The 533246-nt window shown below is 38.3% G+C and overlaps 4 protein-coding genes, 2 long non-coding RNA genes and 3 pseudogenes across 8 annotated transcripts; 3 read left to right on the forward strand and 6 right to left on the reverse strand.

The window, feature by feature from the left end:
• Positions 1–23775: 23775 nt before the first annotated feature.
• Positions 23776–34428, reverse strand: LOC134797324 (uncharacterized; annotated as a pseudogene).
• Positions 34429–74311: 39883 nt separating this feature from the next.
• On the reverse strand, positions 74312–87507 carry LOC134797431 (uncharacterized; annotated as a pseudogene).
• A 37906-nt stretch (positions 87508–125413) lies between these two features.
• Positions 125414–129757, forward strand: LOC134797347 (uncharacterized). Its single transcript, XM_063769568.1, has 3 exons — positions 125414–125473; positions 125516–126658; positions 128124–129757. Exons 2-3 carry the CDS (start codon positions 125614–125616, stop codon positions 129755–129757), a joined length of 2679 nt encoding a protein of 892 aa, XP_063625638.1. The 5' UTR covers positions 125414–125473; positions 125516–125613.
• A 594-nt stretch (positions 129758–130351) lies between these two features.
• LOC134797460 (uncharacterized) lies at positions 130352–487116 on the forward strand. 2 transcript variants are annotated; one of them, XR_010145086.1, is made up of 2 exons: positions 130352–130366; positions 487061–487116. It is a non-coding gene; the product is annotated as an uncharacterized LOC134797460 (long non-coding RNA). The 2 variants fall into 2 exon arrangements; XR_010145085.1 differs by lacking the exon at positions 130352–130366 and adding an exon at positions 186194–186393.
• Positions 137629–141178, reverse strand: LOC134797325 (uncharacterized; annotated as a pseudogene).
• Positions 193852–196842, reverse strand: LOC134797326 (uncharacterized). The gene is made up of 5 exons (XM_063769547.1): positions 196754–196842; positions 196428–196516; positions 195826–195986; positions 195035–195317; positions 193852–194540 (listed from the first exon to the last, which is right to left on the reverse strand). Exons 1-5 carry the CDS (start codon positions 196840–196842, stop codon positions 193852–193854), a joined length of 1311 nt encoding a protein of 436 aa, XP_063625617.1.
• LOC134797428 (uncharacterized) lies at positions 205252–212928 on the reverse strand. Of its 2 annotated transcripts, XM_063769658.1 has the most exons (5): positions 212825–212928; positions 210557–210690; positions 208773–208965; positions 206853–207070; positions 205252–206068 (listed from the first exon to the last, which is right to left on the reverse strand). In XM_063769658.1, the coding sequence occupies exons 2-5, from the start codon at positions 210678–210680 to the stop codon at positions 205356–205358; spliced, it is 1248 nt and encodes a 415-aa protein (XP_063625728.1). In that variant the 5' UTR covers positions 210681–210690; positions 212825–212928; the 3' UTR covers positions 205252–205355. The 2 variants fall into 2 exon arrangements, with proteins under 2 accessions (XP_063625728.1, XP_063625729.1); XM_063769659.1 differs by lacking the exons at positions 210557–210690; positions 212825–212928 and adding an exon at positions 209675–209760.
• LOC134797421 (cytochrome P450 4C1-like) lies at positions 253006–264238 on the reverse strand. The gene is made up of 11 exons (XM_063769646.1): positions 264103–264238; positions 261342–261508; positions 260899–260988; positions 260476–260586; positions 259728–259916; positions 259127–259320; positions 258478–258547; positions 258013–258214; positions 253953–254104; positions 253522–253695; positions 253006–253330 (listed from the first exon to the last, which is right to left on the reverse strand). Exons 2-11 carry the CDS (start codon positions 261499–261501, stop codon positions 253176–253178), a joined length of 1497 nt encoding a protein of 498 aa, XP_063625716.1. The 5' UTR covers positions 261502–261508; positions 264103–264238; the 3' UTR covers positions 253006–253175.
• On the forward strand, positions 347633–372074 carry LOC134797459 (uncharacterized). Its single transcript, XR_010145084.1, has 2 exons — positions 347633–347682; positions 371961–372074. It is a non-coding gene; the product is annotated as an uncharacterized LOC134797459 (long non-coding RNA).
• Positions 487117–533246: the final 46130 nt, after the last annotated feature.

Genomic DNA, 533246 nt, shown 5'->3' on the forward strand with positions numbered 1-533246 from the left:
AATAAATGTGGGCGTTCATAAATCGCGCTTGGATATCGTAGGCTGAGTATTAAGGACGCATGGAGGTTGCTTGTTGCTTGGTTGCTTTGTTATGTTGCATAATAATTACTCTAGTTTGAGGGCGTCCTACGCTACGTTTGCCCATACGCGGTCTCCACTCGAACTAGATGGAGCGATGACCTTCGCAAGGCGGCTGGCAAGAGCTGGATCGCCGCAAAACGTTCTCAATGGCGTGCAATAGGAGAAAGGAACTGCAAAGGAACTGGCTAGCCAGCGCCGAGTGTAATATTACACGAACCACTTGGTGCCACTTTTGACCCTTCTATAACTCAAAACATCTTTAACGTAAACACATAAAACTACGTGTGTTTAATTATATCCATAAGGACATCTAGAAGCCCAAATTTCATGAAGCTAGCTCAAACGGTTATAAAGATATGAAGGTCAAAAAGTCGTAAATTTTGGCACTGACTGACTGACATATAGTACTATAGCTACGGAGCTATTAAATAACATACGCAGTTTAACATTTATAAAGTTTATTATAGGTTAAACACAGTCCACAGAAGATAGTCAGTACAGTACAGAAGAAAGAAAATAGCACAGAACACCGTAGAAGAAGAAATACAGAAAAGAACATATAAATCGTATTTAAATTACAAGCGAGAGCGATCGACCTGCGCGCAGCCTTCCGGCGTCGGATAGCGGATACGACTGAGCTGGCTAGGAAAACCCATGGTCTAATAAAACATGGTCTTCTATTCCTAGAGTGACACAGGCCTACGTCACAATAACATGGCCGCTATATATAGCGCTATCGCATATTATCATATAGCGCTGTCGCATGATGACGTAGGCTTGTGTCAGTTAGGTGACCTAGAAAAGACGGGAATAGAGTACCAGGCGGAGTATATTATTATACCATGGGAAAACCGAGCGCGCACGAATGCGCCCGAAGATAATACCGTTACTTTTAAGTACATCGTGCGGCCGCGGGAGCGCGGCGCGCAGGCAGCTAAAATCAAAAAAAATCAAAAATCAAAAATATACTTTATTCATGTAGGCCTAGCAACAAGCTCTTATGAATCGTAATTAATCTTAATCTAATTATAAGAGCAATTTATTGATGTTAATATTATTCCATAATAAAACTGGATTATTATACATAATATTAACAATAAAAATATTTAAAACATAATATAATGTTGCTACAGTACCTAAACCTAACCTACTTCCAGATATTTAATTACACAAACGGGTCTACCGCGATATAATTTCATTGTTTTTACCTTTAATTCCGACGTTTCAGCTGAGTTGCACCAGCTGTGGTCACGGAAAGACTGACGTCCCAACAAATGTCAACGGAGATATTAATAAAACACCACTAAACTACCCGAAATTAGTTTATAAAAATGTTCGGGGTAGACAAAGAAATTGCAGCTACCCGTTAAAGTTTAATGTTTATTGTCCACGGCACGACACGCAACACTCACAGTATCCGTACACTGGTCCGAACCTACCTGGTACTGGTGGTAGACCCGTTTGTGTAATTAAATATGTGTACAAAACGCGAGAGTTTAAAGTGTTATACTTCTAGATGATCTAGAAGGATGAATTTTGGAATCCAGCTCGGTTATTGTGTGTAAGCGTAGGAAAAAATCTAAAAATAAAAAAAGTTATAAAATAGGGGGGGTCCCCATACAAAAAAAAACATTTTTTATTGTGACTGACATATAAGTACCTAAACCTAACCTACTTCCAGATGACCTAGAAGGATGAAATTTGGAATCCAGCTCGGTTATTGTGTGTAAGCGTAGGAAAAAATCTAAAAATAAAAAAAAGTTAAAAATAGGGGGGGTCCCCATACAAAAAAACCATTTTTTATTGTGACTGTACCTAAACCTAACCTACTTCCAGATGACCTAGAAGGATGAAATATGGAATCCAGCTAGGTTATTATGTGTAAGCGTAGGATAATTATATAAAAATAAAAAAAAGTTAAAAAATAGGGGGGGTCCCCATACAATTTTTTTTTAAATTGTGACTGACATATAGTACCTAAACCTAACCTACATTCAGATGACCTAGAAGGATGAAATTTTGAATCCAGCTCGGTAATTGTGTGTAAGCGTAGGAAAAAACCTAAAAATAAAAAAAAGTTAAAAAATAGGGGGGGTCCCCATACAAAAAAATATTTTTTAATTGTAGCGTTGGAACCGTTACAAGCAGATATTTGAAACTATCTCAATGTATGTATTATTATATTTGCTATATAAAAGAAATATAAAAATAAAGTTAAGTCAAAAAATAAGTGGTGTCCCCATACAAAAAACTTGTAATACGCGCTAAACAACCGGCCAACGGTGTGTCGTCGGCGGCGCGCGGCACCACATAATTATACAAAGAACAGAAGTAAAAACCATGCAGCGGAAACACAAGAAAAAACATTAAATCTCAATACCTGCCTAGTTTTCTTTACAAAAAGTATTGATATCCCACCTGTGACGTCCAGGCTCCGTTGTGTACTGGGTGATCAAATGAAACAACTGTTATCACTCGTGCACTCCGCCAGCCACCCGTACGCTATGACACTTCTCCACGGAGTGAAGCTAGCGGGTAGTTGCGTCGTACTGTTTATTGTGTAATCGTCACATCTCTCCCTTTTTATAATGATTTATTTATTTTACTTTATATATTTATCATGCAACAATAGTTCAGTTTATCGTATTATCTTATACTCGCTAGGTTAATTTATTTTTCCAATCTAGGTATACTACCACCGGTTCGGAAAGGTTAACCTCAGACCCGAGAAGAACCGGCGTAAGAAACTCGGCGAGGTGTGGATGTATTCATTTTACAACAGTTAAATAATAAATATTTTCCAACACTAGCAAGCCTTTAAATCTGTAAAACTATTATTTTACTTTTACAATTTCTTTTTAGGTGTCAGTCCCTCTCCTTCTCCTATTTGCAGTTTTGAGTTTTTTATTCAATTGCTTATAACTCAAAGATTTACTTTAAACGCCTTAATTACTACATTTTCCTTTTGATGCTTACACATTTCCAGGTATTTTCATTAGTATACAATATAATATTTGCCTAATTAATACCTATTTCATGATTTAGGTACAATAACATTGTAAGCTTGCCAAGCGTCTTGGACATTAGTTACTTATTGGCAATAACTGATTGACTCAGTTTTACTTGTCTTGTATGATGTTAATATATATAATGCAATTTAAAATACTTGTAGATAATCCAAGGTCAAATAAACTAGGAATGTTACATTCGTTGTAGAGGTACCACGTCAAGTATGATTAGTTTTACTTGTGAATAGGTTAAGCAAACAATAATCTATACAAATAGATTTATATATTATTAATTTGTTAGGTACCTACTAAGATTTACCTGCCTATTTGACCATTATTATTATTAATTGCATTGCATACATATGTAATTATCGTTCTTTAATTATAATACTTGATATAATCTTGACATCAATTATTCCAAATATTTATCTTATTCATTTTATTGCTCAAAAAGTAACACAGCAAATATAATATCGAATGTAAAATAATTCTAGCAACTTACTTATGCGAAGAATCATAATTACAATTTATGTTATGAAAATAACGTAACACCTTACTGAAAGCTGATTTTTCAATTGAATTGTGACCAGTAAGTATTGTATTATTATTTCCACAATAATTACTGTCAGACTGTCACATAAATATTATTATTTGTACTTATACACTTCTTCTTCGGTTTATTTCAATTACTTGCAACATATTTTATAAACCTGAAACATAGGTATACACCTTGTATGTCTGCTTCCTATATCCTGCCATTGGTAAGTATGTCATTTAACTTCAATAAACATCTTCCAACGAACTAATGGAATCCATTATTCTAACCATGATCCCATGAAATACTGAGTACACCAGAGTACAGTTCGAATGTTTAGGTACCATTTTATCGTTACGTTTAACGTTTCTAAATGATAAGACCTAGGTTTTTGGTCTTTTCAGTCTTAGTGCTCAATTAGTACAATAAATGTGTACTCTTGGGTAGATCAATGAAGTGGTTCAAGCTACAACTTTGATCTACTAGTTTTACTTAATTAGTTAGCCTCAACAAATTAAACATCAGGCAAACTGTCATTGAGAGCGATCAAAATCACGGTTTATTCGAATACTTATTGTTTTTATTTTATAATGTGTAGGTACCTACACACATCAGTATTTAGTTATTTGTTTCTGTTTTGATTTAATGTATCGGTTCTGAGACTATGTATAATTTCTAATGTATGTATTGTCTCAACCGCATACCTAAGAGTTTTGACATCCTTAATTATTGTAAGTTTATGCATGTGACTGAAATAAGGAAATATATTTTCCGGTAAAGTGCCTTTTTAATTACACTTTATTATAATTAGTCATCACATCACACACATCACTCATCTTCATCTGAGTAGGTGTATCTACTACCTAGGTAGTTAAAAAGGGACTTCGTCATCTACAGTATCTACACTGTTAACCGACAAAAGTCGTATGTCTATTTACAAGACATTAGGTTAACTGCTGGTCACTAAGAGTTTTTTTTGCTGTTAGTACCTTAGTCATGGTTGCCTTGGGTATAGTTTCGTAGTTTAGTTAAGTAAGCAGTGCTTCCTCACCGTGTAAGGCTCCCCGCATCGCCACTTCAGTTTTTACAGCATTGACTTTAGGTACTACATGACATGATGTAGGCCCAGCGTCTATTTACGTACCTGTTGTACTTGGGTTTGTAATTGAGCTTTGCCCTGATTATTATTCTATAGGATTATGTATTCCGGCTCTAAAATAGATTGGAATTGGGATTAATTATATGAAATCTGGATCATATACGATTTTGAAGAATTATATATCCTCATCTATTTATAGGTTTTATTTGGGAAGTTTAGGCATGCCTCTGTGTTCCACAATTTCCACGGCTACTTACGCAGTATGCATTATTACTCTTATCCTGGTACCCTGCTTGTTTCTCTTAAACTATAATTTAACCTGTCTTCTAACTGTTCCAACAGGATTGCTACAACAATCTTTAACCGGAATACCGTCTAAGTCGGCGTATAATATATTTTTATATATACTTTGTTCGTTTTTTATTTAAGCTGATACATTAAGTTCTTACCCATACGAACATCTGCAAAATGCAGTAAATTTATGATACGGGTATAGGTTAGAAGAAGGTTAAATTGTAATACTTGACAGGAAACGTTTTCCAACTGGCGTATTTTTTTTTTGTATAATTGAAATCTACTCTGAATCTACATTAGTAGATATGCCTATTCCCGAGGCCATCCATCTATACCTACGCCTTAAGTTAACTGGAACAGTAGGCAGAGGCACTAAACTGCTTATTATATTATGTCGAATTCAATAAATACATTACATAATAGGAGGTCACTCTATACTAACATAATGTCAGTTTATGACTATTTTGCCTCCCTATTAAGTTTTGGTGGGCTAAAGAATCCGTCTAATGGTGGTATCTAGGACATTTTGGATGACCTACAACAAGATACTATCGTTAGTACCAACCAACACTATATCGCGTCAGTTTACTTTTAAGTACTATGTTGTACTAATTTGGACGACCTATAACAAAAGGTCCTATCGTTAGTACCAACCACCACTATCGCGTCTACTAGACTAGTTACTAGGTACATTTGACTCTTTTGGTTTGTTAGTACCAGTTGAACATTCAACTTACTAATTATTCTCTGTTTGTATCGTAGGTAAGTGTTATGATTTCGCTTATCATTTCTTTTGTTTTGCTAGTACTAGTTGAACATTCAACCTACTACTTATTTATTTTGCTAGTACCAGTTGAAAGTTCCAACCTACTAATTATTTGTTTTGCTAGTACCAGTTGAAAGTTCCAACCTACTAATTATTTGTTTTGCTGGTACCGGTTGAACATTTCAACCTACTAATTATTTGTTTTGCTAGTACCGGTTGAAAGTTTCAACCTACTAATTATTTGTTTTGCTAGTACCGGTTGAAAGTTTCAACCCACTAACTATTTGTTTTTCTAGTACCAGTTGAATGTTTCAACCTACTAATTATTTGTTTTGCTAGTACCAGTTGAACATTTCAACCTACTAATTATTTGTTTTGCTAGTACCGGTTGAAAGTTTCAACCTACTAATTATTTGTTTTGCTAGTACCGGTTGAAAGTTTCAACCTACTAATTATTTGTTTAGCTAGTACCAGTTGAAAGTTTCAACCTACTAATTATTTGTTTTGCTAGTACCAGTTGAACGTTTCAACCTACTAATTATTTGTTTTGCTAGTACCAGTTGCACGTTTCAACCTACTAATTATTTGTTTTGCTAGTACCGGTTGAACGTTTCAACCTACTAATTATTTGTTTTGCTAGTACCGGTTGAAAGTTTCAACCTACTAATTATTTGTTTAGCTAGTACCAGTTGAAAGTTTCAACCTACTAATTATTTGTTTTGCTAGTACCAGTTGAACGTTTCAACCTACTAATTATTTGTTTTGCTAGTACCAGTTGAACGTTTCAACCTACTAATTATTTGTTTTGCTAGTACCGGTTGAAAGTTTCAACCTACTAACTATTTGTTTTTCTAGTACCAGTTGAATGTTTCAACCTACTAATTATTTGTTTTGCTAGTACCAGTTGAACATTTCAACCTACTAATTATTTGTTTTGCTAGTACCGGTTGAAAGTTTCAACCTACTAATTATTTGTTTTGCTAGTACCAGTTGAACATTTCAACCTACTAATTATTTGTTTTGCTAGTACCGGTTGAAAGTTTCAACCTACTAATTATTTGTTTTGCTAGTACCGGTTGAAAGTTTCAACCTACTAATTATTACTTATACCAACTGCAGCATAGATGTGATGTACAGTTTACTTCTTGCAATTTATTTTTCTTGTTAGTCTGACTCCGACTTACTACTCAATTCATTTGATGCTGAGTTTACGTGTCTACTCCTACAGTAAAACAATAACAAAGCCCTCGGCATTTATCAATCTAAGTACGCTATCTATAGTCCTTGACTCACTTGACATCGTAACGGTCCTTGATTATTTAACTGGTCCGTTACCTGCTAGCATTGTTTATTATCATAAACAGCACATACCTATGTATATATAAATACATGTTAAGTCGAAACCAAGTTAATATCTATTCATACCCATATCGTGCTATAAATAGCATTTCAATTGATTATAACTGGTTATTTTAACCGAACAATATTTCTTTTAGGACATAAGGTCCATAAAATGTATACAACTATTGTACAAAGATGTACATTTTCTGCAGCTATGCATGTGCACTTTGATCTGACCCAAAACAACATCTCCGTGCAAACGATGCATCTGTACTTTGCCCAAAAAGTAGAGCGTCATCTTGCACACGCATCGCAATTTCCCACTCAACCTAGCTGTAATTATTAATAAGATCAACATTTTGTATTCATTGTAATTTATTATTTGTAGCTATGGGATTGACGAAATTCCCCCTTCACTTGTAAAATCATGTGCCGAAGAGATGACTATTCCTCTCACAGTACTTATAAACCAGTCTTTCTCCTCTGGTATTTTCCCGGAGCGCTTGAAAATTTCACTCATAAAACCAATATATAAAAAAGGAGACCTTTCTGATAGCCAAAATTACCGTCCCATTGCTTTACTTAGTACATTTTCAAAGATCTTTGAAACTATTATGGCTAACCGTCTTACTTCTTTCTGTAACAAATTTAATATTTTTGATGAGCGTCAATACGGCTTTAGAAAACAAAGGTCTACAACACTGACAGTATACACATTTATTCAAGAAGCTTTAAAACTAATAGATGACAAGAAATATGCCTTTGGCCTGCTCCTGGACATGAGCAAGGCATATGATAGAGTCCGGCATGATATTCTTATAAACAAACTGTACGGCGTAGGCGTTCGTGGTACAGCGAACGATTGGTTTAGGTCCTACCTTAATAACCGCCAACAAATAGTAGAAGTTGAATTTTACGACGACGACACAAAAACTTTATCCAAAGTCCGATCATCCACATTAAACGTGACGTGCTCAATTCCTCAGGGAAGCGTGTTAGGTTGCATTTTATTTCTAATTTATGTTAATGACTTGCCAAAAATACTAGACTCAATAAACATTAAATCTCTACTTTACGCGGACGACATTTCTATAATATTTCCTAGTACAAACACAAATGAAGCTACAACCAGCTTAAACACTATATTTAACACAATTCTACCTTGGCTTCAAGATCACAATCTTAACATAAACCTACAAAAAACTAACCTAATCCAATTCAGACCACATCAGAGATTAGCCTTAGAAATTAATTATACCTACCGAAATGACAAACTACAACTTACAAACACTTGCTCCCTCCTCGGATTTAATATCGATGAAAATGTTAATTGGAAAGCCCATATTGAAAAAATTTCTACTAAGTTGTCGAGATTTGCCTATGTCCTTAGACAAATACTTATAAATACAAACATAAAGACCGCTACCTGCGCATATCATGCTTTTGCCCAATCTTGGCTCCAGTATGGAATAATTTTGTGGGGCAATAGTGTAAATATCAACAATTTATTTCTCCTGCAAAAAAGATGTATAAGGGTTATCTGTAACATAAGAAACGACGTAAGTTGCAGACCATACTTCTCAAAATTAAATATACTCACCCTCACATCACTATACATACTGGAGACCTGCAAGTTTGTGCGAAAATATAAAAAAATATTTGACAATCCTGAAAATCCCAACCCGCCAATCCATAATCTACGCCATCGTAACAAACTAGTCCAAGCTATCCCCGCCAACCTGAAAATGTTTAACAGAGGCCCCTACTCAATGTCAATTAAAATATATAACCGTATACCTCAGAACATAAAGAACATAACCAACTACCCAACCTTCGTAAACAAACTAAAATCTTACCTAACAATTGAATGTCCATATACTCTACAAGAGTTCATGGACAGTTAGCCCAAATACTAGTAAAGACGATGCTCAACTGTTATAATTATTATGTGTATTGTCCGAATATGTTATATTCTATCTTTATCCTACGTTTGTTACAACTTAGTCTTAGATTAGTTATAGTTTTAAATATTGCCACGCCCTAGTAGGGTCCATGTATGTACTGGCTTAAATAAGAACACCTTGTAATAATACCATGGCTGCAATAAATGATTATGATTATGATTATGATTTCTAACCTTGCAGTAAAAACGCGCTTCTTATATTTGACATTTTTTCGTTGGTGTTTCGGCACCTCTCCTTACATTTGACATAATTTGACATTCCTTGACAATTCATTGGCATTCGATATTGACATACATTTTACATAATTTTGGTCCTTTGGAAAAGAGACCTTCGGTTCGATTTTTGTCGCCGTCGCCGCGAGATAAATAGTGCCAGAGGTCTTGGAATTAAAATCAGTGACATATTGACATAATACGCGAGTGCTACGTACCAGCATTAGCGTCGAGCATCTAGCATCAGCATTGACATCGAGCATCCAGCATCAGCATTGACAACCTGTATCCAGCACCAGAGTACGGAGAAGTAGCTGCATTTCAAGTAAGATCTTTCCATATTCTAAACTCTTTGCAACTATCGTCATGTCTACCGAATTAATCGCGCGGCAAGCGGTGGTTTTGGAGGAGATCAAAAGGATACAGGCAAATTTCAAGAAGGACTCCGCGATCAGGAAGACTTCTAAGTATCTGACAGACCGATTAGAGAAATTGGAGAATCTGTGGTTAGAGTGCGTAGAGAATGACGCTCAACTACAGAAGGAACATGACAAAAGCCATCAATATTTCACCGAGAATATCTTCGATGTAGTTTCGACCTGGTACGCGGGGACTCGGAAGGCCCTGCAAGCTAGCAACATGCCCGCATCTGTTGATACTGAGGCTGGAACGAGTGACATAAAGACGATCAACGTCGAGGAGCAAGTGACGGCCGCTGCCAAGGACGAGAAAGAGAAGACAGCGGCAGAAGTGATTTTTGACACCAAGAAGTTTCTCGGAGAGGACACAAAATTGATGGAACATAAGCAGCTTCAGAATGCGAATTTCAGAGCGCTAAAAAGGTACGTGGAAAGTATTAAAATTGACACGGTAAATGAAAAATGGGAAATTGAGGATAAGTTAAAATTGTTGCAAACGCGATGGACTGCCGTAGAGAATGTTCATTTGCAAATTGACAGTATTACAAACGGCACTGACATCGACTATTACGACAATTATATGCTCCATGAGCTGAAATATGAGCGAGTAAAGAAGAGTCTTAATAGTAAACTTTCATCGTCTATTCACCAACAGTTAACTTTGCCTAAGCTGGAAATCCCTCAATTTTTTGGAAACTATACACAATGGCCTACTTTCAAGGAATTATATAACGTGGCTATTCATAACAATCCTGCGTTATCAAAGGCGCAGAAAATGCAGCATTTAAAAGGAAAATTGAAGGGGGAAGCGGAAAAACTTGTACAACATCTACAAATAACCGCCGAAAACTATGATGTATGTTGGGAGCTCTTGACACATAGATATAATAACAAACAGGTGTTATTTACGAAGCAATTCCAGACATTTATGAGACAACCTAACTTACAAAAACAATCGTCGGCAGATTTGAAGCGGTTATATGACACTAGCATGGAAACAATACACGCGATCCATAACTTGGGCGTAGATACGGCAAGTTGCGATCCAGTCCTTGTCCATATACTATGCGAAAAATTGGATACTGACACATACTCCGATTACATGGAAATGAGAGCACATCCCCGCGAATTGCCCTCCCTTGACGAATTCATGGGTTTCATAGAAGCGAAATTCACGGCCCTCGAACCTTTGACAAAGCGCAAATCTGACACCAGTCCGGCCAAACCAGCGCAACCGGCTTACCGACAGTCGCATACTTTTAATAAATACACAAAATCCACAAACCAATCGTCAAAGGGCCCGATGAACTCAAATTATCATTCCAACTATCACGTATCTACCAATAAAATTAAATGCTCATTATGCAATGATGATCACGCGCTATTTCAATGCAAACGCTTTCTCAGCATGACACCAAATGAGCAATTAAAGCATGTTACTAAGTCCAACATATGCAAAAATTGCTTATATGTCCATACAAAGAATTATTGCAAATCTGAGAAACGTTGTAAGGAGTGCAATGAACCGCACAATACGATGATACATAAGGCCTTTGCGAACCAGCCGTCATCGTCGTCATCTCCTGCCGTACCATCACAGAGACAGGCGCAAAACAGCTTCGTCGTTGGCAGTGATGAAGATTCTTTATTACCTACAGCGCTAATACAGGTGGCCGACGAAAATGGGAATTACCACACGCTTCGGGCACTGATAGACCAGGGGAGTGAAATCACATTAATTACCGAAAACGCAGTACAAACGCTGGGTCTGCAAAGACAAGCACTAGCAGGGAACATAACGGGCGTTGGAACCTTATCCAACAAAAGCAGGGGTAAAGTACACTTGAAATGTAAGTCGTTACATAACGATTTCGAATTCTTTACGGATGCACTAATACTGACACGCGTGGTCCGCGATCTACCCAGTACAACATTTGCAAAAAAGAACTGGGGACACATTGACAACATTACGTTAGCAGACCCGCAATACAACATTTCTCATCAAATCGACCTTTTACTAAATGTGCAAGTGTACTCCAAAGTAGTAATGAACGGCCTCTTGAAAGGCGAAACAGGCCCCATAGCACAGCAGACGCAACTAGGATGGATACTTTCAGGCGTCGTCAAATCATACAACTGTCACGTGGTTATCAATGACACAGAGGATTTAGCAAAATATTGGGAGGTAGAGGACATCACTGACAATAAAAATCAATTGACATCACAGGAAGAGTACTGCGAAAACTTTTATGCAACCACCACTCGCCGATTGGAAAACGGGAAGTATGAGGTCCGACTACCGATGAAAGAAAATTTTGCACAACATTTGGGAGAATCGAAACCACAAGCAATAGCACAATTTCGACAGCTTGAAAGGAAATTAATGAAGGATGAGAACTTGTCGGCAGGTTACAAAAAATTCATAGATGAATACCTGGAAATGGGACACATGAAAGAATGTTCCGCAGGGGTCAACCCTCAATGTCATCTGAGTCATCATGCTGTGCACAAGAGCGATTCACTAACCACAAAGCTTCGCGTCGTGTTCAATGGATCCCAAAGGACCTCCTCGGGACAGAGCCTGAATGATCTAATGGAATGTGGACCCAAATTACACCAAGATTTGCAAACACTCCTTCTCCAATGGAGACGATACAAATTTGTTATGACTACCGACTGTGAAAAAATGTATAGAATGATCCTGGTTCACGAAAAAGATCAGCATCTCCAGAAAATCATATGGCGAGATAACCCGAACCAGCCATTAAAAGAATACCAACTTACAACTGTGACATACGGCCAAAAGGCTGCCCCATTTCTAGCCCTAAGGACTCTAAAACAACTGGCCATCGACGATGCAGAAAAATACCCATTAGCGGCAAACGTCATAAATAACGAAATTTATGTCGATGACGTTTTGACAGGAAGTGACAATTTAGATCAGGCTCTAGAAATCCAAAATCAATTGATATGCATACTTAAAGGAGCCGGATTTAACTTAAGGAAGTGGATGAGCAATACGCAAGCATTGCTAGAAAATATCCCGGACGACAGCATTAGTCCCACCGTCATCGATTTCAACAATGCCCATGCGACTAAAACGCTCGGATTACAATGGCATCCCGCACGTGACACTTTCTCGTTTAAAAACACGTTCAATGACAAACCCAAGGGGAAACTTACAAAACGCATTATACTATCAGAAATTTCAAAAATATACGACCCCTTAGGATTCCTGACCCCCTTGACAATAAAGGCTAAAATACTGTTTCAATCTATATGGCAATCTAACTGCAACTGGGATGATACAGTATCCGAACAAGTACAAAATGATTGGTACAAATTTACCACTGACATACGTGACATAGAAACCATAGAAATACCACGATGGTTGGGTGACATGACACACGATTTCGAGATACACGGATTTTGCGATTCGTCAGAAAAGGCTTACGCATGCTGCATCTACGTCCGTACGGCAGACGTGCAGAACAAACCCGTCGTAACTCTTATCGCCGCTAAATCCCGATTAGCCCCCATAAGCCATAGTCAAAAACAGACTTTGCCCCGACTAGAACTTTGTGCCACGGTACTTTTATCACAACTCATGAAAAAGGTGATTCAAGCTCTTAAGTGGGAGTGCTTACCTGACAACACATTTGCATGGTCAGACTCTATGATTACGCTAAGCTGGCTCAAGGGCGACCCTACGAAATGGAAAACGTTCGTCAGCAACAGAGTCAAACAAGTGCTCGACGTTATTCCTAGCGCGCATTGGAACCACGTCAAATCAGAAGATAACGCCGCAGATTGCGCCACAAGAGGTCTTAGCGTATCTAACTTGAAAGCCCACTCGCTTTGGTGGCAAGGTCCAGAATGGTTACAAAATTTTGACAAAACATCGCTTGACAACAAGATACCCTCGACAGATTGTGAAGTCAAACCAAAACAAGCGAATGTTGTGCAATCAGAGCCACCGTCGCTAATAATGGAATTACTAAGCCGACATAGCAACATGACTCATATCACTCGAGTCTTAGCATGGATTTTGCGCTTTATTGCAATAACACGAATGCGGACTATGAAAGCTAAGCTATTCTACTTAACAGTGGCCGAGTTACTAACTGCAGAAAAGGTCATTGTCAAGCACATTCAGCACTACGACTTCCCCGACGAAATAAGGAAGTTACGTGCAACCAAAACTGTCAGTACGAAAAGTAACATTTTAAAACTCAATCCGTTCTTAGATGACAATGATGTCCTGAGAGTAGGAGGCAGGCTGAACAACTCCTCTCTCCATGACTACACGAAACATCCAATGATTATTGCAAAAAATAGCAGATTGACAGAATTATTAGTAAAACGAGCACACTTAGAAAACCTTCATGGTGGTCCTAAATTAACCCTAGTGCACCTACGCGACAAATACTGGATTGTAGGGGGATACCAAGCAGTCAAAAAATATCTCCACCAGTGCGTTACGTGTCGGAGATTCAACGCCGCACAACAACAACAAATTATGGCAGACCTACCTCGACCGAGAGTGACACCATCCCGCCCCTTCTTACACACGGGAATAGATTTTACAGGATTTGTTGACATTAAAGCAAACAAGGGCAGAGGGATAAAGACACTGAAGGCCTACATAGCCGTATTTGTCTGTCTTGCAACAAAAGCAGTACACCTAGAATTGGTATCAGAACTCAGCAGCAGTGCATTCTTGGCAGCATTCCGCCGGTTCTGTGCGAGACGTGGAGCACCAAAAGACATGTACAGCGACAATGGGACCAATTTTGTAGCCGCTAATCGGCAACTGCAAAAAGAACATAAGGAAATATTACAAAGCATGGATACAACAGTAATAAACTGTCTTACTGACAAGGGCACAACCTGGCACTTTAACGCCCCCGCTTGGCCTTCAGCAGGCGGCCTATGGGAGGCAAGTGTTAAAAGTACTAAATACCATTTAAAAAGGGTAATTGGGGAGCAAAAATTGACTTACGAGGAATTTTCGACTTTGCTGTACCAAATTGAAGCATGTCTTAACTCAAGACCATTGTGCCCCCTGACTGAAAATATTGAAGATCTGAAGTGCCTCACACCGGGTCACTTCCTAATCGTGGGAGACGCCCACCTGACAATCCCTGAACCCATCGATTCGGACTATGATCTAAGAAAGAGATGGCAACTAGTACAAAAAATAACCCGTGACTTTTGGTTGGTTTGGTCTAGAGAATATTTACAACAATTACAGTCGAGAAATAAATGGCAGAAGCCAACCGACGATCTACAGTTGAACGACATTGTGTGCATTCGAAGCAATCAACCTGTTGGACGATGGGCTTTAGGCCGAGTTATCGACACCCACCCTGGAAAAGATGGACACACGAGAGTGGTCACCCTAAAAACAGAAAACGCCATCATGAAGCGGCCCATTGTGCAACTCGTACCACTTATCACTAATTCAAATGACAATACAAGAAATGACAACGATAACCACTCATCGCCCCCCTCTATCAATGCAAACCCCTCCTCGAGATCCCGCAAGACGTCCTGGATGTCACTTTTATGTTACTCTCTATTGCTAATGATGACACTATTCACTCCTGTTACTCAAGCCGATGCAAGAACCTTCAAAATAACTTCATTGGACTCTGATCGAACATTATATTTCGACAGGATATCTGACATGCAAGAAATCAAAGATGATTGGAAAATCGTTCTATATTATAACATGACAAATTACTGGCAAAATATAGACGCGTTGAATAGATATGTGACACAGATTAAACGTTCGATACGGCCCGAGATGTTAGAACAATTTCATATTATTGTTAATCAGCTAGACCAAGACATGCGAGAATTACGCTACTACAACACGTTACTCAAAAATCAACCTATGGAAAATCCTCGGTACAGGCGAGGGCTAGCTGACGGAGTGGGTTACCTTGCAAACTCCCTATTTGGGGTATTGGATCAACGTTTCGCCGAAAAATATGAAAATGACATCCAAATGACACGAAACAACGAACAACATTTACTACAACTAATAAAAAATCAGACTAGCATAATCGAAGCTGAAGGCAATATATTAAAGCGCAACGAACATACTATGAGCAAGCAATTTCAAATTCTTACTGAGCACCTAAACAGATTATCAACGGAAACAACACATGTTTATACTCAACACGAAAATGCATTGTACATTATGACATCTTCTATGGCAGCGAACGGAATCCTTCAACATCTGAAAAACATACAGCAAACCGTTATAAATACCTTAACTAATATGTATCACGGACAAGTCGACGTCCATCTTCTATCTCCAAACCAATTGCAAACTGAATTAAATAAAATAGCTCGCCACCTAGCCAGCAAATTAGCCCTTCCTGAGATTCATGACAATATACGCAACTTATACAAGTTACTTAAAATTCAAGCTCGCATAACCGACCAATATCTTATAATGGAAGTCAAAATCCCCTTACTAAGCGACGAAGTATATGAAATTGACCGATTAATAAGTGTCCCGCAACACGCATCACGTGACAACATCATACAGGTCATTCCCGGAACCGAACTAATTGCATTTAACATTAATCAAGACACGTTCATCCCAATGGAACTCACTGACATCAACACATGCCTCCAAATGAACGAACAAAAGTTATTATGTCACTTGAACAATCCCATCTATGACGTACAACAAGGCAAATCTATTTGTAACACAGAAATCCTAAATCATCACAAGAAATATGACTCCTATTGCCACACGGAAACAAAACCCTGCGCCGACAGATGGTACAAATTGCATAAACAGAACACATGGCTATTCGCCTGCTGCGAAGAATGCTTAGTTCGCATTTTATGCCCAGACGGCCTGGCGACGAAAGCACTTCATAACAACGGACTGATTCAGCTCGGTCAAGGTTGTGTATTGAAAGGTGACACTTTTATGCTATATGCCAACAAAGATTATATCGAGAAAACACTTATTGACTTAGAACCTCATAATATCTTATTAGAATTATCCCCCCTAAATAATGTACTGAATACATCAATCATTCACATGACATTCAATAATGAAACGCATGAACAAGAATTCCAACACCTTCATCGTGACATACAACTGCTTAAGTCCCAATCCAGATTTGAAGAGATGTCCTCTCATGACCGATACCAATACATTACCATCGGAACATCATTAATCATCAGCATACCCATACTCGTCATTATTTTGTACGTATACTACAAATACCGAACGGGAACCTGGAGATTGGAACGGCAGCAACCGCTTGACAAAAAAGAAACAAGTGATAGTGAAAAAAGTGAATGTGTGTATAGTGAACCAGTACCAAGTGCGCGAAAACATACAACCGCCCCGACTGAGGTGGTTTTTGACTCAAGTACGAACCTTTAAGTGCCTACCTATAGTTAATAATTAAATCATTCAATTTGTGTTTAAATGTACTCAAACCTTATTTGTTTTATATTTGACTCTAGATTTACATATTACCTAGATTTTACATGCATGTATTTTAACTTATATAGTTCGACCTGACTTCTGTTTGTTATTAACTTAGCGCCCCTTTTCTGAGTCGCCACTATGTACAAAGATGTACATTTTCTGCAGCTATGCATGTGCACTTTGATCTGACCCAAAACAACATCTCCGTGCAAACGATGCATCTGTACTTTGCCCAAAAAGTAGAGCGTCATCTTGCACACGCATCGCAATTTCCCACTCAACCTAGCTGTAATTATTAATAAGATCAACATTTTGTATTCATTGTAATTTCTAACCTTGCAGTAAAAACGCGCTTCTTATATTTGACATTTTTTCGTTGGTGTTTCGGCACCTCTCCTTACATTTGACATAATTTGACATTCCTTGACAATTCATTGGCATTCGATATTGACATACATTTTACCGACTTAATATGCAGGTTTCTCTATACGTTCCCTCATTTAAAAATATCTTAGTATTTAATTACACGACTAAGTAGGTCGGTATATTTTAAGTATGAACGGTAGATACACAACTCATAATAATCATGATTTCCGCGAAGGTAGTTTGATTATTTACCCTTTATATGATATGAATTCTAATATACGATTTTGAGTCAGAAAATAAACCATGTACCATCTGTATTTGTAACACGCAAACCATCAGCATATTCGTTTCTGTCATTTCATGGAAAAATTCATGGCTAATACGTCGGTGCCACATCATAGAAATAATGTAACCTGAGTACATTATTTTTTGTAGTGACCCCAATTATTGATCTATCTTGCATTGATTACACTTTTGGATTTACATTTGGTAACCAGGCTCACGCACAGTAGCCATTGTCAAAGAGTTAGTGTAATAAGCACGCGTATATTTCTTCTTTGCTTAGTAAACATTCCTCCCGAGCTGCGTACCATCAATTATTTACTCAATAATAGTTGTAAAGTTAACCACTGTTCTTATGTAAACAGTCGACAAATTCAACTGCGCATATACATAATTGTTTTTATTAACATTGATTGTAAACAAAACTATGAAATTAGGTATAGGTACTAGATCTACGTTTTTACAGTAATATTTAAATTCTGCATTAGTTCCTTTAATACTCCTCGTTTAATACATACGTGAGTTTGGAATTTCATAACCTACTTACGTAAGTACCGCCTAACAAAATCATTGCAGTTTTAATATTTTCGTATTATCTACAACCGTACGTCACTCGTTACACAGAATATCACCTCGCCCAAAATTTTGTATTACCTGAATACAATCGGCAGCTCGGGAGGAAATGGACAAATACGGTAGCTATTAGGTTAGGATTTCCATACCTTAGATTTGTTTTTTTTTCCGCCACCGTTACCTTCCCTTTCCGTATTTTTTTTTGTAATATTTTACCCTCGTCGCCATCTGTGACGTCCAGGCTCCGTTGTGTACTGGGTGATCAAATGAAACAACTGTTATCACTCGTGCACTCCGCCAGCCACCCGTACGCTATGACACTTCTCCACGGAGTGAAGCTAGCGGGTAGTTGCGTCGTACTGTTTATTGTGTAATCGTCACACCACCAAAAACATAAATGTAAAAAAGGAGAGCCAAGTTCAATACAAAAATTATGCTTGGCTGTGGGGTTCGCCGCAAAAAGAATGGAGATCTAAATGAGTGCCAAGTTCTATGCAAAATCCAAATATGTATTTATAGGAACAAAATAACATTATAATCAAGTATTAAACTCTATTTCTTTGCTTTATTGGATACCTATAACAATTGCTGTTATTAAAAAAAAATGTGAGATCTTAAAGTAGGTTAGATTTGGCTTGGCCAGTTTTTATCAGAATTAATGTTGAATAACTTTATAAAATGACTGATGTAATATAAACTGGCCAAGTCAAACCCAACCTACTTTAAGATCTCACATTTTTTTTTAATAACAGCAATTGTTATAGGTATGCAATAAAGCAAAGAAATAGAGTTTAATACTTGTTTATAATGTTATTTTGTTGCTATAAATACATATTTGGATTTTGCATAGAACTTGGCACTCATTTAGATCTCCATTCTTTTTTGCGGCGAACCCCACAGCCAAGCATAATTTTTGTATTGAACTTGGCTCTCCTTTTTTACATTTATGTTTTTGGTGGGATAATAATTACGGGAACACCCAAATATTCCGAAATATGTTTTTCCGACTTTCATAATCACGATTTTTTACACATCCAAAATATCGAAATTACGACTTTGAAAACCACGAAAGAAGAAAATCACGACTGCGCTATTTCCGAACACTTAAAATCCGATTGTCATATGAACGAAAGCTTAAAGTTCTGATTTAAAAAAAAATCGATAATATTTTTTCCGAATTTGTCTATTCTGAAAAATCATTGACCGTTCGGAAATAAAATAATTCGGTATTCAGAAATTCGATCTTTTGTAAACTCGGAATAATGAAATTCGTGATTTTCAAAAGGGAAGTAATTAAAGCTAAGCCGTTTTTAAAATTGATCTGCAAAAAAAAAATGCATTAAAATCATTTCGACATCCTAGAACTGCTACCTTTACAGAAACCAACTGCTACTAGAAAAGTGGGTCAGGTTAGAACTGCAACCTTTACCCAACCTTCAGCCAACTGCTACTAGAAAAGTGGGTTAGGTTCGGTTAGAACTGCGACCTTCACAGAAGTCAGTTGCTACTAGAAAAGTGGGTTAGGTTAGGTTAGAACTGCGACCTTCACAGAAACTAACTGCTACTAGAAAAGTGGGTTAGGTTAGGTTAGAACTGCGACCTTCACAGAAACCAACTGCTACTAGAAAAGTGGGTTAGGTTAGGTTAGAACTGCGACCTTTACAGAAACCAACTGCTACTACAAAAGTGGGTTAGGTTAGGTTAGAACTGCGACCTTTACAGAAACCAACTACTACTAGAAAAGTAGGTTAGCTTAGGTTAGAACTGCGACCTTCACAGAAGCCAACTGCTACTAAAAAAGTAGGTTAGGTTAGAACTGCGACCTTTACAGAAACCAACTGCTACTAGAAAAGTGGGTTAGGTTAGGTTAGAACTGTGACCTTCACAGAAGCCAACTGCTACTAGAAAAGTGGGTTAGGTTAGGTTAGAACTGCGACCTTCACAGAAACCAACTGCTACTAGAAAAGTGGGTTAGGTTAGGTTAGAACTGCGACCTTTACAGAAACCAACTGCTACTACAAAAGTGGGTTAGGTTAGGTTAGAACTGCGACCTTTACAGAAACCAACTACTACTAGAAAAGTAGGTTAGCTTAGGTTAGAACTGCGACCTTCACAGAAGCCAACTGCTACTAAAAAAGTAGGTTAGGTTAGAACTGCGACCTTTACAGAAACCAACTGCTACTAGAAAAGTGGGTTAGGTTAGGTTAGAACTGTGACCTTCACAGAAGCCAACTGCTACTAGAAAAGTGGGTTAGGTTAGGTTAGAACTGCGACCTTCACAGAAACCAACTGCTACTAGAAATGTGGGTTATGTTAGGTTAGAACTGCGACCTTCACAGAAACCAACTGCTACTAGAAAAGTAGGTGTAGGTTAGGTTAGAACTGCGACCTTCACAGAAACCAACTGCTACTAGAAAAGTAGGTGTAGGTTAGGTTAGAACTGCGACCCCCCTTTATTTAATTAGAGATTTATTTATTTATAGAATTAGTTGATAGTACAGTTTTTCTTGGTATAACTTTAGATTCTAAACTCCAGTGGGGTCCCCATATTGCTACTCTTTCGAATAGACTGAGCTCTGCAGCTTTTGCAGTGAGCAAAATCCGTCACACACTGACGTGAAAACAGCTCGATTAGTATATTTAAGTTACTTCCATAGCATTATGGCATATGGTATTTTACTGTGGGGCGGTGCTTCAGAGATAAATACCATTTTTGTTCTGCAGAAGAGGGCTATTCGAGCAATATACAAAATGAACCATAGAGACTCACTAAGAGATAAATTTAAGGAAATTGACATAATGACAGTGCACTGTCAATACATTTATGAGAATATTCTGTATGTACATAAAAATATTGTAAATTTTAGGAAAAATTGTGAAATTCATAATATTAATACTAGAAATAAACATAAGCTCGCAGTGCCCTTCACTCGGCTCCATAAAATAAAAAAATCATTCATGGGTAATTGTGTAAGATTTTATAATAAACTTCCAAACCATATTACTGAATTATCTATTAATAAATTTAAGAATTATGTAAAGCGTAAACTTATTTCTAAAGCTTATTATACCACACAAGACTACATGAATGATATTACAACGTGGGATTAATTGTTATTCGAAATGATTATTTATTTATTAGGTATATTTGATTATTGATGAGGAAATGGATATTCCGATGTAATACTATCTACTTCTTTTGTTACTTATGCTTTTTTTTCACATTTAGATTTTATTCTAGAAATTCTAGACTAGTATTTTTTTATACAATATTTTTAATGTTTGACGATCCTTTTGTGAAATTCTTAGTGTTAAATTTGATATGTATAATAATCCAATTTTATTATGGAATAATATTAACATCAATAAATTGCTCTGATAATTAGATTAAGATTAATTACGATTCATAAGAGCTTGTTGCTAGGCCTACATGAATAAAGTATATTTTTGATTTTGGTTTGATTGATTGATTGATTTATTAACAACAAATTCGGAATATCGTTATTCGGAATTTAAAAAATTGACATATTTAAAATAGGAATCACGTCAAATCGGAATTCAAAATTTCGGAATAATGACAATTCGGAATTAGTGATTTCAAAAATCGTAAATGTTAAATTCGATGTTTTTTACTATCGGAATTGTTATATTCGTAATTATGTGGTTCGGAATTTAAAAAAAAATCGCCGGTTTTGCTATTCGGAAATATAAAACTTCGTGATTTTCATCGTTTGGTAATGAAGACAATCGGAATTTTGATGGGTCGAGCATTTAAAAATTGGAATAATAAAATTCGATATTCTAAATTTCGGCATAAAATATTTCGGAATTATGTAGTGTACACCCAATAATTACTCGTGCAACTCAAATTGTACATAATAGTTATTTACGATATAAGTGCGAAAAATATTATAGTGGCATGCCCTCTCCTTGGTAAATTCTTAATTCTGGCTGCAACAACTTCTTGATTCTTCGTATTGATAGTTCTATTATTATATGTATGTAGGTAAAATATCCCTGCCACAGCCCATTTTGAACGCATGCGAAGTTGATTAATTAATTTTTTTCACGAAACGGCACGAAAACGTTTTTCAATAAAGATAGTAAAAATATCAAATGTAATTTAGGATTACGAATTATAGGTATTATTTAGTAGTAGTAAGCAGAGGCAGTCCATATCACAGTTAATGTAGGCAATGATTATGTGGCTTGAAGACCCAAATTATCGTAAAGAAGTGTGTGTACCTTGTAATTAATTACGTTTTGTGGCAGTGACAGTGACGTTTCAGACGTTCGGCGTTTGGATTTTGCTAAGACGTATTTGATATTACGTAAGCAAGCGCAGTATTAAAATTTTATTTGTCATAAATATATTCTAAAATCATCAAATACAATAAAACGATGTAGTTTTTACGCACACATTTACAAGTTTAAACGTTTAATATGCGGCAGCTTACAGCGAAAAAAGTTTAGTCTTCAAATATTAAAATATAATAGTTCACTAGCAAGGTTTTGATACTTGGCGAGCAGTTGTTATCTTGACCAAAGCATACACATATACCATATTACCTATCTAAAAAGATTTTAACTTTAAAGAGTCAAGAGACAGTGTGTAGTTATTTAGGTAGGTATTTTAGATTATGGAACAAAATTAAAATTGATAGTCTGTTCGGAAAGAGAAGAGTCGTGGAATGTATTGGGCCCAATAGGTAAGTACTTTGCACGACTCTTCTCTTTCCGCACAGACTCTATCTAATTTTTATGTATGTATGTAAACACTTTATTTGTAAGTTATGTTAAGTGCATAATACAGGTTAAAATTTGGTTAAAATACAATGAAACAGAATAATATTTACATAAAATGTACAAAAAGGCGAACTTCAGGACCGATGATATCCGATCACGTTAATTTATTTAATTTATTTAATAGTATTGCGCATATAAATAAACATTTTTACAATAGATAGCTACATAACTATAATTATAAGTCCACATTCAGGGACCCGATCCACGAGATTGCGTCGTTAATGATTTTTTTTGTTTATAAAAAAAATCGCCAAGTCCCTTAAGCATAATATTCTTCATTTTTAGAACCAATTTTCATGTTTTCAGTTTTTTTGTGCAAAATTTATTATATTTTTTAAAGTGCATAACTTATGTTCGTGATTTTTTCTATCGACCGACAATCGAGCGAAAGTCGAAAACTCAGGATTCGAATCGCTAAAGCTCATAGAGAAAGGCTTCTATATTGCTAATTTTTTAGCTGGAAATACGGTTGTATTGTGATCTAAAACAGCGCTACTAGCTACAACTTTTCAAAAACTCCGTTCTCTGAGCCTACTTGTAGATTACATTTTGTAGAGCCTATTACATTGTAGAGCGCAGCGCCGCGTATGCCGAATATATAGCCCTAAACACTGACATAAGACTAGTGTATCGAAGCTCCGCCAAGCCCCCCGCCGAAAGCGCCATCGTCTGCGAATTCTGCAGAATAACCAACACAATTTTCATGTTCTGTACATCGAAGTTCTCCCACTCACAAGAATACACCGCTTCCTTAAACGTTAAACTCGCATCGATTAGGCGCTGTCCTGTGAAACAATCCATGGAGACCTGGGTTAAAGCGAAGGGTATCAGTAAATAGGTATTCTCTAATCCACCCAGCAATTCGACTGTAAGAGATATCGCCAGTAAGCAAAATTCGATGGCAATGGAGTTGCTAAAAATGTCTTTAGTTAATCGTAATAGGGCTAAGTTGGCAGCGTGCGCTTGGATGATGAATTCCAGCTGTTGTTTAATATATTGATTTCTTAGTTTGTTTTCATTCTGAACGTCTCCGAAGGTCAATGCTTGAGCGTCGGTCCAGAGATGGAGTAGCTCATGGCTCAGGGCTGTCATTTGTGCTTCTATGTAGCCTGTGAAGACCATGAGGAGGTACCCGACGGTCCCAACCGCATACACCAGAAACATCATGGCCGTACCCATTACAATGTGATATATCTCGAAGTTTGGTGATTCGAACATTGGTTCTAGTCCTGAAACAATAAGACAGTAAGAAAATTTGCTAAATATATGTACCTAAGTACTCTAAAGTAAAAAGACGGCCCTGCGCCAAGACACCGGAAAGATGAATCATATCACGGACACTGTCCGTCGGACAGTCGTTCAGCTGAATGTATCAATATAACCCGAGAATGGGTAAAGAGTAGATACCTACTGTGAAAGCTCTCAGTCCGTAGCCCGTAAATACATGGAAAATTTTATAGCAAAAACGCTTTCACGAACCAGACCTGATGTATTAATTATGCACTGCTTTTAAACTCTCGCCAGTCGTCGGGATTTCTAATCTAAATTTCATATGCACATAGGAGAATCTGACTTGTGTATTGTCTAATCGAACGAGCGAGCGAAGCGAACGAAGTTCTTACATTCGACTTGGAACACGCGGCTGGCTAGGGGCACGTCCCGGCATTTCGATGTTTTTAAGCTGAACTATCAGAGGATAGTTTGATACTCAAGAACTTAAGTAAATTTGTTCTAATTTAAATTAAATTGGGTAAACGTGTAGTTGAGGGCATTATATTTTAGTCATTAAATTATGAGCAGGCTCGATCAAGGGGTTATTAAGCTAGAAGAGCTTAGAAGGCTAAAAAGCTATTTGTGAGGGGTCTTGCTATTCTGGTCATCTTTTTGCAAGAAAGTATGGTCGAGTTTGGTATCAAATGAAAGTGCTCGGCTTGCACTTTTATAATATCGTTTATAAATTTACCATTTTGAAATAATTAGCAAGATAAAAATAAACATAATATAGGTATTTGACATTTGACAGGAAATATTTCGGCTTACCACAGATGCAGTATCAGTTAAGGGCTCCACAGACCTTGTAATATATCCACGCGATTTTTGATCCATTGCCGCCTATAGTGGGACATAAAATAGTAGAAATAAAATAAAATTTAACTCTAAAATTTCCATACTATAGTCGGTCAAACAAGTTTGTCAGTAGAAAAAGGCGCGATATTCAAATTATCTATGGGACGATAACCCTTCGCGCCTACATTTTTAGCCGCTTTTTTCTACTGACGGAATTGGCTTGACAGACTATAAATTGTTGCCATGTGTAAGCATTTTACGTCAAAAAATGTGACAGCTACGTAGCAAGTGGCGCCCTCATTTATTAACCGACTTTTAAATCTCAAAAAGAGGAGATTCGACTGTGATTTTTTTATATTTGTTACTGCATATCTCCGTCATTACTGGACCGATTTTGAAAATTATTTTTTTGATTGTATGTATATGCATACAGATTGGTCCCGTTTTTATCAAAAACCCAGTTCTAATGATGGGATCCACGAGAAATGGAGGGAACTCCTCAAATCTTAAAGGCATACATAATTATAGTGATTTATGTGTTTTATTAACAAATCAAGCACATACATTCAAAAAAGTGACATTTGATGAAGTGGAACTGCTGATGATGATCAGAACGGAACTTTTCAACGAAGCATAGTTCATGTTTGGCGATTTGTCCTCTTCGTTATGTTTGTTAAGCAAGTTAAGTTTTAAAGCCACATTTTTGTCAAGCTCGAGTTCTGATGATGGGATCCACGAGGAATCGAGGGAACTCCTCAAATCTTAAGGGCATGCATATAGAGATTTTTGTATTTTCATCAGAAAATCAAGCATTTTCATTAAAAACTGTCGCATTTGATGAAGTGGAACTGCTGATGATGATCAGAACGGAACTCTTCAACGACGCATAGTTTACGTTTGGCGATTTGTCCTCTTCGTTATGTTTTTATTAAGCAAGTTAAGTTTTTAAGTCACATTTATGTCAAGCTTGAGTTCTGATGATGGGATCCATGAGGAATCGAGGGAACTCCTCAAATCTTAAAGGCATGCGTATAGATATTTTGGTATTTTCATCAGAAAACCAAGCATTTTCATTAACAAATGTCGCATTTGATGAAGTGGAACTGCTGATGATGATCAGAACGGAACTCTTCAACGACGCATAGTACACGTTTGGCGATTTCGAATTTCGATTTTGACGGAGCTGGCCTTGGACCCAGACCTGGACCTGGATCCGGGCTCTTATTTGGACCTGAACCCGGACCCGGACCTGGATTTGGACCTGGACCTGGACTTGGACCTGAACCAAGACCTAGACCTGGACCTCGACCTGGACCTGGTCCTGGACCCAGAACTGGACCCGGACCTGGCCCTGGACTCAGAACTGGACCCGGACCTGGTCCTGGACCCAGAACTGGACCCGGATCTGGTCCTGGACCTGGTCCTGGACCCAGAACTGGACCCGGACCCGGACTCGGACCTTGACCCGGAAAACCACTAATACCTAAACTAAATAAACCACTATGATTACCTACCATAAAATGTAGGTACTTATAAAGTATAATGATGCCAAACTTACTAGCCCCTCCCGCTCAAACCCCCGTACTCCGCACCGCACGCGCCGTTAAGGCGATATGATTCGACTCATCAACGAATCTGAGGGGGTGAGGTGCGCGGCAAACCGTGAAGCCCCGCCCGCGAGTCCCGCGACCCGCTCGCCGAGATCGTGAGCGCGCGCCGCGCACGGTAAACATAGCAGACGGGTCACAGTATAATGATCTTATGATGGCAGTATTTTAACTAGACCGGGAAATGGTCACGTTTTAGAGTTTTTATTGTATATGTACGTATGTATTTTTTGCATTACGTATTTCTGATCATTTCATGTAGAATTATTATTTTTATATAGACATGTGTACTTATTATTGATCAGTAAAGAACGTTTTAATTTCATGGCAGCGTGTTCGAGTTAAAGTACCTAAAGGAAAGTAACAATTTTAAAGGAGACGGTCAATTAAGGGTTCTATTTATAATGGTTATTAACCTTAATCAATAATTTTACTTTACAGATTCCTTTAACTCAATACCGCTGCCGTGAAATTAAAACGTTGTTACTGATCAGTAGTACTTATTTATAAGCTCTAAAAACAAAAAAAAAACAGTTTCAAAGTAAATTTCTGATAACTTTTTGTCAGTGCAAGCCTTATGGTTTCTTTTTGGCAACATTTTACATGAAAATGTTTTTGGTGGGTCTCATTATCACAATTTCCAATACTTTTGTTGCCTAACTTAATAAATTATTGTTTACAATACCTATCGACTTTATACCTACTTTAATGATCACACAATTTTAACGAAACAATGTTTTCAAGAAAATAATTCAATTAAGTGCGAGTCAAACTCGCGCACCGATGGTACCTACATTTTATTAAGTACATTATATATATATTTTTTAATTAAGCTGTAACTGACTCATCATCATCATCTCAGCCATAAGACGTCCACTGCTGAACATAGGCCTTCCCCTTGGACCTCCATTCCGGTCGTCCGTGGTCTCCACTCGAGCACTTTTCGACACCATCGGCCATCTTCTCTGCGCGCAATGTGGCCTGCCCATATATATGTATATATATATATATATATATATATATATATATATATATATAACATTTTCAAGAAGTCTGGTCACTTGTCGTGAAAAAAAAATGTATGGAGAACAGAGTGGCCAACTTTCTTAAAAATAGTTTATCTAATACTGATTCTAAAATGGTATCACACATGCTATTTACATTTCTACAAATAAATATATGGCCTAGATGGTGTTTAAAGTGAAGTATGGTGCTAACTAGTAAAAAAGACAAAAGTGCGATTATCTCTAAAACCACGAAACTTTTACTACACCTATAAGTGCATTTTCTGGACCAGCCTAAGCTGCCCTGTCGATGGTTAGAAGGTTGTCCATTAATTACAGAGATGTAACTAACCCAAATCGATAGTCACAGCAAGCGATTGCGATTGGATGGCACGTAGACTGAGGTATCGAATTGTGACGTATAATGAATTTTTATTTGCGATTTAAATAAAGCTAGAATTATATGGTTTTCGCGCAAGGCATTTAATACACCGACCGAGTAGGTCGCACCCATCGTCAAAATCTAAACTAACTGGGGATCTATTTTAAAGTTTATTTATGTTATTTCTGTGTCAAATTTGTTGTCTGTTAGGTGACGATAAATATATCCATATTTACAGTTGATTATCCACCTTTTCCTTATTTTTATTAAAAGAAAAATGAAAAATTTATATCGATTTACTTAGACGACTACCGATTCATAAAGGTGGTGTCCGGCTAGCCCTAAAATTAAAAAAAAACGTAGAACGTAAACGTTCGTAGTGCAATTGTTTTCCTTTGTGATTTCGATGTGCGAGACATTTTACGTTGTATTGCTGTTGTGAGTGACAGATGTCAAATAACGCAAATAAATATGCACACAGTATATGTCGGTGACTTTAGTTCGTCTACGGATCTCCTCATTTCTCCGAGCATAGCCCTCTCCATAGCTCGTTGAGCGACTTTGAATTCTCAGATGAGGCCGATAGTGAAAGACCACGTAACTGACTGAATAACACAAAATATTAAAAAAAAATTGTCTTATACCCGCCTTATTTTGAACTCCCTGTAATCACACCCCGTATTCCGCACCCTTCACAAATAATCTGATTTAGTAAAGTTTACTAAATGTTTTTTTTTTATGATCTTGATCGCGTAATAATGTGTAAAACCCAAAATAGCGTCTTAAAACGTATTAAATTTTTTATAATGTGATCTTATTAAGCATTTATATGAGAAGAGCGACAAAATTTTACGCAAGTTATTTATAAATTTTTTTTCGTTTTCAATAAAGAAGGAAGTTTGAGAAAATTTTGTTAATTAACAATTGCCTAAATAACTTTAAGATAAATTTCTACAAGTAGTACATTTGTTGACATGTTTTAAATACACCATAATTTTTTTTTTATTTTCAATGAATATTTAATACCTTTAAAATTATATTGAATGTTACGTAATCGCTTTTTCACGCCGAAAATGAGGCGTGGAGGACTGTGTTCAGCGTTGAATAAAAAGTATAAATAATGGAGATACAGTCCTGCAAGTATATAATGTTGTATTGGAAATATCCTCCTCTTTAATAATATTAACTAGATTTTGCCCTATGCGCGGGGCCCGAGGGCCCCGCGGTACGCGTGTTGTTTGCTGTTGGTGCTGTTGTTGACGTGTTGTTGTTGCTGTTGTTTGTGCTGTTGTAACTATTAACCTAACCCACTTTTCTGGTAGCAGTCCGTTTCTGTAGGGTTCGCAGTTCTAACCTAACCTAACCCACTTTTCTGGTAGCAGTCCGTTCCTGTGAGGGTCGCAGTTCTAACCTAACCTAACCCACTTTTCTGGTAGCAGTCCGTTTCTGTGAGGGTCGCATTTCTAACCTAACCTAACCCACTTTTCTGGTAGCAGTCTGTTCCTGTGAGGGTCGCAGTTCTAACCTAACCTAACCCACATTGTTGGTAGCAGTCCATTCCTGCTGTTGTTATTGTTGTGTAGTAGTTTGTTTTCCAAAGGGAGAAATAAATAAAGTTGTACTTTTGATAGAAAGAAAAGATCCGCATGCGAGAACTTCATTCCCGCAGCTTGGCCTTCGGCCTCGCGTGCTTGGGAAATCGTAACTTTTCCTATTGGGTCGTGTTTCAGCTCCAACTTCCTCCTCACGTGTGACGCTTCGGGCCTTCGGCCCGCCGGCTCCGCTTATCAAGAAAGTTGACTTTGTAGGACGTTTGGAGGAACTGCATTCACGCAGCTCGGCCTTCGGCCTCGCGTTTTGGGAGTCGGGGTGGAGGCTCCGGGCCTTCGGCCATCCACTGGGGTCGGCCTTTGGCCTCCCTGCCTGAAGCTCGCCCTTCGGGCTCGCTTAACACACTTTTTGTATAGGATTTTGCTTTGTTCGTCATTCCCGCAGCTTGGCCTTCGGCCTCGCCCAAAATTACTGGGGGTGGAGCATGCTTGGACATTCGAGATAAAGCTCCGGGCCTGACGGCCCTCCGCGGGGTCGGCCTTCGGCCTCCCAGCCTGAAGCTCGCCCTTCGGGCTCGCCTAACCTACTTGGAAATTTGAATTTGGCCCGTGTCCGCCGCCATTTTGGATTTTTCCAAAAATTTTTTTCACATGGTAATTTTGGGCCCTCAATCTCAGCAAATCTCAGCGCGCTCGGACCAACTTAAAAAAAAAAAAAAATAAAGTCGGCCATTTTGAAAATTTTTAAATGCAGTTTGTTTTGTCTTGGGGCCCTCTATGACATTTGGTCGAGCACCCCCCACCCATCTCGCACCGTAATATGAATACTTTTTGAGATATTGGGGAAATTAAAGATCTCTACTTTTTCCCCCTTTTTGTGCTTATAACTTTTGATATTTTGTGTACGCTTCGAATGCATTTTTCTAGGCATTATGACGAATCTAATGAGGTATCACACGTATTTTTAGGAGTATTATCTCTATTTTTCACCGTATTCAGTTTCTCGAACAAGACTAATACAACCAAGCGCAAGATGAACTGCCTGTAGGCACCTTGAACTCTCAATTATATTTAATTCATGTCGACCGTGGTCAAATATTAAAATTAGTGATATGTATTTAGTTCTTAAATAATTGTATTGCGATATGCCTATTAGGGTAATTTTTTCAATTATTTCAGTTTGACATTTTATATTTATTTAAATTTATGATTATGATGATGAATTTGCACGCTTGACGGGCGTGGCGCGTTGCATGCGATCCAAAGCCGGGCGCCTTCGGCACCCTCATACTAAAAGCGTAACACTATACATATATTGTAACATCCCCATACTGTATCAATCCAAATAAATAATTTCTGATTTTCAAAGGACTCAAAGAGCACGAAGGAATGTAATCATTTTGCAGATCGGACGTAGGTATATCAGTAAAGGTGAAATACTGTAAATATATCATACTTACATACTCACAATTATATTATCTAGGAATATAATATTATTTACCTACATTGAAATTGGTTGCTGACCTAGTGAAAATACTGAAATATTTTAACTGTTGATGTAGGAAAGCTAGGCGCTTTCAAGCACCTCGTAAAGTATTAGATGCTTCTGTTATCAGAAAGTGTGTTTTTATAGCACTTAGTGACTTTTTCTTACGTTTCATATGCTTTGTTTCCCATTGTTTGTAAATGGTAAAATCACGTGACCGCGCGGAACATACTGACGCAGGTCCGTCCTCTACAAGCGCTGCCGCGCGACTGAAGAGGGCGTAAGTGCGTTCGCGAGTGACGGCGGTTGCGGATTTAGTAGGTATTGAAACATAGAAATTATTTTAATGATGTTACCGAGACAAAGTGATCCAAATCATCTAGATTATCTTATTACCTATACATTTATGTAAAAAACAAGTCAAAAAAGTTTGTATTGTAGCTCTGAGATTGATTTATTGTTTAAAAAAGGCGTAACTTTGGAATTTTTTTCTATCGAGCAAAGTTTATCTAATCATGTTTTTGAGATCCAAAACATATCTGCCAGATCCTTAAGTATAAGATATATTTTTTTCACAATTTTAAAACATTGTTTCTTATATTTCCGATGGATTCAAAAAACTGGTTCGCTTAGCTCGTACGGGAAAAGCACGCCTTAAGTGGGTTAGGTTAGGTTTGAACTGCGATCCTCACAGAACCGAACAAAAGTGGGTTAGGTTAGATTAGAACTGCGGGCCTTACAGAAACGAAATGCTACTAGAAAAGTGGGTTTGGTTAGGTTCGAACTGCAATCCTCACAGAACCGACTACTATCACAGAAGTGGGTTCGTTAGGCTAAAACTGCGACCTTTACAGAAACGAAATGCTACCTACTAGATAAGTGGGTGGTTTTACCTCCTTAGAAGCCGGTTTATTTTTCTTAAAAAATATTTTCTACTATATTATGTCGCACTGTACGAGTAAGTAGGTGCAACAAAATCGCTCTATATAATTTTTGCCAAACCGCGAATTCTCAGTTCGGGGCGAACTACTAGTAGACTCTAAATCTGAAGTGCGCTTTTAATACTAACCGTAAAGAACTTGCAAGTCTTCCATTAAATGCTTTCCAGGCAGTAGGTGTGGCATTAACACATAGATCAGGGTGGTGCTGACCGGCATGGCCCAGACGAAGATGGCTCGGCGCTTCACAATCCGCAGGTTCTTGAGAAGATTCTGGTACATTCGACTGTCTCGGTTTATGCGCTTGTCGAATGCTAGGTATGCTACAAATGCTTTCTTTGCGCGGTTGCTAGCAACAATATTAAGTAGATTAGTTTTATGTTTGAACGCAAATAAATTAAACATAACGTTAACCTCAAATTGGGGTCCTCTCAGGTCAGGAGCCTACCCATGGCATTTTGCTCGCTTTGACACCCTATAGTTACGCCACTGCATTAGCAATTAATCAGCTAACTAAGACTGAAACTGCGTTTTGGCTAGATTGGCGTCCGTTGCTGGGTACAGTCGGTGGACTTTATGCCTTTTGTGATATGGTCCACCGATGTACAGTGAGGAGTGTTGCTGTTTGTACCTTTTAATACCAAAATCGCATAATCTGACAGATGGATTTACCCGAGTTTGAAGTTAAGCGACTCAATTTGTTGTCTGCTGTTACCTGTTCAGATGCAGAGAAAAGAGCTTAACCGCGCAGATGGCGCAGGCGATGCCTAATGAGAGGTTGACCATGATCGCTACCAGGTCGTCGGTCTCGCGCCATAACACGAACCACGCCAGGGAGACATACACGTAGACGATCTCAACAACGATTATCGTCAGAACCACGAACGCTATAGGAGTTCCTGGAATTTCAGTAAGTAATCTAACAACTTTTTGATACTTTTATTATACCTATCCTTGTAAAATAATCCGGCAAATCAACTTTGTCGGTAGAAAAAGGCGCGAAATTATTATTTTCTATGAGAAGACCACTCTTTGTGCCAATTTTTTTTTAATTTGCCGCCTATTTTTACTGAGGGAAATGGCTGGCCAAATTATATGTACAAATTGTACATAATAAGATGAAATAATTTTCAGAATCTCTTAGCAGAGCGTGAAGTAATCTAGGCGTGGGCGAGGTTGCACCTGCGAGGCGCTTTTCTTTCAGTGTGTACCTATTCCCAAGGGTATCAAAAGGTTCGGCGCCCACAGGGCCCCCTTGAGTGCGAGGTGGTGGATGTGGGCCGAGGGGCTCTTCGCCCACGCCTAGCTACGCCACTGTCTCTTAGGATTCGCCATTCTGTAATACGAAATTTTACACCTACCTCTTCCATCGACGTTTAACGCCATCAGCTTCAATAGAGCCTCAACGTTTGATAACATCGTCGGCAAGTCACAGTACTCCAGACCAAACCTACAATAGAGTCACATCAGTCAGGAGATTTGATTTTATATGGACTAACGTGGTCACAATGATGCGAATCCGCACGCCTCCCCGGTGTGTAAGTGAGGCAGCGCTATGCTCATATCTTGCTCGCACCCCAGTGTGGCTTTCGGATCCTCAACAATTATGAACTAGTGGCTAGAGAGGATTGGTACGCAATATTGACGCCCCTTGGCTACTTTGGGACATTATAGAATAGAAGATTGTTAACCAAGGAATGAAATGATGCCTTTTGCCCGAGTTAAACACTCTACTTTTCATTTCGAATACGAGGAAGGTAAAAAGCATGTGTTTTTTTTAAAACATGACTAAGTATACATTTTTAGAGTATTTTTTAGGGTACTTTCAACTTTCTATTAACAATTTAGGCAAAAGTATGAATGGGGAGTTAAATATCAGAATGGAAATTGTATAACAAATCCATTTATACCCAAATTTCAATTGCTTATCGTAAAAAAAATAATAAAATCGTACTTGGAACTTAAAATGCTCTAATGCAGAAACGTATCATTTTCAGCACATCTTTTAGAACAACAATGACCCTCTTTCAGAGCATAAGAAATGAAAAATTATGTTATCTACAGTTAACAAAATAACCAGAACCAACTTACCTGCGCAACTTCTCCCATATAGTCAAAACCTTAAATCCAACAGTGCCCCCTAAGCCACTTGGCTGGGACAGCACCATTGAAGTCACCATCTGGTTTGTACTTTATAATATGCAATAGAAACCAGAATGAATAGAGATTAACTTTTATGTCGTATTGTTCGATGTACTACTCAATTTAAGCTCTTGTGGTAATGAAGAAACTCCAGGATAGTACTATCTTCTTTATTTATTAACTTAATAACTAGCTACAGGTATAACGTTTAGTTTTTGGGAATCTATATAAAATACGTGTGGCCGCCTTCGGCTGTAAGCTGTAAGGTGAGTAGGACAGAAGTAACGATGAATGACAAACAAAAGCAAAAGTGTACAATCATTAAAATTAATGAAATTCCAGTTTTGAATACAATATTACAAATACACATAAATAGATATATAACAATACAAGAATGCATACACATATAAATATAACATAAATAAAAATAAATAAATACTCAATATATAATATAAATAAATAGATATGAATTCGAACCCGAAAAGTATAGGAAATTAAAGAAGTGGGTACTTAATCGAGAAAAACAGAATGATCTAAGTATCGGAAAGCCACAATTTTCTAAGCCTCGCCTTTTCGTTATAACATCGAAACTATACGGATCGTGAGGTAGACTTCAAGGGGAGTGAAACGGCATACAAGTCTGAATGCGTGTCCCAGTATTCCCTCAGCCAGCGCGCGACGTTAAAGTAAGCAGGAGCCCACATTGCTTTTCAACATTCAAAAGTATGTAATTTATTTCGATTTCTTTCGATAATTGCCGGTAATTGGATACTTACAGATAGATTATCTACTATTTTATTTAGTTATAAGTTCATCATTAGTAGTTAATTGCGAGTGATTACTCTGATTACTTTTTACATAGATTATTAGGCTCAGACATGGCGATTTTTTGTTTTAGAAAATGTGGGTTGGGTACTTTTGTGTCAATTTGTGTGGGTACGGTTGTGACTACTAAACTTAAGGCAAAGCAGAGAGATTGTTGGCAGTGCTACTTTTACAGCAACAAACAACAATAGAAAACATAAAATAACGTACACACGTATAAATATACTTATAGGGTGTTCTATTGAATATAGAAATTTGATATTGGCTGATTAGACTGCTGTCATAGACAGCGCTTTAGTTTTTATGTTTAATTCCAAAACTGGCCATGTGTCGCTAGTAGTACGATGGTAGACGTTCGGTCGCTTACGTTTACTTACCGGTGTTGTTCGATATAATATATTAATTATTTACGAAAGTCTTCTTGTTTTTCTTATATCGCCAAGTTCATCCAGAAAGTATAAGCAGAACTTTGCGATGCTGCCTTTTGGATTCATATTCATACTACTAACTAGATAAAAAAACGTATGTGAAATCGTCAGTTACTCATTTATCTATAATTATTTACGTTCCTCGCAAAGCTTGTGTGGAAAATACGCGAAATACGGAGCATTTCTTCAGAAACACGAAAATATATTATGCACAAATGGTCTACGATTCCTAACTTCACGCTCAAAGAGTTGGCGAATTCTGCAGTAGTTAACATCGGAGCCGCACGTAAGGCTATTCGAAAGTATAGTAAGGACACTGCAGTAAGAAAAAACGCCTCTTCTTTGACAGGCGTTTCGGCAGTATTCCGTTCTATTCAGACAACTTATTATATTTGGCCTCCGTAAGTACGATCACATTTCTGAATTCCGCTCCCAGCTCGGGTGGTTACCGATCCGCCGACGCCGAAATGTGCGTGTCTTGTCGTTGCTTTTCAACGTACTCTTTTAACCCCTGCTCTCAATCTTACCTTACCGAGAAATTTAATTATCTGGCTGAAGGCAGTGAACACCGCTTACGTTCAAGTGGTGATCTTACGCTTGCTATTCCCCCGAATAAGACACGATCGTATGCGAATTCGTTCACACGCGCTGTGAAGTTGTGGAACGAGTTGCCCCTGTCGCTTTAAACAGTCCCAGTCTGTAGCGTCACTCAAGGCTAATTTGAACTTCAAACTTCTACATTGATTCAGCAAATAGGCCACAAGGGCACTTTTACACGTCAACATTGAATTTACATACAAGCAAAAATAATAACAATACATCAACAATTCTATATAAAAACTTTTTACAAAAAAAATCAAACCGACTTCAAAAAGAATGAAATAAAATATAAACCTTTTTGAAGTCTATGCGTTACCAACTGATATGTTTGAAGTAGGTGCCAAGCCAAATTTTGAAGCATACCATGATTTTGGTGCGATTCGATAAGGATGTACGTTGGATTGCCTTACACAACGACAATGAACGTACTTTCTGTAGGTACAGTCGACGTTAAAAATATGTTTACACTTTTCGCCTTATTACAAAGGAGTAAGGTGCAAAAGTGTTAACATATCATTGACGTCGACTGGACCTAAGAACACACCTCAGAACACACGATCAAACCTTCTTGGCGCATTTTTTGCCGTCGTATTTTTTAAAGAGCATTTCTTACTAATGCTCGAACAGTCTATAGCACGCAAGTGTGGGATTGGGACTGACTTATTTCCCGTCCCTTATCCAGAGGACTACATTTCAAAATATAAAACAATGCAAGGAATTTACCTTCTTGCCAAATTTCACCTAAAGCGGTTCAGTTGTTTAGTCATGAAAAGGCGACAAAGAGGCAGACAGAATTCTTTACACATTTATAATAGTTATTAGTACAGTTCTAATGGGATTTATAGCCATAAAGCTGATTATTTTTGACTGGTATTGTTACTACTTCTTCTTGGCACCGACTTCAAACATATCAGTTGGTAACGCATAGACTTCAAAAAGGATAATATTTTATTTCATCCTTTTTGAAGTCGGTTTGATTTTTTTTGTAAAAAGTTTTTATTTTTCCATTTTTAGTTTTAATGCATTGTTAAGAGCGCGACGCATGAATGAAAAACAAGATCATGTTTAACACTAAATTCGTGTACCTATTACTTTAATAAATATGTAATCAGGAATTTTCTCGAGTCCGTCTGGGAAATTATTATTCCTGTCACTACACTAAATCCATCCTCCGCCCCGCCACTGACCCAATCCCTCAACCCCCCGATCACTCAACCTCACAGCGCATCAACCCCTGATCCAGGAACCCCTCGACCCTGAACCAGCAACCCTTCAACCGCCATTCCCCGACCCCTTAACTCCTAACCCTAACCCCCGATCAGTAGCCTTACCAGCTTACCACGAGTTTGACATTGATATATTCGCTAGCGTGTGTGTAACTTACTTTCTTTGCATGTCGCTCGTACTGGCATATTAGTGCGAGCGAGATGCATAAAAAGTAAGTTACGAAGACGTTAGCGAATATGTCAATGTCAAACTCGTAGTAAGGCTACAGTCGCACTACATCAAATTGGTGGTTTTCGGAAGCAAATGCTCGAGTTACTTTAGAAAACACCGAAACCACTTTACACGTGCCTTTAAGAATTGAGGAGTTCCCTCAATTCCTCATGGATTCCATCATCAGACCAGAACCAAAAATAATACGGAAACACCTTGGAGGTAACTTCTCCCAAACAAAAAAAGAATGACTCAAATCGGATCACAGGTGCCGGAGTAATCGCTGATCAACTACATTTAAAAAAATCATCATCATTATCATCATAACCATCATAATAATCAGGTCTACTTCATCAAATTGGTGGTTTTCGGCAGAAAATGCCCAAATCACCATACTTGTGCCTTTAAAATTGAGGAGTTCCCTCAATTCCTCATGGATCCCATCATCAGAACAGAACCAAATTAATATGGGACCAACTTGGAGGTAGCTTCTTTCAAACAAAAAAGAATTACTCAAATCGGACTACGGATGTCGGAGTAATCGGTGAACGTACATAGAAAAAAAAAACATAGCCACAACCGAATACAGAACCTCCTCCTTCTATGAAATTGAAGTCGGTTAAAAATAAAACTAACAATTCAAACTAACGTATTACAATTACTTAGAGATGTATATGGTCTCTTAATGTCGAATTACATAAAAAAATCTATAATATTAATTAAAAAAATAATACAGATACAAAAACACAAAAGATAAACTATAATATTTAGAGGTGTAAATGTCTCTAGGTGTCAGAACTATAAGATTATATAGTTTATCAAATTATCCTTAGAGATTAGGGTCTCCAACAGCCGTATTCGAACAATGAGATACGTCAAAAGATATTGAAACGATATGGATTGGATATGTCAGTGTCAAACAAGTGTCAAAAGTGACGTTTTTGTTTGAAGAAACGACAATTTTGACACTTATTTGACACTGACATATCCAATCCATATCGTTTCAATATCTAGTATTTGACGTATCTCATTGTTCGAATACGGCTGCAAGAGTCAAAATCTTGATATAACACATTTATAATCATACACATAATATAATTTTTAATACAGTTGCTCACAAAGTGCTACTTTACGTAGCTGTTTAGCGTGCGGAAAGTTGGTTATGTCGAACTAGTGCTTTTTACTTTTCCAATTTTTTTAAATTTATACTTGTTCCAATTCACGACTACTTATTGATGAGTGTTAATATTAGTTTCCTTTAAACGTCGTAATCAGCATAAAAACCTACTGATAATGTAAGAATATGAAAAATATACATATTTCATATTTTAATACTTACCTCTTCATCATTATAACACGTTTATTTTTTAATATTGAATATTGAAAATTCCGTTCTTAATAAGGTGTCTGAATGGAACGGAATAGCTGCCAAACGCCCATAGATATAATATACTTAAAGACGACGTCTAAGCGAGCTGTCACTGTTACCACTTTTGTTTAGTGTACGATTAACAATGTTTTACTTATTTTTTCGCAACTGTATTAAAAAACGTCGTTCGATACACGTGCGGAAATGTCATTCTTCACTCGTCCCGAGTCTTCCCACTCGCCTGCGGCTCGTGGCAAGATATCTCGGTACTCGTGAAGTAATGACATACCTTCCGCACTAGCATCGAAATGTACTATAACACATTCACTAAGAGAAAAGAAACATACGAGAGCAGTACGTCTACCATCATAGACTGGAGGAAACCGGCCTGTTTTGAAAAAAGTCGTCGACATCTCTTCTAAATACCTAAAACTGGTATGGATGTGTTCCTCGTGATCTCTAGAATACGAATTGACCGGTTTTAGTTTATGGAGGGGGGGACGGGTCGAAAAAAAGGGGGGCAAAGATGACGGCCGACCATCATTGATATTTGTTCACATCTTGAGTCCTATGGGACCGATCGGTTCGTGTGAGGTGTCGTTTGAAAGAGTATTATACGTGCTATTATTGTTTTATAATAACCGTAGTCATAACTGTAGTCGTTTACAAAATATTTTAAAATATTTGATTTTTTACCGTGCATGGATATCATAAGTACTGATTAAATATGCGTCTAACTTAATAAATTACAATTATACCGCAATTATTTTATTACAAAATATATAAATAATACGAGATATTTCATTAGCTTACCAAAAACATAAGTTTTATTGGTGTATGATATTATATAACCAAGTAATTACGAATTTTGTTCAGCATGGGTCACTAAGCGCTGTCACGTAAATGGCGGGCGACCGGCGTCAACTTTTCATTATTTCTCGGGTTCTATTTTATTGATCAGTTGGTGATAGATACCATTTGAAAGAATATTAAACGTACTATATTTGGTTTTCAATAACTGTAGTCATTTTCAAAATAATTGAAAACATATGATTTTTTACCGTGCATGCACGTGCAACTCAATAAATTATAACTTTACCGCTATTAATGTAATTACAAAATATACGAGACATTTCATAAGCTTTCCAAAAACATAAGTTTTATTGGTGTTTGATATTATATAACCAAGTAATAATGAATTTTGTTCAGCATGGGTCACTGCGCACCGTCATATAAATCCCAACAAACAATTAGGCGACAATTAGCACCTATTTTCTTACCTAAAGACATAGCCTGGCTCTAGAATAGCTACATATTTAGTCTTAGTTTTACAGGCTCTGGTGACATAAAAGTGTTCAAAAGGTTTATCTAAAGATTTAAGATCTACAGTAGCTGTTTTGGGCGCTATAATGCATGTTAAGCTGCTAGTGTTATAGCTTATAGCTCAAAGTGAATTGAACAACCTTAACATCTATATGCGTAATAGTCTGCAATTTGCACTTAAGTTTCTAAACGCGTGATAAAGTCTTCTACTTATAGCCTCTTATATCGCAATCGCTACTTAACTCTCTTGTATGACTTACAGTAGAACAGAGAAGTTATGAGTCGCTATTATAGATTTAAGATCATGTAGTTACAGAGGAGCGTTATTTAAATACCGTAGTACTCTCTAATCTCATAACTGTCAATAGAGTCATACCTATAAGCTAAAACTACAGTGCCAAACGCCAATGAATCAATAGGTAAGCAAAAACTATAAATTAGACAGCAAAATAAAATAGTAAATAAATATAAATATTTTACTCAATATTGACCTAATGTTACTATTACTATACTTAAAACCGGAATTCACGGGTAGTTATTGTTCACTGTTTCCAAAATTAAATGTGGTAGACCACAAATAAAAATATATTGCATTAAGATAAATTTGCAAAGAATCAGAGGCCCTTTAAAATTTTGTTTTATTAATACATATATGTACCTAGTTGTTGACAGTATAATTAATTTCGCCAAAATAAATCCGCAGATAACGCCGGCATCAGTGCACTAAAATAATTACTTGTTTTTATTTACTCGCCATTAGATTTTACTTCAAGTTATCAGATTGTAAGCTTACAAAAATGCAACGAAAGTAGATAGTGGCAAAGAAAAATAACGTGCAATTACCTTCTTGAGTGCCTATTACAAATATTGACCATAAATGCTAATTTACCATCTAAAGCTGAAACTATCACCTATGTGGACCTACGCTGCTACTCAAATAGTAGTAACTTATTTTGCATCCTGGAGCGTGCCGGCGACAAATATCCCTTTAAAGCGCCACAAGCCTCAGATCTCAAGGTGATTTTAAATTATTAATTACGGAGTGGGTTTGAAAACGTTTTACGTGTAGATGTGAGTCAAATAACAACACAGATATTAAGTACTTTATATGCAGTGGTCTTGCAATCATGAAAGCTACGAACTTAACAATGTTATGAACCTAGAACTGGGCTTTTGTCAAAACATACTTAAGTTTCCTGTGATAAAAGACAAAGCAAATAAACCATCATTTATATCGATATTTTATAACAGAACCTCACATTTTGGATACTTACATTATCAAATGTACTGTCAAACAATAATAGAATGCTGCTGGTCTACCAGGCGCTCGCCGCGCCGTGTGTTTGCTTGCTTGCTTGGCGAAATTGGTCCTGGCTTACATATATATTTATAATTGTACGGTAACTAAACAATATTTTTGGAAAGTTAATAAATAGTTTGTTGATTTTATTCTAAAAATTTCACGCTATATTTACTACATTATCTCTTTCTCAAATTATTTCAGTGACTAAGCAAACCTCTTAGGTAAAAAAAAATTAAACATTTTCTTTAATATTTTTAAAATGGTTCATTTTGGGCCTCAGATTTCAAACAATCGAGTATTCACAGAAAATTTAATATGCTTGCAAATGGTATCCACCAAGTATCAGAAAAATAGAACCGGGAATATAATGAAAACTCAACGATGGCCGGGCTCCATTTACGTGACGGTGCACAGTACCCATGCTGAACAAAATTCATGATTACTTAGTTATACAACATTATACAGCAATAAAACTTGCATTTTTAGATAGCTCATAAAATTTTCCGTATATTTTGAAAACATTTATTGCGGTAATGTTATAATCTATTGAGTTAGAAGCATGTTTTACCAGTACTTATGTCCATGCACGGTAAAAATCATATATATTCAATAATTTTGTAAATGACTACAGTTATGACTACGGTTATTAGAAACAAATTATAGTACGTTTAATATTCTTTCTAATGGTATTCATCACCAATTGATCAGTAAAATAGAACCCGAGAAATAATGAACAGTTGAGGTCGGTCGCCCGCCATTTACGTGATGTTGCGTAGTGACCCATGCTGAACAAAATTCATCATTACTTGGTTATATAATATCATACACCAATAAAACTTATGTTTCTGGAAAGCTAATGAAATTTCTCGTATATTTTGTAAGAACATTAATTGCGGTAAAGTTATAATTTATTGAGTTAGACGCATGTTTTGTCAATACTTATGCCATCCATGCACGGTAAAAAATCATATATTTTAAAATATTTTGTAAACGACTACAGTTATGACTACGGTTATTATGAAACAATAATAGCACGTTTAATACTCTTTCAAACGACACCTCACATGAACCGATCGGCCCCATAGGACTCGAGATGTGAACAAATATCAATGCTGGTCGGCCGACCACTTTCCCCCCCTTTTTTTCGACCCGTCCCCCCCTCCATAAACTAAAACCGGTCAATTCGTATTCTAGAGACCACGAGGAACACATCCATACCAGTTTTAGGTATTTAGAAGAGATGTCGACGAAAATCGTGAAGGAGAGGACTTTTGTTTAATTTTCCTATACACTATCAGTTTTTACATTGACATATACGCTCACGTCTACGTAACTTACTTTCTATGCATCTCGCTCGTACTCGCATATTAGTGCAAGCGAGATGTACAGAAAGTAAATTACGTAGACGTGAGCGTTATGTCAATGTCAAAACTGATGGTAGAGGCTCAGAATGAGGCGTCTCACTGTAATTAAAAACAAAAATAAAGTTACTAAGTATAACAGCTCGTGTTAGCTTAAACAGACTAGCTTGAAGAAACTTATGCTTTCCAACCAAGCGTGATTTGGTTAAGTACTGATTCTATTCTATTTTTTGTTGTTGACACTTGTATAAATATATATATATATATAAATATATTATATGTAATATATGTTTAGTATTTATGTATGTAGCATGTATCTTATTTTATAATATTATTTATGTATTTTATTTACTTGTGGACATTTTGGTTAGTTTACTTTTAAAATGTTACTGTGCATTCCGTAAGTTTATCTATCTAATTTGAATTCCCTCCTCATCTACTCGAAGGTTAGCTGGAAGAGATCCCTTTCAGCGAAAGTTCGCCTTTGTACCTTTATTTCTGTAAATATTATGTACCTAAACCTGTGTTGTGTGCAATAAAGTGATTACTACTACTACTTATTAAGAACGGTTTATCAATCATCATCATCATCATCTCAGCCATAAGACATCCACTGCTGAACATAGGCCTCCCCCTTGGACCTCCATACGTGCCGGTTGGAAGCGACCCGCATCCAGCGTCTTCCGGCGACCTTAACAAGATCGTCTGTCCATCTTGTGGGTGGACGTCCTACGCTGCGCTTGCTAGTCCGTGGTCTCCACTCGAGCACTTTTCGACCCCATCGGCCATCTTCTCTGCGTGCAATGTGGCCTGCCCATTGCCACTTCAGCTTGCTAATCCGGTGGGCTATGTCGGTGACTTTAGTTCGTCTACGGATCTCCTCATTTCTGATTCGATCACGTAGAGAAACTCCGAGCATAGCCCTCTCCATAGCTCGTTGAGCGACTTTGAGTTTTGAGATGAGGCCGATAGTGAAAGACCACGTTTCGGAGCCGTAAGTCATCACTGGTAACACACATTGATTAAAGACTTTCGTCTTGAGGCACTGAGGTATGTCGGACGAAAAGACATTACGTAGTTTCCCGAACGCTGCCCAACCGAGTTGGATTCGGCGGTTGACCTCTTTCTCGAAGTTGGACCTACCTAATTGGACTACTTGTCCTAGGTAGATGTACGAGTCAACAACTTCGAGTACCGAGTTCCCAACAGAGACTGGGATGGGCACAACATTGGCATTTGACATAAGTTTCGTCTTGTCCATGTTCATTTTCAAGCCCACCCGTTGTGAAACTCGGTTGAGGTCATCGAGCATCATGCTGAGTTCCTCCATTGACTTTGCCATGACTACGTTATCGTCGGCAAACCGAAGGTGAGTGATGTCTACGCCGTTGATGTTGATGCCAAGTCCTTCCCATTCCAGGAGCTTGAAGGCGTCTTCCATTACGGCAGTAAACAGTTTCGGAGAGATAACGTCTCCCTGCCTACGCCTCTTCGCAATGGAATCGCCCTCGTGCTCTGCTCCTGTACTCGGACCGACATGGTGGCGTTACTATACAAAACTTCAACACTTCGATGTACCGATAGTCAATATGGCATCGCTGAAGAGACTCAAGCACCGCCCGTGTTTCCACCGAATCGCTTTCTCATAGTCCACAAACGCTAAGCATAATGGCAAGTTTTACTCTTCGGTCTTCTGTATAACTTGCCGCAGCGTATGGATGTGGTCTATGGTACTATAGCCTTTTCGGAAACCGGCTTGTTCGGGAGGCTGGAAGTCATCAACTCTGTGTTCGAGACGGTTCGTGATGACCCTTGAAAACAGCTTATAGACATGGCTCAGAAGCGTGATGGGTCTGTAGTTCTTCAATAGGTTGTTATCACCTTTTTTGAAGAACAGCACCACCTCGCCTCTATTCCATGTTTCAGGCGTTATGCCCTCGGACAAGACGGAATTAAAGAGCTTCTGGAGGACTTTAAGTACCGGTGTTCCATCCGCTCTCAGAAGCTCTGAAGTGATTCCGTCTTTGCCCGGCGCCTTGTTGTTCTTAAGCTGCTTCAGGGCCATCCTAATCTCGTACAGACTGATGTCCGGGATATCTTCGGTATAATGTCGGGACAGCTTGGCTCTTGGATCTCCTACCAAGCTGTCAATCAATCAATCAATCAATCAATCAAATTTTATTTGCTAAGTAAGCACAGTTGCATGCATGCAAATACAGTTCATTTCACTTATAATAATAAGTCACAACAATAGATATACAAAGAATAAAACTAGATATAAATAACACAAGTAAAACAAACAAACAGAAGAAAATAATAATAATAACAGTAGGTATGGATAATGTCAGGTTAGTTTAATACATTAGCAAAATATTCGTCGATAGAATAATATGGCCTATTTATAAAATAGTCTTTCACTTTCATGTCAAATAATTTCATATCGTCACATTCTCTTAGATCTTTGGTCAACTTATTATATACTTTAATTGCATTATTACTTAAACTTTTGTTGAAGTGTGCATAATTAGAGTCAGGTAGTGCTAGTTTGTCACTGTTTCTTAAGTTATAATTCTGACTTTGGCCAACCGTACGATATGATTCTTTATTACGGTGGATAAACAAACATATACGATACAGATACAGCGATACTACGTTCAAAATTTTATTGTCTATGAACATATTTCTATGTGTGACAGGTACTCTAGCACAGCCTTCTATAATTCTAAGGGCTTTTTTTTGTTTTAACAGGATAGAGTTCATATTGACACCGTTACCCCAAGCCTCAATACAATAGCTGATTATGCTTTCAAAATAAGAGTAATAGACACTTTTTAATATATATTTATCCGAGCTACTAGCTAAACTTTTTAATGCATAGCATGCGCTCGCCAATTTCTTATTAACTTTGTCAATATGGATATTCCACCTTAGATACGGGTCAAGATTTACGCCCAGAAAACATACACAGTTAGATTTAGATATAGGAATGTTGCACTCAAAGTCAGGACTATTACTGCAGCGACGGAAGATCATATAGAAGCACTTACTGCAGTTAATTCGTAGACCATTTGCTGCGAACCAGGTTGTCAGCTCATTCCAGCAGGTTTGTACTAGATCGTTAAACGTAACTTCAGAATCGGCATTCAAGACTATGCTGGTGTCGTCCGCGTACAGATAAGTAGTCCCACAGTTAATGCAGTTCGGCAGGTCGTTTATAAATATTATAAAGAGGAGTGGTCCTAGAACGGATCCTTGAGGAACTCCATATTTTATTTGTTTCTCATCAGATCGGATCACAATGTCCTTCAACGGTTCTTTTATTTCAACAAACTGGGATCGTTCGGATAGATATGATTTAAAAAGTTCAAGTGCCGTACCACGTATTCCGTAATACTTTAGTTTATCGAGTAGTATTCTGTGATCAACGCAGTCAAAAGCCTTTGTTAGATCACAGAATACCCCTCCACATTTAAAGCCTCGGTTGAGGCATTGTAATACCTCTGTTACTAAGTTGTTCACAGCTTCCGATGTATTTTTATTGCGTCTAAACCCATATTGGTGTTTACAGAAGAGATTGTTTTTTAAGAAGTGTGCTTCCAGTCTATTGGCTATACATTTTTCGAAAACTTTAGCTATAATCGACAGAATTGAGATGGGACGATAATTATTTAATTCTAATTTGCTTCCTTTTTTATGTATGGCGACAATTCTCGCGCGTTTAAATAGGTCCGGGAAGGTTCCCTCCAAGAAACTAGTATTAAAAATAATGCAGAGCGGAATACAGAGGATATCAATATGAGTTTTAATAAGCGTGGTGTTTAAGTCATCGGGTCCCATTGAATTAGTATTTTTTAGGTTTTTTACGATTTTGATCACCTCAGGTTCAATTATAGGATTCAAAAATATAGAATTGACGTTATTGATGTTTAAATGTCGGAGTAAATTCATATAAGTAATGTCATTTAGATTTATAGCGCTTTTGCCTATTTGGATAAAATAATCGTTAAGTTCATTTGCCACTTGTGTACTATCTTCTATCAAACTGTTATTTAGTTTAAGGATTATTTTGTGATTTTTATTGCGTTTACTAGTTTTTCCAGTACTTTCGTTAACCATTTTCCATACCGCCTTAGATTTTATTTTAGCATTAGCAATAGTGTTACGAATATAATTTTTTTTGGCTATTATAAGAGTAGTTTTAAAAATCTTTTTATATAGCTTGTAGTATGATTTTAGTGACTCGTCTTTCGAGTTTCTGGTGGATATAAGCAGTTTTCTTTTAGTATTACTCGATTTTTTAATACCCTTTGTTAACCATTTCTTTGAGTTTCTATTGAAGGGTACTTTTTTGAAAGGAAAGTGTTTATTTACTAAATTTTGTATATTATCATAAAATATTTGTAGCATTTTGTTGCAGTCAGAATTTTTAAATCTACTGTCCCAGTCAATGCTCTTCAGATTCTCTCGGAAAGCAGCCATTGCACTTTCTTTAAAAACTCTTTTCATTCTGAATTGACATGGCTGGTTCTCTGGACAGCATGTGAGATAGATATCAAGAGTTTGAGCATCATGGTCCGAAAACGCACATGGCACGACACGAGCACTGATTATGTCATGGTAATTAGTTATTATATTATCTATTGTGGAAGAGGTACTGTCTGTTGTACGAGTTGATTCCGAAATAGTAGGTTTTAAGTTATGCTCGAGTAACATCTGCAGAAGCTCTTTAGTCCTAATATCATCTTCCGCCGCGAAGTTAATGTTAAAATCGCCTGAAATAACAATGTTATGGGAACTTACGCTGCTTAAATATCTATCTAATAAACTCATAAAGGTTGCATAGTTGGAATTAGGGCTCCTATACAAGACAATAAAATATATTTTTTTAGACTTAGGCGGCTTCAGACTGACTGTGGATACTTCAAACGAACCTTCTGTACAATAATTGGACATGTTTTCTACTTTACATATATTTAATATTTCCTCCTTAACAAATATCGCAGTGCCACCTCCCTTTGTCATGGCACGTGCTGAGTGGCTTAGTAAAATATAACCAGGCAAGTGTATAGTTTCAAATTCCCCGGGTTCCAGCCACGTTTCGGTCAGCATTATAATACTAGGTTTATGTAGCAGATCCAACTCTATAAATGCTTCCAAGCTTAGAAGTTTATTTCTTAACCTATTAATATTTAAATGTAATATACAAAAGTTGGTAGGAGAATCTACTTGTATATCGGTTAATTCTGGCCTAAAAAAGAATTCATGCTATTGTAGAATTTGTGATTTAGTTCTTTAAGCATTCCATTGAGAGACGTAGCTAGTTTATATTTTCCCTTTATGTTAAGTTTGTAGCCATCATACTTATAATCATGTAATGTCAACGGGCTTTGCGATCGAAGTGTATAACTGTCCATAGAACCTCTCGATCTCACCTAAAACCTCCGCTTTGCTCGACGCTATGCTGCCATCTTCCCGTTTTAGCTTTGTCAGCTGGCTTTGCCCAATAGACTTGTCCTTTGCGAACACTTTGGAGCCTTGGTTTCGCTCAATAGTCTCTTTAATACGGTTAGTATTAAAGAGACGCAGATCATGTCGCAAGGACTTAGATATACGTCTATTGAGCTGCCTATATGACTCCGCGTCATCGGGAGACTGCAACTGTATAGCGAGCGTCGTTCAGCCATGAGGTTTAAGGTTTGCTTGGTCAATTTCTGAGGTCTATCTTTACGGCGGGGTCTAAAAAACTTAGACCCTACTGTGTGGACAGTTTCCACTAGCCCGTCGTTGATTTCGTCCACTGAAGCCAAGTTCTCTAGGCAAGCAAAGCGGTTAGAGAGCTCGAGTTGAAAGCTTTCGGGGTTTTGAACATGGGCTCGAGTAGGTCGGAGCGTAGACTTATCGGAGCGTAGGTTTATCAATATTCAATATTAAAAAATAAAGGTGTTATAATGATGAAGAGGTAATAAAATATGTAATATGTATATTTTAAATTTTTCGTATTTTTACATTAACAGTACGTTTTTATGTTGATTACGACGTTTAAAGGAAACTAATATTAACACTCATCAATAAGTAGTCATGAATTGGAACAAGTATAAATTAAAAAAAAATGGATAAGTGAAAAGCACTAGTTCGCGAAAACCAACTTTCCGTACGCTAAACAGCTACGTAAAGTAGCACTTTTTGAGCAACCGTATTAAAATAGTACATTTCGATGCTAGTGCGGAAGGTATGTCATTACTTCACGAGTACCGAGATATCTTGCCACGAGCCGCAGGCGAGTGGGAAGACTCGGGACGAGTGAAGAATGACATTTCCGCACGTGTATCGAACGACGTTTTTTAATACAGTTGCGAAAAAATAAGTAAAACATTGTTAATCGTACACTAAACAAAAGTGGTAACAGTGACAGCTCGCTTAGACGTCGTCTTTAAGTATATTATATCTATGGGCGTTTGGCAGCTATTCCGTTCCATTCAGACACCTTATTAAGAACGGAATTTTCAATATTCAATATTAAAAAATAAACGTGTTATAATGATGAAGAGGTAAGTATTAAAATATGAAATATGTATATTTTTCATATTCTTACATTAACAGTAGGTTTTTATGCTGATTACGACGTTTAAAGGAAACTAATATTAACACTCATCAATAAGTAGTCGTGAATTGGAACAAGTATAAATTTAAAAAAATTGGAAAAGTAAAAAGCACTAGTTCGACATAACCAACTTTCCGCACGCTAAACAGCTACGTAAAGTAGCACTTTGTGAGCAACTGTATTAAAAATAAATTATCGGCGCTATTCGGGAAATGAATTAGAGATAAACAAGATACGATATAGTAAAGATATGTGATGTTCCACGGCAAAAGGTACCTTATGGCGGTTGGCGCTTACGCTATTATTAACGCCGCTGCAATATTATTGCGGCGCTATGCAACGTAAGCGCCAGCCGTCATATGGTACCTTTTGCCATGGAACGTCACATATCTTTACTATTTCATATCTAGTTAATCTCTAATTCAGACCCGCCGTTACGAATCTAGGTTCAAAAATAATCTAGTTACAGTGTCAGGATCTACAACGAAATTACACAGCACAAGTCAAGACACCTTAAAAGGAGAAAAGAACAACACAGTATTTTTTAAACAATTAAGAAAGAACTTAGTAGACAAATGTTACTATCATATAGAGGAGTATTTCAGGGACAAAGATGTTTAGTGCGCATAAGATTTGTATTTATTGTTATTTATTATTTATTGTAATTAGGATAATTATGTTTAAAACATTTATTTACATACAATATATATACAGTGGTGAATAAATATTAGGATAATTTAGTTTTTAAGTTCTAGATAATAAGTTTTCTGCTATGCCCCACCCGTGTTTAATAATATGACGTGTATATTTTGTATACTTATGTTATTTAGCATGAATAAATGAAATGCAATGATATAATTCATTTCCCGAATCGCGGCGCCAGTCGCCACAAGGTACCTTTTGACGTGGAACGTCACATATCTTTACTATTTCATATCTAGTGATTCTCTAATTCATTTCCCGAATCGAGCCGACATCTATCTATCTATGTATCTATCACTGGTTGTTATTTAGGGTTATAAGTATGGTAAATCCATACTTCCATACTTAATATTATAAATGCGTAAGTGTGTCTGTCTGTCTGTCTGTCTGTTACCTTTTCACGCTTAAACCGCTGAACAGATTTAGATGAAATTTGGTATAGAGATAGTTTGAGTCCCGGGGAAGGACATAAAGTAGTTTTTATCCCAGAAATCCCTCTTTAAGGGGGTGAAAAAGGGGGTGGAAGTTTGTATGGGGAATCAATAACCGCTGAACCGATTCGGTTGAAATTTGGTATACAGATACAATACAATACAATACAATACAATACAATACAATACTCTTTATTGCAGACCTCACATACACGTAGTTAACACACACGTATTTGAGTCCCGGGGAAGGATATAGAATATTCTAGAACATTCGAAAGTATTCTGGAATGTTCCTCAATGATGAAGAATGTTCTGAAATGCTGTGGAATGCTCTCGAATGGTCTGGACTATTCTAAAAATGTCTAGCCTCCTATACCCGAGACAGGGGGGTGTCACTACGCAGTTTAGGTACATTTGGCCGGCGCGCCGCAGGGCGGGCAGTGGGCTGCCGCTCGACCGCACGATAGTCGTGTCACGTGGCGCTCGCGCAAAGAAGATTCATCGTTCGTGCGCGGTTATAAGTTTCAATTTTGTTGCAGGCGGCGAGTATAGGTATAATTTTATACCTAAATCTGACTTATGTGAAGGAGTGAATTTTCTGTACGGTAGTACTATTAGTTATTCTGTGCCCGAGACAGCTTCGAATGTTCCAGAATATTCCACAACATTCGAAATTGTTCTGGAATGTTCCACAATGATCTAGAATGTTCTCGAATATTCGACAACATTCCAGAATGTTCTGAAATGCTGTGGAATGCTCTCGAATACTCTCGAATGTTCTGGACTGTTCTAGAAATGCCTCCGAGACCCGACTAGTGTGTTTCATTTTTCCGAATTTTCGATTTTCATCTGACTTTGCTCGAATTCTTGTTCTAACTGATAAAATAATATTATACGTTAAAAATGTTTATTATCGGTCAACATTTAGAGGTTGCATCAACAAAGATTTTTCAAATAACCAACGACTCTACATCGGAGGGTAGAAAATGGTTTAAGCGGATACCATCCAAGCGGAGAGTAGTGTGATACTGAACCTTCTACATATAAATAAATTTTAAAATTAGTAGTAAACTTGGATTTTGGTTACTCGATAAATGTTCTAATTAAGATTTTTCAGTTTTTTCACCTGTTTCCAAAGGAAAACAGAAATAGGATGTACTTAAATACGGACAAGTGCTTCACGATCTCATTCACAAACTCCAAAAATAAAATCACTTTTGACTATACACTAAACAACGTCTCAATTAATCGCAAGCAAGTCATCCGCGACCTAGGAGTGTACTTCGACGAAAAATTAAATTTCTATTATCATTACGACCACTTGATCGGCAATTGCAATAAGCTTTTAGGTTTTATCACTAGAGCCTCCCGGGACTTTAAAAACAATCAAACAATTAAAATCCTTTACTTCTCTTTAATAAGAAGCATTCTGGAATACGGATCTATAATCTGGTCACCTTACTACAAAATTCACGTTGATCGCATAGAAAGGGTGCAAAAGCGTTTCCTTAATATCCTTTGCTATAGATCTCAGCTTGGTCGCACATACAGATCGTATTCCAGTAGGCTTCAACATTTCAACTTGCCATATCTGTCGAAGCGGAGACAATACAGCGAGTTATTGTTTCTATATAAAATCATTCACTCATACATTGACTGTCCTTCCCTCCTTTCACAACTTAACCTAATTACACGCATAAATACACGAAACCCCTCACACAGAATTTTCCAGCTACAAATTTTCAAAAACAACACATCTTATTATAATCCGGTTACCAGAATGTGTCGATTGTACAACGACACAGTTGCTGAACATCCTTCTCTCGACATCTTTAATAATAATCTACCTAAATTCAAAACTAGCATTAAAAGAGCACTTTGTTAGATATTGTAATTTTCTGTTATTCTATTGTAATTTTCATAATAATATTAATAATTTCTCTCCTCACTTGTACTAACACAATGTAATATTGACATGATTTATGCTTAAGTATAACTGTTTGTAATTTTGATACCATAAGTTTGACATATTTGAATGATTATTTGATATTTAGACAAAACTTTATCGCATGTTTTTAAATTTTGTTCTTAATGTGCACACATATTTAGGGTTAGAGTCCAGTTCAGAACGCTGTACGCCTCTAATATGCATGTAAAAGCAATGACTGTAACCTGTTTTGTGAGCCTAAAAAAAAAAAAAAAAAAAGTGCTTTTATCGTGTTTTAGACGCAAAATTCAGTTTTCTCATTCGATTTTAGTATCAGTTCATTATATTTTGTAATTTTAGAACATAGTTCATTTTCATGCAATGTATGGGGTTCTCGCTCTACCTTTTCAACTTGTGCAACCTCTAAACGTTATTCGATTCTTTCGAAAATTGAAATAGATAGTTTTTAGTGTGGGGAGACTCCATTGGTGAGCAAAGTCAGGAAAAATATTACAACTTTTTTTTCTCCATACAAAAGTGAATCACCCTTCACCAGGTACAAATTTTTGTAGGTATTTATTTATTAGGGATATAACGATACCGATACCGATACCGATATATCAGCCGATATAATCGGCAGGCCGATATAATCGATTTAAATTCAGCCGATATCACCGTTTGAAAAGCACGCGAAACGAACGACGCTGGTAATAATTTTAATAAACTTCGATTCCTTAACAAAAATCTGCCTAATGTGAACTATAATTACTGATTTGATTTACTTTTGCTTTGATTGCTTGATGGTTACCTAAATAAATGTTTTCTTTGATTTTGATTTGGCATTTTTCTTTATTTTTTTTACAGTTTTTCACACTTCATAAAATCGAGTGTCTATTATACATAAGTATGTTTTGGGTTTAAAGAATTTATTTTCTCATAAGAATTGTACAATTCACTTACATGAGAATTAGAAGTAAGTTAACATTGTTTGGGTGGGCGCATGCATGCGTACTTACATTCACACAACACAACACAGTTAAATTAACTAAAAACATACACTTAACTAAAAACATAAAAACATACTCATAGCACCTTTAGTGGGATGTATCTGAGTGGTAAGAAAATAAGTCTAGCCGTACGCGACCATATTTTAAGTATATAGTTCCTTATTTATTTGATTTATTAACTATCTACTATGCCATTGATATCGGTATCTGTATCGGTATCGCCGATTATTTACTTCAAAAATCGGTATCGGTATCGTATCGGCAAAATCATGTATCGTTACATCCCTAATATTTATTTAAACATTATTGCACAAAATACAAATAATATGTACCAATGGCGGACTTAATGCCTAAAGGCATTCTCTACCAGTCAACCATAAGTTCAACTACTCCTACTTCTTCAACTTCAACTTCTCCAACCTTTTTAACTTCTTCAATTTCAACTTCTTCAACTTCAACTTCCTCAAATTCTCCAACTTCTTCAACAACTACTACTTCTTTATCTTCCTAACCTTCTTTGACTTCTGCAACTTCTTCATCTTAGTCAACTTCAACTTCTTCAACTTAAACTTCTCCACCCTATTTAACTTCTTCAACTGCGCCAGCATATTCAACTTCTTCAACTTCTTTAACTTCTCTATCTTACAAATTCTTCAAATCTCCAACTTCTTTTATCTTCCTAAACTTCTTCTATTTATCCAACTTCTTCAACTACAAATTCTCTAACTATTTCAAGTTCTTCAACTTCGACTTCTTCAACTTCTTCGACTTCTCCAACTACTTCAACTTAAACTTCTTCAACTTCAACTTCTCCTACTTCTTCAACTGCAACTTCTCCAACCTTTTCAACTTCAACTTTAACTTCTCCTACCTTTTCAACTTCTTCTACTTCTTCAACCTTTTCAACTTCTTCAACTTCAACTTCTCCTACTTCTTTAACTTCTCCTACTTCTTCAACTTCAATTTCTCTAACATTTTCAACTTCTTCAACTTCAACTTTTCTAACTTCAACTTCTACTTCTTCAACTTCAACTTCTCCAACGTTTTCAACTTCTTCAACTTCAACTCCTACTTCTACAACTTCTCCTACTTCTTCAACTTCAACTTCTCCAACCTTTTCAACTTCAACTGCGCCAACTTCTTCAATTTCAACTTCTCTAACTTTTCCTACTTCAACTCCTCCTACTTCTTCAACTTCAACTTCTCCAACTTCTTCAACTTCAACTTCTCTAACTTGAACTTCTCCTTCTTCTTCAACTTCAACTTCTCCACCTTCTTCAACTTCTCCAACTTTTTCAACTTCTTCAATTTCTCCAACTTATTTATCTTCCTATTTATTCAACTTCTACTTCTTCAATTTATCGAACTTCTTCAAATTCAAATTCTCCAACTTTTTCAAGTTCTTCAACTTCGACTTCTCCTCCAATTTCTTCAACTTCTCTAACTTCTTCAACTTCAACTTCTCCCACTTCTTCAACTTCAACATCTACTTCTTCAACTTCAACTTCTCCAACGTTTGCAACTGCTTCCACTTATCCAACCTTTTCAACTTCTTCAACTTCAACTTCTCCAACTTCTTCAAATTCAACATCTCCAACCTTTTCAACATCTTCACCTTCAACTTCTCCAACTTCTTCAAATTCAACTTCAACTTTTTCAACTTCTCCAACTTCTTCAACTTCTCCAACTTTAAATTCTCCAACTTCAACTTCTCCAACTTTTTCAACTTCTCCAACTTTATCAACTTCTCCAACTTCTCCAACTTCTCGAACCTCCAAGTTGGAGTGGAGGTGGAAGTGAAGTGAAGATAAGATACAAAAATATGGTTGTCTGTAAAGTCGATTTACGGACGATAATTTTACGTAACGTTACCATGGAGATCTGTCCACAACGTTACCATGGACATTTATCCACAACGTGACACTTTTTCGTGCATGCTACCGGTGTTCATCGATTTTTAAGACGTTATAACGTCAAAATTAATCAATAAAATAAATAAAAGAAAATAATATCTTAAATTATTAAAAAGGGCTCAGAAGACCTTTCGTTACAAATAAAGAAAGTTCGCATTTTTGACTAATTAGTCATTCATTTTGGGGGTGAAAAGAAGGATGTAATAAAAAGCAGAATTGTTTAAAAATTATGGTACCCAAATTACTAATTCCACGCAGACGAAGTCGCGGGCTAAAGCTAGTAAAATAATAAACAGATATAATTGAAAAAAAAATCTGTTTATTAAAGTTAATAACCTAATTTATTCACCGTATCATCAACGACTAATTAATACAATCCCTTTTAGTTTATAATTCACTAAAAGATGATTGGATTAATTATTGATTAATTAATCCACTTAATTAATTACGTCAGTACATAATTTATTAGATACAATAATTAAGTATATTAGTATCAACTTAGTATTTAACTTTCAATATTCCATTGGCGACAATTAACTCAGTGCTGCAGCGCAATGCAGAATTGTAGGATGTTAGCTGGACGCTTATACATTACGTATTTACACTTGATTTACACGAACCCACAATGGTTTCATAACAAATGTGGGCGTTTATGAATAGCGCTTGGATACCGTAGGCTGAGTATTAAGGACGCATGGAGGTTGCTTGTTGCTTGGTTGCTTTGTGAATTTGTGATGTTGCATAATAATTACTCTAGTTTGAGGGCGTCCTACGCTACGTTTGCCCATACGCGGTCTCCACTCGAACTAGATGGAGCGATGACCTTCGCAAGGCGGCTGGCAAGAGCTGGATCAGGCCGCGTAGCCAAGATGCCAATCGCTTACGCTCCGTAGCGATCGAAACGCAACTGTCACTGTCGCGCTAATATGGAAGAGTGATAGAGAGACACAATGCTTTTCGTTGTCGAAGCGATAGCGATTGTAACCTTGGCTAGGCCGGCAGAGTTGCCGCAAAACGTTCTCAATGGCGTGCAATAGGAGAGGCCTATATCCAGCAGTGGACGAGAGTAGACTGATGATCTAGACATACGGAAGCCAAGTTCAAGCAAAGGAACTGGCTAGCCAGCGCCGAGTGTAATATTACACGAACCACTTGGTGCCACTTTTGACCCTTCTATAACTCAAAACATCTTTAATGTAAACACATTAAACTACTTGTGTTTAATTATATCCATAAGGACATCTAGAAGCCCAAATTTCATGAAGCTAGCTCAAACGGTTATAAAGATATGAAGGTCAAAAAGTCGTAAATTTTGGCACTGACTGACTGACATATAGTACTTAAACCTAACCTACTTCCAGATGACCTAGAAGGATGTAATTTGGAATCCAGCTCGGTTATTGTGTGTAAGCGTAGGAAAAAATCTAAAAATAAAAAAAAGTTAAAAAATAGGGGGGGTCCCCATACAAAAAAAACATTTTTTATTGTGACTGACATATAAGTACCTAAACCTAACCTACTTCCACATGACCTAGAAGGATGAAATTTGGAATCCAGCTCGGTTATTGTGTGCAAGCGTAGGAAAATTCTAAAAATAAAGAAAAGTTAAAAAATAGGGGGGTCCCCATACAAAAAACCATTTTTTATTGTGACTGACATATAAGTACCTAAACCTAACCTACTTCCAGATGACCTAGAAGGATGAAATATGGAATCCAGCTTGGTTATTATGTGTAAGCGTAGGAAAAAATCTAAAAAAAAAATTTAAAAAAAAATAGGGGGTTCCCCATACAAATTTTTTTTTATTGTGACTGACATATAGTACCTAAACCTAACCTACTTCCAGATGACCTAGAAGGATGAAATTTTGAATCCAGCTCGGTAATTGTGTGTAAGCGTAGGAAAAAACCTAAAAATAAAAAAAAAGTTAAAAAATAAGGGGGGTCCCCATACAAAAAAATATTTTTTAATTGTAGCGTTGGAACCGTTACAAGCAGATATTTGAAACTATCCCAATATATGTATTATTATATTTGCTATATAAAAGAACTTGTAATACGCGCTAAACAACCGGCCAACGGTGTGTCGTCGGCGGCGCGTGGCACCACATAATTATTTATTTATTTATTTATTTATTTATTTATTACTATTCGGAGATCCAACAGCTGTTAACATGTTAATAGGTTTTATAAATGTGATACAAGAAGCCAATTACAGGTTCTCACCAGTAAATACAGATTAACAAAAACAATTGGTGGTTAGCACTATTGCACTACACATACATTTCAACGCCAAAGGCAGAGTAGCAAATTTTGAATTCGTATTACTAAAGAAGATTCAAAAGAAATACAGATTAACAAAAACAATTGGTGGTTAGCACTATTGCACTATACATTCATTTCAACGCCAAAGGCAGAGTAACTAATTTTGAATTCGCATTACTAAAGAAGATTCAAAAGAAATAAAGAAAAAACACAGCACAATGAAATTTCACATTCCACTAAGCCATGCTCATTTAAAGAACTCCTCTGTCAGGATACGCCGCACAGTTTGGATGTTGCTGTTGAAAATATCGATGTCATGCTCCTTCGTGAGTTTATTTAGACATTTACTAGCACGTATCAAAAAACTGTTCTGTCTGTAGTTACGCGAAGCATTTGGAACAGCAAGGGGTCGAAAATTTCTTGTAGATTTGGATGGAATACTGAAAGAGAGCTCAGCCAACAACTCAGGGCAATCAATATTTCCGTTTATAATATTGAGAATGTAAACTATGTCTGAGATTTCACGGCGTGTATGCAACGGAATGAGATGATGCTTCCTACAAATATTGACATAGTTGGAGGATGCATAAGGATATTTAAGTTTAATGCAGAGGAACTTGATAAATTTCTTCTGGATGCGTTCTAGTCTATCAATATAAGTATGATATCGGGGATTCCAAATTTGTGATGCATACTCAAGTTTACTCCTAACATATGTACAGTAAAGAATTTTAATAGTTTTAGCTTCAATGAAGTGTTGGGAGCTACGCATGATAAACCCTAGTGTTTTGGAGGCATTAGATATGACAGCATTAATGTGGGAGTCAAATAATAATTTAGAGTCATGAATAATTCCCAGATCTCTCATTAACTGGACTCTTTGCAGCTGTTGACCTTCAATCATGTATGTAGTTGGAATTATGCATCGCTGTCTAGAGAAGGTTAATGTAAAGCATTTGGATGGGTTAAGTTCCAATCGGTTTAACTGGCAGTAGGAAGCTAGGCGCGAAAGGTCCTCTTGCATAAGGACAGAATCATGAGCAGATTTTACTTTAGCATAGATTTTCATATCATCTGCGAAACAGAGTAAATTAGAAAATCTAAAGCAATCACAGATGTCGTTAACAAATACATTAAAGAGGAGAGGTCCCAGTAACGATCCTTGAGGGACACCACTTGGAACGGTCACCCAGCCTGATATATAATTGTTAACGACAACAGCCTGTGATCTATTGTCAATATATGATGAAAACCATCGCAGCAAGTCACCATGAATGCCCATTTTATGCAGCTTTAGAATTAACAATTTATGATCAATTCTATCGAACGCCTTGCTGTAATCAGTATAGATAACATCTATTTGGGCTCCTTTGACCATTTCACTTGTGACGTAGTTATTAAGCAATATCAGATTAGAGACCGTAGATCTGCGTTGAAGAAAACCATGCTGATTTGGATTGAAGCAATTTCTGATTGCTCCGTAGACTTGACTGTAAACTAGCTTTTCAAGTACTTTGGAAATGATGCACAATTTGGAAATCGGCCTGTAATTGGTTACGTCTGTTTTAGGGCCTTTTTTGTGGACCGGAGTGATAAAGGCGGATTTCCATAGTGCTGGAACCTTACATTCAGTGAAAGAGCGTTTGAATAATAAAGCTACGGGCACAACGATAGTTTTCGCACAATTTATCAGAAACTGGGCTGGCAGATCGTCTGGTCCAGCTGATTTAGATGGATCGAGTTTCAACAGCAGTTTGATGAGCAGGTCAGAGTTGACTTCAACGCTAGATATATGGGCAACAGAATCATACATGGAGTCGTCGGGTGTTATTGGATCGGAATTTGATGTCGAGAATGTAGTACGAAAATATTGGGAAAATGCTTCACATATGTCAACAGCCGTGTTGACCACTCGATCACAATAATTCAAACAGCTAGGCATACCGCGTGAGTTGGAACGTGACTTTAAGTAGGCCCAAAATTGCTTGGGGTCCTTTGCAATGTTACTCTCCATACGGTGAACATATGCGTTAAAACAGTCATGTTCCAGTTTCTTAACCCGGTCCCTTTGTACATTGAAGGAAATTAAATCTGATCTATTACCATAAATTTTAAACTTTTTTAAATACTTTAATTTCTCCTTAATACATTTTTTTAGTGCGGGCGAATACCATTTGGGAAACGTGTCAATATGTATTTTTTTACTGGGGATGTATTTACTTCTAAGTTTTTTACAAGTTGAGTAAAAGAAGTCAAGTGAGTCATCTAATGAGCGTCCAGAGAATTCCTCCTCCCAATTAATCAGAGATAATTCGGTATTAATAGAATCATAATCACCTCTATTATAAAAAAACTTAAGTAATGGACCAGGCTTTAAGCTACCGACTACAGCGAAATTAATTGAAACTAAGAGCGCTTTGTGATAAGGATCAATTGGAACTAGAGGGTCCGTACATTCTGAGACGCAAACAGTATCATTTGATAAAACAAGATCCAATATTTTGCCTTGGTGGTTAAGGATACCGTTATACTGACTTAGGTTATACGTATTAAGCTCATCAATCAGTAAGCATTCGGCCTCAACTCGGTAATTAGACGGAGTCATTTCTAAATTATGGGGAGTCCAAATAATATTACTCATATTGAAATCGCCTATTATTAAGTATTTGTCTTCAAGGCCACTAAGCATTGTGTCACCGAGCTTATTTAAGTAATTTGCCAGCTGCTGTGAAAATGTATAGCCATTATTTTGGTTGCACAGATATATAACACACATATGAAGTTTAATCGGTGTAGAACCGCGATGCTTAATAGACAAAGAAACCCAGAGGTCCTCGGCTGATGACTGATAACTTGGCTGCGGGATAACGGCTAGCTCCCGACGAGTAGCAATTAAAACCCCACCACCACGGCTTTGATTAGTTAAGCCAGAATCGCGATCCCGCCTCCAAACAACATACCGGTCATCGAACAATTCCGTGTCCAGTACTCCATCCAAAAGCCACGTCTCTGTCAAGAAAATAATGTCATATCTAGTGGAAATTAAATTACGATAAAAATTGGTAGTCTTTGTACGAAGTCCCCTCACGTTCTGATAGTAGATGGTTGGATAGATATTCTCATTTAGGGCCATTTACGTATACAATAAACAGGTGTAATTATAGTAAAAAAACATTATAATAAGCTGACGTTTAAATAATAAAAATATATAGTTTACAGCTGTACCTAAAATAGCAGTATTGCATAACACAGAAATGAATAATGACCACGCGTAACAAAAAATATTGTAAATCTTAGAGGAGCATAAACGCTTTAGAATATGTGCGAAGGAGCGAGTTAATAAGCATAACATCTGAGGAGTGTGCGAGATAAGGATAAATATAGTTAAATGAGCATGCCTTAAGCAGCGCAAAAAGACTGCAGGTAGCGATAAGCGGTCGCACCCGGTAACAATGGAATGCGGTCCGGCCGGGTCGGGCCGTTTACAGATGCTCAAACTTTTATGCATACAAATGAAATAGACATTCAACATAGTTGACATGCGTGTTGTAGGCAACAATAGTAATATTATTAGATAAAATACGACAAAAATTATAATAATTTGTTTAAATCAGTTTCGTTATTTATAATGAGTACTTTAGAATTATCATCTTTGCGTACATGGATCTTAGCAAACTTCACCCACACGTACATATAGTTTTTAAGTTTTAAAGTAGTTTTTACTTTCGTTAATAGCATTTTATATTCAGGCGTTAAATGATCGTTAACGAATATCTTCTGTTTACTGTCCTTAAAACCGATATCAGCAGCTAATATTGTCTTCATCTGTCTCGCAGAAGCTATGAAATCCTCTTTGATGTAACGATTGGTGAAGTTGACGATAATTGATTTTTCATTTGAGTTATGTACGGGGACCCGAGATATGTAATTTATGCTAGCTTTGTTCACCGGATATCTCACCACCTCACTTATACAGTCCAAAATGGTAAATAGATTTTCGTTTTTCTTAAGTGGCACGCCCTTGATCTCAATATTGTTCAGTCGAAACCACTGGTCCCGGTTGAGCATCTCATTTTTTAGGTGGGCTACTTGAGAGTTAAGTGAGGCAACCCTGTCGCTAAGTGTGTCGAGTTCCGGAATTCTCTTTTCCATTTCACCTACCCGCGAAGTGCACTCATCCAACTTGTCGCTACAGAATTCGTTGGAATTCTTAACCTCTGCAAGTTCTGTTTTTATGCCCTTTATGTCCTCTACCAAGCCCGGGAGACCCTGGAGCTGTTGTTTTATATCACGAAGTTCATTCATAATGGAGTCCAAGTCGGCTTGTTTGTGGCATGATGGTGAGGCTCCTTTCTTACACTTAGGGCATCTCCATGCTGCTTTACGGCTGGCGGTGAGCTTCCTGTAGTCAGTTTCGGATATACCCGCACAGCAATAGCCTACATTTCCTACACAGCCTCCACAACGAATGGTATCACTCACATTATCACGACAAAGATCGCACTGCATTGTGAAGTTGAAGATTACGGATAAGATTGAGAACCACTGGTAAAATTGCGATACTGGCGATCACTAAAGAATACGTGCGGCTTAGGCGAGCGCTTGCACCTGACTCTACAAAGAACAGAACAGAACTGATTATACAAAGAACAGAAGTAAAAACCATGCAGCGGAAACACAAGAAAAAACATTAAATCTCAATACCTGCCTAGTTTTCTTTACAAAAAGTATTGATATCCCACCAAAAACATAAATGTAAAAAAGGAGAGCCAAGTTCAATACAAAAATTATGCTTGGCTGTGGGATTTGCCGCAAAAAGAATGGAGATCTAAATGAGTGCCAAGTTCTATGCAAAATCCAAATATGTATTTATAGGAACAAAATAACATTATAAACAAGTATTAAACTCTATTTCTTTGCTTTATGGGATACCTATAAGAATTGCTGTTATTTAAAAAGATGTGAGATCTTAAAGTAGGTTAGATTTGGCTTGGCCAGTTTTTATCAGTATTACAAAATATATATATATGTTGAATAACTTTATAAAATGACTGATGTAATGAAATGAAAAGGTATCCAAAGTGCGGGTAGTTCGAAAAACTCGCGCGGCTAGAAGATGTTGATGTCAACTTGAGCCAGTCTTCTCCGAGACCACGGGGTCCTCGAAACGTCGGAGGTAAATCTTAAAACTTAAATACGCGATTAAGTCCCGTTGTGTAGTTCGGAATAATAAAATTCGATATTTTAAAATTCGGCATAAAATATTTCGGAATTATGTAGTGTACCCAATAGAACTATCAATACGAAGAATCAAGAAGTTGTTGCAGCCAGAATTAAGAATTTACCAAGGAGAGTGCATGCTACTATAATATTTTTCGCACTTATATCGTAAATAACTATTATGTACAATTTGAGTTGCACGAGTAATTATTGGGTGTACACTACATAATTCCGAAATATTTTATGCCGAAATTTAGAATATCGAATTTTATTATTCCAATTTTTAAATTCTCGACCCATCAAAATTCCGATTGTCTTCATTACCGAACGATGAAAATCACGAAGTTTTATATTTCCGAATAGCAAAACCGACGATTTTTTTAAATTCCGAACCACTTAATTACGAATATAACAATTCCGATAGTAAAAAACATCGAATTTAACATTTACGATTTTTGAAATCACGAATTCCGAATTGTCATTATTCCGAAATTTTGAATTCCGATTTGACGTGATTCCTATTTTAAATATGCCAATTTTTTAAATTCCGAATAACGATATTCCGAATTTGTTGTTAATAAATAAAGGGCGGTCGCAGTTCTAACCTAACCTAACCCACTTTTCTAGTAGCAGTTGGTTTCTGTAAAGGTCGCAGTTCTAACCTAACCTAACCTACTTTTCTAGTAGCAGTTGGCTTCTGTGAAGGTCGCAGTTCTAACCTTTTTTTTTTTTTTTTACATGGGGAATGCGTCTACGCATACCGCCTAGGGCTTGCAATATCGGACGGTATCCAATTCCGGAACTGATTTTTGATACTCGGTCCTAATTCCGGAATTCCGGAACTGGTTCCGGAATTAGGGTTAATCATATTTTTATTAGATTTTTTAATAAAAATCAACAAAAAATGTGAAGTTCTGATACTTTACGTTTATTCAAGAAAGTATTTGTTTTAGTGGAATTTAATTTGAAGTATTATTAATCGAAAAATATCAATAAATTGAGTAGTGCGGCTAGTGCCATCTTTGCACCTCTTATTTTAGCACCTTATTATACTATGGTCACTTTTATTCACTTCAATGATACGGCGTATATATGTATTTGTGGAAACTACGAATGCTGGCAAACCATTTGATGTCTAGTTTTATATAATCTCTAAATGTAACGGCCTCGTAGACTACGTAGTGGCTCTGTTTACGAAGATGAAGGTCCTGATGGGGTTCCGATCTCGGTAAGGGCATTTAATGTGTTGAGGTATAACGATTATTTGTTCCTGAGTTAAGGTTGTTTTTAATATATTAAAGTAACTACCTATTCAGCTACTCATACCTATTACCTTTATGCATTGCCGACTAGTGCCCAAAACGCAAGCCTTATTGAAATTAAACCAAATGGGCTAAATGATTTCATTAGCGCTTCAGAATATAAATAATGTGCTGCTGCTGCTACACTACAGAATCCGAAATCTTTAATTGAGGAAATTTCTTTCTGAATTGAGAATAAAATATCCTAATATTTATAAATTTAAAATTCAAAGGTTTCCCGTAGGTAGGATTCTGGACAAGTAAATGTATGGTTTTGCATTAACAAGAAGGTATGAAAAGTAAAAATTCGATGGTTAATAAAGTGTTAATAAAATGTTGATGCATGCTGCTAGACTTCAGACTTATGTCAGCCACGGCTAATAGCACCAGCATAGTGTAGTTTCTCGGCACTTTTCAATAGTAAATCTAATAAAAGTACTTAAATCCAATTCCGGAATTTTCGATATTCACTGGTCTCAATTCCGGAATTGTAATATCGGAAAATTTGTCCGAGATTCCGGAATTTCGAAATTCCGGAATTCCGGAATGCAAGCCCTAAACCGCCGGGCCTGGGAGAAACCCGGACGATTATGTGGGACTCAGGGCTGTAACGAGGCCCCACTACCCACTAAACCCCATGGTGTCCTCTCGCCGCTATGGATGCGGGGTTACGGGGAAGCTCGCGCAATGCGTCCGCGACCCCGCAGCGGCTATCCTGACTAGGATCCATACCCCTATTTTTTAGTGATCTTCCCTGTGGAAGCGCTTCCTGAACACAAGGTTGCGCATACCATCTCGGGAGCCAGCGTCATGGGCGGGGACGCCCCCATGTCCGCCGCCCGCTGGCTCTCATCAGGGCGGCAGGTTCCGCTCATGAGCGGCACGTCTGCGGCCTATGCGGCGGCGGCGCATTGGGTCAGCCTCGGCCCGGACTTCCCGTTCGCGCTCGGCCGCCTCCTTGTCTCCCATGACGTGCTCGCAGAACGTGAGCACAATCTCCCACGCACTTTCGCTGCCCAGCATGGCCTGAGCTACGGCTGGCAGCGAAAGGTCTTGCCCTACCTGGGCGACCAACTCCTCCCGTTCCTCGCCAAAAACTGGGCACTCAGCCAGTGTGTGTTGGGCCGAGTCTACGTCGGCTCCGCATTGGTGACACTCCGGTGTCGGTTCCCTCTGGGCAACCTTGTGCAGGTAGCTGCCGAAGCAGCCATGCCCCGACAGTACCTGCGTTAGTCTGGTAAGTTTTGGCTAGAAGTAAGGACACCGGAGCGTCTTTCAACCCAGTCCCGAAGGACAGGGCGCACCGCCTCTACAGTGCGGGTGCCAGCCCTCGGCCGTTCGAGCCGCTGCACCCATATCTCCGTCGCGTCTTTTAGCAGCTCGGTGCGCCGCTTCGCCACCTCCTGAGGTGCTTTCGGGTCACCCCGAGCTCGCGCCTCTCCGCGCCACTGGTACAGCGCCGCGAGCGCCCTCGCGTCCAGGTCCCAGGGCAGAGAACCGGCCAGCACGCACGCGGCTGCCGCGCTCACTGTCCGGTATCATCTGATTACCCTCTGCGGTCGTCGCAGTTGGGCAATGTTGTGGCTGCTGAGGGAATCCGCCCATACTGGGGCACCGTAAAGTGCCATTGAGCGTAACACACCCGTGTATAAGCGGCGGCATGAGGCCTTGGGCCCTCCCAGGTTGGGCAGTATACGCCCAAAGGCCGCCGCTGCGCGCAGTAATTTGGGTGCTAAACGCTCAAAGTGAGCCTTAAAGTTCCACTTGCTGTCAAGCAAGACGCCGAGGTAGAGTAACGTCGGCCTGACAGCAATTGGAACGCCTCCCACAATAATTTCTGCGCCGCCTGGAGGCGCTCTTCGCGGGCCGAAGAAACAAATGGCCTCGCACTTCGTTAGCGCCACTTCTAGCCTCAGACGCCGGATTCGGGCCACACAGTGGGCGACTCCCGCCGTCGCAAGCATAGCTGCGTCGCGGTATCTGGGTCCTCTGGCCGTCACGAGCGTGTCGTCGGCGTAACACGTGACATCAACTCCACGCAAGTTTTCCCCCCGTAGGACCCAGTCATAACCTATGTTCCACAGGAGTGGCCCTAGGACCGACCCCTGCGGAACTCCACACGACATACTCCGTCGACTCCAGTCCTGTCGCCCTGGCCAGACTACAGCCCTCTCGTTGAGGTAGGCGGCTATGATTCGCGACAAGTGTGGGGGCACCTTGTGGTACCGCAACGCCTCCTTTACGGTTTCCCAGGGCAGGGTGTTAAAGGCGTTGGAGATGTCTAATGACACCGCCAAGACGACCTCTCCCTGGGACACAGCCTCCTTAGCCATGGCCTGAACCCGCAATATGGCATCTACCGTCGAGCGACCCCTGCGAAAGCCGAATTGGTAGTCGGCAAGATCAGGCCCTGCGCGCTCCAGGTGCTTGATGAGGCGAACTGCGATTATCCGCTCGAAGAGCTTGCCCACCTCATCAAGCAAGACTATAGGCCGGTAACCAGACGGAGAGTCAGCCGGCCGCCCGGGTTTACGCAGAAGCACTAGCTTCCCAGTCTTTCAGTCCCTTGGAAAGCGGCCCTGCTCCAGACACGCGGTCAGGAGTCTCAGCAGTCTTGGCCCTAGGGCGTGCATGGCCAGGACCCAAGCACGGCCCGGAATGCCGTCAGGCCCGGGGGCCGTGTTTTTGGCACGGAACCGAAACACCGCCGCTTGGAGCTCAGTGGATGTTACTGTTGGGACCTCTTCCTCCTCTCCTGCTCCCAACATTGGCGGCGCCATGGTAGGCGGCAGATGTGGCCCCCTTTCGGGGAAAAGCGTCTCCACCACGCGGCCCACAAGCTCCGGCTGAAGCGATTGGGTTAGCGGAGGTGCCCATGGGCGCAGCTTGTTTCGGTACCCAATGTTCCACAGGAGCGGCCCCAGCACCGAGCCCTGGGGAACACCGCACGACATCTCCCGTCTCCCCCAGCCGTTCTTGGTTGGAAATATCACAACGCGGCCTGCAAAATAATCCGCCACGATTTTTTATATAGTTAGATAGTAATCGTCAGAAGTATCTATCGTTACGTAACCGCTGCAATAAGGTCTGCAGGGAGTCAAAGCGTCGATACATCCACAGTTCCATTGATGAATGTCCCCCTGCTAAATTATGGAAGTTTTTAAAATCACTCGGGGTGGGCAAATCTCAATCTAGTTCATCCAGTATCCTTGATATAAATGGTATTAACCAATACTTCAGTACTTCACCAGTTACTCTAGACCCTTCCCTTAAACATTCTACCTTGTCACTTCTTGCAGCTTCTACAACCAACTCCAGCTTAGATCCTTTTGAACTCGGCTGTATTTCTGCACAAGAGACACAAGCAATCCTCAAAGCTATTAAAACGAAAGCCGTCGGTGACGATAACCTTAGTGTAGATATGCTCATGCTCGTGGCGGATTTTATTTCTCCTATCATTTCTAACATTATTAATTTCTCCCTTTCCAGTGGCACGTTTCCGGCATCCTGGAAGTATGCACATGTCATTCCTCTCCCAAAAACTTCCAATCCTGCATCTTTCTCCCAATATCGTCCTATCTCCATTCTTCCTATACTATCAAAAATTATTGAACATTTCGTTAACCGTCGCCTGCAATCCCATCTTAATAAAAATTCATTGTTTAACCCTCTCCAATCTGGGTTTCGCCCCGGGCATAGCACAGTCACCGCTTTGGTTAAAGTCACCGACGACATTCGTTTTAATATAGAGTGCAAAAAGCTAACTGTCCTTGTTCTTCTTGATTTTAGTAGTGCCTTCAACACTGTAGACTTTGACATCCTTCTAGGCACACTCAGCACTCTAAAAATCTCACAAACTTCTCTCTCGTGGTTTCATAGCTACCTTTCTGGCAGACGCCAGCGGGTCAGAGTAGATGACAAGCTGTCCGACTGGTGTGAGCTCACCGCTGGCGTCCCACAAGGAGGAGTGCTTTCTCCCCTTCTTTTCTCTATTTTTATTAATGGCATCACCGAAGCACTTACATCATCATACCATCTTTACGCAGACGATCTACAGATTTATGCAGCGGCCAGTATAGATGATCTTTCTTCATTGATTACTCAAATCAACCTTGATTTGGAATCCATACGGGACTGGGCGTGCAAATTTGGTTTGAAAATCAATGCTGGGAAGTCGCAGGCGATTATCATTGGTGGTCCTTATTATGTAGGCAAGCTTTCGGACATGGTGGTACCCGACATTTTGTTTGATGGGACTAATATCCCTTTCTCCTCTACTGTCCGAAATTTGGGTATCACCATGGATCAGACGCTTTCTTGGTCTCCCCATGTTGCTGAGGTGAGTAAAAAAGTTTTTGGATCCCTCCACTCTCTTCGACGGCTGCAGAATTTTCTCCCTCTTCATACTAAACTGACTCTTGCCCGTTCTCTCTTGCTCCCTCTTCTGGACTATGGTGACGTTGCGTATCTGGACCTTAATGAGGAATTGCTGGATAAACTTGAGCGTTTACAAAATGTTTGCATCAAGTATATATTTGGCCTCCGTAAATATGATCACGTCTCCAACTTTCGCTCCCAGCTCGGGTGGTTACCGATCCGCCGACGCAGAGATGTGCATGTCGTGTCGTTGCTGTTCAATATACTCTTCAACCCCCGTTCCCCATCTTACCTAACGGAAAGATTTAACTATCTGGCTGAAGGAAGTGATCACCGTTTACGATCTAGCTGTAATCTCACGCTTACTATTCCGCCTAATAAGACGCGAACATATGCAAATTCTTTTACGGTGCGCGCTGTGAAGTTGTGGAACGAGTTGCCCCTGTCGCTCAGGCGGTCCCAGTCTGTGGCGTCACTCAAGGCTAATCTGAAGAAGCTTTGGCTTTCCAATCAGCGTGATCTGGTTAAGTACTAAACCTTTATTTCTACTTTAAACTTGTATATATATATATATATTGTATTGTATGTATGTATGCTAGTATGTATTTTATGTATTTTTATTCTATAATATTATTTATGTATTTTATGAGTTGACAATACGTTAGTTTACTTTTTCTAAATATTACTGTACATCCCGTAAGTTTGTCTATCTGACCTGACTGGAGTTTTCCTCTCATCTAATCGAAGGTTAGCTGGAAGAGATCCCTTATAGGGATAAGTTCGCCTTTGTACTTCCATTACTGTAATTTATTTTTGTAAACCTGTGTTGTGTACAATAAAGTGATTACTACTACTACTACTACTACTTTTCTAGTAGCAGTTGGTTTCTGTGAAGATCGCAGTTCTAACCTAACCTAACCCACTTTTCTAGTAGCAGTTGGCTTCTATGAAGGTCGCAGTTCTAACCTAACCTAACCCACTTTTCTAGTAGCAGTTGGCTTCTGTGAAGGTCGCAGTTCTAACCTAACCTAACCCACTTTTCTAGTAGCAGTTGGTTTCTGTGAAGGTCGCAGTTCTAACCTAACCTAACCCACTTTTCTAGCAGCAGTTGGTTTCTGTGAAGGTCGCAGTTCTAACTTAAGCCACTTTTCTAGTAGCAGTTGGGTTCTGTGAAGGTCGCAGTTCTAACCTCACCTAACCCACTTTTCAAGTAGAAGTTGGTTTCTGTAAAGATCGCAGTTCTAACCTAACCCACTTTTCTAGTAGCAGTTGGTTTCTGTGAAGATCGCAGTTCTAACCTAACCTAACCCACTTCGCTAGTAGCAGTTGGTTTCTGTAAAGGTAGCAGTTCTAACCTAATCTACTTTTCTAGTAGCAGTTGGCTTCTGTGAAGGTCGCAGTTCTAACCTAACCTAACCCACTTTTCTAGTAGCAGTTGGTTTCTGTAAAGGACGCAGTTCTAACCTTTTTTTGTTTTTTTTTTGTTACCCTGGGGAAATCCATTATGGATCCCACTGGCCCGGGAGCAGCAAAGTGGGTATGTCCGACTCCCACGGACTAAAACCCCTGGGGTGTTCCGCCGCGTGCTTTGTGGACGGGGTTTCGGGACCTCCAATGTAGACCTCCGATACCCCGCCGGCGTTGCCCTTGCGGGCTCATCTTTTGGGGCTGCTCTAGCAGCCTACTTCGCTGAAGGCACCTCGGAACACTTGAGGGCCTTCCAGCTCGGAACCTCTTCAGGCGAGTGATGAGACTCCCGGCCCATCACCCGCAGGTTCCCGTTAAGGCGGCATCATTCGGGCTGCGTAGGCCCTTAGCCGCCGGCCCGGCCTCCTACGGCGCTGAGGCAGCGAATTCGCATCGTCCTCGCGCATTCTTTCTGCAGCCTCCTTTTGTGTCAGGACGGTGACGCTAAAGGTGGCCACTGCCGCCCATACCTCCTCTCTGCTGAGCATGCGGCGTATTAGCGCCGGCAGTGAGAGGTCTCCTCCCACAGCTGCGGACAGGGCAGTGCGAGGCTCCGCCCACGCAGGGCACTCTTCGCGTGTGTGTTGGGCCGTATCCACGGCTCCTCCGGTACAGTGGTGACACGCCGTCGTCGGCTCTCTTCCTAACCTCTCACACAGGTACCAACCGAAGCAGCCGTGCCCCGTCAGAAGCTGCGCGAGATGAAAGGAGGGTGCGCCATGCTTGCGTTCGACCCATTCTTTTAGAACAGGCCGCACAGCAGCCACTAGGTCCCGGCTAGCTCCCGGGATTTCCAGACGCTCTGTCCACTGCTGGTAGAGGACCTCTCGCGCCTCTTCACGCCACTGGCGGACCTCACGAGGGGCGGGCCAGTTCTCCTCCCTCCTTGCTGCTAGCACCCGCCAAAAGACCGCGGATTGAACCTTGGCTTCAAGGTCCCATGGCGGGCTCCCTGCTAGCAGGCCGGCTGCTGCGTGCGAGTTGTCGCGGTACGCTCGAGCCACCCTGAGAGCTATGGCCCGCTGCGGACGGCGCAGTAGGGCCGCACTCCGAGGACTCAGGGTATCCGCCCATATTGGCGCCCCGTAGAGCGCCATTGAGCGCACCACATTCAGATATAGCCTCCTGCAGGCTCCTCCTGGACCGCCTAGATTTGGAAGGATCCGCCCAAGCGCTCCGGCTGCAGCCAGCAGTTTTGGAGCCAGGCGTCTGAAGTGCTCCTCAAACTTCCACCTACCGTCGAGAACGAGTCCAAGGTACTTCATCGTCGACCCGGCGGCGATGGAAGTTCCTCCCACAGTTATCTGAGTCCCCTCCGGTGGTTTATTTCGAGGCCCATGGAAAACCAGAACCTCGGATTTATGCAGAGCCACTTCTAGACCTATAGCCCGAATCCTGTGGACCACGAGTGCGACTCCGGCTGTGGCCAGGTAAGCGGCCTCCCTGTGGGTCCTGCCACGGGCCGACACGAGAGTGTCATCAGCGTAACACGTGACACTGATCCCCTGCAGATTGGCCCCGCGTAGGACCCAGTCATACCCAATGTTCCACAGGAGCGGCCCCAGCACAGAGCCCTGGGGAACACCGCACGATATCTCCCGTCTCCCCCAGCCGTTCTTGGTTGGAAATATCACAACGCGGCCTGCAAAATAATCCGCCACGATTTTTTGCAAGTATTCGGGCACGTTGTGGTATTTTAGAGCCGCCGTACGCAGTTCTAACCTAACCTAACCCACTTTTCTGGTAGCAGTTGGTTTCTGTAAAGGTCGCAGTTCTAACCTAACCTAACCCATTTTTCTAGTAGGAGTTGGTGTCTGTGAAGGTCGCAGCTCTAACCTAACTTAACCCACTTTTCTAGTAGCAGTTGGTTTCCGTAAAGGTCGAAGTTTTAACCTAAGCCACTTTTCTAGTAGCAGTTGGCTTCTGTGAAGGTTGCAGTTCTATCCTAACCCACTTTTCTAGTAGCAGTTGGTTTCTGTAAAGGTAGCAGTTCTAGCATGTCCAAATGATTTAAATGCATTTTTTTTGCAGATCAATTTTAAAAACGGCTGACCATTTAATTACTTTCCTTTTGAAAATTACGAATTTAATTATTCCGAGTTTACAAAAGATCGAATTTCTGAATTCCGAATTATTTTATTTCCGATCAAATTTTTTTTTCGGATTTAAAAAAAATCGGAACTTTAAGCTTTCGTTCATATGACAATCGGATTTTAAGTATTCGGAAATAGCGCAGTCGTGATTTTCTTCTTTCGTGGTTTTCAAAGTCGTGATTTCGATATTTCGGACGTATAAAAAATCGTGATTATGAAAATCGAGGTTATGAAAGTCGGAAAAACATATTTCGGAATATTTGGGTGTTCCCAGTTCTATTATTATATGTATGTAGGTAAAATATCCCTGCCACAGCCCATTTTGAACGCATGCGAAGTTGATTAATTTTTTTTTTCACGAAACGGCACGTAAACGTTTTTCAACAAAGATAGTAAAAATATCAAATGTAATTTAGGATTACTAATTATAGGTATTATTTAGTAGTAGTAGTAAGCAGAGGCAGTCCATATCACAGTTAATGTAGGCAATGATTATGTGGCTTGAAGACACAAATTATCGTAAAGAAGTGTGTGTACCTTGTAATTAATTACGTTTTGTGGCAGTGACAGTGACGTTTCAGACGTTCGGCGTTTGGGTTTTGCTAAGACGTATTTGATATTACGTAAGCAAGCGCAGTATTAAAATTATATTTGTCATAAAAATATTCTAAAATCATCAAATACAATAAAACGATGTAGTTTTTACGCACACATTTACAAGTTTAAACGTTTAATATGCGGCAGCTTACAGCGAAAAAAGTTTAGTCGTCAAATATTAAATTATAATAGTTCACTAGCAAGGTTTTGATACTTGGCGAGCAGTTGTTATCTTGACCAAAGCACACACATATACCATATTACCTATCTAAAAAGATTTTAACTTTAAAGAGTCAAGAGACAGTGTGTAGTTATTTAGGTAGGTATTTTAGATTATGGAACAAAATTAAAATTGATAGTCTGTTCGGAAAGAGAAGAGTCGTGGAATGTATTGGGCCCAATAGGTAAGTACTTTGCACGACTCTTCTCTTTCCGCACAGACTCTATCTAATTTTTATGTATGTATGTAAACACTTTATTTGTAAGTTATGTTAAGTGCATAATACAGGTTAAAATTTGGTTAAAATACAATGAAACAGAATAATATTTACATAAAATGTACAAAAAGGCGAACTTCAGGACCGATGATATCCGATCACGTTAATTTATTTAATTTATTTAATAGTATTGCGAAGCGGTGGTGGCCGAGTGGATATGACATCCGACTTTCAATCCGGAGGTCGCGGGTTCAAATCCTGGCTCGTACCAATGAGTTTTTCGGAACTTATGTACGAAATATCATTTGATATTTACCATTTGCTTTTCGGTGAAGGAAAACAACGTGAGGAAACCTGCATACATCCGCGAAGAAATTCAAAGGTGTATGTGAAGTCCCCAATCCGCATTGGGCCAGCGTGGGGACTATAGCCCAAGCCCTCTTGCGAGTGAGAGGAGGCCTGTGCCCAGCAGTGGGACGTATATAGGCTGAATGATGAATAGTATTGCGCATATAAATAAACATTTTTACAATAGATAGCTACATAACTATAATTATAAGTCCACATTCAGGGACCCGATCCACGAGATTGCGTCGTTAATGATTTTTTTGTTTATAAAAAAAATCGCCAAGTCCCTTAAGCATAATATTCTTCATTTTTAGAACCAATTTTCATGTTTTCAGTTTTTTTGTGCAAAATTTATTATATTTTTTAAAGTGCATAACTTATGTTCGTGATTTTTTCTATCGACCGACAATCGAGCGAAAGTCGAAAACTCAGGATTCGAATCGCTAAAGCTCATAGAGAAAGGCTTCTATATTGCTAATTTTTTAGCTGGAAATACGGTTGTATTGTGATCTAAAACAGCGCTACTAGCTACAACTTTTCAAAAACTCCGTTCTCTGAGCCTACTTGTAGATTACATTTTGTAGAGCCTATTACATTGTAGAGCGCAGCGCCGCGTATGCCGAATATATACCCCTAAACACTGACATAAGACTAGTGTATCGAAGCTCCGCCAAGCCCCCCGCCGAAAGCGCCATCGTCTGCGAATTCTGCAGAATAACCAACACAATTTTCATGTTCTGTACATCGAAGTTCTCCCACTCACAAGAATACACCGCTTCCTTAAACGTTAAACTCGCATCGATTAGGCGCTGTCCTGTGAAACAATCCATGGAGACCTGGGTTAAAGCGAAGGGTATCAGTAAATAGGTATTCTCTAATCCACCCAGCAATTCGACTGTAAGAGATATCGCCAGTAAGCAAAATTCGATGGCAATGGAGTTGCTAAAAATGTCTTTAGTTAATCGTAATAGGGCTAAGTTGGCAGCGTGCGCTTGGATGATGAATTCCAGCTGTTGTTTAATATATTGATTTCTTAGTTTGTTTTCATTCTGAACGTCTCCGAAGGTCAATACTTGAGCGTCGGTCCAGAGATGGAGTAGCTCATGGCTCAGGGCTGTCATTTGTGCTTCTATGTAGCCTGTGAAGACCATGAGGAGGTACCCGACGGTCCCAACCGCATACACCAGAAACATCATGGCCGTACCCATTACAATGTGATATATCTCGAAGTTTGGTGATTCGAACATTGGTTCTAGTCCTGAAACAATAAGACAGTAAGAAAATTTGCTAAATATATGTACCTAAGTACTCTAAAGTAAAAAGACGGCCCTGCGCCAAGACACCGGAAAGATGAATCATATCACGGACACTGTCCGTCGGACAGTCGTTCAGCTGAATGTATCAATATAACCCGAGAATGGGTAAAGAGTAGATACCTACTGTGAAAGCTCTCAGTCCGTAGCCCGTAAATACATGGAAAATTTTATAGCAAAAACGCTTTCACGAACCAGACCTGATGTATTAATTATGCACTGCTTTTAAACTCTCGCCAGTCGTCGGGATTTCTAATCTAAATTTCATATGCACATAGGAGAATCTGACTTGTGTATTGTGTAATCGAACGAGCGAGCGAAGCGAACGAAGTTCTTACATTCGACTTGGAACACGCGGCTGGCTAGGGGCACGTCCCGGCATTTCGATGTTTTTAAGCTGAACTATCAGAGGATAGTTTGATACTCAAGAACTTAAGTAAATTTGTTCTAATTTAAATTAAATTGGGTAAACGTGTAGTTGAGGGCATTATATTTTAGTCATTAAATTATGAGCAGGCTCGATCAAGGGGTTATTAAGCTAGAAGAGCTTAGAAGGCTAAAAAGCTATTTGTGAGGGGTCTTGCTATTCTGGTCATCTTTTTGCAAGAAAGTATGGTCGAGTTTGGTATCAAATGAAAGTGATCGGCTTGCACTTTTATAATATCGTTTATAAATTTACCATTTTGAAATAATTAGCAAGATAAAAATAAACATAATATAGGTATTTGACATTTGACAGGAAATATTTCGGCTTACCACAGATGCAGTATCAGTTAAGGGCTCCATAGACCTTGTAATATATCCACGCGATTTTTGATCCATTGCCGCCTATAGTGGGTCATAAAATAGTAGAAATAAAATAAAATTTAACTCTAAATTTTCCATACTATAGTCGGTCAAACAAGTTTGTCAGTAGAAAAAGGCGCGATATTCAAATTATCTATGGGACGATAACCCTTCGCGCCTACATTTTTAGCCGCTTTTTTCTACTGACGGAATTGGCTTGACAGACTATAAATTGTTGCCATGTGTAAGCATTTTACGTCAAAAAATGTGACAGCTACGTAGCAAGTGGCGCCCTCATTTATTAACCGACTTTTAAATCTCAAAAAGAGGAGATTCGATTGTGATTTTTTTATATTTGTTACTGCATATCTCCGTCATTACTGGACCGATTTTGAAAATTATTTTTTTGATTGTATGTATATGCATACAGATTGGTCCCGTTTTTATGAAAAACCCAGTTCTAATGATGGGATCCACGAGAAATGGAGGGAACTCCTCAAATCTTAAAGGCATACATAATTATAGTGATTTATGTGTTTTATTAACAAATCAAGCACATACATTCAAAAAAGTGACATTTGATGAAGTGGAACTGCTGATGATGATCAGAACGGAACTTTTCAACGAAGCATAGTTCATGTTTGGCGATTTGTCCTCTTCGTTATGTTTGTTAAGCAAGTTAAGTTTTAAAGCCACATTTTTGTCAAGCTCGAGTTCTGATGATGGGATCCATGAGGAATCGAGGGAACTCCTCAAATCTTAAAGGCATGCGTATAGAGATTTTTGTATTTTCATCAGAAAATCAAGCATTTTCATTAAAAACTGTCGCATTTGATGAAGTGGAACTGCTGATGATGATCAGAACGGAACTCTTCAACGACGCATAGTTTACGTTTGGCGATTTGTCCTCTTCGTTATGTTTTTATTAAGCAAGTTAAGTTTTTAAGCCACATTTATGTCAAGCTTGAGTTCTGATGATGGGATCCATGAGGAATCGAGGGAACTCCTCAAATCTTAAAGGCATGCGTATAGATATTTTTGTATTTTCATCAGAAAACCAAGCATTTTCATTAACAACTGTCGCATTTGATGAAGTGGAACTGCTGATGATGATCAGAACGGAACTCTTCAACGACGCATAGTACACGTTTGGCGATTTCAAATTTCGATTTTGACGGAGCTGGCCTTGGACCCAGACCTGGACCTGGATCCGGGCTCTTATTTGGACCTGAACCCGGACCCGGACCTGGATTTGGACCTGGACCTGGACTTGGACCTGAACCAAGACCTAGACCTGGACCTCGACCTGGACCTAGTCCTGGACCCAGAACTGGACCCGGACCTGGCCCTGGACTCAGAACTGGACCCGGACCTGGTCCTGGACCCAGAACTGGACCCGGATCTGGTCCTGGACCTGGTCCTGGACCCAGAACTGGACCCGGACCCGGACTCGGACCTTGACCCGGAAAACCACTAATACCTAAACTAAATAAACCACTATGATTACCTACCATAAAATGTAGGTACTTATAAAGTATAATGATGCCAAACTTACTAGCCCCTCCCGCTCAAACCCCCGTACTCCGCACCGCACGCGCCGTTAAGTGGGTTAGGTTAGGTTTGAACTGCGATTCTCACAGAACCGAACAAAAGTGGGTTAGGTTAGATTAGAACTGCGGGCCTTACAGAAACGAAATGCTACTAGAAAAGTGGGTTTGGTTAGGTTCGAACTGCAATCCTCACAGAACCGACTACTATCACAGAAGTGGGTTCGTTAGGCTAAAACTGCGACCTTTACAGAAACGAAATGCTACCTACTAGATAAAGTGGGTGGTGTTTTCTAAGGAGAAGCCGGTTTATTTTTCTTAAAAAATATTTTCTACTATATTATGTCGCACTGTACGAGTAAGTAGGTGCAACAAAATCGCTCTATATAATTTTTGCCAAACCGCGAGTTCTCAGTTCGGGGCGAACTACTAGTAGACTCTAAATCTGAAGTGCGCTTTTAATACTAACCGTAAAGAACTTGCAAGTCTTCCATTAAATGCTTTCCAGGCAGTAGGTGTGGCATTAACACATAGATCAGGGTGGTGCTGACCGGCATGGCCCAGACGAAGATGGCTCGGCGCTTCACAATCCGCAGGTTCTTGAGAAGATTCTGGTACATTCGACTGTCTCGGTTTATGCGCTTGTCGAATGCTAGGTATGCTACAAATGCTTTCTTTGCGCGGTTGCTAGCAACAATATTAAGTAGATTAGTTTTATGTTTGAACGCAAATAAATTAAACATAACGTTAACCTCAAATTGGGGTCCTCTCAGGTCAGGAGCCTACCCATGGCATTTTGCTCGCTTTGACACCCTATAGTTACGCCACTGCATTAGCAATTAATCAGCTAACTAAGACTGAAACTGCGTTTTGGCTAGATTGGCGGCCGTTGCTGGGTACAGTCGGTGGACTTTATGCCTTTTGTGATAAGGTCCATCGATGTACAGTGAGGAGTGTTGCTGTTTGTACCTTTTCTTAATACCAAAATCGCATAATCTGACAGATGGATTTACCCGAGTTTGAAGTTAAGCGACTCAATTTGTTGTCTGCTGTTACCTGTTCAGATGCAGAGAAAAGAGCTTAACCGCGCAGATGGCGCAGGCGATGCCTAATGAGAGGTTGACCATGATCGCTACCAGGTCGTTGGTGTTGCGCCATAACACGAACCACGCCAGGGAGACATACACGTAGACGATCTCAACAACGATTATCGTCAGAGCCACGAACGCTATAGGAGTTCCTGGAATTTCAGTAAGTAATCTAACATCTTTTTGATACTTTTATCATGTAACGTATCCTCGTAAAATAATCTGGCAAATCAACTTTGTCGGTAGAAAAAGGCGCGAAATTATTTTTTTCTATGAGAAGACCACTCTTTGTGTCAATTTTTTTTTAATTTGCCGCCGCTTTTTACTGTGGGAAATGGCTTGCCAAATTATATGTACAATTGTACATAATAAGATGAAATAATTTTCAGAATCTCTTAGCAGAGCGTGAAGTAATCTTGGCGTGGGCGAAGTTGCACCTGCGAGGCGCTTTTCTTTCAGTGTGTCCTTATTCCCAAGGGTATCAAAAGGTTTGGCGCCCACAGGGCCCCCTTGAGTGCGAGGTGGTGGATGAGGGCCTGAGGGGCTCTTCGCCCACGCCTAGCTACCCACTGTCTCTTAGGATTTGCCATTCTGTAATACTACATCTTACACCTACCTCTTCCATCGACGTTTAACGCCATAAGTCTCAGTAGAGTCGCAACGTTTGATAACATCGTCGGCAAGTCACAATACTCCAGACCAAACCTACAATAGAGTCACATCAGTCAGGAGATTTGATTTTATATGGACTAACGTGGTCACAATGATGCGAATCCGCACGCCTCCCCGGTGTGTAAGTGAGGCAGCGCTATGCTCATATCTTGCTCGCGCCCCAGTGTGGCTTTCGGATCCTCAACAATTATGAACTAGTGGCTAGAGAGGATTGGTACGCAATATTGGCGCCCCTTGGCTACTTTGGGACATTATAGAATAGAAGATTGTTAACCAAGGAATGAAATGATGCCTTTTGCCCGAGTTAAACACTCTACTTTTCATTTCGAATACGAGGAAGGTAAAAAGCATGTGTTTTTTTTAAAACATGACTAAGTATACATTTTTAGAGTATTGTTTAGGGTACTTTCAACTTTCTATTAATAATTTAGGCAAAAGTATGAATGGGGAGTCAAATATCAGAATGGAAATTGTATAACAAATCCATTTATACCCAAATTTCAATTGCTTATCGTAAAAAAAAAAATTGTACTTGGAACTTAAAATGCTCTAGTGCAGAAACGTATCATTTTCAGCACATCTTTTAGAACAACAATGACCCTCTTTCAGAGCATGAGAAATGAAAAATTATGTTATCTACAGTTAACAAAATAATCAGAACCAACTTACCTGCGCAACTTCTCCCATATAGTCAAAACCTTAAATCCAACAGTGCCCCCTAAGCCACTTGGCTGGGACAGCACCATTGAAGTCACCATCTGGTTTGTACTTTATAATATGCAATAGAAACCAGAATGAATAGAGATTAACTTTTATGTCGTATTGTTCGATGTACTACTCAATTTAAGCTCTTGTGGTAATGAAGAAACTCCAGGATAGTACTATCTTCTTTATTTATTAACTTAATAACTGGCTACAGGTATAACGTTTAGTTTTTGGGAATCTATATAAAATATGTGTGGCCGCCTTCGGCTGTAAGGTGAGTAGGACAGAAGTAACGATGAATGACAAACAAAAGCAAAAGTGTACAATCATTAAAATTAATGAAATTCCAGTTTTGAATACAATATTACAAATATACATAAATAGATATATAACAATATAAGAATGCATACACATATAAATATAACATAAATAAAAATAAATAAATACGCAATATATAATATAAATAAAGGCTACAAATATAATGACCACCAAAAAATACTTTGGTACCCTAAATAAAAAAATCATGCTTACCAAAAAAAAATACTGAACACCAAAAAAATAAGGCCTAAAAATACAAAAGTACCACCACTTTAATTACGACTGCACTTCAAATTGTATTCAAATACCAAATATATTGAATGATCACCAAAAATCATTAATGATCACCAAATCTTGAAGACCAAATTAATGCGATATTTTCACCTAAATAAACCACTATGATTACCAAAAAATGTATACATAATAACACCAAATAAAGTAAACTGATGCCAAAATTACTAGCTTCTCCCGCTCAACCCCTCGTAGCCCGCACCGCATACCTACCTAACCTTCGCATTTCGTTATGCTACTAGAAAAGTAAGTTAAACTGCTATCAGTTAAGTGGGTTAGGTTAGATTTGAACTGCGACCCTTACAGAAAAGAAATGCTACTAGAAAAGTGGGTTAGGTTAGGTTTGAACTGCGACCCATACAGAAACGAAATGCTACTAGAAAAGTGGGTTAGGTTAGGTTTGAACTGCGACCCTTGCAGAAAAGAAATGCTACTAGAAAAGTAGGTTAGGTTAGGTTTGAATTGCGACCCTGACAGAAACAAAATGCTACTAGAAAAGTGGGTTAGGTTAGGTTAGAACTGCGACTGTTACAGAAATAAAATGCTACTAGAAAAAGTTGACGAAGTGGATTAATTAATTTAATAGGATAACGATATATTAAATGTTTGCACATTTTTAATTAAAATGTGGTTACAATTTTTGTGATCATTTACTATTTTTGCGTTTACAATGATTATTTTGGAGCCATTTGCTTTAATAGGATAGCAAGATTTAAAAATTTGGTTATCATTTTACATTAAAATGGAGTTCTAATTTTGGTAATCATTGACTATTTTTGGGTTAATAATGATTAGTTTGGTGTCATTTCCTTTAAAAGGATAGTAAAATGTAATAAAATTGGTAATCATTTCACATTAAAATGGTGTTATAATTTTGGTGATCATTCATGATTTTAGGGTGGTAAAATAGATTTTTTTGGTATTAAATTTTACTAAATCTGGTGATCAGTTAAATAGCAGCCATAAATAAATAGATATGAATTCGAACCAGAAAAGTAAAGGAAATTAAAGAAGTAGGTACTTAATCGAGAAAAACAGAATGATCTAAGTATCGGAAAGCCACAATTTTCTAAGCCTCGCCTTTTCGTTATAACATCGGAACTATACGGATCGTGAGGTAGACTTCAAGGGGAGAGAAGTGGCATACAAGTCTGAATGCGTGTTGAGTATTCCCTCAGCCAGCGCGCGACGTTAAAGTAAGCAGGAGCCCACATTGCTTTTCAACATTCAAAAGTAATTTATTTCGATTTCTTTCGATATTTGCCGGTAATTGGATACTTACAGATAGATTATCTACTATTTTATTTAGTTATAAGTTCATCATTAGTAGTTAATTGCGAGTGATTACTCTGATTACTTTTTACGTAGATTATTAGGCTCAGACATGGCGATTTTTTGTTTTAGAAAGTGTGGGTTGGGTACTTTTGTGTCAATTTGTGTGGGTACGGTTGTGACTACTAAACTTAAGGCAAAGCAGAGAGATTGTTGGCAGTGCTACTTTTACAGCAACAAACAACAATAGAAAAACATATAATAACGTACACACGTATAAATATACATATCGGGTGTTCCAGAAAGTATAAGCACAACTTTGCGATGCTGCCTTTTGGATTCATACTACTAACTAGATAAAAAAACGTATGTGAAATCGTCAGTTACTCATTTATCTATAATTATTTACGTTCCTCGCAAAGCTTGTGTGGAAAATACGCGAAATACGGAGCATTTCTTCAGAAACACGAAAATATATTGTGCACAAATGGTCTACTATTCCTAACTTCACGCTCAAAGAGTTGGCGAATTCTGCAGTAGTTAACATCAGAGCCGCACGTAAAGCTATTCGAAAGTATAGTAAGGACACTGCAGTAAGAAAAAACGCCTCTTCTTTGACAGGCGTTTCGGCAGCTATTCCGTTCCATTCAGACAACCTATTATATTTGGCCTCCGTAAGTACGATCACATTTCTGAATTCCGCTCCCAGCTCGGTCCGCCGACGCCGAAGGCAGTGAACACCGCTCACGTTCAAGTGCTAATCTTACGCTTGCTATTCCCCCGAATAAGACACGATCGTATGCGAATTCGTTCACGGTACAAACGCCCGCTGTCGCTCAAACGGTCCCAGTCTGTAGCGTCACTCAAGGCTAATTTGAAGAAACTTATGCTTTCCAACCAAGCGTGATTTGGTTAAGTACTGATGTCTATTTTTTTTGTTGACACTTGTATACAGGGTGATTGGAAATTCACCGTATTCATTTCATTTCATTTCTTTATTTCAAGGCAAGGTAACAAAATGTAAATTGGTTACATGCGTCTTAATATTATGTTAAACTTATAGTACTAAATTTATATTTCAATAACTACCAAGCACAGGGGTTATTCTATGGGTCATTTGCAATGATTTAAGTCCAGTCAACCAGGGGTCAAGACTCATTGGTTTTCAAGTTATTTGGGTTTTTAGTTTTTTGTTTAAAAAACCCGCCTTTCGACTAAAAAGTGGTAATTGTGAAAATACTACTCAAATTTGGAATTAAAAAAAGCATTGATCTAATAGCCAATAAATTACTGATTACGTGAAATAAAAAAAGATTGCCAAAACTTTCAAAAATTTACCAAAATAAAGGATTTTAAGTCACAATTATTTATAATTTTCCCAAGACTTTGTAACATTTTAAGGCATTACTTAAAAAAAAAGTACGACACTTTGCGTACAAAATACAGAAATGAGTTCCTCATCTCCTCAGCTTTCTAAAAAAGTACGAACATCGACATTTTCTCTTAAACTTTTAAAAATAATAATAATAATAGCTGAGCAGGCGGAAGACTTGACCTAGCGTACGTGACCATTAATCGGTTTGTTTGTGTCACTTTATTATCTCCATGGGCTTTATTTGTCCCTTAATCGGTTTGTTTATGTCATTTTAGTATCGTCTTGGGCTTTATTTGTCTTCGTTACCTTATCTTATCTTATTTTCTTGGGGTAGGGGTCACATCCTTGCCTTCGGTGACACAAACTAACTAATTAAGGGTCATTACGGTAATTAGTTTCTACATAAGCATTTTTTGTCTTCGGTACCTTATCTTATCTTATTTTCAAGGGGTGGGGGTGCTTTCCATGGAGTAGGGTTGGGACCAACCGAGCCTTATTTAATCTTCGTGCAGTAAGTAATCAATCACATAGTTTCAACTTTTTTTCCATGGAAAGCACCCCCACCCCTTGAAAATAAGATAAGATAAGGTACCGAAGACAAAAAATGCTTACGTAGAAACTAATTACCGTAATGACCCTTAATTAGTTAGTTTGTGTCACCGGAGGCAAGGATGTGCCCCAAACCCCAAAAAAATAAGATAAGATAAGGTAACGAAGACAAATAAAGCTCAAGAAGATACTAAAATTACATAAACAAACCGATTAATGGACAAATAAAGCCCATGGAGATAGTAAAGTGACACAAACAAACCGATTAATGGTCACGTACGCTAGGTCAAGTCTTCCGCCTGCTCTGCTATTAATATTATTATTTTAAAAAGTTGAAGAGAAAATGTCGATGTTCGTACTTTTTTGGAAAGCTGAGGAACTGAGGAACTCATTTCTTTATTTTATACGCAACGTGTCATACTTTTTTTTTTTAAGTAATGCCTTAAAATCTTACAAAGTCTTGGGAAAATTACAAAAAATTGTGACTTAAAATCCTTTTTTTTTTGAACTTTTTGGAAAGTTTTGGCAATCTTTTTTTATTTCACGTAATCAGTAGTTTATTGGCTATTAGATTAAAGCCCCTGCTACACGGCAGCCGACAAGCCTACTAACCGTCTGACCTTGGTCTGTCCTTGGTGTGTGGGTCCGTCTGAGTTGTCTGGCTAGACGGTGGCAAACCACAGTGTGTTCAGAACTCGCGGACGGACAACACGTATTGCAAGCGCACAAAATGGCCCCGAACCTTTCAGAAAGTTGGCGTGGCATTAGTACCTACTCAGTGGCGTATGGCCCTAAGGGCGACGTATGCCACCCCTGGCGGATTGCATTTTGTTTTTCTTCCTTCACTTCTGGGGCGGCAAAACTTATTGGCCGGGGCGCCAAATTTCATATTAACCTACCTACTCATACTAGTGCAATGACAAAAAAATAAGTTTTTGGCAAAAAAATCATATTTGGTACAAGCTTTTATCGCTGACTGTACTTTTCTTTCTAGAGGCATCTAATACTCGTCGAGACAATTCTAAAAACCCCAAACACAATTAGGTCGCGTTGTTCTATCACAGGGTTCCTATGGCCACCTCCTGTCTCCATCATCAGATCAGCTCTATGATACCATAATAATGCATTGTCACCCGACTTATATATGTATGCAAATTTTCAGCTCCATCGGAAACTAGAAAGTGGGTCTAATTTAACTTGCAAGATTTGACCCGTAAAAACATGTTTACATACTTACATTAGGTATATTGCAAGTTAATAAAAAGTTTGTAAAAAAAGAAAAGGGTATATGAATGAAACGCTGGCTCAAAAAACGGCATTTGTTGAGTCATTTCAACTTAATGAATTCGCTGGACTACGCTACGGGGACATACATAACTTTCTGAGAATGAAGAGGAAAGTATTTGATGAATTATTAGAAATGCTACTGAGTACCCATGGCATGGCTATTAACCACACGAGCGCACACGGCGCGTCCTTCAAGCGAAATGGCCTAGTGCGGTCGGCGTCGGGCGGCTACACGGTTCCGGACCGACCGCTCAGACCGCGGTCGCTGGCGCGCGCTCGCATGCCAAGGGCGTCCGGAGGTCAAACGAAATTTTGTTGGTAACAGCTGTCTACACGGTCCGGGACAGACCAAGGCCACGCGGTTTGGGGGCTTGTCGGCTGCCGTGTAGCAGGGGCTTAATGCTTTTTTTAATTCCAAATTTCTGTAGTTTTTTCACAATTACCACTTTTTAGTCGAAAGGCGGGTTTTTAAAATAAAAAACTAAAAACTCAAATAACTTGAAAACCAGTGAGTTTTGACCCCTGGTTGACTGGACTTAAATCATTGCAAATGACCCATAGAATAACCCCTTTCAAGGAATACGGCGAATTTCCAATCACCCTGTATATATATATAAATATAATATGTAATATATGTTTAGTATTTATGTATGTAGCATGTATTTTATTTTATAATATTATTTATGTATTTTATTTACTTGTGGACATTTTGGTTAGTTTACTTTTAAAATGTTACTGTGCATTCCGTAAGTTTATCTATCTAATTTGAATTCTCCCCTCATCTACTCGAAGGTTAGCTGGAAGAGATCCCTTACAGGGATAAGTTCGCCTTTGTACCTTTATTTCTGTAAATATTATGTAAACCTGTGTTGTGTGTAATAAAGTGATTATTACTACTACTTATTAAGAACGGTTTTTCAATATTCAATATTAAAAAATAAAATAAACGTGTTTAGCCACGTCAAATTAAGCCGAATTTGGGCTATCTGCGGAAATAATTCGTGTAGTTTTGAAAATTGGTACAGGTATACCTTGTGGTGTCCAGATAAACATACTAAAAGTCCTCGAGGGTAGCGGGTGTGCTTGAAGGTACCTTTTTTCATATGTTTGCTCATATCCCGAATATCTGTACGAATAGCATTATAATTACTTCGGACAAAAGTTTTAACTAAACTAGAAAAAATATTTTTTTAGGGTGGTTCCCCTGCATTAAAGTGGGGATGAATTTTTTTTCGCGTCAACCCTATAGTATGGGGTGTTGTTGCGTAATTTGCTTAGGCTTGTTATAATGATGAAGAGGTAATTAAGTAATAAAATATGAAATATGTATATTTTTCGTATTCTTACATTAACAGTACGTTTTTATGTTGATTACGACGTGTAAAGGAAACTAATATTAACACTCATAAATAAGTAGTCATGAATTGGAACAAGTATAAATTAAAAAAAATTGGAAAAGTGAAAAGCGAAAACCAACTTTCCGTACGCTAAACTTTTTGAGCAACTGTATTAAAAATAAATTATCTATCTATCTATCTATGTTTCTATGTATCTATCACTGGTTGTTATTTAGGGTTGTAAGTATGGTAAATCCATTCTAATATAAGTGCGAAAGTGTGTCTGTCTGTCTGTTACCTCTTCACGCTTAAACCGCTGAACTGATTGTGATGAAATTTGGTACAGAGATAGTTTGAGTCCCGGGGAAGGACATAGGGTGTTTTTATCCCAGAAAACCCTCTTTAAGGGGGTGGAAGTTTGTATGGGGAATCAATAACCGCTGAACCGATTCGGTTGAAATTTGGTATACACAGATAGTTTGAGTCCCGGAGAAGGATATAGAATATTCTAGAACATTCGAAAGTATTCTGGAATGTTCCACAATTGTCTAGAATGTTCTCCAATATTCGATAACATTCCAGAATGTTCTGAAATGCTGTGGATCGCTCTCGAATACTCTGAAATGTTCTGGACTGTTCTAGAAATGTCCGAGACCCGACACCTCACCTCCTCAAAATTTGTACCAGGCGGCTTAGCACGGTCGCGTTTTTATCCCTTGTCACCATGCCTGTCACGTTCTAACAAGTATGTAAGTGCGAAAGGGACGCGCATAGTGATAGTCGATAAAAATGGAACCGTGCTGAGCCCGCTGATTTTTGTAGGTATATATTTATTTAAACATTATTGCACAAAATACAAATAAAATGTACAAATGGCGGACTTAATGCCTAAAGGCATTCTCTACAAGTCAACCATAGCCAACCATAAGTTCAACAACTCCTAATTCTTCATTTTCAACTTCTCCTACGTCTTCAACTTCAACTTCTCCTACTTCTTCAACTTCATCTTCTCCAACCTTTTCAACTTCTTCAATTTCAACTTCTTTAATTTCAAATTCCTCAAATTCTCCAACTTCTTCAACAACTCCAACTTCTTTACCTTCCTAACCTTCTTCGACTTCTGCAACTTCTTCATCTTAGTCAACTACAACTGCTTCAACTTAAACTTCTCCAACCTATTTAACTTCTTCAACTGCGCCAGCATATTCAACTTCTTCAACTTGATTAACTTCTTTAACTTCTCCATCTTACAAATTCTTCAAATCTCCAACTTATTTTATCTTCCAAAACTTCTTCTATTTATCCAACTTCTTCAACTACAAATTCTCTAAATATTTCAAGTTCTTCAACTTCTTCAACTACTTCAACTTCAACTTCTTCAACTTCAACTTCGCCTACTTCTTCAATTGCAACTTCTCCAACCTTTTCTACTTCTTCAACTTTAACTTCTCCAACTTATTCAACTCCAACTTCTTCAACATCAACTTCTCCAACCTTTTCAACTTCAACTTCTCCAACCTTTTCAACTTCAACTTCTCCAACTTCTTCAACTTCAACTTCTCCAATCTTTACAACTTCTTCAACTTCTACTTCTCTAACTTCAATTTCTACTTCTTCAACTTAAACTTCTCCAACCTTTTCAACTTCTTCAACTTCAACTCCTACTTCTACATTTTCTCCTACTTCTTCAACTTCAACCTTTCCAACCTTAACAACTTCAACTTCGCCAACTTCTTCAACTTTATCTTCTCTAACTTCAACTTCTCCTACTTCTTCAACTTCAACTTCAACCTTTTTAACTTCTTCAACTTCAACTCCTCCTACTTCTTTAACTTCAACTTCGTCTACTTCTTCAACTGCAACTTCTCCAACCTTTTCAACTTCTTCAACTTTAACTTCTCCAACTTATTCAACTCCAACTTCTTCAACTTCAACTTCTCCAACCTTTTCAACTTCAACTTCTCCAACCTTTTCAACTTCAACTTCTCCAACTTCTTCAACTTCAATTTCTCCAATCTTTTCAACTTCTTCAACTTCTACTTCTCTAACTTCAACTTCTACTTCTTCAACTTCAACTTCTCCAACCTTTTCAACTTCTTCAACTTCAACTCCTACTTCTACATTTTCTCCTACTTCTTCAACTTCAACTTCTCCAACCTTAACAACTTCAACTTCGCCAACTTCTTCAACTTTATCTTCTCTAACTTCAACTTCTCCTACTTCTTCAACTTCAACTTCAACCTTTTTAACTTCTTCAACTTCAACTCCTCCTACTTCTTTAACTTCAACTTCGCCTACTTCTTCAACTGCAACTTCTCCAACCTTTTCAACTTCTTCAACTTTAACTTCTCCAACTTATTCAACTCCAACTTCTTCAACTTCAACTTCTCCAACCTTTTCAACTTCAACTTCTCCAACCTTTTCAACTTCAACTTCTCCAACTTCTTCAACTTCAACTTCTCCAATCTTTTCAACTTCTTCAACTTCTACTTCTCTAACTTCAACTTCTACTTCTTCAACTTCAACTTCTCCAACCTTTTCAACTTCTTCATCTTCAACTCCTACTTCTACATTTTCTCCTACTTCTTCAACTTCAACTTCTCCAACCTTAACAACTTCAACTTCGCCAACTTCTTCAACTTTATCTTCTCTAACTTCAACTTCTCCTACTTCTTCAACTTCAACTTCAACCTTTTTAACTTCTTCAACTTCAACTCCTCCTACTTCTTTAACTTCAACTTCTCCAACTTCTTCAACTTCAACTTCTCCAACCTTTTCAACTTCAACTTTTCCAACTTCTCCAAATTCAACTTCAACTTCTCCACCTTCTTCAACTTCTCCAACTTATTTATCTTCCTACTTCTTCAACTTCTACTTCTTCAATTTATCCAGCTTCTTCAAATGCAAATTCTCCAACTTTTTAAGTTCTTCAACTTCGACTTCTCCTCCAACTTCTTCAACTTCTCTAACTTCTTCAACTTCAACTTCTCCCACTTCTTCAATTTCAACATCTCCTACTTCTTCAACATCTTCACCTTCAACTTCTCCAACTTCTTCAAATTCAACTTCAACTTCTCTGACTCGAACTTCTTCAACTTATTCAACTTCTCCAACTTCTTCAACTTCTCCAACTTTATCAACTTCTGCAACTTCTCCAACCTATTTAACTTCTTCAACTGCGCCAGCATATTCAACTTCTTCAACTTGATTAACTTCTTTAACTTCTCCATCTTACAAAACTTATTTTATTTTCCAAAACTTCTTCTATTTATCCAACTTCTTCAACTACAAACTCTCTAAATATTTCAAGTTCTTCAACTTCTCCAACTACTTCAACTTCAACTTCTTCAACTTCAACTTCGCCTACTTCTTCAACTGCAACTTCTCCAACGTTTGCAACTTCTTCCACTTATCCAACCTTTTCAACTTCTTCAACTTCAACTTCTCCAACTTCTTCAAATTCAACATGATCCAACCTTTTCAACATCTTCACCTTCAACTTCTCCAACTTCATCAAATTCAACTTCAATTTCTCTGACTCGAACTTCTTCAACTTATTCAACTTCTCCAACTTCTTCAACTTCTCCAACTTTATCAACTTCTGCAACTTCTCCAACTTCTCGAACCTCCAAGTTGGAGTGGAGGTGGAAGTGATGTTAAGATACAAAAATCGGTAAAGTCGGTTTACGGACGATAATTTTGCGTGATAAGTACTATAAACTTTAAGGTAAAGTGGCATACGACCACGGCTATCCTCTGAATCTCTGTAAATATGTAAAAAAATATAGTAAATTATATTACGTTTTATTTTTTTATTAAAAAAATTATAACATTTATAATATTTCCTGTTTGATAATTTCAGATAAGAATTCTATCTTGTTTCATACTTTTTACAGCGCGATTTGCAGAAGTCGGGTTTTAGTTTTTACCCGACTACGGCAACGCAAAAGGAGGGTTATGATTTTGACCGGTATGTTTGTGGGTATGTATGTATGTATGTTCATCTGTTCCCTCATAACTTCTAAAGTACTCATTGAAATTTGACAAACGACGTGTCATTCGAAACGTCTTAATCGTCCGCTGGTTATAGGCAATATGACGTCACAAAAAAATTAACACGGCGCCCTCTAGAGGTCATAAAGTCACGAACCAAAAAAAATAAAATTAGTAATGATGACGTGTTGTATATCATTTGAAAGAGCTCAATTAGCACATTTCAAATATATACATATTGTTAGCTTTTGCACCCGGCTTTGCTTGCATGCACCCGATAAAACATTAATTTATCTGGTAGGTAATTCGAACTACGAATCTACAATCGCTCTGGATTCTATCTATCCGCGTGTTACGCGACTACGGCGATACAAGAAGGATTTTTCAAAAGAAATTTGTTTGGCCGCTATATACATGGTGTTTTTTAATGACCTGCAATATTTTATAACGTGCAATATTTTTTTACGAGATCGGGTTTGGTCCCATGGTAAAAGTTGCTTAGTAATCTTAGTATATTCACCTCGTTAAAATTCGCAGTGGTCATGCGAAGCATACTGAAACGTACCTATGTGACGCACCGGACTCGGTCCAAAAGGCGACACTAAAAGGGTCAGGCGTAGCCCGATGTACGTGGCGCGCTGTACGCGTTCCAAAGCCGGGCGCCTTCGGCACCCTCATACTAAAAGAGTCGGGCGTAGCCCAACGTACGAGCCTCGCTGTACACTGAGAGAAAAATCGGCTGACAAAGCACAATAAATGCTTTGTCATTTTTTTTGTTGTTGTAAGAGCAATAAGCTTTGTGGCGAAAACAAAACGAGCTTATTGCCACCGACAACTTTTTTATTGCTAACCGTAAATCAACAGTTTATTGTATCGGTAACAATATTAACATTGCTACCGGAACAACCTATGTTTCCTTTGTCATGGCCTTCATATAATATTGCTAATTTATCAAGGTTAGACTTAGCTTCTACAACAAAGCATCAATATTTTGTCGTAGCCACCAAACCACTTTGCTGTTTTATCAAATCACGTGTCTTGTTACTGCAACAAAGCGTTTCTGTTTGTTCCAGTGACAATGTCACTTTGCAATGTTATCAAAGTTTTACCTTGTTGCTGGAGCAAAGATTTTATGCTTTGTTGCAGGTACAACGTGCCTTGCTAACTTGATAAAGTTAGATTTAGCTTATATAACAAAGCAGTTATATTTTGTTGTTCTAACAACATCACTTTGCTCATTTTTGAACTAAAATGATTTGTCGCTGCCACAAGATGTTTTTTTTGTTCCAGTTACAATATCACTTTGCAATGTTATCAAAGCTCTACCTTGTTGCTGGAGCAAAGATTTTATCATTTGTTGCAGGTACAACGTGCCTTGCTAACTTATCAAAGTTAGATTTAGCTTATATAACAAAGCAGTTATAGTTTGTTGTTCTAACAACATCACTTTGCTCATTTTTAAATTAAAATGATTTGTCCCTGCAACAAAATGTTTTTTTTTGTTCCAGTTACAATATCACTTTGCAATGTTATCGAAGCTTTACCTTGTTGCTGGAGCAAAGATTTTATCCTTTGTTGCATGTACAACGTGCCTTGCTAACTTATTAAAGTTAGATTTAGCTTTTATTATATTCAAATATGACTTAGTTTTTATAACAAAGCAGTGTATTTTATTGAAGTTAGACTTTGTTGCTGCGAACGTTGCTAAGGTAGGTACACTCGACGTCAAATCAATTGGATCTCTTTAACAAGATATAAGTTTACGACCAATTTAAGTACTACTACATTATTTCCCGCCCCGATTTCTATTCATTTCATAACCGAATATTGGAAACTCGAATAATCGGTTGTTACGGTTATTTTCGGTTATTGATTTATCTATTAATAACCGAATTCTATAAATTTATCTTCTTTTTTGGCTGTGACGCCTGTGACTATAATTTTTGTCATTCGTGTCCTTTAATAACAAAAATATACCAAATTTACTTCGCAATTTATGAAATACATATTTTGATTGAATATCACGTCCAAGGTCATATTTTAGCTTTTACTGTATTTTGTGTGTTTTATTAAATAATTACAACCGGCCAAGTGCGAGTCGGAGTCGCGCACGAAAGGTTCCGTACCATTACGCAGAAAACGGCAAATAAATCACGTTTGTTGTATACCCTACTTAAATATTTATTTTATTTTGTTTTTAGTATTTGTTGTTATAGCGGTAACAGAAATACATCCTCTGAAAATTTCAACTGTCTAGCTATCACGGTTTATGAGTTACAGCCTGGGGACAGACAGACGAACTGCGGAGTCTTAGTAATAGGGTCCCGTTTTTACCCTTTGGGTACCGAACCCTAAAAACGAAGACTTACACTCACATTCCTGTAATACTGTACATTAATTGTCGTAATTTTTTAACTATCCGCTTCTCATCAGGGGGCTCGTCTGCTCATTAGCTATCACATAAAAAAAATATTATTGTAAAGTTTATCATTTTTTGTCGAGAATAACCGTAACCGATTATAACCGATTATTTTCGGGCATAACCGTAACCGAAACCGGTTATGAAGAGCCCATCAACGTGCACACTAGCGCCACTGCTAAATAATCGTGATTATTTAAATTTAATGAAAAATATTTAAAAAAGGGGGCCGCTAATACGTACCGTATTTTGTATTTAAATACCTTTTGAATACATCAGACTAGTTTTTATGTTGCTGGATTCGTCGATCTAGGAACTCAAAACAAAACGGCCGTTTTAACTTTGGACGCATAGATTGACGAATCCAGCAACATAAAAACTGGTTTGATGTATTAAAAAGGTACTTAAATACAAAATACAGTAAGTATACGTAGCGGCCCCCTTTTTTAAATATCTTTCGTTAAATTTAAATATTCCCGATTATTTAGCAGTGGCGCTAGTGTGCACATTGATGGGCTCTGAAGTTTGGCCGGTTATTGCATTTCCTAATCAGAGATGGGCAAAATGTAATCGACTAACGATTAACGATTAAGACTAAAAGAATTAATTGCGACTGACGATTGAAAACGACGACTGATCAATCGTAGTTGTATAGAGTGCAACTAATTTAGTTGCAACTAAATTAGTTGCCGATTGATTACGGACAACTAATTTTTGTAATCGACTAATTAGTTAGACTATTTTTTCCGCGACTAATGTTAGAAGCAAATTAAATGGAAAACCTCGGTATGGCTATGTTGACAGCCAGCAGATTAGGACATCGTAACAGATGTATAAAAATTAAATACCACATGTGTTACTTGCGATATTTTGTCCATTTTTATGGAGTGTAAATTTCTCTTATCTAAGGGTAAATAAAAATTGGGTAGGTACTTTGTGCATTGACACTTAAAACACAATTTTATAAATAAACTTTTGTATTTTGTTGTTAATCAATGTCAATCGTAAAAATAATAATTACAATAAAAAAATATCAAATCAACGTTCTATATACGATAAAATGTTCATATCATATGTTCGATTTATAGTCCTTGTGCTTCTTGAATCGTTGACTTCAGTGAAATCGTTGACTTGGACGCGACATCTTTTCTGCTTCTGATCTGTGGAATCTTGTCGGTACTCTGCAACAGAATCTTCTCCGTGTTTTCTTTTTAAATGACTTAAAAAGTTTGAAGTCGTATTTGCAAGGCCGTTTATTTTCACCACTTTTGGCAAACACTTTACACATGTACCAGTTATGATAGTGCTTTTACCATTTTATTTCTCCGACTCCTTATTAAAAAATTTGCCGTCTAATATGGTCAATGCTGACTTATTTCTTTCTTCAGGAACACTAAATTCATTGGAGGAATTCAAAGAACTCTTCCCACTAGAATCCTCATCGTCACTGATGGCACTCATTGTAAAACAGTTTTATACACAAGTTTTTGACGCGAAAGGCTTTGAACGTTGTATTCGATTCGAGTGAAGCTTAGTGACTAATTAGAAATTATTGCATTTTCAACTATAACTTAACTAGTAAACTATAAGACGGATGAGTAAAGTAGCTGTCTCGCTCTTTCATATATTGTTCTCTTTCTATTTTTTTTACCATAACTCCTCTTTCTTAATTAAACCCTTATCAAGATTTGCCATGCAAAATTTATGACCAGTTTTAAGAAGTAATAACCATCCAGTATTATATTTCTTTATTATTTCGGTATTATATTTCCGTAATAAGTAATAAGCACCTAGAATCTAAAATGATTCTGGACAACATGTTCAATATATAATATAATATGACCTAGAGACCTCAAACCATCTATGAGTATGAATTTATGAAGTATGAGTCTTACATCGAGTAGCCTGATCGATCAATTTGCTACTGCTTCAATATATTGGCAATAGCCCTAATAAATAAAATATGTATGTTGATTGATATATTTGAATGTAGAATGACCCAAGGAAAATGTACAATAGTTAACGCTGAGAGTTCTTTACAAAGAGGTTGAAATATTTTTAATGACCACACGTTGAAAACAAATTAGACCGCATAGATAATAAACAACATGCAGATGTCTCATGCAATAAATAGAACGTGTTTTTTTTAGAAAATGCGTCGGCACTTGCATTAAAATGCAATAAACAACTTCCAGGTAAGTAGGATTATCCCATTATTTTGTCGCCGCGTGACACTAAAAAGAGTTTTATTATTGACAGCGACAGCAGAATATTGATAATTTCTTTGTCTAAGATTTACTCAGTATCGTGTACAACTTAAGTATTAATAATGCACCAATCTACATTATTGTTTGTTTGTTTGAACATTGCAGTTTTTCGCTATTTATCGTTACCTGTATCCATAATATAACGATATATACTACACATATATCGTTATATTATTGCCCATAACATAATATTACATTGTCATTCAAGCATTTCAAATTAAACGTGTATACATAATTTTAGCTCAATCGGTTGAAGGTATCTGCTTCGAAAAAAGCTGCAAGATTCTACCCAAACCAACACAGGTACAACATACGAGTACCTCCAATGTACATACATACCAACTTTTAGTTACATATTGCAAGTTAAATAAAAAATGCAAAAACCAGCGATGACATAGTTTTAATATAGATTTAACCGTGAAATTTAGTCGATTGAAACTAAAACAAATTTAGTTGTTAGTTGTACATTCTCACAACTAATTTAATCGCAACTAAATTAATCGCGATTAAAAAATGACGGTTGATATTTTTAATCGATTGATTAGTTAACTAAAAAATTAATCGATTAATGCCCATCTCTGTTCCTAATCATGAGTGAGTAATCAAGCATCACTCAAATCGAACCTTCACATCAAAAATGTCGAAAACAATTTCCCTCTTTAATTATTTTTTAAAAGTTAAAGGCACAAACTTATTCTGCCATTCAATTCAGTACCATTCAATATATAACAGTTTGTCAAAGGGCTGTCGCATTTCAAAGATAGACAGAGAGAATCATACTATCTTTGTCTTGTACTAGCACCCATAAGAAAATAATGAGTATAGTTTTTTTCGTTCTTATTTACTGACTATACTTAATTGTGCAATAAAAATAATAATTGTGCAATATAAGCTGTATGAATGAACACGGATGAGATAAGTTATTATTAATGTATTGTTTTTTATTTCCCTTCCGCTAAAACAAGACAGTGATAGTTTTTTTATTTTTTTTATTTGGTTTGACAATAAAGAAGAACTTCCCGTACTATTTTTGCTACAATAAGGTGAACATTTCCGAGCACATTGGAAAAAATGTTTTTTTTTTTTAAATGCATTTGCGATAATTTTACGCGAGTGTACAAGATTTAATTCGTCACAAATTCAATTTGTCAATTCGACAACCTACCGAAACTAACTTTGCAAAAATGGCAACTCGCGGGCACAGGCGGGGTACGGGGTAAGGGGTATGTATGTTGTCGTTTCGTTTAGTTTTTTTGTCTTCAAATACAAACGTCAACGGCGGTGAATGGACGCGCGCCTATATTACTTAGTGCTACGATTCGATCACCAAGTATAGTGCTTTTATTATGAAAAGTGCAAAATGGACATAACTAGTTTTCTTGACAGTGCCGGGCTGACACATTTGTCGCAGCGTATGTTGGGTAAGTGTTTATTTATTCTTATGAATGTTATAAATATGTAAGTGAGTTTGTATGTTTATTTGTTACTCTTTTAAACTAACATTTTCGTTTTTTTTCTAAAAGACACTGCGTTCGATCGGGTCGGATCGGGTCATGTCTGTATACACGGCCACAAATCAAAATATAACCGGCAGAGGTGCGACACAAAGTGTGAAAACACGAGGCGTGTTAAAATAAAACTTGATGTGTAGCCGTGTGCAGATATGACGGCCGTCGGTCCATAGCACATTATTTTAGCTAACTCTATGAGCAGGATCACCGTGCTATTGTTTTGTACAAAGATGTGGATCTGAACTTGTAGTATAATATACCAAGACTCCAAGGTGATGGGTTCCAAAGTTTCCAAACACATTGCGTCGCACTTTTGGCCATAATTTGTCGATTCAACAAAACTATTGTCATATCGACAAAGGTACATATTTACTAACTAAACGTTGTTTCTGTGGCAATGTATAACATATTGCATTGTCGTTTCGGTGACGACCGGTCTGGACTAATGGGTAGTGACACTGCCTGTGAAGCCTATGGTCCTGGGTTCGAATCCCGGTAAGGGCATTTATTTGTGTGATGAACACAGATATTTGTTCCTGAGTCATGGGTGTTTTCTATGTATATAAGTATGTATTTATCTATATAAGTATGTACATAATTATATCGTAACCTAGCACCCATAATAGTACAAGCTTTTCTTTGGGGCTAGGTTGATCTGTGTAAGATGTCCCCTGATATTTATTTATTTATATCGACAAAGGTAACTATTATCTAGTTAATGTTGTTTCTGTAGCGATTTAATTGAACTTTATCTTGCTTTCAGAGGAAGGAGTCACACTCGATATTTTGCTGCAAGCAAATGATGGGGAGTTATCTGAACTGACAACAAAAGTTGCAGACAAAATAAGACTGAGATCTTCATTAGAGAAAATTAGGCGAAAAGTTGGTAATTTTTTTAGCAGATAAATAGTAATATTATTATTGAAGCTTTTCCGTGTATGTATTGTATTAATGGATTTTCTTTAAAATGAGCTTATTAACTGCATTTTACGAGCAAGTTTCTGGACTTTTATAATGCTACCGGCTATTTACTTGTTATTGTGACAAAGAAGTCTTAATTTAATTTAATTTAATTTAATTTGTTATTGTTTTTGGTTTTTGTTTGTTTTGTATAACTTGCGATGCTCACTGATTTATTTTAATTTTAGTAAGTATATATTCTCATGAAGACAATTTATTTTGAGCAAATAAAGTTCTTTAAGCATAATACAGAATTCTTAAAATTGTTTCTTTTTTTTCAGAACGCCTCTTTTATGAATGACCCCGGACTGTTCTCTCCAATGTCCAGCGCATGCAGCAGCCCAGTGCCAGTAGCTTTGCCTAAAAGGCAAAGTATATTCATTCTAGGACCTAATGGAACTCATGAGGTATGTATTTTGAATCTTAATCCTTAAAAAAAGAATTCTGGGTGGGTAACGGAAATTTGGTGGGTAAAGATTTTAAATCATTTGAACAACTTGGCAGATATTTCTGCGGTGACTGTACCTATCTAACAATTGTTTTTTTCAGGGTACTCCATTAGAGATCAGACCAAGTGTAAAGCCCACTATACAACAGATCACACCTGTGCAACCACCTACGATACCGGCCACACCTGTGCAGCCTCCACAGCCTCCACAGGCGTTGCAGGATTATAATAGGGAGGGATACTTAGAACCAAAGGTAAAAACTGTTTTCATTAGTCTTAAGAGGATATTTCGCGTTGAAATGGAAAATCTGCCTGAGGCACTTTGCATAGGTAGTGTATTGACAGGCAACTCTTTGTATTAAAACACTTTTCAGTTTTGAAATCACCAAAAACGCAACGTTGCCACCTAAGTCCGAGTCCAAGTGTATCCTAAGCGATATATAGATACGCGGTGACAGGTTGTTAGTCCATCGCTCACGGTCCACCAATACCCACGCGTCCCTTTACTGATTTTCACAGTAGGTAGACCCGGGAAGAAAAGCAACTGGAGCATTCTAAGCATGAAGCTATTGGTCATAATTGTATATATAATGTAAATTAATGGATGCGTTTGATTGTTTTGCAGTTGGTGAGGAACAAGCAAATTCAGCCGCGTTGCTGGGAATTGTTGCTTTGCTCCAGCAAATGTACACTATCGCAGTACCGAAAAAAAAAGTGTGGAGGCTGTCAAGGCACGAGGCAAGCACCGGTTTCCTGGCGCGCGTTGCATCAGCGTCAGAGATTGCCACATATTGCCCGCAACAAGAGGCATTCAACGTCTCAAAAGGCATAGTAAATCAACCATACATACTTCCGGTCCGACGTTCATGGGCTAATATACACACGTATGAAATTGTTATGCTGGAGGGCTAAGATATCAAGTATCCGCCATTTGTGAGGCTATAAAGGTGACTTATAATTTATACTGGGCATTGGACTTAGCGTATCCTAAGGTAGCTGCACCTTGTTGGATGTTTATCCAACGGGCCATATTTCAAATGAAATCTAAGTTTGACTCTGAAGGAGTTCCATTAAGAGAACTGCGCTTTTTGGACCACCCTATTAGTGGACTTGTGGAGCAAATGTTGCCCTTTGTGTAATTGATAAGTAATTATTATTTGTATGATTGAATGAATTGAATTATGAATTGTCTATGTATATTGTTGAATTGAGTCGGTTGACACGCTTACCGCAATTCTTGATTTATTGTTGCTAACGGTGATGACTGATGACTTTCGTCGCGTTAAAGCAATTTTGCGCAAGTTAACCCTTTACCAGGCTGACAGTTCAAAAATGACAATCGAATGTCAATCTTACTCATCGGAAAGAGAACACATGTTTGAAGTGCCGTATGTGGGAAATATATATCCCTTAGCCTGGTAAAGGGTTGACAGACTGTAATAAACTGCAAATATTTTGAACTTCCCGCTTCAACCGACTCAATTCGCCTTCGCTATTAATAAACCTTTTTAGGATGATTTTCCTGTGACAAGTTCTATTGAGGACTTTTTTTTAATTAGGTACGCTAGAAACTTGGAACAAATGGTTGAAAGAGTGGACACATTGGACAAAAGCAGCATTTTTCCGGCGGAGGTGTTGGTTCCTACGTATCAAAAATGAAATAGCCTATGTACCTAATATGCCCCTGAATAAAAAATTGTGCTTTTGTGCGGTGTGTCCAGGCCCCTATTTCACCACCACGGTGACAAGTGCAACAATTGTCGACATCACTGTTACTGACGTCACAGTGGAGGCCCATAGACTACGGTAACAGCTTACTATCGGAGGGGCAGTGTGCTTGTTTGCCACCAAAATTTTAATTAAAAAAATTCCAATATATCACCAATAAATAAGTACTTATTTTGCGAAGCTAATGACAATTGTCACAAGAAACACGACAATTGTCATGAAATTCCGACACAGAACTCATTTCCTGTCAAGAATTACCGAAAGTTTTTCTAAGTAACAATTGTCATCATCATCATCATAAACTTCGCAAGAGAAATACCTGTTTATTGCCGATATAATAAAGTTTTTTTTAAATAATACGACGATGGTGGCCTGATAGTAAGCGGTAACCGTAGCCCATGGATGACTGTGATGTCAGTAACAGTGACATTTTATAATTGTCGCACCTGTCATCGTGGTGAAATAGGGGCCTGATAATCCCAAGTTTCTGCCGTACTAAACTCGAATGCCATATTATGTTATTTTGTAGAGGCCCGGAGCCTCAACAGCTGTTACTTAATTACTTAGTGATTAGTAAAAGTATCTTTGAAATAAACACACATGAATGTACAAGTTAACGTTTTATTCAATATTTTTGCATTTCCCTTTTATCATAAACATAGAGGGCAAATTTCTTTTTAAACACCGCCAATTAATTGTTTTTTTTTTTAATAGTTTCTAGTACTTAATGTAAGTAATTATTTTAGTCATTACATAACGTCGCGTTGTTTTAAGCTGTCAACTCTGTAAACATAGTATTTTAGCTATCTATTCCAGCTAACCAGTTGTGCCTACCTTACCAAACGTCTTCAAGGGCCGATATTATAAGGGGGCTAGCTGTAAGTTACAATTTACAAGCGGAAGTCTCTTTCTATCTTCTTTTGCTAGAATGAGACTTCCGCTTGTCTGTGCTAGTAATTGTATCTATGAACAGAAAACGCTGTTATAGCTATGGCAATAAAAAAATGGCAGCTAAAATTATGAATAATCCTTTAAAATATTGCAAGATATATATTTTGTTTATTTCACAGTCTGATAATAGTGATACTGTAGATATTCAGGCTCTCATTCAGGAATAAAGGCTATTTAGTGTTTATTTGTCAGATTTAAAAAGTTTATTAGGTACCTTAATGAACAATGCTATTTGCGAAAGTATATATTAAAAAAAAAATATTAAGTATTGTTCATATCTAAGGCATAACACAAAACTAAACACAACTTGCATGATTTTTGAAGAATACTTTTTCATAAATTTTATAATTTAAGCTGCCACTTTCTCATCGCTATGATGACAGTCTGAAGAGTGAGCGACTAATGATAGGGTAGCACCAACAGATTTGTTGGAATAGCTAACTAAATGCTGTGTTTACAGATCAGTGTGGACAGCTTAGCAACATGTTATTGGTATTACTTATTCTAACAGTTGCTGGCATATTAAAAAGTAGCTTGCCCTCACATATATATTGTGTCACTGTAGCAATAGATTGTGAGACACACATAATATATTGTTGTCACTCTGAAAATGAAATTGAAAAAATGTTTATTCGGTTTTAGAATTACTTATACAGTTGTGTGTAGGCACCTCTTTTTAAGTAACAAATACCTGTGTTAAGAGGCACTTTGAAAACAAAAATGTTGTCAATTTTATAGCAGACCTGTGACTGCAAAACTGTATCACTATAGCAATATGTTGTGTGACACGCATATATTGTTGTCACACTGACAACATAAATGTTGTCGATTTGGCTATATAACTGTGTCACTATAGCAATATGTTGTGTGACACGCATATATTGTTGTCACTCTGACAGCAAAAATGTTGTCGATTTGGCTGCAAAACTGTGTCACTATAGCAATATGTCGTGTGACACGTATATACTGATGTCAGTCTGACAACATAAATGTTGTCTATTTGGCAGCGATGCTGTGAGCTGTGTCACTGTAGCGATACATTGTACGACACATATAATATATTGAAATTATTAATATATTGATAATATATATATTGAAACTTGTTTTGATATATATTGATATTTATATCTTCAATATATTATGTGTATCTCACAATGTATCGCTACAGTGACACAGCTCCGCTGCCAAATAGACAACATTTTTGTTGTCAGACTGACAACAATATAAACGTGTCACACAACATATTGCTATAGTGACACAGTTTTGCAGCCAAATCGACAACATTTTTGTTGTCAAACTGACAACAATATATGCGTGTCACACAACATATTGCTATAGTGACACAGTTATGTAGCCAAATCGACAACATTTATGTTGTCAAACTGACAACAATTTATGCGTATCATACAACATATTGCTATAGTGACACAGTTATGTAGCCAAATCGACAACATTTATGTTGTCAGACTGACAACAATATATACGTGTCACACAACATATTGCTATAGTGACACAGGTATGTAGCCAAATCGACAACATTTATGTTGTCAGACTGACAACAATATATACGTGTCACACAACATATTGCTATAGTGACACAGTTATGTAGCCAAATCGACAACATTTATGTTGTCAGACTGACAACAATTTATGCGTGTCACACAACATATTGCTATAGTGACACAGTTATATAGCCAAATCGACAACATTTATGTTGTTAGACTGACAAAAATATTTCACAAAATTTGTTTTGATTATATGACAACGTTGTACACATTGCTACAGTGACACAGCTCTGCTGTCAAATTAACAAAGATTTTTGTTGTCAGAGTAACAACAATATGTCACAAAATTTGTTTTGACTTTATGACAACGTTGTATACATTGTTAATAGACATTGTGTTCTGGACAATTGTAAAAGTTGTTGCAGAATGTTGTTATATCAACAATAAACTGGCGACAATAAAAACGTTAACTCAATAGCAATGTAACAATGTGGGTTGTGTGGCGTTAAAGTTTTATTGTTAGATCAACAGTATTTTTCTCTCAGTGTACGCGTTCCAAAGCCGCGCCCTCATACTAAACGAGTCGGGCGTAGCCCGACGTACGAAGCACGATGTACGCGTTCCAAAGTCGGGCACCTTCGCCGCCCTCATACTAAAAGAGTCGGGCTTAGCCCGACGTACGAAGCACAATGTACGCGTTCCAAAGCCGGGCGCCTTCGGCGCCCCCATACTAAAAGAGTCGGGCGTAGCCCGACGTACGAGGCACGATGTACGCGTTCGAAAGCCGGGCGCCTTCGGCGCCCTCATACTAAAAGAGTCGGGCGTAGCCCGACGTACGAGGCTCGCTGTACGCGTTCCAAAGCCGGGCGCCTTCGGCGCCCTCATACTAAAAGAGTCGGCCGTGGCCCGACGTACGAAGCACGATGTACGCGTTCCAAAGCCGGGCGCCTTCGGCGCCTTATACTAAAAGAGTCCGCCGTAGCCCGACGTACGAAGCACGATGTATGCGTTCCAAAACCGGGCGCCTTCGGCGCCCTCATACTAAAAGAGTCGGGCGTAGCCCGACGTACGAGGCACGATGTACGCCTTCCAAAGCCGGGCGCCGAAGGCGCCCTCATACTAAAAGAGTCGGGCGTAGCCCGACGTACGAGGCACGATGTACGCCTTCCAAAGCCGGGCGCCGAAGGCGCCCTCATACTAAAAGAGTCGGGCGTAGCCCGATGTACGAGGCTCGCTGTACGCGTTCCAAAGCCAGGCGCCGAAGGCGCCTTCATGCCAAAGGTTGTCGATATATGCGGCGCTTTGCGTGCATTTCTGTACTGAGGACGCCCTCGCAAAAGTAATATTAAGTGACTTCAAATATTATTGTAAGTAACGAAATCCTGACCCCAAAATTAATTAAATCAAAAATAAGTCCAAAAACTAAAACCCGACTACTGCAAATCGCGCTCTAAAAAGTATGAAACAAGATAGAATTCTTATCTGAAATTATCATATAGGAAAATTATAAGAGTTATCATTTTTTTTATCTATTTACAGAGATTCAGAGGATAGCCGCCGTGGTCGTATGCCACTTTACCTTAAAGTTTATAATCGTGGCATACGTCCACGGCGATCCTTTGAATACTTATCTCTGTAAATATATAAAAAAATTATAACTCTTATAATTTTCCTATATGATAATTTCAGATAAGAATTCTATCTTGTTTCATACTTTTTAGAGCGCGATTTGCAGTAGTCGGGTTTTAGTTTTTGAACTTATTTTTTATTGAACTTATTTTTTATTTAATTAATTTTGGGGTCATGACTTCGTTACTAACTATTTGAAGTCACTTTATACAGGGTGTTACCGACCATCGGGCTTTAAATCCAGGGCTCGATTCTACTCGCTAAACTGAGCTACTTTTATTATTTATTTTACTTTATTAGGTACACTAAACAGACATCGTACAATATCATGGGTAAGTAATACAATTGCACACTAGGGCTTAAATCTAGCACGAGATCCAAAACAAGTGTACACAGCATGTTTTACAATTGAGCGGAAATATTACAAACTAATTAACACCATATTCCTATAGCTACAGTGAAAAATATCAGAGAAGAAATAACTATCTAAACATTGCAATATAACGAGTAACGAACTTTACATTATAAAGACTATTAAACATCACTGAAACAAACTTAGAGGATTAAGGCAGATGTCATCAGTTAAGTGGGAGAAGAGGGGAAGAGGACGCCAGCCAAGCACTTCCTAAACCTAGCGATGTGAGGGTCAAAAATATCAATATCAGTATCAGTGCCCCTACCGCGATGATCACCGGCTATTAAATCGTTATATTGGCGGCACATTCTTGTGATTGGATTATAGAATGAAGTGTTGTTTTTGTACACTCTAAGTGCGAAAAGTTTAGTGTTACGACCTCTAAATCTAGGCGTGTTAAAGGTAATGGATGATAATAGTGCAGGAGAGTCAATTTTTGAGTGTACAATTTTATATAAATTCAAAAAGTCAAACATCTTACGACGAGCCTCTAGTGTGGGGATATTGAACTTGATTAGTCGACTAGTATACGATCTGTATGTACGTCCCAGTTTAAATCTACACGCAAGAACTTTAAAAAATTGCTTCTGTACCGCTTCTATAGCGATGCTATGTACAGAGTAATGCGGGGTCCATATAGGGGAACCATACTCCAGTACACTCCTCACCAGGCTGAAAAACAATACAAGCATACTATCTGGGTTGGGTGTGTAATGTTTAATATAATTATAAAAAAACTATCATACATTTGTTATAACGCCATTTGATATATTATTGTATGTTATAATGTAATTTTTATTATACGTTTCCTTTATTATATAGTGATTTCATCTAAACTGTCATTGATATAATGTCTAATGTAATATAATTTTCAAATAGTGTATAGACATGTTTTATAACGACATTTGTTATATTATATTTTTGTATAACGTAATACTTCATACAATTTTGTCAAGTATAAATACATATATCGTATAACATTTTTTGTCATATTTCATTTACTGATACTGTAAAGTTTTACATACTTTTTATAACTAGTACGCAGGCCTACTGCTTTTGCTAGCTATTTTATTCTAGGGAGGTCGCAGTTCTAATCTAACCTAACCTATTATTCACGGTTTTCGTTCTGCGAGGGCCGCAGTTCACACCTAACCTAAACCACTTTTTTGATAGAAAATTTTATTCTACGGAGGGTCAAAGTTCTAACCTAACCTAACCCTCCTTTTGTTAGGTAATTATTCGTTTGTGCGGAGTCGCAGTTCCAACCTAACCTAACCCATTTATGTCATGCAACTATTATGCTACATGAATAATTATGTGATGTCACTTGTTATAACAAATAATATGCTTTAGAGTATGTAATAATTATGGCAATGTATATTAGACGAAGTGTAAATATACTTTATGACCATTATACCAATAATAACATTATGTATACCGTTAATTAGGTATTACGGTAGTATGCCATTTATTACGTTATTCAAAATAACGATATATCAAACTATAATATATGAAATGTAATTATAACAAATGTAATGCACCCATCTGGGTTCCTGAAGCCCTTGGTTGTTCTGCAGATAAAACCCAACAATTGCCTGCCCCTACTAGCTATATAATCATAGTGTGGCCGAAAACTTAGTTGATCATCAAACAGTATTCCAAGATCCTTGACGACTGATTTCCTGTCAAGACTCTGTCCCGATAGCTCATAGTCATAAATGAGTTTGCACTTCTTATTCGAGAATGACATTTGCTAACATTTAGATACATATGATTTCGATAACACCAGTCTGATATCTGTGTAAGATCTTTTTGTAACATTAAACAGTCGCTCATATCATTAATAGATTTAAAAATTTTAAGATCGTCTGCATACAGTAAGCAGGGGCATGTTAAACAATCAGCAAGATCGTTTATAAATAGGACAAACAACAACGGGCCCAGGTGAGACCCCTGAGGAACGCCCGAAGTTATGGGGAGCTCAGGAGAAAGGAACCCGTTGATGGCGACTAGCTGACTTCTGTTTTGAAGATAAGAATGAACCCAGCGAAGAAGGCTACCATGAATGCCATAATAGGCCTCAATCTTGTGACAGAGAATATTATGATCCACCTTATCAAACGCCTTCGAAAAGTCTGTGTATATGGAGTCTATCTGACCTCGTGTTGCGAAAACGTTGCACAAATAGTGCTTATACTCTAAAAAGTAAGTAACTGTCGACCTACTACTAACGAAACCATGCTGCTGATCAGCTAAGAATGGCTTGACATGGTTAAACAGGAATGTGTGTACCATAGATTCAAGTAGTTTAGCTATACAGGACAATATGCTTATAGGCCTGTAGTTTTCACAAGACGAATTGTCACCAGATTTGAATATCGGCACTATATGCGCGATCTTCCATGGATTAGGGAATACACCAGTGCAAAGGGATTTATTAAATAAAATATAGAGAGGAGCACTCAACTCCTCACCACACTCCCTGATAAACGAGGCAGGTATCCCGTCCGGACCTGCTCCCTTACCAACATCTAGAGATTTAATTTTTTTCAATATGTCAGTTCGGCTAATAGAGATGTCTGACAGGATGGGTCTATTCAAATCAAGGGGAAGAGAAGTCAAACCGGCTAAGTCAGCAGGGCTGTGATGTTCGAAGACAGAACCAAAGTACTCAGAAAAAAGATTACAACTGCCCTGACCATCGGAGGACGTACTATGGCCATATTTCATGGTCTGCGGAATAGATGTACCACCCTTTTTAGATTTAACAAGACGCCAAAATGATTTAATATCAACCTTAAGACCATTCTCAACTGATAACAAAAACGATTTATGACATTGTTCGATAAGGCTCTTACATCTAGCACGTAACAGGGAGAAGGAATCATAATCTCTAGGATTACCATACAACTTGTATAGTTTATGATATTTGTTTTTTTCTTTAAGACTACGCTTTAATGATTTAGTGTACCACGAAGGAAATTTTGCAACATTTTTTATTCTTAGCAGTGGCGTATGCTTCTTTATAATTAGATTTATTTTTTTATAAAATACACGAACACACTCATTGACGTCGTCTGAGCACAATAATGCTGACCAGTCAGTCGAACTTAGCTCCATCTTGATCTCCCTAATATTGCATTTATTAAAGTTAAGGCGCTCAACATGACAAGTATCCATAACCTTTCCATGTGCAGTGAAATTTACATCAATCACAATAGAAGGATGATGCACATCCAGCCTACTCATTGGCAGCACCATAAACCCTGACTAAATCAACATTGGATAAAACAAGATCCAAAAATCTATTATTATGATGAAAAGAAAAAAAAAAAAAAAACTGTCAACCTTCTGTCTGTCACTTTGCACAGCGATATTTTTGGCTTATTTTTCAAATTATACATGGCTCTAGATGCCTAAAACTGCTTTTATTTTATCAAAAAACACCAGATTACTGTGCAATAGTGTGGGCAGGCCCAGTACTGAACAAATAATAACATATCTTTTTGTTTCAGACGTTGTGGTCTTGCACGGCTACGTCGTGTCGCCCTGACGGCCGATGTCAACGTCTACAACGAACTATATATTGTATTTCTAGTGAATCTTGTTATTTTATCTTTAAGTTTTTTGTGCTTTAATTACTGCTGTGTTAGTTCCGGTAAGTGGATGCATGCCGCAACTCAATCAGGCGATGGCACGCCATATCCAAATTTTAATTGTGTACAATGCGATAACTCTTTTAAAACGCAGAGAGGCCTCAATATTCATATTTCCAAAAAACACCGTCTTTGTATCAGCCAAAATGACGCCGGTCTAAATTTAGGCCCATCCCTTTTGACCACCCCCCTTTCTGACCATCCAAATTCTATCCCTTTCCATTTACACCTTAGCGAACTTAAAAATAATGTGCCCGTTATTAAAAGAGTTCCGCGCGGCGCCAGGATCACAGTCGCTAAACACCTTTCAGGCCTACTTACAAAATGTGTGGAAAATAATCAAATTGATGATTGGCATAATCTTTTCCTTTTCTCATTCAAAACCCTTCATGCCAAGAAGGATAAGACAATTTATTTAACACAAAAAATCAAAAACAATTGCGTTTCGAATACAACTCCACACATTTCTCGACCTTCTGGATGTAGCTCATCCACTTTCAATAGAACTAAATTAATTGAAAGCAAAATTAGCGACGGCGATCTTAAAGGTGCCGCTCGTCTTCTTTTCACAAACGACGTGCTATCGCCAGATACTCCCGATACCCTCTCGGCCTTACGATCTAAACATCCCCCGGCTCCTTCAGTACCACACTCGTTTGCCCCACCTACAGCCGACCAGGCCTGCCTCCAAATCGAAGGCAAAGACGTTTTTGACGCCATATTTTCTTTCAAAACCGGTTCGGCGGCCGGCCTGGATGGGATCTCGCCCCAACATTTGAAAGATCTTATTTCTCATTCCGTGGGCGACGCAGGTGAGCAGCTTGTCTGTTCCCTTACTAAATTAATAAATTTTATGTTTTCAGGCAAAATTAACACTAATATCGTCCCGATTCTATACGGGGCAAACCTGATCGCCCTAACCAAAAAGGACGGAGGGGTGAGACCCATTGCGGTGGGGTCTACTTTACGACGTCTGGCTTCAAAAATTGCGGTTAGACACATTAGATCAAAATTACAATCCCTTTTTGAACCAATACAGCTAGGTTTCGGCACGAAAGGTGGGTGCGAGGCAGCCGTCCATGCCCTAAGGACCTACCTTTCACTCGATGATTGCGAAATTGTTGTCAAAATTGACGTTAAAAATGCTTTTAATTCGGTTAGTAGAGACACCTTGCTGACAGAAGTTAAGGACAAAATTCCGGAACTATACAATCACCTTTTCTTTTGCTATTCAGACTCATCTAAATTAATGTACAAGTCACATGAATTATCTTCCGAGGTTGGCTGTCAGCAGGGTGACCCTCTCGGGCCAGCAATTTTTAGTTTGGCTATAAATCCAATTATCAAAAATTTAAAATCAAAATTCAATGTGTGGTACTTAGATGACGGAACCCTAGGAGGTGACGTGAATACTGTACTCTCTGATTTGTCTTTTATTAAGAGTAGTTTCGGAAATATTGGTTTAGAACTGAATTTCAGTAAATGCGAACTCTTTATTCAAAAATCTTCTTGTACTTTGACCAACTTACAACCCAAATTTGACGATCTGACTCCCAATATCAAATCAGTAGACAAGTATTCTCTTTGCCTCCTGGGTTCTCCTATATTCGAAGAATCTTTTCCCGATTATATTTCTAAGTCCATAACTAAATTCAAAAGTCACACGGATCGCTTACTCGAAATTAGCCCTCATTATGCTCTTGTGATTCTTAAATTCTGCCTTTTTGTCCCTAAATTTACGTATGTGCTCCGCTGTTGTCCTTTCTGGAAACATCAAAATTTATTGTCGCCCATAGATGATTTGATCAAAATTAGTTTAGAGACGATTCTAAACATTCAGCTAAGTGAGCCTTCCTGGTCTCAAGCGTCCCTCCCCATTCGGTTTGGAGGTTTAGGAATTCGCAAAATTTCCAGTGTGGCTTCCCCAGCCTTTTTGGCGTCCACTCATAGCACGTCTGGTCTCATAGGAAATATCTTAAGGGCTTTGCCCACAAACTGTGAGATCGCGGGCTTTGAGGACGCCAAAAATGCTTTTAAAATTGCTTGCCCAGGCAAACAATTTCCAGACAACCCAAATTCACAAAGGAGTTGGGATAATGTTTACTGTGATTTAACTTACAATACTCTCCTAAACAACTGTACAGGTCCAGACCGCGCGAGGCTTTTGGCGGTCGGAGCCCGGGAAGCCGGTTACTGGCTACATGCCCATCCTTCGCCCAATACTGGTACTTTCTTGGATCCGGCCTCCCTTAGACTGGCGACTGGTTTGCGACTCGGGGTTTCGGTGTGTACGCCACACATATGCTCTTGTGGCACGGACGTGGACCGACTGGGACACCACGGATTATCTTGTCAAAAAAGTGCAGGCCGTTTTTCGAGACATGCGTCGCTTAATGACATAGTCCGTCGGTCTCTTGCCACCATCAATAGTAGTATTAATAAATAAAACACCGTCTGAGAGTCTACAATGGTAGTATATTTTACCAAACAAATTACTTATGAAAAAAGATTACATATTTTAGTAAGCGGATAAGATGCAGTCCAGTAGCCGCCATTAGCGAAAGTAAGGTGGGGCTGGATGTCATAGCTGTCATAGACTACTTTGTTAAGGCAGCGTTACACTGTGTCTATTAAGGTGGCCTTACACTCTACTACATCTTCCCCTTTTAAAAAACCAATTTTTATTAATACAAAATTGCACAGAAGTACTTATTACTAACATATATCTACATTATTCAGTCTATTAATTACTACTAATACTTAAACTTCGAACTATCACAAAATTGCTATAAATTTGCTATTTCTAGTGATACAAATTTTACATATGTTTCTTTTCTCCCCCTTTAAAACACAGACACAATGAAGGAAACCATGGGAGTTGAGCTTTCAACCAGTAGTGAAGACTCTGGTGGAACACAAAGCCTTAAGCCGGTCGAATGTGGAATGATGTCCTTGTATATTCCACATTATTTATATCTAATAAGTTATAAGATCTAAAGCCGTTATATTTACAAATTTTTCCTTGCAACCATATGTTTTTATTTGGTTCTTTTTTGAACCACACCTGCTGCCCAACATAAAAATTATTTTTACATTTAGTTGTACTATTGTAACTCTTAATATTTCTATTTAATGATCTTTGAAACTGTTTTTCTACATTTATATTAAGCCTTGGCTCTAAGTATTCATAATTAACAATGGCTTTTGTTTTCATATTTCTGTTCATCATTAATTGACTAGGAGAAAAATTTGTACCAGAGACAGGAGAAGCCCTATACTGTAGCAGTGCTAATCTAAAGTCAGTCTTATCTTCATAACATTTAAGTAAAATTTTCTTAGCTATCTGTACCCCTCTTTCTGCCATTCCGTTCGACTGAGCATATCTAGGGCTGGTATATGTGAATGTGAAACCCCATTCACGAGCAAATTGGAGGCACTCTCTGGAGTCGAATGGCACATGGTCTGAAACTACTTCATTAGGGATGCCCCAGTTACAAAAAACATCTGTTAGGCTGTTAATAATGCACTTGGCACTTTTGTTTGTTAATAATTTAATATCTATCCATTTAGAATAGTAATCATATACTACTAGATAACTTTTTGTTTTAAATTCCATTATATCTGTAGCTATTTTATTAAAAGGTAGTTTAGGCACTTCATGAGGCAATAAGGGCTCTTTCACATTATTATTTTGGTAGGTTTGACATACAAAACATCTCCTTACATATGTGTCTAAGTGTTCATCAATTTTTGGCCAATAGTACAAATTCCTGGCAGTTTGTTTCATTTTAGTTGTGCCAAGATGCCCTTCATGTAACATTTTCATAAATTTTAAGCGCAATGTGGTAGGTATTATCATTCTATGATTTAAAAACACCAGGCCTTCATCCACGGTTATTTCAGATCTAAGTTTAAAATAATACTGTAAACTATCTAACACATGTTTTTTGTCGGGCCATCCATTCTTAGTATATTCAATTAATTTAGAAAGTTCCATATCATTCTTAGATTCCGAAATTAACTCTTGTTTTTGCTCAGGAGTGCACTGCAAGTGACTCGCAAGTCCCACGCAATGGACTATTTCATTAATGTATGGATCATCTGTGTTATCACACTTAATATATGCACGAGATAGTAAATCTGCTATGAACATGTATTTCCCTTTTAAATATTTATATTCTATGTCATATTTCAGAAGTCTTAACTTCATTCTTTGAAGCCTAGGGGACGGGACTTCATGAATATGTTTTTTAAGCAAGGACTCCAGTGGCTTATGATCATTTAAAATTGTACATTTTTGTCCATATATGTAGTAATGGTATTTTTGAGTGGACCAACACACACTAAGTAATTCTTTTTCGATTTGTGAAAAATTTTGTTCAGACGGAGTTAAACTCCTTGATGCAAAAGCCACTGGCTTTCCTTCTTGCATAAGACAACAACCTAAACCATCCTTAGATGCATCACATTGTATCACTATCTGCAATTTATGGTTAAAATTTTGCAAGGTTGGAGCTTCTGTTAATTTCTTTTTAATATTTTTAAAAACATCTTCATGAATGTCCGTCCATAACCAAGTCACATCTTTTTTCAACAATAATTGAAGCGTTGATGCAATATTAGCCAGATTAGGAATAAACTTTCTTAAATAGTTTACCATGCCAAGGAATATTTGCAACTCTTTTTTATTAGTAGGGCTTTTCATATTATTAATAGCATTTATCCTGTCTGGATCAATCTTCATGCCTTCTTCGGAAAAAATGTGCCCAAAATATTTGACTTCTTTTAATTTGTACTGAAATTTATTTTTATTAAAACGCACATTATGCTCTTTAGCTCGTTCAAAAACTTTATTTAATATTGCATCATGCTCTTCTTCAGTGTCACCACAAATTAATAAATCGTCACAGTACACAATGACACCTGGGATGTCACCAAAGGCAGTTTCACTGTACCTTTGGAAGACCTCCGGGGCTACAGAAATGCCAAAAGGGCACCTTAAAAATTTATAACATCCAAAAGGGCTGTTAAAAGTGCACAAATCGCTAGAATTCTCAGATAATTTAATATTATAAAACCCATCTGATAAGTCTAAGACTGAAAAGTATTTTTTGTTAGACAATTTCGCAACTATTTCGTCTAAAGTAGGTATTAAGCGATGTTCTCTAATTAGTACTTTGTTTAAGTCTTTTGGGTCTAGGCAAATCCTAAGCGAGCCATCTTTTTTTTCAATAATTACAAGGTTGCTTACGAAACTCTTTGGGTGTGCAACTTCGGCTATTATTTTGTGTTCCACCAGGATCCTCAGTTTCTCGGCAAGGCGACTCATCAGTGCATGTGGCACACGTCGCGGGGGCCGGACTACGGTTTGAGCTTCTGGTTCGACACGCAACTCCAATGGCTCCTTGAACTCCCCGACACCCTGAAATAATTTGTAATTTACGTTAACAATGTTATCTTTATTTGAGCCTATAGCTCCATTAGTTACTGTATTAATTTCTTCAATTTTTAATAATCCAACTGTTATTAGGGACCTGAAACCTAAAATAGGACGGAAATTTTCTTTGATAATTACAAACTCAATATCAAAACTTTTTTCATCATTTTTAGAATAAGTCTTTAGAGTGATGGTGCCTAATGGGAAAATCTTGCCACCATTGTAGACCTCGATAACTGACCTTGTCTCAGACAATCTGCCTTTAATATCATCATTGACAATTAATTTGAGATCTCTTAATGAAAGGACATTAATACCTGCACCTGTGTCACACTTTAATGATACCCTTTTATTTTCAACTCTTAACTTTTCCGTCCACTCATTCTTAGTAAAGTCTATAGAATATACTAGTCATAACTCCTGCACATTATTATTAGTTTCCGTTACATTCATATTCATTTCCTGAACCTGTCTATAAGACATACTACATCCTACACTGAAATGATTGTATTTTTTACATCTTGTGCAAATTTTTCCATAGGCCGGGCAGTTCCTAGGCCCGTGTTCAGTTTTACATTTTCTACATAAGTAGAAGTTACTATTGTATTGTCTGTTATTATTGAAAGACTTGTTGTTATTATTAAAGTACTTATCTTTAACATATGATGGCCGGTGAGTTGAGGGCTTCGCCTCCACTGCATGCACCTCCGTATTCTTCAGCACCTTCATGTGTTCTTTGGAGAGTTCAGCAGAGCGACAGATGTCCACCGCCTTGTCCAGAGTTAGTTCTTTCACTTCAAGTAGCTTCTGTTGAGTCCGCTGGTCCTTGATTCCGATGACTATTCGATCTCGCAGCATCCTATCCTTTTCCTTGTAGTTGCAGTTTTCAGCTATTTTCCGGATGACTGTGTAGAACGCATCAAAGGTTTCTCCATCTTCTTGGTCGCGTTTATTAAAGTTGTAGCTGTTAATCACCTCATTTTGCTTGGGCTTGAAGTGTTCGTCAAATAATTCAATTATTTCGTCTAATTTAGTCTTCTCGTCGTTTTGCAATACGTTAAAATACAGCTCCTGGGCTTGCTGTCCGATGCAATTTATAAGTATAGCGGCTTTTCTCGTTTCAGCTAGCCTTTCGAAACCCGCGGCGAGTAAAAATATGCGGAATGACTGCTTAAACCTTTGCCATTGCGGCCAACAATTGCCGACGTCGTCTAGGTTCATGCCTTGCGGCATCTTGTATTCCACCGCGCACGTCATGCTATCTACTTCAGATGTGTCCATTTTCGGCGTCTTCTTTACCTTATGTTCGTCTTCGTCGTCTGACATCTTCTTTTATTTTAGTATTTATTAATTATATTAGTATTAGTACGATTCCCATATTATTACTTCATTACGGTCTTGTTCCGGCCGGCGTTCGACATGTGATTTCTTAATCTTCTTAAATCTTCTTAATTGTTCTTCTCCGACTGCGCCATGTAGTATTAATAAATAAAACACCGTCTGAGAGTCTACAATGGTAGTATATTTTACCAAACAAATTACTTATGAAAAAAAGATTACATATTTTAGTAAGCGGATAAGATGCAGTCCAGTAGCCGCCATTAGCGAAAGTAAGGTGGGGCTGGATGTCATAGCTGTCATAGACTACTTTGTTAAGGCAGCGTTACACTGTGTCTATTAAGGTGGCCTTACACTCTACTACAGTGCCTGCTCTTCTTGAGCCGACTGGCATTATCAGAGATGATGGCAAGAGGCCCGATGGAGTGTCCTTAGTTCCTTGGAGCTTGGGACGGATGTTGGTGTGGGATGCTACCTGCGTAGACACACTGGCACCGTCCCACCTCCAACGGACTACTGTAAAAGCGGGCGGAGCGGCGGAAAGCGCCGAAATTCTAAAACGTAACAAATATAAGAGCCTCGGTAGAGAGTACCATTTTGTACCATTTGGTGTTGAAACTCTAGGTCCATGGGGTCCCAGCGCGCATAAGTTGTTCGCAGAAATCGCGAAGCGTCTGGTTGACGTAACTGGTGACCGAAGAGCTGGCGGCTACCTCGCACAACGTATCAGCATTGCGATACAGCGAGGAAATGCCGCCAGCATCCTTGGTACAATGCCTCAAGGGCCTATTTTAGATTTAAGCTAGTTATTAATTTCGTTTAGTAGTACCACTGTATATATTTTGTATGTAAATAAATGTTTTAAAAAAAAATATTATGATTAGGCACATTGTTATATTGTGACAAACAGCACAGTGATATAGTTTCAAAAAGTAGTTTTGCTTTAGCATCTAATGGATCTTGTGGTATAAAATTACTAGAGTTGTTTGATCGTACCCATGTGATGCAGGGAGTATTGAAATCGCCTATAAAAATAAATTTGTCACCGGCCTTAGCATTTAAGAAAATATTTTGAATGTTATGGTAAAAAAGTTGTATTTCATTAATGGGCAGGTCAGGTGGCAAATAGCAGACACACACATGCCAATAGTCCCCCTGGCATCATTTGGTAAAATACTTAGCCAGACATCCTCCACCCTACTCTCCCAAGAAACCTGACGGATGACATTATAATGTTTTTTAACAGCTATTAAGACACCTCCTCCTTCTGTTTTATTTATACAAGTACTATCACGGTCTCTCCTGTACAGCTTATAGCGCATATGAAATACTTCAGCATCAAAGACACCTTTATTTAAGTTTGTCTCAGAAAGACATACAAAGTCATAGTTAGAATTTAATATAGAGACATAAAATTCTGGTAGCTTTGACCTAATTCTGTTAACATTTTGATAATAAAAATAGGGCATGTCTAAAGAAGCATATCCATAACTATGAAAAACAAAGAAAGAAAGTAAGTTAAGAAAAGTAAGTGGTTAGTTACAATTTATGTATGTATGTATGTATTGCAACCAGTCCAAACTTACTGGGAGGGACATTAATTAAAGTCAACAAAGGAAAAGGTAAAAAACCACATTAAATATCTAGAGATGCACAGCCAAATTAATCGAATTATAATTTTAGGTAAGTATGTACTTATATTATATGTTAAACAGAGATTGATTACAACGGCACAACAGCTCGTTAACCACAGTCAGAAAACAAAGAATAAACCCCTGGTATGTAATAGAAGGAACATGTTTAATTATTGTGACTAGGTATTGAGGTAACAGTTCACATTACTATGGGTATTGTAAATAACAAGTTAAATGTAATTATTTATCCAGTAAGGTAAATACCTAAAATTAGACTTTCACACCCTAAATTACAATAAATTGTCTCATGAACACACTTTCATATTTATGATCAGCGAATATTACACTCTGAGAAGAAAAAGATATAATTATATTATGCTAGAAATAACAACAATAAACACACATCATACTCATAGACCTGCATGACAATCACATGGCTACATGAAATTCAGTTATTATTATAGCCCTATCAAATAATTGTACATAATCACCTAAAGCTAAAAATGTCTACACAGCATGTAATATGTAGGTACTGATAGTTATCATGACATATTCCAAAAAAAAACACACACACACTAGTAACAAGTTGGCACTAATCCTGAGACTCTGAAAAAACAACATTTATAAACGTTAAGGACACATGTACTGTACCTTAGCCCACTAATGCTCAGTTCAGGCAACATCAATAATTTAAAAAAAAAAGATAATACAATGACAACAGTTTTAATAGACAACAGGAAAATTCACATTGTGCGATAGGTACTTACTCTCCATTATCTGACAAAAAGTATATGTATTTGTATTATTGCATTTATGTTTGCACATTTACAATGTAGACCCTATAACAACATACCTTATTCCCAGTGAGCACCATTACTCAATAGTTTATTCATATATTCATTGTTACATCTTTCGAACGCGTACAGCGAGCATCTTACGTCGGGCTACGCCCGACTCTTTTAGTATGAGGGCGCCGAAGGCGCCCGGCTTTGTAAAGCCTACAGCGAGCTTCGTACGTCGGGCTACGGCGCCCGGCTTTGGAACACGTACAGTGTACCTCGTACGTCGGGCTACGCCCGACTCTTTTAGTATGTGGACGCCTTCGGCGCCCGGCTTTGGAATACGTACAGCGTGCCTCGTACGTCGGGCTACGCCCGACTCTTTTAGTATGAGGGTGCCGAAGGCGCCCGGCTTTGGAACGCGTACAGCGAGCATCGTACGTCGGGCTACGCCCGACTCTTTTAGTATGAGGGCGCCGAAGGCGCCCGGCTTTGGAACACGTACAGTGTACCTCGTACGTCGGGCTACGCCCGACTCTTTTAGTATGAGGGCGCCTTCGGCGCCCGGTTTTGGAACGCGTACAGCGTACCTCGTCCGTCGGGCTACGCCCGACTATTTTAGTATGAGGGCGCCGAAGGCGCCCGGCTTTGGAACGCGTACAGCGAGCATCTTACGTCGGCCTACGCCCGACTCTTTTAGTATGAGGGCGCCGAAGGCGCCCGGCTTTGTAAAGCCTACAGCGAGCTTCGTACGTCGGGCTACGGCGCCCGGCTTTGGAACACGTACAGTGTACGTCGTACGTCGGGCTACGCCCGACTCTTTTAGTATGTGGACGCCTTCGGCGCCCGGCTTTGGAACACGTACAGTGTACCTCGTACGTCGGGCTACGCCCGACTCTTTTAGTTTAAGGGCGCCGAAGGCGCCCGGCTTTGGAACACGTACAGCGTGCCTCGTACGTCTGGCTACGCCCGACTCTTTTAGTATGAGGGCGCCTTCGGCGCCCGGCTTTGGAACACGTACAGCGTGCCTCGTACGTCTCTTGTACGGCTGTTTCATAAATTTTGGCTGATCTGGACTTCTATACCTATTCACGTTATAAAATATTTATCAGGTCATTTATTAAGTCATTAAAAAACACCATATATATAGCGGCCAAACAAATTTCTTTTGCAAATACCTTCTTGTATCGCCGTAGTCGGGTAATACGCGGATAGAATCCGGAGCGCTTGTAGATTCGTAGTTCGAATTACCTACCCGATAAATTAATGTTTTATCGGGTGCATGTTAGCAAAGCCGGGTGCAAAAGCTAACAATATGTATATATTTGAAATGTGCTAATTGAGCTCTTTCAAATGATATACAACATGTAATCATTACTTATTTTTATTTTTTTCGTTCGTGACTTTATGAGCTCTAGAGGGCGCCGTGTTCATTTTTTTGTGACGTTATGTAGCCTAAAACCAGCGGACGATTAAGACGATTCGAATCACATATCGTTTGTCAAATTATAATGTGTACTTTAGAAGTTATGAGGGAACAAATGAACATACATACATACATACCCACATACATACCGGTCAAAATCATAACCCTCCTTTTGCGTTGCCGTAGTCGGGTAAAAAACATTACCATTACATTACGTAACGTTACAATGGAGATCTGTCCACAACGTTACCATGGAGATTTATCGACAACGTGACACTTTTTCGTGCATGCTACCGGTGTTCATCGATTTATAAGATGTTATCACGTCAAAATTAATCAATAAAATAAATGAAAGAAAATTATATCATCATCATCATCATTCTCTTGCCCTTTTCCCATTCACTTGGGGTCGGCGCAGCATGTCTTTCTCTTCCACACATCTCTGTCACCCGTCATCTAATCATTCACTTGCGTTCGTTTCATATCATCTCTCACACAGTCCATCCACCTTTTCCTCGGTTTTCCTTTCCTCGTACTTCCCTCCTTTCATTCGTAATACCTTTCTCGTCACATGACTTTCATCCTTTCGCATCACATGCCCGTACCACGCTAGGCGATTTGCCCTTACTTTTTCTGTTATGTGTGCAACTTTCAGGCTTCCTCTTATATACTCATTCCTTATCCTATCCATTCTCGTCACGCCACACATCCATCTTAACATTCTCATTTCCGCTACATGCAATCTCTTTTCATCCATCACCTTTAGGGCCCAACACTCTGATCCATACATGACGCCAGAAAAGAAAATTATATCTTAAATTAAAAAGGGCTCAAAAGACCTTTCGTTACAAATAAAGAAAACACGCATTTTTGACTAATTAGTCATCCATTTTGGGGGTGAAAAGAAGGATGTAATAAAAAGCAGATTAGTTAAAATATTATGGTACCCAAATTACTAATTCCACGCAGACGAAGTCGCGGGCAAAAGCTAGTAAAATAATAAACAGATGTAATTGAAAAAAAAAAACTGTTTATTAAAGTTAATAACCTAATTTATTCAACGTATCATCAACGACTAATTAATACAATCACTATTAGTTTATAATTCTCTAAAAGATGATTGGATTAATTATTGAATCTATCGACCCCGTTTTAAGGATATGGAGAAAACAGGTAGTTTTTTTAGATTTTCTCTGAATTGGGTAGGTAAAAAATTATTTCACGAATGCAAAATTGAAGAACTAACAATAAATTAATACAATAATAATTAATTAATTGTTGTACATTCTCCGCTGCTCCCCGATCTGGAAATTTACTTCGATCACAGATAATGTGGATAAGTTGCTAAAGGACACCGTATGCAGAATTTTGAATATTACGGTCACACCTTCCAGTTGGTCGCAGGCGATTCTTCCGATAAAATACGGCGGTCTTGGTATCCGCACGACGGGTGTGTTAGCGCTCCCTGCCTTTCTGTCGTCCGTCCACAGCACTCTCACCTTCATTGGCGGTATTTTACGCATACCTTCAACCGCTAATGTCCCGGTGGCGTGCCTGGCGGCCGCTGAATTGGCCTGGGTTGCGGGCCATCCCGGCGAACAATTACCGACGGAAAAAGCCAGTCAAGCTGCCTGGGATGCTGCAAGTATTAAGACACAACACATGCATTTGATTCAGAGCTCGCAAAACCATTTTGAACGTGCTAAACTGCTGGCTGTATCCGAGCCCGAATCGGGCTATTGGCTGCATGCGCCGCCTTCGCGCAACATTGGCTCTGTACTGGATCCCTCTGCGATGTGTATTGCGGTGTGCCTACGTCTTGGCCTTAAAATCTGCGAGCCGCACGCTTGCAGTCGCTGCGGGAATCCCGTGGACACTCTGGGGCGGCATGGTCTGCACTGTCAGCAGAGTTCGGGTCGGCTCTACAGGCATGCCACGATAAATGACCTCATTAGACGTGCTCTCTCCACCGCCTCTCTTCCCGTGACTCTGGAGCCATCGGGCCTCTGTGCCGTGGATGGCAAGAGACCCGATGGCTGCACTCTCGTGCCTTGGAACCTGGGCTGCGTCTTGGCGTGGGACGCCACCTGCGTCGACACTTTGGCTCCGTCCCACGTGAACGGTTCGGCTCGGAAACCTGGGACTGCAGCTGACCAAGCCCAAACAATGAAGCGCCGCAAATACTCTTTCTTAATGAATGAGTATGAGTTTGCGGCGCTTGCTATAGAAACTATGGGTCCATGGTCGTCCGACACCAAAAAATTCATTAAAAAGGTATCGGAACGTCTGATAGGTGTCTCGGGGGACCGCAGAGCGGGCTCCTTCTTTGCGCAGAGGTTGAGTCTGGCGGTGCAGAGAGATAATGCCGCCAGCATTCTGGGGTCTATGCCAGAAGCAGGGGATTTGGGGGAGGTATTTTATATTTAGTAGTAGTGTTAGTTAGTTTAGTTTTAGTCCCTTTAGGTTTTAAGGTATTAATTTTGTATTATTTTTAAATATATTAATGTATTTTATCTCTTTTACGAAAATATTAACTAACGGTCCAAAAATGACCCTGTATTGTATAGTTGGTTAAATATGTTATATTAACACATGTGTTAGAACTAACCAAGACTCAAAAAATGATATCAAAATGTTTACTTTTATCGTTTGGATTATTGGCGAAAATCGTCCTTGAAGTTGAAAATCGTGTCTTTTCACCCCGTTTTTACCCGACTACGGCAACGCAAAAGGAGGTTTATGATTTTGACCGGTATGTTTGTGGGATATGTATGTATGTATGTATGTATGTTCATCTGTTCCCTCATAGCTTCTAAAGTACTCATTGAAATTTGACAAACGACGTGTCATTCGAAACGTCTTAATCGTCCGCTGGTTATAGGCTATATGACGTCACAAAAAAATGAACACGGCGCTCTCTAGAGGTCATAAAGTCACGAACCAAAAAAATAAAAATAAGTAATGATGACGTGTTGTATATCATTTGAAAGAGCTCAATTAGCACATTTCAAATATATACATATTGTTAGCTTTTGCACCCGGCTTTGCTTGCATGCACCCGATAAAACATTAATTTATCGGGTAGGTAATTCGAACTACGAATCTACAATCGCTCTGGATTCTATCTATCCGCGTGTTACGCGACTACGGCGATACAAGAAGGATTTTTCAAAAGAAATTTGTTTGGCCGCTATATACATGGTGTTTTTAATGATCTGCAATATTTTATAACGTGAATAGGTATAGAAGTCCAGATCAGCAAATTTTTTTACGAGATCGGGTTTTGTCCCATGGTAAAAGTTGCTTAGTAATCTTAGTATATTCACCTCGTTAAAATTCGCAGTGGTCAGGCGAAGCATACTGAAACGTACCTATGTATGTGACGCACCGGACTCGGTCCAAAAGGCGACACTAAAAGGGTCAGGCGTAGCCCGATGTACGTGGCTTGCTGTACGCGGTCCAAAGCCGGGCGCCTTCGGCACCCTCATACTAAAAGAGTCGGGCGTAGCCCGACGTACGAAGCACGATGTACGCGTTCCAAAGCCGGGCGCCTTCGGCGCCCCCATACTAAAGAGTCGGGCGTAGCCCTACGTACGAGGCACGATGTACGCGTTCCAAAGCTGGGCGCCTTCGGCGCCCTCATACTAAAAGAGTCGGGCGTAGCCCGACATACGAGGCTCGCTGGACGCGTTCCAAAGCCGCGCCCTCATACTAAGAGACGGGCGTAGCCCGACGTACGAAGCACGATGTACGCGTTCCAAAGCCGGGCACCTTCGGCGCCCTCATACTAAAAGAGTCGGGCGTAGCCCGACGTACGAAGCACGATGTACGCGTTCCAAAGCCGGGCGCCTTCGGCGCCCCCATACTAAAAGATTCGGGCGTAGCCCGACGTACGAGGCACGATGTACGCGTTCGAAAGCCGGGCGCCTTCGGCGCCCTCATACTAAAGGAGTCGGGCGTAGCCCGACGTACGAGGCTCGCTGTACGCGTTCCAAAGCCGGGCGCCTTCGGCGCCCTCATACTAAAAGAGTCGGCCGTGGCCCGACGTACGAAGCACGATGTACGCGTTCCAAAGCCGGGCGCCTTCGGCGCCCTCATACTAAAAGAGTCGGCCGTAGCCCGACGTACGAAGCACGATGTACGCGTTCCAAAGCCGGGCGCCTTCGGCGCCCTCATACTAAAAGAGTCGGGCGTAGCCCGACGTACGAGGCACGATGTACGCCTTCCAAAGCCGGGCGCCGAAGGCGCCCTCATACTAAAAGAGTCGGGCGTAGCCCGACGTACGAGGCTCGCTGTACGCGTTCCAAAGCCAGGCGCCGAAGGCGCCTTCATGCCAAAGGTTGTCGGGCGTAGCCAGATATATGCGGCGCTTTGCGTGCATTTCTGTACTGAGGACGCCCTCGCAAAAGTAATATTAAGTGACTTCAAATATTATTGTAAGTAACGAAATCCTGACCCCAAAATTAATTAAATAAAAAATAAGTTCAAAAACTAAAACCCGACTACTGCAAATCGCGCTCTAAAAAGTATGAAACAAAATAGAATTCTTATCTGAAATTATCATATAGGAAAATTATAAGAGTTATATTTTTTTTATCTATTTACAGAGATTCAGAGGATAGCCGTGGTCGTATGCCACTTTACCTTAAAGTTTATAATCGTGGCATACGTCCACGGCGATCCTTTGAATATCTCTGTAAATATATAAAAAAATGATAACTCTTATAATTTTCCTATATGATAATTTCAGATAAGAATTCTATCTTGTTTCATACTTTTTAGAGCGCGATTTGCAGTAGTCGGGTTATAGTTTTTGAACTTATTTTTTATACGGTACCGTATTAGGCTGAGTATTAAGGACGAATTAAACGTATGGAGGTTGCTTGTTGCTTGTTGCTTGGTTGCTTTGTGATGTTGCATAATAATACTCTAGTTTGAGGGCGTCGTATACGCTACGTTTGCCCATACGCGGTCTCCACTCGAACTAGATGGAGCGATGACCTTCGCAAGGCGGCTGGCAAGAGCTGGATCAGAGTTGCCGCAAATCGTGCTCAATGGCGTGCAATAGGAGAGGCTTATGTTACGGGTGTATAATGTAAATAGGTTTTGATATTTTTATACTATTGTCTATGTCTAGGCTTAAGTTCTTTTTTAATTCCATATTTAAATTCTAATGTAATTTTGACTGTTTATATTGTTGTTTGTCAGTTCGCAAAATATATCCATAGCATCAAGTCGACTGCCTGGTTTATTGATTATTTCCCACTCTATTAGCTATCGAAATTCCCTCTTCTTTATTTGGTCCTTCTCCCTCACTCATGATCTTGCGATCTACTAAAACCAAGCAGTCGGCTAAAAGTGCTAAAATGACGCGCTCGGAAACGGGTACCCCTGCCACGGGTAGGCTCGGCCAGTCCAAAAAGTTGGACCACGGTGCGGCCGACGCCACCGTACCACCCGCGGCTTCCGACCCGCAAATCCCCGGGACGTCTCGCGAGTGCCTCACAACCGGCACCAGCGCCGAACAAGTTAATGTTCCCCTCAGTTGCAGGTCTCGCGCTTCGGGCTCTACGCGATCATCGGCCACGATCAAGGCACGACGATTGACCGCGGAGGCCCACTTGGCCCGCAAAAGCATAGAAAGGGAACAAGAGCTCTTTCAACGCGAACGGAAACTCCTTGAGCAGGTTAAACAGGTAGAACAGCTTGAACTTGAAGCGAAAATAGCCGCCTTAGAAGCCGAGGAGCGATCCAATCACACGGTTAGTAATGCATATTCTCGTACAGCATCTTGGGTTCGTGACGTAAATCAGGAACGGCAACCCGTAGACACACGGGCCGAAGTGGGTGTAACTATTCCGCCCCATATAGCGGTAGTTACCACCATGACTGCCGATCCCACTATTAATTTACGTCCAGAACCTACTGTAGAGTGTAATGTAGTAAATAACCGTGTTAATTCACCTTTATTGCGTGAAAACGTCAAACGTCAAAACGGCCACGATAATGCAGTGATTGATTTTAATAATGATCATGTAAATCAAGAGTGCCGCCGGCGCCGTCAAGATCAAACCGAGCCTATAACCGGCTCTGCCACGCTTTTACAAGCTATTGCCGATACGGCTGCCGCAGCTAAAGCGCTCGCCGCACGAGACGTCCCAAGAAAAGCTAAAATTGAGCTTCCAACTTTCTATGGCAACTCGTCACAATGGCTTCAATTTAAATACTTGTTTGATAGTACTAAAACTTCTTATTCCCCCGCAGAAAATACGGTGCGTCTACATAACGCACTCCGCGGGCCCGCCCGGGAGGCCGTCGCCTCTTTACTCAATACCGCGGCAGCTTCCGAAGACATAATGGCAGCACTCGAACGTACATTTGCTTGTCCCGAAATGATTGTCTTCGGCGAAGTTCAGATTTTGAAAACGCTGCCTCGGCTCGGGCCTGACCTAAAGGAGATAGGTATTTTCGCTAATAAGGTACGCAATTCTTTGTCTACTATAAAATTACTCGGCCTACGAGAATATTTACAATCACCGGAGCTGTTTCATAATATTCTAGGAAAATTTAACCCTTTAATGAAAATGAGATGGTCTGATTATGCGTCAGATTTGTCAGAAACGTCAAACCATCTCAAGTCAAAGTTAGAACTTTTATCTGATTTTCTAACGCGCGAACACGAACGCTATATTAAATTCGCTTTATCACCAGAAGTAGGGCTTTCTACGTCTATACCGCAACAATCACGAGTACATTTTCCAATGAATAAACCATCTAAACGTGAAAATATACATGCCGTTACTCATGACAAAAATAAAACAACTGGTAAGATAGAGTGTGTTTATTGTAAAAAATCCCACAATATTAAAAACTGTACTGAATTTACGTCGTTATCTGTTGACGATAGGTGGCGTTGGTTGCGTGAACACAAAGTTTGTTTTAGATGTCTAAAAGACAACTCACACCTATGGAAATTATGCAAAAGCAACCCTTGCGGGGTCGATGGTTGTACTTTTCGACACAACCCTCTTTTACACGGTAGGCAGAATACGTTTACATCACCGCCTACACCCGATACACGGATTAATAACATCATTTGCGTTCCTGCGGCTGAAAGTGATACCCAGCTAACCCAGCATACGTCGAGTTCCTCGCCAGCAGGTAATAAGGTGTCAGACAACAATGTGACTGTGTCTAATATAGGTATATCGTGTAACCAACATAAAACGTCTAATGAAACATGTTCAAATATTACAATGTTGAAGGTTTTACCAGTGACACTTTCAGGGCCAAATGGCAGCTATGAAACCTTCGCGTTTCTCGATGATGGCAGTACTGCGACTATGATCGATTGTAAAGTGGCTGCTCGCATAGGTTTAATAGGACCTGAAGAGTTCATAACTGTCAATGGTATCATGGGTTTACAAAAAACTACAAAGGTAAGATACGTTGACTTTTACATAAGAGGTAAATATGAATCTGATATCCATTTGGTAAATCGTGCTAAGGCTGTACAATCGTTAGGCTTGAACGAACAAACTCTATCTACAGAGACTATTGAATCTTATGCTCACTTAAAAGACCTAGCCGAATACTTGACATATGCTGACGCTACACCAACCGTACTTATTGGTGCTGAGCATTGGCATCTGTCAATATGTCGCGAGGTTTGTGAAGGCAGACGTAACGAGCCCGCCGCTTGTCGCACTTTGCTTGGGTGGACTTTGTATGGACCAACGAGTAGCAAAACCAAGCCAGTCGAGTTCGTCAACCGTTGTCAGTTAGACCGCACTGAACCTTCTGAAAATGAACGCCTGGAGTCACTGATAAAGGAGCAATACAAACTCGACTCGCTCGGTATCTCTAAGCGCGAGACTCTATTTAGCAAGCTAGACTCCCGTGCCGTCGAGATTCTTGACGCTACCACCACACGCTTACCGACCGGTAGATATGAAGTAGGTCTTCCGTGGTGTGACAACATACGGTGTGTTCCCGATAGCTACCCACAAGCTTTAACAAGATTTCTAAGCCTCGAAAGGCGAATGATTCGTGAGCCCGCCTTCGCTGACGCGTATAAAAAGTTTATTGATAACATGATTGCTAAAAATTATGCTGAGGAGTGCAATTCCGGCACTTATTACAATCATCTTATCACTAAAAGCGTCAACACCAGCATTGATCTCAAACGCGATACCAATTTAGGCGATTATCCAAATAAAATTCACACCTTATCTGATAATTTACAACCTAGTACAGTCAGTCCGAATAATGCAGAAACAAATTTTGACATTAACCTGTCAAGTGTGAACAACAATAAAAATAAATTAATAACCGATTCTGAACCTAACCAAAGTGACATTAACGCAAGAATAAGGTGGTATTTGCCTCATTTTGGCGTGTACCATCCACAAAAACGTAAACTTCGTGTTGTCCACGACGTAGCCGCGACTAATCAGGGTGTTTCATTAAATTCGTTGCTGCTTCAAGGACCTGATCTTTTAGAAAATTTATTAGGTATTTTATTTCGGTTCAGAGAGGGCGCTGTTGCCATAACAGCTGATATTAAGGAAATGTTTCCTCAAATAAAAATCCGTGAACAAGATCGTGACGCACTACGTTTTTTATGGCGCGACGTTCAGTCAAGGAAAACAACGCCTCTAAAAGAATATCGGATGACAGCTGTCATTTTTGGAGCATCGTCCAGTCCTTTTACTGCGTTGTACATTAAACATAAAAACGCTATGTCACACCAAGATTCGTATCCAGCGGCAGCCAACGCAAGTATCCATAGTTCATACATGGACGATTTCCTGGATAGCCTGGACGATGTTGACGAAGCTGCACAGATGGCATCCGATGTTGTAACTATTCATCGTAACGCATGTTTCGAAATGTGTGGCTGGATTTCTAACGATCAAGGAGCATTGCGTCTTGTACCGATTGAACTGCGCGCCGCCCAGCCTAGTGAGATGTCACTTGGCAGTGAGTCAAGTAGCGTCAGAGCCTTAGGTGTATCATGGGATCCCGTATCGGATACTATCGGATTTAGGACTGGTTTAGAAGGTCTCATACTACAGGGCAGTTTTAATAAACGCAAAGTGTTGTCCCACCTCATGAAAGTATACGACCCACTAGGTTTGTTGGGCCCAATAGTGGTCAAAGGGCGTATACTACTTCAGGAGGCATGGAGATCCAATATTGACTGGGACACACCCTTTCCACCATCACAGATTTTAAAGTGGAACGAGTGGTTTAAGGAATTGTCTGACGTATCTACAATTAGGATTCCACGATGGTACGCCAAGCTCAATGGTGAACCTCTACACAGGGAGTTACACATTTTCGCGGACGCAAGCGAGCTTGCCTTTGCCACCGTCGCTTATTGGCGCTTATTGTATGCAGATGGTACAGTCAAGCTCGCACTCATCACCAGTAAGACGAGAGTCTCACCTTTGAAGCCCACTTCAATTCCTCGTCTAGAATTGCAGGGCGCTTTGATAGCTTCTCGCCTTGCTGTCACTATTAAAGAGTTTCATAAAAAAAAAACCTTTACGAACTTTCCTATGGACAGATTCAAAAACTGTCCTCGGTTGGCTTAGAAGTGATGTGCGAACGTTCAAACCCTTTGTGGCCCATCGCGTAGGTGAAATTACAGAAAATACCTGCGTGCAAGATTGGAAATGGGTCCCAACTGATTTGAACGTTGCGGACGATGCCACTAGGATTAAGCCGCTTCATCTTAATCCTAAACACCGATGGTTTGCAGGTCCCTCGTTCCTTCTCGATCCACCGGAGAATTGGCCGGTTGAACCAGCTGGTCAGCCTATAGTCCAGGAAGAGCGGAAGCAGACTTCTGGACTTGTGGTTGGTCATCTGGAAATCACCGCGGATTTCAGTCGTTTTAGTGACTGGCTACGATTACTTCGTCCTACTGCTCGCGTTTTGCAAGCTGCGTCTAAATTTCGCTCGGCTTTAGATCGCGTAGGTTGCGTTGCTCTTAGCACCGATGTTAGGCGTCGTCAACGTACGAATACACCTACGTCCACCACTCTAATCCCCCTGACAGCGGAACTTATGGAAGCCGCAGAAAGGCACGTACTGAAGAAAGTACAGTCTGAATCATTTAGTGACGAAATCCCAATAATAGAACGTGGAGAATTGATACCAAAGAGTAGTCGCCTGGCGAAGCTTTCTCCCAGAATGGGGCCAGACAACTTGTTGCACCTAGCTGGCAGAATCGTTGCTGTACGAGACGTCGGTTCCGAGATCAAGTTTCCAATCATTCTAGATGGACGACACCCAGTAGTGCGCTTATTGGTCAATTTCTACCATCGCAAGGCTGGACATGCAAACAATGAAATGGTGGTCAATGAGGTTCGACAAAAATATTGGCTTCTTCATCTGCGCAGTACTGTTCGAAGCGTCACCAGCAAATGTTTGTTCTGTCGCATCAAAAGAGCAAAGCCAATGAACCCGATGACCGGTAACTTTCCTCCTCAGCGGCTTGCCCATCACCGTCGCCCATTCACGTACACTGGCTTGGGTTATTTCGGCCCGATAAATTCTAAGATCGGTCGAAGACAAGAGAAACGTTATGTGGCCCTGTACACCTGCATGACATCCAGAGCCGTTCACCTGGAGCTTGTACATTCCCTTTCTGCTGACTCCGCAATAATGAGCCTGCGACGGTTTATTGCTAGGAGAGGCGCTCCCAATACTGTATATTCTGACAACGGTACATGTTTTGTTGGTGCAGACCGAATTTTACGAGAATTTCATCAGTACGAGGTCTACGATTTTGCTGCCAATAGAGGAATAAAATGGAGCTTCATTCCTGCCGCTGCTCCTTTTTTCGGCGGATGCTGGGAGAGACTGATTCGCACCGTCAAAGTTGCGCTGAATGCCACATTACGTGAAAGAGAACCTAATCCCGAAGTCCTAGTAACTCTCCTTCTAGAAGCGGAGGCAATAGTAAACTCTCGACCTCTGACCCATGTCCCTGTTGGCCCTGAAGACCAGGAAACCCTAACGCCCTTCCACTTTTTAATTGGCTCATCCTCTAACCAGGTTCTGCCCGCAACCCTTGACGACAGAGACCTCTTAAGACGTGCTGACTGGAGGAAGGCGTTGAGACTGGCCGACCACTTTTGGAACCGATGGGTAAAAGAAATTCTGCCAACCATGCAACCTCGCCAGATAGCGGAGAACAGAGAGCACGACTTGACTATTGGCGACTTAGTCATCGTTGTAGACCAGAACCTACCCCGAGGAACCTGGCCACGCGGCCGCGTCGTTGCTACATTCCCTGGCAGAGACGGAGTGGTCAGGGTGGTGGACGTAGCCACATCAGGTGGAATTCTTCGTCGACCTTCTAAAAAATTGGTCAGATTAGAGGCATAAAGTCTCAGTTTATATCTAGTCTGGCTAGTTTTGTGTGCTTTCGCACACAAGGGGGTGGGATGTTACGGGTGTATAATGTAAATAGGTTTTGATATTTTTATACTATTGTCTATGTCTAGTCTTAAGTTCTTTTTTAATTCCATATTTAAATTCTAATGTAATTTTGACTGTTTATATTGTTGTTTGTCAGTTCGCAAAATATATCCATAGCATCAAGTCGACTGCCTGGTTTATTGATTATCTTCCACTCTATTAGCTATCGAAATTCCCTCTTCTTTAGCTTATGTCCAGCAGCGGTGGACGAAAGACTCAGACCGGGACATTTAAAGAATAATCGGCCAAGAGCATGTCGGGCCATGCTCAGTGTAGGGTTTCGTAGTTTCCATTCTGTCCAAATGGGGGCTAATAGTAGGTAAGTATCATGTAAGTACATTACAAGCATAAGGGAGTACTTTTACTAAGAAAATAAGATTTTTTGCAATAACTCAAAACCAACTATGCGGAACGCAGACAAATTAGTTTAAAACGATCAATTAGTTTTTTTTAGTGGAATTTGTGAAAATTAACAGTAGCAGTGAAAGTAACAGTGTGTAATTTTTTTTGATAAAAGTGTGTAAAATTATACGTGATCTGCAAAAATCAATTGTTTTACTGCAAATTGGCTTGGTTTTGAGTTATTGCAAAACCGGTCGGACCGATCATGTTCGCTATAGTTTTCATTGAAAGTACATATTTATTAAGCTTTTGTTTCACGATTTTTTTTTTCATATTTTTTGGACCCATTGTTCAAAAGTTAGAGAGGGGGCCACACATTTTTTTTTCGGAGCGATTTTTTCCGAAAATATTTACTATATCAAAAAATGTTTTTTAAGACCCTTTTTCGTTTTGAAAGACCTATCCAACGATACCCCACACTATTGGGACAAAGAAAAAATAAAATTTTCAAAAAAAGCATTTTATACGGGAGGTGCCCACCCAAAAAAAAAAAATTGTTTTTCTTTTATCGTTCTGTCACAATGCATGAATTATGTATCCATGCCATGCCAAATTGCAGCTTTCTAGTACTAACGACCACGGAGCAAAGCCTCGGACAGACAGACAGACAGACATGGCGAAACTATAAGGGTTTCTAGGTGACTACGAAACCCTAAAAAGTAGTAAATGTAGAAAAAAAGGAACTTTTATTACAACAATAGGTAACTTAGAAGGTTTAGCCCTTGCCTAAACACAAAACAACTTTTAACACAGTCATTAAATGCCAGCAACCCGCCAGTCGGGTTCTCTGTTTGTAGTCGCTTTCGCTACAAAGCGGAAAATGCACGTTATATTTTGTTATATATTACCTTGATTTTTCGTTTTTTGTTGATTTTCAATGTTATTCTAAAATTAATTTTGATCTTATTACGGGAGAAGGGCTTTAGAAAGTAAAAAAAAAAGTATGCTAGTTATTTTACCATTTTTGTTTAGTATTCAATAAAGAGGGAAGTACGAGAAAATTTTGTTACTTAACAATTGCCTAACTTGTTAAAAACATAACTTTAAGATAAATTTCTACAAGTACAATTTACACTTTTCTGACATGTTTAAAATACACCATATTTATTTTTCAAATTTTTTAATGAATATTTAATACCTTTAAAACTATATTTAATATTACGTACGCGCTTTTTCAGGCCGCGCGCGTTTCCCGAAAATGAGGCGCGGAGGTCTGTGTTCAGCGTTGAATAAAAAGTATAAATATATATCTATCTCTATTCACTATCTCCATGATAGAGTTCTGCAAGTATATACTTTTTTATAGGGAATAATCCTCCACTTTTATAATATTAATTTGGTTTCTTAAATATGAATACTTTTGAGATATTGGGGAAATAAGAAATATCTACTTTTTCCCCCTTTTGTTGTTTAATAACTTTTGATATTTTTTTGTGCTAATAAACGCAACTAATACATTTTTCTAGACAACATTACGAATCTAATGAGGTATCACACGAATTTTTAGGAGTATATAGTATCTTTATTTTTCACCGTTTTCAGTTTCTCGAGTAGACTAAATCTGTTGACAATGTTAACGTAAATTCGTAAAAAGTGAACGGACAAGTGTCAGCGCTTACATCGTTCTATCCACGTACGATTAGCCTAGCTAGTTAGACTAGTCGTGTTTATTGTTGGACTGTTGGTATATGTTTATTTACCAAGTCCAGCCCCCTACTAAGTAAATAGTTACTATGATTTTTAAAACCGGGACAATTTGCTTATCGGCCGGGACACCGGGACACCATGCTTCAAACCGGGACATATATGTCCCGGCGTACCGGGACGTATGGCAACCCTAAAGTAGACTGATAATGATGATGATAATAATTACCTACTCGTGCAACTCAAATAGGTAGGTAGGTACATAATAGTTATTTACGATGCAAGTGCGAAAAATAGGAAATTTGCACGTGTATCGTACAGCGTTTTACAATATACTTACCTAGTATATGACCCTTCATAAAAATACAAATGTAATCATCAAATACAATAAAACGATCTAGTTTTTACGCATATATTTACAAGTTTAAACGTTTCATAGCAAGGTTTTGATACTTGGCGAGCAGTTGACCAAAGCATACAATATTACTATCTAAAAAGATTTAAAGACTAAGAGTTCTTTCCCACTGACGCACAGTTTTTTACGGGTACGGTTTTCTGCAGGATCCCGTTTTCTGTAGTATGCGTGCAGTATCCCGCAAACAGAATGCTCGTTTGAACGTTAGAACCTTACTATATTAGAGTCTGGCTAGCCAAATTTTGTTGACAGATATTTCCTTGTTGCATCACCAATTGTCTATGCTTTTAAAAAAAGTTAAAAGTCTGTTGTCAATTTATGTCATTCATTCAAATTGTTCGCGGTATATAAGGCGTTTATTTTAAATAATACTTAAATAATATTAATAATAACTATACCGAGTGAGGTCCGCAACCTATTATTTAAGCTCGTAAACAATTACGACAATGTGCGAAACGACGTGAAGCGTTTTATAACGAAAAACTGCAATGTTTACAAGTCGGAAACAATTTAGTAGGTTGGTGCTCTATTAATATTTTGATACTTTAAGTGGGCGCGTACTTGATAATCGGCTGGTAAGAGAAAAGTTGTTAGAAACTAATTTTGATGACTTATTAAACATACAATGCCCAATTAAATTGTACGAAGCGTTCACACTTATATTTAAAAATATTTATGATGCATGCTATAGAACACAAATAATTAGAGAAAACTGTTACAATAGAAACAATAAGAATTGGGTAAGTGATAATTTAAAAAAAATGATCTCAGAACGTGATAGACTGTTTGTTATATGGTGCAATGAACCAAAGAATATGTTAAAAAGACTTAACTATACTAAATATAGAAATAGGTGTAATAAGGCAATTTCAAAATGTAAAAATGAGTATGATAAGCAAAGTATATTAAAGTGCAATAATAACATTAAAAAAGTATGGGAAAAAATTAATAGTTTATTAGGAAATAATAAATCTTCGTTAGATAGTACCGTAATTAATAATATAAAGATAGAAGATAGTATTAAAGAGATCTGTGATAAATTTGCATATACTTTTTCAAATGAGATAGAGCAAACAAAACATAGGTGCAGTGATAGATGGTTAGATAGAAATAGTTATGTAAATAAGGCGGATGTATCTATGAGATGGCAACCCGTGCACAGTAAAGATGTAAAACGTATTATTAACCAAGTAGATAAAAATAAAGCACCGGGAAGTGATCTCGTACGTATGTCCGACCTCAAGCTTATTGTAGATAAAGTTAGTCCAGTCATAGCCAAATTTATCAACTTGTCAGTAGCTCAGCACAAATATCCTAACAAGCTTAAAGAATCGTTAGTTCGTCCAATCCATAAAAAGGGTGATCGTAAAGTATATTCCAACTATAGACCAATATCCATTCTCTCTAGTATAGATAAAATAGTCGAAAAATGTATAATTAATCAAACCAGCTCTTTTCTACAAAAACATAGTATATTAAATGATAGTCAACATGGTTTCCAAAAAAATAAAAGCACCGCCACTCTCCTCTCCAAATTCACTGACGAAATAAACACTTACTTAGGAGATAAAAAAATAGTTGTAGCGATATTTTATGATTTTAAAAAAGCATTCGACACCTTAGAAATCGATACCCTTTTAAATGGAATGGACGAGTGTGGTGTGGGGCAGCCACTGAACTGTTGGTTCCGTGACTACCTCACATCACGATCATATCGCGTCAAAATTGGTGACGACCTAAGCGATGAAACACAGGTGCAATGCGGAGTACCTCAAGGCTCGGTATGTGGGCCGGTGTGCTACCTCATGCATGTTAACAGTTTGTGTGGAGTTATACAAAATTGTTCTGCATATATGTTCGCTGACGATCTTTGCACCTTACGTGCCGGAACCAATCTCACTGATATATGTCATCTGGTTCAACAGGACATAGATTCAATAGTTAAATGGTCACACGATAATGGCATTATATTGAATTCTGATAAGACAAAACTACTCATTATACAATCACCTTATATATGCACCGTAGAAACTCCTTTGCCTATGTATACTCACAGTTTTACTTGTTTCCACGATAAATTAAAAGCTTGTCAATGCAAACCTATAGAAAAAGTTGATTGTGTAACATATCTGGGAGTCAAAATAGATACCGCATTCTCTTGGCAACAACATATAGACCATATCTGTAGTAAATTAAGAATTCTCTTAGGTAGATTTTATCACTTAAGCTATAAAGTACCTAATAACATACTGAAATGTTTATATTTTGCAATAGTTGAGTCTGTATTGAGCTATGCACTTCATTGCTATGGTCTTACTTTTAAATCATACATAGATAAATTAGAAGCACTACAAATTAGATTCCTAAAACTACTCGTAAATAAGAAAACCAGAAACAGCTGTAAAAACGATTATTATAAACTATTCAAAATTTGCAAAATACTACCAGTTAGTTTAAAGCACAAATTCCTTCTAGCAGTTAACAACCATGGCAATGAAGAGCATAACACAATACTAATAGAACATAAGCATAAAACAAGGGCAGTAACTGCGCGAAAATTTGAAGTCCCCCGGGTTAGTAACTATTTTGGTGACAGAACTCTTAGGAAAAGAGTTCCGTATTTCCTGAATAGTCTACCCGAGAACATTCGTCATGAGCCAAATAAAAATAAGTTTAAAAGCGCCCTAAAACTGTACCTATTGCAAACACTTAAGTGACAGTTGCACATGTGCAAGTGCCACTAAGTGTTTAGATGTAAAAGATTTAATAATAATTTAAAATTAGTACTCAATTAAATACATGTGTATGTAGAGACTCTTACCTGCAGGCAAACTGTAAATACAGTTTTGCAGGGACCTGTTCTATTATATGTTCTGTACTGTGTGTTAATAATAATAAATAAATAAAAATAAATAAACTTCTAACATTTCCCTATAACTTTGATTAATTATGTGAATTTATTAATACCTGAATCTCATAAACAGGAAAAGTGTGTAAAAAAACGGATAAACTAGAAGTTCTGTAAAATATCAATAAAATCAAAACATTGGAACGTAATCATATGTGTTTGTCGTTGACTATACTTTACATAGTGGTAGAAATTAATGTGAGCTGACTTTGAGTGCAGTCAACGTATATTTAACTTATTTCCTTAGGTACCTTACGTGTGCACAGAAAATCAAAAATATTTTCTAGTATCACAACTATAATTCCTACTACACACAGTGTGACCGGCCCAAGATTTTTTGAATTTCCCGCCATAACTTTGGGTAATATTTCAGTAGCCAGACTCTAGCTCGTATACTACCAGTGCCGGATTTAGACATTTGCCGCCCGTAGGCTATGACGATTTTGCCGCCCCTATCCACCTCGCTTATAGCTTTTTAAAGTATTTTCCAATCAGAGGCGTTTAATTTAATAGGACAACGCACTATAGTCATATTAAAATGCATATAAGCCTATAAGGTGACTTCACTATTCTAGATACAGATTTATATGGGCCGTTTTTGTCACTCAATGACGACCTCTTTATATTTTCCTGATCTGATCGGCGACCGGTGGGTACCGCTGGGTTTTGGCCATTGAGAATCAAGGTGAGGCATTGGCAGTCAGGCTGGATGTAGCTAAGAAGTTCGGTCGGGTCTGGCATCGAGTCTGCTCGAGGGACTATGCTATACAAATGGATCGCTAGCTTTTTGTCCGGTAGACGCATATGAGCCGTATAGTAGACGGAACGGACAACCCTATCTGAACAGCAAATAAAATATTTTTTTACCCAAATTTGCCGCCCCCTAAAATCTGCCGCCCTAGGCTTCAGCCTACTCAGTCTAGTGGTAAATCCGGCATTGTATACTACTAAAACGGGATCCTGCAGAATAACCGTACCTGCAAAAAACTGGACGTCAGTGGGAAAGAGCTCTAAGGAGTCAAGTGACAGTGTCTAGGTATTTAGGTATTTTAGATTATGGAACAAAACTAACATTGATAGAGTCTGTTCGGAAAGAGGGGCCCAATACATTCTATTCTATTCTATTCTACGACTCTTCTCTTTCCGAACAGACTCTACCTAATTTTTATGTATGTATGTAAACAAAACCCTTTATTGTACATAAGAGAGGTTAAAATACAATAAAACAAAATACTTATATAAAATGTACAAAGGCGAACTTATCCCTATAAGCCTATAAGGGATAAAAAAAATCACTGAGTCCCTCAAGCATAATATTGCTCATTTTAAGAAATTATTCAGAAAACTATTATACATACTGATAGATATGGGTCGGGAGGGCGCACAAGTGACACACAACGTAGCTGTTAGCGAACTGATTTATTTAACCCGTTACCTGGTTTATATCGCGGTGGGCGCAGCCACCATGCGTACTTACATCTACCTATGCATGCATACACAACAATCCCTTCCCCATAGTTTCTTACACTAACTTAAAACTAGCACAGTCCGACCAGCTTAGAAGTACTGTTTATAATCAAAACGCGGGCGAGCCCGCTTGAGCCGTGAGGACGCGGCCGGTGGGTCCACGGACTCGGGAGGCGCGTCGTCCGCTGCAGCGGCGGCGGCGGCCGGCAGCGGCGGCGTGCGGCCGGCGGCGGTTGGCGGCGCAGGCACAGGGGCCGGGCTTGCAGGCGCGGCCACAGACGCTGTCTCGAATGACGCTGAATCGGCGCCGTTATTGGCACTACGTACATATTCTATAATTAAGTACCAGTGCCAATAACTGCGCCGATTTCTCATCTCGCGCGTCGTTGCCGGACGAGCCGGTAACACACGATGGGGGAGGAGGAAGATGCGAGGCCGCTCGAGACAGCGTCTGTGGCCGCGCCTGCAAGCCCGGCCCCTGTGCCTGCGCTGCCAACCGCCGCCGGCCGCACGCCGCCGCTGCCGGCCGCCGCCGCCGCCGCGGTGGAAGCCAAGGTCGCGCTGGCTGCACACAACACATACCTACTTTATTTATTAACAAAACACAAAATAATAAATAAAATTAACTTAAACAAATAAATTGTCTTAAGTCCTGATACTCCTGATCGCATTTCATATTTTTAGTTTTTGTGCAAAATTTATTATAATTTTTTAAAGTGCATTTTAGACAACTTATGTTCGTGTTTTTTTTCTATCGAGCGAAAGTCGAAAACTCTGGATTCGAATCGCTAAAGCCCCTAGAAAGGCCTCTAGATCTATAGAATCTAGATCAACTCTAGATTGCTTATTAAATTTTTAGCTGGCATTACGGTTGTATTGTCTAATCAGCGCTACGAGCTACGCTTTTCAAAAACTCCGTTATCTGAGCCTACTAGCTGCACCTTAATGGCCTGGTCTATGGCCGTGCATTGTAGAGCGCAGCGTCGCGTATGCCGAATATATAGCCCTAAACACTGTCATAAGACTAGTGTATCGAAGCTCCGCCATGCCCCCCGCCGAAAGCGCCATCGTCTGCGAATTCTGCAGAATAACCAACACAATTTTCATGTTCTGTACATCAAAATTCTCCCACTTACAAGAATACACCGCTTCCTTAAACGTTAAACTCGCATCGATGAGGCGCTGTCCTGTGAAACAATCCATGGAGACCTGGGTTAAAGCGAAGGGTATCTTTAAATAGGTATTCTCTAATCCACCCAGCAATTCAACTATAACAGATATCGCCAGTAAGCAAAATTCAATGGCAATGGAGTTGCTAAAAATGTGGTTCGTTAATCGTAATAGGGCTAAGTTGCTTGCATGTGCTTGGATGATGAATTCTAGCTGTTGTTTTATATATTGATTTCTTAGTTTCTTTTCATTCTGAACATCTCCGAAGGTCAATGCTTGAGCGTCGGCCCAGAGATGGAGTAGCTCATGGCTCAGGGCTCTCATTTGTGCTTCTATGTAGCCTGTGACGACGATGAGGAGGCACCCGACGGTCCCAACCGCATAAGAATTAAACATCACGACCGTACCCACAATAATGTGAGATATCTCGAAGTTTGGTGATTCGAACATTGGTTCTAGTCCTGAAACAATAAAACAGTAAGAATATTTGCAAAATATATGTAAGTAGGTAGTCTAAAGTAAAAAGAGGGCCCTGCGCCAAGACACCGGAAAGATGAATCATATTACGGACACTGTCCGTCGGACAGTCGTTCAGCTGAATGTATCAATATAACCCGAGAATGGGTAAAGAGTAGATACCTACTGTGAAAGCTCTCAGCCCGTAAATACATGGAACATTTTATAGCTAAACAGCTTTCACGGACCAGACCTGATGTATTAATTATGCACTGCTTTTAAACTCTCGCCAGTCGTCGGGATTTCTAATCAATATTTCATATGCACATACTTAGAAGAATCTGACTTGTGTATTGTGTAACAGGTTCTAAATCTAAAGTGCGCTTTTACTAACCGTAAATAACTTGCAAGTCTTCTATTAAATGCTTTCCAGGCAGCAGGTGTGGCATTAACACATAGAATAGGCCGTTGCTGACCAGCATGGCCCAGACGAAGATGGCTCGGCGCTTCACGATCCGCAGGTTCTTGAGAAGATTCTGGTACATTCGGCTGTCTCGGTCTATGCGATTGTCGAATGCTAGGTATGCTACAAATGCTTTGTTTGCGCGGTTGCTAGCAACAATATTAAGTAGATTGATTAGTTTTATGTTTGAACGCAAATAAATTAAACATAACGTTAACATCAAATTGGGGTTCTCTCAGGTCAGGAGGCTACCCATGGCATTTTGCTCGCTTTGCCACCCTATAGTTACGCCACTGCATTGGCAGTTGATCAGCTAACTAAGACTGAAACTGCGTTTTGGCTACATTGGCGTCCGTTGCTGGGTACAGTTTTAGGTTCTAATTTGTCCAACGTTATGAACATTTGTAAAATACATTTGATGCAGGCCCCAACTACGTCAGAGGACCGGTATATGTCGCAAAGAGAAAGTAGGATCAACTTTCGAGAATATTTAAGAAAGTATATTTGTGTCGCTTAACTTTAAACTCGAGTAAATCCATTCGACCTTCTCAGCAAATATCCCATCGCCCGCACTGTTGAAGCCCAGCCTGATGAAGTCTACGCTCCGACCTACTTGAGCCCATGTTGAAAACCCCGAAAGCTTTCAACTGGAGCTCTTTAACCGCTTTGCTTGCCTAGAGAACTTGGCTTCAGTGGACGAAATCAACGACGGGCTAGTGGAAACTGTCCACACAGTAGGGTCTAAGTTTTTTAGACCCCGCCGTAAAGATAGACCTCAGAAATTGACCGAGCAAACCTTAAACCTCATGGCTGAACGACGCTCGCTACAGTTGCAGTCTCCCGATGACGCGAAGTCATATAGGCAGCTCAATAGACGTATATCTAGAAGTCCTTGCGACATGATCTGTGTCTCTTTAATACTAACCGTATTAAAGAGACTATTGAGCGAAACTAAAGCTCCAAAGTGTTCGCAAAGGACAAGTCTATTGGGCAAAGCCAGCTGACAAAGCTGAAACGGGAAGGTGGCAGCATAGCGTCGAGCAAAGCGGAGGTTTTAGGCGAGATCAAGAGGGTCTATGGACAGTTATACACTTCGATCGCAAAGCCCGTTGACAGCTTAGTAGGAGATCCAAGAGCCAAGCTGTCCCGACATTATACCGAAGATTTCCCGGACATCAGTCTGTACGACATTAGGATGGCCCTGAAGCAGCTTAAGAACAACAAGGCGCCGGGCAAAGACGGAATCACTTCAGAGCTTCTGAGAGCCGGTGGAACACCGGTACTTAAAATCCTCCAGAAGCTCTTAATTCCGTCTTGTCCGAGGCCATAACGCCTGAAACCCACAAGATGGACAGACGACCTTATTAAGGTCGCCGAAAGACGCTGGACGCGGGTCGCTTTCAACCGGTACGTATGGAGGTCCAAGGGGGAGGCCTATGTTCAGCAGTGGACGTCTTATGGTTGAGATGATGATGATGATGATGACCATCGCCCACATTGTTAGCTACATCGGTGCTTTTTGTGATAAGGTCCACCGATATACAGTTAGGAGTGTTGCTGTTTGTACCTTTTCTTAATACCAAAATCGCATAATCTGACAGATGGATTTACCCGAGTTTGAAGTTAAGCGACTCAATATGTTGTCTGCTGTTACCTGTTCAGATGCAGAGAAAAGAGCTTCACCACGCAGATGGCGCAGGCGATGCCTAATGAGAGGTTGACCATGATCGCTACCAAGTCGTCGGTCTCGCGCCATAACACGAACCACGCCAGGGAGACCACATACACGTAGACGATCTCAACAACGATTATCGTCAGAACCACGAACGCGATAGGAGTTCCTGGAATTTCAGTAAGTAATCTAACATATTTTTGATTTTTTTATCATACGTATTCTCGTAAAATAATCTCGCAAATCAACTTTGTCGGTAGAAAAAGGCGCGAAATTATTTTTTTCTATGAGAAGACCACTCTTTGTGTCAATTTTTTTTTAATTTGCCGCCGATTTTTAGTGTGGGAAATAGCTTGCCAAATTATATGTACAATTGTACATAATAAGATGAAATCATTTTCAGAATCACTTAGCAGAGCGTGAAGTAATCTTGGCGTGGGCGAAGTTGCACCTGCGAGGCGCTTTTCTTTCAGTGTGTACCTATTCTCAAGGGTATCAAAAGGTTTGGCGCCCACAGTGCCCGCTTGAGTGCGAGGTGGTGGATGAGGGCCTGAGGGGCTCTTCGGCCACGCCTAGCTACGCCACTGTCTCTTAGGAATCGCCATTCTGTAATACTACAGCTTACACCTACCTCTTCCATCGACGTTTAACGCCATAAGTCTCAGTAGAGTCGCAACGTTTGATAACATCGTCGGCAAGTCACAGTACTCCAGACCAAACCTACAATTCATAATTCATAATATTCATAATTCATAATATTTTATTTGCAAAAAAAGGAGTTACAATAGTTGGTACATTATATTTATAAGAAAGTCCGTCCTCTTAGCCGTCCATGCACAGCATGCAAACCTTACAAGCTAGCCTAAATCTATATTATTTTATTAAATAACAATTTTATATACAAATTATAGCTAAAACAACATAATCAATTAATTAATTATTTACAATACCTTCCGACCAGAACCAATAAGTAAAATAAAATAAAGAATAAAATCGAAATATAATGTCAAAATATAAATAATAATTAATTAATTAATGACCAGAAACAATAAGTTTAAATGTTGTCTAAAAGAAACGTCCCTATATTATAATACTGTTTTTTCCGCAACAAGTCTGCTACAGTTTTTCGAAAGCTGTTAAAAGGTAGTCGTTGAATTTCCGGCGGCAACTTGTTAAACAATTTTATACACATTATATAGCACTGCTTTGAGAAAAATGCAGTCCTTGGTATGTAATCATGTGCCAGCCTTTCAGGATTTCTAGTGTTTCGAGGGTATACTTCTTTAGCCGTTTTAAAAAGATCCATATGTTTTTTAACAAAGACGCAAACCTCTAAAATATATAGACAAGGCAGGGGCAATATATTTAGTTTTACAAAAATGGGTTTACACGATTCATCTGGGGCCACACCACATATTGCCCTTATACATTTCTTTTGGGCTATGAAGGCCCTTTCAAAGTTTGTACAGTTACCCCACAGAATTAGTCCGTATCTTAGTTGAGAGCTAACATAACCATGGTAAGCAGCCAAGGTCGCTTCCAGAGTAGCAGTGCGTCTTAACCTACTTAGTACATACACAAATCTATTGACTTTGCTACAAACACTTTCAATTTGAGAATCCCAATTTAAGGAAGCATCAAGTTTTAAACCTAAAAATGTCACATCATTCACTTCATTAATTATTTCTTGATCATAATTCAAATATAACTCATTACTAATTTCTTTCTTTATGTAAAATTGTACAGCATTAGTTTTACTTATGTTAATTTCTAAATTTTGTTGTTTTAACCAATTAATTAATAATTCGAGAATTCTATTTATTTTATTATTATATTCATCATTAATTTCATTTTTTTCCGCGGTAATGATTAGTGAGATGTCATCTGCGAATAGAACTGATTTGCATGGAACCACTTCAGGCAATTCATTTATGTAGATGTTGAATAGCAGGGGGCCTAGCACACTTCCTTGAGGGACGCCATATTCGTTGTGTATAAATTCTGATCGATGTACAGTTTCCTCGTTTTGTTTATTGAGACTAGTTATTTCAACACATTGGGTTCTGTTTTCTAGATATGTTTTTAACCAATCTAGAGCAGGTCCTCTAATTCCATACAGTTCTAATTTTTGCAGTAGGAGTGAATGACTAACGAAATCAAAGGCTTTAGTCATATCTATAAAGACTGCCGTTGTGCGGTTCGACTCATCTAAGCTTTTAGAAATATAATGGACCAAATTAAACCCTGCTAATGTCGTCGATTTGTTCTTTTGGAATCCGTTTTGTTCAAGTTTAATCACGTTAAACTTGTTAAAGTATTCCGTCAACCGAGTATGCATACACTTTTCAAATATTTTAGAAAAGATGGGCACTAGTGTTATAGGTCGATAGTTTTCCATATGCATTCTGTTATTTTTTTTAAAAAGTGGTTTTATTATAGATGATTTCAAGACTTCTGGGAACTGTCCGCATTCTAACGACCAGTTAGTTAGAAAAGTCAGAACAGGAATAAGGTGCCATCTGCATTTTTTTATTACAGTTGTGCTGATTTCATCATATCCGACGGCCTTTGTGTCGTTTAATGACGAAATTATTTTATTCATTTCGCTTTCAGAAACCGGATTTAGGAAAATACTATTTTGATATGTATTAATCTGTAAGCAGCTGCGATTTATATTGGGAGCGCGTCTAGTATGTGTGATATCAATGTAGTGTCTATTAAAGTTTAATGCAATTTCAGCTGGGTTGGATATAACTTTGTCATTGACAATTATTTTATCAATATATTGGGGTAATCTGAAGTCTTCCGTTTCTCTTTTTATTATTTGCCATGATGCTTTACACTTATTTTTACTATACATGAGGTGTTTGCTGTTACTAATTTTTTGTGCTTTATCAATACATTTTTTCAATAGTTTCGTATATTTATAGTAGTGTTTCTTTTTCTGTTCCGTTTTTTTATCTCGATAGTACATAAATCGCAGTTGCCTTTTTCTTTTACAACTAATTTTCACACCTTTTGTCAGCCACTTCGGAGTGCAATAATTTGGATTACTAATTTTTATACGCGACAACGGAAAACAAAGTTTATAAAACAGTATGATTAGATCGTGGAATTGATTAAAAGCAGTATTGAAGTCAGCACCCGAATATGTCTCAGAAAAAGATAAACATTTTACACATTCTTCAAATTTATTAATATTTTCAACACAGTAATCTCTTTTAAATTTATAGTAGTGCTTGGGAGCATTTTCTTTTGATTTTACTTTGAAACTTAACATTTGGGCTGTGTCATGGTCCGAAAGTCCTAGTGGTAATATCGATGCCGAGGCACCCCGTACATTGCTTAGGATGTGATCGATGCACGTCTTGCCCCTTGTAGGTTTTAGCATGTGTAAAATTAGATTGTAGTTTTTCGTTATATCTATAAGTCTTTTACTATACGTGGTTACTACTAATGTGTTTATATTGAAGTCCCCGCAGACAATTATGTTTTTATACTTATTACACAGTACATGTAAAAGTGATTCTAATTTGTCTAGAAATACGCTAGGTGCTGAGTTTGGGGTTCTGTAGAGACATACTACAACAAGATTGTGTTTCGGAATCTCTATGCCACAACATTCAAATGTATTAACTAGAGCCATTTTTTTAAGTGACACCACTTCCTTACAATAAATTCCTAACTTTACTAATACACATGTGCCTCCTCTATTTTTTTTTCTCGAAAAGGCTGCAGCCAGTTTATAATTATGCACCTTAATATTGGCTTCGTTTCCGGTCCTAATAAAAGTTTCTGAAAGACATATTATGTCTGGATCTCTATTTTCTTTAGATAATTCGTTGATTGCAAATTCTAAATTGTGTTTTTTTGCCAAGATACTAGCAATATTTTGGTGCATTACTCTAAACTGTGGAAACGTATCATTTATTGGGACGAAAAAGATAATTATCTTGTACTCGATCTTCAGAGTCAAGGTTAAGTGAGCGAGCTTTGATTGTGAAATAATCAGTAATATATTTTTGTCTAGGATATTTGATAGTATCGTTTATCATATTTACAAGAATAGGTTTATCCATGCATTTCATGCTGCACAGCGGAATATCGGGACTTGCAGGCATAAAGTCATAGTAAGCTCTTTTATAGTCAATCTGGTCAATGGTGGCGTTAATTTTTTTGCATATTTCACGAGCAAATGATTTGTTATTAAGGAGATTTGCATTGTAGACCTCAATAAATTTACAATTTTCATTGCGACAACAATTTCTAAGTATATAATTAAGTATATAATTGTCTAAATATTTGCTACGCCTAATATACAGTATAAATACAGAGTAGTTTCGTAAGTATTGTAAGGCATTGTTTAAATTCGTAACTAAGTCTATGGGGTCATTGTCATGTTCTCCGACGGACAATATAACTTTGTCATTACTTGTGAACACTTGAGACCTGATATCTTCAAGTATATGCCGCGCCTGCGCCTCTGGCTTCACTGTAGACTGCACGCGGTATTTGTCATCTTGACGCATGTGTAGTAGTTTCGAAGCTAGCCCCACACATTGAGTGCCTCCAAACATGTATATTGTTTCGAATTGTTTTTTTGATTCCGATGGTGTAAGTGCTTCCTGGTGTCGCATCATTGGTGCCATTTGAATACTTTTTTGGTTATTCTTAGAGATAGTGTCAGTGCCTAAGGTTTTGGTGGGCGTCAAATTTAGCTCAGCCATTTGGTTTTCATTGGACTTTACAATGCTGTCCTTTTTTTTCTTGGGTTTTGGAGTAGATCTTCGTAAGGGAGATTCTTCATTCAGTAAGCTTTTTAGAGTAGCAATCTGTCTTTCTGAATCTGCCTGGTTTTTTGTAAGCCGTGTGATCTCCATATTAAGGTTAGTGATCTCTTCATGGGCACTAGTAAGCTGTGTTGTAAGAATGCTTATAGTTTCTCTGAGTTCCGCTATCGTCGAACATTCCGAGGAATTTGGCATACTATGTATACTGGTGTTAAGAGAGCTATTTGCTGAGCTGTTTAACGAGCTGTCTGGTGTGTGTAGCGACGAAAGACTAAGCCGGTCTGGTTGATGTGTGCTCATAGTTTCTTGGTTGACACTTTTGTTTGGCAGGTCCTCGGATTCTGCTGTTGCCGACTTTTTTTTTCCCGGTTGGATTTTAGCTACAATTCCAGAAGTTGATGGCGAGGATTTGTTTTTTGATGCATTATTCAAACATTGGTGGCATTTCCAGGCATCCCTTGATTTTTTATTCATAAGAACGTACCTTTTAATTGTTACGACAGTGTTGCAGTTCAGATGATACAGTATGTTGCAAATTGAACATTTTATGCAGTCCTTATCTATTATATCAAGGCCACATTTTGTACATTTTGTTGTTTTCTTATCTTTGCTCTTTGAACTTTTACTCGACGCCATTTTGTTTTTCAAATTTCTTTAAATAAACCAACACAAACAAATACAAAAAAAAAAAAACAAAAAGTTAGATGTCCACTCAGACAATAGAGTCACATCAGTCAGGAAATTTGAGTTTACAGTGAAACCTGGTTAAGTGGGACCTGGATAAGTGAGAAACCTCTATAGCTGGGACTCATGGTGCGGTCCCGACACCTTAGAATTTTATAGGAATTAACATCTGTATCTGAGATAACGTCAATCTATGACCTCTCTAACTTGGACTTTATTGATCAATTTCCGTATTCTTACTAACTCTTAGTCTATCCACAAATTCCGCATTTGCTTAATTGTGTCTAAACGACGTAAAGTTTGATTTAGTTACATTATGTAGTAAAGACTATCGAAACGAAAGCTGAAAACTTGATAAGTAACACGAATAAGCAAATTTTCATTTAATAAATTTCTAAGACGCAATGAAGTCCGTATCAAACTTAATTTTATTTTAAAATATCTATCCATTGGAGAATCATTCAAAATAAATTCAAAGAAATATTTAAACAGACTTAAAAAATATTTAGGGACAAGGATTATTTTACCTTATTTATTTTCAAAGATAATTTCAAAATACCTTATTTACCACCTCTATAACTGAAATATACTCTATTCTCACCCCTATTAATGGGACCCTCTGTAAATGAGACAGAAATTTATTTGTACCTGGATAACTGAGAGCCTGGGTAAGTGGAATACCTCTTTAAGTGAGACAAATCTGCTCGTCCCTTGAAGTCTCATTTATCCAGGTTTCACTGTATATGGACTAACGTGGTCACAATGATGCGAATCCGCACGCCTCCCCGGTGTGTAAGTGAGGCAGCGCTATTAACCAAGGGTTGAAATGATGGCTTTCACCCGAGTTAAACACTCTACTTTTCATTTCGAATACGAGGAAAGTAAAATGCGTGTGTTTTTTTTAAAACATGACTAAGTATACATTTTGAGAGTATGTTTTTAGGGTACTTTCAACTTTCCATTAACAATTTAGGCAAAAGTATCGTTATTTATGGAATGGGGAGTCAAATATCAGAATGGAAATTGTATAACTAATCCATTTACACCCAAATTTCAATTGCTTATCGTAAAAAAAAAAACATTTTTAGCACATCTTTTAGAACAACAATGATCCTCTTTCAGAGCATAAGAAATGAAAAATTATGTTATCTACAGTTAACAAAATAATCAGAACCAACTTACCTGCGCAACTTCTCCCATATAGCCAAAACCTTAATTCCAACAGTGCCCCCTAAGCCACTTGGCTGGGACAGCATCATTGAAGTCACCATCTGGTTTGTACTTTATAATATGCAATAGAAACCAGAATGAATAGAGATTAACTTTTATGTCGTATTGTTCGATGTACTCCTCAATTTAAGCTCTTGTGGTAATGAAGAAACTCCAGGATAGTACTATCTTCTTTATTTATTAACTTAATAACTAGCTACAGGTATAACGTTTAGTTTTTGGGAATCTATATAAAATATGTGTGGCCGCTTCGGCTGTAAGCTGTAAGGTGAGTAGGACAGAAGTAACGATGAATGACAAACAAAAGCAAAAGTGTACAATCATTAAAATTAATGAAATTCCAGTTTTGAATACAATATTACAAATATACATAAATAGATATATAACAATACAAGAATGCATACACATATAAATATAACATAAATAAAAATAAATAAATACTCAATATATAATATAAATAAATAGATATGAATTCGAACCAGAAAAGTAAAGGAAATTAAAGAAGTAGGTACTTAATCGAGAAAAACAGAATGATCTAAGTATCGGAAAGCCACAATTTTCTAAGCCTCGCCTTTTCGTTATAACATCGAAACTATACGGATCGTGAGGTAGACTTCAAGGGGAGAGAAGCGGCATACAAGTCTGAATGCGTGTCCCAGTATTCCCTCAGCCAGCGCGCGACGTTAAAGTAAGCAGGAGCCCACATTGCTTTTCAACATTCAAAAGTAATTTATTTCGATTTCTTTCGATAATTGCCGGTAATTGGATACTTACAGATAGATTATCTACTATTTTATTTAGTTATAAGTTCATCATTAGTAGTTAATTGCGAGTGATTACTCTGATTACTTTTTACGTAGATTATTAGGCTCAGACATGGCGATTTTTTGTTTTAGAAAGTGAGGGTTGGGTACTTTTGTTTCAATTTGTGTGGGTACGGTTGTGACTACTAAACTTAAGGCAAAGCAGAGAGATTGTTGGCAGTGCTACTTTTACAGCAACAAACAACAATAGAAAAACATATAATAACGTACACACGTATAAATATACATATCGGGTGTTCCAGAAAGTATAAGCACAACTTTGCGATGCTGCCTTTTGGATTCATACTACTAACTAGATAAAAAAACGTATGTGAAATCGTCAGTTACTCATTTATCTATAATTATTTACGTTCCTCGCAAAGCTTGTGTGGAAAATACGCGAAATACGGAGCATTTCTTCAGAAACACGAAAATATATTGTGCACAAATGGTCTACTATTCCTAACTTCACGCTCAAAGAGTTGGCGAATTCTGCAGTAGTTAACATCGGAGCCGCACGTTAAGCTATTCGAAAGTATAGTAAGGACACTGCAGTAAGAAAAAACGCCTCTTGTTTGACAGGCGTTTCGGCAGCTATTCCGTTCCATTCAGACAACATATTATATTTGGCCTCCGTAAGTACGATCACATTTCTGAATTCCGCTCCCAGCTCGGGTGGTTACCGATCCGCCGACGCCGAAGGCAGTGAACACCGCTTACGTTCAAGTGCTAATCTTACGCTTGCTATTCCCCCGAATAAGACACGATCGTATGCGAATTCGTTCACGGTACAAACGCCCGCTGTCGGATTATGCGATGTTTATGCCATTATTGTTTCCACCTAGTCGCGATTCTACACAATATGAATTCCACGCAGCTGAAGTTTATCACGAGCGTAATTCTTCACAGTCATTATTTCAGCACAATCTTGACTCTACCTAGTAGCGATTCTACACAATATTTATTCCACACATCTGAAGTTTATCACATGCGTTATTCTTCACACAAATATATTATTATACAATCGTCGCAACTCTTATTAATGTTCGACATCGGTCACATTTCTGGTAAAAAGGCACTGTATATGAGTATTTTTTTTTAATAATAAGGTATTAATACTAACTACTAAGAAACAGTTTTCATATCAGAAATAAACTTCACTGGCCGCAGTGGCCTCTTGTCAAAGCCATTGTCTTGTTTGACGTTATCGCAATTGTTCACGGATCAAAATAAATTAATTTCTACTGCTTAAAGTTACTAAAACCGGAAAAATGGAGGAAAATGAAATAGTGTTCATAAAAAGCGAAAAAGGAAAGGACGTTTTTTTAAAAAGTGGTTACAAATATTATTTTAGGGGTAACCGTAAGAATGGTACTAACTGGCGGTGTGTAAATTCGTTATCGTGCAGTGCTTCAATAACCATTGATAAGGAGAAGAAAGGTGTTCTGAGAAATAGTGCACATATGTGTTAACCCAATCAATTCCAAAATAAAGTAGATATTTGCCTACATAACTGTAGGGAAAAAGTTGTGAAGACCATGAAATCTATTCAACGCATATTTGAAAAGGAGTTTGAGGCTTTAAAAGACGAAGCCTCTCTCAGCGAATCTAAAAAGATTCCCGAATTTAAAACTCTAAAAGACGCATTGTACAAGCGGCGATATAAGGCATTGATGGTCGAAAAAAGTTGTTTCGGAAATATCGATGACATCACGTTACCCCCAATTATTTGTGAGGATTTTCTGATAAGCGACAAATACAATATCTATATATTTGCTACACCTCTAGCTAGAGAGACCACACAAAAGACTACGAGTTTTTTAGGCGATGGGACTTTCAAGGTCACACCTTCGCCGTTCTTCCAACTATATACGCTGCACGCGGACTTAAAAAAAAATGCAGATGAGGATACCACAATAGTACCCGTAGTTTATGCATTGTTACCCAACAAACAGCAGAATACATACGAGCTGTTATTTTCAACACTCAAGGAGAAACTGTCACTGAGTATCGTACAATTTAAAAGTGATTTTGAGCTGGCGGCCATAAATGCCTTAAAACAAGTTTTTAAAAATGTGGCCATAACTGGATGTTATTTTCATTACCAGCAGAGTATTTGGAAAAAATCTGAAGAGCTTGCAGTCACTAACCATCCAATTGGTGAAGGCATTACAAGGCAGCTATGTAAATTAGCGTTATTTCCGCCAGCGGAAATACCGGATGGGTTGCGTGTGATTACTGACCGCATGCCTAATACTGACGTGTTTACTGACTTAATAAAATACTACAACCGAGAGTGGATGAACATAATAAGACCCGAGATGTTTAGTTGTCATAACTAATTAAATAAAACGACTAACTTTCTGGAAGGGTGGCACCACCGTATTAATGTTAGTTTTGGTCGACATCCGAAACTCTTTTTATTTTTATATAAACTAAAAAGAGAGGCGAACTACCAGAATTTTAGAATTAAGAGAAATTTAGCAGGATGCACCAAAAAAGACCCCAAAAAGCGAAAAACTAACCATTATACAGGAACAGATATGGTTGAAAAATATTTACACAATGAAATATCAATTGCCGAGGCCTTGAAGGCGATGAGTGATTTCGATGACTACTTATTTGTAGATTACGATAGCTCAGGATCTGATGATGACAGCAATAGTCTAGAAGCAGACGCTAGTTGTGGCTTAGAAACAGATGACGATTATGAATCAGAAACGGATGCCGATTCTGACCATAATAATCAGTCAGTATTACAGAGTGACAGCTCGGACATGAACATTTTCTAATAAGATCGTAGTAAGTAAAGATTTTTTTGTTAACCAGTCTGTAAGTTATTACAATCGCAGACGCTACCCATGTGAAGTTGACCACCCCAAATCGTTTTCCCACAATTACAGATTTACGTTATTTTTCAGTTAAACACTTTTGAAATTAAAGTCAATTAGTATATGCTTATAAATAGGCTTAGGATTTTTGGTAACATACTGTGGTTCTAGAATCCATGGAGTCGCATTATTTTTTTCAAAGTCAAAGTAAATATTACAATTTATTTTATCAAATACTTATATAAACACATTTTTTTAAGATGGTAAAAGAGAAATAAACATTTTTTTTTCTGTTCATATTTCATTAAATTTTTGCTCAACTCTGGTTTTGAGTGCTATAGTTTTTGTTCATGACTGACCAATTTCTGCCCTAACACGAATCTGTCGTAAAAATAATCTGCCGTAGCCAGAATCTGTCATAACCAGGATCTGTCTTTAACCGAATAGAGGAACATTTTCATATAAAATGATGCCAAGACTAGACCATATGACTAGCACTGTCAAAAAGTTACCAGATCTCATGTAGGGACAAGCTTCTGACTACTATATATATATATCTTGGTCAAAATATGTTGTTGTACGCCCATGTGAATGTAACGAAATGGCCAAACCACGTAATTTGACTAAGGACTTTGTGAAGTTAGGTCTTGTAGAGTAATGGCGTGTATCAGAATATTGGCTCTACATGAGATATGATAACTTTTTGATAGTGCTAGTCGTATGGTCTCGTCTTGGCATCATTTTATATGGTAATGTTTTTGATGGGATTTAGTTTACCAACATTAACTTAATTTTTACATATAAATATACATGTAACATTTGTAAAAAAAAAATTTGCAACTCCATGGATTCTAGAACCTCAGTATGTTACCAAAAATCCTAAGCCTATTTATAAGCATATACTAATTGACTTTAATTTCAAAAGTGTTTAACTGAAAAATAACGTAAATCTGTAATTGTGGGAAAACGATTTGGGGTGGTCAACTTCACATGGGTAGCGTCTGCGATTGTAATAACTTACAGACTGGTTAACAAAAAAATCTTTACTTACTACGAATTTATTAGAAAATGTTCATGTCCGAGCTGTCACTCTGTAATAGTGACTGATTATTACCCGACTACGGCAACGCAAAAGGAGGGTTATGATTTTGACCGGTATGTATGTGGGTATGTATGCATGTATGTATGTATGTATGTATGTTCATCTGTTCCCTCATAACTTCTAAAGTACCCTCATTGAAATTTGACAAACGATGTGTCATTCGAATCGTCTTAATCGTCCGCTGGTTATAGGCTAGGCAAAAAAATGAACACGGCGCCCTCTAGAGGTCATAAAGTCACGAAACAAAAAAATAAAAATAAGTAATGATGACGTGTTGTATATCATTTGAAAGAGCTCAATTAGCACATTTCAAATATATACATATTATTAGCTTTGCTTTGCTTGCATGCACCCAATAAAACATTAATTTATCTGGCAGGTAATTCGAACTATGAATCTACAATCGCTCTGGATTCTATCTATCCGCGTGTTACGCGACTACGGCGATACAAGAAGGATTTTTCAAAAGAAATTTGTTTGGCCGCTATATACATGGTGTTTTTTAATGACCTGCAATATTTTATAGGTATAGAAGAAGTCCAGATCAGCAAATTTTTTTACGAGATCGGGTTTGGTCATATGGTAAAAGTTGCTTAGTATATTCACCTCGTAAAATTCGCAGTGGTCAGGCGAAGCATACTGAAACGTACCTATGTGACGCACCGGACTCGGTCCAAAAGGCGACACTAAAAGGGTCAGGCGTAGCCCGATGTTCGTGGCGCGCTGTACGCGTTCCAAAGCCGGGCGCCTTCGGCACCCTCATACTAAAAAAGTCGGGCGTGGCCAACGTACGTGGCGCGCTCCACGCGGACCAAAGCCGGGCTCCTTCAGCGCCCTCATACTAAAAGAGTCGAACATAGCCCGACGTACGAGGCACAATGTACGCGTTCCAAAGCCGGGCGCCTTCGGCGCCCTCATACTAAAAGAGTCGGGCGTAACCCGACGTACGAGGCACGATGTACGCGTTCCAAAGCAGGGCGCCTTCGGCGCCCTCATACTAAAAGAGACGGGCGTAGCCCGACGTACGAGGCTCGCTGTACGCGTTCCAAAGTCGGGCGCCTTCGGCGCCCCCATACTAAAAGAGTCGGGCGTAGCCCGACGTAAAGGCACGATGTACGCGTTCCAAAGCCGGGCGCCTTCGGCGCCCTCATACTAAAAGAGTCGGCGTAGCCCGACGTACGAGGCTTGCTGTACGCGTTCCAAAGCCGGGCGCCTTCGGCGCCCTCATACTAAAAGAGTCGGGCGTAGCCCGACGTACGAGGCTCGCTGTAAGCGTTCCAAAGCCGGGCGCCTTCGGCGCCCTCATACTAAAAGAGTCGGGCGTAGCCCGACGTACAAGGCACGATGTACGCGTTCCAAAGCCGGGCGCCTTCGGCGCCCTCATACTAAAGGAGTCGGGCGTAGCCCGACGTACGAGGCTCGATGTACGCGTTCCAAAGACGGGCGCCTTGGGCGCCCTTGTACTAAAAGAGTCGTGCGTAGCCCGACGTACGTGGCGCGCTCCACGCGGGTCAAAGCCGGGCGCCTTCGGCGCCCTCATACTAAAAGAGTCGGGCGTAGTCCGACGTACGAGGCACGATGTACGCGTTCCAAAGCCGGGCGTCTTCGGCGCCCTCATACTAAAAGAGTCGAGCGTAGTCCGACGTACGAAGCTCGATGTACGCGCTCCAAAGCCAGGCGCCGAAGGCGCCTTTATGCCAAAGGTTGTCGGGCGTAGCCCGATATATGCGGCGCTCTGCGTGCATTTCTGTACTGAGGACGCCCTCGCAAAAGTAATATAAAGTGACTTCAAATAGTAAATTTAATGAATTTTGGGGTCAGGATTTCGTTACTTACTAATAATATTTGAAGTCACTTTATATTACTTTTGCGAGGGCGTCCTCAGTACAGAAATGCACGCAGAGCGCCGCATATATCGGGCTACGCCCGACAACCTTTGGCATAAAGGCGCCTTCGGCGCCTGGTTTTGGAGCGCGTACATCGAGCTTCGTACGTCGGACTACGCCCGACTCTTTTAGTATGAGAGCGCCGAAGGCGCCCGGCTTTGGAACGCGTACATCGTACCTTGTACGTCGGGCCACGCTCGACTCTTTTAGTATGAGGGCGCCGAAGACGCCCGGCTTTGGAACGCGTACATCGTGCCTTGTACGTCGGGCTACGCCCGACTCTTTCAGTATGAGGGCGCCGAAGGCGCCCGGCTTTGGAACGCGTACAGCGAGCCTCGTACGTCGGGCTACGCCCGACTCTTTTAGTATGAGGGCGCCGAAGGCGCCCGGCTTTGGAACGCGTACATCGTGCCTTGTACGTCGGGCTACGCCCGACTCTTATAGTATGAGGGCGATATGAAACAAGACAGAATTCTTATCTGAAATTATCATACAGGAAAATTATAAGAGTAGAGCGCGATTTGCAGTAATCGGGTTTTAGTTTTTGAACTTATTATGGTCAGAATCGGCATCCGTTTCTGATTCATAATCATCATCTGTTTCTAAGCCACAACTAGCGTCTGCTTCTAGACTATTGCTGTCATCATCAGATCCTGAGCTATCGTAATCTACAAATAAGTAGTCATCGAAATCACTCATCGCCTTCAAGGCCTCGGCAATTGATATTTCATTGTGTAAATATTTTTCAACCATATCTGTTACTGTATAATGGTTAGTTTTTCGCTTTTTGGGGTCTTTTTTGGTGCATCCGGCTAAATTTATCTTAATTCTAAAATTCTGGTAGTTCGCCTCTCTTTTTAGTTTATATAAAAATAAGAGTTTCGGATGGCGACCAAATCTAACATTAATACGGTGGTGCCACCCTTCCAGAAAGTTAGTCGTTTTATTTAATTGGTTATGACAACTAAACATCTCGGGTCTTATTATGTTCATCCACTCTCGGTTGTAGTATTTTATGAAGTCAGTAAACACGTCAGTATTAGGCATGCGGTCAGTAATCACACGCAACCCATCCGGTATTTCCGCTGGCGGAAATAACGCTAATTTACATAGCTGCCTTGTAATGCCTTCACCAGTTGGATGGTTAGTGACTGCAAGCTCTTCAGATTTTTTTCCAAATACTCTGCTGGTAATGAAAATAACATCCAGTTATGGCCACATTTTTAAAAACTTGTTTTAAGGCATTTATGGCCGCCAGCTCAAAATCACTTTTAAATTGTACGATACTTAGTGACAGTTTCTCCTTGAGTGTTGAAAATAACAGCTCGTATGTATTCTGCTGTTTGTTGGGTAACAATGCATAAACTACGGGTACTATTGTGGTATCCTCATCTGCATATTTTTTTAAGTCCGCGTGCAGCGTATATAGTTGGAAGAACGGCGAAGGTGTGACCTTGAAAGTCCCATCGCCTAAAAAACTCGTAGTCTTTTGTGTGGTCTCTCTAGCTAGAGGTGTAGCAAATATATAGATATTGTATTTGTCGCTTATCAGAAAATCCTCACAAATAATTGGGGGTAACGTGATGTCATCGATATTTCCGAAACAACTTTTTTCGACCATCAATGCCTTATATCGCCGCTTGTACAATGCGTCTTTTAGAGTTTTGAATTCGGGAATCTTTTTAGATTCGCTGAGAGAGGCTTCGTCTTTTAAAGCCTCAAACTCCTTTTCAAATATGCGTTGAATAGATTTCATGGTCTTCACAACTTTTTCCCTACAGTTATGTAGGCAAATATCTACTTTATTTTGGAATTGATTGGGTTAACACATATGTGCACTATTTCTCAGAACACCTTTCTTCTCCTTATCAATGGTTATTGAAGCACTGCACGATAACGAATTTACACACCGCCAGTTAGTACCATTCTTACGGTTACCCCTAAAATAATATTTGTAACCACTTTTTAATAGAACGTCCTTTCCTTTTTCGCTTTATATGAACACTATTTCATTTTCCTCCATTTTTCCGGTTTTAGTAACTTTAAGCAGTAGAAATTAATTTATTTTGATCCGTGAACAATTGCGATAACGTCAAACAAGACAATGGCTTTGACAAGAGGCCACTGCGGCCAGTGAAGTTTATTTCTGATATGAAAACTGTTTCTTAGTAGTTAGTATTAAGACCTTATTATTAAAAAAAATACTCATATAAGGTGCCTCTTTACCAGAAATGTGACCGATGTCGAACATTAATAAGAGTTGCGACGATTGTATAGTAATATATTTGTGTGAAGAATAACGCATGTGATAAACTTCAGATGTGTGGAATAAATATTGTGTAGAATCGCTACTAGGTAGAGTCAAGATTGTGTTGAAATAATGACTGTGAAGAATAACGCAGGTGATAAACTGCAGATGTGTGGAATAAATATTGTGTAGAATCGCTACTAGGTAGAGTCAAGATTGTGCTGAAATAATGACTGTGAAGAATAACGCTCGTGATAAACTTCAGCTGCGTGGAATTCATATTGTGTAGAATCGCGACTAGGTGGAAACAATAATGGCATAAACATCGCATAATCCCCGCTGTCGCTCAAACGGTCCCAGTCTGTGTCACTCAAGGCTAATTTGAAGAAACTTATGCTTTCCAACCAAGCGTGATTTGGTTAAGTACTGATGTCTATTTTTTTTGTTGACACTTGTATACAGGGTGATTGGAAATTCGCCGTATTCATTTCATTTCATTTCTTTATTTCAAGGCAAGGTAACAAAATGTAAATTGGATACATGCGTCTTAATATTATGTTAAACTTATAGTACTAAATTTACATTTCAATAACCACCAAGCACAGGGGTTACTCTATGGGTCATTTGCAATGATCTAAGTCCAGTCAACCAGGGGTCAAAACTCATTGGTTTTCAAGTTATTTGAGTTTTCAGTTTTTTGTTTAAAAAACCCGCCTTTCGACTAAAAAGTGGTAATTGTGAAAATACTACTCAAATTTGGAATTAAAAAAAGCATTCATCTAATAGCAATAAATTACTGATTACGTGAAATAAAAAAAGATTGCCAAAACTTTCAAAAATTTACCAAAATAAAGGGTTTTAAGTCACAATTTTTTATAATTTTCCCAAGACTTTGTAACATTTTAAGGCATTACTTAAAAAAAAGTACGACACTTTGCGTACAAAATACAGAAATGAGTTCCTCAGTTCCTCAGCTTTCCAAAAACATACGAACATCGACATTTTCTCTTAAACTTTTTAAAATAATAATAATAATAGCTGAGCAGGCGGAAGACTTGACCTAGCGTACGTGACCATTAATCGGTTTGTTTGTGTCACTTTATTATCTCCATGGGCTTTATTTGTCCCTTAATCGGTTTGTTTATGTCATTTTAGTATTTTCTTGGGCTTCATTTGTCTTCGTTACCTTATCTTATCTTATTTTCTTGGGGTAGGGGTCACATCCTTGCCTTCGGTGACACAAACTAACTAATTAAGGGTCATTACGGTAATTAGTTTCTACATAAGCATTTTTTGTCTTCGGTACCTTATCTTATCTTATTTTCAAGGGGTGGGGGTGCTTTCCATGGAGTAGGGTTGGGACCAACCGAGCCTTATTTAATCTTCGTGCAGTAAGTAATCAATCACATAGTTTCAACTTTTTTTCCATGGAAAGCACCCCCACCCCTTGAAAATAAGATTTGACCCCTGGTTGACTGGACTTAAATCATTGCAAATGACCCATAGAATAACCCCTTTCAAGGAATACGGCGAATTTCCAATCAACCTGTATATATATATAAATATAATATGTAATATATGTTTAGTATTTATTTAGTTTGAAGGTACCTTTTTTCATATGTTTGCTCATATCCCGAATATCTGTACGAATAGCATTATAATTACTTCGGACAAAAGTTTTAACTAAACTAGAAAAAATATTTTTTTAGGGTGGCTCCCCTGCATTAAAGAGGGGATGAAATTTTTTTCGCGTCAACCCTATAGTATGGGGTGTTGTTGCGTAATTTGCTTAGGCTAGTTATAATGATGAAGAGGTAATTAAGTAATAAAATATGAAATATGTATATTTTTCGTATTCTTACATTAACAGTACGTTTTTATGTTGATTACGACGTGTAAAGGAAACTAATATTAACACTCATAAATAAGTAGTCATGAATTGGAACAAGTATAAATTAAAAAAAATTGGAAAAGTGAAAAGTAAAACCAACTTTCCGTACGCTAAACTTTTTGAGCAACTGTATTAAAAATAAATTATCTATCTATCTATCTATGTTTCTATGTATCTATCACTGGTTGTTATTTAGGGTTATAGTATGGTAAATCCATTCTAATATTATAAGTGCGAAAGTGTGTCTGTCTGTCTGTCTGTCTGTCTGTTACCTCTTCACGCTTAAACCGCTGAACTGATTTTGATGAAATTTGGTACAGAGATAGTTAGAGTCCCGGGGAAGGACATAGGGTAGTTTTTATCCCAGAAAACCGTCTTTAAGGGGGTGAAAAAGGGGGTGGAAGTTTGTATGGGGAATCAATAACCGCTGAACCGATTCGGTTGAAATTTGGTATACAGATAGTTTGAGTCCCGGAGAAGGATATAGAATATTCTAGAACATTCGAAAGTATTCTGGAATGTTCCACAATGATCTAGAATGTTCTCCAATATTCGATAACATTCCAGAATGTTCTGAAATGCTGTGGAACGCTCTCGAATACTCTCAAATGTTCTGGACTGTTCTAGAAATGTCCGAGACCCGACACCTCACCTCCTCAAAATTTGTACCTGATTTTTGTAGGTATATATTTAGTTAAGTGTCTCGAGAGAACGGAGGTCTTCTTATAAAACACCGATGAGGAGGTATTTACTTTATTTGGTTTTACAATTACGAGTTTAATTCAATATAGTTTAGAAGCGCGAGGGTGTACCGGTACACCGAGCGATTTGGAGCTCACGTGTAGCCTGGTCGCTGGATGCGAACTAGATGAGGACTCGATGAGAACTGCCCGCCGCTGGTCGGGATGGCTGCTTATATTCATCCCGAAACCGTGGGGATGCGTGGTCTGGAGTCACGTAGGCCACGAGAAGTTTCTGGAGCGTTTATGCTGTCGCTGCCATTAAGATAATGAAGAGTCGATCCCGTGGGAGCGGCATTAATTGACAACCGCCATAAAATAGGTGATGCATTACATGCACCTGTACTTGTTTCAGAGGGTGTGTTTGTTTATTCCATTAGTTAGGTGGGTCTGCATTCCTTCTATCGACGCTGAAGATAATCTTTAATGTCTTGCCGTCGGTGTGTTGCTGGCGGTCGGGGATACGTGGGAAGCGTTCCTTAACTCCTCCCCCCTTAAGAGAGAACTAAGGGTGTAGCTTGTTACGCCCGTGTTCTCGATGCTGCTGCGACGTTGGGTGCACTTGAGGTATATGGCGCACCCGATGAGGCACAAGAATATGCTTATGCTCCACACGCTGGGTACCCAAATGTGTTGATGTATGTTTGATTTGATTGTTGATTCTAATGGCTTCAGGTATATTTGTAAGTCTTCATCTGTATATTGGATCTTGTCTGTTTTTTGTTCTAAGTGCATCTGTATCTGCTGGACTAATATATTTTTGGGGCTTTTGTGTCGCGAATGTAGGTTTTTCGGCGAGTACAAAATACGTTAGCTTGTTTATTAGTGGTTGGGAGTTTTTCGTGAGTTTCGACTATTGGGGCTGGTAATTCTGTATTCTTATTATATTCGTCTGTTCTTTTATTTATTTATTATGTATTTGAACATCCCGTTTTATTTTGTATATGCAATCGTAAACCGTTTTTAAATGTTCTCTATGTTTTTCCAATAGAGTATTTAACAACTGTGAATCATGGAGGAAGTTAAACAAAGGTTCTGTTTCAATATGACCAAATAAGATTTCATGTGGCGTTAGTTTTGTGTCTGATTGTATCGAGCTGTTGTATGCTATTAATGCGAGTTTCATTTTATCGTCATGCGGTAGTTTATTTTTATATTGTTCACTAAGCAATCGAGAATGTTCTCTCAAAGTTGAATGGAATCTTTCGACGATCCCGTGTGATGCTGGATTATAAGGCGTAGTGAAATTAATTTTAATGTGATATAAATTAACTAATTCCTTAAGTAGTGCGAATTCTTTTCCTGCGTCAGTCGTAATTTCTGCAGGGACACCATAGTGTGCAAAGTAAGAAAGAAGTTTTGACATAACTGTTGAGCTATTTTTATCTTTTAAGCTTTTAACTACTGCAAAACGAGAGAATCCGTCCACTATAGATAAGTAAAGCTTGCCTTCAATATCGACAACATCGCAAAAGATATGATTAAGTGGTCGCAAAGCTATTGGTGGCAATAACATTGGTGGACGCATTGGATGCCGTTCGTATTTGCCTGCCTTACAAATAGAGCAGTTATTAATATATTCGCGGATATCGGACAAAATGTTTGTCCACCAATATTTTTTACTAATATGCATTAAAGTTTCGGTAATACCGCCATGGTTCGTTTTTCCTTCGTGATAACTTTTTATGATATCGATTCGTTTTTCCTTTTCAACTACGGTCTCCACTATTTCAGTACAACGAGTTATACGAATTTGAGAATTATGTTCTTTAGTGAGGATCTTTACCATTTCTTGATATAATTCATCTACATAAAAGAAAGCGTAATAGTGAATACCTGGTTTTAAATACTGGCGTACTTACAAGTTTCCTGAGTGCTTCTCCTGGTCGTTTAGATGTATACAGGCTAACTTCTATGATTTCGTTACCATCTTCCTTTCGCACGTTTATATTATCTAATTTATTGTGTAGTTTAAAATAAATTTGATGTGGCTTTTTATTTATGACATCATTCATAATAGGAATTCCCTGCTGTGTTTGGATTTCTTCGCGGTTATCATTGTAGTTAATTTGTTCATCCATGTCGCTACCGTTCTGAGCTAATATTGATTCATTATCGTTAAAATTAATTTTTACCCGTGACAGAGCATCTGCGTTCGAGTTAATAGAACCTTGTTTGTATTTTATTTCGAAGTCGTATTCAGCTAGTCTAAGTCTCCACCTAGTTAACCCAGAATTGGGGTCTTTTAAGACATTAACCAAGTTAAAGGTTTATGATCGGTGTAAATTATGAACTTACGACCATATAAGTACGGTCTAAAGTGTTTGCAAGCGCAAACTATCGCAAGTAGCTCTTTTTCCGTTGTAGAATATTTAGATTCTGTGTCAGATAAAGTTCTAGATGCATAAGCGATTGGTTTTTCGACATTATCTTCTTTCTGAGACAAAACCGCTCCTAACGCTATGTCACTAGCATCTGTGGTAACAATAAATTGTTGATCAAAATCTGGATACTTTAGAATAGGTTCGTTGGTAATTAATTCTTTTAATTTCTGTACTGACTTTAAAAATTCATCATCTATTATAATCTTGGCGCGTTTCTTTAAGCATTTAGTCAATGGTTTTGTTATTTGAGCATAGTTATTAATGAATCTCCTATAATAGCCTGTCGTATTTCTTTTTCGGTTTTTGGTACTGGGAAATTAATTATGTCTTGTATCTTGCGTTGGTTAGGTGTTAACTCATGTCCTAAGTACTCTACATGTTTTTGAAGAAACTCAGACTTATCTGGTTGTATTTTTAAATTATGTTGTCGCAAGCGTTCAAATACTTTTCTTAATTTTTGTATGTGCTCGTCCAACGAAGTTGAGTAAATAATTATATCGTCTAGATATACGAGGCATGTATTATATAAGAGGTCACGTAATATTAAATCCATTAACCGTTGGAATGTAACCGGAGCATTTTTAAACCGAAAGGCATACGTAAAAATTCCCAATGTCCATGGTTAGTTGAAAACGCAGTTTTTTCGATATCTTCCTCGTGTATTTATATCTGGTGGTACCCACTCGCGAGGTCTAGCGTAGTAAAGTACTGAGCTCTACCTAATTTATCCAATATTTCCTCTATATTGGGCAAAGGATACTTATCTTCGATTGTCTTTGCGTTTAATTGCCTATAGTCTATAACCATACGCCATTTAACCTTACCGGATGCGTCAGGTTTTTTAGGTACAATGTGAACAGGACAACTCCAAGGAGAATTAGACTCACGAATAATGCCATTTTTAAGTAACTTGTTTGTCTATTTCCTCTTGTTGTTTTGGTGGTTTCCTGTAATTGCGCACATAAATGGGCGTATCGTCTGTCAAACGTAATTTATGTTTAACTGTATGGGTAAAGGTAAGTGGCTCTTGACCCGTATGAAACACATCTTTAAATTCGTGTACTAACTTGGTAATTTTAGCTTTTTCTTCCATATTCATGTGATCCGTTCGAATCGTTAATTTACTAGCTTCCGTTTTGTTTATTTTAACATTGTCCAATACTTCCGACACTGATTTTAATCCATTCGGTATCGGTTGTAAGAAATTATCAAAATTATTTTTGAATTTTTGCGGCCTAAGACTTAGGTTTGTGACACCTAATCTATATTTGCCATCTATCACTGAGACTAATGCACAATTAATGAGGACGGTGTTTGTCCCGATTTCAGGGATAAAGTATTCGCCGTCCGGTTTGTTAGATACACACGTAATTAGATTATCCGAGAGCGGATCGATTTTTGAGATCTTCTCCGGATAGTCTATACTAATTGGAATTATTTTGTTTGGCATAATAAGTTCACATTTTTTTGGGTGAATTATAGCGTTAAGCTTAAAAATCAGGTCCCATCCTATCATTCCCGCATATTTAGGATCAAAGTCATAGATCAAAAATTCATGTTCTATGTCTTCGCCTAACGGGTATAATTTTAAATTAATAGCTCCACGATGTTTTGTTTTACTATGAGCAGTCGTAATTGTGAATTCTTTATCGATAATTTCATTATAATTCTTATTGGACTTTAATATTGATGATCCAATAAGGCACCTATTACTACCAGAATCTATTAAGATTTTTCCTCCCCATTCATTTATAGTAATGTATGGGAGATGATCTTTATCTAAATAATTTAATTTTACGTCAATTCGTTTTGTGGTCCTGTTTGTTGAAAATAAATATCGCCATCATCTGAGTCATAATTGCTCCTGTAATTATTTATGTTGTGTTCATTAGTGGTTATCTCTGTGTTAAAAACTTCTACCGGTCGTGATCTTGGCGGTCTATTTATAGGTCGCCTACTAGTTGCGGTTCTCATAGAGATGTCGCTATCTAAATGGTCGTTCAATCTTTGGGGTTGGGGCTTTGGCGGGTACATTTGCCGCCATTGTTCTGGAGTTGGTCTCGGTTGGTTGGCCCATTGCATTTGTTTATTATTATTTATTTGCTGATTAGGGTAAGATAATTGAGCGAATTGGTTAGGTGGTTGATTTTGAGTAACACGGTTTTGATTAAAATTATGTTTTATTGTAGGATGTTGATTAAAGGTTTTATTCATCATCATCATCATCCTGGCGTCAATCCCGGCTGTGCCCCCGCGCGGGGCGCGAGGACCCGGGGTCCGCCTTCCGACTCCTTCGTGTCCACTTTGCCCGATCTTCGGCGTCCCTGGTGATGAGTCCGTTGGCACGCATGTCCTCCTTAACGACATCAAGCCATCGCTTCTTGGGCCGGCCTCTTCTTCCCGTACCGGGAGGAGGCGGCATGGCCAGGCATTTGTTACCCACGTAACTTGCCGGTCTGCGCGAGACGTGGCCATACCAACGAAGGCGGCACTCTTGCAGTTTGTCTGCGATGTCACGAACGCCAAGACTACCCCGAATGTGGGCGTTTCGGACGCGATCCTTGCGTGAAACTCTGCACATCCACCGTAGCATCTTCATTTCCGTGACACGCAGTTCCTGCTTGTGCCCTCCAGTAAAGGCCAAGTCTCGCTGCCGTACAGAAGGGCAGGTCTAATGATGGTCTTATAGACATGTCCCTTCAATTTAATCGGCATTTTGGGGTCACAAATAACCCCAGTCATCTCCCGCCATTTGACCCAAGCAGCGGATATTCGGGCTTTGACGTCGCTGTCGATGTCCCCGGTAGTGCTAAGTACAGATCCTAGGTACTTAACTTGATCCGTGCGCTTGACCATGTCCACGCCTAGGCGGACGGGTATAGGATCTGTACTATTGCAGGCCATGTACTCTGTCTTCGCCACATTTAGTTTAAGACCGCCGTTCTCCAGCGACCCCCTCCATCTGTTCACACGCTGGACAAGTCGGCCCTTATCAGAGTCTGTCAGCGCGATATCATCAGCATACATGAATAGCCACGGTGGCTGCTCATGGTAGTCTCGGATGCTGGCTGACAGGGCGTCTAATATCACGCTAAACAGAAACGGGCTGAGCACAGAGCCCTGATGTACTCCAACGGTGACAGAGAAGGGGTTGGTGTCACCAACAGCGGTCCTGACTATTGAATCGGAATCGCGGTACATGTCCCGGATAGTGTCAATATAGGCCTCAGGTACAGCCTTGGACCGCAGCGCCCACCAGATCATCTCACGAGGGACACAGTCAAAGGCCTTTTCCATGTCCAGAAACAGGAAATGTAGAGGCGTGTTCTTTGCTCTGTATTCCTCCATGAGGGTCCTCAGAGCAAATACAGGGTCCATCGTTCCGCACCCTGGCCGAAACCCATATTGACACTCCGAGACTGTACACTCCTGTCTGAGCCGAGCATCGATTATGCGCTCAAAGAGCTTCATGGTGTGAGACATAACCTTTATACCGCGATACTTGCTACACTCCCGCACCGAGCCCTTACCTTTGAATACTGGAGTAATGATACTCAGCCTCCACTGGTTGGGTATCTTCCCGGTGAGAAGTATGCGGTTATAAATATCCGTGAGTATGCTCACACCCTGAGAGCCCATCGACTTCCACGCCTCTATAGCGATTCCGTCGGCTCCGACAGCTTTCCGATTCTTCATGCGGCGAAGAGCCGCCTCGACTTCCTCCGGCGTTATCGGTGGCACTAGTCCTTGATTCGGAGGGAGATCTGGAGGTTGCACCTCTTTGTGCTGGTTATTCAGCAGGTTGTGGAAGTAAGAGCGCCATCTCTCCTTCACCGCGCGATCCTCGCATAACAGGTTACCGTGAGGGTCATTTACGCAGCGGCACTTGGAGATGTCCTGCGCCGCTTTGACCCTCGATCGTGCCAACTTATAAATGAACTTCTGCCCCTCAGACGACTCCAACTTATCGTACAGAGGGCGCAAGTGGTTACGTCTGGCTCTGGCTACAGCTCGTTTAGTGGCACGTTTGGCAGCCCTGTATGCCGCGTGGTCTTCAGGAGATCTGGACGCTTGCCACTTTTTAAAGAGGGCTTTTTTCTCCCTAGTCTCCCTCTGGACTGTGGCGTCCCACCACCAAGTCTCCTTGTCAAGCCTGCGACCCCCTTTAGACACCCCCAGCACCGCCTTCACCGCCCGTGTGATGGCTGCCTAAGTTCTATCCCAGATTTGCTGTACGGAATGGCCATCCGTCACAACACTGAGGTCGTTGACAGCGGCAGCAAAATCATGGGACTTGGTTCCTTCGAGCAGCCACCACCGGGTTTGGGGACGGCACTGCTCCCGGTATGTGCCTCGGGGCTTGACGAGCAGGTCCATCACAAGGACTCGGTGTTGGGCAGTGAGACTCTCTCCCGGTATGACTTTACAGGTGGCTACTTTGCCGATACAGTCTCTCCGAGTGAGAAAGTAATCGATCTGAGTGGCGCTCCTCCCGCTCCTGTAGGTGATCAGATGCTCGGGTTTCTTTTTGAAAAACGTGTTCACGACGGCTAGATCAGCAGCCGTACACGTACGGAGAATTTCTTCCCCTTCGGGGTTACGGCTCCCGAAACCAAAACCACCGTGAACACGCCCAAACTCCTCACACTTCTCACCCACATGACCGTTCAGATCGCCACCCACAACAACACTCTGCGACAACGGGATGCTACGCAGCAGTTCCCCGAATTGCTCCCAGAACATCGCCTTGTCCGCATCGCTACAACCGGCCTGTGGGGCGTAGGCACTTATCAAATTGGTCACGACCCCTTCGATAAGCACCTCCACAACCATAAGGCGGTCGCATATACGCTTTACGTCCAAAACGCTGTCCCTGAACTCCTCAGAGAGCACCACCCCCACGCCGTTGTCCCCACTCGGAGAGCCCGTGTACATCAGCTTGTATCCATTCCCGATGTTCCGGGACCTGTTGCCTTTCCATCGAGTCTCCTGCAGGAATGCCACTGCCACCCTCCGCCTGGCGAGTACGTCGGCTAGCCCGCGGGAACGCCCGGACAGCGTGCCAAGGTTCCACGTGGCAAAGCGGACCTTTCGGGCTAACGTCTTTGGCCGGGCCCGCCCTTGACCCGGTAGCCCTCGCCCACTTATCGCAGGGGTAGGGCGATCCCCCTGCGCGCCGTTATGCGGCGGCGCCCTATCCGTGGTGCGTTTTCTTCTTAGACCTTCCATTTTTGTTTGGTGTTTTGGCTTTTTACACGCGGCGACTACCATCTGACCCGCGCAACCCGGGCAGAGCCGGGGGAAGCCGTTTCGCCATAGCCTCGTCCGTCTGTCAGCAGGGGGACCGCGAGCAGGTGAGGTTGACTTGGGCCCAGAGGATGGTGGTAGGGCCCCGAAACCCCCCGATTAAAGGTTTTATTATTATAGTTGAATTTTGGATTATATTTAAATGATTTTTCTTGTTTTCTTTGGAAGTATTCCGGATGTACTTCCAATTCGTGTTTTAATTGATTGTATGCATCATCAAAAGTGGTGTGTTGTGCTGAACGGATTAATCGATCGGTCGCAATATCCAAGTGTTTACATAATTGGTCGATGCAAACGTTCTCTAAAATGGATGTTGCTTGCGGAGAATCGGCTTTATTTTTAGCTGCGTACAAAAGTTCTTTTATTTTATCAGCAAATCCGAGTGCAGTTTCGTTAGGGAACCGATTAATGCGAGTGATTTCTGAAAGTATTTGTTCTATACTTCTAGAGTCACCAAATTTAGATCTTAAGGAATTTACAATGTCTTCAACAGTGTTGTTCGGCATGTGAGCAATTGCTTTAATTGCTTCCCCGCGTAATTTGCTTTTAATATAATTGGAAACAGGGCCCTTGCTTCAGCATCTGCTGCTCTAGCTAGCATTGTAACTTGATTTAAAAAGAAATCTATAGTTTGCCTATCACCTTCATATTTGGGCAAATATTTCTCAATCGTAGTATGGTTTAATGCCATTTTTAATTAATTAATTCGTATTCAAATTAAATTAATTAAATCGTTGTAAAATTAATTAAATCGTATAATTAACTGTAACTGGCTCTTGAATAAAAGAAAAAAAAATTGGTGGAAATGCACACAAGTAATTAGGAAAGTGAAAGGATAATGTAGGAAAACTCACAGGGTAGCCGCCAGTGCGACGAATACTGTGGTCTTCATAAGGAGTGGTTGAATCTCTTCAGGTTGAAACCTTCCAGCTCGCGCCGACGATGTGTAGCCGCTGCTTGCTGGGAGACTCGCCCGTCGCTGTCACCAGTTAAGTGTCTTGAGAGAACGGAGGTCTTCTTATAAAACACCGATGAGGAGGTATTTACTTTATTTGGTTTTACAATTACGAGTTTAATTCAATATAGTTTTGAAGCGCGAGGGTGTACCGGTACACCGAGCGATTTGGAGCTCACGTGTAGCCTGGTCGCTGGATGCGAACTAGATGAGGATTCAATGAGAACTGCCCGCCGCTGGTCGGGATGGCTGCTTATATTCATCCCGATACCGTGGGGATGCGTGGTCTGGAGTCACGTAGGCCACGAGAAGTTTCTGGAGCGTTTATGCTGTCGCTGCCATTAAGATAATGAAGAGTCGATCCCGTGGGAGCGGCATTAATTGACAACCGCCATAAAATAGGTGATGCATTACATGCGCCTGTACTTGTTTCAGAGGGTGTGTTTGTTTATTCCATTAGTTAGGTGCGTCTGCATTCCTTCTATCGACGCTGAAGATAATCTTTAATGTCTTGCTGTGTGTTGCTGGCGGTCGGGGATACGTGGGAAGCGTTCCTTAACTATTTATTTAAACATTATTGCACAAAATACAAATAAAATGTACAAATGGCGGACTTAATGGCTAAAGGCATTCGCTACAAGTCAACCATAGCCAACCATAAGTTCAACTACTCCTAATTCTTCAACTTCAACTTCTCCTACGTCTCCAACTTCAACTTCTCCTACTTCTTCAACTTCATCTTCTCCAACCTTTTCAACTTCTTCAATTTCAACTTCTTTAATTTCAAATTCCTCAAATTCTCCAACTTCTTCAACAACTCCAACTTCTTTACCTTTCTAACCTTCTTCGACTTCTGCAACTTCTTCATCTTAGTCAACTACAACTTCTTCAACTTAAAATCATTTATTTACATACAATATATATATACAGTGTACTACTAAACTAAATTAATAACTAGCTTAAATATAAAATAGGCCCTTGAGGCATTGTACCAAGGATGCTGGCGGCATTTCCTCGCTGTATCGCAATGCTGATACGTTGTGCGAGGTAGCCGCCAGCTCTTCGGTCACCAGTTACGTCAACCAGACGCTTCGCGATTTCTGCGAACAACTTATGCGCGCTGGGACCCCATGGACCTAGAGTTTCAACTCCAAATGGTACAAAATGGTACTCTCTACCGAGGCTCTTATATTTGTTACGTTTTAGAATTTCGGCGCTTTCCGCCGCTCCGCCCGCTTTTACAGTAGTCCGTTGGAGGTGGGACGGTGCCAGTGTGTCTACGCAGGTAGCATCCCACACCAACATCCGTCCCAAGCTCCAAGGAACTAAGGACACTCCATCAGGCCTCTTGCCATCATCTCTGATAATGCCAGTCGGCTCAAGAAGAGCAGGCACATTGATGGTGGCAAGAGACCGACGGATTATGTCATTAAGCGACGCATGTCTCGAAAAACGGCCTGCACTTTTTTGACAAGATAATCCGTGGTGTCCCAGTCGGTCCACGTCCGTGCCACAAGAGCATATGTGTGGCGTACACACCGAAACCCCGAGTCGCAAACCAGTCGCCATTCTAAGGGAGGCCGGATCCAAGAAAGTACCAGTATTGGGCGAAGGATGGGCATGTAGCCAGTAACCGGCTTCCCGGGCTCCGACCGCCAAAAGCCTCGCGCGGTCTGGACCTGTACAGTTGTTTAGGAGAGTATTGTAAGTTAAATCACAGTAAACATTATCCCAACTCCTTTGTGAATTTGGGTTGTCTGGAAATTGTTTGCCTGGGCAAGCAATTTTAAAAGCATTTATGGCGTCCTCAAAGCCCGCGATCTCACAGTTTGTGGGCAAAGCCCTTAAGATATTTCCTATGAGACCAGACGTGCTATGAGTGGACGCCAAAAAGGCTGGGGAAGCCACACTGGAAATTTTGCGAATTCCTAAACCTCCAAACCGAATAGGGAGGGACGCTTGAGACCATGAAGGCTCACTTAGCTGAATGTTTAGAATCGTCTCTAAACTAATTTTGATCAAATCATCTATGGGCGACAATAAATTTTGATGTTTCCAGAAAGGACAACAGCGGAGCACATACGTAAATTTAGGGACAAAAAGGCAGAATTTAAGAATCACAAGAGCATAATGAGGGCTAATTTAGAGTAAGCGATCCGTGTGACTTTTGAATTTAGTTATGGAGTTAGAAATATAATCGGGAAAAGATTCTTCGAATATAGGAGAACCCAGGAGGCAAAGAAAATACTTGTCTACTGATTTGATATTGGGAGTCAGATCGTCAAATTTGGGTTGTAAGTTGGTCAAAGTACAAGAAGATTTTTGAATAAAGAGTTCGCATTTACTGAAATTCAGTTCTAAACCAATATTTTCGAAACTACTCTTAATAAAAGACAAATCAGAGAGTACAGTATTCACGTCGCCTCCTAGGGTTCCGTCATCTAAGTACCACACATTGAATTTTGATTTAAAATTTTTGATAATTGGATTTATAGCCAAACTAAAAATTGCTGGCCCGAGAGGCTGACAGCCAACCTCAGAAGATAATTCATGTGACTTGTACATTAATTTAGATGAGTCTGAATAGCAAAAGAAAAGGTAATTGTATGGTTCCGGAATTTTGTCCTTAACTTCTTTCAGCAAGGTGTCTCTACTAACCGAATTAAAAGCATTTTTAACGTCAATTTTGACAACAATTTCGCAATCATCGAGTGAAAGGTAGGTCCTTAGGGCATGAACGGCTGCCTCGCACCCACCTTTCGTGCCGAAACCTAGCTGTATTGGTTCAAAAAGGGATTGTAATTTTGATCTAATGTGTCTAACCGAAATTTTTGAAGCCAGACGTCGTAAAGTAGACCCCACCGCAATGGGTCTCACCCCTCCGTCCTTTTTGGTTAGGGCGATCAGGTTTGCCCCGTATAGAATCGGGACGATATCAGTGTTAATTTTGCCTGAAAACATAAAATTTATTAATTTAGTAAGGGAACAGACAAGCTGCTCACCTGCGTCGCCCACGGAATGAGAAATAAGATCTTTCAAACGTTGGGGCGAGATCCCATCCAGGCCGGCCGCCGAACCGGTTTTGAAAGAAAATATGGCGTCAATAACGTCTTTGCCTTCGATTTGGAGGCAGGCCTGGTCAGCTGTAGGTGGGGCTAACAAGTGTGGTACTGAAGGAGCCGGAGGATGTTTAGATCGTAAGGCCGAGAGGGTATCGGGAGTATCTGGCGATAGCACGTCGTTTGTGAAAAGAAGACGAGCGGCACCTTTAAGATCGCCGTCGCTAATTTTGCTTTCAATTAATTTAGTTCTATTGAAAGTGGATGAGCTACATCCAGAAGGTCGAGAAATGTGTGGAGTTGTATTCGAAACGCAATTGTTTTTGACTTCTTCAACTTAAACTTCTTCAACTGCGCCAGCATATTCAACTTCTTCAACTTGATTAACTTCTTTAACTTCTCCATCTTACAAATTCTTCAAATCTCCAACTTATTTTATATTCCAAAACTTCTTCTATTTATCCAACTTCTTCAACTACAAATTCTCTAAATATTTCAAGTTATTCAACTTCTCCAACTACTTCAACTTCAACTTCTTCAACTTCAACTTCGCCTACTTCTTCAACTGCAACTTCTCCAACCTTTTCAACTTCTTCAACTTTAACTTCTCCAACTTATTCAACTCCAACTTCTTCAACTTCAACTTGTCCAACCTTTTCAACTTCAACTTCTTCAACCTTTTCAACTTCAACTTCTCCAACTTCTTCAACTTCAACTTCTCCAATCTTTTCAACTTCTTCAACTTCTACTCTAAATCTATCTACTTCTCTAACTTCAACTTCTACTTCTTCAACTTCAACTTCTCCAACCTTTTCAACTTCTTCAACTTCAACTACTCCTACTTCTTTAACTTCAACTTCTCCAACTTCTTCAACTTCAACTTCTCCAACCTTTTCAACTTCAACTTTTCCAACTTCTTCAAATTCAACTTCACCTTCTCCACCTTCTTCAACTTCTCCAACTTTTTTAACTTCTCTAACTTTTTCAACTTCTTCAATTACTCCAACTTATTTATCTTCCTACTTCTTCAACTTCTACTTCTTCAATTTATCCAGCTTCTTCAAATTCAAATTCTCCAACTTTTTAAGTTCTTCAACTTCGACTTCTCCTCCAACTTCTTCAACTTCTCTAACTTCTTCAACTTCAACTTCTCCCAGTTCTTCAACTTCAACATCTCCTACTTCTTCAACTTCAACTTTTCCAACGTTTGCAACTTCTTCCACTTATCCAACCTTTCAACTTCTTCAACTTCAACTTCTCCAACTTCTTCAAATTCAACATCTCCAACCTTTTCAACATCTTCACCTTCAAATTTTTCAACTTCTTCAAATTCAACTTCAACTTCTCTGACTCGAACTTCTTCAACTTATTCAACTTCTCCAACTTCTTCAACTTCTCCAACTTTATCAACTTCTGTAACTTCTCCAACTTCTCGAACCTCCAAGTTGGAGTGGAGGTGGAAGTGATGTCAAGATACAAAAATCGGTAAAGTCGGTTTACGGACGATAATTTTGCGTGATAACGTCATAAAATAAGTTCAAAAACTAAAACCCGACTTCTGCAAATCGCGCTCTAAACCCACGGCGATCCTCTGAATCTCTGTAAATATATAAAAAAATATAGTAAATTATATTACATTTTATTTTTTTATTAAAAAAATTATAACATTTATAATATTTCCTGTTTGATAATTTCAGATAAGAATTATATCTTGTTTCATACTTTTTAGAGCGCGATTTGCAGAAGTCGGGTTTTAGTTTTTGAACTTATTTTTTATTTAATTAATTTTGGGGTCATGACTTCGTTACTAACTATTTGTGGTATTATCTATGAAAAGGGACCTTATTGTCGATGGCGCTTACGACACTAACATCGATGAGCACAAAACGTAGTAGTTTAAAATTGGGGATTCTGGCCCATTTTAGTTATTTTGATTTCCAATTTAGCAATTAAGTTTCTTTGATTACTGGAACATTCAATGTTGCTGTCTATCCAATGCGGAGGTCAATTTATGTTATGTGACGCTGATGAACTTATCAGTCATCGGGTTTAAAGGTCCCTTTGTAGTTTTTTATAAATAACTCGTAAACGGTGACCTGTAGCAAAAATGTTCTGATACATAAGTAATCTGCGTAAAATTGTCTACATTAAATATGCTATACACTTTTTCGCTAGGATCAGTATTTAAAAAAATATTTAAGGTAAAAAGTTAAATATGATCAATTGTTAATATTTTTTGTAAATAACTCGTAAACGGTGGCCTGTACCAAAAAATGTTCTGATACATAAGTAATCTACTTAAAATCTACTCACACCAGAGGATGCTGAAGACCGGACGCTTAGCTAAAACGCTAGGTTGAAGGAGAAGAAGATTGATCCTAGCGAAAAAGTGTATAGAATATTTAAGGCGCTCTTATACTCGAGTTTTACGTTTTCAAGGGGGTGAAGCAGACGAGTGGTAGAACGGGCAGGCGGGCGCCCCGCGCGGTGCACCGCACCATTCCCGCGCAGCACGTCTACGTCCTTATTCTGACGACATCGGTATTCTGAATCGTCAGTTCCGGGATTTTTAGTTCGGCAATTAATATTGAAAAAGATTTATTAGTAAATTCGAATTTTGATGAGTACTTAATGAAATTAAAAACCGGACAAGCGCGAGTCGGACTCGCCCACTGAGCCCACCGAGGGTTCCGTACTTTTTAGTATTTGTTGTTATAGCGGCAACAGAAATACATCATCTGTGAAAATTTCAACTGTCTAGCTATCACGGTTCGTGAGATACAGCCTGCTGACAGACGGACGGACGAACGGACGGACAGCGGAGTCTTACTAATAGGGTTCCGTTTTACCCTTTGGGTAGGGAACCCTAAAAATGGTAGGTAAGACGGTGAGGTCGGTGAGTGTACCTAAATAATTATTAATTATATGTATACAATATGAGTGTATACTTGACTGATCATGTTTTTGTAAAAATCGATTTCGACTGGCAAAACATATTATTTTTTGGCAACCGGGTTTTTTAACCTAATTAGACCCCGCTGAATCCGAAATTGCCGGTTGATTGATCGAATTCTTGACTGGAAGTGAGATAGTTGATATTAAAGGTCCCTTTTTTTTAGTTTTTCGTAAATAACTCTTATACGGTGGCGCATAGCAAAAATTTTCTTAAACATAAGTAATCTGCATAAAATTGCCTACAAGAAAGATTCCGTACAATTTTTCGCTAGGATCAATATTCAAAGAGATATTAAGGCGGGAAAGTTAATTATAATCACTTTTTGAAGGTCTCTTTTTTTAGTTTCTCGTAAATAACTCGTAAACGGTGGCCAATATAAAAAAAATTGTTAAACGTTAATAATCGACACAACATTTTCAATAAAAAAAGATTTAGTACATTTTTAGCAGGGATCAATATTTAAAAAGATAATAAAGAGGGAAAGTTAATTATAATAAATTCTAAGGTTCCTTGTTTTTATTTTTTCGTTAATAATTTGAAAAGTATGACTCATAGCAAAAACAAATTTTACACAAATAATAAACATAACATTTCCTACAAGAAACATGTAGAACACTTTTCGCTAGGATCAATATTTAAAAAGACAAAGCATCCGGTAAGTCAATTATAATCAATTTTAAAGTCCCTTTTTAGTTTTTTGTAAATAACTCGTAAACGGTGTCCCATAGCACAATAGGTTTTTATGAATAAATAATCTCCATAAAATTTTCTGCAAAAAACATCTGAACACTTTTCTCTAGGATCAATATTTAAAACGATATTAAAGGAAGAAAGTTAATCACAATCAGTTCACAGGTCGCTTTTTTTTCGTAAATAACTCGTAAACGGTTGCAACGGGGGCAGTTGCAAAAAATATTATATATAAATATTGAACATAAAATTGTCCACAAAAAAGGTTTTGTACACTTTTTCGCTACGATCAATATTTAATGAGGTATTAAAGGGGGTAAGTTAATTATAATCAATTTCCAGGTCCCTATTTTAAGTTTTTCGTAAATGACTCGTAAACGGTGGCCCATAGCAAAATAGGTTCTTAATGTTAACTAACCCCCCTTGGCTAAATAGTGGCCTCCATGTTTCAAATTCATTTGTTTACGTAAGATGTCCGTCTTTGGGTCACGAATTTACACGTGTGTACCAAATTTCAACTTAATTGGTCCAGTACTTTTGAAGAAAATGCGCTGTGACAGACGGACAGATAGACATACAGTCGCACGAGTGATCCTATAAGGGTTCCGTTTTTTCCTTTTGAGGTACGGGACCCTAAAAACTAAAAAAAGTGACATGTGAATTGATTGTAATGAACTTTCTTCCTTTAATATCGTTTTAAATATTGATCCTAGAGAAAAGTGTTTAGATGTTTTTTGCAGGAAATTTTATGTAGATTATTTATTCATAAAACCTATTTTGCTATGGGACACCGTTTACGAGTTATTTACAAAAAACTAAAAAGGGACTTTAAAATTGATTGTAATTAACTTACCGGCTGCTTTGTCTTTTTAAATATTGATCCTAGCGAAAAGTGTTCTACATGTTTCTTGTAGGAAATTTTATGTTTATTATTTATGTGTGATCAACAGGGTAAAGACCGGTAGTGATCACCGAATCGTAAGAGGCACACTGAATATCAATATTAAACTTGAAAGGTCCAGCCTGATGAAGTCTACGCCCCGACCTACTCGAGCCCATGTTCAAAACCCCGAAAGCTTTCAACTCGAGCTCTCTAACCGCTTTGCTTGCCTAGAGAACTTGGCTTCAGTGGACGAAATCAACGACGGGCTAGTGGAAACTGTCCACACAGTAGGGTCTAAGTTTTTTAGACCCCGCCGTAAAGATAGACCTCAGAAATTGACCGAGCAAACCTTAAACCTCATGGCTGAACGACGCTCGCTACAGTTGCAGTCTCCCGATGACGCGGAGTCATATAGGCAGCTCAATAGACGTATATCTAAGTCCTTGCGACATGATCTGCGTCTCTTTAATACTAACCGTATTAAAGAGACTATTGAGCGAAACCAAGGCTCCAAAGTGTTCGCAAAGGACAAAGCAACGCAAGCAAAGCAAGGGTCTATTGGGCAAAGCCAGCTGACAAAGCTGAAACGGGAAGATGGCAGCATAGCGTCGAGCAAAGCGGAGGTTTTAGGTGAGATCGAGAGGTTCTATGGACAGTTATACACTTCGATCGCAAAGCCCGTTGACAGCTTGGTAGGAGATCCAAGAGCCAAGCTGTCCCGACATTATACCGAAGATATCCCGGACATCAGTCTGTACGAGATTAGGATGGCCCTGAAGCAGCTTAAGAACAACAAGGCGCCGGGCAAAGACGAAATCACTTCAGAGCTTCTGAGAGCGGGTGGAACACCGGTACTTAAAGTCCTCCAGAAGCTCTTTAATTCCGCCTCGGGCATAACGCCTGAAACATGGAATAGAGGCGAGGTGGTGCTGTTCTTCAAAAAAGGTGATAACAACCTATTGAAGAACTACAGACCCATCACGCTTCTGACCCATGTCTATAAGCTGTTTTCAAGGGTCATCACGAACCGTCTCGAACACAGACTTGATGACTTCCAGCCTCCCGAACAAGCCGGTTTCCGAAAAGGCTATAGTACCATAGACCACATCCATACGCTGCGGCAAGTTATACAGAAGACCGAAGAGTATAACTTGCCATTATGCTTAGCGTTTGTGGACTATGAGAAAGCCTTCGATTCGGTGGAAACATGGGCGGTGCTTGAGTCTCTTCAGCGATGCCATATTGACTATCGGTACATCGAAGTGTTGAAGTGTTTGTATAATAACGCCACCATGTCGGTCCGAGTACAGGAGCAGAGCACGAGGGCGATTCCATTGCAAAGAGGCGTAAGGCAGGGAGACGTTATCTCTCTGAAACTGTTTACTGCCGTAATGGAAGACGCCTTCAAGCTCCTGGAATGGGAAGGACTTGGCATCAACATCAACGGCGAATACATCACTCACCTTCGGTTTGCCGACGATATCGTAGTCATGGCAAAGTCGATGGAGGAACTCAGCATGATGCTCGATGACCTCAACCGAGTTTCACAACGGGTGGGCTTGAAAATGAACATGGACAAGACGAAACTTATGTCAAATGCCAATGTTGTGCCCATCCCAGTCTCTGTTGGGAACTCGGTACTCGAAGTTGTTGACTCGTACATCTACCTAGGACAAGTAGTACAATTAGGTACGTCCAACTTCGAGAAAGAGGTCAACCGCCGAATCCAACTCGGTTGGGCAGCGTGCGGGAAACTACCTAATGTCTTTTCGTCCGACATACCTCAGTGCCTCAAGACGAAAGTCTTTACTCAATGTGTGTTACCAGTGATGACTTACGGCTCCGAAACGTGGTCTTTCACTATCGGCCTCATCTCAAAACTCAAAGTCGCTCAACGAGCTATGGAGAGGGCTATGCTCGGAGTTTCTCTACGTGATCGAATCAGAAATGAGGAGATCCGTAGACGAACTAAAGTCACCGACATAGCCCACCGGATTAGCAAGCTGAAGTGGCAATGGGCAGGCCACATTGCACGCAGAGAAGATGGCCGATGGGGTCGAAATGTGCTCGAGTAGAGACCACGGACTAGCAAGCGCAGCGTAGGACGTCCACCCACAAGATGGACAGACGATCTTCTTAAGGTCGCCGGAAGACGCTGGATGCGGGTCGCTTCCAACCGGCACGTATGGAGGTCCAAGGGGGAGGCCTATGTTCAGCAGTGGACGTCTTATGGCTGAGATGATGATGATGATGATGATTTATGTGTAAGATTTGTTTTTGCTATGAGTCATACTTTTCAAATTATTCACGAAAAAATAAAAACAAGGAATTTATTATAATTAACTTTCCCTCTTTATTATCTTTTTAAATATTGATCCCTGCTAAAAATGTACTGAATCTTTTTTATTGAAAATTTTGTGTAGATTATTAGTTCATTTTTTTTATATTGGCCACCGTTTACGAGTTATTTACGAAAAACTAAAAAAAGGGACCTTTAATATCACATATCTCACTTCCAGTCAAGAATTCGATCAAGCAACCGGCAAATTCGGATTCAGCGGGGTCTAATTAGGTTAAAAAACCCGGTTGCCAAAAAGTAATATGTTTTGCCAGAAGAAATCGATTTTTACAAAAATGTGACCAGTCTAAATTATTCAATTTGATTAATTTTATAGCCTTTTAAAATATGTTTACACAATTTATCAATCGTGACTGAATTCCGGATTGGTTAGATGGGTGTGTGCCTTTGCTGCCCAACTTGTTATAAAATGACAATATGACGGACGAATGTCTGAAATGTCACCGTATTTAAGAATTATTTTGCTTTTCTTCGTAAGTATGTTGAAAAACATTGTGTGTATAACATATTTGCATATTTATACTGTGATTACCCATTTTATGAAACGTCCGCTAAACTAGCACAGGTCCGACGCTGACAGTGGTCACGGGCGTACTGGCGTGAGGAATAGGCGCAAGGTATTGCCGCGTAGGGTGTAATTTAGTAGGCAAAATGTTGAATTCATCAAATGATGAATGAAAAAATTAACGTATCGATAAAAGGACAAGCAATAATGAAGATTTACTTAAAAGCTATCGACTGAAGTAAGTTTCATATACATTTTCGTCCTAGTACTTCTAACATAAGGAAATAAAGACAGTGTTAGGCATGTTTTCAACTTAAGATTCTATCGAGAAAATAATGAGCCGTCGTGTTTCTGACAAGCAATAACGTAGTTCAAGGACTGAAGTTATATATACTAGAAAATAATGCATGAAATCCTTGTAAAAGTCTGTAAATATGGTGGTGGTAATCAAAGAAACTTAATTGCTAAATTGGAAATCAAAATAACTAAAATGGGCCAGAATCACCAATTTTAAACTACTACGTTTAGTGCTCATCGATGTTAGTGTCGTAAGCGCCATCGACAATAAGGTCCCTTTTCATAGATAATACCACATTTGAAGTCACTTTATACAGGGTGTTACTGACCATCGGGCTTTAAATCCAGGGCTCGATTCTACTCGCTAAACTGAGCTACTTTTATTATGGCACCAACCCCGAAATCCCGAATTTTTTTTTTTACTTTTTCATAAATTTTGGCTGTCGACGTTTTCTATGAAAAAGCCAAAAAAAAATTCCCCGATTTTAGGGTTGGTCCCATAGTAAAAGTAGCTCAGTTTAGCGAGTAAAATCAAGCCCTGGAATTAAAGCCCGATGGTCAGACACATGCTGTATTACTTTTTCGAGGGCATCCTTAGTACAGAAATGCACGCAGAGCGCCGCATATATCGGGCTGCGCCATCCTTTGGCATGGAGGCGCTTTCGGTGCCCGGCTTTGGAACGTGTACAGTGCGCCTCGTACGTCGGGCTACGCCCGACTCTTTTAGTATGAGGGCGCCTACGGCGCTCGGCTTTGGAACGCGTACAGCGAGCTTCGTACGTCGGGCTACGCCCGACTCTATTAGTATGAGGGCGCCGAAGGCGCCCGGCTTTAGAACGCGTACAGCGAGCTTCGTACGGCGGGCTACGCCCGACTGTTTGGTTTTGAAACGCGTACAGCGTACCTCGTACGTCGGGCTACGACTTTGGCCTTCGGCGCCCGGCTTTGAAACGCGTACAGCGTACCTCGTACGTCGGGCTACGCCCGACTCTTTTAGTATGACGGCGCCTTCGGCGCCCGGTTTTGGAACGCGTACAGCATACCTCGTCCGTCGGGCTACACCCGACTCTTTTAGTATGAGGGCGCCGAAGGCGCCCGGCTTTGGAACGCATACAGCGAGCATCTTACGTCGGGCTACGCCCGACTCTTCTAGTATGAGGGCGCCTGACGCCCGGCTTTGTAAAGCCTACAGCGAGCTTCGTACGTCGGGCTACGGCGCCCGGCTTTGGAACACGTACAGTGAACCTCGTACGTCGGGCTACGCCCGACTCTTTTAGTATGTGGACGCCTTCGGCGCCCGGCTTTGGAATACGTACAGCGTGCCTCACACGTCGGGCTACGTCCGACTCTTTTAGTATGAGGGTGCCGAAGGCGCCCGGCTTTGGAACGCGTACAGCGAGCATCGTACGTCGGGCTACGCCCGACTCTTTTAGTATGAGGGCGCCGAAGGCGCCCGGCTTTGGAACACGTACAGTGTACCTCGTACGTCGGGCTACGCCCGACTGTTTTAGTATGAGGGCGCCTTCGGCGCCCGGTTTTGGAACGCGTACAGCGTACCTCGTCCGTCGGGCTACGCCCGACTATTTTAGTATGAGGGCGCCGAAGGCGCCCGGCTTTGGAACGCGTACAGCGAGCATCTTACGTCGGGCTATGCCCGACTCTTTTAGTATGAGGGCGCCGAAGGCGCCCGGCTTTGTAAAGCCTACAGCGAGCTTCGTACGTCGGGCTACGGCGCCCGGCTTAGGAACACGGACAGTGTACCTCGTACGTCGGGCTACGCCCGACTCTTTTAGTATGTGGACGCCTTCGGCGCCCGGCTTTGGAATACGTACAGTGTACCTCGTACGTCGGGCTACGCCCGACTCTTTTAGTTTAAGGGCGCCGAAGGCGCCCGGCTTTGGAACACGTACAGCGTGCCTCGTACGTCGGGCTACGCCCGACTCTTTTAGTATGAGGGCGCCTTCGGCACCCGGCTTTGGAACGCGTACAGCGTGCCTCGTACGTCTCTTGTACGGCTGTTTCATAAATTTTGGCTGATCTGGAGTTCTATACCTATTCACGTTATAAAATATTTATCAGGTCATTTATTAAGTCATTAAAAGACACCATGTATATAGCGGCCAAACAAATTTCTTTTGCAAATACCTTCTTGTATCGCCGTAGTCGGGTAATACGCGGATAGTATCCGGAGCGCTTGTAGATTCGTAGTTCGAATTACCTACCCGATAAATTAATGTTTTATCGGGTGCATGTAAGCAAAGCCGGGTGCAAAAGCTAACAATATGTATATATTTGAAATGTGCTAATTGAGCTCTTTCAAATGATATACAACATGTAATCATTACTTAATTTACTTTTTTGGTTCGTGACTTTATGACCTCTAGAGGGCCGTGTTCATTTTTTTGTGACGTCATGTAGCCTAAAACCAGCGGACGATTAAGACGATTCGAATGACATATCGTTTGTCAAATTATAATGTGTACTTTAGAAGTTATGAGGGAACAAATGAACATACATACATACATACCCACATACATACCGGTCAAAATCATAACCCTCCTTTTGCGTTGCCGTAGTCGGGTAATAGTACATTATTGTCGAGGCTCGGAAGTAGCTACTTGCAGGCTGAGGATTCGTTTTAATTGGACGACCTTGGGAGTACGTTTAATTGAATCCGAAGCCAGCAAGTAGCCTTTCAGCCGAGTCATATATAGTGCTTTTCTCAAAAATGGTGCAAGAAATATAAATATCATAGAAATATTTTACAAAAGCAACTTTCTTACGTATATATTTTCACAGAAAAAAGTAGAAACAATTGAAAAAAATAGCTTTGCCGCCTTTTTATTTTTTTAATAAAAAAATAGAAGTGTATTTTTCTGCCGAAAATACGCCAACCTATTTGAGACAGCTAAATAGTCGCGGTACTAATCATCTGTTTGGCTGTTTAATGGGCCTGTGCCTTCATTTGATATGGCCATTTCAACTTTTAAAAAGTTTGGAACTCGTCAAATAATGGAATTTGTATGCAACATTGCAGTCCCAAAATCGAGACTGCAATGTTTTTAACTTTTTAATTTTTGACTGACCATAAACTACGCGCTTCGCAACCTATTTTTTAAACGGCAAAGTCGACTTTGCCGTCCATTTTTGAGAAAAAACATTACCATTACATTACGTAACGTTACCATGGAGATCTGTCCACAACGTTACCATGGAGATTTATCCACAACGTGACACTTTTTCGTGCATGCTACCGGTGTTCATCGATTTATAAGACGTTATCACGTCAAAATTAATCAATAAAATAAATAAAAGAAAATTATATCATCATCATCATCATTCTCTTGCCCTTTTCCCATTCACTTGGGGTCGGCGCAGCATGTCTTTCTCTTCCACACATCTCTGTCACCCGTCATCTAATCATTCACTTGCGTTCGTTTCATATCATCTCTCACACAGTCCATCCACCTTTTCCTCGGTTTTCCTTTCCTCGTACTTCCCTCCACATTCATTCGTAATACCTTTCTCGTCACATGACTTTCATCCTTTCGCATCACATGCCCGTACCACGCTAGGCGATTTGCCCTTACTTTTTCTGTTATGTGTGCAACTTTCAGGCTTCCTCTTATATACTCATTCCTTATCCTATCCATTCTCGTCACGCCACACATCCATCTTAACATTCTCATCTCCGCTACATGCAATCTCTTTTCATCCGTCACCTTTAGGGCCCAACACTCTGATCCATACATGACGACAGAAAAGAAAATTATATCTTAAATTAAAAAGGGCTCAAAAGACCTTTCGTTACAAATAAAGAAAGCACGCATTTTTGACTAATTAGTCATCCATTTTGGGGGTGAAAAGAAGGATGTAATAAAAAGCAGATTAGGTAAAAAATTATGGTACCCAAATTACTAATTCCACGCAGACGAAGTCGCGGGCAAAAGCTAGTAAAATAATAAACAGATGTAATTGAAAAAAAAAAAACTGTTTATTAAAGTTAATAACCTAATTTATTCAACGTATCATCAACGACTAATTAATACAATCACTATTAGTTTATAATTCTCTAAAAGATGATTGGATTAATTATTGAATCTATCGACCCCGTTTTAAGGATATGGAGAAAACAGGTAGTTTTTTTAGATTTTCTCTGAATTGGGTAGGTAAAAAATTATTTCACGAATGCAAAATTGAAGAACTAACAATAATGAATACAATACAGTCTATGCATGGGCAAACCGTATTCGCCGCTATAGAGAGCGTGTGGACCGATTCCAGCAGAATCGTCTTTTCCAGAGTGACCAAAGGAAGATGTACCGAAGGTGGGAGGAAACCAACCTTCGTGCATCCGACTCGCGGCCACCGGATGCTACTGTCATGAATGACTTCTGGCGTAGCATCTGGTCGGTGCCTGTCGGACACACCGAGGGGAGTTGGATGAGTGTTGTCGAGCGTGAGTGCGAGTCCATTGAACCTATGGGGGCAGTCACCATCAGCCCCGATGACGTAAGTTGTGCCATCCGCACGGCCCAGAACTGGAAAAGTCCTGGGCCGGATGGATTGCACAACTTCTGGCTAAAATGGTTCCGATGCTCGCACTCCTACTTAGCAGCACAATTTCAACAAGCCCTCGAACTTGGTTCTCTCCCACCTTCCTTAACAACTGGTGTCACCTTCCTGCTCTATAAGTCCGGTAGTACCACGGAAGCGAAGAACTACAGACCCATCACATGCTTGCCTACACTCTACAAGCTCCTTACATCCATTTTGAGAGCAAAAATCAACGCGCACATTGTCGCAAACAATATTTTGGCCTCTGCTCAAAATGGATGTAGGGTTGGGTCCCGTGGTACTAAAGAGCTCCTCCTCATAGACATGACCATCTGCCAACAAATCCGGCGGACCAAGGGGGCCCTCTCAGCCGCTTGGATTGACTACAAGAAGGCCTATGATTCGGTGCCTCATTCATGGCTGGGGAGGGTCTTAGAGCTGTACAAAGTTGATGCAGCTTTGAGAGCCTTCCTAAGCGCGTGTATGGGGCAGTGGACCACAGTCCTTCGTCAACCAGGAGGCGGGGATGACCGACCTGGCCCACAGGATTTTATAAGGATTGAGCGAGGAATATTTCAGGGCGACAGTCTGAGTCCGCTATGGTTCTGCCTAGCTCTGAATCCCCTCAGCACCTTGCTGAAGGATTTGGGACTAGGTTGCCGGCTTTGGAGAGAGGGTGAAGTTATTTCTCACCTTCTGTACATGGATGACCTCAAATTATTTGCACCAAATACCCAAGGCTTGTTGGAGCTACTGAAAACCACCGAAGTCTTCAGTAGTGCCATCAACATGGAGTTTGGTGTCGATAAATGTGCGGTTATGCATGTACAGCGGGGGAAGGTTGTAAATTCAACAAATTTACAACTTTCTGAGACAATGTCTTTCAGGTCTATCTCTGAATCAGAGACCTATAAATACCTTGGTATGTCACAGTCGTTGGGTATTGAGGACGAGGGTATTAGACGGTCGGTGAAGGAGCGCTTTTTCAGTCGGCTCACAAAAGTCCTTAACAGTCTTTTGTCAGGAGGCAACAAAGTGCGCGCCTTCAACGCCTGGGTAATGCCTCTTCTCACATACTCCTTTGGCATACTAAGGTGGACTCAGACCGAGCTGGACGCCCTGGATCGGAGGGTCCGGTCACTGCTCACCACACATCGCATGCTACACCCACGCTCGTCAGTTATGAGATTGTACATCCCACGGAAGTGTGGAGGCCGAGGCTTCCTAAACGCCAAGGATCTCCATAACCGCGAGGTGTACAATCTCAGGAATTATTTCCTTAACAACGAGTGTGGGATGCATCGTGATGTGGTGGCAGTAGACAGGAACCTCACGCCGCTCTCCTTGGCAAATGAGAACTGGCGCAAACCTGTGGTACTAAGTACTGCGGATCGCAAGGCGGCATGGGAGAGTAAGGCGCTACACGGGCGGTTCTACAAGGCCCTCACGGGACCCGATGTGGACCTGCTCGCGTCGGTGAACTGGTTACGATTCGGGGACCTCTTCGGAGAAACCGAGGGTTTTGCCTGTGCAATTGCGGACGAAGTGATGATGACGAACAACTACCTATCGGAAATATATCCTGAAGGACGGTACGGTCGACATTTGTCGGGCATGCCGCCGTCCCGGAGAGTCACTCAGGCATATCATTTCCGGTTGTTCTCATCTTGCTAACGGTGAGTACTTGCACAGACATAATCTCGTAGCCAGGATTATTCACCAGCAACTTGCTCTTCTATACGGCCTTGTGGACCGCGAAGTACCGTACTACAAGTACTTACCTGCGCCTGTTCTCGAGAATGGTCGTGCCACGCTCTATTGGGATCGATCTATCATCACCGACAGGACTATTGTCGCCAATAAGCCTGACATCGTGCTGATAGACCGATCGCAGCGCCGGGCCGTGCTCGCCGACGTCACCATCCCCCATGATGAGAATCTCGTGAAAGCCGAGAAGTACAAGTCCAGCAAGTACCTAGACTTAGCTCACGAGATTACCGCCATGTGGGATGTTGACTCGACGATCATTGTTCCGATAGTTGTGTCAGCGAACGGTCTCATAGCGAAGAGTCTCGACCATCACCTAGAGAGACTCTCGCTGGGTGGTTGGATCAAGGGTCAGATGCAGAAGGCGGTAATATTGGACACGGCGCGTATAGTACGTCGGTTCCTCACTCTGCGGCCCTGACCACCGGCAGCTTGGGCCAAGCCCCGCTGCCGGCGGCACCCTAGGTTAGGTTTTTTATAATGTGTTTATATGTATTTTTTATTGTTTTGTAAGTGTTTTTATATTTTACTTTTATATTCATATTATAACAAACCTAACTTAAGACGAAAAATAAATAAAGAGATGAATACAATAATAATTAATTAATTAATTAATTGTTGTACATTCTCCGCTGCTCCCCGATCTGGAAATTTACTTCGATCACAGATAATGTGGATAAGTTGCTAAAGGACACCGTATGCAGAATTTTGAATATTACGGTCACACCTTCCAGTTGGTCGCAGGCGATTCTTCCGATAAAATACGGCGGTCTTGGTATCCGCACGACGGGTGTGTTAGCGCTCCCTGCCTTTCTCTGTGCCGTGGATGGCAAGAGACCCGATGGCTGCACTCTCGTGCCTTGGAACCTGGGCTGCGCCTTGGCGTGGGACGCCACCTGCGTCGACACTTTGGCTCCGTCCCACGTGAACGGTTCGGCTCGGAAACCTGGGACTGCCGCTGACCAAGCCCAAACAATGAAGCGCCGCAAATACTCTTTCTTAATGAATGAGTATGAGTTTGCGGCGCTTGCTATAGAAACTATGGGTCCATGGTCGTCCGACACCAAAAAATTCATTAAAAAGGTGTCGGAACGTCTGATAGGTGTCTCGGGGGACCACAGAGCGGGCTCCTTCTGTACGTAGAGGTTGAGTCTGGCGGTGCAGAGAGGTAATGCCGCCAGCATTCTGGGGTCTATGCCAGAAGCAGGGGATTTGGGGGAGGTATTTTATATTTAGTAGTTAAGGTATTAATTTTGTATTATTTTTAAATATATTAATGTATTTTATCTCTTTTACGAAAATATTAACTAACGGTCCAAAAATGACATTCCTGTGGCCTTTAAGACAAATAATACTTTGCACTCGAAGCTTTGCAATGGCAAAGATAAGATCGAGAATGGGAAAAAGTCTGGAGTTTATAAGCTTACCTGTGACGATTGCAATAAAGTGTATGTGGGGCAAACGGGCCGTAGTTTCACTACTAGGTATAAAGAGCATGTTGCGTCATATAGACATAACCATCCAGAGAAGTCCAATTTTGCAAAGCACTTATTAGATACAGGTCACACTTTATCTGAGAATCATTCTTTTGATATTTTACATGTTTGCGAAAAGGGATTGCGTTTGGGTGTTCTGGAACAACTGGAAATAATTAGGTACAACAATAGGGGCATGATTCTTAACGAACAATTGAATGTTGCGTCATCGCCGTTATTACGAATTTTTCCATCTCACTCACACTTGCACGGTAGGGGGAGTGGTCAAGGTATAAATATGGCCGACCATTCTAGACAGGTCATTCCGTTGCCGGGCGTCAGACCGTCAACAACTCTTGAGGATGCCTCGTAGAGAGGCGAAACACGTGTCGAGGTTTATTCTTTTGGTGGTGGTTTGTTATATTTATTTGCGTATTTATTTTTGCGGTGGGAGGGTGGGAATATTAATTGCATGTAAAAATACGCAAGTAAGTATAACGGGTTAGCACTGATTGACTAGCACGTTATCTTTTCGCGGATTAGCAAAGTAAAATTTTGGTTTTAATTCATACTCGTATTAAACTGAAACTCGTATTAAACTCAAACTCGTATTAAACTCAAACTCGTATTAAACTCAAACTCGTATTAAACTCAAACTCGTATTAAACTCAAACTCGTATTAAACTCAAACTCGTATTAAACTCAAACTCGTATTAAACTCAAACTCGTATTAAACTCAAACTCGTATTAAACTCAAACTCGTATTAAACTCAAACTCGTATTAAACTCAAACTCGTATTAAACTCAAACTCGTATTAAACTCAAACTCGTATTAAACTCAAACTCGGATTAAACTCAAACTCGTATTAAACTCAAAGTCGTATTAAACTCAAACTCGTATATTAAACTCAAACTCGTATATTAAACTCAAACTCGTATTAAACTCAAACTCGTATTAAACTCAAACTCGTATTAAACTCAAACTAATCTCATTAAACTCGTTAAACTCTTCAGATCCTTACTCTGACTTTCGATTGTAACGGCGAACCCGTACTAAATACCACATCTATGGACTGTCTGGTAGCACACTACATGGCTACACTCATAAACAGCACATCTACCTGGCTGTAAACATTAGACCCGGTTATATGATACCACCTACATGATATCTAGAACCATTAGAGTCTGACTATAGTACACCACATACATGGTGACTAACTACATGCTAACTACACTTTTACCTACATACATAGGTAACTAAACATTAGACCCGGTTATATGATACCACCTACATGATATCTAGAACCATTAGAGTCTGACTATAGTACACCACATACATGGTGACTAACTACATGCTAACTATACCTTTACCCACCTACATAGGTAACGAAACATTAGACCCGGTTATATGACACCACATACATGATATCTAGAACCATTAATGTCTGACTATAGTACACCACATACATGGTGACTAACTACATGCTAACTACACTTTTACCCGCATACAATATGATACCACCTACATGATATCTAGAACCATTAGAGTCTGACTATAGTACACCACATACATGGTGACATTGGTGACTAACTACATGCTAACTACACTTTTACCCACCTACATAGGTACACTAAAATACTACCAGTAACACTAAAATGTTAGATATAATCCAAATAAAATTATAAACAATCAACCGACCAATATATAACTTGTCATAGAACTTAGAAAAAAAAATGTGCAAATTCTGGACATGTATGAAGATCAGTATATAACTGAAAAAATAACTTAAAAATATGTCACAAACAAATGGCAAAAGATAAGATTTATCACAGTAATGAAACGAACGATGTAAAGTTGATAGGTACATAGTAATCACTTAAGACACCCTTCATTCATTTCAAAATTCAAAACTAACCAGAGGCGGTTATCAAGCATGACTGGCTATTGGATCATTTATCTCATACTAAACATACCTACTATTTAATAGATTAGGTTCAGTATTCGAAACTCAAATATAGGATGCACATGTATGTAAACACTTTCAACAGTACGTATTTCAACTAGATCTGCATAACAACCGAGAACTTCTGCATTTTCTGCATGTCTCTTCACAATATGGGCATATTAAAATTTAGAACCACTAAAATTTAAAATCAGTTAAATAAAATTGTTCCTTTAACGACAATAAACGTACTTGCCTTTAATGGTACACGTACAGTACATGTTTGTATTGTAATTGCTAACGGATTCATTAAATATTTATCCAGTTCGTATCCATTGTATTCAACTTCGCTAAACATTGATATTACACAAAAATAAAAATAACATACTACTGCACTGTACACACTAATAGTAACATGACTAAAAGTTAGGGTTTTCAACTCGCTTAGTGCCTGTATTAATTTTGATTACCCGCAGAGTTATAAATTACGTAACAAGTCTACATTCGTTACTTCAACTTGACTATGATCGCGTATCTGCATATTATTAATCAGGTTTTGAGATTATAAGCATTACACAACTTAAAACTTACTACCATAACGTCAGAGTAAGTATATAAAATATGTATATGTAGATATACTAGGTACTCACACGTTCTGGTCCTTTTGTGCGCGCCGTTTTCCCACTTCTGACTTGTGATGAATCAAAGTCCTTCGTACAATCAATTACCTTTATTTTACTCTTAAGTTCTTACTTCAACACTTTCGACATTCTTAACTTAACAAGCAGTAAGCCTTCCTACTCTATGTTACCGGTTCAAGCGCCAAAGCGAGAATGAATCGTCCATCCCATGGTAAGTTACATTTATACTTTATTATCATTTGAATTGGCGGGTAGGAGAGAAGGGTCATTTTCGCGACTACCGACAGATTAATTAACAAATATTCGGGTAAACACAAATCACATTTCTAATCACTACCCACTGAATGCCATAAGTTTAACATAACTCACACAAAATAATTATAATTTATTCTTGAAATCTTATGAAATACCACAAAAATGTTTACTTTTATCGTTTGGATTATTGGCGAAAATCGTCCTTGAAGTTGAAAATCGTGTCTTTTCACCCAGTTTTTACCCGACTACGGCAACGCAAAAGGAGGGTTATGATTTTGACCGGTATGTTTGTGGGTATGTATGTATGTATGTTCATCTGTTCCCTCATAACTTCTAAAGTACTCATTGAAATTTGACAAACGACGTGTCATTCGAAACGTCTTAATCGTCCGCTGATTATAGGCTATATGACGTCACAAAAAATGAACACGGCGCCCTCTAGAGGTCATAAAGTCACGAACCAAAAAAATAAAAATAAGTAATGATGACGTGTTGTATATCATTTGAAAGAGCTCAATTAGCACATTTCAAATATATACATATTGTTAGCTTTTGCATCCGGCTTTGCTTGCATGCACCCGATAAAACATCAATTAATCTGGTAGGTAATTCGAACTACGAATCTACAATCGCTCTGGATTCTATCTATCCGCGTGTTACGCGACTACGGCGATACAAGAAGGATTTTTCAAAAGAAATTTGTTTGGCCGCTATATACATGGTGTTTTTTAATGACCTGCAATATTTTATAACGTAAATAGGTATAGAAGTCCAGATCAGCAAATTTTTTACGAGCTCGGGTTTGGTCCCATGGTAAAAGTTGCTTAGTAATCTTAGTATATTCACCTCGTTAAAATTCGCAGTGGTCAGGCGAAGCATACTGAAACGTACCTATGTGACGCACCGGACTCGGTCCAAAAGGCGACACTAAAAGGGTCAGGCGTAGCCCGATGTACGTGGCGTGCTGTACGCGGTCCAAAGCCGGGCGCCTTCGGCACCCTCATACTAAAAGAGTCGGGCGTAGCCCAACGTACGAGGCCTGATGTACGCGTTCCAAAGCCGGGCGCCTTCGGCGCCCTCACACTAAAAGAGTCGGGCGTAGCCCGACGTACGAGGCTCGCTGTACGCGTTCCAAAGCCAGGCGCCGAAGGCGCCTTCATGCCAAAGGTTGTCGGGCGTAGCCCGATATATGCGGCGCTTTGCGTGCATGTCTGTACTGAGAACGCCCTCGCAAAAGTAATATTAAGTGACTTCAAATATTATTGTAAGTAACGAAATCCTGACCCCAAAATTAATTAAATAAAAAATAAGTTCAAAAACTAAAACCCGACTACTGCAAATCGCGCTCTAAAAAGTATGAAACAAGATAGAATTCTTATCTGAAATTATCATATAGGAAAATTATAAGAGATATCATTTTTTTATCTATTTACAGAGATTCAGAGGATAGCCGTGGTCGTATGCCACTTTACCTTAAAGTTTATAATCGTGGCATACGTCCACGGCGATCCTTTGAATATCTCTGTAAATATATAAAAAAATGATAACTCTTATAATTTTCCTATATGATAATTTCAGATAAGAATTCTATCTTGTTTCATACTTTTTAGAGCGCGATTTGCAGTAGTCGGGTTTTAGTTTTTGAACTTATTTTTTATACGGTACCGTATTAGGCTGAGTATTAAGGACGAAACGTATGGAGGTTGCTTGTTGCTTGGTTGCTTTGTGATGTTGCATAATAATACTCTAGTTTGAGGGCGTCCTATACGCTACGTTTGCCCATACGCGGTCTCCACTCGAACTAGATGGAGCGATGACCTTCGCAAGGCGGCTGGCAAGAGCTGGATCAGAGTTGCCGCAAATCGTGCTCAATGGCGTGCAATAGGAGAGGCTTATGTCCAGCAGCAGTGGACGAAAGTAGTCTGATGATGATGATGATAATAATTACCTACTCGTGCAACTCAAATAGGTAGGTACATAATAGTTATTTACGATGCAAGTGCGAAAAATAGGAAATTTGCACGTGTATCGTACAGCGTTTTACAGTATACTTACCTAGTATATGACCCTTCATAAAAATAAAAATGTAATCATCAAATACAATAAAACGATCTAGTTCTTACGCATATATTTACAAGTTTAAACGTTTCATAGCAAGGTTTTGATACTTGGCGAGCAGTTGACCAAAGCATACAATATTAATATCTAAAAAGATTTGAAGACTAAGAGTTCTTTCCCACTGACGTACAGTTTTTTACGGGTACGGTTTTCTGCAGGATCCCGGTTTCTATAGTATGCGTGCAGTATCCCGCAAACAGAATGCTCGTGTGAACGTTAGAACCTTACTATATTAGCTCGTATACTACTAAAACGGGATCCTGCAGAATAACCGTACCTGCAAAAAACTGGACGTCAGTGGGAAACAGCTCTAAGGAGTCTAGTGACAGTGTGTAGGTATTTAGGTATTTTAGATTATGGAACAAAACTAACATTGATAGAGTCTGTTCGGAAAGAGGGGCCCAATACATTCTATTTGGCTGCTATTTAACTGATCACCAGATTTTGTAAAATTTAATACCAAAAAAAATCTATTTTACCACCCTAAAATAATAAATTCCTCCTATTAAAGGAAATGACACCAAACTAATCATTATTAACCCAGAAATAGTAAATGATTACCAAATTTCAAACCCCATTTTAATGTGAAATGATAACCAAATTTTTACATCTTGCTATCATATTAAAGCAAATGACACCAAAATAATCATTGTAAACCCAAAAATAGTAAATGACCAGCAAAATTAGAACTCCATTTTAATGTAAAATTATAACCAAATTTTTAAAGCTTGCTATCCTATTAAAGCAAATGACTCCAAAATAATCATTGTAAACCCAAAAATAGTAAACGACCACCAAAATTGTAAACACATTTTCATTAAAAATGCGCAAATATTTAATATATCGTATTTAATATATCCTATTAAATTAATTAATCCACTTCGTCACCTTTTTCTAGTAGTAGTTTTATTTCTGTAACAGTCGCAGTTCTAACCTAACCTAACCCACTTTTCTAGAGCATTTCTTTTCTGCAAGGGTCGCAGTTCAAACCTAACCTAACCCACTTTTCTAGTAGCATTTCGTTTCTGTATGGGTCGCAGTTAAAACCTAACCTAACCCACTTTTCTAGTAGCATTTCTTTCCTGTAAGGGTCGCAGTTCAAACCTAACCTAACCCACTTTTCTAGTAGCATTTATTTTCTGTATGGGTCGCAGTTCAAACCTAACCTAACCCACTTTTCTAGTAGCATTTATTTTCTGTAAGGTTCGCAGTTCAAACCTAACCTAACCCACTTTTCTAGTAGCATTTATTTTCTGTAAGGTTCGCAGTTCAAACCTAACCTAACCCACTTTTCTAGTAGCATTTCTTTTCTGTAAGGGTCGCAGTTCAAACCTAACCTAACCCACGTTTCTAGTAGCATTTCGTTTCTGTAAGGATCGCAGTTCAAACCTAACCTAACCCACTTTTCTAGTAGCATTTCGTTTCTGTAAGGGTCGCAGTTCAAACCTAACCTACGCTAGTTTTCTAGTAGCATTTCGTTTCTGTAAGGGTCGCAGTTCAAACCTAACATAACCCACTTTTTAACAGCATTTCGTTTATGTAAAGGTCGCAGTTCAAACCTAACCTACGCTAGTTTTCTAGTAGCATTTCGTTTCTGTAAGGGTCGCAGTTCAAACCTAACATAACCCACTTTTCTAGTAGCATTTCGTTTCTGTAAGGGTCGCAGTTTAAACCTAACCTAACCCACTTTTCTAGTAGCACTTCGTTTCTGTAAGGGTCGCAGTTCAAACCTAACCTAACCCACTTTTCTAGTAGCATTTAGTTCCTATAAGGGTCACAGTTTCAACCTAACCTAACCCATTTTTCTAGTAGCATTTCGTTTCTGTATGGGTCGCAGTGGAAATCTAACCTAACCCACTTTTCTAGTAGCATTAAGGTTCTGTGCGGATCGCAGTTCTAACCTAACCTAACCCACTTTTATACTAGCATTTCGTTTCTGTAAAGGTCGCAGTTCAAACCTAACCTAACCTACTTTTCTAGTACCATTTCGTTTCTGTAAGGGTCGCAGTGCTAACCTAACCTAACCCACTTAACTGATAGCAGTTTAACCTACTCTTCTAGTTGCATAACGAAATGCTACTAGAAAAGTAGGTTAAGTTAGGTAGGTCTGCGGTGCGGGGTACGGGGGGTGAGCGGGAGGGGCTAGTAATTTTGGCATCAGTTTACTTTATTTGGTAATATGTATAAATGTTTTGGTAATCATAGTGGTTTATTTAGGTGAAAATATCGCATTAATTTGGTCTTCAAGATTTGGTGATCATTAATGATTTTTGGTGATCATTCAATATATTTGGTATTTCAATGCAATTTGAATTGCAGTCGTAATTAAAACGGTGGTACTTTTGTATTTTTAGGCCTTATTTTTTTGGTGTACAGTTATGTTTTATGGTAAGCATGATTTTATTATTTAGGGTACCAAAGTATTTTTTGGTGTTCATTATATTTGTAGCCATTCTATTTTATTCTACGACTCTTCTCTTTCCGAACAGACTCTACCAAATTTTTATGTATTTATGTACACAAAACACTTTATTGTACATAAGACAGGTTAAAATACAATGAAACAAAATATATAAAATGTACAAAGCTGAACTTATCCCTATAAGCCTATAAGGGATAAAAAAAAACACTGAGTCCCTCAAGTATAATATTGCTCATTATTAGAAATTATTCAGAAAACTATTATACATAACCTACTTTATTTATTAACAAAACACAAAATAATAAATAAAATTAACTTAAACAAAAAAATTGCCTCAAGTCCGATACTCCTCATTTCATATTTTTAGTATCTGTGCAAAATTTATTATAATTTTTTAAAGTGCATTTTAGACAACTTATGTTCGTGTTTTTTTTCTATCGAGCGAAAGTCGAAAACTCTGGATTCGAATCGCTAAAGCCCCTAGAAAAGCCTCTAGATCTATAGAATCTACATCAACTCTAGATTGCTTATTAAATTTTTAGCTGGCATTACGGTTGTATTGTCTAATCAGCGCTACGAGCTACGACTTTTCAAAAACTCCGTTCTCTGGGCCTACTAGCTGCACCTTAATGGCCTGGTTTATGGCCGTGCATTGTAGAGCGCAGCGTCGCGTATGCCGAATATATAGCCCTAAACACTGTCATAAGACTAGTGTATCGAAGTTCCGCCATGCCCCCCGCCGAAAGCGCCATCGTCTGCGAATTCTGCAGAATAACCAACACAATTTTCATGTTCTGTACATCGAAATTCTCCCACTTACAAGAATACACCGCTTCCTTAAAAGTTAAACTCGCATCGATGAGGCGCTGTCCTGTGAAACAATCCATGGAGACCTGGGTTAAAGCGAAGGGTATCTCTAAATAGGTATTCTCTAATCCACCCAGCAATTCAACTATAAGAGATATCGCCAGTAAGCAAAATTCGATGGCGATGGAGTTGCTAAAAATGTCTTCAGTTAATCGTAATAGGGCTAAGTTGGCAGCGTGCGCTTGGATGATGAATTCCAGCTGTTGTTTAATATATTGATTTCTTAGTTTCTCTTGATTCTGAACGTCTCCGAAGGTCAATGCTTGGGCGTCGGCCCAGAGATGGAGTAGTTCATGGCTCAGGGCTGTCATTTGTGCTTCTATGTAGCCTGTGACGACGATGAGGAGGCACCCGATGGTCCCAGCCGCATAAACCAGCGACATCACGGCCGTACCCACTAGAATGTGAGATATCTCGAAATTTGGTGATTCGAACATTGGTTCTAGTCCTGAAACAATAAGACAGTAAGTTAAGATTCGCAAATGCGCCAAGACACTGGAAAGATGAATCAAACGGACAGTCGTTCAGCTGAATGTATGAATAGAACCCGAGAATGGGTAAATAGTAGAGACATAGTCATTAGCTTTCAAGCTGGCCCATAAGGGATAACTATTGTAAGTGAAACCGTAGGTACGCATGCTACTTACCTGCATAAAAAGAGGTTGGTTAGGACCAAATAGGTTTAACCGGTTATTGAATTACTCTCTCTCTATGGATATTGTAATTTACCTATACCTACTGTGAAAGCTCTCAGCCCGTAAATACATGGAAATATTTATAGCTAAACCCCTTTCACGAACCAGACCTGATGTATTAATTATGCACTGCTTTTTAACTCTCGCCAGTCGTCGGGATTTCTAATAAAAATTTCATATGCACATAGGAGAATCTGACTTGTGTATTGTGTAATAGGCTCTACATCTGAAGTGCGATTTTACTAACCGTAAAGAACTTGCAAGTCTTCTATTAAATGCTTTCCAGGAAGCAGATGTGGCATTAACACATAAATTAGGCCGTTGCTGACCAGCATGGTCCAGACGAAGATGGCTCGGCGCTTCACAATCCTCAGGTTCTTGAGAAGATTCTGGTACATTCGGCTGTCTCGGTCTATGCGCTTGTCGAATGCTAGGTATGCTACACATGCTTTCTTTGCGCGGTTGCTAGCAACAATATTAAGTAGATTAGTTTTATGTTCGAACGCAAATAAATTGAACATAACATTAATCTCAAATTGGGACCATTTCGGGCCAGGATAGGGTTAGGGCCAGAAGCCCACCTATGGTATTTTGCCTGTTTTGTCACCTTAATGTGAAGGGTCTTCCTTATGCTTCAAGTGCAATAAGAATCTTTTTTTCTGAAATTCCTACAGAAATTCTGATAGAATAGTTCTTGTTGCATATGAAGCATAAGGACCCTTCTCTAATAGAAAACCACTTGTAGTTACGCCTCTGCAGTTGATCAGCTAACTGAGACTGAAACTGCGTTTTGGCTATTGATGCACGCCCCAACTACTGAATAGAGGAGTGATATAAATGTCACAAAGATAAATAAGGATCAATATAACACTTTAAACTCTCGCATTCTGTACACATAATAATTACTGCCATTAACGGGTCTAACGCGATACAATTTCATTGAATCAAGTTTCGAGGATAAGAAAGTCAACTTTTGTATACCTATTTATTTTGTTGCTTGCTGTGTTACCTGTTCAGATGCAGAGAAAAGAGCTTAACCACGCAGATGGCGCAGGCGATGCCTAATGAGAGGTTGACGATGATCACGACCAGGTCGTCGGTCTTGCGCCATAACACGAACCACGCCACGGAGACCACGTACACGTAGAAGTACACGATCGAAACGACTATCGTCAGAAACACGAACGCTAAAGGAGTTCCTGGAATTTCAGTAACACATCTTTTTGATACTTTTAGCATACCTATCCTCGTAAAATAATCTGGCAAGTTAACTTTGTTAAGTACTAGAAATAGGCGCGAAGTTCATATTTTCTATGGGAAGATCACCCTTTGTGTCAATTTTTTTTAATTTGCCGCCTACTTTTACTGTGGGAAATGGCTTGCCAAATTATATATACAATTGTACATAATGGGATGAAATCATTTTCCGAATCTCTTAGCTGAGCGTGAAGCTACGCGTGAGCGAAGTTGCACCTGCGAGGCGCTTTTCTTTCAGTGTGTACCTATTCCCAAGGGTATCAAAAGGTTTGGCGTCCACAGGGCCCCTTGAGTGCGAGGTGGTGGGTGAGGGGCCGCTTTGCCCATGCCTAGTTACGCCACTGTCTCTTAGGATTCGTCATTCTAATACAGCTTACACCTACCTCTTCCATCGACGTTTAACGCCATAAGCCTCAGTAGAGTCGCAACGTTTGATAACATCGTCGGCAAGTCACAGTACTCCAGACCAAACCTACAATAGAGTCACATCAGTCAGGAGATTGGATTTTATTTGGACTAACGTAGTCACAATCACAGCGCTATGCTCATATCTTGCTCACACCCCAGTGTGGCTTGCGAATCCTCAACAATTATAAACTAGTGCCTAGAGAGGATGGGCACGCAATATTGGCGCCCCCTGGCTACTGTGGGACATTATAGACAATTATGTTATCTAATACAGTTATCAAAATTACTAGAACCAACTTACCTGCGCAACTTTTCCCATATAGTCAAAACCTTAAATCCAACAGGTCCCCCTAAGCCAATTGGCTGGGACAGCACCATTGAAGTCACCATCTGGTTTGTACTTTATAATAGGAAACCAGAATTAATAGAGATTAACTTTTATTCCGTATGCATAGACTAGGAATCCTAGTCTATGTTCGTATGTTAAATTACTTTCCCTATCAGTTTTCTTGCTATTCCCTAAAGAGGTGTAAAGATACGCCACCCACGAGCTCTCAAGTTTTAATTGTAAGTAGCTGTTAACTTTTAGATCAATTTATAAAATTCTACGTTAATTAAAGTTGCACTAAATTTATACTGCTAATTGAAGACTAGTTAAGGCCCCTGACGTGACTCCAATTCAATACAACCCGAATTACTTTAGAGTTTTATGACTACCTATATAGAAATTGTCATGCTGCCGTATTTCATGGCTAAAATTATTGTGGTAGTCAGCAGAAGAATTTACCACGCGGGCTAGGCGTTCTAATATATTTAAACAAAACTAAACTTTATTGTTAAGTTAATATAAGAGTGTGTGTAAGTAATCACACTTAAATAAATGATTAAAAACTACGATTACCAAAACAAGAAGAAAAAAAACTGTACCAGTGGAATAAATTTGAATGGGCTCTACTTCAAACTCTATTGTTAAGTAGTGATAGATTCTAAAGACCCCTCTCATACTTTGTGGTCGAAATAGCACACAACAGTTCTAAATTTCTACATGTCAGATAGATTTCAAGCAAAAAACCTGGTAAGATCATAAAGATCTTACCAGGTTTTTTGCTTGAAATCAATCTGACATGTAGAAATTTAGTACTGTTGTGTGCTATTTCGACCACAAAGTATGGTGGGCTATAAGCTATAAGACATTACACCTTTGCTGTCCATTACTCGGTACTACTGTGCTTAACATGTCCATGATTAGTGCCGTCACCCTATATAAGTACTTAAATGGAACAAACAAAAATACAAAATTAACTTTTTGTTCAGTATCAAAAAATTAACCCGTTTAAAAATTTCGTAATTACACTTGAATAATTAATTTAGAAAAAGTGCTTAAAAAGAAAATTGCTAACATAATAACTAACTCACTACAACGTGTAAATTGATAGCTTATAAATAATAAGTCTATATTGGGTCTATAATTATGTGACATAGGTATTCAAAATATAAGCCTTTTTTTTAATTCGATGCTGGAATAAATTAAACCAAGATCTGGTATGCTGAAATACAATAATAGTTATTTGTACAACAAGAGATCAAAAGTTGATATTACTTCGAGTGCTTATTTTGAGTCCCGTGCAAGCGAAAGATTCTATAATAGATCGAGCGTAGCGAGTGAATCTAATTTAGAATCTTGAGCGTAGTAAGGGACTCATAAGCGCACGAGATGTAAATAACTTTGATCTCGTGTAGTACACAAAATTTTTCACCGGGGCAGTGAGAACATACCAATTAGACAACTTGAAAAATGTAATCCTTCTTCATCACTACCTATGCATCACTAACTCATGTTTTCTTAAGATATACAAACAATTAAGTTTAATTACCGCAATCGAACACAAAAACTAAAAGTAATAATAAATTTCAGTAAAATAATATGGAAATAACGAATATCAACTGACACTTCAATCTACAACTTTTTTTTTGTGAAAAAAAAACTTTGTAAGATACGGTCCGAATTGCGGATAAGTACTATTTGTCAACTATAGTAGAAATTCTCAAAAGTAAAATAATTAATATTGCGTGATAATCTGTGTATTTTTTGAGTTCATTATTTTAATTGTACAATAAAATACCTAAAATATAGTATTTTATCAGTTTTTATCAAATCGTAAACTTTATTTTTATTAATTAATTATTAAGAATTCATACTCGCACGTGGTTTGGAACGATGCGTTCTGACGTTTTTCGGGGGTCTATTATAAACCGTCAATATAACGTTGAATGTCGTTTGAACTTTTTTTGTCTGTTTCTTTTTACTAACTAGTAGTAGGGCTTACGGCGATATTTACATCGAAAGCTGCATTTTTGGCAGAAAGCAAGCCGCTTTGCCCAGTGATACTAGGGACCATTCTGAATGATTTCATCCGAGGAAACACAAATTTCATTCACTAGAATTCAAGATGGCGGACCTTTTTCAAAATGGCGGCTGCAATATTTAAAAAAATTATAGACACAAAACGGCTGCACCGATTTTAGTGATTGATATATCGATCAATTCGTATTGACACTTGTAATCGAATAAAAAATATGGCATTTAAGAAATTAAAGATGGCGGCCGAATATTAAGAAAATTGTGTTTTTTTTCTTTATTTTTTTTCCTTCTAATGAAAATAACAACTAAATATTCTATAATATGATCACATATTCTTTCATTTAAATGAAACCTGATAATATTATCTGCAAAATAAAAAAATCATCTTAACAATCCGTTGAGTAGTTTTTGAACTATACCCATTTCAAAAAGCGCGTAACTGCCGTTCGAAACGGCCCGTTCGCGCGGCTCGCGTCAAAACTGAGAACTTTGATGATTTAAAGGTAAAAAAAGAACTGAAAACATATTTACTTTATTTATTGAGCTATAAATAAATAAATAAATTGTATTTCTGCTTATTATTTGTGACCATCACGGGAAAAGGTATAGCGGCTGGCGCTTACGTCGCTTAGCACCGCAATAGTATTGGAGCGGCGTTAATAATAGCGTAAGCGCCATCCGCCCTAAGGTACCTATACCAGTGGGTTCAAATTTATTCCTCTCTATCATCTTTGCCCGATGTGGTTGAACGGAAAGAAAAGAAAATTCATATGAAATCAGATCAAAATATACCTAATATAATTAAATTAAATATATAGAGATGAACTACGCCAAACTGTCCCGCCCCTCCAATACTATTTCAATGTGTGTAGTATTGAAATAGTAATGGAGGGTGGGACAGTTTGGCGTGGTTTATCTATAAGTACCTTTTGTTTTTGCAAGTGCTGCATTGCACTGTGCAGGGTAGACCCACCCTCCGACACGTGCAGCGCATTGTTTCGCCGCCTTTTTTACAGCCGCAATGGTCCAGGTATGATAATTCACGCCACATCGCCCTAGCATCAGACCATTGCGATTCCCAACTGCCATTAGATGACTTCCAACCCCAAGAGGATGGCAATGGTACAGAGGCATCATCAAGAATAAGGGCATATCACCCCATAACTGGGCTGCTTGATATGTGAGACGGAGCGCGTGTTCATGTAATGCTGCCGATGTTGGTCGGATGCTGGTTACCAATTTATTTTTAGTAGCAAATAGCTCCTTGCGTACCAAGTTGTCCGACGAATGTGATATTTGTGGGTCATATAGGTAGCAGGTGAACTTTTCCGGCATAGCCATGATTTCTTCAGGAAGGCTTTGTAATGGCTGCGATATTTCTTTCAAAGTTGGTGTAACTTCAGGGTGTAACAACCACGTTTTGAAGCAAGACTTCTTTCCTTTTGTATGGAAGTAAGAAGTAGTGTCACACCCTGTAGAGGCGTTTACGCCACGAAGAGCGGTTGATCTGTCAGGACCCAAAGTATTTGCTATTTATGAACATCGATATAACGGCGTTTATTTGCAGTCCCAGTTAGTAGGCATAACTCTTGCAGGCCACTATCAATTGAAGATTGATGATATGATATCAATAACACCAAAACATCTGTATCGGAAGTGTGATTTGCGTGAAGTACGATGCGGCCATCAGCTTCTTCCGCATGTGTTCCTATTCATAAGATCAGGCAGAACAGGGAATTAGGCGTATTTTGATTAGATCTTCCGATACAGATGTTTTGGTGTTATTGATATCATATCATCAAACTTAAATTGAGAGTGGCCTGCAAGAGTTATGGCTATTAACTGGGACTGCAAATAACTCCGTTATGGCGATGTTCATAAAATAGCAAATACTTTGGGTCCTGACAGATCAACCGCTCTTCGTGACTTTCATGCCTCTACAGGGTGTGACACTACTTCTTACTTCCATACAAAAGGAAATAAGTCTTGCTTCAAAACGTGGTTGTCACACCCTGAAGCTACACCAGCTTTGAAACAAATATCGCAGCCATTACAAAGCCTTCCTGAGGAAATCATGGCTATGCCGGAAAAGTTCACCTGCTACCTATATGACCCACAAATAGCACATTCGTCGGACAACTTGGTACGCAAGGAGCTATTTGCTACTAAAAAGAAATTGGTAACCAGCATCCGACCAACATCGGCAGCATTACATGAACACGCGCTCCGTCTCACATATCAAGCAGCCCAGTTATGGGGTGATATGCCCTTATTCTTGATGATGCCTCTGTACCATTGCCATCCTCTTGGGGTTGGAAGTCATCTAATGGCAGTTGGGAACCGCAATGGTCTGACGCCAGGGAGATGGCGTGAATTATCATACCTGGACCATTGCGACTGTAAAAAAGGCTGCGAAACAATGCGCTGCACGTGTCGGAGAGTGGGTCTACCCTGTACAGTGCAATGCAGCACTTGCAAAGGCAACTGCAAAAACGAAAGGTACCTACTTATAGATAAACCACGCCAAACTGTCCCGCCCCTCCATTACTATTTCAATACTACACACATTGAAATAGTAATGGAAGTTAGTTTGGCGTAGTTCATCTCTATATATTTAATTTAATTATATTAGATATATTTTGTTCTGATTTCATATGAATTTTCTTTTCTTTCAGTTCATCCACATCGGACGAAGATGATAAAGAGGAATAAATTTGAACCCACGGGTATAGGTACCTTAGGGCGGATGGCGCTTACGCTATTATTAACGCCGCTCCAATACTATTGCGGTGCTAAGCGACGTAAGCGCCAGCCGCCATAACTTTTCCCGTGATGGTCACAAATAATAAGCAGAAATACAATTTATTTATTTATTTATAGCTCAATAAATAAAGTAAATATGTTTTCAGTTCTTTTTTTACCTTTAAATCATCAAAATTCTCAGTTTTGACGCGAGCCGCGCGAGCGGGCCGTTTCGGACGGCAGTTACGCGCTTTTTGAAATGCGTATAGTTCAAAAACTACTCAACGGATTGTTAAGATTATTTTTTTATTTTGCAGATAATATTATCAGGTTTTATTTAAATGAAAGAATATGTGATCATAGTATAGAATATTTAGTTGTTATTTTCATTAGAAGGAAAAAAATTAAAGAAAAAAAACACCATTTTCTTAATATTCGGCCGCCATCTTTAATTTCTTAAACGCCATATTTTTTATTCGATTACAAGTGTCAATACGAATTGATCGATATATCAATCATTAAAATCGGTGCAGCCGTTTTGTGTCTATATTTTTTTTAAATATTGCAGCCGCCATTTTGGAAAAGGTCCGCCATCTTGAATTCTAGTGAATGAAATTTGTGTTTCCTCGGATGAAATCATTCAGATTGGTCCCTAGTATCACTGGGCAAAGCGGCTTGCTTTCTGCCAAAAATGCAGTTTCTTTTCGCTAAGCTCTATCACTAAACAGTGTGAAAGGGACGGAGATAATAGAACCCAAGTATTTCGAACTTGTATTAGACCCCGCATGCTGAAATGACATTTGACTATAAAGGTCACTTGAATGTCATTTTGTCTCACTCAGTGAGCAAAATCGCATTTTGCTCACTGTTTTTAAGAAGCAAAGTACCCTTGTTCGAGCTGCTGAGGTGAAAATAAAATTGCGTTGCGTTTCTCCAGAAATTTCCTGCTCGCACAGGTAAACTGACGTGACGTGTGTTGGGAGCCTATACCTAAATATATTCACTCGCTGACGGGACGGGCCTAAAACGGTCGGAGTTTACAGTACATCTCTACTGTAATGCCAAATTCAGGATGTTAGCTTAGGACGCTTATACATTACGTATTTACACGAACCCACAATGATTTCATAATAAATGTGGGCGTTCATGAATCGCGCTTGGATACCGTAGGCTGAGGATTAAGGACGCATGGAGGTTGCTTGTTGCTTGGTTGCTTTGTGATGTTGCATAATAATTACTCTAGTTTGAGGGCGTCCTACGCTACGCTACGCTACGCTACGTTTGCCGATACGCGGTCTCCACTCGAACTAGATGGAGCGATGACCTTCGCAAGGCGGCTGGCAAGAGCTGGATCAGAGTTGCCGCAAATCGTGCTCAATGGCGTGCAATAGGAGAGGCTTATGTCCAGCAGTGGACGAAAGTAGGCTGATGATAATAATTACTCGTGCCACTCAAATAGGTAGGTACATAATAGTTATTTACGATACAAGTGCGAAACCCGGTGTGCACAGGCCTTAAAGGTTCGTAGTTGGCTACGAAACCTTAAAAATGGAGCCGTAACCTCATTTCTTTGGTAAGTAATTTGTACTTTGATTGAAATTTTAATATAGGTAACTACCTAAGGGAAGTTTGTGTAAAAGAGAACTCCTAACTCTCCTAAGGCTTTACGGGATGTTTCGAATTTTGCGATGTTTGAGTTCCCGACTTAGGGTGAAGAAAGCGAGCGTAATTTTTTGAGTTTCGAATCAATTAATTTCGGTTGCTCAATTTCTGCCGCATTAGGTTTCATACAAAACGCCTGTTTGGTTCACATGGCGTATATTTATTAGAATTTCTGCAGCTGAAATTACGCAGCTCACAACTCATACAATTACGCTCGTCTGGCTTCACCCTTACATCTTCATCTTTAAAAGAAGAAATACTTAGGTAGGTACGTACCTAAATTAAATTGTATATAAGTACATATTTTTAATATTCTTTATTGTAAGGTACTTACCAAATTATAGCATTTTTTACACCTATATAATAATCTCATGCAGACTTTTGTCATAGTGTACAGTGTACCTATTGGGATGTGTGTAGAAAGTAGAAACAAATTAAAAAATATTTAGAATTACATGTTTTATTTGCGATTTCATTACATAAAAATGTAAGCCATCCGACATTTCAGTTATTCATTTATACTCTACACGTCTACACGTACGGCCATCCAAGAAAGTGGTCTACCACTTTTCGACTCTATCAATCAGATGATAGAGTCGAAAAGTGGTAGACCACTTTCTTGGCTGATTGTACCTACATGATATCGATTCTAATTTAACAATATGTTAAGGTTTTGATAATGTTTTGATTTGATTTGTGTGCAAAATGCAATCAAAAGCAGTAGGTATTATACTAATCCACTCTGTCCGGACCTTATCCCATTTACTTGGGGTCGGCGTTATAATGTCATCTTTGGGTCTAAATTTAAAGATTTCAGGTCTCTTTGGACCGTCGTCCACCAGGTAGTGGAGGTCTTCCGTGCCTGCACGAGGTCCAAGGTAAATCCAGAGCTACGTTGACTGCTTTACTTTTATTTTTATTTTTTTTATTCATTAGAGATAATAATAAATCTTTATTCACTTAAATCTTTATTCACTTATTCACTTAAAACCTAACATAGTACAGAGTGTCGATATTATGCTAGATACAGAAAGCTTATAATTAGGTTTGTGACAGTTTCACCAAGGTCGAGCCTCTGTCTCCCGAACTAGGTCAGAGCCTGTGACTCGGGAGTCAGCGATTCCTCCGCTAAAGGTTACATAGTAGTGGTAGCAAAAATAAAAGCTATTTTAACAAAAGTTGTACGATACAATCTACAATATGTATACGAAAGAAAAAAAATGAATACAACATTTCAGTTGTAATATGTAACAATAATAGAGAAGTTCAATCTACTTTGTTTTAATTACTTTAATACAATTTATATTGAGAAGTTACATGTGTATAGGGCATAGGGGTGTCTAAGGTATAATTATTTTAGGCAGCTTAAAAGTGTTTCAGTCTCCTGGTAAGTTTGTGTTTGGAGCCAGGTAATAACTTAGATTTGCAATCGTAACGGTTTAATCTATAGAAGTCTAGCCGTTTGTTGATTTTATTATACAGTCTGGCGCTCATTGCTACGAACTGGCGACTCGCAAAGACTGTCCGCTGATGGCGTTCTGCTGGACAGACAGTTTGTTAATGTCGTTTTTTAAGAGCTGTCATAGATACAGGAAGATATCGATGTCTGCGTAGGATGGCACGGAGAATGTAGAGTTGCCTAACAGACAGAACTTTACATTCGGCATATAGTTTGGCTGTTGCGTACCTGTAAGGTTTTGATGTTGCAACCTTCAGTACTGCTCTCTGAGCGCGCTCCAGCTTGAGCATTGTTGTTTTGTTGATAAATCACAATTACATAATATTTTGATCCAAAAGCATCGTTAAACCAGAATGGTTTGTCTCGATACTTCATTCCGCAGTACTTAAATAATTAGATATACAATAGGTACTTAAAACACATCTAATTCGTAAACAGCATAATGGTTGCAAAAAAATACAAACTGAGCGCATCTGTTATCACACCGGCCGGTCGAGCAAGACAAGAACCGGACGGCGCATACTTGGTACAGGTTGCTACATTTATGCTAAATGAAATAACATAGTTGTGTATTTTAGTTACAATAATTTAATTGTTTAAGCTTTTCTTTTTTAAAAATATTTCCTATATTATTTGGTAATACTAATCTAAATATTATGTGGTAAACATAACAAATGATTAAAACGTTGCCAATTCTTTTGCCTCCCCTGTATCGGCTGTCTCTAAATCACTTGACTGGAACGCAGTATACGTAGAGTAGATAGTCTTGACAATGGTGGCGAAACACGCGTAGTTTAGGAAAGCCACTCCCCCCGCTGACAACTGCATAGTTTTCTGCGCGTTTCGCAGCATCAAAAGCACTGATTTCATGTTATTATTTTCAAACCTTTCCCAGTTGCAACTGTAAACAGCAGCTTCGAACGTCAAGCATGCGTCCATGAGATTTTGACCCGTGAAACAGTCCATGCCTATTAACATTAAAGTAAAAGGTGTTTGCACATATGTGTTCTCTAATCCCCCCATGAGACAAGCTACGAGGGATATTGAATTTAACATGAATTGAATAGCAAATCCATTTCTAAACAGATCTTCAACCTGTTGGAACATTACTATACTTTGCGCGTGAGATTTAATTATGTTTTCCAAACGGCGTTTAACAGACTCGTCGATTTGGAGGTTTTTTGGTGATTGCATCTGGTAGTCTATTTCTGCGTCTTCCCATAGATACAGCAGCTCCTTGCTGAGGGCTAACATGTGGGCTTCGGAGTACCCGACGATGACCATGAGAAGGACAAGAATGTTGAGGGGTGCAAATACAGATACCGTCGAGATCATCATTATGACGAATAGTGAAATTTCGAAGTTTGGTGTTTCGACTATTGGATCAAGACCTAGAAAAATAAAGAAAATAAATAAACCATTAAAAGGGAAGAGATATGTACTTAATACCTTACTAATACCACTAGTGTTGTACCGTCTACGTCAAGTCTGCACCAAAGGGGCTTGCGACAGAGGTGCGAGAATAGAATTATTCTAGGGTGCATTTAGGTCAAGTGATTTAAATAAAATAAATAGATATAAATTAATAGGTATGCTTAAACTCACCCATACAAGGAGAAAAAACAATTTACATTTTGGAATGAGTTTTAGTCAGTGGCGAATTTGCCTTAAGGCCCAGTAGGCCCGGGCCTAACGCGGCAAAAAATTATGGGCGGTAACTTGTGACAAAAAAATCGTTGATGATAACAAGAAATAACTTAAAATGTAGTCAATATGATGATGGGTGGTGCGAAAGGGGCGGCTATAGGGCCCTGGGCTTAGAGCGGCAAAGACTGCAAATCGGCCACTGGTTTTAGTGGTAAGTTTAAGTGAGTATTTAATATGTAGGTATAGGTACGATATAGCCGGTCAAACAAGTTTGTCAGTAGCAAAAGGCGCGAAATTAAAATTTTCTATGGGACGATTACCCTTCGCACGTACATTTTCTTGCCGCTGTTTTCTATTGCCGGAAATGGCTTGACAGACTATATAGTAACTAGCTCAGTCGAAATATTATAGATGTATATTAAAATTTAGAGCACGGGGTGAGTCTGTGTTTCATGTACTGTAAGACCTCGGTATACTACATTGAATACAAACTAAATACCTAAGTACAGTCCAAAACAGTGAACATACCCCACAAAAGTTGATAGTCTTTCATAGAATTTCTGTCAAGAACCAGGGGTCGAACCATAAAGTAAATTACAACTTGGCTCATAGCGAAGATCCAAAAAATTAATGCCCTTTTTTTGACTGACTTCAAGGCCACTTCTATGTTTCTGGACATCCTGCTGTAGGGTACCACTTGAGAGTCACAGAGAATATAGGCGTCTATAATTCTGTTTAGTTTATTTCTGAAAAAAAAAGAGATTGACTAAACGCTTCACACATCTTACTTATTTCAGAATCTTAAATCCTAAAAAGACGTAAACGCGTTCTTAATAAAGAGTCTGACTGCGCTAACTAGGAACTTTTTTTATCCTAAATATTTAGAGTTAGACCAAGGAAAGTCTGCAGCGATTTTTAAAGCATACGCAGTGCAAATGTTATTTAATACGTCATAATTTCATAGAAGTTAATTTCACGTTTAATGTTTGAAGTGTGGTGCCCCCTCTGCCCCCCATTACGCCACAGGATATGGAGTGGTTATTAGTTTTAATAATGTTTTAACTTTTAATTAATTAAACAATGAGATAATTGTGTGAGACCTAGCCTAATAAGTTTAATTTGGGCTAGATATTAATATTTTTCTACTCCTGATCACCGTATAAAAATCATCGTGTGTATAATATATAAATACTTAAATACACAGAAAACACCCATGACTCAGGAACACATATCCGTGCTCATCAGTCTCATCTCACAAATAAATGCCCTTACCAAGATTTGAACTTGGGACCAACGGCTTCATAGGCAGGGTCACTACTTACTAGGCCACCAGGTCGTCAAAAAATGTACGGTAAACAAACAGAAATGGATCAATTTTCAAATAGGCATTTTTTGCTGTCCCACGGCTAAAACTCGAAGTCCATAGGACTAAAAGACTGGGTACATGTATATATTTTCATTCAATGTATTATAAGCTTTAAAAATCGCATTTGAAGTTCCAAAAACGGCGAAATTTGCCGCTTTTTCGTGTGTCCCAGTGGCGGCATAGCGCAATAAATGAAAGCATAACTTTGGATGTAGGCAACGTATTATAAATAACTTTGTATTTTTACAAAGAACATTTTCTAGGGAATTGATTTAATCATATTGATAAATTAATGCGTTATTTAATAAAACAAGGGAAGCCTTTTTATCGTTGTCCCGCGCGGCACCGGTTTTATTATGACTTAAATATTAGACTAATAACGGTTAGATTAAATTTACGACGCAATAGTGCGGTTAGTTGGTCATCGATTGACATTGAGTGTGGACGCGGAAACAGTTTAATTTATTTAAAAACAGGTAATAATCTCTTTCGATATATTTTGGTACGACTACAATGACATTTGTATGGACGCTTAATATGTTGGTACATAGTTGAAATAAAAATGTTAATTTTATAATAATAGTTGCAAATACAGTGTTAAAATATATAGTGAAATAAATAAGTCAATCGGTTGTATTGTGTAGGAAATTTCGCTAAAAATATTATTGGCGACATGTCGCGACATTTGTATGGCGACATTTATACGGCTATTTTGACCGTAATAATGTTGATTGTGGCATACAAATATCGACATAGTGTCATACAAATGTCGAGATGGTGCCATACATATGTCGTCAGGGTCTTACAAATGCAAAAAGGCATATAAATTTTGATACTGCCATACAATGTCGAAAAAATGCCTTATACATGTCAAAAGCGCCTTACAGATGGCTAAATGGTGCCATACAACTAACTATAAAAAAGTAGAGAGGTGCCTCGTACAGTATATTTTTTGTTGTTAAGAACCCTTCCTAAAACGATGATTATAAATCAGATTTTCCAAAAATAAAAAATTGCCATACAAATGTAGAAAAAACACCCTCTTCAAAAATTTACCCAAATCATTCCCAGTCAATACTTACTTATTCCAATACATATGCAAATACATGCCGACGGACCCTGTACAGACAGTCAGTTGTGAGAATGCTATGATTTTCTTCAACAGTTCTTCTTCTACGTCCCGAATGAAGATGAACCAAAAGACGGATATTGGGAAACCGTAGACGTAGCAGGACAGAGACACCAGCATCCACACGTAGAAGATAAATGATATTCCTGGAAAAGAAAAGTAATAAACCCACTGACTTCTGCCCGCGACTTAATCTGCGTGGAATGATGATCACCATTGATAAAAAAAACGGGCTAAGTGCGAGTCGGACTCGCGCACGAAGGTTTTCGTACCGTTACGCAAAAAACGGCACAAAAAACACGTTTGTTGTATGGGAGCCCCACTTAAATATTTCTGTTTTTAGTATTTGTTGTTATAGCGGCAACAGAAATACATCATGTGTGAAAATTTCAACTGCCTATTAGCTATCACGGTTCATGAGATACAGCCTGGTGACAGACATCCGGACAGACGGACAGCGGAGTCTTAGTAATAGGATCCCGTTTTTACCCTTTGGGTACGGCTAAAAAGTACCCTATGTCCATCCCCGGACCTCAAACTACCTCGAATTATGAAAATGGTATAAGGTGGTGGTACTGGTGCTCGACGCGGTCCTAGCACATATCATCTTGAAACTTAAGTCATTGTCAATAGAGGTGACATCAGGGTGTCATCTATTGGGCATTAGCATGTCGAGCACTAGTACCACCACCTTAATGTCATACTAAAGTTTAATATTCCGGCTGTCGATGTTCAGCGTCATCATACGCAGCAGCGTGGACACATTCCCCAAAAGCGTCGGGAAGTCATGCCGGTCCAACCCGAACTGACGCAGCCCTTCCAACATTCGCATTGCAAGCTTAGTGTCATACTAACGTTTGGTATTCCGGCTGTCGATGTTCAGCGTCATCATACGCAGCAGCGTGGACACATTCCCCAAAAGCGTCGGGAAGTCATGCCGGTCCAACCCGAACCGACGCAGCCCTTCCAACATTCGCATTGCAAGCTTAGTGTCATACTAACGTTTGGTATTCCGGCTGTCGATATTCAGCGTCATCATACGCAGCAGCGTGGACACATTCCCTACAAGCGTCGGGAAGTCAAGTCGGCCCAACCCGAACTGACGCAGCCCTTCCAACATTCGCATTGCCAGCTTAGTGTCATACTAACGTTTGGTATTCCGGCTGTCGATATTCAGCGTCATGATACGCAGCAGCGTGGACACATTCCCCACAAGCGTCGGGAAGTCATGCCGGTCCAACCCGAACTGACGCAGCCCTTCCAACATTCGCATTGCAAGCTTAGTGTCATACTAACGTTTGGTATTCCGGCTGTCAATGTTCAGCGTCATCATACGCAGCAGCGTGGACACATTCCCCAAAAGCGTCGGGAAGTTATGCCGGTCCAACCCGAACTGACGCAGCCCTTCCAACATTCGCATTGCAAGCTTAGTGTCATACTAACGTTTGGTATTCCGGCGGTCGATGTTCAGCGTCATCATACGCAGCAGCGTGGACACATTCCCCACAAGCGTCGGGATGTCATGCCGGTCCAACCCGAACTGACGCAGCCCTTCCAACATTCGCATTGCAAGCTTAGTGTCATACTAACGTTTGGTATTCCAGCTGTCGATGTTCAGCGTCATGATACGCAGCAGCGTGGACACATTCCCCACAAGCGTCGGGAAGTCATGCCGGTCCAACCCGAACTGACGCAGCCCTTCCAACATTCGCATTGCAAGCTTAGTGTCATACTAACGTTTGGTATTCCGGCTGTCGATGTTCAGCGTCATCATACGCAGCAGCGTGGATACATTCCCCACAAGCGTCGGGAAGTCATGCCGGTCCAAACCGAACTGACGCAGCCCTTCCAACATTCGCATTGCAAGCTTACTGTAAGGTTCAAAATCAGAAAAAGGTCACTGTAATTTAAAGTTAATTAATAGTTATTTACGATACACGTGCGGAAAAGAGCAAATTCGAAACGAGTGGCGGTAAATTAAAACACGACCGAAGGGAGTGTTTTAAATCGACACGAGTTGCGAATTACCTATTCGCACGTGTATCGTACAACGTTTTACAGTACATATATATGGCCCTTTAAACTTTACGCACTAGTGCGGGAAAATAGGACCTTATGTACTGTAAAATAATTTTTCACCCCACCAGCTGGTAAAGGCTCTCCTGATTGTTAAAAAACTGATAAGAAAGTTGCATGTTATCCACATGTGGGGCAAAGTAATCAAATGCAAATTTTGAGTTTTATGTTTGCTGTTAGAATTGACTTTTAAATAATGATTTTGAATGATAAATATTAGGTCATTACCTATGAAATTGGCGTTTTGTTCGGAGAATTTCAACGAAACACGAATTTCCATACAATTAATTTAGCGGATATTTTTTTGATGGCTAATTCAAACCAAACAAAATTTTTCCAGTAATTTTTGACACCTTTAAGGTATGTTTTCAATATCTCCATTTCTTGAAAATTGGTACCATTAGAAAAATATAAGTAATTTTAATACTCGAACCGACAGCACATGAAAAGACCTATTTTCAAGGCTTAATTCTGAACACTTAACAATAAAAAATAACAATTAATTGTATGTAAAATCGTTGTTTATTGAGTGCACTGTAGTTTTATTGTAATTGTGTATGTACTTTTGTAAAAAAAAAAAACTAGGATCAGACTTATATCTATGAACAAAAACGCCAATTTCATAGGTAAGGACCTAATATTTAATAACATTAATTTTGAATCGATTTGCTTTGATTTTGTTTAATATTTTAAAGTTAGTATTTTCATTTTCCTTGTGTTGGTGTGTGGTGAAAAATTTTGTTTCACTCGGTGGCAAAATTTGTTTAACCCTAGTGCCTTGAACCCTCGCAACGCCGCCCGAAGAAAATATTTACTGTAAGATATCAAACAAAATCAAATCAAATCCAAATAAATGTTGGTTATTATATATTTATCATTCATAATCATCATTTAAGTCAATTCTACCAGCAAACATAAGAAATCCACTCAACATTTGCATTTGATTACCTACTTTGCCTTACATGTGAATAAAATGTAACTTTGCTATCAGTTTTTGAACAATCAAGAGAGCCTTTACCAGTTGGTGTGGTGAAAATCACACTCGCTCAGTAAATGTGGAATTGGACGCAGGTTTAGCGGGAGTTATAGAAAAAGCGTTTTCCCTAGGGAGTTATGAAGTTTCTAGTGCCATAATTAACAGTTTTTTGTCTTTATACTTATTAGTGTTCCGTGCAAAACTTTATTTTTTTGTATCGCAAGTGTGATAAAAAACATTGTGTGTAACTCGGGGCGTAATAATATCGGAAACTCAAGTCTATAAATCGCTCCGGCAAGCCGTCGCGATTTAACTTACTCTCGTTTGCAATATTTAACTTACGCCCCATGTTGCACAATATACTATTGAAAGTCAGTAAAAGCAGATATTATTAGCGCTTTGTCTCATAGTCCAGCCCGATGGCCATGGAACATACCGCTCCCAGCGGGCGTTTCGTGTCCAAGGCGTCAAAATAATATAGAGACACTTATAGACTACACCTTACCCACACACGTGCATAGCTTACTATACGAGTATAACGGCATGTACTTGTTATTTAAGACACAATAAATCTTACATATACTCAGGACCAAGTAGTTCTCCCTTAACGCCCCATCTCACAAGTGCTTTTGCTATATTTAATTACACAAACGGGTCTACCGCGATATTTCATTGTTTACCTTTAATTCCGACGTTTCAGCTGAGTTGCATCAGCTGTGGTCACGGAAAGACTGATGGTGCAACTCAGCTGGTGCAACTCAGCTGAAACGTCGGAATTAAAGGTAAAAACAATGAAATTACGAGTATATCGCGGTAGACCCGTTTGTGTAATTATATATGAGTACAAAACGCGAGAGTTTAAAGTGTTATATTGATTTTGCTATGACGCATGTTTAGGGGAAAATAACATACGTATCCAGTCTGTTATTTCTTATACAAATGCTTAGACTTACTTTAAAAATGGTTAAGTATAATCCAGGTTATTTATCCCGGTATAAATTAATTTAATGAGATGAAAAGAAGACAAGCTCACATGGAGTCCGAAGGCGGAACTTCCCCGAACTGAAAACTATTACTTACGAATTGGGTATACATGTTTAATTACTTAATTAATAAGCCTGTCTAAGCTTCAGCGGAAAGACGCCACACGTTTACAATTAAAGTTGAATACTTAATCAAAAGGCATGCTAATAATTGATAATAAAACGATGATATGATCCTCTGTAAAAGCCGTAACAGACTACCGCACCGCGACTTTGGTGCGATCAAAATATCTCTTTCGCTCTTTAACTTATAGCTGCGTCCTTAACTTACGTACGGCGACCATCTTACACACTATCGATACGTGCGCCGCACCGCACCAAGATCACGGTGCAGTGCGGTAGTCTGTTACGGGTTAGGGTAACATTCCATTTCTGACCGCAGCTGCACTACTAGTACGAGCGCGTCGGTGTTAAGGCGTATCCAGATTAGTCAACGTTTCGCCAATCTGATTAAATTGCCCGATCGAATCAGGAGATGCGGACGCAAACGGCAATTTGGATCGCTGATTCGATTGCCCGATCAAATCAGGAGGTGCGGACACTAAAATGCCAATTTTTGAAGCTAGTATCTATGGAATGCTAGGATCTGTACGTGCGTTTGATATGGTTCTAAAATTGGTGATTAAATTATGTACGTGTGGACGCTAGATGAGATTGGTGCCGATTATTTTCCTGATCAAATCGATTTGATCAGGCCCGTCTGGATACCACTTTATTGTCAATTTCCACAGTAAAATGAATGGTAGAGTGTTGCTGTCGTTGGAAATGGACTGTCACCTTTACGGCTTGAAAGGTGAGATTGGAGCATTCCACGGGCTGTCCCGTACAAACGCATTTATTTCGTATATTAGGACTTTTTTCGGCGTTTAAAGCCGACGATTATTTTTCTGGTCATATTTTTGACCATTTATTACAGAAAAAGAAACTCCTATAGCTATACCTGCAAATCTTCAGAAATCTTCTCGCGTTTATACGGAACAACGGTAGACAATTTCATGGAAAGCTCCGATGCTTATTAATTTTAATGAAGTCTTATAAATTATTTTTGTTTTCTAATTTGCGTCTAATGCATTAATATTAGAACCGAGGACACGTTTCGACGTACCTACCCATATATCCATACTATCCATACTAATATTATAAGTAAAGTGTGTCTGTCTGTTACCTCTTCACGCTTAAACAAGATATACAAAGAGTTAGACCAAGATAAGTCTACAACGATTTTGATAGCACACGCAGTCTTATATATACGTCATAATTTCATAGAAGTTTGACGTTTAAAATAACACTTGCACTGCGTGTGCTATCAAAATCGTTGCAAACTTGTCTTTATCTAACTCTATAAGTACCTAAATATTTTGTTTATAATTTTTACTGTCTTTTCTATGTCCAATTATTTACGTCGAAATAAATAAAATTAAAGTAGTAGGTAGGTACATTGTAAAAAAAAACGGGTTGCACTCCGGGAGTGCCGGCAGAAGTGAAAACTCAACGACATTGTAACTCAAAATATTAATAAATCGCTATATAGTGCAAAATGTCTGCAGCACTATGTATAATTGAGGTTAACGCCATCTAGCGTTGTATCGTCCCATTACTTGAAACCCCTAAGCACATCACTGTGAGTACTACTGGTACTATAGTTATATTAATACCAGTTTGAGGGAAACCCACTAGATGGCATTTAAATCAAAAAACAATGACATTGTCCGTCACACATAACATAACGTCACGCAAGCGCCCTGCGCCGCCTACATGAAACAGCAGGCTCAGGCATACATTTTCGCCGTGCGGTAGAAAGAGAGGAGAGACAGCTTAGGCGTTACGCCTTACGCTGTCTCGAGTTTATCATTTTTTCCCTACCTCAAAAAGTGTAAGAAGTTTTCACTTCAATAAGTCTCGATTTCCACAAATAATTTTAACTGAATGTGAAATCGTAGGTACTAGGTATATTGTTCGATGTCGACTTTGATGACAATAAATTATGTAAAGGAGTTAAGTAGGGCATCCGGCATATGCATATTGTATGTAAAAATGGCCGCACAACACTGGTCCGCAAATCTACCTATTTATATAAAAACTTTTACTAAAAAAAAAACGGATTCAAAAAGGATAATAAAAATTATTATCCGTTTTTAAGTATATGCGTTACCAACTGATATGTGTGAAGTCGAAATAGGCCAAATATGATCACATGATTTCTGGACGACTCCTTATGGGATAGGTACCCAGACAACGATATATATATATATATATTTTTTTTTTTGAGTATTTATTTTTTTGTAAATACTCAAAAAATACATAGAAAACACCCATGACTCAGAAAGAAATATCTGTGCTCATCACACAAATAAATGCCCTGATCGGCATTCGAACCCAGGACCATCGGCTACACAGGCACAGGGTCACTATCCACTATAGGCCAAACCGGTCGTCAAAACAATTATTACCGATTTTTGTACAAGAAACTTGCATACCTAATCTAAATGGGCCTTTAGGGAGATGCCTAGCGACATCTACCATAAGAGTATTACACTTTTTAAACATCTTCCTAGTTTCTGACTAGCGACTCGCCCCGGCTTCGCACGGGTTACACAAAACCTTAACAAACTATACACCTAAACCTTCCTCAAGCATCACTCTATTGATAGGTAAAACCCGCGTGAAGATCCGTTCAGTAGTTTTTATGTTTATCGCGAACATACAGACACACAAACAGACCGACGCGGCGGGGGACTTTGTTTTCTTTTCTTTGTTTATAAGATGTAGTGATATACCCTCACTGCCCCTTTTGGATTAAGCTCCTGTATAGAGTCAGTGACCACGCTGCTAATGCTGCGGCCGGACAATGAGAATCTTGAAGCTCTTCCGGGTTCCCATGTAATGAGCGACGTTAAGCCCCGTGTAGGTTGACCACGTAACGGTACTTTTTGTAAAATAGTCGATATACGCTAAGCCAAACCAAGCGGACCTCAGGCCAGACTCCCATGAGCCGTGGCAAAATGCCGGGACAACGCGAGGAAGATGAGTCGAAAAAAAATGATTTTGCTCTTTGACGTGATCAAGTGTGGACACAAACGTCATTTTATAGAGCAAGAACATGGCAAGAACTCTCTTAAGGTGGTGGTACTTACTAGTGCTCGATATGCTAATGCCCAATAGATGACACCCTGCTGACACCTCTATTGACAATGACTTAAGTTTCAAGATGACATGTACAGGGACCGAGTCGGGCACCAGTACCACCATCTTATTTGCATACATAGAAAGAAACAGAAAGGAAGGGATTTCGCTCCTTCTGTAAGTGGACTATGTGTACAAACTCAAGAGTTAGAAGCGACAAAAGAGCTTGTAGACGATCTTACCCACACTGACCTTACTTAAACGGAGATTAAGCATTATAAAACTGTCCTCAATTTTCGCAATGGCTGGTCACTGCTTCTAATCTCGCTAATTGGCAGCGCGTATTGTTGTCGCCCTACTTTTGTGTAATACGCGGAGAAAACGAACGATATTAATGTTCCAGCATTTCTTTATATTCCACATAATGACGTACATACAATGTACCATGGTACCATAAACTATTTGTGTAGACCTCGTGATAATAGTAGTTTATGTGACTGCTACATAATGAAAGGCATTAAAATACGAGTGTGGGTTTATGAAACGAATGAAATGAGTTTCATAATAGTATCACACGAGTGTTTTAATGCCTCATTATGTACAGTTACATACACTGCTTTATCTACACACATATTATAAACTTTCTATGATATATTCACTAACCTCATATTACAACCGACATTGGGGCACTTTCCTCTCTGGCGGAACTCGCGGATATGAGATGGCGTCTCCGAAATATCTTTATCGCACATTTTACACGAAACTTTTGTTATAGTTACTTTAAAAACAACAAAACAAATTATTTTTTACTACAAACTAATTAAAAGATAAACTGTACGTCAAATGGCGGCAAATGAAAACTTTTTTCACGCATGTCACGCATCCGTAGTTTTTTTTTAATTCAGAGACTAGAGTCTGGCTAGCCAAAAATTGTTGGCAGATATTTCGTTGTTGTATCACCAATTGTCTATGATTTAAAAAAAAAGCTAAAAGTCAGTTGTCAATTTATGTCATTCATTCAAATTGTTTGCGGTTTATAAGGGGTTTATTTTAAATAATATTAATAATGTCTATACTGAGTGAGGTTCGCCAACTACTATTTAAGCTCGTAAATAATTACGACAATGTGCGAAGTCGACGTGTAGCGTTGTATAACGAAAAACTGCAATGTTTACAACTCCTCAACAAATGTAAACAAATTAGGAGGTTGGTGCTCTATAAATATTTTGATACTTAGCATTTAAGCATATTTGGCATAGTATTTATGTATTTTTTTTGGTGATGGATTAATATTACTGTATTATCGAGCTAGGTCTTATTTACACTACATTTCATTTTTCGCCTTGTTACAATGGTATATGGTGAGAAAGTGTTAACATGTGTTTATCGTTGACTGTACTTTACATAGTGGTAGAAATTATGAGAGCTGACTTTGAGTGCACGTCAACGTATATTTAACTTAAGTACCTTACGTGTGCACAGAAAATCAAAAATATTTCTAGTATCAAAACTATAATTCCTACTACACAAAGTGTGACCAGCCCAAGATTTTTTGAATTTCCCGCCAAACATTTGTGTAATATTTCAGTAGCCAGACTCTAACTAGAGTCGGGGTCGATTACCATATCGTCCGATACCAACTTACAAGCGAGATTTGTCAATATTGTATGCAATTGACATTTGATTTCGAATAAAACGTCATCTCGACTGATATTAGAATAGGGGTCAAATCAAATTGCTTTTTTTTTCAGAGATGTTCGAAATTTGAATTTCATTACCAAATCGATTTTGATATAGTAATGAAGCTATTACCACATTTTCACAGATAAGAAATTTGCTGTAACAAAACAGTTTATCGTAATGTGGGCCATTATTTACGGATTTTGAAGGCATCACAGAGAGTTTATGATATGTGTGTAGATAAAATTAATTAAAGCTAAAAAAAATATAGGTACTTAAACAAAAAGTACTTCGTTGAGTCAAGTCATAATCACAGAGTAAGGTTTACTCGGGTAATTCCGAATGTCGAAAACGGTCGGATAATTCCGAAAAGAGACTTTTATCACAGTACACTAAGAACAGTAGTGAATCTAAGGCCGCTCGGCAAGTTATTTGCCTACTCTTGCGTTGGCGCTTAGGGTTGTCACTTTTATTTTTAGTTAAATATTATTTGCATATTATGAGTAGCACTACGTTTCTATTTATTATAATATAATGAAATGTTCTATCAATTCATAGATGAAGTATAAATAAAACGCTTTTTAAATATTAACATTAGGAAATGGCAGTTATTAAAAAAATTATAAATTCGATACAGAAAAAAATCCTCCGGTTCTGCATGTTCGGAACGCTTTATTGTTAGCGGTTAAAGTAAAATAAATTCTCATCCTTACGTATAAATTTAGTAAAAAGGTTTTAGGGAAGCATGGGCAAGTAGGTATTATGAAGAATGACAAGTCCGGGTTTGAGGAGTCGTTATTGAGACACTATATTTTTTTTCTACTGTACGACTGTAATTTTTGAATTAAGATTTCTTATACCAAACTGCAAATGGGTATTTTTAATGTACGGGCTCCCAACTCAACTATAATATTCATTTCGATACAGTTTAGTCAACTATAATGAAAATGACCAATTACAGCTCGCCGCGGTCAAGAGGGCGAAACAAAACCATAGCTCAAATTAATTATTAATTTTAGGTTGTATAGTAGAAACAATTGGGTAATAAATCAGAAACGCGCATGTGACACCCTTAATATAGCAACATCCATAGACTACGAAAACCACTTAGTGTTGCTTGTTAGTCTCCATAGGCTACGGTGGCCAAAATCGGGAAAACAACTGTCTAAAAATTGAATTTAGCGCGGAGCAAGTACCAGGGCCTCATGAGTTACGAGGTGTCATTGACCAACCAACGCGGCGGCCGGGGCGCGTACCAGTATTATGAAGGTATCGTGGCTGCTCCCGTATCTTAGCTGTATAGTATACTTTTGGTTTGGTTTGTTTGTATGATTCTACTAGTTTAAAGTATTATTTTTGTAGATTCGTAGAAAAAGTATTGTATACAATAGTGATATAATCAAGCTTTTCAATCTAGTACCTTACTTATACTATTGCCTCTGTTCATAGTCATGATCAAAAAAATTAAGGCGTACCGTCAGAGCAGACAAATGCGAGCGGGCGGGTAGCGTACTCGAATGCGCGCGATCACAGTCGCGGTACGGCCCACACTGCCGCCACCGTATTCCCCCGTATATTATGCTAATGTGTGCGTGGCAGCGCGTGCGTACACGGCGCCCGGCGCGCACGCACACATTCAAGCCGGCAGCGGCACATTTCTATGAAGATTCACTACTGTTCTTATACTGTGCTTTTATTATGATGGAATTAAGGGTGATTTTCATCTGAATTTCGGAATTATCCGAATTTCGGAATTACCCGAGTAAAACTTACTCATAATGGTCTTAAGTGCCATAGACTCTAACGACGTTTAATTTTTGTCCCAAAGGTAGTCGACACATTCGTATTGCGTTCCACACATCCACAGCACAATATACAACAACTGCCTATCACCAAATACCTGTATATTACTGAGTAGCCGCGACAAAAACCCTAATAATATTCGGTCTCAAAGAACAACCAGGTTTAAGCGTTCTCGATGTGAAATCAGAGGGCCTACTGCGAACGTCGAAGTTCGCAAATTCAACCTTTCTCTGTCACTCTAACGTACGGCTTTATTGGAGTAAAAGAGAAAATTTGCGAACTTCGGTGTTCACGGTAGGCCCTCAGGACCTTTTACAGTCAGCATGTTGCTGAATTACTTGGGGACTTCTGACTGAAAATTGGGAAACAAATGGAAAATGTTAAGAAAGGTTAGACACGGCGGTGTTCGATTAATATCCTTGTGTAGCATTGAGTGACTCACACACAGCTGAGACCACCCACCGCGAATCGATTTAATAAATTAATTGTTCATTTCCGAATGTAATATGATACCATGTAATCCGATATTGCAAACATAAAAATAATGTAACATTTTCTTCAACCTTGTACTTTAGACCTAGTGTAAAGAACAAAGGCAATGCTTTCCTATATAAACCGCACATTTTATTATAAAATACAATTGATATCCAACCGTTACGTGTATCACTCATAAACCACCTTCTCCTAGCCGAAGGCTTACACTTCACTTGTTAATTTGCTTTTCAAAATTTTGGTTTATGGAAACATAAAAAAAACAACGGGTTGCACTCCGGGAGTGCCGGCAGAAGTGAAAACTCAATGAGTGTCTGCAGCACTATGTATAATTGAGGTTAACGCCATCTAGCGTTATTTCGTCGCATTGCTTGAAACCCCTAAGCACATTACTGTTAGTACTCCAGTTATATTAGTACCAGTTAGAGGGAAACTCACTAGATGAAATTTACATCAATAAAGAAAAACTCATTGTAACAGTTTTTCGATCAGGTCACGTGTCCGTCTTACGCCTTACGGTCACGTGACACCGTTACGAGTTTAACATTTTTTCCCCATCACAAAAAGTGCACAGCGCCGCTAAAGAAGTTTTCACTTCAAAAACTACGAGAGATTGATTGCGAGAGACACGGTGATGGTAAGATTGAAAATAACTGCCTGATGAAGTTTAAAAATAAAATAAATATTAAGGAACATCTTACACAGATCAACCTAAGCCCCAAACTAAGCAAAGCTTGTACTATGGGTGCTAGGCCACGATATCCACACTTAAATAGATAAATACATACTTATATTATACATAGATAAATATATACTTATATTATACATAGGAAATACCCATGACTCAGGAATAAATATTTATTAACTCACATTTATAGACGGGTCTAACGCGAATTTTATTCAATTACCTTGATTTACCGAGTTAGTGAGTTAGTGAGTGAGTTAATATGTGTTCAACACGGGAAAGTTTAAAAATATTTATATTCACACACACAAATATATGCCCTTACCGGGATTCGAACCCAGGACCATCGGCTTCACAGGCAGGACCCACTAGGCCAGACCGGTCGTCGAATAAAGACAGACCCGTGTAAGAAAGAGAAGACTGAATTTCTAATCAATTAAGAGCGCTCTTACAAGAAAAGTCGAAATAATGCAAAATTGATGATACTAGTCGACGAAATTCAGGACTTTGCGCTCATTATTAGAAACAATGAGTACTTGTTCCAGTAAAAGCGTCTTCTTATCTTTATAAATATCGTTGTAAATATTAGAAAAAGGACTTATTAAATTAGTAATGATTTTTTTTCTGATGGTCGTTTCCGAAAAACCCCGTGAAGCACTGAATGGCGAGCTCTTATTTGGAAATGTTGAGAACTTTACTCTGCTAAACCTGGCTATTTTGTATTACTAATACCCTGTACTTTAGGCATATCAAACTATATTTTTCCTACATACCTTTGAGAAAGAGAAAATCAAAGTAAAACGAACTCGATTTTCTCTCCGAAACAAGTGTCAATTCCTACGAAAATCTACTTAATATCGAAGTCATTTTCATACTCAAGCAATCTGCAACGTTTGCTTATACTGTTGGTATACATTAGTGTATATGAAATTCTACTATAATTTTTTGGCAATTTTTTGAAAACTACTCTATATTACCGATAACGCGCGCTGCGCCAGCTCAGTGCCGCGGCAGAGCTTGTAGAGGCAGGACGTGTGTCGGTCGGCTCCGCACATTTTCAACGGCGACGACGAGGTTTTTTATCATTGTGTGCGGCGGGCGCCGTGTAAAACGCTATACTGTGTGCGTGTAAACCGCAACGAGAGACTTTGATCCTAGCACCGTTTTTATAGTATTATAATTTATAATGGTACAGTTTAATAAACTACCGGACAGGATTAAAAATATTTGAAACGACCTGACATTCTATATGTATTTATTTGACTCAAGATAGTACTCAGGGTCTGATGATGGAGCCGGAAGGTGGTCACCGGTACCAATCAACCATGCAACTAAACCACTTCGTGTTTAGGCTCGTTTTATTCATCTCAACAAGATCTTTGACACAAGATAGTACTCAGGGTCTGATGATGGAGCCGGAAGGTGGTCACCGGTACCAATCAACCATGCAACTAAACCACTTCGTGTTTGGGCTCGTTTGATTCGGCTCAACAAGATCTTTGACTTAAGATAGTACTCAGGGTCTGATGATGGAGCCGGAAGGTGGTCACCAGTACCAATCAACAATGCAACTAAACCACTTCGTGTTTAGGCTCGTTTTATTCGTCTCAACAAGATCTTTGACTTAAGATAGTACTCAGGGTCTGATGATGGAGCCGGAAGGTGGTCACCGGTACCAATCAACCATGCAACTAAACCACTTCGTGTTTGGGCTCGTTTGATTCGTCTCAACAAGATCTTTGGCACAAGATAATACTCAGGGTCTGATGATGGAGCCGGAAGGTGGTCACCGGTACCAATCAACCATGCAACTAAACCACTTCGTGTTTAGGCTCGTTTGATTCGTCTCAACAAGATCTTTGACACAAGATAGTACTCAGGGTCTGATGATGGAGCCGGCAGGTGGTCACCGGTACCAATCAACCATGCCACTAAACCACTTCGTGTTTAGGCTCGTTTTATTCGTTTCTATAAGATCTTTGACACAAGATAGTACTCAGGGTCTGATGTTGGAGCCGGAAGGTGGTCACCGGTACCAATCAACCATGCAACTAAACCACTTCGTGTTTAGGCTCGTTTGATTCGTCTCAACAAGACCTTGGACACAAGATAGTACTCAGGATCTGATGATGGAGCTGGAAGGTGGCCACGGGTACCAGTCTACCGTGTAACTGAACCACTTCGTGTTTGGGCTCGTTTGATTTGTCGCAACAAGATCTTTGACACAAGGTAGTACTGATGGTCTGATGATGGATCCAGAAGGTGGTGACCGGTACCAATCAACCATGCAACTAAACTACTTCGTGTTTGGCTTCGTTCGATTCGTCGCAACAAGATCTTTGACACAAGTTAGTACTCAGGGTCTGATGATGGAGCTGGACTGTGGCCACGGGTACCAGTCTACCATGTAACTGAACCACTTTGTGTTTGGGCTCGTTTGATTTGTCGCAACAAGATCTTTGACACAAGGTAGTACTGAGGGTCTGATGATGGATCCGGAAGGTGGTCACCGGTACCAATCAACCATGCAACTAAACCACTTCGTGTTTGGCTTCGTTCGATTCGTCGCAACAAGATCTTTGACACAAGTTAGTACTCAGGGTCTGATGATGGAGCTGGACTGTGGCCACGGGTACCAGTCTACCATGTAACTGAACCACTTCGTGTTTGGGCTCGTTTGATTTGTCGCAACAAGATCTTTGACACAAGGTAGTACTGATGGTCTGATGATGGATCCAGAAGGTGGTGACCGGTACCAATCAACCATGCAACTAAACTACTTCGTGTTTGGCTTCGTTCGATTCGTCGCAACAAGATCTTTGACACAAGTTAGTACTCAGGGTCTGATGATGGAGCTGGACTGTGGCCACGGGTACCAGTCTACCATGTAACTGAACCACTTCGTGTTTGGGCTCGTTTGATTTGTCGCAACAAGATCTTTGACACAAGGTAGTACTAAGGGTCTGATGATGGATCCGGAAGGTGGTCACCGGTACCAATCAACCATGCAACTAAACCACTTCGTGTTTGGCTTCGTTCGATTCGTCGCAACAAGATCTTTGACACAAGTTAGTACTCAGGGTCTGATGATGGAGCTGGACTGTGGCCACGGGTACCAGTCTACCATGTAACTGAACCACTTCGTGTTTGGGCTCGTTTGATTCGTCGCAATAAGATGTTTGACACAAGATACTACTCAGGGTCTGATGATGGAGCTGATGATGACAGACGTACCCGTCGCCACCTTCGCGCTCCATCATCAGACCCTGAGTACTACCTTGTGTCAAAGATCTTGTTGAAACGAATAAAACGAGCCTAAACACGAAATGGTTTAGTTGCATGGTTGATTGGTACCGGTGACCACCTTCCAGCTCCATCATCAGACTCTGAGTATCACCTAGTGTCAAAGATCTTGTTGAGACGAATCAAACGATCCTAAACACGATGTGGTTTAGTTGCAGGGTTGATTGGTAATGGTACCTTCCAGCTCCATCATCAGACCCTGAGTACTGTCTTGTGTCAAAGATCTTGTTGAGACGAATCAAACGAGCCCAAACACGAAGTTGTTTAGTTACATGATAGACTGGTACCCGTGGCCACCTTCAAGCTCCATCATCAGACCCTGTGTATCTTCAGTGTCAAAGATCTTGTTGAGACGAATCAAACGAGCCTAATCATGTTACTACATGGTTGATTGGTATCCGTGACCACCTTAATCATCATCAGATCCTCAGTACCAGTTCGTTTTTAAACCCTCGTTGATACAAACTTTACAACCTATAGGTACCAAATGCAATGACGAAACATGTAAATAAGCGAGTAGGTACCTATAATTTCTTTCGAGTAATATACCTTCATAAGTACAAGTATGGGGCTATTCATAAATTACGTCGTTTCAAATGGGAGGAGTGGGGGGGTCTGGACATCGGATGATGGTAACATGACGTAGGAGGAAACAGATTCATCCGAAGCTTGATTTTTTGATGATTTGAGGGGTGGGGGGGGTCAAAAATCGTCAAAAATAGATGACGTAATTTATGAACAGCCCCTATGTACATTTGCACTGCATTTAGTATTTTCGTACTTACCAAATAACAGTTTTAGAACTTTAAAAGTTAAGTACAGTTAGTGTTGTTATGGTTGATTTCAATATGCTTCGCGAAGGATCAAGAATGTTTAATCCATCATTGTAGTGCGAGTGTGGTAGAAGGGATCGGCGTACTGAGCTCGCACGGCCTGCCGCAGCGCGTAAAATACCTAAACTCGCTCAACGCCGAAATGTAATAGCGCTCTTAATTACACTGGTAGGTATAGGTTTGTATACCGAGGCAACGTAAGAACTAGGTACCCATTCCCTTACAACATACTATTATTTGAATTTCTGTGCCGGGTCTACAGAAACCCGTATCACCCGGTCTATGGCGGTTATTTTTCGCAAACTCTGCTTACTTTAAAGGGTCACTTTGGAAGGGGGAGGGAAGGGTATATGAGGTTCTTTATAACAAAACATTACATGATTGTTTCAGTTTATGTTCGGATTCAGAATATTCAGACTACACCAGCATTAAGATAAGATAGATAAGATAAAATTTATTTCATTGACAAACACACAAATAGACTTAAGGATGACTCACGCTACAATGTAACACTTTAAACTCTCGCGTTTTGTACACATATCCTAGCCTAGAGATGGGTAGTGAGTAAATACTCACGGGTAAATACCGAGTAAATACTCAGTATTTACTCAATATACCCGTATTTACTCGTTTATACCCAAATTGGTGGGTATAAACTATTTAGAGTGCTGAAAGGGGCACATAAATTTGAAATATAGGTGTATTATGGAAGCCGCTACTGGATTAAGTACTCAAAATTGTAAGAAATGTATTTTTAAGAGGGGCACTCCATACATATAACTAATTGTCACGAAAAAAAATTCAGAAGCCGCCAACGTGTTGCACATCATTAAATTGGTCTTTAAAAATAACTGGAATGTTTCTAAGAACAATTTTGGATAAATTAAATATTTTTGGAAAAAAACCGTTTCGAAAGGCCAAAATAATGTTTACATCTCTATAACTTTAGAACCAAAGTTCAGAAAAAATATGAAAACATATCGGGAGATTAGCCCTATAATAGAGTACAAAAAACAATATTTTGTACATCATCGATTGAGCCATTTTTGAGTTTTCTTTAAAAAACCCTTAATAAAAGGTCGTAACTGCCGCGTAAACACGCACTTTTGCGCGACATGCAGTTATCTAGAACTGCGGTCGGCAACCTGCGGCCCGCGGGCCGCATGCGGCTCGCGAAACTGTCACTTGCGGCCCGAGAGGCGCCTTGGCTATTTTGTATGTAATAGTTGTCCCTATGAACGACAATGTCTCATAAAGTCGTAAATATTAACAAAGTACGGCCCGCGTCACCTCCGTTAACTACTATTGGCCCTTGGCTGCTAAAAGGTTGCCGACCGCTGAACATCGATAGAATTGAAGTACCATATTTTTAAAGTAAATACCTCCCCATTCGGTTTGGAGGTTTAGGAATTCGCAAAATTTCCAGTGTGGCTTCCCCAGCCTTTTTGGCGTCCACTCATAGCACGTCTGGTCTCATAGGAAATATCTTAAGGGCTTTGCCCACAAACTGTGAGATTGCGGGCTTTGAGGACGCCAAAAATGCTTTTAAAATTGCTTGCCCAGGCAAACAATTTCCAGACAACCCAAATTCACAAAGGAGTTGGGATAATGTTTACTGTGATTTAACTTACAATACTCTCCTAAACAACTGTACAGGTCCAGACCGCGCGAGGCTTTTGGCGGTCGGAGCCCGGGAAGCCGGTTACTGGCTACATGCCCATCCTTCGCCCAATACTGGTACTTTCTTGGATCCGGCCTCCCTTAGACTGGCGACTGGTTTGCGACTCGGGGTTTCGGTGTGTACGCCACACATATGCTCTTGTGGCACGGACGTGGACCGACTGGGACACCACGGATTATCTTGTCAAAAAAGTGCAGGCCGTTTTTCGAGACATGCGTCGCTTAATGACATAGTCCGTCGGTCTCTTGCCACCATCAATGTGCCTGCTCTTCTTGAGCCGACTGGCATTATCAGAGATGATGGCAAGAGGCCCGATGGAGTGTCCTTAGTTCCTTGGAGCTTGGGACGGATGTTGGTGTGGGATGCTACCTGCGTAGACACACTGGCACCGTCCCACCTCCAACGGACTACTGTAAAAGCGGGCGGAGCGGCGGAAAGCGCCGAAATTCTAAAACGTAACAAATATAAGAGCCTCGGTAGAGAGTACCATTTTGTACCATTTGGTGTTGAAACTCTAGGTCCATGGGGTCCCAGCGCGCATAAGTTGTTCGCAGAAATCGCGAAGCGTCTGGTTGACGTAACTGGTGACCGAAGAGCTGGCGGCTACCTCGCACATCGTATCAGCATTGCGATACAGCGAGGAAATGCCGCCAGCATCCTTGGTACAATGCCTCAAGGGCCTATTTTAGATTTAAGCTAGTTATTAATTTCGTTTAGTAGTACCACTGTATATATATTGTATGTAAATAAATGTCTTAAAAAAAAATACCTTCTTATTTAAAACAAAATTGTTAACTATGCATTATCACAATTTGCCTCTCACTAATAATTACCTTTTTTTCCTAAATTAAGCGTCCTATATGCTTTTTATTTTATAGATATTGTTAATACACGTTAGCACTCTTCAATAAAAGACAATTTTGTTCTTAAATCTCACTTTTTGAATATTTTATAAGCAATCGTTGTTACCCACCTAAATGAGTAAATACAGGGAATTTATCGGGTGCTTTGAGCAAATACCCAGTAAATACTCAGTATTTACTCACCCCTACCCATCTCTAGGTCTGCCGCGATATACCGCGTTTGTGTAATTAAATTAAGTATCACGGTACAATGGTCGGGGCCCGAGTCGGGACGTCGACACTTCAGTTTTCTATAAAGCGTCACGTGATCACGGTCATCTGTCATAGAAAAAGAAGTGTCGGGCGCCTGGGCGCGGGCCCGGACCGTTCTGGCGTGAGTCAGCCTTTACCATATTGCCGTATTGCAGCGCGACATTATTGCTGCCCGCGCCATATCAATAATATCGTTTTTAGAATAAACTGATCTGCGATTGGCTCACCGAGGTTATATTTCTCAGGGAATACAGATGACGGGAGCGCATTCCATTCCTTAGCCGTCCTTACCAAAAAAGACGAGGCAAATCGTTTTGTGCGGACAAATGGGATATTAATAACGGGTGCATTCGCTCCCCGCGCCTGGACGTCCGATGATGGAAAGGGGAAGGTGGATCAGGTCATGCAGCTCTTGTGCGCACTCTCCCGAATATATCCGATAGAACACCGATAGACGTGCGACTCGTCGTCGTGAAGGCTTGAAAGTCGTATCAGTCCAGAAATTGCAACAATTCATTCCACCGTTTAGCTGTGCGAGGCATGAGATTAAGATGTACTTAGGCCGAGTACTTAGTTTACTTAGCGCCACTTGCACCATCCCAATAACCTGGGGTTAACCGGTTAAACCTGGAGTTACCATGGTTACCAGTACAATTTGCCACAGGGTTAACGGTTTAACCGCTTAACCCCGGGTTAGTGGGATGGTGCAAGTGGGCCTTAGTCAGATTCTCAGAATTTAATCTTAATGGGTGGGCAACGTTAACTATAGTTGGTCAAGCAGATCTTGTCAGTAAAAAAAGGCGGTAAATTTGAGAAATGTAGGCGCGAAGGGATATCGTCTCATAATAGAAAATTTGAATTTCGCGCCTTTTTCTACTGACAAGATTTGCTTGACCATCTATATATACTAAACTATAAGTATTAGTTGGTATTAGTTAGTACTATCATTTACAGAACTTACCACTCAACGCATCAAAATCGGCAAATCATATGTGACGTTCCACGGGAAAAGGTACCTTATGAGGGTTTCTAGTTTCGGAGATATGAAATGTTTTGTAAAGAGGTGAAAAAATGCTCAATTTTTTTTTATTGTGTGATGTGAAACCTTAATGCGTAACGTTTGTTTACCTGTTTTTATTTTTGTTATAAGTTAGTTATATATAGGCTTATAAGCCTAGTAATGTCGTCTCAGAGTTTAGTAGAAAAGGTACCTTATAGAAAACAGATTGATAATTCCCAAAAAAACTAGTCAATACGGGAAAAGAAGTTTGGTAGAGAACTGTATTAGCATTCTGCAAAACTAATTTGATAATTTCAGTTCTGGTTGGGGCGCCTCGCAAATATTATAACCGTACATAGACCGACATCACAAATCCAAGTAGACTGCTATTATACCAAAGTTACTCTCGTCAAGTCTTTCTTAACTAGAATAATCTTCATTTGGTTTGGTCGCATGCAGTAAATCAGCCATTGGTTTGCTGAAAAATGCCAATACCCGACGCATTACCTTATGGAATATCATTGAACCTCAATGCCGCTTATCTTCAATAGCAACCGAAATATATTATTGATAAGAAATAGACGATTTATACCATCTTAACCCCAAAATATTATTAGTTTATCCTAACTGTTCCATCATCATCATGCCTCATCATGTAACTTGACCACAAGGTACCTTTTCATTACATACAAATTATTGGTCTTTTTTAAGATTATTATGACGAAGAACTAATTAAATTTGGGGCAGTTTAATGTAAATTAATATTTTCTATTCATAAAAGATAAACTGTAATATGATTGATATTTTGTAGTGATGTATTATTAGATTTATTTCCATAAGGTACCTTTTCGTAAATGTATGGAGCAAATACTGTTATTGTTATGTAAGTTTAAAGTGGCATAAGGGGTTAAATATAGTATTTAGTTGGGGTTTTAGGATTTATTTCATTTGAATGACAGAATTTCTTTCATATGTGCTCAGAAAAATTGATTATGTGTCACATTAAAAGTAAAAATATTCAATTTTGTGATTTTATATGAAAAAGTCAGAAAATACATTTTCACCTCTAAATCGGTATTGTTTTTTGCTTAAACTGTCTGTCAGTGTCGTTTTCTAATAGATAAAATTTAAATCTTGAGAGCTCATTGCAATCAATCGTGAAAATGAAATAAAACTTTATTTTCAAGAGATTGGTTAGTATACACATAAATCAGTCGATATCAAAAGTTTCTATTTGCATTACAGAACAAGTCTCAATATTTTTTTAATCTCAGATATATAAGGTATTATTATTTGTAGTCAACTATGTAACTTAATTCAGGAACATAGTTTTTTACGCGGCTAAACTTAAAACTTCTCTATCGTAAAGTTGCTCATTTCACAACATTATTTTCAAAAAATCATATCTCTGTAACTACGCAACCTAGAAGGTTGATCTTTTGTGTTATCGATAGCTTATTTATTGTAAATTACTAGGGTATGCATAACTCCATACCCGCCATAAGGTACCTTTGACCATGGGACGTCACATATTACATTACTATATCACTCAGTCTCAGGCCTAAAGTCTGGCCTAGGTCTAAATATCAGTAACAGAAAGCGAATATTACGGTAGGTAGCCTTTGTGCAATTACGACTTGAAAGGAACCCAGTTAAACTCTAAAGACAGACCATTTACTTAAAAAAAAACCGCGCAGGTTTTCTAGGGGCATTCCACGTCACAACACTAAACAGTCGCCGTGGTCGAAACCGGCCAGGACAGTAATGATGATTGATGAAACGCGTATCAGTTTAAAAAGGTCTACTAGTATTTTGTCGGAGTTGCGTGGCAGCTACCTAAATGACCTGTTGAAATTTGTGTATTATACTCGGTTCTGCCTCATAAAAGATACCTCAAACTACCTCCATACCAAATTTCATCTAAATCGGTCCAGCGCTTTAAGCGTGAAGAGGTAACAAACACAGTTACTTTAACATTTATTCTAATACCTTTAAACGAGCAATTCTTGTTTATTTATGTAAGTATATATTTCGGGGATCTCGGAAACGGCTCTAACGATTTCGATGAAATTTGCTATATGGAGGTTTACGGGGGCGAAAAATCGATCTAGCTAGGTCTTACGTCTGGGAAAACGCGCATTTTTGAGCTTTTATGTTTTCCAAGCAAAGCTCGGTCTCCCAGATATTAGGTAATTATTAGTTTTCATTTTGAACTAATTAGGCTATTCTCGCAGCGCCCTACCGTAAGTAAATGGGGGCACCGCAGTCTCGAGGGCTCTCGGGGCACAAATTACTCAAAGTGGGGCAAATCAGTCATCTCATTCTGAACTTGATCTTTGATCTCTCGAACCCTCGTGTGTGTCTTTTAGAACGTTCAAATCTTTGTCTTTTTGGTACTCGTTTTGAGAGCCCTTATACTTTTGTTAGCTTTATGCAAAAGATTGTTTGGTTTAAGGGTTCGTACATGAAGGTTATTAATCAGTCAGACTACACCGCATTACTGCTCGGTCATACATATTTTATTGTATGGTTAAAGGATCACGCTAGTCCGGGCCGTGCCCGGGCCGAGGCGTCCGACATGTCATTTTCTATGACGGCTGATCGGTGATGACGTGGTGCTATCCGTAGAAAACGAAGCGGCAGCTCCGGCCCGGCCCCGGCCCGGTCTAGCGTGAGTCATCCTTAACTCTTCCGCAGCTTTACTGTAGACACTGAAAAGTTAAGAGAATAAACAGCTAATTTTTACACTGCACTATTACAAGTAAGGATTATTATATTGATGACATATCTATTAGAAAACCCGAAAAAGAAAATAGAGGACAACATCCAAATTTTGTAATACCTACCTAATCTATCATTGCATTTTTTAAATATAAAAGTTAAAGGTGGTTCGCTTTCCATACAAAAAACAATTGTTAAGTCATTACACACTGTTACTACATAAACACATATGTGCGCATCTTCCTACTTCTTAAAATTTTAGTTAAGTAGGTTTTCTTTAAGTACCTAGGTATATTTTCTTAATGCACCTTTTATAGCTTCTGTTGGAAGTAAGAAATCACAAATCATAATATAACAACAACGTAAAGAAGAATGATACTTTATTTAACTTGACAAGTAAATTATAACTTTTCGACGAAACACTCTAAAAATTACCTATTGGACGAAAGGAAAGACAGGATTAGCGAAATGAAAATATTATTAAAACCGCGCAGAGTTATGAATAATTTTGGCAAAAACTCGATTCTTTCGAGTACAGCCAGCATTAAAAGCGTGTCTAGATAAAGATAAAAGATTTTTATTCGTGGCGATCATAAAACATACGACATGAACATGTACAGACAACAACAGCAAGGAAAGAAGAAATCAATAAGTGTGCATCACGAAATGGATAGCTATAAAGCTATAAAGCCAGCGCTGGTCTTCCGTAGGGCCCATTCGGTGAAGCCACGGCAGATACTTAACACATATTAAAACATTACGTAGGTACCTAATGTATTAATATGTGTTAAGTATCTGCTAGACTAAGCTTCAAAATCTCTAACTACCATTCTTTAACTTGCCATAAAGAGAGTGCCATAAAGATAACAAATATACTGTAACAGATACTTTTGAATAACAAGACCCCTAAACTCCGAGACGTAAATATATTAAAAAAAAAGTAAGACAATGTTGCCACTGCAATAATTTGTTTGTAAAATAGTAAATTTCTTTGTATAAATAAACACGCTAAGATAATTTATTTATTGGTAATTTTACTCCTATGATTTAAAAAAGTACTTTTAACTACTTATTTTTACATAAATACAAGACGCGCTAGTAAAAAGTGGCAACACTGTCTTACTTTTTTTGGAATCTAATTATGATTTTCAGTTTACAGTTGCCTCCAGAATCACGCGAACTAAATTGACAGGTCAATGTGCACAAATGATACCAGAGTTTGGGGGACTCCCTCTGGTCGCATAACGACTTTTGTCATATTCTTAATTGCCATAACACTCTATGCATAAAATTGTAAGTCATAAAAGTCTTTAGTCAGAATTATTCCTGAGCATAACTGGGTTTTTGTCATAAATGAGTTATGTCATAATTTTTATAGTCATTAATTTAATTCGCATAAAATTTTAAGTCATCTGCTTGATATCCATAATTGTTTTTCGTTCGAAGTATTGCAGTGTATTAATATAGACATAAAAAATTAAGTAATTATGTTTGTTTCATAAATGTTACAAAGCATGAATAATAAATATGTATGGTTGTGAGCAACCTATGAAGCAAATTTATATTACTTTAGTCATATGTCATAATCATAACCGATAAAAGAGGAGATCGAAGGAGAGGAGCCCCCTCCAGTAGGAGTAACGGTTTTATAAAAGAAACTAATCATAATACTCGTAGGTAGGTTAGGTTCGTTAGGTTTCTTCAGATGCCCGAAGGGCAAACTACGCAGAAATAGGAGCCCCGCGTGATCGGGGCTCCGTCGAATTAAGTGTTTGGACGGAGATTAGGGAAAAGGTTTTTTTTTCGAGGAGTTGTTGAGAGGCTAAAATTAGTTTCTTAAATTATTTATGTAAAAAAATGTTTGTTGTTGTTGTTGTTTATGTATGTTGAAAATTATTATGCGACAAAACGTTATACGTAAAAACATTATAAGTAGCGATAAATATGCTTTTAGCTGGTATGACATTAGGTATTGAGTCATTATAATCAAAACCTATATGCACAAGAAATATATGACGACTGCTGAATATGTCATCAAATATTATGGCTAAAAATAAATAACACAATATAATATGACTTTTCATTTGTATGCGCAATGATGATTATGACACAAGTTGTTATGCGCATCAAAGATATGACCTAAACTTGTATGCAACCCAATATTTTTAGCCATAATATTTGATGACATACTCAGCAGTTGTCATATTTTTTTTGTGCATATAGGTTTTGATTATAATGAATCAAATGTCATACCAGCTAAAAGCATATTTATCGATATTTATAAGGTTTTTACGTATAACGTTTTGTAGCATAATAATTTACAACCATAATGGTTTACATAAATAATTTAAGAAACTAATTTTAGCCTCTCAACAACTCCTCGAAAAAAACATTTTCCCTAGTCTCCGTCCAAACACTTAATTCGACGGAGCCCCGCTCACGCGGGGCTCCTATTTCTGCGTAGTTTGCCCTTCGGGCATCTAAAGCAATCTAACGAACCTAACCTACCTATTATGATAGGTTCTTTTATGACCACTAAATATATGACTTCATTTTTTATGTCTATATTTATACTATGCACTGCAATACTTCGAACGAAAAACAATGGATATCAAGCAGATGACTTAAAATTTTATGCGAATTAAATTAATGACTACAAAAATTGTGACATAACTAATTTATGACAAAAACCCAGTTATGCTCAGGAATACAAATACAAATACAAATATTTATTAATAACACCAAAGTTACAGGTCAAAATGTCTAAATAGGTACAATTTCAATGTCGCAGTATATCATTTCATATAGTACAGATTTAATTTATATTAATTAATCATTTACATTTCGTATAAAAACAATAATTACATTAAGTGTATGTTAATACAACGTATGAGTATTAATAAGTTATAACCTATAACCTATTACCTATGTATACGGTAATTTAAAAAACTCCTCGACGTCATACAAAGATAAGGTTAGTAGCCACTTTCGCAGTCTACATTTAAATACATCGGTGGAGGCTGCATCTCTGACCGCTGCGGGTAGTCTGTTATAAACAGACGGACCCATAATGTATGGAGAACGCTCTGACTTCGAAAGCTTGTGTTTTGGTGTGACAAGACGGTAACTATATTTATTGCTACGGAGCGCATGACCCTCATTCGTGCCGCGCTTCTTGAACAAGTGTAAGTTAGTGTGAGTGAATAGCGCCACCTGGTACACAAGTTCGCCTGGCAATGTCAAGACCCCTAGGTCCTCGAAGAGGTTCCTGCATGAGGTGTCGGTTGGTGCTTTAATAATGGCACGTAATGCTTTCTTTTGCATTCGAAATATGCGCAGAGAATCAGCCGCGCGGGCCCACACCTCGGCACCGTATGTGAGTAGACTATGCACTGTCGCAAAATAGCAGGAGCGCACTACGTTCAGTGACGCGGTGTTGGCCAGCCTACCCAATGCGAAACACGCCCGCCCAAGTTTCGAGCTTAGCTCATCGATGTGCCCGTCCCAGGTGAGAGAGGAATCGACTAGAAAACCCAGCAGCTTTGTCGACCGTACTTGTTGTAATAACGTGTCGCCAGCCTTCACATTGAGAGACTTTTGAGCTTTACCGTTCAAATCGAATGTCAGGAAGCAAGTTTTGTCCCTGTTCAATGCGAGGCCGTTCGACGCAAACCACTACAGAATACAGAATACAGAATACAGATCTTTATTGGACTCCTCGAGCTTATGGACTACTTGGTTAACTTTAGTTTCGAGCATAGCGTCCGAAGGAGCCTCAATTACCGCAGCCACATCATCTGCGTACATATAAATTTCGGCGCCTCTAATGGACGCGGGAAGGTCGTTCAGTAAGAGGCTGAAGAGCGTATTCGACAGACACGATCCCTGGGGTACCCCGAGGACATTCTCCAGCTCCGTGGAGGTGACACGTCCCCCCTCGCCCACCACCACTTGGATCCTGTTGGACATAAATGAGGAGAGCAAGGAGAGGACCGGACCCCGAATCCCATGGAACTGGAGCTTGTCGGCGATGAGGCCATGGTCTGCGGTGTCGAACGCGCGCGAGAGGTCGCAGCACAGCAGCGCCACGCGCAGGCCCGCCTCGCGCGCGCTCAGCACGCGCCACACCACTTCTCGAACCAGGTCAGTGGTCGCGCGTCCTGCCCGGTATGCGAATTGACGATCCGATAAAATGTTTCTATCCAGTACATAATTCAGCAATCTCTTATTAAGCCCTACCTCTAATATTTTACTGATTGCTGGTACAAGGGAAATCGGTCTGTACGATTTAGCTTCAGATCGTTTTCCTTTACCCTTGTACAGTGGACTGATTTTTACCTTCTTAAGGGCAGAGGGGTAGGTCCCTTTGCGAACGCTAGCGTTACAAATGCACGAGATCGTAGTAGCAGTTGGTATTGCTATTAATTTAAGTAAGCTTGCGGAAAGACCGTAGTAGTCGGTGCTAGTTTTTGAAGCTATATGGAATCTCAGTATGTTAACTATTTCGGAGGGATTGAACCGCGTAAACCACATTGACACGTCACTCGCTCCCGCGTTAGCTGCCAGCGCACCGCCGGCGAGGGGCCGGTTGGCCGGGGGGGCACCGCACTTGCTTGCCGCAGTTATAAACTCCACATTCAGTGCGTTAACTAGTTCCTGTTTAGATGAAAAAGGTTTACCATCTGGGTCCCTTATGCGGTCGGTATAGTCAACACGATCGCGGGTCTTACGACCTAATTCTACATTTACGACCTTCCACATTCGTTTTGATTTATTGGGGTCGTTACGAATCTGCTCGGAATAAAACAGTGTTCGCTTATTTTTTAATAAGAGCTCGTATTTCAAGGTCAATTCTTTAGCAAACTCGTCAACGACTGAGTTAGTCGGGAGGGCGCGTTTTAAATTTAACATTTCGTGTACTAGGTGTTTTAAATTAAGTACTTCTTCGTCAACCCAGTTGTTTGCGAGACACACAGTAGGTTGTTTTTTAAGCGGAAAGCAAATCTCAAATTTACCTAATACAATTTTAAGAAGAGCGTCCGTCAATGCATTACAGTCATGTTCAGCCTTTTTTATAACGTCGTTCCAATCAACAGACTCAATCGCGGATAGAAAGTTAATTTTATTAGTGGTGGTAAAACTGCGCCGTGTGATGTGCGCGTGCGAGCGCTCGAGTTCCCGCAGGATCGTCAGGCGCTGGGCGCCGTGGTCGCTGAGCTGGGTGTCCACACTAGTGAGGCTCTCGATGCGCTCCGTAGGGATGTTCGTGTATGCATGGTCTATAAGAGTGCTGCTGTCACCGTCTATTCGCGTTGGAAAATCTACCAATTGTCTAAAATTGTGCAATGATAGAAAATCCAATAGCTGTTTTTTAACTGCGGACTCGTTCAGGAAATCTATATTGATATCGCCCATGATAATTGCGTCGATATTCTCGCGTGTGATTTTGTCAAGGAGGTTTTCGAATAATTTTAGGTATTCATTGTTACTAGTGTTGGGTTATTACCGGGTTGATGATGAAAACTATTACTTGTACCAATATTTTAACTTTATTCATTTGTTACAAACATTATAACAACCAATTTACAATCAATTATTCAAGACGTCTTCACTCTAACTTGTCCGTACTCGAACTGGCCACTTGTCACTGCTATACCGGCCTTTTTATAACAATTCAAAATGGCGGGAACCAGTGACAAGTATGAGTCAATTGATACTCTTTTATAAGCTAATCATAAATAAAAGTAAGAATGATCAAAATATAAGCTATTAATAAATAATGATCCTTACAGCTCGGCCATCCTGTTCGAGGCGAGACCCTTCGCCAAACCTTAATATAAAATAGTTAAAATGATAAAAATAAAGACCAATTTATGAAAATAATGAATCAAAATGTATACATTAAAACAAACCAAGATTCACTGATCCAATATTACTATGTGAATGATATTTATGCACATAATATGCATATTAAATAATAATAAGTAACAACAGAAAATAAAATTACAAACACGTAATACTCATGTGCACTCATGATTTCACGATATACATATACTATTAATAAGATTATAATTATAATGTGTAATATTGTTAATTATTAGGCATTAATAAAATGATAATTAATGATAATTAGGAAATAGGTGGCCGATACCAAAACATAATATTATTAATCGTTCAAATTATGGTTTTCGAAGAATTTTTACAAGTCTGTTATCAAGGTTAAAGAAACTATATGTCAACATAGAAACGAATAAATTTAATTAGTTCGGCTTGCAGAAGTATATTAAACAATAGAAAATTCATACGATAAGCGTAATAGACGGTACACTATGTTTCATTATCTGTAAGATTACGCAATCTAGCATTATTAAATTTTCTTTAACACTTGTTAAATTTCAATAATTATGATCAAGAAATATAATATAATATACGTACACAACACCATTCACTTTCGCACGTAAATATTCAAACCGCTATACATGGATCACTTCCCCAACAGAAGATAGTTGCGTCACCGCGGGTTGCGCCGTCTGCCTAACCGACGCCACGTTCTCATTAACTGGAATGGTGCCACCGACCACGCAAGTTCTGCCCACTGCGATAGTGCCGTCGACAAACCTGAAGCTATCCTGGATGAAGATGCCGCCAACCACGCTGATGCTGCGCAACACGGGGCACCGGATCTCGTGCCGCTACTAGCCGCAGCTTCGCGTGCCATGATGCCAGCATTCGAAGACTCTGCGGTGTAGTCAACGATCGTTACGTACTTCTGCGTAGAAGCACCTTAGTTCTGCTAAGGAACAGGAATATCATTACCCTGGCCATCTCATCTAGGCACTCCTGGGTCGGAAGTGATTCCACACCCCGACCCTCTCACCTGGGCACTCCTGGGTGGTAATGGAATACCAAACCCTGGCCCTTTCACCTGGACGCTCCTGGGTCGTTCTGAAACTTTCAAGACTTTCTTTAGATATATGAAATTAAAACTTCCTTTTTTTAAATTATTATTGAATACTCGTTTTTTGTTTCATTGATTTATTTAATCGTTATATCGATTTTAGCATGTTATGAATTTATTGTTTCACGTTTCAATTATTTTAGTACATTAACGACATGGCTACCAAATTGTACCTAATTTGTATTAATTATTATAATATTTGTAAATAAAATAGTCCACAATTCACTATATCATGTATTGCGCAATAAGGTTTAATAATGAAAATAGGACATAAGTGTCACATCTCTATAAAGAATGCATGGTTCTGATTTTATATCTTCGGGCCCAGCCCGTAGTTGACATGAATGCAATCATAATTATGCCAAGATATAAAAACATCTTGATAATAATAATATAAGTGACAGATTATGTTTTTTTTTTGGGCTACTGATTATCTGATGATATAATATGTTGATTTAAATTAACACAAACTTTTGATATTACTTCGAACGTTACCTGTTGCCAACGATTTTTTTTTTATTAAGATATTATGACTGAATTCGTTTGAAGAGTTTAATTGATAAGAAATTAATCTTATTGTAGAGGTAGTTCTATTGTCCTTTAACCTGCTATTATCAACAGTCAAAGTTTTATATTTTAATATGAATGCGACCGACTAATCCTCATTTGAACTGCTTACACACCTTAGGTCATAAATATAGCCATTAAAGATCCATCAAGTAGGTATAAGAACATAAACTAAGTAACCGTTAGGTTTTGTAAATTTGAATGAACGAATGAATAATTTTATTACAGAAGTTCATAACTTCATTACAAGAACAAATTCCTCATCACATAAAATGGATTTAAACATCAGACATAAACTAGTTAATTAATTATTCCACATGAATGATGAACATCTACATTGCGATTTATTTTTAAAAGTATTTGGTCATTATAACAATACTCTTAGCGAATCTAGATTGGGCTCATAATCGACCATAGATTCAACTGGGGACCTCATATTAATTATGTGTGCGATAAATTAAGAGCAATTCTAAGTAAAATGTCAACCCTAAGGTACAAATTACCGTACAAAACCTTGCGTATGCTGTACTTAGCCATGGCTGACTCTGTGATCGGTTACGCTCTAAGTACATATGGTAGAACCTTTAAAACATATATAGAAAAAATATATAACCTACAGATAAGACTACTGAAGACAATTGTACCTAAGCATATAAAAAAGAAACACGAAACCGACTACGCACAACTTTTCAAATACTGTAATATACTCCCAGTTCAAAATAAATGTAAACTAGCCATACTAACTGAAGAATATCACCATGTTACTAAACTAAAAGAATATATAAGATGTACAAAACTAAGAAGTTTACAGAGCCAAAACAAATATTGTTTACCCAAATATAAGAACATTTATGGCACTAGATTGTATACATATATATTGCCTAAAATATTAAATGATTTGCCAGAAGATACTAGAGTAAAATATGTAAACGGGAAAAATATAAAAAAAGTAATTAAGACGCACTTGTTACAATCTAACGACTTTAGTTACATATATTAAGAATCTTAATTAGTATAAGATAGATATGTATATTGTCATGTTATTTTCTCGAACTCCCCATCGGCATACAAACCTCCTCAAGGTTTTGCCCACGATGGGTCTTGTAATAATAATGTAATTTAATTAGCTTATTGTTCAATAAATTAAAAAAAAAAAAAGATCGAAGAATATTCATGTTACAAAGTGACTAAGAAATACTATGTTTTTTTCAACAGGTTTTATCTGAACCAACAAGTTTATTATTGTAGTTGAGTTTGAATACCAAATATTTAATTTCCAGCTATAGTCGTGTTTTTTTTAAGAAAACTAAAGTCTAATAGGTATTACGGTGCATTTGTTATCCTAATTCCTTATTCGGACATATCTAAAGACTTATTAATGATAATACTAATTAAATCAGATTCGACAATTAATGCATGTAATTATGTATGTATGCTTGGAGTATGTTTATTATTAAAATTATTCTGGCTATACGAAAATAAGACTTAATAATAAATTAATTCGTTAGTCACAAGGAAAATATTATTACTGTTATAATTCACGTATAAAACCCTGGACACAATAAAGTGTGGGTATATAGAATACAGTTTATCTTGCATATTATTTATAATACTATTTTACTAGATCGAGATATTCGTAAATAATTAAAGTAAGACAAATTAAGGACCGTATTCTGAAGCCTCATTAAATAAAAACGATATCGTTTATTTAATTTTTGTAACTTTATAACTTGTATTGAAATTGACATTCAAATAAATGGGACTTTCTTATGAATTATCGATTATCGAACACGGTATTAGAATATAAAAATATGTAAATTCACATATGCATAATAATCATGTTTAATTGTCAAGTAATATTGAACAGTTTGACAGTATATTAAAAGCGAAGCACCTTATCAATTATTATTTGATATATAAAACTTCATAATGATGTTGTACTATGGTGATTGAAATAATGGAAGAAATGACTTCCCGTGTAAATTTAAAAGCTTTACTTATGAATTAAACATAACAACATTTTATTTCTTTTGCAGAGAATTTACCGTATATTCCTCAGTAATAACCATTGGTTTTATATATATTTTACATTATGAATGTCTAATCTCTATGGCTCACGCGCCCAGCCAAGTTCAAGTTGAACATTAAGAAAACAGGTATCATTAATCTACGCGTGTATCGATTTCCATTACATGTAATTTTATATTTACGAACGAGCGATAATCGTTGTTTCCTTTATTATTCAAGTGTCGGTATCTAATTCCTTCGTCTCTTTTTTTTTAATTTGTGAATATAAAAGTATTATTAAAATGTTAGGATTTTAGCAACTCGTGTATAACACACATAATATGATATTTCATACCGTTTTAATCTAAACTGCACTCAGATGAGAACTCAACATATTAGTAATAGACGTGTAGAAATTTTATAAATTTTCTTTGCTTATTATTATTACTGTTTATTATGTTTTTATGATTAAATTATACTGATATATGGTTGACTAATTATTTTAAATTGTTGTAAATATATTTATGAAAGTTGGAATAAAAGTCTAGCGCATTCATCCACGCGCGTCAAAGTCTCACACGTTCATCCACGTGCGTTAAAGTCTGGCACGTTCATCCACGTGCATTAAAGTCTCACACGTCCATCCACGTGCATTGTATATTGTGTATACCTACACAAACACATCGATTCCACAAGATTAAGATGGCGCTTCCTATCTACTGATACTAGCGTCTGGACATACGTCATCGACTCTTTACATGAAAACCACTCAACGTATAGCTATGTATAGCTCTGACTACATATGACTCTACATATGACTCTACATATGACTCTACATATGACTCTACATATGACTCTACATATGACTCTACATATGACTCTACATATGACTCTACATATGACTCTACATATGACTCTACATATGACTCTACATATGACTCTACATATGACTCTACATATGACTCTACATATGACTCTACATATGACTCTACATATGACTCTACATATGACTCTACATATGACTCTACATATGACTCTACATATGACTCTACATATGACTCTACATATGACTCTACATATGACTCTACATATGACTCTACATATGACTCTACATATGACTCTACATATGACTCTACATATGACTCTACATATGACTCTACATATGACTCTACATATGACTCTACATATGACTCTACATATGACTCTACATATGACTCTACATATGACTCTACATATGACTCTACATATGACTCTACATATGACTCTACATATGACTCTACATATGACTCTACATATGACTCTACATATGACTCTACATATGACTCTACATATGACTCTACATATGACTCTACATATGACTCTACATATGACTCTACATATGACTCTACATATGACTCTACATATGACTCTACATATGACTCTACATATGACTCTACATATGACTCTACATATGACTCTACATATGACTCTACATATGACTCTACATATGACTCTACATATGACTCTACATATGACTCTACATATGACTCTACATATGACTCTACATATGACTCTACATATGACTCTACATATGACTCTACATATGACTCTACATATGACTCTACATATGACTCTACATATGACTCTACATATGACTCTACATATGACTCTACATATGACTCTACATATGACTCTACATATGACTCTACATATGACTCTACATATGACTCTACATATGACTCTACATATGACTCTACATATGACTCTACATATGACTCTACATATGACTCTACATATGACTCTACATATGACTCTACATATGACTCTACATATGACTCTACATATGACTCTACATATGACTCTACATATGACTCTACATATGACTCTACATATGACTCTACATATGACTCTACATATGACTCTACATATGACTCTACATATGACTCTACATATGACTCTACATATGACTCTACATATGACTCTACATATGACTCTACATATGACTCTACATATGACTCTACATATGACTCTACATATTACGCAAAAGCGTAGTTTCCAACTCTACAGTACTACACGCAACTTTCAAAGATATCCACAGAATACACTATTATTCCAATTAAGGTCCTTTGTTTTTCATTTAGGTAAGTATGATTTACTACTATTACAGAAACAAACAGAAATAGCAAACGTCACTGTCAGATAAAACACTGAAATTATGATTCACATCCTATAAATAAAGGGGTATAAATAAGGGGGGGAGTTTCTAAATGTTTAAAGTATGCGTATCTCGCAATCAAATATTATATCAAATAGTTAAGCATATCGATTTCCCATCGACCTCGTATTTCTCCATGATCATCATGGTAACACACATAGATTTATATACATTGATTATGTACTCGTGCCAAAATGACTGGCCCTTACAAGGTTGTTATGATAAAGCTGGTTACATTAGTTAGTCATAAAACTTAGACATGATGACATAAAGTTATACAGTCTAAACAAAATGTGACCTGTTATTAAATTGAATCCATTGAGATTCAAGTTCACGATATCTAGTATGTGTAAATTGACACAAATAGTTATTTGTTTTACAAGGGGGCAAAGTTGTTGTTTAACCGCTCGTGCTAATATTGATACCCGAGCAAGCGAAAGATTCCAAAATTGAACCACGAGCGTAGCGAGTGGTTTGAAAAATGGAATCTTGAGCGTTGCGAGGGTTTCAAAGCACGAGGGTTAAACAAAATTTGCCCCCGAGTGAAACACAAAATTTTTCACCACACCAACCCGAAGCAAATATTAAATGTAAAATATCAAACAAAATCAAACCAAATCAAATTTAAATGAATGTTATTAAATATCTATCATCCAAAATCATCATTTAAAAGTCAATTCTTCCAGCAAACATAAGAAAACAACTCAAAATTTGCATTTGATTACTTTGCCTCACATGTGAATAAAATGCAACTTTGCTATCAGTTTTTGAAGTGCAAAGTAAGCCTTTCCGAGCTGGTGTGGTGAAAAAATACTTTAATGCTCTACGCACAAAGTTACGAGTTACGTATCTTGAGGAGTGGGCAATAGAAAAACAATAGCAGCATATTACATAAGTACATTCGTTAACGAGTTACTACTCGTGTATTCAACAAACGACATACGCTCCATAACCTGGAGATTTAATATAGATGTATGTCCATACCAGAGTTGGGCAAAATTAGTTAGTTAAATTTAAAAAAAAATGAGAATGGTAACGTTAGTTTTAATAACGGCAACTTATTTTGTAAAATTTGAAAAAATAAGTTTACCAATTAGCTTGAATTCGATATGACACATTAATTATTCGAGCAGATGGTTATCATGGTTACTCAAACTAACGTTTTAGTTGATACAATTAAAATAAGGTTCGTTTTACGACCGCTACTTTATTCCTTATTAAATCATGTGACTAAGCTTTATTTTAGTTTAACACACAGATTGCAATCACAAGTGCCCAACTCTGATTCATACTATTATTACGTTTAACATCCAACATGTCATAGAGGTGTTGTATTTCCATACAAGAAGGGAGATAATTATAAACACGTGTTCTAGTCATTTAGCTTCATCGAGGCTAGGCTTTTTAAGTAATGCTGCGTTGGACAGCGTCGCTGAATGAAATCCGGTATCAGTATAAAACCACTAGGTTAAAAAAACATATTAATAGCTAATAGCATTAAGTACACAAGTTACATAACGTAACCCTGCATTATGGTTTCCAATTTGAACTTAGATCGACACGTCATTTTCTTTTCTTGTGCGCATTGATTCGCAATATTATGAATAAACTTACATAGTGATCAGAATAATTTTAAAGTGGATTTCCGAAAGCTCATACATTATAATGCCCAACATTTTAATAAAAAATCTCTTAGATGCATTCGTAACAATACTAAGTTATACACTGACGCAAATCGCGTTTAAAAACTTCGTACTAGTGGCATTGCTAATACAAACGCATCAGGGGTTTACTTCAGAGGTATTCAATTGGCAAGATTTTATTTTTAGTTTACTCATCGGTTTCACGGTTACAAAGCCAGTGTATTCATACAATTTTAGTAACGCAAATTGATCTCAAAAGGTGCAGCAGATCGTAAATCTTAATGTACATAAAACAATATCCTACTGTAGTCTGCTACTACAGTTGTACTATGCTATCTTGCTACGCAACAAAACTAAATAATGAGTCCTTAGCCTGAGCTTGATATAATCGATGTGGTACACCATCATACAATCGAGTTTGATAAGATAGAAGCATTATAATGACATTTGATCTAATTTTCACCAACTCATATGTAATATTCAAAAACGCTTAAATGACAACTGTAAATTTTAAATTTCGTATTTTTATTATAAACGAGACTACCTGTCATCCGTTCGTACGTTCTTTCTACACATACATATACCAAAATTGGGCAAATCATCATCATTATCTTATACAGTATATTTAATACAGACATGACGGTAGGTTATCAAACCAATTTTATTTAAAATAAAAGGGAGTTAATAAAAATATAAAAAACTGACTTACCATAATTTAATACACTTTCCGATAAACATAGTTTACTCACTGATACAAACGAAAAAGAAAAGAAAACCTTACGTTCGTGCGGCGTGGCAAAAATCCTATCGATTTTTGTTGGATCCAACTTCTGAGTTGTTGGGTTATTACCGGGTTGATGATGAAAACTATTACTTGTACCAATATTTTAACTTTATTCATTTGTTACAAACATTATAACAACCAATTTACAATCAATTATTCAAGACGTCTTCACTCTAACTTGTCCGTACTCGAACTGGCCACTTGTCACTGCTATACCGGCCTTTTTATAACAATTCAAAATGGCGGGAACCAGTGACAAGTATGAGTCAATTGATACTCTTTTATAAGCTAATCATAAATAAAAGTAAGAATGATCAAAATATAAGCTATTAATAAATAATGATCCTTACACTAGTTAGGTTAGAATGGTATATGCCGACTATCAATAAATTATCCTCAACTACTTGCGCTGCACAAATATCAAAGATTTGTTCCTGCGCTAGGTCGCAAACGTCTTGTCTATTACTAACTGTAACGCCCGAGCGGGCGTAAATGCAGCATCCACCGTGCGCAATTTGTGGCCTACAGTACGAGGAGATAAGGTCGTAATTACTAATTGTTACGCAATCTATTTGACTATCGCGAAGCCAGTGCTCCGACATTATAAGGATATCACAAGACAATTCTTTATTTAATAAAACTTCTATTTGTTTTGTCTTATTGTTAAGGCATCTGATGTTTTGATGGCAGATTGTGAAAGGCTTTGGCTTAGTCTTCGACGGTGGGGGTGGTCTCGGGGGGAGTTCCTGAAATCCCGGGGGAGCGGTCGACCCTGGAGCTGTTAGAGTTGCGGCGCGGGTGACGGTGGCGCGGGTGGCGCGGGCGGGGGCGGGTGGACGCGTCTCCCGCGCGCCCGGCGCCGCGGCGAAACCACTCGCTCACCTTAGTGCCTAGTGGCCAGTTTTCTGCTTGCATAAAGAAATCGAAGCGGCTGCATGGTACGCTTATAGCAAAAGAAGCGTAGTGATTGTGATTGAGCTTAATCTTATCTACGCAATAGTCGTCGCAGGGGTTTATTTTATTCATGTGTGACGCTATAAGTTCCGGGGTTGTGTCTGGTTTGAAAAAACACGCATGTAATTTGCGCACTCGCTCAACAGTTCTCAACTCAGTATCGGTTGTGCTGCTACCAGTTATTACATTATAACGTCGTTTGTTGTTTATTCCGCTCGCGGCAGCCGTAGTGGTGTCGTCTTTCTCAGTCTGATTGCCCGGAGGGCGGTTGTGTGAGCGCGATAGCGCAGGCAACGACAATAGTTGTGTGTTGGACGGCAGTGTGCGTGTGGCTGACTGTGGCTGTGTGTGTGCGTGGATACCGGTTGGCGGCGCGGGCGCAGGACTCGGCGAAGTACTAGTGCGCGGCGGGGCAACGGATCCTATATTGGCGGCTACAGCTGGGCCGGTCATCGCTGTGTGCGTGGACTTACTTGTACCTTGTGCAGATACACGACGTTGGCGATCGGACGTCATCAGTGGTGGAGCGCCAATCGACGCTCTGCTTTGCTTCTTGGTGTGCTCAGTAGTTATGTTCCTACCTTCGTCTTCTTTTTGTGTCGATCTATCTTCTTTAGTTTCTAAATTTCCAATTTTTTCTTCGAGCCTCTTTATTTCTTTAAGGGCTGTGTTCAATTTTAGTTCGATTGGGGCAAGATGCTTCGCCAAAAGTTTGTCCAGTGAGTCAAGAGTGGATTTTGCCATTGCAACCGAATTATAAACACACACGAACGCGAAACGCGACCAGCTGCTGCGAATGCGAGGGTATGGCCCTTCTAAAGAAAGAATAATTCTGACTAAAGATTTTTATGACTTACAATTTTATACATAAAGTGTTATGACAATTAAAAATATGACAAAAGTTGTTATGCGACCAGAGGGAGTCCCCGAGAATTCACCGCTAGGGGCGCTACTATTGCGCGGTCAGTTAAAATGAATCTTTAAGTAATTTTGTTAAGTTATTTTACAAATATTATTTGGTATTTCAAAATTGTGCATTTTTATAGTAATAGAGACAAGGATATTGGGATAAACATATTGTAATTAAATAAATATTTTATTTTATTTATTTTGTTTTATTTCTTAGGAAAACTTACAGCTAGAGTAACAATTTAGGTGATAACATAGAAACAGTGATTTTGGCTCAAAATACAAATAAGGCCAGTCCAGACGGGGAAATATTTCGTACAATGTGATTAATTTCTCATTTAATTTGTGTGGTGTGGACGCAAATATTAAATCGTCTCGGTGACCCGTATTGCTTCGATTGTAAAGACCAGTCCCTAAAATTAGGGACTACCCTATTACTTTATTTAATGTACAAAATTAAATCACCAATTTTAGATTTATGACGACATCCGAGCTCTTGAAATAAATAACTTGCCCCCAAACGTGCATACTAATTGAAATTTGTCAATTTCGCATCCGCACCTCCTGATTTAATCGGTAACGTCACAATCTTACAATCGAATCAACCACTTTTCTCGCCACGTTCATATTAACACATTCATTGCCAGCGACTCCCTAGGGGAGTTCACTGTTCGTAGGCGCTTTTCGCTACATACGGTTTTTCCCATGTTATCGGCTACGCTCGTAGCGCGTAGCTCGGGCTGGCACTGAATGTGTTAATCGAAATCGTTTGTGACCCCTAAGCAATTATCACATGAGTAGTAAGTGCAATATCTTACTTATCGATATCATTTTATCGACATATACCGTGACAATTTTTTCTTTGCTATTCCTGGTATCATTTTATTTGTCAAACTCATGTCAATTTAGTTCGCGAGATTACGACGAGAGCGTTCGCGTTTGCGTTGTCAATTTTTCTATGGGATTTTGAACAGTGCGCCAAGCGGGACGTTTTGGAAATTCAAAATCCCTTACAAAATGACACTTAACGCATACGCGGTAGCTTATGACATTTATATTAACTATAGTCTCTTCGGAAAGAGAAGAGTCGTGAATGTATTGGGCCCCAGCCCCAGACATTCCACGACTCTTCTCTTGTCGCACAGACTCTATGTATAAATTGAAACAGATTTAAATTTTCTTTTACATTTATAAACGTAAGTAGGCGTAGCTTCAGTTCTTTGGCGATTTCGACATTTAAAACTCTTCCAATGAATAAAATTGTGCTAATACTTTGATTGAAATTCAAATAAAGCAAAGTTGGAGTAAAAAGGGAACTTCAATAAAGCCTAATAGGATTACGAGTTGCGATGTTTGAGTTACTAACTTATATCCCCATCTTGAAGCAGAAATACTTAATACAGGGTGAAATTTTACTTTTAGCCATACTCTGCGTAGTGACGTTATAGGTCATACTGAACAACTTTTATTATGAGAACAATGCCGAAATCGCGGTAAAAAAAAAATTGGCAGTCGCATAGAAATCACATCACCCGGAATATATGAAATAAATATTATAATAATAATTCTCTGTCTGTTTATGCCTCGAACAATGTTTTGGTAAAATGAAAGGCATTATGTTTTATTAAGAAATGGCGGAACGTAAAAATGGTCCATTTTCTCCGCTCGTGTGCAGCACAGAAGTAGGGCGACAACAATACGCGCTGCCAATTAGCGGGATTAGACGCGGTGACCAGCCTTTACAAAAGTTGGAGACTCTTCCCTCGAGTTCTTAACATTAACCCCCTTGTGTAAATTTCATTCGATACCGTGACGAGCATTCGCATTTGCCTAATGTGTATTTTTGTATGGGTTTGTGAACAGCGCGCCAAGCGGGACGTTATGGAAACTCAAAATCCCATACAAAATGACACTTAACGCAAACGCGTACGTCACGTCACGCTGTCGAATGAAATTTACACTACTACTGTTCCTTTTCACGCTAAACTGTTGAAACGATTTAGATAAAATTTGGTATGGAAATAGGTTGTAGCCTGGGAAGGACACAGTGCAGATTTTTTATTACTAGTAGTTCGCCCCGAACTGAGAACTCGCAGTTAACCAAAAATTATTATAGAGCGATTGACTTTGTTGCACCTACTTAGGTACTCGTATAGTGCGACATAAAATATAGTTGGTCAAGCAAATGTTGTCAGTAGAAAAAGGCGCGAAATTCAAATTTTCCATGGGACGATATTCCTTCGCGCCTACGGTTTCCAAACTTGCCGCCTTTTTCTACTGACAAGATCTGCTTGACCAACTATAGTATAAAATAAATGAGGGCACCACTTTCTACGTAACTGTCACATTTTTGACGTAAAATGCATGTAAAATGCTTACACATGGCAACAATTTAGTATGGCCATTTTTGACTCCATTTTATTTAATTTCTACTATTTTATTATGTCGCACTATATCGCAATGGATTGAATGGATCAAAAATCGCCTGGATTTATTGCAAGGTCTGTGGAGCCCTTGACTGATAGATTTAAGCAAAGAGTAGTATGTACCTATAATATATAGGACAAAGAGAGCCCTCTCGTGGAACTTTTTGCATCCATTTTGAAATGCCATCTGTAATTCTTAACCAGAAATATCAACGTCAATATCAGGGGGGAGGGGCATAAATATCGTCTAAGTATGTTGCGAACTTATAAAACTTTGACTTTGAAGAAAGGCCTTCAGGATATTTACTAATACACGAAATCAGATTAGGTACTTTTAACTTGACTGTTGATGTAAATAAATTACCTATCATACACGGCTGGAATAACACAATTGACCACGAAACACAATTACACGCAGCAGGTTGTGCATCTACCAGCCAAATATTTTTTAAAATTTTTTGGTAATAAAGTTCTCAGCAACTGTGATGGCGTATGAAAACTTTGTTTTTTTGACATTGTAAAACTGAAAGTATTTTTATTTATCTGAATTATGTCGTAGTACAGACAATAAATGGGGTGTTATTTATATTTTGAGTTTTTTTTGACATATTGTTTTTTTGTGACAATCGCCTCCATGGCAACGATGGCCATAAATAATCTGTTCAACAGATATTTTTTTGTTTGATCCCTGCCCTGGAATCAAGACATTTAAGACGTTCTGACGAAATAAAGTGAAGCCATATTAAAAAAAAAGTTTAGCGTTAAGTAATATAGATGTCGCTATTTTTTCGAATAAAGTGCCTTATATACGACTGACCCTCCCCTGGATTTAAGTCATCATAGAAATCATAGAGATTAAAATAAACTGTATCTCTGCTAAGCCGAAATATTTCCTGTCAAATGTCAAATACCTATATTAAGTTCGCCTTTGTACTAATGACGAATGTTATTTTTCCTGTTTTGTTTTGATTTTTGTAGAATAAAGTGTTTTACTACTTACTACTACTGCTATGTTTATATTATTTTATTTTATCTTGCTAATTATTTAAAAATGGTAAATTTAAAATCTATATTATAAAAGTGCAAACCGATCACTTTCATTTGATACTAAATTCGACCATGTTTTTTGCAAATAAAATGACCAGAATAGCAAGACCTCACACAAACAGCTTTCTGGCCTTCTAAGCTCTTCTACCTCAATAATCCCTTGATCGAGTCTGCTCATAATTTAATGACTAAAATATAATGCCCTGAACTACACGTTTACCCAATTTCATTTAAATTAGAACAAATTTACTTAAGTTCTCTTGTAACATTTTTTTTTATATATCATACGTTTAATTACGTTCAAACACAAGTTCTTGTATATCAAACTATCTTCTGACAGTTTAGCTTAAAAACATCGAAATGCCGAGACGTGCCGCTAGCCAGCCGCATGATCCAAGTCGAATGTAAGAACTTCGCTTCGCTCCCTCGTTCGATTATCATTATGCACGCAGACGAAATCGTGGGCCTCCGCTATTCTTTTTATATCCTAGAATTAGCTAGATACCCGACTATCAGTACCTACCTACGATAGGCTTATTTACTACTCAATCTCCCTTCTTTTGTATGTACGAATTTGCATACAAACTCCTACCTGTACCTTTCCTTTGCAAATGCCTGTACGAAATAATTATCATTTGATACATATTTACAAAATGATAATTATTTATAGAATTAGGAAAGAATGCCATTTATTTCGGGTGCGTCTTTAGTTATTGCTGGTTCGGACCCTAGTGTCCGCTTTCCACTTCCCATGATTTTCAGCATTCACTTTTCAGATAATTGTTGCGCATGTCACCCTCCCCTGGAATGGAAATGTGCCGCCAGCACCTCCCGGGTTAATTATATAGTAGGTAGTCTTGATCGTCTCTGGCACGGTAGAACAAATACCATGCATTGCAGAGCGTACTCTCATCTTGGCGCCTGAAAGTGTGTCCATGCACGACGGTAATTGCTTACCATCAGGCGATTCGTCTGCTCGTTTACCTTGTATATCATAAAAAATATACCCAAAATTTCAATTTGAGATCGAAAAGATAGTTCACAAAACACGTGGAGTGTGGTCACCCTACCCACTCGGGGCTTAGCGTCGCTCGTTATATCGAAAACCCTAAGAGCTTTAAGATTCTCGCATTGTCCGTCCAGCGTGGTCAATGTCTATACAGGGTGTTTAATCCAAATGGAAAGAAAGACCAATTTGGAAAGTGAAAGATATTAAATTGATTTTCATTATGAATCTTGCGAATACGTTTTATTAAATAAAATTATGAAATATAATAATATCGATTAGTTATATAGCTTATAGCTATCACATGTCACTTATTTTATTTCCACACTCACTTTCCACTATACAATGTGGAAAGATAAGTCGGGCCCTGGAGGGAAACTACCTTAAATCCTTAAGCTGGCTCATTTTACATAAAGGAGGCATTCCTTTATTTTTAAAAAGAAACAAAACTGCATTTAAAGATTTTTCTTTTTTTCTTCAATTTGGCTTGTCTAAAAAAATCTTGAGTACTAAATATTAGATTAAATGGATATTTTGTACGACAGACGAGTCTAAGATCTAATGTTTCTTGGAGAAATGTTATCATTAACATTAACTGTATCGACTAGTAGAATAAAATTGCGAGTGTTTATATTTTGAGATTTTTAGTCGGTTCGAGTCCCAGGCAAGGCAAACGAGTTTTAGAAAATCTTTGAATACAGTTTTGTTTCTTTTTAAAAATAAAGGAATGTCTCCTTTAAGTAAAATGAGCCAGTTAACAGTCATGATGATGATATCCTGTTATCCCTCATCAGGGACATACACACAACAACATATAACACACATACACAGTCATACAATACACAACACAGTTAACAGTCATATAATATAAAATAGCTTTTATACATATTGATAACCGGGTTTGATTCCCGACTTGACGTGAATTAATAAAATTAGCTAACGCCTCCTGTATTATACAAAAAAGTAAAATCTCTTGTTGTTGTAGGTAAGTATATGAATATTAATACAAAAATTACGAAGATTCTTCTCACTGAAGTAAGGCCAAGTCGCAATGTAATTCAGTGAAAAATACTTATTTTACTACATTCCTTATCATTATACGTCGGCATATAACACTCCTCTTTTTGCGTCGGGGGTTAAAAAAGCCCGGGCACCGGGCATCATGGCGTTACTCGCCACACTTCCTAAGTCGCACTTGCACAAAATGTCCGCTAGCAGGTCTGTAGCCTTACTTCCAAAGTCGCACGTGTACAAAATGGTCGCTAGCGGGCCTGTGGCGGTACTTCCTAAGTCGCACTTGTACAAAATGGCCGCTGGCGGGCCTGTGGCGTTACTTCCTAAGTCGCACTTGCACAAAATGGCCGCTCGCGGGCCTGAGCGCGATGTCTACTTTGAACCGTAATTCTTCAGCCTCGGCCACGAATTCCAACTCTCTTAGAGAATATGCTAGAAGTGTCTTCAGCAGGGTCATGGCGTATTTTTTACCTGGAAGAAAGTAAGGTAAAATTATTTCACTTTCACTCACCTTTCTAGAGTCCGTTTTATCTAACTGCGCCGTCTTAGAAGTAACAGAGGCATATACCTAATTGTCATAGGAATTTGACGTTTATGGGTACACTTCCACACTCTGACACTACAAAATCTGCGTGTTTTGAACTCCAGATTACTTTACATACCAATACAAGATCTTTTCCCGTAGCTAAATGGCAGAAATGCTGCGGCGGGTGCTGCCCCGTCCAGCCATCGTTCAGGCCTGAACTGCAACGCGTCAGGCCCCCAGTTATGTCGGGAGCGACCAGCGCCTATTGCGTTCACGATGCACGACGCGCCTTTTGGGATGGTGCAATGCTCTGAGAAAGTAGAAGTTCTGTTAGAAATCTATAGGAATATTTTGATAGATCACTTGATAGTGAACTTATATGGGAAAGAAGTTTTTGAAGGGGAAATTTGAGAAGTTGTGCTTCCCTAACACATGACACGTTCACAAGAGAATGCACAGTGCCTGATTTATTGCTCCGTCAATTAGGTATACCGATGTTTTTTTTTTAACAGCCATGGCGTTCTTTTTTTTTATAGTTATTTTTAATTTAGCTGCCATAATACTTACTGAGCTGTAAGTCGTGTGTCGCCTCTCTGGCTACCATAGGCAATGGCGGATGGAGCCGTAGAGATTCAGAGATGACCGCCTCACAGTATGTCATTAGTGCCAAGTCTTTCTTCTCTACTGGCCGTTTGCTGTCTCCAAATATTGACTGCAGTCTGAAATAACAAATTCATATTTATTTTGCATTTGTACTTCGAATATCACGCAGGTCGTGAGTTGCCCTCATAATCAGAACATCGCTCAGGTTGGACTGGAGGGTCTTCTCTTTCTGCGACCCCTGATTCGCGGTCGCCACTCAAAAACCTTTCTGCTATAGCTGCAATCGGTTCTACACCCCATATAACCATTCCAGTCGCAGAATCACAAAGTGGTAACTAAATGTCAGATGTGTCGTAACAGAGTCCACACAATGTGTCTAGAATTGTTTCGAAACAAAGTGTCGTCGCCGTGTCTACACTTTTCCGTAACAAGGTGTCGACACATTTGTGTGCACTTTGCGTGCGGTTTGCGACTAAATCTGACAGCAAATTTGTGACAGCAAATGTCAATATAAAATACCTCTTGAAAACCAAGGTTTGTCAAACTACTATTAGTGTCTCGTGTGCTCGTAATTCTAGTCAAGTCATCATGGGCAATGCAAATGATAATAATCGACCGAAACCATATAAACACCCAACACCCGTCAACCTTTTACAGAAAAGTTTTTAAAGAAATTCAATAAGCTACTTAGGTCAGGCAACGAATGCTCTAAAAGTTGTAGAGGGAAATGCTCGGAACACAATTTTTGACTCCGTAACTCGGTTTGACAAGTTAGGAGGTGAACATATCAAAAGTCCCCGGCCGTAGCCCTTGAGCGGGGAGGAGAGAGGGGGCTTTGAAGGTCCCATTTTCCCGTTTTTCGATTATATCTCGGAAAGTTTATTTAGGGCTCTCAATTTTATCTTGATATATCTATATCAGTGAAGGTGCTAGGCCGTATTTGGTATCGTTTTCGTATAAATCTGGGGTGCTGAATCCATTTAAGATATCACATTGACACCATTCCACAAAATAAAAATAAATCTTTTTAGGGTTCCGTACCTCAAAAGGAAAAAAACGGAACCCTTATAGGATCACTCGTGCGTCTGTATGTATGTCCGTCTGAATACACAAAATAGTTCTTTACCTATAGACGACAGGAAAACCTATTAGAAATGTGCAGTCAAGCGCGAGTCGGACTTAATGTACGGAACCCTTAATACGCGAGTCCGACTCGCACTTGGCCGGTTTTTTGAAACTCTTCTTGACGCTTAACCGCTGAACCGATTTCGTTGAAATTTGGTATAGAAATAGTTTGCGTCCCGGAACAGGACATAGGATAGATCTTATAACCAAAATCATCTTTTGAAGGTGTGAAAAGTGGCGTGGAAATTTGTACGGGAAATCAATAACCGCTGAACCGATTTATATGAAATTTGGGATGGTCTACATCTTTGATTTAGTTAAAAATGATGAAAAAACATGACTTCAAACCTAAACTTAAACAGTATTAACTTCAAGAAGTCAATTCTGAATTCCCCCCTACACCTCATTTCACACCTTTAAAGGATGATTTTTGAGATAACTTATTATATCCTGTCTCGGGACTCAAAATATATGTGTACCAAATTTAAATTAAAACTGTTCAGCAGTTTAAGCGTGAAGAGGAGTTTAAAAGAAAGTATTTTAATAAGTTTATATGTTTTTACTTCGGAATGGTGTCAATGTGATACCTTAACTAAATTTGGTACTGTGAATTTATACGAAAACGATACCAAACATGGCCTCGTAGCTTTACTGTTGTAGAAGTCAAAATAAAATAGAGAGCCCTAAATTCTTATTACTTGGCCAAACTTGTGTAGAAGGAAAAGGTAAAATAAAAGTCTTCGGCAGGAATATAAGACACAAATATATTTTTTTTTTGCGTTACTATTTCATTCATCAAATATAAACATACCTTGATTATACTATTCTAGTGTGACCCTCATAGATAAACAAAAACATTTACTTAAAAAATTACAAGGTCGAAATGTCATGGAACTTGTGAGAGTAATATGTGAAAAATAAAAACTTTTATGACAAAAAAGATCTGGACACAATTTAAGCATCACCCAATTGCGTCGAGGAATCATCTGTATTTTTGCTTGTTTCATTACCTCCTCGCTTCTTTTTTGTCCTTTGTATTCTGTAGCAATTTGTTAGATCTGAAAATAAAGATAACTTGCGTCGTCACGGATGTCGATTTATAGGTTTTAGGGAGTGCAGAATTCGAAAACGATGATCATTTTATAATCCAAGATGGCGGCTACGTATTTTGTCATAAAAGTGGAATCCAAAATGGTTATCATTTTCTAAATCTGCGCCCCCCAAAACCTATAAAACGACACCCATGACGACTTTTATGACATAGTGCATGGTCGCCATTTTGGATTTCAAAATGGTCATCATTTTCGAAATCTGCGCCCCCTAAAACCTATAAAACGACATCCATGACGACTTTTATGACATAGTGCATGGCCGCCATCTTGGAATCCAAAATGGTCATCATTTTCGAAATCTGCGAAATCTGCGCCCCCTAAAACCTATAAAACGACACCCATGACGACTTTTATGGCATAGTGCATGGCCGCCATTTTGGATTTCAAAATGGTCATCATTTTCTAAATCGGGGCCCCCTAAAACCTATAAAACGACATCCATGACGACTTTTATGACACAGTGCATGGCCGCCATTTCGGATTCCAAAATGGTCATTATTTTCGAAATCGGCACTCCCTAAAACCTATATATCGACACCCATCTCGACTTTTATGACAAAGTGTTTTGCTACCATCTGCATGCAAGACATTTCTATTATTTTTACGTACAAAAATGGCCCCCTGTCAACTTTCAATCGAGATTTAATCGATAATTTATTCGATTAATATTCAGATTAATTCAATTTCATCTATGTTAGGTCGACTAAACTAATCGCGATTAAAATTTGAGAATTAACTTTTTTTATTCCATTAATTAGTCGAATAAACAGTTAATCGATTAATGCCCATCTCTGACCACGGAATTTTTACACTTTGAGAATATCTGAAAACAAATCAACACAAGGAGCCATTTTGAAAATCCAGTAACATACCAGTAACTTTGTTATTACTTTTGACAGCGCGTGTCATGTGTCAACACAGAGTCGACACAAAGTCGAAACATTGCAACTACTTTGTGACTGCAATATTTCTCAGCCTTAAACCATATTTATACATCATAATTAACAAGTTTCGTAGTATGTAAAGCGTTATTTCTGTTATTTAAGTATAGTATACGCATCGAAGTACTAAAAATGCTTCAAATAATATAGTTATGAACACAGGCACTGAGAAGTAAACAATTTCATTTCCGGCTAAACTAAAACAATGTGGTGGCGCGTTGATTATATTACACTTAGTTTATCAAATCACTCGAGCAGTTTAATTCCCCATAATAATTTAAGTCCTATTGTAATATAAATGCAAACAATATATAATTACGTCTTGTAATCCGTTTTAGAGATGGCGTATTAATGTCACTTATTTTTATTTAAGTATTTTTCCATCTGACAGTTTCCATTTGACAGGAACAAAATGAACGAATGAACGAATGATTTTGGCATAAAGTAGTCGCAAACCCGAAACAATGTGTGCACACGGCGACCACACTTTATGTCACTTTGTGTCATGTGTCGACCCTTCCCCATTTCTGGTAACTGTGTCGACACGGCGACGACTCTGCGACTGGAATTGTGACCGAAACAGACGGTGTCGACACAAGATGTGTCAACACCGCGTCGTAACGGCGACTGGAAATGGTTGTATGTATGGGACCTGTGCTCCGCCCACTGTGCACTGTCCCATAAGCCTGTCAATTTAATCTTCCTCACGGATCTCCTCATTCATAGTTCGCCCCGATACTGGAGACCATGGTCACTTTCGCATTTCAGTCTATAATTTTTATAGTAGGTAATGTTTGTTTCTATGTTTTTAACACAAAAAAAAGTTTGTTTAATAAAAGGTCTTACTCAGCATACATCTTCTCTTGTACCCGAGGATGCCTGCCGATCATCAGGATGGTATACATGAGGGTGGTGGCCGTAGTCTCCTGTCCCCCCACTATGATCGTGTCCACCTCTGCCCGGATTTGCTCGTCGGTCATGGAGGGATCAGCTTCACTCAGTTCGAGGATAATGTCGAGGAATGAACGGAATTTTGTTTGGCCTTCGTCTGAAAATAAATAGTAGGTACCATCACGCTCCGCAATTGTTACGCCATTTAGGGTCCTAGCTAAATTGGTTGTTCAATACTTACGCTATAGAATTTCCAATTTAGCAAGAACCCTATATGACATAACAATCCCGTGTGGTAACTGTATATTGTGTATTAAGGGCGGCAAATAACAATTTACAAATGAGTGCGAACCCGAAGGCGAGTGCTTAAAAACTACGAGTTTTTATTTGTGAAAATTTAAGCAATCAATATTAAGTTACCTATCTGATGTTCTTTAGAAACGCCATTCTGTTTTATTGCGATAAATTCACTCCTCTTTTTCGCTATTACCTGTGAAGAGAAATAACATCAATGTTTTATTTTAGTAAATTAACAATTTAAAGGCACAGACTTGACCTTAGGCTCTTAAATAAAAACTCTTTGCTGTGGTGCCAATTTTTTTTTCTAATGTGACTTTTGTGTTAAAACACGCTCAAGTCAGTTCGATATGAAAATTATCCCACGGTAAAACTGTTAAATATTGTGCGATATCAAATGCAAATGATGCTTAATCCGTAGTATGAGTATATTTATTTATTTTAAAGCAAATTATGATTATTATGTAATATCTACTACATACGTAGGTATGTACCAATTGTGGCAAGTGTGGTGTGGTTCCGGCAATATTTAAGTGCTTAGTGTGTGCATAATGTGTTGTGTTGAAGCAAGTTTGTGATTGTGAACATGGTTTTCGCGAAGAACCGCCTGAGCTTGGACCACCCGGAGACTCAAAGAAAGGTCAGTACCTAACCCAACTCACGTCTTGCTAACATAGGAAAAATCGTTCGTAATATAGTTTTCCTTCATTCATTGATCTCGTGACGTTATAGTAAAGTTCAACACACATGTATAAAATGCTATGTTGCTCACCGTGTTTGAAACATTGTGCAATATCTCGACACATTTCACCAGCTCCTTGTACATAGGCGTCATCTGGTACACCCAGTCGGGATGCATCAGCAGGTTGACGCCTCTCCTCACCAACAGTTCCAATGTTCTACTGAAGGCCTGGTAGTACTCTGGAGTCACTAGCTGGTCTGAGCTTGGGAAGCCAAGCGCTGTTTCTGCAATGAGAAAATTCTGTCTGTAGCGAGAAAAGTTTTAGTTATAAAACATCATAAATCAAATACAAATGAACGCTGTTAAATATTTATCACTCAAAATCATCAATAAGTTCTACCTACCAGCCAACATGAGCACTCTTGTGGATAATGTGCAACTTTTCATATTTTGGCGGATATAGAGAGTTTTAAGGAGCTGGAGTGGTGAAAAAATGTGCTTTAGTTTATTAGCAGCGCAAATCAACTCATATCTAGTGCGACATTTAGAGCATATAGACTCCAGCAGCGTAGCAAACGTCAGGTATTTCTCCATGATGTCTAACGGGGCTTTCCCCACCTCGTCCTTCAATCAGTCCCTGGTAGCTCCACTATGGGACCCACAAATGTGCCGGCTAGCTTCTGTAACTTACGGCATATAGACTCCAGCGTAGCAAACGTCAGGTATTTCTCCATGATGTCGAACGACGCGTTCCCCACCTCGCCCTTCAACTTGTCGACCATCTTCTGCGCCTGCGCGTTGAACACTCCCTGGTAGCCGTCCACTATTGGGCCCACAAATGTGCCGGCTAGCTTCTTTATGTTTTTCTTCCATACCGGTCCTGGCAAAGCATACTGTTAATGAGGATATATGCGCAAAGATTAACGCAAATGGCGATTAGATACCTATGCTAAATCTAAAGAAATATAAACCAAAGACTACAGACTTTTGTTTAGTTCCTGACAGTTGGAACCATTTAATGATTTGTTACCTCAATATATAATATTTGTTCGTGTCAAGAATAATACCTTGATTGTACTTAATTCATACATTTTACATTAAGACAATGCAGAGTTCCCTGAATGTCTTACTTACTGGCCTCTACAAACGACTTTGGTCTTTAATAGGTTGAAAATAATTCGAGTTTCGACTTATTTAAAAGAATCTGAATAACTAAGTCGAGTCTCAAAGCATAGAACTCAATTGACTCGAGTCTTAACCAACACTAATGAAGGAGGAACAGACACATATATCCTAATCTACAGTCACGTACTATTGTCGAATTTGTTGATTATTTTAAAAAACTGTCGGGAACCGTGGAAGATAAAAGGAGAGGCCTTTGCCCAGCAGTGGGACACCATTATAGGCTAGCAAAAAAAAAAAAATTTAAGTAGACGTACCACTCGCCGTGACAAGCCCCTCGCCGATCCAAATCCGACCGATTTTGTAGAAGAATGGCTTTTCTATGAAAGCGTTGGTAACTTGCTTCACAGAGTCGGGGTCGCTTACGACTGCAAAGCGAATTAACTATTATACATACTAGCTATAGGAAGGTAGCAATGTACCAAAAGAATTTTCAAAAATTGCAAAGTTCCCATGAAAAGTTCTCGGTATTTGTTTCTGCACGTTAGACCGGGCCGTGTCCGGGCCTGAGCTTCCGGCGCATCGTTTTGTATGGAAAGCATCACGTGATCGCCTGTAATGTCATAGAAAAGTAAGCGCCGGAAGCTCCGGCCCGGACACGACACTTTGAATGTATTTTTTATTTTTTTCTGTGTACTTTTATAAAAATGTTTCAATTAAGATGATTATAGGGGACTTACCTACGGTAGGTATTGGCCCGAACCAGAATATGAAAGGTTTTTGCTCCTTGTCACTCTTCTCTGATAAATCCAATATCATGCGGTAGATGGCTGCAAATAAAAAAAAATTATATTACTTAGTCCAAAGCTCTGAAAAACACCTGAAAAAATAAATTCGCCTCGTCATTTTGAAAATATAACCACAATTTCGGACCCATTTGCGAGTCGAAAATGTTCGTTCACATTGGGATAAAGAAGGCTTTTTGTTTTTTACAAGTTTTAAATTTTAAAATTAGAGAAAAGTTATACTAGATTCATGCTAGTTTCTGAATAACAGGCGGTCTAGCATAAGTTGCGCTTGATGTTTGCAGTCGCGCGTAATACTACACGACATGCAACTTTTAAGAATGAAAAAGAAATACTTTTATCGTTGTGATTCCTTTTTAAGTTGATTGTGATCTTACATTCAGTGGATGTGGCAAGCCTGAGCGCGTTGCCCACAATCGGCAGCGTCGGGTAGCCGGGCAGGCCGGCGAAGCACGCGCGGGCGCGGCGCGTGCGCAGCCACGCCAGTGCCCACGCGCAGAGGAACGCCGCGCATATGCACGCTAGTGTGTAGTACATTGTTCCTCTGAAAAGAAGAAAGAGAAGTCAAACTCGCATCGCATCTCGTTTTGAATGAGGCTGCGTTTCCACCAGATATTTGTGAGGATACGAGGAATTTGTTTGTTAAGAAGCAATAGAACAGTGGTTCCCAAAGTTGACTGGGCTTCGACCCACCTAACAAATACTTCGGGACCCACCTCTTGGCAGTCTTAAAAACGGGGCATACAATATTATTGGTGACTCTCAGATTCCCTTGTAGTTTCAAGCCCACTTTATGTACGCTCGCGACCCATAGTTTGGAAAACGCTTCAATAGAATATTGTCTACGTGAGCTGCGCTGAACGAGGATAGGTAAATTAAGTGGTTCAGTTGCTTAATAACAAACACATGGCTCGCTACGCACCCTCGCACATCTCTGGTGGAAATAATGACATTCGGGAGTAATGACGTCAATAGACAATAATGCCATGTAATGGCTGTCATTAGACAATTAATGTCAATATTATAATAAATCAATATGTCAATGTATGACATGACAATGGTGCATAATTATTTAAATAGTGTGTCGGACACAGTCCTCTAGTTTGATTTCCTCTAATTCTTGCTAGGTGCAACTGTCTTGCTAGGTGATAAGAGTCAATTTTGATTAGCAAAAAGAGTGACAGTACTAATATCGGATTCTATAATTGTACCTACACCCAGCTTCAAAAGTGCATGGATACTTTATGAATGAATTCCATTCATAAAATGTCCATGCACTTTTAAAAGCAGCTCGCTGTAGGTATTATGCTAATGCACGGATGTCCTTGCATTAGCATACTTGATCATGTGGTTTTTGCATTTCTATGGAAGATATAAATTATTCAATTAGAATTAATATAAGTTAAACAATGGTAATGTTTTTTATCCCTTTTCTACAAGACATGCGTAAGAGTATAAAGTCGCGTGTTCTAAAGGTTCCATTCCATTTTCGACAGCACGCAGCATTGCCGCGCGGTAATGTCGTCCGATAACACTGCCGCTTCGAGACTGTCGTCGCTATTTGAATCAGATACGTTCATGTTCAGATTAGCTGGGTTGGAAATCGCTTTTATTCATCGTTCGTTCCATTCACCTTTTTCTGAATAGCAAAACTTAAACAAAGTTTTTTTACCACACCAGCTCCTGAAAGTTCTGTTTATTCTTCAAAAACTGATGAGTTGCAAATTATTCACAAGAGTGACAATAGTACACATATTTAATTACACAAACGGGTCTACCGCGGTATAATTTCATCCACCGAGAACTAATTAATTTAATTTCATAATTTTTTTCCGTGACCACAGCTGGTGCAACTCAGCTGAAACGTCGGAATTAAAGGTAAAAACAATGAAATTATATCGCGGTAGACCCGTTTGTGTAATGAAATATGTGTACAAAACGCGAGAGCTTAAAGTGTTATAGTGACATAGTAATTAGATGCAAATTTTGAGTTGTTTACTCATGTGCTGGTAGAATTGACTTTTAACTGGTGGACTGACTTTTGGACTATAGTTAGATAAATTAATTTTGTATTAAGCAGAAACGTCTGCAAACGATGCTATTAAGCTTTGTGCCTCGCTAAGGTCTCTAATGATGGAAATATTCGCTATCCTCGAGTGAAGTCTCGGTAGCTCAGATGACAGAACGATGGGCTAGTGATCCAGAGCCGCGAGTTCGAGCCTCGCCTGAGATAGTGAAGTTTTCCACTTTTATTTATTTTTATACCTTTATGCGCTGGTGGCCTAGCGGTAAGAGCGTGCGACTTTCAATCCGGAGGTCGCGGGTTCAAACCCCGGCTCGTACCAATTTTTTGGGAACTTATGTACGAATTTTTTTTTATGTACGAAATATCATTTGATATTTCCCAGTTGCTGAAGGAAAACATCGTGAGGACAGTTGCTTTTCGGTGAAGGAAAACATTGTGAGGAAATCGGACTAATCTCAAAAAGGCCTAGTTTTCCTTCTAGGTTGGAAGGTCAGATGGCAGTCGCTTTCGTAAAAACTAGTGCCTACGCCAATTCCCGGGATTAGTTGCCAAGCGGACCCCAAGCTCCTAAGAGCCGTGGGCAAAAAGCCGGGATAACCCGAGAAAGATCATTTATTTCTATACCTTCCTATCTCATTGGACATCGTAGCTCAGAACCCAGAGGCATGAATGTATCTTGTACGTGTTTTTTGTCAATAAATATTTGCGAGCGGTGGTGGCCGAGTGGATATGACGCCCGAATTTTAATCCGGAGGTCGCGGGTTCCAATCCTGGCTCGTACTAATGAGTTTTTCGGAACTTATGTACGAAATATCATCTGCTATTTACCATTAGCTTTTCGGTGAAGGAAAACATCATGAGGAAACCTGCATACATCTGCGAAGAAATTCAAAGGTGTATGTGAAGTCCCCAATCCGCATTGGGCTAGCATGGGGACTATAGCCCAAGCCCTCTCGCTCATGAAAGGAAGCCTGTACCCAGCAGTGGGACGTATATGTATATAGGCTGAGTTATTATTTTTAAATATTTCTGTTCCTATCTTCAATAAGTATCGCATTCGCAATTGCCAAGCTATCAATATTTTCAGTAAGTATAAATCATGCAGTACTCACAGACGTTAGTCCTCCGCGCAGTATGAGCTAGAATTAAGGCTCGCGGCGCATAATCATTGTCTTAAGTGGCTAAGTGAGCTAAGTGCTTAATGGTCTGCTATCAGGAAGTCGACTGAGGAAGGATTAGCAGCAGATATTGTGTCTACTCTTTGATAATGGCCGTTTACACGAGGCATTGGCCTCGTGTAAACCAAGAGCATGGTATAATAATATACTCCGCCTGGTACTCCATTCCCGTCTTTTCTAGGTCACCTAACTGACACGGGCCTACGTCATCATGCGACAGCGCTATATGATAATATGCGATAGCGCTATATATAGCGGCCATGTTGTTGTGACGTAGGCCCGTGTCACTCTGGGAATGGAAGACCATGTTTTATTAGACTATGACCAAGACCATACACTAAAGTAGTTATTACTAGTGGCACTGTGAGCAGTGTGAGCTGTAGACCTCGCGAGCATAGCTTAAATCTGAATAAATGAATGACTCCGCCATTTTGAAATTTTTTCCAAAAAAATATCGACAAAAAAATTATATTTAATCATCGAACCTGCTCACATAATTTCACGAGAATTGGTGGAGAAATGCGACATGTAGATAGGAGAAGATACGGACACACAAACGGAGACCATCGCTCGCTCGGTCAATTAGCGACCTAAACATATTTTTTCTTTTTAAACCGAACCTTCGGCAGAAACATGAATTTTAAGCCGAAACCTGCCGAAAACGAAACTTCGATCGGACACTAAGTTATTAAGTAGGTACATCTAATTATCTTTGCGCCGGACAAGAAGTCGTTCAAGAAATTTTAAGAGTCAGCCATGGGATATGGGCTCGGGAAAGCGCCCGTCCTTTTTAAAACATAACCCTATTCCGTACAGAGACTTCATTATACCAATGTCAACATTAAATGTGACTTTCCATCAGAAAGGGGTCCTTATGCTTCAAGTGCATAAAAAAGTTTGGATCTATGTAAAGACTCATATGGAGTATTTTAAGTTGCGCTCAGATGTAAGTATTTACCTAAAAGGAATCAAGAGCAGTATAGGAACCTTCAGTATTATTATTTTATTTAAAATTAGCTAAGTAATTGTTATGTTTACTTTTTCGCGGGTTCAAGGACTTTTCAGCATACATATTTCTATGAACTGCTAAGATTTTAATTACATCAAGGCGCAGACTCGTATTAATATTATAATAATAAGTACGAAGAATAATAATTATTATGTAGTAACGTAGTACGTAGTACGTAAGTACGAAGATAATAATAATTATACAGGATCCAATGCAACAACAAGTAAAAAGGACTAAGAGCGTTTTCACATTGTCCGATCCGATATCGGATGTAGGATCCTACATTCAGCAGCGGAAGTTGCTAAGCGAAGTATTCAAAATTACCTTGACACGCTCTTATTCTCTTAACAATAAAGTCGCATCAAGATCATTTTGAACACCTGGCCCGCTTAGCAACTTCTGCTGCTGACTGTAGGTATATCCGCGTAGTCAGGCCGCGGATCGACGTCTTTCGGCTCGATTCGGAAAATGAATTAGATTTCTACTAGACTTCAACAAGTTACGATACGGATAATTTAAAGATATTTGTAAGATAGATATGTCAAATTTGACGTTTCCGCGATTCTGGAGGTCCCTTGAACGATTTCGACAAGTTATGACTTAGATATCCAAGTCACATCTAGTCGATATCTAATGTAGATCTAGTTGATCTCTAAATCGTCTCAAGATCTTGTGATTATCTTGAAATCCGAATAGCGTCTGTTTAGCGGTCACGTACACAGCGTACACTACAACATAATGCCTACACATACGCACAAACAAATATTATCGGTCCAACAGCTAACGGGGGGCTCCGATATAGGTGAAATTATCGGAAGCGCCTTTACGATATCGAATGTCGGAAGGCGGCTCAGAGAAAAACAGCTGCAGGAGAGTGCCATATTGCAACAAGTCCGCCTTTTTTGCGTTATCTAACATTTTTAGTGTTCCGTACAAAACTTTGTTAACGGAACACTTATTTAGTAATAATGATTTAATTATTAAATGAATAAATAAATACAGAAAAACACATATGTCACATTTTACTTTCATTCGACATCTGATATCGGGTCGGGCAATGCGAAAACGCTCTTACAATCTTAACTGATCATTTGTGACCTTAATGCCTTTACAATAAGGCATAGAATGTGTCAGTAAAAGATGTGCCGGAATATTAACCGTGGCAGCTTACTCTGATGTCCACCATTAAAACAAACGTTTGATAAGACAAGGTTTCAAGTTGATCAAAACTCCTAGTCATATGCGACCTTGTTTCACCGAGGCAAGGATATTATCATTACTTCTAATTGCGACTTTTTGCCAGTCATACGAGATAAGAAGCGTAATTTCTGAATTATATCTTAAATGTTTTGTACAGGTTTAATATAATGTGTTTTTCTTGGGGAATGTTTTCCTGTTGTGGTGGAAATATTTGAATGGGAGTTTCCTTGGATTTTCTTTTTTCATACATTTTTACACAACTCATACAAAAATAGCATTTTCCGTTTTCGAGTTTTTTATTAGGAAGCAAACGGTTACATGAATTGTCTGCTGGAAAGATTACTGCCGTCCATGGACACCCGCAACTCCAGAGGGATTGCCAGTGCGTTGATGGCCTTTCAGATGGGAGTACGCTCTTTTCTTGAAGGTTTGAAGGTCGTATCGGTCCGGAAATACCCCAGGCGACAGTTCATTCCACACACGGAAAAACAAAAACTAGGGAAGTGACTATAGAGATATGAGAACCTGCCGGCCTAGCCAATGTGACAATCGCTATCACTTCGACAGCGAAACGCTTTGTGTCTCTCTATCACTCTTCCATATTAGTGCGACAGTGACAGTTGCGTTTCGATCGCTACGGAGCGTTAGCGATTGGCACGTTGGCTACGCGGCCTGTGTCGCCAAAACTTGGGCCATACTATCTTATTACAAAAGTGATACACATCTTACTACACCTACACTACAACAATAATAGTCCCCGTTTAAGGCAGCCTATTGTGCCAGAAGGGTAACTACGGAACCCTATACTGGCGTTTCAACTTCTTTAAAGACTCGTACTATCTTAAAACCTAAAAGGCCACACTATGGCCGCGATGCATTTCGAAACCCCGCTGTGTCAGGGAACCGGCCGCGGAACCGCCGAAATTTGACAACCTTCGGCCAAAACTCCTGCTTGCCTTGGTGATGGTTGTCGTTATCTGATAGCAGTGATAGTAAACAGATCCGTAGCCCATGAACGCGTTTTGGAATTATGGAAGGCTAACGCCCTGATTCGCCCGCGTCACGCTCGCTGACAACAAAATTGCTGGTTGTCATTATGTCGACGCGAGAAATGACAGGCTTGACGGGTCCGTAGCTTAAGTTAAGGACTGTCATTCCGATGATGATTGCCATGAATTAGGTAGCTATAATGTAGAGAATGCTGCCACGCGAGCGGAAAGAGATGGTCTAAACGGGTCACGTTCCGGAAAATGGGCGTAAGGTCAAAAATGTCTGTAATAGACAAAGCTGTAAGTTGATATTAAAAATAAAAAAATAACGACGAAGGGCCTTCTTTGGTGCAGGTATGGATCTTGCGACCGCGGCAGAGGTTTTTAACTGTCGGAGGCAAACAAGCATACGTCCCGCCTAATGGTGAGTGGTCACCGTAGCCTACTGCAACTCCAGGGGTGGTACATGTGCGTTGCCAACCCTTTAAAAACTTGTTAAGTCGACGTCAAAGATATGTTTACAGTTTTCGCCTTATTACAAGGAAGTAAGATGGAGAAGTGTACATATTTTTGACGTTGATTGTACCCCACGTATTGATACCTATACATACCAATTTTTTTCTCAATCATGCTGATCTGTCTGTTTGTGTGTATGTATGTTCGCGATAAACTCAAAAACTACTCAACGGATTTTCATGCGGTTCTCACCTATCAATAGAGTGATTCTTGAGGAAGGGTTAGGTGTATAATTTGTTAAGATTTTGTGTAACCTGTGCGAAGGGGTCGCTAGTATAAAAATATTGTTGGTTTCAGAATCCCTCTTTTGGAGGTAAATAAAATCGTGGTTAGAACCTATTATGAGTATAAAGCTGACGGTTGAAGCTTAAAGCTCGTCATAACAAAGAAACGTGATTTGCGGAGCTTCGTGCGGATTGAAATACGACGAACTGTGGACTGATAAATCAAGTAGACCGACAACGTCCTACCTTTTGTTTTAATAACGGCCCGGCCACGACTTTGCGCGATCGGCGGCGGCGGCAACCATAGGTGGGAACGAAAGGTCGATCGCTGTGTGTCGCTCCAACTTATGGTTGCCACCGCCGCTGCCGCCAGTCGCGCAATGTCGTGGCAAGTAACGCTGCAGGGATCATGGCCAAATGACAATCACTTGACGCCAAATGCCAATCGAAAAGTAAAAATATGATAAAATGTGAACAATAAGTAAGTCATGATCGTTTTCATACATTAATTAGTTTAATTGGCTTTTTCTATAAACTGTTGTTGGTAGGCTAAGTCTCCGGGTCTCAGATTCATACATTTTGTTCGGCGCTTAAGCATCTGATTTTGGGATCCACAGCGCCATCTACTGAACGGAAGTTAACGGCGCTTAGACCTCTGGTCAAAATAACTATACTATACAATATACTAGTGTTTAGTGTTAGTTGTATATTTTGTATTGTTATTTTATTGTGATTTTGTTTCACATGTGTTATTTTAACATTAATGAAATTGAAATTGAAATATCGTTTAATCGATGACGCTGAATATTGTAGAAACACGACTTTGAATAGACACTGTCAGTCTTTATTTTTATTTGTCCATGGTTGAACGTAAAAATTTAATTTGATTCCAACACAGCTTCGTTTGAAACGGTCGCTTTTATAGTTTCACAATAACAACTTTATTAAAAATGTAGTTGACAAGCGCATTCTCTACCGTACGTCCGATATTACAACCCGTCAAAACATAATAGGTAGAAAATTGAGAGCGCTCTGAGCGTAAGAAAGTAAAAATTAACACTTTAAACTCTCGCGTTTTGTACACATATTTAATTACACAAACGGGTCTACCGCGATATAATTTCATTGTTTTTACCTTAAATTCCGACGTTTCAGCTGAGCTGCACCAGCTGTGGTCACGGAAAGACGTCGGAATTTAAGGTAAAAACAATGAAATTATATCGCGGTAGACCCGTTTGTGTAATTAAATGAGAGTACAAATTATAATTGAGTATCTTGAAACTATAAGTACCTACCAGCGTTTTAAGACTCAAGTTTTTGAATTTCACTTGCTCAATGCTGTCAGTACACTCACCTGAAGTAATATGTGACTCTTCGAACGTCGCAAGAATATGTGACATGCTCTTATGGCTCTACGAATAAGTTCGATATTATTGCAGGTATCTGTACGAGTAGATTAGTACGAGTAGAGTAGGTTTGAGAAATCTTAAGTTTTTGATGAACATACATAAATACAAATACAAATGCGTTTATTTCATTACTTTTTACATAAGTTCTTAGGTATAAAGGAGGGTCAAATCGATTATCATTTTATTTATTTAAGCGTATGGCGTAGGTAGCATTGTAGGCAATATTACCTATATATTATAACTAAAAGAATATGAGTTAAATACTATAAGTCGACATCCAGGCCACGCAGCCAGCTGATCGCGTCAGGTGTCAGATTGGTATAGAGGTCCTCCGGGTTGCCTTGGAAACGTCTCTTTGGGCATCGTTCAACAATGTGCTGGGTAGGCGGAAGGTGTAATTAAATCATTAGCCTTCTTTGATCTGCACTGAACGCGACACCCTGTGCGCAAACATGCAAAACAGTTGATACACATACAGTAAAACCTCGTTAAAAAGATTCTGATCACGCCATATACACGTTTTAAGCAGGAAAGCGTCCTTATTAACCGTGAAAAAAGGTTCACAAACAAGTTGCAGGCATCAGTATACGATTTTATGGCACATTACTCGGGAAATCACGTGAAACATAATCGTATCGTGTTAATGCGCTATTTAGAAGAAAAACTTTAACTACATCCTGTTTCAGGTAATAAAAACTCCCATCACATTATCTTATCCATACTATTTACTATTACCTAATATTATAAATGGTGGGAAAATGCCGATGCAGGGTTGAGTGGAGAAAACGAGGGGAGGCCTTTGCCCAGCAGTTGGACACCAAAGTAGGCTAATATATAATATATTAAAAAAAAATGCGAAAGTGTGTCTGTCTGTATCTCTGTCTGGGCGGAAATTGTTGAAATTTGGCATAGAGATAGTTTCAGTCCCGGGGAAGGACATAGGATAGTTTTCATGTCGGAAATCATCCCTTAAGAGAGTGCAAGGGGGGTGGAATTGAGGGAGTTAATGAATTGCCTGATAATTGATGTAAGCAATTAAGTTTATGATCAAATTAAAATGATTGCTTTACACTTTACCCAGGCTATGGCTACTTACTGTGTAGCTGCTGTTACTGATTCCACACAGACGAAGTCGCGGGCAAAAGCGAGTAGGTACAGTCACCACGCGGGATTGTTATGCCATTTAGGGTTCTTGATAAATTGGAAATTCTATAGCGTAAGTATTGAACAACCAATTTAGCTAGGAGGAAAATGGCGCAACAATCGCGGAGCGTGATGGTACATACATATAGGTACGACCGGGCCGTCTTAAACTATGCTGGGGCCCTTGGGCACATAAGAATTTGGGGCCCTTTGGAAAGTAAAGAAAGTGAATTAAGTCCGCCTTTTGTACGATAAGTTTTCTTTTGTGCAATAAAGTTTAAATAAATAAATAAATAAATTAAACTAACATTTTTAGGGTTCCGTACCCAACAAAGGGTAAAACGGGAACCGCGGGAACGGGTACTAAGACTCCGCTGTCCGTCCGTCCGTCCGTCCGTCCGTCCGTCCGTCCGTCTGTCACCAGGCTGTATCTCACGAACCGTGATAGCTAGACAGTTGAAATTTTCACAGATGATGTATTTCTGTTGCCGCTATACCAACAAATAATAAAAACAGAATAAAATAAACATTTAAGTGGGGCTCCCATACAACAAACGTGATTTTTGACCGAAGTTAAGCAACGTCGGGCGGGGTCGGTACTTGGATGGGTGACCGTTTTTTTTTGCCGTTTTTTGCATTATGGTACGGAACCCTTCGTGCGTGAGTCCGACTCGCACTTGTTCTACTATGATCTTCTATTTATTATGGGTAATCAAATATACTGTTACTGTCTGTCCTTCGGGGCCCCCTGATGAGGATGGGGGCCCTGAGCACGGGCCCCGTGTGCCCTTATGGTAAAGACGGTACTGGGTACGACTTCGTACCTACTCTACGCGCCTATCAATTTGTCCTAGGACAATTCGCACCTACTTTTCTCCAGTCGGTCCCTATTACCATACTCATCTAGCACCCGCGATACGAGCGCCTTTTCAACGGAAAACTATGTATTACTATCAACCAAGACATATGTATATACGATCATAAACATGTATACGAATTTCTACTTTATTACAACCACATAAGGTGTTAAAATGTTTGTATATTTTTGGCCGTGAATGGAGGTAGGATGTTTTATAGGTGGAAGTTTTCATCCACTTTGCTCGAGAAGTTCGCATGTTTATTTAGTTTGTGATTCTAGCTTTTTCATGGCTGCATATAGAATAGTTGCGTAAAAAGATTCAGCCAAAATGTATACCGTATTCTCATCAATCCACTTTATTTGGGAGTGGTATCACTACACCTGATAAAACAAAGTTCCCCTTCGTGTTAGTCTGTTTGTGTGTATGTCTCTCTCTAGTCGTTTTCTTCATTGCTGAAGGTCGTGTCCATCTTGAAATTTTCCGATGACCTCTGTCTCCAGTCGCTTCCATCCCACCCTGCTTTCGGCCTTCTTCATGGCGGTTGCTATTGTGAGGCCTGTAAGGGTAGAGACCTGTTCCAATCACCGAGCAGGAGATCTGTCACGTCGCCACTTGACGTCTACTTTCCCAACATGTGTGTATGTATGTTCACGATAAACTCGAAAATTGACCGGATTCTCATGCGGTTTTCACCTATCAATAGAGTGATGCTTGAGGAAGGTTTAGGTGTATTATTTGTTAAGGTTTTGTGTAACTCGTGCGAAGCCGTGGCGGGTCGCTAGTTTAAAATATACACGCAACACGTTCAACTATAGGTACAGTAAAACTCATTGGTACGAGGATTTGAACCCGTGACCTCGGGATTGAAAGCCGAGCGTCATATCCACTCGGCCACCACCGCCTATATTCTATTTATTATTTATTATTATTTCGCCACTTTGGTCGTCACTATTTATTTGATACTGCCTGTATACATAAAGGCACAAACTAGTGTTATATGTATATCTACGAGACTTTCTTTAAAAGCAAAAGAGTAGGTGCTGTGCACGATAATGGACAAAAATCCAGCGTCTCGAAAATATGCACGTACTGTTTGGCTATCAAAAATATATGCACATATTCATCCTTATTCCAACGGATTAAGGTTGATATTAGTGTAGATATTTATGAACTAGCCGTGCTAGTAAGAGGCACGTGTCAACGAAGCCTTTGTCTTGGCAACGTCTGCTTTTCTACTCGTTATTTGGAGTCATCGCAGCGTGAAGAGCGAATGCATCGGACAGGGTTTGGCAACATTTTTGTAAAAAAAAAAACTGAAAACTATACTCAGAAATCTTCGTATTTACACTTAAAATGACAAGAAATGATTATTACTTCACGTTATTCGCGATGTGATCTATTTTATGGCACGATAGATACGATATGAAATTATTCTTTTGCCAAATGTTGCAATCTATCAAATCATTTTAAACATTTTGCGTGCAAATAGAAACTTAATAAGCGTACCTATCTCTCTGCTTGATGCTTGAAAGCGTATAAAAGTTACAAACTTATCGATATATTTATAACATAATGTGGCAACGCGCTAAATAGGTACGTTTGATTCTCGCTCAAACTTATCGACGTTAAGTTAGCAGCGCCACTAAAAGTACCTATCTCGTATTACTTTATAATTCTAAAAGGTCACAAGTTCCTGTCAGTTCCTAAGTGAGATACGACATTTTCACAGGTTACAGGTCAACCCTTTTTACGAGATGACTAATGGTGTATCCGTGTTCCTCTGCCTCCCGGATTTTCCGGCGGAACTTTGCTTTCCCGGGCATAAACGCGGCATTTATTATGTAATCATAACATACGGTATAAATGGGAGGATTGGTTGATTGAGTGTCGCTTTGTTCTTGGATGGAGAATGTTACTTGATTATATTTTTATTATGTGGTTATATTTATCGGTTGCAGCTAAGATTGGCGCTGAAATCTAAGTTTATTTATAGTCACATAAATCGCTCCCAAACAACTACATACTCGTATATTATGATGAACAATATTTATTATATATGTATATATAACCCTAGTCAGTCTCAGTGTGATGTTATGATGTTAAGTGCTGGTGGCCTAACGGTAAGAGCGTGAGCGACTTTCAATCCGAAGGCCGCGGGTTCAAACCCCGGCTCGTACCAATGAGTTTTTCGGAACTTATGTACGAAATACCTGTCGCTTTTCGGTGAAGGAAAACATCGTGAGGAAACCGGGCTAATCCCAATAATGCCTAGTTTCCCCTCTGGGTTGGAAGGTCAGATGTCAGATGGCAGTCGCTTCCGTAAAAACTAGTACCTACGTCAATTCTTGGGATTAGTTGTCAAGCGGACCCCATCAGTCTCCCATGAGCCGTCGCAAAATGCCGGGATAACGCGAAGAAGAAGAAGTCTCAATGTGATATTATGTGAAAAATCGTAATTTTTTATCATTTTAAACCTATTTGTTTTGCAATTCTGAAAATTCTAATAAATTTAGCAATTGTAGAAAAGGTTGGCCATTGCTGTCGTCACGTGGTCGTTCGGGTCGTTTTCGCTCGCAATAGTCACTCGAGTACGTGTACTTACAAACAGCATGACTCTCTGTCCACCTGTGTACCTTATGCCTCTTGTAATAAGGTTTACGAACTGTCAATTAACAGTGTGAGCGGTTACTACTCTGTTGCTGCAGGAATCTATTTATTCTGTGACGTTAAGTTAAGAGGAAAGTGGAGGACCCGCGCGAAATAGTCTTTCCATACAAACGTAGTCCGATTTTCTTCTCTGGATATTAACATTATAAGTACCTATAGAAAATGATTTTATGCTATAGTCAGGTTCATAATCATATGTATACACTAGCTGTGCCCGCGGCTCCGCCCGCGTGTAATTCGGTCTGTGTCAGTAAGCGGCTAATTTCTAATCCTAATTTCTGTCCCTCTCCCCTGGAGGCGGAACTTGAAGTAAAGTTGACATATGGATATGCTAGAGGACTGTAGTCCAGATAAAATATTTTACAATTAGGTACCACTAAATAAAACTACACTCCAAAATCAATAGTTTTATTCGCCCTTATTCAAATTTTACACGTGATTTAAACTTAGAGAATATAACCAAACGGAGTGGTCATTAACAGGCGTTCCCCTCTGTCGAAAATGGCGGCCAATGGTCAACCGACGTTTATCTGCTGACATGGCTATGTTTACGTTACGTAGGTACACATTTGATGTGCCCCTCCCCCGCAAAAAACGCCAGACTATTTTGTACCGAAAATTATAGACATGGCGTCTCCGTTGGTTATATTCTCTAAGGATTTAAACGACAGAGTAGTAGGTGAATATCGGACGATACAGTAAGGTACACGCGAAGCCGCCTGCCTGGCTAGAGCGCCACTTACCGTGGTCTTCTTCAGATTCCTGAGGAAGACCACGTGCCCCTTGTAACCTCAATGCGTTGCGAAACTTTCGCGAATGATTCGTTTTTTTCGGGAAGGCATGGTAAATGCGTATAAAATGCGAGTCCCAAATCGTTTGACTCCGCAAACGACCATCAGTGCCGGATTAAGATATTTTGATGCCCTAAGTATTTCTAGACCATGGTGCCCCCTCTCCCTAGGGTCATCAAGATTACATTGAAATTTTTTGGTAAATTGAGTGACGTTCATTGCTGCATTTCAGCTGAGAATGGAAATCAGTCACATCATTTTATCACGAAAATTGACAGTGCCGCAGCAGTAACGTTGCAACAGAGTACCTAATGCTGCTGCAGTCGCCACCCGAATGTCACCTTTATCATAAACATCTCAGAATGTTATTGAAAACGCGAGCGAAGCGAGCGCGAAAATTTTTCGATATAAAAACGCAATTTGATAGACAGTTGTACATTTTTACTTTTAGTACGGAAATCAGTCACATCATTTTATCACGAAAATTGACAGTGCCGCAGCAGTAACGTTGAAACAGAGTACCTAATGCTGCTGCAGTCGCCACCCGAATGTCACCTTTATCATATCTCAGAAAGTTATTGAAAACGCGAGCGAAGCGAGCGCGAAAATTTTTCGATATAAAAACGCAATTTGATAGACAGTTGTACATTTTTAGTTTTAGTACGGAAATCAGTCACATAATTTTATCACGAAAATTGACAGTGCCGCAGCAGTAACGTTGCAACAGAGTAATGCTGCTGCAGTCGCCACCCGAATGTCACCTTTATCATAAACATCTCAGAATGTTATTGAAAACGCGAGCGAAGCGAGCGCGAAAATTTTTCGATATAAAAACGCAATTTGATAGACAGTTGTACATTTTTAGTTTTAGTATGGAAATCAGTCACATCTTTTTATCACGAAAATTGACAGTGCTGCAGCAGTAACGTTGCAACAGAGTAATGCTGCTGCAGTCCCCACCCGAATGTCACCTTTATCATATCTTAGAAAGTAATTGAAAACGCGAGCGAAGCGAGCGCGAAAATTTTTCGATATAAAAAAACGCAATTTGATAGACAGTTGTACATTTTTAGTTTTAGTACGGAAATCAGTCACATAATTTTATCACGAAAATTGACAGTGCCGCAGCAGTAACGTTGAAACAGAGTACCTAATGCTGCTGCAGTCGCCACCCGAATGTCACCTTTATCATATGTCAGAAATTTATTGAAAACGCGAGCGAAGCGAGCGCTAAAATTTTTCGATATAAAAAAACGCAATTTGATAGACAGTTGTACATTTTGACTTTTAGTACGGAAATCAGTCACATCATTTTATCACGAACATTGAATATCACCTTTATCACATGTCAGTAAGTTATTGAAAATGCGAGCGAAGCGAGCGCGAAAATTTTTCGATATAAGTAACGCATTTTGATAGACAGTTGTTCATTTTTACTTTTAGTATGGAAATCAGTCACATCATTTTATCATGAAAATTGACAGTGCCGCAGGAGTAACGTTGCAACAGAGTACCTAATGCTGCTGCAATCGCCACCCGAATGTCACTTTATCATAAACATATTAAAATGTAATTGAAAACGCGAGCGAAGCGAGCGCGAAAATTTTTCGATATAAAAACGCAATTTGATAGACAGTTGTACATTTTTACTTTTAGTACGGAAATCAGTCACATCATTTTATCACGAAAATTGACAGTGCCGCAGCAGTAATGTTGCAACAGAGTAATGCTGCTGCAGTCCCCACCCGAATGTCACCTTTATCATATCTTAGAAAGTAATTGAAAACGCGAGCGAAGCGAGCGCGAAAATTTTTCGATATAAAAACGCAATTTGATAGACAGTTGTACATTTTTAGTTTTAGTACGGAAATCAGTCACATCATTTTATCACGAAAATTGACAGTGCCGCAGCAGTAACGTTGAAACAGAGTACCTAATGCTGCTGCAGTCGCCACCCGAATGTCACCTTTATCATATCTCAGAAAGTTATTGAAAACGCGAGCGAAGCGAGCGCGAAAATTTTTCGATATAAAAAAACGCAATTTGATAGACAGTTGTACATTTTTAGTTTTAGTACGGAAATCAGTCACATAATTTTATCACGAAAATTGACAGTGCCGCAGCAGTAACGTTGCAACAGAGTACCTAATGCTGCTGCAGTCACCACCCGAATGTCACCTTTATCATATCTCAGAAAGTTATTGAAAACGCGAGCGAAGCGAGCGCGAAAATTTTTCGATATAAAAAAACGCAATTTGATAGACAGTTGTACATTTTTACTTTTAGTGTGGAAATCAGTCACATCATTTTATCATGAAAATTTAGAGTGCTGCAGCAGTAACGTTGCAGCAGAGTAATGCTGCTGCATTCGCCAACCGAATGTCACATTTATCATATCTTAGAAAGTTATTGAAAACGCGAGCGAAGCGAACGCGTAAATTTTTCGATAATTTTTGGTGCCCCCTAGACATGGTGCCCTAAGCAAGTGCTTATTTTGCTTAAAAGGGTTAATCCAGCACTGCAAATGACAGAGGTCAATGTTTTTTTATCAAAGTACCCACCTTCGTGGCCATTATTAAGTGCTTAAGGAGGCGATACGTATGAATATGGATGCGATATAATTACGATTAGGTATAATTCATGACGGAGAAAATAAATAATTTTAAATAATTTTATGCAATTATACGCGTGTTGATATGTGTGTTTATTTTACCACTACGTAACTATGTAAACTCATTTTTAGCTTTCTTGGTTACTTAATGTTTACTCAGCTCCCCAAAAGATGGCACTGTGCAATGAGGGGCAATTAATTTATTGTCGTTTAATTTTGTTGTATTATTAAATCAACACAATTATTCAATTAAATTTGTTGATATCCGTACGATTGATTGAAATTTTAGAAGAGGGGTCTTCTAAACTTAGAGTTAATTTGGCAAAATCCTTCCTTGGTGGCTTATTTATGTCACATCGTATTAAATTCAGTGCCATCTGTTAGTTTACCAGGGTACTCTATAGTATTAGCACATATTTGAAAAAAGTTTGCCCCTCCTTCCTAAGTAGCGCCATACGATTCAGGGGCAAACTTAAGTCAATCGAGGGTTGTGGCTACCCCCCCTTTTAGGGGTTGAATTTTTATAGCCTATAACCTGGCCGGGGATTTTCTCGACAGATTAGTAAAGTTTTCATCAAAATCCGTTGAGCCGTTTTCACGTGATGCGCGTTCAAATAAACAGACAAACAGATAAACAGATAAACAGACAAACAGACAAAAATTCTAAAAACTCTTGGAACGTGTTCTGTTATCGATTCTAAGTATCCCCAGCCAACTTTTTTTCAAATATCTTCCATGTACAGACTTTCGACACTCTTCAGCTTTATTATATGTATAGATAGATTTTTTACCTTATTGCAATGGATTAAGATGAAGATATTGTATACATTTTTGAACTTGACTTTACAACACAACACTGATTTAATCTTTCACAATTTTTACTCATTATTATTTACAACGACGGGACTTTTACTCATTCGCACCTACAACGGGCAAAATCATCTACCGACAATCGACCGTCTCAAGCAACAAAACATTAAATATCGTCATACGAGAAACTTACGAAAGCAACATTTTAGCCCTCCAACATAGACGCATCCCGTCACCAACATAATTATGTTGTAACAACTCAAACTCACATTAATTGCGGCTCCACAACACAACATAGCGCACTCGTAATTGGTAACCGATATGACGCCAACACGCACAATTTCCTCAAGACGTAACACGCATTACCGTTCAATGAAATTTAGACTTTATTACCTTGTATCAAAGTTCATTCTTGTAACGCAGTTTATTTTTGGTCAGTTGATGTGTGTGTGATAATTATTTTTGGAATTTAATTATGCTTTTGTCTCTGTCTGCTGTCTGATTTAGTACTCTGGTGATTGTGAACTATAGTCCGTTTTTTTAGCATTAGAAAGAAGATAAGCGATCTTGATATGTCTTTTAAATGAAAAACGCTTTTTAAAAATCAGAAACTATTACTTATGAAAGCGGAAGAATATAAATGATCGAATTAGATTCATAATTGTTACATATTTGCCGTGACTTATTTATAAAAGTGTTTTTCAATTAAAAAACTCATCAAGATTGTTTACCGTATTTCTAATGCTAAAAAACGTACTATAGATTACGATATTTGTGAAAAATAGATAAGCATTAGGGTTAAAATGAGAGCGACACTCCAATTGTATGGGAGTGGCTTTTAGGAGGGTTCATGAGACTCTTATTTATTTGTCTATTCAGGGCGCCTAGCCAACGTGCCAATCGTTAACGCTCCGTAGCGTATCTTACCTAGTCATCTCTCTTTATCACTCTTCCACACTAGTGCGACAGTGAAAGTTGCGTTTCGTTCGCTACGTAGCGTTAACGATTGCACGTTGGCTACGCACCAGTTCCAAGTTTTTTTATTCACTTGTAGTCTTGTACTCGTATTGTAACAAATTTTACACATATACAAAATTCTTCCATCCGTCGACGATGGGCATTTTGGGAGCGTAAATATTGCATTTATAACCTATATATATTATTTTATTTACTTCTTGTCGCCTTTACGCATAGAAATTTGAATTTCACGTTTAGCGTGACGCTTGACGCAAACTAATCCAAGAAAATGTTTACAAGAACAGCGCACAAACTAAACCAGCCAAAAAATCAAAACTAACTGCAGGAAACTAAACGCCAGCAAAAAATGAGACAGCCCTAGGGGGCCGTTGCTGAAACTTGTCAAACCAAGCCCAAACGCCGTTCAATCCGCGACCTTATAACAATGGGGTAAGGTCGAGAATAACATTAATGAATAGGGTTGCCAAAGAAGGGTAACTTATCATTCTTGGCGCGATAAATCGGACGTTGTCGAGGTGACAGATGGTCGTTGTTTCGCCATTTGTTTATGTGCTTTGATAAATAATCGCTACGTCAAAAGTTCCTAAGGTGGTATCGTGATTTAGCTCGTAAGCGGAAACATGATTTCTGAAAGGTTCCTGGTTTTTAAGGATAAATTAACTTAGAAAAAATATTAGATTAAACACATTTTATCTCTGATGTCTTGTAAAGAAAGCTTAGGATTTTTTTTCTTATCATTGAAATACTTTACTAAACCTTTCTAGTGTCAATGGGAAAGGTTGCATAGGTACCTAGGTAAAGGTACCGTTCGAATTCAGGCTACAATCATTTTACGTACTGTTGTAATGCAGTAATGTTTGTGTATATGTTGCTCGTTTTGTTTAGCATTAGAAATAAGTTTTTGGCAAAAATTTAATTTTTGGTACAAGCTTTTATCGCTGATTGTACTTTTCTTAAGACAGACAACTAATACGGGTTGCGTTGTTTCATCACTGAGTTCCTATGGCCACCTCCTGTCTCCATCATCAGATCAGCTCGATGGTACCATAATATTGCATTGTCATCTGGTTTATACATGCATGCAAAATTTCAGCTCAATCGGAAACCGGGAAGTGGATCAAATTTAACTTGCAAGATTTGATTACAGAACGACAACGGGACAGGTGAAAGTAAATAAAAGTCGCCAACGCCGTCGAGGTTTGCCGCGACCCCGGGTTTGATGTGGGACCCAATTGGTCAGACACTCATAGCCGTAACGTAGCGTGTAGACAGAAACTCATAACCGTCTTTTTACCTCTGTTCGTAGTCGGCGAAAAATTATATCGTTAACCTTGTTTTGGAAACGTTTAGGACGCCAAAACTCTCACACGTATTTATATTTACACACAAAAATGAGTTAAAAGGCCCCTAACGCGTCAAATCCAATTTACTTTCGCATCTTATAAAGGGACATTCAGAAACGAAAATACAATACCAGTATAATTCCATTTTAAAGTAGGTAGCGGTTGACTCAGACGTGCGACTTCTTCTTCTCTTGTTCTTGTTATTGTTTTTGGGTTAACGAAAATTAGTACCTATGAGCTTCGTCAACTAGCGCGGACGCGTACGATCTGCGTGCGACGGATTTTACCTACAATAGCACCCCCCTGCGTGCGCCGTACCAATGAGTTTTTCGGAACTTGTGTACGAAATATCATTTGATATTTGTCAGTCGCTTTTCGGTGAAGGAAAACATTGTGAGGAAACCGGACTAATCCCAATAAGGCCTAGTTTCCTCTCTGGGTTGAAAGGTAAGATAGCAGTCGATTTCAAATCATTGGATTAGTTGTCAAGCGGACCCCAGGCTCCCATGAGCCGTGGCAAAATGCCGCATGCGTGCGCCCGCGAAATGCACCCGCCCACGCTAGCGAACGGACGCCCTTATAAGTATAAACAACATTATTTGCGGTATTTGACACATTATGACTGACGTATATAGAGATGTAACTAACGAAATCGATTGTCACAGCAAGCGATTATGATTGGATGGCACGTAGACTGAGGTATCGAATGAATTTTTATTTGAGATTTAAATAAAGCTAGAATCATATGGTTTTCCCGCAAGGTAAATGCATTTAATACACCGACCGAGTAGGTCGCACCCATCGTCAAAATCTAAACTAACTGGGGATCTATTTTAAAGTTTATTTATGTTATTTCTGTGTCAAATTTGTTGTCTGTTAGGTGACGATAAATATATCCATATAAATATGCAGTTAATTATCCACCTTTTCCTTATTTTTATTAAAAGAAAAATGAAAAATTCATATCGATTTACTTAGACGACTACCGATTCATAACGGTGGTGTCCGGCCAACCCTAAAATTAAAAAAAAAAGACGTAGGACGTAAACGTTTGCAGTGCAGTTGTTTTCCTTTGTGATTTCGATGTGCAAGACATTTTACGTAGTAGGTATTGCTGTTGTGAGTGACAGACGTCAAATACCGCAAATAATGTTGTTTATACTTATAGATGTAGCGCGACGACTAGTAGTAGTAGTAGTAGTGAATGAGTAAAAAGCAGCTTACGCTCGCAAGTCAATACGTTTCCAATATAATTTCAACACATTAAATGCATTCGACAATAAGCCATGTAATCTGTATTCATGACGAGCCCGATCGAGCCCTTTGGCGTGGAGTTATTTCACAAGAGATGCTTGCGGCTTGCGGCACCATTTGATGTTGTAAATGGGTCTATTGGGTCGCATAATAAATGATTGTCCTAATGTAATGAATGTTAAGCATAAAACTCATTTCGCATAATTGTTATTGTGCTGAAACTATTAACATTTCTGAAAAATTGAATTACCATTTGATGTTGTAAATGGGTCTATTGGGTCGCATAATAAATGATTGTCCTAATGTAATGAATGTTAAGCATAAAACTCATTTCGCATAATTGTTATTGTGCTGAAACTATTAACATTTCTGAAAAATTGAATAATTTTACGGTTTAGACTCACTTGTTTTTAGTCACTCGCGCGACATGTTTCGGAGAGCCTAGGTCTCCTTTCTCAAGCACTAACAGTGCGAGCAGCGTTCACGCCGTTCAGCGGCCGTGTATCGTTTTAAATTATTCAATGTTAGTATGTCTCACAACAGTTTAAATTCGATTTCTGAAAAATGTTTGGCGTAAACGTATTATTTTGATCATCTCTCTAGTTTTTAGGGTTCCGTACCCAAAGGGTAAAACGGGACCCTATTACTAAGACTCCGCTGTCCGTCCGTCCGTCCGTCTGTCACCAGGCTGTATCTCACGAACTGTGATAGACAGTTGAAATTTTCACAGATGATGTATTTCTGTTGCCGCTATAACAACACATACTAAAAACAGAATAAAATAAAGATTTAAGTGGGGCTCCCATACAACAAACGTGATTTTTGACCGAAGTTAAGCAACGTCGGGCGGGGTCAGTACTTGGATGGGTGACCGTTTTTTTTGCCGTTTTTTGCATTATGGTACGGAACCCTTCGTGCGCGAGTCCGACTCGCACTTGGCCGGTTTTTTCCTGTAATGAATTAGAAAAACAAACCCGTATCTTTGCGCCTACAGCGTGGGCGGGCCGCTGACGCTTCAAAACTTGACGTAGGGCTGCTCGGAACACTCCTTTCCCTTGTGCTGGCGGCGCATTTACATTTTCCCTTCTCTTTCAGAATATTTCCTACAATTGTGTCAGAGCTCGACTGTTTTATATTTATAGTATACATACGTGTCAGTATTAAAAACACATTTTATTAACTTGACTAAGCCCCACGGTAAGCTCAAAAAGGCTAAAAAAAGGAAGGAAAGAAGGAAGGGAAGGAAAAATAATTTAATAAATAATTTCTTGTCAGGCAACAAAGACACATATCTTACATACATAGAATAAATACAAGTTAATAATAATAAATAATAAATTCATTTATTCGCGACCAACTTGGATCAATAGTGTTAGTGACAGTTTTTATCTTAAGGCTAATGTTAGTATCTATAATATACACAATTATTTACTTACTAGCTAATTAACTACTACAATCTCATAAGGTAAATGTACGCTCCACCGAACGCTTAAGACCAGAAAGCACGTTTCTTTTTTTAATTAGCTCTGGTATTTTCATACGCATATGTTCACTACTATAATAGAAACACAGGTAAATTTGTCCTCATTTAAACATACCTATAAATTACTGAAATGATTGCACGTATATTAAAAACATTTTTAAAGTAATTTTTTCCGGTTTCCTTGATTGTACCATTTACCGAACTAAGAAACGTGATTTGCACATTATACCGAATAGGGAGGCCGCATTACCGAACTAGGAAATAATTGTATGAAAATATGGTGTTGAGTGGTGCTCAAACTTTAGTAGTTCAGTATTAAATCCCTACTATACTTTGTTTTTTAGCATTAGAAAGACGGTAAGCGATCTTGACGTGTCTTTTTTTATTGAAAAATAAGTCGTACCAAATAGGTAGGTATGCAACAATTATAAAACATGTACGTATATGTATAAAAAAAATTTGGCTGTTTCATACATTTTAATTGGTCCATTTTCTATGGAAGGGTAAATTTTTTTTCGCGATTTCGGGGTTGGTCCCATAGTAAAAGTTGCTCGGTATAATCCCAAAACCTCGCTGACAATGGGAATGCAGTTATTTTTTAGGCACCCTGTATGGGAACCCCGGAATATCATAACAAAAGTTAAAAGTTTATAAAGTCACAATCGCCCACTCCACGAGAGGGTCCAAAAAAAATTTTGGACATCAAGTTTTGGACCATCCTGTATAAAATATTATTGCTGTATTATTTTTATTATCTTATTGAGTTTTTTTGTCCACAATCGGAGACTATTATCAGGCGTCCAGTAAGTATGTCTAAAGTTTGAGAAGCGCTGGCATTGAAATCATAGTCACAAAAAATAAACATATAAATATCGACCTAGCCGTTATCGTAATAAGGATGATATTCTAATGAACGTTGAATAGAAACATGGCCAACGCAACATGAGTTCGGTAGCAGAGACCATGGGTACCATTCACCGAACGGCCGTTCGGTGAACGAACCATGGAAAATATGTGGAACTTATTTCGCGAACAGATTTTGAAAATAGTATTTAAATCGTAATCAATATGGTATAGCTACAAATCTATCATTAAATTTAATACTTGAATCCATTACAAAACCGTACCCGTATAAAGTTCTTGCTAATACTGACGTAAGATATCTAAAATTATTGTTTGATAACAGTCTTGCCAAAAACCTTATTTTGATGCCAAAAAGTCGAAAAACATGAACATTTCAAACGCAATTTTATAATAATCTATATAGGTTATTGTTGTTCGGCAATTGCTCATAAAATTACAAATACATTAATTTATTTGTGAAATTAGGTAGTTAATCTAAATAGTTCGTAATCAACCACCAGAAAAATAATTTCAAAAACATACGCTTTCCCTGATTCCGGACGCTGTTCGATAATACCTTCTAGTCAAAATGTCGGTGTACTCATCACCGAACTCACATTAAACTTAATTTCTGATAATATGACTGCACTAAATTAATTAAATTTACTAAAATACACAAACTAATTAAGTAATCACACTGTAAAACCATACTTTGGAACACAGAAATAAAATTAAAAGGTTTTATGACCTTAAGAAATATACGCAACTTCTTACTGATTTCTTTAAGGTTGCCCATACAAAGTGACAATCGGCAGCGATGATCCGTTTCGATCAGTTGCCACGTCCCAACTGCGGCACAAATTGGCCGACTCTGGGGCATAATGGAAGGGATAGGTATTTAGCTCGTGGAAAAAAAATACGCAACTAAATATCAGCTGTAGGTAATCGACTTATAGCCTAAAATAGAAGAAATTCGGTGATACGGACGGATTTTGAGCGTTCGGTGGAGCGTACATTTACCTTATAACTATTTCTAATAAACAAATAAATAAGCAGATTTTCTCAATAAACCAGTTTAGAGAAAATCCCCCCACCTACTTATTCCTGCGCACATGGATCATGCAGCAGTTATTTATATACAGGCCATCAACCCTGTCCGCAATCATGGTCAGGATGCTGTTGGAGCTGGCCCGTACTCTGCGCACCAGGGATGTGGCTCGTTTGCGCATCGTGGTGTAGAAGCAGTCTACCCGCGCTTCAGCGAACATCCCTGACGCGCTACAGAATCTGTTGTCAGTTAAACGTTTGTAATACTTTTTCGCGAATTTTCTGATAAAAGCGCAGTACATACCTCGACCAGAATAGGAATTGTCAGACTCGTGTCACTAAACGATCTCGCTTCGCTTACTCTTTTAATATCCCATTCGGTGGTAATTTTTTATTTCACGGGCTTTGTACAGTTGCCACCAGAATCGGAGCGGCCAAGGTGCTCAAAAATATCTAAACACGCACTCTAACGCCTTGACAATAAAGGCGTGTTTAGTTATTTGTGAGCACCTTGGCCGCTCTGATATATCTGATGGCGACCATACTGTTATATGTGTAATTCTACCTGCCAACTATGTAAGTGAACCCACAGAGTAAACTTTATATCAAAGTACTATTCATGTTCTATCCGCCACAAATTTGTGCGACTGTACAGAACTTTAATAAAAGGCCTCTGGGAATTACAACAGATCTCGTAAGATAACTAATCAAAGTGAGCGTGATTTGATTGCTTTAGGGATTGGTTTCATTACAATGGATGAGAGGATCGTTTCATATTTTGTGATTAGTTTGAAAGCTACGAATCCCACTAATGCCTATAATGTGAAAGGTTGTATACTCTCGGCCAAAAGTATGGAAACAAGCTTAATATTTAAATATATTATTATTTCTTTATTTATTTGAAATTATATATTATTAATAATATTAAAAAAAAAATAACTTAATGTTAAAATTTAACATGTAAATATAACGCTCTGTATCACTATTGATGTTATTATTAGCATGTAAAATAAATAAATAAAAGTGTGATCTTTTAAGTTAAGCGATGGATTTGTGCTAGGTACTCTTTGACAATTTAAAAACAAAATGGTAAAAATAATAATAGAACATTTTATAAGTAAATTACTCAAATTCTCAACAGATTCTTGTGAAATTTTGTAAGCAGGTTCTATGATTAAATATATTTTTTGTCGCTTCACATTTTGGATTTATTTCAAAAAGGCTGAGTCAGACATACTGCCGGATTTAGAGATGGGTAACTACCCGGGTAAATACCCGAGAGTGGGTATTTACCCGGTAAATACCCGATATTTACCTACCCGCGGGTATATACGCGGGTATTTTCGTTTTTCTTCTAAATTTGATGTGTTTTATGGTATGTGAGTATAAATAAGATTAATTTAAGTATTTTTTTATAATGTTACATAAAATGTATGTTCAAACGAATTACGAAAAGGTTGCTATGAGGTGAAGTTCGATTTTAACATATCAGTCCAATTATGAAAATCGTGTAAAATCATTCCCTGGCTTCCGGAAATGTTTTAAAATGCTTTTAATATACATTAGAAAGATGAAAATAAAGAATACTTATGAATGATAATAAAAAAAAATTATGCCTTATCCCAACTTGTGAAGCTTATAAGTCAAACACAGTTTGTTTTAGGACAAAAATGTATATAACCTTTTTTGTAGAAAATTATGTCTACTTTAGTTTGTACATACAACACTTTTCGATATGAATGACAGATTCCAAGAAATATGAAAAAGTTCACTTTTGCCCCCCTCCCCCCAACCACACCCCCCGCCGACCGAAGTTGGAATGTGTATTATCAACGTATAAGTACGATAATTTACTCAAATCTAAAAAAAATACTCTTATGACGGCCTTTTTTTAATATTTATCAAAATTGTACTAAAAATTCCTTAGTTACAACTGCAACTGCAACTAAACCATTTCATTTTAAATGACACACAATAATTACAGCCATTAACTCGGTTTATATCTCCATTTTAACACAAATCGACATGTGCAACAAGAAATGAATCTACCCGTCCATTTGGGTAGATACGGGTAAATACCGGGTAGATGGGTATTTACCGGGTATTTACCTGGGAGGGTAAATTGGGTAAATACCCGCGACCCATCTCTAGCCGGATTTGAAGTTTAAGATGCGTCATTTAATAGATCTAGAAACGATATGGATTAGATGCGTCAGTGTCAAAAGTGCCGTTTTTGTTTAAAGAAACCTCACATTTGACACTGACATATCTAATCCATATCGTTTCTAGATCTATTAATTGACGTATCTTAAAGTTCTAATCGGGCCGATATTTAGTTCTAAGCTATGCTCGAGAGGTCTACAGCTCACAGAGCCACTAGTTAGTAGGTATAAAACTCCGTTTTATGGCTTGATTGCCCAAATGCCTTTAAGGTATATTACTCTATCGTAATAGTCAATGGAATAAATACTTTACGGGCCCCCGTGTCTTTATGGGTGCCATAAATACTCCAGTTGGCACTGAGTCGCGAAAAATTGAGAATTACCTCTTTCGCGGTTGCCTATGGTTGAATATGGTTGTTTGAGAGGGAGCGAGTATGCTCAGATCCAGTGTTTCTTGATCTCTAGATTTGGGTCTATATTGGGTCGCATAATAATTAATTGTCCTAATGTAATGTTTGTACATAACGGAAAATTGTATGAGCAATGCTAACTGAGGGCCTATCCTCAATTAGCATTGCTCATACAATTTTCCGCTCACCCGCTCCTTGCAACCGCGGCAGCCAGGGCCGTCTTAAACTATGCTGGGGCCCTTGGGCAGATAAGAATTTGGGGCCCTTTTGGGAAGTAGAGAAAGCGAATTCAACTAACATTTTACTACTATGATCTTCTAATTATTATGAGTAATCAAATATACTGTTACTGTCTGTCCTTTGGGGCCCCCTGAGGATTGGGGCCCTGGGCACGGGGCCCGTGTGCTCTTATGGTAAAAATGGTACTGGCGGCAGCTAGCGGACGCCCTAAATCGACCAAAGCTCAGACAGCAGTTTGAAATTGTTTCCGTATCCGTAATGGCCACAAATTTGATAATAATGTGCAATCGTTTGCTGCTGATTCTAAATGGGTCGTTATAGATAAAAAAGGTTTTTTCGGTTTACCTGACGACACCACGAAAAGGGGTGTTTTAATAATTTCGGTTATTTGTTTTGTACAATTGTACATTGATTGTTCAATAACAGCATAAACATGAACAGTATATTTTTGATGCAATCACATATTTACCAACTGCCCTAGTTGGTATAGACCCTAACTTTCGTATGTTTTACAAAAAATACGACATTTATTTTTCCTTATAAAATATTTCAGTACGCTTTTACATTTTTTACTGACGCGAAGTTAAAACTGTCACAAGTCAGAAGTGATGCCATATTTCGCAATACATACATAGCCGCTCGCTTTGTTGGTCGTTGATGGTTGAGGCTAAATTTAAATAGGTATTCTTTTTGAATCGTAAAATAAAAAACCTACACCACGTTAAAATTTGCGGTTGCATGAAAAATACACGCTGTAGTTATCTATTTAATTTAACTAACATATTTAACACATCTGGGTCATAAACAGATACCTTTTTTTTCTAAAAGTTAGGAACAATGACGAAATATGTATTGGTAAAATTGATAATGACCAAAACTTAACCAAGGGAAAGTTCCGGGTCAATTTTTTTGCACTAAGTCGTAAGGTCACAACCGTTAACTGTATCCTTAAATTAGGAAACAGGCATACATTTGATGTTGTTTAAAAACTGCATCTGCAAATTCCCGAAACTAGTTTATTTCTCATGCAGATTTTGCTAAATAATGCATTCATGTAACACGTGGAAATGTGTTTAAAAAACCTGCATGAAAATTTAATTAGGAAGATTAGCTTAAACTCATGTCCATTCCATTATGAATTCTAGCTCAAAGCAGCAAGGATGCTAATCCACTAAACCCATAATCAATATAAGACCTTACGAAACTCAACTCAATTAGAACTGCATAACAAATGAATATCAGACCACTCGACAATAGCGTTCGTTGCGGTAATTTTTCGACCAATTTCATTATATCATGCAAATAATTATCAACCGTATTTCATAATTTTTAAAGTGCACTATTGATTGTTACCAGTTTTATGAAATTTGGTAAAACTTTGCGGTGATTATTCGGACTTTTGGACGTGAATCGGTGACCGAGCCGTGAGGGATGTTATTGACTGGTTTGATTTATAGTTTGGTTTTAATATTGCGGAAAGTTTGCACATGAACGGAGTTTTTTCGAATTTTTAGCATGCACTGGACTGGACTTAATTAAGTAGGTTAGCGTCCCAACCACATGAAAAAACCGGACAAGTGCGAGTCGGACTCGCGCACGAAGGGTTCCGTACCATTACGCAAAAAACGGCAATAAAATAACGTTTCTTGTATGGGAGCCCCTCTTAAATATTTATTTTATTTTGTTTTTAGTATTTGTTGCTGTAGCGGCAACAGAAATACATCATCTGTGAAAATTTCAACTGTCTAGCTATCACGGTTCATGAGATATAGCCTGGTGACAGACAGACAGACGGACAGACAGACAGACGGATAGAGGAGCCTTAGTAATAGGGTCCCGTTTTTACCCTTTGGGTACGGAACCCTAAAAATCCCAGAAAAAGGTATGTACAATAACAACAAATCAAATTATAAAGTTAAAAATAAAAATGGTAACAAAAAATATTTAAAGCAGCTATCAAAATTTCGAGATGTGTTCAAATGGTCGAAAACATTCGGATCAAATCCATTCAGATTGGAACTCAATGGAAATCTACTGTACTAATTAATCACTATTGCAATCAAATGATGTCGATTAATGCTAATCGTTTATGAGTGCTTATGATAATCATCTAATCATGAGATGCCACTATTCTCGGACCATTAAAACTAATACATGCATTTAACGTCCTGCTCATGGGTATAATGTGTGATGGGGTTCGGGGCTATAACATTCAGGGATATAAATTGCGGGCATCTTTCTCTGTCACTCTAATTACGCCTTCATTGGAGTAAAAGAGAAAGATCCCAGCAATTTGCGAATTTTCGTTTTCGCGGTAGGCCCTCAGACATATCCTCTGAATTTTACTTACATCAGAGGTAAGTATAATATAGAGAGAGGGTAGTGATGTCGGATGGCTTATGGCGCGGTGGGTTGGCGATGGGATGGCCATTTTATCCGCACATCAAAGGTAGTGGGCCAGCGATGGTGCGTACGCATCTACACGTGGCCCATTCCATAGTGCGTACTCTCTACCATCGCATGGCTATCTCGCTGATCCAGCGCTTGACCATCGTGTAGAGAAGCCATAACCATCGCATGGCTATCTCGCTGACCCAGCGCTTGGCCATCGTGTAGAGAAGCCATAACCATCGCATGGCTATCTCGCTGATCCAGCGCTGGGCCATCGTGTAGAGGAGCCATAAACTTCGTATGGCAATCTCTCTGGTCCAGCGCTGGGCCATCGTGTAGATAGGAGCCATTAGAGCCATCAGCGTCATAAAATATATGGGTCTTGTCTCGTTGTCGTCTGAGAACACTCAGAACAACTAATATCCTTTCCAGTGGTTCCTGTGTCGCTCGACAGATGTCGTTAGTCGAACGACGAGCCCGACGTCGCTCCCCGACAATATCCTGCCGCTACAATTAAACCGCCGCCGGATATTACAGACTTGTGTGTTTAAAAACGGAATTACAACGCGAGTGGCTTCCGAACTTTGGAAACCTTTGGTTTTGATATTGGATAGTTAGATTAGAATACTCTTTATTGGCACACCTCAGTAAAAGATAAAGCTTAACAAAAACAATTGATTAAAGAGGAAGACAACAGGAGGCGGTCTTATCGCTGAAGAGTTAGCTCCAGACAACTGTACTCTCGATGCATCGAACAATAAGAAATAACAAAAGAGTAAAAATTTGAATATACCTATACAGAACCTATACCTTTAATTCAGTGAAGAACTGTTTTTAATTTACTTATGTTGTGGCCAAATCATAGAATCTGATCATTTCATGAAACGCTATTTTAGAATCACTTCAAGATATAGTTTATGTATGGGTAAGACCGTATATAAGGAAAGGCCGTCTACTCCCGCCCGCCGCAGCTGCTCTTTTGTCACTTTCAACTCTTGCGTTTGTATACATAATTACGCACGTAGAGCAGAAAGAGTGTAGCTACTAAAACAAATAACTAAAGTGGCGGATTTGCAGTGTTGGCTACCGTAGGACCCAGGCTACTTTACTACTAACCGCCCCTTTCTCAGCACCCATCTATGGACTGCAGCATGGTATAATAATATACTCCGCCTGGTACTCCATTCCCGTCTTTTCTAGGTCACCTAACTGACACGGGCCTACGTCATCATGCGACAGCGCTATATGATAATATGCGATAGCGCTATATATAGCGGCCATGTTGTTGTGACGTAGGCCCGTGTCACTCTGGGAATGGAAGACCATGTTTTATTAGACTATGGACTGCAGCTTTGCTGCCGCCTCTAATATCTTGCCGCTCTAGCCCCGGGCCTACTGGGCCTGAGGGCAAATCCGCCACTGAATTACTGTTGTTACTGTTATGCAAACATTTGCTAATAGTGCAGGATTTGGCTTAAGCAAACAATGATTTGATTAAAGTTTTCCTAACAGGGCCACAAGGCGGATTGCCGCCTCATAAAGAGGTTCGGCTGTGGCTCAGCTATTCTCCATAGAGATGGGACTGTTGTCGATAACTAAATATCGATGGTTATGGACCCATTCAGCGCTAATCACGACACGTTGTCGTTTTGCCTCTACGAAGCATTTTCGCTACATATTGGGAAATCCATGTTATCGGCTACGACGTAGCGCTACGACCGTAGCTCAGCGGTGAGTGTGTTAAAGTTGTATACTACACTTTTTACAAATGTGTCTATTCAGAAATTTCAGAGCTTTTTCGATCCTAATAGAAGAGAAATGGTATCAAAATTTTCATAAATTTTTCGTTCCTTCCATTCTGTTACCGTCATTCAAAGTCCATGAATAATGGCAACGGAGTGGAAACATTTTGGAACTAGTTTCCGTGTAAATTTTCTCATGGCATTTGCCCTTGATTGAGACGTGTAATAATTAAATATAAAACTACCTACAATTTTGCGTTAGCCCACTCTTAGAGCACCATCCCTCTAACCCGGGGTTAACCGGTTAAACTGTTAACTAAGTGTCAAATTGTACTGGTAACCATGGTAACTCCAGGTTTATCCGGTTAACCCCGGGTTAGTGAATGATGCAAGTGGCCCCTAGTTTACTACTCTCAGTTGATTCCATAGCGTGAAGTGACGTAGGTACGCGTTTAAATTCTCATTTTGTATGGGATTTTGAGTTTCCAAATGAGATTTAACGCAAACGCGACTGTACGCGTTTGCGTTAAATCTGCAATAATATGTTACACAATGAAGGCCGCAAAAATATGTGACGCGCACTTATTGTATTACGAATAAGATCGTGTCAGATATTTTTGCGGCCTTCGTTGTGTAACATATTATTGCCGGTGACTGTACGTCATGTCACGCTATCGAATGAAATTTACTAGAGATGCAACGGATAGTTGTTTGGCCGGATACCGGATACCGGATATTCGGCCTGGCTATCGGCCGAATATCCGGTATCCGGCCGCCGAATATTCGGCCAGCGGAACTATACCTATACATTTCGGTTTTTCAGGTGCGCATTCTGCAGGTTTGACCTGTTTCCTAGTGAACGTTCGCGCGGACACATTTCTAGGTTCGAAATGAGTGCGCGTGCAAGTCAGTGGAATGTTTAAATTGTTTAAAAATAATAAACAAGTACGATTATGACCGTGTCCTGTTTCTTAAATCCAATTTGTTTACTCCAAAATCAAGCAATGTTACTATCCGGTATCCGGCCGGATAGTAGGTCACTATCCAGTATTCGGCCGGATAGTAAATAATGGCAGGATAGACCGGATACCGGATAGTAACCGAATATCCGGTGCATCTATAAAATTTACACTAGGGGTTCTGGTAAAGAGACTAACGACGCGATTCGGGAAACGGATTAGAGATTCACTAGATATGAAATAGGGGTGCCCCTTAATACGCCTAACATTAATTGTCATAATATGAATTCGCATAACAGATTTGGTATAACACAATTGTGCATAACATTTGAACAGGCATAATATTAAAAAAGCATAACACTTATTGCGCATAATAATTAATCCGCATAATTTAAATATGCATAACACTATTAACTATAACTTTATTTGGCACAAAATGAATTAGCATAATTTAATAAAGCAAGAGAATTAGATGGATCAGGGCAAAACCGACTCGATTAGGTCAGGTTCACAAAGCTAAGGCATGATCGAGCGAAACGAAGCGAAGCTTTTAACAAATAATAATCTTTTTGCTGTAAAACATTATTAAGGCGTAGTAAATTCGTGTTCTTCTTTTTTTTAATAATTTTAGGTTTTAGAAATAATTTTCATATTTTGATTATTTTGCATTTTTTTTATGTGCATCATAGACCTATTTTAGTGTTTTTTTTTTATCGAGCAAAAGTCAGAAACTCAGGATTCAAATCGCTGAAGTTCCTAGAGAAAGGCCGCAAGATTGCTAATTCAAGTTTTGGCAACCGTATTGCCGTATTGATATTTGTGATCTAAAAAAGCGCTACTTTTACTTAAAACTTCGTTCTCTGAACCTACTGAACCTTAATTCGAGCCGCTCTGTCTACATTTTTAGTAATTTGCCTTTTATATTTATGCAATTTAATAATTATGCAAAGTAACTTTATGCTTATTATATTTATCCCAAGTCATCGTTATGACAATTTACGTTATGCGAATTAACATTATGCGTACTGAGTTATGCGAAATAATGTTATACGATTTAGAAGTTATGCGTAATATACGTTATGCCAATTTGAATTAGGAGTATTAAGTTATGCGAATTAATATAGACCCATGAAATAGTAAAGATATGTGACGTTCCACGGGAAAGGGTACCTTGTGGCGGCCGCAATAATATTGGAGCGGCGTTAATAATAGCGTAAGCGCCAACCGCCATAAGGTACCTTTTGGAATGTCACATATCGTTACTATACTTCATATCTAGTGAATCTCTAATTCATTTCCCGAATCGCGCCGTAAAATAGTTCTATCAATTTATTGATCTAGATAGTGTACGTGACCGTACACGTACGTCGCTTGACGTGAGTGACGAGCTTTGTTCTTTTGTCGTCGCAACGTCCACGAAGTGGATGACACACGTCACTCGACGGAATTAAATTACGATGTATCCTACATCCTACCTGCTATAGGATGGTCGCACTTTATAGCCTGTCGTGTTATCCGTCACTTTGGTGTCTTTGGTATGTAAGTAGGTGGAACTATTAGTAGGTGTAACGCCATAGCAATAATAATATCTTTATAACGAACATGAAAAATAAAAATAATTAAAAAGAAAAATAATTAAAAAAATCACACAGAAACTACAATATACTGGCAAGTCCAGATTTTAACCAAAACCTTAAATTAAAGCCAAAAGATTAAACTTGGCTTGATAGAAAAAAAACATCTAATTTTCATTTAATTTGATTGTATAGGTATAATTACCCTGCATATCATAGTAGTATAATTTTAGTTCAAAATAGTGATATACCGAGAGATCTGACCTAAAATTTTTCAAACAGAAGTATATTAATTGCAGAATAAAATATAAAAATCCGCGCAATGGCCATATCTTTCATAGTAAGTTTCGCGCGGAACACCATATATATTGTTTATTTCAAATTTTCGGCCTTTACGCTCCCTCGGTGATGATTTTATACCTACTTACTTTATTTTTAGTTTTTGACAGAACTCGACCATCTCACAGGCCTATTCGGATTTCGAGATAATCACAAGATCTTGAGACGATTTAGAGATCAACTAGATCTACATTAAATATCGACTAGATGTGACTTGGATATCTAAGTCATAACTTGTCGAAATCGTTCAAGAGGACCTCCAGAATCGCGGAAACGTCAAATTTGACATATCTATCTTACAAATATCTTTAAATTATCCGTATCGTAACTTGTTGAAGTCTAGTAGAAATCTAATTCATTTTCCGAATCGAGCCGTCAGTCCCCCCACTATTTTACAGCCTCTTTATTTATCCGTCCCGTCTTTTATTTTACTACGTCTTATTTAAATCCATAATTTAAATGCAGATTAGACAGAGTCTTTGAGGAATCCCGCTATTAAAAAAAGTATAAAACGTTTCGATTTGGCCCGAATTTTAATATTATTGGAGGCTTTTCATCAACTGCGAGAGATTTGGAGTTATAGTTCGTTTTTTTAGCATTAGAAAAAAAAACAATCTTCATGTGTCTTTTTATTGAAAAACACTTTTCAAAAATAAGTCACTGGAAATATATAATAATTATGAATCATATACTATTACTTACCTTTTTTTGCTTTAATAACTAATAGTTACTAATTTTTAAAAAGCGTTATTCAATTAAAAGACATGTCAAGATCGCGTCATCATCATCATCATCTCAGCCATAAGACGTCCACTGCTGAACATAGGCCTTTAACTAATGCTAAAAAAAAACGAACTATTAGGTGTAATTGATTATGACCTTTTAAAAATGTGTGAAGAAAGTAATAGTTACTGATTTTTAAAAAGAGTTTTTCAATTAAAAGACACTTCAAGATCGCGTAGCCTTTTTCTAATGCTAAAAAAAGGAAATATAGCTGGTATGTAATTGATTTAGCTGACATTGAAAAGATGTGTGGAGAAGAATGGAGAGAATAAGTTGGACGGAGAAAAAAACGAACGAGGAACTGCTGCGAATTTTTGGAGAGAAGAGAACCCTACTGAGGACCTTAGAGAATAGACGAGGCAAAATGATAGGTCACTTGATAAGACACGATACTTTCTTTAAGAGCCCATCAACGGCACACTAGCGCCACTGCTAAATAATCGTGATTATTTAAATTTAACGACAGGTATTTAAAAAAGGGGGCCACTACATACTGTATTTAAGTACCTTTTGAATACATCAAACTAGTTTTTTGTGGCTGGATTCGTCAAGATCGAAGCGAGATGAGGAAGAGGAAAACCACGAGCAAGCTATACGCAACAACTAAAAGCAAAAGCAAATGTCGTGTCTTACAGGGACCTAAAGAACCTGGCCGAGGACCGCGAAAACTGGCGCATACTCCACCGACAAGAGCCATGCTCTGAAATTATGATGATGATGAAAAAATGTTAAAACAGTTGGTGTTGCCCAAAATAAAGAGTATAATTAAATATTAACTATGCGAGCGCGATGCGCAAATAGTGGATTGTGTCATAAGAGAGCAAAATGACATATTTACGGCGAGGGCGTACATTGAATCCTGAACTTGGTTCAAGTATTAACCGTGAGAAATAATTTTGCTACCATGTGACATTACCAATGAGGAAATTATTATGTTTCAAAATACTACCTATTTAAGCTAAAAAAATCCTCCTCCTCAATCGTTCACTCTTGACAGAGTGGTCGTGGTTGTATGATGAGACGTATCTATCGTGGATAACGTAGCCCTCGCAATGCGCCTCCACTTGCCAATGTCTTCAGCGTTACGGGAACATTGGACTATGGTGGTTTGTGTCGCAGATTTTATCAGGTCTGTCTAGCGCGTAGGTGACCGACCTCTTACTCTCTTACTCTACGAAGCGTCTTACGTCTTACGCTGTCGCGAGTTTAACATGTTTTCCCCATCACAAAAAGTTCACAGCGCCGCTAAAGAAGTTTTCACTTCAAAAAATATTATTAGATTAAGATATTAATTATTATATGACTAGGTGCGTACTTAATGTAATTCACATACAAGCAAAAATAATATAAATTAAAAAAATCATTACCATATATTAACAATTGTTAAGATTTGAACATTTACAAACGGCAATATAAATCTAAGACCTAAACGTCAATTCCAAGCGAAACAGGCCCTTTCATTACGTCGTTACAAACTTATCTCTTACACTCCCCCAAATCCAAAACTACCAAAAAATATAGGTCCTTCGATTGCTGGCAACTTCACCGACCGCAAATTTAAGTTGGCAACTATACTTTCTTTCGGCAGTTAACAGATCGCGCCATAAATAAGGACATGGACACATCCAATTTTATCGCGGGACAGTTGGCCACCCGGCCACCCGTCTTGTGGAGGGGGTGAGTTACTGCCCTATTGTCCTATGAAAGGGATTAGAGATTCACTGTGAAATTTTGCTTGTCAGTGAGGATGACATTCGGAACATCGGTCAAATCTTAGAAAAAAATCTCCTAAAAAAACAATGCGTGATGTAGTTCTGTATTTTTTGTATCTTGTTTGGAGTCCTTCGAGGAATGTGAAACTATGTTTTGCAAGCGAAAAAAAGTTGTGCTCTCTGCCTAATTTGCGAAAAACTGCAAAAATTTCGGACTTTTTTCAGATTTTACAGTTTTATTATAAAACTATGGGTTTTCGGTCAAAACTTGCTATGTAATGTTGAAAGAATATTAAATTTGGAACAATTTAAGCTTATAAACAGCGCCGTATGTCAAATAGTTCTTGAGATATGGAGCTTTAAAAAAAGGGTATTTTTTTCCTTGGAATGAAATGTTTCGTTTTTCCTATATTTTAAGACAAATATCGGCACAACAGCTCATGCTATGAGATATATTTCAATGAATAAAGTTGTAGCAAATTGAATTACCTTTCATTTAAGTGCTAGAAAAAGTGAGTAAGTTTTACAGTTCTCTAGTTATCGTACTGCATTATTTTTGCGCCGGCCGTTGCTTGATAATGCTGGCCGCAGAAGTTCGGAATTTTCCGTACGGAATGACATATGCAAGCGAGACAGAGCTTTGCATTAATAGAGCTACGTCTCTTTCCCACCTGTCATTCGGAATCGAATGAAAATTCCGAACGTCTGCGGCCAGCTAAGTGTATTCATCCTTACGTGTCTTATCATGTAAACATGTAATCAAACGTGACGTCAAAGTGTCATGTCATTTCAACAATAAGATTCATAGACAATCAAGACATTTTGTAATGTCAGATGTTTTTGAGGTGATCCGTTCGTTACTGCGATTATTGATGAAAATCTTATTAGTAATGATATCTTTCAGTGGTTATTTGTTGATTTCAATACTTTGTGAGTTACTTTAAGTAAACAACAACATTTTAAGTAATGATTATTGTGTAATTCAAGAGAAAAATGTCTTCGAGAAGTGTTTGTTTACATGATAGGACAAGTAAGGACTATTTACTCACTTTAAAAAAATTGATTGATAGATTGCACGTTCTACCTAAATACCAATTTCTATTTCAAGGAACATTTAATCGGATAAAGTAATATTTTTCTTATTGGAAAGGGCGTTTGTGCCAATCTCTGGAAAATCTCATTTGCATTTAAATACGTTTCTTTTGACAGCGATTTCATAAAAGTTGAGACAAAAGTTATTGATATGCCGCCATTTTGAATCCATGGTTTCAGGGTTTGCAAATTAATAAAACGCTTTTTCGCCGAACTTTAATTGATATTCAGATTCAAGGGGAATATTTGGATTGTTCCAAACCTAAATACTACAATAACAACTGCCAGAGTACAGGTACAAAATTATAATATGTTTCAGAAAATAACTATACTGTTTCTATGTAGCTTTAAAAATCTAATTAAAATTAAGGCTTCTGAACTAAATAGGTATTTGGAATTATACAATCTTGGAACGGATTCTAAAAATTTAAAATTTGATCCCAATTTGGTAGGTATACCTACAATCATGTATCATTTCGTGGGTGAGCCATTTGTAACTGGTGTTAAGCGAGACGTAATGTTACAATCAAATTAGTGTAATGTTTCACTTTTCTGCATAAGCCCCTAAACTGCAAGTTGCATAGTTGCTTGAGCATGTTAATGCAGTTCACAACTTCTACACAACTAATAGTTTAGCGGTAATTAAGCTTGGATTAAAACTTGCATTGTTCTAAAAGTTACTAAGAGTTTAGAAAACCTGAGAGCGATTTAATTATGTCTATTCATTCTCGATTTGAAAAGATCTGTGACTTTTTCAAGCTATGTTGATTTTCAAGGCTAAATTACCGAGTTTGGTGATATTTGTCATGAACAAAACTAAAACGCCAAGGATAGTTTGACATAGGCTAACTATAGGTGCCATGCAACTAGGGAACTAATCAAATTGTATTATTTATTATTTTTTAATTTGTGTTGTGACCGGGTGGTAAGTAAAGCTGCGTAAGCCGAGATTCGAACCCAGAACCACCAGCTTCGCAGTCAGAGCCACTACCAACTATACTCTGTATACATTTTCGGGTAATTATAACATTTATTGGTTAACCAACCAAATACAAAAGAGCCTGGATCTGTCACTGAACGACCTGACTTTAACCTACATTATTTGATCATGTAAAGAAAGTGTCATTCTATGGAACTTGACATAGCAACTTGACCCAACAAAAGTCCCTAGTAAATTCATAATTTTTGACAATTTCAATATTGTGGTTTGTTTACATAGTTAGCAAGTTCCATAGAATGACACTTTAATGTTTCCATCTACCCTCAACTGGCTTACGGAGCCATTTTAGGGTATATTTTGTTTACTTTTATTTAAATACCTACCTAAAGATACAGACTATAGGCCAAAGCAGGAAAATGAAGGTAAACAATATATATATTTTCCCCCCGTTTTAAGTCCCTTAATTATACATAGTATCTGTCGTCTAATTTCACCGCTCACCATGCCCGGAATGAATCATTAAGAAAGTAATTAAAAGCAAAATCGTCGTCAGCCTTTAATTTGCCTCCATAAAAACCTTTATTTTCACAATGAATGGACCGTTTTTCAACAATATAAAATTGTTGACCTTCTATTTTGTAATTTATTGTCGTACCTTAATTTGAGTTACCTTTTGCGGCGGACGAAATTAGAAGTTACGTTAGCATGTTTATTTTCATTTGTTACGCATTTTTTTGGGGGTAGGCATTTGAAATTTTATTTGTAGTAAACGTAGAACGTTGATAACTCGAACCTCGATAAGACGAAATCCTCGTTAACATGAAATAAAATTATATTCCCTTCCCTTTAAAGCCCTCCCATAACTTGAAATATTTAACCTCATTAAGACGAAGTAACCAACGATCCCATTCACGACTATCCAATACAATTTTTACCTCCTTAACTCGAAAAATTAAATTAGACCTCCACTATAACTCAAAAACATTGATGTATTGTTTCATCACCTCTACATCTCGAAATGATTTACTAAACTAATTTTACTACTTACAGTAACTTACTACTAACAAACCTCGATTATCATCGTGACATTTCAACATTTGACAGAATTGTATAATCACTGAGATTCATGTGTAGAATTGTATAATATTAGAGTGTATAATCACGTGAAAATAATACTAACAACACTATTAGCACGTAAGCCGTAAGGTTTATCTATAAGTGCTGGTATCTATCTAGTATCTATAACAATTTCACTAACGTCCATAATTTCGTCAATAATTTCTAGGCATCACTAAGTTCTCTTTTTAAAATTTATTTACACAAAAGGTACTTACATGCTCACAAACAGTAGTTAGACATACATGATTTATATCGATGATAAGCCTGGTTGAAATGCAATTGATGATATATTTGGGTTATTCCCACTAGTTACCACCAAGTTTTTACCAGTGGTAACTACTGGGAATTTTTTTCCCACCTTTTACCACTGGTAACTACTGGGAATAAAAATTCCCAGTAGTTACCACCAAAACTTTGTTAGTGTTAAATACTAATAAAAACAGTAGGTATGAATAGTATAAATAGAATTATTTTGAATTACCTAATAAAATCACTTGAAAAATCATCTAAATGGATTATTAAATTTATCCTTAAGTTTATATATCATAGTTTTTGTACTAGTACCGGTTAAACTGTTTCAATATTTTTGGTCACTTTTAAGGGAGTTTACTAAAACACTAATCGACTTATAATTATTTATTAAATTACTTTATATATTTATACTACACTATTTATAGTGTTTTTATTAGTATTTAACTCTAACAAAATTTTGGTGGTAACTACTGGGAATAAAATTTCCCAGTAGTTACCACTAAACCGAGTTAGTGGTAACTACTGGGAATAAAAAGTAAATAAGTGGTAAAAGGTGGGAAAAAAATTCCCAGTAGTTACCACTGGTAACAACTTGGTGGTAACTAGTGGGAATAACCCATATATTTCAAGGCAAAAAAACGTCAAGCTCCTTCAATCACGTAAATGCGCAGCGCCACAGAATAGATAATAATACCTGCTAGGTACAGAAGCGTCTATTACGACAGACCGCAAGGTGGCCCAAGCGCGAGCAAGCGTCCGTACCGTAGCGGTGCGCGGCAACTAAGGTGGTGGTACTGGTGTTCGACGCGGTCCCAGTACATGTCATCTTGAAACTTAAGTCATTGTCAATAGAGGTGACAGCAGGGTGTCATCTATTGGGCATTAGCATGTCAAGCACAAGTACTACCACCTTCGGTTAGACACCAAAATTGGTGTGGGCCACATATACTTGTAGCGACGCCACGAAATCGCGGAGTGAGCCACGTCTGGCAGCGCTTAAATGAGAAGTGCTTATAACTAAAGTAACTATTATAATTTTAGACGTCAAATAGCGGAAGGAACGGGAGCTAACGTCACACGTGCCGTCATACGCCGATAGCGATTACAGGATGCAAATGACACTAATGTCGGCGGGAATCCGGGATAACGGAGATCAAAGCGCCGTCTATATAGTTGTCTGGATGGGACTGTTAACTTATGTAGTTAACAGCGCCATCTATTTCACCTCTTACGTACTTTATCGAGCCTAGAATCTCTAGATGGCTTAATGATCTACATAAAGGTACCTACTTAGTTCCCCAGTGCATAGGTGGCGCTGTAATTAGATTTAATTATTTTAGGCTAGAGAATTTGTAATGTACTCATGACACTTTCCGAATATACACCGTAAGAAGCACACGCTGGTTTGTCTCCATCTCCCCTCAAGATCGTCCGACCTCCGCCCACGTGCCAACAGGGACACTGATTTTAATAAATCTCGTAAATTTAAGAGTTAGACTCTTGTCGGTGTAGCTCTCTCCATTTGACTCTATCCAGGGCCGCCTCCTTGATTTCCTTATACGACATTACAGCTACCTTTTATTTGCGTTTGTGTTATGTAGCTTATTCTCGGCCTTCCCCTTCCTCTCTTGCCTGCAAACTTTCCTTCTATTATGTTATTTATAAAAGCGTCATGTCGTAGGTATAAGGTGAGTAAGGTGACCAATCATTTTCCCTCTCCTACTCTCTATTGTCCTCAACAGTTGCCTTTTCTCTCCTACTCTTTTTAACACTTCTTCATTTGTGGCTGACCATTTGATCTATAATAAATACATACTGGAAAAAAAAGAAAACCGTTTATGGTTACAATAATTTTCAAACTCGAAAGGTAGGATTACACCTAACATCTCCATATAATTTAAAATAACATGAAAACGCCAAATCTCGCAAAATTGTATTGAAATGATAGGTGTCATAGTGTTTGAAAAATATTATAAAATGCTCTGTGTACAACAAGTAATGCTTCTTTCTGCTCCTCTTCCCGCTTTTCCTAACAAAGCTGCAAAGTTACATACATACATATATAGTAACCGAAAAATACTTAGAATCTAAGTATCTACATATACTTACTATACATCTAAGTCTTCGATGATTATAATCTTAGAGAGATTCAACACAGATTGACCTAGACCCACAGTAAGCTCAATAATGCTTGTATTGTGGGTATACCAGACTACTATATCTATACACCTTATAAAACGGTTTTGTGTAACCCGTGCGAAGCCGGGGCGAATCGCTAGTATGTAATATATGTTAGGTGTATGGGTTCATAGAAAACATCTCAAAAAACAACTCATAAACATATATTCGTGATAAACACACAAAAAAATATAAAACGGGGCTATACCTACGCTTGTTTGCCAAGTTCATAATACAAAACGAAAGTTAAGGATAAATAAAAAACTCTCTCAGCTGATTATTATTTATTACCACTTCCAGCCTTGAAAACTAGTCGCATCCTTGTTTTATTATTCCATCCAAACTTTTCTAATAATATGAAACTCGGGCTTTGTGCCGTGTAGCCTCTTAATCGCCGATTAAACTCCGGTTAATCTCGCTTTATAAGTGCAACGGGGCTTAGGGTTGTTTACTGTGGGTTAGTGTTTCACTTAAGAACTATTCGATACTTTAAGGCTGCTACATACATACGTATTTTAATGTAATTTTTTTACATTTTTGTAGTTACTTACTGACCCGAAGTGGATTTTGGCATCCGACACCTTATCCAAAGCCGTTTCCGTCCATTCGACGTCGCCGAGTTCGCTAAGTCTTTTTGCACTTTGTCTCTCCAGAGCGGTACCTAGGACGTGTCCAGACGGTCTTCGGCCATTTGGTACTCCAGAGTATGCCTGGACACTCTGGACTACGTACCTAAAACCTTTTTACCCGAGCCATCGGCTTTCGTTTCGCTTTCAGTTTTGCAGTTACACAAAAACAAAATGTTTAGGAATAGTACTAATCATTTAGACACATATTAACTCACATTTATTTTTTATTTATTTAAAACTTTCGATCAACTTACAATCCTGCATAACGTCTTGGTATTCTTGGTGTTTATATTTACTTTAAGTGTCTACATATTAGTATACCTACTATTAGTGTGAGTTTAGACATTCTGTCTCTGGCATTGGTCATCCATTGGGTACAAGTTTTTGCATAACCTCGAGTTTTTGAGCTTCTAAGTAAAAATTCAGAAATAGACATTTTTAAACATTCCTCTTTCTTTAATCCATACTTCCATACTAATATTATAAAGGCGAAAGTGTGTCTGTCTGTCTGTCTGTTACCTCTTCACGCTTAAGCCGCTGAACCGATTTAGTTGAAATTTAGTATAGTATAGTTTGAGTCCCGGGAAAGGACATAGGATAGTTTTTATGTCGGAAATCATCCCTGAAGAGAGTACAAAGGGGGGTGGAATTGAAAGAGTTAATGAATTGCCTAATAATTGAAGTAAGCAATGCGCGAATTGAATGATTGCTATTAGCATTATCCAGGCGCTATACTTACTTTAGCTGCTGTCACTAATTCCACGGAGACGAAGTTGCGGGCAAAAGCTAGTATTATAAATCCGAAAGTGTGTCTGTCTGTCTGTGACCTATTCACGCTTAAACCGCTGAACGGATTTAGTTTAAATTTCGCATAGAGATAGCTTGAGTTCCGGAGAAGGACATAGGATAGTTTTTATGTCAGAAATTATCCCTAAAGAGAGTGAAAAGGGGAGTGGAATTGCGAGTTAGTAAATTGCATGTTAATTGATGTAAGCAACTAAGCTTATCAAATTCAATGATTGCTATTACACTTTATCCAGGCGCTATACTTTAGCTAGTGTTACTGATTCCACGCAGACAAAGTCGCAGGCAAAAGCTAGTGCTTTATAAGAAGATAAGAGAAATTTACTTAACACAGTAACAAAAGCTTTAAGAATACTACATCCCAGTACAATGTCGCATTAATATCTATTTTCTTGGCAATTAGGGCTGTATTTTTCTTTCCCGCTTCAAAAGACGTGTTTAATGAGCGGGGCTTGATCCTAATACCGCTACTTAAGGCCGTACTACTTATATAAATATAACCCTACCTTCTTACTAACATTATTAGTCTATTACCTATTCGCGCTTAATACATTACGATATTAGTGCGAAAACTAGGAATATCGCACGTGTATCGTACAACGTTTTACTATACATAGGGCCCTTTAAATTTTCGATATAGTTACGTAATGTTACTAATTATCTCACTAGTGCGGAAAAGCAGCAGCACATGTACTGTAATAGTACATTACGATACAAGTGCGACAAATAGGAAATTCGAAACTGTGGCGACAAATTTTATTAAAACACGACCGAAGGGACTACAAAATGTACTATGACAATAAGCCTCTATACACTCAATCCTCTTTGGTACCCCATTTTAAAATGTGTCCTCACATTTAAGATCATCAACTACAACATGCCACAAACAAACATTATACAGTATTTATGCATGCCATATTTCGTCGGCTGCAACTCTAGAGGGGCCACGTAAAAATTGGCCAAGTTATAACGAGTTCCCTTTGTTAAGCGCCATTACTTATTCTTTTCACCGGCGCAATTAATGTTTAATATAAAACAGCGGACTTGGGAGGTTTTCTACATTTAAACGCGGCGATGGCAAGCCTATCTGCATGCCTGATAAAAAAATGTAGATAATTTTTTAGCATTTTTCTCCACATACTCGTATTTTAGTGAAACTGGATTTAATCGCGCATACTCGTACGAGCGTTACCTGTTGTACTTCGAACATGTTTTTTAAGCTTTAAAGGTAAAACGTATATTCATTTATATTTGCTTATTGACGATAGAAAGCTCATTAAAACTAGAGGAAATTGTCGGTTTAACTATTAATCTTGACAAAAAGAAGGAGTAATTTTGTTAACTTACAAAAATTTAGTTATTATTTAGTAATAATTTGAGTACTAGCTCCTGCTCGCAATTTCGTCTGCGTATATTGCTTTCCATGATGAAAACGATTCTATGTCCTCAGTTTAAGCTTAAAGAGGCCTCAGTTTAAGCTTTAAGAGGCCTTAGTTTAAGCTTAAATAGACAGCCAGCTAGACAGAGTTACTTTCGCAGTTATAGTTAATATTGGTAGGAAAAAGGAAGGGATACTCGATTCTCAGCGTGTTTTTTCGAATCACCAACTATTAGACATTTTTTAATGGTTTTCTTAGCAATATTAGTAATTTTATTAAACGCGAAATAGGTAGATGCACCCTTAGTGAAGATCTACCTATTCTAATTTAACAATATTCGCCCGTTCTAAAACTTCAAAACAATTGTTCCGAAAGAGAACAATTAGCCGTGTCGATATTTTGGCCTTTTGTCTGAAGTCAAGCAGAACTCTCGTTTGTTTTAATGGGTCTGTGTCAAAAGTTTGGATATCTGCTAGACGTCTTATTATGTGATTATTTCTATTATGTTTCAAAACTTTCAGTAAACTTAATCTTATACCTTTAAACGTGCAATTCTTGTATATTTCGGGGATCTCGAAAACGGCTCTAACGATTTAGATGAAAATTGCTATAAGTATGGGGGTTTTCGGGGAAACGTGCAAATTTGAGTTCTTATGTGTTTTCCGAGCAAAGCTCGGTCTCCCAGATATATAATATTAGTCTAGTAATATTAATAACGCAGGTAAAACACAGGTAGCTGCATTATTGTCGTTGTTGCCGCTGCTGTATCTGTTAATTTCCTTGATAAAATGATAGACGTTCACCGCCGCATTGTAGTACAGTCGCCATTAGATATATCGGAGCGGCCAAGGTGATCACAAATATCAGAACACGCCTCTATTGTGAAGGCGTTAGAGTGCGTGTTCAGATTTTGAGAAACAAAAACACCTTGGCCGCTCCGATATATCTGATGGCGCCTGTACCTACCTTTTAGCAGTATAAAGTTCTGTTTATCTATACACATTAATATAGTATATACTATAAGCGATTAGGAAAAAGTGTGCCGCGTCTTCGTGGATGGCAAAAACTATATAGGGATCGAAATCTTCCATTTAAAAAAGAAGTGTCCTTTATTTTTGTGAAATTTTCCAACAATTGGAAACTTTCCGCAATTTGCACAGATAGAGAGACAATAAATAGCGTTTCGTTTTTTGTTCTGCAAAAAAAAACTGCCATCTTGGCCCTAGATATCAAGTGAAATCGAAAAAAATTTCGTGAAATATCGACGACACTTGTCGTAGGACCCCTTGGCTAAGCCTTGGCTAGACGGATTAAGTAAAAATACTGTATTACATTCAATAAAAACACTTTATTAAACTCGAAAGTCTAGCACAGACAGATTCAGGTCATACGTCTGGTCCCTTTGTCTCTCGGATTTACTTATATTGGATTCCGAGGAGGGCCGTTTTGTAATAAATGTCGATCGAGCATTCCGCAGCCGGAAACGGCAAATAATCATGCAGAATGGAGGATAGTACCGGAAGTATTGAGTTTTTCTGCATATCTTAGCCATCATCATCATATAATATTTAAAACTTTCGCGTTTTGAACACGTATTAAGTCACATTTATAGACCTATCGCGAATTTATTTTATTACCTTTATTTACCGACGTTTCGACACAGGTTTCACTGCTCGTGGTCGCGGCTAAGTGGAATGGTGCTAGTGGGCCTAAGAGGTTAATCGGTTAAACCAAGATTTACCATGGTACCAGGACATTATTACGCAGATTATAATATATGCAAACAAACTCCGAAATAACTCACTAAGGGCTATCAGGCTCCCTAAACTAGGTGTGGCAAAAATGCCGGTACAACGCCGGGAATATGATGATTGATGATTAACTCACATTTATAGACGGGTCTATCGCGAATTTATTTTATTACCTTTATTTACCGACGTTTCACTCACACACACTTCATACACACACACATACACACACTACATACACTTTTCGTCGGGTAGTTGCACAAATCTCTGTATTGACATTTGCTGGGACATCAGTTAGCCGCGACCACGACCAGTGAAACCTGTGTCGAACCGTCGGTAAATAAAGGTAATAAAATAAATTCGCGATAGACCCGTCTATAAATGTGAGTTAATATGTGTTCAAAACGCGAAAGTTTTAAATATTATAATATGATGATGTCTAAGATATGCAGAAAAACTCAATACTTCCGGTACTATCCTCCATTCTGCATGATTATTTGCCGTTTCCGGCTGCGGAATGCTCGATCGACATTTATTACAAAACGGCCCTCCTCGGAATCCAATATAAGTAAATCCGAGAGACAAAGGGACCAGACGTATGACCTGAATCTGTCTGTGCTAGACTTTCGAGTTTAATAAAGTGTTTTTATTGAATGTAATACAGTATTTTTACTTAATCCGTCTAGCCAAGGGGTCCTGCGACAAGTGTCGTCGATATTTCACGAAAAATTTATCGATTTCGCTTGATATCTAGGGCCAAGATGGCAATTTTTTTGCAGAACAAAAAACGAAACGCTATTGTCTCTCTATCTGTGCAAATTGCGGAAAGTTTCCAATTGTTGTAAAATTTCACAAAAATAAAGGACACTTCTTTTTTAAACGGAAGATTTCGATCCCTATATAGTTTTTGCCATCCACGAAGACGCGCCACAGTTTTTCCTAATCGCTTATAGTACATACAATATTAATGTGTATAGATAAACAGAACTATATATTATTACATACAGGGGTTATATACTATATACAGGGGTTAAGTGGTTAAACAGTTAACTTAGTGTCAAATTGTACTGGTAACCATGGCAACTCCAGGTTTAACCGGTTTACCCCGGTTAGTGGAATGGTGCAAGTGGGCCTTAGTGAATAGTGCAAGTGGAACTTACAAGTGAGTCCACGCCGTCCACGGCAAGTTTAACCAACGTTAATATTCAAAATGTAACTGTAAGAAGTGACAGTATAGGGCTGAAATGATTACCACCCCCATGCTATTTTGTGTGCATGCTTAGAAGTAATGTGCAATATGCAATACGATACGAATTTGATATCAATATCAACGGCGGACACAAATGAGCATTTAAGAAGAACTAGTGGAGGTGCACACTCTTCGATAAGTCTCTGCAACATAACTGTAACTACTTTTAGGTTACTAAAAAAATGTTTGACTAAGTCACCAGTAGCCACTCCGCCACGGCGGAACCGGCCCCAATTTCTAATTCAATTTTCAAATTCAATTTCAGCCTTTAATTCTAGGTTTTTTTTTCTAATTTATTTGACTCTTCGTAATTCTAGATATTTAACCCAACTGTCTGCCCGATTGTTCTCAACTTCACATGTCGTTACCCAACATTGTCCATTAGGCTAAACTGTGATTAACTAGCCTAATAGGGCCGGGGCCGTCCTAACCAAACATCGACGGGTCACTGGATATATCTATACTCGTACCTTTAGCTTGGTTACCTGCTCGAAAGTATTAAAACAAAGCAAATAAAGTATTAAATTAATTTAAGACCAACAAAGGATCAATCTCGTTAGTGACACATTTTAATCTTACAACTAAATTAAGTAGGTACACACACAAACTTACTTACTAACTACATATTGACATATTTATTTAATTATATAAATAATAATGCTGCGTAAATAAAATCGATAATTGTAATAAATTTTTGACTTAATCCGACCTTGAAGATCGCTCACGCTGATTGGTGCATGCGAAATGAAGTGAGATGCGCGCAAATCACCAGGGCATTCGTCAAAACCATATCAAAACCATAACAGGGGCTAAATTCGACATGTACAACTGTCAGATTTCGGATCCACGTCAAATCAACAATTGATTTTATTGCATGTTGATTCTATCAAGTGTTGATTCGATCAACTGTGGATACATTTGGTTAAACCAAAACTCACCTCTAAACTTGAGGTAGTTCGGTTTGGTTTGGTTGTCACCTAACCGTGGATTGCTAATTTGCTAATGTAAAATTTTGACATTTCCCACATCAACGGGAGATCAACAAGATACGTCAAACCTACAAACACACAAATAAATGGGTTTACCAGGATGCGAACACGGGACCTCCCGCTTCGTCGTCAGAGTCACTACTGATTAGGCTAGGAGGCCGTTTAAAACAATATCTTGCCTATCAACGCACAAACTAGTTATTTACGATACAAGTGCGAAAAATAGAAAATTCGCAACGAGTGGCGAATTTTAAGATAATACCAAAGGGAGTGTTTTAAATCGTGCATCGTACAACGTTTTACACAGTACATATGGCCCTTTAAATTGTCGACGTAGTTATATAATGTGCTTATTATAGTACTGGCGGGTGTCGTAATGGAGCACCAGATGTAGTGTAACAACTTTATATTAGTATGACGTAGTGTCCAAAAAAGTATTTATTATTCACAGGGTACTGTCCGAGGGTTTTCTTTCGTATTAATGTCCAATCTGTTTTCCATTAGGCACTTGTATTGCTTTCCGAATATTGTTTAAAAATTCAGAGGATCGTCCTCTTATACGGAACTCATACGTACACTGAGAGAAAAATCATCACCAGGAATTAATAAACAGTTCTGTACTGGGGGAAAAAATGAAGTTTTAGTAGTAATAAATAATAAATATATAAATAAATAATAAAAAAAAAAAATTTAGCTGAAAATCAATTCGGATTTAGAAAGAATAGCTCGACATCTCTAGCGTGTTATCATCTAGTAAGAGAAGTAATTGAAAGCCTTGATAAACAAATTCCAGTTGTTGCCGTGTTCTTAGATATGAGCAAGGCTTTCGATTTTGTAGATCACCAAATTCTGCTTCATAAATTAAATAAATATGGTATAAGAGGTCCAGCGTGGGACTGGATCGCTAGCTACCTTAGAAGTCGTCACCAGTGTGTTGAAATCACCAGCATCGACGGTAATGACAAAATAGCTTATAAATCGTACTACAAACCTAACACAACTGGCGTGCCGCAGGGCAGTATCCTGGGCCCTTTGCTATTTTTACTCTATATTAATGATCTCCCAAATGTAGTAAGCCATGATACTATCCTCTTTGCGGATGACACAACGCTGCTCATTAAAAATGATGACGATACGCCATTTGATGATAAAATCAACCAAGCTTTAGTAAATGTAATAGACTGGCTAGAAAACAATAATTTAAAAATTAACATAAATAAAACAAAAATGATACAATTTCAGACATACCGAAGTAAACATATTGATTTAGAAATTAAGTACAATGATTCAAAAATTGAAGAAGTAGATTCTGCATCTTTCCTTGGAATAAACATTGACCACTTCTGTAATTGGAAGAGCCACATTGATAGCCTACGCACTAAATTGGATCGATTTGTTTATGTACTCTATCGTATTCGCAATGTGGTTTCGGAAGCAGCCGCTCTTTCGGCATATCACGGGTATGTGTCATCCCTATTGAGATATGGTTTGATTATATGGGGGAACTCAGTCGATGCTGACATCATATTTAAGACACAAAAAAAATGTGTGAGGTCTCTATCTGGGGCTTGGCAATTAGATCACTGCAGACCGTTATTTAGGCACAATAAAATCTTGACATTACCTGCAATGTACATCTTTGAAATATGTACATTTGTCAAAAAGCACCCCACATGTTTTAAAACTATCACCATGAGGTCTCAAAGAGGTACACATCGATGTAATCTGTGCATACCCAGGACAAACCTTTCACTAAGCAGAAAAAACGTGCATTACATGGCAATACAATTATTTAACACTTTTACTGACGATTTTAAGGCCATTCCAATTAAATTATTCAAAAAGCACTTGTTTGATCATTTGATAGAGAGTTGTTATTATTCAATTGATGAGTTTTTGACATTATGTAAATTATAAGCTATTATTATTGATGTGTACATTGATTATGTTTTATAATGATTGTATATTTTTATATAAGACAAATTGTAATCTTAAATGATATTGACAATCTATGATTTTATTATTAATTATTATTAATTGTATTTTTATTATTTTTCAATGTGTCATTTTAATGGAAGTTTAATATTAGATATTAATTTAAGAATATTTGTACGCCATGTATTATGGTAAATTAAGGATTGGAAACAATATTATGTAACATCAATTTATACCCTTTTTTACACAAATAAACTATTCTATTCTATTCTATTCTAATCATGGAAGTTTCACTATTTCTGTAAAATTTATTTATTTCTACAAACAGCTCAGTAATACTAAATCTAATTTCAGCAAACAAACTTTAGTAAATGGAGCATTAAACAAAGTTCAGTATTTGTTACCATCCATTTTTATTATTACTAAAATTCTCCGATTTTTACTAGTAAAGTTTGTGATTTTTGGAAAAAAGCATCTGTGATTTCAAGTTATGATTTTAGTAAATGTCTCACTTACATAGTTTTGTAATATCTAAAAAACGAGTTCGCGGGAATAACATTACCCCATTTAAAATAACAATTCAGTTGTTGCTATAGCGACATTACAAAGTTTACTGGTATTTAGTAGATAGACTTGTTGTGTTTATGTTCATTGTTGTACCAATCACTAAACGAGTTTTGTAATACCAACACAGCGAAACGAATGTTAGTGATTTTAGTAAAATTTACTACTTGCTACGTTCATTTGGTTGGAGTTAGTATTGTGTCGGATGTCGGGCGGGCGTGTCTCGTGTCTTCTTTGTTTAAAACATACTTAAGTTAAATAATAAATTTAGGATATATTGTGGACCATGGACATATTAACCCGCGACCTACTGTGTAGTTGGTGCTACAGGAATATATTGTTCTTTTTATTAAGCTAGGCATATTAACACTGCCGGCAATAGTCATTCTGCAAGTGGCCGTATATGTGAGAGTGCATCTGGCGTCATTTAAAACATTTAGAATGTTAAGCTTGTACGAAACGCGGAACGCAGATAAGATTGTGGGTATAAGCCGGAAGTTGACCAAGTCATCTAAACTCACTCACGTCATGGGTCCCACTGTCTACAATAAGTTGCCAAAAAACATACTTGATGCTCCGAGCTTGGGCAGCTTTAAATTTCGCTTAAAGCAGTGGCTTATCGAGCAATCCTTTTATAGCTACGACGAATTCATTACGTATAAAGCGCAATAATTATACTGTTTATTATGTTATTGTAATAGCTATCATAAGTACCATGTATTTTGGTAAATAACTATAGGTACTATTACTAAATTATTTATTTATTTATTAATGACGTATAAATTGGTTTTATAAATAAATTATTATGATTATGATTATGATTATGTTCTGCAACTTCGAGCTAGCTGTTGTTATTCTAGTGATAATGACATCATAGGTAAATCTAAACTGTTTGCAATTCCAACCTCCCTAGCACAGGTGCGCCGCGAGAGCATGTTGCGCGCGTAATAACTACTAGTCTCTTTCTGACTGTATGAATAAGAAAGGAATGGGTAGAATATCTCGACAGGCTTTTATAGTGCCTCTTTAGTACAGAGATATACTATCAAATGCTTTTTTATTCATACAGACAGAAATAGAGACGGGTAGCTACCACGCGCGCGACATGCCCGTTTGCTAGGGGCGGGCGGAGGAATTGCAAACAGTTTAGTTTTTGCCTGTGACGTCATTATCTCTAGAATAACAACAGCTAGCTTGGAATCGCAGTACAGTTTAGTAAAACCTATGACGTCATCGTCTCCGATATTGCTAAAGCACGCTTAGAATTACAAAACGGTTAGTTTTCACCCATGACGTCATCACCTCCGATATTGCTAAAGCACCTCTCGGAATAACAAAACCAAATTTCTGAAATTACTCTAGCATACTTCAAATTACAAATATAGAAGTTGTATTTCCTACTAAATGGAAATTGCAAAAGTCAATTTGTTCCTATTAGTTGACTCTCCTTGTCCCCGGATTAAGTTTTATTTTTGTAATTCTAAGTGTGTTTTTGTTAGTTTTTTGTCTCAGTGTAGTATGGGGTGTTTTTAGGGTTCCGTACCCAAAGGATAAAAACGTCCGTCTGTCTGTCTGTCACCAGGCTGTATCACATAAACCGTGATAGCTAGGCAGTTGAAATTTTCACAGATGATGTATTTCTGTTGCCGCTATAACAATAAAATACTAAAAAGTACGGAACCCTCGGTGGGCGAGTCGGTCTTGCCCTCATCCGTTTTTTTCAAACTTTAAGGTACCGTTCCGATTCAGACTACATATATTTGAGCATCTTGACCGCTGCGATATAGTTAAGGGGACTGTACCGATGATACTCGTATTATTTTTATTATTTGATCCCAAATAAAGTTTAGCGTACATTTAAAAACCAGTCTATGTTCCTACATTTCCTACAAGTATAGTTGGTCAAGCAAATCTCGTCAGTAGACAAAGGCGGCAAATTTAAAAAATGTAGGTGCAAATGGTTATCGTCCCATAGAAAATTTGAATTTCGCGCTTTTTTCTACTGACAAGATTTGCTTGACCAACTATAGATCCGTTTCGGTATCCGTAGATTTACGTTAGTGTAAAGCCGGGTTTACACTGTCATACCGTATGCAAAAGGCGGTTGATTGAGGCGCGACGGTTTTTTTTAATTCCGCGCGTCACGCGGAAAAATGGCGCGGCGCGGAACAAAATATTTACGGGAGCCGCCACCGGCGCCACCTACTCGTATCTATAGCGTTTAGAAGTGGCTTAAAATGGTATGTTCCTAATCATTTTGGTAAAGTATAATATATGTTGCATCTAAAATTTTCCGATACAGTTTTTCTTTAAAGTAGGTAGACTAAATTTGCTACAATGCGAGACAGAATTGTCTCTGTTGGTTTAATAGTTTCCGAGATAAAAGCCTTTCAAAATTTATAATTTTTATACGTTTTTTGTTGTTAAATACATGCCATTAACAAAGGAAAAAAATGACCAAGGCCTCCACCCCAGCCCACCCGTGCCCCTGCCTGTCGGCTGCTGCTGTCGTGTGCTTGGGCTCCAGCCCTGGGCACTGGAGGCTTTGGTAGCTTATTTTTTGTCTTCTTCCTCGCGTTATCCCGGCATTTTGCCAAGGCTCATGGGAGCCTGGGGTCCGCTTGACAACTAATCCCATGATTTGACGTAAGCACTAGTTTTTACGAAAGCGACTGCCATCTGACCTTCCAACCCAGAGGGGAAACTAGGCCTTATTGGGATTAGTCCGGTTTCCTCACGATATTTTCCTTCATCGAAAAGCGACTGGCAAATATCAAATGATATTTCGTACATAAGTTCCGAAAAACTCATTGGTACGAGCCAGGGTTTGAAACTGCGACCTCCGGATTGAAAGTCGCACGCTCTTACCGCTAGCCACCAGCACTTTTTTTTCTTTGTATATGACATTTATTTCGTTTATAGTTATAAATGTTATGACTCTTCCAGCGATGTAAGTCACAGCAAAACACGGTAGGCTTTCAACAGGATTCCTGTTTTTACAATTTTGTTTGTTTTGTTTTTTCGTTTGAAAGTGATACCCGGGGGTGAATGCTGAATTTACAATACAATTGTTAGTGTAGACTATAGAAAAAAAGTTATTTAAAAATATCTATACTGCATTTCGCCTAAGAGAAGATTTTATTAAAAATACCTACTATTTGCAAATATTGGACACACAAATTTTGACTCTCGGATCAACTATTTCCAAAAGTATTCACTGAATTAAAAAAATATCTAATTTTAACTTCTAATTAGAGCTAAGTTGCGGATCACAAAATCCACCTATGTTTCAAATTTAATTAAATTGCTTAGGTACAGCTTTTTTAGTAAGGTATTAAGATATGGACAGACGGACAGACAGACGGTCGAACGGGCAGACGGATATGACGAAACTATAAGGGTTCCGTTTTTCCTATTTTGGGGGTTTCTCGTTACGGGTTTCACCATCATTGGCCTTCAAAGTCTATTACAGACTATAGAAGCAGTGGCAGGTAGGGCAAAAACGTTTAAATCCTGTTTTCAATCGCTATAACGTTTTCAATGTCCTATAAGTTTATTCGGCTTTGAAAAGCTTATTTTACTCTCAAATCCAGTGTATTAAATTATTTCAATTAAAATAAAAGCTGAGCCATTAATACCCCATTGGATCATACGTTAGGGTCCAAATTTATGGCACCCAGAAGACGGGATTAAATTAACGCGGATAAGTTAAAACCGGCTGCAGGATGGTCCGTGGAAAGGTAACAGGTATTTTACTTTCAGAGTATTTTGTAACAGGGAAAATAGTTGCGAACAGCATTTTTGTTCTTAATAATATAACATAACCGTATGTTTTTGTTTTGTTCTTAATAATATAACCGTATTCTTTTATTATTGTTGTATGGTTAGGTTAGAAAAAAACTGGAATGATATAGGGTAATTTGTCAATAACTGGCCACTGTTTAGTAACTGGCCACCCTAAACTAAAAATGAATTCTATTCACCTATAAACAGAATAATTTTAGTATAAGGTGGTTAGTTATTGAAGGGTGGGCAGTTATTGAAGCCTTATACTGAAATGAATTCTGTTTATAGGTAAATAGAATTATTTTTCAAATAGTTTAGGGTGGCCAGTTATTAGTCAGTAATTGACGATTTACCCTAAGTATTTTGTGTTTGATAGATATGGACGAAAAGTTTATAGGTAAATAGAATTCTTTTTCAAATAGTTTAGGGTGGCCAGGTATTAGTCAGTAATTGACGATTTACCCTAAGTATTCTGTGTTTGATAGATAGGGACGAAAAGTTTTTTACCTAGTATATTTAAATTTTACTCACACTTTATATCCCATCGCCCTTTACTAGCGAACCAACTTTAAAACAGCGTATCAGCCTCAAATAACTTTCCAAATTCAACTCTATTACTCTCTCTCATTAGAGACTACTTTCAAATAGACACCGAGATATACGGAAAGCTGTAATAAAACCCTAATCCCTAATTTAACCGGAACGAGCAAGCAACAACTATAAAACGCTGTAATTGAATACCTTCAAGTCACAGGTAGTTTTATGTCTTTATTTATCGTGTGCCAGTTTTATGTAATTAGATATAAACATATCTTCTTCTTCTTCCTCGGTCCCTCATTGCTGAGGATCGCGACCATGTATGCTACGTCTCCACAGTGTGCGATCATAGGCCATATGGGTCCCGCACTGCATGTTGCCGTCAACCACCCTCTTCACAACATCAGACCATCTCGTGGGTGCTTTTCCTCGCGCTCGCTTGCCCTCTATTTGGCCCAAGATAATCTGCCTTTCTAGGTCGTGCTTTTATAAACATATACAGTGTGGAAAAATAAGTCGGGCCCTTCTTTTTTTCTTCAAACTTGTCTAAAAAAATCTTGAGTGCTAAATATTAGATTTTATGGATATTTTGTACGACAGACGAGTGTAAGACCTAATGTTTCTTGGAGAAATGTTATCATTAACATGAACTGTAACGATTAGTAGAGTAAAATTGCGAGTGTTTATTTTTTGGAATTTTTAGTCGGTTCGAGTCCCGGGCGAGGCAAGCGAGTTTTAGAAAAACTTTCAATGCAGTTTTGTTTCTTTTTAAAAATAAAGGAATGTCTTCTTTAAGTAAAAAATTATTGGTCACGAGTGTATTTATTAATTAATTAATTGAAACTGTTTTGCACAGTTATAAATAAATAGTAAGTAGAAAAGACGGACTTAATACCTTTGGTCTATATGTAAGTATATTTTTCCTGAAAGTCCCTAGTTCATGGCCCTTGGGAAATCTATACCTACAGACAAACAGAAATGTAATTGTACAATAGCTTGCACTCTCGATTATTGACATGATTGATCGGGTACACAGACCACTTAGAGTCGGACCAAGAAAAGTCTGCAGCGGATTTGATAGCCCACGCAGTGCAAGTGTCATTTATGCGTCATAATTTCATAGAAGTTTGACGTTTAAAATAACACGTGCACTGCGTGGGCTATCAAATCCGCTGCAGACTTTTCATGGACTGACTCTACCTATCAGACCATGCGTTCTTAATCTGTCAGTGATAGGGTAACACTAAGACACACAGAAAATTAAATATATTAAGAACAGGTCACTCACGTAGGTATTTTAAGTCGAAAAACGCTCGACATGTTTCACTCCGTACCGAGGAGTGTCATCAGGAGCTTGCGTTGACGGTGACGGATCGGCGCAGACTGACACTCCTCGGTACGGAGTGAAACATTTCGAGCGTTTTTTAAAGTTAAGGTTTACCTGTGCGAAGCCGGGGCGAGTCGCTAGTTATTCATATTTGCGGAGTCTAATATACTATGCATGGCTCGATATTTTCCTTGGCTTGCGATAAGTTTATTTTGTAAATATTTACAACTCTCTATGGTAAGGTGCGGCGGGGTTATTCCAATAGGTTTTTAGGCCAGTCGAGGACCTTCTTCTATACATTGCAAAAAGTGTTACTCGTATCCTTGAGTTGCGACTTTAACTCGCACTTAATCGTTTTTTTTAATGCCGGCTACCTCTGTTACCGAATAACCCCAACACACCTTATATTAGTATTGACTTTTGTCAAAGCCGTGGAGTTGAAGATATCGCACGCAATCCATTTGACAAGGCTTACAAGGCTCGCATTAGAGATCGAGTTGTAATGGCAATATCATCATCATCATCATTTTGGACGACCGGTCTGGCCTAGTGGGTAGTGACCCTGCCTGTGGTCCCGGGTTCGAATCCCGGTAAGGGCATTTATTTGTGCGATGAGCACAGATATTTGTTCCTGAGTCATGGATGTTTTCTATGTATTTAAGTATTTGTATATTATATATATCGTTGTCTGGGTACCCACAACACAAGCCTTGTTGAGCTTACCGTGGGACTTAGTCAATTTGTGTAAGAATGTCCCTATAATATTTATTTATTATTTATTTATTTATCATCTAAAGTGTGTTTTAATATATGCTAAATAAACTCAAAAATCGAGGACCCGCTGCAATTAGCTTTATTTTCGAAAATGATTGTTAAAAAATAATATCCAAAAACCCGTGAAATAATTAATTATTTTAGTACCTAAATAAAGTATTTTGATTTGTGTTTTTAAGTAGGTACCTATTTATCACTATTACTATACCTTATAAAACGAAGTCCGCCGCCTCGTCTGTCTGTTTGTATGTATGTATGTTCGCGATAAACTCGAAAACTACTGAACAGATTTTTGTGCGGTTTTCACCTATCAATAAGAAGTCACCTATCAACTCTTGAGGAAGATTTAGGTGTATAATTTTTATGGTTTTGTGTAACCCGTGCAAAGCCGGGGCAGGATCGGGCCGGGTCGCTAGTATGACTATATACCTACATATATAAATTAGAAACTGAAATAGATATTAGCATATGACATCTATTTTAGTTGCTGAAAAATGGCTCCTGAATTTTTGCTCAGACAAAGTCCAATTTCAAATTCTCAAACAAAATAGCTAAAACATAAAAACACGTTCAGTGCACAGAATTTACAGGTAATCTTACCAGGCGTCCTCAAAAATGGCAGCTATTTTCCTAACAATAGATTGGCTATTTGCACCCTACCCGTTCGGAAATGAGCTTTGGTGGGGGCTCGGTAGGAAATTGTAGGCTTTATTAGGCCTCTGATGTAGCGGTATTCCGTTAGGCTTTGGTTTATCGGTATTTGAAGCGCAATAACGCTAAAGTTACGACCAAGAATGCTAAAGAAAAATGAAGGTACCTACCTACCTATCTACAAGTGAGTTTTTCGGAACTTATGTCCGAAATATCATTTCATATTTACCAATTGCTTTTCGGTGAAGGAAAACATTGTGAAGAGACCGGACTAATCTCAATAAGGCCTAGTTTCCCCTCCGGGTTGGAGGGTGAGATGGCAGTCGCTTTCGTGAAAGCAAGTGCCTTCGTCAATTCTTGGGATTAGTTGTAAGCGGACCCCAGGCTAAAGCGGGGAAGAAGGAGATCTACCTACCTATAAGTAAAAGCCAATCTTAAATTTGTTTCCTAGGTTCTGAATATAAATTTGTCACGCTCTGATTAGTTACTCATTGATTAACAATCAATTTTTCCACTACATCAGCTCGGAAAAGCTCTCTTTATTCTTCAAAAATAAATTGGATAATTGCATTTTATTCACAACAGTGCAAAGTGATTAGGTTTCACTTCACGTTCTATTGCATTTTAATTAACAGAATCGGCCGCGGTGGTCGCATCAAAACACAATTTTGGCAATATCCAGCTTAATACCGAGCTGGATGAGAACCAATTTACAATTATATTACCATCGGGAATTCAGGGCACTGTTCTGTAGCGCAGACACAGATCCGGGGACTAGTAAGTAGTGCACTAAAGTGTCATTCTATGGAACTTGCTAACTGTGTAAACAAGCCGCCATACTGAAATCGTCAGGTGACAAGCAAAACTCACTAATTACCACCACAAGTTCATAGTCATAGTGAACCATATTAGTACATAAAAGAAGGTCGATTTTTGTTTAATTTTTTTTAGTAATTAGAGTCAGACCAAGAATAGTCTGCAGCGGATTTGATAGCCCACGCAGTGAAAGTGTTATTTTAAACGTCAAACTTCTATGACACTATGACGTATAAATGACACTTGGACTGCGTGGGCTATCAAATCCGCTGCAGACTTTTTGTGGTCCGACTTTAGTTACTTTTGCTTCTCACCTGACGAAATCATCATTCAGTGACAATTTCAATATGGCGGTTTGTTTACTTAAAAAAGAGGGCCCGCTACGTACTGTATTTTGTATTTAAGTACCTTTTGGATACATCAAACTAGTTTTTATGTTGCTGGATTCGTCGATCTATGAACTCAAAACAAAAACGGCCGTTTTAACTTTGGACGCATAGATTGACGAATCCAGCAACATAAAAACTAGTTTCATGTATTCAAAAGGTACTTAAATATAAAATACAGTACGTAGCGACCCCCTTTTTTAAATATCTTTCGTCAAATTTAAATAATCACGATTATTTAGCAGTGGCGCTAGTGTGCACGTTGATGGGCTCTTAATATTATATCTTCACGATATATAATATGTTTTTTCTTTTCCTCATTATTACATCCCCAAATTGGCAGTTACATTAATAGCGTTAGTGTAGTTGTGTGTGTCTGTACGTGTGTGTGTGGTATGCAAAACACCCTAAACGTACTTAGCTTAAGTAAAGCATATCCAATATCTCAAGCGACGCCTGCCTAAACTGGAGTTCTTAATACCGATCCTCATTTGTTTGCCCGCGTCAGAATGACGAATGGGTGTCAACTGAAGCTTCGGCGGGGCTCAAGGGATAGAAGCATTACTTTTTAGGTATGGGTCACCCTATTGAGGAGATGAGGTAAAACAAAGTTCACTTTATAACACCGATTTATTCCGACTAAATATATATACAGGATGATTCAGGAGACGTGAGCAGGACTAATACTGCGCATTTCCTAAATTATAAGCAACACTTTCGTATCAGTATTAGTGAGGTTAACGTTAATTTTCTAGTCGTGTTGAAAAAAAAGTTATTAAGTTATTTACGACATGCGTGGTCACCCTAAAATTAGAATACTAAACTACCGATATTCTGTGTCAAATTGAATGTCATCACACTGTCATCGCGGTCTGGTTACTTTTGAAAACTCGTATCTCACTCAAGTTTGACAGTTTATTTTCTCCTTAATCAAAAAGTTAAATAGGTTTTATGCTTATTAATTAGGTCTTGTAGGGTGACCATGATTGTCGAGGATTAAATTTGCCCCCACCAAAAAGTTAAATAATAGGAAAAAGTGTGGTTGTTTCACCTAAATACGACGGTGATCGATCAATTATCAGTTACTGAGTGCGCAGGATTAGTCCTGCTCACGTCTCATGAATCATCCTGTATATAATATATAGATATATATATCAGAAGGTTACGAAAATAGATTTACACAAGGACCAGAACCAGGTGGCGCCGCGGTATCTTTCGGTTAAGTATGTGCGCACTGTACTCGTATGCCTTGCGCTAACCGACTGGACTAAATGCTCCTTCTAACTGTATACCAAAAATGCTGACTCTAATCCGTTACCGCCATGTCCCTACAGCTTTTTCTAACGGGGCTCAGTTAAGCCAATTTTTGCGCTTTTGAATTTGGAACTTACTTTTATTTCTATGAGAGTTCATAACTCGAATTTAATTTGTACTTGTACAGTCAACAACAGAGCTATGAATACAGGCAAAGTGCCAAAAATATGTATACACGACCTTAATGTACAGGCAATAAAGTACAGTATACATATTTTTGACACTTTGCCTGTATTCATAGCTCTGTTGTTGACTGTACAAGTACGCGGGGACTTTCGAGGATAAAAAGGTTACGTTCTCTTTCGCGCTTTCATAGGATGTACACATTTGAATCTCTGATAGTTAATTATTTTGCAAGAAACGCAAATCTCAACATGACAGAAGAGACCGCGGGCCAGATGCAAATTTTGTCAGTTATCGATTCCCGGGCACTCGTTAAGTGGTAAAGGCGATGTATAATGAACCCTCGTGGACGTCAGCTGCCGCTGTTGGTGGGTCGGGGAACGGCCGCCGCCCAAACGAATTATGAACATGTCAACAGATTCCCAATACTACAGAATTCCAAATCTACAGATTCCCAATGCTACATATTCCCAATTTTATAGCTTCCCAACACTACAGATTCCCAATTCTATAGCTTCCCAATACTACAGATTTCCAATTCTATAGCTTCCCAACACTACAGATTCCCAATTCTATAGCTTCCCAACACTACAGATTCCCAATTCTATAGCTTCCCAACACTACAGATTCCCAATTCTATAGCTTCCCAATACTACAAATTCCTAAAGGGGCCCACTGATTAACAGTCCGCCGGACGGTATCGGCCTGTCAGTTGTTCGGAGCTGTCAAATTTTTGTTCTAACTGACAGGCCGATATCGTCCGGCGGCCTGTTAGTCAGTGGTCGGCTTAATACGACTGATTCCTTATACGCAATACTACAGATTTCCTACCCTCCTCAACAGATTTTTCATGATTAGCACCTAGGTACAGTCGAGTTCATAAATATATGAGCAGCAAAATGCAAAGTATGTAAACTTTTGCACCTTTATGTCAATGTCATAAAAGTGTAAAGATATTTTTGAAACCTCGGTATTGCTCATACATGTATGAATGAACTCGATTGTACGGTCAGCCAAGAAAGTGGTCTACCACTTTTCGACTCTATTACTTGACCAATAGAGTCGATAAGTGGCAGACCACTTTCTTTGCTGACCGTAACGAATAAAAACATTGATCTAAATTAAAAAGTATTTATATAAATATAAATAAATATTATAGGGTATTCTTACACAAATTGACTAAGCCCCACGGTAAGCTCATAAAGTCTTGTGATGTGAGTACTTAGACAACGATCTAAATAAGCGGTTATATAAAATAATTTATAATAAAATAGGAAATTAGTTGAAATGTGATTAGGAATCTGTAGACATGGAAATCTGTATAATAAAGAATGTGTTGACATGAAAATCTGTAAAATTGGGAATATGTAGACATGGAAATCTGTATAATAAAGAATGTGTTGACATGAAAATCTGTAGAATTGGGAATATGTAGACATAGAAATCTGTAGAGTTGGAATTATGTACACATAGAAATCTGTAAAATTGGGAATCTGTACACTTAGGAATGTGTAGAAATAGAAATCTGTAGACATGGAATTCTGTAAAAGAAATCTGTAGAACTGGGAACAATTCGCCCAAAGAAAAACACGTAAATTTTACTCATCGCCTCCCAATTTAAACTATCTCGGAAGAGAGTTTAGAATTTTAGACTATAAGATAAATATTTATTTGTTATTTTACAATACTAATTAACTAAAACCAAAACATATGTCATTCAAAATATAAAATTCAAAAATCTTACAATCTACAAGAACTTTAGATGGTTGTTGTGGATGTAAAAAATCGTCAGCCGGTTATATCACGTTGGAGAAACCGTCAGCTGGTGGCAAGAACATATACCATCGCCCATGCTGTTAACTGACAGTTCGTAAACCTTATTACAAAAGCCATAAGGTCCAATGATGGACAGGTAAGAGTGTTCCTGTTGTTATTATAATAATAGAGGTGTGAGGATCCGCATCAGGGCTCTTTCCCATTGAACATACCGTTTTTATACGTGCGGGATACCTGTGTGAACGTTACTATATTAGCACGTATACTACTAAAACCGGATCCTGCAAAAAAAGGGGATGTTCAGTGGGAAGGAGCCCTGAGTGTGATAATCGCGTAACCCGCTGTCCTCTTCATATTTAGGTACCCATCTCACTAGGTACCGGCTGTACATTAAAATTCCCATCCCGTACTCGCCCCTGTGTCCATGTTACGATAATTTATGGTCTTCAGTGCCGGTTAATAGACTCGGCTATTGAACTAACCTCTTAAGTCCCGATGTCATTTTAAAAGGACAAGGAATTATGAACCAAAATTGTGAGAAGGTTCCAAATTCTTAACTGCTATAACTCTGGGACTTAGGAAGAGCCCATTACTTACTTATTTTCTGTTGACTGGTGTTTGTACATTTCAAAAATATTATTAAAGCATAGTTAATCATGGCAACAAAGGTGCACACACAAAAAATATATGCATTTAATTTAAATTTGTAGTAAAGTAAAGTGTAATTTTTTTTTCTAAATGGTAAATGTATTTTCTCTAAATTTGTATTTTTGTGCCTAATACTCGTATTAAGTATCTTGTTTAATTTTGTTAGTTGTAAGTGCCAGTTTTTCAGCCAATATTCCGCACTTTTTTTTAGTATAATTCATAATGCGTTCTCTGGGAATGAGCAATTATTGCAAATTCAGATCGACCGAACGCCAGTAGCGATTGAAAATTAGATTATAAAGAATATACCTAAATGCAACGGAAATCATTTCAAGTACGTAACATTGTTGAATAAAAATATCAAATATCTTTAATTTGCATAAAAAAGTACAAAAGATGGACTTAGCAATTAAGAAGCACATGCATACTACAATAATACATACTTATAATAATGTATACTATACTTTCTTAAATAACTCGTAAACGGTGGCCCGTTGGAAACAAATATTATACATAAATAATGAACATAAAATTGTCCACAAAAAAGGTTCTGTACACTTTTTCGCTACGATCAATATTTAATGAGATATTAAAGGGGGTAAGTTAATAATAATCAATTTCCGGGTCCCTATTTTTAGTTGAAGATTTCGATCAAGCAACCGGAAAATTGAGATTCAGCGGGGTCTAATTAGGTTAAAAACCCCGGTTGCCAAAAAGTATAGTTTGTGCGGAAAGAGCACAAACTATAATATGATTTGCCAGTCGAAATCGATTTTATGAAAAATATGACCAGTCTAATATACGACCATTTTTTATTTTTGTATTTAATGTGCGGGCTTCGCTCGCTCGGCTCGCGCGCTATTTGTTCGCAGTTCAACCTAAAGGGGCCCACTGATTACCAGTTCGCCGGATGATATCAGCCTGTCAGTTAAACGCAAAATCTGACAGCTCCGAACAACTGACAGTCTGATATCGTCCGGCGAACTGGTAATCTGTGGGTCCCTTAACACTCCTTATCCGAGACTGGTTTAGTTTAGGACAACCAACAGAAGCTACTAATTTAGTTTGTTACATGTATGATCAAATGTATAGTTTGGAATGTATGTATTTCTGTCACGTAATTATTATGTTATATATAAGATATTTCAAATATCTTTATTTATAATAATTACTATAAGCTATGTATGTTATATAAACATTAGCCAATACAAACTTTATATGATACCTATATTAATATATACGAAGTATGTTAGATAATTTCTGCCATATATTTTATAAACATATATTTAGTGTTGTTATTCCTAACGTGTGTTATATGTCGTGAATGATACTTATTAAAATTAGATTATATAAAATTATGGTATATAATGTATATATTATAGGACGCACCCATTTAATGTACCTACAGCCATCATCATTTACTAGATACTAGGTACAATTATTTTTAATAAGTCGCTGTTGGCAACAAATCACTAAGTAACACATTTTCATAATACAAACATCGTATGTCTATATGAATTCACTACTGTGATACGAGTTTTTGAAAAGTAGGTAATAGCTAATGGCGGAGCTATTTTTTTTCAACTGAGTAAACAGCTACAGACAAATTGGCCAAAATTTAATGATAGTTATCTTGCCGTGAAATCTAAATCGTATTACCTTTATTACTGTATTTTTGTTCATTTTGTTCCGGTAACTGAATCGATGTCACATGTCAGATATGTTGTTTTTTTGTTACATTTTAGTACTTTCTTATACATACTTCAGGCTGCTGTAAGTTGTTTTTTGTACGCTATTTAAAGCGGTATTCGACTTTATTTTTACCTGATTTATTTGGTATTTTTTATGAATGTGTCATTAATTTTAGCAAAGACATATGTAACTTCGTATAAGACGAATAAAGTCTAAGGAAAAAACGTGCCTCGGAATTCAAGTAAAAGTCATTCTCGAATAGATGCCGCACACACCTTTAGCCTATCCTCGGCTAGATGGCGTGACGACACCGTTTCATATTTAACAATTTTAACACATAGATATCAGTGAATGAACATGGATCAAAATGATATAAAAATAATAAAATCATTTATCCATATATATACATTTTTTGATAATTTCATTTTGAGTTTTAGTCGTGTGTCGATAGATGGCAGTAAATTTACAGTGACTACAAAATTTACAATGACAGGACCCCGCTATACTATCTATTCTTTTTGATTTTAGTGTTGTTTTTTATCATTGACTTTAAAAAGGGAGCTTGAATACAAATAAAAAGCGTCATAAGGTTGATCAGGTTAATAAATAGTAATTTACAATATACCTAAGTGCGAAATACTCCCTTCGGTCTTGTTAATAAAATTCGCCACTTGTTGAGAATTACCTATTCGTACGTGTATCGTACAACGTTTTACAATACCTACAAATGGCCCTTTAAATTTTCGACGTAGTTACGTAATGTGCTTATTATAGCACATGGTGTCGTAATGGAGCACCACATGTACTGTAAAATTACTATTGGTTTGCGTTTTTCTTCTTTCTATACTAGTATTGATCCCAGGGCTTAGCTAGAGTCGGACCTACTTAACTTTTCATAGATTTTTTACGGTATCGTTCAATTTACGATATCAATCAAATGGAATCATGTAGTTGTAGACCATATTTCATTAATAACAGAATACTTACTTTCCCATCACTTTATATAATATGAAGTCTGCATATTTGTAAAAAATAATCCAGATTTGTTTCCTGTAAAAAAGTCTACTACTCAACCAATCCGAAACAAATACATGTACAGTCAGCAGCATAAGTTGCTAAGCGGGCTAGGTGTTCAAAATGATCTTGACGCGGCTTTATTGTTAAGAGAATAAGAGCGTGTCAAGGTAATTTTGGACACCTCGCCCGCTTAGCAACTTCTGCTGCTGACTGTACCTACGACATAATACGCGCGAACCCTAAATCGGCACTCTTTTCAAAAAGCGTTATATGTATGAGTATTAAAATATTTAACAAACTTCCCACAGACCTTAAAAAATTGGCATCATCACCTTTCAAAAAAAGCCTGTTTGATTGGCTAATCAAACGGTGCTTTTATAGCATAAATGACTTACTACAGAGCTATTACAAAATGTTATTCATTATTAATGAGTCTATCTAGCGTAGTTTATTGTTAAAAGTGTTATTGAAGTGTAAAATTGTATTTCGTTCTAAGACAACTTACCAATATTGTACGCCTTTGTAAGGCAAGATGTGGAGAACACCAGTAATTTGTACAACCTTCGTAAACCCCACCCATAATGTACCCATATTTTTTTATTTGATTTGAATTTGCGAGGGCACATTTGAAAATGTCACCATAAATGTAAAATTTCTGTGAAAATGTTACTTTTGTTGTATGTAAATTGCTACAATTTGCCATGTCAAACAGTCCAATTCGGACATGCATCTGATATCAAAACTATATTAGAATCATAAGCAGGTATTCGTTAGCTGCAATTCGCGCGGGCGTCTCGCTCGCATAAATACAAGTACGGAAAAGTCCGAGCGAAATGAACTAATAATCCATATGAATCCAATATTATTTTGATGTCAGTGCACGTTCGAATTGGCCTGAAAGTCAGCGCAGAGTTTGCTTTGACATACATACCTACATACATACATATAATCACGCCTATTTCCCGGAGGGGTAGGCAGAGACCACGGATTTCCACTTGCTACGATCCTGACATACAACTCTTTCGCTTCCTTCACTTTCATAACATTCCTCATACACGCTCGCCGGTTTAGGGTGCTCTTGACCTGGCCTTTCTTCAGGATTTCCCCGATCTGACCAGAGAAAGTCCGCCGAGGTCTACCCCTTCCAACTCCCACGTCCACTTCTCCCTTATATACTCTTTGTTTGCTTTGACATACTCTACTAATAATGTCTACTATTTTAGACGTATTACGTAACTACGGAGCGACCAATCGTCCAGTATATAAATCCGAAATACATCTCCTACTTCAATGTAACCGCACTTCGTAACGGGCGACGGAACCCGCAGTATTATGTGACCATACACATAACTACTCTGGTTGAAGCCGACAACAATGTTACGGTAAGCCGCAGCCCCCCCACTAGCGTCTCCTGAGTGTCGGTGTCTGGCGCAACTGTGTAGCGACTCCATTTTCCATAGCACTGACTAGAAGCCGACGCTCAATTCGCTCAAAAGACGCTAGTGTGGATGAAGCGTCTAAAAGGTCCATAAAAGCAACAAACTGTTAATTTTCGCAATGTTTTCAGTTCGACATTTTCTTCTATAATGAGTATAGCTACAACCAATATCGAATGAGCTTCCTGGAATTCCACTTCAAGTGGTGCAACCTTTTCCTGAACGACATGTTTTTCGCGACGGGTCTTAGGAAAACTTTGCCGTTAAAATGTCCACATCCTCCGGTAAGTTATTTTTGGTGCGGATGTAAAAGAGCGTTTTCTAAAAAAATATTGAAAATCTGTTTCTCACATATCCTGATCTTTTTGGGTTGTTCCAACGTAGAATCACTCACATATCACATATTCAAATTAAAAAAAAACCCAAAAATGAATATGGAAATTTTAGTTTCCACTACGACACGCACTACGTGAAAAAAATTGCGCTCTAAAACTTCCCATTATGTCACATTTTAGTGCGCAATTTTTCCACGTTTTGGGATATTTTTTTTCATTTCCTCGTTCAATATGTCATTTTCCCTTGTGACAATAATCTACTACTGTTTTTCAGGGCACCTACCACTTGTATAACTTGACATTAAACGCCGATGCCATACCGGAATCGTTCCCCTTCACCAAAGGCAGGATCCTCATCAACGGATCCCACCACGGCGAGCCTGCCGGGTCTGTCTACGCTGATTTGGAACTTAAGAAATATAAGAAAACTAAATTTTAACTGGAAGAGATCCCTGAAAGGGATAAGTTCGCCTTTGTACTAATAATTTGTGTTCTTTCATGTTTTATGTTTCTTTTTGTACAATAAAGTATTTTACTACTACTACTACCTATTTGTAATATGGGCCTTGTTGCCTGATTTAAAATGTTAAATAAGTAAATGGTAGGTACAATTTAAGCTTTGCTTAGTTTGGGGCTAGGTTGATCTGTGCAAGATGTCGCCTAATATTTTTATTTATTATTTATAGATACCTACTTATGTACAGTAGGTGCCCACAGGTAAACTACTTTTCTATACAGCTATAAGTATTTCTCAAACAGCTTGGGTACGGTGACCGATGTCATATCAATATAATTTATAACTAATACCAGGTTCTTGTTTAATTTTGTTTGATTAAATAAAACATTCCCTGTTTGAAAAAAACTATAGTTCATATAAATACTATTCTTAAGATCGAACATGCATACTCATAAGGTTTTTTTCGGGTCTATATTAATTCGCATTACGTAATTCTCCTAATTCAATTTGGCATAACGTATGTTACGCATAATTTATAAATCGCATAACATTATTCCGCATAACTGAGTACGCATAATGTTAATGCGCATAACGTAAATTGTCATAACGATGACTTGGGATAAATATAATAAGCATAAAGTTACTTTGCATAATTATTAAATGGTATAAATATAAAAGGCAAATAAATAAAAATGTAGACAGAGCGGCTAGAATTAAGGTTCAGAGAACGAAGTTTTAAGTAAATGTAGCGCTTTTTTAGATCACAAATATCATAATTAATCCAGTAACTTTGTCGAATTTTGTAACCTGGCTCTTTTGCGTCAAATCCGGTAGTTCTGATTTTTTGCAGACTTGTTTATGATGTTGGCCCAATGAATAATCCAAGTTTGTGACTTCGAGCGCCGAACGCAACTTTGTCAAAAATCGATTAAACCGCATTTTTTTTAGATTTGGGCGATTATAACCCTAAAGTACTAGTGTTTGGTAGTAACTTCCTAGGGCGTTTTTAAAGTAGACTAAATTTGCTACAATAAGACACTAGAATTGTCTCTGTACATCTAATATTTTTAGAGATAAAGCCTTTCAAAAATGTATGAGTGCCTATTTTGAAAAAAAAAAAAAATTATGGAAAATAAATATTTTGTAGAACGTGGCGGTGATGAATTCCATATAAATTACCTACCTAACCCTTATATTATACCTAAGAACTGATGTAAAATTATAAAATTTTGAAAGGCTTTATCTCGAAAAATATTAGATATACAGAGACAATTCTAGTGTCTTATTGTAGCAAATTTAGTCTACTTTAAAAACGCCCTAGGAAGTTACTATCAAAAACTAGTACTTTAGGGTTATAATCGCCCAAATCTAAAAAAAAATGCGGTTTAATCAATTTTTGACAAAGTTGCGTTCGGCGCTCGAGGTCACAAACTTGGATTATTCATTGGGCCAACATCATAAACAAGCCTGCAAAAAATCAGAACTACCGGATTTGACGCAAACGCAAAATGTATAATTTAAAAATTTAATTAGCAATCTTGCGGCCTTTCTCTAGGGACTTCAGCGATTCAAATCCTGAGTTCTTGACTTTTGCTCGATAAAAAAAATCACTAAAATAGGTCTAAATGCACTTTAAAAAAAATTGTACAAAAAATCAAAATATGAAAATTATTTTTAAAACCTAAAAAAAAACAAAAATTATAAAAAAAAGAAGAACACGAACTTACTAGGTACCTACTTTTAAAATGATTTTTTTTTGCATGGGCACATTATGAACGAATTCATCCAAAAAGTGAACATACTATATGTGTGACTGGCTGTACAGTCCTGTACACTGGGTCCCTGTTTTATCGTGACGGTAAAGCGCGTCCCTGTCAAGGATATATTCATCCTCCTAGCGTCTGTCCCGTACTGTGACGGGGTCCGCTTTCTTGCTTTTCGCCTTCCACTTCGCTCTATCCTGGACATCGGTTTCCGCTAATCCACAGGCGTTTAAATCTTTGGCGATGACATTGCGCCACCTCTGCCTTGGTTTGCCCCTCGTCTCCTCCTCCTGTCCTGTCTGTGTCGCGTCCTTGCCAAGGACGTCACCGATTTAGGCTAAGCGCGCACCACGATTTAAATTTTTGCGACACGATTTTAGAATCGCGCTGTAATATATCGCAGAAAATTCACTGCGCGCACTGCGATGAAAAAGTCGACGATTTGTTCATTCTCAACATGGATTTCGTACCAGTCGTTTGTCATGAAACGTGTCTTTAATATGCGATCGCCGTATAACTTTGAGTATTTATACCACAAAGGTGATCTCCTTCTATTTCCATAATTAAATGGTCAACATCTAGCGTCTCATCTTGAGACTCCATCGGAGAAGCAGGTTCCGACATGTTGAGGCTTGGAGACCGAAGTGCCGACTGAGGTCCGGGGTGCGATTTTATTATCGCAGTGCGCGCAGGGCCATACAACTCCGTATGCTGCAATTCACTTTGCGACAATCGCGTCGCGAGCATTCGCGGAAAAATGTGACAAATCACAATTTTAAAATCGCTGCGATTTTTTTGTCGCATATGCGCGCACTGCCATATAAACACATACGTTACATTTCTGCGATTAAATTATCGCGCGTCAAAAAGTCGTGGAGCGCGCTTGGCCTTTAAGTATAAAAGCGCCGAATAGTATTGCTAGCTTTATTGTCGACTTTTGAAAAGGTTTCCTTACGCTCCGTATCCTATACCTTAAAGGTCTAGGGCATACAAAAGGATCTCGTTACTAGCTCTCAGAATATCTATTCTGCAGCGCCTAGGGTGTGTCGCTTTCACTATGGATCATACCAAAGACATATGTAACTTCGTATAAGATGAATAAAGTCTAAGGAAAAAACATGCCTCGGAAATCAAGAAAAAGGCCGTAAGTTTAATGGGACTATAAAATTTACTATGACAATAACCCGCTATACAATCTATTGTCTTTGATAATACAAAGGCCAATCATAGACGTACATTCCCTATCAGATATATTGGAGCGGCCAAGGTGTTCACAAATATTTGTACAAAGTTTTTTAACTCCTTGACCGCTCCAATATTAATGGTGGCGGCTGTACTTATCACTTAGATATCGATATATCAATATGACCCGTTTGTATGTTAGGCGAAAAAATTATTACGAACATATAGTTGGTCAAACGAAATTTATCAGTAAATACAAACATAAAAAAACTATACTCTTCCTTTTCTTTTGGGTGCTAGTACTAGTGTAAGGCCAAGCGCGCACCACGACTTTTTGTCGCGCGATAATTTAGTCGCAGAAATGTAACGTATGTGTTTATATGGCAGTGCGCGCATATGCGACAAAAAAAATCGCAGCGATTTTAAAATTGTGATTTGTCACATTTTTCCGCGACTGCTCGCGACGCGATTGTCGCAAAGTGAATTGCAGCATACGGAGTTGTATTTCCCCGCGCGCACTGCGATAATAAAATCGCACCCCGGACCTCAGTCGGCATTTCGCTCTCCAAGCGTCAACATATCGGAACCTGCTTCTCCAATGGAATCACAAGATGAGACGCTAGATGTTGACCGTTTAATTATAGAAATAGAAGGAGATCACCTTTGTGGTATAAATACTCAAAGTCATACAGCGATTGCATATTGTTTCACGACAAGCGACTGGTACGAAATCCATGTCGAGAATGAACAAATCGTCGACTTTTCATCGCAGTGCGCGCAGTGAATTTTCTGCGATAAATTACAGCGCGATTCTAAAATCGTGTCGCAAAAATTAAAATCGTGGTGCGCGCTTGGCCTAAGACGAAGTATGATTCTGTCTAGGTTTGAAATGAGACAGTCCTTTGACAAACTAGAGATAGAGACCCCCATCAACTAGATAGTCCGACCAAGTTAAGAAGGCCAACTCAAGCAAACTGCACCAAGCGGTGAGGGTTACGGGAGATCGTGACCGATGGAGACAAAATATAACTAAACTAACTAACTAACTATTTTGGCTCAGCGATCCAAAGAGAATCTTGGCCTCTGAAAAGAGAGCATGCCACCTGTCCAGATCCTGCGCAACTTCCTGCCAGTTACTGACGCGAAGCTGAAGCAGATCCGCCGCCACACTATCTTCCCAGCGATACCTGGGCCGACCCACCGGACGGCTACCAGTCGGTCGTCCCAAGAACGCCCTCTTGACAGCCCGATCCTCTCCCATTCTGAGTAGGTGACCGAACCAGCGAAGTCTGTGCGCTTTCCTTTCGCCGACGATATTGGGTTCGGCCACTAACTCCTCGATCTCGGCATTTTTCCGGATCCAAAACACAAACAACAAAACAAAACACAGGAGACAAAATACAGGAGCTGCAAAACCAAGTGATCACGATCCTCAGTAATGAAGGACCGACAAAGAAGAAAGAAGAGAGGGATAGAGTTAAGGTTGAGTTTAATGTTTGACTGGTTTCTTCTTTCTCAGCTCCATATCGCAGTAACTACTGAAGATGGGTTTCGACTTAGTTTTCAAGGTCACGTAGATACGACCTTTTGAAAACGGGAGTCGTGGGAGATGTTCCGCTGATGCTGTCATGTTGTAAAGATGGTAAGTACCCTGGAACAGAAATCGGATACATCAAATACAACTGTATGAATGAAGATATGTTCAATTAGTGCGAAAACTGCACACTTTCACAACTGTGTCTACAGGCGGGATTCTATTAGGGTGCGGCACTGTGCGGCACAAGCATTTTCAGTGCAAAAATTCTTGTGCCGCACAGTGCCGCAGACTGGTGGAAACCCGCCTTACTCGTACCAGTCTACAAGTATGTAAGCACAGTATGAACTATAAGTTAAATAATATAATTTAAATAGCGCACTTTGGCCTGCTACATACATTTAGGACTAATTTGGCCGATTTCTGAGATCCTTCATAAGCCATTGTCGTCAATTATCAAGAATTTAGATGACATAACCAGAGAGTTGAAATAGGTTGATAGATAACTTGCGATTTCATAACCGATTTTGCTACACTCACATACTCACAATTCGAGGCCTCCCAATCTTTTTCAGTCCGCGGCGCACTTGCAGGTTTAAAATTTCGGCGGTGGCGCCCTAACATAGTTAGGCTATTCGAAATAGATAGGTACATGGTGAGGAGGATTGCCTCTCGGCGCCCCAGGGACTATTCTTCTAGAGCAGGGGTCTCCAAACTTTTTTACCTGAGGGCCATATATTGCCCCTCAGAAACTTTCGCGCGGGCCACCGTCTGGTTGCTGCTGTTAGGAACAGTTCTACTCTCGCCTGGCTCCCGCGGGCCGGACAGTGGGCACTCGCTTTGGGTGTCGGCGGGCCGGATTGGAGCGCGTCGCGGGCCGGATTTGGCCCGCGGGCAGGGGTTTGGAGACCCCTGTTCTAGAGGGCGAACATCTCTAAACATAAGTAGATCAATTCTGTGTAATAACTGTGGTACGGATTGAAAGTAAGTAAATCGATTCTGTGTAATACCGGTGGGACAGGGCAGCGGTCGACACTGATCTGACGTCGCATAGCGGCTCCGAAGATAGGGTCCTTGAAGATGAAGTGGCACCACTTGTAGTGCAGCTCGATGAAGCTGCGTCGAAACTGGTTATTCAAGTTCTCGTAGAATAACACCTCGATCTGAAATAAATATTTTACAGTACATATGGTCCTATTTTTCCGCACTAGTGCGTCAAATTGCACTTTTCGTGCGTATGTCAAAAGTTTAAAGGGCCATATGTACTGTAAAACGTTGTACGATACACGTGCGAATAGGAAATTCGCAACTCGTGTCGATTTAAAACACTCCCTTCGGTCGTGTTTTAATTTATCGCCACTCGTTTCGAATTTCCTCTTTTCCGCACTTGTATCGTAAATAACTATTTCATTTTTCAAGTTCTAAAAGGTGTACAGAAAATGATACGTTTCTGCACTAGAGCATTTTAGGTTCCAAGTACAATTGTTTTTTTACGATAAGCAATTGAAATTTGGGTATAAATGGATTTGTTATACCATTTCCATTCTGATATTTGACTCCCGCTGTGGACTCCCCATTCCATAAATAACGATACTTTTGCCTAAATTGTTAATTGAATGTACCCTCAAAAAATACTGTAAAAATTTATACTTCACATGCATTTTACTTTCCTCGTAGGTCATTCGAAATGATGAATACCTATGAACTATGTATATACATACTTCTGAAATCAATCACACAAATCTGCGTATTTATATATTTACAATCTGTTATTTTTGGAGTCGGTGCAGGTGCTTCACTAAGGTGCTCAAGTTTGTTTGAGGCTGGCACCGACTCCAAAAATAACAGATTGTAAATATATAAATACGCAGATTTGTGTGATTGATTTCAGAAGTATGTATATACATAGTTCATAGGTATTCACTTGCGTTATTGAAGACAAAATAATTATTTTTTTCTTTTCAGTGTGCTATTGTTTTTGTTGGTCGACTCGTTTCGTGATAGTGCCGGTTTTTTTATTTCCTTTTAGTTTTTTTTCGGCGGTTATTTTTTTTGTTAAAAAGTTTTTATTTTATAATTTTCTGTGGCTATAATTTATACAAATTATTACATGCTTAATTTTTGATTACTTTTAAAATAGCTACCTACCTTGCTTTAGCTATTAACTGTTATATTAATAATCCTACTTTAACTATTATTTTGTTCTGTAATATAAATAAATTACCCCTATTGTCCCACCCTTAGGGTAGGATTTTTTCCAAATTTTTATTATTATTACGACTACTCTGTAAAAGGTTATGCGTGGTCATACGTTACAATCGGTGAGTGAAAAAATCAATCATCCCCTATTTTCCTACCCTTAAGGTTGGATTTTTTTTTCCAAATTTATATGGGACCAACTTCGGGGTATACCCTTTCCAATAAAAAAATAATTATCAAAATCGAACATCTCTGTAAAAAGTTATGCGTGGTCATACATAAAAAAAAAAACTATATACGCGTCGACTTGAGAACCTCCTCCGTTTTTTTTTTTCGACGGTTGAAAAAAAAAATATACGCGTCGACTTGAGAACCTCCTCCGTTTTTTTTTCGTCGGTTGAAAAGTAGAGTGTCTCACTGCGTTCGAGCGCCAAACTACCTCGGCAGAAATGAGTGCCTTTCAACCCTTGGTTAACAATCTACTATTGTACAGTCGTCATATAATAGAGAACTAATCAACGAGATTGAAAAGCTTGATTATTTCACTATTGCATACTACTTTTTGTAGTACGAGTTAATTAAAATAATGCTTTTTCTATTATCAAATTGGGTAAGTAGGTATCTCACTAAGTTGACTAATGGCTCCTCTACACGATGGGCCAACGCCGGCCACTCCAAGGGACGCAGCCATGCGGTAGAATGAGATAGCAATATCACTTGCTCCCTCTAACGCATAAATGCGTCCCTTGAAGTGGCCGGCGTTGGCCCATCGTGTAGAGGAGCCTTAAAACGTTTCGTAATAAGTGTGGTTATAGTTTCGGAAGCCCATAGTGAAAAGTATGCGATTACACAATTTAGTACCTAAGTATACGAAGTCTTAATTCAACCATTAAAAAAGTAGAAAAAGGGTGTAAATAAGATGTATTATGTGTAGATATTTACTGTGTAATTATCGTCCAGAGGCACAGCCACCTCTTAATGTAAAGTGGTGTAGTAGATCGTGCTGCGGCGACCTAATCGCGAACCAGTTATGTTCGAATACGGGAACTTTTCCCGGTCCACGTAAGTTACCATCGGCTTATCCGTCACCAGGTCATATGACTGGAAAATACAAACCATAGATTCACAATGAGGTACCCAACAATACAATGCGAGCACACAATTATCGCCTTTCGCGCGAATTTTACTCTTGCGAACGTGCGATCAAACATATTGAACTCGAATAGGTGTCCTAATTGACAATCGCGCGATTCGCGCGAGCACATGTTTGATCGTGCGTTCGTGTACTCGCGTTGTATTAAGATTAGAGATGCAACGGATAGTTGTTTGGCCGGATACCGGATACCGGATATTCGGCCTGGCCGTCGGCCGAATATCCGGTATCCGGCCGCCGGATAATCGGCCAGCGGAACTATACCTACATTTCGGTTTTTCAGGTGCGCATTCTGCAGGTTTGACCTGTTTCCTAGTGAACGTTCGCGCGGACACATTTCTAGATTTGAAATGAGTGCGCGTGCAAGTCAGTGGAATTTTTAAATTGTTTTAAAATAATAATTAAGTACGATTATGATCAAGACTGTTTCTTAAATCCAATTAGTTTACTCCGAAATCAAGCAATGTTACTATCCGGTATCCGGCCGGATAGTGGTCACTATCCGGTATCCGGCCGGATATTAAAATCAAAGCCGGATAGGCCGGATACCGGATAGTAACCGGATATCCGGTGCATCTCTAATTAAGATGACCCCTGGCCCCAATTTCACATCGGTGACAGGTGCGACAATTGTAAAACATCACTGTTGCTGACGTCACAGGCTTCCATGGGCTACGGTTACCGCTTACCATCGGGCGGGCCGTTACCGCTTACTATCGGAAAAAAACAGATATTTCTCTTGCTAAGTTTATGACAATTGTCACAAGAAACACGACAATTGTCACGAAATTCCGACATTTATTTCATATTCTGTCAAGGATTACCTACAATTCTTCTATATCTTGACAATTGTCATAAACTTCGCAAGTGGTTTTTATACCAGAGGCCCCTATTTCACCAACGTGACAGGTGCGACAATTCGACAAGTCTCATTGTTGCTGACGATACAGGCATCCATGGGATACGGTTATCGCTTACTATCGGGCGGGCCGTATTCCTGTTTGTCACCATCATTGTATTATTTAAAAAAACTTTATTTTATCGGAAAAAAAACAGATATTTCTCTTGCTAAGTTTATGACAATTGTCACAAGAAACACGACAATTATCACGAAATTCCGACATATAACTCATTTCCTGTCAAGAATTACCTACAATTCTTCAAAATCTTGACAATTGTCATAAACTTCTCAAGTGGTTTTTATACCAGAGGCCCCTATTTCACCAACGAGACAGGTGCGACAATTCGACAAGTCTCATTGTTGCTGACGATACAGGCACCCATGGGATACGGTTATCGCTTACCATCGGGCGGGCCGTATTCCTGTTTGTCACCATCATTGTTTTATTTAAAAAAACTTGATTTTATCGGAAAAAAACAGATATTTCTCTTGCTAAGTTTATGACAATTGTCACAAGAAACACGACAATTATCACGAAATTCCGACATATAACTCATTTCCTGTCAAGAATTACCTACAATTCTTCAAAATCTTGACAATTGTCAGAAACTTCTCAAGTGGTTTTTATAAACTTGGCTTAAACAAGATAACAATCGTATATCGACCAACGTCAATCGAAAAGTAAAAATGTACATACCCCTAGACTAGGGGTTACACTAAGTGTAAATTTCATTCCATAGCGGGACTTAACGTAGGTACGCCGGCGTACGCGTTTGCGATAAGGGGCTACCCGAGGTTTTCATCGATTTTTGACGAGTTTTGAATCGTATCTCCTTTTTCTGCACAACAGATAGAATTATAAGACAAACGGTTATCGGTTCTTAAATCTTCTATCTTCGGTTTTGTCCACCGGATTTTGAATTAAATGAATACTTTTTTTTATGGTTTTTTTAAACATTGTTTAAAAAAACACTATTTCGTATCTAGTTTGCTGTGAAGGATCTTACATGTACGAAATCTACATATTTGAGTTCGTCTTTGACGTCTTGAAAAACGTGTCCAGGATTTTAATATTAATATTAAACTAAATTGACACAAAAGTTATGGCCAGAAAACCAGTTTTTTAGCCTAAAATTGTTCAAGTTTGATGCCAAATATCTCGAAGACAGTGAACTTTGAAGTAAATATGGGATACCTACTATATTGCTTAAAGCCGTTGCTGTTAATATAATAAGCTACAAAAACATTAGAAAACTAAGGCATTCAGATCGAAGGTAATTGGGGTGGGGTAGCCCCTTAAGTTTGCGTCATTTTGTATGGGATTTTGAGTTTACAAAACGTCCCGTTTAGCGCGCTGTTCACAATCCCATACAAAAATAAACATTCCCAAACGCGAAGGCTCGTCACGGTATCGAAAAAAACTGACACTAGGGGTTCTGGGATGACAGATGCAACGAATAACGCGTGATCATTTCCATACAGTATTTCAGTCTCGATTGGCGTTTTCTATCAACGATTTAGGCTTGTGCCTGCTCGGTCACTTCAGAGATTGCTCCGCTCTCGGTCAATCGGTCAAACGAACTAGTTCGGTCTTTTAGTTCCTTTAGTTCAGTTCGGTCGTTGAGAGCCGGGAATGAATAGGAGTCGATTTTTCATTGGTTTCTTTCCAATCTTTGGTAACTGAATACAATTCAACTTGTAGGTACGATACGATGTGTCGATATTAAAAATTAAAACACCTTAACGTAATTAAAAAATATCAAATATGTCGAAATATATTTGTTTTTCCTTCATATTTTCGGGCTTAGGAGTGTCACGTCGTTCTTTCATCTCGTTCACACTCGTGCCAGCGACATTGACAACCGTTTCGTTCCGTCCATTTTACGTTTCACTCAGTCAAGCGCTCTCGAATCCCACTGAACTAAAGGACCTAAAGACCGATTAAGAGCGTGCAAAAAGATTTAGTTCCTTTCGGTCCTTGATGGGATTTCATTCTTAATAGTTCTTAGTTCAGGACCGACTCAAGCCTACAACGATTATCTATTTATTACTATTGTGTCCAAATCTATATATATTTAAATATATATCTATATGTATCTAAGTATATTTAATTTTAAATTATTATTTTTTTGACTTTGTGTAAAATTGTGCCATATACTTAGATTATAAGAATGCATGTATGTAAATATAGCCAGAATATAGCTCTATGGGTAACGTATTGAATATTTGTACGCCATATTATGGTAAAATAAGGAATGAGACTGAAAACTTTGTACCCTTATTTATGCAACTAAATATTTTTTGATTGATTTTGATTGATTGATTGAATCTGTAGTTTTTCATTGTTTTTAGGGAAAAGTTAATTTGTTCAGCCGGACTGAGGACGCATCCGTGCGCCAGACGATTTTAATATTTAACTCGGATGTAAAATTGTTAAACGACTAAATTAAAATTGTAAAACACTTATATAGGCACATACCTCTGCTGCACAAAAAGATAAGAATTGAAATATTTTAAATAATAACAATAACTTCAACTTGGTCATTGCAAGTCTTTTCGATCTAATTTCGGCTGACGAAATGACGGCCATAATGATGTGAGGGATTTATTACTGAATATAATAACACCATTGCAATAAAATTGTGATTGACATTTAATTCGCTGTAATAGCTATTACAAAATAAATACGGGTTCCGAAATACAATTCAAACGAAACATCATTAAATCGTCTATAATCAGTTTCAGGTCTATAATCAAATAAGCTTGTTGCTACCTTAATACTAAATTATTATTCTCATCTGTATTAAAGTAGGTATTCTATATACGTGCAAAGTTTTAAATCGATACGGCTATTAGAAATATAATATCTGGGACACCGAATTGTGTTCGGAAAACATATAAAAACTCAAAAATGCGCGTTTTCTCAGAGATAAGACCTAGCTAGATCGATTTATCGCCCCCCGAAAACCCGGATATAGCTAATTTCATTGAAATAGTTAGAGCCGTTTCCAAGATCCCCGAAATATAATTAATTAATTATATAAAAATAAATAACCAAGAATTGCTCGTTTAAAGGTATTAGATAGATTAAAATCGTCAGAAATAGATTAAACTGAAAATTTCCTTTATTTCATGTAAAAAATAAATCCTGAAATTTCTTGTAAAAAAATAAATTTTGGAAACTTTCCACAACTTGCAGGTACATCTGTATATAGTTAATATTTTCCCTGTATAAAACTAGATTAAATCTAATAACCCTAAATAAATCTAAAAATTGAACACACAATATAAAACTAATGAAAATGGCCTCCCCGAGCGACTCCCGGCGCAACGGTGCCCATCACACTCGCTGCATTAATATCGTGTTAATGTTTAGGCGGTCTCTTCCTCTTCAGCTCCATATCGCAGTACCCCTTGAAGACGGGCTTCGACCTGGTTTTGAGGCACATGTAGATGCGGCCTTTTGAAAATGGTAACCTTGGCAGGTGGTCAGCGGCAGCTGTCATGTTGTAGGCTATATGCCCCCTGAAATGGTACAATTAAAATATGTAAAGTTTATGAAGTGTTTTATGGAAATATCGTTTTTAGAATGTTTATTATGTCATTGTTAGTCTTTCTCAAAAAATATGTCTGTGGTATAAATGCCGCGACCTATACAAAATATATGAAAAGAGTCGTAATATGAACGTGCAGAATTTCAACCCTGGACGTCCTACTTCGTAGGCTGGCTCCTCGGCTCATGGGTGCTGCCTCGGCTCTGGGCCGCTTACTGCCAAATTTGGGGGGGCCGAATGCGCCGTGTAGGCGGCTGTATGCGAGGGTCGTCCGGAGCATGGCGCTTTACGGGGCGCCAATTTCGGCCGGACGACTGACGAGATGCACGAGGGCATTGCTCCGTCGGCCACAGAGGGTGGTGGCCCAGAGGATGGTGAGGGCATACCGCACCACTTTTCACGCAGCGACATGCCTTCTTGCCGGCACCCCGCCTTGGGAGCTGGACGCGGGGGTGCTAGCGGAGAGGTACCGGTGGAGGGCGGAAACTAGGGGGCGTTGGGAGCCTCCAGACGCGGTGGAGGCCAAGAGGGCGTCGCGGGCAGCCGCGGAGCGCCTACGAGAGCGATGGAGGGATGCCTTGGAGGATAGCCACTATGGAACCCGAACCATAGGGGCTATTCTCCCGGTAATGGACGAGCGGGTGGATCGGAGCAAGGGGGCCCTGACATATAGGGTGACGCAGGTGGTGTCCGGACACGGCTGTTTCGGACACTATCTGCACAAGATACAGAGGGAGCCGGGGCCTCAGTGCCACGAATGTGGAGCGGCGGACGACACGGCCCAGCATACTCTAGAAGAGTGCAATCGCTGGGCCGTGGAAAGAGCTGCCCTTAGGGCGGCGACGGGGGTAGCGGACCTCATACGCTACGCAGCATAATAACGGCGATGCTGCAGGGTAGCGAGCGGAAATGGGAAGCAGTGGCCTCCTTCTGCGAAGAAATCATGTAACAGAAGGAGGAGGCGGAGAGGGTGCGAGAAGCGGCTGCGAGAAGCGGCTGCTGACGCGCTTCCTCTCCGACGTAGACGGCAGGGTCGAAAGCGAAGAGCGTATGCTCGCCTCGAGCCCCAGTAGGGCTAGCGGGTACCGGAGGGCGCCGTGGTGGAATGTCATCGAGCCCAGTGCGCCCTCACGAACAAAGCGGCAAAGAGGGTGAAACGCCGGAGTGGGTTTAGTGGGTAGGGCCAAATTCTCCCCCTCTCTTGCCAGGAGAGGGGAAAGGAGCGGCGTGTCCCACACACCGTGCGTAAAGGCATTCCCACTCCGTCAAAAAAAAAAGGGTCACTACCGACGGCGAGGCGGCTCAGGAGGCCGTTGATTTTGATGTCAAACATCGGTTTTGTTAGACCGTCAGCTGTATACGTACCGCTGGCATGGGACAGCTGTCAATGGTTATCTGCTTTCTGATGGCGGCACCGAAGATAGGGTCTTTAAAGATGAATGTGCAGAATTTGAACCCTGGACCTCCTACATCGTAGGCAGGGTCACTACCGACGGCGAGGAGGCCCAGGAGGCCGTTGATTTTGATGTCAAACATCGGTTTTGTTAGACCGTGAGCTGTATACGTACCGCTGGCATGGGACAGCTGTCAATGGTTATCTGCTTTCTGATGGCAGCACCGAAGAGAGGATCTTTAAAGAGGAAGGTGCAGAATTTGAACTGCAGCTCGATGAAGCTGCGTCTGTACTGATTGTTGATGTTCTCGTAGAATAAAACCTCCACCTGTTAAATAAGTAAATTAATTATTCTTTATTCTTTATTTATTCATTAAATATGTACTTACAGCAAACTTTTCACTATCTCTAAGTACACATTTTAATTTAAACCAGCGTTTAAAGACATAGTGTGCAGTAACAGCCCAAAAAGACCGAGGCCTGTGCTGGGGCTAGTTACAATATATTTGTTATTAATTTATTATTTACTAAAACCGGACTTATCGCTTATTATTTACTAAACTAGCCGGAAGACATATACACCGTGTTTTTATTGAATTCCGTTAACTTCGGGGTATGGTTAAGTACGTTTAAGAGAACTAAATGGCATAGTTAATTAAAAAAAAAAATTTTTTTTGCTTTTTTTGAAAAGTAAATTAAGTTTAAAAAGTAATTAAATGTAGCATATAGCGTTGTTGTAACACGGGCATTACATTGAACTCAACCAAACAATTGAAATCTGTGACATATCAATGTAATTTCGAACATCGATGGACCGAGATTGTACTTAAGTTTAGTAGCAAATGCATGAACTCATTCTAAACACTAATTAATATGTAAACCGGCCCTAAGGCAAGTGTACACGCTTGTAGAGGACTTATAAAAAAAAAAAAAATTATTGATTATCTCCGAAATGGAGTTAATTAGAATATCGGTGTCTTTGAGCAAAGTTACTTGATTTAAGCTCACGAATGCACCCCTGAAATTAACGGAAATAAAAAAAAACACGATGTATACTGTTTCGTTAGAAAGTGAACATTTTTTGAATTAGTAAAACATCGCTGTAATTTGAATATTTTTGTTGCATGTACTTTAATGAAAAATGTTACACTGTGTGTACAAGCATGAGAAATAAAAAAAGGATTATTTATTTAATTAGAAAGCGTTTCATTTTTCTTTTAGGCCAATCCACTTCACAGCCTACTAAAGGGGCCTGTCAGTTAATAGAACAAAATTTTGACAGTTCCGAACAACTGACAGGCCGATACCGTCCGGCGGACTGTTAATCATAAAAGCAATTGTATTAAGGTGTTGCGCAATACATGGAAATAAACGTATGTAGTAAAAAGTTAAAACCATCTTAAAGGTACAACGGATCATCGACTCTATCTCTATTAACCATAGATTACAAGTCAAATAATAGATATTATTATACTATACTTTAACAGTATATCTACCCGGGTCGTTCTCCAGATTTGAGCCTGCGTCTAAACTCCGTCAAATCATACTACATGTATGAACAGTTTGATGGAGTTGAGGCTGACCGCAGTCATATAATTTTTAGAACGTCCCACCTAAGGGCTGATTTAGACGACGCGCGAACTCGGATGCGATTTTAGTTACAATGTGGACTGTTACGTCCAATTCAACCGACTGATCGAAACCCGCGATGTAATGAAACTCGCATGCGAGTTCTCACATCGTCTAAATGAGCCCTTATACTTACAATATAATTATCATCCAAGGGCACAGCCACCTCCATGTGCATGGTAGTGAAGTACTGAACGTTATGCCGTCCGTAACGTGCCGCTGTTATGTTCACAAACGAAATTACAGACGGCTCCGCGTGAGTTATGATTGGCTTGTCTGTCACTAGGGTGAATGACTGAAAAAAACTTTGAATTTTAACGATCCAAACCGAACAATACTTGTAAGATTTCACAGCGATACGATACCGATCCTAACCTGCGGTGCACAAACTCTAAAATCGAAACTCAAGGTTTGCCAGCGTGCGTTGGAGCGTAGTATATTAGGTGTTCGCAGAACTGATCGAATCAGAAACACGGAACTACGCTCCAGAACTAGAGTTGTAGATGTAGGCGTCAAGACCGCTAAGCTTAAGTGGGACTGGGCTGGACATGTCTGCCGCATGCACCCAGAAAGGTGGGCCAAAATGGTTACTAATAGATGGTGCGGGTCGGGGTTTAGGCAGACCGAAAAGGAGATGGCGGGACAACTTGGACGCATTCTACCCCAAATGGTGGGAAAATGAAAATATGTATTTCTATCTCTGCACCAATTGTAGATATCTCTGTTTGGCCTTATGGTTGACTGGTAGAGAATGCCATTTGGCATTAAGTCCGCCATTTGTACATTGTTGTATATATTTTGTGCAATAAAGTTTAAATAAATAAATAAATAAAATGCCGTTGACAGGGTCGAGTGGAGAAAACGAGGGGAGGCCTTTGCCCAGCAGTGGGACACCAAAGTAGGCTAAAAAAACCAAAGTGGCCAAATACCTATATCGATCGTAACCTTATAAATGCTATAGATTTAGTAACTGGAGACGTCATGGCTGTCTTTTTCTGTACAAAACAGTCTACCGATTTTTGCGGGGGAGGGGCACGTCAAATTTATGGCTATTTCTACATGATCTAGTAATAAATTGATAATTATGTAATGTATACCTATAGCTTTGTGACGCGTAAAATTATTTATGATTTTATCAATAAATATTTCAATCTCAATCTCAATCTCAATCTCAATTTGTACGTAACGTACAAATAGCCATGTCAGATAAACATCAGTCCATACGAAAGTGTGTATAACTGTGCAAGGTTTTCGGCAGAGGGGTGAGCTCTTAAAGGCGACTCCGGTTATTAAATGCTCTAAGATCTTAACACACTTTTATCATAGAAATAATTATTTGTTTGATTACTAAATATTTTTTAAATGTACCTAGTTATTGTAATTTTAACTGTGTTCGTGATTTTAATGTAATATGGAGACTTTGTTATCTGCAATAAAGATGAATTGAATGTGTAAAATTAGCTTGATCCTTATTATCTAACAATTGTAAAGTAAAAAATAAAAGTAACACTTACATCTGCTAAACAAAGAGATATAAACTCAAAAACTACAAAAAGTTTTATTGTACACATTGCTATTCTTTCCTATATAACGTTGATAAACGCAATGTATTATATTACAGGTACAATATAGGTATTATACCTACTTCTTATATATTTGTTCATTTCACAGTACATTGAGCAGTGTGATTGTGATATTTTAATGTAGGTAAATAGCTAAAAACACAATGCCTAGCTTAAGAGGCTAATGGATATGCTATTATTTCTATACAAATGTAATAATTATTGTCCTCACTGGAAAATTACAAAAAAATTACCTTAACTAGGTATTTTTTGGTATTATTAGTACACTAGCTTTTGCCCGCGACTTCGTCTGCGTCGAATTAAGGGGCCCACTGATTAACAGTCCGCCGGACGGTATCGGCCTGTCAGTTAGAACAAAATTTTGACAGTTCCGAACAACTGACAGGCCGATACCGTCCGGCGGACTGTTAATCAGTGGGCCCCTTTAGTGACTGCAGCTAAAGTAGGTATACATAGCGCCTGGATAATGCTAATAGCAATCTTTCAACTCGCGCATTGCTTACTTCAATTATTAGGCAATTCATTAACTCTTTCAACTCCACCCCACCTTTGCACTCTCTTCAGGGATGATTTCCGACATAAAAACTATCTTATGTCCTTCCCCGGGACTCAAACTATCTCTATACCAAATTTCAACTAAATCGGTTCAGCGGTTTAAGCGTGAAGAGGTAACAGACAGACAGACAGACACACTTTCGCCTTTATAATATTATATAAGTATGGAGTATGGATTACTATAGAGGCCGGGAAGCGAAGGGTTGCAGGCCAAGTAGACATAGATAGGGACACGCGGAAAAATTAAGTTTTTAGCAAACTTTAATAAAATAATTTTCAAATTTCTGTTTAAAAAGTGTTTTAATGAATCGTTAAGTATTATTGATAGAAGTACCTCCACCTGACAGAAAACCGCAGTCAAATACACAGATGTAGTGCATAATTGTTTTCCATCATATTTTCACGGAAACTTACGAACGTGTCTTACTATTTCAGACAGTCTCGGTACAAAAAGTACTAACATTGACTAAACTAGTATGACAAATACGAACGTTTCCGAGAAGATAGGATGGAAAACAATTATACATATCTGTAACCCTAGACCCTATCTACCTAAGTATACTGTTGTTTGTGTTACTGCCGGTGAGTAAGGTTGCCAGAGCTTAACGAGGGTGCTGTGTGTTAGGGTCATCAACGCGCATGTAACACATGGAGTCGCAGGCGTCCATAGGCTACGGAGACTACTTAATATCAGGCTTGTTTGCAACCGACGTAGTATATAAAAAAAAACAATATTGTAAAAAAAATCGGGAACTACGAAATGAGGTTTTGGGTTTAAGTGACAGTTGTTTCGTGTTCTATACAAAGTTACAACACCAACATTTTATTCATACTAAATAAAAAAAAGCGTCGGTCTATTATCCTTTTAATATAAATTGGGGACATTTATTACAAGGGTGAATGGAATAATTTGAAACATGTATATATACAGTCGCCATCAGATATATTTGAGCGACCACGGTGCTCACAACTATTTGAACACACCTCTATTGTCAAGGCGTTAGAGTGCGTACCAAATACCAATGTACCAGCCACAAACATAATAATAATATATACCTACTCGTAATTATTATGATGTACAAGTCCATTATGAATTAAGGGAATTTAAAATACTTATTTTAAATTATTATTACCTACCTAATTTAAATTATAATCATGGCATCATCTGATGGCGCTGGCGATTAAAACTCGTAAAACCCATCTTCTATACATATAATAAAGCTGAAGACGGTCGAAAGTCTGTACATGGAAGATATTTGAAAAAAAGTTGGCTGGGGATACTTAGAATCGATACCAGAACACGTTCCAAAATTTTTAGAATTTTTGTCTGTTTGTCTGTTTATCTGTTTATCTGTTTGTCTGTTTATTTGAACGCGCATCACGTGAAAACGGCTGAACGGATTTTGATGAAAACTTTACTAATCTGTCGAGAAAATCCCCGGCCAGGTTATAGGCCATAAAAATTCAACTCCTAAAAGGGGGGGGTAGCCACAACACTCGATTGACTTAAGTTTGCCCCTGAATCTTATGGCGCTACTTAGGAAGGAGGGGCAAACTTTTTTCAAATATGTGCTACCACTATTGAGTACCCTGGTAAACTAACAGATGGCGCTGAATTTAATACGTTGTGACATGAATAAGCCACCGAGGAAAGATTTTGCCAAATTAACTCTAAGTTTAGAAGACACGGATATCAACAAAAATAATTGAATAATTATGTTGATTTAATAAATTAATAATACATATATCGAAAAAATTTCGCGCTCGCTTCGCTCGCGTTTTCAATAGCATTCTATTACTTTCTAAGATATGGCGACAGCAGCAGCATTACTCTGTTGCAACGTTACTGCTGTAGCACTGTCAATTTTCGTGATCAAACGATGTGACTGATTTCCATACTAAAAGTAAAAATGTACAACTGTCTATCAAATTGCGTTTTTATATCGAAAAATTTTCGCGCTCGCTTCGCTCGCGTTTTCAATAGCATTCTATTACTTTCTAAGATATGGCGACAGCAGCAGCATTACTCTGTTGCAACGTTACTGCTGCGGCACTGTCAATTGTCGTGATAAAATAATGTGATTAATTTCCATTTTCGGCTGTAATGCGGCAATGAACGTCACTCAATTAACCAAAAAAATTCAATGTAACCTTGATGACCCCCCATGGTCTAGAAATGCTTAGGGCATCAAAATATCTTAATCCGGCACTGGTCGTTTGCGGAGTCAAACGATTTGGGACTCGCATTTTATACGCAATGCATTCCCGAAAAAAATCGAATCATTCCCGAAAGTCTCGCAACGCATTGAGGTTACAAGGGGCGCGTGGTCTTCCTCAGGAGTCTGAAGAAGACCACGGTGAGTGGCGGTCTAGCCAGGCAGGCCGCTTCGCTTTCGCTCGCGCGCGTATACCTTAAGGGGCCCACTGATTAACAGTCCGCCGGACGGTATCGGCCTGTCAGTTAGAACAAAATTTTGACAGTTCCGAACAACTGACAGGCCGATACCGTCCGGCGGACTGTTAATCAGTGGGCCCCTTTACGGCTTAGGTACTGTATCGTCCGATATACACCTACTACTCTGTCGTTTAAGTCACGTGTAAAATTTGAATAAGGGCGAAAAAACTATTGACTTTGGAGTGTAGTTTTATTTAGTGGTACCTAATTGTAAAATATTTTATCTGGACTACAGTCCTCTAGCATATCCATCTGTCAACTTTACTTCAAGTTCCGCCTCCAGGGGAGAGGGAGAGAAATTAGGATTAGAAATTAGCCGCTTACTGACACAGACTGATTTCCACGCGGGCGGAGCCGCGGGCACAGCTAGTTCATAATAAAGTCTTAAAATGTCTGCTGAGCTTCGTGTTTAGCTATCATACCAATCGTTTGCACTACGACAACGAAACGCTATCTATCTCTCTATCGCACTAATATGTAAGAGTGATAGAGAGACAGAAAGCGTTTCGTTGTAGCTTGAACCTATATTGACGATCCCTTTTGGGAAATAAGGCTGCGTTTCTACCAGATATCTACGAAGAAATGTAGCGAGGGATGTGTTTTTAAGAACCAATAGCAGGTAATAATAACGGGCAAGGGCAGCATCCGCTCGGTGTACCCCTTACATTCCTCCTCTGGCCTCTACGTGTTGGTTTCGGCTCCGCGCACGCCTCCCAAAGGTCTGGAACACCATTGTTCCGTGATGGGAAAGACATACCAATAATAATTCATAATTTAAGAGAGAAATTATTTGGTTGTATGTCACTCCTCGCTTGATTAAATGTGGATGTTATCTATGTGTCAGCCATTTTTTTTCACGTCTTCCTTAGTTGTAATAATTATTCAGTATGACCTACATTTTCATCTTGCACAATATAACTAAGGGATAAAAACACCTTGTATAAATCAGCATTCAAATCTCCATCGCTCACACGACTTCACTTTACCTTTACATATCCGAGTCCCAGAAATATCAAATAATAACTCAGAAGATTCATAGACACAGCATGAGGCCGCTACAATCTTATATCTGCAGTTAGACAAATTTCGAGCAAGTTATGAACTACAAAAATCCTTGCATAGTTTTACCGTGGCGCCCATTTCGTCTGCAAATATAAAGTTGTCGTAGCAAAGGTAACCATCTTATTTCAACAAGATCGTATATAATTGGCGTACCTAGAGCAGATATGACGTTTTTAAAATAGAGTAACGTAGTATTTCATGTTGTGACCCTAATAATTTCTCCTGCATAAGTATATGCGGTTACGGTCGCGGTCTACGTTTATTTAAAGTTAATATTTTATTTCGGGATAGTTAACCGTAAAATAACTAGGTAAGGAAGATAGAGAGTTAGTACTCGGATACGGGTTACGAGCTTTAAAGAAAATGGGGATTTTATGAATGTGAAGAGGAAGTAGACCGACGAGTAAAAATAGCTTGGAATAAATACTGGAGGCTTAAGGAAATCCTGAAAAGTAATATGAATATGAAAATCAAGAAAAAAGTTATGGATATATGTATTTTACCTTCACTGACTGGCAAGTCAAACCTGGCTGTTCACTGCAAAAATTAAATCTAAAATAACTACATGCCAGAGAGCCATGGAGAGGCCTGCTAAACATATAAAGAGTTCAAAAAATACCACATATAAATATTTATAAGAGCTGTAACAAAACTAATAGACGCTCTCGAACACGCCAAAACACAAAAACCGGGCAAGTGCGAGTCGGACTCGCGCACGAAGGGTTCCGTACCATAATGCAAAAAAAAAACAAAAAAAAAGCAAAAAAAAAACGGTCACCCATCCAAATACTGACCACTCCCGACGTTGCTTAACTTTGGTCAAAAATCACGTTTGTTGTATGGGAGCCCCATTTAAATCTTTATTTTATTCTGTTTTTAGTATTTGTTGTTATAGCGGTAACAGAAATACATCATCTGTGAAAATTTCAACTGTCTAGCTATCACGGTTCGTGAGATACAGCCTGGTGACAGACAGACGGACGGACGGACGGACGGACGGACGGACGGACGGACGGACAGCGAAGTCTTAGTAATAGGGTCCCGTTTTACCCTTTGGGTACGGAACCCTAAAAATGGAGATGGGCTGGACATGTTGCCAGGCTGTCAGACTCGCGCTGGACCTTGAAAGCTAACATCTGGAAAGGACCTGCAGGCAAACGACGCTCCGGGAAACCAAACAGCCGTTGGATTGATGACATAAATAAAACAGCCGGTATAAACTGGAAATATATAGCTACAAACAGGGATAGATGGAAGTCCTTGGAGGAGGCCTTCACACGATGAGGGGTTCTTGTCCACCACAAATAATTAATACGTGTGAAAATTACTTAACTTAACTTACAATAAATAATTCTAATTGACACTATACCTAAAATAAATACTTATAAATAAATGCTAACTTATTTTGTTGTAATGTAATGAAACTAATGAATGTAACAAATTGGACTTGAAATAAAAGGCTTTTTTTATTTTTTTTTATTTATGAATGTGAATGTCTGTCTATCTGTTTAACATCTTCAAGTTTAAGACCAGGTAGGTGGACCAAAATGTTGACCGATTGGTGGCCGCTTTCGGATGAAAGAAGTGCCTGGCGTCCGTTGGCTCGTTGGGTGGACGACGTTCGAAAAATTGCGAGGCACTTTTGGATGAGACTAGCCCCGGACCGGGATAAGTGGGATACACGAAGAGAGGCCTATGCTCGGCACTGGGCGTCTGAAGGCTAAAACGATGATGATGAAGAGAAGAGGGGCTTACGCAAAACTTAACTTAGCTTAGAGAGGTTTAGCTAAGTCTACCCATCTATGTTTTAAGGGAGTTCCCTCTGCCAACAAACTGTCCTGCAGTTTGCCAGAAGAAGAAACTGTACAATAGTAGTTTATGTGACTGCTACATAATGAAAGGCATTAAAATACGAGTGTGGGTTTATGAAACGAATGAAATGAGTTTCATAATAGTATCACACGAGTGTTTTAATGCCTCATTATGTACAGTTACATACACTGCTTTATCTACACACATATTATAAACTTTCTATGATATATTCACTAACCTCATATTACAACCGACATTGGGGCACTTTCCTCTCTGGCGGAACTCGCGGATATGAGATGGCGTCTCCGAAATATCTTTATCGCACATTTTACACGAAACTTTTGTTACAGTTACTTTAAAAACAACAAAACAAATTATTTTTTACTACAAACTAATTAAAAGATAAACTGTACGTCAAATGGCGGCAAATGAAAACTTTTTTCACGCATGTCACGCATCCGTAGTTTTTTTTAAATTCAGAGACAAACTAGAGTCGGGGTCGATTACCATATCATCCGATACCAACTTACAAGCGAGATTTGTCAATATTGTATGCAATTGACATTTGATTTCGAATAAAACGTCATCTCGACTGATATAGAATAGGGGTCAAATCAAATTGCTTTTTTTTTCAGAGATGTTCGAAATTTGAATTTCATTACCAAATCGATTTTGATATAGTAATGAAGCTATTACCACATTTTCACAGATAAGAAATTTGCTGTAACAAAACAGTTTATCGTAATGTGGGCCATTATTTACGGATTTTGAAGGCATCATAGAGAGTTTATGATATGTGTGTAGATAAATAGGGTTTATTGCGCCTAAATAAATGATTATTTTTAAATTATAGTTGTTCTATTGAATTTTTACACGTTTTACTCGTAGGAAAATGTATCGAAAATATTCACACGGAATCATGACTATATTTGCTAGGGTAGCCTCCAACCAACACCTTAAAATTACTATTTCGTGGCTTATACACCGTGAAATTTAAGTGGTTGTTTTCCCGCAGCGAGATGATTTTGAACATGATACTGTACAACTTTCCCCAATGAACATAGGCTGAAATATGAAAAAAAAATTCGACTTCCCATACTAGACTTGATCAGCTGATTGCATGTTTTCTATGGGAAGTCGAATTTCACGGTGTATTATGTTAAGTTGTTATGTTACGTGTTGTTTTCTTCTTTTATTTTGCCACGAATAAACGCTCTCTATTCTCTATTCTATTCTGTTCTAGGTTAAAGTGACATTCGTCGCCGCATTACTGCCGCGATTGTGATGTTCATTCTGTCACACATTTTTAAAGGGTTCCGTACCCTAAGGGTAAAAACGGGACCCTATTACTAAGACTCCGCTGTCCGTCTGTCAGTTTGTCTGTCTGTCTGTCATCAGGCTGTAACTCATGAACCGTGATAGCTAGACAGTTGAAATTTTCACAGATTTTGTACATATTTCTGTTGCCGTCATAACAACAAATAATAATAACAAAATAAAATAAATATTTAAGTGGGGCTCCCAAACAACTCAACAAACGTGTTTTTGCCGTTTTTTGCGTAATGGTACGGAACCCTTCGTGCGTGAGTCAAACTCGCACTTGGCCGGTTTTTTCATATCAGTTAATTCACATGATTCGGGAAATTGACATATATAGCGGCGGCAAAAACGACGCGACACGTATTTTTATGATCTTATATTATGATTAAAACGGTTTGGTTGCATTATGGCATTAAATTGCATGTTTCCGAATAAAGCCTAGTCTTGTCTCCTTAGTTTCTCTTGTATATTTTTCGCATTTCACCCAGACCTTTTCGTATGAGTTACGGGCGGGTCATTGTGAGCGCATTGTGCCTTGATTGGCGTAAAGGCCCATTCAAATAAGGACCGAGGATTCAAATAAGGCCCACGGAGTGGCATTTTCTTCAATGGCCATTGTAAACATGAGGTTGAGACGTGAAAATTGGTTAAATATTCACACGCTGGAGGAGTGTTCAGTCTTCAAAAATATTAACATCAAACTAAGCGATCGAATTGGCCTACGTAAGGACTGTAAGTTTCTGAAAAAACTGAAAACATAAGGGCCGATACAGACGGACTGCAACCCGACTGCAATTTGTATGGGAACTGCACACCTACTGCATGTCAACTGCAACGTCGGCGTGCAGTTCCCACAAAAGTTGCAGTCGGGTTGTAGTCCATCTGGCCGCGTAGCCAACATGCTAATCGCTTACGCTCCGTAGCGATCGAAACGCAACTGTCACTGTCGTACTAATATAGAAGAGTGATAGAGAGACACAAAGCGTTTCGTTGTCGAAGCGATAGCGATTGACACCTTGGCTAGACCGGCTGAACCGGCCGGCGGCCTTAACAGACAGACAGCGTGGTTTTGCGGATTCAAGTGTCAAATTTGATATTGATTTAAAACTAATCTGCGGGCTCAGCACGGTTCCATATTTATCGACTATCACTATGCGCGTCCCTTTCGCACTTACATACTTGTTAGAACGTGACAGGCATGGTGACAAGGGATAAAAACGCGACCGTGCTAAGCCGCCTGGTTGTATCCCTCTCACACCTCACATTAGTACAAAGAGGCGAGAGATACATCGAGTTTCATATAAAACAATACAATAAGGTATGTTCTTGAAATCTGAATACGCGCCACGTGTTTGGGTACCTAAAGTAATAAATACCCATATCTTTTTGTGAAACGTCTCAACTTGATTTATCCATATTGTTATTGTAAATAAAAGGATGATTTAAGCTTTGAAATACACTTTCAGAAAATATATTTTCTCATAATGTCTATTTCTAAAGAACTGCTTTCTAAGAAATGTCTTCTTTGTCCCGTTTCAAGAATAGTTGTGACTTGTTAAATATCCGTACGTATTTTAATTGTTATTTATAAGAAAGGAAATTCCACTTATTTTAAAGTTACAATTTTTTGATGAAACAGTCGTCTTCTGTAACATATATACAGTAACCAGCAATTATTGATGTTACATCCGCTACTATTATAATAGCGGATGGAATAAAGCGCCAAAAATATTTGCCATTCTGGACAGTGGGGAGACACTCCTTTCGGGCGTTCTCGGCTCCGTTCGGCTCAGCATTGCTCCGAGCAATAAGAGTTGGCACAACTTGACGTTCCTTTGCGTGCACGACCACAGATAAGATAATGACTTGAATTTTGACAACTCTAAATAGCCGAATGGGGTAATGCCATACATTAGAAAGGGACAGCATGATTCGTCCCTGAATCGCTATCAAACCTCGGTTTTTTTAGGAAGTGTTCTGTACGGTAGTACTATTATTAGATTATTATGTGCCCTGTAATTTTTCTAAATATAGATAAATCTACAGTTCGTTTTTAAAAGTAAATAGGTATTAGGTATCTTTTACAGTAGTCTAATTGTTCTATACAGGGTGATTCACGAGACGTGAGCAGGACTAATCCTGCACACTCAGTAACTGATAATTGATCGATCACCGTCGTATTCAGGTGAATAAACCACACTTTTTCCTATTTTTTAACTTTTTGGTGAGGGCAAATTTAATTCTCTACAATCATGGTCACCCTACAATACCTAATTAATAAACATAAAACCTCTTGATTACGAACCTCTTGATTTTGATTACGAAGAAAATAAACTGTCAAACTTGAGTAAGATAAGAGTTTTCAAAAGTTACCAGACCGTGATGACACTGATGACATTTAATTTGACACAGAATATCGGTAGTTTAGTATTCTCATTTTAGGGTGACCATGCATGTTGTAAATAAATTAATAACTTTTTTTTTAACACGACTAGAAAATTAACGTTAACCTCACTAATACTGATACGAAACAGTTGCTTATAATTTACGTAATGCGCAGTGTTAGTCCTGCTCACGTCTCCTGAATCATCTATCTATCTATCTATATATATAAATGCAAGTGTCCTGACTGACTGACTGACTGACTGACTGACTGATTCATCAACGCAGAGCCGAAACTACAAAACATAGAAAGTTGAAATTTTCACACCAGATTACATTTATAAAGTGTACAAGAGATAAGAAGCGATTTTGAGAAATTCAACCCCTAAGGGGGTTAAAAAGGGGATGAAAGTTTGTATGGGGTTCAAGTTTTATTTTAAGCTAGGAATTTGAAACTTCGTAAAAAGATATATTATTAAAATACACGAAAACTAATTTCAGCGTTTTTGAAAATTCATCCCTTAAGGTGGTGAAAAAGGGGTTGAAAGTTTGTATGGATATCAAAAATTATTTCGAGCGCGGGACTTGAATCTTTGTATTTGGGAATATTATTAGAAGACAAGAAAAGTAATTACAGCGTTTTGTAAAATTCATCCCCTAACAGGGTTAAAAAGGGGTTGAAAGTTTGAATCCATTACAAATGCTTTGAAACTTCTTAGAAAGGCATAATAGCCGATTACAAAAAAAAGTAATTGCCAGGTTTTTGAAAATTTAACCCCTAAGGGGGTTAAAAAGGGGATGAAATTTCGACATAGGGTGCAAATTTTATTTTAAGCTAGGAACTTGAAACTTTGTAAAAAGGTATTAAATTAAAATATAAGAAAACTAATTTCAGCGTTTTTGAAAATTCATCCCCTAAGGTGGTGAAAAAGGGGTTGAAAGTTTGTATGGATATCAAACATTTTTTCGAGCGCGGGACTTGAATCTTTGTATTTGGGGATATTATTAGAAGACAAGAAAAGTAATTTCAGCGTTTTGTAAAATTCATCCTCTAACAGGGATAAAAAGGGGTTGAAAGTTTGAATCCATTACAAATGCTTTGAAACTTCTTAGAAAGGCATAACAGCCGATTACAAAAAAAAGTAATTGCAACGTTTTTGGAAATTCAACCCCTAAGGGGGGTTACAAATGGGATGAAAGTTCGTCTTGGGGTGCAAATTTTATTTTAAGCTAGGAACTTGAAACTTTGCAATAAGGTATTAAATTAAAATACAAGAAAACTAATTCCAGCGTTTTTGAAAATTCATCCCCTAAGGTGGTGAAAAGGGGGTTGAAAGTTTGTATGGATTTCAAACATTTTTTCGAACGCGGGACTTGAATCTTTGTATTTGGGGATATTATTAGAAGGCAAGAAAAGTAATTTCAGCGTTTTGTAAAATGTATCGCCTAAAAGGGTTAAAAGGGGGTTTAAAGTTTGAATCCATTACAAATGCTTTGAAACTTCTTAGAAAGGCATAATAGCCGATTACGAAAAAAGTAATTGCAAGGTTTTTGGAAATTCAACCCCTAAGGGGGTTAAAAAGGGGATAAAAGTTCGTCTTGGGATGTAAATTTAATTTTAAGCTAGGAACTTGAAACTATGCAAAAAGGTATTAAATTAAAAAACAAGAAAACGAATTTAAGCATTTATTAAAATTCATCCCCCAAGGTCGTGAGAAAGGGGTTGAAAGTTTGTATGGAGATCAAATATTTTGTGAGTGCGGAACTTCAATCTTTGTATAAGGGCATATTATTAGAATACAAAAAAAGTAATTTCAGAGTTTTTAAAAATTCATTCCTTAAAAGGGTTAAAAGGGGGTTGAAAATTTGTATTGGGTCAAGTTTTATTTTAAGCTAGGAATATTTAATTTCGTAAAAACTTATTTCATTAAAAGAGAAGATAACTAATTTCAGCGTTTGTCTAAATTCATCCCTTAAGGTGGTGAAAAAGGGGATGAAAGTTTGTATGAACGTCAAACATTTTTTTAAGTGCGGGACTTGAATCGTTGTATAAGAGCATATTATTAGAATGCAAGAAAAGTAACGCGGAAAAGTAGTCCACGCGGACGAAGTCGCGGGCAACAGCTAGTACTGTATAAAGCTATATCTCTTTATTGATAAGCTGTTTGTAAATATTAGATATTTTTGACGCGTAGTCTGATCCACTCCTTTTGATGCTGACTTATTGCTGACTGCAAACGTACAAAGACTAACCTGGCTAACTAAGCGCCTGCTCGAATAGAGCGATGTATCGCCGATAGAGTTGATGAAAAGTGTTTCGTTCACATTTTGCACAGGCGTTTTATTTTAACTAAAGAAAGGCCATAGTCGGTTTTCCATAGTAAGGCCCGGCCCTTAAGTCAATTTGATTCGGGTTTTTTTTGTGAGTACCTCTTATGGTGAAGGATATTTTTGCTGAGTATCAAGATCCTACTAGTGACAGTTTTTGACTTATGGTTTTATTAGGTTTTTTCTTTAATGTATTGTTTTTCGGGATGTATTCAAGCGATTTGCTTCAATTTTTTAAATAGTGTTCTTTATTTAGGTATGCATCGATACTCAAAGAACGAATACCAGTTGTCATATAAAAAAAAAGGAAAAAAAAAAACATTTTTTTTATGTTGTGGTGAAGTAGTGACACCTCTAATTTTTTTTCTAGTTGTAGGCCAGACATTGGCCTACTATTTGCCTAAATATCAAAATTTTCCAAACGGTACTTCCTGTCAAAAATTAGCAATGTGTGTGGTCAAGTTCTGTACTCCATCGGTGTTTTTCAATGTAGTATACAAACATTAAGTTGTCATTGTCATTTTACTCTTATTAAATACGACATCCTGATAAGAAATCGCAAACAAAATCGAAGAGTTTGTATACTACATTGAAAAACACCGATTGAGAACAGAACTTGACCACACACATTGCTAATTTCTGCTGCCTACAACTAGAAAAAAAATTAGAGGTGTCACTACTTCACCACGACATAAAAAAAAATGTTTTATTTTTGTTTTACCTTTTTTTCCTTTTTTTTATATGACAACTGGTATTCGTTTTTTGAGTATCGATGCATACTTAAATAAAGAACACTATTTAAAAAATTGAAGCAAATCGCTTGAATACATCCCGAAAAACAAAACATTAAAGAAAAAATAAAATAAAATCACAAGTCATAAACTGTCACTAGTACGATGTTGATACTCAGCAAAAATATCCTTCACCATAAGAGGTACTCACAAAAAAAACCCGAATCAAATTGACTTAAGGGCCAACTTACTATGGAAAACCGACTATGGCCTTTGATTTGTATTGTTTTCATAGACATGTAAAAATTTCCAAAAAGTTACATAATATAGTTTGCCAAAGGACTATCTTATTTCAATTATAGGCAGAGAGAATCATACTATATTTGTGTTACACTAGTACTAGCACCCAAAAGAAAAGGATGAGTATAGTTTTCCTGGTTCTTACTGACTGACAAATTGGTTTGAGCAACTATATAAACAAAGAAACATCTATAATTTATACAGGTGGTATAAAACTGGCCAATCGCGTAAGAAAAACTAATCAAAATCCACTTTATATTATAGAAAACTAGACGAACACAACCCGATAGTTAACACGATGTTGTAGTTTTGGCGCGGCTGTAAGGTTCGGCAGATTTTTGGCCTAAATCGAAATCTTCTACTTGACATCAGATAGCATTCCAATTACATTGCGAACGAAATCATAAATCGAGGCTAGAAAAAAAATAAGTATGTTACATAAAGTAATGAGTTTTTTCCCCGTGACACTGATAACATTTACAGAATACCAACCCTGAACAAGTATACAATATTGGATGGATTACTCGCTGATGTAGCGGCGAGATCGTACGTGCCGATTCTGTTGCGCCCAAATTAATTTCGCGTTTCGACCACAGACTATAGTAAATCAATCACAGACGATACGAGTATATTGAACTAGGATTGAACTATGATTATTTACTTTTAAGAGCCCATCAACGTGCACATTAGCGCCACTGCTAAATAGATATTTAAATAATCACGATTATTTAGCAGTGGCGCTAGTGTGCACGTTGATGGGCTCTTAAGCGGTTCTATGTCTTTATTTTATGACTTATGGATCTGCAATTAAAATCACAATTTCAAAACATTTATACCTAAAGTGAGCTAAAATTACTTACTTTACCATCTTTATACATTTTTGAAGTTACTAAATTTGTAAAGCCAAATCCATCATTGTTTACGAAATTAGAAGACATGTATTGTAAGTTTAATACGAGATATGTGACCAGAACATTACAGTTACAGCATATGGCTATCAAAATACGAGTATACAATTATGTCCCGGAAGATATAAAATCCTTTCCATTGTACAGTCGCCATCAGATATATCGGAGCGGCCAAGGTGTTCACAATATCTGAACACGCGCTCTAACGCCCTGACAATAGAGGCGTGTTCCGATATTTGTGAGCACCTTGGCCGCTCCGATATATCTGATGGCGACTGTACTTATATCAAGATTGCATAATTGGCTACTAGAAAAAATAATTTATACTATTAATGAGTTTTTATTACAATAAAAGACTAAGTTCTAAGTATAAATTAATTGCTGGGTAATTTTGAATAATTTTACGGTTTAGACTCACTTGTTTTTAGTCACTCGCGCGACGTGTTTCGGAGAGCCTAGGTCTCCTTAAAATTATTCAATGTTAGTATGTCTCACAACAGTTTAAATTCGATGATTGCTGGGTAATTTTCATTTATTTCAATAGGTTTCTTATTACTCTCTTGCCCAGGCCCAGTAACTATCTCATTTACTCCAATACAAATAGACAGTGTGCGCGTTTTGTGTGATTGATTTCGGCTGTCCCATCTGCGTCGTTTAATCTATATAATTGTTTAACATTGATTGCCAGCCATTTCATCCGCAGCGACGCCTGGCGGACACGTCACGCAAACACCTCGCCCGCTTAGCAACTTCTGCTGCTGACTGTACCAATACAAAAGAGCCTTTCTCCATATGAATTTTATATGGACATGTGTCCTTTTGATTTGGAAGGGTTATGTTGTCTAATCCGTTTCCATGGTGATATTTGACCTGAACTGACCCCTAGGTTATGCACCAACTGGCACAACTGCAGGTATTTTATACCTAGATATTAGGCCTAGTGGGTAGTGACCTATAGTCCTATATAGTGACCCTGCCTGTGAAGCCTCCAAGACGTGTGTGTGTGTGTGAAGGTTCAAGACTGTGTGTGTCTTGGGTTAGAATTCCGGTTTTAAGGGCATTTATTTGTGTCATGAACACAAATATTTGCTCCTGAGACACGGGTGTTTTCTATGTAGAGAAATATGTATTTATCTATATAAGTATACTGTATATCGTCGCCTAGCACCCGTAGTATTCAACGGACCACGCCACCCCACCACCACTCACACCACCACACCACAGCCACGCCGTTTTGTCGCCTAAATAGTGTTTAGTTTTTTAAGTTTACAAAATGCTAGACTGTACGGTATTTGTAATATGGGCCTTGTTGCCTGATTAAAAAAAAAAAAAGAAAATGAAAATGTTAAATAAATAAATATTAGGTACAAGCTTTGCTTAGTTTGGGGCTAGGTTGATCTGTGCAAGATGTCGCCTAATATTTTTATTTATTATTTATAGATACCTACTTATGTACAGTAGGTGCCCACAGGTAAACTACTTTTTCTATACAGCTATAAGTATTTCTCAAACAGCTTGGGTACGGTGACCGATGTCATATCAATATAATTTATAACTAATACCAGGTTCTTGTTTAATTTTGTTTGATTAAATAAAATAAAATAAATAAATAACCTTAAAATGCCAAATTTCACAAAATTGTACTGAGATAACATGAGTAAGCGTACCCGTCCTGTTTGAAAAATACTATAGTTCATATACAGGGTGACCTTAGCCATTGGACAAACCCTGAAACCCCATGTAGGGTTACTTCTCAGAAATGTTCTAAGGGTAATATTTTTTTTACTTAGAACAAAAGATAAAAAAATAAATTATCAAACAAAAGTTATTTCCAATAATCGACAACAAAAAGGAACATAATTGGCAGTGCTTTTGACATTTGTTTGAAAATGTGCAGCAATGATGACGTTTGTCAAAAGTCAGAATCTTATTAATGTCATAAATAAACAAGATAATCAAAACGGTCGAAGAAGGTTTCATACTATTTATTACCTCAGGAGCTACTAACACATACAGGTTGCTCCAAAGTAAAAAAATCGTAATTTGTTAATTTCGTCGTAACCGCTACACCGATTGTTATGATACTTTGTATACTGGTTCTAAATACCCTAATGCATATGTACATTTCGGCTTTGTCCAATGGCTAGGGACACCCTGTATACATACATATATATACAGAATGATTCATGAGACGTGAGCAGGACTAATCCTGCACACTCAGTAACTGATAATTGATCGATCACCGTCGTATTTAGGTGAAACAACCACACTTTTTCCTATTTTTTTACTTTTTGCTGAGGGCAAATTTAATTCTCTACAATCATAGTCACCCTACAAGACCTAATTAATAAACATAAAACCTCTTTAACCGTAATGACAGAATTTGATTACGAAGATAATAAACTGTCAAACTTGAGTGAGATACGAGTTTTCAAAAGTAACCAGACCGTGATGACAGTGATGACATCCAATTTGACACAGAATATCAGTAGTTTAGTATTCTAAATTTAGGGTGACCATGCATGTCGTAAATAAATTAATAACTTTTTTTTTCAACACGACTAGAAAATTAACGTTAACCTCACTAATACCAAAAAGAATAGATAGTATAGAGGGGTCCTGTCATTGTAAATTTTGTAGTCACTGTAAATTTACTGCCATCTATCGACACACGACTAAAACTCAAAATGAAAACGTATAAAGTTATCAAAAAATGTATATATATGGATAAAATGATTTTGTTATTTTTATATCATTTTGATCCATGTTCATTCACTGATATCTATGTGTTAAAATTGTTAAATATGAAACGGTGTCGTCACGCCATCTAGCCGAGGATAGGCTAAAGGTGTGTGCGCCATCTATTCGAGAATGACTTTTACTTGAAATCTGAGGCACGTTTTTTCCTTAGACTTTATTCGTCTTATACGAAGTTACATATGTCTTTGCTAATACTGATACGGAACAGTTGCTTATAATTTACGAAATGCGCTGTGTTAGTCCTGCTCACGTCTCCTGAATCACCCTGTATATATATTTTAAGATCGTACATGTGAAGGAGTTAGGGCTCATTTAGTGCGAGATTTCGCATGCAAGTTTCATTACATTGCGGGTTTTGATCGGTCGGTTGAATTGGACGTATTAACCAACAGTCCGCAATGTAACTAAAATGGCATGCGAGTGATGCGAGTTCGCTCGCCGTCTAAATCAGCCCTTAGAGTGATCATTGATCAATATCGCGAGGTAACCGAAGCGGTTAAGTTTTCTTTACAAAGTTACCGGTCGGCATTGCTCTGATGTGTAACCTGTTTTGCTGAAACTGAAACAAGGTCAGTAAACATCTGGCCCAGTATGCTATAATGATAATATTATAATTATGCGTATCTACATTTAAGGGCACTTTACACGCGACCGCAAACACGCAAGAGATGAAAACTACATAGGTTGCGTGCTTAAACTGAACTTTAATGCCTATTTACATACATTTGTATATTTTGCATGGATTAAAACGCCCATTGGCATAGTTTTGAGTGACCATCATAATCGTTTCTTTTTCATTCTTGGCCGAGCTGACGTGTTACAGAGATATGGAGCTCATATTATAGCATAGATAAATGTAAATACCTAAAGAAAAAACATATTTTTAGTATAAGGTGGCCAGTTATTAACCGGTGGCCAGTTATTGACGATTTACCGTACCCATTATTGATTCGTTTTGTATGTTCGCTGGGTAGCGTGCGAAATGGTACCTATGTACCTATAGCTCAGGAACATAGTTACCTTTAATATTATCTTATCATGCTATGTTACATACAAGATACATCCTGTTATAACATACTTAGTGATGTTATCCACAATAATTACCTATACATACCTACCTATATTGCTAATATAGGTAGGTATGTATAAATAACTACTAACAGAATATGGATAGTTGCTGTTTTTGTGTTTTTTTTTTGTATTTTTAATGCACTAACAAATGCTCTTGCAGTTTTTCGGGTTCCGTAGCCAAAGGGTAAAAACGGGACCCTATTACTAAGAATCCGTTGTCCGTCCGTCCGTCTGTCTGTCACCAGCCTGTATCTCATGAACCGTGATAGCTAAGACAGTTCGAATTTTTACAGATGATGTATTTCTGTTGCCGCTATGACAACAAATACTAAAGATAAAATAAAATAAATATTTGAGTGGGGGTCCCATACAACGAACGTGTATTTTTTTGCCGTTTTTTGTGCGATGGTACGGAACCCTTCGTGCGAGTGTCTGACTCGCACTTGGCCGGTTTTTTGTTCAAAATGAAGAATGCCATCTGCCTTAAATTTAAGTGACTTGTAGCATTAAAATACAATAAATATACATTTTAATAGGTACAATATTCTTAATGGTTTTTGAGGCTGCATCAGTGTTCAAGGTTTTCCAAAAAAATTCAAATATTAGATACATATTATTAATATTATTATTCCAATTCATCCAGCTGTGATGATTCATTTGAAGACATGTCATATTTCCTGAAAGACAAATTTACTTTGAATCTTAAATCGGATTGCTAAGGTTGAAATTCTATTGGCATTACTTTGCTTGAAAATGGGTTAAAATAATTTTGATAGGCAGTAACCTCGTGGTCGGACCTAATATTAACCCCTGCCTACCATGCGGTTCAGACACTATTAGTCGTAATGACATTATCCGTAAGGGGTCATCCATTAATTACGTCACACGTTTAGGGGGAGGGAGGGGGTCCAGAAAATGTGACATATTGTGACATGGGGGAGGGGGGAGACACAAACTTTGTGACGTCACTTTAACTTCATCAGTAACCGAATTTTTTTTTTGATTATTTTATTCGCTGTACATTTAAATAACAAGTTTTTAAAACGATAATCGTTTTTATTCTTTTAATTTTCTTTCCTAAGCGGTTTTGGGTTATAAAATTACTAATATTTATATCGTCAAAAATATTTTGATAAAATATTAATAATACTTAGGTACTTACTTAATTCGATTTGGCGATTTCGTAGAAAAAATGTGACGTCACACTAGGGGGGAGGGGTTTGCCAAATGTGACCAAATGTGACAAGGGGGGGGGGAGGGGTCAAAAAACCTAGAAATTCGTGTGACGTAATTAATGGATGACCCCTAAGTACCCTAGTAGCATTTTCGTTTCATGACCTTACTTATTGACAGTGTATAGTAAGTATTAGCAACTTTGCCTCACCGTTGTTAAAATCAAATTTTCAAACGAAATCCCTGCCACTCCTCTGCTTGACCTTCGGTGATTATATTCAAACTACTGGTGGGCAAAGGCCTCCCCCTTCTTTTTCCACTCGTCCCTGTTTAGTGCTATATCTGGCCAGTCTCTCAAAAAGGTGTCCAAGTTATCCCGCCATCGTCGACGAGGTCTGCCGGCTTCTCGGTTAGACTCGTGGGGCTCCCACTCAGTGGTTATCTTGGCCCACTAGTCGTCCGGCATTCGGCAGACATGACCAGCCCAGTCCCACTATTACTTATGGCTCCTCTACACGATGGGCCAGCGCCGGCCACTCCAAGAACGCACTTACGAACTCTCACTCCAAGAACGGCACGCCGGCCACTTCAAGGGACGCATAAATGCGTCCCTTGAAGTGGCCGGCGCTGGCCCATCTTGTAGAGGGGCCATTAGCCGCTATTTGAGGTAAATCTATTATTTGAATTTTAGAGCGCAGCGTGGTGTTTCGGACCCGATCCCTGAATTTTACAACTAATATGCTGCGCTCCATAGCTCTCTGGCAAACCCTGAGCTTGGACTTCTGAGCTTCCGTCAAAATCAAAGACCAGGACTGAGAACCGTAGATGAGAACTGGAAGTATGCATATGTCCATGAGCCTACGTTTGAGTAACAGAGGTAGGTCTCCCTTCTTGTTTCATTGACCAATAGCTCTTCCAGGAGTTTTCAGTGCGTTTTTGGTGTTTGACCTTCGATGATTCAACTTGACACTGTAATGGCGGCACACACAAATAGCTCATACCTATAATATCTGTTATTTACTCAATACAATAGTAATATCCATATCCGCAACGCATCGTGCGCGGCAACCATTTTAAAAACGCCAAAAATGATACCATTAGCCCCAGTAATGATTTTCACAGAAAAAACAACAATTACAACAATAACCTATAATTTATAATTTTATCTCGCTATCTGTATTGGTAAACAATTGTGAACCAAGTCAAATTACACCTTGTGTTTATGTAAATATAGTTGAAAATAGCATGCGAAGGTATTGGCGGTTGTGATGTTTTGGTAGTGTTTTGTATGGAGATCGTGCTTGGAGCTGCATAGTTTCTGATGACCTTCCCTAGCTCACGCCGCTGGTACAGTCGTCGACGCAAGTGTTAATGGACGGAGTAAGGTCAGGTTAAAAATTTGACACAAATATTTCAATCAATTATTTATTACAAATTCAGAGATCCATAATATTGTTAGTAAGTACAACAAATCTTAAAATTAATTAAGGTTAGTGACATTAAAATTACAAAATAATAATAATCAACCTATCTACAAGTACATAATAAAAATAAATATAACTAGGCAACCTAAATGCACCATTTCTCAGCATCTGTGGCTACCACATGCAGTCCATTCCAGTGCATGAGCAGTGGTGCATCTATTTTTCAAGCCAACGTTTTCAGGATGCTATTGGTACTGCCACACAGTCTCTGCATAAGTGACGCCGAGCACGATATGAGATATTTGTCATACTAAGGGCCATTTGCACCATCCCACTAACCATGGGTTAAGCGGTTAAACCTTTTAACCCAGTGACAAATTGTACTTGTAACCATTGTAACTCCAGGTTTAACTTGTAACCCCGGGTTAGTGAATGGTGCAAGTGACCCTAAGTAGACCAACAATGGCGCTGAAATTCAAGAAGTTTGTTTCCTATAAGTATAGATAAACTTAATTGTTTCACAGGCCAATCTTACAGAAATCTATAACAAAAATAAGATCAATCGTGACTTCAGGTTTTCATATGTCAAGGTGGGTTGTTTTAATGGTATCTGTTATGATCAGATGATCTTTATAATCGCCATTATATCTAGTTAATAAGCAGCTTTATATCAAACAGCACCTATCCACTTTTGTAAACACTCGCATTCTCAGATTCTCCGGCTAACTTTATACCTAGACTAAACAATAACTCCATAGAAACTCTTGTTGCAAAGGCATTCGAAACGAAACACATCACCTGTTTATTATTATTTAACAATTGCACAATAGGAGCGAGTCGGAGCAATCAATCAATGAATTATGGAGTCAATTATGGATTTCTTCACATTGGGCGCGCATTTGCACGTCGCTTCGGTGTGCGAGGGACATCGCTATTTACGCTCATAGCGTTCTCACGTTCATACACCGAGCAACGTCCGAATTTGCAACAGTGTGATAATTAGCCGTGCGTAATGAACCGATAAGTGCAAGTTTTCTGTTTGACCCAATGGTTGACTGGTAGAGAATGCCTCAAGGCATTAAGTCCGCCATTTGTACATTTTGTTATCGTGCAATAAAGTTTAAATAAATAAATAAGCGATAAATATGGCGCCTGCATCATGTCATTCCAATAACTGTCAAAGTTTTCTTACAAGCTAACGCTAACATAGAGTTAGACCAAGAAAAGTCTGCAACGACTAAAATAATAACACTTGCACTGCGAGCGCTATCAAAATCGTTGCAGACTTATCATGGTCCAACTCTAGAACTATGCTTAACAGACTGTTTGGTGTAACCGGCCCTACAAAATCTAAATAAATATGTCTTCACTTTTGTTGCCATATCTGTCTACCAAGTACCAACACTGCCCCACTGAACATAACCAATGCCGAAAACCTTAGGTTTGTTTTAAATTTTTTCAGAAATGTTATTAGTTTCAGCACAATAACAATTATGCGAAATGAGTTTTATGCGTAACATTACATTAGGACAATCAATTATTATGGGACCCAATATTTGTACATTACGTACAAATCGTGTAGAAATAGCCATAGGTACAATTGACGTGCCCCTCCCCCGCAAAAATCGGCAGACTGTTTTGTACAGAAAATGTCAGCCGAGGCGTCTCCAGTTACTAAATGCTCTAAGGCTTGCACTCATACGAAATGAAGTGAAAGTCGTGCGTGATGGCTTCTCTACACGATGGGCCAACGCTGGCCACTCCAAGGGACGCAGCAATGCGGTAGAATGAGATAGCAATATCACTTGCTCCCTCTAACGCATAAATACGTCCCTAGGAGTGGCCGGCGTTGGCCCATCGTGTAGAGGAGCCATGAGATGCACGATGCACGCCAATCAAATCACCATGAGACCATGTCGTCAAGGTCATATCAAAACCAGTTGAAAATCATAACAAATTTTGAAATTGGAATCGACCACCCAGTTAAAATTAATTCTAAGTTACCAACGTTTGTACTCGACAGTACCCGTTCATCAACTAAGTTAGAAGTCAAGTACAGTCGCACTTACATAATCGGGATGACGAGCTGCAGCCAACGGAGGTATTTAATCTGCAGCCGACATTCCTTTCAAATTTCAACCTTAGACTAATGGCACTAAGTCGATTTTAGATCTATTGCATTGGAAATCTTTAATTGGTTTGCTAAGTAACCACGCAATAGAAGCCAGCATTTAAGTTAAAGAAAATTTGACTTTAAATATATGACAGTAAGTTTCAAAATGAAACGCGGATCGTTGAAGTACACGACAGGTTATCACTTAGGTTTAATGAACAATTTTATAAAAGCTTCTACTAGTGCTTTATGTGTTCGAGCTTAGGGTTGAAATTGTGGTGTTAGAGATGTAACAGTAAGTTTGTTTTCGAGAGTAGAAGCGAACAAAGGTTGGTGACGTCACTAGGTTTTTTCAAGACAATGTGCCAGGCGGTGCCATCAACCATCATGGTTGGGATAGGAAATGTTAGTGTTGTAGTTATAAGTATATACGAGTAAGTATGTAGTTTTTTTGCGATATATTGTAGATATCGACGAAGGTGAATAAGACACAACTTATTTCTCTCTTGTTCATGAATTTAACGAAATCAATTTAATGACATAGGTACGGCCTGATTCAAACTTTAAGATAGGTACGTAAAAAATTTGCTGAAGATACGATATGAACTATGGTCTACGTTCTACGATATGTAAATTCCCGTCCGGCAATTCGTCTGGTCTTTTGCCTGCCATATCATAAAAAATTACGTTGACGCCTAGCTAATGAAACGAATATAATGCAAATTATTGTCATCTCGGTCGTAATTTTTATAAACTACTCGCCTTTCAGGTTAGCAAGGAACATTTACAAGTACAGAGAGCCATGGAGCGCGCCATGCTCGGCATCAAACTTCAAGATCGAGTGAGGAATGTCGAGATCCGACGCCGCACCAAGGTGCAAGACGTCGGATACGTCATCACCAAACTCAAATGGAGCTGGGCGGGACATGTTGTCAGGCAGTGATGGCAGGTGGGCCAAAATGTTAACGGAATGGTCGCCGCTTTCAGACGAAAGAAGTGCCAGGCACGTTGGCTCGTTGGGTGGATGACATTCGGAAGATTGCGGGTCGCTTCTGGGTGAGATTGGCTCAGAACCGGGATAAGTGGCGTACTCGAAGAGAGGCCTATGCTCGGCAGTGGGTGATAAAAAGGCTGATATTATGATGATGATCTCAAGTATAACCTGATCGCAACCACGTGGTAACCAAGAAAGTATCGGTCTAAATCGCTGACCGGAACGCGGGTAAGGTAAAAACTAGGCGTCCTCGCGCGTTTTTTACCGTAGTTTTTGCTGACAAAGGCTTGGTTATTGTACAGTCTATGACTAAACTGGAGTTATTGAGGCCCATGGTCTTATTTACTCACAGACTCCATTAAAAATAATATTAAAGTTCGAACGAGTAATTCATCGCTTTGAAGCTTGAGGAGTATAGCCTAGCATGGCCCATATGGAACAAAATGTAGTAGAACTAGTGTGGCTACCACCAGTTTGGCACTGACATAAACGCTATCGAGAATGTAACTTACTTTATATGCGTCTCGCTCGTACTCGCATATTAGTGCGAGTGTGATGTGAAAGTAAATTACGTAGACGTTAGCGTATATGTCAGTTTTGACACTGTCAGTGACTTACGGTACGGGTATAGATAGGTATACTTACTTACTTACATCACATAATTATTCACAACAAATCCAACTCAGTTTTTAGTTCCAACTGCTTCTAATAATAATGTTTCACAACATAGTCCCCCGGCTCGTATGGCTATATGTACAGTCGACGCCAAAGCTATGTTTACATTTTTCGCCATATTCCTTGTTACAAAGGAGTAAGGTGCAAATGTATAAACATATCTTTGACGTCGGCTCTACGAGATGAAATACAGTGTGTCGTGAACCATTAGGTTCCTTTCGCAGGACTGTTCCATAACCACTCACATCACAAGCTGTCACCCTTATTTTCACATAATAATAGAGGTCACTGAAAAATATCAATCGTGTGAGTGGTTAGGGCCCAACCTACTTATGCCATTAACTTAAAGCCATTGGTGTTGTTTTCGTATACATCTGGGATACCAAACTGATTTATTTATAGATATTATCATATTGACACCGTTTCGAAATATAATTCACCTACACATACTAACCTATTATACTATTATACTAACCTATGTTAGTACTAACCTATGTTCAAACTTCTTGAATAAACGTCTTTTATTATTTTTTTTTATTATTATAAGTTTTTGTCAAACATTTTTGATACTTTATTACAGCTTTCATCGCTGACTGTTGCTACCGCTGAATTTTAGTTCGAAACGGTGTCAATATGATACTAACTATAAATCATTTTGGCATCCCCGAATAAGATTTCTTTATTTTCCAGAATACTTATAATACAACATGACAACAGGAATTTCTATTATGGCGGTCAGCAAAATATAATCAGCGCGTGTCGATAACTTAGTATAGGTTAGAGCACTACCAACTATACCGCCATAATAGAAATTCCTGTTGTCATGTTGTATCATAAGTATTCTGGAAAATAAAGAAATTCTATTATATTCTATGTACGAGTTGTCATGCTACCGTTAATCTGCATTTGTACTAGCTACCCGGTTACGCAACTCCAACGTAATGATAATAGGATGATCGCCGTTGAGCAACGCTGGGCTTAACCGGAGGGGTCCTTTTCGCTAGCGATTTTACTATCAAATGTCGAATATTCAGGCGCCATCGAATATATTGTAGCAGCCAAGATATATCGAAGCGGCCAAGGTGTAGCATGTAACGTCTTGATAATACAGGCTTTGTTAGGAAGTTGAGATAGGTATTTGTCGACGATCCCAAACTCACAAGCGGCATTGAACCCTTAAGTCTAAGGTGAGACTTTGCCTCCTTGTGTGTGTCCTACCTCTACCACTTGTATGTGGTTGTGGTGGAAATGGGCTGTACTCTGAAGAATTGTAGAAGAATTTCCTCCCGCTGACGCTCCGTCTGTGGAATAAGCTCCCTGCTGAGGTTTTTCCGGTCTGCTGCTGAGGTCTACAGTATGGGGTTATTCAAAAAAGGAATGTAACAGGTTTTTAAAGGGCCGGCAACGCGCATGATACACCCCTGGATTTGCAGGCTTCCATAGGCTACGGTGACTGCTTACCATCAGGCGGGCCATATGCTTGTTTGCCACCGACGTAGTATAAAAATAATGTGAACACCTTGGCCGCTTCGATATATCTGATGGCGACTCTATGGACCGATTAGGTTAAGGTGAAATTGATTAAGAGATATTATACCGAGTAACGAAATTACTGGCATAATAATAAAGAATTGCCTCTACATAAACAATTAAACACGTAAATTACAAAAATAGGAATTACATAATAATATTTCGATGTACACTTTTGTATCTAGAAGTCTTACTTTTATGACGCTGAACTACTTAGAAATGAAAGCAAAAGTCTTCTATAAAGTGTATTGTCTATTCACCGCATGTGCAATTGTAGCACCTCTAAAACCGTGCCCTAAATCGTATTATCACAATATCTCCTAGCCCGCTTGGCCCCGCGATTTTGGCGATGGGACGTGCGTCGAATACTACGCGAACGAAAGCGTTTACCTGCCTATCCATTCATAAGACGACTGTGGGCCATATCCAGTATAATCTGACCCTTACATTTCCATAGTTTTTGAATACTTGTTTTACAAGGACGTTGAAAAGGGGTAAAATAGTAGATTGTACAACAAGGGCATAAAGTGACCCATTTTTACCCGAGGCAAAATAGTAGACGAGGGTAAAAATGGACATTTATGCCCTTGTTGTACACTCTGCTTTTCAATTCGATTGCGAGGAAAATATACAAAAAATCAAATATTTTAGGTTATTTTAACGTATTTATTCAAGACTAAAGAAAATTGTTCTTGGGCCGGTCGGAGGCGCGGGGCACGCCGATCGGGAGAGCGCCGATCGGGAGAGCGCCGGTCGGAGGCGCGCCGGCAGGGCTGGCAGTTTGTATGGCAGAATTTGGACTTTATTGCTAAGTCAATAAGGGTCGTAATAAATGATTTTACTTTATGCTCTAGAGCATAAAATGCGATTTTATGTCGTCTACGCACGACATAAAGGTGCACTTTTTGAGCATGAGAAGTGAAAACATATTTTTAAAAGACTTGAAACTTCATAAAAAGCTATTTCTTCTTCTTAGGTTATTGAGGGTAGGTTGAACGTTTGTATCGATAACAATTTTTTTTTTGAGAGAGGGAATTCTGTGCTGCATACTGCTCATGTGGAACTGAAACAAGCAATATAAACATGTACGCGAACGAAGTCGTGGGCAACTGCTAGTTATTTTATAAGTGTTGAAAAATCAGAGTACATACAAAATTAAACACAAAATGAGGAATAAGAAAATACAAAGTTTAAAAACATTAAGAAGGTATAGAAATGGTATAGGTATGGTATCATTAACTAAATTCTAAAATTGGAGCTACCTTTACGATTTTTTTCTGGCGAGCCGAAAAATAAGTATGTAGTTAAGTACCTAGATCTTCAAGTATAGAAAAATAACAAACACTGTCGTTTTACACCTAACAAGTATAAATAAATAAATCAATATTTAAAGCTCAACATTATACTGGTCGGTAGCGAAGTAAGCGTGCTGAGTAGTGACTGCTTATTTAATCTAAGCCATGGTGGTGGTAGGAATATATTATACCTACGGCTAGGTAATCTGACGATATGGGCCAGCTCGGGTTAAGTAAGACAAATAAGTACTGTAAACTTCTTCAAAATTACATACAATGACAAACATTACTTGAATAAAATTTTTTGATTGAGCTAAACAATATACTTATATCGGCCGGGATATGAACCGTGACTACCTTTTGTATTGTTTTCGACAACGTTGACACCCACCCGCTAATTTCAGTTACCCGTGAACAAGATGCATGTAACTGCGTAGAAACTATAAATATCGGGAGCTTGAAAACAATACAAAAGGTAATCACGGACCATATTCCATATCCCGGTCGATATAAGTTTAGTGAAACTAACCGTGAATCATTCATAACTGCTAAAATAATATATACCTTGAAAAATATAAATAATTTATATTGAGTTTATCTTGAACCCAAATTGGTTTAATGAAACAAAGGATGACATTTCATCTTCATTACAAATGTAAACATCAGCGTTAGGTTAAAGATATCTGTAATCAAATTTCTCCATTGTTCGGGCTGATGGTTGCAAGTCAAATTAACATTCAGTCGTTGGACCGAAATGTATATTAAATTTTAAGACATGCTCATTAGTAATTATTTAAAAGAGAAGATATCCGTACATCTTTAAGTATACATTCGTATTCATTAGAAGTGAAGTATTATTTATCTGTGTTCAACTGTACATCGTGTACAGACCGTGCATTGTGTAACATTTTCATCATAATCACTAAGATAGTTAGTAGTCCTCACTGCGCATTTCTCCATTAACTTCCTGTCTCGCACTACATAGGGTCACTGCGCTAGTTTTCGTCCACTTGACGAAATTTGAATATAAACCTTCATTGCTGCACAAATTTGGACTTATTACAATCCTTAATATCTAAACAATTTATCTATCTGCATAAAAATATATTTCGCAAGTAGCAAATTCAAAATGAAATGTATTATTTGCGAATCCGTCAAGTGGACGGAAACTGACACTGTATGGTAAACTGACGCAATTGCGTCAAGCCAATAATAATAATAATTGCGTGATATAGGGTAATTACCCTATATCATAAAAATAAAACAATCTTGAATGGCGGCCCGCTAGGGGAAAATAGTCAAATGACTAATCATTTTTAATAAAATAACCGGGCAAGTGCGAGTCGGACTCGCGCACGAAGGGTTCCGTACCATAATGCAAAAAACGGCAAAAAAAAAACGGTCACTCATCCAAGTACTGACCCCGCCCGACGTTGCTTAACTTCGGTCAAACATCACGTTTGTTGTATGGGAGCCCCACTTAAATCTTTATTCTGTTTTTAGTATTTGTTGTTATAGCGGCAACAGAAATACATCATCTGTGAAAATTTCAACTGTCTAGCTATCACGGATCGTGAGATACAGCCTGGTGACAGACGGACGGACGGACGGACAGACGGACGGACGGACGGACAGCGGAGTCTTAGTAATAGGGTCCCGTTTTACCCTTTGGGTACGGAACCCTAAAAACCAGTCCGATATCCGTAATTACTGTGGCTAACACATCATCCTTACGTCATTATCAATATCCAAGATGAACTTATCTGTGATTATATCATTCTAAGCTTTTTGGGACAAGTATTTAACGTTCTCAGACACTCCACAACAGCGTTAGTATTTATTATTCCATTAACCTTATTTATAGGTAATTAAAGGTATTAATTTCTTCGTAAGACAAGTCAAATAGAATGCGCATGATCGTGGATTTAACAAACAAATGACTATCGCCGTCTGCGCAGTGAACCAGCGCGAAGCAGGCGCCATGACGATTTCTCTCGCTGTGTGTCACTGGAAACCTGTGGAGATAGTTTACCGCCAATGGATTAGGTGTCTGTGGATAAGTAGGTCCAGAAAAACCACCAATATTTCCATTTTCACCGCTTAGATTGTTGTTCGCCTTACCAGGCCCAAACAAGAGGGGCAAACCAAGGCAGCGGTGGCGTAATGTCATCGCCAAAGTTTAAACGCCTGTGGGTTAGCGGAAACCGATGTCCAGGATAGAGCGAAGTGGAAGGAGAAAAGTAGGAAAGCGGACCCCGTCACAGTACGGGACAAACGCTAGGAGGATGATGATGAGATTGTTCGGACGCGCTGGTGGCCTAGCGGAAGCGTTGGTGACCTATCGGAAGCACTAGTAGCCTAGCCTAGCGGAAGCGCTGGTGGCTTATAGCCGTAAGAGCGTGCGACTTTCAATCCGGAGGTCGCAGGTTCATACCCCGGCTCATACCAATGAGTTTTTTGGAACTTATGTACGAAATATCATTTGATATTTACCAGTCGCTTTTCGGTAAAGGAAAACATCGTAAGGAAACCGAACTAATCCTATTAAATTCCTGGCCAAAAATCCCTTTGGGGAGGAGGATCAGATGGTGGTTGCTTTCGTAAAAACTAGTGCCTACGCCAATTCTTGGGATTATTTGCCAAGCGGACCCCAGGATCCCACGAGCCTGGTTAAGTTTAAAGATAAGTAGAGGGTAGTCTGAAACAGTGGAAATATTTAAATACCTGCTACTCATGGCTTAGGGCTCAGTTCCGCTCAAAAAGGTTCGGAAACCTGAGTGATGCAAGAATGATCATTAACTCAAAGGTATTATTTACCATGTAAACAACAGCATACGTGTTGAGTCAACTTGAGTCTGACCTAATACAAAATAATGTCAATGTCATACACATAATAATATCACACCTTTGCTCACCTCCGAAAATGTCATCGCAAAACATTGACTTGACGCCAATCAGATATCGGTCCATCTTGTGACGTCACCAATTTTCACCTGTCCGACCTTGCATTGAAACTGCATTAAACTGCCAAACATCACAAACAAACCAACCCTTCTACCGATCCGTAAACTGTTTCCACACAATTTCCGACCTTACCCTATCCTAATTAGGTAGAATTAATGGTTATAGTTGCTTGAAGTTGGCTCGGTATTAATTACGGAGGTATAAACCGAAACGATTCATTGTTTTCAGGTTGCGTAGTAGGAAAACTGCTGTGAGCCCCAGTCTGTGGCTTAGCGTCGATGCGGCCGCACGCTCGCGTTCGTCCGCTCCGCTCTTAAACCGCGAGTGTTCCGAATTCGAATTTCAAAATATCAAAGTGCCATCTTAGTTTTTGTTTTTTTTTTCTGTGTGCAGTGCCAGGATTTGAATCAAACAGACAAAATCAGGTTGGTTGAACAGTGCATAATACTTACGTAAAAAAATTGTAACTATTCTAAATTCTTGTCGATTGTGTAAGTAAAAGTGAGGAAAAGATTGTTAGACGGTAATAGTACAATAGGTATTTTTTATCGGAAATTCGTTGATACGCTTTCGGTCGAATTTTTAATTAATGTTTTTGTCAGTTATTTTCGGCGTTTTACGTGCGTTTAGATTTTCATTTTGGTGACCGGAAAATATAATTAATTACCTTCATTTTCCCTTTCATTTAATTAAAACAGAGGCCCTAAGGAATACAAACTCTGTTTTTTTGTTGTAGAAAATACTGACAATTATATTTATAGGAACAACTTATTACCTACTGACAAAAATGTATGTTCTAAATATAGGTATGTAGTTTACTTAGAAAATTGTTGAAAAAACTGTAACAACGAAGTTAACTTGCTGGAGGCTCTCAAGTTTTTTTCTCGTGGGAAATAAACGTAAATAACAAGTGATTTAATAATAGTTTGTTTATAACATCGCACACTTTTTACTTAATTGACTTGTTATTGAGATCCTTTTTCGAAACCAAAGTAAGTACATATTAAAATACGCCTTATTGACAAAAATTATGTTATAGGTAGTTTTTTGTATTCCTAGTAGGGATTTATTTTATTATAGGTAGTTTACTATATAGGTACCTACCTGTAGTATTATTTTCATATCAACTTAAGCCAAACTCATTATTAAACGGAACTTAATAAATCATAAACCTATCCTAACTTATCAATACTGTCGGCAACGCAGATGTACCACCGGCACCGTTGAAGTTGCAGGCGTCCATAGGCTAGGTGACCTCCTGACGCAGGTACAGTCAGCAAAAATACTAAGCTAGTAGTTTTTCTGACTGTACATAATACAATTTATGTGGATTCGACCACTATAGTTCGTTTTTTTCAGCATTACAAATAAGGTAAACAATGTTGATGTGTCCTTTAATTGAAAAACACGTTTTAAAAATAAGTCACGGCAAATATGTAACAATTATGAATCTAATACGATCATTCATATTCTTCTGCTTTCATAAGTAATAGTTAGTGATTTTTAAAAAGCGTTTTTCAATTTAAAAGACATGTCAAGATCACTTACCTTCTTTCTAATGCTAAAAATAAAACGAACTTTATGTACTCACCATGAAATAAAAATTAAAAAAAACTTTGATTTTGAGGACCTCTTGATTTTTTTTTTCAGAAAGGGAAAATTAAATATTAAGTGCATGATACCAAAAGTCACCTCTACGACAATAATTGTTCTAATTATAGGGTTTTATAGAAAAAAAAACCGTTTCCTACAAAAAACAGCCAGGAGCCAGGACTGTATCGCATTGTTTGCTTGCTTGATCAAATGTTTGTCCAACATGTTTACAAATATTGAGCCTATAGGAACAATAGACAATATTCAATAGATAATTGTGTTATGAGAAGTCAACGGCACTGTCGTTTGTTTTTATTATTATCTCAACTCGAACACCTAAGTAATTGTTCCTATAGTTACGTCATTAAAGTGTAATGCGGTATTTCCGGACCGATAGGTACGACCTTAAAGGGGCCCACTGATTAACAGTCCGCCAAACGGTATCGGCCTGTCAGTTAGAACAAAATTTTGACAGTTCCGAACAACTGACAGGCCGATACCGTCCGGCTGACTGTTAATCAGTGGGCCCCTTAAGACGAAAGTGTTGTAGGGACGAAATCGCATTTTCATACAAATGGATTAATATCCAAACAAATTCAGTACAAATTGTGTCAAAATATTGTCAGTAATGAATTAAATGATAATTCATTAGGTATTCATTCAGTACCTAATGAATTATCATTTAATTCACTACTGACAATATTTTGACAGTAAATATTGTCAGTAATGAATTAAATGATAATTCATTAGGTATTCATTCAGTACCTAATGAATTATCATTTAATTCATTACTGACAATATTTTGACACAATTTGTTGTATATCAATCACTGCATTTACATTCATTTACACTTCGCGCCATAAACAGGGGACTCTTGTGCTGCCCCCTACAATTCATGCACGCTCCCTATTGAAATTTAATGCTACTTAATGCTTCCACCTTTTTTTAATAAATATTTTATTGTATTCTGAGAATTTTTCTTGCAACTACTTTTTTGCAATTTTGTAATAAAATCGTTTATAATTCCAAATAGAATCTTGTCAAGCTTTTTTTAATTAAGTACCTAACTCTTATACTCGTAAGGTAAAACTCTAAATAATAGTTAAAACACTCTAGATATTAATACATCGTTTTCATATTTCCTTACACGAGTAAGTATTTATCCCTCGTCAAATACAGAAGTGGATAGGTAAATACAAATACAAAATACAAATACAACATAAATAGCCCGTGGGCCGATCAATTTCCATTAAGACGGAAGGGAACGGCCGTTTCTCCATACAAACGTAGTCTCCATTTACCTTACTGGATAATAACAAACATTACAACATTACATTGAACATTATGGAAAATATTTTTACATAATTGGATGTATGCTAACTATAGCATAACTGTGCCCTCATGTTTGATACAATTTTTTATATGCTTCTAGCTCTTATCAAACTTAAAGTTTCCCCCCTATAGCTGTGGTTGATATAAAACGAATTGTGTCAAAATATTTTCAATAATGTTAAATAATTTATCTACACACATATCATAAACTCTCTATGATACCTTCAAAATCCGTAAATAATGGCCCACATTACGATAAACTGTTTTATTACAGCAAATTTCTTATCTGTGAAAATGTGGTAATAGCTTCATTACTATATCAAAATCGATTTGGTAATGACATTCAAATTTCGAACATCTCTGGAAAAAAAAGGCAATTTGATTTGACCCCTATTCTAATATCAGTCGAGATGACGTTTTATTCGAAATCAAATGACAATTGCATACAATATTGACAAATCTCGCTTGTAAGTTGGTATCGGACGATATGGTAATCGAACCCGACTCTAGTTTGTCTTTGAATTAAAAAAAAAAACTACGGATGCGTGACATGCGTGAAAAAAGTTTTCATTTGCCGCCATTTGACGTACAGTTTATCTTTTAATTAGTTTGTAAGTAAAAAATAATTTGTTTTGTTGTTTTTAAAGTAACTATAACAAACGTTTCGTGTAAAATGTGCGATAAAGATATTTCGGAGACGCCATCTCATATTCGCGAGTTCCGCCAGAGAGGAAAGTGCCCCAATGTCGGCTGTAATATGAGGTTAGTGAATATATCATAGAAAGTTTATAATATGTGTGTAGATAAAGCAGTGTATGTAACTGTACATAATTAGGCATTAAATCACTCGTGTGATACTATTATGAAACTCATTTCATTCGTTTCATAAACCCACACTCGTATTTTAATGCCTTTCATTATGTAGCAGTCACATAAACTACTATAACATTATGTTATTAATGTGTAATATCCAAAAAGGAGAATGAGGACTACGTTTGTATGAAAAGGCGATTTCGCGCGGGTGCCCCACTTTCCTCTTAATACCGAAACGAATACTCTTGATATAATCCTGGATAATTGGGGATCACACACAGATCTGTGAAGTAGGACGGACTAAAGGATGTTTAATTTTTTCGAATGTACGATTTTCACTTCGCAGGGATTAATGAGATTTCCCACTGATGAAAAAAGAAAAAAAATCGGTCAATATTTAGAGGCTGCACTAGTTTTTATTATATTTATCTATGTTACTTTTCTAAAATTTGGTTTGTTGGTAAAAATTGGCCAAGTCGAATGCTTTATAATTTCAGGATTTTCTACACGGCACAGAACTTGGCACTCATATACATCTCAATTCTTTAGTCGGCGAGTCAACAATGCCACATATTCTTAATATTGAACTTGCCTCTCATGTCACATTTATGTTTTTGTGGGGATAGGTATATAACCTGGCAATATATAGCTAATGGTTGAAAAAATATCCTGTATGTTTAACACCGGTAACTAAGGTTTTACACACGCGGGCAAGATCCAGACTCATTAACCTAAATACTCGTTACGCGAGACTTTAGCTTTCAGTCTTTTATCAAAGCCGGAGCTTTAGGTCCTAGGTCACAAAAAACACTAAAAGGATGTAATGTTAGATAAAAAGACGGGTTTCTATTTGATGAAAGCAATGTAAAGAAGTGCCAAAACAGTACTGAATTCGATTTTATAAAAAATATATTCTTTATGATTGTAAGGGTGGTATTCCTATCCAATTTCTTTGTCCAATGTGTATTGCGTCTCACATTTTGCTTTAATGAGAGAGTGAGACGCGCTGACAGTTTTGTCAGGAAACGTTACGGGAAAATGCAGATCGTAACGCAAATCAGGCATTCTTCATACGGGAATTATATGACTCGTAATGCACTGGCAGTTTTGGTTTGGCGCTGCCGCATCGAATGTGTTAAAGTCATAAATAATCAAGAGTATTTTCTAATTATATAGTATAAAACTGCGTTGGATTGCGTGTCTAAGTATTATGAATTAAATGTAAGTGTTACGGCAAAGTATATAAGCTGCCGTAACTGCCATGAACCGGATACATAGTTCAAAATAAATTGTTACCTTATTTTTTCTATATTCGCATTGATTTAGCTATTGGCATTTATAAGTTATTACTTTAAGAAAAAATCGTAACCAAAGTAATGCATTTCCAAGAAGCAAACACTTGCCATCACTTTTTTAAAGCCACAGCAACAAATATTGAGTTGAATAGTTATTATAGTATTTTCCAAATAGCTTGGGTACTGTGACAGCCGTCATCTCAATACACATTTTAATTTTAAGGTTATAAATTGTATGAAGATGACAGCTGACGTACCCAAGCTCCAAAACAGTACGTTACGAGTCAGATACTTCCCGTATGAACAATGCCTGATTTGCGTTACGACTAAAATTTTCCCGTACCATGTCCTTGTTTTGTGTTTGTATGTTTTTGCCCCCGAAAAACCGGGCTATACTGACAACGCAGTAGCTATGTCCCTCGAGGTATGAATGTAATCCATACCCACTTAAGAAAGTTTAATTTAAACCTTATTACATTTCGCTGGCCCAATATTACAGGGTTCTATGTTACATTTTCAAGATAGTTGAAATTTGACTTAATGTCACTATGACAATGTTCAAATTTGAGTTCGATAAAAGTGAAACATAGAACCCTGTAATATTGGGCCAGCGATTTAGCAATCAATTAGGAGTATCGGAAGGGGAATCTAGTAAACATCAAAGCTTGTATGTTGATTAACTATGCACAATGTTGGATGATTATTTAAGATCAATGCTGATACATCCGTAACTATTAATAAGCAATATTATTAGTACAACTAATTTCCCTAATAAACAGACGCCGGAATTTTCGTGGCATTTTCGAACTGTCATAGTGAATTCTCATTTATCGACTTCCCATGTACTGTACATATAACATAATTATGTTACGATACAAAATGGAATTATTTTTATACCATTATTTTTGATGATTATAGTCCTGAATTTTTCCGTTTTTCAAGAACTAGACAATAGCACATACAAATTTAGCTCTAGGTCAAGTCAAGGCTTCATTCCCGAAACAAAAATATAGACTCAAAGTCAATCCTACTAAAAACTGTCACAAACATGTGAAATGAGTAGGTAAACAGGGCAGAGTTACGCTCGACCCTCAAACCAACGAAGGTCAGCCAATAAGTTGCACGTTGCCGATGGTACGCCTCGTTTCACCGAGTTTCGCAAATTATTGCAAAAAATGGCGGCTTACGGCTCAGACGCACTGCTAGCTACAATATTGTAGGATTAGAAATTACTAGCCTTTGCTTTCCGAAGGCAAAATATTGCAAGGGCAGACTCGAGGCAAAACCTTTTTTTAATACCAACCACGTTGATGGCAATCGAGCATGCGGTCTGCTTGATGGTAAGCTGTCAGCCTGTCACCGTAGGCTATGGATGCCTGCAACTCCAGGGGTGTTATATGTGCGTTGCCAATCCTTTAAAAACCTACACATCTTTTTGGTTTTACTAGATTAATGTTGGCTTGACAGAAAAAGTCACAAAAACATGGTTGATTTCATTTAGTTTTAACTACCCTGCAAACCACGGCTGAACAGTACAGTCACCTGCAATAATATGTTACTCTTCGAAGGCTGCAAAAATATCTGACACGCTCTTATGGCTATACAAATATCGTGTCAGATATTTTTACGACCTTCGTTGTGTACCATATTATTGCAGGTGACTGTACCTACAGTTTTAGCATAAAATACCTAGTGACATAGATAGCCGAGGGATGTGACAGGCCAAATTTGAAACAGAAGTATATTGATAACTTGAGAGTTGAGGTACATCTTCCGACGCAAGATTAAAATGCTGTATACTTTTTTCCCTTCTAATTTCAGGATTACCGCCTGCTCTTAAATCAAAATTTTGAATACATTTCTTACCAAATATTTCCTTACCCAACATAAGAATTACCTACTACTAGTTCTTACTTGCTATTTTTCGTAAACGTTGAATATTAATGGACGGCGATCCTAACCGACTGCGCAAGAGTGCACGATGTGTTACGATATGCGATTACCCGTAATTACATCGTTTTAGTACGGATGTCAAAAATTAACTTCCTTTGCAAAATTGATATCAAAATTTAAATTGTTTCTATCGGATTATGGAGTGTAGTTATCATTTGTTCGAAAAGCATTGGTAAAAATGTGTCAAAAACAACAGCTGGAGGCTGAGTTTGCTACTTTAAAGGCGAATGAACGTGACAGAGACCAGTTTTGCCGGCTGAACAATGTCGAAATTAGTGGCGTTCCTCAAAAAGATAACGAGAATTTAATGTCGATTTTAAATAATATATGTTTGAGGGTTGGTTTTGGTCTGCTTGAAACTGATGTCGACTCAATACATCGCGTACGCCGTTTCCCGTTATCCGTGGGTAGCGGAAACCGCGCGGACCCCAGGCCCCCGGCGATCATCGTGCGTTTCTGCCAGCGACGTCGCAAGGACGAGCGCTGATGCCGGTCTCCCGGGCCCGGCGGTTCCTGTCTACGTGAACGATCATCTCACGGCTGTAAACAAGATACTACTTAGGCAAGCCCGTGACAGGAAAGCCGAGTTGAATTACAGTTACCTATGGGTTAAGCAGTGCAAAATACACATGCGAAAGAGTGATAGCTCTAAAGTTTATGCCATAACTAGCGAAGCTGACCTAAAGAAATTAAAATGACTCTTAAAGTTTGATAACTGGCATAACAATAACTTTCGTTATAGATTTTCAATGTTGGTGTTGATAAACATCGTTTTAAATAACAAAATGTATAAATGTAACTTTCCGATTGTCCTACCTACCAAATAGTAAAATAAATTGACGACTACTTATCCGATTACTAAAATAGATATTGATGTTAAACCTATTTACCAATCTTCAACTTACCTACCCTCTATATAATTTCACACAATACTGTTTTTGTTTGGAAGACTGGTAAATATAATTTAAGTAGGTATGGCTCATAATTTCAAATTTCTATTTCTTTCTGCGGTTATTATGTACGTTAACATTATGTACCTACTCATTAATGAACATCCAGGTCTGTTTCTTAAGTATGTTAAGTACACTACATTGTACTAAAAATCCATGGCCCAATATTACAGGGTTCTATGTTTCACTTTTATCGAACTGAAATTTGAACATTGTCATAGTGACATTAAGTCGAATTTCAACTATCTTGAAAATGTAACATAGCACCCTGTAATATTGAGTCAGCGAAATATGCCCATGCATAGAGTATATCTTGGTCCTCAAAATTTGGTACGCTGTATTTTTCTATAATCTATTTGTCTGAGTCAAAAAGTCATTTTATCGAGAAATTTACATATTTGTAGTCTGTCCGTTTTTGTAAGATCAAGTACGCCATAGTAAATTTATGGCGAACTTGATCTTAGAAATCGGATAATACTAAATGTGACATTTGCATCAGGAACGCAGTCGGCAGCATTACTGCAGGACTATGGCAGCGTGACATTACTGCTGGCTGCATAACTGTCGCAAATGTCAAAACCAATATTGCTGACCGGATTTTGGACATTTGTGGCAGCAATGCACTGCAGCAGTATTGCTGGTGCAGTCTGAATCCAAACATTACCTTTAGCTTAGTTTGTTTGTGTAAACTTTTATGTTTCCGTCATCATTTTTGCTGACCAGGCCTTGCCATAAAGTTTTTATGTTTCTTAAATTAGTTCCTGCAAATTGCTTGGTCAGGTTCTCGTTGTCCGCCTTTATCTTTGTAGTTGTAGCTTCCGAGTTACAGTAATATTTTACTGCTGCACAAACACCATTGTTAGGGCTGCGGTCGACAGTACGATGGTATTCAAGTAAAGAGAAAGAAGCGTTTTTACGAGTTATTTTTAGGGTTCCGTACCTCAAAAGGAAAAAATTATATCGTGTTAAGTATATATCAAATGAAAGAGCTCATTTTGGGAATTCCAAATATATTTTAATAATTTTAAAATACTTATGTTAGAAGTTATTTAAGAAAATAACCAAAAAATTACCATCACTCCCTTTATCTCCGAAATAACTGGGTCTAAAATTTTTTAAAAAATACAAAAGTGTTCTTTACCTATAGATGACAGGAAAACCTATTAGAAATGTGCAGTCAAGCGCGAGTTAGACTTAATGTACGGAACCCTTGGAACGCGAGTCTGACTCGCACTCGGCCCGTTTTTTTTAATTAATTTTACCTTTCGCATTGTTTTTGTCATTTGCCTATTTTCGTTTCAAGGCTGAGCACAGGCAACCTATCATAAGCATATCCCACAACCCCGGGATTTTAGGTGCGGGAATGATTTCGATTACCTATTTAAAACTTAGTTATTACTAGATGTGTAAAATAGTTACTAAAATGTGCTTAGAAATGTTAAAATAGTGTCTGATTTTACAGTTTTTGCCAATTTTTTTGTCTAGTGTAAAACATTCCCGCACCCAAAACCTCGGAGTATGATCATAAATGAGTATGCTTTGAACTATGTGTATAATTCCACTTTTAAACCACCTTTTAATTTCTTTGGAAGTAGAACTGATGAAACTGCATTATTCGATTCGAGTGAAATAAATATTCCAATGGTTCTACATGATGGGTCCATATTTCATATTTATTTATTTACCCTACTAAATGGCATGATTATACTATTTGTTTTATTATAAAAAATTCGAGCAAAGATAACTCCAAGAGTAGGTACCTAAGCACATTTAGATACTGATACTTGCCTTACTTCTAGATATTCGTATACAAATCCCGATCCCGATAAAAATGTGAATTAAAAATATATATATCAACTAATCGTTACCGCCTATAACTTGATTCCTGACAAAGTTAAGGGAAAAAACCGTATTCATTTTAATTTGTCGTGGGGATTTGTGTCCTTTTTAACGTTTAGGTTGATTTATGACCTCGTTTGTCGACGCGTCGACTTCAGGGGAGGAAATAGCTGATCTTGGACGAAAAACCCACTGTCCAAATTAAGGGACATTTGTGTTTTGTGCTAATATTGGGTAAAAAAAGGGGCTGTAGCCAAGATGTACTTCTTTTGTTATGTTTTTTTGACATTTAGATTTTATTCTAGAAACATTCTAGACTAGTATTTTTATACATTTTTTTTATGTTTGACGATCTTTTTGTGAAATTCTTAGTATTAAATTTGATCTGTATAATAATCCAATATTACTATGGAATAATATTAACATCAATAAATTGCCCCGATAATTAGCTTAAGATAACCCGGTATGTAATAACAACTAACCACTCATAAGTGCTTGTTGGTAGGCCTACATGAATAAAGTATATTTGAACTGAACTGAACTGATGACAATTGGTTGTCGACAAAATGGCAATCGCAATATTAAAATATCACAGGAATCAGAGGGCATAGACTAGATGACAATCGTTGATTTAAAACACGCCTATCGCAACTTATACAGGCTGGCTAAAAAATAACTACATTCCCGTTACCAGGGAGATTTTGGGATTATACTGAGCAACTTTTACTATGGGACCAAACCTGAAATGGCGAAAAAAAAATTACCCTCCCATAGAAAATGGACCAGCCAAAATGTATGAAACAGCCAAATTTTTTCGGGGTTGGTCCCATTAAAAGTTGCTCAGTATAATCCTAAAACCTCCCTGGCAACGGGAATGTAGTTATTTTTTAGCCCTCTGTATAATGTATGGAATTGCCACGTGACTTTTCGTAGCCAGATGTCACCCCGATACCCATACAAAAAGTATGAAAAGAGTCATGGCAATTAGACGGAACCGCAGACATATTATCAGAGAATGACCCTGTACATTCAAGCCGGCCGCTAGCAGCCGTTATGGAGCTCAAAAGAGGTCACGTCTTTCATTTGTAGTTTAATATAGTCTGCCTCTTTCGCACTCATGAGATGTTCATATGTATACGCGATGGCTTCCCTTTTGCGCACTTCAATTATGTAAATCTGTGACGTGCGGAAGTCTTGAAATAACTCAAATATCAATATGTTGTCCCAAAATTCCTGATAAACCTTATTAAATATTTTGGCCAATTTATATTAAAAGGGTTGCGAAATATCAAGGTTATATCCTCCTAAGACCCAGACATACAAATGAAAAATCAAAGTAGTAAGAAATAGAGTTGATTTTGCGTTGTTGGAAAATTGAACGAAACAAAGGAAAAGCGTCTCTGTTCCAATTGAATAGGATTTAAATTTCATCGAACTGAAGAGGTGCTATAGATAGGACCTTGGGCCTTAGGAGGATTATAGTTATACAATCACGTGTGTCATGTACAGGCGGATTTTAGGGGCAAAATTAGATGACAGGTAGAGTTCCTAATTCGAATTAAACTCTATTTAAGTGTCCTTTGCCTCCGCTTGAACCACATATAGTAACACCCTTGTAAGTTTGAGAAAGTTACTTAAATTTTAAAGGAATACACTTAGTGTTAGACCAAGAAAAGTCTATTAGCTCACATTTATAGACGGGTCTAACGCAAATTTTATTCAATTACCTTTATTTACCGACGTTTCGACACAGGTTTCACTGGATGTGAGTTAATATGTGTTCAAAACGCGAAAGTTTTAAATATTATATTACAAGAAAAGTCTGCAGCGATTTTGATAGCCCACGCAGTGCAAGTGTTATTTATACGTCATAATTTCATAGAAGTTTTGACGTTTAACATAACATTTGCACTGGGCTATCAAAATCGCTGCAGACTTTTCTCGGTCTAACTTCTTGAAATTAATGGACTTAAAAGCAAACACCATGTATATCGTTCGAAATTTTTAATGAAATTAGCTCTGTTAATCTTTTCGTGGCTGAATTTATTAATGGCACAGCATTAAAATTATATCAGTTGATTTCATTCATTCGCACTTAATTTAGGAATGAACTAATCTTAAGGCTTCCAAATTTCAAAATTAATATCACATTTTTGTTCCCAAAATAGACACCTTTCACTAGCAAAGTAAATCATGCTTTAACTACATAAAAATAAGGTTATAAATAGCACTGCCAAGGGTTTTTATCTTAGCGTCCCCTGGGCATCGGTAAAAACGCCTCCAATCGATCATTTTGCAAATTTATGCCGGAGCCGTCTACACAAAGCCTGCCGGTGGATAAGGTGAAGGATGTTCACTAGCGTGAACCTCGGGTAAGGACACGCCTCGGCATGAGCGGTTAGTCCGCTAACATGTACTCCGGTACATGTATGCCGGAGCTGTCTACACAAAGTCTGCCGGTGGATAAGGTGAAGGATGTTCACTAGCGTGAACCTCGAGTAAGGACACGCCTTGGCATGAGCGGTTAGCGGAGTACATGTATGCCGGAGCTGTCTACACAAAGCCTGCCTCTGGGTAATGTGGATGTTCACTAGCGTGAACTCGTGAGTAAGGACACGCCTTGGTATGAAAGGTTAGCGGAATACATCTTATTGCAGTGGAAGCATCTGCAGAAAGTCTGCCTCTAAATAAGGTATGTACAGCATAACATTGTCCTTAATATGAATCTCTGAAGTTGGACGCATTTTGTGCAAGGTCCTGGTATTCCGGCGCTTATCGGTCCAGCACGCCCCTTATGTTCCGATGTCAACTGCAGCTAGATTACTGCTGCGGCATCGTTGTTGCCGCCGCTGTATCTGTCATAAGCGCGGCAGTACCGCGGCGGCAAACGTCACTTATTTTGTCAAGGAATTTGATAGATGCAGAGGCGGCAACAACGACACCTCAGCAGTAATATGCAGCTGCAGTTGACATCCGAACGTCACCTTCAGGTGACGCGCTCTATAATCTGGCAGTTTACACATGCACAGCCGGACGCAGGATTACATCTTCTACCTTTTTCCGCCAAGCGCATCGTGTCCGCTGGCTTGGCCACCTTGAAAGGATGAGTGAAGATCTGGCAGCCAAAAGGGCCTATATGGGTCGACCGACGCCGTCCTGTTGGTCATCCTAAATATTGCTGGGCAGATACCGCTCTGGACCGAGCAAAGTGGCGTGCTCTATTGTTGGAGGCCAAGACTCATTTTGGGTCATCGCGCCAGCCAGCCAAGTAAAGAGTAAGTTGTGTTGCATATTTGTGCGTGGGGCTGCGTCCACACGCTGTTATTTGTTTAAATATATGCCAGTGCGCTAACGGCCGTCTGCGGTTATACTTGCTCGGTGCTCCTATCCCGGATTTATCAGTGGCGACGAGGATGGGATAGGGTATTTATCAAGTTGTAAGTATGTACCATTTTCCGCAAAACACCATTCGCTCCACTCAAGAAATAAGACAGCCTAACCTCGACAAGCTTAACATAATAATTTACTGCCCCATAATGAAGTGCCTTTAGAAGTATTAAGGGAGCTCTTTTTCATTTTTACCCCAAACCATCGACTTTCATCACTCATGGCCTTTCCTGTAATTTCTTTCTCGTCTTTTAAAGTCCAATGCGAAAGGAATTGGGGCTGGGAAAGGAAAGTCATAAATATGTACGACGTGTTGGGTTGCTAAAGGAACCAAGGTGGGACCTACTAGTAGAAGTTATGTGATATTTCTTTACTGGAATATGATGATATATTTATAGCTTTATAATATGATAATATTCGACTTGGGGAACAAATCTAATTATTTAGTAAAATTATTTTGTATTTTGATTTGGATTTTTCAGTAGTCAGCGGTGGAACGGGTGGACTTGGTCACTTTTCTTGATCTATTTTTAGTTTATAATTTACATAGTAGTGTCACAGAATAAATAATAGTACTAAGTAAAGGTACAGAAGACTCACTCTCTAACAAAACGCGTCTGTTACGATCAGGACAGATATGGCCGCTAGGTGGCGACAGCGCCACGCGCGGCTTATGGCTAGCCACCAAAATTGGTGTGGAACGGATGTACTTTTAGCTACCTGTAGCAAAGCGACGAAATCGCGGAGTGAGCCACGCCTGGTAGTGTGGCTACTTAAAAAGAACAAATCAAAAATATATCATAAAATAATTTGATTTGTTCCTTGGTTGGGCAAATAAAAACATTTAACAAAAAAAAAACATTTATTCATATTTACTAGTGTTTAGTTTTTATTAAATTTTAAGATATAAATTTAGTACTCGTAACACCACTTGCTTCCTGTCACGTACTTGCTTTGTTTATTGTTCAGAATAATGAGCTATCTGCAGACATTATCTTATCTTTGTTAATTATCAGCTTTCTTAGGGCATAGGCCAAGCTTGTTAATGCCTTGTCTTTCGCACGATGATTTTTTAAATTCCTAGACCTGTCACTTAAGAGGGGGTATAATGCTAGGAAATAAGAAGGAAACAAAAGATATGGCGCGCGCGATATTAGTGTGGCTGTCGCGCGGGTTTTTTACCTTTATTCTCAATTCCTTTCAAATATATTTCTGACTTCTGTTTTTAAATTTTTCTCGTTATTTCCTTCGGCTACATTACTAAAAACTACAACTTTGCGCCAGCCCCCTCTTAAATAAATAATTACGTTCTATGTGTTTAAACTTTTATTTAAGTAAAGTACGGTATTCCGATGCGCACTTTGCCAGGTTTTGCCTTAATTATTGTTTAATTATTCCTCCAATCTCAATAGACTTAAAGTACAATTTGTTTAACGATTTAATTCGACAGTCTTTTGTTCCCAATATGATAAATGGAACGTCCTGAAAACCGATTCTGGTTGAACAATTTGATACAGTTATGTTATTTTAATATGACCTTGAGTCCTGTCAATAGGACTCACGCGCACCAATATAAAAGCACTCACAGACGGGCGTACCGGAACGCGACCTTGGTATGGTATGGTTAGTAGGGTTGCCATAAGTGTGGGGACTCAGACCGGGACATTTAAAGAAAACCGGCCAAGTGCGAGTCGGACTCGCGTCGCGTTTAAAGGGTTACACAATTTGTAACAATGTATTTTTTCATGTGAAACGTGAGTGAAATGTCTATAATTAAGTCCGACTCACGCTTGACTGCACATTTCTAATAGGTTTTCCTATAGATAGGTAAAGAACTATTTTGTGTTTTTTTTTTTCAAAATTTTAGCACTGTAGTTTCGGAGATAAATTTTCCATGTGTTTAAATGATTATTCATTGACCAGTCAAGCTACCATGTAGATTCAGGGGATTCAGGGTCAACCAGCAAAAAACGCGAGCGAAGCGAGCGCGAAATTTTTTTGACAAAATTGTGAAAGCGTGTTATAAAGGCCGGGCCGGGCCTAAAAATCCGAAGTTCCCCAGTGAGGCTAGCTTTCACGCGAGGTCGAAGCCGTGCTTCAGGATAAGCTCAGCTAGAGCATAGACGCCAACCAATGTCCATTGTATTAAAAAGCGAAACCGTAGGCCGAGCTTGGCGCAGCGAGGTCAAAGGCTAAGCTGAAGAAGACGAGATTTGGAAGACAAACCAAAAATTTTGGTAAAATGTGAGGCTGAAGGTCGAGCTCAGAAATCTCCCTTAATAAGCCCGAAGCGTACTTATAACCAGCGCGGTGAGCTTTCATGCGAGGCAAAAGGCCAAGCTTCTCAAATCAAATTTTTATATTTGTTAAAAATTAAGCGACGCTGAAGGTCGAGCTGTAAGAAAGCAGCGCTAGTGTTACTCAACAATAATATGTGTCATATGTACAAGAGTTACTCGGAGGGCCGAAGTTCCATTGATGAGGTTTTAGGCCCTTGGGAGCCTGAAATTCGAGCTCTACATTACAGACTTTAAAAGCTATAAAATAACATAATTTACATAATCATCTAAGTAATTATTGTGTGTCTGAGAAACTGATATTGGACATTAGGTAAAAGTAGGTACCATAAAACATTTTTTTTTAATTTTAGCCATATAAAACGTAGAAATGTAGGTATATTATTATTTACCAAGTCCAGCCCCCTACTAAATAACTATGATTTTTAAACCGGGACAATTTTCTTATCGGCCGGGACGTCGGGACACCGTGCTTCAAACCGGGACATGTCCCGGCGTACCGGGACGTATGGCAACCCTAGGTTAGAGGCATGTTAGATCGATAGGAAAGTAGTTAAGGACACAGCTATGAGAAAGCGAGAAAATTATAAGCTGATGACCGGACCTGATCACGGTCCGATACGCTCGTCTGTTAGCACTATAAGTTCGAGCGAGGTGCCTAAAGAGACAACCTCAAAATACATTTCAAGTAGAGATGCAACGGACAGTTGTTTGGCCGGATACCGGATATTCGGCCTGACCATCGGCCGAATATTCGGAATCCGGCCGGCGGAACTATACCTACATTTCGGTTTTTCAGGTGCGCATTGTGCAGGTTTTGACCTGTTTCATAATGAACATTCGCGCGGACTTATTTCTAGGTTCAAAAATCAAAAAGAGTGCGCGTACTGCGCGCGCAAATGACTAGGGTGTTAAAAATAATAAACGAGTACGATTATGACCGTGACTGTTTCTTATTCCAATTTTGTTTACTCCGAAATCAAGCAAGTTACCATCCGGTATCCGGCCGGATAGTAGGCCACTATCCGATATCCGGCCGGTTATTAAAATGATGGCTGGATAGGCCGGATACCGGATAGTAACCGAATATCCGGTGCATCTCCAATTTCAAGATCACCAATCAGAGTGAGTCGCTAACGCTGATTGGTGCTGCCTGATAACACAACTCATGGTTGTATCAAAATAGGATTAAAACCATAAATCTAATTTATAAAAGAGAATCAGGCTCCCGAAGAATAGTCAACAGGACTTATCAGGGAAGGCAAGTAATTTATCGTAAAATGCGAAAGCTATCCTAATTTATGGAATAAATGACAAAGACACAATGCTCGGGATTTACGTATAATAATTGTAATTAAGGAGGCACAGGGAAATGGTCTTGGGGGACTAAACTGAAGCTCGTAGGAAAGGCAGGCATTTTTAACTGACTTAGGTTTCGTCGGAGGTTTTCAACTCTCGAAGACAGCTGGGCCAACATGGAAATAGTTACTTGTTTTACAAGGGGGCAAAGTTGTTCTTTAACCCCTCGTGCCTCGTAATATTGATAGCCGAGCTAGCGAAAGATTCCAAAATCGAACCACGAGCGTAGCGAGTGGCTCAAAAACTAGAATCTAGAGCGTTGAGAGGGTTAAACAAAGTTTGCCGCGAGTGAAACACACAAAATACTATCTGTAAAACATTACAAATCAAATTCAATGAACGTTATTAAATATGTCCTTGTCATTCAAAATGATTGCTTAACAAAATACCTACTTTGCCTCACATGTGGATTAAATGCAACTTAAGGATGACTCTCGTTACTCAGGGCCGACCGGGCCGTGTCCGGGCCAGAGCTTCCGGCGCATACTTTTTTTTCTATGACAGATGACAGGTGATCACGTGATGCTTTCCATAGATAACGAAGCTCCGGTAGCTCCAGTCTAACGTGAGTCATACTTTATCCGTTTTTGAATTATCAAGAGGGCCTTTCCGATCAGGTGTGGTGGAAAAGTATTATTTGGTCGGCCGACCGGTCGGCAGGAAGTCCGCGCTCGCGATGGTTTCCAGCGGCCGCGGTTATACGAGTACTTAGTTCATACTGAAAATTCCTGGACAAGCCACTTAGAAACAAGAAGTCGTCTCATATATCAGAATCCAGAAACTCTCAGTATGGCCCACGTATTGTATGATGTGTTAATTAAATCCCAGCCTACGAGGGAACATGAGTTTACCGAACCCCCTTTTTGGAATTCGGTTACAAGCAGCTGAGCCGTTAAGTGGGGGATGAAACGAAAACAGTTATGAATTACCTCTTGCATTAAATGTGGCATTCGGATTTAACAAATCATGATTTTTATCTTCTTTATTTATTGTTCATCTTAGATCAGGGTTTTTAATTATGGACATAATATAAACACATTATAAAACACTTAACCTAAGGTGCCGCTAATCTAAGGTGTCACCAGCAGCGGGTCAGGACCCAAGCTGCCGGTGGTCAGGGCCACAGAGAGACGAACCGCCGGACTATCCGCGCCGTGTCCAAGACTACCGCCTTCTGCATCTGACTCTTGATCCAACCACCCAGCGAGAGTCTCTCTAGGTGTTAGTCAAGAACTCGAGACTATTCGCTATGATACCGTTTTCTGACACGACTATCGGGACAATGATCGTCGAATCATTATCCTACATGGTTGTTTTCTCGTGAGCCAAGTCTAGGTATAAAAAAATTGTAGTACTTTATATCACTTGCAGATGTATCTGCTTGACAAAATAAGTTTTTGGCAAAAATTTCATTATTGGTACAGGCGTGCATCGCTGACTCTACTTTCCACAAGTAACTAATATTCATCGAGACTATTCCAAAAAGACAATTAGGTTTCGTTGTTTTATCACAGAGTTCCTATGGCCACCTCCCGTCTCCATCGTCCGACTTACATATGTAATGCATATTTTCAGCTTCATTGGAAGTTGGGAGTGGGTCAAATTTAACTTGCAAGATTTGACCTGTACATACATAGTTAGGTACATTGCAAGTTAATAAAAAGCTTGTGAAATAGTTTGATGCTCTCCAAGAAATATTATAGTGATATCAAATCAAAATCAGCTTTTTAAAATCAGATCGCCGCTCATGTTTGCGTTGTCTCTGCAGGCCGAATTACTCATGCATAATGTGTAATATATGCATATTTAATTAAGTACACACGAAAATATACATGATAATGCGTCTCAAATATGCTCCGAAGGACTCAGCGTGCGAATTTTCTCATATGCTCCGAAATATATTATCCTTTACCTACATAAGGAAAATATTAACATGGAATTGTATTGTTTTATTTTAAACACGAGATTTTCCTTGTGATTGTCAATGAGGGTTATTTAAGCTTTTAAAAGAATTCAAGTACTTACTTTCACATTATTATCACAGATACAATTTTAGTTATAACTAAAGTTTGGTAATCCAATTTGTAACTAAAAAATTTAATATTGGCTGTTTTTTTCAATTGACAAATAACAGTTGCAGAAGGTATATATATTGCTTGAACAAATTTTTGTACTCGGTTAGCTAAATAGTATACTCGTAATGTCACTGCTACGATATATAATGAAAGTCATTAAAATACGAGTGCGGTATATATAGTGCCTAATTATGTTCAATACACTACTTTATTTACACACATACTATAAGCTCTACGATTTGTTCTGTTCTCATCCTAATTGCCTTGCCTAAGCCCAATGCCTTAAGAGGGATTCAAACTAGCCCCAACAACTGAACTACCAAATCTTCCCTGTTTGCGCCATATCATATCTTTCTTTTGCGCTAAATGCTTTTCACAATCCGAATTATAACCTTAAATTAGGACATTATCGAACAACCCTGATCCGTGGGGGCCATGCGCTCAAGGCTATACCTAAGGAGCTATCAAGGCTTTATAAATGCTTTTGGTGACCAAAGGGCTGGCCAATATGTCTGGCTTAGCGGATCGCTATCCAGGGGGCAATGCGGCCAGTCTTTTGGGCACCCTAGCGGGCGACCACAACCTGGGGCAATGGGGCAGTTTTTTTATTCATATTTTACCTACGTGTTTTTCTTTGTATCAATAAATTAAACCGGCAAATAAAGTATTGATGAGTTTCAAACGCATGAAACAGTCAGGCATAACTTGGTACACTCCAGTTGAACTTGTATTGTAACTAGTTCCTTCCTTATATGTTCAGTTTAGTTGTATCCAATTGTTTCAATGGTTGCATTCGGACCGACTTTGGAACTTCGCGTAAACTCGACGTAACTACACCGAAAAAAATAATTTTCTACAATACTACCAGAACGTATAGTAATTAAAAATATAGTTATACCTACTAAAATCCGGTAGTAATAACAAAAAATGTTGTATCGTGTAAAACTTGTTTTTTAAACATCACTGTTTAATTCTAGTTAAATGCAATTTAGTACTGCTTACAATTTCGTTGTATATGTAAAGATGCAAGTGTTGTAAATATTAAACGTTTGTCTCGTTTAATATATGCATCGTAACACTAACTATTGATATGTAAAAATAAAGATACGAGTGTACACGTTACAAGTTATTATGTTGTGGTTACTATAATGCATTGTAGTCTGAACGAATCAAACAGTTGTGCCAACACCACGGTGTATGCGCGGGTGGCGGGGGGCGGAGAAAGGAATTGCGCAAGTCACAGAACGGCAGCCATTACGCCAGCGTCTTACGTTCCGGCCGGTCGATGTTTTATTTACGTAGATTCTGTCCATAATTTTATTGTAAACTAGTACAAGTGTATAGTATAAGTGCGTGTTGTTTGCGTGTTGCTGACATAGTGAAATGTGCGGGCTCCGATTAAGGAAAAGTCCTCCCGCACCGATGTGGATAAGGAGGGATTCACACTGGTGGAAAGGAAACGCAAGGCGCGCAGTAGGGCTACCGCCAATACCGAAAATCGTCAATTGCGGGCATTTTTCTCTGTCACTCTAATTACGCCTTCATTGGAGTAAAAGAGTAAGATCCCCGCAATTTGCGAATTTCGGTTTTCGCGGTAGCCGGGGCCGACGAGGTGGTGGAGTACGTCCGCCGGAAGACTGGCTACACGCTGAGGGTGCACCAGCTACAGTCGCGTCACTATGTGCACTTCAGTTCATTTGTAGTGCGCGTGCCGCGGCCTCTGCAGGACACCATCGCAAGCGCGGACTTCTGGCCGAAGGGTGTGGTGTTTCGGCGGTTCCGGGGCAACCTGCCGAATCCTACGCCGAGTCAGACGACGCTACGGAGCCACGCTGTTACGTCGTCGCCCAAATCCAATGTTTAATTTGTATGTCATTTTTGTGTCTATTGTTTTCTTTGTGGAGACAAAATGTTTTTTTCTTTTGTAGTGTCACAGTGCCTTGGTTTTACTGTAATGCTGTGTTACTTATTTGATCAATAAAATAAAAAAAAATAAGTGTGCTTAAAAACTTGTCTGTATTTACTAGAAGAGCAGTGTACTGGTTATATATTGTTCACGTAACCAGAACCCACTGTGCTGAAGGGACTTCTAAACGGGCCATATGTTCACTGCAATATGTGGCCGGCAACTATTAGTGTCCCTCTCTAACATGTGAGTAAGAGGACACCAATAGTTGCCGGCCACATATTGCAGTGAACATATGGCTCGCTTAGAAGCCCCATTAGCACAGTGCGTTCTGGTAACGTGAACAATATAAAACCAGTACACCGCACAAATCGTTCAGTTACATATACTGAATACCTTGTTATAACAACAGGACAGGAACGTATATGTTACTGTATTATTTAGTAACCATTAACAGACCGGCTAGTTGGGTTTACTAAAAGTCTTATACCCACTACTATACACATCATAGAATTAACAAATTTAATTTAACAAGAATTGTCTGGTTATGTCTACAAAGTGTCCTGTCGTCACATATACAACAAGACAATATAGTACAGCTAACCAGATTCTGGTTACCAGTACCAGGTTTTTTTTTCAGTGTAGAAATATATGAATTTGCTCGCGACTGTAGTTAGAGATAATGTTACAGCCGACAGAAAATGTCAAAAAGGTACTCAAAAATTTACGTTTCCTGCAAGTTCCTGCAGCCAGGGATCGGATCTGGTTTTTTGCAAAAACTTCGAAATAACCATATTATTATGTTTCGAATTATTTTATACTCCAAATTTAGAACTCTGCCCAATAAAAATAATTAACAAAGAACGAAAAAATACCGTTTTCGTTCCCATACAAAAAATACCGGTACCTATCCGATCCCTGCCTGCAGCAATATTGCAGCGCGACGTTAATATTATTCAGAGCCCGCTGTGTCCCACTGCATGCTGGACAAAGGCCTCCCCCCTCTTTATCCACTCATCTCTGTTCAGTGCTATATCTGACCAGCCTCTCAAAAAGGAGTTCAAGTTATCCCGCCATCGCCGACGAAGTCTGCCGGATCCCCGGTTAGATATGGGGCTCCCACTCCGTGCGACACTCCTGCCGTAAATGTTAAAATCGATGTTGCTGCCCGGTTTGACATTTGATCGAGACAGCATTTGGTGCAGTCAGAATCTAAACGAAACCTTTATTTTCCAAGGTAAAAAGGCCCAAAATTAAGTTCTAAGCAGCGGAAAGCGAGGGCAAATAATAACAACTATATAACCAATTATTGTCCAAGGAGATGTAAAAACGCCAAACTAGTCTGGGTGTCTGGCGACCTACGAGCAGGCGCATTTTTTGCGCAAAAACTCGGCCTCGCTGTGCAGAGGGGGAACGCGGCCAGTGTCCTGGGAACAATGCCTCAGGCTAATTTAGGTTTAGACTTATGATCATATATGTTAGATAAATAAATAAAGATTCATTATTGTCCATCTTTATTACATAAAAGATCTTAATAAACACATTAACCTCAATCTGAGCTGAACCTCCGAAACAGGACGCAATTAGGATGCAAACGCTAAGTCCAATAATTATTTATAATTATGTATTATGTGTGCCAGAAAATGCCAGTAACTGGTTAGCAATGACACTGATGCTCAAGCATTAGGTACAATAGGTATTGGTAAATAACTGACTGGGTATAGTTGAGTCTTATATGTTTGGAATAAGGTTTAGGAAAGTTCAGTTCAACAGTGTGAACGAATGTAGGTACTAACAGTACTCTTAAGAGAGGACTAATGCAAAATTGTAGTTTTTAGGGTTCCTTACCTTTGGGTAAAACGGGACCCTATTACTAAGACTCCGCTGTCCGTCTGTCTGTCTGTCTGTCACCAGGCTGTAACTCATGAACCGTGATACTATCTAGATAGTTGAAATTTTCACAGATGATGTATTTATGTTGCCGCTATAACAACAAATATTAAAAACAAAATAAAATAAATATTTCAGTGGGGCCCCAATACAACAAACGTGATTTTTTTGCCGTTTTTTGCGTAATGGTACGGAACCCCTCGTGCGCGAGTCCCACTCACACTTGGCCGGTTTTTTTAGCAAAAGCTGTGAGTAATAAATAACGTAAGTAGCTTAATTACCTACTATTCGTTACTTATATCATACATTAATTATCACCACATGTATTTTAGTCAAAACATAAACTTTACTTAACTAAAACCAATAAATTATACCCAAGGGTTTAAGTCTAGAGTCTAGACCTTGAGGCGTATTCTGATTGTCATTTTATTTTATTTAAAGGTTCACCAACAGTTATTACATTGAAGCTTGCATACATACAAACAATAATAACAATTGTCATGCTGAATGTGTAACTAATTACTAAACACCACATGCAAGTAATTAAAAAAAGTAAAGTCAACAACAAAGCCGGCGCATTTGAACACCTTATGGCGAACCCTACACGCAAGATCCATATTGTGATCCTTCAATATAAAGTGTCGGATTACAATAGGTATTTATTGACGTGTAGGCTAGTGTATTGACGGATCACAATATTTTGCTGGATTTCTGGAAATCCTTGTGATCTGATCCTAGATCGTGGATCGTGATATTTATCTTGAGTGTAGTGTCGCGTTTGATATTTGTCGCGTCAGTACCTCGTACAAAGAACGCTTCAGTACTGACGCGATCCGTATTGATGGTGTAGGGTGTACTGTCCGGCCCAAGATACATAAGTACCTAAATATCATGATAACTATCACAATATTTATTGACGTGTAGGGTTCGCCATATAAGGAGCAAAGCGCAACCATGATGTCGATTGGTTAAGTATAGGTACAACTAAATAGGTATGAAATTAAAAGTAATAACCGGTTATGAATTTAATTTGGATTAATTATAGATATTACAGTCTCAACAGTGATAAATCTAATCAAAAATGTCACTTTTATATATATACGTATATTGTAGGTTATAAGTTTGTACAGTTTTTGCGCCGTTTGTACAAAACGGATGTCTACAGTCTCCAATTCTCCCTCAATTGCTCAAAGGTTAACTGGAAGAGATTCCTTAAAGGGATAAGTGCACTTTTGTACTGACCAATGTATTTTTCCTCAATTCATTTTTGTACAATGAAGTGTTTTACTACTACTACTTTTGACACTGACGGATCATATAAGAATTCCAGATCAAATTCATAACCTATTTTTACAATCGGAATACTACTCCTCACCGGCTCTGTGCCCTTGGCGCCCAAGACCGACTTAGCCTACGTCAATACTGCCGACGAATTGGGACACCTCAAGCACTACCACCAGTTTTAACATTGACATATTCACTCACGTTTAAGTAACTTACTTTCTATGCATCTCGCTCGTACTCGCATATTAGTGCAAGCGAGATGTATAGAAAGTAATTTACGTAGACGCGAGTTAATCTGTCAATGTCAAAACTGGTGGTAGCCGTACTCAAATCAAACCGTATATGAACAGGCGACGTCGATATGTTTACACTTTTACACCTTACTCCTTTGTAATAAGGCGAAAAATGTAAACATATCTTTGACGTCGACCGTATAAGTACCTATAGGTACTATATGATATATGTAGAGTGGGTTATTTGACAGCCAAGGTGAACTTTGTTGGTTGTTACGTAAATAATTCCTTGTTTAAGCATGTTACATTTACATTTGCTTATATGTATATGATGGTCACGCGTAGAGTGTTAACATGTACCTTTGTTATAAGAACTTGTAACCATAATAGTAAAACCGGCCAAGTGCGATTCGGACTCGCGCACGAAGGGTTTCGTACCATTACGCAAAAAACGGCAAAAAAAACACGTTTGTTGTATGGGAGCCCTATTTAAATATTTGTTTTATTTTGTTTTTAGTATTTGTTGATATAGCGGAAACAGAAATACATCATGTGTGAAAATTTCGACTGTCTCGCTAGCACGGTTTATGAGATATCTGGTGACAGACAGACAGACGGATAGACGGACAGACGGACGGACAGCGGAGTAATAGGGTCCTGTTTTTACTCCTTGGGTACGGAACCATAAAAAGGAAAAATTATAAAAAAAAAACATATTTTTTGTGATTTGTGACTTGTACGAAAAAGGTAAAAAGGAATCCTTATGCTAAATATCTGCAGAACTAAACTTAGACAAACAAACAAAAAAACAAAGAATTAAAAACTCTAACAATAATACTTATCAGAGTACGTTTCTTCAAACAAAAACGTCACTTTTGACACTTGACACTGACATATCCAATCCATATCGTTTCAATATCTAGTATTTGACGTATCTCATTGTTCGAATACGGCTGTCAGTATCTACTTTGTACATAATTCCATCCTACCCTACCAATTTCAATTCATAATTGAAAAGGTCTTCCAATAAGTATTAATACTACAATTTATACTCAACGTGCATCGAGCTCCTTATATCCAGTATTAATTACCCATGGCACGATATGTGGGTGCAACGCGTATAAATATTCATACGGATAATAGTTTAACAATATAATGTAATTCCACCATTATAGCGTTAAAATGCAAATGGACGCGTGTAATCTTTGACTGATGAAATACTTGGTATTTTTTACTTGCAACCGAGAACCGAGCTGGTATTCGAATTTACTGTGAGCATTAAAAAAAAAATGTTAGCATGTCTCACAATTCACGTCATGTTGTGAGACATGCTATCATTGAATAATTTTACGGTTTAGACTCACTTGTTTTAAGTCACCCGCACCATGGTATAATAATATACTCCGCCTGGTACTCCATTCCCGTCTTTTCTAGGTCACCTAACTGACACGGGCTTACGTCATCATGCGACAGCGCTATATGATAATATGCGATAGCGCTATATATAGCGGCCATGTTGTTGTGACGTAGCCCCGTGTCACTCTGGGAATGGAAGACCATGTTTTATTAGACTATGACCCGCACGACATGTTTCGGAGAGCCTAGGTCTCCTCTCTCAAGCACTAACAGTGCGAGCAGCGTTGACGACGGCCGTGTATCGCGTACTGCGGCGCGCCGCGTCGCACGTCGCAGCTGGTATGATGCCAGTCTCAAGAAACCCTAGTGTCATTCGATAGCATGACGAGCGTTCGCGTTTGTGTTATGTCCATTTTTGTATAGGATTTTGGACAGCGTGCCAAGCGGGACGTTTCGGAAACTAAAATCCTATACAAAATGACACTTCACGCAAACGCGTAGTCACGTCAGATTATCGAATGAGATTTACTTTAGGGGTACAGTCACCAGCGATAATATGTTACACAATGAAGGCCGCAAAAATATGTGAAGCGCTCTTATTGTACTGCGAATAAGATCGTGTCAGATATTTTTGCGGCCTTCGTTGTGTAACATATTATTGCTGGTGACTGTACAGTTAGGCCGAGTATTATTTTGTTGTCGTTTTTTTCATAGTACTTTTGTCCTAAAAACGTATGTAAAACGTAATTCAACGGAAAACAAGCAATTTTTTACATTGAGATTTTTTATCAGATCGTTTTCGTGGTGGAGTGTCATTCGGCTATATTTCCAAAAAATATAGAGATACACGAAGTCCAGTAATGTTAAAAGATGTAAGCGCTCGCGGGGCATCGGATGGTACCAAATTTTTTTGAAATTTGAAAATGGTGGAAAGAAAGTACAAAATTTCCCACAAATTTCACAAAAAGTAATTACGGGTATGTATGTAAGTGGCAATTGGCATGAACATTCAAGTAACGTATCTGGTAGGTACTATTTTTCAAGTAACATATCTATATCTGGTACTTCTTTTCGTTGCTAGGAATTGTAGGTACCGTACCTAATACAAAGAAAATCGAACAAATAAACGTTTTCATACCAAACTTCGATTATATGGGACTGGATTTTTGGCGGAGGGTTCGAGAGACTCTCAAGCGACACTCTGCTGGTATCATCGCCCACACTGTCAAGTGTTAACTGTCCATCGACCTTATTACAAAAGGCATAAAGTCCGCCAATCTAATGCCATATGACATCGGTGCCTTTATACACATCCTTAGCAACCCAATATCGGACACGGCACAAATGGCATTGTGCCAAAGATGCTGGCAGTATTCCCTCGCTGAATGGCAATCCTAATGCGCCGCGAGAAAGTTAGTTATTAACGGAGGTATCTGGCACAAATGGTATATAGATTGGCCGAAGTTATGCTCAACAAATAGATTATGATTATTTTTATTTTAAATGTCCACTTATATGGATGTAATTGACATAATCTCTGGAGATATAAGAAACGGACATGATAGGGCCGATGTATACAAGGATATAAAGGTCCTGTTAAATTATTAATAAAAAAAAAGTCCACCGATGGACGGTTAAGTGTTGCTGTTTGTACTCATGCCTAGTTCCTCATGAAAATCCAGGCAGAGATTAGCTCAGCTTGGATTGCAAACTTTTTAATGTTAAATCGTAAATTATTGATTAAAGTTCCTTATTGTTTAATTGCAGGTACGTTGACGATATCAGCTGTTACGGACAATATAACAATAATTTCATGTTTATAAAAATATGTAAGTACGTAACAACGTATAATTTATGTTTTAAGGACCGACCACACCGGAACTTGACGCAGCGTAAACGCAGTGATGTGTCTCATGCCTTAAGCGTTGCGTCACAGAATAAATAATAGTACTACCGTACAGAAAGGAAACTTCCTACAAAACCGAAGTTTGACAGTGGTTCAGGGTCGAATCATGCTGTCCCTTCCTATTAATATGGCACTATCCCTTTCGGCTATTTAGGGTTGTCAAAATTCAAGCCATTATCTTATCTGTGGTCGTGCACGCAAAGGGACGTCAAAATGCTCATGTGTTAACCTTAATAATTGCTCGGAGCAATGTTGAGCCGAACAGAGCCGAGTTTGCCCGAAAGGAGGAGTTTCGCACCCCGAGTTCCGTTTTTGTTATAGGTACATCGCTGCGTAATTGGTGCGTTTCTGTCTTTTGAGGAGCGGTGTGGTCGATTCTTTATCTATCTATATATATAAAACAAAGTCGTGTTTGTTCCAGCATCCATAACTCGAGAACGGCTGGACCGATTTTCATGGTTTTTGATTTGTTGGATTAGTCTCGGCCTAGAATAGCAGAATAACCATAAAAACATTGAAAAAATTTACGAAAACAAAACAATGAAAGAATGATCATTCCCATACAAAATGTTCCTAGGTATCTTATCTGTTAAACATTTGATCTTCATCCCGTCGATAAGGTAAACTCTCACCTCAAATTAAAGAACGTATTTTAAAAAGGGTTTCGAATCGACAAGATATATCCACAATATTAGGATTACCCCGTATTTGAGATTTTGTAATTGTAAAATAGTGACAGTAATGACAAAGGATTGACATATTTTTATTTATGCATGCATTATAGTGATGAGGCTTATCGTTTGTCAAATGGAGCGATTATAAACTCCCTGTTAAACAGTTTCGAACGCAGCCATAAACAAAATGACAACCAACAAATACATACATACTAAATAATAGTACTACCTTTAGGCCCCAGTACACAATGGGCCATCGCCGGCCACTCCAAGGGACGCAGCCATGCGGTAGAATGAGATAGCAATATCACTTGCTCCCTCTAACGCATAAATGCGTCCCTTGGAGTGGCCGGCGATGGCCCATTGTGTAACTACCGTAATCACATAATGAACACTTCCTACAAAACCGAAGTTTGACAGCGATTCAGGGATGAATCTTGCTATCCCTTTTTAATGTATGGTACTATCCCTTTCGGCTATTTAGGGTTGTCAAAATTCAAGTCATTATCTTATCTGTGGTCGTGCATGCAAAAGGACGTCAAATGGTAGCAACCCTAATAACTGCTCGCAGCAATGCTGAGCCGAACGGAGCCGAGTTTGCCCGAAGCACAGAATAAATAATAGTACTACCGTACAGAAAGGAAACTTCCTACAAAACCGAAGTTTGACAGCGGTTCAGGGTCGAATCATGCTATCCCTTTCTAATATATGGCACTATCCCTTTCGGCTATTTAGGGTTGTCAAAATTCAAGTGATTATCTTATCTGTGTTCGTGCACGCCAAAGGAAGTCAAGTGGTGCCAACCCTAATAATTGCTCGGAGCAATGCTGAGCCGCGCGGAGCCGAGTTTGGCCGAAGTCAGGAGTTTCGCACCCCTGCCCGAAGTCAGGAGTGTCTCGCCACTGTCTGAGGTGCCAACAGGATTAAAAAAACCGGCCAAGTGCGAGTCGGACTCGCGCAAGAAGGGTTCCGTTCCATTACGCAAAAATCATCAAAAAATCACGTTTGTTGTATAGGACCTTACTTACATATTTATGTTATTCTGTTTGTTGTTATAGCGGCAACAGAAATACATCATCTGTGAAAATTTCAGCTGTCTAGCTATCACGGTTCATGAGATACAAGCCAGGTGACAGACAGACAGACGGACAGCGAAGTCTTATTAGTAATAGGGTCCCGTTTTTACCCTTCGGTACGTAAAAAACAGCGTTAAATTTAGGTGTCCTGGATGACTGACTGACTGACTCATCATCATCACGCAGAACCGAAACTACAATTAATGTTAGAAAGTTGACATCTGCACACCATTACAGGTTACATTTGTAATGTGTACAAGAAATAAGAACAGATTTTGAAGTTAGCACCTCTATTTTATCGGTCATAATCTTAAGGCCCCAGTACACAATGGGCCATCGACGGCCACTCCAAGGGACGCATTTATGCGTTAGAGGGAGCAAGTGATATTGCTATCTCATTTTACCGCATGGCTGCGTCCCTTGGAGTGGCCGGCGATGGCCCATTGTGTACTGGGGCCTTTACAATCGAATAAAAGGGAATCGGCAAGCAAAATGGAGTTTGCAACCACACCACACCACCTGATTTGATCAAACAATTTAATCAGATTGGAGCAAGACTGTTCCCGTATGGACTGGCATTAAGTTAAGCGGTTTAGTTTTAAGTACCCTGATCCAATCTATGGTAAATAATAAACGAATTCATTTAAATTTAATCATTTATTAATATACGTAATCTAGCTACCGAATGTAACACACAACAAGACCTACGTTTCAACACTTTCAATAAGTAGATAAGTGTGCACCTACTTTAACTAAACGTATTTTAAGATGTATTGAAAATGACCACCGCTTTTCTGGACACATAAATCTGATTCTTATGAATACTCTTGAGATTATTTAGTCTGCCAAGAATAAATTCATTGGTTTCACAGAATTGAACACCTCAATTATCTTTTGGCGAAGTTCATCGAGGGTATTTAATTCCCGTGCGAAGATCGGGACTTCGAGGCGGCTATGCGACTGGGCCGTTGCGTCCAATCCATCTGCCAGGGAACTCTTGGTCTAAATGATATCGCACACTAATTAGAGTTAACTGTGCTGGTGCACCATCTTGCTGGAAATGGAGGTTCTCCAAATTTTGCTCCTGCACCTTTTGTAGCAAACACGTTTCTCAGGTATTGTTTTATTTAAAAATTTATTGTAAAATCAAAATTTGTGGAAAATCTAATTTTCAATTAACAAGTGACAATTACTAATCAAAACACATTTACTTCATAAATACTCTGACAGGTGATTGATAACCAAAAAGGAAAGTGTTCATTTGAAATTAGTTAACCTTCTTTGTTAATTATTATGTTAGGATAATGTGAAGCTTCGAGCAACACGGAAGGGAGGCGGCATTCGCACTATTTCCCCTCTGCCGAGGTACAAGATTAGCGCGTCAATCTAATCTAGCGCGGGTAATAAAACTAGTTGCACTTGGATTTTTCACTAGACCGAGTCCAGACGCGCGCGTGAACACTGCTGCACAAAAATGCCTGTTTGCTCGGTTTTTTGTTATAAAAAGAGGTCGGGGACATCAAATTTACAAAAAGAAAGTGTTACATTTCACATGTAATATTTTTTTTACATATCATATGTTTAATTACATTCAAACACAATTATTATATTTCAGTCTCATGTAATTGTTGGATTTATCGATTTTGCTCGCTCAGTACAAATTGCGGATCGTTCGAGCGACAAATCCGACTTCTCATCTCTCAGAATACAATAACATACTTCAACGAAAATGTGTTAGTGTGCGTGTTGTGACACTTGTCACTCGTCCGTACACAAAAAGAGATCGAGGTTTGCAAGATTTGTCTTTGACGTGTGTCATTTTCTATGTATTTGTGTCGTCATTACAGATTGGATTTTGTATGTAAGTGTGTGAGAAGTGCGACTGTGTGCACCTTTCCCCCCGCGAAAAATGGCAGAAAGATTTGTACGGTGAGATATCGCTAGGGCCCCTTCCTTCCGATGTGTCGGAAGCCGGTGTTGCTCGAAGATGTGAAGCCTAAAAAAATTGGATGAATAAAAAAATAGTAGTTTGTGTTACAAGGGATCAAAATGATATATTTCCGTCAAGGGCGTACATTGAATCCTGAATGAAGCGATGGATTCTAAAGAGTAAATCCTGAGAGTAATGAGGGATTCAAGTGTTAACGCCTAAGACGAAATCATTTTGATACCGTGTGACTCATACTGCTTTTCACATCAACTATGAGGAAAATAAAAAAATCTTAGTATTGACACAATCTGATGCTTATACAGATTATTTAAGCTAAAAAAATAATGTGCAAAAAAATGTAAAAATAGTGTGCTAGATCAAAAAAGTGTTACTTTGATCCCTCCTAGCAGGGAAGAAAAGTGCCACTTTGACTCCTAGCAGGGAAAAAAAAGCTCTTTTCCGAATAGGTGGTGTGAAAAAATACTTTTAATTATTTTAAAAGCATGAGACTTAATTGAGGGGCTTAATGAAGGGAAGATATATGTTAAACATTCATTTTGTATTACCAATTTATAGTAGAGGGACTAATCGATAACAATTTTTTCAGGCCTGGCTGCAGGCGTTCGGAATGTTCATTATGTTTCCGTACGGAATGACAGGTGGGATCGGGACGTCGCTCTACAAATGCATGGTGCTGTCTCGCTTACACATCATGTCAATCAGTACCTACATAAAATTCTGAGCGTGTGCGGCCAGGCTAATCCGTGACGTGCCAAAAGAAGACATAATATAGATAGGTGATACGAAGTTCACCGGGTCAGCTAGTTACTTATAAACAACACGTTACTCACAAATGAGCAATTATTTAACACACCATTTTATAAAAAACATAGCGTGAATTTCTGTGCACATACTTATCTTTAATTAAACAAAACTACATTAAGATATTTTTTTGTTAAAAAAAACTTAGTTTGAATTATCAAGTAACACACAGTGACCTTAACATAACTATTAAGTAATTTTTTACTCGCATTAGTGATTTTTTTCTTCAATACCTACTTATATGACACTCATGAATAAATCAAAGTCAATTATGCCTTCAATTACCACACTCTAATACCACAATACTCGTAAAGTATTCAACGTAGGTACTAATTTACTCGATACGTACTCGCGAGTATTTTACCTAGTACGCGCGAGTAAGCGTCAATCATGACTCGAATCATGTACATATTCCATTTGCTTATTGAGCGCGAAATGTGAACGCTTATGACCATTTTAATTTTGACGAGATTCGCAATAAATAACGAATATAATATTTGACGCTAACATATTCGCTAGCGTGTGAGTAACTTACTTTCTACGCATCTCGCTCATAGGTACTGGCATATCAGGAAAGTAAGTTATTAACCGAGGGATCTATTCTGACGAGCAAAATTAGAGCTGTCAAAATGAGCTTGAAATGCCACTTATAATCCAGCTACTATAAGACATTTAAATATTAGTAGGGTAATTCCGGGGTAGTTGGCCATAGTTTTTTTAGAACGCGATAAAAAAATAAGTTTACGTATAATTAAATAAATCTTTATTTCTTCATAAACTTTGATCAATTGACTTTCGAAAATGAAACAAACAAATTTGCACGCCCACGCGCACGCTATGATATTTTATTTTATAAAATTTATTTTTAATTTAATTCTGAAGAGCCGAAGGCTCAAGGAAGGTCGGTATTCGTTAGGTGATGGGAACACAGACAGTAGTCATATCGCATTGACGGCAATTACTCTGCAATCTGCATTGATACGTTTAGCGCAATATGATGCATCGACGGATGAGGCTATAGTGAATACATTGAACTATTATTACTTAGAACCGGCACAGAAAATCAGTATCTTGCGCCATGAGTTGATGTTGTTTTGACAACAAACCATAGAAGCGGAGCGTGAATCTCGCGACCTAAACGCGTAACTGCCATGAGTTTTACGGCGCTTACGACGTTTTGGTCGCGTGGTACAGGTTGCGATTGCGAGGATTTCATTGTTTGGTATGGCTTCTGTATAATAATAACTCAATGGGATTACTTAACGTTTTTGTGAAAATAATTGTCGTCTGTTACTTAAAGTAGGTACTTACTTCAAAGAGTCAAATATTGCACGCTTTTGTTTTGTTTCTTAAACCTAGAGCGTTAGAAAATAAACAGGCATGTTTCTTCTCAGAACAGTCCAAACGGAAAGCGGAGCTCGTCTTTCAATAGGCAACCAAACTGCTTAAAATAGATTGCTTTATTAACTGTCTATAGTTCCGTTTTTTTAGCATTAGAAAGAACTTGCAAGAAGGCAAGCGATTTTGACAAGTCTTTTAATTTAAAACGCTTTTTAAAAATCAAAATTTAATACTTATGAAAGCAGAAGAATATAAATGATCGTATTAGATTCATAATTGTTACATATTTGCCGTAACTTATTTTTAAAATGTGTTTTTCAATTAAAAGACACATCAAGATTGTTTACCTTATTTCTAATGCTAAAAAAACGAACTATAGCTTCTAGCCACGGCTTCGCCTGCGTGGAATGATGATCAGGATTGATAAAAATCTTATATCCTTCCCCGGACTTTGAACTGATAGTTTACTAAATTTCATCTAAATCAGTTGAGCGGTTTAAGCGTGAACAGGTAACGTAACCCCTAGTGTACCTTTCATTCGATAGCCTGACGTGAGTACGCGTCTGCGTTAAGGTCATTTTGTATGGAATTATGAACAGCGCGCCAAGCGGGATGTTTTGGAAACTCAAAATCTCATACAAAATGACACTTAACACAAACGCGTACTTCACGTCACGCTATATAATGAAATTTACACCAAGGGTACTGTACGGCTACCACCAGTTTTGACATTGACAGATTAACTCGCGTCTACGTAAATTACTTTCTATACATCTCGCTTGCACTAATATGCGAGTACGAGCGAGATGCATAGAAAGTAAGTTACTTAAACGTGAGTGAATATGTCAATGTTAAAACTGGTGGTAGTGCTTCTGTTTAACATCTTTAAGTTTAAGAGGCGCTAACGCAAGTTGGGTACTTTCATATAGGTACAGTATGTAACTGAACGAAAAGCAATTACACTCAAACCCGTTAATGCTTAAGTCATGCTGAGCAACTTTTACTATGGGATCAACCCCGAAAACGCGGAAAAAAATTGGATGTTTTATATATTTTGCTGGTCTGATGTTGAAATTTCCTGTAATTTTTTTTTGCGATTTCGGGGCTGGTCCCATAGTAAAAGTTGCTTAGTATGACCTAAACATTTTTGGTTTGAGTATTTGCTTTTCGTTCAATTACATATTGTATTAGTGTCGCCTACCCTATGTAATATGTCCGTAGGTTTATTCAACGTATCAACTCCAGTGCCATATTGCCGTTGGGCCGATTTCGGGCTCCATTTGCCATCTACTTCACAAATCGATCTATCAAATATCTTATTCATAATACAACTTGATCTCTAGATTCGTTATAATTGTATTGAAGGAGGGATCAATGAATACTGGTTATCGAGGCGCTTGGTTAACGTTGCATAATATCATCCAATCTCTAATCGACTGCGCTCGATATAATGTCTGATTCTATTCGAATATGAATGAGTAGCAATTCTGTTCAGTAGCTATGAATGATAATATGCCAGTACAAAATTCAATATTTTACTATACTAGTTCATTGATATCGTTGTACAGTCAGCGGTAGAAGTTGCTAAGCTGGCCAGGTGTTCAAAATGATCTTGATGCGATTTTATTGTTAAGAGAATAAGAGCGTGAAAAGGTAGTTTTGAACACCTCGCTGCTTAGTATCTTGTGCTGCTGACTGTATTAATAGTAGTTAATGTGACTGCTATAATAGCAGCATATAAACTCGTATAAATACGAGCGTGTGTTTATGAAAAAACCGGGCAAGTGCGAGTCGGACTCGCGCACGAAGGGTTCCGTACCATAATGCAAAAAAAGGCAAAAAAAAAACGGTCACCCATCCAAGTACTGACCCCGCCCGACGTTGCTTAACTTCGGTCAAAAATCACGTTTGTTGTATGGGAGCCCCACTTAAATCTTTATTTTATTCTGTTTTTAGTATTTGTTGTTATAGCGGCAACAGAAATACATCATCTGTGAAAATTTCAACTGTCTAGCTATCACGGTTCGTCAGATACAGCCTGGTGACAGACGGACAGCGGAGTCTTAGTAATAGGGTCCCGTTTTACCCTTTGGGTACGGAACCCTAAAAAGCTAAACGCGAGAAAAAAAATGATTCCCCACTTACATAAAAAAAAATCGTCATATTTTTTTCTTTTACTGTTTCCTATCCTAACGGAATATGCCCATAAATAGATCACTAATACATATTTTTATTACACCTTGTATTAGGTACTCTTTTATTTTATACTTAATCAATGTTGCAAGGATTTCTTTAGTATATAACATACAGGTTTTTTTTCCATGTAAGTAACTGTAATTTCAAGGTACAATATTAAGCTATATAACACTTTAAACTCTCGCGTTTTGTACACATATTTGATTACACAAACGGCTCTACCGCGATATAATTTCATTGTTTTTACCTTTAATTCCGACGTTTCAGCTGAGTTGCACCAGCTGTGGTCACGGAAAGACTGACGTCCCAACAAATGTCAACGGAGATATTAATAAAACACCACTAAACTACCCGAAATTCGTTTATAAAAATGTTCGGGGTAGACAAGAAATTGCCGTTTGTGTAATTAAATATGTGCAAAATTAAGCTGTCATGCAGGTTTATATATACAATTAGGCCTTCAGGCTTTACTTTGTATTTTGTTAATTTCGTTTATCCTCGAGACAAAACGTGTCTGAAATAATCTCTAAAGAAACAATTTAAGATACAGTAATGATGCGTCTAATGAGAGCAGTCATTTGGGCATGTCTCTAGTGTTTTGTTGAACATGCCATTAGGAGATACTTATTTACTTTACTGCTGTTTAAGTACTGTTTGCCTGACCACAGAAATGATAACTATGTACGGAGGGTAAGTAAGTATAACATTATATTTTTACGTTTATAGATACCTATATATAGGTATATACTATAGTTAGAGTGAGAACTATATTGAGGATTAGGTATAGTTAGTGAATTAGTGAGTTATTTTTTTTTATTTTTTTCCTTTCTGCTAGCTCTAATTTAGTTTTAATATAGTTTATATTGATTTAATTTTAAGTAGATAGTTTTATTTATTGTTAATTTAGTTTTATGTATTATGTGTTATAAAAAGCAATTTCCTCCCCCGATACCTATTTTAGAAGACATAATTATCTTGCACAAAATAGTGCGCAACATGCATGTATAGTGATAATTTTACTAAAATATGTCCGGACACCTTGTCAGTAAATGTTATATAATCTATTTTTTTGCGTATACTAAACTTTCCTAATAAAATAATATATCTGCCGCGACACGCACAGATGCGGGCATTAAGGGTAATAGGTATGTAATATCACGTCGTATCAAACTCTCGTCGGCCATGATTTAGGTCGCACCTGACGTGTTATGACAAAACCCTGTATCTGAAAACTGTTTATGTCAAATGATTTGAGAAATATTACAAACAGAATTCTTAATCTATTTTTGTGTAGATTTTAATTGAGATAAATCGAAGTTGAAATCATGTGTTACATTTTTGTTTCTTTACTTTTATTTTAAGTAAGTATGTTCACTGGGAGAATCGGTGATTTTATGGAAACGTCAAAATTTGAGCCATGAAAGTTGGACCTTTTTAGGAAAATAATGGTTTTAACATTACGACTTAAACTGTGGAATATAAAACCGCATATACATATACAGAATATACACATACCTACGTACATTCACACACTGCTAAATTCAACCCTTAAGGTTTTATGTAACCCGTGTGAAGCCGGGGCGGGTCGCTTGTTCATTCATAATATCTCCATGCAGTAATGTCACAACAGCTGTGCTGCTGCAGTTGCCATTGGCATGTTATCTTTAAGATACACCGATGGTCAGTTATGAGTGTCGCCATACAGTACAAACTGCACCACTCTTAACTGTCCATCGGTGGACTTTATGCCCTTTGTAATAAGGTTTACGAACTGTCAATTAACAGTGTGGACGATGGTACAATCATACGCACAAAAGAGCGGAATTGTCTCCGTCGCATAAAGACGATCCAATAGGAACATCCTGTTCTGCCCTGCTAAGCTAGAAAGCAGTCTTGTTAATGAAAATTGAATGCAAATATGAACTTTAAGATCTTAATCTGAAAGTTCCATTTTCAAGTTCATTTGTTTTTGAGATACCGCCTTTCGCTTCGGACGGCACTGTTGCTCTCAGGGCACAGGACGTTGCATACTACTCAGAATTACTAATGACTTTTGCCCTTTTGGTTTTGGAACAGTTAAAGACGGCCACGAAAGAATTACGATGTTTGTTACGTTACGAAAGGAGTTCGATTTTAGAATGTCCTCAAGGAGATATACTACTATTCTATGTATTGTAATATCATCATCTTCTTCTTCCTTGCCGTATCCGGCAATGGCGACTCCATCAACAGTTCTTATCCGGATTATGAAATGCCCTAATGTGGCTCGCAAAACCAAACTTTGCCTTGAAGATGCGTTCACACGATATCGCGTCTTGCGGATATGAGGCTTAGCATCTAGGTCTTCCAGACGCTGCTGCTCAAATTGATCTACTTTCTTATGGACATTAGAACTCCAATAATTATTATTGTAATATATGTATAGTTCGTGTTTTTTAGCATTAGAAAGAACTTGGAAGAAGGTAAGCGATCTTGACAGGTCTTTTAATTGAAAAACGCTTTTTAAAAATCAGTAACTATTACTTATGAAAGCAGACGAATATAAAATGATCGTATTAGATTCATAATTGTTACATATTTGCCGTAACTTATTTTTAAAATGTGTTTTTCTATTAAAAGACACATCAAGATTGTTTACCTTATTTCTAATGCTAAAAAAACGAACTACTTATAGGTAAGTATACAGTATTGTACAGTCAGCAGCAAGTTGCTAAGCGGGTGAGGTATTCAAAATTACCTTGAAGCGTTCTTATTCTCTTAACAAGCGTCAAGATCATTTTGAACACCTCGCCCGCTTAGCAACTATTGCTGCGACTGTACCCACGTATGTTGATATACAAAAAAATCACCGCCGAATTTTCGTCGTATTCAATTTTGTTTGGTAACTCCAACTTCTGTAAAATTTTAATTAGACCGTAATGAATATTAACCATGAAAACGTCTAACCAAAATAACATTGTTTCGTGTTTCGTTCCGCCATTTTGCCATCAATCCTTTTACGATACCCCCTAACTTTAATGTTTAGGTATTTAAAGAGAGCTTAATTGAAGAAAGGGGACTACCGCTTCTCCATACAAACGTAGTTCCGATTTTCCTCTTTGGATAGCAAACATTTTAACGCAACAACATTAACAAACATTAAACATTTTAACATTATAGCAGATATTTTAACGCAATTTGATGGTATCGTCTTGGGTCGTCCCATTCGTTTTTCGTCAAGTTCTTAAATTAGTCCTATTCTGCTTTCGTCACTCATTCTACATTGAAACCCACCGACGATTGTGACGAATAGGACTAATTTAAGAACTTGACGAAAAACGAATGGGACGACCCAAGACGATACCAATTTGATTTATATCAACCATAGCCCTTCTTTGGATTTTTTCGAATTTTTATTTATTATAAAAGTTTAAAAATTGTATGGAATTGTTTTTTTATAAGAGGCAAACGATTAACGGTAAGCGATTACTGCCTCCCATGGACACCTGAAACAGCACATTCTAACTCTTAGAATAAACATAAAATCGAAAAAAAAAACAGAAGAGGTATCGCAATGGTACATTAAATTGTGTAAACACACTTTCTATATATATTTTTTTAATTTTTTTCCACACATACAATTAATGTTAATATCCAGAGAGGAAAATGTTACTTCACACACGCACACCAGCACGAGGCCGGACTGGCAGGATCGCCATGTAGGTTTGGGCGTTGAGACAATTAAATAACACGTACAAGGCCTTAAATGAGCGTTTCATTTATTTTTTGGCATTTTTATATATTGTAGCCTTTTTGCCACTTTTGTGTTATTTCTAGTCAGGATCACGAGCCCTTTTCATCCTTATAGGAGAAGAAAAGTGTCCTAAAATTTCCATACATTTTTCAAAATTTCCTTTTTGTTACCGCCATACAAAGGTGGAAATGGTAACACAATAGGAAAAAAAACTCTGGGTAATTTTTTTATCCCATTAGGATCGAAAGAGCTCGTGATTCTGAGTAGAAATAACACAAAAGTGGCAAAAAGGTCACAATATATAAAAATGGCAAATAATAAAAGGAACTATAGTAACTATGCGCATGTACTTATGTGTGTGGGTAGGATGTAGTACACACACTACAAAAATCAGGACTACGTTTGTATGGAGAAGCGGTTGTCCCCTTTCCTCTCAACCACCTCAGAGACACATAAGAGCCAATAATGCCGATTAACCAAACTTCGACTTTATTTGTATACATATTAAGTCGTGATTTGTATTGATTGTTCATTAGAATTGTGAAATAATTCGAGTAAACTTTCCTTTTAAGTTCAACTTTGAAATTATTATGAAGTAAGTGAACCGAGCATTCAGAAGTTATTTAAAAAAGGGCCTAAAAGCTGTTTAATATATATTGATTTAAGACATTTTGTTAATTATTTTACAGTTACGCTATAGTTGGTTGTCATACTTTTGTTTTCCTTTGATGTGCCTCTGTTAACAGAAAATTTGTAAATGCCAGTTACTTGTTAAGAGTTTTGAGTGTTTTACAAAATATTTAATGGCAGTTAGGAGTCGTTGGCCAATTAGGGAAGGGTTAATTTTAAACATTAAATTAGCTAGGTATCACAGTTAAGCAATCGGTAAGGCTGCCTTTCTACTGAGGCGGAGATGAGAGGAGAATTGGACTATAGTCCTTATTATATATTAATCCTTAATTGGAATATAGTTTGGCTTTACTTTACCGTTCAATAATGTATAACGATTAAAAATAAAACTGGACAAGTGCGAGTCGGACTCGCCCACCGAGGTTTCCGTACTTTTTAGTACCTACCTCCTTTTTTGGATGTTATAGCGGCAACAGAAATACATCTGTGAAAATTTTAACTGTCTATCAAGGTTCATGAGATACAGCCTGGTGGCAGACAGACAGACGGACAGTGAAGTCTTAGTAATAGGGTCCCGTTTTTACCCTTTTGGTGGAACCCTAAAAAGTAACTACAAACCAATACAAAACAGAAGCGCAGTTGCGGTGAGACCATTAATGGCTATAATCTGTCGGTACCTAATAGCGTAATAGGTTGTAGTTATCTCGCTTTTTCCGTCAAATTAACCCAGTGTTAGATAACGCGTCGCCCACGTCAGTTGACACAGCTTAAAGATTGACAGCCAGTCTTGTACTTACTTACTTACTGGTGTGGCGCAACGACCCGAAGTCGGAGGCCAAGACACCAAAGACCGCCATGCTACTCTGTCCAAAGCCGTTTCTGTCCAGTCGACGGCGCGGCGCCGAGTTCGCTGTCTTTTTGCACTTCGTCTCTCCAGCGGTACTTAGGGCGTCCAGGCCGAAGACCGCGGCCAATTGGTACTACCAATTGGCCGAGTCTTGTACTAATAGGAAACCAACACAAATAAATATAGAAGTATAAATGACACCATAATGTGCATTATGCCGCGAGCGACTCAGCTGTACTGCGCTGCACAACGTCAAATATTGTAATACCGCGCAACTCGCGCAAGAGGTTTGACTTTTTTTAATATCGGTAAATTCGAGAAAAATATATAGAGCGAGTGGACTACACATCTTTTACTCGCTCTATTTTCTTAGTACAACAATTTATCCTGACATAGATAATATACATATACTTAGGTATGTTACTTGAATGTCCAAATGTCAAATTTCATGTTAATTTAGAATGTCGTCTAAAATGAGAGCGTACTTAAGTATGTTGGCAGTTAGTTTCGTGTGTCTCCTAAGATAGGTTTTTAATACCTACTGATATTTATTGACTATTATATTTTCGAATAGAACGGTAGAGTCTGTGCGGAAAGACAAGAGTCGTGAAATGTATGACACCCAATACATTCTACGACTCTTCTCTTTCCGCACAGACTCTAATGATGTTTGTTTTTAACTTCAACGAAAGAAATTGCTCAGTAGAAGAATAAACAGTACTTATAAAACATATCGTGTATATGTATGTGTGCACTTGCCACTCATCTGTCATTCATGACACGTAATAGAAAACGGTGTTCAAATGTTTTTGATTAATACTTATTACAACAAGGTTTAACGCATTTTTTTTTTCTAAATAGGTGCTACGTGACTTGTGTTTTTGATGTTTTTATTCGGGTAATGTTCAAATTTAAAATCGTATGGGGTTATTTTAGCCCAGGCTCTCTCGTGTGCAATGTGCAACATAAGATTTTTACCAGGTTTTTTTATGTTACTGCTAGAATTTTTGATATTTATGACAGTAGTGCATTCGGCAGGAATTATTAGTAGACACGGTACAGTAGCCGCGTGACTACATGGGAAACATATGCCATAACCTAGCCCTGCCCCGGCCCCTGACCCCGCGGCAGTCCAGAAAAGCGATGGCTCGATGTCTTGAAAGCAATTATGAGCGTAAACGGGCTCACACGAGAGGACGCCCAGGCCGTGTAGCCAAGATGCCAATCGCTTACGCTCCGTAGCGATCGAAACGCAACTGTCACTGTCACACTAATATGAAAGAGTGATAGAGAGACATAATGATTTTCGTTGTCGAAGCGATAGCTATTGTAACCTTGGCTAGGCCGGCTGGATCGCGCTAAGTGGAGAAAAGCAAGTAGGAAAAATGCCTGGCAAAGGCCGGGATAATGCAGGTAGAAAAAGACAGTTTAGTAGCCGCGCCGCCGCCGTTCTAAGCTGTACCACTAAAGGACAAAAACAAGAGTAGGCGATGGCAATTTGCGGACAGCCGCAAGAAACGTGACCTCGCGCCGCGGAACAGATGTACAAAACATTCAATGCAATTGACGGAAAGTTCAATATATACCTAACCGAGTTTAGTTATACATAGGGTTTGCAATCCGGATCCGAAATGTATGAAATTATCCGGATCTGGATCCGGATCCGCGGATCTTCCCATACATTTCGGATCCGTCGTGCAAACCCTAGTTAGACACTTAAAGGTTTATTTATACTGGATGATTTAATTAGTAATAAGTAGTGAAACCACGTCTATACCCTGGTTTGACGGGAACAAATATGAAAATAGTACTAAACATAATCATAATTGACGACGATTACGATGATCATGATTATGATTATAAATAGTACTAGTCATTAATTAAATATCGACTGTGAAATAACAAATGTGATTCCATTTATTCTTATTGAAACTATACATATTCAACATCTGACATTGACTCGAGTTACTCTAACAAAAGTTTAAAATTACATTAAATACTATTCGAATCTAAAGAACATTAATTAAGTTCTATAAATAGACTTGAAAGCCTAAATTATCTACTCTACCGCATTATAATAAATACTACATAATCATCTATCAAACGAAAAATATCTAACTCAAAGAATGCTATTAAAATTTCCCACTTCCACCCCTAGGGGGAGCCAGCTGATCCGCCCTCTAATTAAACACGACTTTACACTGAATAAGGGAAGAATTTTATTATTAAACGACTAGAGACGGGGTTGACTTTGTTTTTCCTCTGTGTTAAACGAGGCTTAGACTAGCAATAACTTGCATGCAATTTACGTTACATTTGATCATGTACCTACCGCAATGTAATGAAAATTGCATGCAAGTGTAATGAAAGGTGCATGCAAGTGCAAGTGTAATGAAAATTGCATGCAAGTTCTTGGTTAGTCTTAACACTCGTTTTAAACTGATATTTTTAAGGGCTTAACTTTACTATCTTGTTAGTTTTTATGGACTTTTTAATAACTGTGAAAGTAAAGGATAAAAGCAGTGGTTTAGGTGGGCTTCTTATGAGGATAATCAGGCAACTGGAGCCCAAGAAAATGTGTAGCCTATGACATAATTTTATTATCTGTCACTCTTCCAAAAATTCGCAACATAAAATAAACCAAGAGATTACCATGAGTAATGCCATTACTTTAAAGAAATTGCAATGATCGTGTAGTGATTGTGATTGGAATGAAGGAATGACGGCAATGTTGTTAGTTTAAATATCTTGCTTCAGTATTGGAGTTACATCTATGTAATGACACTGGAAATGACATTACAATTGATAGTGTAGTAATCAACTGTATATTCAAATCCAATCAACTGTCAACAGTTGAAATACAGTTGGAACCGGTATTCTGTGAATTTTTTAAACCGTTTACCGTATTCTCACGTTAATTCCAAATTCAAACTACGGACTTTAGTCATCTGCTGCCATATTGTGAGTGCGGTTGCGGTGAAACTCGTTAGGAGCCACTCAGAGCAGTTGCACCAACGATTGAGCGGTGACGCACCTAATTGTTCTAGGCTAGGTCATGCCTAAATCCAACTCCAATCATGCTTACATTGGCAGACGAGGCTCCTATATTTATTTAAGCTATAGTCTACATAATCCAAATAAGGCCTAGTTTACCCTCTGGGTTGGAAGGTCAGATGGCACTCGCTTTCGTAAAAACTAGTGCCTATGCCAATTTTCGGGATTAGTTACCAATCGGACCACAGGCTCCCATGAGCCATGCCCAAAAGCCGGAATAACGTGAGGAAGAAGATGATAGTCTACATAATCTACATAGGTGTATCTAACTTAAATTTATCTACTTAACACGGTAATCTGAACATACAGTATAAAAATGTAATGTTTATGTCTAGTTTATGAAGGTTGAAGGTTGTATTTCACCTTTTATTTTATTTAAAAATAATTGGCCAAGCACGAAGTCAAGACTACGGTGTTCAGAGTCCCGTTCCCTTTCTCTATACGCCTTACTAACTCTATGTGCTCTATTGTGAAAAAAAAAACACAACGACAGTGAAGAACGGAATTCTTAATTTGAATTTTTTCAGATAAACTGCAATAATAAATATGATTCTTACTGGGCACATTGAGATAGTCAATTGGTTGGAAAGCCCGTTCGAAATTTAAACTTATTTGCAATATAATAAGGTTGTATTTTGTAGATCTCTCTCATACTTATAGTAGGCTATTCAGAAAAAAAAAGTATCCCACAAAAATAAGCAAGCAGAATTAAACTTTGTATCAAAGACATAAGTCATAAATTTCAATGCCAAAGTTTTAACTAAGGATCTTTCTCGCTAAAACTACTTCCTAATATGAAATGACCAGTGTAAGCATCAGTTAGCTAGCCCTAAGCAACCAAAGATCAGGCTACAGTTGAAAAACTAATAAAGATAAAGTTAAGCTGATAATTTTCCCGCCGTCTCCATGCTTCTTTAAGTTGGGTATTGACTGGTCAGCTGCCTGTTAGCTATAGTTTTCGCGAAAATCGTAAGGACAGAGGTGAAAATTTTTGTATGAAAACTTGCAACTTTAAATGCATTTTTTATCGAAACTATTGCACTCTAAAATGAAGTCAAAATCAGTCCATCGACTCAATTTTTTGCAAGCTTTCTAATGGTACCCCACACGATTCTTACAAATAAAAAAAAAATCAAGCTACTCCTCTCAACCCCCTAAATTTCCCCCTAAAATCAGAAATAAGCAGTTTTGACTTATTCACAGTGTTAGTGATGGTACTTGCCATAACTATTCCAAATTTTAGGTACCTACATCAAACGGTCTTTGAGAAAAACGCATTTAACCGATTTGCAAGACCGAAGTGATCCCATAAGAGCACCGTGAACTAAGTTTTGTACGGTGCTCTAAAAATATTGCTTAAAATGTTTATTTTGCACATTTGTGCTCTTTAAATCCGGTAACTCTGGGTGTTTCTAGGTATTCCTGGATATTTCTGAGCGGTTTGCCCTCCGGGCATCTGAAGCTACCTAATGAACCTAACCTATTGACTTGGTGTGACGAGTCAAGAGAGTAGATCGAGCTACTCTGGCAATATTACTCTCCCGACCTTTGTGGAAATATACTATTAACTATTTACTAGGTTAAAATGCCTATTGATTCACATATTGGTCTCATTCTCACCAGCGATGGATCAAACGTTACGTTAACGTAGGTAATAAACCTACATTTCATCAATAATATTAATTAGATCACACAGTATCACAGTACCGGATTTTTATTTCCATTACGTTACCATTTTTCATACACTTGTATGACGGTAACAAAATGTAGTTATGTATAAGACGACTTGCAATAATATACAAGATAAATTACATGTTATTTAGTACTAGTACCTATGTAATGTATGTCGATTCACATGACCAAATTATACCTATGTACATAATAATACTTACTCATAATCATAATTCAATAAACAGGAAATTATATCACACATCCAAAACATCTGTGGGAGAATTCATCCTACACTATTGCATAAGTCGCTAGACAGGTTTGACAGCCAGTCTGAACCGATAACATTGGCCCTGTCAACTGTCAATGACCTTTCAAATGTCAATTTATCACGTTTAGGCTATTTCAATTTGTAGAGGCATCGGCATCAGCACGTCTACCACCAGTTGGCATTTGACATTTACGCTAGCGTCTTCGTCAACTCGATCGCATGCACCAATACATCAGTGCGAGTGAGATCGAGTTTACGCGTGTTTACAAATTAAAACACTTGCGAACTTTTATTACCTAAGTTACCTATATTTGCGGAGTAAAAAGTTTGCAAGTTACAATAGTACATTGTAGGAGAGGCCGGAAAACCACTCAAAGATGGACGAGTGAGTTTGAGGGCCGACAAGTTAGTGGAGGCCCTCAAATAATACGAGTCCATCTTTAGCGTTTCCGGCTGAGGCATTACATAGTTATATATAAGATATGACTACTGCGAGGAAATAAAAGCCTTCTTATATTTAGCCCGCGATTTCTCTGGTAGCATATTACTAGCCACTGCCTGTGCTGTCTCTTGAATTTCGGTAGGCGTCAGCGTAAGTATATCATTTTCTTCGCTAGAACTCATTTTTAGGGTTCCGTACCCAAAGGGTAAAACGGGACCCTATTACTAAGACTTCGCTGTCCGTCCGTCCGTCCGTCCGTCCGTCCGTCTGTCACCAGGCTGTATCTCACGAACCGTGATAGCTAGACAGTTGAAATTTTCACAGATGATGTATTTCTGTTGCCGCTATAACAACAAATACTAAAAACAGAATAAAATAAAGATTTAAATGGGGCTCCCATACAACAAACGTGATTTTTGACCAAAGTTAAGCAACGTCGGGAGTGGTCAGTACTTGGATGGGTGACCGTTTTTTTTTTGGTTTTTTTTTGTTGCATTATGGTACGGAACCCTTCGTGCGCGAGTCCGACTCGCACTTGCCCGGTTTTTATAGGTAGCGTAGATACGTGTTTCTTGTATTTTTTAGTCAAACACAATTTACACTATCCAATTCATAAGTATTTTCCGATCCCGCCTTTTTTACTTTTTTATCACTTTTAAAAGGGCATTTTTCTGTTGTTTGCTTCAAATCGACTCTAAACTTAAAAAAACCACAAACATCTACAAAAGTAAAAACGTCTTAAGCGTGAACTGAATGGTTTTGACGTTTCTTTTTTTTGAAACAAGTAATTGGTCCTATAAATAACCTAAATTTATTTTTGAAAGAAAGAGTGGCGCCAAAAAAGACCTCTTATTGATTTTTATGTTTTAAATGATACTCATTGCTTTAGCACCTGAACCATCACCAGTGACAGATGATGATAACAATGAAACATTGTAGTAGTGGTGGTTCAGGTGCTACAGCTATTGCCTACTTTCCAGCTTGGTTTTAGACCATCTATTGCCACATTTCCGAACAGTGGTGTGAAAAGTTTATTTGTAATATGACCGATTGTAAATGGTTTTATGTGAAATAATTGTCAAACGTGTGGTAACGACAGCAACGCAAATTGTCAATCTGTATTCGAAATATTAATTGTAATCTTAATTTATCTTTTATACCTATATATATAAATGCCATGTATCATTTTATAAAATCCAAATCGAATGATCACATGAACTTATTTAAAACCACCGATTCTAAATCAATTATGAAGGTATTAATATAAACTACCACCCCATATCATCTGCCCAATTTATATTTAATTCAAATATAATATGTTTTCATAAAACCACAATATTTATAGTAGCTTGCACACAATCCAGAAGGTAGTGGGGGTTAATTAAAAATCGATTCGACTCTGATAGGTATATAATGTAAGGCCGTTCGTAATGATAATGCTGCTGTTAAGATAACATCATATTTGTATCATGATATCATTAACTTTGATTTTTATGCGTATCAGAATTTTATATTTATTTTTACGAGCCTCTGCCATTAGGCTGTACCTATGAAAGCGTCAAGGGGCCAACTGATTACCAGTTCGCCGGACGATATCGGCCTGTCAGTTAAACGCAAATTTTGACAGCTCCAAACAACTGACAGGCTGATATCGTTCGGCGAACTGGTAATCTGTGGGCCCTTAAGCTACAAACACTTTAAAATAAATTATTTGATTTGATCCTAAATTGTCCCAAGAATATCCTGCTAGACTCTTTTTTTTGTAAAAGAACGAAGAACGACACTTTTCTGCAATAATTTTAATTTTAAGCATTACCAAATGTAGAATTACTCAGAATTTAAGCAAAACAGAATTTATGTTATCTATATTTATCAATGGATCATATGGATCATAGTTATCTGAAATAAATGAGTAATTCTCAAAAAAGTGGCATCTTAACCTGTCACCGAGTTTTTGAATTGGATGTAGGTATGTTTATTTGCTCTTTTTCATATGAAACAAAAATGTATTTAGATAAACTAAAACAATGTTTATCGAGGCCAAGTCATTATTTTTATTTAAATGTAATACTTATATTTATAAAAAATAAAGAGTAGCACTTTTCACTGTAACCTGTCTTGTCCAAAAGCATCGCTCTTCCAGTTTTAGTTATTTAGATATTATAAGCACCAATTTAAGTAAATAAAATATCATGCTATATAATAACATAAACAATACCTTTTAAAATGTACATTGCACGGGCCTTGTATATATATTTTTTACAACAATATTCACGCACGAAGTTTGTCCAAGGATATTTTCACTGTAACCTGTACATCCGCGGTTTTGCATCTGACTCATACACAGAAAATTTTATTTAGATCATAACTATGGCAAAATATTAGGTAAGTATCAAGCTAACTACCGTAGGGTACCATCATGACCCAAGTGTCGTAGTTTCGTAGAGACAAGTGGTTAAAGGCAGGAATCTGGGGTTTGTAACGGAATGTTAACTTTAACTTGTCTCAATTATTTTACGAATTTGGTATGGGGCCTAATGTAATAATATAATTTTAATATTGTATGAATGTATATTCATCTATGCTAAAAGTGAGACATTCGTATTATTATCCGTTCAAGAGAAAAAAAAAATGTATTTTTCACTGTAACCTACTTAACTTTAACCTGTGTTCAATGTATAGGTTATTGTAAGTCTTGGAAATAACTTCTTCATTTTCCGTTCCCTTTTGAAAATTTGGGGTACTTGAAGTACCTAGTAAAACATATTTATCATTCTTAAAAGTAAAAAAAATACAAAAAAAATGTTTTATTAACTTTAGCCTGTCGATGCCACTTTCTTGAGAATTATTCAAATGTATTTTTTTTTAAACCTTACCTGTATGGATATCGGCTTGGCTTCTTAAACATTTATGCAAGCAAAATGTTTAAAAACCTTTATCCCAAGTAGTACGGCGTTTTCGTGAAAAAAAACCTCCTATTTCCTCGTTTAATGTCCGTTAAATTGTAGGCTATCGACCGCGTCATAAAACTTAGTCGATTGACACCTCATCCGTCATATTTGACTCAATAGTTTTGACACTAAGGTGGAAAATACGACTGAAATATATAGGTACCTACAATAGGGTATTTGACTAGTAGTCAAATCAGTTTCTTTTTCGAACTGTCAAAACGATTTTGCTAGTATGGAATTTATATGAAACACTAGCATGTGACGTCACAACAAAATACCTACTCTTTATAGTTTACCCATATAGGGTTTAAAAATAGAAATTGTGTCTAAAAATAATGTGTGTGGTACATAGGTCCTAGAATTTATAATCGTTTGCCAAATAATTTGAAGTCAGCAGAATTATCAGACAATATGTTTATTAGAAAGCTAAAGGAATATTTAATAGATAAGGCGTTCTACGCATTTGATGAATTTATGAATACAAACAATGTTATATGTGATTATTGAAATGAGATACTTATTATTGTTAATATAAAATAGACATAAGATGTAAATATGTATAATAAAATTGACATGTAACTTACGTTATGAATAAAGAAACTGAAACTGAAACTGAATAACTGTTGTTTCATGCATGGTGTAAAATAATTTATTTTAAATACAGTCAAATACCCTATATCTTCAATCCTTCCGTGTCTATTACTCAAAAGTCGTGACCTCAGTATAATTGTAGCCTCAAGTGGTTACGCGAGGCAAGAGCGGACGTGTTAATTTTGGTAAACGGTGCAGAGGCGTGCATCTAGTGCAGCGCGTCTTTAACAATGTATCTATTGAATACGTAGACGAGTTAACACATTTCTAGCGAGTTCTCAAGGTCCACTTTGTACCTAAGTAAATTGAAGTATTGGAAGAGCGATGTATTAAAATTTATGTAGATTCTGCGTTATATTTTCTAAATATTCCTGGAAACTCAGAATTTTGATACAGAAATTAGCTAAGTATAGTATTATTCACATATACCTACATACAATTTACTACCTTAAAACCATAGTCTAATAAAACATGGTCTTCTCTTCCCAGAGTGACACAAGCCTACGTCACAATAACATTGCCACTTTATATATTTATTTATTTATTTAAACTTTATTGCACAAAATACAAATAAAATGTACAAATGGCGGACTTAATGCCTAAAGGCATTCTCTACCAGTCAACCATAGGGCTAAACAGAGATGTAATAAAAATGGTGCAAGAAGAAGAGTAAGAGAATTCAATTAGGAACTATTGCAAACAACTGAAAAACATAATAAACTACATATACAATACACAGATAAAAATAATAAAATATAGACAATGAATATACTACTACATAATTCTCACATACATACTAATATATTACGATGGATACTACCTACTCATACTCTTGTTTCAGCAGATGTTTATGCAGCATCCTCTTAAAAGCAAATTTGCTCGGGGCTTGTCTTATGTTGAGAGGGAGTGAATTCCAGAGACGACTCGCCTGGACAGCGAAGGAATTAGTCATGAAACCAGTATGGTGAGCAGGAACTGAAAGTTTGAGAATACGAGAGGTTCGCAGCTCACAGCCTGGGCGAGGGGTGTCAAACACGAACTTATTCTTAAGATATTCAGGAGCAAAAGGCTCAAACATAATAGAAAATAGAGTACAAAGTATTCTAAGGCATCTACGGCGACGGATAGAGAGCCAATTGAGTTGGCGGCGGTAGAAGGAAATACGATCATCCGCTAGCGCTATCCCATATTACATATTATATAGCGCTGTCGCATGATGACGTAGGCTTGTGTCAGTCACGTGGTCGGAAGAGAGTACCAGGCGGAGTATATTATTATACCATGCTTAAAACACATAATCATAGAGCAAATAAATAAACACAAACGTATATAAAAAAGCTCTTACCTTTGAGATATTATTACTATAGAGAAGCTATACTAAACAATGAAATTGTCGCAATTGCAACTTGTACTACGCGAAAAAAACGTCGTAAGCACCTTAAAATTCATGGCGCTTACGCGTTTAGGTCGCGAGACTTACGCTCCGCTTCTATGGTTGTCAAAACAACATCAACTCATGGCGCAAAATGGCTCTGTGTGTCGGTTCTATACGTTAGTAATAATAGTTCAATGACTCTTACTGTACTTTTAGCAGCTTAACTTTAGGAGACAACTTTTTTGCATGTATGCCCTTGTATTTATTTCTCTAAAATAATTATATTATCTGGTATTTTCAGGTAGGTACCTACGAAGTCACCTGCCTACGCACCGCAAACGAGTAAGATTAACGACTTGTACTAATGACATAAGCCATTAGGACGTTATAGCGTGTCCTGTTATAAAATCCGAACGGTCTTATAATTCAGGTTTAGATTTTTTTACGTTTAGCCTTTGCGAGATGTGTGTGTGTTATACTTGAGGCGTATTCTAATTTTAATAACAGGTTTTGAATAGGGGATATTACTGCAATGTTCTGCCGCCAGAGTGCCGCACTACCGACTCAGTAAATTCATAGACTAACTTATACATACTGTGCCTTAAACTGTTTTTTGACAAGTTTTCACAGACAATAAAATATGGCATTGATGTATCAAGGCGGTTTGTTAACAAGGGCCCAAGGGTAAACGCGAAAATCGAAATTTAGTTAAATTATCTGCCTCTTTATGGCTCGAATATGCAAGAGTGATAGAGAGATTAGATAACGAAATTTCAATTTTCTTGTTTCGCGGTAGGCCATGTGATTGACGTGACGTGTGATGTGTCAATGTGGTTTGTTTACTGTATGTGCCACAAAGGTGCCACCTACGCAGAGCTTTGCCTAATATTCCCTATTGTCTTCATTCAACCAGAAACGTCAGTTTTGATTGGTACTGACAGATCATATCCATAACAAAACCAGACCAAAGACATCCCGTTATTATAATCAGAATAAGTACATCTCTTTGACAACTTTTTAATTTTTTAACTACGAAATACGATGTTGATGTCAAATTTAATCAGTCTTCTCCGAGACCACGGGGACAACGCCGTTCTCGAAACGTCGGAGTCAATTTTAAAACTTAATTATAGTATCAATTATCTCAAATGATTTTTACGGCTTAGACCCTAATCTTAATCCTTTTGTGCGATCGGTCGGCTCCCGTGTTGGGCGCGTGGCAAAGCAACAATGTCGTTTAAATAACGGCTGTATCGTAGTTGTTTTAAGGTTCAAATGTATGTACATGTAACATGTATTGGTAATGTTGGACGATCGACCACCTCAATGTAGGCGAGCGCTCATATTAATACATACATAGATTTGAACCTTAACACTATCACAATACATAGATTTGAACCTCAACACTACCACAATACATAAATTTGAACCTCAACACTATCACAATACGGGAGCTGATCGTTCGCATAAAAGAAATAATGGCTTTTGTTTAACAAATTGAAGTGTAAGGCCTAAAAATCATTTGGGAAAATTCATACTATATACACGATATAGGCAAGCCCTATTCTTATAATTCCTTATGAGAGAAGGCTATACTTAAAATCATATTTAACAAGCATATCCGGTTCCGTTTATTTTGAGTGGCAAGAAATGCTTATCATTAACGAGATGAAACCTTTGATTTTTATTTAGACGATCAAAGGGATTTAATGCTGGTTTTACACTCGGTGTGACACAGCCTAAAGGAATACTTATAGGTGATTTCACCGATAACATATTATTTCTATAATAATATGTTTCTATATAATCTGCGGGCCAAAATGACAATAAAACATTGACAAATACGTACGAAAATATAAAATGTATCGGGATGTCCATACTACTTGGCTAGGCCCCCCCTCCTGACCTAGGAACTAGACTAGGTTATAAAACAAAACGACGTTATTGTATTTGAGTTCACATATTTAATTACACAAAGGGGTCTATCGCGATATAATTTCATTGTTTTTACCTTAAATTCCGACGTTTCAGCTGAGTTGCACCAGCTGTGGTCACGGAAAGACTGACGTCCCAGCAAATGTCAACGGAGAAACTCAACTCAGCTATCGCGGTAGACCCGTTTGTGTAATTAAATATGTGTACAAAACGCGAGAGTTTAAAGTGTTCATATTTGAGTTCGTTAGTATTGTACGTGTCTGAGTAAAAAAAACAACGGGGTGCACTCCGGGAGTGCCGGCAGAAGTGAAAACTCAATGACATTGTAACAGTTTTTCGATCAGGTCACGTGTCCGTCTTACGTCTTACGAATCTTACGGTCACGTGACCTGTCGCGAGTTTAACATTTTTTCCCCATCATAAAAAGTGCACAGCGCCGCTAAAGAAGTTTTCACTTCAAAAATACAGACAGTTTGTATCATTAATGATATTTTTAACAAAATAATAGTTTTCTTTTTATAATTCGATTGCTTAGATATAGACATGAAACTACTTATTTGCACTGTCATAAGTAAACTGCGTGTCTGTCGTTCTGTGTTTTAGTTTTCTTTTCTCCGGGCTTAAACCAAGTTTTGACAACTGTTATGTCTCTTAATATTAAATCCTTAAATCTTTTTTCCAAATGTAATCTGCCGTCAGCCTTCTGGGCACCCTACCGGACGGCACAGATCTGGGGCCATTTTTTATTTGAAGGCATAAATGCCTAAAAAACTGCTAAAAATAAATTAAAACTAACAGAAATAAATTAATCTATGAACTGAACTAAAACTACCTAAAAAGTAAATTTACTAGCCTAACCTAACCTTAGGTATAAAACTATAGTTTTAGTTTAGTTCATCGTTTAATTTATGTCTTTTGGTTTTCATGTATTTTTAGCCCTAATTTAGTTTATTTTTAAGTTATTGTACTTTTAATACCTAAACTAAATGACTAATTTTATTTATTTTACCTCTGTCACCCAGTCACCCAGATACCTATAAAAAGGCTTTCCTTTCTATTGTATTTTTAATTATCTCTGAGCGGCTAGAGAGGTTAATGATTGCTTGAGATTAAAATTCCTTTTCCAGCACATATCCGGTTCAAAAATATTTCGATCCAAGGGATTTGGACCGACAAGAAATGCTCATCATTAAATTTATTAAAAGACCTTTGATTTTATTCAGACAAGGATCAAAGGAATGGACGCTTGCTGGTTTTAATGCTGGGTACACACACGCTGTAAAACCGCACTAGTGCAATAATAAAGGAATGGACGCTTGCTGGTTTTAATGCTGGGTACACACACGCTGTAAAACCGCACTAGTGCAATAATAAAGGAATGGACGCTTGCTGGTTTTAATGCTGGGTACACACACGCTGTAAAACCGCACTAGTGCAATAATAAAGGAATGGACGCTTGCTGGGTTTTAATGCTGGGTACACACACGCTGTAAAACCGCACTAGTGCAATAATAAAGGAATGGACGCTTCCTGGTTTTAATGCTGGGTACACACACGCTGTAAAAACCACACTAGTGCAATAATAAAGGAATGGACGCTTGCTGGGTTTTAATGCTGGGTACACACACGCTGTAAAACCGCACTAGTGCAATAATAAAGGAATGGATGCTTGCTGGTTTTAATGCTGGGTACACACACGCTGTAAAACCGCACTACTGCAATAATAAAGGAATGGACGCTTGCTGGGTTTTAATGCTGGGTACACACACGCTGTAAAACCGCACTAGTGCAATAATAAAGGAATGGACGCTTGCTGGTTTTAATGCTGGGTACACACATGCTGTAAAACTGCACTAGTGCAATAATAAAGGAATGGACGCTTGCTGGTTTTAATGCTGGGTACACACACGCTGTAAAACCGCACTACTGCAATAATAAAGGAATGGACGCTTGCTGGATTTAATGCTGGGTAGACACACGCTGTAAAACCGCACTAGTGCAATAATAAAGGAATGGACGCTTGCTGGGTTTTAATGCTGGCTACACACACGCTGTAAAACCGCACTAGTGCAATAATAAAGGAATAGACGCTTGCTGGTTTTAATGCTGGGTACACACACGCTGTAAAACCGCACTACTGCAATAATAAAGGAATGGATGCTTGCTGGGTTTTAATGATGGGTACACACACGCTGTAAAACCGCACTAGTGCAATAATAAAGGAATGGACGCTTGCTGGGTTTTAATGCTGTTTACACACACGCTGTAAAACCGCACTACTGCAATAATAAAGGAATGGACGCTTGCTGGTTTTAATGCTGGGTACACACACGCTGTAAAACCGCACTACTGCAATAATAAAGGAATGGACGCTTGCTGGTTTTAATGCTGGGTACACACACGCTGTAAAACCGCACTAGAGCAATAATAAAGGAATGGACGCTTGCTGGTTTTAGTGCTGGGTACACACACGCTGTAAAACCGCAGTAGTGCAAAATAAAGGAATGGACGCTTGCTGGTTTAAATGCTGGGTACACACACGCTGTAAAACCGCACTAGTGCAATAATAAAGGAATGAACGCTTGCTGGTTTTAATGCTGGGTACACACACGCTAAAAACCGCAGTAGTACAATAATAAAGGAATGGATGCTTGCTGGTTTTAATGCTGGGTACACACACGCTGTGAAACCGCACTAATACAAAATAAAGGAATGGATGCTTGCTGGTTTTAATGCTGGGTACACACACGCTGTAAAACCGCACTAGTGCAATAATAAAGGAATGGACGCTTGCTGGATTTAATGCTGGGTAGACACACGCTGTAAAACCGCACTAGTGCAATAATAAAGGAATGGACGCTTGCTGGGTTTTAATGCTGGGTACACACACGCTGTAAAACCGCACTAGTGCAATAATAAAGGAATAGACGCTTGCTGGTTTTAATGCTGGGTACACACACGCTGTAAAACCGCACTACTGCAATAATAAAGGAATGGATGCTTGCTGGGTTTTAATGATGGGTACACACACGCTGTAAAACCGCACTAGTGCAATAATAAAGGAATGGACGCTTGCTGGGTTTTAATGCTGTTTACACACACGCTGTAAAACCGCACTACTGCAATAATAAAGGAATGGACGCTTGCTGGTTTTAATGCTGGGTACACACACGCTGTAAAACCGCACTACTGCAATAATAAAGGAATGGACGCTTGCTGGTTTTAATGCTGGGTACACACACGCTGTAAAACCGCACTAGAGCAATAATAAAGGAATGGACGCTTGCTGGTTTTAGTGCTGGGTACACACACGCTGTAAAACCGCAGTAGTGCAAAATAAAGGAATGGACGCTTGCTGGTTTAAATGCTGGGTACACACACGCTGTAAAACCGCACTAGTGCAATAATAAAGGAATGAACGCTTGCTGGTTTTAATGCTGGGTACACACACGCTAAAAACCGCAGTAGTACAATAATAAAGGAATGGATGCTTGCTGGTTTTAATGCTGGGTACGCACACGCTGTGAAACCGCAGTAGTGCAATCATAAAGGAATGGACGCTTGTTGGTTTTAATGCTGGGTACACACACGCTGTAAAACCACACTAGTGAAATAATAAAGGAATGGACGCTTGCTGGATTTAATGCTGGGTACACACACGCTGTAAAACCGCACTACTGCAATAATAAAGGAATGGACGCTTGCTGGTTTTAATGCTGGGTACACACACGCTGTAAAACCGCACTAGTGCAATAATAAAGGAATGGACGCTTGCTGGTTTTAATGCTGGGTACACACACGCTGTAAAACCCCACTAGTGCAATAATAAAGGAATGGACGCTTGCTGGTTTTAATGCTGGGTACACACACACTGTAAAACCGCACTACTGCAATAATAAAGGAATGGACGCTTGCTGGTTTTAATGCTGGGTACACACACGCTGTAAAACCGCACTACTGCAATAATAAAGGAATGGACGCTTGCTGGTTTTAATGCTGGGTACACACACGCTGTAAAACCGCACTACTGCAATAATAAAGGAATGGACGCTTGCTGGTTTTAATGCTGGGTACACACACGCTGTAAAACCGCACTACTGCAATAATAAAGGAATGGACGCTTGCTGGTTTTAATGCTGGGTACACACACGCTGTAAAACCGCACTAGTGCAATAATAAAGGAATGGACGCTTGCTGGTTTTAATGCTGGGTACACACACGCTGTAAAATCGCATTAGTGCAATACTATGTTACTCTCCGAAGTCCGTAAAAATAGGTGACACGCTCATATGGCTCTACAAATAAGATAGTTCAGATATTTTTGGGGTCTTCGCTGTGTACCTAATTATTGCAGGTGACTGTACAAAATCGCATTAATAATAAAAGTAACATACAATTAGGAAAAGCTTAGTACAAAGGCGAACTTATCCTGTTAAGAGATCTCTTCTAGTTAACTTTTGAGTAGATGAAAGCTAGTCTCATGAAAACAGTCGAATCGACGTTAATTACACTTTCGAATTTCGTAGTGAGTAGGTTTTGAAGGAAGGATTATGGTTTATTAGACAATATCACTGTATCTCATTCTCTTTGCTGATTCCCGTGCTAGTTAAAAACGCTTTATTTCTAGAAATACAATTTAAATACAATAATTTTAAAAGGTACAAATACAAATCAAACTTAAAACTATAATAGTGGTAGTTGAATAAAGGGATTCTCAAAGTATGAATGAAAATAAAGTTGTTTTGATTATGTTTCATAATTAAAACACCAGTATCATACTGGGTCACATTACCACGTGGTGACACAAAATTCCTACACCTACCACAAAATCCCTCCCCCTCCCTTCCAGCTTTCCCTTTTTTTTTTAATTGTTTGTTGTCAGAATACAGTTACATAAGGTCTTAAATTATTATAAACAATCCTTGTATTCAGCATGGATTTAACGTAAAACAATAAATAACCTAAATTTACAATTTACAAATATTATTATGTTACATGTCAAAATAATCGCATAAAATCATCAGACAATCGGTTAGCCCATCTTCCCATGGTAGTCTAAAAAAGATTATCAAAATTTGATTAAAAACAAATTAAAGTTGTTTTGATTAAACAAGCCACCAGTCTGAGCGGTAATGTGGTGGCAGCATTAGGGCTGATTTAGACGGCGCGCGAACTCGCATGCGATTTTAGTTACATTGCGGACTTTTGGTTACGTCCAATTCAACCGACCGATCAAAACCCGCAATGGTGTGAAACTCGCACGCGAGTTCTCGCATCGTCTAAATCAGCCCAAGGATGACTCACGTTAGACTGAACCGGGTCCGGGCCGGAGCTTACTTTTCTATGACAGCTAGATGACCGGTGATCACGTGAAGCTTTCCATTAAAAACGAAGCGACGGAAGCTCCGGCCCGAACACGGCCCGGTCTAACGTGAGTCATCCTTTAGTCATAAATTGCCGTCCACGTCCTCAAAAAGCGCTATCTAACAAATCGTGTTTAATTTGTTTATGAACACTTGAATAATTTCGTTTAATTAGGAGTTTCCACAGTATACAGGTGTTAAACAGTAATTTAACAAGATTGAAAAATAAGTGCATGGTTCTGATGAACCAAAACTCGATGATGATGATGATGATGATGGTATTGATGAATTAAAACATTAAATAGGTACATTTTGGTCTTGTGTTGTGATTGAAAACCACACATGATTAATTGAAAGTAGGTAAATAATATCCACTGTTTAATATAATACATAAGTGGTTAAACTGGGATGAATATAATTTCTTCTCACGTTATACGATTTCATCAAACCCATTTGACTGCAAGACTGATGAGACTAACCTGTATAAATATAATCAATAAATTAATAAAATTTGGAAACAATCTTACACATATCGACCTAGCCCCAAACTAAGCAAAGTTTGTACTATTTGTATTACTTGGCAACGATACTTGCTTATATTGATAAATACATATTATATAGATACATTGATAACACCCATAGCTCAGAAAAAAATATTTGTGATGTATACAAAAATAAATGCCCTAACGGGTTTCGAACCCGGAACCTCCTGCTTCGTATTAGGTAGGGTCACCACTGACTAGGCTAGGAGACTGTTAATATACCTCTAATGTGTATTCATAGGAATTCGACTTTTAGATTAGATTTATTTATTTCACGACATATGATTACAGTACTAATTACATTAATGTCTATTTATAAGAATCTACATTGTAATCGTCAAAAATAAATTTAAATAATAGCAAGTTAATCCGAATAAATTAATATCATTAATAATACATAATATGAAAAATTTCACCTGAGAAGGATCGTCAAATAATAACAATAATAAACAAAGACAATGTCAAGAATAGGTATGTGAATATAAATTTTAGTTATGTCAAAAAATTTACTTTTATGCTGGCAGAAAGCTAGAGTTGGTACTAACTTTGCAGTCTTTGCACCAACTAGCTCATAGCTCATACGAATTCTAGGTATCCTATTTTCATTCAGTATTTAATAATCGTGCAGGTACATTTTTTAATCGATGGCAAACAACAGTTCCCTATTGTCCAAGATTCCATTTGTCTCCATGGACTGCTGTACGTAAACCATTATTACGTTTAATGACCAAGTATCAGAGTGATTTCTATCGCAGTTAGCTCATGAGCAGTAATGGTGGACTCCGTGTTAGTAAATGTCTATAAAATTACAGACATATTTTAGTAGAGCACGCATACTCCAGGGTTAGATAGAAAACATTCAACTGATATTATTTTAATCACAAAATTTGAAGTACCAAAACGAAAAAATAGGTTGTGCGTGATAACAGAGTATCTATGAGTAAGTATTGATTGTTTTCTATGTATTTATTGTGTAGACGTAATAATTAGGTTGTAAGTCTCCAAACCCAGTCTGTATCTCGAAAACCATTCAGGGACCTTAGGTATTTTAATTTCTGTTTATACTACATATCTACAATCTATACGATACAATTCTACATCTCATGGTTTTACGTGTTTTAATGTAAATCTTATTTACCTCATTATTACCTTATTACCGGAATAAAACGTGAATAACTATTGTGGCTTGTAAAGTTTTATTTAAAAGCCACAATAGTTATTCACGTTTTATTCCTTTCATACAAATAACCATAGGTAAGTCAAAATTACAGTTTAAGACAAACAATAGCTTATTAAGGCTTTTAGTGCGTTTATGAAAAACGCCATTAGTACCCGTACCATGAGTCACTGACAGTGTCAAAACTGACATATACGCTAACGTCTACGTAATTTACTTTATATACATTTCGCTCGCACTAATATGCATATATGCCGAGCCAATGCAACGGAGCCACGCCGTTTTATCGCCTAAATAGTGTTTAGTTTTAAGTTTATAACATACATATGTACGTTAGTCTATAAGGTATTTGTAATATGGGCCTTGTTGCCTGATTTAAATTTCTAAATAAATAAATAAGATGCGAGTACGAGCGTGATGCATAGAAAGTAATTTACGTTCTCGATAGAGTTTATGTCAGTGCCAAACTAGTGGTAGCCACAAAGAATGTCTATATGCATACATGTCTGTGCTAAGAACCATTTCACCTCCGGCTGTAAAACTGCGTTTCCAACACACGCGAGGCATGTAGGTCGGGCCGAGAATTTTATAGCTCTGGATATTGCATTCCAAATACGTTAGGTATCGGAGTTTTTTGTACGGTTTTAGGGAAATGTCATCCATCATTTCATGGGAAATAAATGTCGGACTCAAATTTTATTGGAAAGGTGAACATATTAAAAAATAAAAATATAAACTTTTTCAACGTCCTCCTAGCCTAGTCGGTAGTGAAGCAGGAGGTCCCAGGTTCAAATCCTGGTAAGGATATTTTTTCCTGGATTATGGATATTATTTTATGGATTTAATTATTTTTCTATATCTACATATCTATTATAAATACTACCTACTCATATAATATATGAATCTCTCCTGCACCAACATTTATGTCTCTGTTTGACCCATTGGTTGACTGGTAGAGAATGCCTTTTGGCATTAAGTCCGCCATTTGTATTTTTTTCCTTGTTGTGCAATAAAGTTTAAATAAATAAATACTCACAACTGAAGAGATATAGGTACTGTACTGACTTGTTAATTGAATTTAATATTTTTTTCTCAAATGTATGTATATACCTTTAAGAGCGCTATTACATTTCGGCGTTGAGCGAGTTTAGGTATTTTACGCGCTGCGGCAGTCCGTGCGAGCTCAGTATGCCGATCCCTTCTGCCACACTCGCACTACAATGATGGATTAAACATTCTTGATCCTTCGCGAAGCATATTGAAATCAACCATAACAACACTAACTGTACTTAACTTTTAAAGTTCTAAAACTGTTATTTGGTAAGTATGAAAATACTAAATGCAGTGCAAATGTACATAGGGGCTGTTCATAAATTACGTCATCTATTTTTGACGATTTTTGACCTTCCCCACCCCTCAAATCATCCAAAAATCAAGCTTCGGATGAATCTGTTTCCTCCTACGTCATGTTACCATCATCCGATGTCCAGACCCCCCCCCCCCCCACTCCTCCCATTTGAAACGACGTAATTTATGAATAGCCCCATACTCGTACTTATGAAGGTATATTACTCGAAAGAAATTATAGGTACCTACTCGCTTATTTACATGTTTCGTCATTGCATTTGGTACCTATAGGTTGTAAAGTTTGTATCAACGAGGGTTTAAAAACGAACTGGTACTGAGGATCTGATGATGATTAAGGTGGTCACGGATACCAATCAACCATGTAGTAACATGATTAGGCTCGTTTGATTCGTCTCAACAAGATCTTTGACACTGAAGATACACAGGGTCTGATGATGGAGCTGGAAGGTGGCCACGGGTACCAGTCTATCATGTAACTAAACAACTTCGTGTTTGGGCTCGTTTGATTCGTCTCAACAAGATCTTTGACACTAGGTGATACTCAGAGTCTGATGATGGAGCTGGAAGGTGGTCACCGGTACCAATCAACCATGCAACTAAACCACTTCGTGTTTAGGCACGTTTTATTAATCTCAACAAGATCTTTGACACAAGGTAGTACTCAGGGTCTGATGATGGAGCGCGAAGGTGGCGACGGGTACCTGTCTATCATCATCAGCTCCATCATCAGACCCTGAGTAGTACCTTGTGTCAAACATCTTATTGCGACGAATCAAACGAGCCCAAACACGAAGTAGTTCAGTTACATGGTAGACTGGTACCCGTGGCCACAGTCCAGCTCCATCATCAGACCCTGAGTACTAACTTGTGTCAAAGATCTTGTTGCGACGAATCGAACGAAGCCAAACACGAAGTGGTTTAGTTGCATGGTTGATTGGTACCGGTGACCACCTTCCGGATCCATCAGCAGACCCTCAGTACTACCTTGTGTCAAACATCTTGTTGCGACAAATCAAACGAGCCCAAACACGAAGTGGTTCAGTTACATGGTAGACTGGTACCCGTGGCCACAGTCCAGCTCCATCATCAGACCCTGAGTACTAACTTGTGTCAAAGATCTTGTTGCGACGAATCGAACGAAGCCAAACACGAAGTGGTTTAGTTGCATGGTTGATTGGTACCGGTCACCACCTTCCGGATCCATCATCAGACCCTCAGTACTACCTTGTGTCAAAGATCTTGTTGCGACAAATCAAACGAGCTCAAACACGAAGTGGTTCAGTTACATGGTAGACTGGTACCCGTGGCCACCTTCCAGCTCCATCATCAGATCCTGAGTACTATCTTGTGTCCAAGGTCTTGTTGAGACGAATCAAACGAGCCTAAACACGAAGTGGTTTAGTTGCATGGTTGATTGGTACCGGTGACCACCTTCCGGCTCCAACATCAGACCCTGAGTACTATCTTGTGTCAAAGATCTTATAGAAACGAATAAAACGAGCCTAAACACGAAGTGGTTTAGTGGCATGGTTGATTGGTACCGGTGACCACCTGCCGGCTCCATCATCAGACCCTGAGTACTATCTTGTGTCAAAGATCTTGTTGAGACGAATCAAACGAGCCTAAACACGAAGTGGTTTAGTTGCATGGTTGATTGGTACCGGTGACCACCTTCCGGCTCCATCATCAGACCCTGAGTATTATCTTGTGCCAAAGATCTTGTTGAGACGAATCAAACGAGCCCAAACACGAAGTGGTTTAGTTGCATGGTTGATTGGTACCGGTGACCACCTTCCGGCTCCATCATCAGACCCTGAGTACTATCTTAAGTCAAAGATCTTGTTGAGACGAATAAAACGAGCCTAAACACGAAGTGGTTTAGTTGCATTGTTGATTGGTACTGGTGACCACCTTCCGGCTCCATCATCAGACCCTGAGTACTATCTTAAGTCAAAGATCTTGTTGAGCCGAATCAAACGAGCCCAAACACGAAGTGGTTTAGTTGCATGGTTGATTGGTACCGGTGACCACCTTCCGGCTCCATCATCAGACCCTGAGTACTATCTTGTGTCAAAGATCTTGTTGAGATGAATAAAACGAGCCTAAACACGAAGTGGTTTAGTTGCATGGTTGATTGGTACCGGTGACCACCTTCCGGCTCCATCATCAGACCCTGAGTACTATCTTGAGTCAAATAAATACATATAGAATGTCAGGTCGTTTCAAATATTTTTAATCCTGTCCGGTAGTTTATTAAACTGTACCATTATAAATTATAATGCTATAAAAACAGTGCTAGGATCAAAGTCTCTCGTTGCGGTTTACACGCACACAGTATAGCGTTTTACACGGCGCCCGCCGCACACAATGATAAAAAACCTCGTCGTCGCCGTTGAAAATGTGCGGAGCCGACCGACACACGTCCTGCCTCTACAAGCTCTGCCGCGGCACTGAGCTGGCGCAGCGCGCGTCATCGGTAATATAGAGTAGTTTTCAAAAAATTGCCAAAAAATTATAGTAGAATTTCATAAACACTAATGTATACCAACAGTATAAGCAAACGTTGCAGATTGCTTGAGTATGAAAATGACTTCGATATTAAGTAGATTTTCGTAGGAATTGACACTTGTTTCGGAGAGAAAATCGAGTTCGTTTTACTTTGATTTTCTCTTACTCAAAGGTATGTAGGAAAAATATAGTTTGATATGCCTAAAGTACAGGGTATTAGTAATACAAAATAGCCAGGTTTAGCAGAGTAAAATTCTCAACATTTCCAAATAAGAGCTCGCCATTCAGTGCTTCACGGGGTTTTTCGGAAACGACCATCAGAAAAAAAATCATTACTAATTTAATAAGTCCTTTTTCTAATATTTACAACGATATTTATAAAGATAAGAAGACGCTTTTACTGGAACAAGTACTCATTGTTTCTAATAATGAGCGCAAAGTCCTGAATTTCGTCGACTAGTATCATCAATTTTGCATTATTTCGACTTTTCTTGTAAGAGCGCTCTTAATGTAGATTAGTCATGTAAGCCTGACCTGTAATTTATATTATCAATAAAATATAAGTATGAGTATGAGTACTGTTCTTACTCGTGTTACTGCGCTGCGGTGTCAACCATGATATTTCCCGCGGTTGCTTTCCCTTTTGTCCGCCGCCGCGACGCCGCACAACCCCTGCCGGGGGTAGTTCCAAGAAAATTGCTTTTCCTGTTTCAATACTTTTTAATCCTGCGAGGTGTGAAAATGTAATTATCGAATTTTCGGTTGGCTTGGAAATTGAAGGGTTTCAACGGGGTTTTAGACGGTGGGCGAAGGCGAAATTACGTGATTTTTAATGGAACATGACGTTGAGAAAACAAGCTATGCATTTTCCATTCTGTTTTGCGTCAGTTATTTTTACTAGTTAACTGAAAAATATCGTTACATATTTTTATGATAATTTGTTTAAATATTAGGAACATTCTTAATTTTAAACAGTAATTAAATTTTCATATTAAAAAATAATAGGTTAGGTTTTGCAAGATTTGCAAGTTTTTCCAAAAGTGTGGCCGTGCCTGGGCCGAGGCGTCCGACATGTCATTTTCTATGACTGCCGTTCGGTGATCGCGTGGTGCTTTCCATAGAAAATGAAGCGCCGGAAGTTCTGGCCCGGCCCCGGCTCGCTCTAGCGTGAGTCATCCCTTTATGCTGCTTTTCGACCAGAAATGTGCGAGGATGCGTAACGAGGGATGTGTTTTTAAGAACCAATAGAATCATGCACGCTGACGAGGAAAACAAATGAAGTTACGAGTATACTATTGGTTCTTAACAAACACATGCCTAGTAACGCATCCTCACACATCTCTGGTCGACACGCAGCCAAGGGGCCCACTGATTAACAGTCCGCCGGACGGTATCGGCCTGTCAGTTAGAACAAAATTTTGACAGTTCCGAACAACTGACAGGCCGATACCGTCCGGCGAACTGTTAATCAGTGGGCCCCCTTAGTCTTAGTATCAGACTGTGATATGATAATCAGACTGTGGATCGAACTCGATGCCATAGAGAAATTATTTTCTTAGTTCTGTCGATACAAATAAAAACGAATCTGTTCAGCGGTCTTAAGGTTTTGGTTGGAGTCTGCCCTTGCAAGTCGTTTCCGAGTGAATTTCTTCATGGTATTAGCCCTTGATTAAAATGTAAAAAATCAATATTAAAATCCACAATTTTTGAGTTTCGCGCCTCCTAACCTAATATCTGCCCTGTCGTCTTATAAAAAAAATAAACGCATGCATATAATCATATGAAGTACATATTTCGCAAGATTAGATTCATGAGCTGGCAGGATGACAGATATCACTTAAGGCAGTTAAAGCTTTGCCATGTTCTGCTAAAAGCTGCCTGCTCCGTATGGCGCCGCTTAATATGAGGCATAGAGTTCTACTTTATGCTCCGATTAGGTTTTGGCTGTTTTAGTCGTGGTTATAAATGCAGATGGCCTAAAATTAAAAATAAAAAGTTACTTACCATTTAAGTTACCTATATTAAGTTGAATTTCTATCGTGCAACAACAGAAAAGAGTCGTTGACAAACGGTGGGAAACCATGGGAATATTTCGAAAAAAAAATAACACAGGTTCACCACTGCGTTTTGTTCACATTATTTTAACTATATATTTTTTTATTTTAAGCAATTTATAGACGTGAGATGAGGGTTGTGTGACAAGAGAAAAGTGTGACAAGGGGGCCCCCCTTGTCGAACCGCCGTGCTGCGCGGCGGAGCGTTCCACGCCGCTACATGGCTACCTAAGTCTTAGGCGAAGAACCTTCGAGCAACACGGAAGGGAGGCGGCATTCGCACTATTTCCCCTCTGCCGAGGTATAAGATTAGCGCGTCAATCTAATCTAGCGCGGGTAATAAAACTAGTTGCACTTGGATTTTTCACTAGACCGAGTCCAGACGCGCGCGTGAACACTGCTGCACAAAAATGCCTGTTTGCTCGGTTTTTTGTTATAAAAAGAGGTCGGGGACATCAAATTTACAAAAAGAAAGTGTTACATTTCACATGTAATATTTTTTTTTACATATCATACGTTTAATTACATTCAAACACAATTATTGTATTTTAGTCTCATGTAATTGTTGGATTTATCGATTTTGCTCGCTCAGTACAAATTGCGGATCGGTCGAGCGACAAATCCGACTTCTCATCTCTCAGAATACATATACATACATACTTCAACGAAAATGTGTTAGTGTGCGTGTTGTGACACTTGTCACTCGTCCGTACACAAAAAGAGATCGAGGTTTGCAAGATTTGTTTTTGACGTGTGTCATTTTCTATGTATTTGTGTCGTCATTACAGATTGGATTTTGTATGTAAGTGTGTGAGAAGTGCGACTGTGTGCACCTTTCCCCCCGCGAAAAATGGCAGAACGATTTGTACGGTGAGATATCGCTTGGGCCCCTCCCTTCCGATGTGTCGGAAGCCGGTGTTGCTCGAAGCGAAGAACCCATGTAGAAATTGACATCGTAATTCTAGTAACACTTGCGATTACGCTACCTATCGTTGTCAAATGCATTGCGACCACGTGCGAACATACATACATTTGAAACACTTTCTTCATAACATGCGCGTGGTGCAAGCGACAGGCGCTGTACGAATAGAAAAATATCACTAGGTAGATACACTTTATTAAAACAAAGTCCCCGCCGCGTCTGTCTGTTTGTATGTATGTATGTTCGCTATAAACTCAATATCTATACTGAACAGATTTTTATGCGGTTTTCACCTATCAATAAAGTGATTCTTGAGGAAGTGTTACGGTTTTGTGTAACCCGTGCGAAGCCGAGGCGGATCGCTAGTACTCCATAATTCTGGATCACTTATCGTAACTGTATAATACCTACCTCTCGCGTCGAATGATGGTCCTTATGATACAAATTTAAAGATAATTATGAGAGTATTATGTGAATGCTTGCGGGAGTAATTAATACCTTTTTTAATAAATAACAAAATATAATATTAGGTATGCCCCCTTATCTGGTTTGAACGACTCGTCGGAAATTGCTGTCTATTTGTGAAATACATAATTTAAAATCAAAGGGCTTACCGCGAACACCGAAGTTCACAAATTGCTGGCATTTTCTTTTTTACTCCAAATAAGGCGTAATTAGAGTGACAGAGAAAGATGCCCGCAATTTGCGAATTTCGGTTTTCATGGCAGGCCCTCAAGGTCTGAAACTGAAACAATAAATTTAAGTGAGGTACCTAGCCTAATAATAATATTGAAATATGTTTTATTAGTTTTTAACAATCTAAATTAATTAACAGAACACTTATGTTTATGTTCATTATATAAAGACCTTTTACCCGTTTTACCTAATACACGATTGTGTGAAATTGGCTCGATATTGTATAAAAATTAAAACGTTTATAAAAAAGAACAAAATTTTATACCAATCACTCTATTGAATTACCAACAAAAAAGTAAACAAAACACTTTTACTTTTAACCCACCAGTTCAATCACTCACTCGTTAATCTTTAAAAAAATACTGATCAAAACATAACAATCCTGTCACTTGTACTTCATACAATACACGCTATTGCGTAAGTACAGAATAGCCAATAACGCCTTGTCATCTACGTCATTCCAAAAATAACCTAGTTACGTGGGAACAAAGCACAAAATTGAAGTAAAGATAAATTGAGATAAGAGATTGTGTAAATTGACGTATATTTCACGCGCGAGCAACGAGCGTCGATTCTGAATAAATTGAATCTTTCCGTTGGTGATAGTGATGTAGTTTTGTGTTCCTGGGAAATGTAAAGTTTAGAATATTCCTTTAAAAGTGGTCACAAGTATAATGTCATACTCATAGAATTTTCTCAAATGATTTTTACGCCTAAGACCCTAATCTGTTAAACAAAAGCCACTGTTTCTTTTATGCGAGCGGTGGTCTCCCGTATTAAGGGGCCCACTGATTAACAGTCCGCCGGACGGTATCGCCCTGTCAGTTAGATCAAAATTAGGGATGTACCGACTAGTCGGGAAAGCCGACTATCCGGCCACATTTGTAGTCGGCGATTAGTCGGCGACTAGTCGGCAAAAATGGCCGATTAGTCGGCACTTTATTATTGAAAGAAAAACGGAAAAAAAAGAATCAACAGTCAATATTTACCATATGTTTTATGTCTATTTTACTAAAATACCTATTCAGGGTGCATACGAAAACTTCTGTTCATAAAATTGACCGTCTGATCGTTGCCTTATGTTGGTGGGCTGGTGTTTTCCTCTACAGGTCGATCTTAACTGATTCTCGTGTAATTTCGTGTGCAAGTTCTATAGTTAAATAATTTTATTATTATTTTTTTTTTTTTTTTTTAATGGTGGAGCCATGGGGAACTATTAATGTTATTGCAAAATTTAGAGACTTAGACAGGGCACGTTGCTCGTAAAAACGCTGACCACAGGGGATAGGTTCTTAACTGGCGACTACGTACGGGAAATACTTAGAGCCTTGGAAATACCTCCTATGTACAAGCTGTACGGAGGGTCTGCTCGCAGGATCGCAAAATAAAAGAAAGACAGAAATTGAACGAGGATTCTTGTAATAGGTCTTTGAACCTGTAAGGAACACCTTTTAGCCAAGTCAATATGATGAATAGCACAACTAAAGGAGCAAAACTATTGTTTTTCACCTAAACTTTTAGGAAACTAATGATCTGGCCGACTAGCCGACTAGTCGGCCGACTAATCGGCCATTCGAGCGCCGATTAGTCGGCTAGTCGGCCAAATCAATAGTCGGTACATCACTAATCAAAATGTTGACAGTTCCGAACAACAATCAGTGGGCCCCTTTAGCCACGTGGCAAAGCAACAATGTTCTTTTCACCTCAGCAGCTCGAACAAGGGTACTTTGCTTCTTAAAAACAGTGAGCAAAATGCGATTTTGCTCACTGAGTGAGACAAAATGACATTCAAGTGACCTTTATAGTCAAATGTCATTTCAACATGCGGGGTCTAATACAAGTTCGATATACTTGGGTTCTATTATCTCTGTCCCTCTAGGTATGTTCTCACTGCTTAGGGTGAAAAATTTTGTGTACTACACGAGATCAAAGTTATTTACATCTCGTGCGCTTTTGAATCCCTTACTACGCTCAAGATTCTAAATTAGATTCACGAGCGTAGCGAGTCTTTCGCTTGCACGGGACTCAATATAAGCACTCGAAGAAATATCAAACTTAAATCTCTTGTTGTACAAATAACTATTAAAAAACAACTGTATCGTGATAGTATTAAGGATCAAATCTATGTAATATTATGAACGCGATACCGAATCACACAGTTCCTGTTAAGTAATTTTAAACCTAAATTTGTCATTTCATGCCATTTAGGGTTCTTGCTAAATTGGAAATTCTATAGCGTAAGTATTGAACAACCAATTTAGATAGGACCATAAATGGCATCATAAAATCATAACCAATCGCGGAGCGTGATGGTAGCAGGTACATGGCCGGCGGCACTAATTAATTACTATGTAAACATGTGTTCTCAACTCCCCCCTCCCCCAACCCTAAACAATGACAGTGTTCCTAAAAATTCCTAAAAACAGGATTATTTTCACGCTCACGGGAACATTAATTCATTCCCAAGGCCCATCACTAGCTGGGACATCGCTTGTCTATGGAAAATTGAGCCGTCATGTTGGCTAGCCTGAAGCACGGAGCTTACGCGGAATGAGAATAAGATTGAGAGGAATAGAAAAGCTTCATAGTTTGACACGCCATTCGAAATGTTGAACAAATTGACATCCTATCTCGTGTATTCGTGTGTAAAGTTGGGTTCAACGTGGCGGGATAAATCGAGAACAGTAACAGAGCTTTGCTTTAAAGATTGTCTGTCCCCGAACATTTATTTATGTACTTACTTACTTACTCCGTTGGCTCAGCGACCCAAAATGAGACTTGGCCTCCGACACAAGACAGCGCCACTTTTCTCGGTCCTGTGCGACCTCTCGCCAATTGTTGTCTCGAAGTTCGCGCAGATCAGCCTCCACCCCAGCACCAGCAGCTACATAGCACCAGCGATATCTGGGACGTCCGATAGGATTTATTTATGTGCCATCTTAGAAAAGTGTGTACCTACCTATGTACGTCTAAACAATATGTTGCCACGCCCTAGTAGGGTCCATGACTGTACTCATTTGATTTTAAGAACATCTGTAATACCATGGTTTGCGGCAAATAAATGATTACGATTATGTTTATTATTCATTATATGATTTATTGGAATATCTTCACATATCTATTTATACCTACTAGGTACCATTTTATGCTCCATCTTATATTTATCTTTATCCTCCATCGTTCAAGCTCGCATCCTCACCTTCTTTGGACACGTTTCTCGACGTGGAGATGTATCCATAGAGCGACTGGTGGTGCAGGGCAGAGTAGAAGGTAGGTACCCGAGCGCGAGGAAGGTCGCCCATGAGGTGGACGGACCAAATAAAGGCAGCAATGGACGGCCCCTTGCACGAATGCGCTAAACGCGCAGCCGTCAGGGAGGAGTGGAGGCGAGCCGTCAAACGTGTCACAAAGGGAGACTTCCAATGATGACCACGACCGCTCTGTCAAGAGTGTTCCGATCAAGAAGAAGAAGAAGACCATTTTATGTGAAAAATTATGAAAATCAAATCGAGACACTTGAATTGAAGGAGTTCAGAACAGAATTTTAAACGAAATTATATTGGAAAATTCATTATATTCATTTAATAATCGTAATCATCATAATCACAATATTATTATCGTTTATTAAAAAGAGCGGTTCGTATGTAATTTTCCGCAGGCCATACAATAAAAAATACGGGAAAAAAAGTATGATACGGTTGTTTAAAAAAGTACCCTACAATTGTCGTGTTCAACGTTTCTTTGCAACCAACATATTTAAAAAAAAAAAAAAAAAAAAGGAAAAAATAATCTAAAAATATAGGTATTTATATACTTAAATATAAATAAGTAAAACTTTATCAAAACTGCAACAAAACGTGCCGCGAACTTCATAATAAACCAGAATCGGGCACCGGCGCGCGCGTCGCTGGGAAACGCTTGCTTTTATAATTGATATTCTTAATTGGCGTATAAAATTTCCTGTGGCGTGACAGGTATGTTACACTTTCGCGGTCCAATCACTTCCGAACCGATATAAATAAGTTTTGTTGTCAAAAATTTCATTTTTGATACCTACACGCTTTTATGGTCACTCCACACTAACGTCTTCCGAGCGTCGGCGTCTAGTTGACTCTATGGCTGCTACTCGACGCAACGTTGGCGTTAGCGTAACTTCGCAATGACAGTGACGCCCGTTTTGTGACGCCAGTGTGAGGTGGCCCATATCGCTGACTGTACTTTTCTTTCAACAGGCAACTAGTACTAGTAGTACTCATAGAGACAATTTTAACAAACTTATTCTTTTTTTATACTGTAATTACGGTTTCTCATTTGGTTTATTTGAATTTAATAAGTTCTGTTGTTGATTGTTACAGGTACTGTTTAAGCTGCATCTGCCCTGAACCTGAACCAACTTTTAAATAAGGTCAATTAATTTAAAATCTGAAATCATAAACTACCTATATATCTAAGATTAGGTATACACCTCCAGAACTGAGACGAATATTGAATATTAAACTAGTCATACGTTAAAATCATATGTAAGAATGAAGAAAGTAATAATCTATAGTTCGACCAATGTTTTAACTTTGAAGTAGTTTCAAAAAAATTGGCCTTTATTCACCTGACAATAAGAATAACCAAATTAATCGTATCCCCTAACATTTAAGAATAAGTATCCATTAGCCAATCTTGCCACTATTGAAATTCGTTAAACAAGTAAATTAAATCTTATTTTTATTGTCTACATGTGGCTTTCCATTAGAAAAGGCCCTCATGCCTCATGTGCAATAAGGATCATTCTACCAGGATTTCTGTTTTAATTTCAGATAAAAAGGTCCTAATTTTATTGCACTTTATACATAAGGATATTTCTCTGATGGAAAGCCACATATTTTTAATCAATCCTTTCAAATTTAACTGGATTTCTAATAGAACTCTTCAAACAAAGCACTGATACTTTATATTTAAAGTTTGAAATTTGCAGCTAAATCATTTTCCGAACAAAATGTAACCAATTATAAAGTGTACCAAACCAACGTTAGAATTCAATTTGGAACACAAAAGCTGTAATTAGTGTCAGGAATATAGTCTAATTGGAAACTCGTCTGTCTGGATTTAGGCAAACTTACAAAATCGAGTTTTAATTATGGAAAGCCTGACCAGGAATATAATGGGGCATTATCTATGAAAAGGGACCTTATTGTCGATGGCGCTTAAGGTGGCCACTGACGAGCCTTCCAACAGTCCAAATAACTAGCGTGGTTGCAATCCAAAATCGGTCCGTGAATGTCAAAAACGTACAATGTTTGATATTAGGATGCCGTCCATTTGAATGAATCCATTGTAACGGCATCCATTTGGGAGGCTCGTCAGTGGCCTGCTTTACACTGCACAGCATCGCGCGGCATTGTATTTATATTTCTGTTTATTAGAAAGAGACAAAATTTAATGTTTTGTTGACTTTTTTTTATTGGAAAAAGGTAAACATTTGACCATAATTTCACCTTCGGTCTAGGATGGAGCGTGCTCACCTAAAAGATTTCTATACTATACACTCTTGATTTAAAAATATCTTAGATATACTCGTAGTAGGCTGGAAATAGATTTGAAGGAAGTGAGTTCCACTCCTTAGCCATTCGCATAACAAAGCTGAAAGCAAAGCGTTTAGTCTGAATCAATAACAGAGTAACAACGTCGGATCGGCCACGACCGGCGGCGGTGGTGGCGGCAACCATAAGTTGGAGCGTGACACAGTGATCGGACCTTTCTTTCCCACTTATTGTTGCCGCCACCGTGCGGTCGCGCAATGTCGTGGCCGGGCTGTAAGGGTGGAATGCAAAGTCCGCGATAGTCCCACGGTGGCAGAACGGAGATGGTGGGATTAGTTCATGTACCTAATCCCATCGCACACTTCCCGAAATGTATCCTGTAAAATAATTATACTTTTATGAATAAGGGTTACATGTGGATAAAGTCGTCAACAAAGTCTAGTGTTTTATACATTATTTATCGATTTATCCGGCTGCCAATCACGAGTCACCTTGGATCCGACGTGGATGTACCATTGTTCAGGTTCCGGTAGTTATGTGTAATGCCAGGGTCATAATGATTCTGTTTACTAATACATAATAATGCATGTATAAAAACACGAGCGTTTAATTCGCCTTTATGATATTGATAACAAATATAATTATGTTAAAAATAACATGAATTGTTTATTTTGTAGGTATTTGAAATGATGAAAACGTCCAATTTAGTCTTTAAATATTACAGTGTGGCCCAAATATAAATTGACAAAAAAAAATATTGGCAAATTTTTATTACGTACATGCCTTTTATAACATTTAATTAAAAATTAAAATTACAATCGTTGGAATTCCAAACGTCACGGATAGTCGTATGCTTTTCGCAATACATTGCGGTATTTGATAGATCGTTTAATTTTGGTGCTCCTACTTGGCCAGGAATTATCTAAAATCACATGTCATTTGTTGCAAGGCAGATGCAGATGCAGACGGATTAAATATCCAATTTTGGTGCTAAATTATCCTTTTTTTTTCCTAGCCTATTTGAGTGTCCCACTGTTGAGCAAAGGCCTCTCCCCTTAATTTCCACGACTCCCGATTTGGTGCTTCCTCCGGCCAGTTGTTCAGGAAGCTGTCCAGGTCATCCCGCCATCTCCGTTTGGGCCTAAATGATCCTTAAGGGGCCCACTGATTAACAGTCCGCCGGACGGTATCGGCCTGTCAGTTAGAAGTTGGCCGATACCGTCCGGCGGACTGTTAATCAGTGGGCCCCTTTAAAGATAAAATATAAGTACCTACAGTGTTTCTTATGAATAATCCAACTCAAACGTTACATAATCGATGACACGTTTTGAGGTTATGTTTACAAAAACAAACCTTAAAACCGTGTTACCGATGTTTGTTCAATACGGCCGTGCGCGTATTTTGTAATTGTTAAAAGATGTGTTTTTAAACATTGGTCTTTTGTTATATCCTTATAATCTGTTTTTATATATTGTGTAAGTAATTAAGAATGATTGTATTTTTAAGAACGGCGAGAAAGTTACGTTATGAATAAAGTTTTACGTCGACAATAAAGACAAAAATAATAATAAAGAGACAGCTTTTTGAATATTGAAATGAAATATAGCTGTTAACTTTTGTAATAAAATATATGAGAGAATTAAAATACTAAGCGTGATGCTCGTCTTATTTGAAACCAAAAAGAAGATATCAAAATATAAGTCGTCATAAAAATATTAAGGCTATTGAATCCACCAAAAACCAATAATCAAAACTGCCAGATCAACTCCGCATGTATAAAGAAAAGATTTATATCCAATCGCAGAGACAAGACAATACGAGTATTATTTACTCTAAGACGTTTCTGTTAGAGATCTGATTTGGCCATTAGTAATAACTACTAATAACCAATAGTTTTTGAGGTTATGATTTAAATCAAATTTTAAAGTTTTCGCACGTTTGCGAGATGAAAGACCTAAGTTGGTATACGTTAAGTCTCGTCACGTCTCGACCGAGACATAAAGACGTTTTAAGACGTCGTTCAAGAAATTGTGAGATTTATTACTGAAGGTTATTTTAGTTATTACTCTCATGAGCGGGTGTTTCATTTTACATTTTCCTGCTGGCCACATTTATTATATTGGTTTCTATTCTCATTTTATTGATATAAATTTTCCTGCCTCTTTTTCATTTATTGGGGCGGATAATATGGATATTAATAATTTGTGGGCGACTTTGTTGAACATTACAATTTTCCTCAAATGATAATAAAAAAATAAAGACGTTTGTTTTTACCTTGTAGAAAGTAAAAACTAGGAATAGCAAGCTAGGTATCTTCATAGATTTTTCGTTTTAAAGCATTAGTACCCTATCGTAAATACTGAGTCAACATCCCAAAACCAGGAAATACATTTATTGCAATGAATGTCACCGCTCACCTATTAATAGACAGCTACCAGACAGACGGAAAAACAGTCAGAAATTGACAATATTGTGGTTTATACTTCGGGTATAAAATAGTGCACAATCGTGCTACATCCATTACGTCCTAACCTTAATATTAAAATATAAACTAATTTGCTATTGCTACAACGTTTGCACGCCAACTAAACGCACATTACCTGCCGGGTCGTGTTGTATACAGAACCAAACAAGCGAGCAGTCAAATGACGTGAATCGCTTGTTCCTCTACCGCAGTTACTCGAATCATTTTGGTATTCTAAAATGTTGAAATGAATAATGAGGGCCTACCACGAACCACATTCAACATGTTGCCTCTCTGTCGCACTATAAATTCGTACGTAAGTGTGACGGTAGGCCTTCTGTTGTTATATAATCATATTTCGAAATAATTAAGCGCGCAAGAATATTACACGCTCTATGAATCTACAAATAAGATTCCTTAACTCATAATAGAGAAAGGAACATCAAAATCTATCAACAATACTTATTATTTATAACGATTAATAATGGACCCAGTTGAGATCCTTGAGGGACGCCTGAAGTTATGGGAAGATCAGTAGAAGATAATCTGTTGAAGCCACCAACTGACTTTTATTTCTAAGGAAAGGGTGAACCACACAGAGAAGACAAACGGGATACTATTATGTGTATACAGGGTGATTTCGGGGTCGTGGAGCAAGAGAGCCATACATCATACAGAATCCAAAGATGAGCCTAATGATGTTGTTAATTATTGTTTATCACCAATAATGATGATTATTTTCAAGGTGACAAGTAGGAAAAAACATTTTTGCATACAATTTGGTGACCCTACTCAATGTGACGTCTTGTCGCTTTCCATACAGCGTATGTCAAAAGTCATAGGGTGACCATAATTACTTAGTATAACATTAATTTTACTTGAAAAATAAGAATAATTCAAGTAATTATCTTTTAATCAAATACTACCATATGATAATGTGGATCGTTTACAGAGTCAGAAAAAGTGGTTCTGGATCACGACCCCGAAATCAACCTGTATACTTTGAATTTATGGCAAATAATACAGTGAATACAATAAGACTACCTTATCGAATGTCTTTTATAATTCTGCATGAAATATTTTACAGCCATTACAACATAATCTACCCAACTAAGTATATGGATGAGAGATCGAAACGTACGATAGCTAGATAAAATCATTTCTTAGATATTTTTTCTGATGTTTGTGTACGTCCGAATTGGCCTGTATTCCATGTTGCTGCAATGATTTCCCGTTTAAACGCACATAACATGGGTCATGTTGTACATAGATTAAACATGCGAGTGGTCAAATAACGCGAAAACAAGTGTTTCACGTTCTCTACTGTAGTTACTTACTGACTTTACACAACATATGTCCCAATTAACTCAAAAATAATGAGTAATTAGATACATACAAGGTGCTGAGGAGAAACAGATGCGTTATAACAAGTATACTACGCATTATTAATGTTATAGACAGCAAAACATATTATATAATTTTAAGTCTTTTTTTTATATTTATTTATCTACACATCCAGCTACAAAATGAACGCTTTATGAATGGATTTATTAATTCTGTGTCCATGCAATTTTGCAGCTCGCTGTAAATTCTCGTATATACCACTTTAATTCTTTGCAAAACCATAACAAATTCGATGACTAATGTGAATAAGTAAAGCATCTGCAAATAAATACATAAGTAGTTATCCACATCTAGGTATAGTTTGTATCTTTAGGTATTTAAATAAGAGTAACCAAAATCTACCCTCAAATGTCTTCTTGAGTCAGTTGAGGGTAGATGAAAACATTACATGATCAAATAATATAGGTTAAAGTCATGCAGGTCGTTCAGTCACAGATCCAGGTGGTTATGTATTTGGTTGTTTAATCAATAAATGTTATAACTACCTGAAAATGTACAAATTATTTGTTTACTTTTATTTAAGTACCTAATGATACAGAGTATAGACTAGATCACGTGATGGAAAAATCCTAATAAAAATAATAATAGTATCGGCCGACCTCAAGTGAATGACATACCTAAGGGCAAACGAATGATGAGTAATATAATATCGAAGAAAACAACTTGGCATGAATTGTAGGTATACTAGATATAGTTTAGTGTAGTTTTTAGGGTTCCGTACCCAAAAGGTAAAAATGGGGCCCTATTACTAAGACTCCAGTGTCCGTCCGTCCGTCTGTCCGTCTGTCTGTCACTAGGCTGTATCTCATGAACCGTGATAGCTAGACAGTTGACATTTTTATAGATGATGTACTTCTATTGCCGCTATAACAACAAATACTAAAAACAGAACATAATAAATATTTAAGTGGGGCTCCCATACAGCAAACGTGATTTTTTTGCCGTTTTTTGCGTAATGGTACGGTACCCTTCGTGCGCGAGTCCGACTTGCACTTGGCCGGTTTTTTAATCCTATACACTCACTTTTAAACTTATACACACATAAACTTAAGTTTAATAATCCAAATGAGCCTCAGCTAGCAATGTTGCGGAACATTCTCGAAATTTCCGAAATTCCTGGAAACTTTCATGAGAAAATTCTTATAAAAATTTCTACTTAGAAAGGTCTCGTTCAAATTAGGAATTACGAGTTTCTTAACTATTGACGACTGTTTCATTTATTAAATAAATAAATTTTCGTTATTTCGACCGTCACAGATAATAGACACAAAGAATATCTACAAAATACACAATTACAAATTACAATTGAAATAAAATTTATATTAACGTCAAAAAAATTGTTTGATATTTACGTAATTTCAAGTGTCATATATGTCGCATTTTTATCACTTGTCATGTCATGCGTCACTTTCGCACTTTCATACTTGTTAGAACGTGACAGGCATGGTGACAGATGATAAAGAGGCGACCATCTTACATACAGGTCTATGTAAAAATAGAAACTGTCAGAAGGTTTGGCAATAAACATGCATAAAAATATAGAGAACATTTCATGGGAACCTTGCAATTTTTGAAAATTCAGTTTGTTATACATATTTGAAACTTATAAAATAATCAACTGTAAAATGAATACAATAAATACATACAGTAACTTGTAAATATTCGTGATTGTGGTATAGGTATTCCAAATATTCCACAAACACGAATAGGTATCATACAAATAGCAAACGGAAAAACACTCCCTTCTTCTTATTTTGTTATTGAGGTAGGTTATATATATAATGTAAGAATTATAAAAAAGGTTATGTGTCACCTTCGTACCTTGTTAGCAGAGGACAACAAAAACGCCTTAACGACTAACAACACAGCTAAACAAGAAAAGTAAGCGAGTTTCATATATTAATTATGAGCATTATTGATTGTCAGTATATAGAGATTGGTAGGTAGGGGTGAGTAAATACTGAATATTTACTCGGTATTTACTCAAAGCACCCGATAAATACCCGTATAAATTTACTCATTTAGGTGAGTAAATCGATTGCTAATAAAATATTAAACAAGTGAGATTAAAGAACTAAATTGCTTTTATTGGAGAATGTTAACGTGTATTAACAATATTTATAATAATTTAATAATAAACATATAGGACGATTAATTTAAAAAAAAGGTAATTATCAGTGAGAGGCAGTTGTGATAATACATAATAGTTAACAATATTGCTTTAAATAAGAAGGTATTTACTTTAAAAATATGGGACTTAAATTTTATCAATGTTCTAGATTACTCCATGTCGCGCAAAAGTACGTGTTTACGCGGCTCTTACGACCTTTTATTAAAGGTTTTTAAAGAAAATCTAAAATGTCTCAACCGATCACGGATCTCACGATATATATATTTGAACTTGGGTTTGAAAGTTATAGAGAGATAAACATTATTTCGGCCTTTAGAAACGGTTTTTTTTTCAAAAGTATTCTTTTGATCCAAAAAAAATACCTTATATAAAAATTTAATTGCTCTTAGTGTAGAACGTATGGACGTAAACTTGGGTTTTGTCTTACGTATTTTTTATGCTACGACACATATCTGGTATAAGTTTTCATACTTAATGCAAACTAATAGAGTTGAGGAAGTTATGAAGAAAGTCTTGAGTAAGGAAATGTGCAGAAAAATGGAGACCACAGTCCCGCTCGCGTAATTTACAATTGAAATGTCATTAACTAAGTTTGGAGGTTTTTAGTAATGAACAGATGAACATTTCTTAATTTTTCTTAAGTTTATTTACTTACTTGAGATGTCCATTGTTTATAATTTAAACTGGAATGGGACTTTTGTTTTTATTACTTTTCTTAAATCTTTTGCCTGACGTTTCGAAAGTGATATTACTTTCGTGGTCACAGCGAGGAATTTGCATCAACCCAAAGAAACTAAAAATTAACAAAAGTTTCAAACAAAGATAAGATAGATAAAGATAAAAGATAAATGTTTATTTGCAAGAATGTAGGTAGATTACAAGATGTCAGGGTGATAATTCTGGTCTCCATTTACATTCAGCCATTTATTGGCGTGCAAAATTCTGTCGCATTTTATACATATAGTAAAAATGTCAACATATTACAAAAAAACTAATTAACAATCACAACCCTATAAATACATAAAATTTAATCTCAATTATATGTCAAAACACCAAATTTCAATTAATACAACCTTATCATAATACCAAAATACAAAATAGAAAATACACCATGTTACAACTTATATGTCAAATTACCAAATTTCAATTAATACAATAGTCACAAACAAATATAGATTAAATGTAATAAAATGTTAATCTAATAGGAATTCATTTACACTATAAAAACACTTATTAATTAACCACTTAGTAAGTTCTTTCTTAAAGATTATTTCTGTTAATTCTTTGAATTTGTCCGGTAACTTGTTATAAATTTTTATGCACATGCAGTAAGAATTTTTCCTGGAGATGTCTGTCTTCTGTAGAGGAATGTAAAGTGCATGTTCGTGTCTCACTTGTCGTTTAAATACTTCTGAGCTTTTCTGTCAATCAAAAAATTTGGTAACCTAGAAATTTTGAAATCGGATTAACATCAGTCCCAACATACATAATACGCATAGAATTTGTTGCAAAACGACAATGCCCATTCGAAATCTGGCTACCGCCCTTTGCTTCTAAACTCGTGGTAGGGCCTGTTACGCACCAATAAAATTATATGGGCCACGAATGATGTTCGGTCGAACATTACATGCACCATTATACAACACTTGCTGTTGTTACTGTTACACTAGTCAACAAACGTTGGCTGTTAGTCCAGTCAACAAGGCCATTGAGTTTAACTGTTACCACCACCAGACTAAGCCATTGGTTTTAACTATAATGGCCATTTCAGCCTTAACTAAAACTGTGCATTTGTTGTTCTAGATTTTTTATTTAAATAGGATTTCGATATGAGATTTTTAGGCTAGATTCGCAATACTCAAAACAAGGAAAAAGAAAAAAGGAAACGGAAAGAAAAAGAAAGAAAAAGAAAGAAAAAGAAAAAAAGAAAGAAAAAGAAAGAAAAAGGAAGAAAAAGAAAGAAAAAGAAAGAAAAAGAAAGAAAAAGAAAGAAAGAAAGAAAAAGACAGAAAAAGAAAGAAAAAAAATAAAAAAAAATAAAAAAAGAAAGAAAAGAAAGGAAAGGAAGAAAAGGTCGCAAGACTCACTTATTTTCGCATGCACCAATCAGTGTGAGCGTACTTCAAGTTCGTATCAAAATATCAAAACCGTATCAAATTATTAAATCTGAATTGGGCTGCGTATTTTATCCAATGTCCTGAATTTTACAACTGTCGAAGCATGTTCCACATTATTGGATGACGTTGTTTTTTATAAAAATAATTAAAGGTTAGTTACAGTACCATTTACCTGGTTGGTTATAGTTACATTTACCTTATAAGTACATGAGATCAAATTTCACATAGAAATCCAGTTTTGAATTATTAGATATTCATTTAAAAAAATACATTTGTTATAAACCTGGAGTTACCATGGTTACCAGTACAATATGACACTGGTTTATCGGTTTAACGGGTTAACCCCGGGTTAGTGGGATGGTGCAAGTGGCGCTTAAAGGTTTAAGCATAACTACTTTTAACAAAATTAAACTTTGAAGACTATTTTCTTAAATATACTCATAAGCGCCACTTGCACCATCCCACTAACCCGGGGTTAACCGGATAAACCGTTAAACCAGTGTCAAATTGTACTAGTAACCATGGTAACTCCAGGTTTAACCGGTTATCCCTGGGTTAATTAATGGTGCAAGTGGCCCTAAGTACGCTCGAGATGCATAGGAGAGTAACGTCAAAACCAGATCTAATTGTCATCAATTCAATTAAGTTCCAACCGGCCTCCATCTCCTGAGATCTTGTATCCTGATAGCTACGAGAGGGTTAAGTTAACATTCCCTAATGCGATTATAGGCAGTGTAGAGCTCTTGACCTACTGGCGTGTATCCGAGAGTCTCTTAAGTGACCATTTGGGACTATACAGGGAAATATAGGCTAAGAAATCGCCGCTTGGTGTGTTTAAGGGCCCGAATGACCGCGATAAAGCGAGATGCCATAAACTAAAATTTAGAGATGCCATAAACTAAAATTTACTCGCTACTCGCGCTATAACCTTATCTCTGAATAGATGTTTACATGTGAATAAATTAACATGCAGTTACTTCAATAGAAAAAGAGAAAAAGGAGGCAATAAAATGTAGCCGAAACGGGCTTGTGCACAAATCACGCGAGGTTCGATAGGGGGAGGGGGGTCACGAAAAAATCACGATAGATCACGTTGGGGGAGGGGGGTATAAGGAAACCTCACGTGTATTTTTCTACAGTGAACGAAACTAAGAAGAAAAAACCTACCACATGAGTAGATACTTTTTCTCGGTTTCGATAAACACGTTAAACATAAATCTTCACTCTGCACTTCAAAATAGCGAGTCTATTTAACGAAAATGGAAAAATAGACAAGATTTTCTATGTAGGTACAATACTATTTATCTTAAAATTAGGTCAAAAGAAAAAGTTTCATAAAAAATACACGTGAGGTTGTGTGGGGGGAGGGGGGCAGCCAAAAACCTCACCAAATATCACCAAGGGGAGGGGGGGTCAAAAAGTAGCCGAAAACACCTCGCGTGATTTGTGCACAACCCCAAAGGCCCGGCCCGCCCATAGAAAATTTGAATTTCGCGCTTTTTTCTACAGACATAGTTGGTTTGCCAGACTATATTAACACAAACGAAATGAACATACCTAAAGTGTTTATGGCAGAAACAAAATAATAATAAAAAATATCGGTTTTTGATTTGCACTAAATACAAATTGTGATTTTGTAATAAATTTTCATCAAGTCAAAAAACAAAACCTAAACACCGATCGTAAAAACGCCTCCAAAAACAATATTCGAAAAGTCATTTTAAACTGTGACCGCACCTTTATGATTCATAAATATCGAGTATTGGAACTGGCAGTAAACAAGCAGATAAGGTCGCGTTCACACGGGCCGTAAAGTATTTTTACGCCCGTGGGGTCACTTTATGGCTTTATCCGAGGAAATTGGGAGTTGGGGGCCGCAATGGGTTGTGTCCATGTATTTCGGCTTTCGGATATATGTTGTAAAGTTAGTTGAATTACTGTGAACGAGGTTGGATTCAGTGGCGTTGTAGGGTGGCAAAGTGGGCAAAATGCCACGGACCCCAGAGGCTGTGAACTAGTGTGAATAAAAGAATGAATTTGCCAAGTGCTAACTTACCCACGAGAGATTTATTGTGTTATATGTAAGAATTATTTAAAAAAAAGACTGGTACACATAACAGTATATACAACAAGATAAGTATATGGGCATTTCTATTTAAAGTTGTACCAAACGGTACGGAACCCTTTGTGCGCGAGTCCGACTCGCACTTGGCCGGTTTTTTAGAATTAATTTCGGAAGTCTCATTGGGTACGAAAAGTACAAAACCGAATAGGTACTCTCATTACGACTAGATACCTACTTCGTTATACCAAAGAGAATGGATAGTATAGAGGGATCCTGTCATAGTAAATTTTGTAGTCACAGTAAATTTACTGCCATCTATCGACACACGACTAAAACTCAAAATGAAAACGTATAAAATTATCAAAAAGATGTAGGTATATATATATATATATATGGATAAATGATTTTATTATTTTTATATCATTTTGACCCATGTTCATTCACTAATATCTATGTTTTAAAATTGTTAAATATGAAACGGTGTCGTCACGCCAGCTAGCCGAGCATAGGCTAAATGTGTGTGCGCCATCTATCCGAGAATGACTTTTTCTTGATTTCCGAGGCACGTTTTTTCCTTAGACTTTATCATCTTATACGAAGTTACATATGTCTATGGTTATACGATTTTGATACTTCGTCTGTCACGAAGATCCTATACCGGCCGTGATTCGCACGTTTTTCGGCCAAACTTTTTATCAACTGACGTCACTCAGCGCCAGACAGTTGACAAGGAAGCGAAATTAATTACTGGAAATCTTAATTAGTTTCCGTATAGGTTGTTAAAAGTTTGACGTTTCGATGGTTTTGTTTGCGGACGATCTTGTCCTGGGGGTGAGGATGAAGTTGAAAATGTTAGATTGTGTGTCAGTGTGATAAATTTATAGGTAAGCTACCTATAAATTTATCACACTGACACACAATCATTTTATTTTTATTAGCCTGTAGCAGTGTCCCACTGCTGGGCAAAGGCCTCCTCTCTTTCCCGCCAGTTCCTAATCATATAATTATCTAGTAATATTATTATGTTCATGAATGTTTATGATGTGTTTAGTGGATGTATTCTTTACGCAAAACGGATGAAATACGTCACACGTAAGTTTATCCTTTAAAAGTATAACCAAACCTCGTTATGAACGTTGCAATTAATTATAAAGTTAACAAAAGTATCTACCATAGGGATCCCTAACTTCACCGTTGCGTTGGTGCCTAACTTCGCATAAGTAAGAATTTAATAATTTTACTAAGATCATACCTATTCATTGAATTCACAATAAAAAGAGCCACATAAAAGTAGTTTAAAACTAAAAAAATAAAAATTCACAAAAACCTTTCTTTGCCTCCCGTCCCCAACTTCGCCTTACCATTTTTTTATGATGAAAATAATGCTAAACTCCTCTCATATCCGCCTCAGTGGAAAGGTAGCCTAAAGCGGTTGATACCATCGAAAAACTAGGTACCGTAAACTCAGGTAACTATATATAGTCCTATAATGCAACTATGGTCTAGTTTTTAACGTTGATTAATAACGAACCGTTTTGATTTATACCCGTTACATTTATTTTGAAGCATAGATATAGGTACTAATGCTTTTTCTAAATTAGATACCGTAAATTCTCCCAACTATAGTCCACATATAAATGTAACTGTGGTCCACGAATTCAGTAAGTAATTAAGTATGTATTAGGGTGGTTCAAAAACATTTTTTTTTATTTTCCGGCGGGGCACCCCCTTATTTTGTTACACTTATTATGCTGATAAAATACACAAAGTTTCGTAATTTTATCTCAACTACAAGGGGGTGCCCAATCACTTTAAAAATTTTGCATGTTGTATGAAAACCGAAAAAAAGGTATTTATTTTTCAGAATTTTATTTACTATTTGCACATGTGATTTATAAGTTTTGAGGTAGAAAAACATTTGTATTTCTATTTTGTATAAATTTTCAAAAGTAAGTTTTTATGAATATCACCTAAAAAAATCATAAAAAATAGAAACAAAGCACTCTTTCAAATAATGTGAAAACTACTACTTACATAAAAATCTAAAAAATAACAACTTGATTCTTTTGGATTTCATACAACTTCTAATACGCTTTTGCCTTACAACTTAACTCATCAAATAAAAGTCACACCTGGACGAAAATATAAGAGTTAAATTTGGATCATAGTTTGGACTATAGTTGGGAGATTTTACGGTAGGTACTTAACATAATTTGAATAATACATAGGTATAAATATTTTACTGGAACTTGAATTTGGACCATAATTGTAAGTTGTCGACTAAAGTTACCTGATTTTCCGGTACCGGAAAGTATCCAAAGGGCACCGGAATAATTACCGAAGCCCTAATGTTACTTATGACTTTTTGTATGTTCGAAGGTAGAGGATTACTTTAAGTGATGAAGGTCGGCCTGAACCTGTATTCCTTCTATCAACCCTAAGACAAGCCAGTTTACATTTGGCCTAGGCATCCATACTTACAGACATACGTACCGGGGGATCAGGCTGCGTTGGTTTTTGAAAATATGTTTGGAATATTAGGAAAGGCGACACAGAGGCTTAGGTAGGGTTTTCTGACACGACGAATATTATTTTGGAGTACGGTGTAAAAGTTTTATATGGGTAAATGTTGGAATGGCACGTGTAAACAATGTATTAGCGACAGTTATATTTTGGACTAGCGACCCGCCCCGGCTACGCACGGGTTAGCAAATTATACACCAAAACCTTCCTCAAGAATCACTCTATTGATAAGTGAAAACCGCATGAAAATCCGATCAGTAGTTTTTGAGTTTATCGCGAACATACAAACACAAACAGACTGACGCGGCGGGGACTTTGTTTTATAAGGCGTAGTGATGTGGAAATTTCATCTACTAAAAATGAAACTTACAATTTGTTTACAAGTATTATTACTAAGGAAGGTAACTGTAAAGGTAGTGACGAAAGATGATAATAAGTTTTTGGCAAAAATTTCATTTTTGGTACAAGCTTTTATCGCCGACTGTACTTTTTTTTTTCCACAGGCAACTAATACTCATCGAGACAATTCTAAAAACCCCAAACACAATTAGGTTTCGTTGTTTTATCACAGAGGTCCTATGGCCACCTCTGGTCTCCATCATCAGATCAGCTCGATGACACCATAATATTGCATTGTCACCCGACTTACATATGTATGCAAAATTACAGCTCAATCGGAAACCGGGAAGTGGATCCAATTTAACTTGCAAGATTTGATTACACACAGACAGACAGACAGATAGACAGACAACGGTCAGGTGAAACTGAATAAAAGCTTGTAAAAAAAAGAAAAGTTTCTTTTTACAACGACGAGCATTGTTTTACCACGTACACACACTGTTAACTGTACATGGGTGGGCCTTATGCCTTCTGTAATAAGGTCCACCGTTGTAAAGTTAGGAGTGTACGTCTATCTATTTATAAATATGTACAAAAAATATATTGTCGTCGTTTGTATAAGAAATAGCTCTTGTTCTTAGGAATCACGAGAGCGAATTTAAAAAAGAAGAAGATAATTATTTGGGAAACAAAATGACTAAAATTCATCAATTCATATTACGATTTCCACGATTACGTAGACAATTCCATAATAACATCACTGCGGGCCTAGCGAAGGTGCCAATCGTTTGCACCGTAGGTAGCGAACGAAACACTCTCTCCGTCGCACTAATATGGAAGAGATTGGCATCTTGGCAGGCCCCCTGAGCCTAATAACAGACTATTCATTTCAGCAATAAGATGACCTCTGGTTTATTACAGAATTTACCTTTTTAGAGTTCCGTACCTAATAAAGGGTAAAAACGGGACCCTATTACTAAGACTCCACTGTCCGTCTGTCCGTCTGTCCGTCTGTCCGTCTGTCCGTTCGTCCGTCTGTCTGTCACATGGCTGTAACTCATGAACCGTGATAGCTAGACAGTTGAAATTTTCACAGATGATGTATTTCTGTTGCCACTATAACATGAAATACTAAAAACACAATAAAATAAATATTTAAGTGGGACTCCCATACAACAAACGTGATTTTTTTGCCGTTATTTGCGTAATGGTATGGAATCTTTCGTGGGCGAGTCTGACTCGCACTTGGCTGCTGTTTATTTACTTTCCGGTTGGTAATGAAAATCTTCAATTGCAGTTTTGCTCATAAATACCTAAGCCTCTTATTTCTTAAACTATCTCTAACAATTTCATATTTCCCCTTACTGCCTTTATCGTATCACATACTTATTAAGTATACCTATTCTATTTTTATTTATGAACTTCGGACCTATAAAAATAAAAGAATTACATTAAACTACAAACGGTATAGATGGTTCACTTCAATACCCGAAGTCGTAAAAAGGCATCTCAAGGTGTATGAGGGCTGCCTCTCTCCAATAAAAAGACCGTCAAAAGTGACACTAATAATAAAACTCGGCTCACAATTTTCGTATCGGAAGTAACTTTACTTTTTCTCTCAACTTAGGTAGTTCGTAGGAATACGTATATTATACATACTCTTACAATAATTATTTAATCCCGAAAATAAGTTTAGTTAAGAACAAGAAAATGGATTAAGAAGATATTTTACATTTTTCCTTGCAAATGACCCATTTCCATTTTCAGAAGGTCTATTGAGCCTATTCGAACTCTACGAAATAATCTTTACCGCTCATTTAGCATTGGCTTAGGTAGAGTCTGTGCGGAAAGGGAAGAGTCGAGGAATGTATGAGGCCCAAATGGCCCAATATACTTATTCCACCTCTTTCCTAACAGACTCTACTAAATAGTGCTGGTGCATGCGAAATGAAATGAACGTCGTGCGTAGGTGCGCGCCAAACAGCAAGACGACCGTCAAGGTCTCATCAAAACCAGTTCAAAACCATAACAAAATGTTAACTCTGAATCGCGTTTGGGCGTCGCTAGCTGGGGGCTAACCGCAAAACACGAAAATCTAAATTTCGAATAGATTGGCAGATAACGAAATTTCGATTTGCTATAGTTATTGCCCACTACATAGTAATTGGCCACTCGTAACAAATCATTAGAGCTAATATGGTCGGCTCTTTATCATTTGTCACGATACCTGTCACGTTCTATCAAATATGTAAGTGCGAAAGTGACGCATGGCATGACAGGTGATAAAAATGCGACCATGATACCGCTGCAGAAAGAGACAAGCCAGTTGAAGTCTTATTGTTAAGAGTGACTAATTACCATGTAGTGGTGAATAACTATACTCGTAGTATTAGTCACCCGTCACCCTAAGGCCCTCTGACGCGGGTGCACGGAGCGGGCGCACGCCCTTGGGCCCTTGTGTGCCATTGTAGGTCAAACCCGTCGCAAGCGCCCGCGCCAGTCAGCGTTGCTCATAGTATTTTTCGTTTCCCGCTCACCCGCTCCGTGCAAACGCGCTAGCTAGCTACTAATACATTTGAATCAAACTAAAACACCGCCTCAGGCTATAAACACGGCATCGGCATTACGCCGAGATTCCTAACAAGTGCTCAATTATGCATCAATTAATTATGTATACCACTTGGCAGTTAGAGTTAGTTACACGTTTGATGGGTGACGTCACTTCCTAGACACCAGGTGTTTCCTAGATTGTTTAGTCAACAATGGAATCCCAATTTCTACACATTGAACTTTTTGAAGTGAAGTTGTTGGAAGAGTTAAATCTCTCATTTTTCTACGGACAGCAATATTTCCCTGTCCAAGATGAAATTAGGAAATATACCTATTTTAATTTTATTGCAATTTTAACAAAAAATAGTACATGGCGGACTTAACACCCTAAGGTATTCTCTACCAGTCAAACGTTGGGTAAAAAGAAAGTTTGGTGCAGGATTCTCTTCTTCTTCTTCCTTGTCGTATCCTCATGGCCGAGGGACGTGATGAATGTGGACACTTTTCACCAGCGCTCTCCAAGCCACTCTGTCTTGGGCCCAGTTCATGCTAGCCTGCAATGTGGCGTTTGTCTCTAACGTTCTTGAGCAGGATTCTAGAGAGTGGAAATGAGAATAGACACAAGTCGAGACTACTAAGATAATATACTTATCCACACAAATATACATATCCTTTATATTTTTGGTGTATTTTTCATTATGAATTATAATTTCACACTATTTAAGAAATTTTCCCAACACACTAGAATGCGTAGGTATGTTTTAAACTTAACGATAAAATGAGCCTAAGATTGAAAATAAACAAAGATAATAATAACCGCGCATTATGTATAGGTATCTTCAAGTGCAGCAACTGGTAATGCACATGCACAGGTACCTAGTACCTACTTGCATCATAATCACATGACCGGTGCAGTTTTATATGGATATTTGTCGAACCGGTCGGTAAAGTGCATCCTAATGCATAAGTATTCTCCGTCGTTTTATTTCCAGTAAAATACGTATTTTTTTATTTACATATGTTCGTGGAGACCAGTTCAGAAGGTGACCTATTCGAAGTTACATTTTTATATCAAAAAGATAAAAAGAAAGATTAATATATTTGGTAAAAAGAAAATAAAACGAGTAGAAGTTTCGTATGTAATTTTTTTATTCGCTCTATTTTATTTATAGGGTAATTTGCCAGTAACTGGCCACCGGCTAATGAGGTTTAGGGTGGCCATTTACTGGCGAATTACCCTATAACAATTTCTAGTAACAAAAACTAGCACTATAGACACACGTATGTGTTACCTACTTTAACTGTCAAATTTCATATTATAAATATTTCAGTATGTCGTTTTATAATGTGAGCGCCACTTAAATTGTATGAGAGCGGCTTTTTGGCGTGAGATTAATGCTACATACGCTGATCGTTTACCTAATAGGCATGTGGTCGAATATCCAAGTTATTATTGTTATTGCCTTTTATATTAATGTCTAAGAATTCTATTGAACATAGTACGTATGGTATGATAGCATTTAATTTACAAGCACAGATGGCATTATTAGATGCATACAACATCTGCTGATTCAATGTTGGCATGTCTCCAAACATGCTAAACAATGCTTTCAATGCCACGGTATGTCATATTGTCGTATACATACTTAAGTAGTAGGTTGTATGTAGCTTGTTTCCTTCCTTGGTGACTAATTACACTTACAATATTTTCGGGGGTAAACCTGTTTGAAATTCTACCCTTTCTGAGCTAGTGTGTTGAAAAATTAATTGACCGTAACGTAACGTGATAGTCATTTTTAAGGTACGGAACCCCAAAAGGAAAAAAACGGAACCCTTATATGATCACTCGTGTGTCTGTCTGTCCGATCGTTCCCCCCCTTTAGGTATCTCCGAAACTACTGAGTCTAAAATTTTGAAATAAAATACAAAAAATGGTTATGATGCGATCGATCCCTACGGGTTTTTTAAAGACATTTCATTCACGTTCCAGCGTTCACATAAAAAAATACAAAATTAAAAATTGGGTAATGTACGGAACCCTTGGAACGCGAGTCCGACTCGCACTTGACCATTTTTTTCTGTAGGTAAGGTTGACGAAATATAAAGTAAGTCGATCTCTCGAACAAGTTAGAACAAAATCGGCTCACTTTATATTTCGTCAACATTACTTATTAATAATATATAAATTATTTTGGCAATCAGTACCTATACAAACACATCAAACTCTTATCTAGTATGTACTCTATTTGTAGACAAGGCTAAATGTACATACGATATCCACTGCACCTAGGTAATGATAGCCATAGATAATACATAGTAGAAGCTTCGAAGACGGTTCGGCACGGTCGGTATGCCAGCAGCTAATGCTCAATGCCAAAGCCATAACTTAGACGATCGGTCTGCTCCGCACGCTTAGATACAAATAATAGTAGATGCGGTATCCAATATACGTCGATTATTGTAAGCTTCAATTGAAATTGAGATTAACAGTTTCCATTACACATCCTACTCCTCACACCCCTTTACACCCCTGCCCGAGAAGGTTTAAATCCCTCCTAAATTGCAGGTATCCCAATAAGGGACCAGCAAGAAACTCGGCGAGACACATCTTTTCAAAATATAACTTACTTACTACTTACTTGGTTGGCACGGTGACCCAAAATGAGTCTTGGCCTCCAACACAAGAGCACGCCATTTTGATCGGTCCAGAGCGGTATCCCGCCAGCTTTCGCCGACGCCGAGCTCACGGAGATCTGCCTCCACAAAACTCCTCTGCAAAATATAACTAATATTTTGAAATCGTCCCATTATTCGTATACTTATTCTACAGATTAGTGTTAGTGCCAGTTGCATCATCCGCATTTGACAGACTGATCAACGTCACCCGGCGCGCCGCGGCGGTTTACTATGAAACTTTTCATAGTTACAATAAAATTTTGCGAACTCTTTAACGATGACAAACAGTTTGGTGCGACCGATCCTAAGTGTAATTTATGATGATGCAAATTCATACTTAAATACACAAGTATAAGTGCTCAGCATAATCAATAAGCACTTTCTATGCTGCAGCGTTCAGCGATTTTCAACGGGCTTTCCACTTCTCGTTTTGGCATCGGATAGATTTATGTTCAGCGGGTTTGAATATGTAAAAACTGGTTTAGTGCCAACAATTTTGACACAATGACACAAAGAAAAGAGCTATGAGTTTCTGTCTGAGCTTTTAAGTACATAGCTACATTTCCATGAATCATAATATTATTATGTCGATATATTCCATGGAACAGCCGATTTTTTCCTCAATGTTTTGGAATTATTGTTATGGTTAAAGTTTCATTCAATATCGCTGTTTTAGCACACTTGGGGACCTAGCCAATATGAAAATTGTACCTACAATATCGATAAACGACAAATAATACTTATCGGTATTATGACAGATGCTATGAAAAGTCACGTGCCTTTAAGTTTGGCGTTTTCTAGCAACGATTGTCATCTGACTTATCTAAATTGTTACCTACTTAATCTATTTAAGCACGTGTGCTTAAAGTCCTTACTGCCAGCCTGTACACGGCGCCCAGCTGAGATTTGCTCTCGCGTGGGTTATTAGATGCTGTAGATATCCTCGAATTATACATGAATTTACTCACATAGAATATAGATAGAGTTAAACCAAGAAAAGTCTGCAGAGATTTTGTCATAAGGGTGAATATGTAGGTATACTGAACAATTTTATAGAGCTAACCCCGAACTTACTCCCCATCCCTCCCCAACCCCTAAGAACTTAGGTTAGTTAGTTGACTTTATATGTATGAACACATCCCCTTTGACCCCCAAAGATGTCAACTAACGCGCCAGGCTACAGCTCGATATCAGCCTTCGTGCATCTACACAAGGTACACAATGACGCTCCGCATACGATAGACGCGGCGTTCAAAGGGTTAAGTTATATGTATGCAAGTATGTCGTAGGCCGATCGTACGGGCAGATCGTAATATTCCTGTGTAATGTTTTGACGATAGTCACATCAAACCAATATATAGGTAGGATAGGTTCGTTAGGTTGCTTCAAATCAGATGCCCTAAGGGCAAACTGCCCAGAAATAGGAGCCAAAGATTTTCACGTTTCACGATATGCCTAGGAATTTCACGATATGCCCGATCTTACGATCGGCCGCCGACAAGTATACTAGGTACTTAATTTGTTATTGATGTTTCCTTTACTGTATGTAAACACATATTTGCATATAGATCGTCTATTAACCGTACGAGATTTAAATATTTACGATCTAAATAAGTAACGATTATATTCTAATTATATGCGTTAGATATATTCTGATTAGGAATTAGAATGCTTAATGGAAAAGGTTTCTTTGTTAATTTGCATAGCTCTTTGACAGATGTTCAATACATACCACAGCGGTTGTAGCATGGTCACCATGCCTGTCACGTTCTTACAAGTATGTAAGTGCGAAAGTGACAGTGATAATGCTACCGCCGCAGATCTATAGGTAGAATGATGCTTACGCTCAAAGATAATTGAAGTGTGCAAAAGGGACGTAGGTATATGAAAATTTCATGATTTCGAAAACACAGAATACAATTGAAAAAAAGTAACCACTTTTGAGCGTAATAGCGGCCGCTAGCTTAAAACTAAATCGTAAGGTTAGCGGACTGGAAAATACGAAAAGCTGTATTCAAGAGATATGGTGGATGTAAAAGACCACTCAATACTAGCGTCTTTTGAGCGTCGGCGTCTAGTCAGCGCTATGGAAAACGGCGTCGCTGCGCAGTTGCGCCAACGTTGCGTCGAGCAGCAGCCATAGAGTTGACTAGACGCTGACGCTAGGGAAGCAATAGTGTGGGCCTCCACCCACAACACACTAGCGTCTCCCGAGCGTCAGCGTCAGCGCAAGTCATAATTCTCAACCGATTTTCGTAAAATTTTGTGAGCCGGTTCGATGATTATAAATCGTTTCTTTGGTCGATTCAAATTTTTAAAATGACAGAGTCATACATTTATTCAGTTTTGAGCTATGCTCGCGAGGTCTACAGCTTAGAGAGCCACTAGTTTACAATATTTGCGTTGCACAATCTTTAACCTCCTGAGACCCAGAAGCAATTGTTTTGTTTTTGAAATTAGTTACACAATAAAAGTTCAAAAGATTTTGGAATATGTACAAAAAATTGTACGCAGGGACTTAGGGGACTTAAAAAATCGGGCAAGTGCGAGTCGGACTCGCGCACGAAGGGTTCCGTACCATTTAAAAAAAAAACAAAAAAAAAAGCAAAAAAAAAAACGGTCACCCATCCAAGTACTGACCACTCCCGTCGTTGCTTAACTTAGGTCAAAAATCACGTTTGTTGTATGGGAGCCCCATTTAAATCTTTATTTTATTCTGTTTTTAGTATTTGTTGTTATAGCGGCAACAGAAATACATCATCTGTGAAAATTTCAACTGTCTAGCTATCACGGTTCGTGAGATACAGCCTGGTGACAGACGGACGGACGGAAGGACGGACGGACGGACGGACGGACGGACGGACGGACGGACGGACAGCGAAGTCTTAGTAATAGGGTCCCGTTTTACCCTTTGGGTACGGAACCCTAAAAACCAAGTTTCATGTAATAAACATGTCGTTTTAAACTGTGAGCGTACCTATGATTGTACTTATGATAATTATCTTCATAATAAAGTTGTGTCGTCGTGTTCAAGTAAATTACAAAGCCTCCCGCTTTTGCTACTTTTGCTGACACGTGTAATATTTGTCCCTCGACAAAGTATGAAGCAGGGATGTTGCGGATGCAGATGTTTAAAGGCTCACATCGCCAGATGCGGATACGGATGTCAAGATTAGGTACTTAGAAACGTCAAATATTATATTTTAGTAATTTTTATTTAAAAAAAAACGAAACTTTTAGTATTTGAGCAAGAATATAGGTGCGTTATTTTTAATAAACAGTAACTTGGCCGACTTTTCTGGATCTATACGATTTCGTTATAGGTAATGACGAAATTACCTAGCACTTACGCCGCCGCTAAGACGTTCCTTTACCGACTTGTTCGACATCCGCATCCGCATTAAGCTCCGCATCGATTTTATGAAGTTCCGCGATTGCAGATGCAGATGCGAATATTCGCAACATCCCTGGTGTGAAGCTTGGGGGGTACGCATTCGAAGGCGACGTATTGTATTTCCATTTTATGATCACTGGAACTTCGTTTTATGTCTTTGGGAATTCTGTTTATTCTCATACAATAGTCATTCCCATCACGAAACAATGGTGTTCCTGACGTTTGGGAGGCGTGCACGGAGCCGAAGCCAACATGTAGATGCCCTTTTAACACTTTAATGATATGGGTACACCGAGCGGATGCTGCCCTTGCCCGAGTCATGGGACGCACGCAGAGGCAGCACCCGCCAGGGACAAAGGACTATTGAGACTATTTTTAGGGTTCCGTACCCAAAGGGTAAATACGGGACCCTATTACTAAGACTCCACTGTCCGTCTGTCCGTCTGTCTGTCACCAGGCTGTATCTCAGGAACCGTGATATTCTGATAGGATTCGTGATAACTGTCTAGAACTCTAGACAGTTAAAAATTTCACAGATGATGTATTTCTGTTGCCGCTATAACAACAAATACTAAAAAGTACGGAACCCTCGGTGGGCGAATCCGACTCGCACTTGTCCGGTTTTATCTGACCACTCTGTCACGCTTCTATTTTTGAATATACTCTTCATAACGACTAACTAACTAACTAACTATTTTGGCTCAGCGATCCAAAGAGAATCTTGGCCTCCGAAACGAGAGCGTGCCACATGTCCCGATCCTGCGCAACTTCCTGCCAGTTACTGACGCGAAGCTGAAGCAGATCCGCCGCCACACTGTCTTCCCAGCGATACCTAGGCCGACCCACCGGACGGCTACCAGTCGACAACGACAGTGGATAACGACTAATTGTCGAATTTATTGAAAACTAATAAAGTTCGCATATTTTTAGCAATCAGAGCCGAGCCGACAGACATTTTATTTTGGCTCCGTATTTAATTAAAAATGAATGTTTGTTCGGCAATACAGTGTGATTGCATAATGCTATACCGTCGACAATGACTGATGAAGCTGTTTGGAAACTCCAATTTCATTATAGAAATTTTAATTATTTTGTTTGCAACAAGTTTGCAAGTTATATTTATATTTACAGTTTCTTTCCATTTTTAATTTTTTATGTGCTAAAGAACGCTTGGAATTTGGCTTTTTCTAGACATCATTCCGTATCCAATGAGGTATCACACCGATCACACGTATTTTTAGACGCACCATCTCTATTTTTCACCATTCTGAACGTGTCGACAAGACTATTGAGTATTAGTATTTTTTTGGTGCGTTGAGTTTTTCTATGACCATACCATAGGAAGACAGCAATTAATCATACAACACAAACTACATCAAGTTTTACGCTTTTGTCGTAACTATGGCTGATATTTCCGTCAGTTCCTTTGTTTGCTAAACGTAATTACTTGAAAATGTCGTCTTTAAAACACGTGCCAAGTATTTTTCTCGACGTATTTGTCTAAAGATGTACTTACAGCGAATTTTAACTGTCTGTGGACCTTATTTTCCTCCAATAAGGTTTATGATTAGTAAGTTAGTAGAATAGTCAAGGTATTGAAGGTATGTTACATGCAACCTTTTTCATCAGGCGAGCAAGTCGTCGCCATATTGCAGTGCTAATCAGGTTCATACTGATTTAATTAAAGGAATCTTACTTATTTTATTCCTAGTTTTAACTTTAGTTTTAATATTGTATATTGTATCTTTAGTTTTAGTATTATTTTATATGATATGATTGAATTAATTTATGTAATAAAAACGTATGTTGTTGTTGTGTGGGATATTGTATGTTTTATTGTCCGCTAATCGGGAATATTACGCTAAGTTCTGCTTAGGGGGGCGTCACTAACACAAACTGTAAACAAACCGCCTTATTGATCATATATTTATTATTTGTACCAAATAATCTGTGAAAACTTGTCAAAAAACTGTAATAAGGCATAGTATATATAAGTTACCCTATGATTTACGGTTTGTGCTAATAATTTTGAACGAAAACTGTAGTAAGTAAGTATATTTGGAAAAATATAGCAGGGTGGGCAGATACTTTTGGCGCATTATTTCATCCGCTAATATTGACTACTTATATTATAAATACATATAAGGTATGATATGAGGGCTTGGTCACTTTTTCTTCAGAATAATAATTAATTATAGGTAGTTATAATGAAAAAAGCCATTTATTCCTTAATATCGCTACAATATAAAAGAGAATTAAGAGCGCTATTACATTTCGGCGTTGAGCGAATTTAGGTATTTTACGCGCTGCGGCAGGCCGTGCGAGCTCAGTATGCCGATCCCTTCTACCACACTCGCACTACAATGATGGATTAAACATTCTTGATCCTTCGCGAAGCATATTAAAATCAACCATAACAACACTAACTGTACTTAACTTTTAAAGTTCTAAAACTGTTATTTGGTAAGTACGAAATACTAAATGCAGTGCAAATGTACATAGGGGCTGTTCATAAATTACGTCATCTATTTTTGACGATTTTTGACCCCCCCCACCCCTCAAATCATCCAAAAATCAAGCTTCGGATGAATCTGTTTCCTCCTACGTCATGTTACCATCATCCGATGTCCAGACCCCCCCCCCCCCCACTCCTCCCATTTGAAACGACGTAATTTATGAATAGCCCCATACTCGTACTTATGAAGGTATATTACTCGAAAGAAATTATAGGTACCTACTCGCTTATTTACATGTTTCGTCATTGTATTTGGTACCTATAGGTTGTAAAGTTTGTATCAACGAGGGTTTAAAAACGAACTGGTACTGAGGATCTGATGATGATTAAGGTGGTCACGGATACCAATCAACCATGTAGTAACATGATTAGGCTCGTTTGATTCGTCTCAACAAGATCTTTGACACTGAAGATACACAGGGTCTGATGATGGAGCTGGAAGGTGGCCACGGGTACCAGTCTATCATGTAACTAAACAACTTCGTGTTTGGGCTCGTTTGATTCGTCTCAACAAGATCTTTGACACAAGACAGTACTCAGGGTCTGATGATGGAGCTGGAAGGTACCATTACCAATCAACCATGCAACTAAACCACATCGTGTTTAGGATCGTTTGATTCGTCTCAACAAGATCTTTGACACTAGGTGATACTCAGAGTCTGATGATGGAGCTGGCAGGTGGTCACCGGTACCAATCAACCATGCAACTAAACCACTTCGTGTTTAGGCTCGTTTTATTCGTTTCAACAAGATCTTTGACACAAGATAGTACTCAGGGTCTGATGTTGGAGCCGGAAGGTGGTCACCGGTACCAATCAACCATGCAACTAAACCACTTCGTGTTTAGGCACGTTTTATTCATCTCAACAAGATCTTTGACACAAGGTAGTACTCAGGGTCTGATGATGGAGCGCGAAGGTGGCGACGGGTACCTGTCTATCAGCTCCATCATCAGACCCTGAGTAGTATCTTGTGTCAAACATCTTATTGCGACGAATCAAACGAGCCCAAACACGAAGTGGTTCAGTTACATGGTAGACTGGTACCCGTGGCCACAGTCCAGCTCCATCATCAGACCCTGAGTACTAACTTGTGTCAAAGATCTTGTTGCGACGAATCGAACGAAGCCAAACACGAAGTGGTGTAGTTGCATGGTTGATTGGTACCGGTGACCACCTTCCGGATCCATCATCATACCCTCAGTACTACCTTGTGTCAAAGATCTTGTTGCGACAAATCAAACGAGCCCAAACACGAAGTGGTTCAGTTACATGGTAGACTGGTACCCGTGGCCACAGTCCAGCTCCATCATCAGACCCTGAGTACTAACTTGTGTCAAAGATCTTGTTGCGACGAATCGAACGAAGCCAAACACGAAGTGGTTTAGTTGCATGGTTGATTGGTACCGGTCACCACCTTCCGGATCCATCATCAGACCCTCAGTACTACCTTGTGTCAAAGATCTTGTTGCGACAAATCAAACGAGCCCAAACACGAAGTGGTTCAATTACATGGTAGACTGGTACCCGTGGCCACCTTCCAGCTCCATCATCAGATCCTGAGTACTATCTTGTGTCCAAGGTCTTGTTGAGACGAATCAAACGAGCCTAAACACGAAGTGGTTTAGTTGCATGGTTGATTGGTACCGGTGACCACCTTCCGGCTCCAACATCAGACCCTGAGTACTATCTTGTGTCAAAGATCTTATAGAAACGAATAAAACGAGCCTAAACACGAAGTGGTTTAGTGGCATGGTCGATTGGTACCGGTGACCACCTGCCAGCTCCATCATCAGACCCTGAGTACTATCTTGTGTCAAAGATCTTGTTGAGACGAATCAAACGAGCCTAAACACGAAGTGGTTTAGTTGCATGGTTGATTGGTACCGGTGACCACCTTCCGGCTCCATCATCAGACCTTGAGTATTATCTTGTGCCAAAGATCTTGTTGAGACGAATCAAACGAGCCCAAACACGAAGTGGTTTAGTTGCATGGTTGATTGGTACCGGTGACCACCTTCCGGCTCCATCATCAGACCCTGAGTACTATCTTAAGTCAAAGATCCTGTTGAGACGAATAAAACGAGCCTAAACACGAAGTGGTTTAGTTGCATTGTTGATTGGTACTGGTGACCACCTTCCGGCTCCATCATCAGACCCTGAGTACTATCTTAAGTCAAAGATCTTGTTGAGCCGAATCAAACGAGCCCAAACACGAAGTGGTTTAATTGCATGGTTGATTGGTACCGGTGACCACCTTCCGGCTCCATCATCAGACCCTGAGTACTATCTTGTGTCAAAGATCTTGTTGAGATGAATAAAACGAGCCTAAACACGAAGTGGTTTAGTTGCATGGTTGATTGGTACCGGTGACCACCTTCCGGCTCCATCATCAGACCCTGAGTACTATCTTGAGTCAAATAAATACATATAGAATGTCAGGTCGTTTCAAATATTTTTAATCCTGTCCGGTAGTTTATTAAACTGTACCATTATAAATTATAATACTATAAAAACAGTGCTAGGATCAAAGTCTCTCGTTGCGGTTTACACGCACACAGTATAGCGTTTTACACGGCGCCCGCCGCACACAATGATAAAAAACCTCGTCGTCGCCGTTGAAAATGTGCGGAGCCGACCGACACACATCCTGCCTCTACAAGCTCTGCCGCGGCACTGAGCTGGCGCAGCGCGCGTCATCGGTAATATAGAGTAGTTTTCAAAAAATTGCCAAAAAATTATAGTAGAATTTCATAAACACTAAAGTATACCAACAGTATAAGCAAACGTTGCAGATTGCTTGAGTATGAAAATGACTTCGATATTAAGTAGATTTTCGTAGGAATTGACACTTGTTTCGGAGAGAAAATCGAGTTCGTTTTACTTTGATTTTCTGTTTCTCAAAGGTATGTAGGAAAAATATAGTTTGATATGCCTAAAGTACAGGGTATTAGTAATACAAAATAGCCAGGTTTAGCAGAGTAAAATTCTCAACATTTCCAAATAAGAGCTCGCCATTCAGTGCTTCACGGGGTTTTTCGGAAACGACCATCAGAAAAAAAATCATTACTAATTTAATAAGTCCTTTTTCTAATATTTACAACGATATTTATAAAGATAAGAAGACGCTTTTACTGGACCAAGTACTCATTGTTTCTAATAATGAGCGCAAAGTCCTGAATTTCGTCGACTAGTATCATCAATTTTGCATTATTTCGACTTTTCTTGTAAGAGCGCTCTTAACGGTTGGAATGCATGCATTATTTACATTTTTACTTTTACATTTATGTCATTTATATCCCATATCATATAGTTAAGGATCTATAAAAATTTAGGTGTTAAAATAAATATTAACAACTTCTCTCCATTTCAGATCCTCTGACCCGGTGAGGTGATCACTGTAAGTACCCGCGCATTAAACTTAACGAGGGACTGAACTGTCGCCATTTTGAATGGTCTTGATAAGCTCCTTATTTGTTATATGGACCTCCGCATTTAACTACGTTTAAGACGAAACAGGAGCTGAGTTTTAAATATTTTAGGTAAATATACCCGTCTCGCTAACGGAAGCGGCACCTAAAAGTAGTGCGATAAGGACAAGGCGAAAAATCCTGCGTAAAAATCTCAAAAATCGAGGTTTCGTACTCCACTGTTTCCTCCTCCAAAACTTAACCAATCGTAACCAAATTTGGAAATCTAAATGATTATGAAATTATCTGTGTCGGACCGTTTTGCTTTTTTGAATGCCACGCCTCTCATTGCGGCATAGTCAATTAGGCCATTTTGGCCATTTTTGAAGGGCTCTAGCGCCTTAAAAAACAAAAATATCAAAAAAAGCAAAACGGTCCGACACAGATATTGACAATATTAATCTGTGTTGAAAAAATCATTGCTCTAGCTTCAAAAACCACGGAGGAAAACGAGGAGTACGTTTGTATGGAGAAATGACCACTCCTGTTGGCTCTTAAGGGCCACCCCGCACGAGCGTCTCCCGAGCGTCGGCGTCTAGTCGACTCTATGGTGAACGCAACGTTGACGCAACTCCGCAGCGACGCCATTTTCCATAGCGCTGAGTTAGAGTCGACGCTCAAAGACGCTAGTGTGCGGTGGCCCTAAATAATATAAGAATAAGAGAACACAGCAGGCTAGCAATAGTAGATTGTTAACCAAGGCATGAAATGATGCCTTTCACCCGAGTTAAGCACTCTACTTTTCATTTCGAATACGAGGATAGTAAAATGCATGTATTTATTTTTAAACATAACTAAGTATAAATGTTTATAGCATTTTTGAGGGTACTTTCAATTAACAATTTAGGCAAAAGTATCGCTATTTATGAAATGGGGAGTCAAATATCAGACTGGAATTTGTATAACAAATCCATTTATACCCAAATTTGAATTGCTTACCGTAATAAAATTAATTACTTAAATCGTACTTGGAACCTACAATGCTCTAGTGCAGAAATGTATCATTTTCTGCACACCTTTTAGAACAACAATGAATTCTTTCAGAGCATGAGAAATGAAAAATAAATAATATAATTATGTAACAAATAAACCCCGTCCAAAACACTTCAAAATTGCCTCTTCAACACTGATTGGACTATTCAAAGTTAAACACCGAAATAAAATCCACTGAATACCCCAATTGAATATCGTTACCGTGTAATATGTGCAAATTTATCGCCGACAATATGACACGTGACAATATGTCTCGGGTGACAAATGGTGACAATTTGCGTGCCAATGTGTCGAGGTCGGCCGTAATTGCCTGGAGGCGTGTTCGCCATTTGAAATCTCATCAGTTTCCTATCTTAGTTTAGGGGGGGGGGGGGGGGGTCTGGACATCGGATGATGGTAGCATGACGTAGGAGGAAACGGGGTCATTCGAAGCATGATTTTTGGATGATTTTAAAATCGACGACGTAATTTATGGACAGCCCCCTATTAGTCGCATTTCGTTGTAGTACCTAATAAATATTATGTACCTACAAATGTGGTGCGTAATTATTATCCATCGTATTTTCACGTAAACATACGAACGTGTCTTGCTATTTCAGACAGTCTCGGTACAAAAAGTACTGACATTGACTGAACTAGCATGACACATACGGACGTTTCCAAGAAAGTGCGATGGAAAACAATTTATGCACTACATCTGTACATTGTACAGGTTGTTTTTGTTATGTCTGGCCATACTCTGATGGTTCCTCTACACGATGGGCCAACGCCGGCCACTCCAAGGGACGCATTTATGCGTTAGAGGGAGCAAGTGATATTGCTATCTCATTCTACCGCATGGCTGCGTCCCTTGGAGTGGCCGGCGTTGGCCCATCGTGTAGAGGAGCCATGAGGTTGAATATGTAGATAATACTGAACAACTTTTACTATCGAGCCAACCCCGAAATCGCGAAAATTTCTGCTGTTCATTGGGTGTTTAAGTATGTCAAACATTGACTGACATACTTAAACAATGGGGATTAGTAGATTTTTTAAATGGGGGCACTGAGGGCAACTGCCAGATCCTGTACTGCTACGCCAAAATTACCTTAGCTATGGTACTATATCCTCGTGCCGCTCACCGTACAAAATTATAGCTAAAAAGTTAGAATTTAGTTGTATTTTAAATTAGATTGAATTTCATTTGTTCGAAAATTTAACGAGACAAATGAAATGCTACCTATGTCTTTAATGAAGGTTGACATTCCATCGAAACTGATTGTACATCCTAATGTACATTGGGCGGCACGATACACAATTATGAATATCATGTCAGTAACATATTAAGAGAAGACATCCAAAGTTAGAATATGCCTCCTCGTCAATGTTTATGTTAAGTATAAAACGTATTTGTTTACGATTTTAGGATCGCGAAGGCGACTCCTTATTCTTGTCAAGAGCATTGAAAATGCAGTGGAATAGTGTACAAAATGACTGCATAATGCAGTGTATTGTTTTTTTAAACGTTGGTGGTGCTGCGTTAAGATATAAGGCTTCTAGCTGGAGGTCGAAGGTTCGAAACCCGGATCGTTTAATAAAGTAACATGTCAAGATTGCTTACCCTTTTTCTAATAAGTACTAAAAACCGACCAAGTGCGAGTCGGACTCGCGCACGAGGGTTCCGTACCATTACGCAAATCACGTTTGAGCCCCACTTATATATTTATTATATTCTGTTTTTTTTTTTGTATTTGTTGTTATAGCGGCAACAGAAATACATCATCTGTGATAATTTAAACTGCATATCTATCACGATACAGCCTGGTAACACAGACAGACGGACAGACAGACGGACAGCGGAGTCGTAGTCCTGTTTTTACCCTTTTTTACCCTTTGGGTACAGAACCCTACAAAACAAGGTATTAGTATGTATGTAGTTAATTTTTTCAGATGCATTCAAATATTAAAATCCTTGTAGTTATTATATTCATTCTTTGTCGCATTCTACGCTAAAAAAGTTAAAAAGCAAGAGAGGTAGAAAGAACAAATTTCATTATTAATTCAAATTTCATGAAATAATCAAGAGTAACGTAAAATTATGCACAGTTGCCGGCATTGCAGATTTCTGGAAGAATATGCGAAAGTTTGCTCAGCACTGGAATAGGTAAAATCTTTTTAGGTACGCCGGTGGGAATTTCAAAAATTGTAATCTTGAGAGTTTGAGACCTTTAAAATAATCTGCTATTTTCTATTTACCATACAATTTAAGTATAGTTATCAAAAACATAATAACTTATTATGTTTAGTAGTATCTCTTATTATTTAATAAGAGTACCTACTACGAATTTTATATTCAACTGAAATCAACCGCGAAGCGTCAAATTACCCAAGTAATAGTTATTTGTTTTACAAGGGGGCAAAGTTGTTGTTTAACCGCTCGTGCTAATATTGATACCCGAGCAAGCAAAAGATTCCAAAATTGAACCATGAGCGTAGTGAGTGGATCGAAAAATGGAATCTTGAGCGTTGCGAGGGTTTCAAAGCACGAGGATTAAACAAAATTTGCCCCCGAGTGAAACGCACAAATTTTCACCACACCAACCCGAAGCAAATACTAAATGTAAAATATCAAACAAAATCAAACCAAATCAAATCCAAATGAATGTTATTAAATATTTATCATCCAAAATCATCATTTAAAAGTAAATTCTACCAGCAAACATAATAAAACAACTCAAAATTTGCATTTGATTACTTTGCACATGTGCATAAAATGCAACTTTGCTATCAGTTTTTGGAGTGCAAAGTTAGCCTTTCCGAGCTGGTGTGGTGAAAAGAGAATTGTAGGTACCTACTTACTTTAAATGCAGCTTTGGCAAGCTAGGTCATTATCCTAGCTTGCCAAAGCTGCATTTAAAACTCATTCTTAACCCTATAGAAATACGGTTGAAATTAAAAATAGTCTGAATTTGGAATACTTATTTATGTCTTATATTGTGACTTTGTTGAGTGAACTTGACATTGTTGGAGTTAGACACATGTACAGATCACTTGCATACTAGATGGAGTATAGATACAACAAAAATTCTACATATCCCCTCAGGCAGTTAAAAGCTGGGAGCGGGCTGCTCTCTGAGAAGCATTTTAATTCAAAAACATGATATCCACGATCCCGGGCCCGTACAGCCGTCTCGCTCACGGTTACGCTCAGTAAGAGTGAGAGAAGAACCTGGCCCCGTAGATAACATGTCAATCGCTATAGCGAACGAAACGCAACTGTCACTGTCACACTAATATGGAAGAGTGATAGAGAGACACAAAGCGACTCGATGGCGATGCACAAGCGATCGTATTGAATGAGTAAATTTAAACACACATTTTATCACAAAATATGTAGGTAAAGCAGAGTTTATTCAGCACAAGAGAACAAAAAAAGAATCAGAAATCAATAATAACGTCAATCACATTTCAGTGCATGTCGGCCAGAATTACAGTAAGGAAGGAGTACAGGTTTATACTAATCTACAGAAATGAAACCTCCAACAGATCGTCACCTTGGCTAGGCCGCCTGAACCCACGGGGCCTTCACAGCGAAGTCTACACGAGGTAGTCTATGTGCCATCGTGGACACATAAGGCATGATGTGAAGTTGTGACAGCGGTGCTAATGGACACTCATAAATCCAGATCAAATTTATATCCTGCTCTTACAATCAGAATACGCCTCCTCAGCCTCCTGTTTGTCCGAAATTTGAAATCGAAATGAAATTTCAAACATTTCTAGTTTCATTTCATAGGGTACCTATAGTGCGATATAAAATAGTAGAAATTAAATAAAATGGAACTAAAAACATTCCATACCAAATTATTCTCATATTTAAGCATTTTATGTCAAATATGTGACAGTTACGTATAATTTTCTACAATTTCTTGTCGAACTATAGGTACCTACTAGTGTTAGACCAAGAAAAGTCTGCAGCGATTTTGATAGCCCATGCAGTGCCAGTGTTATTTATACGTCATAATTTCATGGAAGTTTGACGTTTAAAATAACACTTGCGCTGCGTGGGCTATCAAAAACGCTGCAGACTTTTCTTAGTCTAACTCTAGTAGTACACGAAGTAGTCTGTGTGCCACCGTGGACACATGAGGCATGTTTTGAAGTTGTGACAGCGGTGCTAATGGACAGATGAGCAAGGTCGGAGTGTCGCAGTAGCCTTGCGGTCTCCTTGCGGTTATCGGTCAAATGTAACGATCTATTGTAGCCCGAATAAGTCGAGTCTAGTGGTGTACATCTTAGAATATTACAACTCTGTATCTTTATCATCTCTGGGCGGATCCCATTTATTTTGTTATTGACATATTTCAAAATTTAGTTGACAGAGAGATTTCACTGTCAAGGCAGTCCAATTCCTGGGATCAGTTGCCAAGCGGTGCCCAGGCTTCCATGAGCCGCAGTAAAAATCCTGGGCAACGCGAGGGAGATGATGTAACTTGCAGATTAACGTTATACTCTGTATATTTAGGTATTTAAATAAAAGTAAACAAAATCTACTCCTTAAGCCAGTTAAGGGTAGATGAAAACATTATACGATCAAATCATGTAGGTTAAAGCCAGGTCATTCAGTGACTGATCCAGGCGGTTTTGTAATTGGTCGGTTAACCAATAAATGTTATAACTACCCGGTACAAATTGTTTGTTTACTTTTATTTAAAGATACAGACTATTAGTCACTGTTCTTGAAAAGTGACGGAAGTTGAATATAGATGTAGCGTTAATAGCACCGTGAGAAATCTCTTCAATTTGTGGAAACCTTGGGAGAGGTCACGACACGAGCATATTATTAAGGTGTAACAGGTTATATTAAAGTTTAGAGTAAGTTACTTAACGAAATGAGTCTAATTTAAGGTTTATTGTAATTTATTTTATAAAAAAATTTTTATTACTCAAAATTGTTTGAGGATTTGAGTAATTGGATTTGAGTAAATAAGCGTTTTGACTTAATCACTGACAGGTATGTCAAAACGAGATCAATGTCCTGGGTAATTTGAGGCTCATTTAGACGGGTCGTCTGAATTGGATGTTACGCCAATAGTCCGCAATGTAACTAAATTCGCATGCGAGTTCTCGTACAGTCTAAATGAGCCCTAAAGGTAAAATATCCCTCCATGCTACATGAACAAAGTAGGCTCGTGTATTTAAACAAAACCCGTCATAATAGACTATCGATGCGCTACAACATGTTAGCCTTAGCCTTTGGTCCATTTGACACACATTGACATACTAAAACCACAATGAAACATATCTATAAAAATACTACGACACTTACAACATTTCGTTTTTGTAAAATTCCGCCCGCAGAGTCGAGATGGTACATTTATGTGTAATTTAAGCGGTGCTTACGGCATTATATGCAATAATACGACGCTTATGTCATTGTGTTTTAAAATATTCCGCCCACCAAAATCGAAGTGCTACATTTGTGTGCTTTATGTACGGCGCTTATGACCTTATTGTACTTAGACGATTTAAGGTTATGAAGTAAGGTTAACAATCGATGTGTAAACGATTCATTGTACGAGTATACAATGTCACTTAAAAGCCTATTTCTGTATTTATTGCTGTCTACCTTAAGTTATCCTATACCGATTTTAAAGACAAGTCGCAATTGGATGAGGTTGGTTAGGTTTACTTAAATTAAAATACTTAACGGACTCGCGACTCTCGTTCCTTGGAAGCTGGGACGGCCCTTAAGGGGCCCACTGATTAACAGTCCGCCGCACGGTATCGGCCTGTCAGTTGTTCGGAACTGTCAAAATTTTGTTCTAACTGACAGGCCGATACCGTCCTGCGGACTGTTAATCAGTGGGCCCCTTTAGTCTGGGACGTAACAAATTTAAATGTTGCTCCATGCTCACATATTCGTATACCTTTTAAACAGTTTTTGTGTTTTTAAATTTGGAACTTTATGATATTCCTATAAGCGCCACTTGCACCATCCCACTAACCAGGGGTTAACCGGTTAAACCGTTAACCCAGTGTCAAATTGTACTGGTAATCATGGTAACTCCAAATTTAACCGGTTAACCCCGGGATAGTTATTGGTGCAAGTGGCCCTAAGAGGTAACATCTCGAATTGAATTTTTACTTTTACAAGTACGCGGGGACCAGGTTAATCAGCAACTTATGGCGTGGATCACTTATCTATCCGAAGTGATTGAAAAAAAAACTTATCAAAGTAAATCACATTGAGCTTTTTACTGGCGTAAAGTCAAAAAAATGTATTTCTTTTCTGACAGCTTTTACCAAACCAGCCCAAACAACTATACATGTAAATGAGCTCTCTTCTCTCTAGACCCTGCCACTAGTGAGGAATCTATTGTATTTTGTAATCTATATCTGGTTCATGTTCAAACCTCGTTCCTTTAATCCTTAATGGGATCCATGTTTGCTTCTCGGGACAATGGCGGATCATTATTATTGATTATTGATCCATTGATCAATAATAATGATCCGTGGATTAACCATTGTTAATCCAGGGTGATCGTTGATTGATTTTGTAAGCGGGATTTGATTATGATATTACTATGATTGCTATTTAATTTCAAAATATCTGGGAGACCGAGCTTTGCTCGGAAAACATACAAAAACTCAAAAATGCGCATTCTCCCAGAGATAAGACCTAGCTAAATCGATTTATCGCCCCCGAAAACCCTATATAGCAAATTTCATCGAAATCGTTAGAGCCGTTTCCGAGATCCCCGAAATATATATATATAAATAAACAAGAATTGCTCGTTTAAAGGTATTAGATAGATATTCTCTTATCCTACCCTAGACTCTATTACCCTATCGATACCGAACTTCGATTTGAAGCAGCTTTATGGCGGCGGATTCGTCTGACTCTTACAGCTCGGCCACGGCATTGCGCGACTGGCGGCGGCAGCGGCGGCAAACATAGGTTGGAGCGAGACACAACGATCGGACCTTTCGTTCCCACCTATGGTTGCCACCGCCGCCGCCGGTCGGGCAAAGTCGTGGCTGGGCTGTTAAATGAATACAAAGTGATTGTTTTTCTTCTATAAACAGCATTACCAGTTTAATATCACCGCAATGCAGCATCTCAATCAGATCCTAAAGCGAACATGGAAAATCGAAACTTCGTTATGTATCTCTATCGCTCTTGCATTGACTGAAAGAGAGGCAGATAATGAAACGTACAATGTTAGTACGCATTCAGTAGATACAATGATACGATAAAGTAAATAATAGCTCGTAAAGAGGTCGCTTTATGTCGACATAATGTTGCTCATTTGATTCCTGATCGTTATTGGAAGGGGTTATGGGATAGTTTGCGAGATTTGTAATCCTTGAGAACTAATATAATAAAACTATAGGCCTATTCGAAGTAAAAAGTCTCGGCTCTATTAATTTGTTACTGATATATGAACAACTTTTAAAATGAGCTCCAAGCCTCCTTGAATGTTGCAATAAATTCATGACAAAACGAGGTATAATAAATAAATAAATGCTATAGGACAATTTCACACAGATCGACCTATACTCTGGATCTTTAGATATTTAAATAAAAGTAAACAAAATCTACCCTCAAATGGCTCCGTAATGTTTGAGGGTAGATGAAAACATTACATGATCAAATAATGTAGGTTCAAGTCAGGTCGTTCAGTGACTGATCCAGGCGGTTTTGTATTTGGTTGGTTAACCAATAAATGTAATGACTACCCGAAAATATACAAATTGTTTGTTTACTTTTTTTTAAATACCTAAAGTTACAGATTATAGTTCACGGTAAGCTCAATAAAGCTTGTGTTGTGGCTAGATGATATATACCCATAAGTACTTACGTATATATGAAACATCTATAACTTAGGAACAGATATCCGAAATAAAAACACAAATAAATTTTTCACCTCAGCAGCTCGAACAAGGGTACTTTGCTTCTTAAAAACAGTGAGCAAAATGCGATTTTGCTCACTGAGTCATTTTGTCTCACTCAGTGAGCAAAATGCGATTTTGCTCACTGAGTGAGACAAAATGACATTCAAGTGACCTTTATAGTCAAATGTCATTTCAACATGGTGGGTCTAATACAAGTTCGATATACTTGGGTTCTATTATCTCTGTCCCTCTAGGTATGTTCTCACTGCTTAGGGTGAAAAATTTTGTGTACTACACGAGATCAAAGTTATTTACATCTCGTGCGCTTTTGAATCCCTTACTACGCTCAAGATTCTAAATTAGATTCACTCGCTACGCTCGTGAATCTATTATAGAATCTTTCGCTTGCACGGGACTCAAAATAAGCACTCGAAGAAATATCAAACTTTGATCTCTTGTTGTACAAATAACTATACCAGGAATCGAACATTGGACCTCCTGCTTCGTAGGAAAAGGGTATCTACCGACTAGGCTACCGTCGATATGTTGATTAGTTAATTAGTTTGCCGAGCGTGGTCCGCGGAGGCCGTCGTGGCCTCAAACGCGCGTTTCGACCCAAGTGAATAGGCTCATGGGAATACCTACAGTAGTAGGTTAGGTCAACATTTTAATGGCCCTTAAAACAATAAACCTTGCAATAATAATGATGGCTGGTAATCTTTTTTATTTACCACGGCAAGCGTGCGACCCGCCTGATAGTTAGCGGCCAGCGCAGCCTATGGACGCTTGTTGCTATGGGCCTCCCTGAGGACGAAACTATAGGAAGCAATGGAAAAATTCCTACGGGTCTGGCAAACTTCGGTAGCTCAGGTGGTTAGAGTGATCCGAAACGTCTCGAATTCAAATCTTGCCCGATGAGATGAATTTTGCAGTGTTTGCTTCAATTTAAAATATTTTAATATTACTTGCAAACGTCCCTGTTTATTTAGTACTAAACAGACGATAATTATTACATGTTTGACAGGTAAGTAAGTAAATATTCTTTATTGTGCACCATACAGTTAAAAATACACAGAAAATTTAATACAGTTAAAAGCTGAGGTAACAACAGGCGGTCTTATCGCTTTCCAGACAACCTTTCGCTAGCAGGACTTACAACATTGGACAGTTTTATACAATAACAGTTTCCTCCAACATTTTAAACGTTAATCGATACATTAATTTGCTCAAAGCGTACACCATGGCCCTTGCAAAACGTGCGTTTATATCATAATGCATGGACTCTCCTATTTGGAAGACAATAACAATTACAAGTATTACGTGTATACTTAATAGGCGAGGCGAGGTCGGCCATTATGAAGTAAGATTTAAGGTTAGGTTTAGGGCTTTACACGATACTAAGCTGTGGGAAGGGTTAGGAAAAGGGTGGATGTAAGGGTCAGATTTATATGTATAATAAGTTATTTAACACATGTAGCCCTGCAGGGGCGTATTTTGAAATTTGGCGCCCGGGCCATTACGTGTCGCCGCCCCAGAAGTCAAGGAAGAAAAACAAAATGCAATCCGCCAGGGGCGGCACATGCCGCCCCCGGGGGTTGGCGCCCCGGGCCATGGCCCGGATGGCCCTAGGGTAAATATGCCCCTTGATGTAGGTACTCGTAAGGTAGAAATAGATAGATAGGGTAGAAAGGAGAAAAGATATTTCAAAGATAGATATTTTAAAAAGGAATGTAAATATTTTTAATGAGTCGGTTACGTGCAAGTAATATCCCTGTAGTTCCAAACGTCCATAGGCTATGGTAAGGGCTTATTATCAGGCGGTGTGGTTGTTCGAAACCGAAGTGGTATTAAAAAAGACAGTATTTTCAAAAATGAGGCAGCATACATCGATCTACTACTTTTATTATGAAAACAGAACATTGTTTTATAATAAAATGATATTTTATCGGATTATAACAAGAATCCGATAAAATTATAATTAAATGGATTTATCAACCTGAGTGAAACCACAACTATTTAATTTAATATTTAATTAATCTCGAAGCGGTTTTCTGAATCAAATATCAGTTGGAGTTATAATATTAACCCCTTTGAACGCCACGCTTATTTTATACCTATAACGTGCCATCGTAATCCAAATTGGTATAAAATTAAACTTATATCACTGCTTTTTTAACCGACTTCCATTTCATAGAAGGAGGAGGTTCTGTATTCGGTTGTGGCTATGTTTTTTTTTTTTTTTTTTTTTCTATGTACGTTCACCGATTACTCCGGCATCCGTAGTCCGATTTGAGTAATTCTTTTTTTGTTTGAAAGGAGCTACCTTCGAGTTGGTCCCATTTTAATTTGGTTCTGTTCTGATGATGGGATCCATGAGGAATTGAGGGAACTCCTCAATTTTTAAAGGCACATGCATGGTGATTTGGGTGTTTTCTTAAGCAACTCGAGCATTTTCTCCCGAAAACCACCACTTTGATGAAGTAGACCTGATGATGATGATTGTTTTGATGATAACGATGATGATTTTTTAAATGTAGTATGTTCAGCGTCCAGCACCTGTGATCCGATTTGAGTAATTCTTTTTTTGTTTGGAAGGAGTTGCCTCCAAGGTGTTTCCGTATTATTTTTGGTTCTGGTCTGATGATGGAATCCAAGAGGAATTGAGGGAACTCCTCAGATTTTAAAGGGACGTATAAAGTGATTTCGGTGTTTTCTAAAGTAACTCGAGCATTTGCTTCCGAACACCGCCAATTTGATGTAGTGCAAGTGTAGCCTTACCACGAGTTTGACATTGACATATTCGCTAAGTTAGCGACGCTAACGTCTTCGTAACTTACTTTTTATGCATCTCGCTCGAACTAATATGCCAGTACGAGCGAGATGCAAAGAAAGTAAGTTACACACACGCTAGCGAAGAAATCAATGTCAAACTCTTGGTAAGCTGGTAAGGCTACTGATAGGGGGTTAGGGTTAGGAGTTAAGGGGTCGGGTATTAAGGGGTCGGGTAGTGTTGGTTGAAGGGCTGCTGGTTCAGGGCCGAGGGGTACATGGATCAGGGGTTGATGCACTGTGAGGTAGAGTGATCGGGGGGTTGAGGGATTGGCTCAGTGGCGGGGCGGAGGATGGATTTAGTGTAGTGACAGGAATTATAATTTCCCAGACGGGCTCGAGAAAATTCCTGATTACATATTTATTAAAGTAGGTACACGAATTTAGTGTTAATCATGATGTTGTTTTTCATTCATGCGTCGCGCTCTTAACAATGCGTTAAAAATAAAAATGGAAAAATAAAAACTTTTTACAAAAAAAAGAAAACCGACTTCAAAAAGGATGAAATAAAATATTATCCTTTTTAAGTCTATGCGTTACCAACTGATATGTTTGAAGTCGGTGCCAAGCCAAGTAGTAACAATACCCGTCAAAAATAATCAGCTTTATGACTATAAATCCCATTAGAACTGTACTAATACTATTATAAATGTGTAAGTAATTCTGTCTGCCTCTTTGTCGCCTTTCGATGGCTAAACAACTGAACCGCTTCAGGTGAAATTTGGCAAGAAAGTAAACTCCTTGAATTGTTTTATATTTTGAAATGGAGTCCTCTGAATAACGGACGGGAAATAACATCAGTCCCAATCCCACGCTTGCGTGCCGACAAACATGGTACGGACTGTGCCAAGAAGGTTTGATCGTGTGTTCTGAGGTGTGTTCTTATCTTAGGTACAGTCGACGTCAAAAATATGTTTACACTTTTGAACCTTACTTCTTTGTAATAAGACGAAAAGTGTAAACATATTTTTACCGTCGACTGTTGCTATTTTTGTATGTAGCTAGAGTGATACACGCAGTGAGAAGTGAAAACATTTAATAGGTATATTATTATAAAATTACACTATAACATATCACAAGGAAAATTATTGTCGAGTGACAGGAAGAAAAAAGAACGCCACAGGCCTTGACATATTTTCAAATTAAAATAATTGATGGCCAGCGTTACACTTCCAACACCCCCCCATAACGTGGGCATCATCATGGCTTCAAGCCACACCAAGCTGACGAGTGAACATCTCGTGCTTGACACAGCCCAGGGACCTAGTGAACACATCTGCTAACATTTCATCCGTAGGGATGTATACAATTTCAACGTTAAACCTATCTATCATATCTCTAACGTAATGAAATCTTATTTCTATATGCTTGCTCCGTCTGTGATGAGTGTGATTGGTAGCAAGCTGTATAGCAGATTGATTGTCACAATACATTACAATTTTACAACTAGTCGTCATTAACAATTCCTTAATTAAAGCTTGTAGGAACACCGCTTCTCTACTCGCTTCGCTCAAGCTGCAATACTCCGCCTCGGTGGACGAAAGCGATATGCACGACTGTTTGTAGCTACCCCAAGATACCGAATTACCGCCGTATTTAAACACATACCCCGTGTACGACTTTCGATCAGGATCAGCCGCCCAATCTGCGTCAGAATAACCCTCAAGAACAGGATCTAAATTCGACTTTTTAAATACTAAAGCCTTTTGCTTAGTACCTTTAAGATATCGCAGTATACGCTTGGCTTGATTCCAATGGAATTCCGTATAACAACTGTTAAATTTACTTAAAAATGACACGGCAAACGAAATGTCAGGTCGCGTAGTTACACATAAATACATAAGACTACCAATCAACTCTTGATACGGAAACTTCGTTACAATGTTATTCGTAGCATTATTAGAACTCTCAATGACGGAACTAATATTAGTTATCATGGGAGACTTTACAGGCTTACAGTCTGTCATGCCAAAACGATCTAACATATTGTCAATCCGCTTTTCCTGACTAAGTTTAATGGAAGTTGCATCACGTTCTACCTTTATACCTAACATGTTTCGTACCGGGCCTAAGTCTTTGAGTTTAAAAACCTTTAACAAAGAACTTTTTAACGTCTCAGCCAGACGTTTGTCATTATAGAACACGAAAAAATCGTCAACATACAGAGCGATAAAAACAATTGACTCACCTGATCTCTTAGTGAAGATGCAGTCCTCTTGTTTACACTGTCTGTATCCCAAAGAGAGTAATACATGTTTTACCTTTTGGTACCAGGATCGCGATGCTTGTTTCAACCCATAAACAGCCTTTCGTAATCTATAGACTTTGTTCTCACTCCCAGGGCATACCTTCCGGTTGTTGCATAAAGATCTCCTCCTGCAAATCTCCATTCAGGAATGCTGTCTGCACGTCTAAATGATCAATCTTAAGGTTCATTTCCACAGCCAGAGATAGCAACAATCTTATAGAGAACAATCTTATCAATGACGAACGACCGGTGAAAAAGTTTCTTGGAAATCTTCACCATATCTTTGGGTAAAGCCTTTCGCTACCAACCTTGCCGAATACAACGTGTAATGTTCCCATCCGAGTCTCGCTTAAGGGTAAAAATCCACTTATTTTTAACGACGTTCTTGTCAACCGGCTTATCAGTAAGCTCCCAAGCTCCGTGTAAGACAAAAGAATCGATTTCTTCTTTCATGGCCTTCTGCCATAACTCTTTATCTTCACAACTTAAAGCTTCTTTGACAGTACGTGGCTCTATGGGCCCTGTCACATTACACAAGTTAGTTATATTACAGGTTGTCTTAGGCATACGTGGACGTAGGTTATATCGTTGACCAGTAGAATCTGGTGCCAATTCAGGTAACGTTACCGAATCTTCACTAGCCTCGCGTTCACATTCCAACTCAACAGGATGATTTGGTGATTCTGCAGGAACAGTATCTGTATCCGCTTCAAGTGTATGATCTGACGACTCAGCCAACAGGTACTCTGGCTCCGCCTCAAGTGGATGATCTGACGACTCTGCCAACAGGTACTCTGGCTCCGCCTCAACCGGCGTAGTCTTCAGCGTCTCCCTCTCATCATCACCTCCTGTAAGATAAATAGTTTCAAACATACGTTTTGGCCCTATTTTAGAATGTCTCCCTGGAAACAAAGATTCGTTGAACACCACATCACGTGATATAACGATCTTATTGTCATCAGGATTGAACAAACGATATCCTTTGACGTTATCACAGTAACCTAAAAAAATTAGCCTTTTACTTTTAGGGTCTAACTTTTTACGTTTACAATCATCTACATGAGCAAATGCCTCGCAACCAAAGACACGCAGATTTTTAAGGCTCACTTTCTTACCACTCCATACCTCTTCAGGTAACCTACCAGAAAGTCTCGAGCTTGGCGATCTGTTGATCAGAAACGCCGCTGTACTTACAGCCTCTGCCCACATCTTGTCATCGAGATTTGCGTTATACAGTAGACATCTGACCTTGTCAAGTAAAGAACGATTCAGGCGCTCCGCGGATCCATTCTGCTGACTAGAATAAGGTACCGTCAGCTGATGTACTATGCCTTTCTTTTTAAGAAAGTCCGTCAGCTCAGCATTTACGTACTCAGAGCCATTATCTGTTCTCAGTACCTTGACTTTAGCACTACACTGATTCTCTACCAGTCTAATAAAATCTTTAGTGTACTTACACACTTCACTCTTCTTTGCAATGGGATAGACGAACACCTTCCTGGAGTAGTCGTCTAGGAACGTGAGGACATAGCGCTTGCCTCCGAGAGAAGTAGTCGGCATCGGCCCCATGACGTCACTGTGAATGAGCGCCAGCCGCGCCTCGGCCACCTGTTTGTTATGATTAGTCACAAAGGGAGCGCGGGATTGCTTACCCTTAAGACACACATCACAAACTTTCTTCTGAGTAGTAACCTGAAAGTCAATGTCATTAGCAACCTTCCTAAGTGATGCCAAGCTATCAAAATTAATATGACCTAATCTTTGATGCCATAACATCATATCCTTAGACGTAGATGACGTTGTCAGATTGACTTTACCCACAGAATGAAGCCTGTAAACTCTCCCAACTTTCCTAGCATGTAAAACTACTTTACCAGCTTTAAGTATGTCACATCCATTATTATCAAAAATAAATTTAAATCCCTTTTCAGCAAGAGTAGACACAGATATTAAATTAACAGTAAGGTCGGGTATAAGCATTACATCTTTTAAAGTAGTATCTATCGTATGTCCACGAGAGTTAACCGTAAAATGTACGTCACCTTTCCCATTCACCTCTAACTTCTTGCCGTTGGCAACACACACCTCCTTAGTCGACGACTCATCGAGAGCTTGAAACCATTCTTGGCGTCCTGACATATTATCTGTCGCTCCAGAATCAATAATCCACGAACTGTCAGTGTTAAGTGCAGACAACACCATAGAAGTCGACGTCGCTCCATTGCGGTCCAATTGAGGACAATCCTTCTTGGCATGTCCTTTAGAACGACATTTCCAACACCACAACTTGTTCGTACTTGACGAGGTACTAGCGTGTTTTGATGTACTTGAGGCATTTTTCTTCTGGCCTCGGGAGCTAGCCTTTTCATTACGATTCCGTGTAAATAAGCAGCCATCGTCGCTACCACCAGCGGCGCTCCCTTTCCATCTCTTATCTTGAAGAAGTTTTGTTTTTACCATATCTGTTGTTATGGCTATACTCGAATGCTCCAGAGCCATTATCATGGGCTCATAATCTTGGGGCAACCCTTGGAGCATAATAGCAGCCAGAAATTCATCATCAAGAGTTTCATGCTACTCAATTGTTCAGCAAGTGACAAGATCTCGTTGACATAAATCTCCATGCTATCGAACTTTTCCAGCTTAATCGAGCATAAAGTTCGCAGACACGACAATCTCCTGTTCAACCCGGTGTCATCGTACGCCTTCTGCAAGGCATCCCATACATCCTTCGCAGTTTTCGCCTGCGCAATGTGAGGATAGCACGATTTTTCAACACTCAAACATAGCCTCGCTCGAGCCCTCTCCTCTTTACGAGCTAATTTGTTAGCGTTCTCACCTGAGGTTTCGGATTTTTCAGTAATACATTGCCACAAATCCTCGAATACGAGTATGTTTTGCATCTGAAACGCCCAATCTCGATAGTTGATTGTTCCTTTCAGCTTTTCCAACGCAACTTTCGGATCACAAGTATACTCGTCCATAGTGAAATAATAATATTTTCCACAAAATATTCACACTTCGCGGGCTTCAGCACATAACCTGCTACTAAATTAATTAAGATTTGTGCACAAATATTTCAAAAATACAATATTATTTCAAATTGCGTGACATTATACGGAAAAATTATTGTCGAGTGACAGGAAGAAAAAAGAACGCCACAGGCCTTGACATATTTTCAAATTAAAATAATTGATGGCCAGCGTTACACTTCCAACAACTGTACCTACAGAAAGTACGTACTTCATTGTCGTCGTGTAAGGTAATCCAACGTACATCCTTATCGAATCGCACCAAAATCATGGTATGCTTCAAAAGTAGGCTTGGCACCGACTTCAAACATATCAGTTGGTAACGCATAGACTTAAAAAGGATAATATTTTATTTCATCCTTTTTGAAGTCTGTTTTCTTTTTTTTGTAAAAAGTTTTTATTGTGTACTTACAGTCAAATAATTTAATATAATTATGTAATCATTTCGTGTAGTCTGTCCGTTTTTCTAAGATCAAGTGCGCCGGGAAATATATAGCGAACTTGATCAGAAATCGGACAGGCTATACCTTGTCACAGTGACAATGACAATCAATGTCACTAGAGGCCGGGGCCGGGACGGAAACCCGGGGATGGATTCCGTTGTCGGGTGTCAGACTGCCAACATCTTCTGCAGATGCCTCGTAGAGAGGCGAAACACGTCTCGAGTAGGTACCTATTGTTCTTTTGGTGGTGGTTTGTTATATTTATTTGCGTATTTATTTTTGCGTTTGGAGGGTGGTAACATTAATTGCATGTAAAAAATACGCAAGTAATTATGGGTTAGCACTGATGGACTAGCACGTTATCTTTTCGCGGATTAGCAAAGTAATATTTTGGCTTAGAGAATATAACCAAAGGGAGTGGTCATTAACAGGCGTTCCCCTCTGTCGAAAATAGGCGGCCAATGGTCAATGACATGTCAACCACATGTATGGACTGACGTTTATCTGACATGGCTATGTTTACGTTACGTATATGTCGTAGTCAGATCGTATAATCCGCCGTATTACATTACGGCTAGCCGTTATCAAAAACAGGGGCGTTTTGAAATGCGGCGGTTCGACGATTAGCCGGATTGTCATTGCGATACGTTCTTCAATAAGGCGGCCAACGTTTAGCCGCATCGTACTACTATTTTAGATTGTAGAGTGACCAGTTCTTTCGGTCGCCTACGTAACCGGAGTTTGACAATGTTTGCAATTTAATTTATTTTTACCATGGTCCCACCGCACTACATGTGTTTATTTTCCAAAACATTTCCTTCGCAACTTAAATAGACGGAGCCCCGCAAGCGGGGCTCCTATTTCTGGGCGGTTTGCCCTTCGGGCATCTGAAGCTACCTAACGAACCTAACCTACTTACCTACCTACGCTTTTTTCCCCAAAGTGTAATGTTTTCACGGACGTCTCACTAAATCAATAGGTAGGTAGGTTAGGTTCGTTAGGTAGCTTCAGATGCCCGAAGGGCAAACCGCTCAGAAATAGGAGCCCCGCGAAGCGGGGCTCCGTCTAGTTAAGTTGCGAAAGAAATGTTTTTTGAAAAGAAACAGTCCGACGAACTCCAGATTTGATGGACACCCCAGCGTTTGTCAGGCAGCGCCACGGGTGTTAAAAATGGGAACTAAAAACTGTCAAAGCGGCGGCTAATGACTCGCTGTATTACATTACGGCTAGCCGTGTTGAAGAACGTATGGCGCCGAATACATTCCGGCGGATTCTCATTCAGCCGCATTCAATCCGGCTAATCGTTAAACCGCCGCATTTCAAAACGCCCCTGTTTTTGAAAACGGCTAGCCGTAATGTAATACGGCGGATTATACGATCCGACTGCGACATATACATTTGATGTGACCCTCCCCCGCAATAAACGCCAGACTATTTTGTATCGAAAATTATAGACATGGCGTCTCCGTTGGTTATATCCTCTAAGTATTTTGGTTTTAATGAAATCAGAATACCACTCCAGTATTAATTACAAAACATCACTTTTAACAAGAGCCTTTCATTTTAACTGTAAATGATTTTAGAGGTTTTGATTTGCGATCCACTAATTGGCAGTTTTAGCTTTGTTCAAATTTAATTATTCAATAAAATAAAGTGTAATTTTACATTTTAAATTAATAAAATAAAATTATATATTTGGGGACAATCTTACACAGATCGACCTAGCCCCAAACTAAGCAAAGCTTGTACTATGAGTACTAGGGGACGATAAACATAATTATAAACACGTTTTTCTTAAATATTTGACTCTAAAGTACTCAAAGAAAAAATGTATCCCGCCTGTAAGGGTGCAGCGTAAATATTAGAATCCTCTTAACTTTGCGATGTCTACAGGAATGACGCGAACGAATTACGATTACAATATAATGTTTATGACTCGTATACATATAGATTATAGTTAGTACATTATGTCATACATGTCAGGCGTTCAATAAAAGTGAAGGTCTTCATATATAATGGAGATTAATTCGTGATCACATTCTGCAAACACCTTTGAAACATCAATAAACTTCAATTTCAAAGACGAATTGAACACGAAAAATCGCACATCGATTTCAAAACACACGGAAGTGGTCACCCTACGTGATCCGGGGCGCGTGGGAAAATCAACTCTTTTTCTATGGCCATTCAATTCAAATTCTAATGACGCGTTCTCACGGGTTAACCAATTATGAGTGTTTTAAATCGGGAAAATCCTTGTCGATTTTCTTCCTATATATCGACCAGTGTAAGGAGCCCTTAGTTAATGTAAGTTGGTTTTACTGAGAGGTCTTTCTATGTTGGTTAATTAAATTTAGTACGCTGAAAAGGAATGTTTGAATGATTGATTTTGTGGTCGCATGTTTGTTTTTTAGTTTTAATTTCCGTGACGTTTAATTAAATGGATGGGTTGCGTTAAATTTTGATTAATACGCCATTGTAAGGTTTTTTCAAGTACCGGTAAACAGGAGTTACTTTAAATCGCGGGGAAGCATTTAAACTTTAAGGTTCGGTTTCTGAAAGTTTTGATCATGAATCCAACCACATCATATAGTTCTTAAGTTTGCGTAAAAAAATCGACTCCCCATTTGTCAAAAACCAGTCAAGTGCGAGTCGGACTCGCTCACCGAGGGTTCCGTACAAATTTAACTTTATTATTTTTTATTTTATTTTTTACAAATTTATGGTGTTCGGATTTTCCCTGTACTTGTAGTGTAAAGGGGCCCACTGATTAACAGTCCGCCGGACGGTATCGGCCTGTCAGTTAGAACAAAATTTTGTCAGTTCCGAACAACTGACAGGCCGATACCGTCCGGCGGACTGTTAATCAGTGGGCCCCTTAAGACGATATTACTTGACAAATTTCTAGATCTAGATCAACGGGAAGTATCCTATAAATTTAGATTCCTTTGAGAGTATCGATAACTCGATATATACGTTTTGCGGCATAAACGGCCGTATCTGTTTTATTAACTTTTTATACATAATTTGAATTGCTAATGTAGTCAGCTCAATATTAGGTCCATAACCTTATTGACCAGATACAAAGTTGTTTTTAGGGTTCCCTAGCATTGAAAAAACCCGGAAAAAAACGCGAAAAATTTCAAAACGGCTCGTTTTTTTTCAAATTTCTTTCGAAAAAAAAACAATGCAAAATTTCACTTAAATATTCCCGAAAAAATTATATTTCCGAAAAAAAACGAATAAAGCCGAAAAACACAAGTTTTTGAGATGATAACGTCTTATAAATTGATGAACACCGGTAGCATGCACGAAAAAGTGTCACGTTGTGGACAGATCTCCATGGTAACGTTGTGGACGGATCTCCATGGTAACGTTACGTAATGTAATGGTAATGTTTTCTTATGACGTTGTCACGCAAAATGATCGTCCGTAAACCGACTTTACAGACAACCATTTTTTTTTTAAGTTCTGTATTATTCAATATACTTAATTAGGAATTTTAACAGGTTATAGGTTAAGGTTGCACTCGCTCCTAATTTTTACAATTATCAAAAAATTAAAAAAAATCAAACATAGGGGCATATCTTTGGTTAATATACATTAAATTATGTAATAACATTTTCCATAATGTCAATATCCAAAGAGGAAAATGGGGACTACGTTTGTATGGAGAAATGGCCGTCCCCTTTCCTCTTAAGCTAGCAAGCTTTTTGTAGGAGTTACATACAAATATAATCTAGTTTCTTTGTGAATTTTATCATAGCAATATCTGGGAGAAAACATATAAAAACACGAAAAAGCGCGTTTTCCCAAAGATAAGACCTAGCTAGATCGATTTTTCGCCCCGAAAACCCCCATATAGCAAATTTCATCGAAATCGTTAGAGCCGTTTCCGAGATCCCCGAAATATAAATGTATAAATAAACAGGAATTGCTCGTTTAATGGTATTAGATAGATTAGATAGATAGATATAAGAATTGCTGGTTTGTATGTATAAAGCCCCGCATTCACACTCCTACCTTGTAGTCCGCCTCGTTGGGTAGGATTGTGTATGGGGGTTGCGGACTACGAGCCGTCCTACAAACGGCTAAACGGTAGGACGGCTCGTAGTCCTATACGGTTACCATCAGTTTGTCACTGACATAAACGCCGTCGAGAACGTAATTTACTTTCTATACATCTCGCTCGCACTCGCATATTAGTGCAAACGGGATGTATAGAAAGTAAATTACGTTCTCGACGGCGTTTATGTCAGTGACAAACTGATGGTAACCGTACTAATACAAGACGGACTACAAGGTAGGAGTGTGAATGCGGGGCTTAAGATAATAGAATTTTCCTCGGCCCCCAAATTAAAGCGAGCGTTTTAAACTAGTGAGGGTGCCATTTAAAAAGACATAATTATTTTATAATTATTCGCCTTAAAGTACCGCTCACCCTTGACGCTTATCCTAAGGTCAACTCTATAATTGTTGACAAGCTTGTGTCCATCCGTGCGTTGAACTGTTTGTTATTATTATTTTGCTTCACCGCTTATGCGACTACATATTTCATAAAGGTTGCATTCTGGTTTTGACAGCATTGCTGTGGCAACTGTCAGAGGTTTTTATAGATGCCGTCAGGGTTTCCCCTGTTTCTAGTTAATTCAGGACATAAAAGAATCTTAATTTTTAGGATTGACAGGTAAACCCTAGGCTGGCGCCATCTATAGGTAAAATACGTCAACCGGCCATCCCCTTACCGCAGCGCGGAAAACGGATGATGTCATTTCTTTTATTAAGTAAATAAGAACCAAGAGAGATTTAAAGGAACTGTCATAGGTATAGGTATGTACCATCATTCGCCGCGAGAGGTATAATCTTCTCAAAATAATGAGTGAATTAGTTTAGCGATTCATTTGCGACCGGCAACGTTATCATCAATTGACAGTAACATCGCTCGTTTCCCAGTTCCTACTGCTGCAACTGGAACGCTGCTGCAGTCGCAATTGGAATGCAAGCTTAACTATTTATTTTACTGTTTTGTTATTCGCGCGGATTTAATGATTGGCTTCGTAGAATTGCCGTCTCAATATTTTTGGTCTTATAACATTGATTTTATTTTTAGTTATTTTCGAGATTATTATATGTATTTTATTTGTGTGCAGTAAATGCGACGGAATTACGTTCTAGAATAATCCGAAGTGACATTGAGTGTCAGATAATATCACCTCATTTATTAGAATTATAAGTTGTATTATAAGCATGTAAAAAATAAGGTCACGTAACATTAGTCACCATCATCATCAGCCCGTCGCAGTCCACTGCTGGACATAGGTCTCTCCCAAGGTACGCCACAGAGCCCGGTCCGCCTCTATGCATCCAGTCTGCCGCCCCTCCTGTGCAAGTCATCCCGCCATCTGACCAGCGGACGTAGCAGGTTTTTATCGCCTATCAATATGCGCGTCCCTTTCGCACTTACATACTTGTTAGAACGTGACAGGCATGGTGACAAGCGATATAAATGCGACCGTCTACGGGGGCAGAGGGCGTCCCACGCTACCACAGATTGAGTAATAGTACTACCGTATAGAAAGGACACTTCCTACAAAACCGAAGTTTGACAGTGGTCAGGGTCGAATCATGATATCCCTTTCTAACTTATGGCACTATCCCTTTCGACTATTTAGGGTTGTCAAAATTCAAGTATTTATCTTATCTGTGGTCGTGCACGCAAAGGGAAGTCAAGTTGTGTCAACCCTAATGATAAGCCGAACGGATCCGAGTTTGCCCGAAGTCAGGGGTGTCTCCCCACTGACGCTACGTTTGCTGACGTGGTCTCCACACCAGAACACGCTTACTCCAGCGGTTATCATAAGTATCATAACACACCAGCGGGTAACATTAGTACCTAAACTTAAATTTAATTTAATGAATCGTCTGTACTATTTCTAAATAAAAATTGTTTTTTTTTAAATCATAACGGTCAATTAACAAAAAAAGATAGGTACACTTTAAATTCTCAACATCTCAAATCAAACTCAACAATTCAAAACTGTTTGAATGAATAATAATGTATTTTATGGATAAAACTTTAATTTAATATGAACTTTATTTAACTTGTTTGATAATTTTTAATTTGATTCATTTAATGAAAACAAAAAAGTAGACACTCAATTAACGAAAGGGCACGTCTAACCTTATTAATGTTTTAATTAAAAATGTAAATCTTACCGCTATTAAATTAAGAGACTTATTCTCAAGAATGCATTTAAAATTAGAATTATATTGAAAGTTTATTGCTTATGCGCGCTTGCTCGCCTAAGTTTGACATTGACATATTCGCTAGCATGTGCGTAACTTGCTTTCTATGCATCTCGCTCGTTACTGACATATTACGCTGCGTCTTACGTAAGCGCAAAACTCGCGAACGCGGCGCGGCGCGGCGGGCCCAAGGCGTTCGCGTTCGCAACGGGATCGCCCACGTAGCACACTTCTATAGGTATCACAGGATTGATTCACCCCGCGCCGTATCGCTTCGCGTTCGCGTGTTGTTCGCCTACGTAGTACGCTGCGTTAGTGCGAGCGAGATGCAAAGAAAGTAAGTTACGCAGACGTTAGCGTATATGTCAGTTTGACACTGTTAAGACAGTCGTGGTCAGGCTACTGTTTACATATTGATTGCTAAAAACAAGTCTCTAAGTAAACGTTACCTGGAAGAGACCCTTAAGACAACCATTCAAATTGTGCTCCGCGGAGCCCTAGGGCTTCGCAAAGCCTCTGTGGGGGCTCCGCGAGAAAAAGCTAAAACAAATCAATAACCAGCTCTTTTATATATCTGGTCTACAGTTAAATAGTGACGAACGAATTTTTTTTTGAGGCTCCGTCTAATTTTTCGCTTTCCAAAGGGGTTCCGTCTCCAAAATAGTTTGAGAACCGCGCTCCTTTGTACACATTCTCCTTTGAGAAAATTTTCCTTTGTACAGTCGACGTCAAAGATATGTTTACATTTTTCGCTTTATTACAAGGGAATAAGGTGCAAAAGTGTAAACATATCTTTGACGTCGACTGTACACATTACTTGTTTTGTGCAATAAAGTGTTGTAGTACTACATACATAGGTACTAGCCTCAAACATTCATATATTTGCAAATGCATGAATGTTTGAAGCTAGTTTTCGTTGGACAAGTGACGGGTAATCAAATTGATATTAGACTCTCCTGTCAGAATATAACTTGAAGATTTATTTGCTTCAACGGAATTTTAAACAAATGTAAAACCAGTTTAAATGAATGAACTCGTAGTGGTTAGGTAACTTTAAGAATCCAATATAACGGGATTCTATAACTAGAACTATTTCTAGTGACATAAGGATAGTGACCTCTTAATTTTATTGGTAATCATAGACCGATAATACTACTTCGTAAGGACGGGCCTTACGAGCACTAAGAATAGTGCTAGTTCAGCGGTGTCACTCACGAATTCGAGCCAATCGTGCAGTTTAGCGCAACTAGTTGCGACCAATCGCGTTGTAACGGTGTCACATCGCTGTACTGGCCCCATTCATGCACCATTCTTATTGGGCCTTCTTCCATATCTTATAAAGCCAGTCCTGAGATATACGTCAATGTTGATAATCCCATAATTTATACTTGCGATAAGTCACGCGTTGGCACTTTGTTGGCACGCCAAATCTCCACGTTGATTTAAGGTGACTTTCGAATTCCGACCGCACTTAGCGGCAGTATTGCAGCGCGACATTACTGCTGCAGCAGTAAAGGTGACAGTCTATTTCCAACGACAGCTGCACTACTGTTCATTTTACTATGGAAATTGACAATAACACCGCCGCGTTCAGTACCAGTAGTGCAGCTGCGGTCAGAAATGGAATGTTACCATAATGCTAGTGCAGTCTGAAGAGGAACGTCATTATTATAAAACTCTGTATTTTTAGGTATATACTTAAATAAAAATAAACTTTAAGTGAGTACATGAATATAAACAAAAAAATATACCTAAACTACAACTAACTACAACGTAAACTAAAATTATAAATAAAAAACCGGCCAAGTGCGAGTCGGACTCGCAAACGAAGGGTTCCGTACCATTATCTATAAAAACGGTCACTCATCCAAATACTGACTTCGCCCGACGTTGCTTAACTTCGGTCAAAAATCACGTTTGTTGTATGGGAGCCCTTAAATCTTTATTTTATTCTGTTTTTAGTATTTGTTGTTATAGCGGCAACAGAAATACATCATCTGTGAAAATTTCAGCTGTCTAGCTATCACAGATCACGAGATACAGCCTGGTGACAGACGGACGGACGGACGGACGGACAGCGGAGTCTTAGTAATAGGGTCCCGTTTTTACCCTTTGGGTACGGAACCCTAAAAACTGGCTCCAGCTCGGTGTCGAACCGCCGAGGGTTCCGTACAAATTTAATTTTTATTTTATCTTAGTATTTGTTGTTATAGCGGCAACAGAAATACACAGTAACTATCACGGTTCATGAGATACAGCCTGGTGACAGACAGACAGATGGGCAGTGGAGACGTTTAGGGTCTCGTTTTTACCCTTTGGGTACGGAACCCTAAAATTACTAAACAAAAAAAAATTAAAATTTAAATCTATCTATTTCCCAAAAAAGTACTTAAATCTACATACATATGTGTGCAAAATCTCTAGTACCTATGAGATTATGTGCGCGGTCACTAAACTCGCGTTTTGTTGTTACCTAACTAATTCAGAATATAAACAAATATCTACTTACCTTAATTTAGCTAATAGATTTTTTTTTTGTTTGTTTGCCAGTATATTAGCCAGAGCATTGTCATTTGTGAAATATTCTTTTAGAATATTATTGACTTGCGATGGTTTTATATTTTCTAATATATGTACTAATTCCTTAGGTAATTTATTTAATGTATCTGGGAGAGTATACCAACAAGTTCTTTTGCAGTGCAATAAAAGTGTAGTGTGCTACTTTAGATAAAATGGCACATAAGTAGAAGTAAGTACATAGTTCGGAACTAGGGCAGTCGCGGTTAAAACACTTCCAATAAAAAAGGGTAAAAAAGGATTCGAGAGTTCAATCGAGGATGAAACGACGGGCTTGCGGTGTGGCCACATTTAGTCCACTTAGTATTAGTAACTACTGCATTAAGGCCAGTCTAGACGGGACAATTTTTCGCCCAATCTGATTAAATTGTCAATTTAATCAGCTGGTGTGGACGCAAAAATTAGATTGAAGGATTGACTCGCCGATTCCACTATGAAATAGACTGATTGTATACAGGGGGGTTACTTCTCTCTGCAGTTGACTGTACATGTGGGCGCTAAATAAGATTCAAACGATGAGATTGAGATTTAGTTTCATTTCTAAAAAATAGTACTAAAAATATAATAGAGCAATATTCCCACGTATATTATATTTTTAATATATTTTATTATATTTATTTATTTAATAAGTCTAATATGTTTTTATAATATCTTTGAGTATCGTTTGTGTTTGAATCACATTGTATATTCACGTTGACTAATATAATGACTATTATAGTTCAATGACCCTGATGACAGTGATTCCTATAATTACTACCTATACGAAGGTTAAATCTTAACGATCATACATTCAATACACTAAAACGTTTCATAATTGCATCTAATTGAGGAAAAACCTTTTTTGACAATTTCCTTACTTCCAAAGGTTATTGTAAAATTAGATATTCGAAAATAGTTCCTAACTCATCGTTTTAAAGTACTTTTTTAAACCCTAAAAAGGACAAACGCTTTAAACGCTAAACAACAGAACAGCATGCCTTAGGTTACCGTTTTTTTAAATACAACCTTATTGTTAAAATTAGATATTCGAAAATAGTTCCTAACTCATCGTTTTAAAGTACTTTTTTAAACCATAAAAAGGACAAAAGCTTGAAAGGCTAAACAACAGAACAGCATGCCTTAGGTTACCGTTTTTTAAAATACAACCTTATTGTTAAGCTTTAAGGTTTAAATTACAACTCCACTTAAATATCGAAGGTATAACTTGATTGTAATAGCCTCATAAGCATAAAAACAAAAGAAGTATAGTCGGAGTCATTCATCACAGTGTCATAACAATCGTGAATCGCTTACGGCATCGGTCGGCAACCTTTTAGCGGCCAAGGGCCACATAGTAGTTAACAAAGTTGACGCGGGCCGCACTTTGGTAATAGTTATATGTGACTTTAGCAGACATTGTCGTTTGTCAATATTACATACAAAATAGCCAGGGAGGCTCGTGGGCCGCAAGCGAGAGGTTCGCGGGCCGCTGGTTGCCGACCGCTGGCTTACGGCATCGGAATAACAGTCAAATCAGCTAGTTCAAAATCGGTGAAACGTTTGTTAGGGTTCCGTACCTCAAAAGGAAAAAAACGGAACTCTTATAGGATCGCTCGTGCGTCTGTCTGTTTGTCCGACCATCCCCCCCCCCCACCCCCTTTATCTCCGAAACTACTGGACCTAAATTTTGAAAAAAATATACAAATTAGTTCTTTACCAATTGATGACAGGAAAACCTATTAGAAATGTGCAGTCAAGCGTGAGTCGGACTTAATTACTTACTTTTTAAGCCGACCCCTACTACGGGTTTTTTAAAGACATTTCATTCACCTTCCACATAAAAAAATACATTGTTTAAAATTGGATAATGTACCCTTGGAACGCGAGTCCGACTCGCGCTTGATCGGTTTTCTTCCTATGTTTTTATAGTTTAGCAGGCCATTTTCGGCAGTAAAAAAACGCAGCAAATAAAAAAAAATGTAGGCTCGTAGGGTTGTCCTCCCTTACAAAATAGAATTTCACGCCTTTTTGTACTGACAAAGTGGGTTTGCCAGAGTATATTATAAAAATTACGTGCGTAGAAGGCCAATTCTGATTTAATAATTTGGTTTTGAACAGGTTTTGAGCGACCTCTATTCGGTGTACAGGTTCGATAAGTATGTATAGGTACATACTTTAAAAAAAAAGTGCTGGTGGCCTAGCCGTAAGAGTGAGCGACTTTCAATCCGGAGGTCGCGGGTTCAAACCCCGGCTAATACCAATGAGTTTTTCGGCACTTATGTACGAAATATCATTTGATATTTACCAGTCGCTATTCGGTGAAGGAAAACATCGTGAGGAAACCGGACTAATAATATCCCAATAAGGCCTAGTTTACCCTCTGGGTTGGAAGGTCAGATGGCAGTCGCTTTCGTAAAAACTAGTGCCTACGTCAATTCTTGGGATTAGTTGTCAAGCGGACCCCAGGCTCTCATGAGCCGTGGCAAAATGCCGGGATGACGCGAGGAAAAAGAGTATAGGTATCTACTTTTTTATCAATTCGATATTTTGAAATTTTTCAAAATGGCGGAGTCATGGGGGTTCGCGAGGTCTACAGTTTGTAATGAGAATAAGTTTTCGAACACGAACTTATGAGCATGAGAAATGAAAATATAACCGATTATATAACTTAAATATTATGCTTCATCACAGAATCAATTAGAAATAAAAATTTACGAGATTTTTCACATCTTAGCAGAAATTCGAACTTACAAATTAATGTCGATTTTATCTCAGTTTAGTTTTACTTATGATAGTAACATATCGAACTACTTTTGACACATTTACGTATCATCATCATCATCATCATTTCAGCCTATATACGTCCCACTGCTGGGCACAGGCCTCCTCTCATGCGCGAGAGGGCTTGGGCTATAGTCCCCACGCTAGCCCAATGCGGATTGGGGACTTCACATACACCTTTGAATTTCTTCGCAGATGTATGCAGGTTTCCTCACGATGTTTTCCTTCACCGAAAAGCTAGTGGTAAATATCAAATGATATTTCGTACATAAGTTTCGAAAAACTCATTGGTACGAACCAGGATTTGAACCCGCGACCTCCGGATTGAACATATGGTGTCATTTACGAATCACACCATAAAATTATGCAACTCGTAAATTCTCAATTAACCAGCCATATTTAAACACTATTAATTAATTGTGTAACACGGCACGCATTGTGCCCCGGTCCCATGCGACCATTGTTCCAATTGTCGCGTTATTGAACGGTTGTGACATGAATGCTTAGCGTTTTTTGTGAGTGGACTTGCTGTTTTGTGGTCTGTAACGTGTTGTAGGTATTGGTTACCTATGTTTTAAAATGTTATAATAATTTTACTGTTTTCACGCTGATGACAGTGTTAAAGCAAAATTGTTCTATAGGTACATGAGTATTAGAATGTTTAAGATTTAATAAAAAAACATATGTTAAATGATATCTATGACTTAATTAAAATATTTTTAACAGAAGTGCCTACCTGAATTGAGATAAAAGTAAAAATCCGCGCGATGACCATTTCTTCCGTCGCAAGTTTCGTCACCATATCTTTTGTCCCCTTCTAATCCCTGGCTTTACTCCCTTTTAACGTAAAAACAAAAACGTTTCAAAATTTTAACTTTGAAATTTTGAAACGTTTTTGTTTTTACGTTTTTTCTGAAGACAATTTAAAAATATGTCAAAAACATATCTCATAACTAAAACTCTATTATTCGTAATGTAGGTACCTAATGAATACACCAGGTGTCACTACACAATCGCTTTAAAAGCAAGACAAGGACAAATTATATTTCTTCCTCACAGCAATTCCGCGTTGTATGCATAGATTTTTTTATTTAAAGATGAATGTAATTAATGTAATCTTGCCTTAATAATAAGGTTATTTGTCACTGGATATTATAATAAATGTGTTTTTCAATATATGTTACTACTTAAAAAATTCATGAAAAAAATGTGTTTCCGTGTAGTTGCTCCCAAAGACATATTGAGATTTTAAAATATGATATATGATACCTTAATGACATTAAACTCTATGGGTACATCTCGCTCGCAATATATTAGTGTGAGATAATTTCACAACACAATAGCAAATTCGCTAGCTTTTCGGTGAAGGAAAACATCGTGAGGAAACCTGCATACATCTGCGAAGAAATTCAAAGGTGTATGTGAAGTCCCCAATCCGCATTGGGCTAGCGTGGGGACTATAGCCCAAGCCCTCTCGCGCATGAGAGGAGGCCTGTGCCCAGCAGTGGGACGTATATAGGCTGAATTATTATATTATTATAATAGCAAATTGTACAACAGGTACATAATAAGGGTTCTTAAAATTCAAGGGCCGAAGTTACAAAACGAAACGAATCCGAGTTTTGTAAAAGCAGGCCCTGGAATTTTAAGACCAAATTATGTACTTACCGTTGCACACAATATTTTTCTAAGACAATGGGAAACACCTAAAATTATAAATAAAATCAAAATAAATACCTTTAAAAGAGTAAATCAATAAATTTCGTTTGTAGATCTTTGCCTAGAGGTTTTAGCATTTAACAAAATACAGCAGAGTGCCTACCGCGAACCACGTTTGAAGAGTTGCCTCTCTGTCGCACTTGTAAATTCGTACGTAAGTGTGACAGGGAGGCAACACGTGGTTCGCGGTAGGCCCTCAGATGCACAATATTGTATGAATATTCATAAGATAACTGCTAAACAGTTGTATTATGACCCTATAGCAGGCCTCCGTCACACGCTCAAGGCCACGCGCTATATGCCTACCGCTCGGCGTATCGTCGACGATACAACCGACAGAGGGCCGCCGAACGCCCGCCTCAGCGCTCGCACCACATTGCACCGCGCGTTTCCCGCGCTTATGCTTCGAAATGCCGAAACCACGTAATTATTGTGCAGTAGATGGGTGAAAAAGTCAAAAAAACAAAGGAAAAAGCCTATAATAAAAATTTATCTTTTTATGGCGGGCTAAAGGTCCCACCTGAAAGTTTAATAATTATATTGAAGGGTTAGAAAAAGTATTTTTAAATAATTTTGACGACGTAATAATTAATCGGCTAGAGCCTCTACCATCAGTTTTAACATTGACATAACGCTCACGTCTACGTAATTTACTTTCTGCACATCTCGCTTCCACTATTGCTCGCATATGCGAGTACGAGCGAGATGCATAGAAAGTAAGTTACGTAAACGTGAGCGTTATGTCAATGTCAAAACTGGTGGTAGCCGTACTGGTAGCACCGTATTACATCTTTTAAAAACCGTTGATTGTCCGTTGCTTTGCTCCTGAATATTTATTAAAATTATTTACGCGATTTAGGATATTTTCAACTACTTATAAAATTTTAATAACAGAGAATTCCGAGAAGTGAAAAAATTATAAATCATTATATTAAAACTAAAACATATTTGATTCGCAACATTCGTTTTATTACAATAATCATCATAGGTAGGGTAGCTACAACCCTAGCGCATTCTTACGATGACGCGTTGGCACGTGACTCGAACGGCGGGCAACACAGTCTCGACTCTTTGTGCGCGTAATTATGGTACATTTCTTCTTGTCCTGAGCAGCAGGTATTATTATTAGGGTTCTGTAGGCTATTATAGCGTAGGTATTTTTGCTTTTGTTTGGGAATGAGGTATCTGTTACGTAGTAACTATTTATTAATCTGTGCCTATAGACAAGCGCCAACGCGGCTTACTCACCGCGCTTGAAATGAAGTTGATTTAGATATCACTGGCAGTCATTTAATTGACAGATTAAAGTGCTGGAGTAGATAAAGATTTTTAAGATGTTGTTATTATATTTTAATAATCAGAATGTGCCTCAAGAGCGCTAGTGTAAATAATTGACAAATTAGACGCACGCGATGTCAGCTGATTTTGTTTACATTTGAAATTTGAGCCCTGTGTCAAAGTAAACAAGGTTTATTTTTGTTTGTACAAGAGGCCTTGCTTAAATTGACATATACGTTTTCTGTAGGAATTTCAATAGTATTTTAAAGGGAATAAGATTGAGTTTTGATTGGGTGCTTAAACCTTGTAGCTTCCTCTAAAATTGTGAAATATCCGTTGTGAGATGGGTTCGTAGTTAATATTTAATGTTAGCACTTTACTAATATGAGTTTATGATGCCGAGGACCTTTGTGAAAAGATAAAATATGATTTCTTTTAATAGTAAAAATTTGAAATTATCTATATAAATCTCAATATTTATTCATAAAAAAAAAATTAGTTTATATGTTATTTTTATCAAATTTTGTAATCGGAAATCTGCCGCTGATCACCCTGTACTGTACTTTAAATATCTAGTAAGTACACCGTCAATATGGAAATCAATTTTTTCGCTCTATTCCCAGACATCCCTTCATTCCCCCCTTTTGTCCAAATCCATTTTTCCCCATTCACGCCAAGACCCCATTGTTCTTCCAGTTTTTGTCAACGATATTTTTCTATTTTCCGCGACGGGCGCCGGAATTCGAATTTCGAATTCGATGAGGCGTTTTTCAAATTCAAAACCTTTCATTCACATTGGAGTTTTTTGTGTGACGTCAGGGAGGTAGTTTATGTGCTTTCATTTCAAAGTTTAGTTCATGGTTTTTCCAATCCGAATGCTTTAGGTACAGTCACGTTTAAAAATATCGATACGGACAAAGTGCGTAAAATATGTATAGGTACATGACCTTATTGCCCATTAAAGTGTATAAATATTTTTGGTACTTCGTCGTCCGTTTCTTTAATTGCAGACGTGTCCGTACTATGTCGTTCGGGTGAAATGTGAGAATAAAATCAAAGAATAATTAGTGTATATCATTAGAAAGGTCTCAAGGTCTGCTCCCGCCTTGACCAATACTCTATAAAATGTCAAATTTAGCTAGAACCCTAAATGGCTCAACAATCATGGTGCGTGACTGTACATGTATGTACATGCAAATGAGAAGAAATGTTGTCAGCAATAAAAGTGTGTATCACAATTTTTCTTACAGTAACTTAGTTATAATTTATAACGCAAGTAATAAAGGCATTTTAACTAAAACCCGAAAACAAGACAAAAATCCTAAAGAAATAAGGTTAAAATGTCGAAACGTTTTACTTGTTATACCAGGGGCCTATTTCTCGAACGGTATTAGTCTAATAATATTAGTGTGTTGCCATGGTAACCCCTACGGTTTGACAGTTCGTAGACTAATAATATTAGTCTAATACCGTTCGAGAAATGGGGCCCAGCAGTTAGCTTAAAATGTTAGCAATTTAAAGTAAACACTTAGTTCAGTATACCGTGAAGCAATACTTATCGTACGAGTATGTAGCATCCCTTCCGCGGGCCGTTGGACAAGTTCCAACTTTACATTGTCTGCCTTCTTAGAGCATTTAGTAACTGGAGACATCTTGGCTGCCATTTTCCTTACAAGGGCCATTTTATTTAAAGTCCCCTACACTTTTTTTTAATTTGTGAAATATTATGTTATTTCTACTCAGAATCACGAGCTCTTTCTATCCTAATAGGAGAAAAATAGTGTCCCAAGGTTTTTATTTCCATTCCGTTATCATTTTTCATAGACTTTGTATGGCGGTCACGGAATGGAAAGATCAAAAATTGTATGGAGATTTTGGGACATTTTTTTTTCTCCTATTAGGAATATTAGGATCAAAAGAGCTCATGATTCTGAGTAGAAATAATATAAAAAATCCCAAATTTGAAAAAAAGTCTAGGGGACAACTTTAAATAAAATGGCCCACAAAACAGTCTGCCGATTTTTGCGGGGGAGGGGACTTTAAATGTATTGCTATGTCTACATGATTTGTACGTAACGTACAAATAGCCATGTCCATGCAAAAGTTTGCACAATTGTGCAAGGTTTTCGGCAGAGGGGTAAGCTCTTAAAGGCGACTCCGGTTATTAAATGCTCTAAGTCTGCCTTATATTAAAATGGCATATTTCCTCTGCATTGCTTGTAGTCACTTTGAGTTCAGTGTGGCACGATGACGCTTCTTTGTTCATGGAGACAAAGAATTCCATTACCTTTTGGACTATGCGTCAAAATGGTCCAAAAACCAACAGAGTTGAGAATTAGGCCATTATTTAGATAGGTATTTCTATGAACTTTATATCGTTCTATGGGTAACAAGCGGAATTCGATTTCAGAACTGAGATATTGGTATTTTAGTCAAAATGTCGTCACTCTTATTACCTAGGCAATAGAGGCCAACGCCGGGCGAACATCTATCCTGCAGTAATTAATTTACTTACTTGGACTTGGTAGGACTTGGGAACGGAAAAATCAACCTTTCGCGCTTTAAATTAAAAAAATATACAAATATACTTATATCGACCGGGTTATGGACCGTGATTACCTTTTGTATTGTTTTCGAGCTCCCGATATTATGGTACTATTCGTATCTCCTTGGATTTACAAATAATATTTACAATTATTATTATTATACGTCCATATAAGTCTAGTGAAACTAACCATGAGTAATTCAAAACTTAATACAAATATAATTGGCTATACTATATTGCAAAACGAATTAAACGAAAATAGATCACTTAAAAATGCATCGCCGCCATCTTGCTGCGAACGCGTTGACAGCAAACTTTTAAATTTGGAATTCCATTCCATTCCCATCGTCGGAAATAAGTTATCAAAGAGTTTTCAAACAAAAAGAATGGAAAATCCGTTAACTCGCACTAGGAATCTCTTAAAAGCTCTCTCATATTTTTTCGTTTACAATGTTGAATATAGCGAAATGGGTTCTCGTGTGGCCTATTTAAACACGGAGAGACATTCAGTTGATATTATTTTAAAAGTACTCTCGAATAAAATACGTTTCAGGTAGAAAATACAGCATGTAGATTTAACAAATATACCTAGTGTTTATTTGTTACCGTAAAAACCCGTTTTTAGTGAAAACACGTTTTCCCTAGTTGAAACTAGTTTTCCTTATCGTTAAACGGGTTTTTGCAGTGACATGATTGTATAATATTAATATTACATAGGTATGTAGGTAGCCAATGTGTCAGTTTTTAAATTTCTAAAAAAGTATTAACCAAGATCTCTATTAGGCTGCGTTTCCGCCAGAACTGTACGAGTATACGTAGCGAGGGATGTTTTATTCTAAAAAATAAAGCTTGCAATAAACATTAATATTCAAATTTTGTTTATAAAACAACATAAGAACATGACGGATGCGACAAATTACTCCGCCATTTTGCTTTTATCAAATTGGCGCGAAAAATACCTTAGAAAATGGCTGCCGGTAAAAAATGTGATTAAGGTGAGTGAATGGTCATTACAACGGCTAGGAGATGCATTCAGCTTTCAAAGTTATGTTATTGATTTGATATTAAATTATTCTCCTTCTTCTTCCTTGCGTTATCCCGGCATTTTGCCACGGCTCATGGGAGCCTGGGGTCCGCTTGACAACTAATCCCTAGAATTGACGAAGTCACTAGTTTTTACGTTGTTTTAGTTTTTCGTTTTGATATTAAATTAAATAATTTTATCGTCAATGCACCTTGTTGGCGGTTATTTCTGGTCATATTTGGATGGTGACTGAAGCAACGTTGATGATCCTGGGTTCAAATCCCGGTAAGGGCTTTTTTGTGATAAGCACGGATTTTAAAGTTATAACATAGTTAAACAACCCTAATAGCTAATACAAAAAAAAACATTAAAACTAACTAACGATTTTAAAACTAAAGTTAAAATTAAAATAAGCACAGATATTTGTTCCTGAGTCATGAGTGTTTTCTATGTAAGTATTTATGTATTTTATATATTATATTATAGGTTTATACCTACCGTTGTCTGAGTACTCACAATACCATTTGTGAAATAATGTCTTATAATATGTATTTATTTATTTATAGTGTTCTGAATTTGACAAACTAGTATTTAAGATCTATTTAAAATTCAACATTACTTTTTAATTTCGGGGGCCAACTGCCGTATTCGAACTTCAAGATATTCACAAGAGACGACACGTACTAGATCCATTCTAGATACGTTATAGTTTAGATATCAACTAGTTCTCTTTTGCAGCTCAATTCGGGCAACCAATGTCACTTTTACGTCAGAGTAAGATATCTATTAGATGTGAATTGGATCTCTAAGTCATATCCTGTGGAAATCGTTCAACAGTATCTCCAGAATCGCGCAAATGTCAAATTTGACAGGTTAGATCTTAAACATATCGTTATCGTAACTTGGTGATGTCTAAAAGGTGTCTAATAGATGTCTATTTCAAAATCCGAATCGGGCCCCAAGTCTCCCCAGTCTTCCCTACCAAATCATTAACAGATTTGGATAACTCGAATGCCGCTCAAGTTCTAATTCGGTGTGCACCTGACAGGACCCTCATCACGTGGCTTACCAAACTAGAAATAAAGTTACTGATTGTGGATACATTTCAGACAAGTTTCAGGCTTGCGGCGGACTAGATTTCGCAAACGTTGTCGCTGAAAATTTGGCGAGTTCTATTTTTCCTGAGGGGTGCCGTGTCAACGAAGTAAGTGTTATTTATACGTCATAATTTCATAGAAGTTTGACGTTTAAAATAACACTTGCACTGCGTGGGCTATCATAATCGCTGCAGACTTTTCTTAATCTAACTCTAACTCTCCGTAGCGAACGAAACGCAGCTGCCACTGTCACACTAATATGGAAGAGTGATAGAGAGACATAAAGCGATTCGATGGCGAAGCGCAAGCGATTGTCACCTTGGCTAGGCCGCCAGTTAGCTGTCATGCGCTCGGGCGACTCGCTCGCACTAATCCTTGTGCGGATAAGTCTGAGCGAAATGAACGCGCGAATGACAGCTAACTGACTGCCCGATTCGAACTTTAAGATACGTCAATTAATTGATCTAGAAACAATATGGATTAGATATGTCAGTGTCAAAAGTGACTTTTTTGTTTGAAGGAACGTCACATTTGACCCTGACATATCTAATCCATATCGTTTCTAGATCTATTAACTGACGCTTAAAGATCGAATAGGGCCGTGATATAATTTCAATATCATCCTAATATCGGCTTTATTCACATTAATTCGCTTCATGTAACCAATAGCTAACTTCATTCAATTCAAATACGAGTAATCAATTCGAAATTGTGTGATCTGATTTAACTAGGATTTAACGGATATTTGGATGAGCGTACATAATTTAAACTCCATTGTTAGGAGTAATTAGTAAATAGAACGATTCAACATGATTTGGAGTATTCCGAGAAATGTTGCCAGCGTTAAATTGATTTATTCTACGCGTTGATATGATAGGATTCACTGTTATGAGAATTAAATTTGTGAAATGTTCGCGAATGAGGAACGCGTTAGGCTAAAATCCGATACCGAAAACGTAGCTAAACCATTTTTTTTTTAAATCTAGTGTACTTACTTTAAATAAAATGCCCCACCACCTAGAGTTAGGTCAAGATAAGTCTTCAAAGATTTTGATAGCACAGTGCAAGTGTTATTTTAAATGTCAAACTTCTATGAAATTATGACGTAAATAACACTTGCACTGCGCGTGCTATCAAGATCGTTGCAGATTTATCTTGGTCTAACTCTAGGTAGGTACATTCTCCTTTATAGTTCGTTTTTTTTTAGCATTAGAAAAAGACTACGCTATCTTGACATGTTTTTTAATTGCAAAACGTTTTAAATAAATCAGTAACTATTACTTATGAAAGCAAAAGAATGTAAATAATCGTATATAATTCATAATTGTTACATATTTGCCGTGACTTATTTTTCAATAAAAAGACACGTCTAGATTGTTTACCTTTTTTCTAATGCTAAACAAAACGAACTATAATTATATGGTACTGGATTAAATGACGGGTAGGACGGAAAACATTTCTTCTTTATTAGATGTTACCCCGAAGTAATAAAAGATACTTAACCAAAAATTCCACAGAATGGTTATTTTTGTCCTTACGCCTCCTCATCCTTTCCTACTTTGTTTTTATGAGGCAATGTGTCCCACCTACGCTAAAATACCTATTCTGCAATAAATATTCTTTTATACTTAGGGCATGCTGAACATTCCTGGACTGGCCACTTAGAAAAAATAAGTCGTCTCATATAAGGAGTGGTCCGGAAAAAAAGTAGCAGCAGATTATGTGGAATTTTCATTTTATTTTGTAATAATTTGTAAGCAGTTCATTTCTATAGTGATCTGTAGATACTATTCTTTACAATTAAATACACTCGTATTTAATATAAAAGGGTGAATTAGAGTTTTCGCGTTTTATATTACATCTCTCATGACACTTTTTGAATAGTGTATTTTGAAGGAAATTATAAGGTATTTCTCATACACATCGTTTTTTCTATAAGTTTGATAAGCGAATTAATACATTATTAAATTATTTTTCGTCCTATATAAAACTTTTTTTATTTGACTTCACTTTGAGATAGTTTCATGGAATTTCTACTTTTGTATATTTGCCATTTTTACAGAGATTTGTCTTCCATAGAAAAATCTCTGTCATAGGTTAGATTGGAGAGACTTCCTAACTACCCAAGATAAATTCCAGTTTATTGGAATAGCTTATTCGTTAGATGATGTTCTTAAAAGCATAAAAAAAGTTATGAAACTGGAACTTCATTTGTGACATTGTAGAAAACGGCCACCAAATATTATCAAATTGTACTGTTCAAAAAGTTACAAAGTACATTGCAATAAAAATGAGAAAATTCAAACAATGTCATATAAATTATCGATATTTTTTTTTTTTTTTTTTTTTTATAGTATAATATTAACTAAATTACAAAAAAATAAACTGCTTCATAATTAGCAAAAAAATCTACCATATAATTCACAGCTACTTTTTTACTGGACCACTTCTTATCAGAATCCAGAAACTTTCAGTATGGCCCACGTATCACGGACTCTTATTTTTCTTGAAAAAGAATTCATCTCGCATGTAAATTTAGTATTTTAAAGGATAAAATATCATGTGAAATTCGTTGAAATACTGGGCGCTTACAATAACATATTCTAAAGAGGCCACGACTAACACAGAGACGATATCAAAAATTGGGCTGAACCAGCATGGGGTTCGGCTACTACTGACTTACTGAGCCAATGCGAGCTGCAACCTTAGATCAACCAGGGCTAATAAGCGACTTACTACTGGAAAGCGTATGGGAGCCAGCGAGAAAGGCGTTCTTCGACGTTCGCATTGTAAATGCCGACGCCGCCTCGTATGGTCTACTCACATGGCCCACGATTGTCCAAACACACGCTCGCGAAAAACATGCAAATACGACCTGGTGCAGAAGATCTCAGAGCCTCATTCACTCCCCTTGTGGTCTCCTGTGATGGCGCTGTCGGAACGGAATATGAATCCTTCATAAAAAGAACATCCCTTAAGCTCCGTGAAAAATGGTCCAAACCATACTCACAAATAATCAACTGGATCAAAGTAAAAATACAAATATCAATCATCAGAGCGGTCTCTCTAAGAATTAGAGGAACGAGAAGAAGGATAGAAAGATTTGTATCTGAAGACGGCTGTGGAATACCCATCCTTGAAGTTTAGATTTCTCTTCTTTCTACCGTACGACTGTTTTTAAATACGTTTAAAATTGTATTATTTAATGTAATAAATGTGTCAACAAAACTAACATATTCAAAATATTAATGTAAAAAAACATAGAAAAATCGAACGAGTTAAGTTTGCTTTTAATTGATGGTTATGGAGACACTCTTTAGTTGAAAATGGACAGAGAAATGTCGTACGTCATACAACATAGACCTCTTTTTTTCTGAATATTATAGACATTATTTATTTAAGAGTCAAGACGCCTTAACAGATTTTGGAAAAAAAAATTAAGTGGATTGACATGAATGGGCTTAGATTCATTCAGAGCGTGAGAATGACAAAACAGCTTTTTTAAACCATACATTAATGTGCATGTTACAACCACGGGCGTAGCCAGGGGGGGGGTTTTGGGGGTTCAACCCCCCCCCCCCCCCCCGAAAAATTCAGAATATTAACATTCATAGAATTAAAATAAGAACAGGCGTGCGGCATATTTCATTGATTACTAACTATTACCTATAGTATACGGTGGTTTGGATTTTGGATTTCTCCGCCATCGTCGATTATCGGATCGCATCAATTACTTTCTAAGATATGATAAAGGTGACATTCGGGTAGCGACTGCAGCAGCATTATTCTGTTGCAATGTTACTGCTGCAGCACTGTCAATTTTCGTGATAAAATGATGTGACTGATTTCCATACTAAAAGTAAAAATGTACAACTGTCTATCAAATTACGTTTTTTATATCGAAAAATGTTCGCGCTCACTTCGCTCGCGTTTTCAATTACTTTCTAAGATATGACAAAGGTGACTTTCGGGTGGCGATTGCAGCAGCATTACTCTGTTGCTACGTTACTGCTGCAGCACTGTAAATTTTCATGATAAAATTATGTGACTGATTTCCATACTAAAAGTAAAAATGTACAACTGTCTATCAAATTGCGTTTTTTATATCGAAAAATGTTCGCGCTCACTTCGCTCGCGTTTTCAATTACTTTCTAAGATATGACAAAGGTGACTTTCGGGTGGCGACTGCAGCAGCATTACTCTGTTGCTACGTTACTGCTGCAGCACTGTCAATTTTCATGATAAAATTATGTGACTGATTTCCATACTAAAAAGTAAAAATGTACAACTGTCTATCAAATTGCGTTTTTATATCGAAAAATTTTCGCGCTCGCTCCGCTCGCGTTTTCAATTACATTCTAAGATATGGCGACTACAGCAGCATTAGGTACTCTGTTGCAAAGTTACTGCTGCGGCACTGTCAATTTTCGTGATAAAATGATGTGACTGATTTCCATTCTCAGCGGTAATGCGGCAATGAACGTCACTCAATTTACCAAAAAAAATCAATGTAATCTTGATGACCCTAGGGAGAGGGGGCACCATGGTCTAGAAATGCTTAGGGCATCAAAATATCTTAATCCGGCACTGGTCGTTTGCGGAGTCAAATGATTTGGGACTCGCATTTTATACACATTTCCATGCCCCCGAAAAAAATCAATATCATTCGCGAAAGTCTCGCAACGCATTGAGGTTACAAACGGCACGCGGTCTTCCTCAGGAGTCTGAAGAAGACCACGGTGAGTGGCGCTCTAGCCAGGCAGGCCGCTTCGCTTTCGCTCGCGTGCGTATACCTTACTGTATCGTCCGATATACACCTACTCTGTCGTTAAAATCACGTGTAAAATTATAATAAGGGCGAAAAAAATATTGATTTTGGAGTGTAGTTTTATTTAGTGGTACCTAAAATATTTTATCTGGACTACTGTCCTCTAGCATATCCATCTGTCAACTTTACTTCAAGTTCCGCCTCCAGGGGAGAGGGAGAGAAATTAGGATTAGAAATTAGCCGCTTACTGACACAGACAGAATTCACGCGGGCGGAGCCGCGGGCACAGCTAGTCTCTAATATTTTTCTTGTGTAAGGGTTATTTTATGTACTTTTAGTCGTTTTATTTTCTTGAACCCCCCCCCCCCCCCCCCCCCCGATACTAAAACCTTGCTACGCCCGTGGTTACAACCCTCTTACCAATAGGGTATTTACGACTAGTCAAATCAGTTTCTTTTTTCGAACTGTCAAAACGATATTGCTACTATGGAATTTGTATGAAACACTAGCATGTGACGTCATAATCAAATTACCTACTCTTTATAATTTTATAAGGGTTTTAAAATAGAAATTGTGTCTAAAAATAACTGCTGTCTACGTTTTTTTATTAATCTTCTGGTGCTTTATTTCATGAATGGTGAAAAAGATTTATTTTAAATACAGTCAAATACCCTATTGACTAATAGTTTCGAACCACTTCGAACAATTGGAACCACTAAAAGCACGCCGTTATTTATTTATATTATGGTTATAAACCGGCTTACACCGAGCTAAAGTTCGTACATTTCAATTCGAGCGGCGGGAGCTCTTTGAAATGCAAAAACCCACTAGCCCGGACATTGAAATGTTAATAAAACAACTTACATTGTGTTTATTGTATAAAATATTTTTCACTTGTTTCAAACATCTAAATTAGACGACGAGATCAAAGAAAGGTTGCTAAATGGAACATATCGTGATACCATAAGATTTGAACTATTAAAGCAAGCCGATCAGTCATTGGAAATGTTGACAAGCATTGGTAAGACAGCGGAAACAGCATACAAATTGGCATTTACTAAGGAAAAGGAAACCCAAATGTTCAAACTTCAAGACGCAACAAGAAAAAAGGGAACTGGTCAAAGAACAATGCCAACAAACAAGCAAACTTCTGGAATGACATGTTATTGCTGCGGCAAGGGTGGACATATGAAGGCACAATGCTCACTGCGTCAGAAATTTTGTAGTGAGTGTGGTGTTAAGGGACATATTTTTAAAATGTGTGGTAGTAATAGGCAAATAAAAGTAAAAAATGTGAATGTAGTTGAGTCTGATCAACAAAGTGATTATTGTAATGTTGTTAAAGAAAACCTCTCAGAAGATACTGATTATTTTGATGTGTTTTATTTTAGCAATAAGAGAAAAATTTCACCGGTTATGTTAAACATTTCTGTAAATGGAATCACCATGGACTTTGAAGTTGACACAGGAGCCGAGGTGAGTACAATAACTTTAGCAGAAAAACAGAAACATTTTCCAAATTTAGAGATCATCAAGAGAAATGTTATATTTACCAACTTTGATCAGTCAACTTCAATGCCCATAGGTGCTATTGAAAACCTATGTGTGGAGTATGGGTCTGTAAAGGCAAATAAGCAAAGACTATTTGTTGTAAAGGATGAAATGCCTAAAATTATTGGAAAGGATTGGCTATCTTTACTACAACTATGGCCCCCAAAATTTGAGCAAAATTCATGTGAGGAAGCAAAACAAAATGTGTGTGAAAATACATCTAAGGATAAATTAATTACTAAAATAAAAAATGAGTTTGCTACCATTTTTGAGCCTGGCATGGGTGTATATAAAGGTGAGCCAATCCATTTGTCAATGAAACCTGATGCTAAGCCAGTGTTTATGCCAGTGAGATCTGTCCCATACGCTTTAAAAGATAAAGTTAGAGACGAAATTAGAAGATTAGTTGATCAAAAGCGTATTGAGCCAGTGGAGTACTCTGAGTGGGGTACACCGGTGGTCCCAGTCTCGAAACCAGATGGGTCAGTTCGATTATGTGGGGATTATCGGATAACAATAAATAAATATTTGCAGATTGATCATTATCCATTGCCAACTATTGATCATATTTTAATGAAAATGCAGGGAAATAATTATTTTTGTGAACTTGATTTACAGGAAGCCTATCTGCAGGCTCCATTAGATAAAGAATCCCAGAAATTAGCAACCATTGTCACGGAGGAGGGCATATACAAATACTTATACTTACCTTTTGGGGTCAGTACCGGCCCAGGGTCATTCCAAAGGCTAATAACACAAAAATTAAACGGCTTAGACATAATAGTCTATATTGATAACATATATGTATATGGAAAAACCCTATCAGAAACTAATCAGAAGTTGAGGGAGATATTAAAAAGACTAACGGATTCAGGGTTAAAACTAAAACTTAATAAATGCAAATTTTTTGAAGAATCTCTAAATATTTTTGGTTTTGAAGTAAACAAGAGTGGGGTAAAAATTATTAAAAGCAACATTGAACCTTTGTTATCATTACCACGCCCTGACTCTGTAAAAATGTTAAAATCCTTTCTGGGAAAAGTAAATTACTTTAACAGATTCTTGCAAAACATGGCAATAGTACTGAAGCCACTGTATGACTGTCTAAGAAAGGATAAATTTGTGTGGACTGAGGAATGTGACAGTGCATTTCATAATATAAAAAAAGCTCTTGCTAACACGTCCTCGCTCTCACATTTTGATCCAAACGCAATAATAATACTGACATGTGATTCATCAGATTGTGGAGTTGGTGCCGTGTTATCTATAAAAGACCAAAATAATGTTATAAAACCAGTGGCGTTTGCCAGTAAAAAATTAAATGATACCCAAATTAAATATCCCATTCTTGAAAAAGAAGCTTATGCTGTGATTTTTGGTGTGAACAAATTCTATGACTACCTATTTGGAAAAAAATGTATACTTCAAACGGATAATGAGGCATTAACAAAAATATTGGGTCCAAAGCATGGCATACCAAGAATGACAGCACGGCGTTTGCAATACTGGTCAATATTTTTGAGTGCATTTGATTATGAAATTCAACATTTAAAGTCACAAACTAATCCTGCAGATTATTTATCCCGAGTTACAAATTGTCAGGATGAAAGTTTTAAAAATTTTGATTTAATTCAAAAAGATTACCAGTGTAACACTATTAATTACATACATAATGCAAATATCAACACACTAAATTGGAAAAATGTTCAAAGTGAAACAAAAAAGAATAAAATGTTGTGTGATGTGTTGAGATTTTGTAGGGATGGCTGGCCACAAAAAAATGATCTAGGGGAAGAATATGAACCTTACTTTAAAAAGAAAGATGAGATTTCTATGGAAAAAGATTGTTTACTTTGGGGTTACCGAGTAATTATACCACAGACTATTAGAAATTGTTTACTGCAGGAGTTACATGCAAGTCACTTAGGGACTACAAGGATGAAAGAGATATCTAGATCCTATTTTTGGTGGCCAGACATGGATGTAGATGTAGAAAATATAACAAAAAGTTGCTTGATATGTTTACAAAACCATAAAAATCCAGAAAAAGCCAAGTTATCAGTATGGCCACAGCCACCGGCGGTCTGGCATAGGTTGCATGCTGACTTTTTGGGTCCTTTGTTTTCAAAAATGTTTTTGGTTGTCATAGATGCACATTCCAAATGGCCGGAGGCTGTAGCAATGACAAAGATAACCGCGCAAAAGACTATTGATGTGTTTAAAAATATTTTTGTACGTTATGGCTATCCTTTGACACTTGTGACTGATAATGGCCCGACATGGACCAGTGGGGAATTTAAACAATTTTGTAATTTAGTAGGAGTTAAACAAGTATTCACTCCGCCATATCACCCGGCTACGAATGGGTTGGCAGAACGTTTTGTAGAGTCATTCAAATCTCATGTTGTAAAAATCGTAGAAAGTGGACATAGTGTAGAGTATGCATGTAATCTGTTCCTATTCGATTATAGGTCCACGGTACATAAGAGCACAGGTCAAAGTCCAGCCAAATTAATGTATGGAAGGGAATTGAGAAGTCGTTTTTCCTTGATTAGACCTAACCCTGTTAGTGATAAAATAGATTTAGAACAAGTAAAACAAACTATGAATAGTAAGGATGTTATAAAACATTTTTCAATTGGTGAAAAGGTGATGGTACGCGACCACAGAAAGAACCAAAAAAATTGGTCTCTAGGTAAAATAACTGAAGTTTTAGTTCCAGGGGTAACTTATTAGAAGTAGATGGTCTAATATGGAAAAGACACGTGAATCAATTACTCGAATGTTCTCAAAGCATAGAGTAGTTACTTAGATAAGTTGAGATTTACAACTATTTTTTGTAAGTGGAGGGAGAGTGTTGTATAAATATATAGAGCTGGCAACTCAGCAGCAGTCTCCCGCCATTATGAGCATCTGTCAATGTCATGTTCTATATTCGTGTCGTCTGAAATAAAGCGTTTGCTTATCGAATATTATCTGGTCGTATTAATTAATTACACCAAGTTAATTAGCGTTATAACATTTATTTTAATAGTATAATATTAATATTACTTAGGGCAGTAAAGGAAGAAATGTCCTCAATTACATTGTAAATGTCTAGGGTATTTGACTACTAGTCAAATCAGTTTCTTTTTTCGAACTGTCAAAACGATTTTGCTACTATGGAATTTATATGAAACACTAGCATGTGACGTCACGATCAAATTACCTACTCTTTATAGTTTTATACGGGTTTTAAATTAGAAATGGTGTCGTTTCTCTATTAATTTTCTGGTACTGTATTTCATGCATGGTGTAAAATAATTTATTTTAAATACAGTCAAATACCCCATTAGTACCTCTATTGTAATGTGCATGTAAAATAATTATCAGCCGAGGCGAAGCCGAAGTCGTCAAACATGTGATCTAAAGCTTTCTTATTTACTGCCCTAGGTATGTAATATACGAATATGCCGAGGTGTGTATTGTGTATACTAGTTTTCTGCGCGATAGAGCCGGAAAGCGGCAACTTCGCGGAAAGTTGACGCTTTCCGGCCGGAGGGCAGAAAAATACTTTTTTTACAAATGATTTCAAGTCATTGAGCGCCTGAAAATAGATTAATCGCAATAAGTTGTGTTGTGATGTGTGTTCAAAACCCTGAATCATATTTCTGAAAGCCACACGACTACCAACGCTCGTTCACTTTCAATCGTGATTGCATACAAATGTAAACATCAAAGCCTCAGGGGGCTACTGCGAACACGCAACTCCAATCGTAACTATATCCCTATCTCAATCGCTCTTGCTTTCGAGTGATAAGGATGCAGATATTTTTTTTTCTAATTTCGATGTTCGCAGTAACTTTCGTGGATTGAACACACAAGGCCTGATTTTTATTTTGTTGCCGTTTTTTTCGTCAGCTTTCGATAAAATTTGGTGAACAGATAGAGTTCCCCATCCCTTGAAGTGGCAGCAACCGGCTCCCGGACAATTTACGTTATTTAAATTTGAAATTTGATTAATTGAAATAAAAGCGAAGGCTATTATGCCTATCTATTTAATCTATCTATCTAATACCTTTAAACGAGCAATTCTTGCTTATTTATTTATACGTATATATGTTGCAGTCAAAAGTGTGAACTGGTCAAAAGAACTTTTAACCGACAAAAACAGGCAAAACTGCTTTTGACTGAGCATGTTGGTCAAAAGTAGTTTTACCTGAAAATCATACCTATTTCTGGCAGCAGTTTCGTTTTTAGGGCGTAGCAAAAAAACATAACCCTAACCTACCTATCTCTGGGAACAGTTTCGTTTTTAGGGCGTAGCAAAAAAAAATAACCCTAACCTACCTATTTCTGGGAGTACTTTTGACTGATAGTAACAGTCACAATTACTATTAACCAATGATTTTCAGGTAAAACTACTTTTGACCAACATGCTCAGTCAAAAGCAGTTTTGCCTGTTTTTGTCGGTTAAAAGTTCTTTTGACCAGTTCACACTTTTGACTGCGACATATATATTTAGTTATTTACATATTTCGGCGATCTCGGAAACGGTTCTAACGATTTCGATATAATTTGCTATATGGGGGTTTTCGGGGGCGATAAAACGATCTAGCTAGGTCTTATCTCTGGGAAAACGCGCATTTTTGAGTTTTTGTATGTGTTCCAAGCTAAGCTCGGTCTCCCTGATATTTATATACCTACAGTCGACGCCAAAGATGATTACACTTTTGCACCTTACGCCTTTGTAATAACGCGAAAAATGTAAACATATTTTTGACGTCGACTGTACAATATAAATAAGCGCAATTTCACCGTATGTCCTAAAAAAATACGAAACTGTATGGAATTTTCATTACCTAACGGAAATTGACGTTCATTAATTTTGTACCAAAATGGGATTTTGTGTTTATTCCGCCCTCTCTTCAAACTTCCCAAATTTTATCAAAATCTAACGGAAAAAAACGCCCGACAAATACTATAATAACACTTCGCTTGTAAAAAGGGTGCGCAGTTTTCCGACCCTCGCGATACAATGCTGTAAATTGTAAAAAGGGCCCGGTGGCCAATTTTTGGGGCATTCGGCAATCAATTCTTTCCACGCAAACGGGTAACATCCTGGGGTTTATAGTTTAGTGTCCGATCGCGTGATTGGCAACTAGCAATGTGCAAGTTACAGAAATTTATCAAAAATGGAGGAACATTGTCGCAAGTTTCTGGAAACTTACTCGGGAATAGTATTATTTTTAATATTATACATCACACATTAATTAGACACGCAGTAGAAATATATATATATATAATAATGCCTGTATCTATTAAGGTATTGAAATGTTTTCATTGTTTGCTAAATTTAAATTTCTGAAAACTTTTCCTATAGATATTTGGCAACTTCGGAAACTTTTCCTTGGTACAATGATATTGGCAACATTGGTATATTTTTAACCCCTGACGTACACTCTTTTTGTTTGGGCAGTCGTGTAAAAAGAGGGATGTCATAAGTTTGACCGCTATGTGTGTGTCTGTCTCTAGTACCGTAGCTCTTAAACTAGAAACAGATTTCAACGGTTTTTTTAGTGTTCCGTACAAAACTTTGTTCACGGAACACTTATGAATCACTTCGGTCTTGCAAATCAGTTTTTTAATTTGAAAGCACGCTTTCTAGGACTGGACTTATCAGTGCTTTAGTAGAGAATTTACACACACACACGTACACACATTAATAAAAATAATAATACGTTGGAAACAGCTAACTATAAGAATGCTGCTTTGTCCTTTATGTAAATTCTGCATAAATCTAGAAAAAACAGATAGCAATTATGTTTTATTCAGATAGATTAGTTTGTTAAAAGAAATATTGTGGTTCACACAGCCCTAAGAATTCGAAAGGAGAACCATATGACTTAAGAAATCTTGCGCGGGCCCTTGGATTATAAGACTACAGGGCCTCCTGCCCTCGGAACGTGTCCGCCATAGCACACAAACAATCAAACACACACACATACACACACACACGCCGCTAACAAATTGTACCAGAATCTTATGACTTAAGAAATCTTGCGGTGGGCCCTCGGATTATTATAAGGCTGGAGCCTTACCCTCGGGAACGTGGCCGCGAAAGGGTTCGGCAGCGGCGATTTATTTCTATTACGGTAGTGACCATTTCATGCTGATGGTACACAGGGACCAAAACTTTATTTTTCTCAAAAATGGACGGCAATGTCGACTTTGACGTCTAAAAAATAGGTCGCGAAGCGCGTAGTTTATGGTCAGTCAAAAATTAAAAAGTTAAAAACATTGCAGTCTCGATTTTGGGACTGCAATGTTGCATACAAATTCCATTATTTGTCGAGTTCCAAACTTTTTAAAAGTTGAAATGGCCATATCAAATGAAGGCACAGGACCATTAAACAGCCAAACAGATGATTAGTACCGCGACTATTTAGCTGTCTCAAATAGGTTGGCGTATTTTCGGCAGTAAAATACACTTCTATTTTTTTATTTAAAAAATTAAAAGGCGGCAAAGCTAATTTTTTCAATTGTTTCTACTTTTTTCTGTGAAAATATATACGTAAGAACGTTGTTTCTGTAAAATATTTCTAAAATATGTATATTTCTCGCACCATTTTTGAGAAAAGCACTATATATGACTCGGCTGGAAGGCTACTTGCTGGCTTCGGATTCAATTAAACGGACTCCCAAGGTCGTCCGTTTAATACGAATCCTCAGCCTGCAAGTAGCTACTTCCGAGCCTCGACAATAATGTACTATTATTATCTGTCTTCTAAAGTCTGTTTGGTAATAAACACCAGTGCTATGTTTAAAGAAGTTTTACATTTCTTAATACATTGTACTGTACGAATACAGTCAGCATCAATAGTAGCGGATGAAACGCCGCCCTAAAAGTATCAGTCTGTCTAATTTTTCTCCATATAAGTAGAACCATATCTCTTTTTGTTCAATTATTAGAGAATGGTCCTTTTGACGCAAAGTCTGATACGCTACTTTTGATTCTGACTGTACCATAATACCATGGTAATCCTTTCCTCCTCCTATAAAGAAGGCCCATCCTCACTCGCCAAACAAGGCCCATCGTTTTTTTTGTTTTTCTTATGTTTAATATGAACTTTCAGTTTTGTTTCTGGTACTAGCGAACATGGACGCAAAATTTAAACTCATTCACAGTTTAAAAATATGAATTTTTGAAAATTTATGTGAAATGTATGGGAATTATCCGCAATAAAACATTAATAAAACTAGATTCTTTACAGGATCCAAGAAATGTATCATCTCATGACATTGTCAACGTAATCGAACGATCATAGGCAAACGCGGGAGGATAATACATACCAGCTAACCGGGCCTTCTTTGGTCCAGGTATCTTATTATCACCGCTGCTTTGTTGCCCGTCAAATAGCCATGACATAACTATTAAATCGCTACTAAAACTACTAATTTTATTACTATAAAGTAATATGGTTTTTACTACTCATAACGAAGATAAAAACAAAAAGTACTCATCGTGCAAAATTCTTCGTTAAATATCTTAGTTCAATTGTAAACCACACAAAGTAGTAAACCAAGATTTCCTCGAAAATAACTAACTTCTCGGTGTTCCAAATATTATCTTCAAGTCCAAGATCGTTAACTCAAACTCCTTAACTCGAAACTCAAACTCCTTAACTCAAAAACTATTCAACAATGCCGCACTGTGTTGAGGTTCCAATTAAAGTTGGTCTATAAGCCAGGGCCATCCTCAAAATGTTCGTTAAGGCGTAAACGCTTTACATTGCGGCCATGATAAACAAAATAATTTTTGATTACATTAAATTATTAAAACAATAATGATTCAGCACTGATACTAGACTTGAGTTCCTAATTGGCTAGTTTCCTATAAATGAGGTAAGATGTAATATATTTAAATATATTTCAGCAATCATTAAATTATATTTGGTCTATATTACGTATAAGCCCGATAAGCCTCAAATGTTTCAACGTTTTCTTGCTACGACGCTTTATCAATAAAATAAGTAACTTTTAATTAAAACTTAAAATCAGTCAAAAGCAAAATTTATGTAATTCTGACTTTAGTAATTGGCTACTTTTCTAGAAATAAGGTAAGTAAAATGTTTTAATACAATCATGAAATTGAATTTATGGAAATAATATGTACTTTATGACCGATTTACAATCAATAAAATACTCGTAGAAGGGTAAAGGGTCTCTAATCATTAAATCATCTCTACATATTACAATACAATATAATACTCTTTATTACACACCGCACACAGTTTACAATATACTTATATGCGACGTTATCTATGAAAAGTAACCTTATTGTCGACGGCGCTTACGATTATTAACGATGCTTCGATATAAATGCAATGCTGCGCGATGCTGTGCGAGGTAAGCGCCAATAAGGCCCCTTTTCATAGATAATGCCCCATATATGTACAGAACCATAAACTATGAAAAAGTGAAGTATGAATTAAAGAAGACATGTTTATGTTTACGTAATTAGATCTCATTTAGCCAGTAATACACCATGCAGTTAATTATAACAGGGCGATAGAAGGAGAAGTGGCCAAAAGCAGTTGAGATGCTCCAATTTCCTTAGAATTCCCCCATTAGGAATCCAGTCAAGATCGTTAACTGATGGAGCGTATCCTGCATTCCGCATATTTGCGTCTTGGTTAACGTTTGATGTAGGGATAAGCCGCAATTTACAAGAAAATTCATAATTCTATATTGCAACCATGGTACAGTATAGATGTCAAATATATAATATAATGGTTCACAGGGACCCATGGTGATGGATGGATGGATGGATGGATGAATGGATGGATGGATGGATGGATGGATGAATGGATGGATGGATGGATGGATGGATGGATGGATGGATGGATGGATGGATGGATGGATGGATGGATGGATGGATGAATGGATGGATGGAAGGATGGATGGATGGATGGATGGATGGATGGATGGATGGTATGAACTGAGAGATGATATGAAACCAACGCGAGTGAATGATGAGATGACGGGCGAGAGAGAGGTATGGAAGAAAACGACATGCTGCGCCGACCCCAAATGAATGGGACAAGAGCAAGCGAATAATGGTTCATATGGATCCTGTAATCCCGTGTAAGGGCACAGCATATCAAGAGAGGTTAGCCTAAATAGACCCTACGTTATACAAATACACAAATATACAAATTGTTGTTGGCTGTATCTTGCTAACGTTTAATTCTTTGAGAACCTTCTTTTTGTGTCATTGTTTACCAAAATACATAATCCAGACTTATTTTACTAATATTAAATGGGTTAAAAACCCTTTTTAGCGTTTAATAATATCTTTGCAATTTCTTTTCGTATTCTCATCTCACTTGTAGGTATTGATATGTAATCCAATCTCAATTAATATCCGTCCATGAACATCCTTTGGGCCTTGGTTGTACATACATTTATGTTGAAACCTCTTTCATTAAACACGTCGAAAACATAAAAGACGAAAAGCAGATTCGATGCGCAATACGGTAGAAATTTTACAGGTCTATCTATCAGTGAAATATCAAAAATACTCCAAATTTTCTCTTAAATGTCTCATAATTGGTGCCGTTATCATCATACCCCAGATTTTTGTATGGGGGAATGTTTAACACTATAGTTCGTTTTTTTAGTATTAGAAAGAACTTGAAAGAAGGTAAGCAATCTTGACAAGTCTTTTAATTGAAAAACGCTTTTTAAAAATCAATAACTACATATTACTTATGAAAGCAGAAGAATATAAATGAACGTATTAGATTCATAATTGTTACATATTTGCCGTAACTTATTTTAGAAAATGTGTTTTTCAATTAAAAGACACATCAAGATTGTTTACCTTATTTGTAATGCTAAAAAATCGAACTATAACCAAAAAATTGGTTGTTAAATCTAAAGAAAGCAAACGTAGGGGCATAGCTATGGTTAATTTACATCAAATTATGTATGTAAACGTATTTTCCATAATGATAATATCCAGAGAGGAATATTGTGACTACGTTTGTATGGAGAAACGGCCGTCCTATTTCCTCTTAAGCGTCCACAATCCACATGCTATAGTTACCACTTTTATCAACCGCTCTTTTTCCGCCGCCTCTACAAAAATAAACAAAAAAACCGGGCAAGTGCGAGTTGGACTCGCGCACGAAGGGTTCCGTACCATAATGCAAAAAAAAAAAAAAACAAAAAAAAAGCAAAAAAAAAACGGTCACCCATCCAAATACTGACCACTCCCGACGTTGCTTAACTTTGGTCAAAAATCACGTTTGTTGTATGGGAGCCCCATTTAAATCTTTATTTTATTCTGTTTTTAGTATTTGTTGTTATAGCGGCAACAGAAATACATCATCTGTGAAAATTTCAACTGTCTAGCTATCACGGTTCGTGAGATACAGCCTGGTGACAGACGGACGGACGGACGGACGGACGGACGGACGGACGGACGGACGGACAGCGAAGTCTTAGTAATAGGGTCCCGTTTTACCCTTTGGGTACGGAACCCTAAAAAGAGAAAAATAGCCCTCGTTCCCAGTGTGCCCCGGTAACGTTCACATGTGAGGATATTGGATTCCGGGTCAAGATCTGGATTGGATTTTTCCCGGATTAAATTTCAGACACTTGGTCCTTCGATCCGAATTAGAGCGCACATTGATTGTAATTCATGGAGCAATACAATTTGATAAAATTAGTTGTGTGGTTTTAACGCCAGTCATTCGTTCAATAACGTTAATTTACGCTAAAACGGTCCGGGTCGTGGCGTCCAACACTTTGTTTTCTATAGAATTACTACCAATCATAGAAATCGAAGTGTGACGCCTCGGCACAGATCCGAAGCGTTTTAGCGCGATTCATCTTTAAATGCGTTGTCAACCGTCCACCAATTAGAAATTTTGTCCAACCCCTTTTAAAACACGTTTAATGTTATCTTCCGAGTTTAAATTACATTTTATTTTATTCATTTGCATACTACCTACTTAACTATTTCTTTTTTTCCAAATGTAACTAGTTTCACACAGAATTATTTTTAAATAAAAATAAAGTTAACAAAAATGTCACTGTTTCGCGTTTACTTTAGTCTAGAATTTCTTAGTTTTTTAGTATCTACTATACTATAAATGTGTTTTTTTATGGGATTGATTTCGAACTAAATGTGATTATTTTTTTCATTTAAATGAAAACTAACACCTTTCTTTGTACACATTTACTGTATTCTCTCTGTGTTATGTACTTGTAAGTGCAATAAAGTGTTTACTACTAGGTACTCCTACTACTACTAACTTGGTCTTTCCATTGTCACGAAAATAAATAACCAATAACAGTAAAGTCCTTTGTTCCGAGTAGGTAATACCGCAAACAGCAAAGTCACGGTACCTAAGTATCGTCTCCAAGTTTTCCAATTCACATGTTGCGCCCCTAGCGACTGCTGTGTCGACAAAAACGTCAAATTGTAGTACAAAGTTCGTGGCGCTTACGCCCTTTAGTTTGGAGATTGTATTGTCTTAGTTTCGCGTCGGTGCTTGAATGTCGCCAACGTTTGCCGAACACTTGTCTCATACGAACTAGAGGTGATATGATTCTACTGTGGATTTTCGAGCGTTTTGGCTGCTCGGGTCAAACGCAATAATACTCGTATTATAACTATATAGAGGTTATATGCGCTCCAAAATTTGCGAAGCACTTAACTCCGTTGATGGGTTGAGAAACGGCAGCCACCAGCCACCCAAACACATCCCAATTGAAAGTTGGTCAGACAACAACGGAACGGCAGCTGACGTCCACGAGGGTTCATTACACATTGCCCTTAACTTTACGAGTAATCGCCCGGTATTCGATGACCGACTAAATTTACACCTGGCTCGCGTTCTAATGGCCGGTCCATGGTCTAATAAAACATGGTCTTCCATTCCCAGAGTGACACGCGATTACGTCACAATAACATTGCCACTTTATTTCAACATAACATGTTACATGGGTACATTATACCTATGGTTAATAAGTTAAAATATTTCTTTATAATTTTATAATTTTCATTTATATGTATTTTAGCTTAAATTTTACAATAACACGTCATTTTTAATTACTCGTTAGCAATATCTTCCGATTCACGAAAGAAATTTCAGACTTTCGGGTAATTCTGTTTATACTACTGGCAACACAGGATAGCGCTGTGGACATTTGACAATTCGGATCTAGATAACTTCATGCCCTGACCGTCATCCTTGTCGAACGCGTGTTAATTGTTATTTCCTTCTCGCTCAGTGTCAGCAGTCGCAGTGTTTTCCAAACTTTTCACGTCGTAAGCTTGGTAATTAATGTGTAACTGTGAATTAGTTTTTTAAACGTTTGTCTTGTATAGATAAATAAAGTTTAATTTAATACATTAGATTTGTTTTATTTTACTATGTTTCTACATGAATAACTTAAAATTAATGCCGTTAAAATAATTTTCACCGTTGGTTAAAATTCTCCCACATTTCAAAGTTTGAGAACCTGTAAACAGCATGATGACGTAGGCGCGTGTCAGTTAGGTCATACGCGAATCTCGGAATGGAGTACCAGGCGGAGTATATTATTATACCATGGGCCGGTCGAAGTGCTTTTCTCACCCTAAAATTGTGTCAAATTCTTGTTTTTTTTTAAATGTTATGGCTTGAGACAGGGAAAACCTATGCTGGTGCTATCTATGCAAACCTTTGGCAGTTGCCAACTCCGTCTCGGTAACCTTTGGCAACCTTTCATGCTCTAAGGCGGTAAACTCGGTTCGTTCATTGTATAGCTTTGTACACTGTTTCAAGTTCGTACATACGTCCGGAGATTTCGAGCTGAAAGCAAACCAACACGAATCGAGGTGATACTGTGAATTCAGCGTATTCACCAAACAGCGGAAGAGGGCTGGGTGTGTTTTCGAGTAAATTACTTTTGTATTCTTATTTCTTCGAACGCAGGGCAATCGGATTGAAGTGTACGGTATCATTAGGTTTGTTTCATTTATGATCCTATTAAATACCTAGACTATTGATACCCTTACCATAAATAGCTACACAATACTAGTGACTGTTGTTTTTAT

Source organism: Cydia splendana, chromosome 15 (assembly GCF_910591565.1).
Source record: "Cydia splendana chromosome 15, ilCydSple1.2, whole genome shotgun sequence".
Classification (NCBI taxonomy): Eukaryota; Metazoa; Arthropoda; class Insecta; order Lepidoptera; family Tortricidae; genus Cydia; species Cydia splendana.

Coding starts and splice junctions, on each gene's coding strand:
- LOC134797347 (XM_063769568.1), top strand. CDS start 125,614: ATGTTGAAGGTTTTACCAGTGACACTTTCAGGGCCAAATGGCAGCTAT. Junction 126,659..128,123: donor TTTTGACATTAACCTGTCAA/GTGTGAACAACA, acceptor GATGGTTTGCAG/GTCCCTCGTTCCTTCTCGAT.
- LOC134797326 (XM_063769547.1), bottom strand. CDS start 196,842: ATGGTGACTTCAATGGTGCTGTCCCAGCCAATTGGCTTAGGGGGACCT. Junction 196,517..196,753: donor ATATGGGAAAAGTTGCGCAG/GTAAGTTGGTTC, acceptor ACTCTATTGTAG/GTTTGGTCTGGAGTACTGTG. Junction 195,987..196,427: donor GTTAAACGTCGATGGAAGAG/GTAGGTGTAAGC, acceptor CTGAAATTCCAG/GAACTCCTTTAGCGTTCGTG.
- LOC134797428 (XM_063769658.1), bottom strand. CDS start 210,680: ATGCGAATGTTGGAAGGGCTGCGTCAGTTCGGTTTGGACCGGCATGAC. Junction 208,966..210,556: donor CGACAGCCGGAATACCAAAC/GTTAGTATGACA, acceptor TTTCTTTTCCAG/GAATATCATTTATCTTCTAC. Junction 206,069..206,852: donor AGACTATCAACTTTTGTGGG/GTATGTTCACTG, acceptor TTATTTTTCTAG/GTCTTGATCCAATAGTCGAA.
- LOC134797421 (XM_063769646.1), bottom strand. CDS start 261,501: ATGTACTACACACTAGCGTGCATATGCGCGGCGTTCCTCTGCGCGTGG. Junction 259,321..259,727: donor TACGCTGGAGTCTATATGCC/GTAAGTTACAGA, acceptor TTCTCATTGCAG/AAACAGCGCTTGGCTTCCCA. Junction 253,331..253,521: donor CGGGAAAAGATCTTGTATTG/GTATGTAAAGTA, acceptor ACTTTCTTCCAG/GTAAAAAATACGCCATGACC.